The sequence below is a fragment of the Rousettus aegyptiacus genome, unplaced genomic scaffold (assembly GCF_014176215.1).
Source record: "Rousettus aegyptiacus isolate mRouAeg1 unplaced genomic scaffold, mRouAeg1.p scaffold_m13_p_7, whole genome shotgun sequence".
Classification (NCBI taxonomy): Eukaryota; Metazoa; Chordata; class Mammalia; order Chiroptera; family Pteropodidae; genus Rousettus; species Rousettus aegyptiacus.
In genome coordinates this window covers 76,223,057-76,799,772 of record NW_023416310.1, presented here as the reverse complement: position 1 = coordinate 76,799,772, position 576,716 = coordinate 76,223,057, and the positions used below count along the sequence as shown (strand labels likewise).

General features: G+C 43.5%; 5 protein-coding genes and 1 long non-coding RNA gene across 11 annotated transcripts in view; 3 read left to right on the top strand and 3 right to left on the bottom strand.

Moving 5' to 3' along the window:
• SLIT3 (slit guidance ligand 3) overlaps window positions 1–30,591 on the bottom strand; it is a 583,670-nt gene extending 553,079 nt beyond the window's left edge. Inside the window, exon 1 of the mRNA XM_036224942.1 lies at window positions 30,374–30,591. The gene's annotated coding sequence lies outside the window, so the exon portion shown is untranslated. The remainder of the gene's footprint in view (window positions 1–30,373) is intronic.
• A 118,429-nt stretch (window positions 30,592–149,020) lies between these two features.
• Window positions 149,021–168,066, top strand: SPDL1 (spindle apparatus coiled-coil protein 1). 3 transcript variants are annotated; one of them, XR_004952140.1, is made up of 13 exons: window positions 149,021–149,140; window positions 149,746–149,823; window positions 153,344–153,526; window positions 155,394–155,570; window positions 157,855–158,049; window positions 158,597–158,746; window positions 158,846–158,944; window positions 159,019–159,129; window positions 161,150–161,290; window positions 163,200–163,303; window positions 163,844–164,031; window positions 165,974–166,598; window positions 166,655–167,522. XR_004952140.1 is itself a non-coding variant. In XM_016160163.2 (13 exons), exons 3-13 carry the CDS (start codon window positions 153,368–153,370, stop codon window positions 167,679–167,681), a joined length of 1,800 nt encoding a protein of 599 aa, XP_016015649.2. In that variant the 5' UTR covers window positions 149,021–149,140; window positions 149,746–149,823; window positions 153,344–153,367; the 3' UTR covers window positions 167,682–168,066. The 3 variants fall into 3 exon arrangements, 2 of the variants coding, with proteins under 2 accessions (XP_016015649.2, XP_036080836.1); XM_016160163.2 differs by lacking the exon at window positions 166,655–167,522 and adding an exon at window positions 167,534–168,066 and having other exon boundaries at window positions 165,974–166,301; XM_036224943.1 differs by having other exon boundaries at window positions 165,974–167,523.
• A 17,018-nt stretch (window positions 168,067–185,084) lies between these two features.
• On the top strand, window positions 185,085–546,384 carry DOCK2 (dedicator of cytokinesis 2). Its single transcript, XM_016160161.2, has 52 exons — window positions 185,085–185,212; window positions 204,931–205,014; window positions 213,875–213,915; window positions 215,108–215,163; window positions 215,671–215,767; window positions 218,456–218,604; window positions 223,578–223,713; window positions 225,745–225,899; window positions 230,322–230,403; window positions 235,640–235,775; window positions 238,094–238,169; window positions 239,113–239,189; window positions 239,783–239,908; window positions 241,066–241,190; window positions 246,188–246,286; window positions 247,851–247,923; window positions 248,035–248,138; window positions 249,915–250,098; window positions 250,220–250,317; window positions 251,930–252,019; window positions 253,066–253,166; window positions 253,991–254,125; window positions 270,897–271,005; window positions 279,159–279,229; window positions 281,204–281,310; window positions 316,624–316,772; window positions 344,672–344,767; window positions 470,886–470,984; window positions 473,500–473,594; window positions 484,265–484,343; window positions 491,027–491,127; window positions 491,228–491,286; window positions 500,139–500,287; window positions 505,098–505,183; window positions 509,788–509,944; window positions 511,880–511,920; window positions 516,024–516,114; window positions 516,775–516,894; window positions 520,614–520,703; window positions 522,529–522,633; window positions 524,574–524,715; window positions 529,949–530,030; window positions 531,160–531,244; window positions 532,030–532,116; window positions 534,432–534,608; window positions 535,850–535,933; window positions 539,001–539,138; window positions 540,695–540,822; window positions 541,617–541,788; window positions 542,713–542,833; window positions 544,231–544,373; window positions 545,806–546,384. Exons 1-52 carry the CDS (start codon window positions 185,170–185,172, stop codon window positions 545,866–545,868), a joined length of 5,493 nt encoding a protein of 1,830 aa, XP_016015647.1. The 5' UTR covers window positions 185,085–185,169; the 3' UTR covers window positions 545,869–546,384.
• INSYN2B (inhibitory synaptic factor family member 2B) lies at window positions 360,210–468,660 on the bottom strand. 3 transcript variants are annotated; one of them, XM_036224353.1, is made up of 4 exons: window positions 468,477–468,660; window positions 378,034–380,263; window positions 376,766–376,840; window positions 360,210–362,877 (listed from the first exon to the last, which is right to left on the bottom strand). In XM_036224353.1, exons 2-4 carry the CDS (start codon window positions 379,365–379,367, stop codon window positions 362,691–362,693), a joined length of 1,596 nt encoding a protein of 531 aa, XP_036080246.1. In that variant the 5' UTR covers window positions 379,368–380,263; window positions 468,477–468,660; the 3' UTR covers window positions 360,210–362,690. The 3 variants fall into 3 exon arrangements, with proteins under 3 accessions (XP_036080246.1, XP_016015650.2, XP_036080247.1); XM_016160164.2 differs by lacking the exon at window positions 468,477–468,660 and having other exon boundaries at window positions 378,034–380,271; XM_036224354.1 differs by lacking the exons at window positions 360,210–362,877; window positions 376,766–376,840; window positions 468,477–468,660 and adding an exon at window positions 377,818–377,970 and having other exon boundaries at window positions 378,021–380,271.
• LOC107518470 lies at window positions 531,880–536,171 on the bottom strand. 2 transcript variants are annotated; one of them, XR_001598861.2, is made up of 4 exons: window positions 535,999–536,171; window positions 534,999–535,130; window positions 533,337–533,454; window positions 531,880–532,666 (listed from the first exon to the last, which is right to left on the bottom strand). It is a non-coding gene; the product is annotated as an uncharacterized LOC107518470 (long non-coding RNA). The 2 variants fall into 2 exon arrangements; XR_004951941.1 differs by lacking the exon at window positions 531,880–532,666 and having other exon boundaries at window positions 533,232–533,454.
• Window positions 546,385–554,201: 7,817 nt separating the features above from the next.
• Window positions 554,202–557,863, top strand: FOXI1 (forkhead box I1). The gene is made up of 2 exons (XM_016160165.2): window positions 554,202–554,825; window positions 556,294–557,863. The coding sequence occupies exons 1-2, from the start codon at window positions 554,246–554,248 to the stop codon at window positions 556,854–556,856; spliced, it is 1,143 nt and encodes a 380-aa protein (XP_016015651.2). The 5' UTR covers window positions 554,202–554,245; the 3' UTR covers window positions 556,857–557,863.
• The last annotated feature ends 18,853 nt before the right edge of the window (window positions 557,864–576,716 follow it).

Below are 576,716 nucleotides of genomic sequence, written 5' to 3'. Positions count from 1 at the left end.
GGAGTGAGAGGGTAAAGTGGGGGATATCTGAGGGGAGGGAGTTTGAACCAGGAACTTCGGGTTTTCTCAGAGAGCTGGAGAAACAACAGCATCCACTGCATGTCATTGCTTGTTTGAGCTCCAGCTGGTTGTCAAGAGCTAAAAAATGACACTAAAAAATGTTTTGTTTGGCACACCTAGTTTTGTTTACAATATTTGATGCAATATTTAAAAATAAAGAGCTTTCATGTTGAAGTCTAGATTTCTGGATTCTCTCAAAGATTCAAAAGACCTGGCAATAACCCACTTCAAGTCAAGACCAGGAGCCCCTCATATAGGCTGTGTGCTCCTTGGGTTTCCATGGTTCGCACCCCAACTTTTACATTCTGGTGGCTACATATCTTTTTTGGACCCTGTGGGCATTTGCAACCCCTATTCTAAAGCCATCACTGAGAAGACAAACTCTGATGACATTTTCAGTAACAAAAGAAAGAAACCTTAAAATATTACCTCTTTGGAAAATTTCACCTGATCAATGCTAAAAAATTTATTATAAATAATATAATAAATGGGCAAAAAAGAACCAATCTGTACCCCCTATTTCTCTCCTGGAAGAATACTTGGTACTTACATTTGAGGCTAAGGTTATATTTTCTTTATTGTCTTATGTTTCTCCTCATAATTGCATCATGGTTTATATTTAACTGATGCCCACTAAATGAGTAAGATAGGGAATGGTCTAGGTCTTGTGCATCTGGTATCCTCACCCAGGAGACCTGACGCCAGGATACAACATGTTTTGCTCTTTTCTCCATCTATTCATATTTTGATGCTTTCTTTCCTTCCATTTCCTTCCTATTCATCTGCATGCTCTTCCAAGAGGTGTTCCATGACTTCCCTAAGCTGGAAATATTAGCTTTCTCTTCTCTAATTAAAATTAGTACTTATTTGTTTTTGTTATATAACTTTCTGAGTTTTTATTTCCTACATGGGAAAAATAATGGGTACTTCATAAGATTATTATGTACATTATGTCTGGACATGGTGAAAATAATCATTGCCAACAGTTACATATCACTTCCAGAAAACCAGTGCGTTGTATATGTTGACTTATTTAATCTTCAAACATTGCTATAAGGTAGGTACTGACGTTATAATACTCATTTTCCAGATGAAGAAGCTGAGGCACAAAGAGATTAAGTAACTTGCTCAAGGCTGCCCAGCTAATAAGTGCTGATGATATGCTTCAAATTTCAGAAGCTGGACCCAATCTGTATAGCCCTAATCACTAAATAATACTGCCTCTCTTCTGAAGAGAGGTCTACAATATATGTAAGTATCCTTTGTGTTCGAGATTACAAATTGCCCTCCATTATCCATTCTTACCAGTAGCATTTGTATTTTTTAGTCACATGAAAACAGATTAGAACCTAGCTGCTTTTAAAGCATGAGTTGACTGACTAAAAAGAAAGGTTGGAAGAGAAGTCTTAAATAACATAAATAACACTTTAGAGGTGGATCCTCTGTCCTGTCTTCTCTTCCCTTATTTAGGCAAGAGGGTCTTCAGGTAGAGAATGCTTTTGAAAAATAGATTTATCAGCAGATTCCTTCTGAGAGGTCTTTGCCTTTCAGAAGTACCAGACAACCAGCATAGATGCTAAAGATCCCTGAGGCCAAGCAAAGACTTATAACTATCAGAATGCAAATGGTATTGGTTTTCCATTTCATCATTTTCAGGTACAGATCTATTCTCAATTCTAACACTAACTTACCTGTACAATTTGGTACAGGCTCTTATATTTGTCCTTAATTTCTCCATTTATACAATGAAAGATTAGAAAAGACCAGAAATGGCAAACAGATTTGATTTTGTAGGCCCAATACAATTAATTAGTTGCATTCACTTGGAGAACTGCAGGCCATAAGCAGTATTTGACCACCATTGTCTGCCACTGGAGAGAAGTGTGTGTCAGCATATTTTTCAAGAATTTGCCTCCTTGGATTTGATGATTCTCCAGGCTCCTACACAATTTTATGTTCGTGTAAAAATAGCTACACGGGGAAAAGAGAGTAACAAAGCAATAGATATGAATAAGATTTTTAAAAAGAATTAGGAAAAAACAAAGTATGACTGTAGAATTATCATTTATACTGGAAGCAGTGAAGAGCAGGATTGATATTGCTGAAAATTAAATCAGTAATGTGGTAGACAAACGTAAAATTAATGCAGAGAAAAAGAACAGTGTAGGGAGTGGGGCAAGAAGGAGCAGGATTTGATTATAAAAAGGTAACATGAGAAATCTTTGTGGAGACGGAACCGCTCTGTGTCTTGACTATGGTGGTGGAAAGTGAACCAACACATGTAATAAAATCACATATAACTAAGTATACACACAAATGAATATAAGTAAAACTGGCGAAATCTGAACAGGATTGGTGGATTGTATAAATGTCAATATTCTGTTTGTAATCCTATACTATATTTTTGCAAAATAATACTGTAAGAGAAAACGGAACAAAGGGTACACAGGATCTCTCTGTATTACTTCTTACAACTGCATGCGATCTCAAAATGAAGAGTTAATTCACACACACATACACACGCAGAGATATGAAGACATTAAGGGAGAATTAGAGGCAAGAGAATAGACACTCAATATACAGACAAATTGTGTTATAAAATGGAACAAAAGCAATGATCAAAGGTAAAAATAGATTAAAATGTTTCTATGCTGAGAAAATGTCATGCCAATATTCATGACTTAAAAGACTCACCAAAATCTAGGTGAGAAGAATGAAAGAAAAGAAATTGATTCTTAAAACACGTTGTGCCAAACTTTCTATATTACAAGGTTTACAATAAAAAATGACAGCCACGTGAATCAAGAGCTTATGAGCCGCTCTGAGGGCCACAGTGGAAACTCATAGGCATGTGGCATTCAGGAACCCCTCCCCCGACAATTTGTTTTAGGGAGTCTATTCCCCACGGACTGGCAACAAACCTGAAAATTCTGTTGAATCATAGATGCTGCATGAGGAACATTTGCACTGAGAGGGAGAGTGGATAAAGTCTCCTATCATACTGAATGATTCCCTACAACGCATAAACAATTTCGTGAAAAACATGGAGGCAACTTTTACAGTTATTGTTTACATGTGAATCTGGCAGAAAAGCAAATTCAATTATCTCTATACTTGCCCTCTGAAACATTTCTTTAACCTTAATGCTATGCATTTAGTTAATGGACATTTAGGGACATGTGGCAGAAAGAAGACACTAGGAATGCGCAAAAATATTGAGTCAAGCCATGACCCCTAACTCAAACAGCTGATTAAAGATGAGCTTATACCACTAACAATAAAAGCTATGACTTACTGTTATCTGCATTCCAGATACTACACAAGTGCTTCCTATATTGTTTAATTTAATTATCTCAATAATTCCATGGAAGGCAGAATTGGAGTTTTACTTTGTTTGTGTGATCCAATGACTGTACTGTTCTCTCTGCTAACTGCCTACCATTTTTCAAGATGAAGGTCAAATCACATAGCCATTGTGAAATCATCTCTAAACACCTATAAATTCATCAATGACTCATGCATTCATTCATTATCAAATATTTATTGACATCATCTATGTACCAGGCTCTATGCTAGTTCTAGGATACAATGATGAGAAAAACCAGCAGGAATCCATCCTCAAGGAGCTTCAAGTCTAACGGGGGAATTAGTATTACTCAAAACACCAAATGAATGTAAAACTATATGTGTCTATGGCAAGGGCTATAAAGAAAGATTTCTTACACATGTTTTGAGAGCATATAAGAAACCTATTTGACCTAACCAGGGAATTAGTGAAGGTTTCCCCAAAGAAGTGATCCTTGTAAAGGAATCAGACAAGGGACTAAGAGTTACCTGGTTGAAAAATGGAAGAAAGCACTCCTGGAAAAAGAAAGAGCACGGGGAAATATCTGTGGTGGGAAGGAGCATGGCAATATGATGAACTAACAGAAGACCGCTATGAAGAGAGTGAAAAAGTGTGATACAAAATGAGGATAGAGGCTTAGAAAGGGCCGGGATATACCAAGGCTGTGGCCCATGTAAGGAGTTTTAACTTCATCCTAAAAGCAAGAGGAAGCCATTGGAAGGATTTTTAAAAGGAGCAGCAGGAACATGATGAGTTTTCAATTTTTAATCAATTCTTTTTTTTTTTTTTTGCCTTCTATAGCCAAAGCTGTTAGTGAGAACTTCTTGATTATATTCTGTCTTATACTGCTTATTGTAACATCAAATGACAAAATATCATCTTGCTCAGCAGAGAGGAGACACCTTGAAAATTGAAGCCATTTCTTAAACCGTATTTTATTGGATTTAAGACACTCAAATAAAATGCATGTTTATTGTTGCATTTTACTACAAAGAAAAATGTTGACAATTAGATATGCCATTGATTATAAACAGCATCTCTATTCCAAAGATTTAAAAATGTGAAATAATGTGCATCTTTATCTTGATTAAATATTACACTTTGACTCTCTTATAGTGTCCAGTACAATACTGAGCTGGTCATAAATGGAGAGTGGTAATGCTAGACTTCAAATAAGGAAACAGAGTTTGCAACTGGTTCTGCCATGCGCCTGAACAGCATGAAGTTCTGAGTCTCAGTTCACACCTCTGTAAATGACAATATGATCCTTGAGGTTCCTCCAAGATCTACATCTTCTCTGTGCAATAGCTGCCTGTCAACAGCTCTAGGAAGATGACTTTAGGGCTTTCTCTCCTAGAGACAATGCCTGGCAGGGAGCTGTAGGACCCCCTACACTTCAGTTAGAAGGCAGTAGTGAATGTGCCTGGAAGCTACACGACCCTGAGTTAGAGACAAAAAAACTAAAGATTCAAGAAATCTAGTAACAAAGGAAAGTCACACAAATTCATGTACTGGATTGGCCACTTGCATTAACCAGAAGATGTGAGCAAAGCACGGGCTATGTTATGGGTTGAATTGTGTTACCCCAGAAATCAAGAAAAAAATCCCTATATTTCTGATTTAAAAAATTAAATCTCATGAGTATAGAATTGGAGAAACATGGCTCAAAAGCAGCAAATGTGAAAACAATTTTCATGACTTGTTGACTGCCAGCTCAATATGAATCAACAATGTGGCAGTCTACCACTTAATCTTTGATGCATTCAAAGAATCTTAGCATCACATACAACGAAGACGATGGTCTCAGAGTGTTCTGGCCTGGGCTATTTGCACCTGGAGTAGCACATTTAAATCTGAAAAACATATTTTGAAAAGAACGTTGGCAAACTGAAGGCCTTCTGGGGAACATTCCCAGGATGGTGAAAGTTGTTCAGAATGTTATGTGAGAAATGCCTTGGAGATACTGGAGAAGTCTACAATATAGGAAAAAACAACCTGTGCAAGACATTATAATGAAGGTCTCGCCTGGAAGAAAGTTTTGACTTAGACTGTGTAGGTCCAAACAGTGGACCAAAGACCTTTCAAGGGTGACATCTCAGGGCAAATGAATGGAAGGGAATAATGAAGTTTAACATTTACCAAATACAGAGCTAATATGTATCTTACATACCTTATTTCTCACAAAAGCCTTTTAAGTAGTAAGCACTACTTTTTTATAGATAAAAGAAAATCCAGATTAGAAAAATTAACTTGCTCAAGATCCTAAAACTAGCAAGTTCCTGAGTTAGGGTACATATTTACAACTCCATGTTGTAGGTATTACGTTAGTTACACAAGAACTGGGTTACCAAATTTGTTAATGGCCGAAGGTGACTACATGGTAAAACTGCCTTAAAAAGCACTTAATTTGTGCTAGGACCTGGGCAATACATTTTATAAGCATAGTTTATTTTAATTACAACAATGGATTATGATGGGTATTGTTATTCCCTACTCTCAGATAAGAAAATTGAGGCACAGATAGATAAAACAACTTGTTCAAGATCATAAGTAACTAAGATAGGATTAAAACCTAGGTCTATTTGGCTTAACCACTATGCTGTGCTCTTTCTCCTAGAGAAGAAGAAAAAATTTTCTATTAACTAAAGCTCTTGAAAAATGCTTGAAGAGGTTCTTCATCCCTCAAGTAGTTCCTGTGTGAGGGTAGAAGTGTATACTGAGGTGTCTGGAAACTCCAAAACTTTATGATTCTGTCAAATTTGCTTTTCAAATTCATTCTTCACAGAGTGTGCTAAGTACCGAATAGATGTTCAGTAAGTAGATGTTGACTTGAATGGAACAGAAGTCTGCTCCCCAGAAGCGGATTCCTCAGTGCATTGCTGTGGGAGTTGTGGCTTTGCAAGTGAACTTTCTAGCTATTTGTGTCAAGGCTGAATTAGAGGGAGGTGAGCTTCCCAGCACAGCTAACAATTAGAGTCCAACCCACAATTCATGTTACTGGATTGGCTGCATGTGTGGGAAGGAGAGGGTAGGAGGCCCCTTCGAGGGGCAGTGGAATAAAGTAGGGGCAGCCATGGGTAGCAACCCTGGGAGCTGTGGCCAGAAAAAAAGCATGGACAGGTGGACTCAGTCTCAATTTGGATTAAGATGTCCATTCTGCTCTGCCTCCTAGGCCTCTCTCTTCCTGCCCCAAGGACTGAAGAGGTGAGTAATTGAATATAGACTCTCAGACCCAGCCAAGAAATGTTCTCGGACTAAGGTTCACATTGGGAATGAAAGATCCTCCTAGAAGTTGTATATGGAAATCCCTCCCCTTGCTCACTTCTATAGTTTTAAGGTCATGATGATCCATGAAAAAAATCTGAATTAAATGCAAGCCATACTAAGCTTTTGCCTGAAGACCGATTTAACTGGCACCATGCAATGGTAATGTAGGGGGAGCATGTAACCCAAGTCTTGAATGGGGTTTCCCTGGGAGCAAATGTTCTCAGAGGAACATGCATAGATTGCCCATCTGGTTTTTTGGAGGGAGGATAAAAAGTCCATCTTGCTCAATGCTCATTCCACTGGTTTATTAGAAGCACCCAAAAATCATCACTTCCTTGGGTTAAAGCAGTGGTTCTCAAACAATTTGGTCTCAAGTCCTATTTATCCTCTTAAAAATAACGGAGGGTTCCAAAGAGCTTCTCTTTATGTGAATTATGTGTCTCAATATTTACTATATTTGAAATTAAAATTTAAAAATGATTTATTAATTCATTTTAAAATAACAACATAACATTATATGTTAACATTTTTTTTCCTAAAAAAAAATATTTGGTGAGAAGACTGTCATTGTTTTACATTTTTGAAAATCTGTTTAATGTCTAACTTAATAAATGGCAGCTGGATTCTAATATCTGCTTCTGCTTTCAATCTGTTGTGATATGTTGTTACGGTTGAAGGTTATGAAGAAAACCCACCTCACACAGTATGTAATTGGGAAAAGGAGGAGTACATCAGTAGCCCATTTAGATAACTGTGGTGATTCATTTTTTACTCTACCAAAACGAGTTAGCTGCAGAGTGGAACTTAACCCCATATCAATGAACTTTTCATATTCTGTTACATTAAAATCCATTGATCTATCCTACACTTTGAATTGATCGTTTACCCATGCATGGTTTTGTAATATCATACATTAATTTGGAAAATACCGATTCACCGAGTTATGTAGATCTTCCAAATGTTTATACATTTCATTAAACAATATAAAAAATCTCACATGTGTTAATATTACCACTGATCTTACCAGAAAAATCTCTAAGTATTGGGAACCTGTCAAGCTCACAGTGGCAGATACAAATTTTTCAAAATTCTAATTTTCACTTGAAAGCTCAGATTTTATCACTGACAACAGATACTGTCAGTTGTTTTCCTTGAAGTGACAGACTCACTTTGTTCATTTTTGAAAAAAATGTCTGCCAAATACTCAAGTCTGAATAACCAGATTGTCAGTTATTTAAAAAAAAAAATAATGTTCCATAGCAAAAGTGGCTAGTTTAGTTCACAGCTCAAAAAGGCCCACAAGTGCTTTTCCTTGAGAATTTGGTATGCAGCACAAAATATTACAAAAACTATTAAAAATATGTCTATTCAAGGGTTGAGAATTTAATAAAATTAACAATGCCACTTTTTCATAAATATTCGTAAGAAAACTGCCTTTTAGTTTTTCCCATGAGTGTGGGGTGCTGAAGAATGCAATGACAGTTGGGCATCACTGCCCTGATCTGTTTTAAGTGCCAGCAGTTATGATCACAATTGCTTTTGTACCATCAGTGCAAATGTTAACTCAGTGAGAATAGCTGATAACATCAGTATTATTATGAAAAGAGTTTTGACTTTGCAGACCTCCTGAAAGGTTCTTAGGGACCCCAGAGGCCCATGGACTGCACTTTGAGAACTGTCGGGCTAAACTGTTAAAAGACCTTATTAAAATGCAAATGTCATCTCGGAGGGATGGGTAAAAAAATAAACTCTTGGGAGTCACTGTCAACTTTGTGTGGAGGTGGAAAAGTTCAGCAAATATGACCCTCAACTTTAGGAGTCAGATAAATCTAGGGTAGAATACCAGATTCCATACTTTCTAGCTTTTTAAGCCATATAATTTTTAAGGTCTAGGGTTTTTTCATCTGTAAATGAAAATAATCCTAAACCTTTAAATTTACTATTAGGATTTAATATGATAAGTAAGAAACATAAACCGGTTTTATAATTTATGTTCTTATAATCAAGAAAGAATGAGAAAAAAGATGGCTAACTTTGTATAAGTTTCAGGAATAAGAAGCTTCCTGAGGGCCACAGCATAGGAAATTTCTGAGTATCAATGAAGATTAGCCATCTAGGGAGTGCAGAGAAAAGAGATGAAGAAGGAATTAAAGCTAGCCTTCACTTATTCATTCATCCATTCAATAAGTACATGATGATCATCTAGTACATGCCATACTCAAATTCTGTACTAAGAAAAGCCACAGGTAGGGACAATTGGAATAGTATGCAGGATGTGGGAATCAGGTCAGGAAACCTGGCTTTTGATCTTAGTTTTGTACTAGCTGTGTCAGCTAGGGCATGCCCTCTAAATCTTCTGAAATTTGGTTTCTCTATTTTCAAAATGAGGAAGATAATAAATGTTTCACTTAATGTTTCATAGAATAAATGTAAAAACGTGGTTAAAGCAGTCTTTAATTATTTTGATGCCTGTGGTTCTTGAAGTGATTCACCTTTTAATTTCTTGAAAAGCAGCATCATATGGAGGAAGAAATACCTCTATTGTTGATTTCTTTGACCCTAAACTGGAATAAAAATACCTGCCTACTTTTGAGGGGTCTTAGTATATACAGCATCAATATAATTAATGTGTGTCACATGGTAGGTGCTCAGTAAATAGCTATGACCTCGTGGTGAGACAGAAATACTTCCTATGGATACTGGCACATGATTAGCCAAGAAAATAAATGACAGAGAAGGACTTTTAGCATAATATCAGATAATAAAATACACTAGCAAGGATTTAATATTGCTAAAATAAAAGGTCTGGTTATCATTTAGAGACTCATTCTATGGAAAAACTATGTTGATGGCATCTTATTGCCTTTCTACCTCCATTCTTAAGATCTAACTTCCTACATTTAAATAATGTTGGAAGTAAGAAGCTGTCTAAATGAAAAATTGTGCTGGTCTGAGTAAATGATTAACTCTGGTGGGGAATAAGGAGTGGAATGTGGGGAAAACAAAGGAACTTAAAGGATTAAGAAAGTGTGGAAGCACAAGGACAAAGTAGCACCTAAGAAGGGATGTCAGGTGTCTCTGCTGACACTGGCTGATGCTACATGGAGCTCTTTGGGAGCCTACAGCTAACATCTCAGGCCCATTTGATAAGCTGAAAGATGGAGGAAAGAACATAGAGAAGTCTTCTCTCTACTTCAAAGTAGAACATGTTCAAGATGGGAAATACCATCAAACTGAAAGAATGAACATTAGCCTGCATTTCTCATGGAAATTAGACAAGATGATATCCCACCCACTTAGTCGTGTGCTGTATTTTATGATATTTTAAAACAAATATTCATACAGTTCTTACAAAGTGCCAGAAACTATTGTAAGTGCTTCATACATATTAATTCTTTAAATTATAATAAATTAGAGTGAGATAAATTAAGGTTCCTATTTTATAGACATAGAAACTGTGGTAAAGTAACTAGCCTAAAGTATTCTGTTAGTAAGGGGCAGATCTCAAAAGGCAGAAAATCAAGCCCCAGAGTTCAGGCTCCTAATCACACAGTTCTACCATGATTAAGAGAGTAAATGGAACTACAATTATTTTGATACTCAACAATGATGTGATGATGATAAAAGGGAGGAAGGTGTCTGTTGTCAAGGTAATCTTTACACTACAGGGTAAAACTTGTAGACTATAAACAATATGCCTACTAGGCCTATTCTTTAAAATGAAAAAAAAAAAATGTGTGCTTTAACTCTCAGTTTAACCTGCTGAAGAATCGTCTGAAGTCCGCACAAGGAGCAGCTCAGTGGAACAGGAAAGTGAGAGAAAAACCAGAACTTATTAATATTTCCTTCTTCTTTCCAACTCTTACCCTTACCTCCTCATCCTTCCCAAACACCCTGCAGAACTTAACCGGACTTGCAAAGTTGCTGCCACTGAAGCCCCCAGAGATGGATGGAGCCTCAAACTTCAGAAACCATTCATCCCCTACTTGAAAAGAAATTGCCAGATGGAGGATCGCAGGAAGAGAGGTACAGATTACATTCCTCAGGGGCTGCTCAGATCGGAAACTATTGTTCACATGATCTTGTGAAACTAAATAGCCTCTAGAAACACCCTATCATGTTTGCCTCTTGAAGGACTCTCTTGCTCAAGAACACCATCCAGGCTCTAGGCGCTGAAGCTGCCTGCTTGCCTGGACTGCCCAACGGGCTGATGAAAGGAGAAATGGTCCGAGAGGATCATCACAACTTGAACCTGGTAGCCTCCTTCCAACCAAATGTTTCAAGTACAGCTTCTCAATTTTGGTTGCAAGTTAGAATCACTAAAGCACATTTAAAACTATGCCTGGAGCCCAGATTCCACTACAGAACCAATTCAATCAGACTCCCAAGAGGTGGAGGGGAGGGCCTGTCATCATTCTTTTATGAGAGCTCCCCATGTGATGCTTTTATGATGCCAGGGTTGACTGTCACTATTGACTGTCACTGATATAGAAGCTTAAATTTTCTTTTGCATAGCCAGGGCTATTCTTGTGGCTTCCTGGTCTTAAAATAAGGCTTCGTAATAGAAGAGGAAGTAGTATCTCAGTAGAATGAAAAGAATCTGGGCTTTGGAGTTCTGGGTTCAAATTATCATTCAAATAGTTACTGACACTGTAAAATCTAAGGTAGTATGTTTGTTGAGTGCTAAACAGCACAACAGAGATAAATCAGACACGAGTTCCACCTAGAAGTGAAAGAAGCCTGGGATTGAGTTCAGGTTCTTCCAGTCACTAGCTGTGTGACTTTGCATCTAGATCTCTTCATCTGTAGAATGGGTATATTAATGCCTGTCTTGCAGAGGAGTGTGGTTTGGGATTATAAATTCTATAAGTAAATCATTTAGTACAGGGCTGAGCACATGGTAGCTATTATTAGAATGACTTCAGAATCTCTTGCATTTTCTCCCCTGCTGCAACCTTATATCAAGCCAAACCAAGCCTGTGAGTGCTGATACTTGTAAGAAAAGGCTGGGGGTAGGCAGAAACTATATCTGGGAAGCCTTATAGAACATTGTAATTATTGTGACCATTATGCTAATTTATGCAGAATAGGGGCAGTCCCATTTATATACCAAGAAGAGCGCTCTTGCTTCTGTGTGAAGAATAGGTTGGAGAGGGGTAAGAATGGAAGCAAGGAGGCTGATTAGGAGGCTATTGTGGTAGTCCTGTTGACAGATGATAAACGTTCAGAGTAAGGAAGTGACAGGAGGGATGAAGAGATACGCTAATGAGATCAATTTGGAAAGTAGTAGGGAGAGGGCTTGTAGAAGCATTGGTAAGAGTAAAAAGAGGGTTTCACATGTCTCTCAGGTTTCTGATTTGGACTCCTAGGTGAATGATAGGTCCATTCACCAAGATAGAAGAAAGCTGGAGAAGGATTCTGGAGGACAATTGAAAGTTGAGTTTTGGTGATGTGTGAACTTTGAGATTCATGTGAGTCATTTAAGATGAGAACCATACAGACAGGTGTATGGGTATGAAGTGCCAAAGACAAAACTGGACAGGTAATATATGAGAATCATCTTCATTGAAATGGTGTGAATTTATGAGAATGGCTAAGCTCACGTAGGTGAGAATATAAAGTGAAAATAGAAGGACTCAGGATGGATCTCCGCAGAACACTAAAAGAAGCCTACTATGTTTCATACTAGACTGTAAATTCCCTGAAGCCAAAAAGATGCTTTAATTCACTCTTGAGTTCCTAGACACTGACACATAGTAGGTGCTTACTAAATGCTGAACGAATGAAGCAATCGATCAATCAGCAAATCAGCAATGGATGTGATGTCTCAAGAAGTGTTTCTAATTCTAACATTCTAGATCATGAGTATCCATGTGTATGTGTGCGTGCACGTGCTTTCTGTGAAATAAGAGTAGAAAGTTTTGGAGGGCAAGCTCAGACCCTGAGGAAATATGAGGATTCTAAATCATCTAGAGAATTCTCACTACTGTAACTCCATGGCTCCCACTGTCTTTTGCCTGAGGAAGCTATTTGATGTTTAGCCCTACACACAAAGTATGTAAGGCATTAAGAACAAAAATGGTTTAGTTTAATTACATGCTTTCAACCCATTGGTTCTGTTTGATGAGGTTCATCTCCTGAGACACTTTAATCAAGATGCAAAACAATCTTCTATGAAAGGGATTGACATTTCTGTAGGGATGGAGATGGGGCCAGTTCATCTCTGATAGCTGTCACCCCCTGCACTTCCCTGGTAACCACTTCATGCCCCTCTGAGCCATTGCCTCTCTTCTCTTTAAAATTCAGTGAACTCTCCCATACTTCTCATGCAGCTCTGGCTCCCACGAGGCAAAGACAAAGAAGTAATTTCTCTGCCAGGGTCCCTTTTAAAAAAAATCGAGCGGCCACATGGTTTAGATTTGCCAATAATGGTATGTTACAGACCCCAAAGAAGGCTGTTGAGGTACTCTGAAAAAAATTAAAAAGAGGACTATTCCAGCTTTTCTCCTGCCTTTCTGGGTGGGAGGGGTGGAAAAATAGTGCAGTGATTGTAAGCACTGGCTTTCAAGCCAGCGTGAGTTGGCAGCTGGTTCCCCGCCTCCTTATCTCTGTCTCTTTGAGCACATTGCTTCATTTCTTTATACTTCAGTTTCCTCATCTATAAAATGGGAGAATAAAGTTACCTATAGTCTAGAGTTTTAGGGAGGAGCAGATTAAATAGTAGGTATAATGCATTTAGCACAGTACCTGCCCCAAGTAAGTACTTAGAAAATATACACTATTATAACTGAACGAATCCCAGGTTCCTCTGTTCTTTAAGCCATCAATTAATACAACCTCAATGAACATTCCAGGGAACTCCAAAACTGTCTACAGGAATAATAACTGGTGAGCCAAAACTGGGGTTTTCCCAAGTTGTTGTTATCACTCTGAATCTCTCCAATTGCTTTCTTATGCTTTAAAATGTCCAAGTTGCATCTTGACATTCATAAGCAATCCAATGTATATTAAAAAGTATGCATGTGACATTAATAGAATTTTCCCCAGGTACATGGAGATGAAGAAAACATGTTCATCACTTGGAATGAAAGTCATGTGCCCAGGGTGTCTACATCCCATCCCTGGTGCAGTATATCTACTAGAGAAACAACTAAAGATTCTACTGGTACATACATATGTAAATTAAATCTCTAGCTGGCAGAAACACTTTGAGGAGGAAGAAATAACAGACATCATGTTATTCATGTCTGGCTTTTACATTACATTCAGGCCCTATCTAGGCACCATTCTGGAACTCTATCAGGTAGAGTTTTTACATTACTAAAGCTATTTTCTCAGGCTTCACCATGTTCCTTCTGGGAGCTTTATTCCAGGAAAGATATTAACAAGTAAAGCTTGTTTAATGAAGACATCTAGGAGAAAGAAGAATGGGTGAAAGATCGTAGCAGGGGAGATAATTTTTTAGGAAGCTAATTATGTTGTTTAGGAAAATATTTTTATAAATAGATTTGGTGTGGAGATAAGACCCTGTGGACATAGCTTGGGAGGAGAGAGCTCTAAGTAAATAATGAGCAGGAATTTGAATATTGTTATAAAAAAAAGAGTAGTAAGTAGGAAGAATAGTAAAAGAGGGAGTTAGAGCAATATGCTAGAAGACACGGTCCAAGGAAAAAGGAGGGAGACAAGAAATTCCTGATGGCAGAATGAATATGAAATTTGAAGAACTATAAAACCAAATATTTATTTTCAAATTGTGTATGCTTGGAAGTGGAAACTGTCTCTATTACCACTATCGGTAAAATCTGCCATGCTTCCACATGTGCATTGTTTAAGGGTTCAAGAGGATGAGTTTGATGTCAATATCATGGTTGAGTAAAGCGCTGAGAAGATCCAATGCAAAGAAATATCAGTGAGACAGAATTCTGTGGAATTAGACTCTCAAAGCCAGAGGTCACTTTAAGAACATAAATCCCCAGGAATTCAAAGAAACCTTGGGTTGGGCCTTGGATTTCCCACAGGATGTGAGATTGAAGGCTCTAGCCAATTTTATTTAAATCTCAAAGGACGAACTGTCCTGAATTGACATCTGGTTTTTATGAGAAATAATGAAAGTTCCTGGGCATATCTGGCCTGGAATGGAAGGTACCGAGTGGATCTATGAGCAGTGTAGTGGGATATCTGACAGAAGACTCAGGCAAAATAAAACAAAAACAAAAAAGCCTTATTCCATGCACTTTCAGAGGGCAGAATTACAGCTAATTCCCTAAATGTGCAGATCATGTGCCTTAATATAAAGGAAGAACTTTTTAAGAACAAGATATTTTTTTCAATAATAGAGCCCACTGACTATTAAATGGTGAATTAGTTGCCTTTCCCTTTAGAGGTTCTCTAAAAAAGGATTCCTTTAATGAGTCAGATTGGATTAGGTAATTTTTAAAGGTTTTTTTTTTTTAACTCTAAGATTTATGTGCTTACATTTTAATAAATATTTATTAGGCACCAATACTGTACCTGATACTGTGTTAGGCACTAAAATACCATAATGATCATAATAATCCACCCAAGGAAATAACAGCCTGGTGGAATTCTATGAAATGTACAATTCTATGAAATGTCTGCTTATGTAAGCAACTAACATTACTGAATGCCCATCACATGCCAGACATATTATATAATTACCTTATCCAATCATCCCATCAAGGCTAATTACTATTTATCATTTTGCAGGTGGAAAATATAAAGTTAGAAAGGTTAGTAAGAACTTAATTCAATATGTGACTTTGGGTGATTAATTAAACTTTATTTTGCATCCATTTCTTAACAGACTAGAGTTTTTGTGATCATAGTGAGTTAAAACATGTAAAGTGCTTAGTAATTCATGTTAGTAGTTATAATAATAATTTTATTACTACCAGTAGCGCAGAGCTTCCAGCGGTGGGTGTGAAAGTGGAACACTGGTCTGCTACTTTCAGAATGTCTTGACCTCTCATAGAACAGCACAAGGTGAGCAGTGAGGGGATCTTGGGTTCCTTTATTTCTCTTGAACAGGAAAACTAAAGCCATTAGAATCTCTGAAAATGGGAGGACAAGCATCTAAATCTCCAACCTGATATCATTTTATTTCAAGTGTCACTAAACTTGGCAGTCACTCCTGCCAATAGGGAACTCTCAGCAGAAATATATATAAGAGGAAGAAATTAAATTACTCCATAGGCTTCACAACCATTTGTTCATTCCATATTTTCAGAAATCAATGCACTGTGTTGTTTCTCCTACAGACCATGTAATATTAGAGTATGTTAAGTAGACAAAGGCTAGAAAGGCCAATGAAATTTATTTTCCAGCAATATATGAAATATAAAACACGAACAAGATTAAAAAAACACTAATCAATATACTCTCCATAATCAATGGATAATTGGTTAAAATGTTTAAGAAGCAGAAATGGATTCTAACCATTCTTTAATAGTATCTGCTCACTCCCTTATGATTATTTAGCCACAGAAGTAAACCTGGACTGGAAAATTTTTTTCTTTCCACTTTCATACTTTAAAGTTCTCAACAACATGCTAATTTTATAATTATTTTCCCTCCTGGCAGAGAGATTTAATAGTTGCACCACAGGTATAACTATTCGTAAAACAGAACTTGTCTGTAACATGCTGATAACAGATATTTTTAATTATGATGTCATTATATGTCATACATTTTGCTAAATATTTTATTTACATACTATTTGAGTCTCACAACAACACTTGAGTCTCACAACAATACAACTAGAATCAATATTTACAGACTATTTTACAGATGAAGAAATCAAACATTGGGGAATGACAGATTAGGTAGTGCAAGCTGACCATCCTGCTGAAGACAATTTAAAAAATTCTAAAATATATAAAACACCTTCCTCTAAAAGCATCATAGAGCAATCAAGTTAGAGTGGGATTACTAGAAAAGGATTCGGGAGAAGACAAACATGCAGAAAAGTGGGCCTACATTTGGCTTATCTTTGGCCTGCAGGACATTTACTGATGCAGTAGAAGTAGATACGAGGCTGAATAATACTTTATATAGCATCATGAACGTTTAAGAGGACAAAAATTGAAACTCAGGGCTTATCAAAGCTAGAGGTCCTGAGACAACATGCTACACTACACTAAGGATTGGAACTTGGAAGAACTAGATCTTGGAAATAATGATGAAATCACATTCATATGGGACAGTTTTAATTCATATCAGTGGTTCCAAAAAATTTCAAGTCCTAAAAATGGATTCAGACAATTCTATGTTGCTAGTACCTCCTAGGTACCTAGAAAAAGAAAATGACAATCCTCTCTAAACAAATATAATAACATGAAAGTCACCAAATTATTTTTGCAAATTAATTTTCATATGCAATAGCAACCACACAGTCACCAACAAACAGGCAAAGAGGAAACATGACAACATAAAAGAAAATCAGTAAAAACAACTTAAACAGACCTCAAGTTCCCCCAAACAGGGGAAATTCTAAACATAGATTGTGAAAACAATTAGCTCATTATCATAGATGTAAAAGTGGAACTTAACATCTTCAGCAAAGTACTAGAAATTATTAAAGCTAGTTTTGCTGATCCATAAGATAACTAGAGAGCCACAAACTAAAAAGGAACTCATTGGTTAGATTTAACAGCTTTTTAAATAGAGCTGAAGAGAGAGTAAGTAAACTGGAAGAGAGAGCAAAATAAACGACTCAGAATATATCATGAGGAGAAAAATATACTTAAAACAGAGTAGAGTAAGTAGGATACCAGAGGATACATGAAGAGGTTTAATGTATGTGTAACTGAAGAACTAAAGAAATCAGGAGGAAAGAGACAAAATAGGGAAGAGGGATGGTGGCTGAAAATGATCTAAAATTGAAAATATTGATCTACAGATTTAAGATAAGCTAATAAATCCTAAGCATAACATAAAAATAAACCCACACCTAAACACATTATACTGAACTTTTTAAAAAGAAAATGTTCTTCCAAAATAGTCAAAGGAAATGCAGATAACCTTTAAAAGAATAACAATAAGAGTAGCAGATGACTCCCAACATTAGTTGTGGAAGCCAGCAGATAGTGGAATGACAGCTTCTACTTTGTTTAAGAAAACAACTGTCATCATAGAAATCTATATCCAACAAACATATTATTCAAGAATAAAGGTATAAGAGGAACTGTGGGAAGATACCTATAGTGGTGGCAATGGGTGTCTTTCAGTCTCTCTGAATCACCCCATAAAAAAAAAAACACAGCAACTAAGAGACCAATAACAATATCCACAGCAAATATAGAAATTAAAGTATCCCATCTACTCAGACATAAGTGATTTAGACAAACAGTTACTTGACACATACAGTGTGAGCATGTATATGTATGAAAGAGCACAGGGAAGCAACAGAGCATTTGATTATACTAAAATGACAACCACAACATCCTTAACAATTATTCCCTGAAAAATGTAAGAGTCCAATCTGAGATTGAGGAGCTTAAACTTGGAGGGATTTTTCATAGTACAATTCACAATTGAGCGCAAGGGATCTGTGCTAATGTTTGAATGGCTAGGGCTGCCAGGGCCTTTCCATTTCTCAAAACTAACCAGCTCAAGTTTCCTTCCAGAATGAAAACTTTCACTGGAGAGAAACAGCTGGAAAAAAATAATTAAAATTTAGTAGGACAGGGTTAATAGAAAAGAAAAAAAAAAGAGCCAGATAAAAGTGAAGAAGAGAGGGAAAGCCAGATCTCATGAAATATGAAGTTTATTTTTTTTAACAGTTTACAAAAACAACAGAGGAGCTCGTGAGTACCAAAGCTAGAAAAACTATTCACCTTCCTTCCTAAAAGTTCAATAATACATTCTATGTGTAAAGAAAAGAACCAAAGGGCCTCGATTATTACCCATTCGAAGGTATCATGAGAAAAAAGAAAATAAAGAGGAGAATAACATCCCTAAAGACACTAAAACTACACCAGAAGACATGTTCACAAAGATTGTAACTTAATCTTTATCAAAACAAGCTGAAAGAGATTAAGAAAATCAACAAAGATAAAAAAGTATACCATACAGTTGTCCCCCACCCCTGAACTGTGGTTTCACTTTACATAGCTTCAGTTACCTGCGGTTAACAGTGGTTTGAAAATATTAAATAAAAAATTCCAGAAATAAACAATTCATAAGTTTTAAGTTGGCCACAGTTTTGAGTAGCATGATGAAATCTTGTGCTGATCTGCTTTGTCCAGCCCAGGACATGAATCATCCATTTGTCCAGCTTATCCATGCTGTATACATTTCCTACCCATTAGTCATTTAGTAGCCATCTTGGTTATGAGAGAGAGAAAGAGAGAGAGGGAGAGAGTGGGAGAGAGAGAGAGACCACATTCACATAACCTTTACTACAGAATATTGTTATATTTGCTCCATTTTATTATCAGTTATTGCTGTTACGACTGTACTGTGCCTAATTTATATTTAACTTTATCATAGTATGTACATATAGGAAAAAACAGTATATAGCATTCATTAATACCTGTGGTTTTAGGCATCTATTGGGGGTTTTGGAATGTATCTCCTGTGAATAAGGGGATATTACTGTACATCAAAAATTTTAAAACTCAGAAATGAAGTGATGGAATTCAAGAAAGAATGAGAAAGAGAAGGGAAGTAACTGTATTTTAGAAATAAAAATTAAACTAGAAGAAACACAGTAATAAAATAAACAATGCCTTAAGAGAAATATAAAATGAAAAGAAAAAATATCAAACTGAAATGAAGAGACTAAAATTATTTGAGAAAAAAATAAAAGATAGAGAAGGTAGGCAAAGATCCATGAATGTACAGTTGGAGTACTTAAAAAAAAAGACATAACAGTAAATACTGAAAGGACACACTTAGCTGGGAAAATCAAACCAGAACAAACAATATCAAATATACTCTAGAAAAACAATCAAACTTTATAGAAATATAAAAATTCCTTTGGCTATTCAGACAAAATTACCAAGTAACTTATGAAGAAAAAAATCATTGTCATGTGACTTTTTAATAGCTATACTTTATGCCAGAAGACAATGATGCAGCATATTTAAAATACCAATGGAAGAGAATTTGAGCTGATTATTTAGTCATTCAAATTATCTTTTAAGGATAAAGACTCAAATAAACCATGAACATGTAAGAATATTATTTGCATTAGCACTTTTGGAAGAAAGTACTAGATGAGAGGTTTCAGACAACCAAAATAAGTTGTCTGACATAAGATGAGAGATATTGGCATAATTTGGTAACACTTGATCAAGAACTGCTGTCATCAGAAAGAAAAATATACCTCCTGATGAAAGGACTCAATACCTGGTCTGAAAAATATTGACAAATAATTGAATTTGCATGCAATGAATCCATTAACTAACAATTTGTGAGAAATATAGGGATAGAGGAACATGTTAAGTAATAGTCCAGAGATGCTATCAGCAAAACTAAGTTTATGGGGAAACTCTACAGAAGAATTGGTAGTAGATTCACAAAATAAATTCTAAGAAAAAAGAAGAGAGAGAAACCTGTAGCTTTAAATAATTAAAAATCTTATTAATTAGCATGTATTGACTTTATTAAGATCCTTAATCAAACAAACAAACTGGAAAAAAGTAAAAATAGCCATTTTCAGACCAAGAAAGCTGACAGAATTTGCTGCCAGTTGATCTGCACTAAAGGAAATACTAAAAAATGCTCTTCAGATAGAGGGAAAATTAAATGTAGACAAGGACAAGGAACAATTAAAATAATAAATATGGGAAATAATCTAAATGAAATGACTAAGCAAAGTCAAATTAACAAGGTCGCTATATAAAAATTAATTGCATTTCCAATTCAAGTAGTAGTTTAAAAATAAATTTTATAAAAGATATCATTCAAAATAGATTTTAAAAAAATCAAATTCCTAGGAATGACTCTAACAAAATTTGTGTAATATCTCTTCACAGGATATTATAAACTCTAATGAGAGAAATTTTTAAATTCCTAAATTGATAGAGATATACCTTGATTGTGAATTATAAGACATTATTGCAAAAATGTTCAATTCTCTCCAGACTGATTTTCCCTTTTAAAAAATCCCAAAATTTTTTCTGTGGAATTTTTCAAAATGATTTTGAAATATAAATAGAAATGCCAAGGGAAAGAATACCAAAGACAACTTAATGAAGGCAAATGAAATGGATGGACTTGCTCTATTAGATATCAAGTTTTACTATAAAGTTAGAGTAATTAAGGTAATGTTTTATTAGTACCAGGTTAGACAAACAGACCAATGCCTTATAATAGAAGCATATCTACACGATAAATGGACATTTGATTTATGCTAAAAGTGTGACTGCAAAGAAGTAGGGAAAAGATGGCCTTTGCAAAAAATGCTGTGATAGTTAGATATGCATATGGAAAAAAATGACTTTGACTTCTACCTTAACAACATAAACAAAATATCAATCATAGATAGTTTATAGACCTAAATATGAAAAAGAAAACAATAGCATTTTAGATTATAATAGAGGAGATTATCTCTATGATTTTAATTTGAGATAAAAATTCTTAAATGTGACATAAAAAGCACTAGGTTGATAAATTTGACCGCATTAAAATTAAGAATTTTTTTTTTCAAAATGTCCCTTTAAGCAAATAAAAAAGCATACCATAGAATGTGAATAGATGATAGCAAAACATAGTAACACAGAAGGCTCATATTCAGGACATATAAAAAAGTTCTTACAAAACAATAAAAATAAGGCAGACAATCCAGCAGAAAAACAGGCAATAAAGAAAAGAAAAAAGATTATTGTTAGGTTGTATACCAACCTGCACACTTGGCCCATAAGGGAAGGTACACAACCTAACAATAATCAAAAATGTCAGATTAAAAGCAAATGAAATATCTAGCAGAATGGCTAAAACTTGAGAAGATGGACAATATCAAGTACTGACAAGGATCAAAAATGTTGGGAATTCATATCGTCTGCTTATAGAATTATAAGCTGGCACACTTTGGAAACACTTTTGTATTATCTATTAAATCTGAAGGTAATGCACGCCTGTGACCCAGCAATCTCAAAATGAATGCACGTGTGCCCCTGGAGGCATGGACAAGAAGGTTCACAGCAGCATTACTTGTCATGTCTACAAACTGGAAATAATTCAAATATCTATCACAAGTAGAATGGCTATATAAACAAACTTGGTTATAGTCATACAATGCAGTTCTATACAATAATGAAAATGAGTGAATCACAGCTACATACAAGGTGACTGAATCACACAAACATAATGTTGAGGAAAAGAAGCTGTGCACAAAAGAATAGATACTATAGACTTCTATTTTAACAGCATTCAAACAAGGAAAAAGAAACAATATTTCAGCATACTTAGGTAGTAAAACTTAAAAAATGCAAAGCAAATATCACCATGTAGTTCAGAATTTTAGTCACATTTAGGTGAAACGGAAAAAGGGCACAGAGAGGGCTTTTAAGGTCCCCATAAAGTTCTAAATTGTGCCCTGAATGGTGTGACCTGGTGCATTCATTTATAAGAATTCATTAAGCTATATATTTATGGTTTAAACATTTCATCTATGTGTCTATATCACATTATACAGTTTTAAAAGAGGTTTTAAATGGAGATAGGGAAACAAAGCTCAGTGATTTTAATTGAGTTTTCTGAGGTGGCATGCCCATCAACTCAAAACAGCCCTGGTCTCCCTGACCCCAAAGCCTGTGCTCTCAAGTACTATATACAAGTTATCATCTAGTAGAGAACATTGGTTATATCTATCATACAAGAAAGAAATAAACAGTGATAAAAGAGAACCAAACCAAGAAAGAGATCATGTCCAGCCCGACTATTAGAGCAAGTGTCATGGAAATGATGTAACCTGTAATAGATCCAAAAGACCCATAGCATGTGAGACTCTAAAAGCTTCCAGGCCTATATGGATGTGGTCATCTTGACCTAGAAAGACAGATATGGTGACAATGCTGCATCTGATAACCTTCAGCAGCCCTCCGTGGAATAGAAATAAGTCTCGGTTTTGGAACAAGGTCTTGAAGAACCACCATCTCAGACCTGAGAGAACAGGTTCCTCACAAACAGAAAATCATAGCTGCTAGGACTAAACTTTTGAAGGATTTTCAGTGACAAAATTGTTCTCATTAAACAACAGCTTAATGAGTTAAATGAATGAGCCCATATGGATTGAATTTTTCCAGCAAGTGTGCAGATGGGCTCAAAGAGCAAGAAGGAAAACATGAGAACAACCATCTCAGAGAATGGATCAAACCTGTGGGACTAGAACTTAATTCCATCTAAATGGAGGAAACTGAGGGCTTAATTCTATCTGAAGACAAATTTACATGTCCCTAGCCCAGCTCACTTTCCCCTCCCCACTGTCAGCCTGATCCCCCACCCTAAACCTTGCATTACTTCACAGAAGCTAGAAGCTTCTGCATCTTCCATATGGCATGCAGAGAAGTGACTCATTGCAATAAATACCAAGAAGAAAGGAGCCCTTCATGAATAAAAGGGAAGGAGTGGGACTGGCATGAAGTACTCAACTCTCCTTCCTATAAAGTAAATTCAGCAATGCCAACAGCTTATAAATGATATGCTTCCTTTCCACACCCCAGTGTACTCACTGCATTTGACAGCATGACAATGCAGAGTCACTCACTAGTTCCTGTCTTTCTGGGTAGGCAGAGACATGGTATAACTTTGAGAAACTTTCTTTCTAGGCCCCCAAACCTGCACACTTGGCCCAGCTCTAATGAAAAGAAAAATTGTCTAGAAGTTGTACAGCATAGCTAGGCTGGAGGGTTCCATTTCGATTTTTTTTTTCTAGACACCAGAACTCTGGGCACTTTGGGGCCTGCTTATCTCTTTGGCAGCCTCTGCAGTTCTTTTCTAATTATAGATCATTTAAGAAGGGTCAACTCTGCCAGGTTCTCTAACAGGTGATACCGGCATGAACTAGACCCAGTGCCCACTCTCAGGAAGCAGTCTAGCAGGAGAGATGGCCACATTAATATATAAATGGCATTTGTAGGGATCAGTATTACAACAGAGAAAATTAAAAGGTACTAGGGGAATGGATAAATTCTACCTGAGGGAGCGGGAGAGGTATCCTAGAAGAGATGGCATTTGAACTGAATTTTGAAGGATGATTTGGCATCTACAAAGAGGGGAGGGGTGAATCCAAACAGAGAATATTGCAAAGACATGGAGTACTAGTATTAATATTCACCCTAATGCCAATTGGTATTGCTAATCCAAATACTAATATTCCATTTATTAAGAATTACTATGAGTTCAGTGCTGTTCCAAGCTCTTTAATTGCTTCATTTAAATCCTATAAAATCTCACAAAGTGGAAATTATTATTATCTTTTCCATTTACAGATAAGCAACTATGGATGGAAAATTCACATTGCTGGTACTTGAGGGAACCTGAATAGTGAAACACAAATTTGGTCACTAGGTTACACTGTTCTGTGGGATGTAGGCATCCTAACTAAGAATAGAGTTAAGATTCATGAGAAAATAATCCAACTTGTAGAGTCTTTTACTTCTGATAGGACACCAAAGATGTTAGAAGAGGTATGTGTGAATGGCTCTTAAAATAGGCATCTTCACTCGTGAAGAAATTCTTTCTTGTAGGAAAGAACCAAAGATAGGTGTATAAAATCATGTTGGGCATGGAAAGAGTGAATAAAGATAGGTTTATGAAATCCTAGAAAACTAGACCTCAAGGGAATAGATCAATGACAGCCGAAATGCTACTTTACAAAGCAGAATCTTTTTAAGCTTTTTAAAATAACTAGAAAAATACTCCAAAAATGATTTAGGTAAACTCCTGGATAAAAAGCAATGCATTTGAGATATAGAGCTGACATCAAGAATACCTATTTCTACCTGGGTTCTGGGTAGCCTGGTCCTTGCTTACTTGTCCTATTGCCATGAAGAAATGAGAGACTGGGGAAGGCAAACTTCCGAGAATTTCATAGGACAATGCTGTGTCTTCAATTTAGAATATTTACACACACTCACTTATTAAAGATTAATAACCATAGCAACAGCAATATTAGCCATCACTTACTGGGAGCTGACAACATATGGGGCACAGCCTGCCTTAACTCGTTGACCCTCCCACCAATCTTATGGGGTTGTTCAACAACCCAAGGTTAATTACTATAAGTGGAGAAAAGAGGGCTCAAGCCCTGGGCTCCTGCACTCCAAATCCTATTTTCTTTACCTGGGTGTTAAGGGAAAATGTGAGAACAGAGAGTGTGTCCTGGAGATAATCACCAGCCTTGGCCCACAGGGATTCCGGGAAGCTGAGCCAGGAGCCAACAGAGACCTTACACAGATGCTAATCACATCTGTCACTTTGTAGGTGTCAGCACAGAGAGCATTTTCTCTATAGTCCATGAGGGAAATTTGAATGGAACTCCTCATAGGATTCCCAGCTCATCTCCAAAGCCATCTCGGAACAATGGGAGCCTCTCCAGAATGCTTTGCATGTTTGAGATCTTATAAGGGTATGATCTGATCTAATCAGACAAAGCCCACACCTACTGCAGCAGCGAGATGCTCAGAACTTCGTCATTAGAAAGGAAACAGCCGGAATCACTCATGAAACTCTTCTTTGTAACAAAGGCTGGTAAATCCATTTCTGGATTCCTAACAGAAATCCAGAAGAGAAAGAGGACCTTGGTTCCTCTGGCCCAGTCTCTGGGCCCATCTCTAGAAGAAAAAGTTGCGAAAACAAGGCTAAGTGGGTCTCAGAGGAGATTCTAATTTCCCTCACCTTGCAATAGAATAAATGGAAGGCTCTGTTATCCAAGGTAATCTCCTGATGCTCCCAAAGACCTCAGAAACAGGTATAAATCCTGAATACACCTGAAAGAATCCTTCAAACCTTCATGGTCTTGATTGGGACGCTTTTTCTGTATACTCAGAGTTACCCTTGCTTCCCTCTACTATGTTATGTTTTTCTCAATTAGCAGCTCAGGCCACTAGTCAAATTGCTAGAGTTCAAATCCCAGCTCTGTCATTTAGTGTGTTACTTTGGACAAGTTATATAATTACTCTGTGCCTCAGGTTCCTCATCTGTAAAATGGGGATAATAAAAGTATACACTATACGACTGTTATGAAGATTAAATCATATAATAATACATGTAAAGTGCTTACATCAATATCTGGTGCATTCAATACTCAGTAAATATAGACTACCATTACTTCTTATCACTTGTTATGGTCACCTTATACTTCTATACCTCTCTTTCCATTTCCATTTTCAGGATATAGTTCCTGTCTTTTATTTCTGTATTACCACCTAGAATAGAATTTAGCATGCAATTGACACTCGATAAAGTTTGTTAAAGAGCACGTCTTTCATTCACTCATTCTTAGTGAAAGATAATAATACTAAATTTATTCAAGAAGTGTCCAAGGAATGGAAACATGATAGCAATCCAGGGCAGGATATAGTTCCCTTCTCTCCTGCACCATATGGGGACTTGACTGGGGAGGAAGCTTCCACCTGAAAACATCAGAAAAGTCGTACTGTTGCAGTTTTGATTCTAGAAGACTTTTTTTTAAGCAGAAGAAACCTTTTTTGGAAATCTTTCCTTGTTCCATAAAATAAAAACTTGTTCCCTTTCAAAATATCTGAAAGACAAGCACTTCTCTTCTTTTATGTCCCTCTCTGTCTCTTACCAAGGAGGAAGGAATGCTTTGTTTCAGCGGTCCCCAACCTTTTTTGGCACCAGGGACTGTTGCTTCTATGAGAATCTAACGCCCGATGATGTGAGGTGGAGCTAAGGTGTTGATGCTGGTGCTGCAGAGTGGCTGCAGATACAGATGAAGCTCACCTCGCTAGCCTACTACTTATCTCCTGCTGTTGTAACCCGGTTCCTAACATGCCACAGACGGGTACCAGTCCTTGGCCCAGGCACTGAGAACCCCTGCTTTTGTGAGATGAAATGAGAAGAATTTGCAGGGCTCAGTCCCTTCTGAGTTGACTCTCTGTGTCTGTCCACAGAGCATGAGTGTTCTCCGCTCTCCCTGCAGTCCCACGGAAGTTAAAGTCTCCTGAGCAGGATTCCTCTGCCCTGTATATGGATTGGTACATAAGTCTGCTTTTAGGTGGAAATCAAGAAGCCCATTCTCAATTGGCAATAAAGTTGAAGTCTTGATTCCTCTAAGCCCTCTTGTATCTATTTTCCAAGTGTTTCCAAAATCAAGGGAGGAAATTTAATATCAGCTTCTCTAAAACAACAACATTCCCACTTAAGGAGTTAACAAGTTCACCGTTCAGTAATCCAAAACTGATAGCTGGGAGAGAAGTGAAGAATTTTGGAGCTTCAAATGTAAGAAAAGTCAAATTTCAAGATCAGTCTCTTTTGAAAAGTAATTTTCAAAAGTAACATAATGTACAAAATTAGTCTTCTTCTTACACTGACTTTTATACAAGGGTTATTGTATCAGTTAGGTCCCCAAGGGCACACTCATTAAAGAGGGTTTATTTACAAAGGAACTAACTGCAAAGCTGTGGGTGGAGTGTAGGGTAGAACTCCCAAGCCATCTACTTCTTATTGTCCATTCCCATTCTCTCCCACATCCCACAGTTGGGAGAAAATGTGCTAAATAATGCTAGAAAATGTGGCATAATCTACTTCCTTCTTTAATAGATATGGTCTATTTATTAACCCCACAATCTGAGTGGCCAGGGATGACCAGTTTGCCCCAAAAGAGCAAGGCCCTCTGAGAACAGCATAAGGAGACAGAACAAGAAGGAAGACAATACCTGAGGCTTGATACAGGTAGCTCTACTAGTAGGTGACCCAGTAAATGTTTTTTTGTTTTGTTTTGTTTTGTTTTTTTTTCCAACCAGTTAAGTTAGTAGCACTTGCTTGGGAAGGATAGAGTATGTATATGGAGATGGGAGAAGGACAGAATTTCTCCCACTCTGGACTTAGGCAGAATTGTGGAGGGAGAGGAGTGAAAGTTCCTTTCTCTATCAAAGGCCTTTCCTCAGTTTAGGATGCCCCGAACAGGCCTACTCATTGGAAAATGACCTAATCTGGAAAGGATCATTCACCAGAGTTAAAACTGACCCTAGGTTGTGTGTAAGCAAGGGAGGATGTAGCTACACATGAGGATGTATCTGTACCTGCTCTGTCGGTGAACATGCTTGAAAGAGAGTCCTGGTGGAGAAAGACAAGTCCTCATTCCCTGTACTCACAGGGACACGCAATGCAGACCATGAAAGAAGGCAGAAAGAGGAACTTCAAGCCCTGCTATTACAGTGGGATAAAATTCAAAGATGCTCCTCTGATCCCTCAGGAGAACACCTGTCTACCCATCTCAAACATGTGTCACTTCATCTGAACATAAAAGGTCTCTGGGGAAATGCCATCATGATTTCATTGAAAAATCCCCAAGGTCTTCACCGGAAGTTCTTCCAGTTGTCCCCCCGGCAATAATGGAAATACATTTTCTTTCTATAGGTCCTAGGATAGACTTTTTTAAGTCACTCCTCAGTTTTGATTTCTGTCACTAGGCAACCACAATCCAGTGGGATTTCCTCATATCCTGCCTGTCAATAATTAATCAACATCTTGAGAGCTCTAAAGAGCTTTGATAAGGTTAAGTAACGATACCCAGAGTCAATCTTGTCTAATCACCAGGTCTAATGCTTGCTTGGCCTCTTTCGAATTATGAGAAGCTATTCGTGCTGAAATATGTATGGCTGAACTAGTTTTTCACATTTAAAAAAATCTAGACATCCATGTTTTAGACTAACTGTTCACTTTGCTATCCTACCTGTGACCTGCTAATTTGTTGGGCCATCAAAACTATCACCAAGCTGGGCCTTCCAATCTTGTGACCAATAGGAAGAGATGTTCAGATCACTTAGAAGGAGTCTCATGGTATTTGTTTTTTTGCAGACAAATACTGAATCGCTGCCATGCATTCGGACATCACCATCATAATATGAAAATGATACAGTACATTTGATGTAGGAGATGGGCCTCTGCAATCAAGGAATGCGTGAAATGTTTGTAAAACAGAATTAACTTTCTATGTATGTTATCACTCACATTTTAAAGATCCTCAATTTTCTGATTCATCGTGGTCAGCCTTGGGTTCATCTCCAAATTTCCACTCCATCCCATCCCTAGATGAATAGCTACTTTTATGGCAACTACAACAATAAGAGTCCAAACTTTATGAAACCAGTGATGACCTCTATTTAAGAGATTAATTTCATAAAAGAAACTCTTGAGGTATAAGGGGTATAAATAGGAATCTACTATGACAGTGATTATTTTACATTTAGATTTTATTGGGGAGTAAAATTGCTCAAAATATTTTATGAATTGACAGGATTAATAACATTTTAGTTTGCTAAGTAAGGGCATTATAAAAATGTTTAAATAAAATACCACTTAGAATCATCATTACTTCATAATAGGAAGGACATTTGAAAACTAAAATGCAAGAAAGCTATAATTTCACAATAAATTAAGAAACAACAGTTGGCAGTAGTGCACTGATTTTTAAATATATATTTAAATACCTTTAAGTGTTGAAGAATTTCAGGATACATTTTAATTAGTGGTGTTATTTTGCATGTAATTTATTTTAGTACATTTGGTCAAGTTAGGAATATACATTCACCAGCAGTATACAAATTAGAGCTCAATTTTACCATGGACCTTGTTTAAAATCCAGGTTGATATAAGCATGAGTTCAAATGGAAACAATATACTTAATTTCCATAAAGACCATTGCAGATTGAATTGTGTCCCCCAAAGATATATGCTGAAATCCAAATTCCTAGTACCTGTGAATGTGATCTTATTTGAAAATAGACTTTGCAGATGTAATCAAGTTAAGAGGAAGTTATACTGGAATAAGATGAACCCTAGTCCAGTGATTGCTATCTTTACAAGAGAAAGGAGAGGGACACAGAGACACAGAGACAAATACAAAAAGAAAATAACCGTGTGAAGATGGAGGCAAGCTAAGAAATGTCAAGGATCGCCAGGAGCCACCAGAAGCTAGGAAGAGGCAAAGGAGGACTTTTCCCTAGAGGCTTCAGAGGGATCATGGCCCTGTCACCTTAATTTTGGGCTTTGGCCTTCAGAACCATGAGACAATAAATTTCTGTTATTTTAAGCCACCTAGTTTATGGTACTTTGTTACAGCAACCTCAGGAAACTAATACAGAGACTATTCTGGGTGAATTGGAAACAAAACAAAACAAAACAAAACAAAACAAGGAAAAATAGTTCTTCTAGTTGCTGGCTCTACCTTCTTACTACATGGGCAAGGAAAGAGCTGGGGAAGTATATAGGGATCTGAACATCAGAGGCTATAGGAAAATGGGCCTAAGTCAGCAGTTCCTCATGTGGGGGAAGCAATTCTCAAGGCCCTGGTCACTCATAAGAAACAGTCACAATTTTATATAAAAGGATTGCTACACATTTTATCCCAAATTAGCACTGGTTATCAGAGTTTTCTCAATTAATTAAAAACAATTAAGAAACAACCATGACAAAGAAGCAAGAACACTGTGTGTTTGTACATTCTCATTTTCAAGTAATAGGTTTCCTTAAAGAAAATTTACTCACCAACCATTAACCAGAAAGGCTCTTCTGGAAGCTGAAGCTCAAGAGGCCAATCCTGAAGACTCCAGAACCTTTGGCCTTCTGAATAAAGAATTATCTTCCTCTGCCTTTCAGGCTCTTTAGATATGTCTATTAACCCAGAGTTTCCAATAGGGCCCAGCTGTCCCCAATAGCAGTAGGGCAATGGTCTAGAGGGCAACAACTGTCCAGGCCACTCAAAGCACTTAAACAAACCTAGGAGAGCAGCTTTTAAACCAAACACAAATGTCCCCATCTGTGTTTGCAAGCCTAGAGAGGGCAATGTCTTCCCAATGGCTCCTGGGTAATGGAATGTATTTAAATGCCTCATCTACCCCTCTCAAATTTGACAATTGTTTAAGCATTATTGCTTGAATGGATGCAGATGTTCAGCTCATCTCTCGCTGGGAGGAGTGTTTCTCTAAAAGGGGGAAAACTGGCCTTTTTCTTCTTCCTTTTTTTTTTTTTAAGACATATTTTATCTTTATGTTTGTATCAAAGACTGCCAAGAGATGCATCTGGTCCCCAAATCAAGAATCTCACACTCCTCCTCCCAACTCACAGCTTTCCAAGTGCCTTTCTTTGTGATCTCTGCCCAAACAAGCTTTAGGCAGAGCTCACTGGACAGATGACCCACACCTCAAGAAAAAAAAAAAAAAATCATTTTCTCTTCATTGCCAGGAAGAATCACACCAATGGCATTTTTTCATGTCACTCCCACCTTGCACGTTTTTGTGTGTACCTCATTTTCTGATTAATATTTTCAGCAGCTAGAACAAATGCCAGTTTAATTAAATTTCCACACCATTCTCCCCCTTTATCCAATTAGTGGGTTCACTGGCTCCTCAACAACCTTCAGCGTCTGCGTTTTCAGTGAATGCTCAGTTGCTTCTGGGCTCGCCAAAAAAATCTGTTACATATTAAGTTATAATAAGATATAGGCAATTATAGTAGCAGCAGGACAAATAGATTTGTATGGTTCATTACAAGGGATTTCTGGAACATACATAGTGTAAATAGCCAGTTTCTGGGGCAGAGTATATTTCGAAGGAAAAATATGTAAAAAAATAGGAGTGGGAGGAGGGGAAGAGGCCATTATCAGTTACTATAAGAAAATTCTGAATAGAAGGAAATCCAACAGCTTAGCAGCTCTTTTTATTTAGATGAGAAACATTCCAACATGTAAACCAAATACAGAAGTGAAAGATAAAATGACTTTTAAAGGAAAATGGGTGATGCCCTGTTTTTCATTTTTAGCAGGAAAGAGTAATACTATTGCTATAGTATTGAAATAGACAAAATAAGCAAGAGGAATGAACTAACAGTAGAGGAGCAGCTGACATGTGACGAGCTATGTGCTATACACTTTGCACATGTTATCTCATTTAAAACTCATAACTGAGAGATATTAGGTTCAGATACTAAAATGACAGTTACACAAAGTTGACCCTAATAGTATTATTTTATAAAAAAAGAAAGCTGAGGCCCAAAAAACAATAACTGCTCAAGGTCACCTGGGGTCTCCCTGGCTTCAAAGACCATGCTATTTCCATGATACTATGCCAGAGAAAGAAGTCCAAGGTCAATGTATACAGAAAGTAGGAAAAGAGTCTTCCTGCCTGTCATAATTTTATAAATACCAGAGAAGTCTCTCTTTTAGGCTAATTAATATATTAGACAATGAACATGGCTCATTACACATTAGGTAATACTTGACATTTAGCAGGTTTTGATAACAGAGTAAAGGAATAGTACTCTGCCTGAAGGGAGAGAAAAGAGTTTCCATGATGGAAGGGAAAATGTGCTGAAAGGAATGATGGAGTAGGGAAAGCACATTGGCTGAATTCACTGTTTTGTCTAAGTACACCCTGAAGCTGATTGACCTTAATGCCACAGCTCTGCCTCAAGGGCTTAAAACAACAGCAATAAAATAAAACAAAACAAAAATCCCAAATTGAGAAATGTAGTATCGACCTCTTCTTAACTATATTTAAGAAAAATGCTATTTTTGCAAAGCTGCCCCTGGAAAGAACCTTGAGAAATCTTGTTCCTCCTGTCACCCAATTTATCCCTAAACTATAAGCGTTGTTGTTTTCATCTTAAATAATTTCGTTGAAGGTGGTTCTCCAGCACTTTTCTAATTGCCATATGGAGAACTATTTTTTAACCAATACCATTCTGCAGAACCCATTTTATGATTCCCAGGATAAATTCAAGGCATTTTGCCTAATTCTTCAGCCCAGATTGAAAAGTGGGGTTGAAAAATCCCATATAAGTAAATACTCCATGAGTTTATATGAGCTGAAGTCACTAAGCCCAGAATATACCAAGCTCCCCAGAGAGCCTACAGCAGCATGTGAAAATGGCTTTAAAGAGATGTGCCAAGATGCTGACCTCTTTCCCTTTGAGAGGCAAAAGTGAGAATAGAAGATCCTGAGCCAATTCTGGGTACTTAGATAGGTAGAAAGTTGGGCTGAGCAAAACCTGCATACCTACTTAGAGTTTGAGTCAGCTAAACATATAGAGAGATACCAGCAGCCAATCAAGGAGCAGAATCTTGTTTGCTAAGTTGTAAGAACATGCGCAGTGATTTCTCTCTAAATGGGGCTAGTGATGTCAACATGAGCTCACCTACTATCTTTTGTGTTCCGGATGTCTACATTTGTTAGCTTCTGAGTTGCTTGTTCCTCCCCAGGAAGTATCATGGAAGCATCTCTAGATTTGGAGTCTTGGGAAGTGAGACTGATTTGTCTCTGTCTGTATTTATTTATTTTTATTCATATACTTCTAAATTCTCCACTTTGTTATCTCTATAATAAGGGGTCGAGAATTCATGACCACATACTCTTTTCAAGCACGAAGACACAAATGTATTCTCTGAGTCAGAGACAACAAATGCCAAGGTTAAATGCCAGAATTCATAGAGGCTGTCCTAATTCATAGAGGCTGTCAGAATTCATAGAGGCTGGGGCATGGGAGAGGGTACATAGCTTTTACTAGATTTAATAAAAGAAGCCTCTAATATGAGACAGGTAGAAAAATTTATTATTGCTCAGAGCCCTTAGCCTTGCTCTAATCTCAGCTGCTTACCCTATATTTGAGTAAAAATAAGTAAATAGATAAAATCTGTTCAACAAGATGCCCCCTCTTCCCTAACCTCTCCAGTGCCTTGAAGTATACTATAACGCACAGAGAGTTCGAGGACTGTTGCTAGGAGTCATATTACTCTTCTACAGAGTGAAAAGCAAAGCCCTTCCACAGGCTCCACCTCACCCAAGGTTACAGAGAAGCAGTGGGTAAGCAGGGACTAGGCTGCATTCCATACCAGGCTATCCCTTAGGTAGGTGATGATCAAAGCTTGAGCAGAGAGCCAGGTGATCCTTATTTGCATCATGAAAGTCACCTGTCCAGTTCTGCTTCAGAGTCAAAGAGATCAAAGCTGGGGGGTGGCTAGGGCAAGGAGGAAATAAAATATTGATTTAATGAGATGCATAAGAATTCTCTTCTTTCCACCATTTCAGTAATAAAAGTGAAGTTGGGACATGACAGTTATCCGTGCTCATAGCATGCGTTCACATCATAGCTTCCATTTGCTTTACCAGATGGGTCTCACAGCTTTGCCCAGAAAAGAAAAAATAGGAGGGAAAAGAAGACTGACAAATGTTGCACAATTAGACAGTTTCCCAAGCACTGCTCCCACCTCTGGGGAGATGATCTGTAAGGAGGCAGGTTTTGAATTCTTTCAGTCCCAGTTCAAAAATAATAATAAGCAGAAGCTCAAATCTAAAATAGATAAAAGAGCATCTGCTGTTCTCAAAAAGAGGTGGGGGCAGGGGTTTACTCTGGAGTCCCCAACACCTCTTCCCTGTTACTAAAGAAGCCACAAAGGGAAAATGACTGTTCCAACTTTGGGCATTTCTATTGCTGAAACACTCCGAAGTTCACCATATTTGAGCTGGGCTTTGATGAAATGGGGTTGGAGGGTCAATCAAAGTAAGAAGAGATGTCGAGCTTGGTGGCAAGCTGAAATATTAGAATAGCATATAAAATTCAGGGAATGGACATATTTTCTGGCTGGGAAGGTGAAGGGGCAAGAGATATATTGATTGTGAGATCCTTGGGGAATTCTCCATCTGAAACTCCTGCCAAAGATGACGTCACTAACCCTCATCAGAGGCCAGGCCCCAGGGAGCTGTGGCTCACCACAGAAGCAGCTCCAGTTTCCGAGAAAGAGGAGCCAAGGCCTCTTTGGCCCTGGCTGCAGAGTGTGGGCGGGTGAGGGAAGATTTAAGGATTAAGTGGTAAAAATGTTAAGGGAACATGGGCTCCTTATTCACTGTCTAGATCTTAAAATCTTTCAGCTTCTTTATTGCAATACTCAAGAAGAACAGCTTCTGTATTTGTTCTTCACATTTCTAAAAATATAATGTTTCCTTAAAAAAAAGCTGGTCCTTCTCCCCATGACAGGTACCCCTGGTACCATATGCAATCTGATCTCCAGCTGAATCTCCCCACTTGCCTCAATGTCCCCCATCCTTTCACACCTTTGTCTTGTGCACATACGGGACCCTTCCCAAATGACTTTTGCACCTCTTTCTAGAGGAAATACTGTTGCCAAGAACAAGGAATTTTGGAGTTCTAGGTTCGAATTCTGATTCTCCTACTTAATGTTTATGTGACTTTGGGCAAGTCACTAAAACTCTCAGCTTTGGCTTCCTTATTTGGGGTAAGGATGAAAAAAGATAACATATCTGCAGCTAGCTCTGTGCCAGTCACAGAGCATGTATTTGTGGAGAGTTGCTATTCCCCTGGCAAGTGCAAATTCCATTCTTCAATATGCAGCTCTGGGGAAACAAGCCCTGAGTACCACCATTGACTGGGGGGCTCGCTTCTTTGCAAGCAAGTCTCTGTGCTGTTGACAGAAAATTGCCATTATAGTACCACAAAACTTACTTCCACCATCAGATACTCAGGAATGAGCACCCTTACTTCCACTCAAGGAAAATTTTTTTTATGTGGGTCACACTGTATAGGTGAGATAGAGAATCCACTGCCCCAACATGCCTGGCTCCTCTCTGATGGAGTCACAGCAGAGCCAGGAGGATGAAATTCCCCCCTTCTTGGCACCACGTGGATCCAAGTAGAGGAGGAGAGAGTCTCCAAACATATCCTTGTCCTTGTCTCTGGATCCTACAAATCCCACCTTTCCTACTGCAGCAGCCTGGTGCTTCTGAAATTCAGTTATTCCTAACACCTCTCATCTGGGTCTCAATTTTTTTTCAAGAACCCTCCTGAAGCATCCTAATCTCTGAATGTAAAGCAGGTATCATGGATGGTAGAATCTCACTAAGGATGATGAGTAGAAAGAGCTCTAGAGAAACACTGAAAATTGTCTGTGATCCAAATACTTTATGGCTTATACTTGCAGGCACTCAGGGTGATGGGGTAAAATATTGCAATGGGCATGAAATGGAAGGTAAGAGAAGTGGAGTTGGCAACATTCAGCCCATCTGTCCACACTCATAAATTCAGTAAAGGGGAAAGCTGGAATCTCCATGGTATGAAGCCAGACAACATTCATTGTGAGACGTCTCTGAATGTATTTCTCAAACAGAGAAATTTTCTTGAACTAGTGCTGTTACTGAGAGCCCCCTACTGGATTACAAATCCATCTCACATTTTCAGCAAGCCATCAGCCTCAAAACACCTAGGCCACACAAAGACATCATTCATTCACAAATATTCACAAATATTTGCAAGTCTAGAGCCCTGTAGGCACTGTGCTAAATCCTGGGAATAAGAAAATAGTCAACAATCCCTATCCTCGAGGAGCTTACATTCTAGTGAGGCATTCCTTATTACAACTATCAGGGTCCTGAGAGGAAATCCATGCGCATTCAAAGATTTTAACTGAAGGAGTTTAATTGTTCTACTTACAGAGGCATAGACAAGGTTTGGGGGGAATGAATAAGGGCCAATGAAGCACCCAGACTAGAAACACTGGAAAGCCATTACCACCTCTGGCCTGCAGGAGCAATAAATAGAATTACCATATTCCACTGAAAGCCCAGAGCTGTGGAAGAAGGGAGCTTGGAAGCAGCTGCAATCCCAAAGGAATGCCAACCCTGCCAGAACTTCACTGAGGCATGGAGGGAGCAGGGGAGACGAACACCCTACCTCACAGTCTCTCCTTCTAATTTCCTGGCCAGTCCAATCTGGAAGCCATAAGGCAAGAGCACCTGTGTGGTGCAATCTTCAGAAGTCAGTCTGCCAGGGTACAGGCAAGGGTAGAAAAGAGCACAGCGTGGGTTAATGGATCTGAAAGAAGATACAGTTGCCCTTTACTTCTCCTTTCCACTGAGTATGCACTAGCCCTCTGCATCCTAGGGGTAAATATTCTAGTGGAGCCATCTCCACTCTACATCAAAAATGCTCATGGCTTAGAACTTGTGTCCAGCAAACGAAAAGTGTTCACAGAATGATGTTCTGGGAAATGGCTACAACACTTGCACTGGGTTCCCATGGAAGATCTGGGCTGAGTGCAAGGTTCAGCAGCTGAGAGGACAGAGCTAAAATCATTGTTGTTTTAATCTATTAGTGATCAAGCTTCCTCTTCTTTACAAGTCACTAGGATATGAAGTTTGCAAGGGAAATAGCAGACTCAAAGTGAGAAGACAAGGCTGGGGAGAGGTGGAAAGCAGGTTGACCTGCTCTTATTGCCACCTTGGACTGGGAATGGAGAATTGAGTAGAAAAGGAGGTGATCAGGAAAAGCCAATCCTCAAGCAATGTTTTTTTAAAATATCAGTTAGCACATGGTAAGCTGCAAGTAATTGAAAACTTGTGTAATCAAATGCATCCAGAGGTAAGGCGGCAATCAGGCCGGGCTTGGGCAGTCTGTGGATGTGCTGGCTGGTTCTGGGAAGGCTGCAGCAGTCTCAGGACTCATATCCAGATGTAACAGGATTTAGAAGAAAGAAGAGTTAGCTTCTGGTAGCTCAATTAGAAAAGAATGCTCTTTTCCAGACGCACCTAGCAAGTTTCTCATCACATTTCATAAGCCCAAACTGAGTCATTCATCCATTCTTGAATCAATTCCTATGTCCAAGGAAATACCACAGGATGACTGGCTTGGAGCTGGGTTACCAGAAACAACTTCTATAGCAACGAGGATAGGTGGGATTACCCTGTTCAAGTGACAATTTTCTCATTTCTTCCTTGGATGGTAAATAACTAGCACCATATAGATATATAGAAGAAAAGGTAATTCATTACATACAATGGATGCCCGAGGGCATTAAGCTTAGTTCTCCCAATGAACTCCACCAAAAACAACTCTTAAATTTTAGTGCCTTTAAGAAAAAAGAACCAAGGTTTATTTCTCATTTAAGTGAAGTATCCAACAAAGGTCCACTGGGAGCTCTGCTCCATGTTTCCTCCCTCAGAGACCAGGAAGGTAATGTCTCCACCATCCCAACCGTTACTGGTTGCCATGGCAGTGTGTGTGGGGGGGTGGGGGGTGGGAGGTGTGATTTTCACACTTGCAGAAGCTTTCACCTGGAAGTGATGCAGGTCAATTCCACTTGCATTTTAGTGACCAAAGCAAGTCACAAAGTCCCTTCTAACTTTAAGGCAACAAGGAAGTGTGATTTGACATTATGCCTGGAAAGAGAAGAAAAATATTTGTCAGAAACCCTAGCAACTACTACACAACATTGGTAATTGTTAAGTGAGATGGACACTCACAGACATCCTGGTGGCAGTGCAAATTGGCACAGATTCTCTAGAGGACAAGCTGGAAATGGGTGTTAAGGGTCTAAAGAGAAGTTCATTCTCTTCTCCATGTAAACTTCTCTTAGGAAGCAGAAACTCAGACAAAGATTATGAACAAAAGTATATGCCAAAGCACTGCATATACAAACCAAACAAAAAGTAACCAGAATACCCAACAGTAGGGTATGCTTAGAGAAATCAAAGTATAGCCATATGATGGATGAATTTCTAGTGCTTTAAAATGTCGCTTTTGAAGAATGTTTAATGACATGGAAAAATGCTCACAATAAGCAAAAGTTATGTGAAGGATAATAAATTATACTGTACCAATTTATGTAAAAATAAAGTACCAAGAAGAAAGACAAAGGAAACACACTAAAATATTAATGATGGCTATCTCTAGGTCAATGTTACTGTGTTATCATCTTCTTTGTGCATTTAGTTCTCTATACATATGAGTATTTTTCAATAAATAGGGAGAAAGATTATTAAAAACATATATGAAGATATTCTCTACAGCAATTTTATAAGAGCAGAAATTGAAAACATCTAATCTATCAATATGGAGTTTGTTAAGTGAATTATAGTTCAGTCAAATAATAGATTATAAAGAAGCACTTAAAAATTTAACATCTACTTGATCTGCTATGGAATATTTGTTAAGACATATTAAGAAAAAAAGCCAGATGCAGAAAATCAGGTATAATATACTTCCATTTGTATAAATACATGCACACACACACTTATGGACAAAAAATCTGTTAAGACTGGCTGCCTTTGGGTGTGGAAAGCTAGGAGACTGGAAAATTGATTTATAGCCATAAAAGAGATATTTTCAACTCTAAATCCGTTACATTATTTGATTTATTTTAAACTATGTATGTGCACTATTAACGTGAGTTGTATTTTACAAACAAGTAAAAAAAACAAATAAATATATCAGATCCTGGCTCTCGCAGACACATCATAACTATTGGTTACGTTCTCTCCCCTTTTTCTGTCTTTAGATCATTTCACTTAAAGCCTCTTTGCTAGGCTGGGCCTTAGCTACAGCTTAACATGACTTAGGAATTGAGAATGAATTTCATTGATCTGTCTGCCATTCTAAGCATGAAAAACAGAAGGTTCCCCAAGGCCGACTCATGCACAGGTCCCAGGGACCTGTATACTAAACACACAAAGGCCTCCACTTGGCTGATATTGAACATTTCCTGAAAATAGTTGACATCTTGAGCCCAGGTGTTTGTATCTGCCCAGGGCCATTTAATTCTTGAGAGTTACTTATACACATGGGTACTGAGCTGAACAATCTCAGGGTCAAACTTTCTGAAGAAAGGGAGGCTCCAATGCTGAAAATTTAGATCTCAGCTCCCTACAGTAATGTTTTAGAGAATGTCTTCTTCATATTCTATATCCTAGGACAAGTGTGGTGAGAGAATAGTCAAATGTAGAAAAGATTTTGCTCCTTAGATTTATTATAAAATTGGGCTTTATTGTTCTCTTGGCTTCTGCCTTTTAGGCCTTCTGCTTGTATCTCCAGCAGCACATTTTCATCTTGAGGGGAATGGTCTCTGACAAATGTTATTTATTCATGCAGCAAATCCCCAGTCTAGGCACCAGGGATATAGTAGTAAACAAAGCCAAAGAAGTATGTCTGCTCTCACAGAGTTCACATTCACACAGATATACACAAATAATAAACAAAATTCAAAAAGTAAAAGATATAGTATGACACAAATGCTATGGAATTCAATAATAAAGCCAGGATGTGGACAGGAAGTGCCAGAGAAAGGCCTCACTCCAAAGGTGAAGACTGTAGATCTGAAGGCAACAAGAGAGGGTGCCCTGTGGGTTTTGGGGAAAATGTTTTGAGGAAAGCAGCTGAGTTTGGTCTTCTAGTTCAGAAGAGAGCAGAATTAGACAGCCAGCTGAAATGCAGAAATAAGGTTTCAAAACTGCTATAATAAACTGCTTTAAAATTTATTTCCAATATCTGAACAGCTATAAGAAATAATCTAAATGTTATGTTATGTTATGGTGCATATGGTTATGTTATAGTACAGCCATGATATATGATCTAGTCACTAACAACCATAAATTTGAAAGAATATTTAATAAAGTGAGAAAACACACTCAAAATGTCCATTGGGAAAAGTAGAGTACAAAATTATATTCTAGTTTGTCATGTTCACTGTGACAAACTAGTTTAGCACCCAAAACAGTACTTGGGTACATGGGAGATCTGTTAACATATGGTAATAAATATCTGTCAATTAAATTAATTGCTTAATTTAAGTATAGTGGGGGAAAAAAGCTAGAAGATACATAAAATCTTTAATGATGGTTGGAACTCAGTGACAGAATTCTTGATAATTTTCTGTGTTTTCCAAATTTTCTACATTTAAAAAAAAAGTTACTTATTTTTTTTTAAAGAATTTAAACATGTAGGATCACTTTTGAACCCCTCTGCAATGGATACCTTTGGCTGCCTTTGCCTAATACAATATTAGTGGCTACAAAAAACAAATATTTCTTCACCTAGCATGAAGTTTCTACGATTAGGAACCTTCTTAGAGGGGAATTATTTAAGAATGTCCATTTGTTAAATGCATATTGGGGGGCCAGAGAATGTGCTATTCCTTTTATATTAAATGTTCTCAGCTTTGGCTGCACATTAGAATCACATGAAAGCTGCACTGCTGACCAATTAAATTATATTTTTGAAGGGGGAACCAAGGCATCAGTATTTTTTAAAGCTCTCCACATTATTCCAGTATGCAGTCACAGTGAAAAATGACTATTTTATGTATGTCTTATTTTATTCTCTAAGGTAGGTATTTCAATCCCAATGGATAGATGAGGAACTAAGGTTCAAAGAGGTGAAGGTCAGCTTGCCCAAGGCAATATGCTAGGAAATAGGAGAGCAGGTAATTTCACTGCAGATCTGATGGGAATCACTTGGTCTGATATTTTTACTTGAAGTAGATGATATGCAGAGAGGAAACAGTAAGAGATAAAGAGAACAGACTGGTGGTTATCAGAAGGGAAGGGGGTTGGGGTGGGCAAAATGGATGAAGGGGATCAAGTGTGTGATGATAGGGGGTAACTAGACTTATTGTAGTGATCACTTTGTACTGTATATAAGTATCGAAATACTATGTTATACACCTGAAACTATGTTATATGCCAATTTTACTCAATAAATAATTTTTAAAAGAATTCTAGGTTTGGTTCTATTTAGTTCCACATTGGTGAGATGCACGTGCTCCATTCTCATGCCAGCACATGGCCTCTAAAAGCTCTGGGTCCACCCTTCACTCAAAGATGTCTGAGAATTATGGGCCATTAAAAGGGTGTCTATGCCAGGTGGTTGGATATGGGTCAAGTAAGTACTTAAGCCCACAAAATCATTAATTGATTATGGGGCCCATCTGTCTGATGGTTGGTTGTCCTCACTGGTTCACAGTGACAAAAATAAGCAGGTACTACCTTAGCTGCTCCTTGAATCTGTTGATTTCTGCTGTTTTCATCAATCTCACACTGTTAGGACTCCCTTCTTTTTCCTCCTTTTTTTTCTAGTCATGGAAAAACCGATCTGCAGGCATTCACTAGAACCACCCTTCTATCTCACCTTTTGAATATTTTTAGTATTGGTTTGTGGCCTTTGTCTCTTGGTTCTGCAGTGAGTCATACCTTCTGTCAGGAACAGGATAGGGCTCTTCTAGCCCTATTGACTCGAGGGCAGGGTAAACACGGAGGGGAAACCAGAATGGCTTATGAAGCAACACTTCCCTGGGACAAAGACAACAGGCCAAGCGTCTCAACAAAAGCTTTAAAAAGCTTTTTTTTTGTTCACACATGAATATATGTGAAAGTGAACTGAGTGTTACTAATATTACTAAAGCTATTATCTCAGCTTTACTCTACCTATATTAAACCTTAAAAAAAAAAATCTCTTGGATAGAAGCCTGGCCCTCTAACAATTGATTTCCTTTTTGGGCAGACCGAAGAATTCCCTCGGTGGGCTGCATAAACCACCAAGCATTCTGGGCTGGATGGACCACACTGACACAAATGCAAATGGTCACCTTGGACTCAGTCAAACTGGTGAATGCCAATGAGCTGGAGTTCCCTGAAACCTCAGCTTGTGCATGTCAGGCAGCTAACTTCACCATCCCATCGAGCCTAGGCCTCTGTCTCTACAGCCCAAGTTGACCCAAGTAGAATTTGCTTCACTGAGGGACCTCTTAAGAATTGTTCACATGGGAACCTGTCTGTCCAGGGTTCTCAGCCTACTAAAAGCTCTGGCCAAGCTCTGGCAAGCTAACTTTTTTCCTTCATATAACCATTTATATATTGGGTTCTCCTCTCCCTGACATGAAAAAAAATAATACCAGGAGGCCATGAAATTGCAGAATCATGGAACACAGTTCTCTGTGCCTTTTCTGCAGGAACACCCTATTAGCTCCACGCAGGAGCCCAATTCCTCATTGTTCCCAGGGATTTTTGCCCAGAAGTCAACTTCAAAGAGATAGGAAAATAAAGATCCATATGTCAACGGGTCTATACAATACCCAGAAAAATCTCACTGGAATGGGAGGCCCAATACACCTTAAACATTAACCTCTTCACCCGAACCCAAACATTAACATTAACCTCTTTACCCAATCCCACTGTACTGGCCTAAGTCAGCTGAGAACTTAGTCTGCTAAAACACACACATACCTAGGAAAGGTTTTGCTCTGAGTTAGGTATCAGTATCTCTTTGGGAATCTGCAGTGTATATAGGAACTGTCTACACTCAAATCCAGGTTCCAGCACTTAATAATTAAGGCCTCTTTTTGAATTTCCCTGGGCCTTAGTGTCTCCATCAGTAAAATGGAAGTTATAATAATATCTACATCATAGGGAGTTGTGTAGATTAATTGAATTAATCCTTGTAAAGTGCTTAGTACAGTGTCTATCACATAATTAGTGTTCAACAAAAGTACTTACTTTACTCCCTAAAAGTAGGCTTTGATCGCAAAGTACTCAGGCAGAATGGGTCTCTTCTAGGGCAAAAGGACAGAAAAGGTGGACAAGGACATAGAAAGAGAAAAGCTGGTAGACTTGAAATCAAAATGCCATCTTGAATTGTTCTCTCAGTATCTCTTGCAGACAGGTGCACAGACCCAGGTAGAGATGGAGACACAGAGACGGGGGCCCCAGCACACAGGGAATAGCACTGACAAGGTGCTAAGGAATGTATGAATGTCGAAAACAACAATTTTCAGTTTTGAGGGGTTAAACTCACATTAAAATTATAAACATAATAAATGCTTCTATAGAAAATTTGAAAGAATACAAACAAAAAAATTTAATTCAATATATCTCCTATCCACTGACAATTTTGATAGATTTCATTCCAATCTTTTTTCCATGCACAGCATATACATACACACACACACAGATACACACACACATGCACGTGTGTGTGTGTATGTTGTTGTTGTTGTACTCCATATCCAATTTTAACAATATTAGGATCATATTTTCAACTACTTTTTCCCCACTTGATATAGCTTGTGGACTTTCCCCTCATTAAATATGGTTTTTAATGGCTACATTATATTCTATCATATGGATTCATTTACCCAATTCACTATAAATATTAAGACTGTTTCCAATTTTTTATATTATGAATCATGCAGCAATGAGCATCCATGCACATAAATCTTTATGTGCATGTCTGGTAACTTCCTTAGGATAAATTCCTAGAAGTAGAATTACTAGATTAAGGATTGTACTCATTTTAAAGGACCTTAATACATATTGCTCTCTTTCTTGCCATAAATGTAAACAATAGGAATGGCATAGTCAACATGCAAGCATCCCTCCTTCCTTCCTCTACTTCCTTGCCTTGGCTAAATATTTCTCATCTTTGCATACTCAGCTCAAGCATCACCTCTCCCAGAAAGCCTTCCCCAACCCTTCCAGACTGGTTTGGATGCCCCTTTTTTATATTTTTATAGCCCTTCATGCTAATACAGCATTTAGCATACTGAATTGTACTCCCTGGTTTACCTGTATGTTTACCTGGCTGCTCTAAAAACACCTTAAGGGTAGAATAATCTCTAAGGTACTGGTACCTGGCACATAATAGATGCTCAATAGCTTGATGAAGTCAATGCAAAGCAAGTACCTGAGGGGGCTGGTGCTCTGTAGGGGCACATATGATATACTTGTCTTCTCGCATAGGTAGGGCTCCTCCATCATAACCTCTCTAAGAAATGTGCTCCAGGAAATGTGCTCTACTGCCCTCCAGGCTAATGAAAATGCTAACCTGAGGACTATTATTACACCTTTCATGGAAGGCTAATCAACACGTTGACTTGAGGGAAAATATAAACATACAAAGGTTGTTTAACAGAAGCCAAAACTCTTGATGATCATAACCTCTGGTCAGAAGTATCAGGACAAAGGGGCCCTGAATAGCAGCTCAATAACAAGATCACAGATTCTCAAAGCTAAAAGGAAACTAAGAGACTATCTTGGATTATAGACCAATGTACCAAGGCTTAGAGAAGTATGAATAATCCTATACCATAGGATTGTTCTAAAGATTAAAAGAACAACAAATGTTAAGTCCTACTAAATATTTGGTTTATCATAATTATGTAACAAATAGTATTCATTAATTAATTCAACCACTCATTCAGCTAATATTTACTAAATGCCTATTGTGTGCTGTTATGAACTAAATTGTGTCCTTACAAAATTTATATGCTGAAGCCCTAACATCCAATGTGACTATATTTGGAAATTGGGTCATTAAAGAAGTAATAGATTAAATAAGGTCATAAGAATGAAGCCCTAACCTGATAAGAATGGTATCCTTATAAGAAGAAGAAGAGACACTAGAGTGTTCCCTCTCTATGCACACGCAGAGGAAAGGCCACATGAGAACAGAGCAAGAAGACAGCCACCTACAAGCTAGGAAGAGTGGCCTCACCAGAAACCGACCCTGACAACATCTTTATCTTGGACATCTAGCCTCCAGAACTGTATGAAAATTAATTTTGTTGTGTAAGTCACCCAGACTGTGGTATCTAGTATCTAGCAGCCCGAGCAGACTAATAAATGAGCCATGGTCCAATAGCTAATGTGCTGTAGTGCTCATGCCCAGTGTTACTTGTGCTGGGAAGTTATTAAAAGATACCTGGGATAAAATGCAACAATGTCCTTTTGATCAATAAAGGCTCTGTTTTCTCATTATTCAAGGATGCATCCCTGTTCCCAGTTGGAAAGTCATTTCACCTGAGTCTTAATTTCCTTATCTGTAGAACGGGACTACTTTGTGGTAAGCAGAATAAAAGCTAACCAAATATACTCACACCCTAGTCCCTGGAATATGTGAATATGTTATCCTACTTGGCAATAGGGACTTTGTGGATGTCATTTAGAATAAGGACCTTGAGAAGAGGAGATTACCCTGCATTATCTAGGTGGGTCAATCTAATCATATGAATCCTTAAAAGAGGAGCATCTTTTCTGACTGTTATCCAAGGCACAGTGTGTCAATGAAAGCATGTCAGAGAGATAGCAACATGAGAAAAATCTGACCCACTGGCGCTTGCTTTGAAGATGAAGGAAGGGGCCGCAAGCCAAGAAATGTAGGCTGTCTCTAGAAAATGGAAAAAATAAGGAAAGAGATTCTCCTCTAGGACCTCCACAAAGAAATGCATCCCTGCCAGAACCTTGATTTTAGCTCATTGAAACTGATGATGGACTTCTGAACTACAGAACTTAAAAATAAATTTCTGTTGTCTTAAGCCACTAAGTTTGTGGCACTTGGTTACAGCAGCTATAGGAAACTCATAAATTTTATACAATTGGTATAAGTTTCAAAAGAGAGTGTGTGCTTTTCAGGTAAGAGGCCTGCCACACTGGCTCATTCATTCATGATCCTTTGAAGGAAGACAGGAGACAATTATTGACGATATTGTTTACATTTAAATGTCTCACAATAAAGGAAGCAAAGGAATCGATAAACTATAGTCCCTTAACTGCAGGTGATGAATGTGTGCTTGCCTCAGCTCACCATCATTTTCTTACCATTCCACTGAATTAGCAACAGCTACCTGGCATGAGCTCCTCTCCCTACAGCTTGGCTAACAATCCCCAAATAGTCTCCTTCTTCCAGTCCAGTAACACAAGTCTTCTCCCCACCTCCACTGAAGGCAGGCTCCCTAGCAGATTTCTTAAGCCTCAGCATTCACATGTGCCAATCAAACTGTGGGTTCAAATTTTGTTGCTGCCATTTCCTGGTTGGGTGACCATGGGCAACCAAAACACCTCTTAGAGTCCTAGATTTCTCTTTTGCCAATTAAGGGTAACTCCTACTTTGTATGGTAGGTCAGAGCAGGAAAAGAGATACATTTGCAAATTGCTTAATACAGTGTTTGTCATATAGACATTGACAATAGACTAGTTTATCTAAAAATATAAAAGGAGAACTAAAAAATATGTATGTACATATACATAAGAAATATGTATTATATTATATAGAAATATAATTTATATAGCATTATACATATGTACATATATGTATATAAACATATATACGAATATATGTATGTAAACATGTATATGTATATGTACACACACACACACACACACACACACACACACACACACACACACACACACAAATAAGACCTAGGGCTTATTTTCAAATTTGTGCTAGTCCAGTGGAGACAACAGGTAAAACAGCCAATTATAAGATATGAGAACTAAGAGGAGGGCAAAATTGGTGATGAAGGGCAGAAATACTCCAGCTTTTGTGTTTTCTTGAGAAGCTCTAGTAAACAAATAAACTAGTTTCAATTTTTCTAACTATTAGTTATTTGAATTTGATTCCATGCCAAGAGAGGACTTTGCTGGGGCCCAGTTTTATACAGACTTCACATATATGTACATATCTAAATGTTTTCCAGCCAGACTATTTTATTTATTGTTCCTTCAAAATACCTATCTCTAACCCTTTACTTATGCTGCTTGTCCTGCCTGGAATGCTTTCCCTACTTATCTAAATCCCTCCCATTCTTCAAGGCCTAGCTAACTCCATGAAAGCTGTCCCAGCAGAGAGGAATGCTCCTTTGATGAATTTAACGCATTTGTAGCCTTTTGTGCTTATCTTCTGAAAAATCTTCACAAAAACATCAAAGAAAAATATAGAAGAAAATGCATCACCCCTTAAGACCACCACTCTAAATGAATAATTATTTATACACAATATCTTCTAATCTTTAATTATGAGTATAGATAATCAATAATATTGCAACCACGGTAGAAATTTTTATTTCATCTCTTAACCTTCTGCCTTACAATATTAGTGACCATTTCTATGTCTAGAGTATATGTCCCTTTCACCTTTCTGGCTTCTAGTCTGGGGTCCTATAAGGTTGTAACTATAATCCACAGCAGAAAGCAGTGTCTCAGATAAATTGCTCAATAAATGTCAACTACTAACTTGAGCAGCTTAAAGTTCCCTAGAGAAGGGATATATCATTTTTTAAAAAATATCCCCCCAAACTTCACAAGGACACAAATTCACACACCTCTAGGAGCCAAGCAGATTTTATAAATGAATAAATCGGGCTGGTGTAGGACACTATGGACAAGTTCAATAATGAGCTGAGGTGGTCGTTGCCAGGTTGCAAGAGCCAATTGCTATACTGTGAGGACCTTCGTGAAGAAATTGAAACAAAGCTTTTATTAACTTACCGCTACAAATAAAAAATTAAAGACAAAGGTTATAAATTGTCCAAAGTCATCATTTCCTAATTATTTTTCTAAATGTAGCTCTTATCGACGCTTCTCAGGTTGTTTGTATTTGTATCTGTCTCTCTATGTTACATACTGAATAGCACAAAAAATTGAGAAAAGAGTTTTCTAGTATTCAAAACCTAGCATGGGATTCAGCAAAGAAGTCATTCGTGTCATTAAAGAACAAGTTAAGTTCTTCAATGCTAGATAAAATATAAGATGCCCAGTTAAATATGAATTTCAAATTAGCAAGAATATTTTTACCATTAGTATATCTCGAATATTGTTTGAACATACTTATACTAATTGTATTTATTGTTTATCTGAAATTCAAATTTAACCGAGCCATCTGTATTTTTATTTGTTAAATCTGGCAATCCTAGACATATATCTTTACTGTTTTACTTCCACCTTAATTGTTAACATAAACAAAAAATATCAATAAACATTCATGTTAGTGAATGTTTGTCACTTGCAACCACAGGTGGGCTATGGATAAAAGAGTTTGATAAGAATCAATGAAATGATCCTGTGAGAATCAATTGGCTGTATGAAATTTATAACAAAGAATACTGTTATTTATAAAATCTATGCTACATATCCTTTATATCAGTAAAATTCATAATAAACTTAAGAGTGTTTACAAACATACATACACACACTATATAATTTTTGGAGAGAAAGCCATTAGATATTCATCAGCAAATCACTGTAGATATTGAAATGATGATAAGCCATCCCTTTAGAATGCATAAAATTCTTTTTTTAAAAAAAAACACTGTCTTTACAAATAAAATTTCTTCACCTAACCCTCCTCCAACTGCCATTCTGCTATGTCAGACCTAGGGCCGGTCAAGGTCAGGGCTCAGTATGACGATAACAGCAGAGTTCACACTATTGAGAAATCAGTCATCTCTGAATCATCTAAACATACGCAACTGAAATGTTATCTCCCCACTTAAAGGCTAAGTTTTAAAAGAATAAAGGAAGATCATTCCTTCATAACCCTCCACTCTCCTTGTGAGCCCCATTTAACTATCTGTACTATATTGTATACCATGCCCATCTCCACTCAACTACCCACTCAAGCTAAAGAGGCATTTCTGGGTGCCATCAGATTCTGACAAATGGGACTCATAACCACAAGTGGATAGCATCCCCATTTTTGCCAGAGTGGCGATCCTCTTGGGAAGACTGATGCAGTTGGTGAGCCTGCCTAGTTATGCTTCTGCTGCTATTCTCTCTGACTGGCAGCCACCTGATCTTTGCTTAGGGTAGTCTTGAGGCTCTAAAAGCCCCTCAAATGAAGATTCCCTCTGAAATAACGTGATTAAACACATGAGATCAGGAAGCAAGTCAACAAACTGACATCTTTAGACTGTCACATCCCCAGAAGGGGAGATTGGTAAGGGCAGAAAGGAAGACAAGCTGGGCCTCCAGTCCAGATGCCTAGAAAGAGCCAGAGTCTCCAGACAGACTGGACTCCACATTCCAGGGCTTAGCTCAGCCCTTGCTTGGTTCTCTTGCCATATATTTGCTTTGTGTTAGTAACAAAAGAATCAACAAATTTTAGGGCAATAGTTTTGCTTATTGTATGGGCAGCCAGTCTTCCTCCCTCTCTCTCTCTCTCTCTCTCTCTCTCTCTCTCTCTCTCTCTCTCTCTCTCTCTCTCTCTCTCTCTCTCTCTCTCTCTCTCCCCTCCTCTCTCTCTCCAATAAGCAAAGACACAATAGGAAAATAAAATAAAGAATAGATTCTCTTTCATATTAAACACTTGACATATTTCCAACTCTAAATCTATGCCTAAGCCAGCATTTTCCAAAGTATGTTCAGACAGATGTTTATGTATATTTTATAGAAAAATGGAAGAATTTCATGGTCAAATAATTTTGGGTAATGCAGGTTTAAAGTTTTAATTATATTTCTTTGCAGAAGGACTTCTCAAAGCCTTTAATATGCAGATGTGCTTTACCAGAATAAAATTCACCACATTTTCCAAATTTATTTGAGCCAGGAACACCTTTTCCATGGAGTATCTTACAGAACCAGAGTTCCATAGAGAATACTTTACAAAACTTTCAGGCTCCAACTATCTTCAGTAGCTTCTCACTGGTCAACAATAGACTGATATTCACATTTCCGTGACTTTGTTTACCTACTCTCCTCCCTCCTCTTCAAATATAAAAGGATTCATCTTCAAGTCCCTTTGGATGTTCTCAAAGCCCCTATCATAATCCCCTTTCTCCTTTGGTTGCTCCAACAGCACTTTCTCAGTATCAATGTCATCATCATTACCACAAGCTCCTAAGAGTCAGTGGGGCTTGATGGAGACGGCCTAGATAGAAGGCACATGGCCTGGAGTCAAGGTCCAGCCCCTAGTTACCTTACTGAGACTACCTGGCCTTTTAGAGAATCAACTTCTTTTTATTAAAGTAGAAATAATATTTTTGTCACAGACTCATGGTGAGGATCTCATGAAAGGGTTTCATGAACGCGCTGTTAACATAAAGTAAAACTAAAAAATTATCATTAGCCACATTTTTCTTAAAGTCTTCTGATCATAAGAATCACCTAGGGCACTTATCAAAAAATAAAATAGAGAGAGAGAGATTCATGGGTGGGAACTAGAATCTGTGATTTTAACAGGCATCCCAGATGACTTTTACCATCAGTAGAATTTAGAAGATATTGAATTATCTAAAAGAAATGAGAAATGAGGAATTTAATAGCAAAAGCTACAGACAAGAGGAAGATATCTAATTTGTGGTGAGACAGGTGAAGTAAAACACTATAGTATTCCTTCTGTTTTTTACACAAAGTAAGCATGTGTATATCCCCTCACTGTGCAAAGCGAGGCTGAGCATTTGGCCTTTTATGGTAATCCTTGGAGAACATACTCCCGAAAATATATTGTTAAAAATCCCACTGGTCAGGATTTATCGAAACTAGCCCTTGTGCTTCATTATTTGAATTTTGGATCTTTTCTTTAAAAAATCAATTATAACCCTGTGGATTGTCATGAATAGAGATCTTCGATCAATCTTACTGTGTTTCTGATCAAGGATTTGCTGGCACAAGAGAATATATATACGTGTGTTTGTGTGCGTGTGCGCACACATCTCTGCAGTGTCTGGTTCCACATCTGGCATTTATAACTCTTTATATAATTGTCAAAGTGTTCATGAATGACAAAAAAAAAAAGACCTCATCTCTGAAATAATCTGTTTTTGTGTATGCTTTATGCCGCCTGCATCCAGGAGCTGGGATTACTTAAAGATTTTATTTCTTCAGTGGAGAAGCAAGGGAATAAAAACAATATTTGCTTTATTAAAAATAAAATAAACACTCCAAACAAAAACTCATTATTTCTAGAAAATCCCTTCTCGTGTCCAACTACCAAGGGAGCCTCTACTGCAACTGATTTCTTAAAAAAGTCCAAATCGAAGCTGGGAAATTCTTGTAGCCATTAGACTGTAAGCACTATGAATCACCAATTTGTTTTTCATGACTTTTCCCGCATTCCTTCTATATTCTGTAGTTTATTTTGTTCAATGTTTTCAGCAAGAGCTTTGCCAAGCTCCAGAATGCAGAAGCCATCCAAGCAAGGAGCATGTGCTCCCCAATCCCCAAGCTGCTTGCCTAAGGAACAAGGCATGCATCTGACTTCTCTCCCATTCCCCTCTGTTCTTGTGGGTTATGGGGACAGACAGAAAAGAGCCAGATCTAAACTCTCATGGAAGACGGCCTTCTTCCAGTCAAGGCATTCAGTCAAGGATTCCATGAGCAAATCCTGAGCAATAGGACCCCTCCTTTCTTATCATTTGGAGTGTATCTTGCACAGACTGAGGCCTTTAAGAAAAAAAAAAAAGCAACTGCATTTGAGACCAGTTGGCAGCTGCCACATTGTGGCTTAGTTAGTGCAATAAATAGTTTACTTTAACTTAGCTCCAGCTTATTGAGTCTCTCCCTTCTCCACTCCTATACACAAACAATACACTTCTCGTTTACAAATATTACACATCTGCATGTGTAACCACACTCTTTCTTGTTAAATAGATATTTATTTCTCTTTCTGCCCAACATGGGGAACTGGTTTTAAAGTAAGCTAGCCAGATCAGTCTCTTTCACTGTACTATGTAGACTGGTATTTCTGGATCCACCTTGGTGGTGACAGCAGGGTGGGTATCTAATTTATTCATTCATCCATCTATTCATTAATCTATTCATCCATTTATTGAGTAAATATTATTAAGTGTACGTTCTGCGGTGCATTGGACTAGGCATGGGGGTGGAGGTACAGTGGTGAATTAAATACATAGAGTCTTGCCTTGGTGGAAGTGCACTGTCTATTGGGAGAGACAGACATTAAACAAATGATCATACACACCTAAAAATTTTAATTCTACTGAGGGTTGCAAGGAGAGTAAAGGAAGCTATGGAGGTTAATAAAAAGGGAAATAAGGACCACATATTATATGATTCCATTTATAAGGAATGTCTAGAATAAGCAAATCTGGAAATAGAGAAAAAGCACATTAGTGGCACCTAGGGCTGGTGGTAGTACCTGGAGGGGTTGGGAATGATAACTAAGGAGAGCAGTGTTTATTTTTAAGTAATAAAATTTTCTAAAATTGATTGTGGTGATGGATGCAAAACTTTGCATGTATACTCAAAGCCTGAGTCCCTCTCTCTCCATTCGATGCTTTCTTTGGCTCAAGATTCATTCTCAGGGAGTATATCCACCTACAGCTATTGTTTATTCTAGCACCCTAGCAACCCAAGGACAGTGGAGGCCTTTACCTTCTAGCTCCAGCCAAAGTAGAGTTTAACGAATCTACCTTAGCAACATGTACTTATTTCTGCATCATTCATTGCTCAGGGAAATATGGTACCAGAATGAGTACATGCCTACTCCAGGAGGTGGAGTCAGAACCTAATGCTCTGAGGATGGAGAAAGAGATGGTTCTATTACCAGATGCAGAGAGGCTGAACAGGCAAAAGCAGCAGCTGCCAACCTTGAAGTGATCCGCTGACACATCCTTGGGATAAGAGTTTCCTATTTAGGGTCCACAGCCATTTAGGATACAGACTCATTACATGCAACTGTTACACAAGGCTTCTAATTGCTGAACCTTTTAAAATGTTGCAAAGAGAGTCTTCAAAATCTGAAACTCTTAATGAATTCTACTTAGTTACATTTTTAAAAATATAGTAATTAGCTATGGAGTAAGATTTTCAAAACAATTAATAAATTTGAAAGTTGACATATAGACATTTAATTCATATTAATAATTAGAATTTACATTGTAGCTTTGGGGGTATTTTGGAAGATGGGGTGAGGTTGGGATTTTCATTTGATTTGGTGTGGTTCCTAGGTGCATGTATCAACTTCTGTAAATCCTGAAGTTCCAAGTGGTATGTAATAAAAAGTAGTCAAGTAACTACATCTTGGGGTATTTCCACTGACAAATGTAGAGTAATTATAGGCAATACATTTATCTGTTAATTATGGTCATATGAAATTTGCTTTCCTTGCAGGAAAATGTAATCACATAATGTGGCAAATACATGGCTGGAAAGGTCTTACTCTCTCACATGAAAACATCATGAATTGATCACAGTGCTCTTTCCCACTGTTATCCAATGTGACCTCGGAATCCTCTTTAACACAATGCTTCATGGAACTACCAATAAAATGTAGGTGGAAACCATCAGGATGAGATGTATGAACTTGGAAGAGTCTTTTAATCTTGCTAAGCCTTAGTTAACTTCTTATACTTATACAATGTATTTGCGCTTGACAAGAGGTAGTGATGATGATGATGATGACGACGACGACGATTGCCTTCAGATTAAATCTAAGCAGAATTGCCTCCAAAGTTTCCCTCCATAGATTTGTGGTGAGGAGGGCAGCATAAGCGATTCCTTTTCTTTTTTCTTTTTTCTTTTCTTTTTTGGTTTATTTCAGATTCTCTCAGTGCATTGGAAAAGGGGTTCCTAGTTACTAGCATGTTTGCTTTCATAAATGGTCAAGATGAGAATATCCATAAGAGAAACTGCACATTCTGTAAGAAGACATGGAGGGAGACACTGTCCATTCTGTCCTGCAGTGTCCTTTATGACTCATGTGATGAATGACTAAGCCCAGTTCCAGGAAAAAGCTTGTCTCTACAGAATAATGTGTATGATTTCCATTGTCATAAAACCAAAACTAAGTAACCCAACGTGTTTCTACTTTGCCTTCACCGCCAGGAAGCTTCTGCCAAAAATGTAATACCCAGAAGTTATAATCAGTCCAAATTAGGTGTCCAAAGACATCAACTCTTTTTGATTCCTTCAGATATTCTCAGTTTTCTTTTATCCTTAGTTTATATTATACTGATTGAATGTGCAAGTACCTTTAAACCCATTTAAAGAGTTGGGTCACCTGACCTTTTAAGATCTCTTTTGACTATATAATTTCATGAAATCTTCAATAAAATTTAATCATTAGAGCAAAAATGCTTAGTTTCAAAAGGACCAATAGCCTCTGGTACCCAAATAAACAAAAGAGAGATGAAGGAATTTAAAATATATTAAGAACCTACTGTAGGTTAGGCAGTCTACATCTATAACTACTGTTCTTGAGCTCATTGGCCTGTGGATACAAATGTGCCCATGCTGCCAATTATAGCCATCTCTGTAACTCAGTGCCCTTACCATCCCCTACATAGCAGCAGGGCTTCAGAGTTCCCCTAAATGATTCCCAAGAATCATTACAAGTGTCTTATGACTATTCCATGACCTCAGATTGCTGCTGTCATAAATATAGTATGTTGGCTTTGATAGACAGCTAAATATGTCCCCGTTGTGTCCACTCCAACTGCTTCTCTGATAGGCTCTGACCTACCTAGGGTAATGTCTTCTGAAAAAATCCCAATCCTGAAAACCGCTTGGGGTGCCAATATGTTGTTTGCTACATATTCTCTTCCTCTTGGTTCTGTCCCATGAGGTAATGGAAAAACCATTCTCACATCCCTTCTAGTGGAGTATAAATGTGTGTAGTATGTGTGAAATCATGCTGGAAAAGAATATCAAGGAAGAAGACAATTGTTTTTAGATCCAAGCCTTAAGGAGCTTCAACTCAAGCTATCCTAGAGGAAGAAAAATGAGACTGAGAAGGAGCCAGAAAGGTAGGAACAAAATGTAAGAGGAAGTAGTGCTTCAAATCCTAGCATGTTTAGCAAAGGAAGACCACCCCCTGCTACACGTGATATCAAACCTTCACAGCTCCTTGAGACAGATATCATCACTCCTATTTTGTAGAAGGAGAATCTAAGCTCAGACAGGTCAATTTTGTTTGCCAAAGATTACAAAGCTAGTTAGTGTCAAAGCTAAAACTCAAAGCCAAGTCTGCTATGCACTTTCCATGACACACCTGTGTGAAATGGATTGCAGAACATGCCTTTCCTGTTCCTCTAATTTTGTCATATCTATTTTCCAAAACTACAATAGACCATTTTTATTATAATGCTTCTAAAATCAATTTCTCATTCTGACAAGTGCCAAGGACAGCAACCAATGGCTTAAAAATCAGACTTTCAACCTCTTATCTGGGCCACAATGCAATGAGGTCAGGACTCACAGGGCAGATTTGAAAATGACATGGAGTTTGTATGTTTTGCTTTTTTAGTGTTGTTATTTTCTATGAATACTCTAATAGATGCAAAAAATGCTTCATAAAAATTATAAACCACATATATGTGGGATTATTGGCTTTATTGGAGCTTAAGAAGAGAACGACTCTTAGGGATTTCATATTTACTTATTCTAGCTACAAGCCAACATCAATACATAAAGTAATATTGGGAAATGCTATAATAATACCTTTTCTTCACTGAGAAAGTCTCTCTCCATCTATATGATCTGTGTGACTGAACTTTTTAGAGGTGGAGTGGTGTGGGGTGGATTAAATAGGTAAAAAATATTCTGAGAATTATAAGAAAAAATATTTTTTGAGGGGAATAGCATATTTTCTGAATATTTTGCAAAGTTCTGGCCTTCTGGCACTGTAACCCCCTTGACTCCTCAGAAAGGAGTCAACAGTATCTCCAAGCTCTTAGGAACAAGCCTGGAGGAGCCCTTATGGGCTGGGTGCTCCAACATGTACTCTTCCCAGATCCAATACTAGAAGACATGTACTGAGGCATCTTATGTTGCCAGGAAACTTTGTTTCCCTAGAATTATAGAATTTTAGAGGCTGAAAACACCCTGAAGACCTAGCCAGTGTTTTCAACATTTATTTTTAAGATGTGGGACCCTTTGTGTACATACATAACAAGTTGAAAAAATATTGTGTTGACATTGACATCTTAATCTCTCTTAAGAGGAAGCTATCATTGTTTGGAAAATACCTTCATAAACATACTTGGGACATTATATCAGCAGAAACCAAGACCTCAGAGGAGAAAGGAGACAAACCAGAAGGGTGAGAATAGAGGAGGGTTATTAACAAATTTTGTTTTTGTTTCTGAATGAGAGAAGTGAGGAAAGAAAAGAATGGAGAGGGGAGAGTGAGCAGAATCAAAATAAAATAGTAATAGCAGCTTCAATATATGTGTGTATGTATATGTGTGTGTGTGTGTATACGTATATACACATGCACTGTTCTAATTGTTTTACTTATATTAACTCATTTCACCCTCATACCAATTCCTTGAGTAAATATTATTATAGTCCCCATTTTAAATATGAGAAACTGAGCCACAGAAAGTCTACATAATTTACCCGTATCCTAGAATTAGCAATTCTGGAGCAGGCTGGGATCTGGTGAAATGACATTTTAAAAACAGTAATATCTAAACAAACAAGCAAACAAACAGTAATATCTGTTGCTCCATATAAAGTTTATTTGTTTCCTGCAAAATAAAACTTTTGTGCTTTTCCAAACCTGCCCTTGCCCCTACCCAAAGTGTCTTCTTAAAGTCTACAAATATTTTGGGTGATTGGGTATCTATGGAATTCAAAGAAAGGGCCAAACCCCATGTCTGGACACAGTGCAGCTTTAAGGTGTGATGCAGCAGCTTAAGGATAGAGGAAGCCATGAAAATACATGCTCCACTTCCAGGAATTCTCAGAATATTGGGCAGGGCTCCGAACTTTGGATTTGGTGGATTTTAGACAATTTAACCTGGATCTCGAGGGTAAGGAAGACCCAAATACATCTGGGAGCACCAGGAGGAATACCACTCCTCTTGTTGAAATTGGTTGAAATTTTGCCCTAACAGTAGCCTTTAAATCATCACACAGACCATCAAACTCCACAGATTTAGGATTTTTTTCTAACTGATGAGCAAACTGAGAAGAAGGACATTATAGCCTAAGAGGCTGCAAACTGCATCTTATTTAATTTTGCCCTCACCAGTGTTTTTAATAACTAAGTTATCGATATTACAAATAAGGAGATTTTGCATTTTGATGGTCAAGATTTCTTGCTTTTCTTGAAAATCTAGAAACCTGTGCTATCTTCTAGCAGAACTATACTTCACCAGAGGTATGTCTCACTACCTGCTGCACATGGGGTATGAAATTTCCAGAGTGACGTGGTCCCCACTTTATTCATTTACCACCTAATTAAGAGCTAAATTTGAAGCTACTGATAAAGCACACAGACAACAGAGTTAGTGTCAACACAGACCTGAACCTAAACTTCTGGATTCCCTTTTCAGAACTCACTGCATCATATAATCAGACTCCAGTACTAAAGTTTTCTTATCAGTGTATTCTGCTACATAATACAGTATTTGACACATCAGAAGGATTCAATACATATTTCTTAACTTGTGGATAGATGGATGGATGGATGAAAGCTCATAGTGTCCAATGAGAAGAAGGAGATATACTCCCATTTCTGCTCCTACCACTTCCAACGTCACCAAAAACCTTCACAAACAGGGCAAGGGTCCCTGTTGACTTTTTTTGAGAGACCCTGCCAGGTGCAACTACTTTATCAAGGCCTGAAGCTATTCACCCAAGAAAGAAATGTACCATGTTTCTGTAAGTATCAACTGTTCCAGCCAGTTCTCAGGGTCATGCTTCTCAGATTGGGGACCTGAAGAGGACAACACAGTACAAACCAGGGGTGTGAACAATCAGAGGGTCTTTAAAAGATGAGTGGGGCCTAAGGAATCAGACATTGAGTCATCCTGATAAAACCCAGATCCCAAGGCACAGCCCTGTGAAGTTTTGCTGTTGGCTGGATGGTATTTTAAGCCTTAATTATTATTCACTTGTACTTGCAGTCTCAGAGCCTTGCTATTAAAGTGCTTTCAAATGTTTGGGAAGTCAGTTGTGTTCAAGTTTATCCTCTTACTGTTTGGTTGACAGGAACTATTTGTAAACGGAGCACACTGCCAGTTACCAGCATTTATTTGCAGTTATATCACAAATGTTTTTGAAACTTGTGTTTATCTATAATTTGACACATCAAGAGGACTTTTGCTCTTGGCCCAAGCTCCTGCCAAAGCAAATGGTTATGTGTTAAAGTTTCTTTCATCAGACCTTCACAGACCTAATGGCTGACTCTTGCATCTCCCTTGCATGAGGGTTACCCAAACTGATGTTAAGAAAACAATTGAACGCATATGTGACAAGCTGGAGAGCCCAAGTAAGAGAAAAGGGGGTTGGGCCAGGGGTGGGCAAGCTGTTTGGAGTAATGTTTTAAATAAAGGGCTGTTTTCAGAGAAGCTGACTCTGACATCCAGAAAGGCAATTTGGCAAAAGATCTAGTTACTCTCTCATCTACCTCTGTACTGGTTATGATGATTGCTCTTTGCTCTGTTGCTAAACTCAGAGGGAGATGTGTCAGCACTCGAAGGAATACTTTTCACTTGCCTTGCTTACCTACCATTTCAGTTAAGCCCTGGGAAATTTTATCTTGGCTGATTTGTAGAGAAAAGGTCTCCAATGGGAAGATGAATTGCATTTGTGATGGAATTTGGAAGTCATAGTACTTCATAGCTGAAGGGAGACCCTCAGAGATGATCTAGTACAACCTTCAGCTTATCTAAGTCATGTATTCACTCAGCTAATATTTACCAAGTTCCTACCACATGTCAGGCACCAGTTGACATGATGGGAAAATACTAGGAGCAAAACAGATACTTTTATAGAACAAATAAACAGCATGATTTCAAGGATTGTTAATTTCCATAAGACAAAACATAATGACGTGATAAACGGTGATTGGAGAAGTGATAGTTTTGAAAGGGAGGCCCTAAGAGAAGGCAACATTAGAGTCGAGGTTAAGTGATAAGAAACTAGCCAAGCAAAGATGTTTGGAAAGGCAGACGGAGGAAAGAACAAGTGCAAAGGCTCTGAGATAGAACAAGTCTCGCATGCAGGCCATGAAACTGCGGCGTACAAAGTAAAGATGAAGAGCAGGGACCAGGTCATGTAAGGCCCTGGGGATGATGATGAGGCAAAAACAGTAAAGGGACTGACTGAATGCCTGTCATATAGCACATGCAAGCACGGCTCTTTCCAACTCTATTCAGAATTTTTTTTCCTCAGCACATGTTATCCCTAAAATAAAAACCACCATCCTTTCTCTCATCATATTTTCCCACCAGATTTGTGCTCTAGGAGACACAGGATATGACAAAATACGTCTTGGCACAACTCGGAGAGATTGATCCAGGAATATGTTGCTTTCATAATGAACATCACTCTGGATTAAAACGATTTCTCAGGCTGAGTTGTTTTATGTACTTGTTTCTTCATATGCTTTTCAATAATTTTCATCCCCTGTGATCCAGGTTAGTAGAATAAAATCCTTTATCTAGCATTTCTCCAAATTCACCCATTTGAGAATCACCTTCAGAGCTTGTGGCATTTCTATGTCCCCCTCTACTATTTTTTACTTAATATTTTTGTTTAAGCTGACTTACTATTTTATACTCCTATCTGCCCAAATAATATCCATAAAATTATGAGTGTGATGTGCCAGCTAGTTTGTATTTTATTACACATAAAATAAATACAATTTTAAAGTTTAAAAGTTCTAATTTTGTACCATCTAAAATCATAACCAATGGGTAAAATTTTTTAGGGGAAAAAACCCACATTCTATGTCCAATAGGGGCATGTTGTCCCAAAAGTTAGTGATATTTCGTTTATGTTTAGTATTTCTTTTATGTTTCTTTTATTTTTGTTCCTGACATAAACATTTACGTCTAGTTGAAATTGCGGCTCTCATCTCAATGACAGCATATACAGACTATCCAGAATCTTTTATTTCAGAAAATATTAGGATCCCTAAATGAGAATAAGTAATACAAGCATCAGCTCTTTTCAGCTCCCTTGGAAAGTGCCACTGATATGTGCTGCTGTAGAGTAAACAGGGAAGAAGAGAAGAGATTCCCTCCAGAAAGCCACCATTAGTGGCAGAGGCACATGCATGCTGAGGACCCAGGATAACAAAACATATTCACAGGCAACATTTGTCAAACCAAGTACATTTTAAAAATCTTTATTTAATATTTATTTTTAAAAATATTCATGTAAGTAAAGAGCATAGCATAATGAACACTCACGCACCCATCACCCACTTTCAAGAATTATCAACCTGCCAATGTTGTCTCCTCTATACTCACACCCATTTTCCCTCCCCAGTGGATTATTGTGAGACAAGTCACAGGTTTCATTTCATCTTATAAATATTTCAGTGTGTCCTTTAAAAAGTCCGATTTTGACTACAGTCACAATACCATTATCACACTTAACAAAATAAACAATTCTTTAATATCATAAAATAGCTAGTGTTCATAACTATACTTACAAACACATAACTGTACTTCATTCCTTTTTATGGCTGAATAATATTCCATTGTATGGATATACCATTTTTATTTATCCATTCATCTTTTGGTGGACATTTAGGCTGTTTCTACTTTTTGGCTATTAGCAAACATGCTGCTATAAACATTTGTATAAAAGTTTTGTGTGGACATGCTTTCATTTCTCTTGGGCATGTCAGTAGAAATAAAATAATTGAGTCATAAACTATGTTTAATTTTTTGAGGAACTGCCAAATCATTTTCCAAAGTGGCTATAATTTTACAATCCTACCAGCAATATATGACGATTCAATTTCTCCACATCCTCACCAATATTTGCTATTATTTGTCTTTTGTATTTTAGCCATCTTAGTGGGTGTGGGGTGTTATCTTGTGATTTTGATTTGCATTTCTATAACTAATGATATTGAGCATCTTTCTACATGTTTGTTGGCCATTTTTACATCTTCTGTGAAATAAAAATGTCAACTCAAATACTCTGCCAACTTTTGGTTGGGTTTGGGTTGTCTTTCTATTTTCTAGGTACAAGTCCTTTATCAGATATATGATTTACATATAATAATATTTTCTTCCATTCTGGAGGTTGTCTTTTTACTTTCTAGATGGTGTCCTTTGAAGCACAAAAGATTTTAATTTTAGTAAAGTCCAATTTACCTATATTTACTTTTGTTCCTTGTACTTTTTGTGTTATACCTAAGAAGACTTAGCCTAACCAAAGGCCACAAAGATTTACTCCTACATTTTCTTGTAAGAGTTTATAGTTTTAGCTCTTACACTTAGGTCTATGATCTACTTGAATTAATTTTTGTATTTGTTATGAGCAAGAAGTCCTACTTCATCTTTTATATATAGATATCTAGTTGTTCCAGTATAATTTGTTGAAAAGATTATTATTTTCCTATTGAATGGTCTGAGTACCCTCGTCAAAAATCAGCTGACCATAAATACAAGAGTTTATTTTATAGATTCACAATTCTGTTCCATTATCTATATGTCTATCCTATGATAGCTACTACACTATGTAGATTTATGGTAAGTTTTATAGTTGAGAATGTGAGTCTCCTAATTTTGTTCTTTTTCAAGATTGTTTTGGTTGTTCTGGTTCTCTAGTACTTCCATAAAAATTTTAGATTTAACTTGTCAATTTCTGGGGGGGGGGGGAAGCCAATTTTAACTTTGAGCGTGACAAGAGTTAAATCTTTAGATCAATTTGGGGAGCGTAGTCATCTTATATCTTTCGAACTATGAAAATAGAATGATTTTCCATTTGTTTTTGTCTTCTTTAACTTCTTTCAACAATATCTATACTTTTCAGTGTACATATTCTGCATTTCTTAAGATTATTCGTAGGTATTTTATTCTTTTTGATGCTATTTCAAATTAAATGAAAATTTTCAATTTCATTTTGGATTTCATTTGTGTGTATAAAAGTACAACTAATTTTCATATGTTGACCTCATATCTGCAACCTTGTTAAACTCATTTATTAGTTCTAATAGTATATGCGTGTGTGCCCTTTTTTGCCTAATTCTTCTAACTAGAATTTCTAAAAGTGTTGAATAGAAGTGAAAAAAGTGGATATTTTTTCTCATGTCTGACCTTAGGAGTAAAGTTTTAAGTCTTTCCCAATCAAGTATAATGTAAGAAGTATGCATTTTATAGATGCTCTTTATCAGGTTGAGAAAGTTGCCTTTGATTCCTACTTTGTTGGATATTTTTATCATAAAAGGGCATAGTATTTTGTCAATGTCTTTTCTGAATCAATGATATTATCATATGTTTTTTGTTATTTATTCTATTAATATGATGTGTTACACTGATTGATTTTCATATGTTAAGCCAACTTTGCATTCTTGGGATAAATCCCACTTGGTCATGGTGTATAATACTTTAAATATGTTGCCAGATTCAGTTTGCTAGTGATATTTTGATGAGGATTTTTGTATTTATATTCATAGGGATATTGGTCTGTGGTTTTCTTGTGATGTCTCTGTCTGGTATCAGATTTAGGCTGGCTTCATAGAATATATTAGTAAGTGCTCCCTCCTCTTCTATTTTTTGAAAATGTTTGCAAATGATTGGTGTTCTTTTTTTTGATATCGGTAGAATTCAACTGTGAAGGCACTTGGGCCTGGGCTTTTCTTTGCGGAAATATTTTTTTATTAACAATTAATTCTGTTTACTTTTATATGTCTATTCAGGTTGTCTATTTCTTCCTGAGTCAGTTTTGGTAGTTTGTTTGTTCTAGAAATTTGTCCATTTCATCTGTGTCATCTAATTTGTTGGTATACAACCATTTGTACTATTATCTTGTGTTACGTTTTATTTAAGTTCAACAGTGATGTTCATTCTTTCTTTCCTGAGTCTAGTAATTTGAGTGTCTTTTTTTCTTAATAAGTCTGGCTAAAAGTTTGTCAATTTTATTGATCTTTACAAAGAATCAACTTTTGTTTTTATGAATTTTCTCTATTGTTTTTCTAATTATTTTTTTCATTAACTTCCACTCTCATCTGAATTATTTTGTTCCTTCTGTGAGCTTTGGGTTTAGTTTGCTCTCCTTTTCCTAGTTCTTAAAAGTGGCAGTTTATTCAGGCTTTTGATTTAAGATCTGTTTAGTGCTTTTCCAGTAATAATTCTATAAAGTCTGTATTGTGTCTTGTATAGAGCTGCTGAAATCTCTGCTTGAGTAGCTTAATGTTTAATGATTAGACAGAGATCTCCTTAAAAGCCTTGAACCAATGTCTCTTAGCCTTCATTAAGAGGTTTTCTGTGTTTGCTGCTGGGGCATGATTTCAACACTCCAACAGGTAGCTGACAACTCTGCATTAGCCTTCACTTTCTGATTCTGCAGATCCTCAAGGTCAGCCAGAAGTGTGATTAGGGTTTTCTTATGTATTTCCTGAGCATGTACACCATTTTGCATATATGCATGGACTTCTGGATTCTCAGGAATATGCCATAGCTTTTCAGATTCTCCTACGGCCACTTTGTTCCCCAATTTTCCCTTTAAAGATTTTTGGCTATACCATTCTCATAAGTCTCAACTGATACTGCTACTGTAAGTAACTATAATATTAAACAATAGCCATTGATTGTTTTGACAAATTCCCTAGGGATAGGGCTATTTGCAGAGATCAGAGCTCTGCCTCAGCCAAACAAAGACAAGCCCTAAGATTGAAGCTTTTTACATTTTTTGACATTTTTTTTGAAAAGTCAGGTTTATTGTGGCTTATTCATATAAAATGAAATTCACTCTTTTAAGTATACAGATTGATAAGTTTTGACAATGCCTACACTCATATAACCAATGTCACAATCAAGACACAGAACATTTCCATCACCCCCTCCCAAACTCCCCTTCTTTTCTTTTGCAATTAATCCTCTCCCCTTGATGCAGGCCCTGGAAAACATGGTTTCTTTTTCTTTCCTTCTAGTTTTGCTTTTTCTATAATGTCATTTGTATGGAATCCTGCAGTAGGTCATTTTTTGTGGGATGTATATTTTTAAAAGTACATTCCTGGTGCCTTGTGGAGAATAAAGAAAGGAAGCAATATGGTAGGAACTGAGTTAACTGGTAACAGTAGAGACAGAGAAAGGACTCATCATAATAGGGGATGACAGACATAAGAATCCCACAGATGACTTTTAATTACCTGTGTGGTTGTGGCCTTTACTGAGATGGGGATACCGGTAGAGGGAAATATTGAGAGTTCTATAATTTAATCACACTGGAAACTTTTCGGGATAAGAAAAAAAAGATCATGCTTCCTATAGCAAACTATCAAACCTTCCACACTTTACAATGTAAATCCGTTCATCTTTTCTCATGGTGCTGAGTTCCCCACAGAAATACCCATTTCTACACGCACTCAAGAAAATGCCACTATCAGGCAACTCTACAATGGACTGTATGTCTGTGGGCAGAGTCCTAAGTAAAGCTTTCATCTTCTCCGCTTGTACTGACAAGCTGAACAGGACACTTTGCTTTGCCAGCCTTCCACTTAAGAGAGAACCTAATTAGATCATCTTCTGGCTTTGATCAGAGAGGGTCTTTGGAAAGTTTAATGGGTCAAAATGAACTCGATTGCCAGGCAGAGACCAGTGTGCCAAAAATAAAGCCTTAACAAAAGCCAAGAAAGCAGTGTTGGCTAAGGCATGGCTTGGTATGGGACTCTAGGTATTTCAAACAGCCGGGTTTGATGGAAGCAATTAGGAACAGCAGTAATTGCCTGTCAGGCAACATTGCCATTTGCTGAGGACAGCACTGATACATTTAGACACAAAGAAGGCTGGGCCTCCAATGTAGCCTTTTGCTTTTTGAGATTGTCTTCTGGTTTCCATTACAATGAAGTTCAAGCTGCCCACCCCATTAAAATGTCAAAGTAGGAGGGAAAGGAGGTCTTGAAATAAGTCTTTCAAGGCAATTGCCATGTTGGCTTTATTTATGGAGTAGGGCTCCTGAACACACTTATTTTACCTTTTCCTCCCCTTAAGTGATGAAAGAACCGAGTCCCTTAGCCCTATCATCAGGGAGCTGAGGAGCCAACTTTTGTTCTTTCAATGGCAGGGCTACAGTCAGATCATACTCTACCCTCTTCTGTTCTTCCCCATACCTAGAACAGTGAGCTCTGGTGCTCCAGGGGGACTTTTCTGCACAGGTCCCTTAAGCAGTGATTCTCAATCCTTCATAGGATTTTAAATACCTAGTTCCACAATTAGAAATGTTATGGAAATCTGGAATTGCCCTTTCTCTCCCTTTGTTCAGAAATGCCCCCATCACAAGCAGCTCTTTTTGCATCAGATCATTTTATCTCAAATTAGAGGTCAAGAAACAAAAGAAGAGTGCCTGTCCTCAGGGAGAGAGGATAATTCACATAATGTGTCCGTAGAGAAATATAAGTTTGCTAGTAAGAGGATAGGCTCCTGGGCTCCCTAGGGAATAGCAAAAACTCTGAGTTCATTCACAGACAGTATATGCAATGCCAGTAGGACAGTCACTCCTTACTTTGTAAAATATAACTAAAATAAATCAAAACAGAAATGCTGATCTGGGTCTCATCATATTATTTGCCTTCAACAAGCTGTGTACTGTAGAGCATGATTTTAACACTGTTCTGTTTAGAGCTGTATACATAGGACCTAGAAGATGACCTGGCACAAAGTAATCTCTTGGCAAATATTTGCCCATTTAACTTTTTTGACCCTCAGCATGCTGGTCAGAAATATGGGGAACCTATTTAGTTTTCTAAGGCTTTTATAACAATGTACCACAAACTAGATGGCTAAAAAAACAACAACAATAAAAACAAAAACAAAACAAAATTTATTCACTCACATTTCTGAAAAATAGAAGTCCAGTATCAGGGTGTCAGCAAGACCATGTTCCCTCTGAAATCTTTAGGGAAGAATCCTTTTTCATCTATTCCTGGTTGCTAGTGGTGGCTGTCAATCCTCGGCATTTCTTGGTTTGCAGCTGTATCATTGCCTATGTTAGCACATTATGTTCTCTCCTGTGCTCCTTTCTCCTTTTCTTATAAGGACACCACTCAGATTGTATTAAGGGTGTATCTACTCCAGTATGACCGCATCTTAACTAATTATATCTGCAACAACCCTATTTCCAAATAAATTCATATTCTGAGGGACTGGGGATTAAGACTTCAACATTCCTTTTTGGAGGATACAATTCAACTCATCTCAGTTGTCTAACCTCTCTCATCATTTGTCATAAGGACTCAGTAGGATACTGTCTTTAGACATAATGGCTTTGTGGAAAAAGTCTTCAGAAATTATAGATTACTATTCACATGGCCTGGAAAAATCTCTTCCCCTTACCATTTATTGTGAAAAGGTAGTAATTTTCATGAAACTTAAATCACCAACCTTAATACTTACTAGGACTTCACAGTTTATTAATTTCATTAATATACATTTTCCTGTGAGGTAGGTAGGGCAAGAACTAATATCCCCATTCTAGAGGTGAAAACTGAGACTTAGTTAATAAATTAAATGTACACAATCAAAAGCACACAGCCTAACAATGAAAGAACTGGTACTAGATCTCAGAATGCCAGGATACTGGCTCTGATGCTTTCTAGCTCACTGTGATATTGAGATTACAATTTCTCCTTGGAGCTTTCATTTTCTCGTCATTTGATGGTCTGGTGCAGAAAACCAGAGTTCATCTCCTGGTCCACTGAGACTTGCTAGTGCTGTGAAACTCCTGTTCAATAGGATCTAACTCCCTATATTGTGGGGTTGGAAATGCAAGGTGGATAAGAAACAAGGGGGCAATAAAATCTGAGGGTAAAAAGTAATTACAATGAGTAGGTGAACTTACAATTCAGCCAACAAAGCATGAATTAAATGTGGTGTATAGGATAATTAGCAGTCATTTAGTGCAGGAAAATTGCTACCAGCTGTTCAAAACCCAAAACTGAAGGACTGATCTGTAAGTGGTTATCTGAACAAGCAAGCACACCACTCCAAAATGACACTGTGCCCCAGAACCGAAATGCTATGTCTTATTGTCCAGAGATGGTCTTGCCCTGAGATGACTCTATTATGCTCATTAATTACTGATACACAAATTTATTGACCTGGCCAAACATTCCTAGAGAACACTAGATCATGGGTCTGTGGGCAGTCAGACCAAAAAGGGGTAAATAGGAATGTCAGAGTCCTGAAACCCGGAGAGTGTTTTCAGTATGCATCTCTTCTTTGTAGCCCAGTCAACAAATACATTTTTATCCATTGTCAATGCCCATTTCCTCACTGAATCCCCTTGCCTACTTCTCAATAGATTAGCATAAGAACTGTTTCAAAGAGTCTGATATCATCAATTTAGCACTCAAATTCAGCTGAATTACCTGGGAACCTTTGGAACAACAACAAAAACAGCAAGAAAATATGGGAGATGACCTTGGAACATCTTATCACACCTGAAAGCAAGGATGTTGTCAAAAACTATGAGAATCAAGTAGGAAGGTCAAGAATCAGCTCAAAGAGGCCTCCACTATCAAAGCGGGGGCAATCAGAGCACTGACATGAATAATATCATATGAGAGAATTAAAACACGTCAAGTATATTAGAATCCGGGAGTTCATAAGATACTAAAAACAATACTTGATGTCATATTTGGAGCTTTCTGGGGGGAACCAACACATTACTCTGGAAATTAGTAAATATAGGAAAGAATAAATTAGTTAATTTGATTTATGTAGGTCCTATACCTTGAATAGTAAAAGTTAATGAAGGAAAGCTTTTCTTTATAGAAAGGTTCCTAGTAATAAATGAAGAAATGATATTACCTTTTCACAAACCTCTAACAAAATAATGGGTATAGGCAAAAATAAACGATGGCCAATAACAAAAAAAAATAGAGATGTGATATTATGTTCCTCTTGATAAGAGTAGACATCACCACCTATAAAGGATCCTCGTACAAAGTCAGAGTCAGACAAATCTCTAGATCTAACTTCCAATTTACAGAAGATGCAAAGAACAAAGAAATATGTCAATGATACTATGAGCATACAATCAGAAAAATCTAGAATGTAGGAAATTTTACAGGACATATTATTTGGTTTCTTCAACAAATAAATTATAGGGAGGGAAAAACAGAGGGGAGGGAAGGAGAACTGTGACTGACTGAATCGTTAGCCTCCATTATTCACTCCTTTCTACATCCACACCCATACCACAGCCTCACTGTGGGAGGAACATACTCCTCTGCCCTTGACTCTGGGTTCGGCAATGAGAATTGCTTGAAAAATAGAATAGAGCATAAGAGACAATGCAAAATTCTGAACTAAGACCTTAGGAGATCTCTTGGGTTTCCACTCACCCTCTGTACCCTGCCTTGTCTTGGGAAGAGCTTTCCTTGAATAGCTGTTGATCCTTCAGTCTGGACAGTAAGCATATCAATGGCAATAACAATATACTGAAGACAGGAAGCCACAACCCAATATTTTAGACAAGATATACCAAGAAAGGGAGAAAACCCTCCTCATCCCAGCAGACCCCCAAGGTCTGCCACTACCACCACCACCACAATGACTACATTAAAATTTTCTGATTTCTCTGCAGATGGAGTGAACCAGAGTATGCTGATTTAATAACAAGAAATAAAGAGTTAAGTATCTCATTCAAATTCACTATAAATTAATTTTAGTTCCTAATCTTTAGTAGTTTAAATACTAAAGACAATCACTGGCCCCCAGGACAGAATCCTTTACTCTTGTAGCAGAGAAGAACAAAATGTGTTATCATGATCACCATGTTAAAATATTTATATGGAGTTACTGAACAGAAACCCAAGTATGTAAATGAGCAGAGATAAAGGTTCCTTACAAGCAGTTCTCCTATTAAAAGAATGACAGCATTTTTAACTTGAGATAACAGTTCAGGTCCCTATCTAGGCTCCTTCCCTGTGAGAAGTCCTGAGGAAGCATAATGGTCCATGTCATAAACATGGTAGAACCTTAGGATGCAAATGCCAAATTTGGGTAAATCAAATACACTTTCATCAAAAAGGCAGATATGTTCAGTTGAATCTTTTAACTTATAAGAACAAAATTTATCGTGAAAGGTTTGCAGTTTGGAGCAAGGCAAGGAACATGTGAAAAGATTCTCTGCCATAGTTCTTGCATTTCTTGTAAGGGAAAAACAATTGGGGGAAACCCTAAAAAAGACAGGGCCACACTCAGCCCTCAGAGTAGCTCCTAAACTCAACCCATCAACCCAAGGGGCCCCAGAACCACACTTGTTAGAAGTCAATCCAGAAGTTGCAAGTATGTGAGGATCTCTCCCATCCTGGGAACTTCAGAGCTTATAAATCGTGGAAGGTCATAATTTCCAAAAGTGGTTATGGCAATATTTTCATTCTCACATCCTCTTCCAGAGACTTGTCACTCCCCATCAAGGGATGGGCTCTACTTTTTCTCCCCTTGAAACTGTGCAAGACTTTGTAACTAATTTGAACACATGCAGTAGAAGTGACACTGTGACTTCCAAGGCTAATTATAAAAGGCTTTCTCTCTCAAGATTCTTATGTGGGGAACCCAGACACCATCATGCTGTGAGGAAGTCCAATCAAGCCCATGCAGAGAAACCATTTGATGAGGCCCATGTGAAAAGGAATCGAGGCTGCAAGCCACCGACAAGTATCAACCACTGGACATGTGAGTGAGTAAACATTCAGATGATTATAGCCTCCCCGCTATGCACTTCCCAGCTGAGGCCCCAGGCATCCTGAAGCAGAGCAAACTGTCCTTTTCATGCCCTGTCCAAATTCCCAACCTGCTGAATCTACAAGAAACAGAATCAGTATAGAAACTCAGCCTCTGAATCTCTAGGGCCAAGAGCTCCAGTGCTCTACTATCCCTCTGTTAGTTTCTGTCATAGTCATAATATTGGCATCAGCAATGTGTGAATAAAATGACCAGAGGAGTCGGTCATGGTTGATTTTTTCCAAAAATTCTGAGGCCATGTTATGTTTGGTGAGAAGTTGCCTCTTTAGAAGAAAGAATTAAGTGGACATAAACTGGGATATTCCAGACTGCAATGGTAGCAGGGAATCAGGGTCACACAGCATCGGAAAAGCTTCCTAAGAAAAAGGACACACAATAGTGGAATACAAAAAGAGAGAAGGAAAAAGCAAACCAGGCACTCATCTGAGAGGGGTCCATAGTAATCTAATATAGAGTTTAAAATTCTAGCCACTATAGGTTTAAATACCCAAGGAGAATAGAATGACTCAAAAATAAGTTGTTTTTCTCCAGGACTACCATGTTCCCAAAACTTTCACTTACATTAACTCAATTTAACTTTACAACAACCCTGAGATATTTACCATTTTATCTTTTTTTCCCCTTTTTATTCTTATTACCATAAATACTTATAGTTTCATTGTGATTATTTTAAATTTAAAGGTATTTGAGTAAAAATTAAGGTTCCCCTTTATTCTCTACCTAACTCAATTTTTCTCCTCATCAAAAGTACCCACTGGTGTTCTATATCTTTCAAAAGCATTTTCTCTTGTGTGTGTATGTGTGTGTGTACAAATATATGTAACATATATAGATCTACATATGTTTTATATACATATATATAATATATATAGTTGACCCTTGAACACAGGTTTGAACCATATGGGTCCAATTACATGTGAATTTTTTTTCAACAAATATACAGTTGCTCCTCCATATCCCTCTGTTTTGTATCTCAAGTACCAAAGACAATAAAATACAACAACTAGCCCCTAGAAGAGAATCCTCTACTCTTATAGCAGAGAAAAATAAATAAAAAATATAGTACGATTTCTAGGTCAAGGACATGTGAATTTGAAATTTTGTATTATCATAATTTTTATCTGAAGATTCAATTAACCTCAAATCAAAAACAGTATTTTAGATCTGTGACTGAGAATCTGTGGATGTGGAGGGTTAACTGTATAGATAATTCTATACCATTTTATATCAAGGACTTGAATATCTACAGATTTTGGTATCTACATGGGTCCTGGAACCAATCCCCTAAGATACCAAGGGACAACTATAGTTAAGATTTTGGGGAAAAGTTATATGTAGATTTTCAACTGTACGGGGGGTCGGCACCCCTAATCCTCACATTGTTCAAGAGTCAACTGTTTGTATGTCTACACACTTAAAGAACATAAATGGGATCATTTTGTACCACTATTTTGTATCCTGCATTTGATTTGTATTTAATAATATATTATGGACAGCTCCTCCACATCAGCATATGATGCTAGCTCGTTGCTTTTAAAATGTTTAAAGTTTTAGGCATTCTACAATATGGTTGCACTAAGTTATTTAGCTTTCCCTCATTGAGGGACCTAAGTCTAGACTATTATACACAATAGTGAAAAAAGTATCTTCGTAATACACCGCTGGATACATGTGGGAGTACTTCTGTAGTACTGATTCTGGGTCAAAGGCACGTGAATTCCAAATTTTATATTATCCTAAATTTTAAGGAAATAAAATATATTAAGAGAGGTAATGAAATTTGTCCAAGGTCACAAAATCGGAGACTAGGAGAGCCAAGATTCAAACCCAAGTTATCTCTTCCAAGTCCCATGTGTTTTATACAGTGTCACACTGTCTAGGAAGAGTTGGAGCCGGGCTGAATCATAGCCAACGCCCATTAAATGGAGCCCTGTATTTTCTTAAACCCTTGCCCACTCCTCAGAAAACAAGAAGGAAAACAGTTACAATCACTTCCTACATAGTTTTAAGCAAAATGACTCACTTTGTATTAGTCAGGGTACACTAACCACGATAACAACTCCCCACCAAATTTCAGTGGAAAACACAAGAAAGATATTTCTTATTTGTGTCACAGTTCAAAACAGAGCGGTGGTGGAGAGGTACTCTGCCCCTTGCAGTCATTCACACACCCAGCCCCTTACCCACTGTTGCCTTGGTTCCAGAACACTCTGAGGACATGGCCAAATCACCCCTCTCTTAAGCACCTTGGCCTCGAGGTGTCACATCACTTCTGCTTATAATTCATTGGTGAAACTTAGTTGTATACCTAGACAAAATTATGAGGAAAGCTGGGTATTAAAGTCTAGCTATATGCTCAAGAGAAAAAGAAAATATGGCTTTTGATGAACATACAGCATTGTTTCTGCCACAGGTAAGGAGCTAGAACATAAAATATAATTAACATTGTGATGGTTAATTTTATGTGACTATGAACTACATGACGAATTCAACATAACGGGTCTGTGTCATGGGGTACCCAGATACTTTATGTTGGGGTATGTCTGTGAGGTTGTTTCTGGATGAGATCCACATTTGCATCAGTGGATTTAGTGAAATGGCTTGCCTTCTCCATTGTCAGTGGGCATCAAGCAATCCCTTGAGGGCCTGAATGGAACAAAAGGTGGAAGGAGGAGGAATCTGGCCCCTTTTTCTTCCTGCTCGTTTGAGCTAGGATATCAATCTTCCACCCTTGGACTGGGATTTACACAGTCGGATTTTCCAGGTCTCCTCCGTCTTGCAGTCGGCAGATCATGGGACTTCTTAGACTCCATAATTGTGTGAACTAATTCATCATAATCAATCTCCTTCTCCCTCTCTCTCTGTCTCTTCCTGTCTGTCTCTCTGTCTCTGCCGCTCTCTATCTCTTTCTACATATATATATGTGTGTGTGTATATATATATGTATATATAGAGATGAATATATATACATATATAATATACATATCTCAATAAAAAATACAATAAAGGTTTATTTCTTATTTGCATCACAAAAAGTATATACATAGACATATAAATTATTTATCTAGTTTACATAGCTAGTAAGTGATAGGGCAGGGATTCAGACAGACTGGCCAGGTGCCACACTCCCTGGAATTTCCTTAGGTGGCCTTTTAGATCTCAAATCAGATATCTCATCTGGGGGATCAGGAGGGCAACAACAAACAGCACCTCTTGTATTGCAAAAACAGTTCAAAATTCAACTTTTTTCATATAAATGTATTTGAAAAATTTCCATGAATATTCTTTATTATAGCCTGGATTTGACATTAGACCTAATTAATTACCCCTCTGGGTCCCCCATTATTCTTTGTGGCAGCTACAAATTCCTTCTTAGAAAGAAAACCTTCAAGTCTTGCCCTAAGAGGAAGGCTGGAAAAGAAAAGGAGGGGTCTATTTCCTGTTTGAATCAACTGTTTACTTAACCCTGTGACTAAATTATAAACAGTTTTTTTTTTTAAGGCTAAAGAGAGAATTAAATTGATTCAATATAGTGATTTAGAAGAGACAGGGCCCAAATCTGACCAGGACTCCAAATGTGCAGGAATACATCCATTTGTTTTGTTCACGTGTTTGGGTTTTTCTTTCATATAGTGTTAAAAGTAGCAAGAAAGAAGATGAGGAAGAAGAGTAGCAGCAGAGATGGAGATGAAGCGTGAGGGTAGAGGCGGTAAAGAAGGAGGAAGAGGAGGAGGAGGCAGGTCCAGGCACATTGCCCAATTCCTCAGAGAACATAAAGATAAGGTTCATGTCTGTCAGTCATGCCTAGGGAAAAAGCAAGACTGATAATCAACTGATAGTATGAGCTAAGGTAGTACTGAAATAGTTACACACAGAAAATACTAAAAGACTTGCAAACCAGTTGCTAAACATCTTTGCATCCAGCCTCCCAAGTGCTCCATCACCCAGGAGGCGGTCCTTGGTCCGCCTCTTATGATCAAGACCGATCACCCCTAAGCAGAAATCCCTACTCTGTAGCCTAGAAATAAAGCTGCCATTATCCCAAGCCTTCTTACTTTGTTCAACTCTGACTATCCCTGGCTGAGCATCGATGGTCTGAGAATACTAGTCACCAGGTCAGTTTGAATGTTACCAGTCAATTTGCCTTTGGCCACCTACTCAAGACAAACAAAGCTAGAGGGACTGTGTGCCATCTCTGAGCTGGTGATGAAAGGAATGGGGGGAATAGGAAATGGGGCAGAGTTTTTAAAGTTCTCACTGTGAGAAGAACAATCAGAGGCATTCTTATTCACATAACAGAAATTCATAGGATGATTCTCTGTTTTGGGTGTTGTACAGTTGCCATGATGTCACACAGTTTGTAAAACTTTCTCACATACATTATCTCACTTGATCTTCATAACAAATATTTTGGTAGGCAGGGTAGGGGTGATGACTATGGTTTCACAGAGAAGGAAATGTAAGTCCAGAGAATAAATGTGACTTGCCAAGGTCCTAGAGCTAAAATGGGAACTTAGGCATATGGATGCCAAGTTCAGTCCTCCACAGTGCCTTGTTGGTAACAGGTGGGGACTGTCAGAAGTTCCCAAGAAGAGTGATCAAGTTGGATTTGATATCAATCAACTCCCCTGTTTTCATAGCATGTTATTCACTCTGATTTTATTTTGCCCTCATTCTTTCATGTGTCCTTCTCTATAACCATGTGAGGACATCGGAGGACGCATCTTAAAATGAGGAAATGAGATCACAATGATGTTTAAAGGCAATTGACAAGCCACATACATATTGGATGAAGCAGAGCTGGGCTGAGGAGTCAGTTTTCTGAGTCTCTGTCCAATGCTCGTCACTGCCCTGTGCCATCTATTGCTCACACATCTGATTTCCTTCCAAGGAAGGAAAGAGACAGTTTGGTTAAGGAAATGATAATTCATCAGCTGCTGATTCTCCATCATCATGAGGAGTGTGAGAATGCAGATGATCTACAGCATGAAATAAACCAAAAATTTATCATTTGAGAATATACTCTTAGGTAGGAAATCTACCTCTTCCCTCATGTTTTATTCTGCTTCTAATAGAAAGTAAAAGAGGTAGCTGACAAAAAATAAATATTTACTACTATATTTACTACTTCTACTACATATCTCATTTAATCATCATAACAACTATTAGGTAAGAATACTATTATCCACTTCATATAAATGAGGAAACAGGCTCTGGGGCATTACATAATTTACTCAGTCTTACAGGCAAGAACTTGTCCTCCCCAGTGCTTATGAATTTGGTAAGGAGGTCCCCCTTTAACATGGCGCAGCTTTGCCATTTGAAGGAAAGAGTACAAATTCTGACTTCTTTCCTCAATCCTGTGTGATCCAGAACCAGTTATTATTGTGTTCCCGGATACTCAATTTCCTAATTTCTAAAATTCAGATAATATATTCCCTTCACAAGGTTATGAGGATTAATATCAATAGCTAACATTTGTTGAGTGTTTATTGTATTCAAGGAGTTGTTCTACTCCCTTTCCATTTATAATCTCACTAATGGCTCCAAACATCTCTTCGGGACTTGGTACCCCTTTTTAACCTCATTTCTCAGGTGAAAAATATGAAGCCCACAGCATTTAAGAGGCACATCCAAGTTAGTAGCTAGAAAGGCCAGTATTTGAAGTCAATGTGTCTGACTCCAGAGACCACACATATACAAGGAGCTCAATAAATAGTTCCTGTTTTATTATCATTAGGCTGGCAGCTAAACGGAATCCAGGATGGGCAACTGACTGGGACCAACCTGCAAACAGCTTAAATTACCCACCTAAAGTACGTAAATGGGGGAGCGGCAATGAGTTCTCCATATATACAGAGGTAATATAAGCATCGACAGGCTTTAAATAGCCTGATGGAGGCCTCAGAGAGAGAGCAAGAGAGAGAGAGAGAGGCCACCCATTCCACATCTTAGTCCAACAGGGTCCCACACCATCTGTGGAGGTTTGGGGCTCCCATACCATTAGTCTCTTCCCTAGGCTTAGACAGGAAAAATGATCTCAAGGAAAACAGCATGGGTTCCAGAAACATTCAGAAAACCTAAGCATCTGTTATTAAAGAACAAAGTATTTTTAATAAATAAATGAAATGTTATATGGACACAGTCAGTCTCTCTCTCTCTCTCTCTCTCTCTCTCTCTCTCTCTCTCTCTCTCTCATGCACGTACACACACACACACACACACACACACACACATTCACAATTTTTCTTCTATCTTTCACATACTTTGCAAACATTCTCTTCAGCAGCTGGCAAGCTATTCCTCATCCTCCCACTCAGCTGAATGCCAGTTGTCCCACGATCCCAACCCAGCCTCCCAATACGGTTTCAGTTTCCAAGAGACAGCTTGATTCAAAATGCCATCCAGTCTTATGCCAGAGAAGGACTAGGACTCGTCCAGCAGGGAGGGACAGAAGAGATGACAGCCAGAACCATTGTCCCAGGAAAACTCTAGAAACATGAATGCCTGTCTACAAGGCATTTCGGAGGGGGATCTACAACCTCTGAATATTACCAGCTGATCAGGAAGTATGTCATGGGACAAGAGGGGTCTTCAATATTAGCCTCTGGCCAAAACTGACCTTAAAAGTTAAACGGTATGAGACAAATCATGCATTTCGTGTTATTTGTCTGCATCTTGATTTCCCTCACTAAGTGGTGGTTAAGTATCTCACTTTGTCCTAAATTTTATTCATAATTTAGCAAGAAAATGAAGAGACCCAAGAGGCACAGAGTCTGAAAATCTGAGGGTTCTCTGATTTACCTTTCTTTAATTCATTCTCCTATTGCCCATCAAGTTTGCCTGTAATGCACTGATGATAATCCTCTGTGGAAATGTCTGTGCTATAACTCTTTCATCTAGGAACATACCTGGACCCAACCATAGCCATGGAGGTAGAGAGGTGACCAGTCTGAACCATTCATAGCTTCTCATCACATGGGCACAAATGTTAGTCCGAGGGGTGAGCACATGACCCATGACAACCAATCAGAAAGAATCCTTTCCTTGGATTTTCTATACTACAGCTGGGACTGAGAAGCGCGCCTTCTTATTTTGTTACAATACTTCGAGGGCATGAGCTGGACACCGCCTGCAGCCTTAGTTTTTGTTTGTTTGTTTGTTTGTTTTGTTTTGTTTTGTTTTTGTATAAGCCAGGTCATGTCATTGGTTTCTGTCTTTTGACTAAAATAATGTCCAGGGTTTGAAATGTGGTGAGGTGAGGAAAGGATTAAGTCATCTAGTATCCTAAACCTTGTAATGGTATAATAGCCAAAAATGAACAGACTTTTAATGTGCATATTTCAGTATGATAATTCATTGCTAAGTTAGCCACAAGAAAAATTTGGTTCAAAATGGCTAAAAATAAAGAAAATTTACTGACCCATGAAACTGAAAAGTCCAGGTTCTCACATACAGACAGCAAAGCTCAAACCAAGAGCTCAAACACTGTCCTTAACAAGTGAGACTCCCTGCAACTCTCTTTTCTATGTCTTCAATGGTGTCTGCTTCATCCTTGGGCTCCATTCAGACAGCCAAGAAAATCCTTGTAAGGCAGACTGACTCTCACTTCACTGTGTAACCTGCAGCCATATTTAGTTGTAAAAACAATCTAAAATTTTCAAGTATGATACAAATGGGAATTGTGCTTCCATTTTTAATTTAAAATAATTTTAATTTAAAATAATTTCAAAATCATCTACATGTATGTAGCACTATGTAAGCACAAAAATGGATGAAAGGGTACATATCAGGTCATTAAAATTGTTTATATGGGGTGGGGAAGTAGAGATAAGAAAAGGATGGTGAAAGACTTAGAGGGAAAAGTATGCTTCATAATAACAGCATTTACAGTATGCATTAGTTTCATGTGCTTTTCTAGCTTCTAGAGGCCACCTACATTCCTTAGCTGATGGCTCCTTTATCTTCGAAGCCAGCAATGACTAGTCGAGTCTTTTTCACATCAAATCACTCTGACATTGACTCTTCTGCCCCCCACTTTCATGCTGAAGAACTCTTATGACTACATTCGGCTCACCTGAATAATCCATTTTAAGGTCAGCTGGTTAGCACTCATAACTCCCTTTGCTACTTTCATTCCTCTTTGCCATGTAATGTAACATATTCACAGGTTCTGGGGATTAGGATTTGGACATCCTTGAAGGCTCTGCCTGCCATAAATTATAATCCCATTTATGAAAATGTGAATGCATATACATGTAAAATGACAAATAGAAAATGGTCATCAAAATGATTCAGTGGTTATCACAGGCAGTAAGTCAGTTCTTTTTACTTTTCTACTTAATTTTTAATGTAGTGTCTTATCTTTTTAAGTATTTGCAAAACCATGTACAGAAAACGACAACAAAGCGAATTTTGTTGGTAAAAATGATCAGTTTTTGTGGGGTATGTGACCTGGACTCCCACGAATACTAGAGTGCTAGGCCCTGGACAGGAAGGTTCAACCTCAGAGGAACTTTGTGCCTACTGAACCTCCCTCATCACCAAACCACCTTCTTCTATACACAATGGAAGATACTGAGCCAAGGCGATAGAAAGACTCCCATCTGCTCATAATCTAATTAGAGAGACTCAAAGCCAAGTAGAGTGTGTAGACTGATGGATATGCAGAAACCAACTTTGCAGTGGCTCTGCATGGAAGTCAGGAGGGTACAGCGGGGATGAAAGCAACTCTGAAGGTCTCTGAATACGCATCCCAAAGGGAGCCATTTGCCCCTCTTTCCCCCATAGCCCACTCCAAAATGTCTACTATTTTTCATCACCTTCCAGCTGTCCCTTTTCATATCCTTGGTCACTCTCTTGCACATCCCTTTTAACTTCTCATTTCCTGGTTCCAGAGGGTCAGCACACCCTGCAAGATTATCCTTGCTCCACTTATTCTTGGTCTCCAGGAGACAATATGTCATATCAGCATTACCCAAATCTTCAAATATTTATTAGGTGTTCAGTAGGACATATGACTCTGTGGTCAAAACTTGAGAAGATAAAACAAACACAAAATTAAATTCATTTTTTCTCTGCAGGATTCCCCAGAGCTCTTGACATGCTAATTGTGCACTGCAGTACACCAGACAGAAGATGACTATAGTAAGCAATAAATCCACCAAAATGTGGAATCATGCTATCAAAGGATAAGTAGTGAAATTAGACCTCCACATGTTGGAAACAAGGTTAAAATACCTCTGTATGATGGCAGGGCATGCTAAAAGCTTAATCCTGGAGCCTGAAGGACCCTTAGAAATGATCTAGTCCAACTTTATTTTAAAGCTGAATAAAGTAACAAGTGATTTCCCTGCAGTTACACAGTTTGTTAATGGCTAAAATGAGAATCTCTTTAGAGTAACCGCTCCCCTTGCTCAGCATTTTATACCATCTTAAGTTACCTCTGTCACACACAGAAAGGAGGCATACTCCATGTGGCAGACCTGTGGGAGACCACCAATTATCCCTGGACACTTTAAGCCTTATCTAAACTGGTACACAAGCTTTGTTACATCTTGAAGACATTTTAGACATTTTAGAAGTAATGGTAAAGATGACTTGTTTTTTTGTTTTTTTTTTTTTTTTGACTTATCATGAAAGTGAGACAGCAGCATATGTAGAACTGCAATGCTGCTTAAAGATTTCTTCATTCAACATTTCACTTGGGACATGAATTTCATTCATGGCAATACAGAAAAATGATTATGGAATTCTTAAAAACTGCTCTAATAAGAAGATTTCATTGATGTACAGAAAATTACACATAATTAATAAACTAAACAGTTACAACTGAATAAGTTTTAATGTATGAGTTTCACCCATGAAACTCTCACCCTAATCAAAAGAGTAAGGCTATGAATCATCTTCAAGTATTTCTACATACCCCATTATAATCCCGCCAGCAAATCTTCCTGACCTACCATCTCCAACAACCACTGATCTGTTTTCAATCATTAGAGATTATCTAGATTTTCAAGAGTTTCATATAAATGGAAACTTATAAGCTACTTCATTTTTGGCTTATTATATTAAGCATAATTATTCTGAAATTTATCCATATTCTTGTGGTATCAGTTTATTCCCATGTATTGCTAAGTAATATTCTAATGTATGTATGTATGTATATGTTTATGTTTATGCGTGTGTGTGTGTGTGTGTGCGAGCGTGCGCATGCATGTGTATCACGATTTGTTTATCCATTCACATGTTGATGAACTTTGGGGCTATTTCCAGTTTTGAGCTCTTACAAATGAAGTTGCTACAAAATTCATGTACAAGACTTCATATGAACATATGCTTTTCCCTTGGGAAACCTAGGAATGGAATAGTTGAATATGCTAGGTTAGTGTTTAACTTTTTAAAGAATATGCTCAACATTTTTCTGAAATGATTGTAACATTTTGCATTCTCAACAGGAGTGTGTAAGAATTCTAGTTCTTCCACATCCTCACCAACACTTGCAAAGTATTAGTCTTATTAATTTCAATCATTCTCACAGGTATTTAGTATATACTTATGGGCTTAATTTTCATTTCTTCAAGGACTAATAATATTGAAGGTTTTTTTTCCCAGGTGCTTACTTACCAATGAATATCTTCTTTTCTGAAATATCATTTCAAGTCTTTATCCATTTTCTAACTGGGTTGATTGTTTTCTTATTATTGAATTATGAGAGTTCTCTATATATTCAGAATACAAGGAGTTTATCAAATATATGCTTTGCAAATATTTTTTACTAGTCTGTACCTTGTCTTTTCATTCTCTTGTCTTTCAAAAAGCAGATGTTTTTATTATCGAAGTCAAATTTATCGAGTTGTAGTTTTCTTACAATGTCAGTTTCTTACTTTGAGATCATGGTAATACTGGCACCAAAGAATGCAAAGGAAAGTTTGTCCTCCTCTTAGTTTTTCTAGAAAAGTTTATGTAGAATTGACATTTCTTCCTAAAATGTTAGGTAGAACTCACCAGGGAAACAATATTGGCCTGAATGGCTTCTTTGTGGAAAGATTTTTAGTTATAAATTCAACTTTTTAAATAGGCTGATCAGCTTATCTTTTCTTGAATGAGCTTTAGTACTTTGTGTCTTTCAAAAAATTTGTCCAATTTATCTAAGTTACTCAATTTATAGGCATAATGTTGTTCAAAATATCCCCCCTGGTTATTTTTAATATCTATAGAATCTGTACTGATATTATCTCAATGATTACTGATATTGGTATATGTGTGTTTTCTCTTCCTCAGCAGTTTGGCTACAATAGATCAATTTTAATGATCTCAAAGAAGCAGCTTTTATGTCATTGATTTTCTCTACTGTTTATTTTTTGTTTAATAAGTCATTAATTTCTGCTTTAATCTTTATTATTTCCTTTCTACCCTTAGTTTGGTTTTAATCTGCCAGTCTATTTCAAGTTTCTTATGGAATAAGCTAAATGCATCGATTTGAGACCTCTTTTTATTTTCTAATAGTCATCTGTTGTTATAATATTTCTCCTAAATACTCATTTAGCTGCATCCCACAAATGCTAATATGCTGTATTTTCATTTTCAGTCAATTCAAAATGCTTTCTAATTTCTCATTTTATTTCTTGTCTCATAGATTACTTAGAAGAGTGTTAGTTTCCAAACACTTTGGGATTTTTCTACGTATCTTTCTGTAATTATTTTCGAATTTAATTTCGCTATGGCCAGAAAAAATACTTCGCATGATGAATCCTTTTAAATTTATTGAAACCTGTTTTACGGCCTATAATATGGTCTATCTTAATAAATGTTATGTGTACACTTGAAAAGAACGTGTATTTTGCCATTGTTGGATGGAGTGTTCTATAAATGTCAGTTAGGACAAGTTGGTTAATAGGATTATTCAAGCCTACTACATTCTTGCTCTCTTTTTGTATGCTTGTTCTAAATTATTGAGGAGTTAGTTCTCTCAATACAATTGGGTATTTTTCTATTTCTCTTTGTAGTTCTATTAGTTTCATTTTATATATTTTAAAGCTCTGTTATTAGGGGCATATGTATTTAGGATTATTATATCCTCTCAATTAATTGGATCCTTTATCAATATAAAATGACCTTTTTATCTTTGATAAATTTGCTCTGAATGCTACTTTGAGATTAATAGTCATTCAAGCATCCTTTTGACTATCATAAGTAGAGTAGATCTTTCTAATCCTTTTACCTTTACCTATTTTTGTCTTTACATTTAAAGTATGTTTCTTAAAGACAGCAGCTATTTGTTTTATACTGAAACTGAAATCCCTGACTTTTAAATGGGGTGCATTTAATATGTTATTGAAATGGTTAGACTTAAGTTGATCATATTACTACTTATTTTATATCTGTCTCCTTTGCTCTCTTTTCTTTTTCTGAGTTGTTTTGCATTAATTATTTTTAACATTTCATATTAGCTATAGCTCTTTTCTTATTTTATTGATTGCTTTAGGGTTATAACTTATGAAAATCTAGCTTCAAGTGACATTATAATACTGCATGTATAAGAGCTTACAGTACCATACTTCATACCTGTCCTTCCAGGCTTTTTGCTGAATTTGTCATACATTTTACCTATACTTACATAATAAAGCCTAAAATATATTGATAATATCGCTGTTTAAACAATGAAAATTTTAAGTAGTTTTCTTTGAGAAACTTAATAAGAAAACTTGTGTACATGTATCAATACAATTACCATATTTGCTTCTCTTCATGCCTTTGTGTAGAAATTGTCATCTGGTGTCATTTTCATTCTGTCTAAAGAATTTCCTTTAACATTTCTTGTAGTGCAGGCATTTCAAAGGTGAGTTCCTTGAATTTTTGTATGTCTGCAAATATCTTTATTTAATCTTCAGTTTGAAAGACATTTTCACTGAGTATGTAAGTCTGGCTTGTAGGGTTTTTTTTTTTTTTTCCTTTCAGTACTTAGAGATGTTGTTCAACTGCCTGCATGCCTAAATTGTTTCTAATGATAAATCTGCTGTCATTCTTAGTTTTCTCTGTATTTAGTGTACTTTTCTTTCTCTAGTTGCTTTTAGTATTTTCTTATTAGTTTTGAGAAATTCGCTGTAGTGTGCCATGATGTAGTTTTCTACATGTTTTTGTGTGTTTGTGTGTGTGTCTGTGCATGTACTTGGGATTCACCAAAGTTCATGATCTATGAGTTTATAGGTTTCATCATAATTTTTTTTCCGCCATTAATTCATTTCTTAAATGTACTCCCTCTTCTTTTAGAGACTTAAGTACATACATATTATTAGGTTGCTTGTACTTTTCTTATAGTTCACTGACATCCCTTTTATTTTTTAATTTTTTTTCTGGTATGTTTCATTTTAGATAATTTCTATTGCTATATATTCAATTTTACCAGTATTTTCTTCTGCAATGAGTAATCTAATATTAATCTCATCTGGTGTATTTTCATCTCAGACACTGTATGTATATCTTTAAAAGTTTGAATCAGCTCTTTTTTGCATCTGCTATGATAATTAATATATTTAATTTTTCCTCTTAATTTGTAAATACATGGGATACAGTTATAACAATGATTTAATATCCTTGTCTACTATTGTTATCATCTGTTTTATTTCTGAAGCAGTTTTAATTGCTTAGCTGGTTATTTTGGTTGAACATAAGATATGTGAATTTTACATTGTTGGCTGTTGGATACTTTGGAATTCCTATAAATATTCTCAAGCTTTGTTCTGTGACACTGTAAAGTTACTTGGAGAGAGCTAAATTGTTTTGGTCTTGGTTTTAAGTTTTGTTAGGTGAATTTATTCTACAGTTAATTTAACATACTACTAAAATAAAACCTTTTTGAGTACTGATATCTTATTAGGATAAACCCTGATATTCAATTAAGATATTAAGACTTTCCACTCTAGGTGGTAAGAACAAGCACTAATCCTAGCCCTCTCTAAATGAGTCCCAAGGAGTGCCCCTTTATTATAATATGTCCTCAAATAACATCATTTTGTTTAATGTCATTTCATTATAGTGTTGATGAGATACCATCGATACTTAACTCCCGTTTATATCAATTAGCCTACAGTAAAATTAGTTTTGTTATATTTCATTTTGCTTAAAGCTGCAGAACCTATTGATGACATGAAGTGAGGACTTACTATACTTTCAGGTGATTCTTACCTAGGTTTTGGGTAGTTTCCTCACATGCATGCACTAATCAGTACTTATATGAATACTTGAGGGACACCATCTTCAGATCTCCAAAGTTCTCTTTGTAGTTCTCTCCCTCTGGTATTCTGTCCTATGGACCCTAGCTGTCTTGGCCTCCCCAGATTCTCTGTTTCATTTCTACTGCATCAACCAGGCATTGGCAAGGTTTCCTCTGTGCTGTAGCTTAAAAATTCTCTCAAGGCTGTAAACTGGGGTAATTTTAGGGATTACCTTATTTTTTCTTATCTCACATGGATCACTGTCATTTGTTACTTGATGGCAAGTACTTTGAAAACTGTTGCTTTGTAATATTTTTCTGTTTTATTGTTGTTGTTTCAGGTGGGAAGGTGAATCCAGTCACTTTTGCTCTACATTAAGTAAACGTGGACGTCCTCAAATATATTTTGATATGGGTGCTTCCTCAATTCTCCACTGATTTAACTTCTGATTTCTTTTTAAAACCCAGTATGTTTCCATTCAATTGCTCTTCACCCTCATCCCTCTCTCCCTGGGGGATCTCATCCCAACATTTCAAGTAAACCCACGTGTCGATGAATCCTAAATTTCCATCATCATCTCGGTTCATTCTCTTAAACTTCTAGATCTGCTAGCCAGTGACTTACTGGTCATCTTTTGCTAGATGTCCCATGAGCTGCTTGAACTCAATATGTAAAAAACAAATAGCCCTCTCCTACATGTTCCTACTAATTCTCATTTGAATCTTCCTATAGCATTCATTACACTACTTACAGTTTGTTGTTTGTGTTTCTCTATCCTTCAGCTGTTAGCAGAGATTACGTTTGTGTCATTGCTGTTTTTCTAACACCTAGCACAGCTCCTGAAACTTAAGAGTTTCTCAATAAATATGTTGAATTAAACTGAATTCCACATATAAAGAGATCTGTCAGAGGCGGAGAGAAAAATAATCTAGGCTAAAAGGTCTCATATTGAATAAGAGGACCTTCTCTCTGAAAGGATGGACTGGGGAGCAGAGCCAGTCTGGGGCACTGGCTGACTTTCCAACTCTGGCCAATTTGAAGGAGATACCTGGGGATAAGCAAGGATGGAAAATTAACTGGAAAGAATGGAAGAGAGCCAAATCTCTGAGTCCTAAATGTTAAGCATTGGCTCTTGGAACTATTTCCAAATTAACCATTCTTATTGCTCCCTTCTGTGCTGAATGTGCTTATACCAAATTCATTATGCATTGCTTTTTCATGTGTGCTTGAGTCGTTTTATGTGAAAATATCTCATCTCATCAATCATATTAGAAACTCCAACATCTATTTTATCAGCAGCTTTGGGAGACTTTAGGAGCAAAGGCCATGTCTCTTTATCAGACTAAGTGTATCTCAAGAATAGGGTCCATGACTCTTTATTATTCCAAGGGAAAGGTAATGCATAAAAATACTATCTATACATGAGTAGAGATGCAAGGCTGGCTTGAGGTCTGCAGCCCACATCTGGAATAAGCCTCATTTTCAACATACTTTCCCTACCCATACAACAACTATCCTCCAACATACTAAGGAGCAGGGCTATTTCACATTAGCAAGCCAACTTTAGCTTTGCCTAAAGATCGTTTGCCAGAAAAATCTTGGCCCAGGTTCTCTGGATGCAGATTGCCTGGCAGAGCATGTTGGTCTCTCTTGGGGAAAGTTCTCAGCATGTTCTGCCTCTGTTCAAACTGGCTAGGTGGAGCTAGAATCAAGAGGGGATTTGGAGAGCAAGCCAGGCAGGTGTGAAGGCCTCTTCCAGTAATATAAATATTAGAAAGCCTTTTCAATCATCTTGTCTGGTGCCCAGGTCTGGTTCCTCTCAGAGAGGGGGTTGGGACGGCTCAGCCCTCTAAATTACAAGACCTGATGTTATAGAGTGTGAAGTAATTAGAGCTGCCTTAGAAGACTATTGTTATAAAGAATAGTCCAACTTCTCAGCAACCACGCTGTATTCAAATTCTGTTCTAATAAAGTTTAATAAAAATTTCTAAACTGGAGATGCAAGGCCAAAAAGGCTTAAAAGAAGGATTTTAAAATGATGTTTAATAAATTAAAACAACCACGTGATATCATTATTTGCCCAAATTGACTATTTTTTTTTTTAAACCGATGATATTCAAAACTAGAAAAAGGTGTAAAGAAACAGTAATTCCCATACAATCTTGATGGGAGTATAAATTTAGGAATCTATCTTCCCAGTTTCCTCCTATCACCCATTTCTCATTAGTCAAGTTTCGCCTAACAGTGAACTGCTTTCTAAGCATCATCCAGCCTACTGCTACTCTCAGAAAATGAGATTCCATGCCCTGAGGTGTGGCATTTTATCCAAATCTATATAACAAAAGAGGTAACTCAGAGTAGCTAGAGCTCAGCAAGTGGGTCATTAGATTCTTGTTTCATGGGGTTTTACCTTGAGCTCCAGCCAGTTCAAGGGGTGGATATTGAAGAAGTGGTAGTTGATCCTGGTGGATGTTCAGCAAGGGTCTAGCAAAGACAGAAGGAAGAGAGAGGCAACAGAAGCCTTCAGACAGACGGAAGAGATCAAGGGAAGCTAACAAGGTGCACAAAGCTTGTGTCCTCTGTAATTCTGACCCTAAGTTACTCCTGACTAATTAAATCAGAATGCCTGTGCACTTGAACTATTTTAAAGGCTCCCTGGATTATTTGAATGTTCAGCCAGCCTTGACAACCTCCACTCTAAAGCAATCATCAAAACAAACAGCTTGGAGCAAATTTCATTCACATCGTAGTACCCTATCTTTTTCCTTTCAACTAAAACATTGCAAAGCTACCTAGAAGGACATTTCAGAAAGCCATTGTGCTTCAGAAACTTAACTTATTTCAGAGTAGGTTCTGGAAGATGCAAACACTTCATGATCATGACTTCTCGTTAGACAAAAGGTCACAGAAATTCTTTATGGAAAACAAGAAAATTTTCCATTAGGTTACATTTAAAAAGCAATTTTGCAAAGAGTTGGGAGAAACAGCAGGTTCCTCAAACTAAACAGGTTTTGTTTGAAAAGAAATAATCAGTTCATTGCCTTGGGTTTGAAGGGCGCATCCTTCCTTAGAACAAATAATGTCACGTTTTATTTACTCCACATAAATTGTGCTCTAACCATGTGTATCCAGATGAAACCAAAACATGAATAAAGTAATTTCTTGGGCTTTTCCTAGAGATATACTTTCTGATACAAACTTCCAGTTCTTACATTTGTACTCAATCTATTGCATGCTGGTTTATCTATGAATAAAGAGCAGTAACTCCTCTGAAAATAAGTATTGTAGTCAAATGCAACTTTCTTAGATGGACCTTTCTCAGTTCAGCAATTATTGAGTAAACATTGTCACAACTCGGAGCCTACCAAGAATAAGATATTTAAGCAGTATCCTAAGAGATAGATCACTGAGGTATATTCTTCTCCTATCTGGTCAGTTTCCACATTTATAAATGAGGGGGCCGGCCTTGATAATGTCTTCAGTTCTTCCAACTCTGAGATTTTACATTTCTAAATTCTTGGACAGTTTCCCATATATGTCTGTCAATATATATACTCAGTTGTGAATTCTGACCACAAAGTTTCCAAAGACTTAGTGGTCAAGAAAAATTATCTCAAAATAAAATAACTAAAATGCCTATTTAAAACAGGTTTTCATACTGGGTGCATTATATGTTGCAAAACAATGTAAAAAGATGTAGAACCCTCCTCTGGGAACTTAACAATTCATTCTCTGTTATCAACAGAAATAGAGGGGAAAGTGATAACGACAACAGAACCCAGATGTTGAGAAAATGTATGCCAAGTAAAATTTTTTTGAGTTTATATTATGGTTTGGGGATTTTGAAGATTTTATTTGTTGATGATAATCATGAACTAAATATAGATGAATTTTTAAAAAATGACAATAATGAGGACCCAATTATTTATATGTAAAGCATCTCCTTCAGTCTCTGTCTATACATATCAGCTAAAAAGCTTGTTGATATCTGCAACTCAGATTCACAGAGTGCTAGAAAGACTTTTTACAGAATATGTATATAAAGACTGTACTTCCTATTTCATAGTCTTATAGGAACACTGCTTCTCTTTTTTAGTAAGTAAAAATATTATTGAAAAATTATTTCATATCTATCATATCCAGTGAGTTTTGAGAATCACAGAAATGGAAGCAGAGGGTCTTATTTACCTCAGATTTCTCTGCAAATAGCTCAGTGCCTAGTACAGAATGAGCATCCATAAATCAATGAATAGCTAACATCTACTTCCAGATGATCTGAGGTAACTAACCATAAAGTATATGCTGACCATCTAAAGAAGGACACTGGATCAAGAACTATGTAATGGTGGAGAAGGGAAATATAATTCAACCAGAACCCTTGCTGAAAGCTACTTACCACTATTAAACACAAAATTTTAACTCTGGGATTTCTGGCAATTAAGGCATAAAAAATAAACATCATTATGAGCATACAAGAGAAGCATACTGTTTGTTCTCTGCCTAAAGAGAAGAACATGAAATCAGGCATTGAGGACTAATGACCAACATAATAGAAACATCTTCACTCACTTCACCGGAAAACTCAGAACACATTAGTTACTTGAGTATCCGACAATGAGCCTGCCTTGACATGTTTCCAAGGTGAGTTGTGTTTGGTAAACATTCCTTTGGCCTGTTTAGGGCTCTGTTCAATGCAAATCATTCTTATCCACAGCTTTTGGGTTGGGAATATTCTCAAGGACGTTGAAATCAAATAAGTGTTTTTCTGATATAATAAAACAGAGACCATTTTAAGGCTTTTGTGTCAAGTTGGGGGAAAATTTCATCGTTTCTCTCAGTACATTATGGAAAACTAAATGTCCTCCTTCACATATTTTACAAATAGCAATAACTATGAAGAGGTTCACCTATAACTGGTACTACTCCAATGCTTGAGAGTGCTAATGCCAGGTTTGACGCAGGATGGTTTAAACATCTATGAATAAAATGGAACTCTGCTTTGATAAATTGTTTAATACAGTTTTAAGTAGATTTATGAATGGGAAAAAAACATATCTGTGTTTTAGTACAGTGACTGGTGGCACACAGGAAAACCTCAATATTATTACTGCATGTGTTATTTTCTTTAATCTTCTCAGTAACCATGGAACATCCCACAGATAAAGAAACTCAGATGCATACAGATTAAGCAAATTGCCCAGGGTTATAGAACTAGTGAATGGCACATTAGATACGTAAGCCCAACTATTTGAGACTACAAATTTCAGGACTTTTTCATTACAATATTACTGTCTCGAAAAAAAAAAATACAGGGTCTATTGCTGTTGAAATCTCAGAGTACCTGGCATGAATAACTTGGAAGATGAAAAATACTGCCCTTGACTATGAAACACAGTTAACTCTTTAACAAATGACTAATTTCTTGAGCACATTTAGTAGCACTAGAAACAACAGAAGCTTCTGGTGATGTGTGCCATGCTTCCTCATAGAAGAGTCTACTGATATGTATCAGTAAGGATGATTTTTGAAGCAAGTAACATAAGTCCCAACTAAAAGTAACCTCAATAATGAGGGTATGTATCATCTCACAAAATAAGACGCCTTATAGTAGGTAACTGCAGAGTTAGAGTTAATTCAGCATCTCAGCCATATCGTCACAGTAGGGGCCCTGCCATCTTCAGCATGGCTGACACTATGCTCCTCATCTTCATAAAATAATACTTGTCAAATACCTATTATGTTCTAGACAGTTCTAAACATTTTACAAGCATTTCAACTTAGTTGGTTCTCACAACACACCTATGAGATAGATATTATATGGGGAAAGATAGAGACACTTCATGGACATAAAATAGCTGTGACAATACCAAATATTGAAGCAGACAAAGGACGACCTGTAACAAAGAGAAGGGGTATTGTCTTCCATGTACCTCTTCGTCCTAGAAACCACTGAGCAGGCTTCCTTCCTCTCAGGTTCCATGCTCAAAATAGTTGCCAGCCAGAGGAATGAAAATGATCACAATTATCTTAAGCAAGTCATGATTCACACCAGCTTCTCCAGAGTGGAGGCTCCCCATATCTTCAAGAACATGGCCACAAAGGGAAGTAACACCTGAACATAATCAAGGTTGACAGATTCTCAGAAAGGCAAGATGGGCTAGCTGGAACTATTTAAAGGACTTGCTAATTTTCTTGATAGAGACTAGAAGCGTCCTGTTTGAGCAATCGTGGAATTATTAAAGAAAGCCAGAAACCGAGTTGACACAAATAAAAAAGCATAAGGTGCTGCAAAGCAGAAAATATTCCTGGTGGGCTACATCATGCTACATTAGGTAGAATTCACTGTATAACCCCTGCCACCATGCCTCCGGCAATGGCAGAACTCCTTCAAGATTCACTAAAATGTACATGTGTTCTGAATAGCAGGTAAAACTGTGTCTTCAGATATAAAGGAGTGTGTGTGTGTGTGTGTGCATGAGTGTTGAAATTTCTCCAACCGTAGATGCCTTACTGTTATAGGCTGAATTTTATCCCCTTAAAATTCATATGTTTTAAGTCCTAACCCCCAGTACCTCTGAATGTGACTCCCCCCTCCCCACACCTAATACGCACACACACACACACACACACACACACATATATTTCGTGTGTGTGTGTGTGTGTGTGTATCTGGAGGTAGGCTTTTAAAGAGGTAGTTAAATTAGGTCATAGAAGTAGCCCTGGTCCAATATTCCTTATGAGAAGAGGAGATTGGGACACAGAAACATAAACTGAGGAAAGACCATGTGAAGAAAAGAGAGGAGATGTCCATCTTCAAGCCAAGAAGAGACACCACAGAATGAAATCAACCCTGATCAACCATGATCTAAGACCAGCCTCAAGAACTAAGAGAAAATTAATTTCCATTGTTTAAGCCATTCAGTCTATGGTATTTGTTACGTCAGCTCTAGCAAACTAACACACTTAACAATTTGGATAAGATAAAAGCATATATGAAATGCTTCATTTACGGAAAGTTGGCTTTTTACAATGGCTGGCTCTTCCTTAATTCTTCCCTCCTGAATGTATCGCAGAGTGATAGATAATGTTGTTGAGCAACAGCCTATTGACCAGTTTAGCTATCTTAACTGATTCAGATAAACCCTGCAGCCAATTGGGTACATTGTGCAAAAATTAAACATTTAGATAGCCCTAAAATGTGACCTAGACAATTGCTCTCCTCTTAAGCTCTGGCTCTTAAATCATGAAAGCATTTTTGTCACCAACATAGATATATGACTTACCTCCTTTTCTCCAAAATAAATTAGATTTCATGGGTGAGATGAGGAGTGAGGTGGGAAGTAGTTTATGATAATTAGCCTTCAAAGAACATCTTAAAACTTGCTTTTAACCTTTTTCATTCTCCCTCAAAATTTTTCCTTAGAATAGGCAACTTTGGGAGTCATCTCTCTTCTCCTTTCCTAACAGCATTTACCCTAAAGGCTCACCCTCTCTAGATGTCACCAAGAAAGCCAAATCCCAAATGCCCTTTCCTCTATTCAGCAGCAAAATCTTCTTTATTCCTCTCACAACTTGGATGTCACATGATATTATCAAGGCCCCAGGACCCTAAAGTGAACGTATCGGTGCATTTCCTCAACAAACGCCAATGATTCCTTGTAAGAAGTTTTGATAACAGTTATTGAGAGAATAATATTATTTTCCTATCTTTATAGGAAAAAGAAAATAAAAAGAAATCCAACAAAATAAAGAAAAAGTGGATGAATACAAGAATTTTAGATCCTCTAATTTTCATTTGTCAGAGAAGAGAGGTCAGTGTTTTGTGCCGTAAATAACTGTACAAGTTTACCAGCCTAGAAAAACTAGAACATGAAAAGTCACATAGCTCTGCCTGTAAAGGTTACCTAATGCTATTCCCAGAGACAGAATAAACATTGCTGTTTTCCTTTTGAATTAACATTAACTTGTATTAAATATACATGTACACACACAAATTATATTTAGAAATGTTTTAGCCCTGACTTCTCAGCAGGGGTAAGTGCCTCAATTTCCTGCAAATCATTGTCAAGTGTCTAGACAGGAGAAGTGGAAGCAAAGATAAGAGATCCTGAATTTCAACAGAGGGGCCATCAAGCTAAAACCAACATCAGCTGTGCTTTTTCATTTGGCAACAAGCGATAACCTTCTGATAGCCACATGTCTTACATGTTGCCTTTGACTTCTGATAAGAAAGAGGAAAATAGGAAATGATGATGAGCGCTGATGATAAACACCCCTAGCTGTGCATTTTCCTTGGTCTTTTTAAGTTAACTAATCTCTAGAGGAATCCCAAACCCTACAGGCCTATCTAATATCTGGAGAAGTTTATGAGCATTTGAAGCTACAGTTTAAGATGAACAATACTTTAAAGGGCTTGTGACTTGTTTAGCGGCTTAATTTTAAATATACCTCTAAGTCAATCAGACGTGCTTTGTAGAAATTCCTAGTCTCAATACTTTGTAGAAGAAGGTTTTACAGTCTCCAAATCTTTAAGAACTGGACAGGACCTCAGAGGTCAGCAGCATTCTATACACACACAGTAAATCCACTATGGTAAAACCTGAGATCAGCAGCAAAGTTTCTTTTCTTGGAAACATTCAGAGAACACCTTCCCTGAGGATCTAATCTCTAACTGTGCAATAAAACGTGAACATATCACTTGCCCGATTCATTCTCATTCACTCATACATCCATCAACCCCTTCTTTGAGAGCTTTATAGAATAGGGTAGGGATTAAGAGGATGGGTAGTAGAGTCAGGTTGCCTAGTTTAGAACTCTGACTACTGCTCAATAACTGTGCAAATCTGAGGAAGCTATTTAACTACTTGTGTCTCAACTTCCCTCTCTAAAATGAGGATATTGACAAGAGTTCTTCTTACGATTGCTATGAAGATTAGAGAGTTACAGATCCAAAACACTTAGAACAATGTTTAAGATATAGCAAATGTTTAATAAATTGTACTTAAGTACTAAAAACTAATGTTTAGTCAGAAGAAAATATAGATGAAGTATAATGGTGACGAAGGGAAATCTACCAACTACTTCAGAATTAAAAAATTAGACAATACAGTGGTACACAGTTCCTAGCACTTGTCTAGATACAACTATAATGAGCTTCAACATTGACTGTAATTAAACAGTTTGGCTTGAAGGACTGTAGGGGTTCACAGAAGAGAGGATCACTGTAGACGGAAAGGGCCAGACAAGATTTCATGGAGGAGGCATGACTTGTCCTGGACCCTGTCAGACATGAAAGATGTACATGAGCAGATGGAGGAGGAGGTTATCGAAAGAACATCAAAAACAGAGGGGCGGGAACTATACTGTGACATAGGTCACGCCAAACATTTGGACTAATTTTCAGTGTTTAGTACAGGTAGTGGGCTTCTCTTCATCCTTATTCTCTGCCTTACAGCTTAAGGATCAACTTCTGCACAAGCCTTAGGCTGCTTCTGGGTTCGCCCTTCCCAGCAGATTTTAAACAGTCTCCACCAGCTTAACTTTCTTTCAACACTACTGCCTTCTTGTTTCTATTCTGCCCCTGAGCCTTCACTGTCCACCTTGGCTTCAACCCCATTCCCACTGCCTTCAGGGCAAAACCAAGCTCCTTAGCCTGAAATTCAGTGCCCTAAGTTGTATCTCCCACTATTCTTTCCTCCTTCCTTTTTCCCACAATTCCTCCAGCTGTATCTTTCTTTCATGCTTCTATCAATCCAAATTCCAACATGAAATTACTTCCATTCTCTCCTTAACCATCTAATCCGTCACTATATCTGTGCACAAATTGATTGTGAACTTTCTGGTTCTTTGCCAAATTTCTAATTCTTTAAAATTTTTACTTTGCTAACTTCCCTAACTCACCACATTTTCTCTCTTTTGTACTCACAGAACACATCTAGATGTTCCACACATCAGATGAGTAAATATGTAGTATTCCTTCAGCTAGAATTTTATATTGTTATTTCAATTGGAGGGAAGTTAGCTAATTTTTTAATTGTGATCTTACTTTTTACCTGTACCCTCAAGACCAAGATTTGTATCTGAGTCTTCTTCTTGCAAGCTTGGTAGTTGATTAATCACTAGGGATGACAGGAACCAGAAAGGTCAATTTATAAGACTAACTGAAATGACTCAAATGGAGACAAGTAAAGCATAATACAAAGTTGCATGTCAAGGTCGATAGGTTATAGATCAGGGTCCCTCGAAAATAAAACATGAAATGAAGAGGTCTTTGTAGTTGTTTTGTTTTGATTTGCTTTTGGTTTGAGAGTCTGAGATTTGCATTCAGGAAGTTACTGTTCTTGGGATCAATAACTATGAGGCATGAGAGACAAAAAGTGAGAAATGAGGACTGGGCAGAGGGAAAAGTAAGATGTTGAACTATGATGTAGTTGTAACAGTGTCTTCAGTCAATCTCACAGAGATCTCTGGAGCATAAATGGCCCTTAAGTTATCCCAATTAATCCAAAGGGATCGGGTCGGGTTTCTATATGTCCATTTAGACCACTCTTTGGATATGGACTGGACCTGAGGAAGGAGAATAACTCTGGGCAAGGCAACTGCTTTTGGCTATTCCTGGGGAGAGATGCAGCTGTGAGCTGTCAGAAGCCAATATTCCTTGGCTAGCTCCTAAAGGCAGAGTCTGGTGGTATACCACAGAATTCACTACAGTTGGGTAACATGACAGCGTGAGCTATTGGCCTTCTCGTCTTAACCTCTGTGCTCGACATTCTGCTCCACTTGGGATCCTTCTGTTCTCTGGCTCTTATGTCCTACATGTCTGACCTGACTTGAAACTTATTCATTTGTGGATCAAAAATCTAGTCCTTCATAAATCCTCCCTTTCTTGAAGTTTCTTCTTTCATTTATCAGAAAGAAAAATTTTAAAAACCTACGTATTAACTGAACCAGTGTCTAAATCATCATTTGCTCTGGAATCAGATATATAAATTCCATCAGATTATTTCTGGACTCTCAGATGAAGGGCCTCCTAGGAGTTCAGCCTTCATGGGATTCATTCTAGGCAAGACTGGCAGGATAGACTTGGGGTTTCAATACTTCCCCAAAACACCAGCTGACCAAACATTTAGAAATGTCAAGAAGCCAACAACAGGGAAGAGCCTCTCTTAGCATAAGTAAAAGAAAACTGACTTAGCAAAAGGTAACAAAGAGATGTCTCAACCAATCTGCTGATTCATGAACTCAGCTGCAGTTTCCACTTGGGTGGCCATCTCCCCAATCCATCACCTTTGCCACTTCTCATCTTTCAATCTTTTATGAATGATGGTGATGACTTGAGAAATTTAATAAATTCAGAAAAGAACCCAAACTAATGAAACAAACATTTAGGTATCTCCTTTCCAGAATTCATTATTATTAACTTTTACCATATTTGCTTCTGTGTTTTTAATAAAAAGTAATTATAGGTATAATTCAAATTACCTCTGTTCTTCCTACTTTCCATAGTCAAAATCATGACTTTCATGTGCATTTTTCTAGTTCATTTTAAATAATTTTAAATACATATGCTAGTAGACATGAGAATATAAAATACTGTCATGCATGATTTTTAAGTTAACATAAATGGTATACTATACCACCCTCTACTATACTTTTTTTCATTAACTTTCTTTGAGAATTTTTCATATTTCTATTCATAGATTTAGTTCATTTTTAACTGCTTATGACAGTCCATCAAAGAACCCTACTACATTTTATTTATTCATCTTCCTATTGATGAACCTTGAAGTGACTTTCAAGGTTATCCTTTTTGTGCATTTTTTTCCTGATTTCCTTGACAGCTCAAAATGAATGAAATGCCTTTTCTTTTTTTAATTTCTTACTGAGATTGACCAGGTCTCCAGAGAAGAATTCCCGCTGTTATCTTTGTTCTTTGCCCTTCTGCCTCAGCCCTGACAAATACCAGGTGCCGGTTTCTAGAATTTCCATTGTTTTCTGAGTTGGTCCTGCCAACAGATTTCAATCCTAGCCAGACCTAAGAAACATATTATGAAAGTGATGCATACAGGCAAAATGAATACAGTTCATTTGGCCTCAAAATAAAATTGGAGCTACTTCTGGCAATTTATTCCAAGAAAATAATTTAAAGAAGGAAAAAAAAAACTACATTCATAAAGATTTTTATTACAAAACTATTTTTAATGGAGAAGAATAAGAAATAATCAAAATAGTCAACAATGGGGAGTCATTATATAAATCATGGTACCTCAACTCAGTAGAATACTAGTCATTCTTTTATAATGATGATTCTGAAAACTCTGTTTTAGACAGAACTGCATGAAACTGCTCAACTAGCTCAATAGTTGAATACCAGCACTTTCATGTAATCCAACTTAGGAGTAACCGAGGAAAACAGATGATGGTACAATGTTAGATGAAAAATGCAAAAAGCAAAATCACATTTATAGTATGTTAAGGCATACTTGCATTTGGAAGTACAACGAAATTAAAAATGGTTATACTGAATAAGGAAAGCAGGAAAGAATTAAAGCTTAGACTTACACATCCGGCAACTTATAAACATTATTATTTAAACACACACATACACACACACACACACACGCACACACACACATACACACATACACACAGCTTTTAGTATTCCTACTTATAGATGAGGAAAATTGTGGCTAACAGTGATTAAATAAGTTGTTCGGTGTCATAAGTCAATAGAATGTCAGAGCTAAAATTTGCATTCAAGCCTCTTTCATTCCAAAGCCTGTGCTCCACCCATGTCCTTCTCTGTGGGATGTAAGAAAATCTTCTCCTTATAGTTCTCATATTATTATTTGTATAATAAATAGAAATTCAAATTAAAAATTCCCAAAGAGGGTGAGGATAAGCAAGATGTGCTATGAAACATTTCTCCCTGTTTCTGTCTGGTCCAAAGTGACAGGGCATCTACTAGAATGGCTTTTTGATTTTCCAAACTTGCCCTTAGGGTTCATGGTGTAGAACAGAAGGCTGCTGAGAAGAGGGTGGCAGTCAACAGACAGAGTCGATCTAATGGGGAATAAGATAAGCCATATACTGCCTAAGGCCACTTGATCAAAGCTTTTGAATGACAAGATCTCAGCTATTATGTGACACTATCAAGAGTGAGCTGAAAACCATCTGTGGGTGTGTGGATGTTCTCAGAGAAAAATCTCTTAGTTCCAGCCTGAATCAATGAACAGAGGAGCACTAGGCTGGGAGTCAAGACTTCTGAGTTCCTTGATACATTTTCTAAGCAGATGTGTCCTTAGGTGAGTCACCAAGGTTCTCAGTTTTCTCATCTGCAACATGAAAAAGTTTGCCTCTTCCAGCACTAAGTGGTTCTCTGGCTCTTTTTTCTACCCAGAAAGAAAAGTTCTATAGTCTGCTACCTGGGCAAATTATGTGTCAGACTTCTCAGTGTCCAAAAAAGTGCTTACTCCTCTTAAACTTCACAGTTTCAGAAAAGGGGGGGACTCCCACCAACAATTCTGCTCTTCCCACTACCCACAAATGTGATCATTACCTCCCTGTCCAGTGAATTCTCAAAGAGACCACGTCCTGGATCTAGTGTGTTAGAGATACTCTATCATAAAGGTGGAAAACAGGTTCTGTCCATTCTTACTTCAGCTACCTACTAGCAAGTGGGCCGATCTGCACTTGGTATGTCCACTCCTAGGCAGAAAGTATGCCAAGTCGGGCTGTGGATTTGCCCCACAAGAACACCTGGGGTCTCAACTGCCTCCTCTGCAATCTATCCCAGCAGTTACCAGCTATAGCTCTCCAGGTAACTGGCTGGCTAAATGTCAGCTGTGTAGACCCCAGAGAGGACACCAAAAGTTTAAACTCGGGATAAAGGTAAGAAGTAGTAGAAAACCTCATTATGACTTAAAGGTCAAGTTGTATATTCCATCATAAAATAAAATGCCCATAGCCCCAAATTTGGGGGTTCATGAAGCTGGTCTTGATATTTGATCTTCCCCAACCTCCCTGTAGCTGTCTGTTCTGGTAAAGAACCCAGAAGAGAAAAGGAATGGACAACTGGAATCCCTAAACCTCAAATACAGAACAGAGATATGGAAAAAACATCAGCCCAGGATCAGGTAAAATCTCCTCATCAGAAGAATGAAAAAATGAAGGGGTAAAAGAGAGACAGAAAAAAAAAAGTGGATGGCAGAACTGAAACAGCATTTCTGAAATTGAACTTTGTAAGGGGAAAGAGATGAATTAAAACAAGAGAGTCAAATACTGAACTCCAGGATCTAAGGGGAGAGTGAGATGTGGAAAAATAAACCTAAGCCCAGCCAGGGATATGTCCCAGGTTCTAGGATACCAACACATGTAAACAAGGAAGAGGATCACATTGGGAAGTATGGAAGCAGTATGGGTAGGTGGACTCTCTTCTATCCCAGAGTGCCTGAAATCAAATGTCATCACTATCTCTAAAATACATGACCACAGTCAAGCTAAACCACTGCACCCTCACTTTTCCTAACTGCAGAAGAGGGATCATAATAGTTCCACAACAGTGTTGTTGGGAGTATTTAATGAAATAATCCGTATAAAATAATAGCATATCTAGTGTTCCAAAAACATTGGATTCCCCTCTTGGCACACTAGATGGTAAGTTCTGAGAGGGCAGGGGCCATTGCTGCATTTGCTAATTGGTGGGTCCTCAATGTCTAACATAGGTCTAAAAAAATATTGTTGTTGACATTGTGTTATTGGAGAAGGAACTCAAAGAAACAACTATTGGAACCTTATTTGTCCTCCCTAGGCCACCTTCCCGCTCATTTGAAGCCAACTAAAAACATTGTTAAGGGTAAGCCTATGTCTTTCCCATCTAAAGACTCAGTTTTTCCCTGCTACTTCAGAAAACATTGCTATATGGGAAATGCAAACTAATCTTAACCACCCTAGCTGGAGCCTCAGCCTGATTCTTACTCCCCAAGATGGGCTACCAAGGCAGCACACTATACATTTGCCCTAATTTGAGTGACATAATTTAATTTGATTAATTTTATATCATTTGATTGATCTGAAAATTCCATTCTTATTCTCAGTCCAAGTTCCCCCAAAATTCGAGGGAAAGAGAACAACCAGGTACTAGGAGATAGTCTCCACTGTCAGAATAAGCATCCTTAAAGTAGTTGGTAATAGCTGGAGAGGAAGGGGCTCCTGGTGAAGTAAAGACTGAAGGAAAATATACTTTTTCCAATTTAGAGAACTTACCTTTTAAGAATAAAATTTATCCATTTACAGCCAGACTAAACAGTTAGTTATGAGGGGTTTAGATCTTGGAATCCTGCCAATTAGGAGGAAAACTGAATTTCATTCATGGTAGACCCGTGCTAGTAGCCTAATCGAATTCCTAGTATCATTTAGGATCTTGATTCTAGGAAGACTGTAGGTAGATCCTTTCTCTTTCACTATCTTGTAGACCTTGAGATGCCACAATCACAGAACATCTTTGGTGGCCAGGCCCCAAGTGACCACCTGCAGGTTGGCATAGCCTCAGGAGCATCTTAGATGATTAACAGATGTTCAGTCAAGTTTAAATATTGAGGTTGTCTGTCTAGACAGCTAGTCAAACCTCTTCACATCTCCCATGAGCCCTACCCTGACTCTGTCTCCCTCCAGCTGTGGGAATGACTGACATTTTAGAAACCTTAGAGACATATACTTTCTAAACATGGAATCTCGAAGCAAGAGAATAAAAGAACTAAATGGGGACCGTAGGACCCCACTAGGGAGGGTTCACAAGTGAAGGAATGTGTTCAAATCTCCACAGTATATAGCAGAATAAGAACTTGAACTTAGGTCTTTACACTTCAAGGCTAATATTATTTCTACTAGATTACCTGTATATTGAGAAATATCTTGCCCTTTTTTCTTATTTAATAGAATATTGACTGTCTATGAAAATAGGATTTATTACGCCATCTTCTGCACCTGCCAGTAGGCATTACAGACACTTAAACATTCCTGCCCTTGAGAAGCCCACATTTCTGAGATGTCAACAATCATCCCAGAAGCAGCTGGTCTCAAGCATATGAAAATAAACCATACTAGTTTTCTAGGGCTGTGATAACAAAGTACTATAAGATGGGTGGCTTAAACAATAGAGATTTATTGTCTCATAGTTCTGATGACTAGAAGCTCAAAATCAAGGTTTTAGCAGGGTAGGGATGGTTCTTTCTGAAGACTGTGAGAAAAAGATCTGTCCCAGGCCTCTCTTTGTGTATGGCTGTCTTCTCTCTATGTCTCTTCTCTTTATGCATGTCTGTCTGTGTCCAAATTTCTCCATTATATAAGAGTACCAGTGATACTAGAGCAGGGCCCACACTTAGTAAAGGAACCTATCTTCAAATAAGGACACAGTCTGAGGTACTGGAGGTTAAGAGTGATTTTAGGGTGAACAGAATTGAACCCATAACGAACTCTATGTCAGTATTTCCCAAACTTCAGCCACTTGTATATGTGTCATCATCATCATACCTTTGCTATATTCATATGCCATCCATATGATTACCCCGTTAATATTTAAATATTAACTTGTTTTACCATAATAGATTTAATGAAAAAGGTAACTTTAGTTCTTACATAAATAATAAACCAAAGCTTTTCTAATACATATTAACATTATTAAAGTTAAAAAGTCCTCATATCACCTAACATTACTTTATGTACCACCATTGGTATGCATGTCGCCCTCTGGAAAACAAAAATTTAAATGGCTGGTGAGTGTGTGGGTGTGCATGTGTTCCACTTTAGATGGGGTTTTCTGGGTATTGATTGAATGAGGCAAATTGTATTTAAAAGGTAGTTTCTGCAACTCAAGTTCTCCAAAGCAATTATTTGTATTTCTCCAACCTCACAGAAATAGTCCACTAACTTTCTGTGTGGTAGGGTCACAAGAAGATTCTAAAATGGGGAAGCAGGACAGGGAGGGGTCCACTCCTCACCTTTCTTCTCTCTAGAAATTTGTTCAACTGCTGCAATTGACACCTAAGGAACTATAATTTTGAAGCAATAAATTAAAGTGGGTCGGACACCTTCAACTCTGCAGCTCATTGGCTAAATGGCTTCTGAATGAGTTACTGAACCCTGTCATAGAAGGCTTAGAGTGAAATAATTTGACCTTAAGGGTAACAATACATCATCCCCATAGTCTTCTCAGATCATTTTCTAGACATCAGACCACTGGACAAATCTTCTAGATCAAGATAAATAAATATGCTCCAGGAGCCCTTCCCACACCCACAGCAGACAGGACCAGTTTTCCACGGACTTCTTTACTACTGGGACCATAAACACCTCAAAAGCATTTTCAACACAACATTCCAGGAAGTCACTACCAATTTATCACCACTGCATACAGAGAGGAAACCAACAGGCCAGGTTTTGTTCATCATTTATCGCTTGCATACATTAGGCATTCAATAAATATTTGTTAAAAGGAACACAGAAAGAAAGGGAGAAAGGAAAAATAGAAAACAAAGGAAGGGAAAAGAACAGAAAAAAGGGAAGGGGAGGGGACAGGAGGAGAGGGCTTTCTCATTTAATCCTCACAGAAACCCAATAAGGTAGTTATTACTATTAAGCTTATTTCTCAGATGAGAACACTGAGGCACAGAGAGAAAAACTGCAACAGTCCCTGCCTTTGAATAGTTCATCATCTGGAGGGGAATCAGAATAAAAAAATACGATGAAGATGATATTCATAATATTAATAAGAGTAGTAATTTAAATACATGTTTAAGTGAAAAATTTGAAGACTATACATAAGGCAGAAGATGTGTAACCATACGAGAGGTGTGTGTCTGTGTGTGTGTGCGCACGCACACGTGTGTGTGCATGTGTGTGTGTGTGTGTGCGTGTAATACAGCATTTCAATCAGACGAATGAGTGCTTCTTTTCTTCATAAACGTAAGGGGTATGATCCAGGAGTGTTGATGAATGTTTAACAACCAGATTTCCAGGTGTAGTTCCTGATGAATGCTGGTTGTTATTTCATTTACATTACTGAGGAACATGTAACTCAAATAAATTATTAGTACATATGTCAAAATTTTATTCATTTGTGACGGATGGATATGAGTAACTTTTTTTGTTGAATAAGGTAATAGTTTTTAAACACTAGAAGAATATTTCCTCAATTTTTTCTGCTATTCACAATGCGAATACTATATATACAATACACTCTTAAGTTATTTCTACACCAACATTTTCTCTATCAGAAAATGTTGTGTAGACCAGGGGTTAGCAAACTACAACCGATGGGTTCCCATTTATATAAAGCTCAGTAATTAACTTTTTTCCCCCATTTTGAAAGAATCATAAAAAAGAAAGAGAAAGAAAAGGAAGGGGAAGAGGTGGAGGAGAAGCAGTAGTAATAGAGACTGTATGATCTCAGTAAAGCCTAAAATATTTACTCTCTGGATCTTTATAGAAAAAGTTTGTCAACTCTTGGTCTACATAATCAACAAAACAATAAATCAAACCTTGATTTTGCAGCACTGCTGATTTCTACAGAGTAACTACTCCTACCATAGCTGATTTCAAGCTAATAATATAGAGTTGAGAGAAGATGTATAATCATGCACCATCATAGAGTATTCCCACCACACAAAAATAACAGGCATAATAATCTCAGAAACATAGATAATCATAGGTGTAAGTAAAATAATTAGGAAGTGGTGAGTTTTAATTATTATCTTTAACATATAACTGTGTTCCATTACAAATGTATAGAATTATATTTTTAAGAATGGCTATTTTAAACAATTGCCCCACAAAATTCATGAAATTTTTACAACTGCCTCATGCAAAACAAAATGAACTGACTCTAGCACATGGCAGTGTGATCACAGAAGCAGCTGTTTGCCCTTGATGTTAATGTTGATGCTACAACAACCCATGTATTCCTGTAAAGTAGGTAGGTCTAGCTGGTAGAACATGCTAAAACATCTTTTAAGAGGATATACATTACAGCCTTGTTCATAATTGTGAATATTTTTAAAAATCTAAATATCCCCTGGTAGAAGAATAGATAAATAAAGCATTGTTTATTTGTATTATGGAATATTTGTAGTATAGAATTCATGTTTTGCCACAATGGTAATGCAATATCTAGTTCAATATGCATCAACAGTGATAGATATCAAAAACACAATTGTGAAAAGGAAGTTTCAGAAAATTATACACAGATGATGTAATTTACGTTGAGTTAAAAAAACAAAAAATACAAATCTGCAAAAACAGGCAGGAGGAGGATGCCTCCCAAACTGTGGTATCAGTTGTTTCTTGGGGGTTAGAAAGAGGAAGAGAAAAGAGGGATGGAATGGTGAGCAAAGAGAAGGTCAACCTGATACATTTATAGTGTTTTGTTTCTTTCTTAAAAATTAAGCAAGTAGAACAGCTGCTGACAATTATTAATATCATATGATAAGAAAAAGAGTGATTGCATTATCTGATTTTATTTTATCACAATTGTTTAAAAAGCCCAGTCACAGACCAAAGTACAGCAAACACTCAGCCCTCCCATGGCCAAGGTTGGCTGGGAACCATCTTTCCTCACACAGTGTCCTCTACCCTCTTCGAGCATCCAGAAAGTACAAACCCGGTGGTATTGCTCATCATGTTGCAAGATTCATGTCTGGTTGCCCTCGCCTGTGAACTCAAAGTGAGGCTGGAGTCTCCCAGCCACTGCCAAAGAAATAACTTTGCCACGGATGTCTCACTTAGAGCTGGAAGACTACCCATTGGAGTCCTGGTCATTGTGGAAATATGTTCCCAAACAGGTCACAAGCTTGGTATGTCTCCATGCCCTACCTGTTGCTACTATTTACACCAAAGCCAGAGTCCAGGTCAACATTCAAGGAAATCACAGCAGTGTGAAGAAACGTGGCTATGGCTGATTCTCCTGGTCACTTTGCTGATGTGGCAGCTGTTGCAAATCATTGATGCAAGCTGACATGGTGGTCTAATTCTGACCTGTTTAGATTCATGCCCATCATCCGTGTTCTAGGACTATAACCTGACACATACATTGGGATAAGTTTTAATGCGTCTGTTACCTCACAGACCATTTGGCCACCAACCCACTGGCCATATCTCATTCTACCATCAAAATGATTTTATCTCAGGATATAATGACAGACCCCTACTCCAGGGACTTGTCAAAGACCAACTTCAATCCATCGGATAGATTTCAATTCTGGGTGTCTGGGAAGAAAAGTTTCAAAAGCTTCTCTTCCAAAGGTACTTAAGATCCAAATGCAAATCTCCCCATTCTTTTCTCTAAATCTCTAAGCTCTAACAAGAATTCTTATTAAACAAATACTAAAATATGTAAAGATACCAGCTCTGGAATAAGGGCTTTATTTGCATTTTCTCATTTAGTTCTCACAGCAACCTTAAGAAATTCATATTGCTCATTAGTCCCATTTTATAGAGAGAATGGAAACCTGAGTAGTTAAATTACTTTCCTAAAGCCACACATTTAATAAGTAGTAGAATCAAGACTTAAATTCAGAAGTATTGATGTCCAATAGGAGCTTCTTCATGCCTCCTTTCAGTGCCATTTCTCTGCTCCTTCATTCCCTTCCTCTGCACCTTTTCTTAGCTGCACCGTTAAACATATGGGCCATTTCCAGTGTCCCAACTTCAACTGGTGGGGTGGGAGAGATATTTTTCATTTAAAAAAATCTTTCTCATTTTTAAATTATTATGAAATAGTTACTACATATAAAGGAATATATAACATAAACATATATGCAAGTTATGAAACTTAACAGCAAAGCTAAAACATTATCTATACCCATGTGCTCCTTTGCCCAATAATATCCCTCTTTCCCTCCACTCCCAAAAGTAATCATTACTGAGTTTTAGACTTACCATTTAAAAAAAGTTTTATGTATTTATTCTTAAATAATATATTGTTTCACTTTGCCTTTTTTATGACGTTTATTAAAATAGTGTGCCCTATGTCACCTTTTGTGACTTTTCACTGTTTTATTGGTTCAATACGTATAGATGGATTTCTGACAAGACGGATTGGTCTAATAATAATACCAAGTATCAATGAGAATTTGGAGCAACCTGAACTGCTTCTAGTAGTATAAATTAGTATAAGCACTTTGGAAAACAATTAATTATTTTGTAAGACTGAACAAATGCATTTACTATTTCCCAGCAATTCCTCTCCTAAGTCAATACACCAAACTCTTGCATACATGCACACAAGACACATGCAAGAATGTTCATAGCAGCATTGGTCTAAATGCAAATACTGGAGGTGATGTATTTTGATATTGGGATTATTCCTATATTGTCTCTATGAATAAAGTAGTTTTGAACTAGGCAACATATTACTTGTGGTCGGAAAAGACATAAAAACAGTGGTTTATCTATTTCATTAATAGTAAAGTAATTTGGATTAGTGCTAAGCTAAACTATAGCTTTTATGATTGCATCATCTATTTAAGCTTAAGATTTTAAAAATACTAATTTCTAACTCTAGGAAATCAAAAGACTTAATGTCATAATTTAGTAGCAATTTCTCTAAATTCATTAGTTACAGTGGAAGAGGTTAGAGAGGTAATGGCAGAGGCTGATCGAGGCAAAATGAAAAGCTTATAGATTTCAAACCCCCAGTCGCCCTCTCCACACCCATCCCCACCCCCACCTATTGCGCATCAAAGTTTATTACCTATGCAGAGAACCAATTTTGTTGAGTCCGAGAATCTATTAGACTAAATTTGGGCATTTGTACACCTGTGTAGAAGTATTGAAATTTGGACCTCATGTTTAACTTTGAAGGTCCTCACCTTTGGAAGGAAAACTGAGAGAAATCTGAGGTTTGAGCTTTCCCACCAAATAATTTTTTATTAAAACAAAAAAATTCTTTTCAGATTCTTTAAAAATGAGTCACATAAGCCCAGAATTCCAAAGTCTGCTGCTTCTTTGGAGTGATTATTCTAGGTTAAAATGCCCCATAGGGATATATACATATAAATACATCAAGTGTTAACCTATAAAAGATCTTGCAGTGTGCAACACAAAACACTAAACTCAGTTGGAAGTGAACACCTCACTCTCACCCTCTCCCAAACCCAGCTGTTGCCCCACAACAAGCTGTCCCTACACTTAGTGCTATAATTCAACAAAAAAGAACAGTTAAACCTTGTTAACCGTCAGAGGTTAAATGATCTACCCATGATGTCTGAGTGAGTACTAGTGTCGGGACTAGGACCCAGTTCTGAGGCAAATTTTTGTTGCTAGTCAAGCTATTTCCTGTTTCTCCAGCAGTTTTCACATACAGTTCCCTGAAAAGGAAATGTTTTGTTTTTATTTGTTGTTTCTTCTCGACTATTCCTCAAAATGCTTTGAGAACCTTCCTGATTTGACTTCTCAGATGACATTGTTTGCATTTTCATCAAATGAAAGGCAGGCTTGATGGCTCACCGATAACCCCACCATGCCGTATACAAGAATACCAATTACCACCCATATGGCCAGTTTGATCTTAACTTGTCAATAGCTTCCTTCCTGATAATAGTTCCTACAGCTTCTATAGGCAGCTGGCTAAGCTCAAATTCCACAGAATAGACAAATCTACTTCCTGAAGACTGAAGGGAAAGCTTTTCACAAGCTTAGGGTGCTCCATGTCCTGCTCACTTTGTTCCCTTCCAAGTATAGCCAGAGACTTAGCAGCAATTGTTTAATCACTAACTGCAGGGAGGCACTGAGGCGCTCCACGAAAAATGATAAGAGGATGCTTCCAGCCACCCTGAGGACTTCAGCTCTTTTGCTGCAGAGGATTTGCAAGGGAATGAGAATATCTCAGTGTCCTACAGAAGATGGAGACATGTACCGCCTACCCTCTAATTCATCAGACACGGTCACGCACACATATATACACACACAGACTGCATCTAAACAGTTGTTCAAAATGTTAAGTGGCAGAACCCAATACCTTTACTGTGGCTTGAGAACCACTACAGTGCAACAGTGTCTCTGGTTAAAAGGAAAGACAGTGTCTGCCAAAAGGTAAGGCTACACAACCATGGGAAAGGTAGGGAGAGGAAACTCTTGCAAGATTCAAGATTTGGAGGGATGCTTTGAAGTTCAGGCAGTTGGTAATTTACCTCTCACTAAAGAATCTGAATAATATTTGCATACTGATATACTATAAAGAAGTTTGTGCATGTAATAGCCATATCAGGATGGGTATATATTATCTATCATACATAGGACAAAATAAAGGAAAAATAAGGCTGGGTATCTCTAATTCTTCAGAGGAGTAATTCTCCCAACACACCTCAAGGATATAGCACAAAGATGCCCAAATTGCCTGGAAACAAGCTGAGACGACTTCTTTCCTGGGGGCTGCTCTGGGCCATAACACAGCACACATCCTGTTACTCAGAATGCATTGCCCCTGATCCAACAGCCTCATTTTCTCTTTGATGCTTCCAATATGCTAGTGATTTAAGCAGAAGCAGAACAGATTCATAGTAGATCCTCTGTATGGATGAACAAGGCTGGGAAGTAGATTTCAAAATCAAAATGCAGAGATAGAAATATGATGTTCTTGGGTTGTAGATGAATGTATTTGCAACTGTGCATAGAAACATTTTTCCCAGGAAACCCTCAAGAAAAATTCACTGGTTGAGACTTGAGCAGGAAACCCTGTTACCACAGAATGAGCGTCTACGTTACTCCTGACAAAATCTTTATGTACACATGGATTCATTCTCAAAGGAGGAATGGTTCCCACAGCTATGGACTAGAAAGTCATATTGATAAACTCATTGGAGACAGGGATCCTAAATCTTTCCTTCCCGATGCTTCAATTCTGACATTTGAAAGAAAGTGATAATGGCTTCCCCACAGTTTTTGTGACTTAATAATATACCATAGATGACAGTGGTCTAAAAAAAATAAAAGGCCATAAAAGACCTCAGTCAACCAAGAGCAGGTTCCTGGTTGTGCAGGCCAGGCAGTCCTCTTAGACAAGCAGCCAGGTACCAGGAGGGCAAGTCCACTTTTACAGAATGTGTACTAAATGCCACATATTATGCTGGGCATCTTTGACTACTTCCCCCACCCTACCTCCCACTTCATTTAGTTCTTATAAAACCCAGCAAGAACACTTATTGCAATCCCTACTTAATAGACAAGGAAACCAAGGCTCAGACTGGAGAAGGCTTGTTAGGAGAAGGAAGCCAGTAGTGACTGCCATCCTTATAACAACTTACAGATGCCAGGTGCTCACTTTCAGTGCATAAATGATATTATGTGTGAGATATAAAAAGACTTTAAACGTTTTCTGTCTGGCTTATTTTGCTTAGTATGATTATTTCAGGGTCCATCCATGTTGTCACAAATGGCGATATTTCATCTCTTCTTATGGCTGAGTAATATTCAATTGTATGTATATACCACTGCTTCTTAGCCAATCATCTATCATAGGACATTTCAGTTGCTTCCATGTCCTGGCCACTGTGAATAATGCTGCTAGAACATCGGTGTGCATATATCGTTTTGAATATGAGGTTTCAAGTCTTTGGGGTAAATACCCAGTAGAGAGATTGCTGGATCATATGGTAGATCAACTCTTAGTTTTTTGAGGAAACTCCATAATGTTTTCCATAGTGGCTATACCAATTTGCAGTCCCACCAGCAGTGTATGAGGGTTCCTATTTCACCACAACAGGTGTGAGATGGCATCTCATTGTGGTTTTGATTTGCATTTCCCTAATACTTAGTGTTGATGAGCATCGTTGAATACATTTGTTGGCCATTTGTGTGTCTTCTAGGGAGAAGTGTCTGTTCAGGTCCTCTGCCCATTTTTTGATTGGATCTTTTGTTTTTGTTGTTGAATTCTCTGTCATTTAAGTCACATATTTCTATGTCTAGAGGTTTATTATCTGGAGATTTTTCTCTTTCTTTCTGAGATGCCTTGTCACCTTGGTTGTTCATGGTGTTTAATGGACTATTTCTTCGTCTGGGAAGTGTGTTCTGCTTTTTTTTTCCTAGAAAGAAGATTTATTATGTAATGGTCCCTAGCCTGTTGCAAAGGTGTTGTTCTTATAGTTTCTAGTAGGTGGCATCTAAACCTCTTAGATCTGCTTTATATAAAGTATTTTTTTTTTTTTACTTATAACTGTTTAATCATGCTTGCTATCCTCAGTCTCAGTTCCTGTTAGTGTTAATGACAGTTTCGGCAGCATTTGCTCAGATTCCCCTGGGGCTCCGTGATGATCGGTCTCAGAAGGTATGGGGGGAGGGGCCCTCTGGATTGGGGATTAGAGGCTGTGGCTCAGCATTGGTTTTGCCACTGTGGCTGGTAAAAATCAACTGTTTCTCTGCTGTCTCCACTTTTCTCCCGTCCCTGTTTCTCTGCATTCTGCCCTGATGATTGGGCACTGCTGTAGGCCACATGGAACTCACAGCACTCTTATGCAGGGCTGTTCAGGGAAGTCACTACACCTTCTTCCCTCCCCCTCTTCCTACAGGGAGCTTTGGCTGCAAGAGGCAGCTTCTTTGTTTCTCCCAGTCCACCATCTGACACCCTGGGTTCTGACCTGTGTTAGCTCTTATGCACAGATCCCATGCTCAGACATGCTAGTATGTAGTTTGGGTTTTTTTGTTCAGTTTTAGATGTTCGACTTATTGTTGTTTCAAGGGAAGAGATCTGGGGACAACTCTCACTCCAATGCATTTAATTCAATCTCTTCCCTTTGGTTGTAGCTGCATTACTCCAATTTCTGCTTCTGTTTTACTCTAATTTAAGCAAACGAAGAGGAAAGGAACATTTTACAAAGCCAAGGACTACAGGCTGCATCAGTCAGAATCCAGTCAAGAAAGAGAAATCATATTGGTTATTTTAAGGGTTAAATATAAAGACTTATGAACTAGGTACTAAGAACTGAAAAAGAAAAGAGAGAACAGTAAAATATGGCATAGATATTTACAGCAGCTGCCACCCCTATGGATGGAGGAGAAAATGAAGGAGGTTGGATTACAATTTAAAAGCTTCAAGAATGGTCTCTGAGGACCTGGGACCCCTATGATTATTGGGGAGAAATCAAAAGGCCAGTACTAGCATCTTGGGTAGGGGGGTAAATAAGGACAGGAGAGGAGGAAGAAAAACTGGTGCTATTGGAACCAAGTGCCCATGCTAGAGTAAAGAAGCATTACTGTGTTGACACATAGAAACAGGAGCAAACAGGAAGAAGCATGTCTCCTTGCTCTTCCCCACTCTGAAGCTTCTTTCTAGAGCCTGTATTTGCAGAACCTAACAGGGAGCTGCTGGCAAAGCAGAAACATGGTTTCAAAGTCCCAACCCCAGCATCACAGAGCAAAACTTAGGAGGGAGTACTTGAACTTCAAGAAAATAACTAGCACAGAGGGTTTATTAGTTTCCTGAGATTGCTATAACAAAATATCACAGACTGGATAGCTTCAAACAACAGAAATTTGCTCTCTTATTTTGTGGAGGCTAGAAGTCTGAAATCAAGGCATTGGCTGGTTCATACTCTTTTCAAGGAATCTAGAGAAAAATCCTTCCTTGCCTCTTCTAGTTTTTGGTAGTTGCTGGCAATTCTTGGCATTCTTTAGTTGTAGCTGCATTACTCCAATTTCTGCCTCTCTTTTTACATGGCCATCTTCCCTCAGTGTGTCTGTGTCTTCACATGGCCTTCTTATAAGGATAACAGTCAATGGCTTTAGAGACCCCTCTAATCTGGTACAAACTCATGTTAACTAATTACATCCACAAAGACCTTATTTCCAAAGAAGGTCACATTTCGAGAATCTGGGTACACTTCTGAATTTGGGGAGCAGGATGTCTTATTCAATCTGGAACAAATTTTAGTCTTTTGTGGGAGGGTTGGAAGCTGGGGAGACTCTAGATCTAGTGTAAGAATTCAGTTGCTGGATTATCTGTCTGATTAAATGGTCAATGATATGATGGATTTCTATTTCTATTAGAATACAAAACTCTGCTCGAAGTTCAAGATGTTGGTTCTTTTGAATGGAATACAATGATCTCCCCATTTTCCAACATTAGAGCTAAAAAATTTTTTAAAGAAATAAATAAGATAGCCAAGTATACATTAGCTGAAAAAAAAGTAGGGTAAATGTGGAAGAAATGAACCCATATTGAAAGTCCACTAGGTATAAGATTCTTTGCATAATATCTCTGTGGTCTATCTAGGTCAAGAGCAATGCAAGTCTGCTGTATGTAACAAGTGAGAAGATGGGTAAAAAAGCAGTGGAGAGTATAAGACATGTGCCTGACAGTAACTCTGAAGTATGGTTCAAGCAAAGGATATAGCAGGCATTGATGAAGTAGCTTTAATAGCAAGGGCTAATGGACAGGAGAGAGTGCATTTAATATATTTAGGTCCCTTACAAAGGAAACTTCTCAAAACTGTCTGGATTCAAATCCTGGCTCTCGCTCTTACCACCTGTGTACAAATGCCTTAGCCACTCTGTGCCTTAGTTTCCTAATCTGGGAATTCCTGAAATGGGAATAACAATAGCATGTGCCTCATGAGGTTATAAGTATTAAATCAGGTATTATTTGTAAAATACTTAGAATAGTGTCTGGTACATATTTTGTTAGATAAAATAATGTTTGTGAAATAAAACAGACATGGTACATGGCATTAAGGAATTGTTTATGGTATTATAATGATATCCTCAAAAACTGTAATTTGTTGGTTGTGCTATATTTTTTTATTTTATTTTTATCATATGAGATTTCCTTTCAGAACATTTTAGCCAGACTTATAACATTTTGTGTCCATGTGCATCTGTGTGTGTGGTGTGTGTGTGTGTGTGTGTGTGTGTGTGTGTGTGTGTCTATGTTGGGGAGGGGCAGAATAGGTTACAGCAGCAGTCCCCAACCTTTTTGGCACCAGGGACTGGTGATCCTATGAGAATCTAATGCCTAATGCTCTAGCGCTGGGGAGCGGCTGCAAATATAGATGACACTTCATTTGCTCGCTCACCACTCACCTTCTGCTGTGTAGCCCAGTTCCTACCAGAGCATGGAGTGGGGTGGGGACCCCTGGGTTATAGGAAAGAGGAAGGTAACACTAGCAGAGATGGGTTAGTCCAGCAAATTTTTGCATTTTCCTTCTCTGATATCTTTGGGAAACCCATACATATACACAATCCATGTGGCTCTATTTAGATTAACAATCATGGTGTCTGTATACTTTGAAGTTTGATAGATATGCCAAGAGAAAGAAGGTCTCTCTCTTCCTTTGGATCCTGAGATATTAAGATAAAAATAGGAAATTGCTAACTGCCATTTTTCTTACTATGTGTAGAAAGCTTGGCTGAAGACATCTAGTAGGAACCACAGCTGAGATGAGAAAAAGAGCTCCTTGACATCTTTTGACACCCTGGATCAGACTATACCTGAAACCCTTCTTTGGGTATCCTAGTAACATCATCCATTACTTTTTATTAATGAGCTCTGTTTCTGTCTTGTGCTACCAAAATAATATCATCTAATTCACTTGACTCATCCAGTGGAGATATCTTTAATTTCTAAATGGTGGCTTGGGTCAGTAAAAAATATAGCATCCCTAAGAGATAATCAGAGCCTAATCCAAGAATCTCAGGTTTCCTCAATCTGGATACAAACTGGGATATTGGCTTCTTCACATGAGACTTCTCAGACACTGTTTTTCTCAAAGTTTGCACTCACTCCAGGCCACTGTGAGCGACCTCCCTGTCCCCCAGTTCCCTATGCCAAATTCACCCCACTTGGAAGTCTGGGCGGGGGCAATGGAGCAGTCAGGGCCCCAGTTGGCAGACTTGAAGGAAACCTTCCTAGCCCCTGTACCTCATCAAACTTCACAGTGTACTGAGTTGATTTACGAGAAAAGGTTATTAAAGTGTGTAAGAGCTCCTGCTGGAGAGAAAATTATCTATATAAACAAAGTGTTATTATGGGAATCAGGGAGGCCACATAAGGAAAGGTCATTAAAACAAGAAAAAACTGGCATATCAATCTCTTCTCAATTACTGAATTCACATGAGAGAAGTTAAGTATCTTTGTATCTCACAGATTTCTTTTTGATCATTAGTCCTTCCAGCTCAGAAGGGGACATTCTCAGATGCTAAACTGTTGAGTACCTTAAATTAGAGGGAACTTCTAAGATATAAGTTGTGAAGTTAGATTTTTGAAAGGGGGCTCAATTAGAGATTGCCTAGTAATACAGAGTAGGCATTTGAGTCCCTGGGGTGTTATTTTCTCTCCTACAAATGAAAGGCTATTTTTTTTCCTTTGCTTCATTTGACAAGATTTGATATTTTCCACTCTTTTTCCTAACAAGGGGAATGCACAACAGTCACACTGTATATAGTGGTGTACTTCATACAAATGAATGATTTTCAGGCTTTGGGTTAAGAAAACAATTCTCCTTAGTAGATTAGTTTGTATTAAAAAAAAAAAATTGCACTAAGGGCCAGATTCCTCTCATGGAAATCATATTAGTAAACAGTTAATTCCAATAAGATGTTTTATTCAACTTTGGTTCTCTGAACTAGTTCCCTTTGTTCTTAACAAGAGGTTTTGACAGCCCAGCTCAGACTACTGACCTATATTTTTCAAGTGTATGAGCGATATAATGTGCTTTAAATTTTCCTCTTATTCATTCTTTAGACCTTTAATTCTGGAGTTTAAAGACAATAATATTACATCTAAAAGTTCTCAAAAATTAGGGAGAAGTTGTAATTTATAATTAGGTGCAATTACATGTTGGTATAAAGATATTATGATGGGTCCTAGGCTCTACCTGAATTTTTGCCTTAGGTACACACTACTACTTCTTTTATAATGTTTCCAAGGGAGGTATTAAACAAAGGAGGCAAAGTGATGGGGCTTTAACCTCAAAAGTCAAAGCAGAATTTAAGCAAACTGGGCTCAAATCCATAGAAAGCTCCTATAGCCAAGTGATGAAGGTTTGAATGAACTAGAAGCAAGTAGGAAGGCTATTCTATCTCAAGGAAGCCCAACCAGTTTGAACGCTTATCTTTGCAAAGTTTTCAGTGCCTAAAGCTGATCTGGTCATTCTTAGGATCTGGTGGAAAACAAGCATCCAAAGACAGATGACTGAATCTTTTTCCAGTACAGCAGAACCAGGCCAATGTACCACCCCAAAAGAGAGCAGACACATTCTTTAACCATGTACAGTGACTCTGCTTAAAGTGGCCAGCTCTAGGCATAATTCTCCCTTTTGAGGGTAAAGAAGAGTCTGTAATGAAAAGTAGAAGTTTGAAAAGCTCTTCTTCATTCTTAGAAACCGAAATGTGAAAATCTTTCACACCCCAGCACTGTGTACGTTAACATATGTCTACTTGGCTCATTTAGGAAGCCCACTCTCTCAATTGCATTGGTGTTGTCTTTTATACATTGCTAGACATAATTAGTCATCTGACATAATGGGTTTGGACACACAACAGAACAGATTTGTAATATGTACTAGAGTCCCCATAGTTACACTCGAAGTTCTCCAAATCTATTTTAGAGCATTCATGCCATACACATCTATTATTTTGCTGTCTAGAATTTTTTTATCTTCTGATAACTATAGCCTAATTTCCCCCACTTTCAACCCCTAAGCTTCGAGTAGAATTGACTCTACCCTTAACTCAAGAACAGAGTGAATGACCCAGACCTGGCAAAAGTCTTGCATTAATAATCAAATAAAAGATGAGCATGTGGACTGACTCAGTCCAATCAGAGTGGACCCCGGAATGATTTATGGAAATGGTAGCATAAAGATACTTATTTTTCACTTTCAGCATAGAAGCATGCAACTCCAAAAACTGATGACAGTTATCTTTCAAGCATGAGAAGGGAGCCACTAAGAATGGAGACAATATTAAGGAAATATAGCTGAGAAATTTATAGAGAAAAACTAAATTCTGGATACATCATTTGGGCTCTGGATCAAGCCCTCTATAAAGTTGGTATGTTCATGAATTGCTTGATTTACAAAAGCCAATAAATTCCATGTTTAAGTCAGTTTAGGTTGAGTTTTTTTTTTTTTTTAGAAAAGAATGCCATAAATGATAAATATATGTACATTTCATTAAAATTACACAAGATAAAATAACACTTAAGGATAAAGATAATTCTATAAACTCTCACTCTAATAATAAAAATTGGATCTAAGACTTTTGAGTCTTTACTGTGGGCCAGACACTATTGTAACTTCATTATAAGTTTTAACTCATTTAATCCTAACAACAAATCCATCAACTGGTGTTTATATTTTCCCCCTTGCATATGAAGAAAGTATGTCATAAAGAGGTCAAGAAACCTGTCCAGGAAAAATCAACATAGTTAAAATGACCTTATTACCTAAAGCATTATACAGATTTAGTGCAATCCCCATCAAAATCCCATTGGAATTTTTTAAAGAAATAGAACAAAACCATCCTAAGAAAAAAGAACGAGTCTGGAGGCATCACTCTGCCCAACTTCAAATTATACTACAAAGCGACAGAAATCAGAACAGCATGGTATTGGCAGAAAAACAGACACACACACGGACCAGCGAAACAGAATCGACAGTCCAGAAGTAAACCCATATTTATATGGGCAAATAATTTTCATCAGAAAAGCCAAAAACATACAGTGCAGAAAGGAAAGCCTCTTCAATAAATGGTGCTGGGAAAACTGAAGTCAGAACCAGAGCTGTGAACCTTGAGTACTGGGGCTTTCTTTATGAGGCCAGGTAAATGAATAAAGAGTACAGGGTTGAACAACATCAACTGAAATGTATTTCCTGACATCCACTGTTGGGAAAATCTAGCCTATGGAGGAAGACACAATTAGTCAATTGTTGTGTAAAACCATCAAAAAGTATTCTAAGTGATGTGTTGAATTTCCATAAAAATGAAAAAAATTTAATTTTCATATTTAGGCAATAATAATACTGCTGCGAGTTTTTAGTTCTAAAAATTGCAACTAACTGACACCTTTAAAAACAGAATAAATATAATCCGGAGGTTGAAAACAGTATCTGTGGGCTGGGTCTGGTTGTATTTCACCTACATAGCATTTTAAAAATTGAGCTAGTTGTTACAATGTGGAGATTTCATTCCCCTGGCCTTCCAACTTACCATTTCATATGTATGTGATGGTAGCATCAAAGGGGACTTCCACTCTAGAAGCTCTCTTCTCTCTCTGTCTGGTGAAGAGGAGGCTAGGTCTGACATTCATTGGTCCTGGTTTCTTAACTGAGTAGAGTTATTTTATTAACGATCTGAGAATACTATGATCCCTCCCTGCCTTACAAGACAGTTCTGCATACTCAAGTTTTCTTCTGAGAGTGGTAATTAGAAAATATATTTGGCTGCAGATTTAGCCTTATTTTTCAATGAGCTCTATCAGTAATAATTTTGACATCTTGATCTCCATCTGTCTTACTCCTGTGTCATTTCTCAATTGGTAATGAACTCAAGGAAAAGAGAGGGGGTGTTGTTATTAATTGGTTCCCACAAACTCCAAGACGTTGCCAACATTTAAACTTTGGGAAATTTCATATAAAAATCTCGGTTTCTGACTTTTACAAAACAGAAGGTCTGGCAAGACTGGTACCATATTTACACATACTATTAATTGGCTAAAGCTAAGAAATGAATGCCACCTTTAGATAGGGCATAATGCCCCACTTTGCCATAGTCTCCACCACTCCATATTATGCTACACTTAGACATTTAATTTTGCCATCTTGTCCTGACATTTAAGTTTGTATTTCCAACTATAATAATATAAATGTCCTTTTTTAGAATGGTGATTTATTTCCTAAATTAGAATCTTCATTATTAGATAGAATGATTAATAAAATTTTGAAAACTGTTAGTGTGGAAGTCCCTGTTATCTATAAGGTTTGGCTGCAAAGCTAAGTGTCATGGCATTCTGGTTCCTGACCTAAAACTACAGATCTCTGTTATTTCACTCCACACACTTCTGGTCAACACAGGCCTAAATCAATCATCTCTTCCCTAATTTTAGGTAAGGGTGCACCTGCCAGCTCAGAAAAATCCTATTTCAGCCCTACAACAAAGAAATTCTGCATCTTTATCTTACATTTTGTATCCAGACATCATAGGGTTGTATCTTTATGGTAAAAGCAAAATAGAGGATTGGAAAAATTATTGAGCTAGTTCAAGCAGAACACATGTCAAATGACCCAGGTAATTTCCAGAAGAGCCAATGTTTTCTCTGAATTAGGGTACTTGGAGAATTGCCCCAACCACCTGTATGGCTTAGGTCATGGAGACTGAGACTGTGTTTTCACAACTAAAATAACCATATTTGAATCAGCCACGGAGGCCTGTCTCAAAAACAGAATTTTGCTGCATCACTTGTGGATCAAATTACCTTTAACACAATCAGTTGTGGGGATAGTAAAACATATTAATTTGACTGTCCTGAAGCCATTTAATCATATTACACAGATATGACTAACATAAAACTTATTCTCAGTTTCATTTTATAAGATAGCAAAATGACTAGTCAATCAACCAATTGTCTAACTCAAATGATACTAACAGCTGGTTTGACATTTTTATTTAGTTGACTGAAGTCTGACTTTCCTTCACATACTCTTATGGTGTAGGTGCTACAGGCTAAGACTAAGCTCTGTTAATTATTTTTTCCTTTTTTGGAAATCAGCATTATTATTCTTCACATATATAGGTTGGATGACTTCTAAATAAAGTTAAATTCCTCTCCTTGATTTCTCTCCATTGGCTCTTGCTTATGTCTTTTCTGTTTGGAAAGAGGTCTCTTTTGGCTTACCTTCTGAAAATCTTTGAAACTGATTTTTTTGCAGGGTTGAAGTATCTCCTAACCATCTGTTAGTGTTCCATACCTGGATTCCTGGCCACCAAGATATCATTCACTTTAGAAAATAAATGCAAAGTAAATATGACTCTAGATTTAAATCCAGGAACTTAAACAAGCACTATAGACAAGAGCGTTTGGCTGCATTTCTTGCTGTGAGTCAGAGCCAGGAGGTTCCCATTAAGGTGTATATGAATTGTATTACTCTATGCTGAAGTTTTTTCTATAACGTAATATTGTAAGGCAGCCAAGTTCTTCTAACAATCTCATGGACCAATATTCAAAACATATCAGTATCTCATTAGAGCCTTCATTTGTAAAAAGCTTTACATTCTACTCAGCAAGCCATAGTTACACGGATATTTTGTTTTAGGGTAAAGTAAAACTGGTTTTAAATAACTTTATTACTTCCATTGTATTAGTAACTCTCAGGTTGTCACATTCATCTGGAATGAGTTGCCATGAAAAGGAGAGATAAATGCACAGAATTATGCATGCAGCATGCTTTGATATAGTTCAAAGTAAAAAGAGGGGTATTTTCAGGGAAAATTTGTTCTACCTCCCCATCATGGTTCAAAACCAGGAAATAAATCCCTCAAACTAAGTCATTTGGCAGGACAAAAACTGTTCAAATAAGTGCAAATCATCAGGGGGAAAAAAGCAACAAATACTCTCCCCAGCTTCAAACCCCTCTCTTTTCCTCGTACTCCTCTCATTTAAATGAACTCCTGAAGAACTTTAGGCAAATACATTTTGAAAAAGTGATAAATCCCCACAGATTTAGTAGTTGAAGAAAAGAGTTCACTGATAATCTCCCTCGCATATCTCCTCCTTAGTCTTCAAAAACCACTTCTTCAAATGATAACTTGTGAAGACGTCCCTCATCATTAGGTCATCTCTCGCCCTAGTATGTCACCACTTTCAAAGATAAATGACCTGGCAAAGAGGATGAAACATACTGAGGTTCAAAAGCTCCCATGGAATGACAGTCCCAGCACTATAGCTGAATGATTTCTTGTCTTGTCTCTCGAAACCTGTTCTGTGTTGAAAGGACGATTGTTTCCTCGGTGCCAGAAGTGAGACCTGGAGGACCAGGGCTGATAGGGCTAGAGCCAAGGCTACAATCACACGTTTTCTATGTGAAATCAGACAGACTCATAAAAACCTCAATAAACCCTGATAGCACAAAATGAATAATGAATGTTGGTCTATTACATTTTTAAAGAGTGTATTATTGAGGGGCTTTGAGGAAAGAATCAGATGTTCTCTAATGTCACTGAGAAAAAATTAAATGGCACTGAAATATATTAGAAGATAAGATTATATACTAAGAAAACTCCACGACTGGGCAAGCATATTCTTTCAAATACATCTTTAAAACTGAAATGGTAATAATTTTATGTTCTAAGAAGGGTGCAAATGAAATTTCTTGCAGAATTTATGGATCATGTTCCCTGCTCTCCTTCTGCTCTTCCAACCTGTTTCATGAAGTCTGACTGCTAACAGGAGACAAATGGGTGTGTCCTTGTCTGTCCCTCCTCCCAACCATGGCTACATATTATCTGCTTATACATACATGCCTGGTTCTTCTAATAAACTGAAAGTTCCAACTCAATTTTGTCCTACTCGATTTTGCAAGATTATATTGTAGAGACATGTGTTATGAGAAGTTCAGTGTCTAAAGTCAACATGAAAGGCAAAATTTGTATATGTCAAATCATCCATGGAAATTCTTTGAAAGGGACGACTTGGAGACCATTTTTCATTAAGTCCAAATGGCCAGGTTTCCTCTGATGTTGGAACAGGTCAGTGTACCATTACATATTTTATTTGTATGAAGCTTCACATTCTACTATTTTTTGGTTAACTACCAGTTAGCTTGTAATTAGGATCCATGTTATTTGAAAAATATAAACTCTAGAACCTCGTTCAGGGTTAAGAGATATCTCAGCCATGAGAAGTACACAAAATCTGATACTCAATGAGGAAAAGAGAACATTCATGTCTGTTCTCTCATGTTCATGCAGTCAAGATCTCATCAGGAAAACAGAAACCATGTTAGGTATTTCAGACAGTGGTGATTTAATACAGGGGATAAATTACACAGTGATTGGAAGACTGAAAGAGCAAAAAAGGTTGCTAAGGTAACCCTGGTATTAGTAGTTTGGGAATAGTTTACATTCTGAGCTGGGAGGGATAAAAAAGAAAAAATGGTGTTTTCAGAGCCTGGGAGCTTGGAGAAGTGTCTCCACAGAGCAGATGCTCAGACCAACCCCCCCATACCACTGCTCCGCTGGTTCTGGGACCTCTGAGAGGATCATCAGGATTGGCCCTCGGACTCTGACAGGGAGCTCTAAGAGGAAGTGTGGCACAGTTGCTATCGGCACCTCTGAAGCAGCCACATTAGAACTGGTACTAGAAAGGCTGAGATAAGCTGGAGACTGGAGTCCTGCTTGAGTGCTACTGCTGGAGGGAAACAACTAGAATTGAAAACAGGAAGAATATTCCTTCTGTTCTCCTATCACCTTCAATCTCCTGCTAGTGTCTCTATTTGGGAGAATCTAACCAGAAGCCAGCCAGCAAAGCAGCCTGGGGAATGTAGTTCGCACAGTCTCAGCTCCAGCACCACAGAGCAGGATGAAAAAGCCTGGGCTCGAGGATGAGAGACAATAGGTAAAATATTCTCAGATGTATGTTCACTGAGTAAAATAACAGGCAGAATTTTCTTCTTCTTTTTTTTTTTTTACCCTAGTTAAATGTATAGTAAGTTAAATGTATATATGACACAAATTCTCTTTTTCTTGTACCCATAGTTCATTAGCCCAATATTCTGTTTATAGCATGTGATTAAGGTACATATTGAATGGACAAATTAATGTCTTTTTTGGCACTGCAGGGATTTTTTGTTAGTTCTCTTTAACAGCCACTGCAAAATGATACTAAAGAAGATACACAGGAAACAACTTCTGCTATAGTCCACTGACATTGCAAATGTACCTGCCAAAAAGGTTCAATTAGTTTCTGCCCCTGGCTATATCTCCAACTCTCCACTTAAAATTTGCTATTAAAAAAATCTCTACTGCAGCCACGCTTACATAGCTTAAGAGTGACATCCAGTGGCTTATAACTTAATCACCTATTTTAATGCATCTGGAAATCTAATCAGCTCTCAATTATCAATATAAATAGAAAGGAGCATAATATATAAAACCCTAAGAAGAAACCATAAGATTTACTTTGGGAGATTACTGAGGAAGATTGTTTGAGATCTCATACGCACATTTGTTTGTATTTTTCCTTTCCTGAGCATATGCCTGCCATAATTCTAGTAGGATCTGCTATAGGCATATGCTGATGGGCAGAGAAGGAAACTGGGGGCAGGCAGAACCAGGACTGGGAGTATTAATGAGTGAACAGTTCTAGACCTAACTCTCAAGGCCAGAAGTTCAAAATTTGGGACCCAGAACAGTATGAAAAATCTCAGCCTAGATCCAGGTTTGAACTAATATCTAAGGTGTTCAGTCTGGCAGCACAGCCTGTCTGCACAGGGTTCCAGGCAGATGCAACATTTAGAACGGGACAGACTCCTCAGCTGTGGTCCCGGGGGATCAGCTACTCAAGGAGGAGTCCAGGCCAGCAGGAGCTGGAGGCATCAGCAAAATGTCAGGGCAGCAACTAAACCTCATCAAGATCAGGATGGTGCTCCATTCCCAACGACACACTGCAGGAAGCTGAAGGTGATTTTTATTTGTGGCTAGGGAAGTCAAACTCATTCTAATACAGACAATATTAAAAAAAAAAATGGAACTCCATACATGTTTTAAATTATCTTTCTTTCAATGACAAAGAAACCAATAACTCCATCATAATATTGTACACTTAAATAGAAATAGAAATCTCATTGTTTAAATAAACTTAGCCTGAAATATACTACCAATTCAGAATTCACAGTGATTTGAATATGTTCTCTTACTTAAAAGAATTCAGCCCAGAAATCTCCTTCCCCATTTAATAATATTTTCCAGAGGAAACCCAGAAAAAAAAAAAGTATTTATTTGTAAATATGCAGCAGTGAGTTCAAAGAAAATATCAGTGGTAGCTGTAGTTAGAAATATTCAGACACCTCTTTGATTCTACTTGATTTGTAAGTAGGATACTAACAGTGAGTCTGATTAGCATAGCTCACGATGTCAATAGAGAAAAAGGTTTGTTGTGGCTTTCTTCCATGTAATCACATCCCACAGGGGAGTTGGATATATTTTTCTAACTATAGGGTCTGAAGAAAACTAGTTCCCACAAAGTTTGCTTGCTTATTACATCAAAAGGATGAGCAGAGTTAGCCTCTCCTATAGAAACGTCCATACATTTTATAAAAATATCTGAAAACTGCAAGGCAGAGCTATGAAAATCTTGTGACACTTATGACCTCAAAATGGTCTTCAGTGAGAATGTACTGTCATGATGTCAATGCCAATGATAATGACGATCTTACCTTTTTCCAGGACACTTGCTTGTTCCTAGGGAAAACAGGAGTTTTCAGCAATCAAACGGAGATAATTTCAAAGTCCAGTCTCTTAATGATAAGGTTTTAATTATCAGAGAAAAGGGCAATGCCTAAACTTAAATAGCAAGTAGGTGATGTACATCTTTTGTTTTTTTCAATTAATCTGGCCTTGCAATGTCTAGTTAGCCAAGAGAGTGTAAGGTAGATATTTCGATAAAGATAGAAATTTCTTTCTTAGTATTTTGTCTAGTGGTTTCTTTTTCTACAAAAAATGCTTTTTTCTAGAACATTAGCTTTTAATAGAAAACAGAGAGTGTATCTCAAATGTAATCAATAAATTCAAGAATGTTCATTTACTCCCTCTAGCCTACTGTCCATAGCAAAGCTGTCTTTGTTTACTTAACCTTGGGCATTCTCCTATCCAAAAGGAGACCATAAGAAATGAAATAAATCTGGGAAATGCTCCAGAACTCAAAATTCTTTTGTGGCTTATTCTGTGTGATGGTAGAACTAGTGATAACAGAAGGCGCTATTTTCAGGAGACCCCTCAATTCCAGTAGCTCTGTCTCTACTGATGGCTCAGGCCTGACTGCTGCTCACTGTGCTGCACAGCTCACCAGCAGACTCTCCCTTCAGCGGGCAGACATGTCTTCATTGACCACCAGCTTACACAGCTGGAGGATAATTTCAAGGGAGAGGCTCATAAGAATCTGGGGAAAGGTCAAAGTTATCTTTCAGGAATTGACTTTAACTCAATGATAAAACTTATATTAGTTTTGTCTTTGTGGAGAGTGAAAAAGGTCATTATTTAGACAAGCAATGGAGAATTAATTTTTTTAAAAAAATGTGTCTGACTAAGGGAATTGTTTGGTGTACATAAAAATGAAGGGAGGTTTGTAACTGAATTCCTCTTAAACACCTGATTTAGACTATCTACCATTGTTTTACATAAGGGAAAAGGAATAAAATACAATACCAAATATGTATTAAGGGCCCAATGGAGCATAGCTTGTTTTGAGGGATAAGCATAAAGAAAATTGGTCAGGAAAGTAGAATATAATTCTGCCAACAAGCACAGCCTATGACCTCAAATTCTGTCTTATCTGGAAATTATAACAGAGACAGGCCCTTCTTTGCTTAACCAGGTGGGGCCCTCTCACGTAGTTCCTAAGAGAGAGAAGGATTCATATTAAATATGATTTCTTAGTCTCCGTATCATATCCGCTGCTCGCTCCATGCCCAAGGCACTCAGATGTAAACACTTGCTTACATTTCCAGTAAATCAATGCAAAGATAATTGACCACTCAGAAACTCCAACTCTCTGGACCCAGTCAAGGCACCCATATAATGAGACACTTAAATGTGTGACCTTGGATGAATGATATCTATGTTGAGTGTTCAATAATGTTTAGAAAGTGAATATGGCATAGTGGAGAGAAAGGTAGCAAGACTAGTAAGTAAAAGTAAAGAATTAACTTAGCAAATTTGGGGGGAAAAAAAAGTATAGGTTGATGAGACCTTTAAATAAACAACCTCCGCCCCAAAAAGGCAGAGAACATGTTTATATTCTTGCGACCACAAGAATAAGCATAACCAAGAGCATTTACAGTCCAACCAACCAAAAAGATTTGAGGAGGTCCCAATGAGATGGAACTCAGGTCCCCACTAACAATCCCCAAGGCAATGGGACCTCTCCCACATGCTAATTGCATCATTATGAGACAATTCAAATGCAAATGAAACAAACAGCGATTTGGGGCAGAATAACTTGTGGACTAGGCAACTCGTCCTTGGAGACAGATCAGGGGAGGAGTTTCAGAGGGTCTGTGAAGCAAAGGATGTGATCACATATGAAAGGAAAGACTAGGTTGGAGAGTGCAGATATTTCTAAAGTCCTTCAGATGTACTATCATAGCTTGCTCTAAATTTAGTCATGGCCAGGATCAAGAATAAATCAAATCCAACAAGTCTCCTCTTGTCTGAACTATCACATTTTAAAAATGTACATGCCTTTTGTCCCAGGGAGTACATTTTTAGAACACTATGTCACAAATATTTGCATATGCACACAAAGGTAAATGGGGATTTTTCAATGAAACATTATTTATAATAATCTAAAATTGGAAGAACCTAAATGCCCATGAATAGGGAATGCTAAATATTATACTTTTAAAAAAGAATAAGATACTAGAAGCAAAATGTAGTATAGTGGTTGGAACAAAGTCACCAGAATCAGGCTGCTTAGACCATATCTCAGCTCTGTTGCTTACCAGCTAGGTGACCCTGGCCAAATAGCTTTGCTTCTCAGTGACTTATTTCCCTCAGTAGTGAAAAGAAGATGAAAACATTTCCTTCTTTGTAGGGCTATTGTAATAATTAAATGAGATAAGACTCTCAAGAGTCAAAACATTATCTGGTACATGGAAGGTACTCAATCCATGTTAGCATGATTCTCATTTTGAATATATGATTATACTGTATTTAAAAAGAATATGATTCAGCTGTAACTCCTGCCATAGAAAACTGCAAAATACACTGCAAGGTTAAAAAGAAAATGTTGTAGAACAATATGTAAAAGATGGTTTTATTAATTTTTTTAAGTGCATATAAATGCATAGAGTGGAAGGATCAGCCAATAGTAACACTTATCTCTAGAGAAGGAACTGAATTGGATGGAAGGAGGAATTATAAGATCTTTCTGTCTGTCTGTATTTCTGCACTTGGGTAATTGTTTTACAATCACAGATTTATATATCACTTATGTACTTTTGAAAATATAATAAGTTGACAAGTTAATATGAAATAAGAACAGTGAAAACAATTCTGAACAAGTAAATGTAGTGTTTTCTCAATCTGAGTTTCCAAGGAAAAAGGAAGTAGGCCTTCTATGGTCACAGGTCTAACACAAGGACAGGACTAGGATATAGCAAGTGAGGTGGTCAGTGGGAAAAAAACTGAAGGCGACGCTCACTTTTAGGGCCATGACTTGCACAATCTGCAGGCCTGGCCCTGGTCTAACACTGCACTGAAAACATCCTCCAAGTCAGAGGGTCTGCTTCTTAGCAGCCAGTATTGCAGAAAGCCAATGTCCTGGAATATATAGTATAGACTTCTTTCTCTCGCCACTCTCATTTTAAAGAAGAAAAGAATAGCTTAATTGATTTTTAAACCATTTATTTTTAACATTTGGAGTTTAAGTCTAATGTATCCCAGGTGCAGACGAAACAAGTCCCATCCTCTTCCTAGCTACTCCTCCCTTTGGGAATGTCATCCTGACAAAATGGAGATTATGTGGATGGGTGGCCGGGGGAGGGGAGAGGGAGGGAAGTTTTCATGAGTCTTTCTAAATGCTTTGATATTAAGCTTTGGATTCTCAAATGATGTGACAGGGAATTTGCCCTCTTCTTTGGTTAGTGGACAACAGCAGAATCGTTTGTAAGAAAGCTGGGGTTAGGAATGCAGTATGACACTGGCCCATTAAAACGAAATATCCAAAACAAGGTAGTATTTGTCTAATTGCCTGAAATGCCCCAGTATGGCCCTCCCATTTTTTTATGAAAAGTATTCATTCTGATTGATCAGTCCCCATGTCTTCTTATTTGTAAATAATTTTGAATATCGACCCTTGAAAATTAAGACTGTGGCCCACTGAACAGTTTCATGTGCAGTCTAACCAGTTGAGCTAATATCTATAGATACTGAAATGATAATTTGGTCCTCTTAACTGTATGGCAATACCACTAGATAGCAATAGTTCTGAATGCCATACACCAAACTGGATTAATCCTTAAACAGGCACTTTTCAAGAGTAGGCCTTCATTATCCAAGGGAAATTGATCCCAGATAAAGTCCATATAAAATAAATCAACTTTAAATGGAGACCAAAATTTCATCTTTAATGGTGGGGAGGGGGTAGAAAAGTGGGGATTTAACTTACAAAATGAAAAAAAAAATTAAATAAGATTACTTTCATTTTTATTTTTATAATTTGTAACATTTAAGTTATAATCATAACTATTTTCTAATTATTAGGATAAATAATGAATCACTTTTTGACTGTGCTTAGAAAGATAAAATTTCTCTAACAAATGTTTTGGGAGACTAATATAAAACCCTTTGTTTCAAGACTTATTATTGACGACAACAATAGTAATAAGCAGCAGCAGCAACAGCAGCAAAAAAAAAAAACAAAAACAAAATTACACGCACTCTCACACATTTACAAATTCTTAATGCAAACTAGAAAAAAAGAAAAAACAAAAGTAATAAACCTGAGCAATCTACAAATTTGTTATTTTTTGAACAATGACCCAGGGTTAGAAAATAATGTGAAAGATTTAAGCTCAGAGCTCTTAGGATGGGGGGCATTTTAAAAAAGTACTTTTATTATTACATTTACTTTCTCTACTATCTCATTAGTCATACATTTTCCTATTATCTTAGAGTAGTTTTCCTGGAAATCATCATATTCATTAAGGTATTCAATCTAATATAAATGAGTATTTTCACAACTTTTCAAAAAATTCAAGAATGTTACAACACTTTAACTCCATTTACCTCCCTCCTGCCTTCAATCAGATACATATTACCCCTTTAGAGATATATGCCCGTTTTCATATTGGGTTGCTTTTTCTCCTTGTTGATCTATGGAAACATTTTTTATTCTTAATATTCTGGATATTAATCTTTCTTCAGTTTTACATATTGCAAATATTTTATCCTATACTAAGCTTTATTTTTTTATAAGACAGTTTTCTTGAAGTATAATCAACATACAATAAACTGTACATATTTAACATGTACAATTTGATGAGTTTTAACATACCTATATACCTGTAAAACCATCACCACAATCAAGGTACTGAATATATGAATCATCTCCAAAAGTTTCTTCAAGCCCCTGTGTTATCTGTCCCCTGTTAGACCCCTCCTTCTTACTCCCATCTTCAGTCACCCAATGGTATGCTTTCTGCCTCCACAGACTACTTTGCATTTTCTAAAATTTTACATGAAAGGAATCATAGAATATGTACTCTTTTCCCTGGCTTTTTTACTTAATTTAATTATTTTTGAGATTTATCCATGTTGTTGCCTCATTCCTTTTCACTGTTTTTTCTGTGTAGTATCCCATTGTATGGACATACAAATATATTCATGTGTTGATAGACATTTGGGTTGCTAATACTTGGTATTAGCAGCCTTTTTAAATTTTATCCATTCCAATGGATGTGAAGTGATATCTCATTCTATTTTACATTTCCCTGATGACTAAAGTTATTGAACACCTTTTTGTCTCCTTATTAACAAGTATTTGTTTGCATCTTTTGCCTATTTTTAGTTGGATTGTTTGCCTTCTTATCATAGAACTGTAAGAGTTCTTTGTATATTCTTATACAACTCCTTTATCATACAAATAAATAGTGAATACCTTTTGCCCAGTCTGTGACTTATCTTTCAAAGAAAAGTGTTGCGGTGTTTTTCCTGCATATCTAGAAGCAACAAAGCATGTTCTAAGGTTTGAGTAAATTCCAGAATCTGAGCTCAAGTGTTTATGCTATTATTTGAACAAGAATAATTACCCTCTGTGTTTCCATCAGTGAAGTATTTACACAACATCTCCCTGATGTCAACTATATATTGCCTAAGACAGCACAAAAGGCCCTTACTTCACTGTCATAAAGTTGTTGGCTTTATAATACAAGCCTCTCAAAAGTAGAGAGGTTGTCATGGTGAAAATATGAAATTGATTTAAAGTTCACAAGTTATCAGTTCTAATTAATAATGTGAGCTCATCCTTCCAGAGACAGTTTCAGAGACAATGAGAAAGCAATGACATTCAACTTGCTACACTTAACTGCTACTTATGCTTTTAGTTACATGAGGCCTGTGTGAAAGCAATTTATTTTGTTACCAGGATTCTGCAAATTTTCATCTGTAACATCACTGATTTCATATCTGATCCTTCACATGAATATCCTTCTAAATCTAGTCAGTGTCCAAAAATGTACCTCCAAGAAGCCTACTAAAAGTATTTGCTCTCTAGCATCAACTGCAAGACAACAGAAGGATGGGAATCAGGAGAGAGAGCAAGGTGAGAGCAACATTGCCCCCTAGAGACTGAATTCTACAAGAAAGAGCAAGAAAACACCGAGGAAGACTCAAAAACACCCCAAGGAGAAAAATCCGCTTTAATGGAAGAACAAATCCATTTTTCTGTAGTAACATCAGAGCAGGGTAATATTTTGAATTGTAATAGTAACTGGCATGGTTTTACCTCCCTGCCGCCTTCCTGTGCTGGCAGTCACTGCCCACAGGATAGGTATCTAAAAGCAAAATTGAAAATATTAACAAGAGAATTGATCTTTTGGCTTTTGAGCTTTAAAAACCAAGGGCTAGACCTAAAAACAAAGTGAGTTTTTCCCTCTCCATTTCCACACTCTTCTACCTCCTCTCCCTTCACAAACTCTGCCAAGATAACAATTCTGAGCTGATATTCTCAATTAAAGGAGATAAAGATCTATGATGACTCAATGCAGTTAGTGATTCCAAATTGGATCTTAGATTATAAAGAGAAAGAAATCTATAAAGGACATTGCTGAGGTGATTGGAAATGTTTAGATACAGATGTATATTAGTAATACTAGTAAAAGCATTGTGTCAATATTAAATTCCCAATGTAATAAGATAGAATGTGTTGTTCTTGGGAGATACATAGTAAAATATCTTAAAGTTAAAGGGCATGATGTAGGCAACTAATTCTCCATTGGTTTAGGAAAAAGTGTGTGTGTGAGAGAGAGAGAGAATATGTACTCATATAGACAGAGATAAAGCAATCTAAATAAAGTATCTAAATAATAGGTACATTGATGTTCATTAGATTTCTCTTATAACTTTCTGAAGGTTGAGTCTTTCAAAATTAACACTTTTTTTTAAGATAGAAGAAAAGAGAATCAGAAAGGAAAGTAAAATAGTGAGATGCTGATGAGGGGCTCTTAGCAAAGGGGCTAATGTTTGCTGCAGAAGAGGAAATGATACAATGCTCAGATGTGACAGGAGAGGGGACTTTTACCCCACTTCCACCTGGATTCCTGGGAGACACTGGCTTTGCCTGGAGGAATAAGATTAAGAGGACTGCAAGGAGTGTTGAGGGACAAGAGGGCTCAAGACCGCCAACCACATTACTCAAGACAGTGCAGAGCAACTGAGCTCTGAATCATTCAGAGTGCTTCAGAGATCTGTACATTGTCTGCAGTGGGCTTGTCTCCCTGATGCCATGATTCCATCTGCCACTCTAGGAAGAAGGATGGAGAAAAAGAAACTCTCACCTTACTGAGTTTAAACCTGGAAAGACTGAGTTTACACACAAGTGACTAATTTCATATTTTATGCCACTCAACAGAATGGGGTTTAACACTGAGATGAAGGTTAGTACTTTAAAAAAAAAAAAAAAAAGGGGGAGTGTTACATTTCTTGTACACCTGTGTTTCTGTGGCCTGAGGGTCTATACCCATAACAACACTTTCTAATAAACAGATATTGCTTGGAGGTTGGTAAAGTATTCAGATCCTTGGACATTGGTAATTTAATCTGTGTTCTGTTCCCAAGGAACCTCTGCGATCAGTATTAATGAACTGGGGCAAAAAGAGAGGAGAAGGTGATTTCACATTTATGAATATCAAATATGAGGACTCAGCTTTTTGCCTTCCAACAACCAAATTCCTCTTCTGGGAAGTGCTTTTTTGTTAAAACGACAAACATTTTTAAAGTAATAAATACTTCCAAAAACTAGTGTGTGGGAAGGCTTTCTAAAACCAAAATCCAATTTTAGTGATTACACAGTTGTTTCTTTAGCTCAGGCAAGGCACCTTGTATACTCATAGAATTTTGGAAGAATTTACAGCTACAATTATCAGCTTAAATTATTTTAAATGTCAGCCCTCAGGAAAAAAAAAAAAAAAGAAATATTCCTTCTAGTCTGTGTCATTAAGCTAGATTTTTACTTGGCAGTGCTCAAGGTGGGGATTGTTGCAACATTAAAATAACAATCTCTTCTCTGCAGGTTTTTAATACCTTGAGAATTCAAAGATCAAGTTGCCTGGAGACCCCATGGAATTTGCAGAAAAAGCAAATTCTAATCTTGACATCTGTAATTAATGTTTTATCTTACTCTGAAAATTCAGTTTGCTGGCAGCTTAGCTCCTCTTTGGAGCTGAATAGTGTTCTTGCTACCCCACATCCCACACAACTCTCCATCCCAAGGGTGTTAGGGTACTTTGGCGCTCTCTGCCAGCTCGTTTCTGATGGGCATAGTGTTAAGCTCTTGCTTTTGTTATGTAGTGATTGCAGATGCCTAGGTTTCTTTTCAATCAAGCACTCTGCAGGTTCGCCAAGCAAGGCTAATGGCCTGGTTTCAGTACTTTTTATATTGGGTCTCAGACCAATGTGTATGTATGCCTAGAGCACAGGATCAGTTGTAACTTGTGAAAATATCTGTATAACATATTATGAAGTGAAATGTGAAAATATTTGTATGATTCTGGCACAAATTTAAAAACATATTCTTTCCTCATAACCCAGACCATTGGCCACTCAGGCAAAAGCTAGTTATATAACCCCAACTTACATGTTCACACACACACACACACACACACACACACACACACACGTGTGGATTTTAATGAAACTCAGGCATGTGATAGTTTTAATTACTCCAATATTTCCCCACATTTTATACTGTAACTCTTTGGAATGAAGTGCACTAGTACTTGGCTTACACGCAGATTAATACAATCACCAAAATTGAAAAGAGAATCCATCTTCCATCTCACCCTTAAAAGAAATTTCTTGAATAAGCAGCCAGAGTAGTTAGAGACAGCATCATAGTCATCCTTTCATTCATTCAAAAATATGTATTGAACTCCTATTCTAGGGCCTGCCATCCTCACTGAGGATGCCACAGTAAACAAGACAAAGTGGGTCCCACTGCCTCTGATATAACATGCTAGTGAGAAGAGAGATACATTGAACAAGAAACAAAATCAATAAAATATTGGTCAGATTATAGTTTCTTCTAGGTCCTAGAAACTAAAATGGAGTGATATCAGGCTGTACAGCTGCCTCAGGTTGAGGGATCAGGGAACATTCCACTGGAGGTGACTTTGGAGCTAAGAGCTTACTCACAGGTGTTTAGGATATAGCTCTGTCTTCTGATTTTGGGGGTCATTTTATGGCTTGGCCATGAGAAAAAGATCTTGTTGGTTCACATTCAAATGCAGTTATTAGAATAAACATCTGTGGTTCTATATTATATCCTTAGTGTTCACCTTCTCCTTTGTTAAGCTTCATTTAAAAATAATATTATACTACTGGAATCCACTTTGGAAATATAAGTGGTAAATGCAGACCCATTAGCTGTGGGTGATAGAGAAACTCCAAAAAGATGTTCCAGCAGAGGCTGAGCTGGCCTTTTAGACAAAAATAATGAGTTCATTGCTGTGCTGGCTGCCATAGCCTTGTACATCTAAGTCTCTATCAGTTACCAAAATCATTCAACAAAATGACTTTTAAGTGCTTATGATGAAGAACAGCTACCAACACACTCAGGCAAGCATTCTTCCATGCGTATCTTCTGCAAATTCATCGGACAGCAGTCCCCATCCTCAGGGTAAGGAGCAAACATATTTCTTGTCAGGCATTGTATCTATTGAGATATAGTAGGACGTTCATGTCTATCATCTTGTACATCATGACTTATGACTTACAACTTGTAGTCAACAGTAAAGCCACCTGAAAGCACTGCCATGCCAAGTTCTAAAGATTTTATAAAAGAAAATAACCACTATTTGGATAACCTTGTAATAATCACTCTCCCTAAATATTATTTTTTGTATGTAAAAAAAAAAAAATTTAACCAGATGAACTCTAATTTTAATCCACTTCTAATTTCAGTAGTCTTTAGGGATTCCATGAAAATGATCCAAACAATTATTACTATGTAAGATAAGATATAAAACACTTTTATATCCAAGAAAGAATAATCCCTGAGCATTTTGTGCATTGTGTACATTGGAAATATGCTTGGCTGCAACTAATAGAAGTTAACAGTGGCTTAAACAAATAAGGTATTTTTTTTTCCCCAATGAAACAAGAAGTCTGAAGGTAAGTGTCAACTGGCTTTGGTTCAGCAGCACCACATGTTAGATCGGATTATTTTTTATCCTTCCCTCGCTTGTAGTTTCAAGTTCACAAAATGGCTGCTACAACTGCAAAAATCATACCTTCGCAATTGGCAGAACAGACTGGAGGAGTGGGGAGCAGTGCCAGTTAGGTCTGATCTTTCTACCAGGAAAACAAAGAATTGGATCCCTTCAATGGCTCTAGGGTCAGCCAAGCAGCCATGCCTATCACAATCATTTCAGTATTATATCTTCATATCCCTACATATCTCCTTAATTATAACTCCCAAGACAGTTATAGAGTTTTTACTAATATGTAGATGTGGAACCGACATTAAATTATTAAATAATTGAAATTTAGCAAGGTACTGACTTGTAGAAAATGCTAGCAGGGAAAACCAATACCAATTGAGTCAAACAGGAATTCCTCAACATTTGTTGAAACAAATTAAGACTAAGAGTTGTCTGGTTTTTTTGTTTTTTTGTTTTTTTGTTTTTTTTTTTTTTAAAAAAAACCTTTTCTAATTGTAAAAGAAACACAAGATTATTGAATAAGAATCTTAGATGATTTGGAATTATAAAGAATAAAAGTGAAAGCCATCTAAAAGTAACCCCTGATATAACATCCTTTGAATATGCCCTTTTAAATGTTTTTCTAAGCATTCTACATATATTCTTCCTCCTCCCACTCCATTCTTACTATAACTCTTCTGATATCTACTTTGCTTTACTGAATATATCCTTGTCTCCTTTCCATATAATTGCTGTGTTATATTTCATATGTAGGAGTTAAAGAGTACAGACTCAAGCCAGACTGCCCAGATGTTACCCTCAACTTTACCACTTAGGAGCTGCATAAACTTGGGCAAGCTACTTGACCTCTTTGTGCAAATCATGTGGAAGCATCCAGAATGGTCGGGTGCAGCTGCTGAGTTTCCATTGGGGAGCTGTCAACTTCCTGTGCATTCTACAGCCCAGAGATTAGACTAAAGGAAGATCTGGGGTGGGAGCGGGAAGAATGAACTAGAAGCTTTGAAAGCCCTTGAAACACAATGAATTAAACCAATCACTGGTCAAGAAGCTTTCAGACTCTAAACCTAAAATCTAACCAGAAACACGTACCACAGTGCCTCCTCATTCACCAGTAGCTGCAACAGCAATAGCAGTGGAAACAAACACCTGGCCAACAGTCATAACAGCTACTTTGGCAATTAGAGTTGACCACACAGCCCTGGAGATTCAAGGAAGGGTCTGTTTACCCAGAGTCAGAGTTTCTTAATTGTATCCATGCACAGCTGGTCCATGAGATCCCATAATATAAGCACACTTGTGTGTGTGTGTGTGTGTGTGTTTGTGTGAGCGTGTGTTTGTGTGTAGGGTGATTTATGTACATATGCATTTTATTTCTAGGAAGAATTCCTAGAGATTTTTCAGACTCTCAAAAGAGACTGTGACCCAATAAAGCTTACATCAAGAATCAGCATCCCTTGGACCTTAAGCTGGAATATCTAATTCAGTCACAGAAGGCTCATAGTTAGAATGAATGTCATGGAATAGTGTTTCCACACTGACACTCTCTCAGAGTTATGGCTTGTAAGTTGTCTCCTGGTGAGGATGGTAAAAGCTTCATGTTTATGTATGAAGACCTGTATTAGGCACTTTAAAAAACATATCATTGTGTTAGGTATCTACTGCTTCATAATAAACCACCCAAAACTAAGTAGTGTTATTTATTCACAGTTTGGTAAGGTCAGCAACTTGGATGGGGCTCAGATGAACAGTTCTTTTATCTAGGAATTACAAGGCCTTGGTTTGGAATCCCGCGACATTACTTTTGCCAAATTCATGAGTCAAGGTATTTCACAAGACCAGAAACAGACTCCACCTCCTAATAGGAGGAGCTGCAAGTCATATTGCAAAGGGGCTGCACACAGAAGAATCAGTGTGGCCATCTTGCAAAAAATCTACTACTTCTGCATGCTGAAGAGTTGTGGTTAAAATATGATGTCTGTTTGAAAGGTCTTAGAAAAAAATTGATGGGGAAATATTTGAAACAAAAGTGGTAAAAAGTAGTCATTGTTAAAACTTGATGATGGGCACATTGGGTTATTTACATTAGTCTGTAGCATTTCTTTTGGGTCTTTTCTTTGGATTTCCATATTTCTGCTTAAGTTGCCCATCTGTTCTTACATGCTATCTACTTCATCCATGAGAGCCTGTAGCATATTAATCATAGTTTTCAATTCCCAGTCTGAAAAGTCCAACATCTCTGACATGTCTGGTTTTGACGCTTGCTCTGTGTCTTCAAGTTGTGGTGCTTTTTGTTTTGTTTTGCTTTGTTTTACTGTTGGTATGTCTCGTAATTTTTTTCTTGACAGCCAGACACAATGTACCAGTTTAAAAGTACTGCTGTAAATAGACTTTTAGTAATGTGGTAGTGAGGTGTGGGGAAGGGGAGGAGCTCCATAACTCTATGATCAGGTTTGTTTTTAGTGGGTTTATGTCTCTGGACTGTAAACTTCACAAGTGTCTCTCCGTTTTTGTCTCCCGCTTAGGTGGGACAAAATGGCTAGAGCCAGCTGAAGTTGAGTATTCCCCATCCCCAGGTCAATTAAGCTCTGATAATATCCCAATAGGTTAGGCGCTGTTAACTAGCTTCTCTTAAGTCAGGCCTTGTTAAGAACAGAGTACTCTTGTCTCATTTCTAAATGGTTCTTTTCTCTTCCCTCTGATGGAAGAGAAAAGGGATTTTTCTCCAATATTTACTGTGGAAACTTGAAGGTAAATCATACAATATTGTGGGCTTTTCCTTATGCCTGGGTCCCCCTGGAGTTTTTAACTCAGACTTGTTCATACTGAACCTCCAGCAACTCATTAATTACAGCTCAGGTTATCCTACCAGCTCCTGAGTCTGCTTCAGGAAGCTGTGCCTCCCTGTATTCACCTGTCTGAATCCTCAGTCTTGGGGTCAACAGTTTGCCCTGTCTCCTGCCCTTGCCAACAGATACCAGAAGAGGTTAATTTTTCAGTTCAGCTTTTTACTTGCTCGAACATCGTGTGGCTTCTAAGCTCCTTATATGCAGAAATGGAAACTGAAGTCACATTAGTTTCTACTTTTATATGTGTAATTTTTTACATAAAAAAATTAAAATTAAATTAACAAAACACTTGCTTTCAATCCTTTCAATAATTCTCTTCTACCCTTTTATATATGAGGATAATGAGCTAGGGGCAGTCCTGTGACTGGTCTTTGCTAGATTACACATTTAGTAATAATGGCTAATATTTTCTAAGACATAAAATGTTCCAGCATCTTTCCAATCACATTGCATATCATAGCTCTCTTAATCTTCACAGCACAATGCACCAGGTGGTCTTACTATCTCCATTCTGAGATGAGAAAAAAGAAACACTAGGAGGTTGCCCAGGAGGTTACACAGAATAAGTGAATAAAACAGGACATGGATCCGAGAAATGTGGCTACGAAGTCTCCACTCTTAGACCACTCCCTGTAAAGAAGTACAGCTGAGATGACAGTCAAGGTTTGTCTGTTTCCAGTGGCCAGACTTATGATAATACAGTGGCAGGTTGGAACTTTCAAAGCTGGGTGCTTTACCTAGTCATGTTGTTTTAGTCCATTGGCTGTCTGAGTTTCTCCCTGCCAAATTTTCACTTTGTGCTACAATTAACACCCCATACTCAGGCAGGAATCCAGCTAAACTGCACAGTCCATTTCCCACTAGAGGCACTCCCTGATTTTCTTCTACAAAATAATGTGATGTGCCTACAAGTGCTTAATAAAGGATAAGGTAGTATGAAAAGTTCACTCATCCTCCAAGTTAAGTAGCATTTTAAACCAACAACTATTTGAAAGTTATTTTTAAAGACTTTCAGTAGAAGCCAAAACTTGTATTAAGTTCCCCTTCGGAATTTTCCTCACCAGCATCTGCAACTGTAAACATGTTTTGTTTTATACACTTGTCGCTGCACGGCGAGAAGCAAGAAGACTTGCAAGTGAGAAGGAATTTTGACAATGAAGGTTTGTTTCCAAGAATGACCTAAGAAGTGCATGGAACAGCCTGGGATTTTTCAATTACTCTTCTTTCTAAGCTGAGATGCTCTTGTCACTTCTAAGTACTCCCCTGTCTAGATGTCAGAGTCTGTCCATCCCAGCCTGAAGCCATAGCTCATCACTCCTGACTATGAGGAAGTGTTAATTTACCAAAATATTTAGTAGGGAAACAAAAAGGAAGGGGTTTCATGACTATGTCGTGTGAAGTGTCACTAGGCCTTGCCTGAAGGGATCTTCTGTTCGACTCCATCAGCAGCAGCAGTGCCACGTCTCAACTGTAACAGGAAGGTCTACAGATGTAGATTAGGGGAGAAGTGTGTGGTATATATGTGTGTTTTAAAGTTGATTTAAAAGAGGTCATAACTTATCTAAACGTACCAAAACTTTTAAAAGGGAACAGTCCTACTAAGAGTTAACTACTGATATAAAAAATTTTATTGAGATTCAAAATTAAAATTGTTTCTCTGGGATCCTAAAATATCCTTTTGTAAATCGGGTCGTGCCCCTTCCATGATGAAGGGAAAGAAAGTAAAATAGTGCCTTCCTCACAAATACAAAACATTAAATCTACTTGTCAATAGTATTTCTCAACCAGCTCAGCTTTGCAGAGGGGACATTAGAGGACTAAGGACATTAACTGATTCATCAACACTGGGTTATGCAATGTTCTCTGATGAGTCACCTTCTTAGGAAATAAAAATTAAGAAGCACGAGAAAGTAGATTGAGCCATATTTAAAAACAATATTTGCAAAATACAGAGAGAGAAAAGAAAGAAGAAAGAAGACACACAGAGACAGAGAGAAGAGAGACAGAGAAGCAGGCTTCTTACAGACAGGCTCCTTAATCACCCAGGTCTCAAACTCAGTCAATTACAATAACACATAAAACAGTCAAATATTCAATAAAAACCCAGTCAGAACTTGACCTCCAATACTCATAGGTGCATTGTATGTATCATGTTTCCTGGAAACAGGAGTAGTAAAAACAGATTATTTATAAAGAAGTATTTTCTCTCTCCATCCAAGTAAACTCTTCCCCTGGTAACCACACAGCTGTTACAGTAGTCTTTGGGAGAGAGGTCGTGTGCTAACTTTCCATTCTTTTACATTCCCTAACACTAGACAAAGGTTAATAAAAATTCAAATTCTCCTTTGCTTTCAGAATTTCTGAGAAGATACAAGTCCATACTAGACAACTAGGCTAAGTCAGTTAGCCAGATACTCTGAAAAGGTCATAATTGAGAGGGCTGGAACTGCTGGATTCCTAATTTTAAAGTCAGTGTTACTTAGCTTGGAATGCGCTCTAGGTCACAGCCCTCAACACATGCCCCTTACAATCATGGCCACCATTTTTCTTTCGCTGTGGGAAAGTGTCAAATCCTTTCTCTTTGTGTGTGCATATTTGAGTCACAGGAAATGGTCTTTACATTCCACTCACAGGAATGAATGAGGTGTGAGAACATTTTAATTTCACATAAATGCTTCATGTCTTTATCAGACTGGATTTGCTTTTGTTTCCTTTACGTAACTGTTTTTAAAAACTCTAACAATTATGAAAGTGATATAGATTCATTGTGGAAAATTTGGAACACAGATTATGAAAGAAAAGAAGTGGAGAAAACCATTTAAAGTCATTCAAAGAAAACTACTGTTAACATTTCCTATTTTCTGAAAGCCTTTTCAAATAAAATTTGGATTATAAATTCTTCATTAAGTGTCATCCTAATAAATTCAATTAAAGTACCTATGAAATAATTTATAATTTCATCATATATAATTCTGAAAATTATAAATATACTGTTATGACGATGTTATCACTTTTATTATAAATAATGTTGATTGCAACAAACAATAAACAATAATAAAAAAAAACTGAAACTATACCTACATAATTAGAGGTGATTAAAGATAATAGAAATAACACTGGCTTTGGTTAAAATCAAAGAGATGGGTTTGGGTCCCAGCTCTGACACTAACTTATAGTGTGTTTAAGAATTACCTCTCTTACGTTCAGTTTTACCTATATAATGGAGTCAAATTTTATCCCTAAGGTCCCTTCTTGTGTTAAAGTTGTCTGATACCAGGTGGAGTAGAGTCAACAGTTGAGCATTTCTTTGCTAGATTTTAACCATATAGGCAACCGTATCTGAACATTCACATTACTAATTTCTGTTTTCCATTTATAGTTAAGCTTATCCAGATGATCACCTTAATTCTCCATCAATAAAAACATAGCTCAAGAAGTCAAAGTAAGAGTTATGCTGCTAATCATAAATTCATTTATGCTCTAAGCAGACCAAATTGAAATAGGACAAAAATGACATTTAGAGCTACAATATAGTCAAGTTCCTTCGTCAAGCAAAGTATCAGATAATCTATAACAAAATTAAGATCTCTATTTGTATAAAAGAGATGAATCATAAAATCGGCTTGGAAGACACTGGAGCAATAACGTAACCTAATTGTGCTTCATGTTTTGTATGGCAAATTAAAATTACCATGCATACAGGTAATGAGTCTCCTTATATCTGACCCATTTCAAACCCAATGACATAACAGGGGTTGTGGTGAACTGGAAAACGTGTGCCCAGTATAAAATACAAAGATCTACCAAGTTACTGGCATGAGAAGTATGAGCACAGCAGAGCCAAACTTGATTTTTCAGGAGAAACCACCAATCCATATGTGTGTGTGTGTGTGTGTGTGTGTGTGTGTGTAAAAATTCCCAAGTTTCTAATTTCGGCTCAAAGTTTTTTCTTCACTCTGTGGCCAAACAGCATAATGGTGGACCAACAATTTGCAAATCTCCAACTTATATGGAAAACTTGACTTCGTCCATTTTCTGGAATGCATGTCATATTGGCATGCTACTGAGCATTCAGGCTTTAAAAAGTGAAAGACCAGAACAACCATCTGGGGAAGGGAGGAGGGCCTGATCTAGATTGCTATAAAAGAAGCTCAACATTTAGACCTATTGAGATCAATTTTGGTATTTTCTCCAAATAGCCATATGTTTTCTCACCTATAAATAAAATAACTGGTTATGATCAGATTTTTTTGTCTATGGGTGAATAAACATTCAACTCTTTAGTATGAAGAGTTGGCATCCTAAAATATGTTAATTTTTTAAACGAACTTAGAAAAAAGCCTATTAACAATATAAGCAATTTCTTTGAATTTCTGATCCTCTCCGCCTCCACCTCCAGCCATAAGAACGAAGGGGGCATCAGGAAGAGATATTCCAGTGCTTTGCTTATGTGCTGAATATTAGAACACTTGCCTCTCCCTCTCGTTCCTATAAAAACATCTGTGCAAAGTGGGCCCAGCTGGCTTGCAAATATGTTCCATGATGCAGGCCAGCTTTCAGCCCTTTCCTATCACCCTTTGTCTTGTCTCCTTTCTGCCAGTATGCATTTCCCTTTTAAACATCTAATGCTCAGTGAAAAAATCAGTGTTAACAGATTAAAAGTTAATGCACCTCACCTGTTTCACCTCCTTCCATTAGTAAACTTGAACTAGCAAGAGTATTTCACATATTACCTGTTTGTCTATCTCCTCTATGGACGAAATTATGAGTGGTGCTCAAGAGTTGTTCATCAAAATGAGAGGCTCTTACTTAGTAAAATCACTACAACATCTGTTTTCTGGGAATTATCATGAACTCACTACTTTTCCCTTTGTATAGGGCCTGCTATTAGCCAAAAAAATATACCCACCCACAAGTTTCATATATAGTTCAAGGCCTATTTGGGATGGTGAGGAGGAAGAAAATTTCAGGAATCAGCTGGTGGTAAACAGTCCTTAGAAGATGAGGCTGAAAGTCATCTAGACTGCTTGAGAAGGAAGCCTCTTGAGATTAGGGGATTCTTACAAGACTGTCAGGGACTTTCGAAGTTTCCACTAGTTCAGACTCAGTAAGCTACAAGAACTGTTTCACCTGGAAACTATATCTCAACTCCAGCCAAAGCAGGAACCGTCAAACGTTCAGATAAATTTAAAAAATAACAATGATGTGCAAAAAGAAAAGGAAATCTAAAGTACTTAAAAGTCATAGGAAATGGCTTTGAGAGCATAGAACTGGGTGGGGTTCCTGGAACCAAAGCTTATATTCAAGATTCAGGTCAACTATTTCCATATTCTATTTTCTTGCACAATGACACTCTTCCTCTTCTATACTCCTCCTGGGCTGGCCACACAACGATACCCTAAGCAAAAGGAAAATGTGGATCATCTTGGCTCACTGAGGGATTTTAAATAGATTTTAATTCCAAAATTACCCATGCCTTTTTATCTACAACCTCTGCAGCTAGAAGGAGTAAGAGCTAAAAGACAGGTCATAAACCCTAAAGATTAAAAGGTTGGAATTCTCCCCAAATTCAGCAGCTGATTTTCCCCCAAATGAGCCATACTCTCCTACCACTTAGCATTGCCAGATGTAGCAAATAAAAATACAAGACACCGGTTTTAAATTTGAATTTCACATAAACAATAAATCTTTTATAACTCATCCCAAATATTTCAAAAACATACTAAAGAATTATTCATTGTTTAGTTGAAATCAAATTTAACTAGCTGTCCTGTATTTTATTGGGTAATCTTACCATCAATGAACTCAGGAAAATGGCTGGACTTCAGAGCCCAGTAAATTAAAGAAGAAAATTCATTCGACAATACTAGTGAACAGTAATTTTAAAATGTAGAAAGCACTTAATGGCCAGAGAAAGACTGAAGGAGCCACTTTATCCTACCCCGTCACATGATTAGCTGGCCCAAGGATTCTCCACCATGACTGCACATTAGAGGCACTTTGGAGGTTGGGGAGCTAAACATTGCAGATGCTTACACCCTGCCCTAGATCAAATGCATTAGAATGAGATTTTTAAAGATGCCCTATGATTTTAATGAGCATTCAGGTTGAAAACCACTGTACTAAAGAATCAATTAAAAAAAGCTGAAGTGTAATAAAGACTACATGACTATTTTAACCCAGGTTTTCAAACTTTGCTGCATATTCTCCTGGGATCTTTAAAAATTACTGTTGCCTGACACCCACCCCCAGGCATTCCAATTTAATTAGTGTTGGGTACAGACTGGGCATCAGGAGTTATAAAAGCTACTCAGGTGTTTTAATGTAGAACAAAGTTTGGAAACCACTCTTTGAAGTTTATATACCTCTATTTCTTAGGATAAGAGGAGCACTAATTACTTTGTGGGTATAGAAATAAAATGAGAACCTTCAACCATATTTAAGGATTAAATGTTACTTTTTAAACTTATTTTTTCTATGTTGGCTGGAAGATTTAAATCCTTAGAATGGGATGCTGTTTTCAAGAAGTTAACTCTGCCACTTTTACAGGACACCTATTAATCCCTTTGCCAGGAGTTTTATAGGTGGGAGGATAATGTTCACCCAAGACCCTTTTATAACTCCCTGCTTTCGATCATATAAAATAATAATAATGGTTATGTGCTGGTATAGGTTATGTGCTGGTATAATTCAGAAGTCATACTTCTGTGCATAGAGATTTGCTCTGTACACAAATGGATGGATTGACCTAGGGGTAAGAGTTTGATACTAACCTCTCCACTAATTCAAAAGAATGAAAAAAATAATCTGGGCCTTGCTACATTCAAATGTTGTCATACAGAACACTGTATTCCTCTGATATTTCTTACAAATTGCTAAATGCACTGTGATCCCTGGGACTTAGTCCTCTAATATTTAAAAGGTTAATGACCCCCAAGAAATTACTCAGCCCTGATCTAACAGAAAGTGTAAGATAATGACTTTTTGGTGCCAAAAATCAATAGATCTGAGTTTCCAAAGAAGCAAGCTTTGTGGGAGGATATAGGCTTTACCCCAACTGGTTGGGTAATTCGAGAGCCAAAGGAAGACATGACTGCCAGAGAGGACACATGATGAGTTCCAGAACTTTAGCTCAGCGAAGTATTTCACAAGACTGACCAATTTATCAAAAGTAGCCAAATATTGCCAGCATGTAGTATGTCATGGGGGAGTTGATGGAGTTCATTTGTGGTGAAGCCAGATGTGAGCATCCTGCCTGATAATGGAGGGGCAAATAAAATAGCAAAATAATGATTAATACAAAGAAAGGATCAAGTCTAGTATCAAGGCTGCCTAAATTTTTATTATCATGATAGGAAAAAGGGAGCTTTAACTGTCTGTGTAAGGCATATAAAGACCATAAAACATTTTGTTTCTCATATTTTAGAAAACTATGGAAACATAAAATTATCTATCAAAGATAAATAACTAACATTTCTCATTACTGTGTTTTTGAGCCTTACTCGTGAAGGTGATCATTTCATAATTAAAGGACTTTAAGATTACTGAAATTGTATACCCTTTTTAATATTTTCTACTTTGGGAAAAATAATAGGCCAACTTGTGTGAGGTTTGTTTTGCAGGAAAAATATGTCTAAGACATAATAAAATATTAGGAAAAAGTGAAAATTTACTTTAGCCAAAGATTCTCTGCTTTACAGAGCTCTCCAATTAGGTTATTTTATATACCAAGTTCCCCAGTACAATTTAAAATGCTTGAATTCCAGAAATTACATCAATACATAAATTCTCAATAAAGAAATATTGGTTCAAGTGAGGGAAATATATTGTTATAGGTGACTAAAACAATTAAAATTTCAGAGGATATCAAATATCCTAAACTACTTATTTGGTATACTGTCTCTGAGACATTTAATTGTTTCTTATCAACTGATTAATAAATTTTCAGCTTTTTAAACTTAGGATTAAGAATAGTAATTCTTTTATAAGTTACTTGGCTTTGATCTCTCAAAGAGTTTATAGATTCCCTACATAAATCAGTGAATTGCATTTTTCCCATATTCATCGAACTTGATGTTAGTGTTTTGCATGTCCCAAGCACTACGACACTTGCCATAGTGAGCAAAACATATATAGGCCTTTTCTACACTTAAAGAGCTTATAGTTCATTGAGGAATATGGACATAAATTACACAAATTGCTATAAATTATTGTAAGTGTTCCAAAGGCTAAGAACAGGGTGCTATGAACCATATATAGAGAATGTGCCCTAGCCTTAGGATTTAAAAAAGTGACATCTGAGCTGAGGCAATGCTCTTAATAATAGCTACCATTTACTGACATGATACTAAGAGTTGAAAAAGTATGAGCTCATTTAAACTCCACAATGACCTACTGATATAGGTACTTTGTATCCCATTTTGTACTTGGGAAAACTGAGGCTTAGACAGGCTAAGCAATTTGTTAAATGCAACCACTACTAGAAAACAGAGCCTGCAACTGAACCCAGATGCTGACTCCAGAACACATATTTGTATTCTTTACCATTAGTCATAGGCACCTCCAGGGAAAAGTATGAGGTAGAGTATAGAAGTCTGCTTAGGCTGCAATAACAAAATACTCAAACAACAGAAAATTTATTTCTCACAGTTCTGGAGGATGGGAAGTCCAAGATCACGGCACTGGCCATTCGGTTTCTGGTGAAGGCTCTCTTCCTGGCTTGCAGATGTGCTTTCTCACTGTATGCTCACATGGCCTTTCCTCTGTGCTGCACAGAAAGAGAAAGAGATCTCTCATTCTATCAATCCTATTGAATTAGGGCTCCGCTCTTATGACCTTATTTAATTGTAATTACTTCCTAAAGCTCTTATTTTCAGATATAGTCATACTAGGGGTTAGGGCTTCACAATATGAATTCTGATAGACACATTTTGTCTATCGAGTAAACTAAGTAGGAGAAGAGTATTCCAGATAAAAAATAATTTTAATCTCAAACGACTAAGAGTGTAGGTTATAACAAATATGTGCATTTAGCTAATCTAGCTGAAACTAGCAAGGTAACCGTTATCTACCAATACAATCTAATTTTTGTAAGAGAAAGACCCTTCCTTCACATAAAATATTTGCAAACACTGTCACCTAGTGGTAACAGAGAGAAGGTAGGTGAGCATTACTTAACAGGTGTATTCAGCTGCTTCCTTGAGGGTGCTGACATCAATTTCCCCTTTAACTATGTGCACTCTCAAGTTGTTTTTCCTAGGAATAAAATACATTAAACTAAGCATTACAACATCAGGCAGTCACTTCTTTCCACCGAATTCACACATACACACAGTGTGATAGTTTCAACCTCTTATAGAATGAACAGGACCCTAAGTTTAATTCCATCTCACTTTATTAAACCAAAGAAATTTGGGACATCAAAATAGTGAGTAATACAAATAATTAGTAAATATGTTTGTATTCAGTAGTGCAGATCTGGGACACTGTAGTGGATAAAGAGCCTCAACTAGTTGAGGTAATGTCGGGAAATAAAGGGAATATGTAATGAATACCAAAAGACAGGAACTTATAGGTAGCAACTGCAGTCTTGTGGATAGTTGAAAAGTTAAGATGCTAGTATTTTTTAATGTACATTATATCAAACTAACTGGAGTAGGTACTATTCTTGGCAAGTGAAATCCACAACTGATATAAATATTCAGTCTTAATTCTAACTGGCTTAGATGCTAAAATCACCTCAAGAAGTTAGCTTAACAGGGGTGTAATGGTAATGTGAAGTGGTGCCAAGAAAGGGATTACGTGCAAGCTGTTAGGATCTTCATTTTCCTCCACTATATATAATGCTCCTTCATTTAAAATAAAATTTCCTTCTGGTTCCACCAAAGGATTTTTCTCAGAGGAGCCATCACTAGATGCTCTCTTTGGAAATTAGCAACTTTCCGTTTTAGCCTCATAAAATCCTAAATGTAGAATAAGAACTTGACAGGTTGATTAGTCCACTAATGCTCAGTAATAAGTATTATTGAGAGTGTATTGGTTAAAACTCTATATTGCAAATAACAAGGAATTTCAAATTGAATCCACTTGAGAAAAATTAAACGGTTCAGGGACATCTCAAGCTTCAAGGAGAGCCTCATGTAAAGCCCAAACGGCATGACCAGAACTGTCTTCTCCCTTGCTATTTATCAGCTCTGCTTCTGATTGTCTTTCAAGCAGACTTAAGCTTCATGGACCCAAGACGGCAGCTGGCAACTCTAGGCTGCAAAGTTTAAGTACAGAAGTGATTAACAAAATCCATTTTTCCAGCAGTGAATTTCTCATTTTATTTCATTGACTTGGATTCAGTCACATGCACACCTCCGAACCAATTATTATAACGCGAATGATGGAATACCCTAAAGTTGAAGGGTAGTATCAATTTTAAACAATCCACATGGCTGAAAACGAAGGCAAAGACGAATTACCTAAATAATAATCAAAATGCTTTGGCAGGAAAAGGAGGAGGGTATTAATGCTGGAAAGTTAACCAATAAAGACTCACAGTATTGGAATGGCACACCTTTGCTCTGAGTGAGGGTTGCACCTCTTCAGGGCATAAAGGAGTATAGCAATAGGGCTCACGAAGAGCTGAACCTGGTGCTATGCATAGCAGGGCCAGGAGAGACTGCAGACTGAGCTGTCATTTTCATTATTATTATTAATCACACCCACCCTTTGGTAAAATTATTCATTTTGATATCATCACTAAGGGGGCTTCGACGATTCAATTTCTTGATCTCAAATGGCTCTTCTGTTTCTTTTGTCAGATCTCTATTCTTCTCCTGTTCCATGAATTAAAACAATCACCAAAGTCCTGCACATAGCCTGCACTCCTCTCCCCTCTTCTCCCCTCTTGTTCCCCCGCCCCCGTCCCTGCCTCTTTTCTTGATGTCATTCTCCAGGTTTCAATGACCACAACCTTAAGTGACCTTGACTGTAACTTCCAACACTTCAACTCCTGGCTCATCCTATAAATTTATCATTTATTTGCAAACTTTATGTCTCAGAGACCTGGGTTTATTCTTAACCCCAAAAAGATTAGCTTGGAGCTTTACTTAGTAATATGAAGGACCACGAAAGTCTAAGCCATACTCTAAGTAAGGGTTTATTGTTTAGTAAATGCCCCTTCCACTAAATTCTAAGTTCTTGAGGACAGAGACAATGCACCTATAGTCCCCAAAACAAACTTAATCAGTAAACTCATGTCAAAATATACACAGCTTTCAGTATAATGCAACGCTCCCTCCTACATCATTTCTGATAACCAATATATCATTTCACTAGAACAGGCACAGTGAAAAAATGATGGCCAGTTTACTACAGATGTCTATCCCAGTTTTGAACAGCTGGATTAGGAATTGTATTGGTGGTGGGAGTGGGTGGGGGTATGTGTAGGGGGGTGTTTTTCCCAGCATCAAAATTCTCTTCTTATGCTTGGTGAATTCACCATTCTGTGTGAGGAGGCAAAATCTCATCTCTCATTATGTAAACTCAAAATGACAGCTATATGCTTTTTTTTTCTGAGCCTTGGCATTTAGTGCCAAAGTATGTGGACCTGCACCTGGAACTATGAATCTTTTTTTTTTTTTTTACCATTTTATTTTATTATTAGTTTCGAGTATACAGTACATTGGTTAGACATTTATATAGTTTATGAAATGATCCAAATTACTCTTATCACCCCTCTGGCTCTACACATAGCCATTACATTACTGCTGACTACATTCTCTTTGCTGAGCTCCCCATGGAACTGTGAATCATAAGCCATTTATCTAAACAAGCTGGGACCATCTAGAATTCATTTCACTTGTGACATCTAGTGTCCAGTGGTGGTAGTAGCAGCATCCTATACAGACACTTCCTAAAGAATGCCCTTAATTGTGATATGGGTAACTTCTATAATTTTGCTAATTATGCTTGAATGCATGCAATAAACCCAGATCAATCCTTTATGGCCTGACGTAGCTCAATAAAAAACAGAAATCTGCAAAAGAAACTAAGAAGAGGAAAGCAAGAAGGGTGTGGCATCCTAAGACCTAAAATAAGACTCAATAAGAGCAATCAACTCTGTCAAATGTCAAGAGAAGTGAGGACTAAATAATGAATTTTGTAAACTAGAACTCAATGGAGACATTGAGAAAAACCACTTCATTGGACGGGTAGGGACTCAAATCTTAAGTGGCAAAAAGTTATAATAAAAGGTAAGAAAGTGAAGATAGCAAGTCTAAACTTTTTTCCCCAGGACTTCTGTTATCAAGAGAAGCAAATAAATTGTGTGGTAGCTGATTGAGGTCAAGGGAGGTTAGTATTATTGAGAAGAAAGCTTCTTGAAAATTAAAAATCACATATAGCTCACATTATATTTTTTGAGATGAAAACATGTCGATAGGAAAGAGCCAACAGGAAACAGAAAAAAACTAATAAGAGAGGAGATATGGCCAAACCCTTAAGTAGGTAAGAAAAGAGGCTTAAAAATAAATGATCCACCGAACAGTAGCTAGGGCTCAGAAGTACTCACTAAATGTTGCTTATTATTATTTCTGATTGCTTAAACTTTTGAATAATGAACAGGTATCAAGTTTACAAAACATAACTTCATGATTTAAACACACAGGCAAGAGCTTGGCCTTAGCAGTAGACTGTATTAGTTCAAACTCTAATTCTACCACTTGGCCAACACTTTTCTTATTGTGGGCTCTGTTTTCCTCTGTAACTACCTCGCAAGGCTGTTGGCAGGCTTAAATGAGAACAACCTGTGTCAAGTTTAACACTGTACTGGTACACGGGGAAGGCTCAAATGTTAACGCCATTGTAATAGCCATCGGTCTGTCAGCTAAAGGTACCTGTGATTCTGCCCTAGGATGCTTTTGGCACTGTCACACTGATTCAGATTCCTGGACCCATATGACAAGTATCTGTGAGCAGACCACTAACAGCACACACTGACCAATGCACTGGTATCGAGTATGAGGCCGCCACCTCTCAGAATTCCCCACTGCCTCACCTTCCGGGGGCACGGTCTCTCCAGAAGGTACTATCGTTTTAACAAAATAAAAAACACGGTGACTAAAAGCGAAAGCTTGTTACACACCGAAGAAACCAACTGTGAGAAAAGCTGACAAGACTAAGTCACGTCTGCGCTACCGCACGCCCCCTCAGCTCTCCGCTTGCGAAACGGAAGTCGCAGAAGGTGGGCGGGGCACTCTGATGGACGTTCTCGCTTTTTCCTTTACGTGCGGCTTGGGCGGAACATCTCGTGAGAAGTGCGTATTCTCGCGGGAATTGCATTCAAAATTCCCTGGCGCTTTATGGAGAGCGAGCTGAGTGAATCGGCTGACGTTTCTGGGGTGAGTTTAGCTACCTTCACGGACCTGGGCGCGGTGAACTCCCACCACCAGTCGCCACCTGTAGCAGCAGGGGACAGGAATGAGGGAGGTAGGGGCAAAGAGCCTGAAGGGAAGTGCGTCTGGCGAGGAGCAGTGGGGAACAGCGTAGAAGGGCTTCTGGGGAGGAGAGAGCAGAGCCGAAGGATACATGGGGCCTGGGTCTTCGCCCAGGCGTTTAGCCAGAACAGTTTCTTCAGCGGAACACGGGAGTTCGTGTAAACCAAGTTCCGAGCCGGTCTCAATTTTCCGTTGGGCCGCCTTGCTGCCCCCCGGGGATTCTGCATAAATATGGAAGGCGGGGTTGGCCTCCGGCCTCCGGAAGAAACAGTAGTTCTATGTTATCCGGTACCATAGCCACTAGCCACATGTCCAAATGAGAAATGTTATAAATGTAAAATACACCCCGGATTTCGATTTTTATAATGATTGCATATGGAAATAATATTTTGGATTCCTGGATCAAGCAAAATATTCAAATGAATTTCACCTGTACTTATATTTTTTAATGTGACTTCTTGAAAATTAAAAATCACATATGTAGCTCACATTATATTTCTATTGCACAGGCTTCCCCAGACAGCTGCGGGTCGGATTTTGCTCTAATTGCTCTTCACCCATTGGCTGATTTAATCTCAAAAATCCTGGTAGGTAGATATTATTGTCCTTATTTTATGGATGACAAAACAAGACATTATTAAATAAGTTCCAAGTTTATGCAGCCAGTGAGTAGTGAATCTGGGGTAAGAGCTCAGGCAACCTGTTTCCCAGAGCTTTATGTCTCCTAAATGTTTTGTGTATGCTCTTTCCAAGAGGCAGAACAGAAAAGACGTTAGGAACACCAGGCTTTGGATCCGGATCCTGGTTCCCACTTCCTTTAGACACTTAATAGCTGATAAACCTTGGGCAAGTTACTTAACCTTTCTGTGCTTCAGTTTGCACATGTGTAAATTAGGGGAAATACTTTATATCCCATGGGGTTGTTGAGAGGATTAAATATAATGAAGTATACAAAGCACCAAGCATAATGTATGACATATATTAGATATAGTTATTATTCAACCCTCTCTTTGCAGATTGATTAACATTTAATCAACCATTAGGCCTCTTCTGAAAAGTCACTTCCTTAGGGAATCTCTCCTGTCCATCTTTCCCCCTACTCTAGCCCCACTAACCAGATTAGGACAGCCTTTGTGTTACGGTCTCAGAAAGCACCGTACATCTCCCCCTCTTGCACGTACCACACTTGTAACTTGACTGTACAGTTATTTGATTTAATGCCTTTCCACTCATAGACTGTAAGATTCAAGAAGGCAGGGATATTGTCTAGTTTGGAGGGCATCATCATGTTCTCAGCAATAGCACAGTACTTGACACATAATAGGAATTCCAGCAAATGTTTTGAATGGTTTTTTAATTCTTTTGAGCTAATATTTTGGCTTCTTTGGACATTGCTGGTGGGGATGTCTTGAGGCTAGCTCTATTTTTTCTTCAGTAAATGTTTGATGATAATACTCAATTCAGTGAAATAATGTGTTTAAAGCACTTTGCCTGTCAAATGGCAAATCCTCAACAAATATAAATTAACAGTGTAACAGTTAGTGGCTGGCCCCATTATGTACAAGCTTGGGAAAGGTCTTGCATTTTAGAGCAGTTAATGCCAGCTTTGGATAACGTGGGATACTTATTTTTTCTTTTCTAAAACCCCTACATCTTCATTCTTAAAGACCTTGCTTTCTAATTCACAGATAAATTGAAGCTGTTAGAAGGGCACTATGCATACTCCCACCACTATATCTACCTACTTATCAATGTCTGTACCCATAATACTTTGCTTTTTCTTTTATAGATGAAATATTCATGCATATGTCTAAAATTAGTTCTTGTACGTTAGACCTCATCCTCTTTATTTATCACTCCAGCAATTCTCCATGTCTTTTATATCAGTTTTTCTTCTCTCTTGGATCTATCCCATGGCATACAAGCATACGGTTATTTTTTTTTCTTAAACGTTTTAGAATTGTAATAATTTTTCTTAATTTATTTGTTATCTTAAAAATGAAGCAAAACAAAATAAAACACTTGATCCTATTTCCCCTCCAGGTACTGCCCCATTTATCTACTCTCCTTTGCAGCAAAACTACTTGCTGTCCCCTATTCTCATATTATTCTTTCTCCAAATTATTCCAGCCAGGTTTTTGCCCCCATCTCTCCACCAAAACTCCTCTTAGGGTCACCAGTGACCTCTGAATTAAAATCCAATGGCCAATTCTCTGTTCTCACCTTACTTGACTTAGCCTTTGGCACAATTAATCACATGTACCTCCTTAATATACTTTTGTTAATTGACTTCCAGGACAGTACATCCTCTCGGTTTAATTAATACTTTGCTGTTTTTCTTTCCTGTCTCGTATTGGGGCTCACTCCTTGGCCCTCTTTTCTTTAATTATGCTCATCCTCTGGTGATATCAAGGCTCAAGGATTTATGCTAATAACCCAAATTTCTATCTTCAGCCTAGATCCCTCTCTTTTTCATTGTAGTCAACTGCTTACTTGACATATTTCATGCCCAACACTTAAGCCTCTGATTTTCTGTCCAAAATAGTCTTTACTCACAGTTTTTGATGCCTCAGCTAATAGCAGATCTATTCTACTAGTTACTTAGGCTACAAGCCTTGGAGGCATTTTTGACTTCTCTCTTTTTCACAATCTGACATTCCATTTGTCAGAAAATGTTGGCTTTACCTTCCAAATATATGTAAAATCTGACCATTTCTCACATCATGCAACAACCTTGTTGTGTGAGCAATCATCTCACCTGGTCTTTCTGCTTTCAACTGGCTAACCTCCAAAATATTTAAAATAGCAGCCAAAATGATCTTTTTAAAGTATCAGCCCTCTTTTCCCAGACTTTGCAATAATTTCCCATTTTACTTAGAGATAAGAAGCTTACAATGGTGTGATCTGCCTGTTCTCCCCTATTATCTCCTGTGAACTGAACTCTGTCTTACACATTCTTTGGGCTTCCTTCTGTTATAGTACTATGCCTATACCTGGAACATTCTTTCCCTAAATAGGTACATGGGTTCATTCTCTTATACTCTCCAAGGCTTTGCTCAGAAGTCATCTGACGGCCTCCCTCCACTCCAATACTTGTTTTAAATTTCACCCTAAACAATATCAGTTCAAACAGATACACATGTTTGAATTGGTATTAAGGGGAACTTGTTCTAAGTTCCCTTGTTCAGGTTTTTCCCCCCACTTCTACTTGCTAGTGCATTTAATTTTTATATGGTTAGTGCTTGTCTCTCCTATAGGCAGGTAAGTTTCATGAAAAAAAAGAGTTTTTTGGTCCATTTGACGTGTGATGTATCTGAAATATTCAAAGTGGACTCAGCATACAAGGCATTCAAGAACATACTTGACTAGATTGATTGGAGACATGAGGGAACACCTTAATAATGGCCTGTTACCCTTTGAAGGCAAGGCTGAGTTTGAGCCTGGCTTAAGAGGCTGAGTTAAAGTGGAATGTCTCTCTATAATTTAATCCTTGCTTAAAAATATAAAATGACAGCAGTGTTCTTTAATTACTCTGAACATGGTTTCTGTTTTGCATGCCCTCTTATGAATAACTAGGAAAACACTAGTGAGTCTGTTTTCAATAAAGCATGTTTAATGTGGCAAATTTAATATGTTCAGGAAGTCATCACTATTGTGAAAAATTATGGACGTGATGGTTCTTATGAACCTTATTCAAAGCTGCCTTTTTATATGTTAAGTAGCAGTCATGCTACTATAAAGTTTCTTGATTTCTTTCATTCTTGTCTTAACTTGATTACCTGTATAATGGTATAATTATGAGACTCACCCTAACAGCATTTAAGGAAGCTTAGCACACAACAACTGAACAGTTTCCAGATACTGCATTTCTTAGGAGCAAAATTAAGTATATTTATCTTTTTTTTTTGCTCTGTTTGATCACAAATCAGGTAATAAAATCAGACATTCTTAGAACAAGAATGTAAATATAACCACTTAAAAATCAGGAAGAAACTCTTTCATACTATGTTTTTGTATCACAGTGGTATTGAAAAAATATATATTTTAATTGATACCATTATATGAAGTTTTTTTTAAGCTAAATACTTTTATTTTCTCTATTTACAGCCGACCAAAAAATAGAGAAAAATTATGGAGGAAGATATAGTTGCAGATCTTCGTTGCAAGCTCAAAGTGGTTGAAGAAGAGAGACTGAAAGCTGCACAGTATGGTTTACAACTGGTAGAGAGTCAAAATGAATTGCAGACACAATTAGATAAATGTCGTAATGAAATAATGATCATAACTGAGGTAGGACTCTAGACTTCTCTGTTTACTAGGGTGTTCTTAGCTATTGAAGATTTGTGTTGTCTAGTAATTAATATTCTTTTTATTTTCCGAAGATTTTAGATCTAGTTCTCACCCAGTAAAGGGGAATGAACTAAATGAATTCCTAATGTACTTTTTGACCCAGTGTGTTCCGAGTTTGAAAAATCAATTTATGATTGCCCTCTTCATGTATTGGATTTTATATTTGGTTTTGTCTGCACTCTTCTTATGAAACAAGTAACCTCACTTGTTTCATAGCTTTAGATAACATCTAAATGCCCCATGACACTAACCAAGTCCTTACTTGTCCCCTAAGGTCTAGACTTGTGTATTCACTTGCCCGCTAATGGACATCTCTAACTTGATATAAACAGAAGAGTTGATTCCCTTGCCCACTAACCACACATTCTTTTGCAGTTTTCTTTAGCTTATTTAGTAAATGTAATAGCATCCATCCAGTTGCTTGAACCAGAAATATAGTAGTTTTACTCGATATTTTTTTGTCTTTTATTTATCATATTTAATCCATTAGTAAGCTCTAAGAACTTGACTTATAAAACATTCATTTACGCTACTGCCATTCTAGTCCAGACCACCATCATCTCTCCTCTAGGTTACTACTGTAGCCTTCTAACCAGGTTGCCTGCTTCCCTCATTACTGTTCATATCATTCACTCTTTATACAACAGCCAAGTAGTCATCAAAGAATATACAAGAAATGTCACAGCCCTGCTAAAAACATACCATAGCTTCCGATTATATTTATAAAAAATCCAAGCTTCTTACCTGGGTTTGCAAATCCCTATGTGATCTCACCCCTGCCAACCTTTGACTTCACCTCAAACTACTTTCTCTTGTTCTTAGCTATACTAGTCCTGCTTTATGAGCTTCCTACGAGCTGTTGCCTCCATCTGAATTATTCATACCTCACTTGAGATGGATTGAGTTCTCAACTTTGAGGTTTCTGTTAGATGTCACCTCAGCAGAGAGGCTGACCCTGACTATGTATTGTATATTTTCCATTATTCACTCAATTCTCTGCAGTGCTAATTACTTCCTCATTAAAAACACCATGAGAGAAGGGATTTTGTTGTGTTTTGACTGCTGTATCCCTAATGTCAGACACATGCTTATTGAAAAAGCTGAATAAATCAGATTATTTAGTAAACAGTAACATGTGAATTCCATCACAAAATTTAAATAAAGCAGGTAAAAATAACTAATGGCAGCTTTTACTTTTTCATTTTATCTTTTATTTAATCTTATTTTTTAAAACTTATTGAAGGATTTTGAACTGATTGATGCCCCTTTTATCTTTACACTTTCTTGTCAGTGAGCAAAAGTCCTATCATCTCAAAGGAATATTCATTCAAATAGTCATTTGTGAACACTTCTCAGGTGACTATATTCTAAAAGTAAGGGCTGATTAGTTTTTCACTTTACACCCAGTCCACTGTTTCTTCCTTTTATTAAGAGCTATTAATAGAGGATATTATTATTAAACCAAGTAATTCTCATGGGAGAACTTAAGTGTTATTACTTTTTTTTTCTCCCTAGCAGAGATTACTTGACACATTGACATGCCATGAAACCCTTTTTTACTTCTTTGGCAGTGCATAGAAGGAATTACCATATCCCTACCATAGACTTGAACGCAGTCTCAAAATACCCATAGGGGTTTTTTAAGACTGATTGGCTACAAAATTATTCCAGATTTTACATGTAACTGTTACTTAAAAAGTAGCAAATGTATAAAACAAGAATGAAACAATTGAAGGTAAGAACTGCTTATATATGATGGCTTTAAGTTATTTTCATGCAACTGAATTAAAATTGAATCTGCTTTCAGAATTATGAACAAGAAAAATATACTCTTCAGAGAGAAGTTGAGCTCAAGAGTCGAATGTTAGAAAGTTTAAGCTCTGAATGTGAAGCTATTAAACAAGATCAAAAAATGCACCTAGAGAAATTAGAAGAACAACTGAGAAGAAGCCATGGACAGGAAGTGAATGAACTAAAAAATAAGGTTTGGATGTCCATGTACTTCACAACAGAAAATGTTCCATTCTTATTCAGCAGTCTGTAAACATTAGGTGATAAAGATTTTCTTAATACTATCTTTGCAATCTAGCTGAAGTCAAGGGTTCTATCATCTTAATGTTAGGAGTGGAAGGAAATACTGAGAAACAAGAGTTTATCTAAGGAACTTGTATAAGTAACATTCTGCCGATTAAATGCAATTATTTAATTTTAGTAACTGAATGTTCGTTGTGGAGTTTTAATTTAGTGACTGACATGATCTCTTTCTTTATAGTGCATGGTCTGGTAGTCCTCTTTCAGAAGGATTAATCCCCTAGCTTTCACTATAGTTAGTGGTATATCTGTAGTTCCACAGAAGAAACAGAAAGTTTCTGGTAAATTAGTGTACATTAGAATTGTTATTTTATAGTTTGTTTATTGAAGATAAACTAATATAAATGATTTAATTTCTTATAACAACTCCCTAAGGGAGATACCATTATTATCTTCATATAGCAAATGAGAAAACCAGTATTTAAACTGATTATCTTGGATGGAATTATCAATCAATGTGAACCGAGGCTGATTCTCAAGCCTGTGTTACCACACTTAGTCTAATGACACATTATATTGGCTCTATTTCAAGCATAAATACAGAATAAATGGGGATTCAGTGATTGTCATTCCCCTTTGGCACCCCTGTCTACACAGTGCCTTCAAGTTACTTTGAAGGAATCCGTAACTTTCATTGTGGCTCCTCTTTGTATAGAGTCCATACTTTTCAGAACCCTCTCTAGCCTTACTTTTATCCTGCTTTCTCAGAAGTCTGTTTTCCAATTTCAGTGTTTCATGTGTACCACCTATACTATTACATAATTTCTCATTAAAAGGACTTTTTAAATCTTCTCATTTTAAGTAATGATATCAATGAACTTGCATGTTTGAGCTGATCATATATTTTTTTTCCTAATATGCAGTACAAATATAACTATAAAAGTATACTTTTGTGTAATACTTAGAATCATCTCTCATACTTTTCTGGCAAATAGTAATCCAGCTTGTCTGAAAGTAATTTTAGTTGAGACACCACTACTGACTGGTAATGAGGCACCCCCATCCACGCACTCCGGTGTTATTTTCATTTTAGCAGTAATTTTCATTACCTAAACAAAAAAGCACAATGCAGGAAATATTCAGAGACTGAGGCAAGGCCAATTATAGAGATGGCTTTTTGGTGGAGCAAATACTAAATCTGTCAAAAGATATTTTTAGTCTCACAAGTGATATTTTCAAATATCACTTGTGAGACTAAAATTGTGCCAAAAATTTGGAGCTGTATTTGCTATCTTTCTTTCACTTATTTCTCACATTTAATCCATCAACAAGTTCTAAGAATTTGACCTATAAAACATTCATCTGCACTACTACCACTCTAGTGAAGATCACTGCCATCTCTCTTCTAGACTACTACGGTAGCCCTCTATCCAGGTAGTTTGCTTCTATCGTTGCTGTTTGTTCCAATCATTCTTCACACAGCAGCCAAAGGGGACAGGAATTCAGGCCTACTTTGGTTATGTATGTGGATTATTTGTATGTTTGTAAAATAAGGCATGCCACTGTCTATTAAAACATATCTAGGCTTGGCCAAATAGGAAACCTCAGTAGTCTTATCATGCAGTAAGTTTGGATTAGTCAGTGATATTTTTCAGAGATGGCCATTCACATAGGTCATTTAGCTGACGTTTTTTATTTTATATCGTGAAAATAGAAAAAAGAGAACAAGTCAAGCCAAGAGTCTCTAATTTTTTAAATAAATAAATGTCAGGATATAGTTCAAGAATGTTGAAATTCTATTGAAGATAATTCAGTTTAAATGATAATCATTACCCTGGATATCAAGCAAAAGTTTTTTATTGATAACAGAAACCATTTAGTGAGTGCTAGGCATGGTCCTGAATGTTTTACCTACCCAGTCTCAGTTGAGAGCCTCAGTTGAGAGTTGTGTTGATGGCTAGTCATTTACCATGTTTATATGTGAGGGATGAAACTGAGACAGGTTTAACCTAGGACTCACCCTGAGGCTTCACCCTTCTATGATAAGTTTGTTTCCTTTAAAGCTATGCTCTGAGTTTGCCAAGATTTGGAACTATGTGACATTTTAGAAAGAGTTATTAAATAGTTTTGTCCTGCTTGACAGTGCAGGTACCAAAACAATTTGTACTGCAACTTATGTTCTGATAACATTCGGTAACCTTTTGATTAATAAGATTGTGATTTTTTTTTTTATTTAGTTAGAAAAACTGAAAGCAGAATTAGATGAAGCTAGGCTTAGTGAAAAGCAGCTGAAGCACAAAGTACATCATCAGAAGGAACTCCTCTCTTGTAAATCAGAGGAAATGCGGGTAATGTCTGAACGTGTACATGAAAGCATGTCTTCAGAGATGCTGGCTCTTCAAATTGAGCTGACTGAAATGGAAAGTGTGAAGGTAATTTTTATGGCATGCATGTTCTCAGGTTTTCTTGTATATTTTTTATATGTTTTTGTAATAATCCAAATGAGCTAGTTTTAAGGCTGAAATGTTTTTTAGCCTAATTTTGATATAATTAAAAAATGTTTTATATAGTTTTTAAATGTATAATAAAGTCTTAGATTATATGATTACATAAAGCAGACCTTAGATTAATGAAACCTCTAGAAGAATTTAGAGAAATTTACTCTGATCCTAGTTTGTGTCATAAATGCCTAACATAAAATGTTGGTCCCTTGGAAGTTGATATGCATATGAACATAGTTTTTTCATTGCAGGCTAAGGTTAAAAATTAAAGCCTAAATTCATAGGAAAGAAAATCTCTAGAGCCTTTTGTTTGGTTCTCTACTGAAAATTTTAGTAATTTTTATTATTTTATTATGCATCTTAAAACCTTCGACTAGTTCTTTAGTTTTAAGTGAATCGTTGCTGATATGTAACCGAGCAGCTACTAAATAAAGGATTATTCAAGAGAGTTTCCTCTTTTTCAATTCTTGTTGAATAGACCACCCTCACAGAAGAAGTGAATGAACTACAGTACAGACAAGAACAACTAGAACTTCTTAATTCTAATTTAATGCGCCAGGTAGACCGGCTTAAAGAGGAAAAAGAGGAGAGAGAGAAAGAAGCAGTTTCTTACTATAATGCCTTAGAGGTATTATGATGGCGGTAACATCAACTTTTCCAATTTGTAATAAGTTGTTTTCTTGCTAATCTAATGTCTATTAGCTAAATTGTTTTCTTTTGACTTTAGAAAGCTCGTGTAGCAAATCAAGATCTTCAAGTGCAATTGGACCAGGCACTCCAGCAAGCCCTGGACCCCAGTAGTAAAGGCAACTCTTTGTTTGCAGAGGTACTTAACATTTCATTGATTAAATTAGCATTTCATTTAATGCAAGCGTAATTAAACATGTTGATATTTTCTAGGTAGAAGATCGAAGGGCAGCAATGGAACGTCAGTTTATCACTATGAAAGTCAAGTATCAGTCACTAAAAAAGCAAAATGCATTTAACAGAGAACAGATGCAAAGAATGAAGGTATAGAATTACTACCATCAAAGGTTTACCAAATCTGTTTTGTCGTGGTATTTCGTGTACAGATATATCAAAGAAAGCATCTTTTCCTTCAAAGAGTGTACTTATAAAGTTGTTTCTAGAACTTCATGATTTTAGAAAAAAATCAACATTTTTAAATTGAGCAAAAGATTTATTTATATATTTTTTAAATCCTATAGTAAAGGTTTAGTAGTAGTGTATTTAGTATCCACTGATTGATTTTTTTAAATAGTTACTCCACTAGCCTTGTCAGAAACATATAAATCTATCTTAGTGGGGTGGAATAAAAAGACAATTAAATGTTTTTATTTCCTACTATTGGCCTGGTGTTTTTTGTTTTGTTTTGTTTTTAGCATAGCCCTAAGGTTTCTGCTTCAGCTAAAACTAGCTTTCTCACCATTCTTTAGTTCTTTCCCAAAGGGTTATTTATAGGGTGAAAGTTGTATTTACCTTCCTCATAGTTCCTTAAGTCAAGCTTATAGGCCCTTTTAGTGCTAAGGGTTTGTTGGTCGTCATTTTAGTCAAACAAGTAGTAATACAAAAACATGTGGACATTGGAAAGATTTCAGTATTATACCAGCCCTTAGAATCCTGATTCCTGTTGTACCTAACTCTCCTAAGGAGATAACTTGAAGTCTGGAAGAGTTCTTGCCTTTTATTTTGGATGATGAGATATACCAAAGTAGGAAAGGTCAGTGATTAAACCTTGACATTATGTGAATTTGGGATTGAATCTTTATTCTGTCACTTGTTTGCCTCATTACCTTGGACAAGTATTTTTACTTTTCAGAGCATCAGTCACCTCTTCTATAAAGTAGAGATGATAGAACCTGCCTCTTAGAATTGTCCTGGAGTTAAATAAAAGCATAATCAAAAGTACTTAGATGATGCTTGACAAATAAGAAGTACTGACTTAATAAAAAATAGCTGTGGCTTTTATTTCTTAGAATTTTGACTGGGCCGCCTGATGTACTGAGACTCTCTCGTATCTGAGAATGATTTTTCTTGTAAATTTTTTTCATATTTGCTCCGTTTTCTTTCAGTATTTGTTGGGCTACTACTGTTAATCTCCCAACGGTCCCATGATATCTCAAACTGTAATAATTTCCCCCATTTAATACTATCGAAGTTACTTCAGACATAAGTAGCATTCTGGATCTTAGGCTAAATGTGTCTAGCCACCAGTCTGAAGCAGAAACAAAAAGTGGGTTGTTGAAAATGTTAAACACTGTCTTTCTCTGTTGTAGCAATACCTGCACTCTTACGTCATTGTTTGCTTTACTTAAGACTATAAACTATTTGACACTTTTTAGAACTCCTGAGATTTCTGAAGCAGAAAGAAATGCTAGGTGTAAATTTTAGTTAATTTCTTTTCAATTGCTATGCGACTCTAGGTTTAGGTGGAATCATAATTAGGTAAGTTGATTGCTGCTCTTAATATATTGAAAAAATATATATTGAATATTTCTTCAATATTCTTAGATAGCCTTTTTACCCTTGCTTTCCATCCTTGCGCTTTGTGAATCTCACATTTATGAATGTGAGTAGCTTAATTTCTCCCACGTAATACTATTGAAGTTATTTAAAATTTTTTATAAATCTCATTAGACCCTTAATGAGAGTGTCTATGGTAAGTAAAGTACAGCATTTGGCCAGGCTTATTTACCATTGAAGTGATGTGCTTCCAGACCAAATCCATGTAGTTCAATTATGTTTCATAGAAGTACACATAATTGTTATGGACTTCATATATCATTCATAAATAGGCATCTACACTTTATAAATAGGTATCTACACTTTCATAAATAGGTATCTACACTTTTTGATATAAATGTCTTCAAGTTATTAGATTATTAGACTAGAAATAGCTAATTAGTTTAATTTTCAAAATGAGTTCAAAGTAATGTACAAAATATGAGTTATATCAAAACTATAGTTATCAGAATCTTCCTCTCCCCCACTCAACCTTATGAGGGGGGTGGTTAATTTTGGTTTTTTCCAGCTACAAATCGCCACATTACTACAAATGAAAGGGTCTCAAACTGAATTTGAGCAGCAGGAACGATTGTTTGCCATGCTAGAGCAGAAGAATGGTGAAATTAAACATCTCTTAGGTGAAATTAGAAATCTGGAGAAATTTAAGGTATGTATAACACTTTTTAGAAACAGCCACATTTTGGGTTGAATATCAATATTTTAACTTGAATATGTTTACTAATTTTTTTCTTCTAGTTTCTTTTTGGTTTTCACTGTTTGGGTCACTTCTTTTTAGTAGAGCCAGAGTAAACTAACTTTCCTCATACTTGTTATTGTGTGTAAATTATAACTCAAATTGCCCATATCTTTAGAATTTAACTCAGTGAGTTTTTAACATGTCTCTCTTCAATGAGCATTACATGCACAAATATTCTTGAGCTTCATATAAATGGAATCATTCATCATATACTCTTTTGTTTCTATCTTCAATATTATGTCAGCAAGGTTTGTTCCTCATGTTGCATGTTATCAGTAATTGATTATTTTTCATGCTGTCTACCTCATTTTTTAATGGATGCACAGTAGGAGCTTTGTCACGTCCAGCATTATGTTGTAGAAATCTTTAATAAACTACTTAAAAAATTTTTGAAATTCAAATTTTCAGAAAACTTATGAAATTATTCTTATATACCCTTCACCTAGGTTCCCCAATGTCAATTTTACCACATTTGCTTTATTATTTTCTCTGTCTGTCTCCGTGTATATTTTTTTCTTAAACATTTGAGAGTAGGTTGCAAACCAGGTATTCCTTTTCTTGTAAGTTGTACCTCAATGTTATTGAAGTTCATCCTCTTATATAACCATGTACAATGATCAAAATCAGGAAATTGACAGCGCTACCTAGTCTTAGCTGTCTTTGACATTTTAACAATTATCTCAATGTCCTTTATATCAAAACAAAAATACCCTAAATTCTTTTCTTTCTGGAGTCCAATCCATTATTACACGTATTTGATTATCAAGTCTTTTTAGTCTCCCTTAATCTGGAATAAGTCTTCCATCTTTATCAGTCATGACCCTGACATTTTTTTTAAGAGAAAGCAAGTTATTTGTAGATTATCCTTCATTCTGAATTTGTGTGAAGTGATTAGAATCATGCTATGTATTTTTGACAGGAATGCTGTAGGAGTAGCTTTTCTTTCTCAGTGTTTCGTAGCTACTCTTATATACTTGTTTTTCTCTATGAACATCTTGTGTAGCTCCAAAAAAGCCTTGTTGGTATTTTTATTAGAATTAATTGAATTTATAAATTAGGGAGCAGAGATATCTTCTCACTAACTAAAGAACTAATTAAATTTTATAAATGACACATTTTTAAAATGTTAACCTCTTAGGTATTCTAAATTGTAGCCATTAGTATATTATAAAATTTTAAGTTTATATAACTTTCTCTTACAAGGATTGTCGAATGGACTATCATTTTGGTTAAACTTGTAGTACATCAATTGACAGGTGTATGTGGCCCACTAGTGGGCTCAGTACTATACTTTGAAAATAATGACTTTAATTAAGAGGTTTTAACCTGCACTCTTTAAAATTATTGACAAGTTTTTAAGCAGATGAAAAACTTTTTCCCTCTAGAGAAATTATATAGATTCCATCAGAATCTCAGAAGCCTAGGCACCAAAAATGACTAAGTATCTCTACCCTTTTTTATATTTTTCTAATTTGAGGCTTTGTCAGAAAGGCCAGAATTAAACCCATAGTGTGTTTCTTCCGTTTTAAAAGAAGAGGGAATCCAGAAGTTACAGGTATAGTTAGGAGGCTTGGGAAACAGATCTTGGTTCAAATTATCTTCTCAGTTTACTTGCCTGTGGCATCTTAAACCAGTTCCCTTATCTGTGTGAGGGGAATGCCCATTCTTGTACTTTCAGAAGGTAAGGGAGTTAGGTGGATAGTGCTCAGTGCAGTTCCTGCTATGTGATAAGCATTCAGTAAGTGGCAGATGATATCATTAATAAACATATGCTAAACTAATGTTACTTATTTTAAGTAATAAGAATTGTTTTGTTTAGAGTTTATATGAAAGTATGGAATCTAAGCCTTCAGACAACTCTGCTGCTCTGAAAGATAACACCTATTATACAGATTTACTTCAGATAAAGCTCGACAACTTAAAGTAAGTGTTGGTTGGATGGAAAGATGGAGATTGTTCTGACTTGTTTATAATAAGTAGTGTCAGTAACTACAGATTTCGTTTTATATTACCAAAGAAATTCCAAAAAAGAAGGCAACAAAAATATCTCTGGGCAGCAAATGAGATTTATTCAAGCTATAGTCAGTGCTAATTATTGAAGAAACAAGACTTTTAATGAATAATTAAATATTTTTATTTCTTTTAGCTTCTTAGATTGGTAAGTGAAAAGAACTTTTACATAGAAAATATTCTTATCTAAATTTTTCAAGAATATATAATTTTAAACTTAAAGGGTTATATTTATACATGCATAAATGTGGAAAGAATATCTCTCCCCTTTGTCCATTTCCTTTGAAGAATGCATGAGATTTTTTTCAATTTAAAAGCGTTGTTGTCTTTGTTATTAAAAATCCCATGGAAATGTATATTTTTTATTAACAGTTTAAATATATAATAAGAGATTTGCACTAACAGCTACATTTATGTTTATTTAATATTTCTTGGTTTCCCCTATTAATATAGCAAAGAAAATGAAAGCACTAAGGGTGAATTGTCCATACAGAGAATGAAAGCATTATTTGAGAGCCAGCGGGCTCTGGATATTGAGCGAAAACTTTTTGCCAATGAAAGATGCCTCCAATGTTTCCAAAGTGAAAATATGAAACTGAGAGCTAAAATAGATGAGTTAAAATTGAAGTATGAACCTGAAGGTATGTACGCTTCATATATTTTGTCTTTTAAATCATGAGAAGCGCTGAGAGGTCATTCCAAATATTTTTCATACTGTAGCTTTATGGAAATCTCATTACAAACTAATTTGTGGCTATGTAACTAGTAAAAGATGTATTGCTTCAAAATGTGTAGGAAAATTCTAAGAGAACTGGGGACTAGGTCTGCATAAATATAATAGGTATTTTTTTGAATATCTGTATAGTAGAATTTGACATCTGAGACTTCCATTTAAGATTGCAGCATCTTATATAGTACCAAATAATTCACTCTTGTTGAGGCAGCTGATGTCCAGGATCTATATTAGTTAATACTGTTTATAGAAACCCTAAAATAATGGGGAGTTAAACAGATGAGGTAGTTATTCCTACCCCTGATAAAAGTCTGGAGGAGGTATTCCTGGACTGCTTTGTGTCAGGAGCCAGGCTTCATATGTATTGTTTGTCAATGTACTTCTGGAGTAGAATTTAGTCATGGCCTCACCTGCCTAAAAGAAAAGCTGAGAAATGCAGTCTTGATTTTCAGGTTCATGTTCCCAACTACATCTTGAGGATTCCATTATTAAGGAAAGATAGTAGGGCAGATATTAGAGGACAACTAGCAAGTTTAATCACCGAGAGAGAATAGCCTAACCATATAGGCTGTGCATCTTATACATAAAAAAAGTGATTTTACTATATATAAATTTAAAAATGAAAGTCCAAAAGTAAAAAAAAAAAAAGTCTAAGAATGTGATGGTTCTTAGACCAAAAAAAGTGTTATATATTTTAGGTTATAGATTTTCAGCCAGTGTTTGTCCCTATACTGTTCACATGACTAAGACTCTTCATTGTCTCAGTGACGAGTTAGTCTCAACAATATGGGGAGGTTGTCAGCAATAGTAAAGTTTTTTATAGTTTAAAGAGACTTATTTTTCTCTCATCTTCCCTAATTCTAATAGGCTTTCTTGATTAAGAATTAACATTTCGACTTTCAAAGGTCTACTGAACTGAACACAGCAAAGAGACTTGGAAATATAGTGAATCTAAATGATGTGGGTTTCAAAGGAGCAGTGCAAGAGAAAGGGAAAAGAACGATTTTAAAACAGTGTAGAGCAGGAACACCAAACCCATGTTTGACCATCGTCCTCCAACTTCACTGAAATTTCGATTTTGAAAATGAAAGGCACCTTGGGATAGGGATAGGGAAGACATAGCGATTACTTCAGTGACTTCAGAGGGGATAGACCGATGTTATGTTAGGCAGTTGGGGTAGAAGGCTGTTGTAGTGTGCCGTGGGACATGATGATGGAGTTTGAACCGGGGAGATATCCAAGGTAAAAGTACTCAGGTTTTGAATATATTTTGTAGGTGAGGCTAATAGGCACAAATGACCACATTCAGAGAATTCGACCTGTTTTGTTTCTTTAATCCGTACAACACAATATTGAATGAAGTGGGTATTTTTAATTCCCATTTTAAAGGTAAAGAAATTAAAGCTCGGAGAAGTTAAGTACTTCCCCAAGATCTTATACTAGTACTTATACAAGTGCTTATACTAAGACTTGTACCTGGCTGGATTCCTTGACTCTTAGCCACTACATCCTTCCTAATCTCCACACTGCAGTCTTGTGAAGTCCCATGCATCTTATTTCACAACTCTAGAAAAGAACTTTTACATGTTCCTTCCTAGAGCCAAATATATTGGGTTCCCTAAGGAAAATTTATAGCCAGATAACCTTTAAAAGATAAAATTAATGGAGTCCATGAAAAAGAAAGATATAAAAGACAGAAGCAATTTAAATCAATAAAGAGATGAATGAGTTTTAAAAGAATGGGAAAAAAGAAAGGAAAAAATATATATCAATAACTAGTTCTACTTCTTTATATTGATCGTGTCTTTGATTTATTAACTGGATGTATTTTTAATGATTTTTATTCTCAGAGAAAATTGAAGTCCCTGTGCTCAAAAAGAGACGTGAGGTTCTGCCTGTGGATATAACCACGTCTAACAGTATATGTGCCAGCAGTGCTGCTGAAGAAGTTTGTAGATTATCACCTCAGAAAGAGGAGGCACAGTCCTTTGCTAACAATTTAGAAGGTAACACCTTGCAGTTAGAAAAGACAGTTTCTGTAATCACACCAGGAGCCATTCTCTCTCCTCACGAAAATCTGCCCGTGAATATTCAGCCAGCAAAGGAAAAGAAATGTGTGAAACTTATGGAAGTTCCAGCCATAAGTGAAAGAAGTGGAAACACCCCTGATTCTCCCAGGTCAGTGTCCTCTTTTATTCAAGGCAACCAGCAGACCTCTCCATCTCTTCTCTATCGCTGCATGAACTGTGCTGTCTGTTTCTTAATCTGTTTTCTTAGTATTACATGCATTATAATTCCCCAGTTTCATATGTCTACCTTCAACTTGTTAAAAACTTTTCTAAAAAAAAACTTTTTAAGAAAGACTGAAATTATTGCAAGGGGAAAGGACTTATGACTAAGGAAATTAAATGTTATACTTTTTTGTTTCATGAAACAGAAATATCACAGTCTAGTATCTTTCTGAATGCTTTGTTGGTTTGAATAAATATATGGTTATTCTTTTTCTTAGTATCTTTCTGAATGCTTTGTTGGTTTGAATAAATATATGGTTATTCTTTTTCTAGTTCAAGTGTGGCCATGAAAGAAAATTAGCTTGTCTTCTAGAAGGCTTTCTAGTAGTCTAAGAAATTTCAGCTTGTGGAAACTGTTAGGTAAAAATTTTTATGGCTTTTTGAAATTGTTTATCCTAAGCCTTCAAGAATGAGTTTTGATACCCATTTTGACATTTTAAAATATCAAAGGTAAATTCAATTTCGTTTTGTATCAAAACTTAAGGGTTTCTAGTTTCTACATATTTTGCATTTGTGACTAAAATAGAGTGTCTCTATAGAATTCACATTTTAAGGGTCTTATCTTTTTCAAAAATTAAAATAATAGAGGTCAAAAGGCAAGAGAAAGTAAGTAGAAAGGAAATATCTCTTCACTGTTTATTCTTTCTTATATTATTATTCTGCTAGTTGAAACTCAATTTGAGGTTTTTTTAATGAGAGACTATTCTGCAGCCCAGAATTCCATTTTATTTTTATTTTGCATTTTGTCTTTTATATGTCATGCTGACATTAAAATAGTGCTTTAGCATTTAATTTTTTTGTTAACGCGTACTTATCAGGATAGGCGCCCTTGTGATATGTTAATTCTTTAATTTAGGCTTTGCTGTGACTTTTTATGACCTTAAAGGTCTTTCGTTAGGCATTTAAAACACTAAGTCTATTGATATTAAAAGGTTCTTTTAGAAATGCAGTGACTTAGTTTTCTTAATTTTATAATTGCATCCAATTATAATTTTTTTTCCTTATGTACACCAAAAAATCACTATGTCTCATTAGAGGCCCATTATACTAGAGGATTATCTCTTCTTTAATTTTTCTTAACCACACTTGAATTCAGAGTGGATGCTTTAATGCCTGTAGGTTAGCTGCTGAATCAAAGCTTCAAACAGAAGTTAAAGAAGGGAAAGAAACTTCAAGCAAACTGGAAAAGAAAACTTGTAAGAAATCGCACTCTATTCTATATGTGTCCTCTAAATCAACTCCAGAGGCCCAGTGCCCTCAGCAGTAAAGATTTCTCTTTAATAAGAACAAGGTACCACTTGCCCAAAACATTGCTTTGGAGCTTAAAGATCATTTCTTTCTACTCATTTTGCCGGGACCTGGCATATTCCCACTTCGACCAAATCTAAATTTGGTTGTGACTGTAATCAGGGAGTTCCTCAAGTGATGACACTTCATGGAGCTTCTATGAATTACAGCGACTAAACTATTAACTGAAAAAAAGTGTTATTTTAAATCTGTTGCATTGTGTATGGATTTTCAAAGTGATATTAACACTTACCATCAGAGCCACATATTATATTGTAATTGGGTTTTGTCAGTGTTTAAAACACCTATGTTCATCTTTGTATTTTTAATTCTAAACTTAATAAAAATCTTTTTCTTTAAATGATTATAGTCTTGTCTGTAACTTAATTTCATATATACTATAGATGTGTGTATTAGTCTGTACTAGATAAATAGATACTTATTTTAAGAAATTGGCTTAATGTACACACGAAGGCTGGCAAGTTCAAAATCTTCATTCCAAAAGCTGTCAGGCTGGAGACTCAAGAGCCAATGTCACAATTTAAGTTTGAAGGTCATCTGCTACAGAATTCTCCCTTGCTTAGTGGAGGTCAGTCTTTTGTTCTATCTAGGGCTTCAACTAATTGCATGCATAGGCTCATATATTCTGAAGGGAAATCTGCTTTACTCAAAGTCTACAGATATAAATGTTAATCTCATCCAAAAACACCGACAGAAACATCTAGAATAATGTTTGACCACATATATAGGCTCTATGGCCCAGCCCAGGTGACACACAAAATTAACTATCCCAGTGGGTTAATTAGATAAGTCTTTTGAAAAATTATTGGGTAAGAGGAAATTGCCTCTCATTTCTAAATAAATCAAACTTTAATTTGCTGCAAAAAGTGAACTCTCATGGAATTAGAAATTCCATATTAATATCTCTTGCAAAAAAGAAGTAGCCAAAGGCACCAGGAAGTACTTTTATCCTGAGAATAATAACAAATCAATAACCATATTCGTTGCATATGATAGAATGTAGATCAATTTCTTCTAACATTGAATTTTTACTATAAGCTATGTGCTAGGGGAGCAAAAGTAATCCTTCAGATCTCACAGTTTAGTAGACCTATAGATGAGTACTGGTAGTGGCAATATTACTAGTAATAATAGTTATATCTAACATTTCAACAAATCTAACATGCCAAGTACTTTTTAAAACCCTTTCATGTATTACCACATTTAACTCTCCAAACATATCTATGTGAGCTAGGTGTTATACTTACTTATCCTCATTTTATAGATAGGGAAACCAAAACCTGGGAGAGGTTAAGTTACTTATCCAAGGAAACAGATGTTATTAAATGATGAAAAAAAGAGTGATAAAGATTGTAATAGAATATACAGAGCACTAAAGGAACAGAGAAAGAAACAAACTGGGAGCTTTTTAAATTTTTTTTTTCATCTCTAATATGAGATAGCTTTGGAGGTTTTTTAAGGCATAGAGAGAATAGTAGTACAGGTAGTAGAAATAAGTCGTCAAAGAATAAAAGCATGAAACAACATCTCTAGTTCAGTAAACTGCGGACTTCAAAATGACTGGATTTATAGGGTTTGTGAATAGTGAATTGAATCTGAAGAGATAGCAAGGAGCAAAATTATGAAGAGCTTGAGTTAGGAAAATCTTTTTTATAGATAACTTTTTTATAGATAACCACAGCAACTGTGGTTAAAGTTGAATGGGAATGACAAGGGTACCTTATCCAGCTAGCTTCTGCCTTACCCTTCCTTGGGCCCTGAGGTAATTCTGTTGAGTCTTTTAGAAATATATTTTTAAAAATCACTGTTGGAGATGATGGGAAACCATTAAATAATTGATATAAGCAAAGCAATTATTGAATACATTTAAAAGATTGAATAAATTATTCAATTTACTTTTAGTAAAAACTCTACAGGCATAATGGAAAATGGATTTAGAAAAAGATAAGAATGGAAATAGAAAAGACTAGTTTGACCATTTGGTAGTCCAGGTAGGACATTCGGGTGCAAACCGAGGCAGTGGCAGCGGGAATGTGGAGTGGTGGTTGGATTTAAGGTACTCTGTAGAGAAGCAAAGTGGTCATGAGTTGTTGGCAAAATATGACGTGGGACTCTGGGTAATGGGGCAGATCTGCTGTATTTAGATAAGTGGTAGTGGTAACAAACTAGGAGTGGAAGATATTTCTGTTCAGATGAGCACTTTTATTCAGGTACCTGCGGGGTGCCCATTTAGGGGCAGAGGATGTGTTTGTCTTTCTTTAAGCAAAAATAATAAGTCTACCAAACCTTTATATTTGTAAGGAAAATGTACGACTAACAAATTCTATTCTAGCAGGCACTTTTTTCCCTCAGCATTATTTAAAAAGTGGCCTTGGGGTCAAACGTTTATAAGATAGCTTTGATTTATTCGATTTTCATTGATTAGACATAAGCCTTGTGTATGGGCCTAGAACAAAGATGGCAAAATAATTATATTTGTCTCCTTGGGTACGGTATTGGTGGAAGTGAGCTAGTGTATATTGATTTGCTAGGTGCTTTGTGATATATTTCTTAATACTATGTAATTTTTCATAATAGTTAACTCCTGTAGCATCTGTAGTTAGACTATCAGGACTTAAATCTCCGCATAAATGTTAGATCTAGGCAAGTTTAGACTCTGGGAATAATTTGTTCAGGTAATGTTTTTTAATATTTTAATTTTTTATAATTATGTAAAATATATGGATCTAAAGTAAAATCTACAAAGCAAGGTATATTTAAGAAATCTAGCTTCTATTCCTGTTTTCTCCTCCTGCTAGGAGCCATTTAAATTTTGTGTGTGTGTTTTTTTTTTACATCACAAATGTAGATAGGTAGATAGGTGTAATCTTCATTCTCTTTCTTAGACAAAAGTACCATACTGAGTGATATCAGAAAGATTGTGGACAGGAAACAACAAAAGCCCATTCCTCCACAAAATCGGCCAATAACTGGCAAGGACTGTGAGAATCAACTTTATTGGATGCTGGAAACTAACCAAGGGTTTAATAGCAACCAGGCAACCAGCTGAGTCTGGACATTTCAAGAAATCTCTGATAAATCACTAGCTAACCACTAAGCTAATGGAGTGAAATGGCCACACATGACAAAAGAATACAGACTTTACAAAATTAGGACAGAAAAGTCATTTTAAAATTACAACAGCAATTGCAACCAGCAACAATAAACTGAAGTGGCAGGAATCTGATTGCTAGAATTGGCACATTATAATACTCAAAATGCCCAATTTTCTACAAAAAATTACAATACACGGGGGGAAAAAAGTATGATTCATGCATAGGAAAAAAATTAATAAACTATCCACAAGAAAGCCCAGACAGTGGACTTATTAGGCAAAAACTTCAAATCAATTTTAAATATGCCGAAAGAGCTAATGAAAACCATGGAGAGAGACCTAAGGAAACCATGGGAACAATACCAAAGAGAGACTATCAGTAAAGAGACAGAAATGATTTAAAGGAACCAGATAGAAACTGTGGAGCTGAAGCGTACAGTAACAGATGAGAAACTCACTGGAGAGGTTCAAGAGCAGATTGAGTATGCAGAAGAACCAGTGAGCTTAGAAGATTGGCCAAATGAGATTATTCAGGCTGAAGGGCAGAAAGAGAATGAAGAATAATAAACAACCTGAGAGTCCTATGGGACTCTATCAAGCATAGCAATATATACATGTATACATACCTAAAACTGCTTTAAAAATAATTTCAAAAGTAGAAATCAATACGTAATTTACATCACACAAAGGGAGAGTCTCCCTTTTTACATTTGAAAAGTAAAGGGAAAAGGAGCAAAAGAGAAATTGATGAGGCTTATAAGACAAAATAACCACAATACCAAAAGGACACAGAACTTCCAACTCTGCCTTCACTGACAGCAAATCTATTTATTAAAGACTGTATTTCACTATGATGACAGAAGGGGGCAACCTTCGACTAGGAACCTTGTAAAAATACTCCAAAATTTCCATGACAAATAGAAAAAAAACAGACTCAAGCTGAAGGAAACAGAAAACAAGACTACCTCATTTAATTGACCCTATCAGTGCCCAGAGCTCTCCCTTCCCAAAAGCCACATGAAGGAGGAGTAAAGTGTAACACAATACTCTAAACTGGGAAAATGGATCTAAAACACACAAAATTACTATTTTTTTTTTAAATAAAAATTCTCAGAACTCAAGCAAAAAAAAAAAAAAAAGAAAGAATTTACAGAGGTGTGAGAATTCGTCCGACATAACACTTCCCCGGAACAGTATTTAGAAGAAGGTATTAATGATGCAGACTTTTAAAACTTTAAGGAAACTGAATCAAGAATTCTATTCACCTTGAAGTTGTTCTGTGGCATCAAGGATATAGGAAAACTTTTTAAAATGCCAAAATTTCCTAAGAGTAATCATTCCAACAAAAGATGATAGGGGAAACTTTTGCAGAAGTCCTGAAGGATTGAACAAAGAACTAAGTATGTTGTGGATAATTGGAACCAGATTTCTCACTGTTGGAGAAGGAAATAAAACTAAATGAGGGGGAAAGCTGATGAATGAAGAGGAAGGCTAAAAATGAACACTGTGGTGTTGGATTAGAGTTGAAGGTATCAATATGAACTCATGATGTTTTGGAGATAAGATAGATTTTTAAAAATTTGACACATATATACACACATATACAGACACAGATTCACATGCACACATATGTATTTCTTAGCTCTATCTACTAATGCCTAGAAACAATAGTATCTCAGTAGCAGTGAGTACATCTAGCACATTTAGCACCCAGAGATCTTGGTTACTTAATAATATTCTTCACTAAATAAAACTTTTTTTGAGAGAGAGATGGCTACTTTTCAAGACCAGGCTGAGAAAGAACGAGATGACTCCTGAGCATCTTGTCCCCAAAAGTAAGAAAGTACTCAAATGATGGGGGTATATCAAAATGACATGGGAGCGAGCTTGAAGTGTCTCCCACTGGACAAATCTAGGACAATTTGAATATCTAAGTAAATGATAGTAATGGATTATATTGAGTAAAAGAAGACCATGAACCATATTGTTTTGAGTAAATACATGAATAAATTAATAAAGAATGGGAAAGCTTTCTCACAGTAAAATCTCATTTAGTAAGCGTAGAAAGAATGACGGAATTCAAAAATCTATATGGTAATTATATTGATAAACGATACAAGAAAAAAATCAATAGATGCTAAACCTAATGGGCTAAAAGTATGCGTTATAGAATACATAGTCTCACAGTACTCAGAAATATATATTAATTACAATGGAAAAACCAGTAAACTTCACATGGCGAAACTTGGAAGACATCATCCTAATCCATAAAGTTAACATCCCAATAACAGGACAAATTGAGAGTATGCACGTCCTGATACAAAGTAGTGAGGAAAACATATCACTTATGTAATATTCCTGCCGCAAAATGCATAACTTTTCTTCTAATCATGACGAAACATCCTGAAACCTTAACTGCGGAGTATTCTATTCAATAACTGGCCTATAATCTTCAAAATGCTGAGATTATGAATGACAAGTAAAGGCGGAAGAACTGTTCTCCAGTCAAGGAGACTAAAGGGACATAGCAAGTGATAGAAAACAATGGGACAACTGGAAAAATTTAAATGAGGACCTTGATTAGCTGGTAATATAGTGTCAATGTTAATTTCATGAATTTGATCCTTGTGCTGCCCTTGTTTTTAAGAAATGCATTGCAAAGTATTTAGGGCAAAAGGGCATTATGTCTGTACCTTATTTTCAGATGGTTCAGAAAAACATATTGATGAGCATGATTAAGCAAATGTGGTAAAATGTTAATATTTGGAGAATTTGGGTGAAGAGTCTACAGATTTTGTGTAACTATTAAAACTTTCTGTAAGTCTGAAAATTAAAAGTTTTAAAATACTATTTGCATATGATGACAGTAAAAGTAGAAAATCTAAAACATTTTCATTTTGTGGATAAACTATTAAAATTAAACTAAATTTACTAATGGTACCTATTGAATATAGGGTCATTATTTTAAAAATCAATTATACCAGGTAAAAACAAATAGAAATGAAAAAAAATTACTTATAATAGTATAAATTATATAATATGCCTAGGGATAAAGTCAACAAAAAACTTCTGTGTATAAAACTTCTACACCGAAAACTATAAAATGTCATGCAGATAAGTTAAAAAAGATCTAAGTAAATGGTGTGATATACCATAAAAAAGGCTTCACTTCTCTCCAAATCGATCTAAAGATTCAACACCATTCCAATAAAATTCTTTGCAAGCTTTTTTCTTCTGGAACATGACAAGTTGATTCTAAAATTTATACGCAAATACAAAAGGCTGAGAATATCCAAGGAAATCTTGAAGAAGAACAAAGGTAGAGGACTTACATGAACAGACATAGAGGCCTGTTAAAAGGTGATAATTAATTCAGTGTAATGTAAATGCAAGGATTGAGAAATATATCAAAGGAAGAAAATAGAGACTCTATAAACAGAGCTAAACACATGCTCATCTGACTTGTGACCAAAAAATGACTACAAATGCAAGGAGGGTGGGGGGTGGAGAAGAGGATAGTCTTTTTGAAAAACTGCTGAGTCAATTTGTATAACATATGGGGGGAAAATATCATCAATTCTAAATGTATTGCAGACGTAAATGTAAGACAAGGTAGTTTTCCATTAGAGCCTTATCTTAAATCTAGAAAATCTGATGCCATATCTAGTGTTCTTTTTAATAGCTTCATTTTGGTGCTGTGGATTAAAAAGAAAAGTGTTGCCCTGACCTGTGTTTACTATGCAGACTGTCCACCAAGTTGGAAAACATAGGATAAACTTACCTTTGAACAGTGTATTACTTACATGCCTACCAACCCGAGTCACTGACTGTGAGCCGCCCATGGTGTGACTGAAGGGGAACGATTTTCAGAACATAGCACCTGGAACCTTAGCCAATTGTGTTCTTTACAGTAGGAGATTTGAAAGGCACATTTCTATGGTCACCACACCTCTTTTAACTTCTTTTTTATTCTGTGGTTTCCTCCAGCTACCACCGAATTTGTCTGCTCTCCTTTCCAGGAAAACTCTTTAAAAGAGTTGCTTTTACTCACCGCTTCTATTTTCTTATCTTGTATTCTCTCCTTAACTCAAACCAGGCTTTGTCTTGCCCCATCCACTGTCTCAATAACTGTTGTCCTATTCTTCCACAGTAGTAGACCATTTAGATGGACATGTGGCCATGTAGAATAAAGGCTATATTTACCAAATTTCCTTCCAGCTAGGAATGGCCATAGGACCAGGTCCTAGATAAAGGAATGTTACCAATAATGATGAGTGCTACTACTTCTCAGCCATCTTTTTCTTCCTCTGTCTCTCACTTTCTGCTAGCTGGCATGGGAATGTGGTGGTGAGCCACCTTGAATCCTATACTTAATATTGGAAGAGCAAGAAAGGAGTCTGCATCCCTGACAATTCCATAGAGCTGCAATGCCAATTAGGTCTTTATGTGAAAAAGAAATAGGCCTCTATCTTATTTAAGCTTATTAGGGGGTGAGGGTGGTCTCCGGCTTTGGCTGTGTACCTAACTCTATCTTTGTATCCATACACATCCCAGGCAAGTCCTGCCGATACCGCCTCTGAAATATATCTTGAATTTGACTGCTTTCTTTACCACTTTGATCCAATCTACCACCATCTTTCCTTGGATGATAAAACAGCCTCGAACTGGCCTTATTGTTTTTATTCTTGACCTATTGAGTTTATTTTCCAATGAAAATATTTTTTAAAAAATTAGTATTTCACCTCCTATTTAAAATCCTCTAGTGACATTTTTCGATGTACTCCATCAAAAGACCAACAACAACACACCTAAAATAGAACATGTTGGGTTTATTGCTTGTGACTGTATACCATGGGGAGCCATAGGGTGGCTCCGTAAGATAGGTTTAGAAAGAATATTATTATAGACTTTAGGCTTGTGTTGGTGAATTTGGGTAGTGTTCAAGGAAGCACAGTTAATTCTTTGATTAGTTATATTAATAAATCTCATATAGAAGGATGGAAGATTAGAATGAGACCACAGCTGAAACTGATTAAAAGAATACCAGTCACTCATATTAGCCATGATAGGGAGCTGTTTGGTCATTTTTGTAGTTAATACGATGTTTTGGTTTTTTTTTCTTTCGTGTTCATTCATGATTGTAGAGTGGTCTAGTTTTTATCTTTATCCATCGTGGCCATAAATTAGCCTTGTCTGGTGTTAATTTTCTGAAAAATTGTTGATATTCAGTAGGAGAACACCACAGTCTAGCTGAAGTGCCAGGCCAGCTCCTGACTGTCAGGGGCTGCTTGTCTCTTCATCACTTCCCAGTGCACTTGATAAAATTCAAACTCTACCATAGCCTTCAAGGTCCTGCATAATCTTGTCCCTCCCTAAATTCTCAGGTCATCTCCTACCACACTGTCACTACATTTTCATAACACTGGTCCTTTTTTGGTTTCTTGAATGGTCCAAGTTTGTTCTCCCCTCAGGACATTTATAGCTGTAGTTAGTTCTTTCAGGTGTCACTTCTTAAATATTACTTCCTCAAGGAGTGTTTCTCTGACTCTCTCCTTTTTAACTCCCCCAAGCCATTCTTTATATCATTTCTCTATTTCATTTTCTTTATTAAACCTTATTGTGTACTCGTTGATTTCTTGCCTTCCCTGCTAGCCTACAAGATCCAGAGAGAAGGAGTCTCATCTGTGTTGTTTGCCAAGATACATTCTCAATGTCTTATCACAGTGCTTTTCACATGATGGGCTCTCAATAATTGTGGAGTAAAGGAGCTCTCAGCTTCTAGGGATGGGTGGAAGGCAAGTAAGTAAAAAATTACAGCATGCTGTGCAGATGTGCATTGGACTTCCTAGGGAAGAGACACACCCAAATTATTGGATGCTTAGTCCCATAATGCAAGAGCTTATGAAGAATCAGTTGTCTCCTGTCAGCCATATACTTACCCTTGATCTCTCTAGATTGAGATTGTTCAAGTGACATCCTTGAATAGCAATTTACTTTCTCTGGTAACACCCACTGTTTGTACTTTTGAAATGAGAGGACCCAACTGCGTTGGTTTCCTATCACCCAATGCAAAGCCTACCTATTGGCCAGAAAAGTGTTGGCCTACTTCATTTCTAACACTCAAATGTCTACAGGGACTCAGCAGGCACCTTAAATGAGTGAAGTAACTGGGTGTACTTTATTATGGCAGCTTAAGAACTCTTGACACAGACGAGTCTTCATATCTATAAATATATGCGGCCTCCCCAAGTTTCCTGAAACATAGCCTCTCCGTCTCTCTTGTTTTCTCACTTTTGATGTACCACGAGCTCAAGTAGTTTTTTATTTTCGTCTTTAAGAAAAAACAATAGTGTAAACCTAATGATAAATGGCACTCAGGACTCGGCCCCAGAACTAGGGGGAGAAGAGGGAGTGCCCGAGACTATGGCAAACTAGAGTGCATGCTCTGGCTAAAGAACGGCCACTAAAGTCATCTCCAGCTGATTTCTGCCTTGTGGAAATGCAGACTCTGTATTGCCAGTCCTCCATATTTATTTTGAGAAAAATTAGAAATCTAGGTGAAATCCCTTGATTATTAATTGTTGACATTTTTTAAATTAAACACTGTGAGAATCAAATGTGCTTGTTAAACATATAGGTCATTCTTCAGATTTTGCCTTTGGACTGCTGGTGCTGGACCTCTATTGAATGTATAGTTAATTATCTCTAGGTGAGGAGTCCGTGCCAATCAGACATGGACAAGACACGGGGTTGATGTCATTGTACATACATTATGAGCATTGGTAGCTTCGCCTAGAGATTCTGGAGAGGCACTTAAAGAGTAAGAATAGTTTATGAAAGTGGGCTGCCGTGGGTGCCAAGGAGGGTTGTCTAACTGGAGGAGGAGTTGAGAGGTGGGGGTAGGGTGTTAGCAAGGAAGTCTTCCCATAACAGTTTAGCCTAGAGGCAAAAGAGGCGTATTTGTTGGAGGAAATATGAGAGCACACAGAGATGTGAGAACTTCTGGCTCTTTGAGCAGACTTCAAACAGTACCACGTGGCAAGACACCACCTCTGTAATACGGTGCTGTGTGGTGTAGAGTGATTGTGTGTATTTGGTGCAGGGGAGCTGGGTTGTAAAAAGTGGCAGTGTGGAGGAGACAGGAAATGAAGCTGCAGAGAACAACTAGAATGTCATGAGGAGCCTGCATGATGCTCTGAGGAGTTTAGTATCCTGAAGGGTATGGAGGATACACTAAGGGGTGTTAACCAGAGCTTTGACATCTTAGCTTTGTAGTTCAGACAGATATTCCTGGCGGCCATGCGATAGTCAATTAGCAGTAAGGTTTGAGGCTATTAATATTTCATGTAGTAAAGTGAACCCTATTACATAGGAAAGCTTTTGATCCTTCCTCCTCTCAGACCCCCAAATATACTTCTAGAGATTTGACTTACCTTACGGCAGACTTATTTAAATGCCTCATTATCTACATATAGTTTTTGTTGTTGCTGTTGCTTCCTTTAGTGTAGCTAATTATTCCTGAGCACTCAAGTTCTTCTTATCTAGAGTCTTTTTGGTCCTTTTAGGGACCTAGAGTTAGGCAAGTACAAGTTGTCGCTCCAGACTATTTGAACTGCTCAGAACATGCTCATGGAACCTATTTGCCATGACTCTCACAAGTAACACAAGAAGAGATGATGATGATGAAAATACCAAATAATAGTGCAATTTTCAAAGGCAGCCACATGTCAGACACCAGTGGAGGAAGGGCAGAAGACCCTTGACATTTACCTTCTGATATGCCAGGACTGCTCCCAGGTAGATATCTCCCTACTTAGGGTCCTAATGCATTCTGACCGAGAGTTAAAGAGACACACAGGGAAGGGGGGCCACTCCTGTAAACTATAGGGGACAAGCTAGCAAGCATCTTAGTAACCCCAGTGGTGCCCAGTGAGGGCTTCCCAAGACGGAAATAGGAGGAAGATACTTCAGGGGCTTGAGACAGTGACTTCTTAGCAACTCATGGAAATATTTCAGTAGCTAGTAATCATTACGGCCATACTGATGAATTATAGTAAAATCTCAGACCTGAATCTATAATTCTGATAAAGACAGACCTTAAAGACTTCCCCTTCTGCAAAGCCTTAGGGAAAGAAATTTCTGTGATTTACCTAAACTTAGGTCCAGATGGATTTCTTTGACCCACACTTGAGGCTTGGCATGGTGCTTTTCTGTGGAATGTCTTCATTTTACAAAGGTAGTAAAATCTCCCAAGTTACAACAAACCTGCTCTGTTTATCTTTTCTAGCTTATTTCAGGAGTTTGAGGAGACCACAACTGCTTAGGCAAAGAGTCTGGGAAGGAACATGATGAAGAGATTGGAAGGAGGCAAGACCAGATGCAGGGAGTTCAAGTCCAAGTTCCAGATGAAGAGGAGCTTGACAAGGTAGGGACATGGGGAAGAGGGCAGATCCAAGAGCTGTTTTGGTCTTGATCACTTGGAGTGAAAGGGAGATTAAGATGAGGCAAGCTTCTGACCTGAATGAAATGGATGAAATGGAGGGTGACAATACCACTCACAGGCGGTCATAATGCTTGATGGCCAAAAAAAAGGGGTGTCAGCCCTCTAGCCTCCATTTACTTATTGTTAAAATGAAGATAATGTACCTACCTAATAGGACTAATTTGAGATTAAGCGTCATAATGCATAAAAGTGTTGAATCAAGGACTGGCATATAGTAAGTGCCTAATAAGTGTTAGTAATATTTTTTCTTCAGGAAATTGAGGTTTAGAAAGGTTAAGTCATTTGTTCTAAATGACACAGCTAGGTAAGTGATGGAGTATCGATTCTGGCACATCAGTTGGAGCACAGAGTCTGGTCACTGCACCTGTTAAATAGGATAGAAACAATCACAAGAGGAGTTGGCCTGGGGTATGGCTATAATGATGAGCCTGGTTTTAGAAATGGAGAAATTAATGTTTGAGAGGAGGAGAGGTTCAAGGGCAGTTGGACACATGGATCTGGACCTAAGAAGAGGTCTTGGTCAGAGAAGTTCTTGTTCCCACAGTCATCTTTTAAAGTTTGTGAAATTAAAGTCATCAACAGTGTACTACCTAAGAGCCAAGTTGTCTGATCGATGGTATTTAATAAAATTGTGTGTCCAAGATAATTGTAAATGTTTTAAGTGGTTTTAGTCACATTTTTTATATTTGATCATCAATCTCTCATGCCAAAATTTTTCATAATGCTATAGAATCATTAAGTGTAATAAAAAGCTTATATTTCAGAAATATAAAAACCATATTCTAATCAGTATAAAGTTTAAAGATTTCTGTATTAGAAACCACTCTATTAAGAAGTTAATTAACTTCCAGTGAAAATAACTTAAATAACTTTCTAAACTTCATCTCCCTTGACTATAAGCAAATTTTCAACTCTTAATATATTGAATAATTTCTTTAACATTATTTAAAAACAGATTCCTATTTTAGATTGTGTAACAAGCTGAATTAGATAAAAATCTTCAGTGCTTTTCAGGTTCAACCTTATGTATCTTCTGGCATTACCCACATCCTTTGTCCCTTACCAAGTACTTTACCATACTGTTGATGTGAACTTGTCAGTGTATATATTAGAAACCTAAGAAGAAAGAACTAGCATCTCTTAGGTCACCTGGCCCTGGGTTTATAAAGACAATAGAATCTGTATAGCAAGAAATGACAAGCTATGGTTATCAGCCAATTCTCACTCACTGTTTGTTTTTGTATGGATCATGAACTAAGAATAGTTTTTATATTTTTAAATAATTGAAAAGGAATAAAAAGAAGATAAAGAAGAAAGATTTTATGACACATGAAAATATTATGGAATACAGATTTCATTGTTTGTAGATAAAGTTTTATCGGAACACAGCCACGCTCATTTATTTAGATACCTATAGTTGCTTTCGTGCTGCAATGACAGAGACAGTTACTTGCAATAGAGACTTTATATGGTGCTCTTACTGTGTTGCATTGCTGTCCAGCAACCTATAAATCTCAGGGATGTGATTATAACTCCATAGTGTTTCAAGTGCCATGCATATCACACAAAATGTACAGCAATATTTTGTTTTAATTACCAGTGCAATAGCCATTATGTCAAAAAAAAAAAAAAAGGGAGAAGAAAATATAGTGGGATCCAGATGTCACACGTTTAAGGCACAGTGAAATATGGGTTATTTTGTTATCAAATTAGGAAAACATTGTGTTTATAATGCCATGACACCACAACTGTGCTAAAAGAATACGGTACAACAGAGTAAGCACATGTCACAACATTTCCAACTACAAGAAAACTGTTCAGAAAAATTAGTACGTTTAAACTACAACATCTCATCACAGCATAATTTCTTTATAAAAATAAAAAGTGAAAATAAGACTGCAACAAAGGAAGTCTCCAAGTGGCTCATTTATTAACCACACAAAGAAAGAGATTTATTGATGGTGAATTAATTAAATTATGTGTGATTGTAGCAGCAGATGAAATGTGTCAGAGAAAATAAAGTAGCTTAAGATTAACGTTTTGGTGACAGTGATTTCTTGAAGAGTTGACATTGAGACCAAACATCAATAATCAATTTAAAAACAAGGCAAATGATTTCTAATGGTTTTCCTTGACTCTTGATAAGTTGACAGATGTTACTACTACAGCTCAGGTGTTTATTTGATGAGTCAATGCTGAATTTGAAGTCAATGAAGAATTCTAATCTTCTGTGAATGGTTCATGTGAAAAAACCATGGGCAAAAATATTTTCAAAGAAAATGAGGAAATGCTAATGCAGTACAACCTGAAGTGGAATCTGCTAAGATGTGTTATAGCTGTGGTGGTAAAAATATGTGTGGAACAGAAAAAGGTTTTTGGACAAGTTTACAAAGGTTATAAAAATGTGAAATGTTTAAAGCCTATGCTAATTTATTATAATATTCATCAGAAGGTATTTTGTGGAAAATATTTGAATCTGTTATGTGTTATTGAACCAATTGCATCAAAGGCGAATTTCAGTTTTAGTATATGTGCTGCCAAAGTGAGCACGGAGGTGAATTTCATCAGCTCTTCTGGACTTAACCATTGTCTGTTTTGTGAACTTTTCTCAAAAATAGAAGCTGAATATCCTGACTCACCCTACCAATCACCTAGCAGTTGATTTAACAGTAATAAGTCATCTGTGACTTTTTGAGCTCAGCATCGAGATTGAAATTTTTCTTCATGAGAACAGCCCTCAACCACTATTATCGAACACTGGATAACTGGAAATTAGCTTTTGCTGATGACTTCATAATGTTTCTTAATGAATTAAATCAAAATTCAAAACAAAACAATGTCTAAATGCAGAACACCATGTTAAAATCATTTTGATGACAACAGATGTTTAAACAAGTAATGCTGTGTTGCTTTAAAAACTTCCTGTGTTGTCGAAAATTAAAATAAAAAGTGAAATGGCCATTCCCATGCAAATTTTCAATGAACACGTTTTCCAGGTTTACACTACAGTTCCAGCAATATTTTTCAGACCTTAATAAAAGCACAAAAGAAATTTTTAAATTTCAAAATCCATTTAACTGTGCAATTGAGGAGTTTCTATCTAACCTTCAACTGAAAGTGATTAATCTGCAATATAACGATGTGCTAAAAGGCAAACAGCAAGAGGAGATTTAATAGGATTCTATAAATGCCTTTTGAGCAATGAAAATACTTAATAAAATCTTATACTCATGGATTGATATCACTATTTGACAGTACCTTTGAGAGTTTTAGCCAACTGTGAAAGCCAACTACATAGTCAGCAGACAACTATCCTCACTTCTGACTCCAATTGCAAGTTTAGGGGAATCCCAAAACCACCTACAGGGTCAATATTTATTAGAAGGACTCACAGAATTCAGTGAAAATTGTTATGCTCAGTTACCATTATTACTGGGAAAGGACACAGATTTAATTCAGTGTAGGGAAGGAGTACGTAGAGCAGAGTCCAGGGAAGTACCAAACATTTCCATTGTCTTCTCCACATGGAGCCAGAATGTGTTACTTTCCCAGCATCAATGCATGACAATATGTATGGAGTACTGCCAGCCAGGAAAGCTCACCTAAACCTTGATGTCCAGAGGTTTTACTGGAGCTCTTATCACATAGGCACAATTAATTGATTGATTGAATGAATGAATGATGGCCCACATGATTGATCTCAACCTCCAGGTCAACTGATATCCTATGGCCCACTGCCCCCGTGTATGTCACACTGTTGGTCTTTCTGGTACAGTCAGCCTCCACCCTAAATCATATTTTTAGATTGTCCAGTGTGATTCAAGTTCCCCAAGCAAACCATGACATTCCAGAAGCCTAGATATCACCTCCCAGTGGCTGAGGATAAACACGAGACTTCTTCTGAGGGCAAGGTTAATTCTTTATTACACATCACTGTGAGAAAAGACACTGTTAAAGATAAAACATGTAAAGTTCCATTACAGAGCAGCATTAACAGATGAACATTTGCAGTCAATTTTTATGAAAAGAAACATTTTCAACCACAATGATGTGAAATGTGATCTATCCCTCAAATTTATTTTTCTTAATACTAGACCTATATCACAAATGAATATGCTCAATTATTAATATCAAAATTTGATTTTTATCAATAAAAATTATGGAAAATTGGATTCTCTCTTGTTGTACTTACATAATATCCTTGATTTTACTGTTGTATAAATACTTACATAATATCCTTGATTTTACCTCTTGCACTGCAAAGACTGAAATATTTAGTCACTGATTTTTTATAGAAAAAGTTGCCAACCTTAGATGCATAGTCCAGTTTTTAGTATTGCTTTGATGTCAATGTGGCACGACTGTAGACACTAATTATTCAATCAAACACCAATCTAGGTGTTACTTTAGAAGGATATTTTAGATATAATTAACACCTACAATCATCTATAATTAGTTGAATTTAAATAAAGGAGATTATCCTCAATAATCTGAGTAGAACTGATTCAATCAGTTGAAAGGCCTTAACTGAGCTTCCCTTAAAAAAGAAGAAATTTCATCTGCAAAAAGCAGCTTCATCTTCTGCCTGAGAGTTTCTAGTCTGTGCTTCCTGCTGGCCTGTGTATGGATTTTGAATTTGCCTAACTAGCTAGCCCCACATTTGCATAAACCAATTCCTTCCATTAAACCTCTCTCTCTTGTATGTATGTGTGTGTGTGTGTGTGTGTGTATGTATATGTATATATATGTATAGTATATATACTTATGTATATGTGTATATGTATTACTGGTTCCATATCTCTGATAGAATCCTGATTCAACTGCTCACTATAAAATGTAATACCCAATTTGTGCTGCTAAAAATCTGTAAAGAAAATAACTTTAGAAAAATGAAATTAATATTTTTCCATAGCTGCCTGTCAGACGTATTATTGCCTAATCTATCTTATTGACTCTAGTGTAAGGCAGAAAAGGAATAATAAGAGTTATGAATAAAGAAAGAAAATGCAGCAAGACTTTAATTCAGTCTTATCACTGTGGATCAAAGAGGCATTTCTGTTTCTTGACAGAAACTGTTCCTAGAGCAAAAATGAGACTTTTCCAAGAAATATCTCCATTAGCCTAGCTCTAGGACTCTTTTCCTGGGGTCACTGTTGCTGGCTGTTAGAGTGCCCTTGACTTCCTGGCATTGTTACTAAATCCTGTGCTTGTGTATTTTCAGAGAAGACCTTCTTGAGCTTTTATCAGATTTTCAAGTGGGTCTCAGGCACCAAAAGGATAAAAACCAAAAATGGATATTTAACTCTTGTGTGTCTCCCACGGCCTGCATTGTCTTCTTTAATCTTCACAATAATCTCATGACTATGCACTAGTATTCTATTTTACAGATGAGAACACTGAAGCTTAGGAAAATGAAGTCATTCGTTCTAGCTGCATGACTGATAAGCAACCGAATCTGGATCCGAACCCGCATCTGACACCAATTCTTATGCTCTGAGGTAAGAGGCAGCTCTGTTCAGCCACTGGGCCCCATCATTCGGATACTTCCTGCAGTCGAGGTGGTAGCCTGGGTGGCCCCAACGTACCTGCTTAGCCCCTGCCCACGTGCCTGGGGGGGCAGACAAATTAGAAGTGGCCCCAAGCTTTTGGGGGGCCTTCTGGCCTTCTAGCCACTAGCCTTCTAATGCACTCCTGCTCATCAGGAGGGAGGAAGAGGAGCAGGGTGCCCGAAGAGGGGAGGGCGGGCCCTGAGAGAGAGTTTGAAAAGAGGAAGGAAGTGGGGTTCGGCAGAACGCCTAGCCACCCCCTAGCTGCTTCCCTGCAGGACGACGTGAGGCCCCTGGCCCAGCCATGGCTCCCTGGCGCAAAACTGACAAGGAGCGGCAAGGCGTGGGTAGGTGTGGGTATGGGGTCAGAATCAGGGAGGAGGGCAGGTGGCGGGAGAACCACATACAGGAAGATGCTGCGGGAGCTGGCAGGGCATGTCGACTCAAGGTCTGAGGGCTCAGTGGCTCCCTCAGCCTCTTGCGGGGTCAGCCGGGCGGGGGAGAGGAGGCAAGGGGGAGAGGAAGGTGGGCACCCCACCCAGCAGGCTAGCCCCAGCCCGCACCATCTTCCCCACCTCCACAGGCTGCCCTCTCTCCATAAGGCTTATGCATTTCCCAGACAGGGTCCAGCCCAGTGCTTGGCAACTCGGTGCTCTATGCCAGATTCAGAGACCCTGTGGCCGTGTCTGGAGACTTGGCCTTCCGAGAGTAGCACTGCTCTCTTTCTGGACCTGCCCTTGCCTGACCCAGCATGCTTCCCTCTACCTCTTTCCAAAGTGACACCCATCTGCTTGCCTCCCCTGCTTGTTCCTCCTGGGTCAGGTGACCTCTGATTTGGTGGAATATAGTTCCAGAGGGCTGTTCAGGATTGGGGTGTAGAGCTAGGCCCTGGAGAGCCTCTTGGGGAGAAAAGCTTCACCAGGTTATTGGGGGATATCCAAGAAACCAGCTTCATCAGCTTCAGCCATCTAAGCTCCCAGAGGCCTCTGCCTCAAGCTCGGGGGCGGAAGTGGTGGCTGGGGGAAGGGTGACTTCAGGTACTGGGACTCTTTCTAAGTGACATCCGTGGTGCAATCCTCATTGACTCACTGTGGTTTTCAAACTTAAGTGTGAATTTTAAAACTGCTCTATGGCTTGCTACAGAGGCAGATACCAGACACTACCCCTGGAGATGAGGGTTGACAGGTTAGATGCTGGAGGACCCAGTGCCAGGAGTGATTAAATGCAGGGGACTCCTAGGCCACTGTGGGAGAAACACTGCTCTGGACAGCTCAACATTTATTTGTTAACTTACTGGACACTAGGCACTGTTTTAAGCTAAATGGTCCTCATCCAGAGAACAAATAATCCAGACCCTCAAAAGGGCTCAATTTCTCCATGTATAAAATGAGAAGTTTGAATTCGATTCAGTAAGGATCATTTTTAACTTCAAAGCTTCTCTAACTCTGGCCCTTCCCGCTGGGAGCATCAGGCTGACATTCTTCTCAGGGAAAGATGGGAACTGTTAAATGGGGTGAGCCGTTGTTGGTGGAGGAACCAGAGTGGCCTAGGATATGAAAGCTGGACACGAGGGCATATCCAGTTAAGAAGAGCAGTCCCTCCTGAGGGAGAGACCATTGAAGGGAAGGATTATGCTCAAATGAGTTGGAGCCACATTTTGGAAGGCGATGAATGCCAGGCTAAAAAGCTGGGACTTTTTCCGCTTAGGCAGTGGGGAGCCATAGAGGGCTTCTGAGCAATGGAGGGCATGAACAGATTTGTGCTGAAGCTATTATGGAGGGAGCCTGGGTGGACAGAACTAGGGTGCCTGGTTGGTAGACAAGGGTCAGCATTGGTGGTCCAGGGTAACCTTGGAAGTTAGTCGGGAGACTGAGTGCGGTGGAAGAGCCCACCCTTTGTGCCAAGGGCCGCAGTACATTCCCGTTGTGTAGACGCTGTGCTGTGGGATAAAGATCATGAGCTCTCGTGCCAGACTGCATGATCTAGGATTCCAGCCTCCAACACTTCCCAGCCCTGTGACCTAGACACATTACTTACTCTCTCCAGGCCTCAGTTTCCTTGTCTGTATAATGGGGATAATAGCAACACCTGTTTCCCAGAGCTGTGAGAGTACTAAATGAGGTAATCCACATAAAATGCCAAGAGTGATAGTTGCACAAGTAATCCTCACTAAATGTTATGAATTCTTATTTTTGGATTTTGCGACATGGGAGCTCGGTTGAGGACATAACATCACAGGATGGAATGGGGCTATAGGATGGAGTAGGGTTTTCACCCTCCCTAGCAGAGGAAATCCCACCTACGCGCTCAGGGTCTGGGAACTCTTAGGCCCTAGGCCTGGAGGCTTCTTGATCTGATGGCATAGATATTTTTTATGCCTACTTTTGGAATTCCTATTTTATGGGGATCAGAAGGTCTATGACCCTCTAGGGAGCTAGAGAGCACTTGGTAGGGGCCTGCTTATCAAAGGAGATATCTTTTCTCTGTAGTAAATGTCAGAACTAAGGAAAGTAACCTCCAACCCTCATCTGCAGGCTCTGGGTAGATAGAAAGAAAAGACGAGGCTTAGGTTATGATGAGATGAGTGACTGGAGTCACCCACCAGAAAGAACAGTGGCCTGAGAGTGAGGAGTTCAGATTTGAGCTCTGACATCATCCCTGTTTGCGGACAGACCTGTGCTCTGATTTTCTCATTGTAAATCTAGCTATTAATACTTTTCTATTTCAAGTGTTCTTTTATGAAGAGCATTTGAGATAATAAATATGGGAACTTGGAGGAAGACAAAGAGCTAGAGCCATGGAAAGGATTATAGGGTTCTTGAAATATCTCTGGAGTCCCAGCCAGGCCTAACACAAGGAGAACCTGAGGTTTACTTTCCCATTGGGTATCCTCTTCAGTGTCGGTGGCATTTGGCCATTCTTCCTCTGGCCTAATTATTGAGGGCTGCTGGTTTCTGTCCAGAAGGCCAGCTCTACAGGAGGCTGCTTCATCACCAGAACCTTTTAGCTTCTGCTTACTATTGGAGAGGCAGAGTGACCTTCATGTAGATCCCTGGCCAGGTTATTTTTCCTTTCTTGATGGACCTTTAACATGTGATCCATTAGAGTTTCAAAGAAGACCCTTTGCTAGCAGTGGGTAGGAGTTCCCATGGACAAGAGAGTAGAAAAGGCATAGTCTCTGCCCTTGAAGTGGTATGTGTAAGATTTAGAGGCTTGGGCTGTGAAGTCAGAATTGAGTTCAAATTTGGGCTTGTTTCTTGATCTGTAAAGTGGAGATAATAATGATAATATGGATCTCATAAGATTGTTGGGAAGACTGAATGCATGAAAAGTACTTAGTAATTTGGCTTTCTCAATGCAAGTTAGTGACTGAGGTCAAGGGGGTTACCAGATAGCTGTGGAGCCACGAGAGTTGCAGGATAATGCACCCTAAAGCCAGGTTCAAGAAACTCATGCCTTACAAGAGTGTATGTAGTGTTTTATGGTTTACAATGCCCATTCTCATGCAATGTCTTTGTCTAGCTTCAGAACATCTATTTGAAGCAATGTATTATTCTCATTTTTCAGGTGAAGAAACCAAGCCACAGAGTTCACCTAATTTGGAATTACTTGATCTGGGCCTGAAATTCACTTCAGACCCCAGGGCCTCTCCACCATTCTAGGAGGGATATCATAGAAAAAGGCAAGAGGTTGACATGTGTATAGTATTTGGGTTAAACAATATATAACCCACTCCAGTTTTAGTGGATGTTTGTAGTGAAAAAGAGCATTGGAGAGGTAGTTACAGCCAGATCGTGAAGGGCTTTGAGTGCCAAACTTATACATTTGGACTTCATTCTGTGAGCAATGGAGTTTAAGCAGGCTGTCATCTGTGAAAAGTTAATATAATTAATTGGGATAGGGGCAAGAATAGAGTAGAACAGAGGTGGGTGACAGTTTACCTGTCTGCTGCCTTCCTGCTTAGTTAATCCCATGAGAGTCCACGTGTACTGAACAGTTCCTTTAGGCATTTACTATCTTAATCCCCTCTTCCAAGACTCTTGTCATGATGAGAACTTTGTCTTCGGAGGAGAGAAGGGAAGTCAGGAAAGAAGCAGGTAGGAGGAAAAGTAACAGTATCAGTTAGGATTTAATGTGATCGTAAGTGACAGAACCTCCAAAGTAGTGGCTTTAACAAAGCCAGAAGTTTATTTCTTACACAAAACCCAGAAATGTCCTGTGAAGAAGTGGTAGGGAGGCCCATTCTGTCTCCTGTGCCACTCCCTTGGCATGAAGCTTCTGCTTCCTGAACCAAGTTGACTGCTTAAGCTTCAGCCATCAGGTCCACCTTCCAGCCTAGCAGGAAGGATGGAGAAAACAAGAAGATTATGACCTTTTCTTTAAGGATGCTTACCCAAAGGCCCACTTGCCACTTCTTATAGCCTATTGACTAAAACCTAATCACATGACTGAACCTAGCTGTAAGGGAAGCTAAAAAATGTATGTGTATTGTAGGCAGCCATGCACTCAACTAAAAATTAAGTGTGCCGTTCCTAAGGAAGGAGGGAAGAAGGATGTTAGGGATGATAATTAGTTTTCTCAGGCCGCCATAACAAAATACCACAGACTGGATGGCTTAAACAACAGAAATTTATTTTCTCCCAATTCTGGAGGCTGAAACTCCAAGATCAAGTTGCCAGTAGATTTGTTTCTTCTGAGGCCTCCTTGGCTTGCAGAGAGCCACCTTCTCACTACTTTGTCCTCACATGATCATCCCTCTGTGCATGCTCACCCTTGGTGTATTTACCTTGACAGCTTCATTTTAATGTAATCATATCCTTAAAGACTCGATCTCCAAATATGGTTACATTCTGATGTCCTGGGGCTTGGGATTTCATCACATGAATTTGTGGCAGAAGGGAGGACAACAGTTGTGTTCATAACAGATGACTTGTAGTTTGTGACATAATATTTAGTGACTGAAAAAGAAAGCTTCAAGGCAGGGATTCTCAGCAAGTGAAGGTAGAAAAAAGACTTGCTTGCCCCAAAGTTGGGCCTGATAGGTAGATTTATATGGGACGGTTGGCCAAGAAGCCTATTCTCTATGCAGTTGTCTCTAGTTACGATTGCATAACTGTGTGTGGTGTTACGGAGTATTGGTTGGTTTCTTCTGAGGTCTGTGAGGGAAAAATCTCTTCCTTGCCTCTTCCCTAGCTTGCGGTGGTTTGTGGAAATCCTTGGTGTCCCTTGGCTTGTAGAGGTATCACTCCAATCTCTGCCTTCATCTTCACATGTCATTTTCCCTGTGTGTTTGTCCCTCTCCAAATTTTCTCATTCAGTAAAGATACCAGTCATGTTGGGTTAGAGGCCACCCTAATGATCTCATTTTAATTTGAAGACCTCTATAAAGAGTCTGTCTCCAAGTAAGGCCACATTCTAAGGTACTGGGATTTAGGACTCTAATGCAACTTTTGTTTGCGAGAAGGGGCAAAATTCAAACAGCTATAGACTCTGCGAAAATAGGGAAGGGTTTTTTTTTTTTTTTTTTTTTTTTTTCCCCACATCTTGATTGGAGAATACAGATGAATCTGAGGCCATCCCCTGGTCCAGGGATGTGGATGATACTGTTGCAGCCCAGGACCCTGGACAGAGCTAGTCCATGCCAAGATGGACAGATATGGAGTAGGCAATGGGTGTTCGAATTCCTTGTAGAATGGGCTTTTATTACAAGAAAAAAAAATCTACTCGAACTAATTCAATCAAAAGGTGTGTGGTATATATGTGTATGTAGAAGTGGTGTATTTCAAGGGTCATGGGAAATCAAACAGAAGTCCAAGAAACATGAATGGCAGGCCTCTGGAAGGGCCTGAACTGAAGTTGCCCTGGAAACCTCTGCTTCTCTTTCCATAGCTTTCCAACCTTTCTGAACATGTCAGCTTTCTTCTGCTTTCTCTCACCAACTCCTTCTAATTCCTTCCTAACTTCAATATTCTGATAACACCATGATAACACCAGCATGCCACTTGTGCCAATTCCACAGGACTTTACATTTCAAGCATCCACTGAATCTTCTCTCTGTTGATTTATCAAAGTCTTGAAAGAGAAGATCCAACTGACTTGCCCTTTCAAGAAAGACCACTCAAGTCAGAGGTCATGGCCAGCCTAAGAATAGGCTGCCACTGCCTGGTCCAATGCACTGTGGCTATGTGGTAGGGTGAGGTCACAGGACTTGCTACTCATCTAGCAGGAGCCATGAGTAGGGACAGATTTGAGTAGGAGGCTTGAATGGAACATGTATCCCAAACACACCAGGGCAGAACTCCACTACAGATGGACCAGTTTCTACTACTCTTAAGGAGGAGAGATAAAAAAGCATCATTCACTCACTGACTTGTTCACTCATTTTTTCTTCATTTATTTTTTAAATATTTGCTGGGAATTTCCTATGTGTTAGGCACTACATTAGACACTAAGATAACTATAATTAGGCCAATATGTGTTCCTAACGTTTTGGAGCTCAGAGTCTAGTGGGGAAGACAAAAAAGAGCTTCATGGACAATTCAATAAGCATACAATTACAAATTATGATATGTTCTTGTAATAAAGGACTGTTGTTCCATGAATGAGAATATTGGAGGGATGATCTGAGATGGCCTCTGAGGAGCAATGGGAGGAAAGAATTCCAAAGGAAAGGCTTGAATAATTTTAATTCATGTATCTTTGCTATGGAGGCCAACTTCATCTTTGGACTATTCCCCAGAAATTAGTCTGGTGCAACAAAAACACATGGATTGGAAATCTAATTCCTTCCTATCACCAATTCTTAGATGCCTGGGCCTCCTACTTTCCAATGCTTCAGCAACTTGGGACTGTTTAGGAGTGCCCGCTGGGCCAGCTGGTTGAGTTCACTTAAGGAGATTGTCCTAATCTCTAGGCTCATGGGAGACTCATTAGTCAGTGGGCATCTTGTCCCTAGCCACAGTGTTTGTGTTTGAATGGTCCTTGACAGACCGTGCTTGCTAAACTGTCTCCTCCTCAGATCAGCATCCTTATGTTGCTGCTGTATTTTGAGGCTGGTAGCGTAACCACCATAGTATTCTGCTAACTTCTAGATGTTTGGCCTTTAATTTAATAGTTAATTACACATGGGTGCCACAGTCTGTGTTCTGCAGCAAATGTTCTGCAAATGGGGAATGATAATGCTTATCGCCATCCAACTCCAGAGGGATCTGGGTAGACACCACAAATGTTCCTTTTAATAGGCACATTATCTCCTTTCTTCCCAATTCTTTTAATTGGTGTGAGTTTAAAAGCAGTCAGGCTGAGTTTGTGAGCTTCTTAAGTCTTACTCGGTTTTTGGTTTTCCTGGTCATTCTTGGCCCCTCCCACCCCGCTAGGACACTGTCAGCTTCTGCTTTGGTTTAAAGCCTCAGTCACAGAAGCTGGGGCTGGAGAGGGCTGTGATTGGTACTTTTCTAGACCCCTCTCCAGACACTGCTTCAGGGCACTCAAAGTTTCCCTCACAATGCGTGATCCCTTGGGTCAAAACCTAAGCTAGGATGGTGGAAGGAGACCTAGGTGGAAATTGTGACTTGTATAGATGCCTCAGGATCCAACACAGGGTCTGAACAGAGAGGAGGCTGAGCAGGCATTCTTCAGATTAGATTAAGTGGTGGCCTGAGCTACCATGACTGGAATGTTGGGTTGTGTCCAAGGGTTATACCTGGTGTTAGCTGAACACTGAGTGTTTGCCTGGGAAGTAGGACCTTGCTGCTAGCCTCACTGGTGGTGACAGTAGGGGAGTTGTCTCAGGAAAGAGTATTCCAGGTAGAATAAAAAGCTAGTGCAAAGGTCCTGAGGAGGAAGCCTCGCTGACGTGTGGCGGGAGGCCAGTGTGGCCGACAGAGTAAACAAAGGAATGAATCTTCTGAGGGAAAGTTGGACTGAATGGTACCTGGTACACACTGGGATGATTTCGGCTTTTACTCTGAATGGAAGAGGTGGGGCATTTAGGGTTTTGATCAGAATTGTAGAACTTCCTGTCTTGTTTCAAAAGGATTCTTTTAGCAGTTTTATGGTGAATAGATAGAGGGGAATTAAATGTGGAAACAGGGGGCCAGTAAAGCAGCTACTGCAACCCAGGGAAGAGATGATGGAGGCCCGTACCAGGGGGGCAGCGGGGGAGGTCACATGTGCTGAGATTCTGGATGTGTGTGTTACAGGTGGAGCAGACGGGAATTTCCTCATGGAATGACTCCAAGGTTTTTGGTCTTAGCAGCTAGGAGAATGGAACTGCATATAGGACTTCTTTTGTTAAACCTTGGTCTAAGTTGTCATCCATACATCATAAATAACATCGCCTCACCTTGTCTCAGTGTGGTACATCTACAAAGCACTCGTGGTAACACATTTAAACACACATAAGCATCCTGAGAGGTGGACACTTTTATCTTCATTTCACAGAAGAGGAAACTGAGCAACAGACCTTCAAGGCCTCACTGAAAAGCAACCTCTTTCAGGAAATTTTCTAATACCTCATCCCTGGAAGAAACTTCTTCTTTTTTTACGGAATGCTCATTTTTCACGTTATCTTAGTTATGTAATTGTATGTCATCTCTCCCACTGGATGGCATGTTGTGTGAGGGTGAGCTCTGTTGGGGTCAACTTTGAGTTTATCTAGCTCCAAGTCACTATCAGGAGTGAGGTAGGTCAAGGAGACTAATCATTATTGTAACATGGGTACCCTTGGGACTTCAGTGGAAACTATAAACCCTTTTCCTACAAAAACGTGCATATTTGCAGTTTTGCATTACAGTTTTATAAAAGCTCATTCGTGGAAGCCAGTTAAGAACTGGGGTAAAGTGTGCTCAGTAACTATTTAACAGACCAATACAATAGACACAACCAAGGCATTCTTCCCAAGGTGTAAATTGTTGGAACTGGGAGCTGCCAGTTTATATGAATAAACTGTATCCATTAAGTTCAATAAGCCTGTGCTAAGTGATGGTTTTGAGCTGGGTCTTAGGGCCCAGAGCTGAACAAAGCACAGCCTCTGCCCTCAGAAAGCTTACAACCCAGTAGTAATTTCTCTTCTCTTTGTTTGAGACAGCAAAGAACACCACCATTATTATTTCTAAGGTCCCCGTTTCATGATTGTGAATGGGTGCACCTCTTGCTTCCTGTTACTATGGCTCCTACCATCATCCCCATTATATTTCATTTCAGCTTGTGTAGAATTGTCTGACTCTTTCATAGAATGTGAACTTCATGACGGCGATATCGTATTTTCTTGGTCTTCACCAGCACAGAGCAGGTGCTCGATTAGTTTTTGATTGGATGATGGATGAATGGGTGAATAGATAAGTGGGTGGATGGATGAGTGAGTAGGGGGTAGGGGACGGAAAGGGGACTGGGATTGGAGGATTTTCATTTTCTGGTGCCTCACAAGGCTCAGATGAAAAGAATCACCCCATCTTGCCTTTATCTCCTCCCCCCACCTTCGTTCCTGTCAGGAGGCTAGGTCCCATGAGAGCAGCACAGCAATAAATGGGGTGTTCTTGAACTCTTCTCCAAACACCTGGCCCCATATAGCTGGCTGCTACCTCAAGCCCTACAGTTCTCACCCTGGGGCTCCATTCAGACGGCCCTGCTGTTCCTCACAGGGACTGTGTATATCAAGCTAACTTCCCCTCCCCCTTCCTGCCCTTACTGCCTTCCCTCCCCATCCACCTCCTCAGGGGCTCTCACTGCACTTGTTCCCCTTGCCTTCCTTCTGCCCGCCCCCTCCCTCCAGTCTCACTTCCTTCATGAGGCCTCTCTTCATCTTTCCTCTGAGAGCCCATAGCTTTAACCTTTTGTTTTTAAGAAGGCTTCTTGTTTCTTATGTGTTTATTTTGTCTTTTCAATTAGATTTCATAAAAGCTCCAGGAGAGCAGGAGCCATTCCCTCTCTCCTTACTTTTCTAACCTTCTGCTCCATCCAGCAGAATGCTTGACACTCCCTGCATTGAAGATTGGGGGTTGAGAAATCAGCCCTTGATTTCATCATAAAGCCTCTCTTCTAGCTTTAGTGTGTAAGCGTGTGAACATAGGAGTGTGTGTGTGTATGAGAGAGAGAGAGAGTGTGTGCCTACAGGAGTATGGAAAGGAGGTAGTGAATCCCAGCATGATGTTTTAGAGCAGGACTTATCAACCTTAATACTGGACATTTAGGGCCAGGCAATTCTTTGTAATGGGGCTGTCCTGTGCATTGTCAGATGTTTAGCAGCCTCCACCAGCTGGATGCCAGAAGCTCCTCCACTCCCCTACTTTGTGACAACCAAAATGCCAGTAGGCATTGACAGATGTTCCCTTGGGGGCAAAATTGTTCCCAGTTGAGAATCACTGTTTTAGAGAATTCATGGGAATCTCAACTTTTCTCTTATTGGCTGGGAATATCTCTTTGACCCACTAAAAACTGAGCACAGTGATGTGTAACTTTTAAGGCTATTATGTGGATCCCACAGAGTTTTCTAAATTATCTAGCAGAGAGCAGGTGCTAAATATATACTCGTTAGTGAGTGGCCGTATGGTGTGATGGCTGAACTAGCCTGCCTGGGGTGAAGTCCTGGCCCCGTTCCTTCCTAGCTGTGTCACCCTGGGCTGCTCAGTTGATCTTATACTACCTCAGTTTCCTCACCTGTGAAATAGAGATGATAACAATTGCACTCACCACAAGAATTATGGTGAACATTCAATATGTAACTGTGGGTAAAGCCCTTGGAATAGTGTTCAATAGAGGTTATAATTCCTCGGTCCTCCCTTGGTGGAGGAACACCACCTCCTCCTGTTTCCTTCTGGCTGTGATTCTCCTTCCATATTCAGTGCTAACCTGCACCATGTTTGAGCCCTGGCCTTGCCGCTGGAAGCTTCTTCTGGGTCATCACATTCGCCCTTCCTGATACAAGGCCAGTATGTTGCCTCGGTGCTGATGCTGTTAACACCTTGCCCAGAGACTCAGGCAGACTGCTTGTACATTTCAATGAGTGTATTTCACTTGGATCCAAAGTGAACTTGCTGGCTAGTTCTATATTCCTCTAGAGAAGAGACCTTCCAAAGCCCAGCTTAGGGACTAGAGAAGTGAGCTTCAGGCAATTACATTCTTTTTCTATTATTATTGTTTTCTTCTTATATGGCTACTTGTCCAAACTCTATTAACACTTGGTGTTTGCTGAAGCTTTTATTTTCAAACATGTCAGCAAATGGCATGGCCCCAGATGATGTACGAATCCATCCTGAAGGGTGATGGGACACTTGATGGCTGTAATCACAATTGGCAGTCAAGCTGGGTCAGCATCTCTTGAAGTAAACTCAAGAAATGCAAGAAAGAACTTAGCCAGAAGAAGGACCATACCTGCCCTTCATGTTTGTATCCCTTCGGTTCAACAAGTATTTTTTAAAGCTCAGTAAATATTGATTGAACTGTGGGCCAGGTGCTTTTCTCAGCACTAGAAATTCAGTGGTCAACAAGGCCAGCTCAGTCCAGGAAGTGAACAAGTCCAGTCCTATCTATTGATCGATCTATCTGCCTGCCTACCTGCCTGCCTACCTACCTACCTATCTACAAACACACACACAGAAAACAATGAATTATGATGTCAGCAAGGGGATGGTCAGGGAAGCAAGGACTTTGGACACCAATCTGAGTTCAAATACACTTTCTACCACTTAATCACTCTTTGAATTTTTCATAGTACATGGAGGGTAATACCTTGGAGGGTTACTGTGAAGATTAAATGAGCTGATACAAGTAAAATGCTAGGGATTTTGTCTGTTTTATCTATCACTGTAACCCCAGTAACCAGAACAGTACCTAGCACACAGTAGATGCTCAAATGAATCTGTGTTGAAAAATCATATGTGTTTGGTACATAGTATGTGCCCAATAAATTTGCTTACCATTTTATGGGGAAGCAGTGTGTGTAGTGATTAGAATCCAGGCTTCTCAATCACTCTGTCTGTCTCTCTCTTTATCAATCATCTATTATCTGTCTGTCTGTCTGCTTGCCTACCTACCTACCTGCTTACCTATCTGGTGGATAAGTTGTTTATGCTCCCTGTGCCTCAGTTGCCTCATCTATAAATCCAAGAGAAACATTGTACTTATCTTCTAACATTGCACAAAGCATAGAGGTCACACCCTAGTTGTTTCTATGAGCTCTGTGATGTAATAGTGGTATTTGCTTTTTTTATTTCTCTCAATTTGGGCATCTGATGAGCAGGATACTTCAATACATTAAATAGAATTCATGACTAATCAGTAGATTCAATTTCCAGGGTTATTAGAAATCTCACATGTCTCAAAGTAGCTGCTCCCCATGGCTTGTCGACCTGGGATTTCCAGCATGAGAGTGTTCATTGGGGTCGATTACCCCAGCTAGCCCTGGCATTTGAAATACCATTTTGCTCCCCTGCCATAAGTATTTTGGTCTAGGTGGGTTTGTCAGTAATTGGCTGTGGCCTTGGTTCCTGGGGATAGTATTTTGATACAGGGAGAGGTCAAATCCTCCCTGAGGAAGCATCAATATTCTCTAGGGCATGATGACCTCACATGAAAGGGGAAGCTGGAATGGCTGGCTGTCTGTGGGAATCCTCCCCCTACTTGTCCGTCTTCCGTGAGCAGGTATGGCTGGGGCAGACAGGTTGTGATTTCAACTTTTGCTTATTCTATGTCTTATATCTTCCTCGTGTTTTTCTGTCCTTTCTGTACGTCACTCAAAAGTTGGGAGTGGTTAGGCCTGCAGGGAATGGGCAAGAAGATGGCCTGTTCTTACACTGGTCAGAAATAACTCAAGAAAGGATCATAGATAAGCAATCACACTTCAGCAAAGAGTGGCATTCTGGTTCAGTTTCCTGTTAGTCATTTAGAAAACGTAACAGAATTGGGTATTGGTATGCAAAGCCACTTCCTTTGTCAGTAATGTCTACCTTTCCCGAAATGGAGTCTTTGAGAACAGAGGCTCTTATGCAAGCAGAAATACATTTGTAAATTAAACTGCAACGTCAGTTACTTTTATTTTCATTAGATGTGAGTCCTTGGAATGAATACAGACCTTCATGTTGAATGTCAAGTTTTAAGACATCTTCTTAAGCTGATTGACTGGAACCTTCTCACCTCACAGAGCTAGGCAGAGAGCAAGGAAAAGATTCCTAAGGAAAGCCGGGAAGAAGACAGGGAACAAAACACAGTCTTCCCCACCATCCAAATATTGGATGGACAGCCCTAACTTGCTGGTGCTCCAGAGGCAAACACATATGCATGGTTTTCTTCTGTCGGAAACCTCTGTTGCCTCTGTGGCCTGCCCAGCTCTGTGGCAGACACGTACATTTTCAGTCCTCAGCCAGACCTCTGGGGCTTAAGGGATCAGGGAGTGGAAAGTCTAGAGTTAGAGCACCAGCAACCTGGAGCATGTTCAGTTGCCAGCAGCCCAAACTGGGACAGGATTTGGAATTAGGCCAAGTGAAGAAACAGGCTATTCTTATCTAGAAGAGAATTTTGAGTCCCCTGAGGGCCCTGTCAAGATTCTCTTAGACAAAGGATTAATTTCATGCAGTGTTGACCCACAATACCATTGGTTGCAAATTTCAGGGAAGCACATTTAAAGGTGACATAAAGAAGAAACTCTGAAAAGAGTTCTGAATGGATTGCTTTAGGAGGTATTATATTGCTAATAAAAAGAAAAGCATCTGCCATTTATTGAGAACTTACTATTGCCAAAAACAGAGTCAGGCCTTTTTTTGTGTGTTAATCTCAGCTGAGTTTCCTAGGAATCCTCTAAAGTAGGGGCTATCATCTCCATTCTAGTTAGAGAAACTGAGGCTCAGGGGTGAGGGGGGGAAGTTGCTGCTCAAGCAGGCTGCCACTAGCCCCTACAGTGCCTTTGTGTGGATTACAAAAAGACACCCCTTCCCTGGTGCACAAAGTACCTGGGTTGGGCACAGGCCTTGGCCAACAGATCAGTAGTTAGATGCCAGCCTCTGCTTCTCTCTTGGCTGGGTGGCCTCGTGCAGGGCAAAGCCCGAGCAATCACACGTTGTGGCTCTGGGCATGAGACCAGAGCTGGTAAATAGCAGAATTGGTCTCAAGAACCATACCTGTCTGATTCCAGAGACACTGGCTCTTAACGCTCAAGCTTTATGGTCTCTTAGGATTGAGACTTTTGATTCCGGTGAATGCCCACAAGCCTAGTTGGTCCCTTGGTGAAAGGGCTGATTTATATAGGTCCTTACACTAAACAGCCTACAAGTTTCCTCCTTTTCCCTCAGAGAATGCAGGTCAGAGAATAAGGCAAGACTGAAGCATGAAGGTAGGGTCTGGTGAACACCTGAACACTTGCCATTCAGGTGCTGAGGGAAGGCAGTGCGTACAGAGAATGAACAAGGCACAGGGCTGAGTTTGAGTCCTGTCTCTGATTTACCACCAGGCAGGTGAGGAGGGATCCGGGGTAAGCCACTCAAACCCTCTGAACCTGTTGTCTCATTTGTAAAATGGGGATAGTGCCTTCCTTATGCAGTAGTTGTAATGACAACATGAAAGGGCCATTGAAAATATGATTCCCTGTGACACAGTGAAGCAACATTATAAACGTCTCTTGTTTATGTTTGAGGAGGGCTCTGATCTCATTTCTTCTCCAAGACCTCGTCACTGATTCGATCAGTGCTTTCACTGAGTTCATGAGTTTTGGTAGGTTGTGTTTTCATTGTCATTGTCTCAAAATTTTTTCTAAATTTTTTGTTGGTTCTTCTTTGACCCATTTGTTATTTAAGAGTGTGTTGTGTAATTTCCAAATATTTGTGAACCTTCCAGTTTTCTTTCTGTAATTAATTTCTAGCTTCCTTCCTTTGAGGTTGGATAAGATGCTTAGTATGATTTCAATATTTTTTAAATTTCTTAAGAATTGTTTTGTGGCCTAACATGTGGTCTATTCTGAATAATGCTCCATGTGTACTTGAGAAGAGTGTGTACTCTGCTATTGCAAAATGAAGTGTTCTTTATATGTTTGTTAGGTCTGGTATTTACAGTGTTGCTCAAGTCCTCTATTTTCTTAGTGACTTGATGCCTACTTGTTGTAGCCATTATTGGTAGTAGAGTATTGATTTCTATAATTATTATTGTAGACTGTTTCTCCCTTTAATTATGTCAATGTTTGCTTCATATATTTTGGTGTTCTCTTATTAAGTATATGCATTTTATAATTGCTATGTTTTCTTCATATATTGATTCTTTTGTCAATATGTAATGTCCTTCTTTATTGTAATAATTTTTGACTTAAAGTCTATTTTGTCTGATATCAGTACACTCATCACAGCTCTCTTTTCATTGCTACGTAGGTGGGACAATTTTTTCCATTGTTCATTTCGAACCTATTTTTGTCTTTAGATCTAAAGTGAATCTCTTGTACACAACATATAGTTGATTTATGTTTTGTTTTTTGTTTTTTAATTCTTTCTGTCAATCTCTTACTTTTGACGGAAGGGTTTAATCCATTTATGTTTAAAATAAATACTAGTAATCAAAGACTTACTTTTTCTATGTCGCTATTTGATTTCCATATGTCTCACACATTTTTTTTTTTGTTTCTCAATTCTTTATTGCTCCTTCTTTTATGTCTGATTATTTACTTACTTACTTACTTACTTACTTACTTACTTACTTACTTATTGCTACTTTGGTGCCCTTCTCATTTACTTTTCTCTGTATGTTTTATTTTCTTAGTGGTTAACCTGCTGTTTACAATTAACATCTTACACTTATAACAATATAGTTTGAGTCAAAACCAACTTATATTTAATAATATACAAAATCTCTACTTCGATAGAAATTTAGCTCTCCCCTTCTATGTTGTTATTTTCACACATTATATCTTTATACATCGTGTGCCCATTATCATAGATTTATAATTAATGTTTTATTCATTTGTTTTTCCAATTGTCTATTAGTGATGGACTCCCTGTTTTTGTTTGTCCCTTAAGTTCTCCGTCATCTTTGAAGGATAATTTTGTGAGATGTAGAATTCTTGGTTGACAGTTGTGTGTTTTTTTTTCCTTTCAACATTTAAAATATGCTATTCCACTGCCTTCTAGCATCTGGTTTCTGAAGTGAAATCATTTGTTAATATTTTTGAGAATTCTTTGTTCAAGATGAGTTGCTTCTCTCTTACTGTTTTTAAAACTGGCTTTGTCTTTTATTTTTGACAATTTGGCTGTTATGTTTTACAATGGATCTCTTTGAATTTATCCCACTTGGATTTCATTGAGCTTCTCGATGTGTATAGGTTCATATCTTCCATCAAATGGAAGTTTCTGGCCATTATTTTTTCAAATACTCTCTTTGTCCCTTTATAGCTCTTTCCTCTTGTTATAAAACTTCCTTATATGAATATTGGTATTCTTGATAGTGTCCCATAGGTCGCTTAGGCTCTGTTAATTTTTTTAATTTTATTTTTCCGCTCCTCAGTCTGTCTAATCTCAGCTCATTTATTTTCAAGGTCATTGATTCTTCTACCTGCTCGAATTTTTTATTGAGCCTCTGTAATGAATTTTTCACAATTTTTACTATAATTTTGTCTCTAAAATATCTATTAGATTTCTTTTTATAATTTCTATCTCTTTAATGATATTCTCTATTGTCTGAGACACTATTCTGATTTTCTTTATTTCATTGTCCTAATTTTCTTTAGCTATTTGAGCATATTTAAAACAATTGATTTAAAGTCTTAGTCTTGTAAATTTAATGTCTATCCTTAAGGGATAATTTCTATTAGTGTTTTTTTTTTTTTCCTGTGAATGGATCATACTTTCTTGTTTCTTTATATGCCTCATAATTTGTTTTGAAAACTGGATCTCTTGAATTATAATATGCTAACTTGGGCATCAGATTCTCCCTTTTTGCTAGGGCTTGTCACTGTTTGACATAAGTCGTGGTAGTTTATTTTCTGACTTTTCTAAAGTATTTTTTGTGAAGACTGTATTATTTATTGCATGTGTCACTCTAGTTTCTAAATGCCTATGGAGTTGAAAGAAAATAAATCTGAGTTTAGCAGCTGGACTTTGTAAATGTGTGTTGGGGCGTGCCTTCAAGGCTCATCCAGGTCATTTACAACTCTGCCTTAGCTTACATTTCCTGCCTACATGGAGCTTGAAGGTCAAACAGAGTTGAGAGCTTAGCTCTTTCTTATATTCTTTCTCTTCATGTATCCAGGCCTGTGCTGGCCTTCTAGATTTTCTGGTATATGTGAGTATTCATCAAAACTCTAATTTGCCAAAGCATTGTACTCCTAAATCTTTTCTCCCAAGTTTATCAGTGGGATTATTGTTTGCCCCAATTTATGTTCTTTGCCACATGTGAAAGCAGGTAGTTATTTTGCCTTTAAATGTTTTTGACCAATGCCCTTTGCATAGGTGCTTTTCTACCCTAAGAAAGTCCCACGTTAGGGAAATAAAGGCAAGTTCATGGCTTTCGTCCTTCAGGGAGCCCGTGGACAGATCAAAAAAGACATATACAATTTCTTGGGACCAAGTCCTCTCTGCTCCCTCTGGTCTCAGAAGCACATACCAGGGATGCCAGCTTCAAGACTGCCACCAAGATGGGGAGTATAGGATGGACAAGCATAAGTTAAAATACCATGAAACTTTAACAGATTTCAGTTGTCCTTTTCTTGATTAAACATTTGCTTGGTTACTGTAAACTTTTGTCTATTTTTTAGAGTTCTGATAAAATTGATTCTGGTAGTTTTTTCTAGCTTTTTCATTGCTTTCTTGGAGGGAGAGTCACTTGGAGTTCCTTATTCCATTTTTGCCAATGTCACCCTAAGAAGTAGTTTTTGAATTACTTTGTTTTATTAGAAGAAATGGAGGTCTAAAGGCAGGGGAACTGAGTTGAGTCGGTGATAGGACTATCAGGAACACTCGGGATTTCTCTCAGTTCAATCTGCTGTCCGCCCTGTTGGTCCCATGGTTCATCAGCAGTCTCTACTTGGTTTAGAGACCACTGGGATTAGAAAGACAAAGCAATAGCCTTTTCATGGGCCTTCCTACATGTACACTGCCTCTCTCCATCTGCTGTTCACACAGCTGGCAGAGCACTAGTCAGCATAATGGGCTTACATCCCTCTCATGCTTAACACCCTTCAGCCTCCCATTTACTGGTGTATGTATAAACAAAGATTGTCTATCCAGCAATGAAATATTATTATGCCACAAAAAGGAAGTATTGACAGTTTTTACAACATGGATGAATCTTGAAAATATTGTGCTTAGTGAAAGAAGCCAGTCACAAAAGACCACATATTGTATGATTCTATTTATAGAATATATCCAGGACAGGCAAATCTATAGAGCCAGAAAGTAGATTAGTGGCCACATCTGGCTGGGGAGACTTTTTGACTTAAGGAGAATGTTCTAAAATCAATCATGGTGATGATTGCACAAGTCTGTGAACAAATAATTAAATTATACACTTTACATGGGCGAATTCTATCTCAATAATGTTATTACCAACTTACTAAGTAAAATCCCTCCGGCTTCCCATTCTCTTGGAATAAAGCCCAAACTCTTCATGAGGCCTTGTGTGCCCTGGTCCCTGCTTCTCCAGCCTCATCTGCGTCATACCCTCCCTCCTATACTCCATCCACAGCAATTTCCTTTGTGTTCTCTGACTACTTCCTTCCTCAGGGCCTTTGCACATGCTGTTCCCTCTTCCTGAAATGCCTTTCCTCTTGCCATCCCCATAGCTGACTTGTTCAAATCTTCCATAAGTCCGATCAGGGAAGACTTTCCTAACTACCCCAATGAAAGTCAGCTCCTTCTGTTATCCTCTACCTGGCTCTACTTGTTTCCCTCCCTGCCATGTGCCATATTTTGTAACCTTGTATTTATTTGTGTGTTCACCAAAAAAGCAAGATCAGTGCCTACCATGTGCCTGGCACATCATGATCGTTTACTAAATATCTGCCGCATAAATGAATGTCAACCTCGTAGGATCATACCGTCCATTCTCCTGACAGTAGTGATGGGGTCTTTCCTTAAATCAGGTCACACACATTATATCCTCTTTTGTTCTCGAAGACGTCCCAAGCTGGTGGTTCTATTTTAGCCCTTGAAAAACAGGTTACCTCCCTAATCTAGGTTAACAATGTGGCATGGTCCTCACTTAGCAAGTTCCTGAGCACTGCAGTGGTATGTTGTCGTTTCATGTTCCAAGGGGTTAGCCAAGTTTCAGACAGAACAGAGGGCACTCTGTTCATAGTCAGCTACTGCTCCCCAGGAACTGACAGTTAACATAGGAGGGCAGAGCATACCCTTGAATGCTAGGTACTCGTATGAATCCCACCAACCATTAGGAAAGGGGGTAGGGGGCTCAGGATTGCCTGGACAAGCCAAGGAGGGCCTCATTGAGGAAGCAGGACTCTGTCCTGAATGATTTTTTTGGTAAAGGCCAAGAACAGGCATCTTTAGCTAGAAGAACAAAGATTGAGTAGAAAAAAAAGAGGGCTTCTTTGGATGATGAAGATTGTGACCTTGGAGTGGTGGATAGACTGACATTCGAGGCTGTTGTCACCAGTTTGGAGTAATTTGAGAGCAGCAAGTGGTGGAGAATATGGAAGTTAGATACTGATCTTCCTGTCACTTCCTAGCCTGAGGACTTTGGCCAAATTGTTTAACTTCTCAGCGCCTATGTTTTCCTCTGTAAAATGGGATCACAGTTTATACCTCATGAGGTTGCCATGAGCATGGAATGAGATGTGCCGAGCACATTCCTGGTACGATAAGAGGTCAACTCATTGTAGATGATATAAACACCCTCTTTGTCACTCAGACTGGAGTGCAGGACCTGTCCTAGGGAGATGTCAGCTTCGGTTAATAAGCGGAGGCCTTTAGGAGCCAGGCTGGGCCTGAGTCGACTCTTGTGGTGGGCAGTAGGTTGGTTTTGTTTAGCTCATGTGGGCTGCATTCGTGTCAGATAAACTCACGTCAGGGATAGCTTGTTGGAGCGGAGATTCTCAGTGTCCAGAAGTCTCACCAGGCCGCCTCTCTCTTTCATTCCACAGCCATATACAATTTCCAAGGGAATGGAGCGCCCCAGCTCTCCCTGCAGATTGGCGACCTGGTACGAATACAGGAGACCTGCGGAGGTGAGTCACTCGGGGGCCAGGACGCTTGCCTGATGGTGTTCGGAAGCCCCCAGCATACACCCAGCACCTTCAGCCCTCTCTTTAAATCTGAAATTGTGTGTGATCTGTTTAAATATATTTTGCTAATATTAGTAATTGCAATTACCAAAAACAATACTTTGTTATTTTAGGAATTTATGCTTGGTAGCAAAGGCCCGACTGGGTGGTTTGATAGTGTTGTTTGGGCCTGTGATACCTTCTAGATATACTTTGTTAGTATCAATACCATCATAGTGGAAAATCAGCATTATTAGGGTTTTGAAGAGCCCAGTAAATTATACCCTTGATTCCAGGTGGACTACTGTGCAGAATCATGTAGTTCAGTCCAGAGAGCAGTGCTTTGCTCCCTTCATCAAGCTGGGAGCCTTGGCCAAAGTGGCATCCCCTTCTTCCCACAGAGGCGCCATCCTCTTACAAAGCCAAGTGTCTATTGGGCTGTGTTCACTCATGGCGGCAGCAGTGGTAGTAAGGGTAAAGGGTGTTTTTTCGAATTTGCGCAAAGGCTAATGGTCTTGGACTCATGAGTCATGCTATTAGAAATCAATATATCACTTGTGTCACTGATTAAATTGATATTGGGAAGATGGCTTGGGTGTGAGAGCCAAATGAGCTTGCTAATGTGTTGGCCACAGGCAGGCAGCCTCTCCCAGCTGACCCGCCACGGTTCTGTCACTTCCTGGGCTGCCTGTATCCTGCTGCATGGACGGCGTAGAATGCGTCCTCCCTGTGGCAGGCAGAGCAAGGAGAAAGAAAAGTGGAGTGGGCTGAGCCCCCAAGCCCGGTTTCTGCCCCACAGCCAGTCTCCCAAGAGACACCCTCCTCCTGCCCTCAGATGGCGGTGCAGGCCTGGCAGGAGGCAGGGGCACCGCTGTTAAGGAGGCCCCTCAAGAGGAAACAGAGTCAGAGGAAAGAAGGTTGCCTGTAGAGCTAGCTATCCTTGGGTTCTTACGACATGGGGTAGAGGGGGCACTGTGCTCAATTCTTTATGACATGCTAGTGTAGTTACTCCTCACAGCAAATCAAGGGGCAGGTGATATCTCCAAGCTGGATTAACTATATGCAGCTTCCCAGGCAGCTCTGCAAATTGTTGCAGGGTCCACGTGCACCCACGCGCACAGGCGCATGTACACCCAGACACATGAAAAGCAAATAAACAGAAACCCGTTTTTGTTGTTGTTGTTTTATGGGAGAAAAGAATTTAACTTTTGATATTTCAAAGCACCTTTAAAGGAGTCATCATGGGGGAAAGGAGAACTTTGTTCACCTTCCTTACATTCATTTTATGCTTTAATATTTTTGTTATTTTGGGTGATATACGAGGGGGTACCATGTATTTTTCAGTGTTCAGGCCTCTAAAGATCTCAGTCTGGCCTGTTAGAACCTTTTATACACAGAGTGAAACCGAGAGAGGGAGTGAGGAGGGGGAAAGCTTTCCTGAAGGCTCAGAACTGTGATTCCAAATGCCCTGCCCCCTTCCCACAGTGCAACTTTATCTTTTACAGATCTAGTTCTGCCCAGTAGCAGATAAGCAAACTCTGGGTGTCTACCAAGGGCAAAGAATGAAAATAAAAACAGTAAGACAACTCTCAGTGTCTCTTAATGTGTTACTAGATGCTGCTCCTGAGAAACAGGCAGGGGACCTCACGTTTGCACGTGGGTAACCAAGGCTCAGGGGAGAGAAATGACTCGCCAAAGGTCACACAGTGAGCCGGTGGCCATTCTCTTCACCCATGCTGCCATCCCACACTCTTTCCTCTACCCCATGCCCGCCGAGACAGTGAAAAAGCCTCAGCCATTAGGTTCTGCGTCTTACGGTTTGAAATTCAGACAAGTATTTTCCTCTCCTTTTCATGCAGCTCCCCTGGAAAATGAGCTTAGGGCAGTAAACCAACTGCACAGGGGGCATGTGGTCAGAGCCTTCCATTGCTTCAGCCTGGCCTAGGGCCCCACCTTCACAGAGGCTGCAGTGGCTGACACCAGCCACCTTTATTTGCCTTTGGAATGAATGTCCTTGCTCCCAACCTCTTTGGTACTGGTTTTTCATTTTTAATTCTGTTTTATTAGTTTTATTTTAATAATAAGCAGCCATAATACCTTTCTAGAAAGAGCTAGACATATTTATTTAGTCAATTATTGCCAGTACATGAATAGTTTGAAAATACAGTTTTTGGAATTCCGTTAGAATAATGTCTGAGGAATTGATATGCAGATGATTAGGACTCATACCCATATACATACCCATACAGTTTTCAAACTGGAATTTATAGAATCCTAAGGTTTCCCTGAGGGCCTTGGACAGCTAAGGAGTCTGAGATCAGGCCTGTTGTCTGCTTTGCATTCTGCCTGTGATTCTGATTAAAAATGGTTCCTCTGCTAGGGATGGGGGTTTGGGGAGCTGGGAGAATGGTGTGAAGGGTTGAAGAAGTACAAATTAGTAGCTGATGGATGGTCACAGGGATGGGGAGCACAGCAAAGGGAATGCGGTTAACATTAAGATGCTGGCTAGGTGGAAAACCGGAGGAGAGAAGGAACAATTAGGGGATAATTTTATAAACTATAACTGTCTAACCAATGTAATGTATATTTAAAACTAATTAAAATAAATAAATAAATAAATAATTTAAAAAATGGTTCCTCTTCAAATTAAAAAAAAAGTGAAAACCACAGTTAGTCAAAAATTAGTCAGAATAGTATAGTAGAATGAACTTGGGTGTGCCCATGAAACCTTCTTGTAGAAATCTGCTGTCCCTGTAAGAAACATCCAGATCTGTAGAGAATTTTTATAAGAGTTTATTTGAGCCAAATGGACAATATATGCTGGGGAGTAAGATCTCAAATGTTCTTGGAATAACAGTTTTACAGCTTTTTTTATACATTTGAAATTAAGAGGGAGCTAAGGTAGATTATACAAGGTGGGGGTTGGATTACAGGATAGTTAACAAGATTTTGTGCTTTCTTGAGGTGGTTACAGCTTATTTCAAAAATGTGTGTTTCCTAGATGGTAGAAATAATAGGCAGGGCTTGCTTAAGGCAAAGATAAACCTTTTACTAAAAAGTTATATGCCTGGGGGTGACCAGCTATTTATGATCAGATCACCCTGTGAGGCTACTTTCCATAGAACCCCCCTTTTTTTTTTGTCCATACTACTTGAAAAATGAAACCTAGCCAACTGAGAGATGAATCAAACATTTTAAATGTGGAAATTGAAAAGCAGTGATAAAAGGATGTAGTGGTGAGCATTGGGTCCAAATGAATCAATTTATAAAAGTTAGTATTAAAAATCATAACATGTATGGCTACTAAAAAGAATGTTATTGTTAGAAAACATGTAATATTAAAAACTTAATGCTTTTCATAACTATTTTTATTTTAGAGGAGTTTTTAGGAAATCTTTTTTGTGAAGAAGAAACATTTAATTGAAGTTTCAACCTTTCCTTCAATTTCTCTTGGTTTTCTGTTAAATACAAGTAAGATTAAGTTTGGGATTTGTATTTACATAGTGTCTTTACTGTATGCTGATTTTCATGAGAGCATTTAAAATTGTATTTTATCTATTTATCTTGTCATTTCACGTGTATAAGTATAAATGAAAGTTGACCAGAATGTTGTTAACCGTGTTTTTCTTTTTCTAGATAATGAGATTCACGATGATTCTTTTAGCTTTTATATTTGTACTTGTCTGCTTTGTTTAAATTCTTTATAACAGCACATGTCAATTTTAGACAAAAAGAATATAGTCTTAATTATTCGAAGCACATATTTCCATATATTAGCAATGATTAATTCTAGTTGGTAAGAATGTGAGTAATTGTTATTTTAATTGTATTCTTTGTATTCAATAGTTTTTAAATCTCCCCTCCCTCCAGAAAAAAAGGGGAGAGAGCATGGGTTTTTGACTCGGGAAGTTATTCTTTGTTTTATTACTCACTCTCTGGGTGATCTTGGGTAGATAGGCTTCAGTATTCTCACCTGTGAAATGGGTTATCACCTTGCTCCTGGGCTTCTTATGAGGATAAAGTGAGAGAAAGTAGAGAAGCTCTCTATACCATGCCTGGCTCCTAGGTGTTCCTTGTTGGTTAATTCCTTACCTCCCCAACGTTGTACAGAGCTACATTAAAACTGGCAGGTAGGTATCTTTACAGTATGGCCCAGGGAACCCTGAGGTGGCCCTCCCCTTACTTGGAGTGGGTAAGACTAGCCCTGCTTTGCACATGTACTAAATTAACTCAGTAGGTGAATGCAGAAAACAAAAACCCAACCTGGAACCTTAAACGAGAATGAATTTACTTTCACTAGAGCTCAAACATTTTGATAGCTTTATATTATGAATATACTTACTATTTTATTGTGATAAGAAATCAAACAGTTCAGGAGGATACCAGTTGCTAAGCCTTAGATACCCTAGAACTCAGGTTTGTGTGAAAGAGACTCCATTTTCTTAAGTAAAGCTGTTCTATTTTGGAGAGTTTGTAATGTTGTAGCCTCCGGTCCCCGAGAGACACACGGACCACCAGAACTCAGTGAGTTATAGGAAACACACTCTTTATTCAGCCAGCTGTGTCTGCCAAGGGTACACAGACCCCAAATTAAGCAGCCCTAAAATGCAGAGGTACAGGATTTTTAAACCCTAAATACCATTCTTCATTCTTTCTGAACACAAAAGTCTATTTTTCTTCTATTCACTACCTGTCAACCCACAGGTCGGGTGTGCAAGCAAGGATACAGAAGCAGAAAGCTTATTGTTAGAATGTTATGTCCCTATGGGCGATAGCCTATGTTCCCATGCGATAGCCATGTTCCCATGGGCATAGCCAAGCAGTAATTTTCCTGCAAGTAACACATTTCTAGCAGTCATTTTTCAGCCATTACAGTAAGTGAAGTTTTCTTCTGGATGAGAGTGAGGCTAAAACATCAGTACACTTCCATTATGTTGAATTTGAAGCACGTCTCATTTACTTTGCTGTTATAAATACATGTTGAAATGGCTTCGCTAATAAATAAATAAATAAATAAAATGCAAAATCTGTAGGTTCTTGAATAAAATAGAAAATATTGCCAACTTTCTTTGGTTGATGATGATTGTGATGATGATGACATATAGATTTTAAAAGAGAGGATAACATTTACTAACTTTTGAACACTTATTGTATGCCAGGCACTGGGCAAACTCTGAATTCCTTATCCAATTTAAACTTCATGAAACAGACACTATTAGTATTCTCATTTTATCGATAAGGAAAGAGAGGCTCAGAGAAATATAGTAACTTGTCTAAGATCTCACAGTCAAGAAGGTGCAGATTTTTATTCAAATTCAGGCTTTGATTCCAGAACTCATACTCTTAACAACTGATAGGTATTAGCTTCTTTTTTATACTAACATTATTAGATATTTTAATCATATAGGACAGCAAAATACACTCAGGCACTCACCTCTCAGATAAACAAATCTTAACATTTTCCCATATTTATGCCAGACATTTTTTTAAGAAACAAAAATTAGATGCAGTTGAAACTCCCTGTTTTACCCTCCCTTAATCTATTCTCATCTTTTTGTCTATGCTGTAGGTAACACATCCTGAAATTGGGATGTTTTCGTACCCTCTAGGGTTTTGTACCTTTACCAGATATGTTTACCTTCATAATCCTGTTTGAAAAATAGTTTTTGCAACAACCCTGTGGGGTAGGTGTTTTTTTCCTCATTTTACAGATGAAAATACTGAGGCTTAAGTGACAAAGATCATGCTGCTGGTAGGTGGCAGAGAGAGGATTCTAGGTTGTGCATTCTTTTTGCAGTTCTGAGATATTTTTAATCTCTACTCTCTCTCCCCACCACAGGCAACGCCCAGGTGTTGAGAGAATTTAAGTACATTTCATTTTGGTATTTGAGATGTGGGAAGGGAGGACAATTTGAGTATTTTGGCACTTCATAATTGTCCAGAAGAATGGTAAAAAAATTTTCCCTTTTTTCATCTTCTCCCAGGATGAACTTTGTGAGTTTTCTCTTTTTTTTTTTTTTTTTAAGTGCTTATTGTCATGAATAGGATTAGCACAAAAAGCCCTTGCTATTATTGAACTTGAAAGGGCGTTGAGCCCCAGAGCAAGTCCTGGGTTGGGGTAAGTGCTGTATTACACTGAACCTGCTTTTGAGCATGACGTCTGTTGTCATGGATTTTGCTGTATGTGCTGACTATTGTTATCTGCCTGGTCAGGTCTTAGAGTACAGCTGGATAGTCAACAGCTGACTAGATTGGGCAACTGACCTCAGGAGGTCACAGAGTTCAGTGACCCAGCAGGGATGGGGATGTCCACAAAAGTCCTGAGGACAGCCCCAAAGCAGTCGATGCATTATCATCATCTAGCAAGGGGGAATGGTTGGAAACCTTTCACTGTAAGGATCACTGGGATTTATTTCTGAAAACACCTAGCCCAGTGCCATGTACATAGTAGGTGCACAATCAGTATTGGTTGAACTCAAATCTGGGAGCCAGGCTGGGCGTAAGAGTCAGCAGATTCCTTGCTCGTGAGTGAGATGAAGTTCTGAGAATCAAGAAACCTACAAGCTATGCACAAGTAACTGAGTCTCAAATGTCAGAGCAGACAAAGTCGCTGGACTAAACAGGATGTCAAGGGACCCTGATGGACCTCCTACAACAAAGATGCAGATGTGGGCATGAGCTTGGGTAGGGACTGTTGGTTCTTTGTTTTCCTACTTTATGGTGGATTTTGGTGGGCTTGGCCATTAAACGGATTAAGGTCATTGCAACCAAGAGACCCTGTATTTGTGCCCTAAAAGAATATTATCTGTATTTGCGTTTATCTCATAGGAGACAGTGTGGTGGAACAGCTTTGAGTGCTGACTTTGAAGCCACACAGATGTGCCCTTGAACCCTGGCTACGTGATTTGGTCCAGTATATCAATTGACTTGAATCTCAATTTCTAACCTATAGAGTGGGAATGATAATACCTCACAATACTGATATGAGGACTAAATGAGAAAAACACATGTAAAACACTTAGCATACAGCTTTGTATGCATTAAGTGATTAATAAATGGTAGCTAATATTACAAAGATGTTCATATATCTGGTTGATGGGATGGCGAAGAAGTGCAATTAAGGAAGTTGTTATAATGCAGTGCCATTGAATGTCATCTCTGGAGTCAGATGCTTGAGTTTAATCTTAGTTGCATTACCTACTACTAGCTGTGTGACCATGAGAAAGTCACTTAATCTCTCTGTGACTCTATATTTTCATTTGCAGAATTGAGGCAGTAATAGTACCTACTTGATAGGATTGTTGTGAAGATTAATTTATAATTTGAAAAAATAAAACAAAAACTTTACCAGAGCTTCTGGCACACAGCAAACGTTCAGAACAGATAAGCACTATTTTTAATGGTTAATTATTACTGATAGTTATGTACAAGTTATTAGAGGAGTGTGAAAATAGACTGTCGTGCTTTATGAAGTATTAAGTTTTATATCACTGGAAGTATTCATTTGAAAGTAGCTTAGTGGGAATGTAGTTTTGGGCATTCAGATGTTGGGAAGATGAAAATATTAGATAACCGTCATGCTCCTTCCTCCATGAAACAGGAAGCACAGTACGATGGCTGCTTACATTCAAATCCTGACACTGTCACTAGCTATGTGAACCCAGTTAAGTTACTTAACCTCTCTGTGCCTCAGGTAGGCCACTCTTCTGTAAAATGTGATTGCTGCGAAGATTAAAATTCTTCATATACGAAGACTGCCTGAGAATCTTCTCTCCAACCTCTATTCCTTTCTTTTCTCTTTTCCTTCTTTCTTTTCTCCTTCTCTCTTTCTGTTCAAAATAAGAGCCACTCTGGGCCCCTGTTGCTTTAGAACTTTCTCTCAGACCTGACCCTCAAACCATCTCATGACTGTGAGGGATGACTTTGCATTTTAAGTTGTTTGTTTTGGGGCTTCCACGTATGTCTGTTGAGAACATATTTTGTCTACAATCTGTCAGCTCCGTAATGAGGGTTTGCTAATGAGGCTCCCAACAGACACTTTTTATTTACAGAGATGACAAATGCTACTACTAGGCTGTGCTTGAATTATTTCAAAGGCCAGTGGGCTCATTATAGTCATCAATACTTGCTACACTGAGGCTCATTTTGTCCAAGGACTGCACGTAATTTAGATTTCTGTTAATTGAATCATTTTTAATATTTCTGCAAGAAAAGGAATCTTTTAAAATTCCTGTCCTTTTACCTATCCTTGAACTTGTCTGTTTTGTAATGACTATCTTTTGCAAATCACATTTTAGACATCATTTGTTGCTGTTAGAACTGGGAAATTTTTTTAGGATGTTTGCCAAACTCCACTAAGCCCTTGTGTGTCCTTAAGGCAGAGGTTGAAAACAGGCGCATGAAGACAGGACCCAGGCAGGTGCAGGAAACAGGGGAAGAGCTGGGTAGAGGCTGGTGAGCTGGAGGCACCTGCTCTGTCTGCTGGGACCAGCTGCTCCTCGCCACCAGCCAACTGTGGCCACGTGGGAGCACTGACCACCACCACTGGACCTCTTATCAAAAGGAGATTTCCATTTTTATGTGAAATTCCTGTATCTCTAGATGCTTTTTGGAGCTATTGACAACCAATTCGACAGATTGTTGAAGCCACGGGCTTCCAGACTTTGATCTACACCTAAGGTCTAAAGCAGTTTGCAGGAGTCTCTTTGCTAGTTGAAAACAAACAAACAAATGAAACAACAACAACAACAACAACAAAACAAACAAACAGCAACAGACTGGTAAGAATAGATGAGAGACCTGTTCTTTTGTTTTGTCTTTGCAGACTGGTACAGGGGATACCTGATAAAGCACAAAATGTTACAGGTAAGGCTTATTTTATTATTATTTTTTTAAATCTGAAGCAATACTAGGTATCTTTTCAGGCCCTGCCACCTCTCTGGGCAGTTATCTTCCACTGTCGCTCCTCAGCAAACCGGTCCCACTTCTTCCTGTGTCCCATGCCACCCTGCCTCTACACCTTCACACTCTCTGGGCCTCAACTCCCTTCTCCTCCCACTTATTCCTTCCACTGAGCTCTCTTCTCCCCGAAAGTTTTCCCGACTGCCAGTCATATCCTATTTCTCCCTCCCTCGAGTCCCCACGGAATTGCGCATTTTCAATTCGAAATTTATCTTCTCTTGCTTTCCTTTAGAGTCGTTTGGGACATTCATCATTTCCTTACTTACTATCCAGCATGACAGAGAAAGGACAGGGCCAGTCTCTGCCCTCGGAGAGGTCACTTATTCCAACCCCAAATGACACTGTGGTCTTCGTGAGAGCAGGCACCTACTTTGCTCGCCACCTCATCTCTCCCGGTGTCTAGCTCAGTGGCTGGATGTCCCCAGTGTGCAGATAGGTTGAATTTATGAAGGAATTTCCAAGTAATCTATAAACTTTTCTTGTTAACTGAGCCAAGGTTATGGAGAAAGGAAATAATAGATGCTTCTTCCTTCCTGGCAGGATGTGTTGGAAGGCATGATTCTACTTAGCTCTCTACAGAATGATAAAATAAATCTAGGGAGAAAAAAAGTCTCAAATCAAACTAGCCCACATGCAGCTTCAGGACTGGACCTTCCCAGCTGTTCATGACTGTGAAGGGTGACTGCTTTCCCGGAACTGGGCAGGAGAAGGGAAGGCAGAGGGCATTTTCTCACTTAGAGTGAGCCTCTTGAGTACTCCTGTCTTGCTCATCTGATGAGTGTTCACAGTGGGGTTGGAACATCCTTTGGAATCTAGGGCTTTGTGGAATCTAGAACAACTGATGGAGAACTGGAGGTGAAAATAATAGATCTAAAAGAGTGGATTCACACCTGCTCCCGCCCCTGCCCCCCGCCCCCGCCGTGCCCCGCTCTACTATCTCTGGGATTATTTCTTTAACGTTTAAGAGTTTTACCAGTCAGTGGCTTTTGGAAGACCTCCGGTGAGTTCTCTCCGTAGGGACATGCCATTCTATTGTATTTTATGTAATGTTACATATGTTATGCTATGTTATCTTATATTATCTTATTTCCTTCAGGGTATTTTTCCTAAATCCTTCATCCACATCAAGGAAGTGACAATTGAGAAAAGAAGGTATTTGCCACTCTTAACCAGACTTGATCCTCCTCCAATGACTTAGAGATGTTTCTCTCCTGTCTACTCTGAAAACATGACTTGGCAGATATGGAGGATGCTTAGCTGATCCATCTTCGTGCCCATGTTTATTTGTGTGTCTCCTTTCCTTCACTGGGTGGGAGACCTAATCCACATTGATTTGTGTTTAGTTCTGATTCTGTGGAAAGTAGAGAGATATGAGTAAATTAGGAGAATCAAACTTTTCACTGGCAACTGCCTTTGAACTGTACTAATTAGATTAATCCTGAATAATGAGCTTGAAGTATCCACCCCAGTGAAGGAAGACATTAAAAAGGAAGTTCCTCGCATTTGCATAATGTAATTGGTGTGGCTATTGGAGGCAGTTTAGTCTCAGGACAGCAAGGCCCCTCTCAACAGCTGCAACTTAATGCAAATTTGCCAGCATTTTGTCCTGCTAGCACCTGGGTCTTAATTTCACACCATTTTCTCTTTCCCCGTAAATAGAAATATTGAGAACATCATTCCTGCAGAAATTCCTCTGGCACAAGAAGTGACAACGACACTTTGGGAATGGGGCAGCATCTGGAAACAGCTCTATGTGGTGAGACTCTAAACCCTGCTCTCTGGGATGGAAGCTTCTCATAGTCTTTTGCTTGGTTTAAATTTGGAATTTAGCCTTGAGCCAGGCAGGCCAAGGTGTCTTCAGTGACGTAGTACAGCAAACTGTATTGAGGACATCAAGGCCCAGAGAGGTTAGGTGACTTTCTCAAAGCCACACAAGCTAGTAAGTAATAAGTGAGTAATCCTTCTGGAGCTGGTGTGAGCCTTCTGTTTTTAAACTAGTTGCAGAAGTTGTCAAACTCAGTACTTTTAAGAGTCACCTTGAGAGCTGTTAAAAAATAAAGCTTCCTTCAATGAGGCTCTGCGTTTTAATAAACCCAGGGGATTTTGATTTCCTGGTCTGCTTATAACACCTTGAGAAATACTGTTCTCATATGTTAATTAACTAATGGCTATTGTTCTCAGATCTATGAGGAAGCTTTGACCCTGGAAAAACAAAGAATGAATTTTGCATGTGTTTTCTCTGTATTGAAACAAACCCAATTTTAAATCCTCCTTTGATGCTTCTCAAGTTCCTAATGAAAGCAATTTGCTAAGAAAACCATTAAGCTGAGCGTGAAAATGTCAACCAGAGCTTACTGCATATTTGTTACAGCACCGTCCACACCTGCTGGTGTACACATGCTATTTGTAGACTTACTTTTTACAGTTATAAATGTCAAATCCCAAGTGGGTATTTCATAATATATGGTAATTGACACACCCAATTCCATCAAAAGTTTTTAGGAAAGTTTAGAGAGCAAACAGACTTGATGCTAAATGGTTAATTATTCATCTCTACTACTCCCTTTTAAAACAAGGCATTCACATGCCCCGTGGAACCTTGGCGTTTTCCCTTAAGCAGTCTTTGAACAGCAAGTCCATCATGGCCTTTACCACAATTCCCTAGAACAAGTCACAGAGCTCTACAAAGAGCTGTGTTTATGATTACTCTTTTGTTATGAAGGATGCACGGCAGGAACAGCCAAAGGGAAGAGATATACCAGGGCAAGGTACTGGGGTGGGGCTGGGCACAGTGATTCTATTTCTTCTCCAGGTGTGCCACCCAGCACACTGGTATGTTCACCTTCTGGGAAGCTCCTTGAATCTCGTTGTCCAGAGTTTTCCTCATAGTTTCATTACACAGTCATGATTGATTAAATCATTGGCCGTTGGTCATTGAGCTCAATCTCTAGCCCTCCTCTCTTTCTTGGAGGTTGGGGGTGGAGGAGGCGAGGGGATTGGGGCTGATAATTCCCACTCTCCAACCCCGTGGTTGGTTTCTCTGGCGTCAGCCTCAGTCCTGAGGTTATCCAGGGGAACTACCAAGAGTCATGTCATTAGCGTAAACTCAGGTATGGTCAAAGGGCTCTTTAGGAATAAGAAAAGCCACTCCTATCACTCAGGAAATCCCAAGGGTCTTAGGAACTCTGTGCCAAGAACCAGGGACCAAGACCATAAATGTGTTTTATAATACCATACATGCTTTCCTAAATGAAAAGCCAAAAGTACTTGACACAAATAGAAAATTAGATCATTATTCACATAAAGACATTGAAAATAAGACGGTGTTATTAAATGCTTACTTTAGTACCTGTCACAAGCCCTTATATTTGTTAAAAAAAGAAATTAATAAATGTAAGAGAGGGGTTAAAGTCATATTACCATGAAACTATTATTTTCTCCTTTCCTTAGGAGAATTAAAGGAGAGTGGAAAAAAAGTCACCGTAAAGGCTCATGCTATTTGATGTTGTGCCTTTGTACCACCAAAAGCCATTTTGTGCCCCACAGTTTGTATATATGTCACATTTGGGAAACACTGTCCTAGAAATGGGCCTTTATCACCAGAGAAATGGTCCTGATTCCCTGCATTAAAGGACTTGAGCTCTACACCTACATTATAGCTGTAGGGGTAGAAAAAAAATTCACCTCTTCCCTTCTAGGTTCCTTGGCTGGTCTCATAATTAAGTTGATGTAAGACAGTTTAATAGGAGAAAACAAATTCAATTTCACACCTATGGGAGCCCCAAAGACATGAGACTTAAAAGGCAGCCAGGTAATTGAAGCTTATATAACACCGGGAGCAGAGGAAAGGAGTAGGGGTCTAGGAATATAAAAGGGAGGAAGGCCATTTTCTTGGTGGCAGAGGAGATGTTTGGAAAACAAAGGTTGCCTATTATGCAGATAAGCTTCTTACCTAAAAAGGTATCTCTGATAATAGCTCTCTTCCTGGTACAGGCTTTTTTTCAATGTAAATTTAGGCAGTTGAGGGGGAGGTAAATAGTTTTTCCTGAATCTGTTGGCTTTTGATTGCCTTTAGCTCAAAATAATCCTCATGCCAAAGAGACATATTTTGGGGTGGCAAAAATCTGCTCCCCTTCGCAGCAGATGTTCATGGTATTCCTGCTTCTGTGTCTTTTTGGATAAGAGTCAGAAATCACCCTTTCTTTAACAAGGAAGTGATTGGGGTCGTAATTTTTGCTTCTGAGAAAATCCTGTGGCCCAGAGTGGGTGGTGGGAAACATGCCAATGACGAGGACCAGCACCCATCTTTTCGTAGCAGGATAGGGGCCAGGAAGGATGGTCCGCCATGGCTCTGAACATGATTGCCCGATCAGGGCACAGTTTGCCAAATAGATGCCCAAGCACTTTGGGCACAGGTGATTGTAGATTGTTTCCTGTTTCCTAGGCCAGCAAAAAGGAGCGCTTCCTCCAGGTGCAGTCCATGATGTACGACTTGATGGAGTGGCGGTCCCAGCTCCTCTCAGGAACTCTGCCCAAGGACGAGCTGAAGGAACTGAAGCAGAAAGTCACATCCAAAATTGACTATGGCAACAAGTAACCTCTCTTTCCTCTGAAAAGATGTTTTCTTCCCCTACCCACCCACTTCTTCTGTTTCTCCCTTCCAAGAAGCCTGGTTTCATTTTTAGATGTGAGTTTGCCACTTTGTATTTGGAAGAAGGCTGTTACCGAGGCTGCGCTTGTGTGCTTTGTTATCACCCCCCTGAGACCCAAGGGACATGCAAGCAGAGGCATAGCTTGCTTATGCAGTAGTTATTACCGGGCCGAGAGATTTAGGACACTCATTTAACCTACTTCCGAGGGGCTGGGGAGCACAGTCATGCTGGTTCACTTTCAGCTGAGTTGTCATTTTATTCCTGCATTTACAAAACTCTCCCTTAAATCTCAGTATGAGATTTAATGTCTCTCCCCCATCCTAACTTATCCAAGCCCCATGCCATCAGCTAACTCATGCACAGTTACAGAAGCGCTTCCTCAAAAGAGAATATCAGAAATTGGTTGGAGTTTGAATGCCATGAAGGTGAACATGAAACAATTTTTTGAGGTGGGACAACCCACTGATAATAATAGCAGTGGTAATAATATCATAACTAACATTTAATCCGGGCTTATTGTGCACCGGGCTTGATGCTAAGTATTTTATATGCATTGTCTCATATAATTCATATAACAACTCCAAGGGGCATGCAGTTTTATTGTCCTCATTTTTTTTTTTTTTTTTCAGATGAAGAACCTGAGCCTCTTAAAGAGGTTAAGTAACTTGTTCAGGGTCACACAGCTACTAAATGGCAGGGTCAGAATTTGGTTCCAGGGTGTCCGGTTCCAGAGTCTGTGGGCCTCACCTCTGTGCTGCTTGGATAGCATTTGAGAACTGTAAAGCCCCCTCGCCCCAAACATTCTACACATTTATTTATTTATCCCAACAACAAACATGCATTGAGCACTTACGATTGGCCTGATTCCTTGCTAAGTGTCCAGGCTATAGAAATAAAAGTTCTTGTCCACTAAGGGACCACAGTCCAATTAGGGTTGAGCTACAAGTAAACTATTGACATATATTGTTGTAAGTTTGATGGCTTAGGAAGCAAGAGTGTTCTTAATTGGACTTGGAGAAGGAAGTCAAGGAAGGCTTTCTGGAGGCAGTGACTCCAAGCTCAATTTTGAAAGATGAAGAAGTAGTAAGTAGGCTAATAAAAAGAGAGGGCAGGAGTATGTGAGAAAACATGGCGTGTTCAGAAGACTGCAAAGTGGGTCAGAAGGCTGGAACTTTCTTGAGAGGGAACTGCTCAATGAGAATAAGAAGAAACTTTCCCAGCAGCCGGGCTTCCTTGCCTTTGTCATATGCAGTAGGGAAAACATCCAAAGAGGAAAGTCAGTGGCTCTGACTTACAGCTGCTTCCCATCCCAGGAGCATAGTAGTCCTTCTGCTGGTTCTTCTGCTGGCAGCTGTCAAGCGTGTCCAAATCTGCTTATTGAGTACATCATCCCAAAGTGACGGGAAAAGTTAGCCATGCAGCTGCTGCTGCCGTTGGAGCAGCGGCACTGAGCACAGCTGTAGCTGGGAGTGTGGGAATTGAGAGGATTTCGCCGCTTTGTGATAATGGCATCTGTGACCTTCAGATGTCATTTCCTCATGAAGGTTCCTAAGAAAAAGGAACAAGGACGGAAGAAATGATCACCACTCATAGGAAGCCTTCCCTGATTTTGTGCCTCCCACCCTGACCTGGGTTAGGGGCCCTTGCAGGCCCTGAGCACTCTGACCAGTAATTACCTCCTTGCTGGCATGTCTCCCCTGCTGTGCTGGGAGCTCCTCTAAGAGAGCGACTGTCAACTCATCTCTCTGTGTGCCAGGAACGGGATCTGCATGTCGTAGGTGCTCAGGGCATGGTGGTGACGAGACAAAGAGGAGAAAGGGAGTGTTCTGCAAATCGGCCTTGCCTCAGCAACACCGCCCAGACCAGCCCTGGGTTTCAGCTTCAGTCAGTTCCCTTTGGGGAAGTGAGAGACGCCCTTGGAGATAGAGGCCCTGAGCGAAGGGACCCCTTTCTTCTTCCCTCCCTCCCTTGATGACTTCAGCTGGAAGTGAGAGAGATTTGCGTACTTTAAATTTAAACTCTGGCCTGCCGCCTTGGGGGCTCAGAGCTCTGAGGCAAGTGGGATAGGTGGTTTCCTGAAAGTCAGAAGGCCAGGCCTCTTGGCAGAGTGTCAGGAGCCTGGGCCTTCGGCTGTGAGAGTTAGGGAGGCGTGACAGGGACTGAGTCTTGAAGGCTTGATCAGAATCAGCCTGTCACTCCCCCTCACTCACTGCGTTCCTTCATTCATACATCAGACTTTTGCTGAGCATGTGGTAGGCCCCCAGGACATTTACAAAGTACAGCCTCTGTATTTAATAACGAAAAGCCAGTAAGAACTAATAATGACTTACTGAGTACCTACTATCTGCCAGGTACTATTTTAAGCACTTTCCAAGTATTAATTCAGTTATGTCTCATGACAGTTTCCTGTTTCTCAGATGAGGAAAACTGAGGCTCACAGAGTGATCAGATCATTTTGCTCAGTGTGCACTGGAAATTGAGCCAGGGAGCTTGACTCAGGGACTCGGAGTTGGGGCGCTTCACCGCCATATTCTGTTGCCTCGCCAGGACTATGTGGGTTAGTGAGAGAAAGACGGAAGCAAACAGACACTTGAGTAGGAAAGTCATGCATTTCATGAGAGGAGGAAACATGGACAAGAGGGTGTGGGGAGGCTGGGGGTGGGAGGCAGGGCAGAGGGTGACATCTACTCTGAATCTCACAAGACTAGCAGGAATTATTAGGTGAAGAAATGCAGGGAGGGAGGGAGAGAGGAAGAGAGAGCTGATGGGAGGAGCTGCAAGGCAAACAAACATGAGCATGGAGAGGAAGGTAGACAGAGCCTGGAACTTTGCGGGCCTGAGTGCCAGATGGAGAAGTTTGGATTTGTCCTGAGTGTCTGAGGGTGATGGTGACCCACAGAAGGAACCATTTCTGGTTTTGTTTTTTTTTTAAATAATTTTTTTATTTTGAAAAATCCAATCAGTGGGGCTTCTTCCCTCACCCTTGTCTTGGGTTCACTGTATCACTTTCTTGAACAGAAGGGAGCAGTGGGGCTATCTCCTGAGGAGAAAATGGGAAAATTCTCAGTTCTCCAAAATGAATGGTCTGCTTTCCTACTGGGGGACAGCCTCTCCTGATGCTGGGTCACGGGAATCCCAGCAATCCTGCCTTTTGCCTACTAACACTCCCACGTTTCAAGGGGGACTGATAATGGACAAGCTCTTTGGTACTCAAGGAGTGGGGGAGGAATCCTCAAATGACCCCTCCGAATCCCATGAGAGCTGCACCTGGGAGTATGTTTTATTCATACATTTTGGAACCAAACCCACGCTGATAAATTTTGAAGAGAAAGAGCCAGAGAGATCTTGGCATTAAATTATGTATCGGCTTTGCTCCATCTTTTCTGAGGTCACGTGAGCTTCTGCTCAGCATTAGTTGAATGCATTTGTTCCCCCTGAGCATCGCCCGTTCGGCAGCATGGCTGTGCAACATTATGAGTCACATCTAGTTGGAAGTTAATTTCCTAATGAATGTGGACAAACGGATGAACCTTGGCTCCCTTCCGTTTGCATTTGGATGAGATGAGAGATGTGCCTCTCGATTTGATTCTCAAATAAGAGACAAAAACTTAGTCTCCTTTATTTGTCCTTGCTGGCCTTCCTCCAGCTGGTACTCGGTAGTGGTGCCCAAGCAGGACCGCTGTTGGCCTTCTCACAGTCTCTGTCAGCCCCCTTCCCCCTACCTCCTTTGTGTGGACACCTGAGGGCCTCCATCTAAACATGAAGTACAAACGCAACTTCAGGTTAAGGCCTCTGCAAACCTACCTCTTGTCCCCAACCCAGAAATACTGTAGAGGTTAAGAGTGAAGGCTAGGATGTCATGGTACCTTTTACTAGCTGTGTGATCTTGAGCAAATTAATTAGCTTCCAAATCCTCAGTTTTTCTTCACCTGTAAAATAGGGGTATTAATAATAGCTCCCTCATAGGACTGTTATAAAGGTTAAATGCCTTAATATACATACAACATTTAACATGTAAGCTGTGTGCAAATGCTGTGTGAGTCTTTGCTGTTCTAGTATCATAGACGCCAGTCAGAGTGGCAAGTGCAGTTGAAACAAATCAGACCAAATGGGGAAGCTTGTGGTATAGAAGTCAAGGCTGAAGAGTGAAATGAGATTTTCCCTCCAACCAAGTTCAAATTATTATTGAATAAATATACACGAATACTTTCTCTGCATCTATATTACATTACATTAAACAGAATGAAATAAGGCACATTTCTCCTTTGAGGCCTCCATCCCTGCTAGTCCCAGGGCCCTGCCTCTCTCACGGGTATCCTTGGTAGTATCGGTAATTTGGTGCCTTTTGTCCAGACTTTTCTCTCTGTTCATGTCCATTCCGTGCACCCAGATAGGATATCTGGCTTGGTTTTCGTCTTTGTTTTCTTATATATAAAACATACTGTATGCATGTGTCCATACTTTTTTCTTTCTGAGACATACCATTAAACATACCAAACAATGTCATATTTTCAAAACCCTGCTTTATGGGATTTCATGACAGATAACAATTTAAGTTAACCTTTCCTCTTTTGATAGACATTTCGTTTTTTTCTTTTCAACACAATGATGATGCAAATAATGCTTCAATACATATTCTTGTTCAAGTGTGGGATGTTTCTCTAGGTTCTACATCACAAGAAGTACATTTAAAATATTTAAATACACATTGACATAGTCCACCGTCCCAAAGAGGCTGTGCTGTACTGCACCAATATGACTCCCAGCTGTGTTCACAGCCTTTGATGTGGAGCTATTTCATGGGAATCAGTAACCCCCAGAAACCAGGTGAACTTTCTGGTAGAAACTCCTCGCCAATGTCCTGAAGGCTTCAGTCTCTCCTGATTTATCTTCACCTCCTATTTTGCTTTTCAGAATCCTTGAGCTTGATCTGATTGTCAGAGACGAAGATGGGAATATCTTGGACCCTGATAATACCAGTGTCATCAGTTTGTTCCATGCGCACGAGGAAGCAACTGAAAAAATCACAGAGCGCATCAAGGAAGAAATGGTGAGCTTTATGAAACAGGCTTTGGTCAAGCGAGGCAGACGTTTAGCACACCATAAACTTAAAAAAATAGGCTAATTAACCAGATTATATATTTTTCAAGGGGACATCTGTCCTATTGTCTGAGATGATTAGTAACCACACACGTTTTGTTCCGTTTTGGGGATCTATAATTCATTCTGTGTCCATCCCACAGGTAGTTTAATGCCAGGTAAGTTTCCTGCTCTTGTAGAACTTTTATAATTCAGAGGGAAGAAAAGAGGAGAGGCAGTAAAAAAGCAAATAAATGGACAAATTAATTCCAGGTGGTGATAAGTTTCTAAAAGGCAATAAACCAGGGTTATGTCAATCAGAGTGAATAAGGAGCTATTTCGAAAGGTACCATCAAGAAAGGCCTCTCTCAGGAGTGACATCTGAGATGACACTTGTTTGATGTGAAGGAACAAACCTGGGAAGATCTAGGAACAAGTAATCTATGTGGAGGGAACAGAAAGTACAAAGGCTCTGAGGTGGAACTTAGTTCTGAATGTTCAAAGAGTAGAAAGGCCTGCGTGGGTGGGGTATGATGAGCAACGAGAGAGTGTAGGCAATGATTTGGCAAAGTAAGTAGCAGGAGTTGGCTTTCACAGGACGTGAGGACTCATGGAAAAGAGTTAAGATGTGATAGGAAATCAATGAAAGGTTTCAAAGAAACATAATATTTACAAGGTTATTATGATCTGATTTATAATTTAAAAATTTTTAATCACTATATTATTTGAAAGCAACCTTAATTTTAGCTTTATTGAGATATACTTTTCACACAATAAAATCAACTTATTTTAAACTACAGTCTAACAAATCATATTAATATATAGTGTTGGGTAAACTCTACCACAATCAAGATATAGCATGGTTCCATCACTGTTAAAGTTTCCCTGAATTCTTTTACAGCCAACCCCCTTTACAGCAATTCCCAATTTGCTTTTTGTGACTATACTTTTGCCTTTTCTACAGTTTCTTGTAAGTTTAATCATATGGTTTTTGTGTTTGATTTCTCTTACTCAGCAGGATGGTTTTGATGTTTATGTTGTTGTGTTTATTAATGTTTTGTTTTGTTTTTTCCATCGCTAGTTGTTATAACATTGACCAGTTGTCAATGGTACATACCATTGACCAATTGGACATTTGAGTTGTTTCCAGTTTGGGGTTATTAGAACTGATACTGCTGTGAACATTTACAGATAAATCTTTGTGTGGACAACTTTTTATTTTGGGAGGGGGCAATACTTAGCAGTAGGATTGCTGGATCTTTTAAGTGAACATTCAACTTTTTAGGTTACTGCTATTCTATTTCCCAAAAGGACTATATAATTTTGCATTTCCATGAGCAACATACGAGAGTTCCAGCTGCTCTACATTCTTGCTATCAGTTGGTATTGTCAGCCTTTTAACTTTAGCCATTCTAATAGTTGTGTGGTGTTATCTCATTGTGATTTAATTTACAGTTCCCTGGATGGCTAGTAATGTTGAACATCTCTTCGTGTGCTTCCTGGCCATCCAATTTGTTTCTTTTTTTTTTTTTAATGAAGTGTCTGTTCAAATATTTTGCTTAATTTAACCGGGCTGATTTTATTATTATTATTATTATTATCGAGTTGTAAGAATTCTTTATTCTGGATACAAATTCTTTGTCAGATATATGTTTTGCAAATATATTTTCTCCCAGTCTTTTTTTCTTTCAGAAAGCAAAAGTTCTTAGTTTTTATGAAATTCATATAAGCAGTTTTTTTCTTTTATAGTTTGTGCTTTTTATGATATTAAGAGGGAGGCTGGGTCAGCGATGATTTTCACAAGGTGAGAAAATCAAGGCCAAGAGAGTCCAAGTGACTTATCTCAGATTGCAGAAACTTGGTGGTAGAGCTGGGAATAACACCAAAAGCTTCACACTTGAATCGTACGTGATTCTCAATATCCTAGGACATCTTTCTGTTGTCCTCAGTGGTGCTGAGCTAATTTTCTCCATCTTCTTCCCTTCTTTCTTTTGTCTCTCAGTCAAAAGACCAGGCAGATTACGGAACATATGCCCGGATCTCCTCATCCCCTACCCACAGCCTCTATGTCTTTGTGAGAAACTTTGTATGCAGAATTGGGGAAGATGCTGAGCTCTTCATGTCTCTCTATGACCCCAACAAGCAAACAGTCATAAGGTAGGTGCACTCAGTATCGGCTGACTTCTCTGTATGTGGGACTTTGGAGCTGCAGACCACGGAGCACCTTTTCTTTCCATCTGCATGTGTGGAGAAATTCTCACCCAGAAGAGAAACCAAGCCTACCTGAGGATGTGAAATAACTTCTTCTAGGGTGTGGAAGTCAGGGGGAAGTATTACTTACCACCAAATTTTCCCCAAAGTGGGGTTATGATTACAGGGTTTTGTAAACAGGTTTAGATTGCTGGAAAATAATCCGAAATAACAAGATTCAGAGAGGTAGCATTGATAGAATAAAAATAACTATTTTTAAAATGAACTCCAGCTGAGAGGGAAGAAAATGCCAGTAGGAGGTAGATAATGTACTAAAGATAGAGAGAGGTACATGAAAGTGAGTTTGGAAAAAATAAAAATAAAAAAATAATAAAATCCTATGAGCTACTATTCAACTTTTGAAATCACATTTCCTAATATGTGCAACGATATGAGAGAGGTGTTCACAATATGATGATCAACTTTAAAAGCTGGTTACCAATACTTTGCAGAGTATCTATTCATTTTCGTAAATGATATACAGTCTAAACATACAGAGCTTAGTATACTTGTATATTTAATATATTAGATGTGTGTGAGAGAGAGATGCGAGTATAGATAAAGGCCAAGAAGAGGATGTACAAAAAACTCTAGCATGAGTTTATTTTGTGTGATAGGATTAAAGGTGATTTTCCTCCTTTTTATACTTCTCTATATTTCCACTTTTGTACATATATACAGTAATAAGAGTAATTAATAAAAACAAGAAAACTTTGCTACTATAAATAAAATAAAATAAAAGATAAAAAAGTAAAATAAAATAGGAGTTGAGAAATGAATGGTGAAACTTCTGTATTCTTCATGGCAACAACGGTCTCAGAGTGTGGCCCTGGCATCTGCCTAGGCGCGCATCCTGGCCCCACCATTTATTCTTTCTTCACCTTGCGCAGGTTGTTCATTTTTCTTAAGCCCGAGTTTCCCATTTGTCAATGCGGATGCCAGATTCACAGGATCATTTCTTTCAGGCTTTACTGAGAGAAATCACATGAAGCACAGAGCCTGGCAAATGCTACCTGTGTTCCAAGTGGTAGAGGCTATGATTATTACTACTTTAATTAATTATTCTTGAGAATAGAGGAACTGAGGGAGCTTCTGGGGACCTCAGCTCAAGGAGGGGAAAACACCTTTAGAAATGTACAAGAAGAGACTTTGGTACACACCTGGCCCCCACTGTCATTCCCCTCTCCTTGTGGTTCAGACTCATCCTTTCTCCTAGGTGACCATTGCTTGTCCCCTCTAGTGGGGTTTTAGGGCAACACATGGTCCTATATTTGAGTTCCCTGTTGACACATTAGAATAGAGCTGGAGCATGATCATCTGCTTTTATGGAGAAAACGATGCCTGACTTGCATGGCGAATAATGATTAAATGAGATAATGCACAGTGCCTAGTGAATATAGTGCTTTGGAAAATAATGGCTCTCCTGGAGACATTTGTGAAACTTGGAGGGACTGATTATCTACGAAGACTGAACTTAGGTGTGTTCATGATCTCACTTAATCCCCATTACTCCATACCATTCGGGTGAGAATGTGAGGCTCAACGAGGTCAAGTGACTTCCTCAGAGTCACACAAGTTTACAAATGGCAGAGCTGAATTCCCACCCAGGTCTGTCGGGCTCCAAAGACAAGGTAGTTCCCACTTCAGTCTGTCACCAGGAGCTCTTCCCTCAGGGTAGTAGCAGATATCCTGAATGGTCTCTCCAGGGTCTCAGCACTGTCATGGGGGAATGTTATATTTATAGCAAACCTAAAGCCCTAGCACGAGAGAGCCAGACTAATTTACCTGGCTGGGCCTCGGGGGCACCGCAAACCAGTGTCCCTGTCCCCTTAGGACCCACCCTGGAATGGTCTGCGAGTCTTACTCTTCTTGTTGTTCCTGTCAGCTGCTCCCGAGGCACCTGTGACAAGGCACCCTAAAAGCACTAAAAGGACCCTCCCTGCCTCTTAGAAAACATGAGGATTCCTCATGGTCGAATTGGCAAGGGTGCCTGGCCTGCTGGCCCATTTAAGTGATGGATGGCCTGAGCCACCGCTGGAGAGGGAGACAATGGATCGGCAAGACGGCGGCTCTGTTCCCTGATGTGTTGTCACAGCAGATGAGGTGCTCGATGGGGCGTGCCTGAGTGATGCCTCTGAGAATGCCAGAGATGCAGGGAAGCCCTCGAGAGACTGAGGGACGAGGAGGAGGACAAAAGGGGCAGAGGCCAAAAAAGTAGAAAAGAAAGAGGAGCAGAGGCATAATTCAGGAAAGGGGCCGGGGCACTCGGAAGCCCTCCCTGTGTCAGTCTGATGCTGTTCTTTCCCTAAGAAACCAATCTTCTCCACTCCTGCCCGCCCTAATCAGGGTCGACATGCAGTGAGCCACAGGCAAGTTCAGGCATCCTCAGTGTGACCCAGACATGGATGGGGGAGAATTTCAATGTTGGGATGAGTCACGGTCAGGTTCCAGGGGGTGCCTGAAGAGATCCAGTTTGGGAGTTTTAAAGTAACTTTTTATAGGACAGACAAAGAAGCAGTTCAGGCATCAGGCCAGTGGCAAGGCTCATTTCTAAAAAGAGCTCAAGGAGGAGTTGGAGCGGTCCTCACCTTCCACTGCGGAGGGTGTTGTGTGGAGGAGGTCTCACCTGTCGTTATGCCAGGTGGGCCTTCTGGATTTACCATACAGGTCTTCCTGGGCAAGGATGGATGGAGCCAGCTCAGCTCTCTAAATTGCTTTTCTTATTTACGATTCTATTTCCCCTAGAAGAAAATTGCGAGGGCCCGCTGCTTCAACCTAGCAGAGTGGTTCTCTGTGGGGCTTGCTACAGTGTAATGAAAGGTCCTGAGAAATACCCATGTATTTCACTGTGACAATTCAGAAATAACCAATGGGAAATAATCTAAAAATTTTTTTCGGATGGAGCCTTCTTGGATAGTTTGCTGCAAATTTTACTAAAAAATTTAAATCTTACTGAAAAAAGAAATGGTACATTTAACTTGATTGAATTTTAACCACTGGTTGATCCTGGGCTGTGTTCATTTGTTATTAGTTCCATTCCCTCCTTGAACTTTGTTCAAATTACTCTTGTTAATCTTCTGGAGGTGAGTGGCAAGACAGGAACAAGGCCTCAGACAGAATAAATCTTTAAAAAGAAGGCAGTTCCCTTAACTTTTGTCGCATTCTTGGGGTGATTTGGTTTCTGAACTTTATTTTCCTTCTTCCTAATTCAAGATAACGAGCATTTATTTAGCGCCAACTATATGCTCCTTGATGGCATGGAAAACCTAATAACTTGGCTAACAGTACTAAGCTTCTCCTTAAAGGAGTGCTAGACAATTTTATCTTCCTGGTGCAGCTGGCCTGACAAGTATGAACCATACATGGTGGTATATGGTTGCTTGAAGATATGAAATGATAAATGATCATGTGTCAGAACCATGTGACTGCCTGTCATAAAAACCTGAAATGGATTTCAATTAGCCATAGGATCAAGATGAAATCCTTGAATGGCTTAAAAGGCCTACATGGTCTAGCCTCAATCTCTAATTTTTCTGTTGCTAGTTTCCCCTTAGATTTGTGTTTTAGATGCATACGCACCATCCTGCCTCAGGGCCTTTGCATGCATGTTTATTTTGCCTGAAAAATTTTTTTTCCCCACTCTTTTCTTGACCAACATTATTTACATGTCATACCCTCAGCAAAGACTTCCCTGACCACCCAGACTAGGCCAGGCTCTTCTGATATGCATTCTCATAATATCCTGAACTTTTCTTTTATAGCGTAGTTGCATATAAATAGTTGTTACAACTGCATTTAAATAGTCCAATGTATCTCAGATAATGGCTAAGGCCCTGTATGGTCCATCACAGTGTGATGTTTCATTCAAAGAAACAACAGTCCTATATCCAACAGATAATTTAAAATAATTCAAATGTTTACTCAGTCTCAAAAGGGGAGTGGAATAGGAAGGGCAAATACATTCTTAATGTCCAGAAAAATTCTACTAAAATCCTTCACCTTTCATCTTTGCCCCTTGATAACCTTGCAGAAAATACTGCTGCTCTTCAAAAATATTTGGCAGCTGGGCCGGGATTTGCTTAGCAGATGGGGGAGGGAAAGAGACTGTAAATACACCTATGTTAGTAATTCTTTGCCCCTGCTGTCAAAACTCTGTCTTCCTGACAGAAACATGATCTCTTGGAGGGAGGGACCGTGTCTGTCTCAAACACTACTGTGTCCCCAGTGGCCAGCATAGTGTGGGACACACTGTAGAGGTTTTGGTGAGTGTTTTTGCTAAATGGATGTTGAGCCCCCAACAGTAATGGGCTGCCACTTCTCTTCTCACAGTGAGAACTACCTGGTGCGATGGGGCAGCAAGGGCTTCCCGAAGGAGGTCGAGATGCTCAACAACCTGAAGGTGGTCTTCACGGTGGGTGTGCGCTGTCTTCTCATTACCACGCTTCACACTCCCAGGGGCATGATCTTGGACGTGAGGCTGGTTGGTCGGTCAGGAGGGAGCGTGGCCTCGGTGCAGAGCCCTGTTCTGTGCTTTCTGCAGAGATTCAGAGCTGCGGCAGAGGGCGTCGTGTGCCCTGAGCAAGCTGTTGGGAAGATGGATCTTCTCTCTCTTCCTTCCTCCTTCCCTATGTCTTTCTCACTCACTCACACACACAGAACACATGCAGAGCACTATGTAAACAAGTACAAACCCCCTCTAGAATCATATCTAGGTGAACTGGGGACAGCAGCTATGCTGATTTTCTGGGTAATTCATGGTTAACCTGAGTTCTTTCTTTGGTTCAGACCTAAAAAGCTTCCTCAACGATATCAGAAAAAAAGGCCTTCCTGGAACATCGGCTACCTTTGTAAATTGGATATTCTGAACATAATTAAGTCACAGATGACTAACGATGTTTTGGGTCCCTGGGATCACCCTTCTAAATACCTGTACTCACTGGGCAAGACGTATGTAGAAATGTTGAAATGAGTTGTTATTTGGATAATTTATTTCTGAGAGTGAGTCAACAGTTTAGCTCTGGGAAGGAGAAAGAGTGGAAAGGAGATAAGGGTTATCATTTCCAGCAGACGCCCCTCTCTAGTCCTGTTCCCACAAGGCTGTGTCAAGAGTGTGATCTTAAGACACCTAAGGATATTGATGTTGTCTGCAAACTCCTTTCAGGAGAAGAGCATCTATGAGATTTTTCACTGTGTTGCTTGTGTGAGCAAGAGAGATTACAGAGAAGGAGCCAGGGAGGGATTTGGGCATTGACCAAAATGATGCGTTTGATCCAGGAGTGACCAACATGCTATATTAACCTACCTCGCTCTACAGTGATTCTCCAGTTACAGCCCATTAAATGCAGTGTCGTATGTCATGTCACGATTAGACTGAAGTGCAGCTGATTTATTTTGTTTGTTATTTTCTGAAAAATGAGCCAGAGGAATAAGCCCACAGGTCCTAATTGTTTAGACAAAGTTTTCTTGGCTTATACAAATGTGTCCAATCCTGTTTATCTATTATTAGTTAGAAGGAGGAGCCTATTTATTTTCCTGATAAATAGGAGAGTCCCACAGGGCTTTGTGATTAAACCGGGAGACAGATGTTTCATGAGAGGGAGAAGGACGGGGAATCAATCAGTGGTTCATTTTGCAGAGAACCAGTTCATGATATAAACATGCGGGAAAGGGCATCGGTAAATTTGTGTCACTCGGTATTAATGAGAATGGGATCTTGCCTTCATGGAATTCTCCCTGTGCCACCTCCTTTTCTTCCCACAGCAAACGATCTTGAGAACCTTGGGTGACTAGTTCAACAGGCTGACACGTCCCTCTCTTGAAATGATGGGAGTCTTCATTTCAGGGCAAGGAAGGTCATGCTGTTCTAGCTTCTTTTATTGATTCAAGGGCTATCTAGTGAGTACTGTGCGTAAGCTCTGTGCTAGTTGCTGGGGATACGGCAGCGAATAAGCTGATAGGCTCCTGCTCTCATGGCGTGATGGGGAGAATTCAGAAAATAAGTAAATGAATAAATAAAAAGGAGAAATGCCAAAAGGCAATCTAGGCAATGTGGATAATTAAAACAGGGTGATATGATGGCGTTTGACTGGGAGTTGCTTTCAGTTGGCCACTGAGGTGATGTTTAAGTTAGCGATGAGATAAGACTTGGCAGGCATGTGCATTTCTGGCCTCATTTATCTTGTCTCTGGGTGTTCACTCTTTCTAGTTTCCTCTTTGGGGGCAGAGCCTGAGGAGCTGGCATGTGGGTCGGACCAATGGTGGATTTCCCCTCTGTCTGCTTGACAAGCGTTCACCCTCTGTGGCTCTGTTAGAGGAGAGAGCATATATCATGAGGTCCCCTAAGATTTTGTCCAGTTTGGGGGTTGCTGCCAACACATGGGAAGCAAGACTGAACAATAAGAGGAGTACTAATGAATAATTAAATCAGGTGACACGAACTTTAAGTTTCATTGTCCTGCCTCAGCTCCCCCAACACATCTGAGTTTTATAAGGCCAAAGTAAAATGATTGGGAGACACCACAGATTAGAGACAGTTCTGAGTGAGGGTTACCCATTTACATACTCTCCAGAGAATAACCTGTGCTCAGGCATTTTGGTGTGTTTATGTAACATATTAAGGTTCTTTAGTGCCAAGGGTCTCTGATGAGGCAGCTCTTAGAGATCGGTGTCTTCCTTTGAGCGAGTGAAATCTTATCAGAGAAGAGGGGTGGGATGGGGCTTACCTGGGAACCTTATGGGTTTATCTAAGTTGTCTAAGTGTATTATTTGCTAGGGCCGCCATTACAAAGTACCACAGATAAGATGGCTTAAACAACAAAACTTGTTTCCTCACAGTTCTAGAGGTTGAAAGTCCAAGATCAAGGAGTTTGCAGGATTGGTTTCTTCTGAGATCTCTCTCTTTGGCTTACGGATGGAGACACCTACTGCCTCTGTCTTCATATGACCTTCCTTCTGTGTGTCTGTGGCCTAATCTCATCTTCTTATAAGGATATATGGGCTTACGCTCACCCTCAAGGCCTCATTTTAGCTTAATCACCTCTTTAAAGGCCCTGTCTCCAAATATAGTCATGTTCTGAGCACTGGGAGGTGAGGACTCCAACAAATGAATTTGGGGGGAACATAATTTAGCCTATAATATCTAGGAAGAAACCTTTCAGGTGCCAGGGCCTCTGTGGCTCTGAATTGCCCTGGAAACATATCAATCTATATACTTCAAAAATATGAAAAGTACTAATGGGAAGAGGGAAGTAATTAGGGATGGAGGTCATTGAAAGGAAGCAAGACTTGAGCTTTTAAGGCTTTGGATATACAGAGGAATAAGCGGTACGCATTTGAGGCGGAGGTGCAGATAGGGGGCTTAGGAAGAAAGACCCAGCGTTGAAAGTGAACATTGTGTGTTTGTGGAGCAATAAAGAAATCTTTGTGACAAAAATAGAGTACTTACATGCAGAGAATAGTGAGGAATCAGTTGGACAGGACAGCTGGAAATATATTATGTCTAGGGCTTTTCACGTCAGCTGGGGAAGATTAGCACTAATAGGGTAGGAAATAGGGAGCTGTTGACATTGTTGGGGGTGGAGAAATGAAATAGTGAACGTGGCTTCTAAAGACGAGTTTGTAGGGGGTCAGGGTAGGTGGGAGGAAGGAGCCAGGCAGGCCAGAGAGGAGGCTGTCCAACCATCCTGTGAGATAGTTGGGATCTCAAACTCAGTTGCCTACAGGGCAAGGCGGGGAAAGCAAATGAATGGAGGGTCTTCCTCAGTCTGAAAGTCCCTCCTCCCCTACCATCCCTCTCTTCCTGCCCAGCTAAGCTGCTTTGGAGAGTGGGGAAGCAGACGTCCATTCTTCCAGCCATTGAGAGGACAGTCCTCTGTCAGTGAGGTTTCTCCAAAGAAACAGAACTGATAGGATACATGGGCAGATAGATAGGTTTATTTTGAGGATTTGGCTCACATGATTGTGGGGGCTGGCGAGTATGAAATCTGTGGAGCTGGTCAGCTGGCTGGAAACTCACAGGCTTTTTATACTACAGTCTTGAGACAGAATTCCTACTTCTCTGGGAAGCCTCACCTTTTGTTCTTAAAGACTTTTAACTGATAGGATGAGGCCTATGTACATTATGGAAGATAATCTCCTTTATTTAAAGTCAACTGATTTTAGATGCAAATCAGACCCCCAAAATATCTTCATAGCAATGTCTAGACTAGTGTTTGACCAAACAACTAGAAACCATAGCCTAACAAAGTTGACATAAAATTTAACTATCACACCTCCCCAAGCAGGAAGGTGTGGACTACATTTGGGCCGTGTCTTTCTTCCAGAAACTCTACAACTTCGTTCACTTTCTCCCACATCAGCCACAGTAAGAGGCTGGGGATGGCTGCTTTGTCTGAGCCCCGGCTCTGATGTGAGCCGACAGGCTGTTCCTAGGCATATGCCTATGTGAGGATTAATTCAGAGAAGCAACTGTTCCCAGCAAGGCCACACCCAGGATTCTCTGCTCTGATGCCAACATGCCTTGATGTTCCTTCTCTAACTGATCCCAGCTGGATGGTGGTCCCGGGAACATTGAAACTTTTAGATTTGAGCAGGGAGTCAGATGCTGAGGTGGTCCGCATGGTTTTCCCTCCCGCGTGCCTTTCTGATGATGAGAGAGATGTACTGTGGACTTTGGTGCTGGAGTGACTGCACAGTGTCTCCAAGGACTGAGGGTATGACTGTGGGAAAAGCCCTCTGTTTCTCTCTTTGTCCTTGTTTCTCACTATCCTCATCTGTAAAACGGAGCTGCAATAACAGTATCTACTTCTGAATATTGTCAAGGATCAAATAAGACTGTGACCTGAGACTAGCATGGGAACGAGACATTAGTTTAATTCACCGGTTTTAGCGTTCCTCCTCCCGAGCACACAATGCGTGCATTTCCCTGTCCCCTTTGAAGTTAGTGTGGTCACATGCCTTGCTTTGGCCAATGAAATGTAAGTGGAAGAGGTGTGTGTCTCTTCTGGGTGGAAGCTTTAATTGCCGTGTTTCCTTGCCCTGCTGAGCGGACACTGGAAGCACATTTGTGATGAGATCATCCGTCAGCCAGGGGCCCAGAGTAAAGAAGGGAATCGAGCCCCCATCTATCTGTAGCCCGAGCTAGAAGGAAACATCTGTTGTGTTATAAGCTCTGAGATGCTGGGGTTGTTTGCGCCATGACCCAACCCCGAATGCTATAGATACTCTAGGCACTTGGTAAATGGTTATTTAGGACTTTTCCCTCTTCCTTTGGTCTTCTTCCTCAGAGGTGCTGAACAATGATGAAACAGATGGAATCATTTGTAGCAAATGCTATCTTTCGGATCCTTCAGCTGGCATGTAGGGAATCCTGCTTAACGGATATTGTACCTCTGTCCTTCTCTCGCCAGACTGATGAGGAAGAATTGGGATTGACTCTTGCCACTCAGTTTCCTTTCCAAAACTCACCTTTCTTTTGTGTGCAATGGGTGTGATAGCTCGGTTTTCTACCTTTCCCAGGACTAATTATACAATTGGTCCATGTATGCTAAGTGCTAAGCACATTTCCAAGAACTTACTATTACTAGGTTTCCTTTTCTCCTTTTTCCATTAGACACTTGATGTGTAACTGTTCATTTCCTGCCCTCCAGGATCTCGGAAACAAAGACCTCAACAGGGATAAAATTTACTTGATTTGTCAAATAGTTCGAATTGGGAAGATGGATCTCAAGGATACTAATACAAAGAAGTGCACGCTGGGACTGCGGCGGCCCTTTGGTGTGGCAGGTAACGACACACGGCACGCCATTGGCTTTTATTGGCGTGCACATTTTATATGGCTGCAGTAAAAAGATTGCTTCTTTCCCTCTCCGCCTCGCTCTCCCCGCCTCCCCCACCAAATTGATGCCAGACAGACCCTAATACTTACATTTATGGTGACTAAGTTGAAATAATTGGTGACTAAGTCCAGATTTATGATGAAGACAGTGACTAATGGAATCCTCGTGTCTGGAGCAGAGCGATGGGAATGCTGCACAGTCTGAGCAGTTGGCGCCCCTGCTCCCCAGCGTGGGAAAGAAGGAGGAACGACATAGGCAGGATCTAATTATGAGGAGCAAATCATTTTAAAAAAGACTCAGAACTGGAAATGCAGTTACCCAGCGTGAGTCACGCGCCGCACGTCTGAATCCCGCGTGGCAGGGGCCGTGTGGAGAGCCGGCGCGAAGGGATGGGGTGCCCCAGATCGGCGTCGCCTCCACGTTCCCCTGCACGCCGCAGCTCGCGCAGGGTTTCCAAGGCTGCGCCGTTCTCGTCCCGCTTTTACGGGTTTTGTTATATTTGACCATCACCTGCACTGTTACTCATCTAATATGTTTTCTCATAGTTAACTCCCTTTATTTCAATTAAAGCACTTTTTTTTTTTCTTAAAAGGCAGTTTAAATACCTGTAGAAATGGCAATTGGATATACAAGTTTTCTTTATTAAATATAAACTTCTGGTCATGTGCCCTTTCTAATCCCTGTATACCACGTCTAACTAAACCCAGTGTTTTGGGTCCTCACTTCAGGGGACCCTGACCTGTCATCACAAGCCAGCTGCTGTTCAGCAGCTCCCCTGGTACGGCTTGCAAAGTGGTGGAGAGGGAGAAGACAGCTCTACTGGTTTTTCAACCTGCATTGTTGCTAGCTAGCCAGCTGGGCAATCTTGGGCAAGCATTTCCCCTGGGCCTTAGTTTCATTACCTGTAAAATGAGACACTCGAATCTGGTTGGTCCGTGACCGCTCTAAAATGCTCTGACTCTATATGAGGGGCTCTCCTGACGTCACAATGTCCCTGTTCAGTGAGGGTCCTTCAATCTTACCTCGAAGTGTGCTTTTGTCCCCAGCTATAGTCTGCCCTCTCTTTTGGTTTCAGGTGACAGCTACTGGTGTAACTAAAAGGTTCACAGATAGGTTGCTTCAAGCATAGTGGATCTAGGAACTCAAATGAATTTACATCTATCTCTCTGCTCCTGTGTTATCTTGCTGGCTTATTCTGAAGATGGCTGTCCAATTAGTTGGCAAAATATTGTCAGGCTGTTTGTTCCAAGCTTGCATCCTACCAGTTTAGCAATCCAGGGGCAAGAGAGTACCTCTTCCCTGTTAGTTTCAGCAGAAGCCCCAGGAGCTTAAATATAGGTCATGTGCTCATCCCCAAAGCACTTGCTCCGGGCAGGAAAATGTGGTCTTCTGATCGCCCAGGTCATATGAACAACTCCGGAGTCAGAGGGAGACTGCCGCACCCAAACCGTGGCCACTGAGAATAGGCGAGGGTGGTCTGTTAATCAGAGAGAATCAATGCTGGTCAGGTTCAAATAAGTTTCCGCTCCTTTTCTCGGCTCCCTAATTCCCCTCTGGAGCTAGATTCAGTCACTGTTTGATTATTATCCAAGCAATTTTAGCGGCTCCCTGCCAGGACCTGGAGTGTTTGAGGAATTTCATATTGTTACCTTTTTTGTTTTCTATTTGACGAGCTTTTCTCAGTGCCTCCCACCCTCATCCCCGCCATTTCTATAATCCCTGCTCTAATGCAGAAGTTCTTCACCTTGGTTTTATGGATCTTTAGTGGCTGATTTGACGAGAGGTTTCAGAGGATCCAGGATCCCTCTGAAATTGCAGGGTTCAGGGCTCCTACAGTTTTGAGCACATTTATGAAAACAAGGTGACTAGATTTCATTAGATTCTCAGATCCCACAGGGAGTCACTGCTCTCATATTTTTGTAGGCACAGTAGACATGCAATACATGTATGTCAAATCCATACTTAATTGCTTAATTCCATAGCCACTGCTCTGACTCTTTCCTCTTGACTCTTGCTAAACCATGGAGTCTTGGATGGTTCTGTGGCCTGCTGCCTGCCGCCCCCGGTCCCCGCCCGCTTTGCCCAGAGTTTGCCAGGTGCCGCATGTTATAAACACTCACGGTCTGTGTATCACCCGACACCGGCTTGCTTGCCTTCTTAGACTTTCCCCATCCAAACCCCATGCCTTACATTCTCACCCTATTGTCATCCTACCCTGGGTGCAGGAGGGCTTAAACTAGTCATTCATTTCTCTTCTTTTTCTAGTTATGGATATAACAGACATCATCAAGGGGAAAGCAGAGAGTGATGAAGAAAAGCAGCACTTCATTCCTTTTCACCCGTGAGTGATTTCCCATTTCTTTCCATGTCCCTTAAACCTCACCCTTTCTCACTGAGGACCGCTCAGAAGTGGGGTGAACTCGTTTCCTTAGCTGGTGATATCCAGGTGGGGCCTCCCAAGAGGAAGGCAGCATGAGAATGATGGTCTCAGTGACAGGGCAGTTTTTCACCCATTCATTCATCAAGCGTTATTTATTCAACAGACGTGGATTGAAGGCTGGCAGAGGGCTGGGCACTGGGCTGGGCACTGAACAAAGTGGACATAGCCTTTTCTTCATGGTGCTTCTACTTATATGGGGCATGAAACAGATAATCCATAAAAGATTAATGCATTGATTACAGGTAGGATGGAAAACAGCAGCAGCATATCAGGAACTTATAAGGGCATTCTAACCAGTTCTCATGGGTAGAAACGTCCATGACTGGAGAAGAGGGTCCTGAGGAAGGTGAATGTCCTTTCTCTTCTCTAAAAAGTTGTCTTCGAGAAAGCAGGACCCTCGGTTTGAGGACATTGTCCTTACTTTGATGCCCCAAGGCAGGGCCAAGGAGAATGGTGTTTCGTAACAGATAGTGAGGTCAGTGACTGGTTAAAGTGTGTAACTGGAACTTAGCAGGACCAGTGAAGCCTTTGCCACCTTGCCGAGTTGATATTCCTTTTGAAGGCTTGGGATTCCTTCCTTTTTAAGAGTCTTCCTAGGAATAAAAAAATGGCCCCTACTGATAGCATTCATTGGTATTCCTAAGTTTCAGAGCCACGTTGCTTTGCGAAAGGGAGAGAGATGCTTCTTGATGCCATATGTGCTCTCTGAGCTGTCATAGGCTGGCTGCTTTTCACCAATAGCGTGTGGAGGAAGGAGCTGGGCAGCTTTGTGGAACGTGTGAAACCGCAAATCAGGGACCCCTGAGGGCATCACATGAGCATTTCATGCTCTTTTCCTTTCCAGGGTGACAGCTGAGAATGACTTCCTACACAGCCTGCTTGGCAAAGTCACAGCCTTCAAGGGAGACAGCGGAGGACAAGGTACAGTGCCAAAGCATAAAGCAGGCTGGGCCTGACTCTGGCTTGGGAAGCCCTTGATTCTTCAGCAACCATATCACAATCCTGAACCCTGAGAAACATAGCCTTCCTTCCAGACAGGCCATTGCAAAAGAATAAAAGCATGTGATCTATAGAGATAGAAACCATGTATCTTGAAACTGGGAGGCACATCCTAGCGCCCAAAGGAAGAGAGGAACTGATAGACTCTAACTGTTTCCTGTGTTAGGCACTTTAGTATGTTTTCTAATTTGATTTCATCCTTTCCACAGTCCTATGAGATAGATGCTATCCACCCTACTTTACAAAGGCTGGGCTTAGAGAGCTGCTATCATTCGACAGAAGCACGCACTGCTAGAAGTAAATGGTGGGATTCAACCCAGGGAGTCTGGTTCCAGAGCCCCTCTGCTTTCCACCCGCCCTCCTCCCTGGGACGGGTCACTGCATCTACAGTTGTTTGTCTCTGCTTCCAGCGGTCTCCTTCAGAAAGAGACTAGGGGAGAGACGGTAGGTAGGAGGGTGAGACTGAAAGATCACCTTGCAGAGGTTAGCTCTTCACGGTGAGCCTTCCCTTCCAGGCCTCTGGGTGACCATGAAGATGCTCGTGGGTGACATCGTTCAGATCCGCAAGGACTATCCACACCTGGTTGACAGGACCACAGTGGTGGCCAGGAAGCTGGGCTTCCCGGAGATCATCATGCCAGGTCCGGCCTTGCCCCGGGGTGGGAGGTGGTCCAGCTTGTCGGATCCATTTTCTTTTTAAAGAATCAACTCCTTTTTCTACTGCCTTTCTCTAACTCTCCCTGAGGGTAATCACTGTAAACAAATTTGCATCTACAGAAATCTCCTTTGCATTCACATAACAAACACAAATATATAAATATACACATGTACTTTTTCTCCCACAAATGGAATCACACTTTATAAGCTTTATATGCTTTATATACTATTACTTTATAGCTTCATCACTTAATAATTTATCATGGACATCCTTTCTGCTGCATATAGAATAATTCCATTCTTTGGGGGAGAAAATCGTCATTAATTTTTTAAACTATTTTTTAATTACTAAAAGATTCCATGCTCATTATAAAATGTTAAAATCGCTTGAAAAGGTACAAAGTGAAACATTAAAAGTTCCCTCAAAACTTTGTCTGCAGAAGTAACCAGTACTATTAACATTTTCTATATGTGTATAATACTCTTTTGAAACTTCCCTTTTTGTCTTAAACCTGTGTCTTGGACTTCTGTCCACAACTGCTCTCACTGATTTCTCCCTTCTTTCTACAGTTGTGTGGTGGCCCACTGGAGGCCCGTATTGTAATTTCTTTATTCCTGCTTTCCCTGAGACATCAATTCTTTGTGCATTTCCCATGGGATTTTCAATTCTTCTTGACCCCATTCTTGAAGACACTTTTGCACCTCTTCCCTCACCCCAAGTTCCTTGGACACATGAAAGTCACTCTGCCTGCTTCCACACAGTAGAAGACCTGTTTGTGTTCATGGTTGTTATCCATTGGCCAAGATCGGTTCGATCGGAGCTTTCCTGTGCCTTCCCAGAAGGTGTCACTAGAGGATGAAGATTAAATGATTTTAATGGAGAGACATACGTGGCCAATTTCGGCCATCCTGCCTCCCTCTTCTGCAACTGATATCTTAGCGTTTCTCCATCCCCTTGTTACCTCCTTCTCCAGCCTCCCTGATGAGGTGAAGTGCTCTTCTAAGCAGTTCTGACTATAATTTTATTAACAGACATCAAGGTGGGCCACTTTCACTCCCTCCCGCACTCTCCTTGCCCTCTAGTCAGCGTCTCTCTTCCTGCATCGACTCCAACTCCTGTCTCTCTCTCCCTCTGCCTCAGGGGACGTGAGGAATGACATCTACATCACTCTGCTACAAGGCGACTTCGACAAGTACAACAAGACCACGCAGAGGAACGTGGAAGTGATCATGTGTGTGTGCACGGAGGATGGCAAAACGTTGTCTGTAAGGAGCCCTGCCGTTGCTCTAGGTGATGAGGCCCCCTCGGGCGCCTCTGCTCGTGAGGGCTTGCTCTCCCTACTCGCCATTTTGCTTTCTAAACGCCACTGCCTTCCGGATGGTGTCGAGCAACGTGCTCTGCACCTTTAGAGCTTGGTTAGCACAAGAGCCCATCATAAGACCTCTTGTTGTTATTTCTTTATACCAAAGCAGTTTTTCAACATCTGTTCCTTTCTTCTTCTTCTTCTTCTTTTTTTTTGGTTTGGCTCACCTTATAGGTTAGCTTTTTATAGTTAAAAGGTGGTTCTCATTGAAGCCTGAGCTGTTTTTTTTTTCAGGCAAAATTCATGGTAAGAAAAAGGATCAATACAGAGCCTTGGGCTGGTGGAGACTCAGGATGTCCTCAAAACAGACATTCCCAATACTAACTCTGACTCCCCAGCGCTCAGCCTGAAATTCTGGTGGAAAGCCTTATTCATAAATTGGTCTCCAGAGGCCTGGCAGAGTGTATTTAAGAATGCAAAGCACATTGCTATAAATATTTATACAGCATATGTCCTGTACAATATTTGTCATGTGTGTTTACATTTATTTACTTATATTTCCTTTAAGGTTGTCAGCAGTTGTGGCCAGTGTGTGGGAGTGTTTTGCCTCTCAATTTCTCTTTTCAGAATACTTAGCTGAAAATAAAATCACTCTCAGCAGAAGCTTTAGTGTGGGCAGATATTCTTCTTAGGCCACAGTAGGTAATCAGATAGCTCAGTAGGGTGGGGGCGTGAGTATCAACAAGTCATCTGCTCTAGCCTTGGGGCCTGGAGCTCACGCAGGCTTTGCTCTGCCTAAGAATGACTAGTGTTAATAGAGGAATTACAATGTGCCAGGCACCAGGATAAGTATGATGAGTTACTGTTATCCCTGTCTTTACTGAGGGGGAAACTAAACCTCTGTCAAGTGAAACAACTTTCCCAAGGTTAGTATATGGCAGAGGGTGGGGTTGAGTTTAGGTTTCTGGCCCTCTTATACACTTTACTGTTATGCCTATACATTTAAAAAATTATGCAGTTTATTTCTTATTTTAAAAATGAGGCTAATAACCAATTCTGTTAAATTCTGGGAAGATACATAATCTTTTTTTAATCTAAAGAAATCCCTGCAATTACCTTTTTGTTCGTAAAGACTGGCCCCATTAATTCACATCTAGTTGAGCAAATCCAAGGATTTCACTCCTCCTCTTTTTATTAGATTCTGAAACTTCTGAAAAATAAATGAGAGATACTTCGCTCAAAGGTGCATAGAGAAAGAATAGATGTTTTTTATCTGAAAGGGAAATTGTATTTCATGAACATATAGACTGTTGCTTTAAAGTTATTTTTATCCAACTACCTATTGGAAAACTTTTAAACCTCAGCATCAGTTTTTGAAACTCTGATATGCTTCCCTTCAGTGTTCCAGAGGACAAACTAGAAGGGACAGTTCTTGTTTCTGAATCCTTTTTACTTCCACTTCGGCTACCTTTTTGAGTCACACCCAACCAGGCTAGACAGATGCATTTATCACAGATGAATATATAAGCAGGTATGCTGAGGGCTGAAATGAAGAGGTAAAATAATTTGCAGTTTCATCTGTTAGGGAAGTCATGGGGGAGTTCAGTTGACTGACTATCGAAAATTGCTAAGGAAGCCTGTGGGAGGCTTTTCTTTCTCTTTGTAGAAATAAATATTGCTTCCTAATTAAATGTCAGACAGCACACTCCAACACTTCTGTTTGATGCTGTGGGCTCCTGTGGGAACAGTCCCCTTTAGGGACACTGATTCCTCCACCTGCTGAGATGCACACTGCCCACGTGGACCAGAGGACGGCATAGGTTACACTTTTCCTGCACTCACTTGGGGTTCTGAACGACCTTGCTCAGGAGGGGCCATAGCAGAGATATTTCCCTCTGGGATCAAACAGGGTTCAGATCCCAGCCTCTTCTCCTATTAGCTGTGTGATCTTGGGCAAGTTTGTCTATAGAAGAGGAACAATAATCTCTTCCTCCTCTTCCTCATGAGGTTGCAGGTTAAACAAAACGCTAGGTCTTAGGTACCTGGTACACAGTAAATACTTGGTAACTAGAAGGAGGGGAACAGTCAGAGAAGGCAGACCAACTGCAGGGTGGAGCCCTGGGCAGGAGTCAAAGGGGTCAGACGAGCAATGTGGATGTCTGACACAAGTTTAAAGAGAAGCGAAAAGGCTAAGATGCCCGGCTGAGCAATCTCTGCTCTTCTGAGACCAGCTAGCCTAAGGGGATGGAGGCAGGACATGGGAAACAGTGTGGTATAGTGGTTAAGACCATGACTTCTGGGGCCAGGCAGCTACGTTCAAAGTCCAGCTTAGTCTGGATTAGCAGAATGACCTTGAGCAAGTAACATAATCTTTCTATGCCTAAGGTTCTGTGTCTGAAAATAAGACCAGCAGTGGCACCTTAATCTTGTGAATATCAAATGAATTCATTTGCATAATAGGTGCTCATTACAGTTAGGTTAACTATCTTTACTAGAGAGGTATAGTTGTCTGCAGGCCTGATTCCAGGTGGGAGCCTTGTGGTTGCTGATCGGCAGTCCCCATCATGCGGCCCTGTAGGCGTAGAACACTCTCTGGCTCTCAAAGTGCATCCACACCCATGGCGTTGTTTGTTCCTCAGATAATTCCTTCGAGGTAAACAGGGCCTGTGTTAGGAGCCTAACTTTCTTCTTGATGGAGTGTGTTTGCCAAGGCCAAGTCAGCAAAGCCTCCAGGCTTCCAGATTCCTGCTCCCAGGTGACCAGAAGCCATCCAGGAGCTCCTACTGTAAATTGGGGTCCAAGGAGGTGGGCAATGGGGAAAATGATTGAATAGGCATACTGGGGTCAGATACAGATCTATATTTTCCCTAAAACTTGGCTCGGTTTCTGGTCCCGATGCTCTCAACATACTTGGCAGCGTTCAGTTTATCTCTGAAGTGTTGAGGGTCTTAGACCTTTCTCAGAATAATACTGAGATTTTTTTCTCCAGCCTTAGGCAATCAAAAATTTTTATCATCAGGACAGTTTTGTGAGATTCAGTTGTCTGCCATACAGCAATTTTACTTTCAGAGACAGATGTGTATTTTCAGATTTTATACACTAGATGGGATTCTCTGGAGCTACAGAAACTCTAAGCCCATAAATGTCACTAGATATAAATCTTGGGAGGCTGGAAGACATCTAGGTTGTTCTAGAAGGAACACTGGACAAAGCATAGAGAGTCTGAGATGTAGTTACAGATCTGCTACTTTTGGGGCGAGTGACTAAACTTTTCAGAGCCTCAGTTTACTCAGCTGTGAAGTGGTGATAATGACGGTAATCATTAGAGGTGGTTATGAGGATTGAATTAAGTCAGGTAGGTAGTGTGTATAAAGGGTTAACATAATGCTAGACACGAGGCATACCAAGAATGATTAGAAAAAACTTGGAAGCGTTTTTAGTTCACTGCCTCAAGAATTTCTGAAAGTCTTCATCCCAGTAAAAACCAGGAGAGTTGCATGTTTTTCCTCATTTCCAGTTTACTTTTTTTAAAAAAGATAAGTTCTAAAAGGATATTTTAACCTTAATATCAAATGGGTTCAATTTAGCTGCAAGTACCATCAGCGAATGTTAAACTGAGCTCATTCTTTCCGTAAAGCTCAGAAGTGAAGAGGGAGTTTTTCAGTAAGAGAGGAAGGAGTTCTCCTTCCCATGGGTTAGCTTGGTTCGCCAGGGGTCCCAGAGTGCTTTCATGTGTCCCGCTTTGGTCATTCAACCAGATGGGAGTGGACCAAGAATCCACTGGAGAATAATGGAGTCTGGTGAGAGGCATGGACTCTCTCATCATAAAAATGCCCAGAAGCATACATTTTTGCAATACGGGATCTTGGAGCTCCAAAACCAATCCTTATATCCCCATACTAATATACTATCACCATACTAATACCCCCCCCCCCCACAATAGATTTGAGGTAAAAATCTGCTGGTCTTGTATAAAAACCACACTTGGGCCCCTTCTGGGTAATCCTAGCTAAGATCTTTTTTGGAGGCCAAACAGCTGGAATGAACAGAGAGAATTAGGGGCTAGCATCCTCTATTAGAAGGTATTTCCATGTTACTTGGAAGGTGATTTTTATGGCAGAGAATAAATATCCTATACAGGTATGCTTGCTCTGTGCTTGCTCTGCTCAGAAGGTTCTTCTCACATACCTATTGGGAATCTTCTTTAAGACCCTCAGCTGTCATTGCCTCCAAGAATCTTCCCTGAGTCCTCAACCTAAATTTAAGTGTCCCCTCTCTGTGCCCATAGTAGAAAATGCATATATCTGTCATCACATTGCATTGCCTAGTGATTTGTCTGCTTATCTAATGAACTCTCCACTAAGCTGTGAACCCTCACGTCAGGTTTAATATCTGACTCATGCCCATGTCTCAGAGCTGAGCACAGTCCTGACACCTAGAAAATACTTGGGAACTGTGGACTTCCTCTGGCTCCTCTGCCAGTGTGTCTGAAGCCCGAGCTCCTTCCTCCCCTTTCCCAGCATCCGCTGGCACTTTGGTGTGTTAGCATCAGAAATCCATCAGAACAAGCTGCTTGACTGATCTGAGCCTGTTTGTAAACTTTGTGCACATTCAGATTTAGGAAATAAATAGGATTAATAAGACTGGCAGCGTGCAATAACTCCAGGACTCGTTACCATTTATAATAAGGAAGCCACATCAGCGCCTGGCGCACTCCAGTGGTTTCCAGAATGCAAGTAATAGAATTTCTGTGGTTAAGCAGCTGTCACTCTCAGGGCAGGAGACATTCATGCCTGAATCTGCGATGTAAAGGGCAATGATGGGTTCCTGGCAGAGGGGTTGGGGAAGGCTGGGTTTCCCCTGGGCCCTCAGGTCAGCCTTGGTTCTAGGACTAAACTTGCCTGAGCACAGAAATTGGCAATTCTGCAGTGTTTTCTCTCTTTGTTTTTCTTGAGTCAGAACGCAATTTGTGTGGGAGCAGGGGACAAGCCCATGAATGAATATCGGTCTGTTGTGTACTATCAAGTCAAACAGCCACGATGGATGGAAACAGTCAAGGTAATAATAATAACAATAATAATAGCAACAAACATGTATCTGGGGTCTCTGAGGCACCTCCCTTAGATCTGAAACAATACCCCAGCGTGTGTCCAGTCGGACATCGGCAGCTCCCTGGTTCTCTTGATCACCCTTCACTGCTCTAGGACCTAGCCACCATGGAATTGACAGATGGTCCTCTTGTGGATGGTACCCAGCCCATTAAGTTTGTCATTCTTCTCAGCAGTGAGGAGTGACAGCTCGTGAGCAAATGCGAGGCTATAAAAAGTTACGTAATACCTCAAAGATACCCTATTGGGAGGGTGCCTCAAATGAAGTGGCATTAATCACAGATATTTGCATTACCAGATCATCCCACTGAGCAGAAGGGAATATTATGCATTGGAAGAAGAGTTTGGAATTAATTCAGTGAACAGCGAAGCTTGATCACAGCTTCAAATGCCTCTCCCTTGTAATTAGTAGCAGGCTTTACTTACCCTTTACGCTGAACCCAAACTCAAGATGTTCACTTAACTTCTTTTTCAGAGATAGTTATTCAGACCTCGTCTCTGTGCTCTCTCTCACCCCAGTTATACTCTTTGCTAGGCCTGTCCCCCAGTAGGTGTGATCATGTGTTGCCCCATGTGGACCACGAGCTCTTTGAATTTTGGGGACTCCCATCAGCATGGCCAGTGCCTCACATGATTATAGCTTGCAGTGACCATTTAGTGCACGGGGAGAGAATGAATCGTTCTGTGTGAAACACACAAATGTGGACCTCTTCAGGCTCAAATTTCCTTTTCTGGAGCAGGAAGGACCCCACAGTATGCATCTGTTGGGATTTTAATAGTCGCCAGTACAGTGTAAACTTGTCTGTTTTAAAAATCAAAGTGGTTTCCTCACAGGCGGCTAACCTTCTCTGCTTTGGCCTGAATTGCTCACTACAGAGAGAACCGTAGACCATGGGAGGGGGCGGTCCAGAGCGCCAAAGCAACTCACTCAAGGGTGCAGCAGGCTACCACTGGACAGTGAAATTGGGGTGCTGAGGAGTGATTATCCTGACTCTGTCCTTGGATGTCTGTCTAAACAAGGATGGTAATGAGCCCTAGGATTTACTCAAATATTATTGGACCCAAGCATTTTTATTAATTTTCATAAATGAGAATCCTTAAGCATACCCCCTAATGACCATTGTTAATTGCTAAGTCCCACTGCAATTGCCAAAACTTCTGGAGGGTGTAAGGAAAATGTGAATTGTGCAGTTCGCAGCGCATCAAATCCTGTGCTAAAGTTATGTGACTTTTATATCAATTTGGGGAGATTCATTTTTCCTCACTGCAATTTATAGATCTCTCTTCGTTGGCTGGGGTTGCAGTTTGCCAAATGGATTACATTTGGTACTTCGTTTTCTCTTCATAGCTAGTTCTTATGTAACTTATTTACAGTTCATCAGGCTTGATGGGTGGGTAATAAATCAGCATGCAGCACTCTCAGTTAAATGGCCAGGCTGCCTTTTGGGGAGTGGAGGATGTGGGGAGGGCCCTGTAACTCATGGTCTCCTGAGCTCTGGTTTCTACCTGTGGAGGTGGCTGTCCCTATTGAAGACATGCAGAGGATCCATCTGCGATTCATGTTTCGACATCGGTCATCCCTGGAATGTGAGTACCCAACCAAATGGCATCTCTGCAGTTCCTCTAAGGTGCGAGGAAAGGGGTAGCTGGGTGGCCCATGTGTCATTTTCTCTCCTGACCCCACAATGTTATTTCCAGCTAAAGATAAAGGAGAAAAGAACTTCGCCATGTCCTATGTGAAGTTGATGAAGGAAGATGGGACCACTCTGCACGATGGATGCCATGACTTGGTTGTCCTAAAGGTACTATGAGTCGGAACTAACCGCGATGTGGGAGTTGCAGGCGGTCACGGGGAGATGGCAGGACGGCTTAGTGGTTAACAGCAGGTACCCCAGAATCACACACACCAGGGCTTACTAGCCGTGCGGCCTTGTACAAAACCTTAACTCCTCTGGGCCTTTGTTTCCTCATCTGTGAGCCCTTGGTAGACAATTGTAAGGATTACATGATACGTACACACAACAATGGTGGGTACATGGAGCACTCGGTAAGTGGAAGAGACGATTATTACAAACAGAAAGAGCTGCTGGCTCCGAAAGGACCTCTGTGGGATGTGTGGACCAGCACGAAATAGTTGAGAGATGCTTCACTGCAACTGATGGAAAAAATAATGGGATTTAGGGTCCTAATTTTGCTGCTGACTAAATCTGGACTCTCTTGCATGTCTTTCTGAGTCTCAGTTTCTTTTTTCTCAAGTGTTGATGATAATATTTATGACAAGCCAATGAGATGACCGATGTGAAAGGGCCATGTATAGAGGGTAGAGATGTCAGCCATCATTATTTTTGCATCATGAGACTTGGACTGTTTTCAAGAAGTAGGAAGTGTTTGCCTTGATCTTACTGCATGCTTTCCCACACCCCTCTCATGAGAGCAGAATGCCTCTGCTAGCACCTGGCTGGAGGGGAAGCATGTGGCTGCAAAACAGTGCAAAGCTGTGTGGTCAGCACAAGGATCAAACACTTGCCCTTGGCTTTATCAACCTTGGAGGCTGAAACTGCTCTTTCTTCTGTGATCTGCATGGCAAACAGCCTCATCAGGACCTCCTCACATGGTACTCTTCTCTGAGTCTCTCTGTTCCAGAAACTCCCTTCCCTTTATTATATACAGCTTCTGTTTTGTCATTTATTACATGTGAAGGCAGTCATTACACGTGAAGGCAGTTTTTGGCTTAAAAGCCATTCTTCCCCAATAGACTGCGAACTCATTGGGGGTAAAGGCCCCTCTGCAATCAGTTTTCAATGCACTCACCTTCATTTAGACTCAGGTTTCTCATCTGTAAATTCAGGATAACAGTATCCGCAACAGTAACAATTGTTTTGAGGATTAAGTGAAATGAATTAAAGCATTTAAAGCACACAGTATAACACCTGGTCCAGAGTAAGGGCTAAATAAATATGAAGTCCTCTAATGCCTATCTCTGGCCATTCATTAAACCAAGGGACTTATGTGTGTATCACTGTGCATTATGTGTTCTCTGTGCAGTATGCCATTTAGTCTGTTCAAACATTCTAGGAAGTAGGAAATATGATTAACCCTTAGTTTAATCATGAGAAAAATGAGACACAGAGAGACCAAGGAAGGTATCAAAGATGGCATAGGCTTGTGAATGAAAAGGGTCTCAGTCCCAGGGCTTTCAGACTCCAGTGCCTTTGCTGTTAACTTCTTTAAGCTGATCTCTTATCTTGCTGGTGCGCATGTGTATTAAGATCTCAAATACTTTAGGATGAATTAAAATATTCCAGTTAGGAATCCTCGATTTCCTTTTCCCACTAATGTAGACCACAGAACCTTCAACTGGTCAATCAACCCCTTCCCATTAATGTAACCTCAGGTTCTTGAGTATTTTGTGAGAAAACAGCCCTGCCTTACCAGCTGGCGTCTGTTGCTTCTCTGATGACATTCTTCCCTATTCCGACCCTCCCTGCCTCACAATGTGTAGTCTGGCCATGGCAAGCTCTGCGTAGCTCTGGGTGCACACCCTTGGCTCAGGGAAGTAACCGACATGTTGTTTCCAGGGGGACAGCAAGAAGATGGAGGATGCCAGTGCTTACTTGACTCTCCCTTCCTACCGACACCATGTGGAAAACAAGGGGTCTACCCTGAGTCGGAGCTCCAGCAGTGTCGGGGGGCTCTCTGTCAGCTCCCGGGATGTGTTCTCCATTTCTACCCTGGTGTGCTCCACAAAGCTCACCCAAAACGGTAATGGAACCATCGAAGGTCGTGTGTTTGGGGTGTGCATGCATGCACGAACCCTAGGAGGTCCCGGTGGGGGCAGTTTGAGCCAGGTGTAGTCATTCTGCTCGTCTGTGCTGTGTTTCAGTGGGCTTGCTGGGTTTGCTGAAGTGGCGTATGAAGCCTCAACTGCTGCAGGAGAACTTAGAGAAATTGAAGATCGTGGATGGAGAGGAAGTGGTGAAGGTCAGTGAGGCTTCATCTAGTTTGTGTTCATCCACTAGTAAGAGAACTTCGAAGTATGAGTGGTGACAGGGTGGAGGTGAAGTGTCGAAGGAGACGGGACGACTCTTTCTCTGACCGCGAGGCACAGTATCCAAGTTGCCATGAGAAATCGTTACTGGGAAATCTTGGGAGTGACTTGGTTCAATGATGATGAATATTGATTGGCAGAAAAGTATGGTTATGCCCAGTGTTTGGAAAGAGATTAATATGTGTGTAAATTCCAGCTCATCCACTGGCCAACTTAAAGTGATAATATTATGAGTATAACATTTTCACAGGGTTGTAAACATTCAAGGTGATAATACTTAAAAATGACTCAGCACAGTTTGTTATACATAGTGTACAATAACTGGAGTAAAACATACAAAATATACAAAGTTCATTAAAGGTAACTGTTATTTTTATTGTTATGAACTGCTATAGTAGTATATCTCTTAGTACTATCTACATGTTGCTATTAGAAATAAAGTATTCTTGGTTTCTGCTTCTTAGAGACTATTATGATTAAACATGAGAAAGGAAAAGACATCAAGGCTCACAATTTAAGTGAACAAACAGAAAACAATGCAAATGTCAAATGTAATGTCCACGTGGTGGTGGAGAATATAGTGTCTGAAGTTCAGATCTAATTAATGCGACCCTCCTGGTGATCCTATTTCCATCAGAAAGTTGAGACAGCTAGAAATTCGGAGATTAAACATCTTTATATGGTAGCTCTGTATTTCGAGGGACTATAGGAAATATTGACCGATGCCTTAGGAGAAAGAGGTATCACATTTTAGTTAATTGCCCATACATGGAGAAACCATAGTTAAATTCCCAGATCAGTGCTTTAAATGTGCACTATTGAACCACTTACCTGGTTCAGCAATGGCAGGGCAGTTTTCCAGACATTCTTTAATAAGGTCTGTCACCTTTGGTCAATTTAGAGAAATCGCCTGGAAGTGAATTCCATTGTCTCTTTTTTGCACTCTTCTTCTTTTTTTAAGTTTGTTATTAATATATAATACACATAGTACACATAGAGTAAAATATGTACCAAGCATTTATCTTAAAAATTCAGCTCAATATATTTTTACACATGTACACACCCACGTACCCACTACTTAGATCAAGATACAGAACATTTTTAGCATACAGTAGGTTCCCTCATACCCTTCTTAGTCGATAACCCATTAGAAGAAACCAGTAAACCCACTACCATTATCATTGATCGGGTTCACCTATTCTTGAATCTTGTAAAAATAGAATAATAAAGAATGCACATTTTTGTGTCTTACTTGCTGTACACAGGGCTCATGAGAGCCGTCCCTGTCATTCCATGTAGAATAGTTTGCTCTTGTTTTTGCTGTGGATTTTTCTGCAGTGTGAAAACATCACCATATATTCATCCACTGTGCTACTGATTGACAGTTGGGTGCTCCAAGTTCTGGTTCTTGTGGATAAAACTCCCTGAACCCCTCGATCATGCATGTGGTGGGCGTGCACTCTCATTCTCTTGGACATACACTGAGGAGTGGATTTCTGGGTCACCTGTACTCTTTCTTAATGTGATGTTTATTATTTTTCCCAGTTTCTACAGGATACTCTGGACGCCCTCTTCAACATCATGATGGAACATTCTCAAAGTAATGAGTACGACATCCTCGTCTTTGATGCTTTGGTAAGAGAGAGGGAACAGGTGTTTAGTGACATTAGACATTAATGTGTGTCTCACTGAGAGAACACTGAGAACTCATGGCCCTTTTCATGAATCGTTTGGAGGAATTGTAACACTAGGCAACCAGACCAGGGAATGAGCTGCTGTTTCCTTTTATTTGTTTTGAGTTCATTTGAATGCACGGGCAGGGTGGGAATTTTAAGTGTTGATGTCAGATTGGCACTGGTCAAAAGTACATGAAACTGGATACTATGAATGATTGCTTCAGCTTTCTGTGAAAGCCGGGAGCTTGGCCAGTTTGTGAAGGACCCCAAATGTACCCACACTCTCCTTTACCTTCTTCTTGCTCATATTCTCCAACTCATCAGAGGCATTAACACTCCTCTTTCCTACCCAAAACCTTTGATGGTGGTACAATCCAGATCTTTCCTCTTTCCTCTTTCCATGTTCCCAGCAGTCACTTCCTCCTCTCTATGTCCAAACTCACATTTTCTCAGTGTCATGTCAAAACAAACAAAAGAAATGTCTGCATTAGGATTCAGTGATCAATAAAGTGTTAATATGTTAACCCCTCAAGTCAGTGACATTTACATTTTTAAGGTGGTTACTTGAAGGCAATTGTGACTTAGCCAAGTACTTCTTAAGAAGATCTGGAAATCTAGTCCTAAGGAAGGATGCTTCCTGAAGAAAGGGCCTTTGATTAAATAATGTTGGGAAGTGCTGAACATTGCATGGTGTCTCTGAGAGTCATGGTGCACATAGGTATGTGAAAGGCTCTGATAAGTCCTGCAGTAAAGAAGGCAGTCTAACAATGGTAACCTGAGATTTCTCGAACTCATCTGACTGAAACCTTTTTATCTTATAATGTCCAGTAGTGAACTTCATAAAACACTTTTTAGGAGATACTCTACCTTAATGAAAATGACTAAAGATATATTAGTGAGCTAATTCCTGGGTGAAAAAATTTGATAGGGGTTCAGTTATGCCCTATGAATATGGTCCTGCCCCGGGCTTGCCCTGAAAACACTGATTCCTTGCCTTTTCCTCAGATCTACATAATAGGACTCATTGCTGACCGAAAATTCCAGCATTTCAACACTGTTCTGGAGGCTTACATTCAACAGCATTTCAGTGCTACCTTAGCTTACAAGTAAGTAACTGTGCATCCCCTACTTGCCCTGGCTAGATGCCTAGAGCACGAGGAACTTGAGTATTTTCCTTTTGTCACTACCCTGTGTGAGTTCTCCCTTTGCTGATGAAACTCAATCTGTGCCTGGGTTATTCGAATTAAATAAAAATATGCAAACCCATAGTTGGGGATGCTTTGTGGTGGCAGAAGTACCTGAAATTGTTCATTCATTCATTTATTCAGTCAGTCAGTCAGCTATCATTTGTTGAGCAGCTACTTGTGATAAACACTGGATTCAAAGGCTAGAGAGAAGAACGTGCATATGCCAAGTAGCTCTGTATAGCTTGGGCTTAGGAAACTGAGAGTTAGAGATAAGAGATGATGCTGGAAATTTGGATAGAGGCCAGTTTGTGAACGGACCTTGAAAGGTAAGTCAAATAGTGTGAAGCCTGCCTTGCTGGTAACAAAGAAACATGACAGTTTCTGAGCAAGGGAGTCCTATGATATTACAAGAACATTTTATGTAGGAAGAAAAAGCTGAAAAAGACATCGCTGCAATTATTCCCACTCGTATTCTGATTGCTACCAGTTTTTCTGGTCAAAAGATTTTTTTTACTTGCTAGGTTTTTTTTTTTGTTGACTTTTTACAGGCAGGAAATACTTATTCCCTGTGTTAAATATAATTTTTAAGCAGAGTTATTTTTATGGTTGTAAATGAGTGAGTGAGCTTGGCTATACTACCACCTTTAACCTTTGATTGAATGCCTTATAATTTACTGAGCAAACTAATTGCCATGCTGAGAGTTGGGAAGAGATGTATTTTGAAAATATAATCTCTTATTCAGGAAATTGATGACGGTGCTGAAGACTTACTTGGATACCTCCAGCAGAGGGGAGCAGTGTGAGCCGATCCTAAGAACTCTAAAGGCTTTGGAATATGTGTTCAAGTTCATTGTGCGGTCGAGGACATTATTTTCACAGTGAGTACTTGTTATGTAAGAGTGATTGATTAGCTCTGAAATTACTCTGGGATACAACAGTATTTATACCATTGAGAAACTCTTATGCAAAATTATCACCAGCTGTCAATAAAAAACAACTTAAAAATCTAACTTAGAGAGTTATGACTAAGTAATAATTGTTCCCTGTAAGTTCATTTGAGAGTTGGGGGAGGAAAGATATCTTAACATGTTATAGAATTGTGTTTCATGATTTGTGATTTGAGGCTCTTCTGTGTTTCATTCATTTGCTTTGAAATATGGTGAAAACTCTCCAGGAATCTATAATCCATGGGGGTGGAGAGAGCAGAACTCAGAGAGTTTAATGTTTATTTGACTCTTGGAGGTGGTACATGACAGATGAGCTGGTATTTGCAGTTGACCTGCCTGTCCTTGAGATCTTAGTGACCAAAAAGGTAAGCAGACATGCTAGAGTACCTAAGGGACTTGATGTTTGATGGTCAGTATCACAGAGCTTAGCTGCCATTTTAAAGGGCTGGAGGCATCAAAAAAAAAAAAAAAAAAAAAAAAAACCCACACAAGAACAGTTTATATTCCTGACTGTAAAGGCAAAATTAGGCTGGGGACTGGTTATGTGTATCAGGTTGGTTGTATGTGATGGGAAATAAGAAAAAGCATATGGGGAATGTATTGTCCAGATTCTTATAAGAATGAAGAACACTCGACTCAAACGGAATTAGGGAGAAATAGGACTTTTTTATACTTCATATCATTATAAAATCCAGGCAATATATTGGGCTCAGGCATGGCTGGATCCAGATGCTTAATGTCATTTGGATATTGTCTATCTCTCTAGATTTTGCCTCTGTTTTTCTTTTGTTGGTTGCCTTCTGAGTCAAGTTTTCCAAAGTGGAAGGTTTATATAAACTCAGGTTTATATTCTACTAGCTTAAGAACTCTAGGTTTCTTGTCGTTCCAGCAAAATCCTATGCCAAGAACTATCTTGGGTCATGTGCTCAGGTCTTAAACAATATGACCAGAGGCATGAATATGCAGATCATATAGCTGTGGTCACATTTGCACCTCTGGAGCCTGGGCTGGGTCAGCCACTTATGGTATACACTTGTTTAGTTGGAGAGTGGTTTCCCCAAAGAAAGTAGAAGTTTATAATCAGCATTTTGATCTTGACCATGGATGGGCTACAATGGCTTCTGAAATGCGTAATCATTTGGGATTCTCCAAAAACCTTTGGTGAGATTTCAGACGATGAATAGAAAGAGATGAGTGTCATAAACTGTTTCACACAACTTATGTCATTTAAGTTATTCTAAAAATGAAATATTTGTTTTAATTTCTCTGGTTTGTCAGTCAAGGCAGAGACTGTGTCTTAAAGTCATAGGAATATTCTTCCAAATTTGATAGATACTTGTCAATTATTTGAAAACCAAATAGACAACTGTGGGTCTTTCTAAAGGTTAAGTTTGGAGGAATTCAAGGATTCAAACATTGTAATTTCAGATTCAAAGGGAAAGATATCTTATTTCCTCTTGCAAGTGAGATCTTCAGGTCTACAAGAACATATCTTTCCATTTATCTTATATTCTGCATAGTTTTTCCTTTTGGGTTACTTATTTTATTGACCTTTCTCCCTCCCTCCCTCCTTATCTTCTCTCTCTTCATCTCTTAACTCTACTGGAACAAAGGGTATTTGTACATTTACTTTCTTCTCCTCTGCCTCGAGTTATGTCACTTTGCAGAGCCCCTGGTTCTTCATTCAGTGTAAATTAAGTGCTGCTGGAACTCTGAGTGACTTTGGCTTCTCAGGAAGTGGGGAGATTTGTTATTGTTTACTGTATTTCCAGTATGCTATACAAAACATCATTGACACTCAAAAAATGCCTATTGGAAAAGGGCATTTGGGGCAGGGCTAAGAGAAGGCATTTGGTGAGAAGAGATGTCTCTGAGGTTACGCAGGCCTGATCTTGAATCCTCCTTTCTCATGAACTTAAATGTAGACCGACCTGCAAGGAGGGCCTAGGACCTCATGCTAAGGCAAGGTAGGTTTCCTACGTCTTGTTTATTTTTGAATCTTCAGCAATGGTTTGCTCTCCAGTGGATCCTGAGGGCTGTGGGAAGTGATGGAGCTATTTTCCTACATCCATAGAGCACTTTACTTGGGAAACTAGAAAATAGAAGGTTCAGTGCTTTGAGATTTCTAAGCCAGCTGGTAGAAATTGTAATATAATTATTGCTTTTGGGGCTTATTGTATCTGGTATTGTGTTTGTTTCCTGTTATTCCTTTGTCCTCTTTCCTCATGTGCATAATGCAGCTGATCTAGCTCTCATTAGTTGTTCCCTTGCCTTTTTTTTTTTTTTTTCACACGAACATTTTTAAAGGCTGGGGATTTTCCTGTATCGATATGCAGAATGCATTCAGGTAAGGGAGGAAGAGAAGTTGTTGACAAGAATTGGAATTATTTAGGATTCTATATTTCTATTACAAAACCAAAGAAAGTGATTTTCCTGTGCCCTCTTCTTGTGCCACTAGCTCCTGGGTCAAAGTCTGGGGCAGGTGCCTCTGGGCACATGCCTAAGGCCATATCTGCAACAAAAGCTGGTAGAGCATCTTCAAGCTTCTGCTGCAGGGAGGCAGGCTCACAAATTCTGGAAATTCTTAAATTGTAGGAAGTATGTCCAAAAGATGCTGGGTGGACATAAATATGACCAATATCTACTAGGCTTGTCTAGGATGACTGAGCCCCTGGGAGATACAGAGCATAGCGAAGAACGTTTAGAAAGAGCTGAAATGATTATCTTCTAGGCATTGAGCTTCTTTACAAAACTCCTTGCAGTACCTTTTATCCTAAAGCTCAGATGACCAGCCGAGCTGATCCCCAAGGTTTCTGAGCTGTGGAATTATTCCGAGTCTGAAGCAGCCTGTACTTCCCTGATCCACATGATGGACACTTACTAGCTTCCCTTCCTAGTGGCCAGGCACATAGAAATGAGCCTGCAGCACTTCTGTAAGGATGACTCTCTAAAAGAGAAGGTCCGGAGCACAGGGCTGCAGTACGATGTGCTGCCGTTCGTCTGTGCTCCTTACAAATCCTCATGTTGCAGCAGGCTAGGATATAGGAGGCAGTAGGGGGTAACGGTTATAGTCATGGTCACTGTTGGCTCAGTGCTGGTCATCGTTCACATGGACAGACCTTCGAGGGGGCCACCTATCTGCCCCTGTAAGTACTCAAATTAGCGAGTGACCCAGCCTCTCTGAGCCTCAGTTTCCTTATCCATAAATGGGGATAAACCAGCTCTTAGTGTTTTGATAATGAAATGAGATCATGAATGAAGTTCTCAGTGTGATATCTGGTACTTAGTCCAGATAGCTGTTACCACGTTTTCACTTAGGAGAGATAGCAAGGGTACTCTTTTTCAAAAATTCTGATTTAAATTAGTAAAGGAAGTTCCGGTATCTCGATTCACCTCCAATGTCTGGCTTACTGATCATGCTCTCCTAAACATTTCTTCCTGTTTATTTTTTAAGAGTGGGTATCTTTACCAGGCGTCTGTGCTTCTTGAGGAGCATAATACAGGGACTTTAGTGTTCCTGTGAATTCACATTGGTCTGTTGCTTGCCCACGGGGCGGCCCTGCTGATGTCGGCTGCTTTCACTTCCCTTGTGTGTGTGGTCAGGCCCCTTCGGCCCAAGCAGCCTTGACCCAGCTCTCCGTTCCCGTCTTGCTCTGCCCATCTTTTCTTTTGCATCACGTCTTCTGCTCCGTTACAGATCTGCTTATTTAGTTCTTGCTTCCTCCTCCTTCGCCGTGTGATCCCAGTCTCCTGGGGCTGTTCTGCCATCCACAAATTCCTCCGTCACCGCGCTCGTGCCGATTCCCTTTGCTTCTGAGAGACAGTCAGCTCTAGGCTACTGGAGTTCGAATTCTACGTTTGAATCCTACCACTACCATATACCAATATTTATGACCATGAGAAAATTATTTAGTCTGCCTAAAGCTCAGTTTTCTTATATGTAAAACAGGCATGTATGTAAAAATCCTTGCAGAGTTCTCGTGCAGACAAAATGAGCTGATTGGTGTCAGGCACTTACCCCAGTGCCTGTCACATGGCAAGTGCCCCTGTTATTGTCATCAGTTAAGGCATTTCATTTGCTATCTCCATCAGTCTTCCCAAAAACCCTGCGCAGGACTTCACGTCTTGACTTCATCTTCTCCTGCTCCTCACTCGCTCTGTGCCGGCCACGCAGGCCCCCTTGCTGTGGCTCGGACGCCTGACTCAGGGCCTTTGCACCCTTCCCAGATATGTGCTTGCTCATGCCCTCACCTCTGTAACATCTTTGCTCAAATGTCTCTCTTACTACCCTACTTACAGTCACAACCCCTGTCCCCAGCACTTCTGATTCCCCCTTTCACTCTGCTTTTTGTCTGTTTTTCCTCCCCGTAGATCTAATCACGTGAACGTACTATTTAATAATTAGTTATGCTTTTGTTTACTGCCCTCTCCTTGCTAGAATGTCAGCTCCAGGAGGACAGGAGTCTTTGTTTCGTGCTGTATCCCAAGCACAGAGAATAGCACCTGGTGCGTCGTTGGCACTCATTCCATGTGCAATGGGACCCCGCTTCTGTCCCCCACCACAGATAAGCCGAGGCTTAGATTCAAGCTCGAAGGTCACACAGCTGAGAATCTACAGAGTGAGGTCTCACATTCTACCTCAACCGACTAAGTGAATTTAAGAATAGAACATTTTTCAGGCCCTGCAGGTCTGAAGTACGGTGGGCCGAGAGGAGGGGCCGTCCCGAGAGAGAGCAGCTCAGACCAGAAGGGTCGACTTGCTGGGTGCTGTCGGGGCTGCTGAGAGGCACAAAGCCGCATGACTTTAGGTGCTGTCATCCTTGAGCACAGTAGGATTTCACTAAAGAAAATGATGACTTGGAGCAGGACTTGTCAGGAAAGGCGTCCTCGCTTTTTTGGCAAAGCTGTCCAGGCAACCATCACTTTATCTTGGTATCCTCCCAAGGAATGAATAAGAAAAACTAATGTAGGGCTAGCCCAGGTGAGCTCACGCTCCTTGGAGAAGAGTCACTGGTCAGGGAAAGAGAAACGCACTCAGCATCCCGATGGAAGCAGCAGCACCTCCAGGCGCCCTCCTGCTCGGGAGCCCTCACTTGGAAGCCAAAGGCAGGCCCTGGCCTGTGTGGTGCCGTTTACCTGCACTGGAGCTGCAGCTCCATTAACACAGGTATCGAAGGAGCACGGTTCATACCTCCAGTGGAAACCCCCAGTCTGCCTCACTTCACCAGGCCAGGCATCATTGCCCTTCCTCTAATTGCCTGCAGCACCGGGTGACCTGATGCTCGCTTTTGCCTTTTTTATTTTGTATCTAGCTTTATTCTTCCCTGCTCCCCTCCTCCCAGCCCCCACTTCACCCTGCCACCGGTTCAATTTCTTCTTATGTAAATATTACGCACTAGTCTATCCTCTAGGTCATGAATATGTTAGGCAGCAAGATTGTCTGAATAAAGCTCAAACAGTAGCCTGCAGTTGGAGGGCCTACATAAGCCTCTTCCTTTTTAAACAAATGTGAATATAACTTGAAGGTACTTGCCACTGTGATTTGTTTTCATTGTTCATATATGAATAAATATTAAAATGTAACCATCTGTTTATGCTGAGCCTGGTCTGCAATGCTGGTCACATTGCTATTCCTGTTTCTCCTGCATGTAATTTGTTTACATGTTAATGCCATTTATTCCTGTGTAAGCTTTTGTTTTCAGTTTCGAATATCATTTCACTTTTTGATAACAGTAATGACTCAGTAAACTTCACAATCACAGTTAATAGTATTATTTTATGATAACATTAACTTGGCATCAGATCAGGATGGAAGAGTAAACTGTCGTCAAAGGGATATTGTCAAACAGTTACTTCCCTTTAATTTATTGTCTATTTCATCAGTCGCTACAGTGCAGAGGGGAAGCTAGCAGGCTGTTTCTTACAAATACATGTGAAGGCACTTTTTAAACTGTTAAGTAATTTGCCATTATTATCACATGAAATTGCGCATATGCACTTTTACATCATCTTCTTTTCCCTTTGCATATGGAAATATTGATAAACTTTATTGGGCACCCGTTATGTGCTTTGGGACTCTGTTAAGTATTAAGAACTCTGTGGTTAATATAAGACTTCCTCAAGTAGCAGCAATCTAGTGGGCAAGACAGACATGCAGACCGGAATCAACTCCCAGTTTCCTGAAATAAGCAATGATCGGTGGTATGATACAATGGAGACTAGCCCATGGTTTCTGGGGGCAGACAGGTTCGAATGGCAAACTCTGCCTCGGGAGGGTTGGCAGGACTTCTCAGAGGAGGTGGTATTGTAAAGTAGACATTGAAAGGCATTTAAGAAGCCTGCCCATGGGATGTATGTTTGGAGTGTTAAATGCATTTTCGACTTAGAATATGTTCCACTTATGATGGTTTAATAAAGATGTAACCCCATAGTAAGTTGAGAAGCATCTGTAGAGGGAACAACACATGAAATAGAACTAATTACAGTTGCTACTCTTAGGTACCACTTAATAAGCCTCTCCTTTGTACTCAGCCCTGCATTGCTTCCCTCCTACCTCACTTACTACAGCGACTCTGTAAAGTGTAGGTATTATTATATTCATTTTACAGAAGGAGAAATTGAGGCCCAGAGAGGTGCAGAAAGTAACTCTAGGCCACACATGTAGACATCGGCAGGGGGCGGGGAGTCCGACATCCAAGCCTCGGTTCTCTGTGCTAGACTGTGCCCACTGTGAAGGGCGTGCTTGCGGAGAGAAGACTGGGCAGGAGGCGAAGCCGTGGTCTTGGAGGAGAGGGGACGGTGTGTCTGAAGAGATGGGATGAAGCTAGACTGTGCAATGCCTTGCGTGCCAGGCCGAGGAGTATGACCTCCCTGCTGGAGACACCGGCACAGACGCTGCCCTCCGTCCTCAGAGCACAGAATGAACACCCCATGGATGTACAAGCTGATTCATTGGGATCAAATAGAAATATTAAAATGTCCTTATTTCCTCCCAAAATGAAAAAAATTAGACTTTATAAATATTTGACTTAGAATAGCACACAGATATAATTTATAAATAAATAAGCATCTATTGAGAATTATGCTTAAAATATTTTTTTCTCAAAGGAACAGTTTGTAAACCCCTGCTTTGAGCAGTGGGGAGCCATTGAAGTTCTAAAGCAGGAAAATGACATGGTCACATTCATGTTTTAGAAAGATTACTGCAGAAGTGAGGTTAGTATGTAGAATATGGTATAGAGTAGGAAAGGCAGAATGTCAATAATGAGCTATTGCAATAATCCAGGCAAGAGGCCTGGAGCTCAGGTGGTCACAGTGGGGCTGGAGAAGGAAAGGATGAAGGTAGGAGTTTACAGGTGGTGGGGTTGCCAGACCTGATTGAATGTGGGGATGGAGTTAAAGGGCAGGGCTGATCTAAGGCTGAGCTTTGGGACCCATTTGATAAGGCATTGCTCATCAGCGTGACAAGTGCATGGAGGAGCAGGTTTGAGGGAGGATAGGAAGGTGTTTGATGTGGGGCATGTTAAGTTTGAGGTGTTTGTTGGCATAGCCAGATGGAAATGTCCACAAGCAGTTAGATGCAGATCTGTACTTCAGGGGAGTGAGAATGCTGATATAGTTTTGGTAGAAATAGATCCAAAGAGACATTTGAAGCTGTAGCACAAGGTGAGCAATACTGTAAAACTCAGGATGAAACCCAGGAGATTAGGATGTTGAAGAGACGGACAATCGGAGAGCCCCAAGGAAGGAGGCTCAGAGTCATAGGAAAAGGAGCAGAAAGGATTGGCATTCTAGGAGCCAGGAAAGGGCTTATATCAAGGAGGGAGTATATCAGCATTATCAACTGTTACAGTCAAGTCATGAGGACTGAAAACTGATCAGAGGCAAGGTGTTTTACAATTAGGAAATCTTCGGTGAATTAGCATCAGGGAGCAGGGCGATCAGGTGCAGTTTATTTCCGATCATTTACATGTTAAATTCGTGCATTGTAGGTTGTCCTTTGCCAAGTGTAATCCTAGACCTGCTTTCCCTTATGGATCCTTAGGAGGCTGGGTAAACTGTTTTCTATTTGGTGCCAATCTCATACTCCGCTCACAGCAAAGTGTAAGATATCATTCTTGTCCGCTTCCATTGTCCCTCTAAATGGCTTAATTTTGCAGAACAAGACTATCCATGATGTAGATAGTAAAGGGAAAAGGCATGGAGGACACAAGATATTCATTCTTTCAGGTTGAAACCGTAGACAATTTTCTTTTCTTGTTAACTCCTTGTTAGAAGTCTGGAATCTAGCTTGACATTGGAATCCTAGTCTTTATGCAAAAATGGCTATTTCTGTCAAATGTTGAGGCTAACAGTTCCTCAGAAAATGACTTGTGTGGGAGATCAATTTACTGAATAAATATGTAGGTTTATGAAACGTGCTAGCAAATCCCCTGTAACTAAATATGAACATGCAGGATAATAAAGGGTCTGGTTTGCCAGGAGGCGAAATTCACCACACTAAAGTAATTGTCAGGGGTGCAAGACTGAATCAGAATGGCTGGGTCTACTGGATGACCCGCTTCAAATGCACTTTGGGCAGGCATCCCCCGAAGTAGAATTCGTTTTCTTAACAGGAACGAGTAAATTGCTCAGCTGTTTGGCTTGCTGCTATTGTGTCCTTGGAGTGGGCGAAAATTAAAAAGGACTTAGTTGCGGGGCATGTATGTGATAATTTAGTGCCTCCTCCATGGGAACAAATGCTGCAGTGCAGCCTCTCCCAACCCCAAGAAGCCGATGCAGAGCATGGCAAGGGCCCTGCTCTGACTCACACTGGAGCCTTTGTCTGCTGCTCACGTTGCGTGTCCTGCTTTTCTGAACCTGGCATCTTGCCATTTTTCTCTTATTTTGATGGCAAGAGGGGTGTGAGCCTCGTAACTAATTCACAAGTGGTCCCAGGGCTGGGAAACCTAAAGATGGTAAACAGCTTTTCTGTACATGGGTATCTATCTCTCAGCTTTTTAAAATTGCCCTTAGAGCCTACAACTTCGAAAGGGCCTTTAACTCAGTGTTTATTGTCCCTAACATTCGGCACTAACATATTACATGCCCCATGCACACTGGGCCCTAATACCCTATTCTTTTTTTTACCCCTTGAATTGATAATGGAATTCCGTTTCCATCTAGTTGATTTATCTAATGATAGAGGTTTGATTTGCATTAATGACCAAGTGTTTAGCTAACAAATATTTATTGAGTAGCCTCTAGGCCACTCTGCTGGACACCGGAAATATGACAATGAATTGGACAAACTCAGGCCTAATCCTCATGAGATCTTTAATTTAGCTGGCAAGGGAGTCATTAAGCAGATGGTCATGTGGACGGACACCTGCGAAGTCAATGGGATGGATGCGTGAGCTGCCCCGTGAGCATGGAGTAAAGTGATCCAGTCTCATCATGGGGCCAGGGAGGCGTCCTGGAGGAAGTGCCATCTCACCTGTCACCTGAATGCTGAGTAGGAGTTGGCAGGTTAAGAGGAGAGTGTGATTGATGAGAATAAAGCTGGAAGGAGGTCCCTGACATCTTGGGAGCTTGACTCGGTTGAGCTGTGAGGAGGCCAAGGTGGCCAAAATTCAGCGACAGAGGGATAGAGTAGCAGGCCCAGAGGGATGGGAAGAGGCAGATCTCAGAGATCTTTGAAGGCCTGGCTCTGGCTCTGGACATTATTCCTGAGGGGAGCTATTAAAAGATTTTGAAAGGAGAATGATACCACTTTTGTGCTTTGAAACAGTCCTCTGACTATTGTAGAGAATGAATTGAAAGGAAATAAGAGTGAATGAAGGGATGTGGACTCAGAAACCCCTACAGGTGAGAGGCGATGGGGACGTGGATTAAAGGTGGTACTGACGAAGATGGAGGAGGGAAAATGGCTTTGGCGACTATAGTTAACAATACTGTATTATATGTGTAAGGGTTGCTAGGAGAGTAAATCTTAAATGTTGTCACCACCACCACCCCCACACACACAAATTGTAATTACGTGAAGGTGATGGATGTGTTAGCTGACTTTACTGTGGTAATCACCTTGGAATATATACGTACATCAAATCATCATAATATACACCTTATGCCAATCATATCTCAACAAAGCTGGAAAAATGACTTTGGGAAATGAAATTAATGGTAATGATGACTAAATGACATTCAGGCTCTTCAAGATTTACCTTTACCTATTCCAGGCTCTTGGGTGCCTGTGGGGCCCTATGGGGATCCAGACCACGGCTCCCTCTGCCATACCGCCCTCTGCTGGCAGCCGGTTTGGCCCTTAGCCATCCTGCTCTAATGAGGTCTCCAGAAATGCAAACCTTAGCCTGTTTGAACTCAACACTTCCTCTGGTATTCCCAGATTTCAAAACAGAGAGTTTTACTGCACATGTATTTTTAAAATCAGCACCATTAGCAAGGAAAATGTTAAAAATTCTATTTAACTCCACACACCGCATATCAAAGCTCCCAGTGGAACAGAGCAGGAAGCCTGGGGTTACTTATCCTTCTCAGGAAGGCACAGACTGAAAGGACAAAGTTCAGATGCTCTTGGCATGACCACCATTTAGAGTAATAATAATAACTTGACATTTCTTAGGCAATTTCTCTAGCCAGAGCCCAGCCCAGGAATCAGTAGGAAGGTGAAGAATTAGCATCTCGATACTGCCTCCCGTTGTATGCTCGAGCTAGATCCCCTGCCTCCAGGCCCAGTTCTCACACCGAGAATGAGAGGCTTTGGGAAAGACTCTGGGGAAAAGGATTATTACAGAAAGGAGCTGGAAGGCAAGAAACATTCACCCCCAAAGAAAGAGTAGATATCTTGTTTTAAATTAAATGTAATATTTACTTGTTTAAAGATCAGAATATAGTGTAAAAGTGTGTAAGGGGATTGTTGACATACACAATCCTTTTCCTAAGAGATAATGTGTAGATCTCCAGATTTTACTAGGGGTGTGTGTATGTAATCATTATGCAACTTAATTTTTTTCTGTTATTGCTAAAAATATCATGGGTATTTTCTAGGTGATTAAAAACTAAAGGAAGAAATGGTAAGAGGAGCAGTCAAAACCGAATTTCTTCTTGACACTCAAACTTTTAGAACTAGGCCTAAAGAGGAAGAGCTGGAAGGACTCTGCTGCATATTAGCTTGTCTTTCCAGTAGATGATACAATCTCTATTATTCTCTATATGTCTTAGAACCGTCAATGTGTGTATGTGTGTTTCTATCCTTAGCTGCATTGTTTTAGTAACACTCAATTTCTAATGATATTGAGGGGAAATATCATTTTTCATGTTAATAGGGAAATTTACGTAAGTACAGAATTATGCAACTTAGTTCTTGCCAAATTACATAAAAGCTGCAGCTTCTCTCAGTAGAATGATGGCATGGGGCACACATCACTCCCTTCGTAACTGAGAGTTCTTTTTCAGGCATTTGCCTACACCTTATTACCTACTTATACCATTAATTTATTGCACAGGCTTGCCATATTTTAAAAGTAAAGTGAATGTTTTAGATGGATTGCTTTTCTTTCATTTCTTCCATATTGTTTACTTCTTTTTAAATTATTATTTAGACTATTTACACTTCCGCCTGAGGCAGTTTTGCTTAACGATTGCATTAATTTTGTGTCTTCATTCTAAACCTTTTTCAAAACAGGATCCTCACATTTGAGTTTGTCTTTTTCCCTCTCATCTATAAATCATTCTTCCTTGGGGTGATTTACAGAAAGAAGACTGTTTAGTGAAACTTATTTGCAGTTTGCTCTAAGGGGTGATCCCTCCTCAGTGAAGGGACTGGCACTCGGAGCTGGTCTGAGCCCTGCCTGTTGGGGTGGAGCGGGGGGCGGGGAGGGGGGCTGGTGGCATTCAGCTAAATGAAATCTGGGTGGAGTTCTGTCCGCCAAGACCACTCGACAGTCCACGGTGGCAGCTCTGCAGTTGTCCTCACCCTTCCTCACATAGTCTCTTTCTGATACATTTTACATTTGCTCCTCTAACAGAGTAACGCTTTACATTTTAACTTTGTTACTCTGCAAAAGACAATTTCCTTGGCCACTGTTGAGCTGGACAGCTCACTCCAGGCTCATTGCACTGAAATTTTATATCTTAATCAGCGATTTCTGATTCACTTCAGGTACATAGACCTTGGTGTTAGGGGAAGGGGTGGGGATGGTGACAGTACCATGCAGGGAAGATGTGAATCAGAGAGCAGATTGTCTCATTCATGAGTCTTTTCCAGCCCTAGTGCTTTGACTTAAATGCGCCTGCCGAGTGCACTGAAGGGTTTCTTTCTGTAAGTAGGATCAATAAATGCAAAGATGATTTTCAGACAGCCCTGACCACTGGTTTGGGTATAATTATTCTTCAGCCCAGGTCGTGTTCATTTATCTAGAGAAATTTGCTAAGTAAGTGGTCTTCCTTCCATAGTATTCCTCCAGTGTCTAGCATCACATCTGGGGACACAAAAGTATCTTGACTTACATAGCGAAGTAACCGAATGGTGTGGCGTGACATCATTGTTTGAGTAATTTTGCTGAGCTCCATATGAGATCATGGAGACACTTAAAACAGATTTCATTTTTAAAACCTTCCAATTAATCTGGCGTTGCTCCTAGGCGTTTGTGAAATGAGTCAGGTGTGTGTCTCCCCAAGAGCATATTTAGGCAAAGTTATGGAGTGGGAGACAGGAAAGCTGGGCCTAGGCCTAATCTGGGGGCATCTGTGGGACTGCTGGGGAGGAAGGGAGGGGATGGGAGGACAGGCTGCGGGGGCCTGGCAGGGGGTTGCTGAGGGCAGAGAGGTGCCGCCAGATGGGAGGTCGGTGTCAGCCAGAGCCCTTGATCCCTCTCCTCTGTGCTTCCGCTCCCCCCGTTCATTCCCTTTTAAACATTTTTTTTTCTTTTTCTCATATGTAAAATGTAAATCATTGCCTCTACCAAATGAACTAATCCATGTGAACAACTTAGCAGAGTGCCTAACCCTTAGGAAGTGCTCAATAATATCAAAATTTTAACATTCAGTTTTTCTCACCGTAGAGCAAGGGGTAGGGGCGTAGACAGTGCGTGCAGGGAAGAGGTGAGTGCGGCGGGAGAACCCTCTCATTCGCCTGTGGCTTTCACGTGCTGCACCTGTTGGTTTACCTGTGATTCCTCAGGGGGGGAGGGACTGAGTCTTACGTTTATATCTCCACAGCACTGCCTGGCATACAGTAGGTGCTCAATGAATGGTATAGTAATTCTCTTGATGAAGACGCTGATTTCTTTCTCCTTAATGTTTAGAACGCAAAAATGGGTGGATTTGAAGGAAAAATACGATACCATATATCAATAGCTAGCATTCATGGAGCGTTTACTATGTGTTAGGCACCGAGCTAATCGCTTTTTACTTATTATTTGATTGTAGGACCATATGGGGCTAGTGCCATTTTACTAATGAGAAAAATGGGCCTTCGAGAGATAAGAAACTTGGCCAGGGTCACCCAACTAATAAGCGGCAGAGCAGGGTTTGGAAACTGCACGGTGTGACCTGCATTTCTATATAGAGGAGGGGGAGCTATGTGAATGAGGCTTGGAGGGGCCGGAAGTGGCTGAGGTACAGAAAATGAGCTAGGACGGGGTGCCAGGAAACCGTCCACCAGTGGATTCTAAAGTGAACCTTCCTGCTGGCTTTATACGCCTGAGGATGCCTTGGTTAGATCCTGCTCTCTTGGGCCGCTGGCCTGAGGTCGCCATCCCCATTTTAAGCTGAAATTTTATGTACCTGCTTGGAAGAAGTGTTGCAAAGCACTGCACACACCGTATGGGGCCCCATTTGCATTTGGTGAGTGCTCAGCTGTGCACAGTGTCTCCTTAATGAATCACATGCAATCTGAGCATCGCTATATTTATCCAAGCCCTGGGAGCTGGAGCGCCTGCTGCGGCCGGGCTGACTCTCACGCCCCAGAATGGCGCCTCGCAGGCCGTCCCAGTTTTCCTCGTGGCCAGGGCCTTCAGGGCCATCAGTAACTCATTCCCTGGCAGCATCAGCCCATTTCTGAAGTGTCTTTCTAGGCATTCTGAAGCCAGAACACGTGTTTCCCTCCCCCAGATGCTGTAACAGAGACCAAGTGCTAAAAAGAGACCTTGAAACTACATATCCTGTGCCCTTGACTTCAAGGCTACACTTCAAGCCTTGCAGATAAATAAGGCATTATTTTTCTTTTCTTCTCAAGCTTCTCAGGGGAGGCCCCACAGTGCTGAATGGCCCCCATCATCAATTTATTTCCTCCATATAATCTAAAATTTTTATATATTTTTTTCATTAGTCACTTCTTCCTCAAAATATTCCTTTTATTTGTGTACACTCCGATCAGAGAGTTTGTCAATATGATCACTTCTGCGCTCAGGAATCAGTAACAACAGTAAGAATAGCTGATATTTACTTAACACTTACTAACTGCCAGCTACAACAGTACACATTTGAAAGGAATTATCTCATTTTTCTTCCACCTTAAAATAACCCTTCGAGCATTACATCTCCATGTTGTCAATAAGGAAGGTAAGATTCAGAGACATGATTTCTCTGAGGCCACACAGCCAGTACATGGAGGCATCCGGCAGATAGCAAAGCCTTTTTCACTAAATAGATTTGTTTCCTTTCTTCTTTCCAACTACAGGTGTTTCCTCCAACTCTTCTTATTTTTGCCACTAAAACCTCATGCCTAAGTAGCCAGTGTAAACTGCAAGCCACTGTCCCACAGAATTGTTTGTTTGTTTTTTTTTTTTTCCAATCCTTTGTGGAACTTAGCAGGTGTCCATGTAATTTCCTTCCCTGGCCTTGAGCGTGATGTTAAGGCGCTTTACTCGTGACATGAATAACAAGGAGCAGCTTGGGTTCCCACTGGGGCGGATGCCCCAGTCTTGTCCTCAGGAGGTTTGTGTCATCTGCCCTCCCCTGTTAGGGCACAGGAGGAGGAGAATGCTGAGTTCTGGTTCCAGCGACAGTACTGGAACAGTCTGTGACTTAGTCCTAGAGCAATCTCGGCGTGTCTCGCTGGAGAAATTAAATTCAGTTTCCTGCCAAGTGTAAAGCTGAGTGGAAGGCCTTGATTTGGGCTTACAGGTTAAGAGTCACTTTTCCTTGCCACCTCTATCAAATACCGCTTAAAAGGTGGCCGTGAAGCCAAGTCACTTTCCCACCCTGAGCCTCAGTGTCCTCAACTGTACAGTGAGAAACTCAGACTAGGCGCTCACTGGCCTTTCCCACAGATCTTGATTTGGAACCCGAGGGAGCTGCAGGGGAGAGGAGGAGAGAAGCTGCTTCAGGCACTCCTGGGTCCTCTCTCAGCCTCGTCTCCGTGGCCTTGGGCTAGACACCCGGAGAGTCAGCAGCAACTGCCGGCTCATGGGCTGTTCAGCACTGGCTTCCCCTTAAGCTTCTCAGGAGGGGTTTAGGAAGGGGTTAGTTAGGAAAAAGAAGAGAAAGAGGGATTGCGACTAGAGACACAGAGAGAGAAGCAGAGATAAACACACAGCTGCATGGAGAGACAGAGAGCGAATGATGCTCAGAAGACAGAGACACACAGAGGAAGGACGTAGAAGAGAAGCAGAAGAAAAAAGGGGGCCAGGGATTGGATGGGGATTTAGTGGAGACAGTGCTGAGGTGGCCTTGATGGACTGCCGTCCTGTTGTTGACAGAGCAAACCAACCTGTGAAGTGTGTCAGCGCTTTATCTGAGGAAGGCACTTTTGCCACAGCCAGCAGCCCGGTGGTGTTGACTGTGAACGGGGCTGTGACAGGAGACACTCTTTATCTGAACTGGGGACAGGAGCCATCCTCTCTATATTTCTCACAGGATGCCACAGATAAGGCTGCGGATATTTCACAGTCGGCAGTAGAGGCTTGTTTGGAGAGGCCTTGGGCTGAACAGCACTCCAAGACTGGGCCAAGAGGGCGATAAGACTCAGGGGCTTTTTATACAAGGGGATGGTTTCTATAAAAAGTCACATGTGTGCCTTAGCACAGGGCTTGAAAATCTCTGTTAGGATACCTGTCAAGATGTTAACAATCACTAATCCCGGGGCGGGATTACTGAGGTGTCTCACTTTGTAAGTAATGCTTTTCTGCTATGTGTACATTTTTTACAGTAACAACACAGGACCTTTATAATTAGGAGAATGAAAGGTTTAGTTTGGTAATAAGCGTGCTCCTGAAATGACAGGGCAGCGAAAGCAAGGCCCCTGACACGCGACGAGCACGCCCCTCCCGTTGGCCTGACAAGCCTTCGACGGCTGACTGGACAGCTGTGCATTTGAAGATATTTCTCCTTGATGTTTGCATATTTTGAAAATCTGATGACCACAGTCTCCCTTCTGATTCTTGAAGAAGGCTGAAATTATTAATGTCCTCTTGGCTCAGATTTTATTCCTCTGAGGTCCTCCAGGGTTTAATAAAAGCGACGGTGGGGGCGGGTTTGTTATGCGAGTCAGTGGGAGCGTTTCTGTTCCATGTGAGTGGACGTGGATTTTCCCTCGAGTGAGTTATGCCCGTGGCACCTGCCGCAGCAACTGCTTCCTGGCCAGAGTCCCCGTCTCCCACCCCTTTTTCTTTTCAATTTTAAATGAAGTTTGTGGCTGGTGCTCGCTTTCAAAGGTATTGCCTGTTGGCATGAGAAATGACCCAGATGTGTCTTCTTTCAGGCTCTACGAAGGCAAAGAACAGATGGAGTTTGAAGAATCTATGAGACGGCTCTTTGAATCCATCAACAACCTGATGAAAAGTCAATATAAAACCACCATCCTTTTACAGGTTGGTTTACTCTGCAAAAGTAATCTGTCTTTTCCCTTGGTCATTCGATAAACAATAGCATGGTGAGATAATGTCTAGTTTTACTTGAACATGAAGCCCTGTGTTGGCTGAAGGCGTGGGCAGGCTACATGGTGTAATGGCCCCGAAGACCAAGGGCTCCATAGGGCAGGAGAAAGCATAATTGTTGTTTCCCATGAAGGTAGCAGTGCCTCTTTTAAAATAGCGCTGAAACTTTTGCTACCTGGAATTAAGTAGGTCAAACCAGATCCACTTTCAATGGTGAGAATGGTTAAGGTGGCAGTTCCTTAAAATCGTCCACCCTTTATTCTCAACACTGTAAACTCAGCTCCGCCTTTGAAGGAAGAGGCCATTTCGGGAAGGCATCATAACTACATGTTTCTTGGGTTAAGGGATGAAGGGACAAAGGGCATAAGCAGGCAGGGGAAGGAAGGAGAAGGAAGGGAGGCGAGAAAGCGGACGAGCCAGTGAACATTCCCAGTACGGCACCGAGGTGACCGGGGTCGACAAGAATCTTCCTCGTCAGCTGCACGACGTCTCAGCGTCTTATTTTCCTCATCTATAAAACTGCACTGTTTGGGTGAGGATCAAATAAACACTGTCTGAAAAAGAGGAAATTATAAAACGTTATGCAGATGTGGAGAGCTAATATGATTATCATGGTTTTGGCATAAGTCTTTTTACCCGGGTTCTTATTGTCTGGATAGCTGTGTTAGAAACGCCTCATTTTCTCTGGGATTTGGCCCAAATTATGCTGGTTTCTCCTCATGGATTTTTACCCCAGAGCCATGGAAAGGGGCTTCATCTCTTTTTAAATTTGCTCTAAAGGCCAAATTTAGCTTTAGAGATTTACATAAAATCAAAGATGCTTTCTACCTATTAGTATGGTTGTTGAAAAAATATCAAAGAAGAATTTAAGGTCATATTCAAATATGGGAGCAATACCTAAAGAGAATTTAATGTTGTTTTTGGGTGTGAGGAATGGTCCAATGAGAGGAGAGGGGTCAAAGCCGTGTGCTGTTGGCAGACCCCACACCAGGAATCTTCTCCGATGCTGGTGTTCGCTGCAGGAGAAAGAGCTCTGGATTTTGAGCCAGATTGCCCGGAATGGGAGTTGGGCGTCCAAACTTGGGCACACAAAGCTCGGCAAATCATTTTCATTTTCTGGGCCTCCATTTTTCCTCCTGTAAAATGGGAAGCCTAATGCCTAATAAAGGATTATTGAGCGGATTAAATAAAGTAATATATGTATAGGGCCTGTTACATAGTGCAGTTTAAATAATGTTTAGTCCTTTATATCACTCCCTCCTTTACCTCCTCATAAAACAGAAGCTTTGGGAGCATTTTCCTAGCCCAGGATCTGGAAGGGGATATTTGTGTTCCTAATCCTGTCACAGGAAGCCAAATAGTGTTAGGACATTCAGGTATTCAGTTAGATCAAAAAGCAGATATAAATTTCAAGGAGAATAACTCACAAAAACCGACTTTATTAAAAGAGAAAAAGGAAGGCAAAGTTTTACCAAGTGAAATAGCACCAGACGACTGGAGTCTCAATTCTGAGCCCGCGTGGGGTACAGCGGGAAAGAGTGCTGTGATCTATTAGTAATGTCTGCCATATGTTTGGGTGAGAGCACAGAGTGCCGGTGATTGACATTCCTGGTTCCATCTTTACACTTCCAGTTGGTTCGCAGCTTGTGGTGGAAACCCTAATTCACGCCTGCCTTGGTTTGAAGTAGAGCTGATCTGCTTCAATCTCAGCATTGGCCATTGTGAGTTCTGGGACCTAAAACATGTTATTTCTGCTTTCTAAGGCTCATCTAACTTTTGTGAACGGCTTTCTGTAGTTATCATTGTTGAGCATTGTCATGGGAGCAGCTCACCCCAAACTGTGTATAATGTAAAGCCAGCCATTCAAAGAGGGCAGAAAGAGCATTAAAAACATCTTTCATTTATTAAGTACCTACCATGTGTCCAGCACGAAGCTGGGCTTTCGCATACAGTGTTTTTAATCCTGTCTTCAGTTTCCACAAGAGACTCATAAAGTTAAATAATTCATCCTAAATCATACCTATCCATAGTGGTAGAGCTAGGATTTCTATCTACCCAGGTCTCCTAACTCCAAACTTAATATTCTTCTCTAAGCCACAATAAATGGGTTAGACTAGGGGGTTCCATGTGTTTTCAATAATGAGCCATATGCTAGAAGTCTGTGTGTGTGCCAGCCCTTTAAGCATCGTTGATAAAACTGATGGCAGGTTGAGACAGTCAACACCAGACACTCGTGAATTGGATGTAGCTCAAATGTGAGTAAAGGGCATTTGGGGACAGTGTGCAGACCCATTTGACTCATCCTCCTTTAGGTCTGTGATTCATCATAATGTTCCAATTTGGTGGTACCAGTAGAGATAAAAGAACAGTTCATATTGCATGACATGCTCCCTTAGCCACTATGATTGCCACTCCTGCTAGTAAAGCCACTAGAATGTACAGGAAGTCAGGGATACTATATGTATCTCTAATATCTGAACCAGAGGCTGCCACATAGTAGGTACTCAAATATCTTTTGGCAGAATAAATGAAAGAATGAATACTAGCTTCTGCTTTTTTATGTTTTGGCATTTATTATGTGTCATGCATCAAGCTAAAAGCTTTACATATATTATTAGCTCATTTGCTTTTTATAACAACAACCTTATTAGGCAAATACTCTGCTTATCGCTACTTTACAGACGAGGAAATGGAGGCTTAGAGGGGTTGAGCAACTTAGCCACAGCTGAGAAGTGGCAGGTCTGGGATTTGAATCCAGGCTGTGTAAGCCCAGAGTTTGAGTTCCTAATCACCACCGAATGAACATAGGATAGTTTCATCAAAGACCCAAGTCTTCTGGCAAAATGCCAGATGGATAAGCAATAAGCAACAGTAAAGATGTGCAGACGGTTTGCTCCATAAGCACGGAGGTGAACTAATTAAGGACGCCTCTTTCTTTCCTCTCTTTTCATTGTTAATTGGTGTAAAATATTCAAATGTTTGAACTAAGGGAAGAAAGTGGCCCATTCTTGAGAAGTGGCCTACAGGCTGTGCGCTGAACCCTCAGACGTAGGAGAAATGAGACGTAATATTTAACAGCAGGTGCTAGAGCGCCACTTCATAAGTAAATGATTCTTTAATCGTGCCCCCTTCTCAACCATACACCCCATACTTAGGATTAACGTAACGATAGGTTTATGGTGGGTGGGATGAAATTTTGTTCCAATGAGGCTACTGCAGTCATACCGATAGCTCATGTTTTTCAATTAATCTTCACTCAGCCCTATAAAGTAGGTAACTTTATTTCTTTCATTCACCTGGTAAGGAAACTGGAGCACATAGCCTTAACTTCCCCCCAAGGACATGTAGATAAAAATGGTCCAACCGGACTGGAACACAGACGGTCTGCCTCTTCGGCCATTTTGTACACCGAACATTTCTGCCTCCTGCAAGGCCTCAGGGGCCAGCATAATGGTGGGTTACAGAAAGCATGGAGACATACATATTCTAGAATCTCTTGGTCCCTCTTCCCTTCTCTTTCGCTGAAAGATTAGTTATGAGGCTGAAAATCCTGAGAGTTGCATGCATTTTCCTCAGGGACAGCTCAGCATCTCTAAGGGAGCTGCCTTCTGGTCACGTAGTAGTAAACGCCTGTGACATCGTTTGTCCAGTTTCTATGCACCTTGACTGTCCATCACTTGGCTGAAAAAAAGGGATTGAAAATTGGTGGGATGGGATTACTGTCCGAGCCCTGGAACGAGGAAGATGTCCGGTGTTCTTGTGTAACCTCGCACCATTGCACACCATTCTCTTTTTGGCTAGAGGTCTGTGTCAGCTGGCACCAATACCGCGCGTGCCCACTCTGGAAACACTCAAAAGACAGTTAGTTCCTCTTTGAGTTTGAGAGAATACAACTGATTTGCTTTGTTTATTATTATTATTAAATATTTGCTATTTGTAGCTGCCCGGGTTTATTAATTCTGGTCAAGTCCATCTGTATAGCAATTATTTTAAGTGTCTTCCTGCGACTTCTCTCTGGGCCAGTAAAAACACTATTGCTTGGTTTGGGTCTGGCCCTCTTCTTGAGGGCTATACCTGGCCTCTGGCAGAGGGGTCCAGAGTTGATGATTAATCTAAGAAATTCACTTGGTGTCACACGGTAAACCAGTTATTGACTTGATAAATGTGACTATGGTTGCAACTCCTATGTATGTGGTAAGGAGGATCTTTAACTTAAGGAATGTTGGAAAAACTGTACCTTCTTTCAGAAACTATCATCATAAAGAGGGGAAGGTTCTTTACCTCCTCCACCAAATCAGGCTTTCCCCCCTCTTGAGACTTCCCCACTTGCCAACATGGAAGCCACCCCTAAAGCAGGATGGGAAGTAGCAGAGCACACTAGTAAGGAGCAAGAATGAGGTATACAACCTTCCTAGGCTACTTATCAGCTCTGTGGCTTCTGGCAAATTATTTAACCTCTACGCTATAGTTTCCTTATTGTAAAAAGAGATAACAGTATCTACTCATAGAGCAGATGTAAGAATGAAACAAGATCATGCAAGTAAAGTGTTTGACACATATAACATTTCCAATAATAGTTGCGATTTTAAATCTCTATGATTAATAAGCCTATTATATGTGTATTTATTTCCCTATTATATATATGTATATTCCCTATTTTATATATATATATATATATATATATAACCATATCTGTGTGTATTTCTCTTAAATATTATATGTAATATAGGAATGCATACTATGGCGTGAAATTGATAACATGACACAGTATTATTTTATGTAGAGTAGGGTATTAATGAGAGTAGAAATAATAGTAACAGTAAAGCAACACAGCTCTCTAGGCCAACGGGTCTAGAGAGCCTAGCTGCTTCTGATTCCCAGGCCCTAGAAACATGGAGCAAGGGCTTATGGCTGAGCTGCTCTGTCTTCCAGGGATGGTCGTAGGTTGCACCTGCTGAGCCTACGGCTATCACTTTACTCACGTGGGCCAGAGCTGTGTGAAGCGGGGAATGTCAACGTGAGCCCCATGGCCAGTGCTGTGCTGTACAGTGGGGCCGAGACAAAAGACTTGGCAAACTTCCTGCGTCACAGATGGGCCGTCCCCACTGGAAAAGAAAACCACGGGCCTGCCACTTCTCTGTGTGGCTGCCAGTTGAGTTGATAACACCCTCTGCGGCTCAGGGTGACAACTATTCAGGCGGCTTCACTGACTGCCAGCCCAGAACTGGGAAGCTGGGGAGATCGGCTCCTCCTTTAGCAGTGCTGTTCCCAGCCCTGCCCGGCTGCTCCTCCCTGCGCGCTGGCGTGTGTACCTGTGAGCCCCACACAGACTCCTGGTGGCTGCTGTTGTGCAGCTCACTCCAAAGCCCTGCAATGATGTGCAGCCTTTGAAAGCCAGCAACTTGCTGCAGACACTGAAGTCGCGGCTTTCCCCAGCTCGCTGAGGCTTTGTTTGTGTTTTTGTTCTCTTACTTTGGTCTTGATTATGATGGGTGCATCTTATACTTTGTCTAGGTGTGGGGGGATGAGGGCATGTGCTTAAGAGGTGACATAAGGAAAGATCTAGCACACACACTGTTATGGGCGTGCTGGCCCTTAGAATAGGCACTTGGTATGCTTCGTTTCATATCATTCCCCTTGGTCCCACATGAAGATGCTGAGGCTCCGGGTGAGGAAATGGGACGAGGCACACGCTGCTGCTAGCTGGAACACTGGGATTCCTGCCCTTGTCCCTGTGGGCCCAGACCTCTGTGGTCTCCGCCTTAAGAATGAACAAAAGATAGAAGTGCTTGGACCAGCCCTTGTCAGGGTATCTGCCTCAGCCTATGGTACGTTTGAGCAGCCTGCAGATATGTTTGATTTGGGTAGCACAGTGTTGAAACAAGTCAACAAGAACGACCCATTCTTTAGACCGAGTTTGGATTCCACACACCTCATCACTCCGCATGACGCTGTGCCCATCTCTTTTCACTGCTTTCCATTGCTTTCCCAGCCCTGCAGGCTTCTGCTTTAGCTACATATGCTTGATATTTTTAGATAAAGATGGCCTGAGCAGCTAGATTGGAGTGCACTGTGTAGCCACCTCAAGGAATGACATCTTAGCATATTAAAATTCTGAAAACTTCTGCAATGAAAAATAAAACTCAATGGTTTATCTTTGCTTAAACCAGACTTTCAAATTATTTGAATGCAAATTCTTACCCCCCTCCCCCCACAGAATACCTAATACCATCCTACGGGACAAAGGTGTCCCAATAGAACATAGTTTTAGGAACATAGCTTTTGAATCTTGTTATCGCTTGTCATCTTGATTTGAAAGAATAAAGAATAAATCTCTAGACACAAAATCTAATAACTATAAAGAAAAAGTCTGACAAATCTGACAACATACAAATTAAAATCCTTCTGTGCAACGAAAGATATGATAAACAAAGCTAAAAGACAAGCAACAGTCAAACTACAGGACGAGCAAGAGAAATTTTTTGCAAAATGTCTTACTGCAAAAAGGGTTAATATTAATGATACATAAAGAATTCCATGAACCAATAAGAAGTCACCCAAAAGAAAAATGGGTGAAGAATATGAACAAGCAAATTAATAAATATAGATGTTCAATAAATATAGAAAAAGTGCCTACCTGCCCTGGAAAGCAAAGAGTTGCACATTATATATCAGACTGACAGAACTAAAAAGGTTTGTATATTGGGGCTAGCAAGGTTATAGGGCCAGGAATAAAAGGAAGTGGGTTACCACTTCTTCCTAAGGTAATATGACAATATCTTCTAAAACGTATATGCATGTACATTTGTATATATGTATATACATTTTGAAATGCTAATTCCTCTTCAAGCAGTCCATCCATCCTACAGGCAATCTTACAGATACACTAATGTGTATGTTAAATATTTTTCTTACCAAATATTTTATAATAAAGAAAAACTAAAGATAGCGTGGAGTCCCTCAGTAGAGGAGGGTTATTTTGCCTGGTCCAAACATTCCAGAGGTTCAAGGAGTAAAACATGCCAGGCAGTTCCTCTAAAAAGGCTCTTCTGGCTCTACTTTGAAATGGTTATGTCATTTTCCACAAAGGTTTAACAAGATAATCTAACAACAGTGCTTAGCGTTGTGTCTGCCCCACTGCAAGTTCTCAGAGAACAGGTGTGATCATTATTTATGTTAACTAAGAAGCTCAGTCAGATTTTCTTTAAGAAAGGAATTTTCACTATTTTAATGTTGGTCTAATTGTAAGGAATGATACCTGTTGACCACAGAACACTTAGAATGTACGGGAAAATAAAAAGAAATAAAAATACCTACTTCCACTAGATTCTTAAACATTTTTTTTCCAGCCATGTGAGTTATAACTGCTGCAGAAATGGCAGTCTCCTCTGCTGCTTAGCAAATGGTGCTGTTATGTGAGGGGGTGGGTGTGTCTCCCGCCTCTAGATGCATCAATTAACTTGCACAGAGGAAAGAACAATCCGCCACAATGTGCAGTTTTTCTGAGGCAGCTAAACTATGCCTCCGGTGGTTCACAAATTGGTCAGGGAGAGAAAATATACATAACTCAGTCCAAGCCATGCTTGCCACCAGCAAAACAGCCCAAGCACACTGTCTTCCAATAGTGATAAATGCTACCATTTACTGAGCATCTAAAATATGCCTGGCTCTCTGCTGGATGCCTCGCATATCATTTTTAATCTTTATAATCCTGCAAAATAGATATTATTTCTCAATTTAACAGATGAAGAAATTGAGACTTCCGAGAGGTTAAATGTTTTGTCTAAAGCCACGTGGCTAATAAGGAGTAGAGCCCAGATTTGACTGTAGACATGTATAACTCCAAAGTCTGTGATCTTTGTATTATACATTACTACCTCCTTGAATACACAGGAAGTTGTGACTTACTTTTGCATTTCAAGTACATGCTAATGTTCTAATCTACATACAGAGTCTCAATCACTACAGCAGTGCCCAGGATGCAGGGTCATTCTCCCTTGCTCTGTGTCAAGTTGCGAAGTATCCTTCTCACCATACAGAGTTGTTAGATGTGGGGATCACTCATGTTTATTTCACTTTCCACCTAGGTGGCGGCTTTGAAATACATCCCATCTGTCCTCCATGATGTGGAAACAGTCTTTGATGCGAAGTTACTCAGGTGAGAGCTTATAATGTACTTTTTCCTGGGCTCTGTTATCAAGCCAGAGATTGAGGCGGAGGGAAGGGTTCTTGTAGGGAATTCCAGACAGGCAGGCACTCAGCGAGGGGACAGAGAGGACCCGTGATAGGAGCTTCCTATGGGGCCTTCAGTGCGGGATTATTACATTTTTGTTGTGTTTTGTCAGACTTTGGGAAAAACCGACTATGAGATAAGCATCCTTCTTTGATGATACAAATGCTACAGGAAGCGAACTTGTAGATTAAAAAACTGATGTTTGGTGTAAATGTCTCTATTTCACTTGGACTTGAAGATTATTTGATGTTTCCAATCTCTGCCCTGAAAGCCCTTTTGCTTTCTCCTTCTTCCCTTTATTCTTCTCATGAGGTGAATGCATAATTTTAAATATGATTATGCTGTTAGAATGGGGCCATCTGAGCCGGATATGCCCTTTTCTTCTTTTCCTATGTTCACTTACGTTCCAAAATAGCATGGAGAGGAATTTAAAAACTTTTTATATCGAAGACTTTAGGATGTAGAGAAGAGTTGTAAAGGTGGTGTAGCGTTCCCATACACCCTGCACTTGGCTCCCCTTCGTATTCACATTTCCCCTAACTATGGTGTATCTCAGCGGTCCTCAACCTTTGTGGTACCAGGGACCAGTGCTCCTATGAGAATCTAATGCCCGATGATCTGAGGTGGAGCCAAGGCGATGATGCTGGTGCTGGTGAGCGGCTGCGGGTACAGATGGAGCTTCACTTCCTGACCCGCCGCTCACCTCCTGCTGTGTAGCCCAGTTCCTAACAGGCTACAAAGCAGTACCAGTCTGCAGCCCAGGGTTTGGGGATCCTTGGTGTATCTTTTAAATCTGAGAAATTAACCTGGGTACACTTCTATTCACTGCATGCCATACTTAATTCAGAGCTCACCAGTTTTTTTTTTTTCTTTACTATTGTCTTTTTCCTGTTTATATGACAATTTCTGCTGACTTTGTCTCATATTTCTGGTCTTAAACTAAATGCAACTTTCTTAGAGAAGCTACCTCTGTAAATAAATTAAATTCCTTCCCAGGTCCCTGCACCATTTCTCTCTGACACAACTCCCTATTTATTTTCTTCACTGTGTATACCGCCTTGTATTGATTTGTTTACTTCTGTGTTGTTTGTGGACCTCCATTAGGATATCAGTTCCATATTAACTGGGACCAAGTATGTTCCCCTTGTGTCTCCACTGCTCTTCGCATTGTCACATATTAAGCAGATGCTTAATAAGTATTTGAAAGAATGGATGAACACAATGAGCTTATTTTTGAAAGCCGACAGGGGCTATAATTTTGTTTCATCGGTATTTTTATTTTCACTCTATTTGGGAAGAACTATCTTCATGTCCCAAACTTGTTCTAACCCACAACTTTTCATAGTTTCTCAAAATTAAGGATTTTTTTTTCTATCTCAAGACTTGTCATAAAGCATTGCTAAGCATCAAATATTAGTAAAGAAAATGATATGGTAATGAAGTGAAGACTTGGCTTTAAACTCTTGTTTCTTTGACCGCCCTGTAACCTTTTCAAACTCATAATCTTGGGAAAGTTAGTTAACCTTACTAAACCTTAGTTTTCCCACTTGTAAAATGAAGCGTCGGCTCTACCTCGCAGAGTTGTGAGGTTTAAATGGCATAATTGTTGTAAAGAGCAAAGCCTGTGGCTGATACGATGTAAGTGCTCGGGATTATTGGTGTTTCTTTCAGATTCTCACATCTCTGTGGATACTATTAGTATTCAACACCGACACCAACTACACGTATTTACTGAAGTCTTACTCTGCACCTGATGCTCTGCCAGGAATTGTGGGGTGCGGCCGGGGGGGTGGGCGCGGGGACAAGGGACCTGAGAGTCTGAGGAAGAACTCTAAATGCCATGAGGAGGGAGACGTTGCTCTAACTGGCTCTCCGTGCTCCCATTTTTCCTGTCCTCAGCCAACTCCTTTATGAATTCTACACCTGCATCCCCCCTGTGAAACTCCAGAAGCAGAAAGTCCAGTCCATGAACGAAATAGTCCAGAGCAACCTGTTCAAAAAGCAAGGTGAGTGCAAAGCATTCTGGGCCGGTGGGTGGGGCCATAAACCCCACGTGCCCCGAGTTCCTCACGGGTTTGGCTGGGCAGAACAATCTGCCAGTTACTAAAATGATTCTTCTCCAGCAACTCCTTTAGTCTGAATAAATGTGAAAGTAGCAGACAACTTAGACATCAGAATCTAAACTGATTTTAGGAAACATTAGTTTGCATTGTCTGTCTCTTCTGAGAAGGTTTAATTAGATGGTTGATTTGCAGTGAGTTACTTTAGGTCGTTCTGCTGTGAGGTTTTTCCCTGTATGGTTTATAGTTACTGGTTTCAACTTGAGAAGAAGTAGGTGAAGTTCTTTTCAGCAAAAAGACCCTATAATGCAGTTTTCAAAATCTCAAGTGCAAGAATCTAGAGAGCTTGTTAAAACCTGTCTTGAGACCCATCTCAGAGATTCTGAGTGAATAAGAATTAGTTTTCTCTTAGTTTTTAAAAGCGTAAATTATTTTCGAATAGGTGATGCATTTACATGGATTAAAATGCCAGAGTATGAAAGGGTGCCACATGCACAGGGTCCCTCCGGACCTGTTCATAGCCCCTCGGATCCCTTCTCTAGAGGCAACCAGCAGTTCCAGTTGCTTGCGTTTGCTTCCGGGACACTGTACATAAGCAGTCAAATGCAAATACTGTAGGCCCTTGAACACGTGGGCAGAGAGGTTCCAACTGCCTGCACCTGCGCCTTCCCAAATCCGCAGGTAACTTAAGTTGAGCCTTGGGATATGCAGATTTCCAACCTTGGAGTTGCCCTTTAACAACACAGGTTTGAACTGTGAGGGTCAACTGAACTGCACAGGTCAATTGAAAAAAACCTATATTTAAGTGGACCTGTGTAGCTCAAAACCATGTTGTTCAGATGCCACCTGTATGTTGCATCTCCCCTGGTTGTCTAGTACTATTATTGCTCAAAGAGGAGCATATTACACAACCGCTCTGTGCTCACCGTTCCTCACTTGGTGGTATTTCCTGGAGAACAGGGCATGGCAGTGGGTTTGGGAAGGAGTTGTGGTCGAGGTTCTAATCATGTAAACTGATCTCTGATAACCATCGGCCTTCTGACCAGTAGTCCACTGTCAGGAGCCCTCTGATTTTGAGCTCAGTGAGCTAGATGGCCACATCTTCTCACGATACGAGCAAAGAGTGTGGCTGGAGACGTCCGTCTCATCTCCAGCCACACTCAGCACTCCTGACGTCACGCCTGTCTGTGAGGGTGAGCGCAATGACTCGAGGATCAGCAACGTTTTCCTTGGCCTAAGATCAACCTTTCCAATTTTAAATTTCTCTCTGTCCATACTGGTGTCAGTGATAAAATGAAAAGGAAAATGTGCAAGGAGCAAGAGGTCTTAGAAAGCAGAGGATCAATCATCACTCAACTAAAATTTATTCAGAGCGAAGCTTGACTATTTATGTAATTGCCCGGTAATTACAGAAATATTCAGGAACCACTTCACTGCAAAGATTTCTTTCCCAGTACGCAGTTAACATGGCGCATGCACAATTGCTGTCAGAATCCCTGGAGTTAAGGGTAATAGAAGGACTTGTGAAGAACGGTGTTCTTGTGATTTTTAGATTCACATCTGTAGTTTCTTGACTGTTTAGACAGGTATGCGACAACAGATTAATGCAATACATATACGGTTTGTTTGCGTAAGGTAACTCGTGCAGAGTGATTAGAAACTAATCCTGCTAAGTCATGTTGTATTTCTTGCAGTATTAGATTTTTTTTTAAGTGAGCTTTCTGTGGTTTTCAAGTTCTGACTTCCACATCAGAATGAACTACCCTCACTCTAAAAGCTTTGAAATATGCCTTCCCCTTCCTGCCCTGGCAGTTCCTTCTCGGATTTCAGGTGGTGTCACTGCAGAGATGAATTGAGTCCCGTCTTAGGGACGTGACAGGGATGACTCTAACTGCATGTGGTGCTGCACAGGCATCAGAGAGCAGGGCTGCTTGGCTCGCCTCCATTGTTCAGAGCTGCCATCATTGTCGGGGGCCCCGCTTAGCATCAAGGCCAGGTGGAGTGCTACACCGTCCTGGATGGGGCACGTGGTGTCAGTTCCAGCCTGGTGGAAGTCAGCGTCATTCTTTTATTGGAGTCACATCCCCTGGGCCCGGTGGTGTCCCCTGAGGGTTAGCATAATCGCAGGTCAAGCTGGACAGCTGCTTCACACCACTCCTGCTGTGTCTCTGAGTTTCAGATTCAGTGAAAACCCTGTGATTAATATTAACAGACAGAAGGCCAGCCCCAGTGTTATACACAGTTACAAAAGAAATGCAGAATTCTTACCTTTAATACATACAGACACTATAAGTAGGTGAACAGAGGGCGCTTTGGGGACCTGTTTTAAAGCAGAGGTGATGTATGAACAGCCTCGGCTCACAGGTGAAAGCAGTATGCTCTTCTGCACAGCTTAAAGTAACTCTTTGTACTTTTTATTTGCTAAGTCAACTCTCTTCCCAAAATAATCTCGAGGGGAAACTTCAGCTCATCCCCTTTCTCAAGTGCTCCAGTTCCAAATGAATGCAATCCAAGTTCATACATGCTTCCAGGGGGTCTGTGGCTCTTGGGTGAACATCTCTCTTTATACCCTTCAATGAGGTGCGTTTGATCACTTGGCCAAGTCTAAGCTGTAATGAAATCCCTCCTGTTCTTCTGTCTGTGATGTGTCCTCTGCCTCAGGGATGTGATTTGCTTTGAGCCTGTGCTCATTTAGCTGCCAGATGTGCGTGTTGCCTAGGGTGTTGTCGGTGACACAGCGTGTACACCCAGCCTTGAACATTTGTGTTGGCATCAAGCAGAGGCAGAAGGCTTTTAGGCACTTTCTGAAATGTTGGCAGACTATTCTGCTGGCCACTCTTCAGGACAAGTCTGTGGAGAAGGGGAGATTTACTGGTCAAGGGCACTGGTTCTCACCAGGCTTCGGTTGGATTCTTGGTTCAGTCCTTTATCAGCTGTGCGATGATGGCAATTTACTTAACCTTTCTGATGCTCAGTAAGTTCATCTGTAAAAAGGGGGTGGAGGGCGTCTGTCTTAGACGGTTGTTGAGTGGGCTAATAAGACAGATAGTGCATTTAAAGTGCTTATCTCAGCTTAATGTCCCACACCGAGTGGTTGCTGTTGTTATTGGTATTGTGGCTATTATTCCTGCTGCTCTGTTCCTTTTTTTCAACTTCAATCTGATCTTCAGGTTTCTTGAAATAAGGGAGTCCCTTCATGTTTGATAGTGGCATGTAACTCTAAGCTGACCTTCCTTGTTTCCCTGGGAGCTATATGTTTTTCCTCAGGGTCTGAGAAGCACAGGACTTAATGAATAAAAGGGCTTTGGTCTGTATGTGTTTCCCATTCTGGCTCTGAATGGTTTCTCCAGTTTTTATTTCACTTTTCTAGAGATTTTTTTTTTTTTTACAGAGGGCTCATGCTTTGGTTCCCTGGAAGAAGAAGTGTAGATCAGAGAGATCAGAGAGAGCTGCTTACGGTTTCTCACGTCGTTATTTGCTTTGGTGCTGCCTCGATGTCGTTATAGAGTTAGCGGTACCTGACAGCCATCTTGTATGACGGTTTGCTTCTTGGGCTCTTTTAAAACACCCGTGCACGCGCACGCACACACACACACACACACACACACACACTCACTCATTCACTTACCTCCTTTTCTCTCATGGAGGCAAGTAGCCTCAACTTTTGCTTGATTTGCGATGTTGGGTAAATGACCCAATCCTTATAAATCTCAATTTCCTCATCTGTAAAGAAGGAATACCCACAGCACGCATCTCACTGTGTTGTGGCTCAGACTCGGTGGCATAATGTGGCTTGTTAGTCTGGGGTATGAGGGAGTCAGGAGCCACCAGCAGCCAAGGTCTCACGGGGACCTGCGTGAATGACTGCAGGGTTCAGTGAGAGAACAGGGAAATCTGTGGAGACTAATTTGCTGTCTTCTCCAACCCAAGTCCAGACTTGCCTGGTGGTGACGATGGGTGAACGGATGAATAGATAGGCCCGAAAGCTCCGAGAGGAGTCAGCGAGGAAACCAAGCCTTCTGCGCCTTTGGAACAGATTTGTTCCTATGAGAACCGAATCTCTAAGTAATGTGTCTTTTCAGTCTGATGCTAATCAGATGCACCATCTGGTTCAGTGTAAACTGCTTTAGGATCCACATTGCTCATTTTTCTCAACTTCCAAAACAAACAGAGAGGGAGGTTTGGGGGGAAAGAGAAAGAGTGAGAGCGAGAGCACGAAGACAGAGAGACAGAGAGAGGGAACAGAGACAACGAGATAGAAAAACAGACAGAGACAGAGGCAGAGAGAAGGAGAGAGGCAGGGACCAGACAGTGAGCTGGAAGTTATTTCAATGTTTATTTTCAGCGAGTGAGTTTTTCTTTGGAAATTTTATTGAGAAGTTGTTCTCTGAAAGCAAAGCGTCCAGTTTTCCCTTTATCAAGACTTAGCTTCCTCCTTTTACCCCTCTTTACCTGTTGCCCACAGTATCTGGAGCTGCTGAGACCTTAGTTCACAATGGGTTGAACTACTGTGAGAAAGGGGTCTAGTGCCGTAGGGCCAGGGTCTTCAACCTCTGGGTTGTGGCTGGTACTGGTCCATGGCCTGTTGAGAACAGGGCTGCACAGCAGCAGGTGAGCGGCGAATGGGTAGGCTTCATCTGCATTCGTGACCTCTCCTCAGCGCTAACGTCACCGCCTCGGCTCCATCTCAGACCATCGGGCCTTGGATTCTCATAGGAGCACCGGTCCCTGGCGCCAGAAAGGTTGGGGACTGCTGCCATAGGGGGTTACTCATTTCTAAAGAGTAGAGAAAAGTCCTCTCCCTGCAGAGTTGTTGCTTCCTTGGTGAGTTTGTATAACATCCCTGAGCCTCCAGCGTTCCACATCTGGAAGATATGAGTAGGAATGTTGCTGTTAGAATATGGACTTTTGATTTAGGCAATCCTTGTTTATGCTCGCGCCTTGGTTACTTACTAGCTATGTTCCTTTAAACAAGTAACTTCCTAGAACCTTGGTTTCTTTAACTACAAAAATGAGGTGGTGCCTGACTCAGTTGCTGCTAGTTTAAAGGTATCTATTATATCACAATAATAACCATAATAATAATAATAATAATATCAACGGTATTTTAAACGGAGAGACATATTAATTAAATAACTACATTAAGTGCTACATAGGACATATACACATATTCTTACAACATCTCAATTACATAGGTATTATTACCCCCATCTTGTAAATAGGGAAACCAGGGCCTAGAGGGCCAAGTCACCCTCATCCCAATGAGACCAAAGGTTACGCAATGTATTTGGGTACTAGTGTACTGGGCTCTGTGATGCTGGGGTAGCAAATCGATCCCCAAATCTTAATGGTTTAACAACGCAAAGGTTTATTCCTTTCTTGAGTAAAATCTGATGAAAGTCATGTGTCTTGTGTCCCTCCTGAAGCTACATCATCTGGTACCCATGGCCTCCCTGCAGCAGGGAAGTGTGGGAGACGAGGAAGCACAGTTGCTCTGATCTTTTAGCCTGAAAGCGACACCTACTGATGCCATCCACAGAACACTGGCCAAAACCCATCACATGTTCCCAACCTAGCTGCAAGGGAATCTGGGAAGTGAAGCAACACGCATGCGATATTTGTCGAACACCCCTTCTGTCACTCACAGGCAGTGCTAGAGCTGGATTCAGGACACAAGTCATTTGAAGAACAAAACCCATCTTCTTTCCACCATGCCATGCTTTATTCTCATAATAGATAAAAAGGAGAAGATAATGTCTATTTTTTGTTGTTGTTGGAAATGGTTCCTTCTCTGTATAAGAAAATATGCCTCGCATTCCTCCTGAGGACTTTTTTTCTTCCATCCCTCACTCCCTGCCACTGTTCTAAGTGCCAGGCCACTCTGACAACTGTGCACAGGGACTTTGCCTGGCCAGGAGAGGGGACTTGATGCCAGTGGTTACTGTGTCACTACAGCTTTTCAGAGCACAGCTCTCCTCCTGCAGCGAGCAGCCTCGTGAGCAGGCCGGGCTGTCTACACCAGCCAAGGAGCTAAAGCTGTCCTGAAGGAAAAAGCAGTAATGGAACAAGTTGTCTTTTTCCCAGGGTGCACGCCAGCCTTGTAGCTGGCTTCTCATCTTTCCTGGCACATACATACCCTTCTGCAATTCTCTTCTTTGCATATACTACCTGGAACACCTTCTACTGCCTCCCCATTCCCTTCCCCCACCCAGACACAATAGTAATTTCTATGCATCTCTAAGACCCAACCCAGGCATCAGGTCTGCAGTGAGTCCTCCCTGAGGTCTTAGGCATTCCAGCTCAGTCCCCACTGCAGGCCAGGCTCTGGGGAGGGAATGGGGACGCAACTACCTGAGCTGGCAGAGTTTCGCACCATGCTCCATGTGCAAAGATGATGGAGCTTCTTGTTTTCATTTGATTATAATCTAATCTAATCTTGCTAAGTCTCCAACTCACTTCGTACTGTGACAGCTTAAATTTTTTCAATCAAGAATATCTTGTGGCTTCAGATTTAACTAGTCTTTCTGATTCAAAACAGTCCCCTCCCCTCTCCAAAATGGCTTCTGGGACTGGGTTCCAGGGACCCAATTAGGAAAGGGAAGAAAGATTCTGCCTATGGCTTTTCCTACAACCTATCAAAAATGGCTTTCTCCGGGACTTTAGCTTAAGAGGGAGTGTTAGGACACACACGTCTTATCTCTTCAGGTCTCAACATTAGGCAAAGGGACCTCTATCCCTTCCTCTCCCTCTTCTTTTCTGAGAAAACCTTCCTCATCTCTCTTTCCTGGGGCTATAAAACTGGACAAGTGGACCGGCTGCCAGAGTGCCTGACTGATAGGAAGCTTAGTAGGTTCAGAATATTACCCTGGATTCACAAAGGGGGTAAAAGATGGTCCAGAACCTCTGAGAGGGAGCTCTCTCAAACTTTAGGTGCGCTGGGGGAGATTGTTAAAACTGCAGAACCCTGGACCCTATCCCAAGATTCTGAAGCTGAAGGTCTGGGAGGGGGCCAGGGGCGCGCCTGATGTTAACCCTCCAAGGAGATTCTCCTGTAGGTGGCCCCTTGACTTACCCCGCTCTAGTTGGAAGCATAGCTCACGAAGCCTGAGTAGGGGGAAGGAAAGCAGTGTGGGCAGAGAGAAGTGGCTCCCACAGTGCATAGCACCAGCTCTCACTCGTCTGGTTACGTGATTGTCTCTGCTGATGAAGTGAACTCCTTATGGATAAGGGATATGCTATATTTCTTTATGTGCCCAGTCTGCTTAGGGTCTGACTGATAACAGTTCTCAGAAACTAATCCATGGAACTTGGCAGTAAAATACATCATTATTATTGGCCAGTGTTTCTTAAAAAAAAAAAAAAAAAAAAAAAAAAACAAACTACGGAAAGAAAGGACCTCAGTTGTACAGAACTGGAATCGTCCTTGTACTTGATTCATGACATACCTCATCATTGGCCCACACAAGAGCCTGCATTTATTTACTTACGTATTCGGTTAGTCATTTTAATAAATTAAACATCCATGCACTCACCACCTGAAAAGAAACTAGAAACTTACTTAACATGTAACCCTGTGGCTCTGTCTTTCTTTACCTAAGGTAACCAACCACATTCTTAAATCTTTTGTTAATCAATCATTCCACTGCTTTCCTTTTTATATGCTTTTATTGTTTCTATATATATTCCTAGCATTTTGGTCATTTTAATTTTATATTAAGGGTATTGAACTATGAGTAATTTGGTGGGCATACTTTTTTCAATTAATATACTAGGATTCATCTCTATAACAGGTTTCTAGCGTTCACTGTTTTGACGACTGTAGAAAATTCTATTGTGTGAATAAACTAAAGTTTATTCAGTCATGTTTTCAATTTTAGGCATTTGGAGTGTTTCAGTTTTTTAGGTTTTTTTTTTTCTATTGTAAGTACTGCTGCTAAGAAGATTCTTGTACATGTCTGTAGTAAATGTTCAAGAGAATCTTTTGAGCACGTAACTACTAGACAATTTGCTTGGCTAGAGGGGATGTGAATATTTAGCTTCAGGAGGTAGTGCAAACCTGTTTTTCAAAGGTGGCAGCATTAATTTACATCACCACCAGTCAGGTGTGAGAGGTCCCGTGGATCCACATGCTCTCCAATTCTGGCTATTGTCCCACTTGTTCATCGTGGCCAACAAAGAATGTGAAATACGTTGTCACTGTCTTGATTTGCATTTCCTCGATCACCAGTGATGCTGATAATCTTGTTTTATGCTTCTTTGCCACTCGTATTTCATGTCTGGGATATGTCTGTCTGTTCTTTTGTTCATTTTTCTACTGGGTTGGTTGTATTTTTCTTATTGGTTTGCAGAATATTTTATATATTCTTCATGCTCATATTTTGCCGATTTTATGTATTATGATATCTTCTCCACATGTTTACATTTGTAACTTCTCTCTTCATTTACTTAGGTGTATTTTTTCTAATAGAAGTTCATGCTTTTAATGCAAATTTAGTTGAGTCTTTTTGTTTCTTGTTTGAGAAATCTTTCTCAATTCCAAAGTCTAATAGCTTTTCATTTAAATTTTTCTAAGAATTTTATAATTTTATTTTTGATGCACAGGTTTTTAATCAATTTATAGAGCTTATGTCTATATAAAATACATGGTGTGAGGTAGGAATCTGAATTTGTTTGTTTTCCATTTGGCCATACATCGTTTCCAATTTCAAGTGTGGGACAATCTCTTTTTTCTCCACATCAGTGTCATTTTGCATTTCTAGGACATTGTTCTTCCCTGGAGACTTGATGGCAGGGTTGCTGGAGCCAGGATTCAGTCCCTTGTCCCCAGGGTGTAGTTCATCTGTGCTAATGCTAGTTAATAGCTGAAGGGCCTGAAAGGTCAGGGAAAAGGAACAGCCCCTCCTTCCCAAGGCATGCCCCAAATTAGGCTCCTGTATTATGTTGGTGTCCAGGGAATTATGTGCCAAGATATAGCACTTCTCTAGCCTTGGACCTTCTCAATTATGAAAAAAATGAGATGGTTTCCTTGAATGATAATTTTTGATAAAGCAAGAAGTTACTTGGGCTCTTAGGGCAAACTTCTTGTAGTTTATGTATCCGAAAAGAAGATTACTGAGCTGAGAGTAAGGAGACCTGAAAAACAGCAACAACAATAGTATCAGCAGTGGAAACAGCAGCATCTGATGTTCATTGAGTAGCTGTTATATATCTGCGCCAAGCACTAATGTACATGGTCTCAGTCACTGCACAACTGTGTGTCCTTGGGCAAGCCACTTAACCTCTGTAGAATAACTATAGAATTGTATGATTGAACAAGATTTCCTGGCATTCTACCAGTAGTGAAAATCTATGAGTTTAAAAATCGTTCTTTGATGCATGATGATAATATTGGGGAAGCTTTCTAACACCATTTGGTGCCTAAAAACCCCTCCTCTCATGTATTGCCCCAAATACTTCTAAATGTTCTCCCTGGCTGGGAGCATGGAATGAGGCCATTTCATAGAAGGTTAAACAGATGAAGGGAAATTGTATGTGACCTCTAGGTCACACAGCCAGTTCAGAACCCTGGAAAAGGTTATGTGCTAGAGCCAATTTATTTATTTATTTTTTAATAAAGAACTGTTGAGTTTTGAGGACCTAAGTTTTTTCTCATCAGAGCGTTTAGAGGCATCAAAGATCTTCAGGTAGGGGTTTGGTCCTCCCAACTACAGTGTTACAAAGCCACATCCAGTTCCAAAACGCCCCTTCTACACTCCCGAGATCTGAGAAGGGGCTGTCCTTCACATCTTTTCCCTTTTCAATGCGACTGATCACAGAATTCAATCTCAAAAAGAAGCCTTCAGATCCAGAATCAGAGAAGACAGTGATTTAATAAGCTGCAGAACAAATCCAAGAGAGATTTATGAAAGTGTCCTTTTTTGGCTGAAGTTAAAAAAAAATTGGCATACAATCAAAGAAAAGAATCCCTTTTGAACCTCCAAAAATACTTAGAATAGCAGCTTTTAATGACATTATGAAGTACAATTTAATTGGGCAGGGGGCGGAGGGTCCCAGATCACTTCTTTAATGGCAATCCAAACCAACTATTCTGCAATTTTACAAAAATATTTTACCTCATTAAAGCTAGAGAATAGCAAAATCAGGCTCTTCTGGTACCTTTCAATTCATGTTCCACGCAGTTCTTTTCCAATTTTGGAAAAGATTCTTTATATACATGGAAACACATTTAATGAGAGAGCTTATGTAAATCTTTAAAAGGTTATATGTTTAATCCAAATTGTTTTTTATTTTCATTGTGAAATTATAGTCATATGTGGTTTGAATTATAGTGAGTCAGGTTTTAGAACATTCTGAGGCTTTTGTTGATCTGTTTAAGTTTGATTTTGCTGATTTCCCCCCACCATCTTCCTAGCATAGAAGGAAGTTTTTTCCTTAAGACCACAATCCAGTTGAACTGAAAACCAGCTGCAGATTCATTTCAATTCCAGTATTATTTATTGAAAATTTAAAAACGTAGCAGCATCGTGCCAGAAGGAATATGAAAGAAATACAGTAATCAATAATTTTATGGCCACCATTTATTTAACCATTATTTTGTGCCTGGTACTATGCTAAGCTTTCCACACATGATCTGTTTCATTATCATGACATCTATGTAAAGGGTAGGTCTGCATTTCCCGAGGTTATAGATGAGAAAACTGAAGGTTAGAGAGGTTGAGAAACTTGCCGATAGTCACATACCAAGTCACCTGTCACGGCCAGGATTCCAGTTGGGGCCTGTCTGATTTTATTTTATTTTATTTTCTATCTATTTATTATTTGTTTGTTTATTTGTTTATTCATTTATTTATTAATTAGGTGAGGCAACCCTTGGTTGACCTCACAGATTGCAAGGACCTTATCAGTTTACAATCCCTTAATTTTTTATTTTTAATTTTTTATGCCTATGGCACTTGGTCTTCCTAGATGGTCTCTCATCCAAGCACTTACCAGACCTGACCCTGCTTAGCTTCCGAGATCAGGCGGGATTGGGCTTGTTAAGGGTGGCATGGCCGTAGACTCCAACCTGTCTGATTTTAAAGTGCACTGTCTGAGCTGCAGTACAGTATAGTATCTGGCACAGAAGCGTTTCTACCCACTCAGTTGCAGTTAGGAAAGAAAAGAATTACCCCAAAAGTCTTCAAACTTAAGCTCATACAGGCCATGAAGGTAATAGAAATGAGGAGCAAGGTCATGGTTATTATGCCATTTAATAAGATTAACTTATCAAATATATATTTCTAATGTTAGATTTTTACAACAGATATTTTATGTGTCTATTCAACATGTGAGGACTTTACATGTAAGAACTTTTTCTTAACAAAGAAGTCCGATTCCTTTCATTTTTTCCTAACACACAGTGCTATTTGGTCAGTCATTCATTTCCCCACCTTCAACAGAGACAAGTATATGAGTATTTCTCTACTACAAAGGAAATAAGAGTAGAAATGATCAATGAACGCCCAGTTCAGGGTGGGGAGACTTCAGGGAGTGGTGAGGACTGGGGCAGAGACTGTGTTATGGACGTATATGACAGCTGCCAATCAGTGCCAATTGCTTACTCCCATATCAGGTTTTTAAAGAGAAGTCCCCTAAATGCTTTTTTTTAAATGTGAAATCTGACATTAGAAAAACAATACGCAGGTCAAATAAAACCCGCGTATGGACACAGGACAACAGTATCTGGTATAAATTTATAACAAAAGATTTAATAAATTTATAGGATTATTTATAAATAACCTTTTAAGAATAACTATGACCAGAATGTCAGAATCCAGGGTACAGAAGAGATGAGTTGTCAGTGAACGTTAGAGAATAGCGAGTGTGATATAGGCCTTCTCTGGAGAACAGTCTGTGGGGAGACCTTGGCATGTCGGAGCTGGAGCATGTGTCACTGCAGACCAATGCTGTTCAAGCCTCTGGAGAACTTGGGGTTCATCCTTGCCTGACACTCTCCCTTGCTAATGGGGGCCTCAGCCCACACCATAAATTCTACTGGGTTTACTCCTGGGAATACTGGTCCAATGTTAGAAAAAAATGGCATACATCGTTTATAGAAATTAGAATTATCAAAATATGAATTTTTATAGAACATTTAGAAATATAGTAAAGCACCTATGAGCTGATTTAGAGGTAAGCCAATGTTTATTCTTCCTCTATTTATACCATATATATTTTATATGCTTGTCATAATGATTTACCAAGTTCGTAATCTGCTTTTATCATAGAATTTTTGAGAAAATTTTTCCAAGCTATTTTTTAAGGATTTCATGGGACTCTATTGTATAGATGGGCTATAACCAATTTTGCTATTTTCCCATTTAGAGAAATTCGAATTCACTTAATTTTATGGTAGAAAAACTTACTGGAATTCATAGTCTTAAAAATAAATCGTTGTCTTCTTTGCTCATTATTTCTTTGCTGTTGGGCATGAATTTCACCCAGCTTTCTCAGTGCTTGCCCAGGATTTCGACTCTCCCTTCTCTGTTCCCTTTACACACACACACACACACACACACACACACACACACACACACACACAGGATTTTGCTTCCTCCTTATGTGATAGACAGCATAAAGCAAACCACATGGTCCTTTCATATGGGGCTGGAGTGGCATGATCCAATTTGGAAAGGATGTGTTTTCAAAACTGAACTGTCATCCTTGATGGTAGGAGGTGTGTCTGTGTGCGGACATTCTCTGCAAGACCAGGCACTTAAATGCAACCACACTGAGAGCCCTCATTAGCCCTGGGCAGCCAAAGCGGATTTGCTGAGTGTGACAACCTCCAGGCTGGAGCGACTGCCCAAGTGGAACCAGACACCAAAGCAAAGAGAAGAGGAAAGCCAATTATCCAAAGGCAAATGAGGCTCTAATTATGGCTTCAGCTAAAGAGGGTAAAATTATTTGAGGTGAGACATCCCATTTCTGAAGTGGGCATGATGCAGGGTAGTTGTTCAGAACAAAGGCTCGGACTAAGTCCTGATTTTGCTGCCTTAAAGGGGACACTTTGCTCCTAGGAGCATCTGATTCCTCATCTGTCAAACGGAAGAATATAGGATGCTTACCCCATTGGTTTATTGTGAGGAGTAAATGTGATAATGCCTGTGAGGGGCATAGTGGAGTCTAGTACTCAAAAAGGGCTCATCAGTGGAGTATCATCGTCATCAATAACTATTATGAGTGTTATTATTTGCTATCATCTGAATGTGGAACCGGAGAATCAGGAGACCTAGATTCTCAGCTCTGCAGTTTTCTATTTGTCCCAAATGAGAAGTAAGTGGTCTCTGAGTCTCACTTTCCTTGTCTCTCAATGAAAGGCTCGGATTAGAAGTTATGTCAGGTTTGTGGGCATAGGCATGCTGAGAACTGCGCACCACTTTCCACGGAGCCTCGCATCCTCCCTGTCTTACAGAGGCTGGCATTAGCTCCTTTTTTGAAGGTGCTGAAGTTGAGGCTTAGACAGGAAGCTGAGATTTAACTCCAGGCTTGACATCCATACTAAATTATCTGAGTGTCCCAGCAGTCAGTGTTATGACGGCGATGTGCTTATACATGTGTATGGGCTGCGCTCAAAGTTTTTGCACGGCTGTGATGATGATGAAGTTCAGGGTTGTGTTCACATTACACCCTTCTCTTTTACTCAATCCCTCCAAAATCGTAGGCAAAAAAAGTCCAGAAGGAACCTCCCGTTAGACTTTGGGGGCCGCTCCTGATACCTCTGCTCTGTTTGACATAAACAAGACTGATGAACACTTGTTCTACTTGGGCGGTGCCTTATTGTGAGAGTTACCAGAAGGATTGTATGTGCTTGTGTGCATTAAAGAATTTAGCACAGTAAGTAGATCAAGTGTCTGAGCTAGAAGGGATGTTAACAGCCAGCTGCCCGGAGATGGTCAAATGCAGCAATTTAGAGAACCTCCGAAGAGACTTCACCCTGGCGTGGGCCTTAAGCCGGCCCACTTCCCTGCTTCTGCCCTCTCTCCCTCTCCCCCTCCCCTTCTCCCCTTCTCTCTCTACCTCTCTACACATCCAATTTAGTTTAAACAAAATATTCTAGGTCTAAAGAAATCTCTGAAAAACCGATGTGGCTCTGATGAGGGGTGTTGATAGTGGGGAGGCTGTGCGTGGCGGGGTGTCAGGGGTACGTGGGAACTGTCTGTACTTTCTATTCAATTTTGCTGTGAACTTAAAAATGCTCTCAAAAGAGTCTGTTATAAAAATGGTAAAAGGCAGTGAACACACACAAACACAGATTGATCTGATCTGCCCTTCCCGCCACCCATCTTGCAGAGGAGGAAGAAAAGGCCCGGAAGGATGAAGTGGCTCCTCTGAGGTCGGTTGATGCTCACACTCCAGGTGTTCTCACTGGGAGTGTGACTCAGTCGTGGTGGGGTCCTCTTTCTTTCTGGTTCCAGGGCGCAAGTCAATGCAATTAGAGAGGTGGCAAAGGAATTCAGCCATTGTCCACGCCGTGATGGGACCAGTGGCTGGGGGGACATCTGCCATTGCTGGCCCTCAGGTATTACTGTTCCTGCAATAACCCACGTGAACGACTGTGGTGAGATTTCCTAGGGCTATTGGTGGAGAACATTCAAGCCCGCCCTGTGCTCACCGCCCTACTAGCTTCCAGCCATTCAGGGGAACCATCTCTGCCTTTGTCTCTGACTCCCTGTCTCTGTCTCTGTCACTGCTGAGTCTCTTACCCCACTCCCACATCTTCCACATCCCGCCCCTTCTTTAAATCGGCCACCTTGGCTTCCACCTTGGAGAAACTCCACTTTGCCCCTTGTCCTATCTTCAGCCTGCTGCAGGCATCAAGGGATTCTAGGCAGGGCTCTCCTCTGCCCATCTCCTCCAGTTCCAGGATGTGGGATGGAGGTGGCAAATGACTATACACCCCATAGAGAGTATAGGCCGTAGGGATTCATCCCCTGTCATTCTCCCTCCCAGAGAGAGCGGCAACCAGTTTACTTTCTGGGTCATCTGAGAAGTTGGCACACCTTGCCAAGGTGAGCATTATTTTTTTCTCAGACACAGTACAGTCTAATCTCATTTGGGAGAAGTGTATTTCCCTACTACTGTGGCTTTGGCCTTGATCCCTCTTGGATTAGCAGACCCTGCCATTATTGTACTAAGGAGCATTTGGCTCTTTCCCACCCAGCTTTAGCCCAGGTTTCCCCTGAGAGTCGCCACTCTGCTCTCCCTGCAACTGGTTCTGTTACCCAGGAGGGACAGTCAGCTCTGAATAGATTTTTAAATTTTAAGCATCACCCCCGCCTACAAATCATAAATGTGCGTGTGTGTTTAATGTGCGTTAAGTCATTCTAGCACACCATCCCCTAGTGAAATCTTTGCAGGATCCCCAAAACAGATGGGAAAGTTGTCAACTCCTCCTCTCATGATGATAAGTTAAAATAAGTTGGCACCCAGTATAGTACCTCCGGGCCTCTTATGCTGGCAGCTTATGGCCACATAGTGGGTTCCTCAGTTCACATTTGGTACATCATAAGTCAGACAAATACAGTGAGAATCCACACAGTCTGGATCTGGAGAGACTCTCCTTCTGGTGCTTCTTCTCAAGTTTTTTCCTTGTATTTTCACAACACCACCTTCTTGAGTTCAGATAAAGAGTATTTTCTCTGTATTCTAAATACTTGGCACTGAGTAGGTGTCAATAAGTGTTTAAAGGACAAAGGAATACTTAATTACCTTATTTGAAGGAAGATAACATAGTCTATTGGAGAAAACACCCTACTAAGAGTTGGAAGATTGAAACTCTAGTCCAGGAAAGCCACTAACAAGCTGTGTGACCTTGGACAAAGCACTTAACCTTTCTGGGCTCCATTCCTCACGTACATCATCAGAGAGTTGGAGTTCTAAGACCCTGACCATCTCTGATAGTCTCTGAGTCTATACTGTCAGAACAGCATTGAAAGAGGCAGCCACTTCAAGGACAATTAAAACTGCTTGAAAAGCATTTTGTCGTCCTGGGGTTTTGAGGGCACTAGTATCACCCTGACATGAAAGATACCATGAAGGACTCATGTTCAGATATATCCCAGGTGGTGTGTTGTCCACATGGGCCATAGCTGACTCCATGGTGTATGACTGGGGCTGTGTTTCCTAAGATTCCACCAGCAGTCTAAGATTCCACCAGTCTAAGATTCCACCAGTCTTTTGAGTCCTTGGAGAGGGGACAGTAGTCAGGACGACAGAGCTCCACTTGCAGGTGGGTTTTTCTCTTCACGCAAATATACCTGTGGGTCTCACAAAATTGCTTTTCATCAGGCTTGCCCCTGCCAGTGTTCTAGATTTGCCAAAACCTATGTGTACAGCGAGATGCTTGGTTTGGTTTGGTTTATGGAGATTCTGGGCTCCCTGGTGGCAGCCGCAGGTTTTAAAATCGAATACAGTCCAGGGAGCAAGGGGTTCACTACGGCGCTCTGCTGTCTGTTCCAGGCCTGTGCTGACAAATCAAGCAGGCCCCAGTTACCTCTCGGGAAAAGCTGTGGTCTTTCAGGGGCCTGCTGTGGGTTGCAAATTGTGATAGATGGCGGAGCCAGTCTGGGAGTAGCAGCATAGTATACTGTGGTTCAAAGAGAAAAGAGAAAATAATTCTATGATTATAAGATATGTTGCTCCCGCTTCCTAATTCATTGTGAGATCTCAGCCATGTACATCAAGCAATAGATCCCGGGATTTGTGGGCTGCAGCGGAGACATGGCTTTCTTGCTCTTGTTCCAAGGAGGGGGAGCAGCTCTGACATCTAGGCTCCCCGCTTGTGGCCAGCTTTCTTACAGGTTTTTGCTCCCCAGACCTAGATCTGACCAGCTACCCCTTTCTCCCCTCTCTTGCTAAGCTGGGGGAGAGCAATGGGAAGCCCTCCTCAGTTTCTATTTCCTGGTGGGTGCTGGGAAATGGGGACATCCTCAGAATGCGCCGCCGTGTGGCCGTAGCTCTCCAGGTGCTACTTTCTATGCCCAAGGGTCATAAAGGAGGGGCACAGAGACAGGAGGGGTACTGCCTTGGAGCAAATTCAGCTCGTTCAAAACCACTTCAGGCTCCAGTTCTCAGCTATATTCTAGTTTTGCTCTGTCTGCTCTTGCCTAGGGGGGCAGTCCATCCGCTCGTGGCCCAATGCCATCTTGATGTTCACAAACTCCAAACTTAATCTACAGTCTAAGTCTTTGCTGTCACTTCCAGACCTGTGTCTTTGACTGCCTCTCTGCTGTCTCAAATTCTGTAAAGGATCAATGGGGCCACCTCTGTAACGAAGAGTGACAACATTTAGAGCAATTCCATAAATGTCGATTAATGCTCTGCTACAAACGAAGCATTGAATAGCCGTTTAGAAAATAAAAAAATGACAAAAATATGATGACGTCCTCAAGGAACTTGCCTTAATTTGCAAAATGAGGTACTCTTTTTTAAAATACAAGATGAATGTTCTATAGTAGAAATATAAGCAAGGTACCATGGAATTTCAAAGGAGAAAGCTAGATGATTTTCAAGTTTTTCTTATTATTTACAACATCTAAAAAATTATTTTAAAACACACACACACACAAACACAAACACCAGAGAGCTTCACAACTGTGAATATTCAACTTTTTCAATTTATTAAACTAAATTTTTGGTAACCTTTGATATTCCCATTATTATCACTTTGGCTCCAAATGTATGAAGAGGGTGTCTTAGATAATCTTTTTACCAAAATGTGTTGAGTTCTAAAGAAGCCCTACGGAGTTTAATCATTTTGTTTTACAATCTCTGAGTTATATTCAGCACTGACCTTGGAAAATCATGTCACTTCTTTGGTTCTCAGTTTTTTTATCTGTAAAATGGGAATAATAATAGACTTGATGAGAATATTAAATGAAATAATGCTTAGCTTGGTCTCTGGATGGTAAAAAAAAAAAAGTCCCATAAATTAATATAAGTATAAAAATGCTTCAAATTAATATAAGTATAGTTATTTTCATAAGTTATTTTTTTGATAATTATATTCTTTTTCATTATTATCAGTTCAGAGGTGGAACCAAAATACATTATTAAAAATAAAATGTTGCCTAAATTGACTCTTCAGAATATTGATAAAGGAAAAAAAAACTGAGAAAGAGGATACACATATATACTACCATAATTATAATAATAGTTACTTTTTTTTTATAATTTCTCATAGAAACCTTGTGGTTTGTTGTCACTTTTATCAGTAAAGAAATTTGCTTAACTACACCAGATCTTGCAAATGAGCAGCTTACAGTTACTTAGCTTGTTTTTAACTACTGATCTGCCACCCCACCCCAACCCTGCCACGCCAACCCTGCCCCTCCCCAGTCAATTTTTCTCATAGGAAGAGGGAGATAAGAATTGATCGTTTGAATCAGCACCTTCTGTTCTGCACCTGGCATAAACTACTGCTTGATCTAGGCAAGTAATCAGGTGGTTTGTAAGGGTAATTTAAAGGCAGTGCTTTGCCCACTGGCTTCCATAGCCAAAGGATGCACGGGCATAGATCCTGGACAGTCAGCTTCCGTTGTGCCTGGCTTGCAGTCAATTTTATTGATTTTTTTTCAACACAACAACTTCAAAAGGCTCTTTTGCCCCAAACTAGCTGATCTTTTCAAATCTATACTATTTCCTCCCAGTAAGACTTTCAGATAACAGGGCAAATGCAATTAACAACCACCTACTTTAGAGGATGAGAAGATATTCTAGAACATATTTAAAGGCTCACAAAACACAGACACATAGACATGCATGACTCCTTGGAAAGATTGCCTAAGCCAGCCTCATCATTTTATAGCCAAGGGAACTGGTCCAAAGAATGGATGTGACCTGCCCAAGGTCACCCCATGAGTAAGTCTCAGAAATGGGAAACAGATGTCTCAATTTCTATTTCTTTTTAACTTATGTTTCTCGAAGCGTGACTATATGCCACCACATGCAAAATTATTTTCTTTGGCATGAAAGATATTTTTAGGTATGCACAGATAAAGTACTATATCACAGAAGCAGAAGATCATTCATTGTCTTTCAACTCCCTTTCAATCTTACTGATTATGTCAAAGATTGTATACCTTTGCTACTTTGTCTTTAAGCTTTCTCTTCTAATATCCTTTGATAACAAAGAGGAAACAGACCTCAGGCTTATATTCCTCTTAGGATTTAATGTGTATATGTGTGTGTGGTTTTTTCCATAGTATTGATACACTCGCCTTCTGTCTATGACAAGTAGTACAGGTTTTCTATTTGAAGTAGCATATTTTTCTTTTAAAATAAATTATGCAGATTAGAATGAGTCTACTTTATGAAAAAATATTAAGTAAATAATAGTGCAGGGTCTAAATTATGAGGAGTATATGGTGGGTTTCATATTGGCAAAAATAATGGTTAAATAAAGCTTGGAAAATATTTTATTCTGCCCTTTCAGTGCTCTAAGTCCTTTGAGGATACATGTGGCAGCCAGCAAAACAATTATTAGATCTAAAAAGAGAACATAAAAACTATTCATATTACCAGAGATGAACTCAGAAATATTGATAACCTCATTATCAGGAGCTTTTCTACAAGCTAAAAAGATAGCCAATTTAGTTTCCTATGTAGATATTTTTGTGTACATTTTAAATTATAAACTGTACGCTGTTGCACTAATTGAGAAGAGAAACTGGTTTTATTTCTCAAGGACTAATGCTCTATTTTAATATTCTATTTTAGACTTCACTCTTACTTTCTGTTCCCCTTCTAAGAAGTACGTTAATTTCTGATTATCTTTCTATTCAGTGATCAGGTGTTCATGGAAGAAAAAGGTGGCAAAATGCAATTTATCGAACATTTCCCATTATTATCACATTTTAAAGATTAGAATGTATGAAATGAATGGAATAAGAATATTAAAGTTATTCATCAAATGGCAGTATAGGTAACTTTCTTCTTCCTATAATTTACGTATATCAGAAGAATGCATAGAAAGAAAGATGTACTACGTTACACTATTTGGGTGATTTTCCCATGATCTTTAACAGCTAATCTTCCAATACTATTTCATTTGTTTTCCTACTCCCTGAAGCAAAAGTTCCTGCTTACCTGTAACTTAATTACTCAAAGATCCTGGAGCTCTGAAGACCAGTTACCACTAGTCTGGCAGAGGTTACATTTCATCAATATGACACAGAACCAATTCCTGTCTCCTCACGCTGTTGGCTTCCTTCCACTGGCCGTTATGGTTTTTTTTTTTTTTTTTTTTTTTTTTGGAACACTCCTTCAGAGGAAAATTTATTCCCATTTAAAGGAATCTGTGTTGGGGAGAGGAAGGTGGAGTCAGCTTCTGGTGACTTATGCACGGTTAGAGTCAAACGTTTGAAAAATGGGCTTCTGAATCAGTAGAGATTTTACAGTGACTGGTGGAACTGCATACAGATAGGTAGAGTACTGAGATGCCGAGAAATAATGCTGTTTCTATTAGGGCTAATAAAAAGACTGCATTGCTAAAGTCAGGGCTAGGAAGGTTAATGATGACACATTCTTTTTTCGTATCAAAGATTAACAGGATAACTTGCACATCAAAGTTAATTCAGACACACTGCTAATGGAGGAGGCATACAAAATTAATTTCTACAGCACCTTTAAATTATGATCACTCACTTTTCTCTGTTCGATGCTCTTTGCCTTTTCAAGAGTGAGTACACTTTAGTTCCTAACGGGACACCTTTGACGCCTAAGGAATTTGGAAAGCTTGGGGTGTGGATCCTTCAGTCCCGAATCACTGCCAGTCTTCTGCTGGGTGTTTTCCTGCTGGGATGTGTGCACTTCATCTTCAGCCCAGTTGTCGCTTGGCAGGGACTGGGGTTTTAATAGTTAATGAATCAATAGAACCAAGCCGAGATAAGAAGAAGGTGGAAGGTGGTAGCAAAAATGGAAGAGGAGAGAAGGGCTGCTCTCTCTTCATGAAAAGAGTCTCCAAGTGGAGTCGGGGACAGCATCCTTGGGTTACTGCTGTCTTGAGTCCTGTGGAGGACCAAGTTTCAGCTCACACAGGAACCCAGCCCAGTGTTTAAGGGCACAGGCTCTGGAGTCTGAATGCCTGAGTGTGACACCTGCTGCGATTTGATTTCCTCAAGCCTTACTGTGTACACCTGTTGAACAGGTAAAATAATAATACCTACCCGATAGCAATATATATTTTTAATTTTTTGGTATAACTTACATATGGTAAAATGAACAAATCTTAAGTATATGGTTCAGTGAATTTTCACATGCAACCACCACCCATGTCAAGATATAGCATATTTCCATTGCCCAGAAAGTTACATATGTATATATTAAAAATTAAATGATAATAGTTTACACTTTTATAATTCTTATCATGGGGCCAGATAAGTGCTTTATGTATATTTCATTCTCACAACCTTGTGAAGGGAGACATTCTTGTTATCTCTGCTTTACAGATAAAGAAACAAGGATATAGAGAGATTAAGTGACTTGCCCAAGGTTACAAGGACAGCGACTGAGATTCCTGCTTTTAACATCCACTCTCTACTCCACAGTTGAAGCTATAACACTTATCTTGTGTCCTGGTCCTTGTCAAGTGCATCAGAGGAATGGAATAGAGCCTCCTTAAGCTGACATTTCTTCCCAGCTCTTCCTCTTCACAGGCCAGTATACGGCTTTGCCGTGGCTTGGGGTAGCAGGCTGTGCATGATGCTCTAGCAAGAGAGTCCTTGAAGGAAAATGCCAGACTTTACTTACTATTTGATCTCGGGTTCAATAGTCAGGTGCATTGTACGGTTGTTTCTGGAAAACCCTTCCTTCCGGCTTCCACACAACCGGCGCTACTTGGTAAAGTGCCAATGTGGACAAACTTACTAGTTAGATCACCTGGGCAGTTCCAGCTGTTTAATCACCTTGGGACTCTGTCTAACCCTGGTCCTTGCAAAAATCTGAAAATTCCAAGTAAAAATTCCTCACGTTTCCAAGCCCACTGGCTTCCTTGTTCCGGATTCCCGGATTCAGCCCCCTTTACACCCAGCCACTGCCGCATTTCCTTTCCCATCTGCGCTTTCTCCTCTTTGTCTTCTCTTCTTTCTCTTCTTTGTCTTCCTAACATGCACCTGACTACTGAACCTGATAGTGAATCGTAGGTAAAGTCTGGCATTCCCCTTTCTTTTCCTTCTTCTTTTCACTTCATCATGGTCTTCGTGATCATCACCAAATAAACGTTAATAAGCCACTTTCTCTGCTAAATGCCCTGTAATTGCCCATTACAAATTCTTTGTGGAAGGCATCCATGTTTAAGGTGTCTTTCGTATAGTTGAATTTGTGCTTACCCTTTTGTACTAGATCATTTTCATACACATTTAGCCAGCTGTCCCTTTAACATCTGTTTCAATGTCAAACTCCACATTTCCAAAATTTTATTCATTGCATTCATGAAAACCTTCTTTTCCTCTTTCATTATTTTTCTGCCAGTCATTTGGAGCTAGCCCTCAAATCTTCTCATGCCTCATTTTTCACTTTTAAGCAAACGCTAAAGCCTTTGACTTTTTCTTATATATGCCTCAAATCTGGTCCCATCTCTGTATCTTTACCACCTACATTCTGGTTCCAGACACCCCTGTGCCATATATGATGCTTGACATTTGCTAAGCACCCAATAAATATTTATTCGCATGATAAGTAAATTTCGGTGTTGTGTAAGGACAAGTGTGCAGTCATGAGCCCTCCTGCATTTATTGTTTTCCTGTTTTATATGATCACATAGCATAGTCAAGTGAGTCAAAATCATTTACTTTTTTCACATCCTTTTCAGAGCTAAAATTCCACAATTTGATGTCAAAAGCAGCTAATCACTACTAATCTTAATGTGAAACATTAACATTAAAACTCAATCTGAAAAATTATTAAAGAATTTTGTGCTTGTGAAAGCTATGTTTCTCTAAAGGAATTGGTTCCCTGCTACTGTAACGATTAGCAAACTAGAGAACCTGATGATTTCCTCTATTGCCCTGAAAGTCTGTTGGGCAAGCAAGGAGCCATATTTTATGGGCAACTAGAACTCTTATGTTAACTTTTACAATGGCATGTCATTTTCTTCCTTTTTTTTTTTTTTTTTGATTAGGATAGTGTGTGAAGAAATGTATATAACCAATAGTAAACATATCAACATGTTATGCCCCAAATAAAATGTTAACATCTGTTTCATAAAAGTACAATTTAAGATTAATCATCCAGGACCAGACATAATTGCAAATGCAGTATGTTTCATTGTGTTTTTTATACTGTTCCCATCAGTTGACTGGTTCTTTTCTTTATTACACTTGGTTACCCAAGGGCAAGGATCATCTATTGTCCTCTCTTTGTAAGAAAGCTCATTACATGCCATTGACTGATATTTATTCTCTTTATTTCCTCCTCACACTTTCCCATTTCCTCTTTATTAGCTTTGGAGTCCAAACAGAATCTCTTAGATCTGTTCATTTAAATATTGAGTCTCTGTGTTTGATTCATTTCTTAAATCATCCTTTTGCTGTGAGCCTTCCGGGGCAGGGCTCTGTTGGCCCTGCTGCGTGGATGGAGAAATGAAGCAGCCCAAAGTCTTCGCTCCAGCAGGGCTATCTTCATTCTCCACCTCTGTGGCCGAGTCCTTTTAGAAAAGAAAACCAGAAGGACTAAGTCTCCCCATTTATTTAAAGGGGAAAAATGGCAATGATTTTTTCTCTGCCTCTTCGAAGTTTGTTTCCAGTTCTTTAACTTGTTTGAAATATATTATACTTCTCTATTTTCCTTTTGTGCTAAACAACACTGGGTTTTAAATGTGTGGGGCTATAATTGAGAAGAACTCAGCCTTCTCTCCTTTGGAGCTGCTACAGAGAAGGTGAGGGAAAGAAAGAGTCCGATGGCGGTTGGAGACAATTACACAACCATTCCATTTTGCTAAGACTTGAATCCAGGAGAATTTTCTCATTTAATTCACTGAAATGAAGGGCCCCACTGTTATTTTTAAAATGTAAACAAGAGGCTTTTAATGTGCCATTTACCCAGGAATGGAATACTGACTGCTCATATTGATCCAGAACATCACTGTTGGTTTATTGTTTTGTTTCGTTTTGTTTTTTTTTTTTTTTTAGTATTTGTAAGTTTTGTCATGGCAGCCATACAAGATTGTTCATGTGCGGCTTGAGGGTTGCTGTTAAGTGGCATTATTATTCTAAGTTGCGAACAGAAATGTAAAAGGATGCTCAGAGAATACTTGTCTGAGTTCTCCTCTAGTCTATTGATATACAAAAGGGAACATGAAAATCTGAGGCACATATCACAATTATTTTAATTTATACCCACCTCTTGAAACTCAGTTCTCTGAGTTCGGTTCAGACAAAGTGCACTTTGTTTGAATGATGCAGATAATAGCTTCAAGTCCATCTCATCCCAGCATGCCTGGACCAGCTGTTTTGTCAAGTGTATATGTCAACTATAGCTGAAGGAAACCGAAGTTTCAAAATGTTTTGCACTCAGAAACTTCTTAGAGATAGCACAGATCCCCCTCCTCTTTACATGTAATACTACAGTTGAATTTATGTGTTTTATTTGGATGCTCTTATGAAACTGGTATTTTAATCCCCATTTTTGGAGAAAGGGAGGTAAAATGACCTATCCAAGGTTACACAACCTGGCCGTAGGAAGGCTAGAATTCAAACCTCGGTCTCCAGTCCCTCAATCCAGAGTTCTCTCCACAACTTTATACCTGTCTCTGGGGAGTGTAAGGCCAAGAATCGGAAGGTATTGTGAGAATGGCTGTGCGAGAGGATTAGTGAGGTGAAGAAACACATGTACGGTTCTTAAATACCTACCGTCCAGCCCCCCGCAACTGGCACGTGGTTTTCTTCAAGGACAGCACAGAATAATGAATTTTAAAATAACACTGAATAGGGTTCTAATTCTGAGAGTTGCCATCAGTGTAGGCAGATAGGGCTCCCTCTCTGAAATCAGCAAACATTAATTCATCTAACACTTATTACGACTCTACTGTGAGACAGGAGTTGCGCCTGGAACCGTAGGAGACATGACTTGATTGAAATTAGATCTCTCACCCCAGGCTCTCACTGTCTTCTGAGGAAAAGGTAGCGAAAAGTTGGAAGATCATGATTGCTATTTGCTAGTCAACTGCAATGAGATGAGTAAGGTCACCCAGTTGTTGCTGAATAAAGGGTTGGTTGAATTAAAAAAAAAAAAAAGAAGTGATTAACTGGATTGAAGACTAAATCACTGAACTGTTGAATGCTCATTATTGTTCAGTTCAAGGATTCCAGGATCAAGATTTTTTTGTGTGTATGTGTTTGTTTTTTATTCCTCTGGGCCTGTAACCTTTACTAAAAGAAAACAAAACAACCAACCACTTAACCAACCAACCAACCAGAATCTTGAATTTTCTGTTTAAGGCCAGCTTAAGGGAGCTGACGAATTCAAAGGGTAGCTGCCTCAAACTCGCAGTGTCTGGAAGTTAGGAATAATTGTCTGTATTCATGAGCCTGTGAGCGAAGTTGGAATAGTGTGGGCACCGGAGTCAGACAGGTCTGTGTGGGACCCTTGCCTCTGTCATGGTCACTCGATAACTAGGTCACACTCTGACCCCGCACAAGCTCTTGGAGCTCCTGTTTTCTCATCTCTAAAACGAGGACAATACAACATTCAGAATGGATGTTGATAAGGACTACATAAGTTTCCAGCATGGTGCCTGGAACCCAACAGGAATCCCACATAGGCTGCATATTTCTCATACTCAGTATTTCACTTTCCCACTTCCTCTCATTCCCAGTAGCTAGACAAACGGTTTCAGTCCTTTATTAGAACATACCTGTTATGGTGACTCCAATTGACCCAGAAAACTCACGTATGTATGTGACCATAGACTGACTCAGAAAAACTTAGAGGTGGAACGTTCCTGCTTAAGTCAAGATTGAAATTCAGGGAGCCTGGTGACCGTGTGAATCTCCAGAGGGGACAGGGGCTAGGGTGAAGGGATTAGGGTTTCTGTGTGGCATGATGCAGAAGAGAGGCACGGGGCAGCGATGATAAGCCCTGGAGGGGTGAAGGTGTCCTAAGCACTTGTAAGTTGATTTGCATTCCAGATCTCACTGAATTGGAACCAAACAGGGGCAAGGGATGCAAGACACAGCTCTTTGCAGTGGAAAAGCTACCTCAACTCATTTCTACTCTTGCTTGAATTTAAAAGGGAGCGCATTTCTTCGCTGGGAATCCTCGTTTAAAGAGTGCCCAGACGATCCAGTGTAGAGGCTACGCGATTCAGCCCCAAGGTTTCTCGTTTGCTTTTCTTTCCATTTGCAAGGATGCGGAGGTGGGGAAGACAGTCTTCCGGCAGGCCGACCTACACTAATCGCGTGTGGCATCACAAATGTGAACATCCTAAGCATTAGGACAAATCAGATTTTAAGTCGTGACTCAGTTAGCCATATCTGCACGTTTATTTTCCTAAAAGCACTTTTTACAGAGCTGGATTGTGGTTGAATGAGTGAGCTGGCAGGGAGCAGGCTGGTCATCAATGGCAAGTATAAGTGATCTCGGGCTGTGCGAAGGGGTACATATACCTGTCAGACACACCAATTCTGCCCTAATGGCTTTCAGAAGGCATCTTGGTAGGCCACCTTGGAAGCCACTTCATACCATCGGAGAAATGTTGATGGAAGTCTTTCATTACTTGCTAGCTGAGACAAGGAAATGGTTTTCCTGATTAGATCCTAATTTGATAAACCCTAAAATGAATCTTTTACTCTCTCACTCAGATGTGCAAAATGAATGTGCTTACACATCTGTACAGCACATCTAACTCATCAGCAAGACGTGCCCACCCTGCCTCCAAACCATAGCCCAAGTCTGTCCGCTCCTGTCTCTCTCTTGCTTCAAACCGATGAAGCTCCCATCTCCTCTCGCCTTAGCAGATGTGAACACGGGCTCCAGAACACATTTCCTGAGTCGAAATTCCAGCTCCGCCCCATCACGCTAGCTGTGGGATCATAGGGAAGTGACCGAATCCCTCTGAGCTTCCGTTTCCTCGTCCAGAAAACAGGTGTCATGACGTACTTCTCATAGAGAGAATGCCATAGTGAAGGTTTAATAACTATGAGACCTCTTTTCCCCTCTACAGAAAGTCTCCTTAGTGTTCTCCTGCCTCCCTTTCTAGCTTCCCCATCCCCCCCCACCCCCCACACACTCCTCATTAAAAATACAGAAAAAAATTTATTTCCACCCAGTAATCAAACTCCTCGCCATGGGGCCTGATGAGACCTGGCCCCAGCCAAGCTCTCCCAGTTTGTCATCTCATATTGCGCTCTGTGTTTCCTGTAACCCAGCCACGCTCGTCTCCGCATGATCCCTTCAACATGTTGAACAAACCTCCGCGCCAGGGCCTTTGCACGCCGCTTCCTCTGCTGGGAGTGCTGGTCCCTGGGATCCTTATAGGTTGCTTCCTTCTCACCCTCAGGTCTCGGCTCAGATGTCTTCACCCCACGTGGAGCAGTCTTCCCTGCCCACTCCAGACTGTTTCCCGTGTTGCCCCATTCATTGTCTTGCTGGCGGCCCTCAGGATTCCTCGTAGCAGCATCTGCTCTCAGGGCTCTCCCCATGTCTCCCGGGATCCGTGATCACTTTCGTACATAGCTTCAGGACACTTTCTGTCCCAGCAGTCAGCTCCGGCCTCCTGGGGCTACTACCCTCAGGCTGCCAGGGCCTGCTTCGGCTGTGCACTGAGGGAACCCACAGTTCCTGAGGCTGTCCGTCCCCAGCAGCTAAACACTCAGCTGCTTGCCCCTGTGGCCCACACTGTCTCCAGAGATTCCCCCTATGGTTTTGTGCCCTGCCTGGCCTCCTTCCCTCCATTCCCCTTCCAGTGTTTTCTGGAATACCTCCATAATAATAAGTAAGTCACTTTTACCCAAACCTTGTCTTAGAGCTTGCTTCTGGAGAACCCAACCTGAAGCAATTTTATCTTCTTAAATTGTTTCTGATACCCCACTGGCGTATACTACCATGCGAATGATGCCTGTTACAGTAAGTAGTCACTGATATAAATATATTCCAAATAGACTATCGGAGCTTACAATTTATATTAATAATCAATGTGACTTTTTTTGGACACAAACATATTCACATTCCCTAAAATATTCCAGCATTTACATATCAGTTTATCCTTTCTGCTGTCACCATGCTTCTGAATGGCAAACACCAACTTATTATAGGGCATTCACTTATAGTTTTCATGCAATAGTATGTTTTATGTTAATATAAAAGATATCAGATAAAACCAGTAGCTTGGTTTGGACTTTAAGTGGATATCTAGAGTAAAGTTCTGGAAGTATGTTTATTCCATAAGGTTTTACTTCCTAACTCTATTTTCACTCCTCTATAAACCCGAAGAGAATTTTTCCAGTTGCTGACTTCTGAAATCTCTAAGTAGGCCGTGCTTGTTTAGCAGCCGAGATATAGCTTGGCCGTCAGGGTCATAACGTGAAGATGTGCGTCATGGCGGAGGCGGGCTGCAGCGGGGCGAGTGAGGACTCTGGATGCTGTGATGAGGCTCGTCTTCCGGGTGGAGCAGGGGGCGCCGGGAGGAGCTGCCGAGGAAGGCGTGGGGGAAACACTAGCAGAGCGTAAAGGCTTGTGACCTGATCCAGAATGTGAAGTCTGTGGTTGGTCGCTGGTTTCCTTTTCCTTGTGACACCCTGGCTGGAGGGAGGAGGCGGCGAGAACAAATTGCTACCTGTCAGACTGGAGTGGTGTCTGTGCAGGTCCTCCTTTGTGTCTAGCCGATCGAACCCAGTGGCCTCTGACATCTGCAAATGCTCCCTAAACCGCATGGAAGAAAAGCGGCTGAGCAGAGCTGGACTTACACTGCTCGCTCTGGGGTTTCAATTAGGGGTTTCCCCTGCTCGCTAAGAGGCCCAGGAGAAAGGTGGGGCGATTTTGACAACCACGAGTTCTTCATTGTTCCCCAAGACTGATGGACTGAGCTGGATTCACCTTTCAGTCAATAGGAACTTGGCCAAAGCAGAATGAGTTTCATCTTAAAGCCTATGAGAAATCAAACAGGATTGAAGAGTCGATTAACCCAAGCTGGTAACAGAATAAGGGGCTGGCTTTGAGTGGAGCGAATTTCCAAGGGAAGGCTGACGCAGACAGGCTTAGAAATGGGTAACCACCCTGAAGATGTGGCTGAGCCCCTGACACAGACACGTTTCTTGTGTTTTACCTGCCTCCCCATAGTAAGAGTGGGGCTACAGAATGTTCTTAAATCTCTTTATTCTGTTGGTGGAACCAGGATGTACCCGGGACTGTAGATTGGCAAAGATTTTCCTAGCAAGGATATAAGGTGCCAGTCTCATCTGTGTATATTTTATGAGTGATTCTTCGGCTGTCCCTGCTACCACCTCAGCTTCGGAGAGGAGGGGGTGATGGCTTCTCTGTACGGACATCGCATTATGTGCAGAAGCTTCCGCCAGCCCTTCCTTAGTTCTAGGATGGGGTGCGTGCAGACTTGTGTAGGGCTGGTTCTAAACCAGCACCTTTCAAAATACCATGAGGGATGATGGTGCGCCCCAGCTTCTGGAAACAATCTGATTTGGGAATGTGGGGTGATTATCCCCTTTGTTTTCAGCTTCGGACCTCAGCTTCATTTCTGGGTCGATGGCAAGAATCTTACTGGTTGCCCTGTTGCATAGACAACGACCATAGAATGGGACAAAATGGTATGACAGAAGTTAGTTTGGGCGCTGCAGGCCCCCAGAACAGGTCACCCAAGTCAGAGCTGGGGTGTCGGGAATATTGTCCTGGGGGATTTGGCATCTAAGTTAAGCCCTAGATGGAAGAAGGAATTAGTCAGGTGGAGATGGGTGGGATAAGAACATTATGGGCAAAGCAAATAATGTGCAAAAGCTCAGGAGGAGAGTCCATGGCTGGGATGGTGTGGGAGGTGGAGGGTGGAGAGGCAGAAGGACTTGGTCACAGAGGGCCTTTGGCTAGGTCGAAGAGCGTACCAAACTCACACTCAGGGCAATGGCGACGTCCTGAAGAACTTCAAGGAAGAAAGTCCCATGTTCAGGTTTCGGTTTTGAGAAAGTCCTACTTCTGAGACTGGAAATAGGGGCTGGGGGTTCAGCTTGGGAGACCTGGTGCAGAAGATGGAGGAGGTAGGCTTAGGGGTAGGGTGGATATGACTTCATGGTATGGTGGGCATTGGAGGGGAGAGAGAGAAGGAGTCAAGTTTGCTGGTTTCCTGTGTGATAGGGGATATCTTCACCCTGCGAGCGAGTGAGCAGAAGAGCTGACCTTGGGGAAGATGAGAAGTTCAGATGTGGTTCTCAGGAGTGTTTCCCTTCCAGATGTATTTCTAGCCTGATACACCTCAAGGTGGCTTTCCAAAGTAGACAAAGGATCTCCATTTCATTCTTTCTGTGGAGCTGATATTAAGGAGGAGGGAGAGAGGAAAGGGACCATCTTATTTCTTAAAATGATTGCAAAAGCATATCACACTTCAACAGAGATATGCATTCAGGTAGTATCTCCTTTTGCCACAGGACAAGACTTTCTGGAAGGAGGAAGAATCCAGAGACCAGAAACACTGCATTTTCCTCTCTGCAGTCACTTTGACAAAGAAAACCCTTTTCTATGAAAATACAGTGTTGAGTAGCTCTGCGGGTTCCTAAGTGCTTGGTCTGAATTACAATTTGGACTTGTCACTGGATGGCAGATCTCCCAGCCCTTGTCAGGCATCAGGTCCCCAGGCTGGATGTGCAGGTCTCTAATACTCACTGCCTCTAGCCTATGAAGATTGATCTAAGGCTCTGCAGTATTAATCTTTTAAATCATTTGTGTTTGCTTAACAATCAAGCCACAATTTAGAGATGCTGCTTCCTGAAGCTTTACAGACTAATATAATTTTACAGTTCCAATTACAAACAAGAAAAATTATTTCATCTCAAAACAGAGGAGCCAGACGTTTCTGAGAAATTATGGTTAACAAGAAGACAAAAGTACTTTCTTAAAATCAGGCCACATTATTGATGGCTCCTTCAGCTTGAATCTTGCTGACTCTCAGCACCAAGAGGCTTTGTCTTGTGGGAATGCTGGTTTTGATAATCTGCAAAGCAGATGACTTTCTGATTGATAAACCACTGCTTCCGTTGGGCCTGGTCCATGGCCCCACAACCACAGTGGTTTGTAAACAGTGTAAACATGCCCACTGTCTTTCCTCCTAGCAAATGTATCCTTCTTCCTGCCACTTCCTCTGAACCTTTATTTTATAGACTTACAGAATTTTTAATAGGACTTAGCAATCATTCTGTTCAATCTTTCACCCAATACTTTGAATACCTCCTTTTCACCCCTATTTATAGTCAGCCTACCTATTGCTTAAATACTTCTAGGGATGGAGAGCTCACTATTAGACCTTTCCATAAGAATTTACTAATTTAGCTCAATTTTAAGTAGAATTTAAAGGCTACTGATTTCCCAAGGAGATCTTTATTCATATCTAAAATCTCCGAACTGGCCTTTTCACTTGGATTCATATCTTTGTAAAGGAATCTAACTGAGGCACCTCAACGAGAATACTAACAGAATGAACTTTTAAGGAAATATCTGGCCTTAATTATTCCACATATCTGTTTTATGGCCAGTCCTAACACGTTGCCCAAGAGGTAAAGGCACTAGATTTTTTCCTCATCTACTTAGTCTGATACGTATCTCTGTTGGCTCTGCTTCTGTGATGGGTAGGTACCCCTTGGCCATTCTCTCCTGTCCCAGAATAGTGACTGGCACTTAGGTAGCCTTCAGTAAATGTAGTAGACGAACTAAGTGAATGAATGAGTTAACTACCTGAATGGATTAGCCCTTTATCTACCTTTAGGTATCTCCTTCCTATAGGTCCTACTAATCTATTTTTTAAAGATCGAGTTTTAAACGAGTTTTAATTTTGAGTCACAAAAGGCTGTTTTAGACTTTAAAATGTCTTATACTTTAAACTCAAAACAATTGACTGCTCTTGATCTGTTTCTTACTACCTTCCTTAAAGGTCTTAGCAAATCTTTAGCTTCAGCAGGAGACGGGACTGTATCAGAAGCTGGGAATCTAGAGGGCAGAACCCAGCGCTTTATTCTCACTCTCAGCCCTGGACCACTGCAGGGGCCCATTCGCTGGTCTCTGCCTTTGGACCTTTTTTCTCCTTCAGCTAAACTAGTCACTGCAATGACATAAATCTCCTTAAAACATATCTCTGAATGACTCCTTTTTGCCCAGAGAACTGTAGAAGAATAGGATTTTTAAAAATTTCCTTTGTTAGGATCACTTTATTTTACTTGCAAACTTAACTTTTTGAGAGGAAGACTTTATAATCCTTATCTAACTTAGATAAGAGAGAGCACAATTCTTATTTTCCAGTCGGGTTTAATTATGACAGCATCAGAGAAGACAGCATTGGAAAGTTAAGTTTCATGAAATTGGTGAGGTCATTCATCTCCCAGTGACAAAGAGGTTACAAATTTAAATGAATTCACTTAGTTTTTCTACAACAAGCATTCTAACACATATAATTTCCTCTAACAAACAAAACATTTTAGTGTTACAAGTTAATATCCTTTAGAGAATAACTTTTAAAACAAATTCCAGAATGAATATTATAGGAAATTTTTAATAGATAGATCTGGACAAAAATTCAACTTTATGGTCACAAGATATTGACTGATATTTGTCAATTTTATGGTGACAAGGTATGAATAATATTTTCCTACCAATTACCATAACATTTAAGTCAAACAATGGGTATGGCTAACTCAGTAACTTGTACTCTCAAAAGTCCTTAGGCCAACAATTTCTTGAGTATGAATTAGGTACCTAGATTTCATTACAAAGATATGAATCCGAGGGAAAATGCCAGTACCTATGTCCTATAATTTAATCTATAATTTAAGCAAAGCCGAATCAAAAAAAATGTTGCCTATAGTTTTCTGTGTCCATATAACCTCACATCTCCCACTGCATTTAAGAACTTTCCTTTTAAGTGCTATTTCCCATTATTCTATCTTCCAAGAGACTATTCTATCTACCTAGATCTATGTAACCTAAGTCACTCTCTGTTCTCTAAATCCTTACTCTTCTTGTGGCATTATTATCTACTCATCAGTGACCATCTCCAATGACACCTCTTCCATTTATTCAACCAAGATGACTGAATTGCTGCTGTGATTCAGGTATTGTGTTTGGTTTGAAGTTTAGTACAGCTTTCATGGAGCTTACACTTTGGTTGGATGAATGGACACTAATTTATTATCCTAATTAAAATCGAATTACAAACTAAGATTGGTGCTCTGAAAGAAGGGACAGGGTTCTATCAGAGCCTGTAAAGTCTTCCATGATCCTTTCAACCAGAGATCATTTCTCCCTCCTGAAGCCCTCAAGGTGTTTTATGATTCTACCAGTTGGAATTCTTTGGTTGTGAGCAACAGAAACCTACACTGGCACATTTAAGGAAAAACATTTTTGTTTTTTTGTTTTGTTTTGTTTTTTGGAAGGTAGGGAGCAGGTCATAGAATCAGAGGAAAATCTGGGGAATGAGACAGAGAGGAGAGACCCAGAAGAGCCCCAGAAGAGGAAGCAGCAGGCCGCCCAGGGCAGCTTCCTCAGGACACTTCTGCGTAGACAGCCAAACTCCGAGAAGGACTACACTTTCTCTAGTGGTTAAGGGCATGGGCTCTGCAGTCAGACTGGATCCACCACTACTAGCTGTGTACACTTGGCCAAGTCCCTCTGTTTCCTCATCAATGAAATGGAGAGATAACAGTGTCAGCTTTCTGGGAAGATACTGACGTAATTCATGCAAGACACTTCAAACAGTGCCTAACACATCGTAAACGCTCAATATGTTAGCCATGTTAGCAATTACTGTTATTAAAGTTTCATCAAAATTCAGATTTCAAGAGTTTTCCTCATTAGGATCAGGTGTCCAGCCTTTGTCCAAAGCAGGACAGCGAGCCTTATGGAGTATCCTCAGGATTATATCCCATAGCAGAGTGGCTCCCCAGAGTGAAACCAGGGTGCTAGTTTAGGAGAAGGTGTCGATGCTGGGCTGACAGGAGAGAAGAGCTCCTCTCCTTCTTGCCACCTTATCTTATTCCGTCTTCTGCCACTGCCCTTTGTTTTTGTTACTAATCCCCTCTGTCAGATTTTAAGCACCTAACGGGTGAGAAGCATGTCTTATCTCTGTTCTTTCAGAAATACAGCGTCTCCCACCTCAAAGATGTTCCGTACCTATTTGTTGTATTGAATTAAAATGAAACCCTGGAAGATATGATTCTCATCTCAGCTCAAAAAGCATCTGGGTGGGGATGGGTCGAAAAAAAATTTTGAATTTGTTTTTGTTACCTCAGAGTATGCCATTTTCAAGAAAAATATATAACCAAAGCTGTGTAGAATTTCAGAACTTTTCAAAAGTATACTGATATAGCAATGTCAAGATTTTATTTAAAATGAAAGCAAAATTTATTTAAAATGAAAGCCATTGTGCACAAAGATGCAAGTGGAAGGTTGTTCAGTTTTGTACTCTTCATGCCAGTGAAATATGTCCATCAGTAGAGGTATGACTAAACAAACAAATACCACCGTAATAGAAAATACTGTAAACTAGTAAATTCAATGAAGTCGACCCTTACATGTAACAGCATAGATAGTGCTCTAAGAAGTGTTGGTAAGTGAAAAAAATGAAGGTACAGAACAATACATACAATATAGTTCTTTTATGAAAAAAGAAACAAAAACAAAATGTTTTATACTGATGCATATATATGTAAAATATGTAAAAAGATTTTAAAGTTTTGTCATCACTGTATAATATGCCTTGCTTAAATGAAAGGCCAAATCAGAATGATACTACATATTTTATACTGGTACATTTTTATGTTTATAGACCTATCTATAGTTTTATATGTGTATTTATATGTATTGAATAGAATAACAAGTTGCTTCTGTGTAGTAGGGGTTGGGGGAAGAACCACAATTGTGAATGATGTTCTATGGAACTCTTAACCTAATCTTTAATATTTAAATTTTTACATGGAGAATATATTCATTAATTATTTATTTAGTGAAAAGGCATCTAAAAATAATAAAGAAACTAAAAAATGAGGAAGCTCAAATGCCTTTGAACTCCCTTCGTTCCAGAATGCCGGGACATTCTGCTTCCTGTCATCACCAAGGAACTGAAGGAGCTGCTGGAGCAGAAGGATGAGATGCAACACCAGGTCCAGGAGAAGAAATATTGCGTCGAATTGCTCAACAGCATTTTGGAGGTGCTCAGCTGTCAGGATCCGGTGAGTCCTCATGATGATGTAGTTGTCCTGGACACAGACTAGGGCTGAGCTGATTAAGCTCTGAAATATTGATGCTGATGAATAGTAGTCAAAGTCCAAAGATAAAAGTCAATGGCTTCCTCTGGGGGCCTGTCTCTCCAGTGACTAACCCCCATGGCTGTGACAGATGAATTGGGGACTGGAGTTAAGCATGTAGCATTTTGTCAGCTTATTTCTTGCTGGACAGTCCTTCTCATGGTGTGGGTGAGCCATATTGCAGACTTCTTAGATGACTCGTTCATTACTAGAGCCTGGCTTGCAGGGGCAGGAGGTAGAGTTTCCTATGCCTACATGGCCAAGAAAAACCCCTCTTATTTGCTTTCTTAGCTGATTTACTTTGGTTTTGTTTCTCCAGTTATCTCCTGAGATGGTGAAAATGGTTAAGACTAATTCTGGGTGAGCAGTTTGCTCAGGCCTAGACTCTAGAGATGGGTAGGGAGTGGAATGGCGGCAGGCAGCAGCTGTGGCAGTGAAGCACATGTTTATTTGGTAAACACCATTCAGATATTATGCAGAAGTGGGGCAGTAGGTGGGGGGCTTCCAATGGGCGGGATCCGTAGCAGACAGGGAGGCGGAGAGGTGATAACAGTAAAGACTGAGAGGTGACGGTTATACGTGGACCTAACATTCTTAAGACTTGGGAGAGGACAGTGGGTGTTCTTGATTTGACTCACGTTCCTTTGGCGATCCCACCTCGTCCTTGAGTAACGTTCACGAGCTCTCTGCCCCTAGGTGGGCTGGCATCACAGAACTGTGTCAAACCAAACAACCAGTAAGTCTTTTCTAAGTGTTGGTGTGAGCATTTCTCCTTTCCCACCCTGGAAATCCGCAGAGAAAGGCTTTTTGGATTAACTGTATCTTTGATTGACTATATTAGAAAATTCTGCAGCACAATATTCCTTGACTGCTCATATCCCATAGTGAACCATTTTTATCAGTTTTTGTGTGTGTCTTTCTTCTGTTTCATTCTTTCCATTCTTATTGTCCTAATTAAGCTGCTTCTTATCTCATTACTAGGTATATGCCGTAGCTTGCTTCATTCATTCATTCATTCATTCATTCATATATACATAGGATGCCCCAAGTGTGTGCCAGACATTGGGAATACAAAAGCATGGTCTCTTAAGAAAATCTTTGCAGACATATAAATAAGCAATTGCAATGTAATGTAATGACTAACATCTAGATGCGTACTAGGTGAACTGGAACTACAAAGACCCTGTGTGTGTGTGTGTGTGTGTGTCAGCATTTTTGTCAAGGAAGCCTTCATAAAAGAAGTGAAGCTTCAGCTAGATGTTTAAGGGTGAGTAATTAATGATCACAGCTGCTACTTTATTTGCTGTTTACTAGGCACTGTGCTAAATACAATCCATGCCTTCTTTCTGCTCACCCTAATTGGTGCGAAGGATAATTATTCCCATTTTACAGAAGAAAAACCTGAAATTCACAAGCTTAACATTCAAGGCCAAATGTCAAATAAATTGCATGGTTAAAATTCAAACCCAGGTTGGTCAGACTCCAAAGTCTGCATAATCATAGGCATCAGGATACAAAAGCTTGATCTTTTTCTTCTCTATTTTTTTTTCTAGTCTTACTGTTTTTCTTGGGGAGAAGAAGTATAATGCCCAAAAGCTTGGATACTGAAGATCTACTTTGTGATGATGTTATGATAATAGTGGTGTTTTCATAAGCACATTCACGAGTCAGTTAGTGAACTGGTTCTAGTTCTAAATTTGAGGGAGAGTTTGGTCTTTTTCTCACTGACAGTCTAGGGATATCATTTCTCCAGAAACGTCCTAAAGAATGTTGCCTCTTTCTGTTGAAAGGAATTTACAATGTTCCTTACATATTAGTAATACTTAGATCCTTTTCAATGGGGCAAAATCCTGGATCCTTGGAATTATGCCAGTGGACCCTAGTTTGAGGAATACGTTTGTAATGGGCTAATTGCCAATTTCCCAATTTGAGTGGAAGGATGGCCCCAGTTCACAGTTCATTTGTGAAGCAACAATACCCCCATCCCATGGGAGCGGCCCCCTAGAATTCTGTCCCGACAGGTTGCCATCATTTGCACATTGGTAACAGCAACCACTGGTGAGAGGGGCTTCTGCCTCCCACTCTCTGGGTACTTGTGTATTTTAGGCTTTGAAGCTGAGGAGTGAGTGAGAGGCCCTGAGTTCCCTTTGGGGGATTGTGGCATCCGGACTTGAGGTCCGTGGGGTGGTATGGTGTCACTCTTTACTGCCTCTGAGTGCTCCACTTTCATAATGACTTTTGGCTGTGGGGACTAGCCTACCCTTTTCCCAGGGCGAGCAACTGATTTTGCTGAATGAGTTATTAAATACTATTATTCCCATTGGGTTTGACACAAGATTCTGATGCTTTTGGAGCTTCACATCTGACCTCTTCAGCTCGTGAAGATAGAAATCTCTCCTCTTCTCGAAAGCTTTTTCTTTGACGAAGGCAATTCATTCAGTAGCTACTATTACTTTGTGCTAAAAATCAGAAGTTCTAATCTAAATCTCTCTTGCTCTAATATATACTAGCTCTCAACTCTGGTTACACATCTGTGTCATCCAAGGAGCTCTTTAAAAGCAGCCAGACCTAGGCTCTGGTCCTAGGTATCCTGATTTTATTGGTCTGGGACTGGTGGGGGCATCACGATGACAAGTTTACCAGGTGATGACAACAGGCAACTGGCCTGGAGGAATACAGCTCTAGGGGCAGAAGGTCTTAAACGTGAGCGCGAATCCGAGTGACTGGAAGGAGCACTTCAAACAGGCTTCTGATCATTAAGTTTGAAGGATGGGGCCTGATCATGTGTTTTTCTAAGAAGTTCCAGGTAGAGTGGATGCTGCTGGTCCAGGAACCCCCCGTAAAGAACCACTGCTCTCACGTGACCTAATTTTTTTCATCTTCAGGATTCCCTAGAAGTAGAAATAGAAGACGGTCAGGCTCACCTTCAGTCCTTTACCTTCTTAATTGAAGAGCCCTTTCCAGTCTATGAAACCTAGCATCTTCCCACAAACCCTAAATGGCAAAATCCTCAAACCCATCCACTTGTACACAGAAAGCTATTTTCATATGGTTGTGGGGGACACGGTCTGTGCAAAGATCTGACTTTGAAGATCCAGACCATTGGACGTTTGGTTTCTAGGCACCAACTTCACAAAATTGGAAATTTGGAAGAAAAATTAAAAAGGCTCCCAGACTGCATGTCCTGGCTTTTCCTTCTAGTTGTTAGGATACTCTCTGCCGCTAAAGGCATAGCCATCCATTTTTTTACTGGCCCTTTGTTGGCACCATGGAACAACCTGTCTTTCCACCCCAAGCGTAGATTATGTCTACCTGCCAGAACAACCACCTAGGGCCAGAACCACGCCTGGAAATTTAGCAATTATAGTGCAGGATGCCAAGCTTCCTCTTGTGGGGCATTGTGTGTTCTGGAGATGGGAAAAATGCTTGTCTTCAATAGATTGTCATTGTTTGGGTAATTACAGTCCAGCATAGCGGGCCTGGCATGAGGAACCTGTTTTCCTGTTATTACCTTATTCATTGTAACCCTGGGTGGCATATGACTCAGGGTGAGATGTCCACCTTTGCCTAGGTGTTGATTTTTTTTTAATGATAGTGTTAAACTTCCTCACCCAGCTTGCTTGAGTTGCACTTAGCATATGAAAGGGACAGGCTCAGGTAAAGGATAAAAGGACCGACTTCTGCCTCTGTTGGCTCCTTTCCTCCCCCTCACCGACCAAGTTTAGTTGTCAACTTAGGTTACCTTGAAGGGTGGTTTCATACTGGCTTAGTTCTGTGCCTTGCTGGCCGCTGAGTAACTCATAAAATTTAATTTTGCGCCAGACCCAGAGGGAGTTGGTTTTTCCCCTCTTAAAGCAGGCTTTTCGTTTTTATGTTTCATTCTTTAATGGAAAGGAGAGTCATCATTTTGTACCCTGCTTAGCAATCACAAAGTGGGCAAAGATGACGCCGATTCTGAAGAGGAGATGGCGTTGGTTGTATCTGCATTACGGAGGCAGAGAGAGCATGAACAGAATCAGCTTTTTAAAAATAAAGTGTTTGAGTCCGTTGACTAAACCTGAGGGTTTTACCAGGGCACTGTATTAGTCACCAAGGGTTGGGGGTTCTGATGTGTGGACTCGTCCACTTAGACACTGGTAGGGAGGGCTTTACTCCTGCATTTTCTTTTGCTTGGCGTGTCCTTCCCAGTTCCCATTCTTTCTATGCAAATAAGGTCCTGAACTCCTTTTCGGTTCAGCTCAGATAATTTCTCTTGCTGGAATCCTGTCCATTCCAGTCCTCTCCCCCTCACTCTTGCCCCTGCCCTGCAGGCAGGTGTCAGGACATCCTTCTCTGTGTTGTCATTGCTATGTGTTCAGAGCGATATTAGAGCGCTCATTGCTTTGTTACACTTCCCGGTGTGTGTCCCCTGCCAGGCTTTGAGCACAGAAGCTTGGAGAGGAAGCCTTCCTCGCCCAGTGTCTCAGAGCAGACACTTTCATTCTGGCCTCTTGCTACTTCCGCCTTTATCCCTCATCCTCCTTCTCCATCGCAATTCTTCCAATCCCTCATATGCGCCACACCCTCTCACTCCTGGGTTGCTGTGCTCTATTGGCACCGCCAGAAAGCAGCACCTTCACTGTTCGCCTAGCTAAATCCTACAGAAATGTCACCCACCCTCCCAAGGAAGCCTTCTCCAAGCGTCTCCGTACCCCTCTCTCGTGGTTGTGGGGGCAGCTCATGCCTGCTCCAGCACCTGTGCTGTCGTCCTCTGTGGACTCCCCTGGAGTGCCCTGACGAGAGTCACCCACACCTGCCCTGCTCTTTGCCCTCCTCTTGCTCCCCTGCCCCCACCCCAGCCCGTAATGCCCGGCATGCAAAGATGTCTGTTGAAGGTTTGAATAAATGAATGAATATGATTTGCCCAAATCAATGGCAGGGACCGATTTCTCCCCTGGGTCTTCTGCTCTAAGTGCTAGCAGGGTGTTCTCCTTCCTCTTTTTGCCTTCCTTAGATGTCAGGCGTGGAGGCTGAATTAATTACACTTAGTTTATGACATATTATCCTCATCGGTCTATGCAAGGCCCTCTCTTGTTGCACGCGTGTGTGTGTGTGTGTGTGTTTCTTCCCTTTCATCCACTCCCATACTCCTACCACTTGCTATGGGCAGTTCGTCAATATGTTGAATGTGCATGTGTGATGTTGGATGCATGTATTTTTTAACACACACACACGCTCACACTCACAGGCATGCTTCTCCTTTAAAGAGGATCAGGCATTAAAAGCAAAAGCTCATTAGCATCTTCAACTCTGGCAGGGTCCTGACGGGCGGGGAAGGGACAGCTACACATAGGGCGTGGTGTCTCTGGAGGGTGTTCGGTCCAGCACCACCTCCGACCTGCCGCATGTGAAAGAGGTAGCCCTCACAGGTCTGTGCGTGGGTGTCTTCTGAAGTGCACCCACCATGGTCGCCCTGAGTTCTGGGTTCTCCAATGATCCCCAGCAGCCTGCTTGATGCAAGGTCGAAGGGAGGCTGATGCCGCCTCTCCACGTTACCGTTTAATTCCAGGGAATCGATACCACCGTGCAAAAGCAGCAGGTTTTCCTCCGACCTATCTGCTCCCTCGTACTTCAGATAAAAGGCAGGGAGATAAGGCTTGCTGAAGTTCTTTGTGGTGCATGCCAAACAGAGAACAGCTAATTAATCCCCACACTTGATGTTGAAATAGATTAGAACCCTCTACTTCTGCTATGCCCAAGGCCATTTTCTTTATACCCCTTGCTCTCCTCTGCTTCTGTGGCATTAAATGTGCCCTTCGTAGGCCAATGGAATGATATTACAAGGTCACAGACAGTGACGTATGGTACACTCCCCCCTACCCCCAGCACCTTTTAACCTGCTAAGTCTTTCCTCGTACATCACAAATGTTTGTTTCTGGCAGGGCAGGTTTTATTATCCCCATTTTATGAGTGAGGACACCAAGCCTCAGAGACAGGCCAGATGACACTCCTGATTAACTAAAGTCAGAGAGTCAGTAGAAGGCGGAGCGCACGTCACAGCGAAGCCAGAGACCCCACATACACACAGCGCCCTCTGCCACTCCACGTGCGCACTCTGCCGTTTAAGAGCACGTCCCCAGCGTCATTTCTCTGGCAGAGGGTTGGACACAGGCTTCGGAGTCAGGCCACATTCTTGCACCTGTCCCACAAACACAGAGAGCACCTGTCATGGGCACTACACTGTGTTTGGCGCTGTGGTGGTGAGCAGAGCTGGAATACACCCTAGCTCTGCTTCTCACTAGCTGGGGGACCTTGGGAAGTCATGAATCCCTCTGTAAAATGAGACACTGTTTCCTAGGTGTGTCAGGATTACAAGAACATCTGTGAAAACATGCAGCATTGTACCCGGCATTTAATCCGTCCTTAGTACATGTGGCTTTCTTTCTTGCCTCTCGGTTCCCCCTCCCCGCTATGTGCCCTCCCCTGTTCTAGGCTGCCTCTGAAACAGCCTTGTAATTCTTTTAAGAACAAGAAAGGGCCAAGTGGTCCCTGGGGCAGATGGCAAACATGTACTGAGCCAGGGAAGGACTCTGGCAGATCTCATGCCAGCCCTGGTGGCACCAGATGCTTTGGAGCCCTTGCAGGCTCCATGGGAGGCTTGCCAAGGAGCAGCAGATGCCGCTGCTGGAGCAGAGCCGTCCCCTGCAGGGCATCTGGACCTCGTAAGTGTTCCTGGAGGGGCTGGAGAAAAGTGTCATCTTGCCTTTTCAGGGACTCCTTTGGGGTGTTCCAGAACTTCGGGGCTCATGATAACCACTGTAGGGGGTGGTGTGCTGGAGCCGGCTCACGCCAGCGCATGAGAACCAAGTGTTAAATTTTAGGAATTTTATGAGTTATTTGTTAAATAACTGCCATTATTAAAAATTTATATAGATATCTATAATTAAATAAACTATATTAAAATCAGAGGTAACAAATAGATACTCAAGATGTATCCCTTCCCGATTATCTTACTACATTTATTCTTGTTCGTGTGCTTGAGATTACTTACGTCTGTGGTGTGTGTTTGGTGGCAGTACAGTTTAACGCTCCACCCTGGCCGGTCGCCTCCCGGCTCTGTGGTCAGTGACGTCGAATCGGTAGCTTGAAATCAAACATGAAGGGAGCACTCACACCGCAGAACTGGCAAACGCTGTACGTCCAAACCTGTATCTTTTCCTTCCTGGAGAGCCAGTTGGGAAACGTCTACCAACATTTCACTGCCCGGGACTCAAAGGAATTGCCCCAAACAGGAGAAACCCAGAGACCCAGGGGAGCTGCCTGTGTACTTCTCCTCTCCCCAGCAGTTTCAGATCTGCCACTGGCTAAAGGTCCTCAGGGGACTGGGCAGAGAGAGGACGCTCCAGGAATATAACAATTTTAAGACAAACTAAACACTCAACCTAGAGCAGAGATATAGAAATATGTTTCGTTTCCCATGACAATTCTTATTGACTGGCAACAGCTTCTTTCCTAGCAGCGTTGAGAAGTTTGAGGACTGACAGTGGCCAGTGAGAAAGAGCCCTGATTCCTGCTTAGGTGAGGGGTGGGGGCGATGGCTCGGGGGCCAGGGACTCGCTCTGCTGAAACTCTGAGTCTAATCCACATGGCTGTAGGAAAGGCACGTTTCATGAGGAGATTATTATCTTTCACCTCAGTAGGTTTTGACTTTTTGGCCTTACATAGGGTTTAAAGATGATTCAAAATTAATTTTTGATTCAGCAAACACCACGGTAATCATTGTTACAAGGAAGAACCATTGATAGATACTAAACTTGCTGAGCAAAACTCTGATGAGAAACAGGGTATTTGCATAGTCTCAAATACAGTCCCAAAGCATCTACTTATCAGTGACACAAGGAAAGATAGTAGCAGAGGAGAAACCTAACAGGCGCCGCCTGAACCACGCGACGGCAGGGAGCCTCGCCAGGTAGGACACCCACCAGCATCACGCGCCTCTCGATAAGATGTACCGAGAAGGACGCAGCGCCACTTGTGGGAAATCTTGCCAAAAATGCACGACCTGAATCTTACAATGAGAAAGCATTCGACAAACCCCACTTGAGGGATATTTTACAAAATAACGACTGTTACTCTTTAAAAGTTGAGGTCATGTGAATGACGAAGAAAGACTGAGAGACTGGCACATGTTGAAGGGATTTAGGAACTGTGACAACTCAGTTCGGTGTAGGATCCCGAACTGGTTCATGGAGTAGAAAATGGACGTTAGAAGGAAAACTGGCAAAATTAGAGTCAGGTCTGTTGTTCGGTTCATGGAATTGTACCAATGTGAATTTCCTGGTTTGATAACGTGCTCTGGCTGTGTTAACATTTAAACGTTACCATTAAGGGAAGCTGGATAAAGGGCACATAGGAACTTTCTGTACTATTTTTGCAATTTTTCTATAAGTCTAAAATATTTCAAAATTAAATTTAAAGCTTTCTTTTCAAAGTATATAAGAGATGATTACTCGCATCAAGGAATGCATTTTGAGGATGAGCGGTTCCCCAAAGTACACCTGTTATGGTAGATGGAGGGGTTTCTCTTTGTCAGTTAAAACTACAAAATCTACAGACAGATGACTAGCCTTACTAGATGATTCCACCCTATTAACCACCCCAATCTATCAGATGAACGTAACCCTCGACCAAAGGAGCAATCGGGTCTTTGCCTAACTGAGCCATTAGTGTGCACTAACCCAAGACTAGGCTCTGGGGCTTGGGAACATGGAGGCGCAGAGGAGCCTGGCCGTGAGGACCTCAGGGCTACAGCACTTCACTTGGGCTATTTGACAGCCCTGTCTACGTGGTTAGTCCTGGGCCACCATTTGGGACTTGACTGTCACCTCATCTTTTGCTTGGCAGGCTTGGAAAGTGGATGATTTGACATAACTTACCAGATAGTCTTTGGGTCATTTATTCTCAGGAGATCCACCTAGAAAATTAAAAGACAGCTTTTATTGATGGTTGACTAGAATTCCCCCCAATAAAATTAATAATTCAACATGTTTTGTTCCATCAACACCAACTGGAAATACTTCTTGAGGTGTTCTTCAGTATTTCTTTATCTTGACCAAAGTATAAAGGAGTGTACCTGCAGCCAGATATATAATGGCCACTCCACACGCCCTTCCATCCTCGATTCCACGCCCACCTTGACTGCCAGGATGAGGATGAGGCAAGAAAGGCTCTTGCCTGGGGGTGGGGGAAAAGTAGGGCGGCACCAAAAATTTGGTATTCAAGAAAAAGGCTAGTTCAATGCAATAATTTTTAATTAACATTTTTATTTTTTCATGATTTTTTGCATTAATTTTTTTTTAAATACAGCATTAAATATGATTTGTCTTGATTACTTGAGTTTTTTGATGCCCTTTAAGTTTTGCCCCTGGGGCAAATGCCTGTATTGCCTTCCTCTCTCACCCCCGTCATGGCTCTGTGTAGTGACTTTCGTGGACACCAGCCACATGCAGTAACATTCTGACCCATAAATAAGCGAGAGTGGCAGCTTGCAGGGGTGGAGAAGGTACCTTTCCATTCACCCCGCAAGACTGTGGAGGATGCTGTGGAAGATTTCTGTCTGCAGGGAATCCTTGCATAAAAGCACAAGTTGAAAGGAACAGCCATTTATACTGAACCTTCACGAGGCCAGCCACTTACTTTCCAAAAAGCATTTCCTACATAATGCCTGAATTAAATCTCCTCTTCACAGTTGGGAGGCATGAGTTAAAAGCCCGCTCAGCAGCAGAAAAATATAGCTATGTTTGGTCCAGGTTACAGTTACTGAGGGAACTATAACTTTGATTTGCTCAACTGGCATAAATGTAAATCCTTAAGTGAAATGTGTTAAGTGAGAAAGGAAGTGCTTTGTTTTAAAAGATGCTTTTGGTCCACAGCTCTGTCTACAGTGCCCCAGCTGTCACATACTATTTGGGGGGCAGCGCCAGGGACTACACCAGAGAAGTTTCCAGAAAACAATCCAAGACTTCTAGAATGCACATTTTCAGTGAGATTTTAGATGGCTCGAGTCTTAGAGGTAAACACAATTGACTTAGCAGCCCAGATTAGAAAATGAAATGTTTAATTTCAGCAGTTTCTCTAAGCAGCATAACATACTAAAGGGATCATTAAACTCTGTTTAATGCCTTTTCTTCTACATGGAAGTCAGACTCCACTTAGATTTCCTCTCCAACCACGACTCTTGTTGTTTTCAGTCAGTACTTTGCATTCCAGGGAGACCCGCCTCTCACTTTCCCACCAAGCCTCGCCCCCCCTTGCCTCCTTCTTTGACATTCGCTTGCTTCCTCCATCTGGAAGGGGTTCTTTTTTGGCCTTCTGCCTCTCCGGGGACCTCCAATTGGTGGTTCACAACAGGAATCTAACCCACAGATTAATTCTGTTTCACTTACTTAATTACTTAATAAAATTGACCAAATTACTTAATAAAAGTCACAGTCCCATTACTCTCTATTAATTTCTAGATGACTGGAGCCGCGCGTTTGTGTAATCTGCCTCACCCCCTAGGGATCTGAATTGGGACTCCGGAAAGCCAAATTTTGCCTTTCGAGATAGACCCAGCGCAGCTTCCCTTTCCATTAAGAGATGGTCCCAGGTCCTTCCCCCCTATCTCAGTCATCCCTGCTGTGTTCTGACAGCTTTCGGCTTTATTATACAATTGAGCACTTAATTACGTGCAGTTGTACATTTGTTCTTGTCATGTCAGGCCTGTCTGGCCTTTATTGAATCAGAACTAGCACTTTTTTGTTGCTGTTGTTATTTCTCTTTTCACGTCAGACAAAACATTCACTGAGCACTTACTTCGTCAGGCACCACTCCAGGCATTGCGGATGCAAAGGTGATTAAGACAGAATGAGCTCCCATTCAAAACTACCTTCGAGACCTTGTTTCCCAGCGCCGTTCCTTGGCCTCGGTGCTCTGTTCAGGTTTCGGCGCAGCTCCCGCGCTACGCCTTCCTCCACGGCCAGTGCTCCTCCCGTCGCCACCGTGACCTCTCTTTGAATAGCCAAATCACAGTTGTCCTTCGAAGCCTGGGTCAAGTCCTCTTATCTCTGACCCGCCCAGCCCATTCCACGGACATGCGTCCGTCCTGGCCTCGTGGAGTTTTGACATAGCCTGTCACTTACTGGAAGTGACAGGTGTCCCACATTTAGTTTGCAGACTCTCCAAGGATAGGGCTGATCTAGTCTTATATTTTTCCTACACTTCTATGCTGCCTGGGCATAGTGCCGAATTCTGAGCAGATACTCAATAATTAATCTTTGCGGTTTGATTGATCCTCTCATCTTCAATTATTCTACTTTCTAAAATACATGCTGACACTAATTTTATTTTTTATGCACAGCAGAACCTAATGAGAAAGATAAATCTGCTGCTGTTGCATTGAAACAGCATATAAAAAGCAGGTACTGACTTTGAGTATTGTGCTACCAAAGTTGTTTATACATCATTTTAGAATTCAGCATGCATTTTCCCACAGAAATAATGCAGAGGAATAATGGTGGTCAAATTTCCAGGCCAGTCTGTGTGAGCATGTTTAACCTATGGCGCAGCTGAACATGGGGGCAGAGAGTAGAGGCTCACATGCACTTGTCGTCATTGCAAAACTAGTTTCTGAACATCGTAGGTACTTCACCTTACCTGGCACTCATGACACTTTGTTTACCTTCGATCTGTCTGTTTTCTCATCTAGACAGTAAGTCCTGTGAATGCAAGGACTGCCTCTGTCTTGTTCAGTGCCATATCCTAACTCAGCACCTCGTACAAATTGGGCAGTCAAAAAATATCTGTCGATTTTCATTAAGTTAAATTCTAGTTGAAAGATTATGAACTTTGGAGATACGCAGACATGGATTCAAATTCCACCTTCACCACTAATTAGCTGTGTGATCTGAGGGAAGTATAAGGCCTCTCTGAGCCTTACCTCTCCGTAATATTTTGTTAGTCATGACTGTCATATTGACACTGGATATATGTTTCTTCTTCCCTTCCCTCTTACTCCAATGTAGTCTCCTAAAAAGTATTTGATTGATGAACGATGTTTCCTTTTTGTGCTGTACTGGCTGAGGTGGCGATGACAGGGAAGGTGACATTTGGTAAGAGAGCCTTTCAGCAGCTTTAGACGACATGCGAGTTCCAGTTTCAGCTCTAGTTTTGACCGTCCGTGTGATCTGAAGCAGGTCCCTCAAACATATCTGTGAAAGAGTGATGATGGATTTAAGTTACTTTTCAAGCTTTTCCACCTAAGTATTGCTAGCTTGAGGTGAATGACTATAAACTCCATATTCTAGGGGTGGAGCCCATCAGTCTGTCTTCATCTTAATTATCCATGCATACTGTATATTCTAATTCATGATAGGTCTATGCTTAGAATATTACTGTTATTCGTGAGTCACACATTAATACATACCTACTGTATGTCAAGCATCGTGTAAAGCACCTTTTATACACAGAAGTTAATTTTTACCATAATCCTGGGAGTAAATTGTTATCATGCCTATGTTACTGATAAGCCAACTGAGGCTTACAGGAGTTAAAAAAAAATAGGTATAGGCTGCATAGCAAGTTAGCAGAGCCAGAATTCAATCTGTTGACATCTAAACCTTCCCCTTACACACCCTCAAAGAATAAGGCTTTCCTAAAAAGAGACTTTCTGTTAGCCATCAAGTAGGTTAATAAAAATATTTGTACCACGTTAACTGGAAAAAGCAGAACACACATTGTCTGCATGCTCTGTAGGGATTTCGCATTCATAAGGACTTGAAGGCATCATAGAGGAATGAGAAGTTAGATATATTATAGGGTTGGAGTTATGGGTATATTATGTCATTTTTGTTTCTGGTAGTGTCTGTGCAATAACTCATGTTTAAAGAATGCTCTGCATAATTTAGTGGTGTGATCCGAGTGGATAAAGAGATAGTTGATTTTGTTAGACATTAAAATTTATCCTATACATTTTTATGATGGATCATAAATGTAAAAATACAGGCAAAACTAGTATTTTTTAACACCCCCCTCAGGCTTGACGAGATCACCATGGCTATGGTAGGTAACAAAGAACAGATATGCCTCAACCTCATGGAGAGGCGCTAGAAATCCAGTGAGCAGAGTTTGAAAGCAAACTGTGGGAAGTGGAGAAATTTTTGTCTGTGACTAGAGCCAGTCATTAGGGCACAAAAGGGAGGCTTTCATATCTGGAGCAAGGAATGACGTGATTTGGGGAAGGTTGGAAAGGAATAGTTGAAATCTTCCAAAATATCCCGAGAAGACTAATTGCTTATCTGCTTGAAACCTGTTCAGGAAGACAAGTTATAATACTACGTCCTCTTGATTATAAGGTGCAAGCTAAAGGAGAAGGGGAGGAGATAGCACAGATAAGAAAAAGAAGGGAAAATACCACCGGCATCTTTGCTTTTTGAGAATAGATAACTTCGCATATTTATTTTTTGCATCAAACTCTTGATTGATAATATGGAAAGTAAATGTAGGCAATGTCATTCACCCATCCATTCACCCTTTTATTCATCTTTTCAACCTTCCCCATCCATTCATGGACACGTTCATTCCACATATTCATTCACGGGCTTGGCGCTTACTCTGTGTCGAGGAAATGCTACACTTTGGACATTCAAAATGGAAAGATGTGGGCCCATACTTCCAAGAAGTTACGAATAAAATTTTGTGGGAACTCAAAAAGAAGAGCAAACAACTCCTCCCCTTAAGGTGAGATGGGGGTTCAGAGTGACTGAGTCAGAAAAGGCTTTCCTAAAAAACAGAAAGAAAGAAAAGAAAAGACTTCCCCAAGGAGATGAGTGATCTGGGTGTTTTGACTGCTGAGTAGGAGATGGGCAAGTGACTAGAGGGAGAAGAGCCTCTCAGACACAGGTAAAAACTGCTCTCAAAGGCATGCTGGTTGCCCTCTGAGGGAAGGATGAGCTGACCAGGACTATCTGGGTTCGGGCCTGGGAGAAAGAAACATGCCCCCCACCCCCGACTCAAAGGACTGAACTCCCCCAAGGAGCAGTCCACAGCCCAGTACTAAGGGGTGGTGAGCTCTGCTTCATGAAGACATCGTGATTGTGGGGTCAGAATTCCAGGAAGTAGGTAGGAATCCAAGTCTCAGTGTGAGCAGGATGAAAATGGCACAGGCCAAGGGAAAGGGGCTGGTAGGAAGAACGTATGAGGGTGAATTAGGTGTTATTAGAGAAAAGTGCGATTTATTATAGCAGAAGGCCTAGCAGATGCACATTTCTCTGGGCTAGTTCTGATAGCACATCTTCCTAAATTTCCCCCCAGCTGGGCTTTTTGTCTCTTTTCTGAGCTTCCTCAGCACTCTGTGATAACTGCATGGCCCTTTCCTCACCGGGTGGTTCTTCCCTAGTCACCACTGCCGGCAGATTACCACTTCTTAAAAGCAGGGACCGGGTTTTCTCTGCCCCTGGATCCTCGGCACTGAGGACAGAGCATAGCACATAGTGAGTTCTCTACCCTGGCTGCATGTCAGAATTATAGGAGAGCATTTTTAAAATAACAATGCCTGGGCCTTAGGGCCTTAGCCCCAGAATCTGGGGTGGAACCTAGGCATGGATATATTTAGATATTTAGAAAGTCCCTAAGTTATTCTAAAAATGCAGCCATGATTATGAACCACTGAAGTCGATGCTCAGAGAATGTTTCTGGAGACATTGCATTATAATGAATACTTACATGGTCACCTCATTTTTGATAAGGCAGACAGGGATTTGGGGAAGAACAGCAACCTGAGGTTTAGGTAGCTTCGTATGGCTCTAAATTCACCCCAGACCGAGGAACACTGGGAACAGATGACTACTTCTAGATGCTTTGCATTTACCAGAAAGAAGCTTGTACTGTATGTCTGAGCATAAACTCACAGATTCGATTCAAGATGAATTGGTTACTAACAGGGTGGGTTCTCACTGGCTGAGACTATAAAGGGGCTGAAACTTCAGAGGGAAACCTTTCCTACTTGCAGCTGGTCAGGGAAAGATCAGAAGCATGGATTCAAAGAAGGAGCACTGGGTATATTATGGACACTGGGAAATCTTCTTTTCATCAAGAAAAGCCACCAGAAACCATAGATCAAAATGGAAAATTTGGAATAAATCAGAAAAATAAATGAGTTCTCCCTCTTCAAAATTTATTCCAGATATATAGATTCTAGATATATAGCTGGGGAGGGGCGAGCACGCAACCTAAACTTTCCAAAAAGGGTGGGGTGGGGATGATAGTAAATATTAGACATGCGGCAGGACTTTCAAAATATTTGAAACCATCATTACAATTAGGGAGCAGTGAAGAAAGTCGCATAGGCTTTATCAGCATGAAAGCAGAGACACACACTGTGGAGGCTGTCGGGGGCGGGCAGGGGAGCGGGGAGAGGGAGGGCGCCCCACGCTTCTCAAAGTGAGGAGACCTGTTCTTATTCTGGGAGGCGCGATTCTGTCAGCACCTGAGAGGGGCACAGATTCTCTATTGCTCGTTCTTTATAGAGATGAATTTCTGGGGAGGGTTTTAATTATATCCAGTCTGAATTGGGAAAAAAAACCAACATTGACGTCGGCATAACTGCTCACACAGATCAAAGGATGCATGGCCAGTCCTCAGATGTACTGCTCTTTCCTGGCCAATTCTCTTGCATTTAAGATCGGCCTACTTTTTCTGTCCCTTTCCAGCAAAGGAAAAGAGGTTTAAGGGCAAGATTTTAAAGCCTCCCGTTGTGGTAATTTTTTTCTGAAGTTTCTGGTCTAATCTATGCCTAAGCAGAATGGTCAGTGAGAGCGGGCTCTGAATTCTGGCTGAGAAACAGGATCCTGGCATGTTTCATGAGACCTGTCTCTGAACTTTGTTTTGTGCCTGCCTGACTTGGAAGGGATTTGTGGGGGAAAAGTCCGTTAAAAAAAAAGGAGAGTGGAATTTTGTCATGGGGCAGCCCTGCAGAGGAAGCTGGATCATTTGGGACCCAGCGAGCTGTTGGATGTCTGTGTTCTGTCTCTGGATGATGGCTGGCTGATTAGGGCTATTTTCACTGTGGGAAGGAAGGTAGAAGGCTGTGTATTTTTTTTTTTATTCCTTTCCTCCCCTGTCTGCGACCCTCTCAGCCATCTGTGTGGGGTCAAGCTGTGTTGCCAGTGCCGTTGAGGAAGTCTATGCCCAGAGGTTTCTAGATTCCAATTCCCTCCTCTCATCTAAGCATCTCTCCTGACTCTCTCCAACAGCTGCCTCACACCTACTCTTAGCTTTTCTACTTAATTAATTAAATAAAACCTACATCCCTTATTTAAAAATGTGACGATTACTTATTATGTGTCAGATGTTGGTGCTAGATGTTGAACCTAAAATAATGACAGATCTATTTCCTACCCTCGGGGAACTCACAGATGATTCACAATCTATTCATTTCAGCAGTGAAAGGGGGTCAGGCAGGAGTGGATATGCTATGTATGACACATACCCCAGGCGAGCTCGTCGTCTAATGTTTTAAGGCTCTTATTTTAGGGCTGCATTTTCACAGGAGAGAATTAGCCTTAAGTCAAAGAATGGCATTCTATCCAGGGAACTTCAAATGTCCGTAAATGGTTGGACATATATTTGGGAAATCATTTGGAATGAGGGAGAATCTTACTGCTTCTTGAAGGCACCTGCTCTCCTGAAGCCATCCCAGCATTGGAGATGAAGGCTGGTGATACACAGAGGCTTGAAGCAAAAGGAAACCAAGGAGACAGGAGAAACTCTGGGCCACCATGAGTGGGAGAGAGAGGAGGGTGGTGATGGAGCGGCAGAGGAAGTTCATTGGGAAGTCGGGACATGGGAGGACGGAACCCGGATTTTGCAGGGCTTTCTGCATAAATAGTAGCAAAGATTTTCCCAACTAGGGAGTTTTCACCATCAGTTCTGTCCTATTACCATGGATGTGTGTTTTAAAATATATTGTCTCCCACACAAGCACCCGTGTAAACATTAAGTAATTTGCTTACACATTAAAAAAATAATAATAATATATGAGCACCATTCACAATTTTCTGACTAGCAGAGTTAAACAGGATGCCTACTTGGGATTTAGCTTGTTCTCATTCAAACAAGGAATCTTGACGTAATTGCACTATGTGGTAATACTAAAGAGGAGTGGGTACACTTTCTGTTAGTTTTTTAAAATATTATAAATAGATCACAGATCTCTATTACTACAGTGCAAACCTTAAAGGAACCCATTGTTGCAGGGCTATTTAGATATTTATCTCACTTGCTATTTTGGATATTATAAACAATATAAAATTGCTATAAATAGCTGTGTACACAAAGCATGAGCCCTGCAATGGAGATAACGGATTCAAATTCAGCTCCATCACCTACAGTTTTGTGATTCTGAACAAGTTGCGTAAACCTCAGAATGTCCTCATTATATTATGGGGAGAACCAGTGTAATAGATCGATAAGAATATTCCATACATTAAATGATATAGTACATGTAAAACATTTATTAAAGCATCTGACATTTCTTAGCTGCTCAATAAATATTAAATGGTAATGATAATTAGAATGGATCTTATTTTACATCTTAAAATGGGGTAATACTTATCCCCAGAGTTTTCCCAAGATGCACTGAGATAATAAATACAAAGCACACAGCCCATTGCCAGGCAGATGGTAAGAATTCAACAAATGCTAGCCGTGTGGTTTATCCATTTGTCCTTATACAATCCCATAAACTCCTCCTATTTTGAAGAACAAAGCACAAAAGTAGACACCTCTGAGATACATCTCATAAGTGGCTCACACCAGTCTCCATTCATCAGCATTAAGACTTGCAGAAACCATGGATGGCTTAATTTTTTTCTGCCCTAGGCTGCAAGTTGGAGGTTCCAGTATATTTTAATAAAAACCCCCACAAAACAACTTACAGGATCTGAATAAAACCAACATTTCTCTCAAAGCAAAATCGGATATTTTTTGTTGGAGGCAATAGTTTTGTTATGTTTTTTCCTGATTGCTTTAAGTAGTTTTTTTTTTTTCATCTGCAAATGGAACTTAAAAGCATTTGGTAAATGGAATAAAACATTTCATAATCGTGCCTTTTTTTAAAAAAAGCGTTAACTCATGTTACCATGTAGTGCTCCTCTGTCAGTTGACAACAGCACTTCATCTTGTGAGCACCAAGTTTCCATGGCCACCCCAGCATGGGGCAGGAGGTCCCGGGAGGGGAAACGCCCTCACACCTACACGCAGGGCTGCCTGCCACGCAGCAAAGTCCCTGGGCTGTGTCCATTCAGTCACCTGTGAGTACGATTCCTTAGTTATGTCAACTGACTTTCATTTTTTTTTTTTCAATTGGGAAATTGTTCTGTTTTCTTTATATCATGCGTGATTATTGTGAAAATTTCCAACAAACCATAGTAAGTAGAATTACCTCTTCAACCTCATCTCTCTCTCTCTCTCTTTTCCCTGCTCAGAGATACCGTTGTTAATGGTTTGCCGTACATTTTTCCAGATTTTTAGACACAGAAAAATATTTTGCAAAAACATAAATAGGATTTTATTACACATGGTGTTCTGTAGTCTCTTTTTACTGAATGTATTGAAAATATCTTTCCAAATCAAGACATAATCTGCCTTCTCCTACGCCATTGTGTGTATAAGCTCTCATTTATATAACAGGATCCCTGATTTGGGGACATTTATCTTGCTTGCTACATTTAGATATTTTAAACATACAATATGCTCTAAACAGCTGTTCACACAAATGTCTGCCTTATTGTTTACTTTGGACAATTTGCAGAAAGATTTATCATCTACAAAGTACTGTCGCATCCATTCATTTCTATGATCCTAAAAGACAAGGAGGTGGCAGTTATAAGCCTGGACCCTGGAGTCAGACAGGCCTGGCCTGGAACTTGGTTCAGTATTTAACCATGGTGTGTCAGTTTTCTCAACCGTAAAGCTGAGATAGTAGAAGTAGTTTCCTCATTTCATAGGTGCTTACAGGATTCTGTAAGTTAGCATATGCAAAATGCTTAGAAGAGTACTTAACATCTAGTAAAAGCTCAAAAAAATCTCAGTGTCAGAACTAGCTACAGATTCTCAAAGCAATTCCGATATTGTGGGCTCCATTATGCCCAGTATATAATTGAAGAAACTGAGGCTCAGAGGGGTAAGATTGGTCAACCTAAGGAAGGAACATAGTGGTAGCTCTGTAATCTCTGTTCAGAGAGAGATTCTGTATTTTCATAATACTGAAGAATGCTGCCACAGAGGTTGCGGAGGGCCTAAAGTACCTCCCACTTCCTGGCCCCACCCCCGTTCTTCGTATCACGGAAAGAGCATGGGATTACACAGAAGCGAGCTTGGCTTCAGGCTTAGCCGCCTATTAACCGGGCAAGTTATCATCCCCTCTCTCATTCTCATATTTCACATCCGGGTCTTCAATGGGATTTAAAAAAACATTAAACAATATTATAGATGTTAAGTCTATACCCATAGTTCTTAACACATAGTATGGCCTCAAGATTTTTAGGTAACAGCAGTGTCAGAATGAAAACTCCCATCTTTTCTCCTTTTGATTGTATCCTTCCATCACTGGTGCAAACTCTCCCCTTCTAAAGGAGGCGAAGCCCTTCATGACCACATAAAGGCATTGCCCAAGCCCTGCCTGGGAAGTGGGGGGCTGCCCAGTGGATGGGAGAGGTGGAGATGATGGGGTATGGCGAAGCCCCCGCCCAACTTCAATGTTTCCCCGACTCCCGCTTCTTTAAGTCCCTGGCTGCCTCTGTTACTTGCTTCACACAATGAGCTGTTGTGCTGTAAAGTCTAATCTTTCAGATCAGAAGCCACTTCACACAGGAGGAAAAAAAAAACAGTGTTAAGCATAGATCTCAGAAAATCACATTACCTCGAGGGGCCCAAGAAAGAAAGAGGGTGGCTCTGCTTTAGATGATAAGTGCTACTATCTATCTTTTGAAAGTTAGGATGTTTTCTTTCTAGGTATGTGTTTGTGGTGCCTTTGAAATAGAAAATAAATAAATAAATAAATAAATAAATAAATAAGTTGAAAAGACCTCTTCTATAGGAACAAAGAGCCGAGAAAAATAGTAGCGGCCACAGATTACAATTGTTTTTGTGGTCAGAATATGCATTATTTCCCTTTTGTTAAGAGAAAGAAAAGTCTTTGGATTTAACTCTGTAGCTGGGACCTTGTGATCTTCATCTTTGTGCTGAAAAGGCCTGAAGACAGAGCAGGCAAAGGGCTGGGACCGTCCTTGGCACGGACACAAGCACCAGGCTGCTTGTGTGCTGGAGTGCAGGGGACCGTCGGCCAGGCATTGCTCAACAGAACTGGTTTTTCATTCTAGCTCTAATGACATTACTTGTCACTGGTCACATGACCTTGTGCACAGTACCTTCTCAAAGCCAAAGTTTTGCTGTCTGTAAAATTAGGATTACACTAGAACTCTTTTCAAAATGCGACATTTGCATATTGCAGTCACATTTTTGTCCATTAACATCACGTGTACTTCGAACATTTCTAATTAAAGGAGCTCACTTACAAACATCTAAACATTAAATTTTAGGGTACAAATCCCTGTAAAGTTCACAGATTAAACATAGTCACATATTTTGCTCCTTTTTGAAGACTTACTGAAGAAAAGGGAACTGTGTAAAAGGAAAGTAGATATCATATGGAAAAGTTCTAAATGATTTAGCATACCCGAGAAGAGTGATTCATAAGCCAGCGGTGGGGAAAGCTGAAATCTCATCTAATCTAAAGCAAAGAGTCCCCCAGAGTCAGAGGAAATGGGAGTAGCAGGTGCCTCTGGGGGTGGGAGTGAAGGAGCAGGATCAGCTTCGAGTTTGTGTAAGAAGCAGCCTGACTCTGCAGCTAGATCACTGGAGCTTTATTCTATAAAGAAGATAAAAGAGAGGGTGTCTGGACTCAGAGACATCAGGCACCGATGAGAGCAGAAATGCCATACTCAAAACAAGGTTTTAATCTAAGTATGCATCCTAGACGCCCAAGCCTCTGGCGTTTTCCTCCCTCTCAACTCTGGAATGCGGGCAGCCAGGCTGTAATCCTTCAGGCAGGGAGATTAGAGAATTCTTGTCTGTGGAATTCAACCACTCAAGAAGAGAGACTTGTATGTATGGACATTTGAGCCTCTTCCAACTAAGTGTCCCAACCCAATCATCCTACAGTAAAGCTCACAGACCCCAAGCTCTACTCACATCCTCAGAGTTGGTGACCAGCCTGCAAGTCACACACACTGAAATGGAAATATACCACCACGAGTTACAGAGAACGAAGTACAAAACTCTAACATGAAAGAGTGAGTACTAAAGAAGCAAACAGAAGAGAAGCATCTTAGAGCAGACAGAGACTCTGTGAGGAAAAGTAAACTTCTGAAATAGGCAGTGAGAACTTTGAAAAATAAGAGGAGACAATCATGAATCAGGAAAAAGATAGTATGAAAAATAGAGAACTAAAAGGAATCTCTGATTTGTTTCTAAATTGCTTTTATCCTCTTGGAGAATGAAAAGTTATATAATAAATGGGAATTGCTCATAGTTTACAACTTGGACAGGAAGGATATTTACATATCCAAACATTTTATTTGTTTTTTGTTTGTTTGTTTTTATGGTGACATTGGTTAACAAAATCCAGTAAGTTTCAGCTATACAATTCAACAATGAGGCATATATGTATGTGTGTGTGTGTGTGTGTGTGTGTGTGTGTGTGTGTGTATCGCATTGTGTATTCACTAGCCATAGTTAGATTTCTTTCTGTCACCACATATTTAATCCCCTTTACCCCATCAACTTCCCCCCTCTTCCCACCCTCTTGTAAACATTAGTCTATTGTTCATGTCCATGAGTCTCTGTTTGTACTGTTTGTTTGCTGCTTTTAGGTTTATATCCCACATATAAATGACATCATGCAGTTTTCACCTTTTACTGTTTGACTTATTTCGCTTAGCATTATTATCTTAAGGTCCATCCACGTTGTCACAAATGGCAGTATTTCATCTCTTATTATGGCTGAGTAATATTCCATTGTACATACATACCCCAGCTTCTTTACCCAATCATCCATTGTAGGTCACTTCTGTTGTCCATGTCCTGGCCTCCATGAATAAAGCTGCTATGAACATCGGTGTGCAAATACCTTTTTGGATATGTGTTTTCAAGTCTGTGTATCTGTTTTTCTGCCAGTAGAGGGATTGCTGGATCATATGGTAGATCAATTCTTAGTTTTTTGAGGAACCTCTATACCGTTTTTTATAGTGGCCGTACCAACTTGCAGTCTCACCAGCAGTGGATGAGGGTTCCTTTTTCTCCACATCCTCTCCAACACTTGTCATTACTTGTCCTGTTGATAATAGCTATTCTAACAGGTGTGAGATGGTATCTCATTGTGGTTTTGATTTGTATTTCCCTAATAGCGAGCGATGTTGAGCATCTTTTCATATGTTTCTTGGCCATTTGTATGTCTTCTTGGGAGAAGTGTCTGTTCAGGTCCTCTGCCCATTTTTTAATTAGATCATTTTTTGTTGTTTTTGAGTTGTATGAGTTCTTTGTATATTTTGGCTATTAGGGCCTTATCGGAGGTGTTGCTTGCAAGTATATTTTCTCATTCAGATGGTTGTCTCTTTACCTTGTTGATGGCTTCTTGTGCTGTGCAGAAGCTTTATAGTTTGATGTAGTCCTGTTCATTTATATTTGATTTTACTTTCTTTGCCTTTGAGGTCAAATTCATAAAATCCTCTTTAAGTCCAAGGTCCATGAGTTTTGTTCCTATGTTTTCCTCTATGCAATTCATTGCTTCCGGTCTCATATTCAGGTCCTTAATCCATTTTGAGTTAATTTTGGTGTGTGGTGATGGACAACAGTCTAGTTTCATTCTTTTGCAAGTGGCTTTCCAGTTTTCACAGAACCATTAATTGAAGAGGCTTTCCTTTCTCCACTGTATGTTTTTTTGCTATTTTGTTGAAAGTTATTTGCCCATATAAACATGGGTTTATTTCTGGACTCTCAATTCTGTTCTACTGGTCTGTGTATCTGTTTTTCTGCCAATACCATGCCATTTCCATTATTGTCACTTTGTAATATTATTTGAAGTCGGTCAGAGTGATACCTCTGGCCTCGTTCTTTTTTCTCAGGATGGTTTCGGTGATTCTGGGTCTTTTGGGCTTCCGTACAAATCTGATGATTTTTTTATTCTATTTCTTTACAAAATGCTTATGGGATTTGATGGAGATTGCATTAAATCTGTATACTGCCTTAGGTAATAAGGCCATTTTAACTATGTTGATTCTTCCAATCCAAGAACATGGGAATATCTTTCCATTTCTTTGTATCTTCAATTTTTTAAATAGTGTCTTACAGTTTTCATTATATAGGTCTTTCACATGTTTTGTTAGATTTATTTCTAGATAGTGTATTCTTTTTGTTGCATTTGCAAAAGGAATTATTTTTTCCACCTCTTTTTCTGACAATTCATTATTTGAGTATAGGAACGCTGCGGATTTTTGAACTATATATTAAAACATTTTAAACATTAAATATTGATCACACCAAAATTGTACTATTATATTTGGTATCATACAAAATCATACTATTATATTTGGTATGGAAAGAAGGTAAAATGGGAAGAATACAGGTATCCCATGAGACAGGGGGAAGAACGAGTGAAATCTTTGTTTTTCATGGTGGAGAGTTAACAAATAATGCCAAAAAGTGAACCAATTTGTTTAAGGAAGAGGTAATACAAACTAATTTTGTCTGCATGGTCATAAATACCAAATAACAACTGCATAAGCTAAAAGAAGCAAAGACGTTCCCCTGGTGATGGGAACACGAGGGCCGCTGTTGCTGTTGCTGTTGCTGCTGCTGTTTAAATGAAACTTGGAGAACGTTTCTAAACTATATGCAATTTTAACTTTGATAAGCATAAATGAAATTTAATAATGCTATCAGTAAGTAGTCATTATCACTTGTGTAAAAGTAGAACTCTAAAATAGTTAAGATAGCACATTTCAAAGTTTTATTTCTTGAACTAGGGGAAAAGCTGACCAAAGAAAGAGCTGGTTCAAAAGTATTTAGGATTCTTGAGTTGGGAAAGAGAAGATGCTTATATTAAACTGTCCTTAGATGTAAGACAAGTAAAATTTCTGCAGAGCAATAACCTTTAGAAAGCCAGGAAATATCATACTTTATCATTTTTCTATAAGTTAACCTCTGACTTTACAGGGCTATAATATTTCTGCTCTCTAGTCAGCCGTGGATACTTAATCAAACAAAATTACACTTCCCAAAAGAGTGAAAGGACTCCCTCTCCCCCAGGAGGGCTTATCAGAAATGCTCTATTAAAAAGCCATACATTTTGCTTTATTTCCAAATTTTGGATCTTTTTCTTGAACACTTGCTGTATATAGTCTGGAAATACTGTGGAAAATCGGTAGTTTTGAATTGCGTTCTGCAAGTCCTGGGGCTGGCATAGGGCCTGGGGTGAGCGGGGACAGCAGGGGTTGTCCCATTACCACCCACCACACTTCGAGCTCTCCTACTATGTTAGACATTGGGCCTGTGCATAAGATTTCATTTAAAGGAAAGACTCCAAGTTCCTTCCTGATATCATAGCCTATAATTATTAAAAGAAAAAAATCACTACAATTTGCAGCATGTTTAGGTTGGATGGATTAATTTCTTTGTCAGAGCCATAATGAGAAGACTGACTTTGTCATTTCAATTACAAGCCGCTGTTTAGTTTGAGCCCCGAAGACACTTTTCTCGAGATTCTCTCCACTTGCCTGGCACTGGAGCAATTAACAGTGGGTGATTTGTGGCTGCATTTTTACGGCTTAGCACAGGTTTATCATCTCGAAAGTTTTCCATTTGCGTACACACTATACATTCTTTGGATGACATCTCGATAGCATTCAGAGCTTCGATTATGCATTGCCTTTTACTGCACTTTCTGCTGCATGCTGGGAATCTGCAAGCTTGGCCAGGAAGCCGCTGCGGACCAAGGGGAATATGAGTTGCAGCCACCACTTCCTGAGGGCTCACTATGTGCCCACTCTCAGCGTGGGCCTTGGCTGCATTCCCTTATGTATTCCTCAAACCAGGACTTCGAGGTTTCTATTGTTTGCCACCTTCTATAAATATAGAAACAAATTCAGAGAAGAAAAGTAATTTGTCCAGGGCCACCCAGCTCAAATTAGCAGAATTGCAATTCAAACTCAGGTCTGATCCCAAAACATTCTGCTACACCACCTCTTATATTGGGAGCTTTCAGAGTGAAATGAATTGCATTTGACGGTTTTCCACCTTTGAAAATCAAAATTCCTGAGCAGCCTAATTGCTGCTTTGGATGAACAAGAAATGACTATTTAAAAGAAAAAAGGTGCAGGCAAGAGGTCAAGAAAAGGGGGTTTTATTATCTCTACTGGTAAAGGAAGAGGTGTAATCCTGGGGTGGGGAGTGGGGCGGAAATGACGTCAAATGGAAACCATAACACAAATTGGCAGTGGGCTTAGGATGACGGAATTGCTAAGGAGTGCAAAAAAGATATGGGAATAATGAATACATAGCACTGAAGATTTTCTGAAAGGGAAAGAAAAGATCAGAAGCCACTAAAGGCAGGAGTTGGCCTAGTTGAGGGTGGGGGTCTCTATCCAGCTTGACAAATGGAAAAAGGATGATGAAGCCCCGAAATAGCAACCAGAGGTCTCTGTTTGTGTTCCAGTGTGTCTGGGTGAGTTTGGGCAAGGAGCAGGCTGCCAGGTTTGAATCCTTTCTCTTTGACTTTCTACCTAGGTGGCCCTGGACAAGTTACTTAACTTCTCTGGGCTTCAGTTTTCTCATCTGAACAATGAAGATTATAATATATCCCACCTCGTAAAATGAGGTAGTGTTTAGTAAGCTGCCAGACGTTTAGTAAGCACTCAGAAAATGTCAGCTGTTTTTGTTATACCGTGAGCTTCATCTTCACATACTGCAAAAACTAGGAGATTGTAAGTCAGTAAAAGGCTTGAAATAATAAAGGAGAACAGGAAGTCAGGAGAGGCTCGCCTGCAGCCAAGAAGTAAAGGGAACGTTCTCTCCCCGACCTCTGAGCATCAGGAGGAAAATGCCAGATGTGGGGGAAGGACTGGGTGGTAGGGGAGCTCACATCTAGCAAGAGACTGAAGTCTCGCTGGGCTTGATGAAGCATGAAAACGTATTTCTGTGAAGTATACACTTTGCTGAAGCCCTGGTGGCAGAGGTTCTGCTGATGAGCTCCGTGGGGCTCGGGAAGTGGGCATTAGCCCAAGTCCAGAAGTGAGTCTGGGACAGAGAAAGAAACTCTGGGCTGTTTATCTTTGGACGCCAATAGTCATTGAAAGCACATTGGGAAAGCACGTTTTTAATAAGCACATCTCTTTTTTTCTTAATGTGAATCTATTTTCCTTTCATGAGTTTCATTAAGAGACAGACCACAGTTAAGATGAGAGCAGCAAAGTTTAATAAGGTGCTTATGATGAAGTGTGAGTGGTCATCCATGCTTTCAGCCACCATTTACTTAACACTTTTTTTATGCCAGGCTCTAGCTAGGTCCTGGAGACACAGTCTGGTCCCAAACTCGAGTCTCTATCTCCAGAGCTTCATAGAGTTGTATCATGTTTCCCAGCTATCAGAATAAGCCCCATAAAAATCAGAAATTACTGATGTCCGGGCTGTATTTCAGACCCATAGAATCTTCTGCAGTGGAATTAAGTGTGTGCATTTTTCCAGAATTGCATGTGTCACTTTTTTGTTTATATGAACCTCAAGATACTGATGAGAAAAGCTTCCCTGTTTTATAGATGAGAAAGTTGAGGCTCAGAGAGGTTAAGTGATAAGCGAGGTCACATAGTGCAAGTACAAAGTTGGCGCTCAGACCCAGAACTGCTGCATTTACACTCTTGGGGTTTTTCCACTTGGCCACAACCACCCTCACAGATACGCATGGATGGAACTCTGTGCAAGCCTATGCTGGTAAAAGGATCTGAAGCTGTAGGTAAAAATGCACGAAACCCCGGCTTACCGCAGCTGATGCTCCAAAAGCTTCAGCGAGTCCCACCCAAGTTGTGGTTACTTGTATTTAAAGAGGGTTGAACCCCATAAATGTTAATCCTGACCACCATGGATTCCTCCCAAGGCAGATCATGCAGCTTCTGCTGCACGAGCACCCTATGATTAGTTTCTATCACAGAACCCCAGTCCTTGGCTCCAGAAACACTGGCTCCTCTATTTGTCCCTCCAGCCTGGGAGGGACAGTGGCTTCCTGCTTTTGCTGATCTCTAGGTTACCTTGTTTATGTTTCAGCTTCTTTATCACCTGTATAACCAATGCCCCGCATTACATTCCCTCCTTAGTCCAGGTTAGACCCTGACTGTTACAAAGATAAAAAAACCAAGGTGCAGAGAAATTAAGTCACCAAGCCAGTGCAGCACAATAATTCTTGACAGAGTTACTATTTTCTAAATCAAAAGTTTCTGATTCCAGAGCTGAAGCTTTTCATCACTAACTTATAGTTTAGGTGGTTAGTGGAATTCCTGGTGCCCAATGCCAGGTGGTGATGGTGATAGCGATATGGTGATGACTGTGATGATGATGATGATGATATGGTCCCAATGTTGCTGCTCCTGCTGCTGCTGCTGCTGGTCTTTGTGTTTACCATGTCTGACCACTGTCGCATGTCCTTTGGAAGAGGTATGCAGATACAAGGTCCTGATTGTCACACAGATGTCTCTGCATTGCAGGCCTTCACCTACCACCACATCCAAGAAATTATGGCCCAGCTGCTTCGCACTGTGAACCGGACCGTCATCACGATGGGGCGCGAGCACGTTCTCATTGTGAGTAGACCTCCTCCTCCGGTCGGACCGCTCGGGCTGTTCAGGGTCGGGGAGTGGGTTTCTGGAGCATCCGGTCATGTGGAACACCAAGCGCCGATCACTGCTTTGTTTTGGGGGGGCAAGGGCCACGTTTTTTTCCTATCCGAGATGGGAGAACACAGTTAACTCAAGTGCTGAAATTAAACAGAACTCAGGATTTGCCTCTCAGGTCGAGTGTATCGGTGACGGTGGAGTCCCACTGATGCAGGTGGACAGGCGAGAGAAGCGCTTCGTAGATGGGCAGGCAGAATGCTCCACATTGCTGCCCACCATATTTGAATTATTTTTTTGTTGATTGATTGATATTTGAATTATTTCTGATTATTTCGTCTGGCCTGGAGTCCAACAGTGCCCAGTGTCAGGGTCCCTTGCACTTGGTTTTCTAAGTGGCTTCGTTGCGTGTTAACTTGTACCATAGATGTCTCTTAATTCAAGGTCACTGCTATGTTTTGGGTTATTCCGCACAAATACTATATTCTGAATACCAGGAGACTCCTGCCCCATAGTCTGATTCCTACTGTCCCCCTCCAGTCACAGAACCCATAACCCATCTCTAACCCTTTAACCTTTGTCCATCTTGCTTTAAGCCAAGGGCCCCAAATGCTAATGCTCAGAGAAGCTGGTCACCAACATAAAGGACTATGTCCCATCATGTCACCCTTCTGCTCAAACTCACCAGTGGCTCCCTATCTCACTCAGAAAAACGTCTCGACTGTCACTAGGGCCTGAAACGCCCATGCCCCTTGCTTATTCCTTTGCCTGTTCCTCCCACGTATAAACCATGATTTTATTTGCCATGTCCTTAGCTTGGCCTGTCTCTCCCTCAGATGAGGGCTTGTTCCCTCATGTTAATCAGATTTGGGCTCAGTGTCATCTAATCAGACGGGCTTCCCCAGCCCTACTACACTGTCTACAATACCTGGAACCTCTCCATTCTCTTTCAGTCTCCATACCTGGCTTCTTCATGCCTCTTAGTACTTATCACCACCTGAAATACTTAGTTATTTAGTTATTTCCTGGCTCTCCTTGTGAGAATATGAGCTCCAGAATATGAGGAATTTTGTCATCATTCCTTTGTATCTCCAGCCCGTACAACAGTGCCTGGTATGTAATAGGCGCTTGATCAGTACTTGTTGAATGAATGAGCAAATGAATAAAGTATAACAGGCAGGGATCCTAGTGTTTAAAGAGGACAAGTGCCACTCAGCTCTGACGACACCATGTGTGATGGGACCATTTAGTTGCCGAACTCCCAGCTTCTCAAGGGAAACTGAAAACCCACATATTTTATGTGAAATTTCCTGGTACTTAAGTCCTGGCAGCTAATTAAAAGGTGGATGCTGACTGCTCATGCACCATAGTCCTGTTTCATGAGCAGGGAAGTCAGGTGCTGAGTGTTACTCTAACAGGGGCTGGGCACAGACTTGATCCCTGGCAGCAACAGAGTAACAATCTTCTTTATACCCCTTTGGTTTTGCCTATGCCTGTCAACACAGCATGTGCACTTAATCTGTATCAGTGCGTATTTAAAGGAGTGATGACCTCGGAGAGAGAACCAGCAATGCCCGTCTTCCTGGGGCAGAGGGCCACGTACGTTGGTCTCTGGCATTTGTCTCACCATCCTCCCACCTTATTTCTTATTCAGTCACAAGCTTCCATATCTGCGGTTCCCATAACACACCTTAGGTAATCATTTTATGACTTCTCTAATCTTTATTCCTTCTCTATGGAGCCAGACCTAAAGGTGATCATCAATCCGTTTGGTTCATTTCGTGTAGAGCAGGCTCTTAACTCACTGCCTCCCCTTTAGAAGCGACTCATTAAAACAGTGTCTGGATCATAGAAAGCACCAAATAACTGGTATCTCTTATTATCTTCCTTTCTATCCAGCACAATACATTTCTCTGTCCCTTTGCATTATCGACAAAGGCAGTTGGCGACAGTTTGGCCCTCATTCACTACAGCCAGTTCTCTGAGCCTTGTATTTGAGGCTCTGCCCTGGTTGCTCGCCCTTCCAACACACTCCTCACTGCTACCCCGCTAATCTTTGCCAGGACACTCCCCTACTCTAGAGTGTGCAGCGACTCCCCGCCGTCCATCACATTAAGTCATAAATGCATTAGCCTGCTCTTTCTCCACGTCTGTGATCTGATCACAACCGATTTTTCTCCTTTTCACTTACTTTTCTCCATCCAAATATTTAGCCAAAATGGATGTCTGGATATTGCCCAAACACGCTCGGCACATTCTCATTTCCATGCTGCTTGCTTTGTCTGAAATTCCTTTGTGTGCCGTCTCAGTCTGTTGAAATCCTACCTAGTCTTCAAGGTTCAGCACAAATGTGTCCCCTTAGACGCTGCGCCGAATCTCACCCCAACACCTCCTAAATCTCACCCAACACCTCCTAAATCACACACCTCCCTCTTCTTCATTTTATTTTTTTTTTATTCGCTGTGGCTGTACCATTTGCATTCCCACCAGCAACGTGTGAGATTCTAGTTCATCTACATCCTCACAAACACTTCGTGTTGTCAGTCCTTTGGATTATAACGATTCTAATGGTATCTCATCATGGTTTTAATTGCCTTTCCCTGATGGCTAATGATGTTGAGCATCTTTCCATGTGCTCTGCCTCTTTTTTTCAAGTCATTTTTATTTGTGAACTTGCCAAACATAGCTCTTCTCTTACACCTAGGACTTTTGAGGCTTGGGTCTGTCTGTAAAATGGGGTGTTACTAGACTTCCTTACAGAGCTGCTATGAGAATTAAATGAAATGATATGGGAGAAACATTTACACACGTAGTTCTTATACATAATATTCATTTACTTACACATTCAGTGTTTCATGGGAACTACTTATATACTCAGCACAAAGACTCAGAAATGAGTTAGATAAGGTCTGTGCCATCAAGAAAACCATCACCTCCTCCAATGGGACATGTTTCAAGTACCTCAAATTTACTGTATCTCAAACCCAACACATCACCAGACCCTGGAGCCCACTCCACACTCTCCCTATGTTCATGATCTCATACTATGAAACTGACCTCTTGATCCTTCCCCCTCACTCACCTGCCACTTCTAGTCACCCACTAACCCCTCTGTTTTCAGCACCTCTGGCCATAGTCCCTCTCCACCTTGCTCCCTGCCCCCTCCCCGCCCCCTCCCCCCCCCGGGCTTTCACAGCCCCTGCCTACTCGGCCATCCGGCTTGTTGTAGTTGGCCCACTGTAAGGGGATTTTCTGTTTTAGTACTCCGTGCCCTCTGCATTCTGTGGATTCCCTTGAGAGCCAGGAGCAAGTTTTACTCATTCTTTTATCCTCAGCACTCAGCAGCAAGCCTCTCACACTGTGGTACTCCAGAGACATTTGTTGTTGAGATAATGAATGAGTGAAATACTCCCCGAAAATGCTGTGCTGTATGAGACCTTCATATTTTTTGTATGTGCCTTTTCCTCAGGTTAGATTGCTTTTTCCTCCTCAATAAATGTTTTTTTCTAAATGCTGGGTGCTCACATCTCAGGAAGTGCGGCAGCAGCTAAAGAATTGCCCATTCGGATTCCCCTGCCCCCAGGCTGATGCCAGAAACTTTGCGGGGGGCCTGGGGTGAGGCTGCGCCGTTGGCCTCACCAGCTCTCGAGCTTGATCTTGCCAGTGTCGCTGCGGCGGCCGCAGCACCGGGCGAGGGGCGCCGGAAGCGGGCAGCAGCGCACGCACTGGGGGCAGGGGCGTGTCGAGACCGGAAGGGAGAAATGAACAAGCTTTTCTTAAGACACAGCTCCATTTTCACAAAATGAGCCTGTCCAGCAATTTTTAGCATAGAACTGTCTCCTCCAAATTAAACAAAATGATGTTGGAAAGTAATCAGTCAGAGGTCAGGAGTCCCAGTCTCAGCACTGAAGACCCCAATTTAATTTCAAATTGAAATTTGACAGGGAGGAGAGATCCCTATTCCAATTGTCACTTTTAATTTTCCAGATATGATTTTTATTGGTTACTTTTCATTCTCAGGAATATTAAACAACCAATATTTATGGCAAACGCCAGACACGTCTAGTACTTCTGAAATCCCAAGAAGCCTCGATTGGGTGTAGGGGTGGCTGGTTCCTCTCATGTCATTATGTGGGATTAATAGTGCCTTTTTTTTTTCTTATTTCTACGAGTGGGAACATTGCGATAAAAGGTGTTAGGTATTAAACTTATAGGAACCACAGGGCTAGCTAAGATGGATTGCTCCTTGCACACAAAGCATTGTAATTATCATTTGCTGGAAATAACCATTCCTGCTTTTTTCTGTAGATGCCTGCCTGAACAGTAAAGTGTTCATGGTGACAAACGAGCAAAAGGAAATTTTACGAAAACAAAAACCAAAAAATTTTTACATGGCTACTGACCGCTCTTCCTCTCTTTGCCAGAGTCTAATCTGTCTGTTTGTTTACTTAAGTTCCCAAGGCATTTGACTTTGGTGCTGATAAAGGCGGTATGGGTGGGTAGAAAGGACGTTCAGATCAGGGAGAGCGGGAAAAAGGCTCCGCGCTCACGCTGCAGAGTCGGCTCTGAGGCTTTATACTTCCACCTCTGTCATGCTTTCCTCTGTGCGACAGGATCTGTCATTTTCGAGATCTTTTTCATACATTTAAGTTTTCCGATTTGGCCAGTGGCCATTCTCTTTCCCCATTTCCCAAGCTCCTGAGTCAGGGACAGAAAATAGATTTCACTCCATGCGCCAGCTCTGGTGGATTGGTATTAGCTGCCTATAATACTATGTTCAGAAAGACGGAGAGACTGCGTTCTGACTGGTGGGGAAGAAGTGCCGAATCGATCAGCGATGTCTCTTATAAGCATAAGATTAGAGAACAGTGATGTGGACAAGATACTTTGCAAATACTACATTTGACTGGAGGCACTGGTGTCTCTGTGGCCCAGTTCAAAAGCTCTGGTATCACCAATGTTCTCTTCCACACACGTGGCGTAAGAGCAGGAGTGTAATGGACGATCCCAGTCACGTGAGAGTTTGCATTTCACCAGGGAATGGTTTCTACATGTTGCATGTCGTATGCACCATAATTTTAGGTGACTAAAGACAGAGAACATGCTATCAATTAAACTATGGCACAGTAGTTAATATTATATAGGTTATAATCTTCGGAGATGTTAAAATATAAAAAAGAAGGTTTGACTGAACATTCCTATCACGTGATGGAGCAGATCTCTGAGTTCTCACAGGTAATTGTCATCATCTTTCATTGTTCAAGAGAACAGACTGAGCGTCACGGCCGCAGTTACGCAGTTAGTAGCAGAGAGGGACGCGGACCCAGGGATTCTGGCTTCAGAACGTGTGTAAATTGTGGTGTCCCACAGGTCCTGGAACAATGAGAGGAACATTTTCAGGCTTGTTTGTTCCAGTGAGACGGTGGCTCAGGGAGCCCTCCCTGGCCTATGCATCCTGCTGCTGACCGCCCTAGCTGGGGCTGTCCCCTGGCTCTGGACTCGTAGTGCTGGGGACAGACAGCCTCACCGGGAGAATCCACCAGGGAACATACACATTGCCAGAAGTTCTTGGAAGGGAAACAATCTGGTAATTTTGTTGAAATTGGGAGCTAGCGTTTACTTCGGGTAGTTAAAAGAAGCCTCTTAATGATATATTTTGGGCTTAATTATCCTAGGTTTCACAGAGCAGTCTATTGAGTGACTAAATAAAGGTAAATATAGTTGGCATCATGCCCGCTCCAGAAATTCAGAGCATTTTGTTCAAAAAGGAAAAAAATGGTGGAAATTGCCCCATCTGCCGCTGTTTCACCTCACTATAGCACTGGAATTTCCAGAAAACACCTGAGGCATCAGACACAGAGTTTCAAAGCTCTGACTTTACCTTCCAAATGGCGCATGGCCCACCTGTGTAACCACTCCGCTACGCTGAGGGACCACAGACCCTAGCAAGACAGTGTGAGTGCCACCTCCACCCAGCCCTGCCCCGTAGGAAGCAGGTGTGAGGAAGGACCGTCAGGAACACGGGCAGGTGGGCTTCCCCGCCAGAAGTGGTTGGATGACTCTTGACCTTCACTCAGCAAACCAACACTTTATTTAAAACAAAACAAAAACAAAAACAAATAGATAGATAGATAGATAGATAGATAGATATCAAAGCTCTTATTTATGGAGCAAATATCCTGTGTTCCAGGCAGAAAGCAAAACCCCTCAACTACATTCCTTAACCTGCATCAGGAACTCATATTTACATATGAGATAACTGAGGCACAGAGAGGTCATGTAACTTGCCTGTAATCACACAATTTGTTAATACAAGAACTAGGATTTGAACACAGGCAGTACTGTTTCTAGAGTCTCTGCTTTTAAATAACAAACTGTATTATGCGCTTCTACACTAATAAGACCTTCTTTAAGCATCACATATTTTAAAGGTAACAATGAAATACCTTAAAGCCACTGCTGCCCTGCCTGGATCGTGAAATCTAATGGGATGGACTATGTGACAACTTTCAGAAACCTAGAAAACGACACAGAATTTTTGGCGGTTTTATGATGACAGTGATATTTTTAGGATCAATCTCCTCAATTCTGGTTACTCAACCATAACAACCTATAAAATCAGAGCAAGAAAATTTTATTTACTTGAGTGTTGGTACTTATGTCATAAGTTTTAACGACAAGTTTAACAGAAGACAACAAAGCTAGAATGGAGACATGGGGGTTCTAAAGGGTTTTGGAGGGAGGGAGAGCTTTCTCCTTCACATCCAGCTCATCTCTAGGTTCCAAGTGGAAAGGCCTCTCCAATTCAAATGTTTCTCTTCACCACCAACATCAGTAACCAGGGTCCGGGCATGACCATCTCTCACTATTGCTGTTGCTGTATCTTCTAATATGACACACTGCCTGCCCTCTTGTCTATTTTGAGTTCTTCACACTGTATGTAGCCAATATTGTCTTTCAGAGTAGAACGTTCTTGGTGAGAAAGCATTCATTGGCCCCACAGTGGCTGAGAATCTGTATTGTTGACAAAAATTATGATCCCCTCTCACAGATGAAACAGCAGTCGGAGGGCGTCAGCCTCCTTGCCCGGCATCACATGCCTGGGAAGAAGGAAGCTAGAGTCCAAACCCAGGTCTTAGAGCCAGCATCTTAAGCACTTTACTGTGCATGTCTGGGAAATTGTGTTCCTGAGGTAAAATTGATTTGAGAAAATTTCGGAGAGATAGTAAATGTGTGGGGTATGTGTGTGTGTGGTGTGTGTGTGTGTGCGCGCGCGCGTTAAAGGGAGATCAAGTTAAGAAAGAAAATAGACATTATACAGGAGACCTGAAATTCAGTGGTAACCAAAATATGGCGTCATTAGCTTAGGGTAGCATGGCAGTTGCTACTTAATCTGGAAATGTGGATGATGCTTATGCCCTGTGGGGGAGGGGGGAAGCTTTGCTTTAATAAGGATTTTAGTAATTACATATCAAGGAGCATATAAAATATATGCATAAAAGATGGATTGGTATCTCAGCTTCCAAGGAACCCACAGCATGTGTGGGCAGGAGTCCGTTATGAAGGTAGACTTCATAGAACTGGGTCTAGTCCTTGAATGACATGAAAAATTCGAATATATGGAGAGGATTGTAAGAGGGAGCAGAGTTTCTTGCCTTATCTCCTATTCTGTGAAACCTCCTTTCATTCCTTAAGATCATCTTTCTTCAGTGACCTCATTGTTCTCTGGTTTTTTTTCAATTACAGCATGACCATGTCATAATGGAATTATCTCTTAACCTATCAATGTTCTACAGAAGACTAAAATCCTTGAGGAAAGGGGCTGTGTCCTGTTATCTTTGAGGTTCCCGTCCGTAGGCCCAGGGCTTGGCAAGGAGCAGGCATTCATTCAGGCTATGGGAGTGAATGAATGGAAAGACAAACTAATCGAGAGTACAAATTAATGTCTAACTCTAAATGAATTCTGATTTAAAAAATAAGATAAGAAAAGGTTGATTTCATGTCACACTTTCCTGTAGGATATTTTTAATGTAAAATTCCCAAATGCTCTACTAGCCCTATGTGGTAGAATTCTTTTGGACAAATTAAAGCTCCAGGGCTGGTGCATAAAGGAGCTAGTTTTGTTCTCCAAACCTTCCGTCTATTTCATGGTGAACCACAGAAAAGGGAATTAGGAGACATAGGTTCCTACATTTGTGAAAACAGCTACGACATCTCCTTGGTCTGCCTGAGCAGCCTTTGCTGTGAGGAGATGACAAATGCTCGTGCTCCTAGATGACAAATACACTGCTGCCGCCGCCACCGCCGCCACCGCCGCCACCTCCACGACAGTTTTACACGCGCCTCAGCAGCACACACCTTGAGGTTCTGCGGGGGAGGTGAGCTCAGGCCCCGGAGAAGCGGGTGCCCGTGCAGGAGCCTCCACTAGCCACGCAGGGGCTGCAGTTGTCAGCACCCAGAGAGGGAGGGGCACAGACGCGGGCTGGGGCTTGAACGTGAATTCTAGGAAGTGTGCGACCAGTACGCCCCATCTAATGACATCGCCTCCAAATATCTCAGTGCCTTTCCGTCTCTGTTCGTGGAGCTAGACAGATCCAACGTCAAACAAGTCATTTTAAGTGCATTCTTAAAGGTCAGAGTCCACTGTACCTACTGTCCTGTTTCCCGGTGCCTGTCCCCTCAGCTAGCCTCTCTTCTTGTCCTTGGAGAACTTTGGAAACTAGAATGTCTGCCACTGGGCGCTGGCTGAGCACTGTCATGCCCAGCATTGCTTTCTGAAGGCTCAGGAGCTGGGGTTCAAGGACGGGAGTTTGAAAGGATTTTGCTGGCTGGGGACTGGTCCTCTTTTCTCTGAAGGAGTGGGGAGGCCTCATTTCACAAGTAGGAAATCTCTTCACTTCACAGTTCTTTTCCTCAGTCCTCTTATCTGCCAAATGGAGCTAATAATGATTATTACCTGTCAATCCCATGGCAAAGATTAAATAAAAACATATGTGTAAAGCTCACGGCACTGGGCTTCACACGTAGCAGGAGCCATTATTATTCTCCTCCTGTGCTGTAGTCTCCTTCCTTCTTTGACACAGTGTTCTGAATCAGATTACTTACTATTTTATGGCCCTGACTTGGGATCTTTCCTGGATCTGTGAAGTGTTAAGCTGTTGCTGCAGCTGGGCTGTGAGTAAAGCCCCCTGGCGATGAAATCGGCTACCATATGTCTGCTCTGAAGGCTTGAGTCCCAGACTGGAAGGAGGAACCCCATCATGGAGTGTCCTTCCCACTGAAGCTGCCATGGAGAACAACTGCGAATGAACAGGCTTCCCCCATAAATCTCTGGTCCAGGCCATCCTTCCTGGGGCACTGGCCTTCTTAAGTGACTCAGAGGAATCAGTTTTGTCAAATGACCCTTCAAAATCAGAACACATTTTTCTAGATTTATGCTACATTCATATAGTGATGTATTTGGGCAGCCATTGAATATTTATAACTATTTTTAATAACATGAGGAAATTTTATTATTTAAATAGAGAGAAAGGATTACAGGAATGTAACAATAACAAGAAAGTTGTTAGGGACCCTGAAGGTTGGGTGGCAGGGGAACGTGGTCCCTTACCAGAGGCCTGGACCTCCCAGAGGTCACACCCAGGAACCATGTTCTCAAGCTAGAGTTATGTTAGTATCTTCTGCTTAAAGGATACATGATTTGTACATTTCTGTAGTTTCACTTTTTCTAAAATGAAATGATTTTGCTTTCCTTTTATAATTGGGGAAAAAAGCCTCAAACACTATTTTTTTAAAAACAGGAATTAAAGAGATAGTCAAACATTTTTTATGTGCATAATTTCACTTTTCTTCTAAGCAGCCTGTGAGGCCAGAAAACCAGATGGTTTCATTTTAAAGACAAGAGATGGGGAATGGAGGTGAAGGTATTCATTCAAAATTATACGAAAAATTGGGGTCAGAAGTGACTACTCCTGGCCTTGTTCCTATCTGCCTCTCTACCTGGAACCGTTTTTCCTCATAACGTTTTATCTCCATATTTTCTTTCGACTAATTCAACAAACATATATGAAGCATGTACAGCATCTCAGGCAATGTAATAAACACTTGGAGGGTTCCAGAGATGCAGGTGACACTTCCTGTCCCCAAGACTTTTCTCCCTGGTGGGGACGACAGTAAGAGTTTGATAAAAGAAGTGTCAAGGTAATAGAAGCAGCAGCCTGTACAAAGTGCCATGAGTCCTTGGAGGACAGAGTAACTAATCCTATGGCAGGGATGGGGGATGATCAGAAAAAGGTACAAAGAGGAGGGAGCATTTAAACTGCAGCTTGCCATCCGGCATGGGAGTTAAGTGCACACGCTCCCGAGTTTGGCAGACCTTCGAAGAACTTGCCTTCACCGCCTCATACTTGTGGACTTTGACATATTACTTACCTCCCTCCAAGCCCCGATTATTCTTCTGGAAAATGGGGGTAATCTTAAGCTACCTTGTAATGATTTTTTGAGGAATAAATAAGATAATGGAAGCAAATCATTTAATAATAGCCCATCGTGACTTTAAGAAATGAGAGCCTTTATTAATGATCACGATTAGTAGTGATATGGCTGCTATTCATTTATTCCAAAATTATTTTTCGTGGCAGATGGATCATGAAACATTGTCCCAGGTAGAGAGGGCATCAGGCACTAAGTCGCTGATAGGTAACAGCCTCTGACCTTTTGGAAAATGGCAAGGAGACGAGTGCAGGGGAAAGTGGAGTCATCGGAAGTCGGGCTGTACCTGCTGGGTTGGCGTCAGGTGATAAGGACTCCTGTTTGCTGTGAGGAATCTTACGCTCTAGGGTGGAGGCGGGGTGCGATGAGAGGCTTAAAAGCCAGGGGATGGCACGGCCAACTGTGTATCTTAGGTTTCCAGGCAACAGGGAGGAGAAGGGAAAGGGAAATCGACTTGGAAGGCCAGTGTGGTGGTCCACGTGGAACAGACAAGGGCTCGTGCTGAAAGCATTTCGTTTCAATTACAAAGACCTTCTAGACCTTAGACCTCACTAGGTAAGGAAAGCAGATCCTACTCTCAGGACACGACGTATTATGGGAAAAGGAGGAGAATTTAAGACAAACAATCATCACACGAGAATTAACGAGGGCAGCACTGAGAGGGTCAAAAGGAGGGCGATGGGACGTTCAGGTGGGTGGATGAGAAAAGGAACTGTGCTTAGTGTCAGAACCCCCGCCCCACCCCTGAGCATAAGAGCCGTATCTGCGGTTTTCTTGCCTGGAACGCAGAAGGGACTCAATAACTGTTTATTGGAAAATAAGTGATTATGGACTGAGGCTCACCTGAGAAGTTTCCTTGGAACTGGTGGATACGTGGAGCAGAGAAGAGGGAGGGACCCATTTCACGAAACCCAAACTCAGTGGGCTGAGTTTGTTCATGTCGATGCTTCGCGTGGCTTTGGCTTTGCTCGTTTTGATCCCTGACTCCAGATGGCTTATTGGTTGTTTTGTTGTTGTTTATCTTGAAATCAACAAGCAAACAAAAAACGGCCACATCATCACCCGTATGGGATTTCTGCCCGTGGGACGGGGTGCCATTGGGCTTCGCGTGCTCTGTGGAAGGCCCGTGTGAACCACTCACAATTTCGGCAATTGAAATGACTCAGCCCGTTTGGCTTAGGATAAAAAAGCCTTCTCTGTCAGCATAACCTGGATATCACAACACTGTGCGTGCTACCTGGGAGACCAAGCCCAAGCACTGACGGGAGGTCACTGTGTTTAGCTAATGATTTAAAAAAATGCACATTGAGCTTTTGCCAGGAGAAAAAGCACGGGTTTCATTTGAGTGAAATTTAATGTAAGATAGCTATGGATTCTGAGAGTTCATGAAAGCCATTCATGATAATAAAGCTTCTATTTGCTTTGGAGTAAATAATCCTTTGGTGTGATATTTATTGTCTTTTCATTTTAGTTGTGTTTTAACCAAGGCAAAATGCTCCATCCCAAATGCTTCTTCAGTTAGATGGACCCTGTCTCCTTTAAATTGCATTTTGTCTGAAATGGACTAGGTCATGTGTGATAAATTCTGGCATTTTAATGGAAACATTACAGCAAAAATAGTTAACAATCTACGTAATTTCAAAACAAATTTTCTCTTTCATGCAGTAAGGCAATATCTTGGTAAAATGTGCAAAATGCATTGAGATTTAATTCCGATGGCAGTTCGTTCTGAAACAAGGTTAACTGGGTCATCAGTATTTCGGATAAAGGTGTTGGGGGTGGCTTGGTGTTCTTGGGTCCTCAGTGCCACACCGAGCTCTGTGGAGTTAGAAGCCTTGGGGACATTAGGTGCAGACAGTCTGAATCAGTGGAGGGCTGGATGCCCCTGAGAGCACAGACAGAAGCTGTGCACACCAGTAGGACCATCCCCGTGTGAGGACTGATAGACAAGGAAAATCTCGGAATCATTTCTTTGGTCTATCCTCTGGATTCAATGCATTCATTAGTTTATTACTGCAACAGATATTGTGCTAAGCACTGGAGAGAACAACAGTGAGCAAAATTAAGCAGGATTCCTATCTTAGAAAGATCGTAGGCTAATGAGAGAAATACATTCATCAAAGAATGATACAAATATATGTACAAGGATGACCATGTGAACCACTTTGATGGAGGGGTCCTTGGTGCCAGGCGAGTGCATAAGAGGGGTATTCGGTGTAGTCTGGGCTATGGCGATGGTGGTTATGAAAGCCTTGCCTACAAAGTTGCAACAGAGCAGGAGACTGAGCAGGGAGGGTGGCATGGTGGGGATTATCTCAACCAGAGGGAAAAGTGTATGTAGACTCTGTAGAGAGTGTTGCATGCTGGGTCCAAGGAACTCAAGATGACTCAGTGTGCCTCGAGAGCAGATGGCACAAGGGCCTGTGATGGGAACTTCTATGGGAGAGGTCCAGTAGGTGTTCTGAGCTTATCAGGAAGCCATCGAAATGTTTTCAGCCAGAGCGTCACATGGTACAGATCGAAATTTTGCAATGATTGCTTTTGCTGCTGTGGAGAGAATGTGCTGGAAGGGAAAGGGAATGCCTGTGGGGAGACCAGTTGGGATGGGTCTGTAAAGGCCAGCTGAGAGAAGAATGGGGTTTGGAACGGGAGGCCAGCAGTGGAGAGGCATGCTTACTTGGAACCGGACTTAGTGTGGCAGTGATTAAACTGAGCTCTAGGTTTGGTCTTCATGGGCTGAGGGTTCTGTAGGAGGCAGGAAGAAATCATATTTTGGGGAAACCTCAGGAGTAGGGGTGATAGATATGATCAGTACGCATTCAGGCTTTAAAATGGTTGAAAGAAGATGGCGGGGCGGAGTGGGGTGGGATGAAAATATGCAGAAGGGGTTATGAGCATGAAGTCAGTTAAACATGGCGTAAACCAAGTGCGGACAGCGTTGGGCATGGATTTGTCACTCAGCTCTTTTTATTACAAGCCGTGCTCAATGGGCATAATGATCATAAACCATCTATGTCTCTTCAGTTTAAAAAAAACAATACATTTTTAGCATACGGCAAGTTGCCTAGAGCAACTTCAAATGAGAGCCTTTTCAAGTGAAGGCTGTACTGAGGCCTCTGCTCGGCTAATGAGGAAACTGTACCTGGGGGTCAGAACGGGTCGCAGGTCTGGCGCCAGTGGTTCCTGGAACCTCCCTGGGTGCCGGTGTCTGGTAGACTCCCACACATTCCATCCGCCAGTCACGTCGCTCCCAGCACAGACTTCCCCCCACGGCTGCTGTGAGCCCTGGGCTGACTCCTCTAGCCTTGCTGAATCACCTCATGCTTAAGACGGCAAGGACCCAGCTCTCGCAGGGATCCAGCTCTCGTCTTTCACCTCTGGTATATTTGATTCCATGCAACAAGGATCCTTCACTCCCCAGAGAGCCGTGCTGTGCTTGGTGTGCCTGAGTATCTCGGATCACTGAAGGCTATGTTAATTAACACTCATTGTCATGGTTTCTGGTCTCAATCTGGCCAGGAAGAGTTCATGTCTTATTAATACCACTTTTTGCCCTGAGACCATCTTAAGCCTATTTCTGAAAACTCAGTTCAAACCCATGAAGGCATCTTCTGTCCTCTCTCCCAATCTACTTTAATCAAAAAATCAGTGAATATGCATCTATTGAGCTCCTGCTGTGTACCCTACATTGTGCTCAGGGCTTTCACCCACTTAATTGTTAGACACCCGTGTAAAGCCCTTGTAAAGCAAGGATTATGTTCAGCATTATAAGAAAAGGAGTCAGAGGCTCACTGAGGTCAGCTTTCCCAAGGCCACGTGGCGAAAAGAAGGGAGCAGAGTAATATCAAGCCCAAGACTTTGATTCTGTGTCTAGATTTTTCCCCCTCTAAATTGGTAAATAAGCTGGTTTTAGATGGCTTATGGATAACTCAGGGGAAAAATTGAATCACATGATGGCAAAGTTTTTTTCTTTTCAATTCTCTCTCAAACATCTGAATTAATCAAGTAGTAAATGAGCTGGTGTTAACGTGGCTGCAGCACGTGTCGAGCAGTTGCTAGTTTCTTTACAGAGAGAGCTGGTCTTAGGCTTAGCACCTTCAATACTCAACAATCTCTAGCAAGAATTTAATAAAATTAAATTGATTTCATCTTCTATATTTGAAACATCGTATTGGTTTTTCTTGTGGTAGTGATAGAAAGTTACCTCTTAAGGAAGAAAATTAAAGAAAAATGTTGAATAAATTATAGGTTAGGTGTATGGGCACAATAATGATAAAAACAGGAATGTGTATTCATCTGAATGAACTGGCAACTGTCCCATTCATTCACATGGCCTCCCTTCCTCTCAGGACACGTGGTACTTCGTGTGATCATTCTGGCTCTAAGTTCCAAATCTGTTCTTTGTTTATTTGTTTTCCTGGGAAACATATAGAAGAGATTATAACAAACACTTCCTCTGTCATTAAGACCACAGAGGCATACTTCTAAAGTTTAAGTTTTATAACTCAAATGAACCCAAGCTAGTAATGGACTCTTAAAACCTAGGAAAAATATGTAAGTTTATTGCAAAAGATAATATCCCATTTAAAACAGTTTAGAAATTTACAAAACCTTACATTATACATAGTCTTTAAGAAGATGCTCTATAGATGAGCTAGTATTAAGTTCCAAGTATAGTGAATACACATTTTGTTTTTTTAACTACAGAGAAAGCAGCTGCATAAACTCCTGCAACTTAAGTCGATATATCGGTCTTTTTCTCTAAATTTTTATAAAAGTAATTTTTATTAAATTAATATCTCCCCACAAAACCATATAACCTCAAGTACAGCATTTTTGTAGACTGTCATGGTAGATGTTACATAATATTTTACAAAGAAGCGATTTTCACATGAGTAGGTGAGTGTAGAGTTTTGGTATATGTATATGTATGTTTTTTTTTTTTTTTTTTTAACATAGAGATGATCATTTTTGTTGGCAGGAGGGTGTTTACTGAATCCTTTTCCCTCATAACGATTTCAGTACTCAGTTTCCAGAAGAGACTCCCATCCCAGCCACAGGTTGGTGGCCCCAGCAATTCTGTGTTGTGCTTTGGTATAGAATCATGATAGTCTCGTTTGGTTGAATTTCAAGAAATGTCAACATTTTCCAACCCCAATTTCATTTAATTTAGTTGAGGGTTTATCTGAGGTCCCTAACTAAATATAAGAGTCTGACAACATGCACTTCTTAATTATCCAAGGTTCGGATTGTGTGAATGACCTCAGACATTTCTTCATCATTCAAGGCCAACTTTGGCAAAATGACTCAGCTCAGCTCTGGGCTGTTTTGTTCATTTGATGCTGGACCATGCACAGAGCTTGTAAAGTAGGAAGAGTAGGTGTTTATATCTTCATTCAAAAGTGGACAAATTGGCCCTGAAAATTTAAGCAATTTACCAAAGGACAGTGGACTAGACTGTTCTGTTGCCTGGATCTCTTAATTTCCGGAACAGGATTGTTTTCATTTTAGCGTGCTGCCTGAGAATATAAAGTAATTTGAAAATTAGTGTAAGCAAAGCAAATTAAGATGGAAGCTCTACTACAAGATGAAATTACATAAGAGATCCCACATGGTTTTCTTGATTGGATTATCCTCTCTGCTGCTCTTCTCCATTGTTGGGGCCAACTGAAAGTTGATTGTGTGGACACAGAAAGATCTGTGGCGTTCAGCCAGTGGCAGCATATCTTATTGAAATGTGGCTTCTTAAGTATGAAAGTGCATTTATCTTAATTCCAACTTAACATTATGGATGCCGGTCTCATTTTGTGGGTTTAAACATTACACTAGAAACAGAACAAGAACATCTTGAATGACATTCCAAGACTTAAATAGTGCAAGCCCAGATTCCTTGCCAAATTTCCCTCTCGCTCTCACTGAAATAGCTTTGTGCACTGCAGCACCGTGGCAGGGGAAGGTGCAACTGTCAGAGTGGTTTGCGCAGTTTGTCTCAGTTTGCAGTGGGGTATGTACATGCCATGCTCACACAGAATGCTGTGCTCTGCAGAGCCTGACTCAGACACCTGATCTTCAGCAAAGGGGGTTATGAAATGCCTTCCTCTTTGAATGTCATGTTGGCCTTTAGGATCCCTTTTTAAAGCATCATCAATCTAACCACAAGCTGGTAGAGGATTTAACGAGAAGGAATATGAACCTTGCAACCCACCCTTCATCCCCAAGAGTATGTAGCGATTATTTAATTATATTACATTAGTAGTTCGTTCAGCCATGCTAGTTTGACTGGACCCACGTGTATGGGGGTCTGTCAAAAGAATGAGCCAGACTTTAAAAGAATTCAGACTTTTAGAAGGAAACGTCTTTAATACTAAAATGGAAAAATTTATATATATGTATCCTCATCTCCAGTCCTGTTGCTTCTGCAGTCAGGTGACCATGGCCTGGTCTCCAGGAAAGGAGATTATGTAGATTAATATACTTTTGAACCTATCTACAAAGCTGTTGCAGGAATGAATGAATGAATGAATGAATGAGAACCAGTGTTGTATCTTATCTTAGTCTTATACATGTTACTGGTAGGAGAAATTGGATGAACAGGCTGCTGGATCTCATGGTCTTAAATGTCGCGGGGAAATTAACTGTGGAATCTTAAAGTTCAAACCCAACCAGATCCCACCCATTTGCCAGGTGGTCTCAGGCTGAGAAGCGTGATTGTCTAACGTGGGCCCTGGAGTGATTGCAACTACAGGATAGCCACACCAGCCTGTTCATTACATGCCGCAGTGACCTTACTCTGCCACAGACTGCAAGGCCCACACAGCACGAGATGACAAATTCATGATTTGGGATCAAGGGGCTAATTAAAAATGAAAATGACCCAATCCACCAGGCGATCTTACATTTTTATGTCCTGCCTATTTCTGTCATACTTATGTGTGCCAATATCATAGAAAATTACCAGTTTATGTATCTAATTTTTTCTGGTGTGTCTGCTTCGAACCCTCTTCTGTCTTCCTGCTCTGCACAACATTTCTTTTTTTCTTGCTTCTGGGATGGCAGAATCAGGTTGGGAAGGAAGCGCTTAGCATCACAGAGGTGTTGGAAAGTGCGAAGGGGGCCTTGCTCATGGAATCGTCTCGCAAACCAGGATGTGGCCTGGTTGTGCATGACAGGCAACTAGGCAGGTGGTCACTCCATGGTCCACGAAGTCCTCAGCAGGCGGCGGCAAGCACTCAGGTGAAGCTGGTGGTCAGGCGTCCAGCAGCGGCTAAACCAGCCGAGTCTGCCCCATTCTGCAGGTGGAGCGGCTCACGGGCTGGGGCCTCTGCAGAGAAGGCCCGCGTGCGGTGGCCCCCCCGCCTCGGGGAGGTGTGCAGGGAGGGCAGAGTGAACGGGCCCAGCAAGCTCAGATCCACCAGAAGCATTTCTTCTTCACCTTCTTGGTTTTCCTCCTCAAGTCCTGCTTCTCGGGAACGGGTGCTTCCGCTGGGGACTTCGGTGGGGGAGGCGGCTCCTCAGCTGCTTCCACTTCTTCCAGACTCTGCAGAACTTCATGGAACCTGCCTTCCTGCTGTCGAAAATCATATTCTACACTGAAAAACACAGAGAGTACGGAAGGAAAGTAAATTCGACTTAGCACATACTGATACAGCGCCCCCGGTGTCCAGCCGACATGGAAGAACGTGGGCTTTGAAACCCAGTCCCAGAGCTTAAGTGCCTGCGGGCCCCGTGGGACCATGGGAAAATGCTGCTGCCTCTGCGAACCTCCGGTTTCTCATTGACTGAGCTGCCACCTATAATGCCTTCCTCGCGGGGATGTTCCTAAATTTAAAGGAGGCATGTAATATAGCAGCCTTGTAGTAGGTGTTCAGTAGACATTGCTCCAGGGGGTCTCACATTTGTTTAATGCTCCTAATTCTTAATTCTTTTGATATGCATGCATGAAAACCGCCTCATTATGAGATTTAAATAATACAGAATATGCACTAAAACTGACAACTCAGTTTTCTCATCTATAAAATGGACATAATATAAGCGCCTATCTCAAAGGCTTTCTTTGGAATTAATTATGTATATCAATTAAGCGATAAAATATAAACGAGGTACTTAGAGCAGTGCCTGGCATATAGTAAGCCTTCCATCTGCGTTAGTTAGCTCCTGTTGTTACTGTTACTGTTATCACCATTAACATTATTTTTTTTTCTATTTTATTTGTATGTTTTGGAGTCATTAACATACAGACTCCATCGTGTGGTCTGTACACTGGTCTGTGAGGTAAACAAGTCATCACCCACCGGGGTTCCTGGAGGCTGAAACAGTCGGGGCCCCGGGGTGCCGAAGCTCCGGCCTGCGCAGTGGGTACCCACGCTCCCCTGACCTCAGGGGCTTGGGAATCGGGCTGGCAGGCGCCAGGGACTGTCAGCTGCCTCATTCCTCTGGCTCAGCCTCCCCAGAGACTGGGGAGCGGCCCAGAGAGAACGGATCCCGCAGGCTGTGCGTGGGCTCCCTCTGCCCTCAGTTGTCCACTTTCCTCCCTAGGAGGTTTGATTGTGGAGGTGTTCCCAGTGCTGCGGCACTTGTCAGGAGACTGTTAAGCTTTCACTGTGTTTGTTACCTGGTGTCATACTAGAGCTCTCAGAAGGCCAGAGATGAGGAGCTAGCGTGGGCGTGTGGGAGGCGCAAGAAATGCAGAGTCACGGCAACAGCGCATCCTCCTCGCTTAGCAAGGAGGAGACGAAGCGTTTCATATGGAAGACGAAAGACCCCACATTGGTTCATGATGGGGCGTGACTGGCTAAAGCCTTTCTAACCAGCAAGGGCAGAAAGGAGCTGTCATTAAAGGGACACTTGTCCTTGTCTACTGTCCCCATGTCACCCTCCAAAGACCCAGGATCAGACGAAGTGCTGCCAAAAAGGCAAATCATCATTGTCACGCATGACTAACGAAAGCCCCCAAATGGTTTTTCGTGACTGGGCACTGAGATGAAAGAAGCTGCAGTGACCGATGGGGTGCCAGTGCCTAGGGACATCAGGGAGGGGTGTCCGATTGTTCTCTCTCTGTTTTTTTGATAAGCTCCACACCGATTTTCTTCTCAGCTTACATCTTTTTATTTTGTTTCTCCTTGGTCCCCTCTATAGAGACCCTTGGCTGGGCAACCTATGCCATCTATGAAAGATAGACTGTGATTTTCAAAGCAAAGCTCCATATCTGATTTGTTGTGCCATCTTCGGGAAGTCATTTCTCATTTTTAAGCCACAGTGTCCTCTTCTGTAAAAGGAGCATGTTACCTACTCACAGGATCTCAGTGAAGTTTAAATGACATAACGCACATGCAACACTCAGAGCCAGGCACCGAGTAGTCAGCCAGTCATCCAACAGTCATTCGTTGAGCATCTTCCATGTGCCAGGGAGGAGCGGTAGACAGACACACAGACGTTCTCCCTGGCTCCCTGGTGCAGTCCAGTGGCTCTAGGTCCTCAGTAAATGCTAGCCAACATCAAGAGCTATTGGAGACCTTCTAGCCAAAGCTCAGGATTTGCCAGACTAGTAAGCAGAGGCATCCACAGACTCACATGCACTGAGGCTCCCACTTACAGGACACACTACCCAGTAGTGCACCCCTATTCATCTCTTGGTCTAGGGTGGACTTCTGTCTTCCCTACCTACACCTCAGTCTTCCCAGTGGAAACTTTAGGAGATGGATTCGGAGTCTGGGGAAGGGCTGTCTCCTGCAACCTCTGCATTGCTTCGAGGAAGAAATTTAACACAGTTAAGTTGCAAACTGATTATCACCCCCCGCCCCCAGCACTAGTTCAGATAGGGAACATCCACTTTTACAGTTCTCGCTCCTGAAAGGGCCTTGTCCTCTCTCGAGGCAGAAAAATAACCTTCATCCTAGAGCACCAGATGGAGCCAAAGAAAGTAAGAACCCTCTGCTCATTCTAAGAAGTTTCTTCGCTGTCTGGTGTAAGACATTCCATCCTTCCATGCCTTCCTCCCTCCCTCCACCCACCCACTCACCCATTCATTCATCCATCCTACTCTGGCCCTAACTCTGTGCAGGGATGGAAAAGTAAAGCAGACAGACATAGATACCGCTCTAGTGGGTCTTATGTCCTAATGTGTGCAGCAGATGATTTAACAGTTGCTTTAAAAATATGCTTTCTATTTATCTCAAATACCCCTGCTTTTCAGCTTTTTATTCATATACCTCTGCATATAATATGAACATATAAACCGGCTTCCTTCTTCTCCTTATATGTAACATTTCTCTGACTTCATAATTCAAACAAACAACAGCAGACCACCTAAGGAAGTGTATCAAGACTTACAGTAGTGTCCTAATACTAATAAAAAATAATAACAATGCTCTGGGTGAATCCAGAATGTGTACAGAGCTGGCAGGCTTGTAGAAAGGAAAACCAGGAGACAGGATGTAAACTCTGTGTCATTGTCACAGTTTAAAGTGCAGCACCATATAGAGGGTATTGCAAGGGCTCTCAAGCGGAATACTCCTGGGTTTGAACTGAGGCCGCCCCACTTACTGGCCTTGGGCAAGTCGCTTCCTTTCTGAGACTCAGATGAAAGTGGCAGTTATAAAGCTATCTCACCGGGTAGTCGCACAGATGATATAACAATAACAGGTGAAATGCCCCGGCGTAGGCTATGGTCTCTACCCACTCCGCTCTTCACTAAGTCTTGTCTTCCCATCGTAGTGACCGAAGGCTCCCCTCCTCACTCATACCTTAAGCTCTTCAGTAATTGCATACCTTGCCAGCAACATCACTCTTCACCCCTCCCCTCCATGTGCATTCGGGAAAGAATACATTCTATGTTTCTATGGAAACACCACAGGGTTCCATTATAATCACTGGGACATAGAGAGCTACCCCCACCCCTCTTGCAACTCCCCGTCCTGGTCTTGGCAATTTAAAGGGGATTGAAAGTGACTTTCTTTTCAAGGCCAGGCAAACAGCATAGTATAGAGAAGTGTGTGCACTTTGGAGAGAAATTGATTAATGTTTTTTAGGCCAAAGCAATTTATTAACATAAAGGAAAATCGTCGCTTTCCTTCTTATTCTTCCATCTGACAAACTACTGTTTGGTTTGAAGGAGAGGAGAGGGAGTGTATTTTGTTTTGGTAGCAGCCGCCTCATGAGCAGGGGCCAGTGCGCGCTCTCATCTCTTTTTCACCTTGAGGCTGGGTAGAGAAAAAGAGACAACCCTCAACTCCCTTCTTAGCCAACCCACGCACCATCGTCGGCACCCTCTGGAATAAACTGCCTACTTGGTGAGAATTCACGGAGTAGGTTGTTTGCAGATTCCGAGGAACGGCCGTCTGCCTCGCGCTTGGTACCGAGGTGGAATACCAGTTACTTTTCTAACCTCCCCTCCCCTGCTCTCCTTCATCAGAGCCTCCTGGTCCCCTCTCCTGCTCTGTTACCTCCAGCCATCCGTGTTCCGTGTGGATGAAGAGGAGCGCTGAGTGCTTACTCTGTAGAGCTTCGGCTCACGGTGGGGGCTAATCGTAGCCAAGAGATTGTTACAACATAGAATTCGGGCCTAGAACCATTGAGATAGTGTAGGACGTTCAGTCTGTGAGGCTGTTCCTCTGAGGGTATGTGGAATACCTCAAACCTGGTTTAGGGGTGCCCGGTTAATTGTCTAGGGAGCCCAAGAGCCCCCCAGCCAAGGTGTCTGTGCGTGGTACCGCACTGCATTTAGAAAGGGAAAGTAAACCAGGGATGGAAGAAAGGTTTCAGATTTCTTTCTTGAGGGCACCTCACTAATCCAGCTGGTAGATCAATGCTCTAGCCATCATGTGAGGTGAAAGGCAGAAGGATTTTTCTAGGTAATTGGAAGAGGTGGGAAGCTTAAGTCATGGCTTGTCTGGGAGAAGAAAGAGTGAGAAGCAAAAAGTAGGTAAATACATTAGTACATAAGCAAACAACAGAGCCAGGTTCTGGATGCAGTATCTTGGCTGGGCAAACCGAAGTTGGGTACACCAAAAAGAGATAAAAGTTTATATTGAGACAAATAAACAATAGAAACCTCTTACTTTTATATAGTACTTTCAAATTGCAAACACTTCAGATCTATGTTTTCATTTTATCCTCATGATAGCCCTGGAAGATGGGAAGGTTGTTATTATCCCCCATTTAACTGACAAGTGAGTTGGCAAAGAGAAGTCACACTATGAGTTATGATCAGAATCTAAGCCCGGTTCCCAGACTCCTAGTCCTTTCTTTTTCCTAAAGAGGGATCAAATATTTTGGCCCAGGGCCTGGCTGTCACCAGGGTCTTATTCTAAGAGAGAAATAACAAGACAGAACCTAGACCATGTTAAGTGAGAATACATGGTAATTTAAATTAATAATAATAGCAATTAGAAAGAGGAGGGGGAGAGAGGAGGAGGAGGAGGAGAAAGAGGACCGTGGTTCACAGAGTGACGTCTGTATTATAGACACGACACTACGAATTTAGCAATTCTTACATATCTCATGTAATTCTCACAGCTCCATTAGAAAGATATGGTCTCCATTTCATAAAGGAGGAAACTGAGGCAAGGGCAGGTTAAACATGCTTCCAAGGGCACACACCAGTAAGCGACGCGGTCAGGATTTGAACCCAGAGTGCCTGCCTGCAAAGTCCGTGCTCTGCGCTGAACACAGTAGTCTTTACCTGTGTGAGATCCAGGCTGCCAGATATGTGTACGGTGGGGGTGCTGATATGGTGGTGACCAAGGCCTGGGGCACCTAAATGACCTCAAAGCCCCCTGTGAGATCAGACCTGACCTGAGGCTGGGCTGCATGGAGGACCCTTTTGGACCCTGCTGACCAGCCCACCCTGAAAGAGTGTTTCAGACTGTAGGGCCATTCAGACAAGCAGGCCACACACCTGGAGAAGACGGGCACCCTTCGGCAGGCAGCTCGGTCAAGGTGATAGCAGGCTCAGCAATCTTGGAGACTAGGCAGGCTGCTGAGGTCGGCAGCGGGCCCTTTGCACTCCTTCTCAGCACGTGGGTCTTGGTCTTTTATAAAGAGAAACAGTGACAAGCCACTGCCATAAAACACATGCTCCAAGCAGGCTGGCTGAGAAACAAATGATCCATGGCATCTCCCTGAAGAGGAGACATCTTCCGGATCCCGGACCCCCCTATACCTCTTCATCTCCGTTGAGTGTTCCGGTGACCCCTCTCGCCACAGGGCCCAGGTGCGCCACAGATTTAGTGACCTCCTGCAACTTTCTTATTTAAAGGATTAGCTGTGAGAATAAATGGAATCAGCAAGGGCAGTTCGGTTCCTTCCTACTAGGATAAATCACGTCACTTTGGAAAGTATCATTGCGAAAGAATTACAGTCCAGGAAAGTAGGAGCTTTAGTTAGTTCGTTTTTCCCCCAGCCTGGAAGGGATATTGTTCCTAAAACTTTCTCCTAATGACCAGTTTGCTCCTTATTTATAGGGTGTAATTTTAAGCTTCACAACTTGCACTCGTTTCAAGTTGGCAAGTGCACCCCTTCTCCCAGGGCGTCTGTTGGCTGACGAGACCTAAGAGAATTGCACATTCTCCTCTTGGCACATAAATAAGCAGGACCGAGCTACAGAAATCTTCACTGCTGATCGTTCTCTGTGAAAGAAATCTGAGCTCTGGCCTCCTGCTCTGTGTCGAGAAGGGCTTCACGTTAAGTCCTCAAAAAGGGTAGGTCAGCTCAAAGAACTTTAGCAGATATATTCGCCGATTATGCAATGTCAAAGATAAGAAGGGAAGGGACAGGAAAATCTCCTGAAACCAGGACCTGTGTAAGCCCTGGCCCTGCTGGATCTTGAACAAGTCACATAATCTTAGCGAGCCTCAGTTTTCTCACCTGTAAAATGGGGATAATAACCACACTCATATTTTAGCGTTGTTGGAGGTCTGAAATGAGATACTACATGCACAGTGTTTAGCAAAATGCCTGGCACAATGCCTGGTATGACAAATGGTAATGAATGTTATGTTAACTTGACAGAGAGATAAAGATTGGGTCATTCTGTGGTCGACTGTGGCCTCAGTGCCGGGAGCCGTTCGTTGTTATTCCTGTAAAACCCTCGGCTTGTTTGATTTTATATTTATGGCATGTTTCAGCCTCTTTAGTTATTAATGCATTAAAATAGGTTTCATTTTTATTGCAGATAAATTGCTGATGCTGTAAAGCCTACTTCCTTCCCCTTACACTCCAGGGAGAAGAAGAAAGGGATAAAGCTACCGAGAAAAACAGAGACTAGAGGCAAATGTCTTGGGGATCAGGATATAGGGGCTCAGAGAAACTTCCACGTGTACCCCAGACTGTATGCCTGTTTCCTAAAGAGACAGCTTGAGCTATGTTTGGTGACAGTTGTTTTGGGGAGGCTGGTTGGTATTACCATAACATTCACTTTCTAGCATTTAAAATGAATGCTGCTCAGTCCATACTGTACTGTGATGAGAGGTGCAAATGCATCTGTGATTACTAGAGAGTAACTTTTAGTTATTTTAGTAGCTTTACAGTTTTTTTTCACCACAGATTCCATCACGGGACAGAAAAAGGACCATGACTGGAAGATCAGGCTCTCACAGTTTATCTGGCTTCATGCTGGGGAAGCATCATGGGCAGACCAAAGAAAAGTACTAAATAATTTAAGTTGGTTCTAAACCCACAGGCCTGGTGCATATTGCATTTCTAGTGAAATGCCCTTTTCCTGGTTAGGTAATAGCTTTAAGTGGCAGGCAAGGCCAAGACCCAGTGTTCAAAAAGCCTAACCATAGAAGGAAACCCAAGAGAGGCTTCCAGCACCACCAACTGTGCGACCCTGGGTGACTCATGCAGCTCTTCAGGAGGCAAAGGCCTGTCTTTTCTCCTGCAGGGCACACAGCTCTAAACCTTTGGCCTGTGCTCCACAGAGACCCCTATGATACATTCTGATGATCAAATCTGAGGGATCAGCGCCAGGAACAGGGATGCTGGTTGCTGGGTACAAAGGGAGGCGCCTGCAGTAAATCTCCTTTAGAATATCCATAACTTCTCTGTCTGGTTCAAATGGGATTGTAACAATGGAGGACTCAGTAAAGATGAAAAAGAAGCCTGTGGTCTGTGGAGTTTGAGGAAATGAGAGGACAGTGCTGGAGGACTTGGCAGCGTTCAGGAGTATAGGGTGACCACACCCCTTCCCTAAGAAGGCGTGGTGCCGGGCAGCACTTTGCACACCCGCCCTGTCAGGTATCTGTAATTGATCCTCCAGGGGGCAGCACCTAGCCTTTGGGCTCTCGGCCTCACAGCAGCATTGGGCTTTTAACCTTATTGGAGGAGGAATGTCAGCAGGGATCGCCATTCCGATTCTCATCTCCGATGAGGCCCGAGGAGATGGAGGATGTGGGAAGGGGAGGCTGCTGATGAATTCTCCAAGTACGGTCATCCCTCGGTTGGTTCCAGGACACCCGCGGATTCCAAAAGCCGTAGATGCTCAAGTCCTTTGTATAAAATAGTGTAGTATTTGCATTTAACCTACGCACATCTTCCCATATACTTTAAATTCATCTCCAGATTACTTATAATATGTAATACAATCTGAATGCTGTGTAAATAGTTGTTATGCCCTATTGTTCAGAGACTTATGACAAGAAAAAGGCTATATATGTTCAGTGCATATGCAACCTTCATAGGCCTAACACATAATACACGTCAGCGACGATGTAAATGTCTTTTTTCAGTCTTTCAATCTATAGCTGTTTGAATCCATGGATGCGGAACCCATGGGTTTGGAGGGGGGTCTGTGATGCCTAATGCAAGCTTGGGCTTGCATCCAAAATGGACTGACAGAGGCTCATTTTCTCTTCTCCTTGGAAACAGGAGGCATCAAAAGGTTTGCTTGCTCTCTGAGCAAGCCCTCCCTCTTTCCTTTTCCTTTTCCTCCACTCTCACCTGCACCCCCTAGATAGGTCTGTATCTGACTGTCCAACTCTACCATTGAAACCAACCAGAAAGGTAAGGCATCTTTTCAATGATTCATTTAAAACAAAAGCTAGTTTCTGGGCTATTTCATTAGCAAGAATTTGGACATGTAGGCTGGTTATAAAAGTTCATAGTAAATCGCCTTTTCCTTTCAAGACCCTGATTTTACATAGCTGAATGTTTCTCAAGCTTCATTGGGATCGGAACTTGCTGTAACTGCAAATTTCCATCTTCCATCTCACCCTTCTGATTAAGCAGATTTTGGGGGGTGATGCCCAGCAACCACTATTCACAGATATCCAGGAGACTGTGATGCAGATGACCCAGGATCACATTTTGAGAACACTATTTTGGTCCTGCATCTTAAATGCAAACTCTCAGGATGCCCTAGGCTGAGTAGAACTCAGCCATATCATATTTCGCTGAACCCTAACACCCCTCAAGTGGATCCGGCTTCTGAGTGCAGTCTGCTGTGGAATCTGGCTAGCAGGCAGGTAGAACTGAATTCTGATCTTGTCATTGCTACTTAATTAGTTTCAGAATAATTGCTGAAGAGACTCAGTCTTTCAGGCTCAGTTGTCTGATCTGAATATTGTACAAATGCCTACCATGCAGGGTTTGGATGTTTTACCAAGAGAACCTGCAGACCTCATGCATTAAGCCCCTCTCCCAAAGAGGTCACTGGTGTAGTTCCAATACCACAGAAGGGAGATGCTTTAGCAGAGATGGAGTTTGTGGTTTTGTACAAATCAAACTTTGCTTTTCCTACCATAGTGGGCGCAGCAGTACTGGGTAATAATGGATGAGCATGATCAACGAGGATCTCAGTGTCCTGTGAAATTGCAACAAGCTTTCTGAGTCATTGAAGGAAGATTTGATTAGGTTTATCTCATTGAGAGTATGTAACATTTTGTTTGATTCAGTTCAAAAGGATGTACTGCGGACCTGGTACACAGAGAAGCCCTCCTTCCCCAATAAGAACATTTGATTAACTAAGCCCCTCCATTTCCCCACCCAAAGGTAGGGGCGCACACATGCGGTAACAATGGCGTTCCTTTTTGGCCAATCTAAATAACTGTCTCTAGCCCACCACTGCTTGTTATTCCTCCACCAGTCAGTGTCGCCATTCCCTTCTTTGTCAACAATTTGTTGAGCACCAACTGTGTCTTAGACACTGGCCCATGACTCTGAGATACTAGCCATTTGCTGATGGAAAGAAACCCATAAATACTACGTTACGACGCGGTAGGGTAAATGGCACAGCAGAGGGAAGCACGCGCCCTGGTAGTCCTTCTCGGGAAGCAGGATAAAGCTATCCAGAGATTTTACCTGCATTTTAAACCGAGAGACTAGGAAAATTTCAGACAAAGCAAAGGCATTTCAGGAAGCGAGAGAACTCAGGCAAAGGCACCAAGGTGTGATGGAACACACGGTGTTTGAAGCCAGTCGAGTAGCTGGAGAGAAATAGAGGAGATGCAGCAGGTAAGAAATTTAGCAGCAGTTTTAAAGAGACTTGAAAACTTAGCAAAAGGAAATAATAGCGACCAGGACAAGATCATTGAGCAGGAGAGTGACATGGTCCGATTCTACTTTTCAGATAATTTAGCAATCCATGTGGAAGATTGCTTGAGATGGTGCAAAGGGACCCATGGTGAAAAAGACTGGTTAGAGTTCAGGTGACAAATGATGAGGGTCTTTACTGACCAGAGCCAGAGGGGATGGAGCGAAGGGGCTGGATTTGGCAGGTGGAATTGGTAACCAATTTGCTGTGTGTTGTGGAGAAGAGTGAGGTTATGGGAACTCTAGTTTTTTTTTTTTTTTTATGGAGTCATGGTTAATTGTACTGAACAAAATAAGAAATAGAGGAAGAGAATTAATTTTGTGGGGGGGAAATAGTGTGTTTGGCATATGGTAAATCTGATGTGCCTTTGATCTATTAAGTTGGAAATATCTGTGGTTAGTTTATATATCCCTATAGTTGGGAGAGAGAGAAAGATGGAGGAGTGGAGAGGGAGGGAAGAGAGAGAGAGAGGATGAGGGAAAGGGGGGGAGAGAGAGAGAGAGAGAGAGAGACAAAACATGCTGATTAAGGAGGTGGCAGGGGAAGAAGGTGTTGTCATAAGAAAGGTTTCCTGTTCTCTTCCCTTAAAACACTTGAGGCATTTTACGACTTAAAGCCAGCAGATTTTTCCTGGGAGCTAGGTCCCGAAAACAAATGCATGATCAGGATAGTCAAAGTCTTCCAAAGAGGCTCAGCGATGATTTTTAGAGTGAACCTGAAGTGCTGGGAGATCTGGCTGGAGGAACAGAGAGTGGAGTGAGGAAGGGAGGAAGGATGTGGCTCAGAGAGGCCTAGTGCCTTTGAGAGGAAAGGGAACTGACTGCTTAGGGCGTCTTTTCTCAAACTTCAATAATCCATCCACCCGCCACCTTTTTGTTTGTTTGTCTTTTTTTGTTTTTACTTAATTGGTTTATTTATTTAATTTTTTTGCTCTCTAAATTAATTTCCTTTTTAAACTTAAAAACATTTATGCAAAATAGGCAATATCGCTTTTGAAAATGGAGACCTGCATGATTTACAATGAATATTTAGGGGGACTAATTTGACAGTTAAAAGCTTCAATAAACATCTTTAAATGATTACATTCTGGCTAGATGCTGTTGCTTGCCTATGGCTGTGAACATGAGTCCTGCTCTCTCTTGGCAAAGAAGGGTGATAAGTAAGCATTAGAAAGGTTTTGAAGACATTCTAGCACAAATCCTGATTTCCCCCTCTAGGCAATCACAAGGATTGAAATAAATTTGGAAAGAGAACAACTTTCTCACTAAGTAATTCATGTTATTTAATTTTGGGTACCACAGGTGGCAGTCACCCAACCCTTTGAGAAAAATGTCCTAGAATTAATGCTAAGGAGAGGTGAGGAGTCTGCTGGAATCATCTTGAGGCAAAGAGCCAATTCCCGCCCCCTTCCTTTGGAGCCTACAGCGGTCAGAACTTACAGGAGTCCCTTCTCCCTGGTGTAAGGAATCCTCCGGAAGAGGAGAGCCATGCGAGGATGGCATCCTCAGGCATCTGTGTTGGTGCTGTGCTTCCTGGTGAGATGGGATCTATGGAGGGCTCCATGGTAAGGAGAAAGCCAAGGAGGCTTACGGAGTGGTGGACAGAAGTCTCCTCTTGGTGCAGAGAGAACGAGTTGGACAGAAGAGATGACCCCGCATGTGTTGATAGATGCAAGAAGTACTAGCCATAGCCTTTGGCTGACTGAGCCACTTAGAAAACCTTATGTGTTGCTAACTTTGCAGCCATATCTCCAGAGAAGAAGACCCGGCAGGCAGTTCAACATGCGCCCGTGCGCTTTATGGACAGTGACATGTGCTGGGCCCATCCATCACCAGGGAGAGAGACCTCAGCTTAACAAGGCCCGAGGATGAACATTTCACATCACTTATTCATTAGTTTGTAAGATCTGACTTTTCAGGACACAACATAGAGTTTGAAGTCATTTGAAATGTTAAAAAAATGACAAATCTCATCTTCCCACTGTTACTATGATGCGATGTTTTTCTGATCTTTTTGCTTTCATCAAATTAATTGCCTGTTCCTTTGCAATGGCTTAGATACAAGGATATAGATACTGTCTGGAGGAACCGTTTGGCTTTGAATGGTAATGAGTAATGAGCATACAATGGCCGTTCTTGGAAAACTGGAAAGAGATATATGCACGAGGTTTACTAACCCATCCAGGGGTGTAACTTAATTTAGAATGTTTGCTTGGGATGTTTGAAGTAGGTACTAGAAAAATGCAAACAGTCTCAGACCTGTTGGAAGGTCATAGCTTAGCCAAATATTGCCACTTTTAATTCAACACAGAACATCAGAATGTCAGAACTGAAAGGGACCATAGGGACCATGTAATTAAAGGACCTCACTTTTTAGAGGAGGAAACTCAGAGGCCAGAAGTGATTCGCCCAGGGCCAGACCCTGAAACTCACAGTAGACTGAGAAATAATCGCTGGTCCTTTTCATTTACATAAGCTAAATAAAAAGTCATCTTAAGGTAATAGGAAATACATCGTCCGTCAGATGAAGAAAAGAGACTATCCAAAATTTCAATGGGGGTTAGTTAAAAATAATTCTTGTTTGTGATGAATGGTTTTTGTATTCCCTAGCTGTCTAGACATTTAATAATTTTTGTCCTCCTAGTGCTTAGAAAATTTGCTTAAGAGAGGAGATATTTTAAAAAGGAGAAAAAAGGTAGCAATTGATGAGGCTAAGACTGCCTGCTTACACTTTCCGATGTCACGAGCCTGTTCTAGGGAATTTTTTTTTTTTTTTTTTCGAGGAGCTATTTTACACTGAGATAAAGGGCATTTTCTGTGCTTGGTCCTGGGCTTCTGCCATTTGGTGAAAACATTGGTTCTGTGGCTCCTAGGGGCAAGGAACCAACAGTCCAATGAGATAATGGCCGAGACTCTGCCTGAGGGTCGGGGCCTTCTACCTTCAGGCCTCCACCCACTTAGGGTGAGACCTCAGGGTTCTGCAGCAGAGAAGGAGAAACTTTTAAAAGAAGACACAGGCCACCCAACTTGGCTGCTTTTCTCACCCGAGAGAGAAACCTAACAGAGAGAGCAAAACCATACACTCTGTCAAAATCAGATGCCATCAACTGAAATGACTGCTTTTGACTGCTTTTCCACCAGGCCACTGGAATGGGCGTCCCGCTAAGGGCATTGATCTTTCTAGTAATAACAGTAATAAGCCCTTGGATTTGTCCAAAGGTTTACAGCGACAAAAGGCGCTCACATATATTTCTCATTTACTCCTCATGGCAACTCCATATAGGGATAATCATCCCCACTCTACGCAGGAGAAAACCGAGCCCCAGGCAAGTTAGCAGACATCCGAATGGGATTCTGACTCCTAGTTCAGTGCTCTCGCCACTTTATGATGTTTTCCTTCTATTATAAAAAGCCACCTTATTGCAGCAGCCTTACCCCCTGCTGGAGGAATGATGCACTTAGAAATGAACACAAAGTGCTTAGCCTGTTTCTTGATACGTAGTAAATACTTGCCATCTGATAGGTGGGATAACCGAGATCACAGGGTTTGGAATCTGAAAGATCTGGATTTGAGTCGTGAGCCTGGCCCCTTCTGCACTCTGAAAATACTTTCTGCAAGCTGGGCCAAATGGCTCGACTTCCTTGAGGACATTAACGCCTGCCTCATAAGACAGAATTTTGAAATGCGACGCATATGTGCATGCAGAGCTTTGTACGGTGTCTATACTTCGTGTTCAGTAAGTGTAGGGAATACTATAGACCTTATTGCAAGGAAGAAAGCAATGCCTGCCTTAGAACCATTTCACAGTTAAGCGCCTTGATTTTTAAGTCTCTGGTATTCAAAGGCTTCCTGTCTTTGCCTCCTCCTTGACTTTCTGCACCTAAGAGAATTTATGAGAGCGTTCTGTGGACCCCACAGCTTCCATGCCGGTCTTTGTTGTGGTCAGGTACCTGTATATGATGCATGCCGTGTTCTGGCAGGTACTGCAATTGTTGAGATCTTGGCCAGTTCGATAAAAGTTGCGCCTGCAAGATAGAGCATTTGCTGGGTAAATCTATGGTCAGAAGTCCAATGGGATGCATGCAATTCTACAGACCCTTTCCTGCAGCCCAACATTGTCCCCCTCATGCAAAGTAAGGCTCTGAATTTGCATGACCATTACAAATAAGGAAACAAGAAACCCATCATAATAGGACCTCATCTCTAGAGGGCTTTATAAGTGTCTAAGCACTTTCAAATCTGAGATTTCTTCTTGCTGACAACAATCCTGTGAAATAAACCAGTTATTCTTAATCCCTTGTGTAGAGGGGAAACAGAGACTTTGCAAATGAGTTAAAGGGAGGTTATTAAAGCTCCCAACCTCTTATTAAGAAATGTACTTAATTCAGTAAATTTCTCTCTGTACCCATCACAGAGCTCTCTCTTATAAGGCAATGATGATTCTGATTTATATCAGCAAGTGTCACTTGATTACCTCTTCTGACTCCTGCTTTTCTGTTGATTAGCTTTCGTCATTCCTTCTTCCCAGTCTTTAGGGAGCACATTTTTCTAGAGATGAACATTACACACCTACATAAATAACTGCCTTTTTGTCCCCAGACTGGTGCTGAGTCACCCAGGAAAGCATTTTATCTTTGCAGAATTGTGATTTCATTTCAGCTTCTACTTAGTTGGTCAGCGACAGACTGGCCCATGCCATGAAAGTGGTCAGTGGAGGGGAAGGTCACCACTAAGCTTGGTGGCCACCTTGAGTCCTTTGTGAAAAATGCACAGATAACCAAAATTCTGTGCAAATGCTGTGACTTGCTTCACGGATGGGGTGTGGGAAGTACTTGCTATCATTTCCCCCCATCATTTCTTAGCTGGACCCCCATCTTAATAAAAAGCATTTTTCACCCCGCTACTTCATACGTCCCTTTTCTCCAATCTGTCAATATCTGGAAACAAAGACAAATAGCCATGGAAAGCCACCAAAGCCTAGGACTGAATGGAACCTAATCGGAACAGAGGGAGGCCATTGCCTATGATCTGGGGAAATGACCAAACCTCAAACACTTTGGAGACATTTTACTAATGAAAACCAATGCTCTCTCTCTCTCTCTGCCCCATCCTGGCAAATGACTTAATCCAGTAGTTTACATATATATATATATATATATATATATATATATATATATATATATATATATATATATATATATATATAAATTCACCTTACCCTTCTGTGAGAGCCCGAGCTTTCTCCAAGTCTTGAATGACATTCAAAAGGACTTTAATTTTCTCTTGGTTCGAGTGCAGAGATTCCTCCACTGATTGCAGTCGGCCTTGGAGGTCACAGAGTTCGCCCCTTGCCAGGTGAATTTGATTGATCCCGCTGATCTCCCTGTGGCTCTGAAGTCTAGTCTCCCTCGTTGGAAGAAAAGATGGCAGGTGATCGTTTCCTGGGCAACTTCGAAACTCCGGGGTGCCCGATCGGGTGGGGTTCTTTGCCGTCTGCTCCTTACACGTTGATGAGTTGTCAGGTTTGGGTGCCAGCAGATCCTGGTGACTGTCACTTGAGGACGAACAGTCCGAAGCCCCTCCTGGATGGGCAGGCTGGCTGCCAGAGCCGGGTGAGGGGGAGTTGCGAGTCCGTGGAGGTGAGGGGACACAGATTTCCTTTGACCGAGGTGACAGTGGGCCAACATCTTTGTCGTCAGAGTTTTCTTTGGGCAAAAGCTGTTCGGTGTTAAGCTTCCCCGTGCCTGGCATGTGGTTGGCACCTCTGGCGGCATTTAAACGAGAGGCAGATCTTTCTGCATCCGATGGCGGCACTCTCCTCCCGTCTCCTGGACACGCGTCAACCAGAGGGTGGATGGAGTTGCTTGTCTCTGCAGACCTGTCTGGGCTGAAGGTGGGCTCTGCAGCCGCCCAGGTGGGACTGTGGTAAATGTCCTCCGGGACCTGAATGGCAGCTACTGCTTTCTCTGAGGCTCTCCAGGCCCCTGCTTCCAGGCAAATGCTAACAGGCCCGTTGCTCTGCACCTTGGACATTCTAGGGAGGAACGGGTGGGGCACCTGGACCCTTCGAGGCCCATCTTCGAGATGCTGAGCCAGCCTTAAGTAGGCAAGGTCAGAAGACACAATGTCCTGTTCAGAGAGGTTGCCATTGACCTGGATGGCACTTTGGGATGTGGTTGGCATTTCCACCAGTGACTTGCTGGCCGTGAGTCTCTTCCTCTTGAAAACCGGGAAATGCTTCCTGAGACTGGGGGAGGTTTGGATGCCGATGTTGTGATAGCCCCCTGCCTTCTGGGACCTGGGGAAGGAGAGCGAGTAGGTGGGGAGGTGATGGTGCCTGGATGCTTGAGTCTTGCCCATCACAGTCGGGCCTTCGGAAGCGTGGACGTCCGCCTCCGTGAGGCCCGCCGGAGGCCTACCGGCCCCATCTTCCTTGAACCGCACCTGCTGAGATTTGCTCCTGCGGTGCTGCGGCTGCTTCACCAACTCCACAGACTCTAGACTGTTGCGCTTCAGAAGCACAGGACGCACTTTCATATTTTGCTGGGCCATTGAGCCTCAGTTGAAAGGTTTGGGACCCTGCGCTTCTCCTGGGCACATATCCTTAGGTCTTGGGAGCAGCATCTGATGATGGCGTCTCAGACATGGAGGTCCGCCAGCCCAGATGGAGTGGCCCTTTCCTCTGAGTCTGGGAAGCTGTGTTGGCCATTCCCAGCCTGCAGGTTCTAGTTGCGAGCTATCTGGAAGGCTTCCCTTGCACTTAAAATATTATTTCATTGTGGTGATAATTGCCACTTAGATAAACAATGAGTTAGGCTAATTATTAAACCTCCTATCTACCAAGAGAGCTGGTGGGCTGTTTATCAAGGGAGGCTGGCAGGCAGTTCTGATCCTGGAAAACGCTTGCTGTCTTGAACAAAAAGACAACAAAAGTACCATTTAGAGGATAGCGCCAGACTCCCGAAGTGTAAATTCCAAAAGAAACCTGCTACTTCTGGAACAGACGGCTTCCTTTCCCGGAGCATCGATTTCCAGTGTGAAACTACAGGAAACTTAAACGCGTCTTCTTTCCATAGCATGTAAACCGGCAGAGAAATCAGTGACCTGCGGGTTGGCTTCTTTGATGACACATGATGCCCTGAAGGGGATGTCCCCATTTCCGTCAATGGCGGGTCCCTCCCTCGGTGCCATTGTTTTCTGTCATGCTGCGCCCCTCTTCTTCAGCGAGGGAAACTTATCTTCCTAGATAGCCTCACAAAACCCAGTGAGGCGTGGCCGGGACTCTGAGGCATCTGCGGGACTGCGGAGGGCTGAGTCCCCGTGGCGGTTCACATGGGCACAGTGATCCAGGAGTGCAGCCTCTGGGACTCTAAGCCGAGAGCGGCTGGCACTTGGCCCCGGGACTCAGGGTCTGAGGCCTGGCCAGCTTTGCGGGAGGCGAGAATGGTCTGAAAGGGAAGAGACAACAGTGGCAGCTGAGAATGCAGTTCTCGAGGACCTGCGTTTCTCTCCAAATCCCAGCCTCCCAGCCGAGTGCTTCTGAGCGGGCGGTCTAGGAGGAAGTGCACCACTCTGCCCTCCTTTCTGTCCCCCTAGTAAGCCGGTCATCTCACGGCCTCAGGGCCTCGGAACTAAAGGCCTGTCTGACTGGACCCTCTCCTCCTCCTGCCCTAGGCATCACCTAGCCCGCTCCTATTCACCTGCGAACTGCCAGCTGGAATGTCACTTCCTCGGGGAAGCTTTCCAATGACTCCTCGCTCACTAAACTCCAGTGCCAGACCGAGTCAGGACCCCATTCTGCCTTCTCATCACATCCTTCCTAACACCGATTGCAGCTATCCTTAAATAAGCACGTGTGTGTGTGTGTGTGTGTGTGTGTGTGTGTGTGTGTATTTATTTAGCGTGCATTTCTCCCACTGCCCTGTAAGCTCTAGGGTGGCAGGGGCCAGAGCCATCTCATTCTCCTCTTGGCTGTTCCCAGCCCCCCTTTGAGCTCACTGTGGGTGCTTAATGAGCATTTGTTGAAAGAGTAGAGGGCTGAATGAAAGGCTTTTGGAAGCGAAGGAGAGCCTGGTCATGGGGGTTCCTGGGGGCAACAGGATGGGGAATTCCCTCTGCTACGACTTTACTCGAGAACGAGACTTTCCCTGACATCTTCATTTTTAATTGCTTTCCAGGAGATAAATGTGCATACAATTCTTTGTAGAAAGTATACCTTGTAATAATAACAGTTACCATTTATCGAACGTTTATTTTTACTGTGCTGAGGGCTGTACATGCATTAATCATAACAACTCTCATTTACGGAATACTCACTAATAATGTGCCAGGCGCCGTTCTAAGCACTTTCCAAGCTGGAACTCATCCATTCCCTGCTCTATAGTGGTGGGTACCATTGTTATCTCTATTGTCAGTTGAAGAAGCCGAGGCCCAGAAAGGTTAAGTAACTTGGCCAAGGACACGCAGCTAGTGACAGAGTCAGGTTCTGAACTTAAACGTTCTGGCTCCACAGCCTGTGCTCTTAACCTCTACACTCCACTGCCTTTCCAATATCACATGATCTCATTTAATCCTTACAACGGACCTATGGGATATCGGGATTCCTATTGACCGATGAGGAAACTGAGGCTCAGAGAGGGTACGTACTCAGTGGAGGAGCTGAGATGTGAACCCAGGTGCCTATGATTCCAAAGTCTGGGTCCTTAGCTATGAGCTGATGACTTAGTCCCCTTAGGGTATGCCCTGTGTGCAGACAGGTGGCATGAGGGATTTGAGAATAGTTTGAAGAACCCTGCAGGTCTAGAGAGATGCAGCGGACTATAACCCCTGGCCTTGACATAGCAAAGCGAACCTGTTTGCCACAGGTCCAAGGATCACGCTCATACTGGGATGAGCAAGTTCGAAGCCTGTCTAGGTTGACCAAAGTATTCTAGAAGAAATCAAAAGTAATAAAATAGTCTACATTCTGTCTGTGGCACCCAGCTGATCATGAAGGTTGAAACCTCTCAGTTCTGTAAGCATGGTTCCTTTGCTTCCAAACATTCTCCATGCTGCTCTGTTGGCGTGCCCATTTTGTGGGTGAAACTTAAGCCTTTTTTCCTCAATCTTATTCTTCCTCCAGGAATTCCTAGATAATGTCCATGGCAGTTTGAGCTTTCTTTGCTCCTAGTTACCTTGGGAGGGACCAACTAACCCAGTGGGATGGGACAGTGAGTGACAGGTCCTGAAAGAGAGCAGGATTTGTCTGTAATGTGAATGAGCTGTCGACTTGTCATGAGGCCCTGAAACTACACTCACATTCTGAGTGTACCTTAAACCGGGGTCAAACCCTTGTCCCTTAACTGGACAATACTTATCCTCTCTGAGCCTCAATTTTTTCGTCTGTGAAATGTGGTGACACTCATAACAGAGACACTGGGTCTGATGGGAGAAGTCAGTGAGACAATGTGTGCAAAGCTCTCGGCCCAGCGCTCAGCACATAGCAGGTGATCATATGGGTTTGCCACTCCCGGTAATGCCGTCGCCATCGCCTGCAACGTGGTTTCCTTGTCGTGAAGCTCAGCGTGCGGAGAGCACTACCTGCAGTTTTTCTAGAGCTGGTCGAGCCACTCTCGGGTCAGAGAATGGGCAGAGTTTGGGGCAGCCACCTCACACGTGCCTCATCTACGTGAAAAGCAAGGCTGGCCACTGGGAGCCGCATCATCCCATAATTCTCTGGGGAGATGTTCCTGCTGGCGACGGGTTCCCTGGTCCCTCTGCACGATAATCCCAAACAGTCTCGCTGTTGAAATCAGTTTCTTGTTTCAGTGACTGCACACAATTTTTAGGTCAGGAAGAGTATAGTAGTCCGTCCGGTCATCCATACCATGACTAAGTCCTCTCTGCCTCCTCCTCTTCAAGTAACAAGTGAGCCTGCCTGGATACCTACAGTGACAGGAAGCTCACTACCTATTTTTAGTCAATAATAATTAATTTTTAATAGTAGCAAATATCGAGTAGCAAGTATTGAAAAATTACCAAGTACCGCGTTAGCCCTGGGCATTAATCCTTAGGATGGCGTTTAGTGTGCGAGCCCCATTGCAGAGGGAGCAATTAAGGCTTGTGAGGTAGAGTCACATGCCCGAAGCTGCACAGTACATGCTCTTCACTCGTGCTGCGGAGCCTGGATAGTCATATATCTGCTTTTGCAGGTTTCTTTGCCTAATTGTCTTCTGCCTTCTCCCTCTCTTTAACTGTTCATTAGTGCTTCATTCTGGGAAATTAGGTTGTTTCTAAATATCTGGTATTACTAATAATCCTGTAAGTAACATTTTTTGGTGAACCTTGGAGCACTTGTCATATTTCCTTGCAATAAATTCCTAGAAGAAGAAGAATTAGTGGGTTAAAGTACCCACACACTATATATATATATATATATATATATATATATATATATATATATATATATATCACTTTTCCTTCCAGAAAGTTCTACTACTGTGCAATCCACTATTACTGCATGAGAAGGCCTTTTCACCAGAGCCTCTATCACTGTGTTTGGTCAGTTTCTCATGTTTTTCATCATTGCCAGTAAAATGGGAGAGCAATGGTCTCTGATATTTCTTATTATGGAATTTTTTTAATATTGGGCATTTTTCCACATGTTTATTGGTTTTATACTATATTTTGTATACATAAAGAATGAAAAGTTGCAAGTGACAATTTAAACAAGTAAGCTAATATGGAAACTTGTGTCTTAGACATAACCTGGGAAGCTTACTTAGTAAATATAAAAACTTTCACTTTTAAAAACTTACATACACATATTCCAGTTTTTCTGCACCCAGTGCCCACCATGAAGTTTGCACAGGCGTGTTCTGGGTAGTACTCCTGGCTAAAGGGGTGACCTGCAGGCCCTGGGGCTCGCAGGCTCCCAGCTTGCCATTAATCGATAGGGAGTTCCCTGGGCCTTGGTGTAGGGCTTAATTAACATCCTGGCCGGCATCCAGAATCGCTCCCTGGAGGTGGCTGCAGCAGCCCAGGGCACACCCAGCAGCTGGGAGTTATCGCTGATCTGTGCAATAACTTTATTCTCTCTTTCCTTGATTATTGATGTATTGAACACTAACCGACTGTTTACGTTCCGACCGTGCCCGGCCCACACTGGGTGGTCCTCCTGAAATCAGCGTCTATTTACAGGTACAGAAACATTTAGTACTGTCTCTGTGGGTGACACACTTTGAACTTCCTCTAGAATAGACTCCCACTTCTCTCTGGTTTTCAGGCTCTAGCTAGCGGGATTAAGGCATCGGCTTTAGCTAACAATTGCCTTGGACTAGAATCTTTCACTTTCAGACTCCTGACTTGGAACAAGTGACATGGCCTTCGTGAAACCACAGAGTCGTTGCAAGGGTTAGATGAGTTACTCCGTGTAAAATGGTCAGCGTGCTCAATGTGAGCTCACTGGATGGAGCCCACTGGACACCGTGAGATGCCCGCGAGTGGCCCCTGGCCCGTCCACTTTCCCTTTGGAGAGTAAACTGTGGGTGGACTTTCCAGAGGCGGTGTCCAAAGACGGCGTTCCGGGAACCCTGCCTCCCTCCCTGCCCCTTTCAGACTTCGGGTCCCACTTTGGCATTGCGCTCGTCTCTCGTTACAGTGCCTTTCAGCCTCTTCAACTGGACGGCAGGCTCCCTGAGAGCAGAAAGTGGTCCCGGTCCACCCCGAGCCCCTGCTCCTGACCTCCAGCTTCATTCAGAGCTGGCGTTAAGTGAATTCTTGTCAAAAGAATGAATATCATCCCAGATTCCCTTATTTGCCTTAGCGTGGAATAGTTGTATAGTTGGCATGGGATAAATGTTTGTATAACTAATTAATTAAGAGCAAGCTAATAAATTCACTTCCAACTTGCTTTCCCTTTCATAGATATATCATTACTAGGTCTCTGGGATGAATGAACTATGTCTGCCCTTTAGTGTATTCTGCTTGCTAATTCATCTATGTCGCAGATTTAACTTGGTTAAACCTGACTGAGAACTCGTTATGATTTGGGCCCTGTGACAAACACGGTGGAGATTACAAAAAGGAATAAGACCTGATCCCTATTGTATCGCTAAAAAGGAACTTCGAAATGCCACCCCGTATGGAATCAGCCCGTGAGAAGTGGTGCAAAAGGCTGTGCAGAGTTGGGGATGACTTGGAGCAAGCTATGCGATTCACTTCATGTATTCAAATCCTGCTTCAAGCACCAGGGGGCTTTACATTTTAAGTGAGATTTAAACTTTACCCTTTCCTCAAGGTGTGAGCATTTTTTTTTTCTTTAAAGGGCCAGATAGTAAATATTTTCAGCTTTGTCAGCCATATGGTCTCTGTTGCAACTGTTCAAGTCTGCCATGTGGCAATAAAGCAGTCATAAACAATTTGTCAACAAAAGGCTGTGACTGTATTCCAGTAAAATTTAATCTATAAAATGAGTTGTACTGGATTTGGCCTGGGGGCAGGGGGCAAGGCGCAGTTTGCCAACCTGTGCTTTAGTCAGCAAGGAGTCACTCGCGGTTTTTGAGCAGGGGACACTTGATTAGGTCTTTGTTTTTCAGAGGAGGCTCTATTTGCTGACATCACCATCTCCCTTCCCCTTCTGTACTTAGAGTCAGATAATAACCCTTACTGTTTATGCCACACCTTACAATTTACGAAGCATTTCAAATCCCATGTAATCCTGACCAAGAATGTTGGGAAGCACTGTTTTTCTTTTAAAGAGGAATCACACCCAGCAGAGTTAGATGGCTTGTCCTAAGTCACAGGGGCAGAACTGGAACCCAGCGCCCCTGACGCCAGCCTCAGAGCTCTAGCGGAGGTCCCAAGTGCCCCCACTCCATTTAGCCCACCAGCTGTCTCCCCTCCATTTAGCCAACCTGATGTATAATCACAGTTTGCATTGGTCATGTTTTCCGAGCTAGAGGGGCATTCTTAGAGGGTGGGGATATGCGATATACTCCTTTGATATCCTTCAAAGTACGAGGCACAGTGCCAAGTTTGTGGGAGTCACTTCAAAAATAACTACTGATCACTCGCCTCGTGGTCTTGTGGTTCTTCCCATCAAAGCTTTCCTTCCTTTCCATTTGTATTCAGTTAACTGCTTGGTCAGATCTGTTGACAGGCATTACTGCATACCCATCTGAAATCGAAGAGTTAATGTTTGTGGTCCAAGCCTATGTTTGTCTTTTTAATTTGAAAATTGCCTCAGCAGCTTTCTCAATAACAACAGAGCGCTGATAAATTTGGGGGTTCTGTCAGAACCTACACTGTCCCTAGAATGGTCAAGAACCCAAAGGGAACAGGCTTTCTTTTGCTATCTGGAATTACTAAGCACAGGCATACTTGGGGGCAGAATTAGGCATCTGAAGGTGACATTAAGATCAAAACTTATATATTTGGAGTCTAGAAAGATGCAGTGATCATGAAATCTTTTTCTCATTTTTGAACGTGTCATGCTTAACATTCTCTCACAGTTTCCGTTCTTTGTACCCAGGTCTCCATCTTCTCTCATTTGTACCACCAAAAGAGAGGTCTCCATTCTTGCCCCCGTTACCATCCGTCTTCCACATAGCAGCCAGTGATCTTGGTAGAATTTAATCAGATCATAGCAGACGCCTCTTTAAAACCCTCCAAAGGGATTCTGCCAAATCAAAATTAAAATCCAAACTCTTTACAAAATCTGCAAAAACCTACATTATCTGGCCTTGCCTGCCTCCCTGGCCCATCTCATCTCATACCAATTTTCCCCTCGCTTCCTATGACCCTGTTCCCCTGACCCTGGACATGTTAGGTTCATTCTCATCATCTAGCCTCCTAGCTGGCTGTTTCTTTTGTATGGACCACTCTTTCCCCAGCTCTCTCCAAGGCTGGTCTCTCTACTCAAGGAGCCTCAGCTCCAAGACGTCCTCTCCAGGAGGCCTTCTTCAACCTCCTCTCCATCCTGTGTCCCTCTCTGCAGCAGCCTTGACCTATTAGTTTGTTTATTTATCTGTTGATCGGCTATCTCTGACCCCATTTATTGAGGAACGTCAATAAACGCTTATTAATAGAATGAGCGAATGAATTCTTAGAGTCTTTGAGGAATCTTATAACCTTAGAAATAGAACAGAGAACTTTAAAACTTTACTCCTTGGGGAGCATCTCATTCAATGGTTTTCACATCTCCTTTAGCAATGCAATTGTATTTCCAAATTCAAGCTTAAGACCAATCCCAATATCTAAGACAGAACAAAACTGAGCTGTTCTAGAAGAAGTGGGGGATGCAGCGCTGCCCCAGGCCCTGTGAGCCACACTCCGGCGTCCTAGTGCTTCAAGCAAGCCCCATTTGAGGTTGGCTGGCATCTCAGCCCCCAGCACGGACCCCGCACAGCAACGCAGGGAGCACTTGCTGCACCGTTCAGGTGACCCACTGAGTTGAAGGCAGAGCGGACGGAAATGGATGCCACGGCTAGGGCCTCTGCTCTCTGGTGCGGCAGTAAGATGGCCCAAGGACCGTGGCTTCCGCCTGGTTCCGATTCGCAAGCTTCCTTTAGACCCAGCCCCAGTGGGGAAGACTAGCTCCCAGGGGCCTCTCACACGGCTAGACAGGCCACCAGCACTATTTCTGTTCTACCTCTTAGGCTCTCTCATTGTACTTATCCAAGAAACCAGGCAAGATACGATTACCATCTTTCTCCACCCCCTCCTTCTTCATACTCTCTTCTCTTTCCTCTTCCTTGATTAAAAAATTATAAAATGTTTCAGGCATGAAAACCAGCATAGAGGAGAGTATATTGAACATATAAACACTATGAACCCACAGCCTAGATTCAGGGGAAAAAAGTCGCAAATCCAGCTAAGCCTTCCTCCTTCGTGCCCTTTCCTCAGCTTTCATGTCCCTCCTCTCCCTCCTCGCCCTCCTCTCCTCCTCTGGTCGCTCCTGGCCTTCTCCCCCTGCCGTCGCTTCCGTCTCCGCCCTGCGGCTCCCTCGCCCGCACCGCCGCGCTCCTCCCGCCCGTCCTCATGCCCCTCCTCCTTTCTTTTCTTCCCCTCCCTCTCTTGCCTTCTTCCTCTCCCCTGTGTTTTTAATAAGCGCTTCTGGGTCAGCGATTCGTTCCTTCGGCTGTACAATGTCAAGGGTAGGAACTCAGTATCTCTCGGAATTGCCTCTCTTACAAACCTTCAGGGACTGTTCTCTGGGCCCACATGTTCCCCAGCTAGAGGCACTGGGTGCTCCTGCCGATGCTTCTGAAAGGTCACCTCCAGCCTGCTCTCTCCGGGGTGAAGGTTTGCCGCTGTCAGACACAACCGCTAGCCCGTCCGTCCAGCTTCTCACAGAGGAAACCGCAACAGCCTGCTAGAGCTCTATATTCTACTCAGCACTTTGAATTCTTTCCAGGCGGTTTTTCTGTTATCTCACACTGCATTTCTATTTCACCGGGGACATTTTCTTACCAGTTTTTAGGTTTTGCTCTTTTGACTTTAAAGAATTTGATTTACTCTTCGTGGGGCCAGACACTTGGGCAGCTGCCTGCCCAGACGTATAGAAGAGTCTTTTGGATTCGTCATGAGAGGAATGAGTAACTGTGTGTCAGATGCGAGTCGGGGGCACAGCATTGAGTAATGGTCCCACTCCCCGTCTGCATCAGCTCAAGTCCAGAAAAGCCAACAAGAAGCTGAACAGCCAATGATTTGCATTGCTATGAACAGATTCATTTACAGGATGTGGAGTTGGCTCAGGCCACTTCTAGGTTCTTTTTTAATATCAAGATGTTGACGCTTCCTGTTTCAATGTGGGGGAGGGATTCAGTTGCAGTGGAAGGAGGCAGGGACCTCTTCCCCCATCTTGGCATGACCTTCTTTGGTTTTGTGGCACCTGGGAGCTCTGGTTCTCTCTTAATTAGTCCGAGTTTACACTTGGTGGTCTCATCCTGCAGATTGTCTACAGCTGTTATGAATAAAATTAGAACAGTCTTCCCACTCCGAAGGGATCTATGCTCCTATGTAAACCAATAAGACATATTTGGTTGATTAAAATACTAATACTTATATTAAAAGTAAGAATGAGTCCAGGGATCCTTTGCTCTTTAATACCAGTGCTCACGTTTTCAAAGTGTGCTCAGACTTACTAGCCAATTTTGTCCTCCCAACACGTTCTGCCAAGACTAGGCATGATCACTCCCCTTTTACAGATAAGGAAACTGTGGAAGGGAGGGGAGGATTTGCCCAAGATGAGTGTGGTCTGGCAGGGCCAAAAGAACCTCAAATTTTTGTTAGGAGCTTTCAGGAAGGTTGGGGGCTGGATTTCCTCCAGGCCCATCAGAGGTGGAGGTGGGTGAGGGCCAGCAGAAGCATCCCAGAACAAGGGCTCTCTGAGGACCCCCACCCCTGACGCATACACACATCGCACACCCACCAGGGACAGTTGTCAAGCCCGGGACTCTGCAGTGCTCCATCCGCCCTGGTGCTGCAGAGCATTGGCAAGCACCTGCAATGAAGGCTTTCCCGCTTCTGGATCCCTGCCTACACTGCAGAATTTTCACAAGGAGAAGGAAGGCGGGGGGTTGGAGGGGAGTTGATGGTCTGATAGAATCAGAGATGAACTGAGAACTCACTGGCTGCCAGCAGTTTGCGGAAGCACGGGACTCCGGCGCTGTTAATGAGCCCACCCTTCATTTCTGAGATAAGCAAATGGTACGACACACAATAGGTGCTCAGTAAACAATGGCTGCCACTGTTCTTATTTTTACCGTGACTACCACTATGCATTGGGCCCCAGGTCACCCAGAGATAGGCTGTGGCAAATCTGCAGCAGCAGCCCGGCCTGCACCTAGCTCCAGCCCCCTTCTCACCCTACAACGTAGGAGAAGGAGAAAGCTCAGGAGCTGGTCGGACCCTATTCCTGTGGGTCTGGAGGGCCCTTGTTCTTAGCTGATCCTTCTTCCCTGTCCCTAGCCTGGAGAGAGGCAGTGGCATTCATTTATCCTCTCCTGTTGCGAGCCGGCTTGCATTCCCAGAGCTCTCGCAGTGCCCCATGCATTCCCCAGACTCCAGCCACTGGGGGTCCTGCCTCCCTCCATATCCCAGCCTCTGGGAGTAGAGGAGGCATTCTGTCCTCTGCAGTGAAATACTTATAATTATTTGGTGGGGGCTTTTTTCTACAAAAAGTTGTTCTTATGTTCATACCGATAGTTGCTGAGTGACCTAGAACAAGTCACCTAATCTCTGTGAATTCAGCTTCCTCATTTTAGAATGAGAATATTGGGCTTACATAACGATCTGGCATGTAATAGGTATAGTAAAGATCAGCCAGCTGACCTCTTGGCTTCCTTTCTTCTTTCCTGTTTTCTGGCATGGACATTGTCCTCTGATTTCCCCACCCCCCTGCTCTTGTCTTGCCTGAACATGGACCTTTATACAAATGACATGGTCGCAAGCCAAGCCCTGGCCGCCCTCCATGATCCCTGCTGGGCTGATGACAGTACTCCAGTCCCATGTTTGAGCCTGGCTCGCTGGACAGGGCACAGGATTGGGAGGAGCCCCCAGGACATGCAAGCAAATGATGCGGGATCCAGAAACTACTGCTGCCGGGGGTGGGGGGCAGGGAGGGAGTGCTCAGTAGCTCCCCAAAACCCACGTCAGTATTTCCTAAGATGAGCTCCAGAACCTTACGGGTCCAGAGTTGCGAATGGCTCTCTTCGTCTGCGATACCAGGGCCCCTTAAATCTCATGCAGAGTGGCTTAAAGTGGTCTGCTCATTTCAGTAGTATAGCACAGCAGTCAAGGGCACATATTTTGAAGATGGGCTACCTAGGTTTCTAGCTGGCTCTGCCATTTCTGAATCTACGAAGTAGATTTAATTATTTAACACTTTTGTGCTTTGGTTTCCCCATCTGTACTATTTAGCTAATAATATTATTACTTTATAAGTTGCCTGTAAGAGATAAATGAAGTGACACTTTATAATACTCAGAAAAGTGCCTGTCAGGACAGAGGCACTTAGTAAATCTTGGCTCCTATTATCATTGCTAATATTGTTACTATTGGCATCATCATCGTCATTATTATCGAAGTGTGAGAACCAACAGAGACTTCCATTGCTCACCAGTCATGCCATTCTAACTCTCATCTGTCAAACATGAGTATTTATCATTCATCTCCTAGCTACTGCACAGGGTGGGTGTGAGAACTGATGGATAAAATAAAAGTAGACATATGAGATAGTTTACAATAAAAAGAAGATAGCATAGTATGAAAGGCAACAGTAACAGATGGAAAATCGGAGGCAAAAAATAAAGTTAGGAAAGAGGAGGAAACCCAAACATAAACTATGGCACGAGCTTCCTAGTAAACCCTGGCAAAAAGGGAGGCCCAGTGGGACATGTCGTTACCATTACTTAGTGCTGGGAAGTGTATCATTTCATCACTAGAGCCTTTAGCTCTGAGGAAACTTATTGTAAGAGTATTCATTTTGAATGTGTTAGCAAATCTAAAATTTCAGGTCTGAAGTCCAAGAGAAACAAGAATACTGGTAACATTTGGAAAGTATCACAATAAAAATGGTCGAAGGAATGTGAGCTGTTTAACCCAGGAAAAGGAAATGGTCGGGGAGAGAGTGGTGTGCCCAAAGACTTTACCACCGCCTCAAGGGGGCGTGGCGCTGTTCTGTGATGAAGGCCTCAGGAGGCAAACTGAGTTTCAGCTAAAGACATAAATTCCCCCAAACAAGTGATCCAGCAATGTGGTGAACAGGCCCGTGAAGTCGTGAGCTCCTTGTCCATGCAAATGTTTGTCTAGATGGCCACCTTTCAGGGCCACGTGGGAAGGCTCATTGCACTGTCAAGGAGCACCGAGATGACCCCTGCATCCCAGGCCATTTTCACGGTCTCCAAGTCTATGTAACGTAGGAGCAGACTGTCACTAGAAGAGACCGGCTTTTCTCCCTGGAATGTGGATGAACAACTCTAACAAAAACAGCTCCCTAAAAAGCTGCCGATGTGGAAATCAAGGGGCAGTCTGGTTAGAGCAACCAAAGCACTTTAATTATTATTTAAGATGAAAACTATTAGGAAATCATTTAGCCGAGCAACTGTCTACAGATTTGGGCGAAACAGTCCCCTTGTCAGAAGTGGCTGACTGTGTCACCAGCCTTCAACGTTCTCTGTGCGTCCCAGTTGCCATCAGCACAAGGAAGCGTGCAGCCCCAGGATCCCACAGCCCCACCAGCTTTCCTCCGCCCGGGCACTCATCTGCTTGGCTGCCATCATCCTTTTCCTCACCAGGGCTCCTTTGGGCAGGGCCATATTTTGCTCAGCCTCATGTGACCGGTGTCTGTGGAGAGCCTGCCCCATGGCAGACCGCTGTAGCAGATGGTTAGGAGCGCGGGCGCTAGAGCCCGACTGCCTGCGTTTGCATTCTGGCTCTATCGTTTACTAGCTCCGAGCTCTTTGAGACGTCGTTTCCTTATTTGTAAAATGGGATTGACAAGAGTACCCTCTAACACACACACAATTATAGCATAAGTTAAATTAAATAATAAAAGCTGAACTTTTAGCACAGTGGTTGCCTTATCTACTGTATCAAGAGTTGGCAAACGATTTCCCTTGAGGGTCAGAGGGTAAATATTTACAGCTGTGGAGGCCATGTGGTCCGTTACAACTGTTTAACTCCACCATTGTCACATGGAAACACCCATAGGTAATACATAAATGAATGCGCATGGTGCCATTCCGATAAACCTTATTTATACAGACAGCTTGTGGGCAAAATAGAAGCCATAGTTCGCCGATCTCTGTAATTATAGGCAGCGGCAAGTGAGATGAGCAGATGGAAAGCTTCAGCAACCTCAGAGGCTAAAGGAGAGAAACAAAAGGAGGTAGAATGGTGGTTCCAGTGGTTAATAATTCAGGCTGTAAATTCAGATCGATCTGGGTTTAAATCTGAGCTGGGTGAATGGTGTGTCCTCTCTGAGCCTTGGTTTCCTACTATATCAAATGCAAAATAGCAAGTAAAAGGGATTATCTCGAATGGTTGATGATGTGTGGATTAAAAGAGGTAATGAGACATAGTGCCAGGCATTTAATAAGAGCTCAATAAATGTTGGCAATGAGGACGATGACAGAGTGACTACTAAACTGAACTAAACCAAATTGAACTGCTACCTCCCCTTGCCTCGGGGATGCTCAGACAGTATGGCTCATTAGGCAGAGCCAGGGCTCTCGATCCCGAGAGTGCCTGGCACCCTGCCTTGAGCCTTGTCTTTCACCGTCTGTGAACGGGCCAGTATTCATGGCTTTCTCCCTATGGAGGCAGCTGTAATGAGACACGGAGGGAGAGCTTGCCTACCCCCTAGAAATATGATTTCACATCAGCACCAAAATCAATGAGCACAGCCCCTGCGTGTATCAGAAATGAGGCTTGGCATTTCAGTCTTGCCTCCTCAAGTGTATCCGCGAAGAGCAAGGCTGAAAGATCAGTAATGGAGAGTATGAGTTTCTGTCCCGAGCTGCGTACAGCCACTTGGAGACTCGAGTTTGCAGCAGGTGTGGAGGACTCTGGGCTTTGGATCGCTTTCGTTTGATGTTAGTGTCCTGGAAATGGACGTCTCCGCATACCACGTTTTGTTTGGGGAGGATATTGCTGTCGAAGATGAGGCCCGTGGTGTTCCTTCCCACGCAGGAAGACCGCCTAACGGGTGGCTCGCCCTGGGTTTATGTTGTGCTTCCAGCGTTTTTGTTCCTTACTTTCTTTGTCTCAGGTTTCCCAGAAAAAAATATTTGGACTCTTACAGCCCTAATTAATGCAATAAGTCATCTCTGCCCTAATCATATACTAATTGGTATTGATAGTCAATTATATCATTCTTCTTCACTAAGTTCATGGGATTCTCATAAAATGTCCTTTTTTCCTAACACTAGAAACCCCAAACTCTCTTTTCTCTTCTTTTCCCCCTCCGTCCCTTCCTCCTCTCCTTTCTCCCTTTCAGTAGACTTCTATTAATCATCCATCAGGTACTGAACACTGTGCTGGGCATCAGGAGTACCTTCAAGTTCTCAAGTCTAAAGGATGAGATGGGCTGGTCCCAGGCAGGATGGTAAGGGGCAACTTCGAAGCAAGGAGAGGGTACCGTGGAAGTCCACCTTGGAGGAGCCTAACGTGTCGCTGTGATCAGGAGATGCTTCCTGGTGGAGGGGACACCTAAGCCATGCTTTTCAGGATGCGTGGGAGTTCAAGCAGGTGATGAAGAAGGAAGCAGCAGACTCAGCCATGTGTTCAGTCCGACAAGGAAATGAACGTGGTTGTTGTGGAGGGGCAGGGACAAGTGGCAGGTGTCTGGAGAAGAGTGGCTGGCAAGAGGCAGGACACGAAGGACTTTTTAGGTCAAATAGATCTTCTGGAGCAACTTTCAACATCTGGAAGCCTAGGTAAACTACATTTATGAAGCAAACTTAAGTGTTAAGTTTCTCTGTTTGGCTGTAATTATGTTGGGAATGTGTCTCTTTGGTCCACTGCTACTAATTAGAGGCTTTGATTAGCAGTTATACATGCCTTTGATGAATAAGGTGGTAAAATAAGTTAATTATGACTTAGTATGTGGAGTTTGTTACCCACTGTATTTCAGTACTCGAAGTGGGAACAGAAAGAACCACAAAAGTGCTCTTGGTGGTGAAAAAATTGAAAAATTATTTTTTGCTATTACCAAGGTACAAATGAAACCTGTTGTGCAATCGAATGAAAGTAAACTGATAAACAAAAACAAGGAAATAATTGATTAGGAATTCACCATGTGCCTATCACTGTGAGTCGCCCTGGGGCACAACTGGTATACCAGTCATGATCCTGCTCAACTTGGAAGCTAACTATGAGTAGGAAAGGTCAATATGGAACAAATAAATGCATGAATAAATATGTAATTATAAAACGTGCTAAGTGCTGTAAAAAAAAAATGGGATCTATGAGGAAGTCTAACTTGAGTTCTGTGCATCCTGGCCCAGAGGCAAGGAGCTGCCTGACTTATATAATAGCTAAGTAAGGGCCACTGTGGCTGGAGCCCAGGGCGCGGGCCGAGGCTGGCTCGGAGGAGATGGGCTAGCGCCATGACGTTGGTCCTGAGGGCCATGGTACATCTCCCGGCTGATTCTGAAAACAACAGGACGACTTTGAGGGTGTTAAGTGGTGTGTGTGTCTGTGTGTCTGTGTGTCTGTGTGTCTCTGTGTGTATGTCACACACATACACACATACGCATTTGTGTTTTTAAATGATTTTTCTGGTTATCCTGAAAGAAATGGGTTGGACAGAGACAAACAATGAAGAGAAGTGACCAGCAAGGTGGCTTTTACAGTTCATTCAGGCATGAAATAATGGCACTTGGACTAGGTGGTAATAGTGAAGATGGTGTGAATTGGATAAATTCAAAAAATATTTTTGGCAAACTTCTTAATAGATTGAGTACTAGTCAGAGTGGCAGTGAGGAGGAATATGTGTAGAGTGAGGAAACTGATTTAAGTTTATCTGACCTGGAAAGCAACGCTTTGAGCCACTAGACTAATGACTTCAACTAGGCTTGGCCAGGGATTCTTTCAGCTGTGGGCTGTGATGTGACCACCACATTTGCTTACACCTTTTGCTAAGGAAGGCGCCCCCTTCTGCGTGGTGGCTGACTTGCAAGAGCATGTGGCTCTGGGAGAGTGATGTCCTCTCCTTTCACATTTGGAACGTGTGTGCCATCCCACATCCCATCTAAGGCGCCACTCTTCAGAAGAGAGACCGCCCAGATGTCTAATCAGTCAAACCATTCGGTTCTCCAGCTCTCTACACAGAATTCCTGCGGGGGCCATGATACAATTTCAACTGCATCTGGCCCTGCAGGGATTATGCCAGGGTCCAGGGCAGACACATTAAAAGATGAGGGACAGTGCAGGAGCATTATGATGGTTCGGCCCGGGCGTGCGTCAGCGGAGCCGATGAGCTGCCAGCGAGACCGCTCACCGGAGGAGAGAGGCGTGATGACAACTGACGTCGCTGAGCACCTGCTGTGGACCGGGCCCCTCTTGTAAAGGCCGTGACTGTCATTCCTCACGACTGCCCAGGGAGCCCCATTTCAGCACGCTGAGGAACAGAGAAGTTGAGCGACTTCGCTAAGCTCCCACGGCAGCGAGTAGGACAACGGGGTCTGAGCCTAGGGACTTGTACTCCAGAGCTCATGCTCTTAGCTCGTTCGTGGTTAAGTCAGGTAGAGTGGCTCCCTGGAGAGGAAGGCCTTGACCTGAGTTGAGAAAAGTAGGAAATGCTGAGTCTCAGCTACTCTAGAGGCGGCATGCTACGGAGGTTCTGTGGGGCCGTTTGGGAACTGAGGTTCCCAGTGGGATGCTGAGTGTTTTATAGAATGGAGAGCCCTCCTCCTGTTCATGTATCCTTTTCTCGGATTCTTTCCGAGCACCCTTCATTTGCAGGAACTGGGATGGGTCCTGGGGATACAGCAGTGAGTTGAGTTGCTCTCCCAGAGCTCCCAGGGTAGTGAGGAAGTCATAAAGGAAAAGGGTTCACTGAAATGCAGCGTGATAAGCACCCACTGTGAGGAAAGCACGTGCGGTTGGAACCCGTGGGAGGGAGTGGCACGCACCCCTGACACGTGTCTGTGGTGATCTGAGTGTGAGGGGCCGTGAGTAAGGGAGGCTCTTTGGAGCAGCAGAGCATCTAGCGTGAGCATGGACCCTAAGTAGGACTTAGCCAGGGGAGGGTATGGGGGCTGGGAACAAATGGAACAGTCGAGGAGGGGAAATTACTTTAGGAATGACCAGCACAAAGGCCTCCAAATATGGAAATAAGAGAGAGCAGGTTCTTTGGAGGCCCTGGCAGGTAGAAGGCACTTGGGAGGAGGCTGAGAACAGAGATGAGTCTGGAAAGAGGGCGGAGGGGAACTGGATGACACAGTCGGGGAGTTTGGACTTCACCTGAGGGCAATGAAGAGCCGTCATGGGTTTGAGGGAGGAGAAAGTAACGTCACTGGAGCAGTCTGGATCCTTTGCACGTTTCTGGGGCCGAAGTAATGTGCTGATGGAGTCTGGCAAGACGCCCGATGCTCTTCCCCCGGGGAAGTGGTTTCCCTTGGCTCTGAGGAGGGTTTCCCTCGGAGCCTGAACGGAAGTCGTCCCCCCTCCTTTCTGCGGTGGGCTTGGCAGGCAGCTCAGGTGTGCTTTACTGTTTGAAAGAGCTACTTGTTCCCTCTGTATCATCTACCTGTCTGGGATTTCTCCCAGTGCCTTCAAACACACCTCTGAGGTCTCATTTCTGAGCAACTGCTCCGTAAGAGGAGGAGGGGGTGGGCTGCAGGTGGCTGGAGGAGAGCCCGTGGGGGCAAGGAGGGGAGGGCTGGCCGGAACCAGGGGCCTGTCGGGTGCCGGCGACCTCAGGAAGCCCCCTTGGCTCATCCTCAGTGACATGCAGAACTCCCGATCGATTCCTCCTCCTGAGAGGGCTCCTCGGTCGGCTGAGAAGGCTCCCCATCATTTGGACAGGCAGTGACAGCCTGATATAAACACCGTGGTGGCTGCAGCTCAGCAAGCAGTAACTGTATTAGCCGCATCAGAATTTCCATCAGTAAGACCTTATGGAGCTCATTTGTGGGCTTATTAGCCCCCAAATCACTGCCAACAAGGACCCATCTCCCTGTGGGAGTGCCTGCACAGAGGGCCGGGCCACCATTGTAATTGCTTCCCAGCCAAAGCCATTCAGCGTTAGGGAAGGAACTGGCCTCTGGGACCAGGAATATCCCAGTTTGAATCTCTGCTCTTCCACTTTCTGGCTGTGTGGCCCTGAGCAACCGATTGACTCTCTCTGAGCCTCGGTAACTTATTTACAAAACAGAGATACTAGTCATATTCCTCTCACTGGATTGCGGTCAGAATTCTTTGAGGCCACGCAGAGAGTTCAGTAAAAGGAGGAATCATTATTATTATTTTATAGCGGGCTTAGTAAGGACTACAAACCCAGATGCCTCCGGGGTTACGTAAGTGAGTGAAGCAGGCTGGGAAAGATTGACAGAGAGAAAACATCATCAAGGGGACATGGTCGCACAGCTACAGCCCTCATTGTAAAATGACATCCAGGCCCAGTGTTGTCAGGGCCAACGACGTTTTGGAAAAAGCCAGAATTTACTGTTAAATATCCCAACTTTTAATTGCTGGTTATGAGTTTAAATGTTTAAAAATAATTTGGGGGGGGGTAGTCAAACCAAACACATCTGAAAGCTGCCCTTTTGCAACCTCTAGGTTCTCCTTTCTGCAAGAATTGATTTAAAACTGGGTCCTAAATATAAATAGCTCCAGGCTGCCAGGCACAAAGCATGTTGGGAGCGGGCTCTGTGGCAGGGTGGAATTAATGAAATGCCCCCCTCCTTCCGGAATAATGTAACTCATCATCAGGTCCTGTGTACGGGCTGTGTGATGTGCCTCATCAAACCGAAATGGAGAGGTAGGACAGGGATCGGACGCATGCACTGTGACACGTGCTATGGTAGAGGGTCCCCAGGAGGCAGCTAGTAAAACGGTGGCATCTCCATCCAGGCGTCCAGCTCACTCACGTGTGCCGTGCTCACACCGCCGTGATCTGGCTCCTCTGTCCTATTCAGACTTGAACGAAGTGAGAACGCTCCGGGGTAACTATAGCAGCCAAGGGGTTTTTACTTTCTGACGAGACGATATTTGAACGTGCATTTGCAGAGTCAGACTGATTTCCTGACATCAACTCTCTGGAACCTGGCTATACCTGAAATATTTATTGCCTTCAGAAAGACTGTTCCATTTTACCCACAAACGTCTTCTCTTATACTAGGCTTATTATCTCAGCAGGTGTTGAATCATTGGAAGTAGATAGGATACTAATTGCTAATGAATATGAGGACGTTCTTCACACACTAAGGATTACTAAGCAGTCCTAAGTTTGACCTTCTTTTGTCCATTCAGTAAACACTGAGCATCTACCACACGCACCAAGCATCATGCAACCTTCCGTCCATCACCACAACCTTTGGGGTCGCCACTGTCATGTCCACTTCTAACAGAGGAAGAAATCAAGTTTTAAAACGATGAATTAACTTGTCCAAGGTCACACGCCTAGCAGATATTAGAGCTGGAACCAGCCAGTCAGTCACCAAAGCCTGTTGTCTTTCTACCAAATCACCCTGCCAGGGGAAAACTGATCCCAGCCTCCTTTACTATCAAAAAGAATTAGGAGCAGTCTTAAGTTTAACCTCTGTAGAGAGTATAGGGGCTTTGGGGACAACGCATAAAGATTGCCACCAGTTCTCTTCCCACTGGAAATGTGTGGAAGGGCACCGTTGGGGTGCTGAGAACGCAAATGTTGTTTTGGGGGAAATACTATCATTTGATAAATACTCATTGAATCCTTCTCTGAGCCAGGCGCTGTCCTGCACACTGGGAACACAGCAGTGGCCAGGGCAGAGCTGCTTCCCTCACAGAGCGTACAGTAGGTCACAGTCGTGCAGGCGGAAGGATGTGCAAATTTAAGTGTGAGGTTTTAGAAACCCCAAAGTGAAGTCAAAGATGTGGCTGGAAATGCATTTGGGATCCACGTCTGATGGCCACTGAGGCATTTCGCTCACTAGTGAAATGGCTCTGTGCTCATAGACCAGCGACTTATTTTGCACATGGTACGCATCCATTCCTAGGGCCGCCAAAGAGAAATTGTCTGGACCATTGACAAGCCCGACCTCAGAGGAAGAGCCTGCTTTCGTCTGGAGGTGCTAACAGTGCATCTCTAGGAGGGAAGGTTCTTTTGGCCATTTCTCCTTCTCTGCTTACTCCCTGTTTAGACCAAGCGGCTGGTAATTGGGCTTCTGCAGAGAAGGCGCGGAGTCTGCGGCTTGTTTGCTTGGGATGTTTTAGAAACCAAAGTACTCAGTGATGATGGTAGTAGCTACCACGTCGTGAAGACTGTTTGCCAGACATTGTAAATGCTTCACACACATTCTCTAATTTAATCCTCACAATCAACCCAGCACAATTGCAAGTACGGTTATCCTTATTTTATACATGAGGAAATTAAGGCTCCGAGAGGTCAAACCCTTGCTCAAGGTTCCACAGCTGGGAAATGGCAGAGAGGGACTGAACCAGGTCTGACTTTCTCTAGAGCTGTGTGCTCATCCAGGCGCGATTTTGACCCTCAGGGGACATTTTGGAAAGTCCTGATACATCTTTGGTCGTCACAACTGGGAGGAGATTGCTACTGGCATCTAATGGGGAGAGGCCAGGGACATTCCAAACACCCTGCAACACACAGGACGGCTTCTACAACGACGTTACCTGGCCCCTACTGTCAAGAGAGCTGCAGCTGAGAAAGCCTCCCCTGTAGAGCCCAGAGCTTACCATCGCCCTGTCCCCGTCACCGAATGTCTCTCGTGCAGGCACTTCTTGCTGGAATATTTTATAAAATATTCTCTATCTCTAATGAAGTATTTACAACCTCACTTGCTCTGTCTTTATCTAAGAACCTGTAATGGAACAGTTTAGATCGGGCCATTCCCAAGAAAAGCTTTCAAGGAATAGCAAGCAAGGGAAACCCCCGTGGGTTTTGTAGACCCGTTTCAGCCAAGGTTCGCATTCACGAATGCCGGAAAGGAACTCGTTAGAGTCTTACAGGCTTCAGGATAATTATTAATAGCTTCACCTTTAATTTAAGCCGGGCTTTATTTTATAGCTGGTCTTCTGGTAGGAACTCTCGATTTGTTGAGGCATTTTTAACAGCTGAGGAAAATCATTAAAGTACGTAAGCACATGCGATTCTTGAGCTATTCACAAATATAATTATGTCTCCTCATGTACATATAGGCATAATCATACATACTCTAAGAATATGTTTGTTTCCGCTCTATGTTTTAGAATTGACTCTCAAATCAGGGCATTTGGTCTTCTAAATGTGGTCCCCAAGTTACGAGATGGGCTGATATTGGAAGGAATAGAGAAAGAAACACAAATGAATTTCCACCTACTGGGGAAAAAATTTTTCAAAGTATATGAGTCTTGGGTAGTGCTTTTTCTTACCCATAAAAACAAGTAACTTACTACAGATGGAATTATGATTGGACTTAACCTACAAATTAGACAAGATGACGCTAACAGACATATACGGAAACCTTCCATTCAACAGCCGCAGAATACATATTCTTTTTACGTGCACATGGAACACTCTCTAGGACAGATCATACATTAGGCCATGAAACATGACTAAATAAATTTTAGAAGATTAAAGTCATATCAAGCATTATTTCCAACCATAATAGTATGAAACTGGAAATCGATCTTAGAAGAAAACTAAAAATTTCACTAATACGTGGAGGTTAAACAACAAGTTTCTGAACAACCAGTGGGTCAAAGAAATCAAAAGTAGCTTAAGACAAATGAAAATGGAAACACAATATGACAAAACTTATGGGATTTGTTTTTTGTTTTGTTTTTGACTTTTTCCAACTCCTAATTTATTTTATTGAGTCAATATAGAATACTGGCTAAAAGCACAGATTTAGGAGTCGGACATCTCTGAGTTTATATCTTGACTCCACTGATTATTAGCTGTGTGACCACGAACAAGTTACTAAACCTTTCCGAGACTTAGTCTTCTCATCTGAAAAATAAGAAAAGTAATGATCTGCCTCAAAGTACTAAAAGGAATGATAAGTCATCTGAGTAGGAAGTACTTAATGTCTCATCCAGTGCTTTCTGGGATACAGCAAAAGCAATTCTAAGAGGGAAGTTTATAGCAATAAATGCTTACATTAAGGAAAAAAAAAAGATGTCAAGTAAACAACTTAACTTTTCACCTCAAGGAACAAGAAAAAGAAAAACAACCTAAGTTAGAAGAAGGAAGGAAATAACAAAGATCAAGGCTGAAATAAGTGAAATTATGAAACAGACCTGTTTTTTTTAAAAGACGAACAAAATAGACAAATCATTAGCTAGACTTACCAAGAAAAAAGAGAGAAGACTCAAATAAATGTAATTATAAATGAAAGGAGTTGATGTTACAATTGAAACCACAGAAATACAAAGGATCATAAAAGACTACTATAAACAATTATATACTAGCAAATTGTACAATGTAAAAGAAATGAATAAATTCCTAGAAACATCAGTCTACTAAGACTGAAACACAAAGAAATGGAAAATATGAACAGACCAATTACTAGTAAGGAGATTGAATCAGTAATCAAAAACCTCCCAACAACAGCAACAACAAATTCCAGAACCAGATGGCTTGACAGGTAAATTGTACCAACATTTAAAGAAAAACTAATACCAATCCTTCTCAAAGTCTTCCCAAAAAATGGAAGAGGAGAAAACTCTTCTAAACTCATTTTATAAGGTCAATGTTAACTTGATACCAAAACCAGATGAGGACACTAAAAACCTCCCCACAAAACTACAGGTCAATATCCCTTATGAATGTAGATGTAAAAATCCTCCACAATATTTTAGCTAACCAAATTTAACAATAAATTAAAAGGATAATACACCATGATCAAATGAAATTTATTCCAGGAATGCAAGAATGATTCAACATATACAAATTAATCATTGTGATAAACAACATTAACAAAGGATTTAAGTTAAATTATCACCTCAATAAATGTAGAAAAAGCATTTGACAAAATTCAACATCACTTTATCATTAAAAACTCTCAACAAACTGGATATAGATGGAATATTCTTTATAATTGAGACCGTATATAACAAGTCTATCGTTAATATCATATTTAATGGTGAAACACTGAAAGCTTTTTTACTAAGACCAGGACTAAGATAAGGATACCCACTCTCATTACTTTTATTCAACATAGTATTGGAAGTCCTAGTCAGAGCACTTAAACCAGAAAAAGAATTAAAAAGCATTCAAATTAGGAAAGAAGAAGTAAAATTGTCTCTGTTTTCAGATAGCAAGATGTATATAGAAAACCCTAATAACCCCAACAAAAAAAATAATTGTTAGAACTGATAAATAATTTCAGTAAAGATGCAGGATACAAAATCAATATATAAAAGTCAGTTGTATTTCTATACACCAATAACAAACTATCAGAAAGAGAAATTAAGAAAACTATCTTATTTACAATAGTATCAAAAAAAGAAACAGGCATAAATTTATCTAAGATAAAAGATCCATGCACTGACAACTATAAGACTATGATGAAAGAAACTGAAGATGACACACAAAAATAGAAAAATAGTCTGTATTCACAGATTGGGAGAATAAATATTGTTAAAATGTCCATACTACCCTAAACAATCTACACATCCAATGCAATGCTATCAAAATCCCAATGACATTTTTCACAGAAATAGAAAAACAATCCTAAAATTTGTATGGAACCACAAAAGCCTCCGAATTGCCAAAGCAATCTTGAGAAAGAAGAAAAAAGCTGGAGGCACCACATATCCTGATTTAAAATTATATTACAAAGCTATAGTAACCAAAGCAGCATGATATTGGCATAAAAACAGAACAGACATAGATCAAGAAACCCTTGTGTACTGTTGGTGTGAATGTAAACTGGTACCGCCAATACGAAAAAGCAGTATGGAGTTTCTTTAAGAAATTAAAAATAGAACTACCATATGACCCAAAAATCCCACTTCTGGGTATATACCTAACAGAAATGAAATCATTTCAAAGAGATATCTGCACCTCCGCGTTTATAGCAGCAGTATTCACAACGGCCAAGGTATAGAAACAACTGAAGTGTGTGCCGACAGATGAATAGATAAAGAAAACGTGCCTTCTCTATACAATGGAATATTATTTGACCTTACGAAAGCAGTAAGTCCTGTCATTTATGCCAACATGGATAAATATGCAGAGCATTGCACTAAGTGAAATACATCACATAGAGAAAGACTGAATGATATAATTTATATGTGGAATCTAAAAAACAAATCAAATTCATATAAACAGACTAGAAAAGTGGTTGCCAGGAGGTAGGTGGTGGGGGAAATCGGGAGAGATTGATAAAAAGAGCCCAAGAATCCATTGTATAACATGATAACTATAGTTGCTAACACTGTATCTGTTTTATAACTATAATTTGCTAAGAGAGCAGAACTTTAATGTTCTCACACACACACAAAAGAGGCAAATACGTGAGATGATGTACGTGCTGATTAACTCGGCAGGCGGGGATCTTTTCATAATGTATACGTTTATCAAATCATCACACTGTACACTTAAATATCTTACAATTTTATTTGAAAAATATACCTCAAAAAAGATTGACTCATGACCAGTGTTATAAAACCAAGGATACGGTGAGCTATGTTTGCAACTGTCCCTCATTTTACAGGTTCCAATACATTTTGACACCTATGATTACATTTCACTTTGAAAACAACCTCGAGGCATTATCCCCATTTCATAGATGAGAAAGCAGCTAGAGAAAAAATTGGAAACTTGTTCCAAGGTCACAGAACTTGGCTCCGGCAAAGAGAGACGCTGTCTGGTGCTATTTCTGGCCTAATCGCCAGTCCCCAGAGTGAATGTGAGCGAGGCCGAGTGTCAGCTTGCTTTCAGGAGCTGTGCCGATGTGAAGAGTCTGTGCCTAATTCCCTCACCTTCGCTATGTCTGCATTTCCAGACCCTTCCTTCTTTATCTCTCAGGCCTCAGACTTGATGTGCCGCCTAGCACTACAGGAGCCACTTACCACATGAAGCTATTTAAATTTAAATTAGCTAGAATGAAATCAAATTAGAAACTCAAGTCCTTGGTCACACTAGCCACAATTCCAGTGCTAATAGCCACATGTCGCCGACAGCTACCACATGGGACAGCGTGGAACATTTCCTGCTATTGGCTGACACTGGATTGGAGTGATTAAATTGAGGAAATAAAACACATGGGATGTGTAGCATTTCAGAAAGGCGTTATTCAGTTTGCAATTAATTTTTAAAAGTGTTTCGCTTTTTAAAGAAGGTTTAAATGTTTGTTACGAACCTACTCTCCACCAGGTATCAGTCAGGGGACACTTTCCTCATGCTCATCTCTATGATAGCCCTGCACGATGGGCATTATCATTCCCATTTCGTGGATGAAGAAACCGAGGTTTAGTTACTTGACCAACATATGCAACTTTTAAGGAGCAGAGCAAGGATTTGAATTCGATTCTGCTCTCCAAACCCACATGTCTACTCTGTTTTACATCGTGAGTCCTCAGTAAGAATCAGACCTTTCATTCTACCCCAAAGTCAATGCCATTTTTAGTGTGATACACTCCAAGATCATCATTTATAAGGGTTATCATCAAGATTCGGAGCTTTTGGAAGGATCTGAGGGGATAAGCAATAGCAGAATCTCACAAGACATACTTTGTGCTAAATGACACAGAGTCCGTTCCCAGGACCTAACCCTCAGCTCTTTCCCGTCAAGCAGTCGCCTCTTGTACAGCTCGAGTTACAAAATGCCACTCCACTTCTGCACCATCACTGTTTCTTTAGGCCTCTGCAAGTCACCAGGGTGCCTTTCTCCCAGCCCTTGGAGCAGGTTCGTCATGGAAGAGCAATGATGGCACTTAACGTTTACTCGTAATGGCACCGGAGCCAGGCTCGTTTCCATGCCTATGGCCTGGTGTTAGCCAAACCGTATGTTCTTGCCACACATCTTCCTGGCCCAGATGGCCTCTCCGCTTTAGGGGATTAGACTCAGAAATCCAGGTTACAAGAAAGAGGAACCATCAGACAGGCATCTAATCGTTAGAGGTGGGCCACCTGCAGGAAGCAGGATTCTTCCAACCGAGCCACCGCATGGGACATATAAGGGAGATTTCTTTTGAGCCCAGAAATTACATAGGCAAGGTCACGACAAAGTCATTTGAAATCGCATCTCCAGACAGATCAATGGCAAAGGACCTACCTACCACTCACTGCTGATTTATTGCTCACTCTTTTAACTTTTTAAAAAGATCTGCAGATTGATTGTGCTGCCTACAGTTGGAGACGTGCTTACTTTTTCTCGGGCCTGATTCATAGAAATTCACTGACCTGTTTTCAGCATCCTTCCCCTCTGTGCCAGGGAGCTTTCCTGTGGTTTGTAGCACTAAATGTTTAGCTCTGAATAAAAACAACATGTCACATCTTCAGCAGATGACCCGGAAGGGAGAATGGCAATGAAGTCCCCCAAGTGAACCGTTATCCCTCCAGCTACAAGACTAAAGGAAGCCAAGTGGCAATTTCAAGTGAGATTCTAGAGGCATTTGGACTGATGACCATGCAGTTTTAGGTCTCAGCTTTCCCGAGAACATGGCAGGTGTCCCTTTTCCTCTGGTGAGGCCACTGGTTCTGGTCTCTCTGGACCACAGTCCCTGTCCGGTGCACATACTTGGTTTATCATCCAGAGTAGGCTCATCATCTGCCCCTGGGCAACAGCATGGGCAAAGCACAGTCTCTGGGCCCTTCACGCATTTGGGGTGTGAGTCAGCTGGAGGTGAGAGTGACTTGCAAACCCCTCAGAGCCCCGCAAGGTCCCTTGGAAAAGTCTTCCTACTTTTGTTGATGCTCTTTGGCAAAGTTGCTGGCAGTTGTGGTTCTGATTGCTAGGATCTCAGTGACTTCATTTCTTTTCTGGGTTTATTCGTTCATGAATATTTTTACCTTATTTTATTTTACGCCGACAATATAGCCCCTATTCAGTTAATTTATTTAACAGGTAAGAGATGGGCTACTCTTAGAAGCAGAGAATTTAAGAAGAAAGATTATTATTAATTTAAAAGTTTTATGCCTTAATTCTTATTAAGGCTCTATTGCATCCACACATTCAGACCTCATCCAGACCGCCGTTTATCAGAACCCTCTCTTCAGTTTTCCTTTCACGTTGTGATGTGCACAAGCCACCAGGGCCAGCGAAGCTTTTAGAGGCAAGAGTTGTTCCCACCACACTTAGTTGTACATAAAATTGCCCTCCACGTTCAGACGGGGGGATGTTTAATGTGGTCAGTGACATTTTCCCAACTCTGTTTATTACCTGCTAGTAAGAGTCCCTCTGAGACTATTTGAGATAAAACTTTAGGAGTAATTATGCTTTATGAGGACATAATGTCTTTCAGGCTTAATTTCACATGATATTAAATCAACGCTCATATTTAATACTTTTCTGTCTGTGTTCAAGTTAAAGGGCACAATATTAAAGTTTCCCGTAATTAGCCAAAATGTTGGTATCACACAAACGGTAAAAACCGACTTCACGCCCTTTGCTTAATTGTGCAAAACCAACACAAGATGAGAGTTGTTTTGAGTCACCAAATCATATTTACAAGTGCCACAGGAAGCCTCGACACCAAAGAAAAGAAATCAAAAGGGATGCATTTTCTAATCAACTGTTAGGGAAAATAATTCCCCATTGTCTTTACGTCCGGAGTGCCACAGAGCTGTGACATGTCTTTTTGTTTTCATTTGCATGCTATTTGCTGGGTCAAAATCGGTGTCTTCTCCAGCATGATGTTATCATTCAAGATCTCTGAGACCAGAGGTCATGGGCTCACTGGGCGCCCATGAGCATCAGGCTGGAGGACAGCCGAGGCACCTTGCTCCTTTAGAAAACAGCATCTCCCGAAAGACTTGATGATGTGAGGGGCCGTGGATATGAGAAGTGGAAAGTGATTATGTTTTCTTCTTCGATGTCTTTTGTTTTCTTTCACCTATAGGCCAAATCATTCTTTATTTGGGGGTGGCTCTTATTTATTTATTTATTTATTTACTTACTTACTCACTTACTTTTTCTGGTGACATTGGTTAACGAAATCTGATAAGTTTTAGCTGTACATTTTAACAGTAAGGCAGATGTATATTCACATTGTGTGTTCAGGGGTGGCTCTTATTTACATGCCCTTTCTGGTTATCTGTCGGTTTTCAGGATTGTTGCTCTGCTTGCAAAGGATCCTAAATAGTCTCAGCTGCACACAAATTCATATTTTCTTGTGCGATGAGTATGTGTGCATGTGTACATGTGCACACGTGTATTTTCTTAGGATCTTTTTTAGCCATGGCATTCTCCCGTACCTTTGAAGCTTCTGCAACACATTGCTATCTCTGTCTACTTAAATTCTTTACATCGGAAACAGAATTCTTCTTGTCACTGTGTGGCGGAGTGTGGGCACGTTGTGTATGTGTGGTGGAATATATGTATGCGTGTGAGTCTGTGTCGGAGCATTTACTGCATTGTATTCATAACGTATGAAGGTAATGGGAACAGAGTGGTCCAGTCAATTGCCCAAAGCTACTAGTTTTTCAATAAAGAAAAATCAAAAGTAGCAGCAGCAGCCATGTTGAGATTTTTAACCAAAATGTTGAGAATCTTTTTCACAGGACGTGATTCCTTTTTTTTTCTTCTTTCTGTCAACTCATTTGAATAGATTACTTAATTAGCATTTGTTGTATGTAAAACTCCTTGTTCAGAAGTAACATTTTAGGGCCTGCAGTTTTAAAGAAGGACAATTTAGTGGGTGATAATCTTGTATAGAATTTTCAAATTGATTTTTTTGGTAGTAAATTATTCCTCAATTGCAGTGCCTTCTCAACTCCCATTAGACACTGAGTCTGCTTTCTAAATGCGTTCATAACCATTAAAACGATGTTTCCAGTTTCCTGTCATTTGAAACAGGTTGTAATTTCAGGCGCAAACATTTAAAGGACAGCTATACTTTTACTATTTCATTAGTGTGCCAGGAGAGTCAGAATGCGATACTGAAGTTTATAGAGCTTTATGGATCCTGATGGAAACTATTTGGCTGAACTCATCCTAAGAGTTGAGATCATCTTTCTCTTTGTATACAAAGTTGATTCATTTAAATTCCACTCTGCCTGAGTCTTATTTATCAGCTTGATATATGGCTAGGGCAATATAGAGCCTCACTAGAATCTCCCCCTCCTCTTTCCCCCAAGAATGCCCTGGGAATAGAGCAAGCTCGTTGCCAAGGAAAGTTGCTGACAGCAGAGTACAGTTTGGTCCTATTTTCAACTAGCTTTTTCGACTCTTTATAAGAGCGTACTTAAATGTATTACCCAAAAGGAGTTCAAGAAAATTTGAAATAAAACAAAAACACACAAACATACTAAAATTTCCTATGATTTTTGTGATAGTTTTTACGCTTTTAACTTTATGGAAGTGAGTAGTCTGTGAACAGAGGTATTTCAAACTTCATTATATTGAATTTGGTGGTGATAGTGCCATCTTATCATGGCCTTTGCCTAGAAATTTTCTAGCCGAAATTTGTCTAAAAAATGATCTCACTGGTTTAAGCCATTATTTTATCAAAGAGACATTAGATGCTTATGTGTTACAGTAATAACTACAACGTTGGTCGCATTTAAGAACTTTCTGTGTATTGAGCAAGAGGAAGTGAATACTATCTTGCTTAATCCTCCTCAGTTCTGGCTCCCAAACTGATAAAGTGGGTAGGATCGTGTCCATTTCTACAAATGAGGAAATAAGTTTGTAAAACTCACGTGTGTTGACCCATATCACACAACATGTTGGTGGTGGACTTGGATCGACACCCTCAGTTTACCAAGGATGCCCTTTCAAATGAAGCTTTTGAATGAAGAAGCAAATGTATGCCTTCATTCCTCAGAAGCTCTGTGGTATGGCCATCTTCTGGATTTTACATCCTGGAGAGAGCCCTTTGCATCAAGCCTTGACTGCAACCACGTTCCTTCATTCTGTTTTATTTGCTTTCCTCCATCCCCCATGATTTGTTGATTTTCAATTGGATGCTTCTCTCATACAATATCCTAAGGCTCAAGTAGCCATGCCCCAACCTTTCTGACTCTTTTATAACTCATATCAATAAGTTTCTCTTCCTTAGCATTCTTAGATTAATCTCATTGATTCCTTCATTCAGAAAAGAAAGTAATATTGAATGCCTCCTCTGAGTCATCAGCTGCACTGTGGTGTATCAGCGACCTATACTGACAGGGTCTGTTTAAGGAGCTTACACTTTTTGGTGGAAGGATCATTGGAAAGCACTAAATTTAGATTCAAAAGACCAAGGATAAAACAGAATGTCAAAGCTAGCAGATGTGGTGAATGGTTATTTTTAATTTGCCCTATACAGGGTCTTAAAAATTGAGTTAATTGGTAACATTTTAAAACCAAGAGATTCCACATAGAAAACCATGTGGATTTCTGAAATCTCAGTGGTGGCTTGAACCCACATCCCCACAAGGCACCAATCCACAATCCCTGTGATATGAACAGTTTTGTACCCTTTGAGTGGAGTGGGGTCTCATTCACACCTTCTTAAGCCCAGTTAGATTCATTTACACCATTTGCTGGTCCCTGTGGACACTCTAGGTTTTATAATTCCCAGAGTAAGTGGTCTACAAAGCCCTTTCACATCCTAACACAGCCATTGTTCTCTGGCTTCTCATGGCACCACAGTGGCCTCTTCAACAGATGGCTCCTGGACCAGAGCCAACAGTGAGCCAAAGAGAGTCTGTACGGCTTGGGAGGAGACTGGATCATCACAGGGCAAACTCAGAGCACATTCAGATCCCAGACAGCGACCAGTGGTCCTCACCCCAGTGCCGTTTATTATCTGTTCCGGGGCCTTGATGTTGAGATCCCTGCTTAAACTTTTCTAGAGATTTAGTGCAAGTTAATAAAGTCAACAAAATCGGAAAATTAGAAATTATCTCTGGTAAGAGCCAAATGAATTAGAAATAAATAAGGAGAAAACTGTTGAGCGAAAGCAAATAAAAACTGCATAATATTTAGTGGAACTAACACTGATTATTATTTTCTTGAAATTGGTTTTTGGTGCTTTGAATATCTTTACTCAAATCAACAGCAGAAGCAAGAACAACAATAGCTAATATTAATTGCAGACCTAGCTCCCTAAATCCAACCCACTGTTCTCACTTTACAGGTGGGAGAATGAGACCCAAGATGATTAACTCACTTGTCCAAGGTCATCTAGCTAATATATAATCACTCAAATGCTTTAATAATTTTGGCTCATTTCTCAGTTTGTCTGACCATATGGAGAAATGAATTGAGAAATTGGCAGAGGTCACATACACATAACAATTAGAGTAAAACTCCTGCAAGAAAAGATCTGGAACTTTCATTGTTGAATAGATTCTTTCCTCCACTGACATTCATTATCTAGATCTATTTTCAACATTTAAAGGAAATTTTCATTATGAACAGTTCAGCCTTGTTAAACCATCAAGGGACAATGATCAAGGTGTTTTACTAAAGAGTCCACACGGAAAACTAAGAGGATACATTAAAAATGAGTTGGTAAATACAAGGAATGCAGGAAATGCAGATGTGAGATCGGTGATTTGAGATTTAATCCTCGTAGTAAATATGATTAAAGAATATAATTTCGTTTAGAGAAATAATCTATCAGGGAAAATCTTAACTCTCACAAAATTTAATGCTGAATTCTATAAGATTATAAGAAATATGTCACATTAGGCCAGGAATATTTAAAAGCTCCTTGGTTTTCTCTTTCTCATTTTCTCATTTTCTCATGTTTATACTCAAATATAACATGGGGAACTTTTAAGGCAGAACAGTGGGTCGGCCCAGGTACCTAATGAGAAGGCAAGCTGGATTTGAGGTCTTCCTGACTTCCATGTTTTACTCTGTCAGGCTGAATCATTAGCTGCTGAAATTCTGAGAATAGAGTCCTCTAAGAATGTATGATTCAGAGAACCTCTCTCTAAACAAGCTGTCTGCTGCCTAGATGTGGGACAAAATAATTCTAGATGTGTTTGTCAAAACGGGAGCCTGTTATTTATGATCTGTGTCTGCATATATGTGGGTCTAGGGAACCAGCCACTTGGCAAGGGTCCTTTTTCAATGTCTCTTTGGTCATACCATGGTCATCATCCTCCCATGTATCCCTACTCTGGAACTGTAGGAATACAAGATTCAAGTGGTGAGAGCTGTGTGGCAGATGGCCCTGCCACTAGCCAGCCATGGGCAACCTTTCCATGTCAGAGTTCTCTCATCCGCAATGTGAAGAGAATGATACTACCTTTCTTAGAATAGTTGCAGAGCCAAACAAATTAATACATTTTAAAGTACTTAGAATAGTACCTGGCACATAATGAGTTAAATTAGGTTATTAGTGGTTAAATAACATTTCAAAGTGTAAGATATTGCTTTTAATAACAACAGGATTTGAGCCCTTTTATGTGCCAGGCACCAGTCCAAGAATGTAGCATATATTAAGTCATTTAATCTTCAGAATATAAAAGTTATATATACAGAAAATACAAGATAATACTATTTTATCTCTATTTTCAGTTGACAAAATTGAGGCTTAGAAATGTTAGTAATATGCCCAGCTCACACAGCCAGCAAGTAATGGAGCCCAAACTTGAAAGCAGGAGTCAGTCTTCAGAACCTATGCTATTAAGCACTATGCTGTGAAGAGACGAAACAACCTTTGTTCTTCATCTTGCAAGTTCAAGATTAAATTTATTCATTGTAAATATGCTGGCTCTCTGGGAGACTGGGACAGAAGATGGTCACGTGTATCGCTCTCTTATTACCCAACATTTAAAGCCAGTGGGGTTGGTACAGTCAAGCCAGCAAATCACAGTATTTCCTTGAATAAAAGACAGCCTTTTTAGTGAAGCAAAATTCACAGCAACCAATCTGACTAGGAATTTCCAGTACTTCTTGCTGCCTTGTTTCAGTTGCTCTCGCCAGTGTTGACTCCCCATTTAGATTGTAAACTGTTGGTAAACTAGGCCATGTTTATATAACTGCCTATCACCCCAGATGACACCCAGGGTGTTGCACACTCTTAAGTGAATAAATTGATTCTATTTATTTTACACCTGATATATACAGTCCTCATTGCTTACAGATTTTTCCACTAGTCAAGGTAGGAATTCTAGAGTTTCCTTTGCTGCAGAGTTAGAGGCTCTCTAATCCTTGTGACTATCAGTGGAGCAAATTACTTGTTGATAATTACACTATCATATTTCTCTTATGTCTGCAAAGAAAGCTCTTTGCTGAAGCGAGAGGCTCTGCTGATAACCTTTGATTTCCAATCAAGAGACTTGCAGGATAAAATTAAAATTGAATATTGTTTGTGCTTGATTATTTAATGGATTATTTGCATTTCCCAGTGGTTGCGAAACATGAGAAAGACCCGAAGGAACCAGATATGCATTAATAAGAGAAGGAGAAAAGAGGACTTGCTCATAGGGCAGGCCCACGTGCAGAGTGATTGAAAATGATAGAAGCCATAGTGCCACACTCATAAAGGGCCTTTTCCTGGCCACACAGTGTAGAAAGCAATGACCTTGCAGCGCGGAGAGAGGACTGGTAACTAAGGAGGAGTCGTGCTAAAGCCCGTCTTTCCCTTCCGCTGGCGCACCCATTCCGAACACTGCAGTGGGGCCTTAAATGAAGAACGGTGCCGTGTCCCCAGGGAGAGGGACTTACTGGCTGTCAGAACTGGGACTGGAAGAAACCGAGCTGACATGTGCCTTCTATTAATGACTTGTGCGTTTCAGCAAGGAAAAGTATTTAGTTGGCATCCGAGGATTAACAAACTTTTGATATTTTATCTTTCATTTTGCAGGGGGCGGGGGGGAGGAGTCAAACTTTAGATAGTAGAATTCAAAAGCTCAAAATTATCCCATTCAGTTTGCTATAGATAGCATTTGTCACCATGTTTTTAAAAATGCTCCTTGTCTGGGGAGGCCGTACGGCCTGGTTTGCCCAGGATGGTTTCAGTCTGTGCCTGTCGTGCTGGTATAATTATTGATACCATTTTAAATGTCCTTGTCTGGCTGCTGAGTACCTCTCTATCTACATTGCAGTGATTCCACTGCTGGGTATCTCACCTGGGAAAGTACTCACGCGTGTGCACCAAGAGAGTATTGAGCTGTGTTTGTGATATCACAACATAGAAACCCACACGGATCCCCACTAGAAGAATGGCCAGATGGGCCGCAGAGCATTCGTCCTAAGGAACACCATCTTGTGATTAAAAGAATGTGATAGCTCTGTAATGTACTGAAATGAATCTCCTAGATCTATCTCAAGTGGGAAAAACAATTTTCAGAATATTGTTGGATATGGTAATGTTTAGACTACTTTTAAAAATCCACAGTAATTTAAAACATAGGGGTCACAATATATTGTAAAAGGGTTAAGTAACGGGGCTAAGCCGGATAAAAGTGATGGGTTCGGATCTGACGTGGTGATCAAGGATGACATTGACCGTCACATTTCAGCAATAATCTCATATTGCCCGTAGAACTGATCATTCATTATAATTTTAAATTTAAAACAATGTTTAAGAGGTGATGTCGCTCAACTCTTGTTTGAAATTGAGGTAATTGGGACCCAGAGGAGCCGCATAAATTTTCTACGGTCACATCATGAATATAGTAGGGCAGTGCCGAGGCCCAAATGAGTCTCCTGACACCCTGCTTCTTCTCCTCTGCCTGGACAATGCTCTCCTCGAAGGTTTATGAAGGTTTATCAAGTGGACCTAACTCCACGGAAATCAATGGCTGGCCACAAACTTAACTATGCTCATGAAATTTTACTTCCACTACACCCCAGACTAAAAAGTGACAGCCAGGGCTGCCGAGCCCATCACTGTCCCCGACCAGCAGCCACCCGACTTATTCTCTGGAGTCTGCTGTTCGGTTTTGTTAGACCCTAATGCTCCAACCTGTGTTAATTTGACATGGACATTAAGATGGTCATTAATCGTTTTTTAAAAAATAATGGCAAATGTATGGCGAGTGGGATTGTTCTGACATTTGTACTGCAATGATCAGGGGTAACCTGCCTTGGTCTGTGTCACAGTCCTTCCCCGAGTAAGCATTGCGCTCATGGCCTTTTCCTCCCTGGCAATTCTTTGAGACCCAGTGAAACCTGCTAATGCGTAGGCGACTGAAAGCAGCCGTAACGTGATTTTTCCCTGGAGTGTTTGCACGTTAACAGATCAGGACCTGAAGCTAAATTTGATGGAGCTTTAAAGATAGAAGCTTAGACGTCAACCAGCAGGTTAGTATTAGTGGAAAGGATTAGTGGAAAAGATTTTATTGAACTTAACTTTTACATGCCTAATTTTCCTGAAATTACACCAAGCTATTACACTGTTAATCATTAATACACATCCTAATAATCATCATCAATGTTGTCGAATTTAGAACCCAGCGCTTTATATGACTTATGACATTTAATGCACAAAACAACTTTATGAGAGACTGCTTAATCTCCAGTGAATAGGTAAACACTGAGAAAAAGATTGGCTTCTCAAAATTTAGCAACTCAGAGGAGGTCACACAGGAGGAGACAGAGCTGGGGTTGAACCCAGGCAGACTGATTTTAGAGCCTCCGCTCTTCACGATGTCATGTTGCTATGCCTAATAGTGATTATGTAATTATTATGATTGTACAAAATATAATACAATACAATAAAATATTATATAAGATATAATTATAGGCAATTAGGGGATGGGAACTCATTCGCATGCTTTGGTTCTAGAAATACCACGGAGGGAAAACACTTTCTCCGAGAGTTGTTAGTAAAATTCCAGAAACAGGTGGGTTTGGACAAAGTTTAAAAGCCTCTTCCCCACCCCATACTCTCCTCACCTGCCTTTTCCCTTGGTCAGACACTTTGGTGGCTGGCACTCAGACTTGGGAGACAAATGCAGTGTCAGATCTCGCCATCCACACCAAGCGCGCACAGCAGTTACTGAGTAACCGATGGGTTTGGTGGGACGGCATGGCTGCACCTCAGCTGAAAGGTGCCACAGAATTCACAAAAGGCGAGGGCCCAGCCCCAGCGGCAGTGACGGACAGACGGCGTAACCCGGGAGAGCACGTAGCTCCGCACTCGGTCCCATTTCCGCTGACTTCACCCATGCCTGGGGCTTGGCCCCCCTCTGGACTTACAGGAAAGCCTCGGAGCTGAGGGGCAAGCTCACCGCGGCCTGTGTAGAAGGCTATTCTCAGCCTTTTTGCCCCCAGCCCAGGGACACCAGAGCTCCTCCAAGCCAGGTAGGGAGAAGTCATTTTCCTAGCGATTGGCGGCTCTTCTTGTCAAAATATGTAGTTGAACAGTTTGCTAAGTGAACTAAGGTTCATTTTGTTAGGTCTTTACTCAGTCCATAGAAACACTTTCTCCATTACCTTTGCAAGTATACTATTTCTCTCTCTTAGTTCTTTTCCAATTCCTTTTACAAATGTTTAAAGAAAGAGTCACCATGCTAGTATCTCACTGCCATGAAGGAAAGGCATGTCAGGTAATGCTCAAGGGGAGTGAAGACAGTGGAAGCCTAGAAGGATCTCTGGAATGGGGAAAGCGCTCAGGAAATAGTGTTTGCAATTCGAACTAAATTCATGTGACACCTGATGTGAGATTTAGGATTATGACACTTAAAACCATCATTTTCTAACAAGAAACACTATATAATGTAGGTGTCATTAGGACTCCACTCTAAGCTACTGAGCTAACCAGCTTCCCTAACACCACATCGTCTTAATTTTTCTTTATTCATATGTTTTTGCTTTCTTAGCATCAAATTCCAGGAAAAAAAAAATGAGCCTGGATTTTTAAGAAATTGAGGACTGTTAGGATATTTTCTTTTAAGATGAAAATTATATTCAAATCAAATATCCAGGCCCACAAATCAACAGTTCTGTGGCCAAATTCATGTGGGGAAACTCTGCTTCTTTTATCCCTCTCGTAGGAATTTGCCCTACACATTAAAAGCTCTGAGATTTTCTGCATCCAGTCAAGTCTGTTTAACTTTGTATAACCCAGCATTTTCCAGACTCATTTCCCCAGAGCCCTTACATATCCCCTGTGGGCAGGACGAGCTCAGGAGGAGCTGTGTTCAGGATGGAGTCACATCCCTGTGCCCTGGGAGTACACCGAGATGATCACTTTCCCTGGCAGTTAAGAGTCTGCTCTTCAAAGCAGGTCGTAATCAATAACTAATGACAAATAATCTTTTTCAAAGATCTTAACTAAACTTTTAAGTCCCTCAACTGAATGTTACACAACCACAACATTTTGCCCCTTTGTTGCAGAGGATAAAATAATACTGCGATGGCCCCTTGAGAATGGAAGGATGATCTTTAAGAAAATGCCCTAGAGGGGTTGGAGGGTAGAGTTTTTCTGTGCCCCTTAGAATGCTATGCACATCCTTGAACTGTGCAAATATTATTTAAGAGCCTGCCATGACTCAAATGACCTTTTTATTCAGTTCACTCATTTCTTTTTGTTTAATGCTATTTCACTTTTGAGAGAGAATCTTAACACAAACTGTAGTAGTGTCACTCTTCAGTGTTTCTTTCCAGAAAGAATTCCAATAGAGTGTCTGCACTGCCTGAAGTAATTTTTTTGCTTCCAAAGAGTGACTCCTTCCATGTTATATATGAAAGATGGAGCCTCAGAGCAGATGAGCCCTAACTTATGCAGGTGGAACCCTGGTAATATTCACCTGGAATACCAAGAAATAATGTTAATAAATAAAAATAATGTCAGTAGTGTCAACAAACTGAAGCTATTAGCTGGACAATCTAGAACTTGTTCACCTGGTCAGGTTACAGCTTTCTTAACCTCTTCAGTTTTATATTTGGAACCAGGTCAGATAGTTTAATTATCTCAGTAAGGTAGATATTGGCCATTACCTTTCTAATAGCAGGAATAGCAAAAACAACCCTTAATGATTGAGGAGTGTGCAGTTTAAAGGCTATCACCTACATTATCTTCCTAGGCTGGCAGTTACCTCAGCTTCCAGATTTACAGGACTCAGAGAGGTTAAGCGATTTGTGTATGGTCACAAAGCTAGTATGTAGCCGAGTCGGAGTCAGAACCTAACCCTCTGTATCTGCTTTAAATGGCATTGTGTCACTCCACAGAGCTCTTCAAGCAGAGCGTTTTGATTGGATGTAACGCATCTCTGCAGGGTTTTCCTGTGGGAATCATTTAGAATGGAGTTGGAATTTGCATGTCGAGTTTGGGTAACCCCTTTATTTTACAAATACCTAGAAGACAGTGCTTGTTGCCATAGCAGATTTCTAAGCACTTTATAAATACCATGTTGTAGATTTCTCTTATCAGTCCTACAAAGCTGTTATAATTTTATTCCATTTTTCGGACATGGAAACTGAGACCAGAGACGCTAAATCACCTGCTTGAGAAACAGCAGGACTAGGATTTACACACAGGTCTCTGGCTTCAGAGTCTCTGCTTTTTGCACCATTCTACCTCCTCAGTTTATGCACGCGTGGGGTTGGGTAACAAGGTCAGGGTGATTCAGAGCACGAGATTGTTTTTGTTCTAATCATGGTGTGTCTAGGTGGAAAATTTATATGGGTGGTTTTCACTTTGTTATTCATCCTTTCATGTATTTTCTAAATTTCCTACAGTATTCGTGTGTTACTTTCATAATAACAAGGGGGCACGTGCAGGAAACATTGTTCTAGCCGAGGAGTGCCGCCTTCATCTTAGGTGCTGAAAGACACATTGGCAAACATAAATGAGCACACGCACGCAATCGCGCACAGGAAAACGTGTCTTAGGCATCTATTCATTTCTTTTCGCACGTTCTTTTTGCGACCTTGGGCCCATCTCTGTACTTCGCCGAGCTCCTGTATTCTCATCTGTTAAATGAGGACTAATACTACCTCATAGAAGATTAGGAGGACTAAGTGAGACACAGAATGTACACATACTTCATAAGTTTAAAAGTGCTGCAAAAATGTAAATGACTCTGTTTAGGTAAAGATATGTATGACATGTTTTTGGAAGTTTTCATCCTTCGTTATTTGCATAGACGTTACGCAACCTGTGTTTTGGAAAGTTTGCCAGGAAGAATTCTATCCTGCAGCCCTTAGCTGGTCAGGATGTGAGCTAGAGTGCAGGTTTTGTGGGGTAAGCAATCTCCTGCTCCCGTGGAGAATTCTCTAAATTTGCAAGTAGGAACATCGCAGTTGGCAAAAGGAAGCTGGAGTAATAACATTTATCATGCAGGTGAAGCTGTTGTGTTTGCAAGGGCTTGGTAATTAGTAATTGGTTGACCCCCCCCTTACCTCCTCCTGCCATCCACCTTTCCTCCTGCCCTGCTGTGCCCCATGAATTCAGAGGCAGAGGCACCTGCATCCTCTCACTGCGTTGCTCCCTACATGGTGTCTGGGAAGGCCCAGCAGGCCACAGCCATCTGATGAGTCAGTACCTGGGTAAGAGTTCCACCAGCTACAGCATGCGCTCTGGTCCTGCGGGCCTGAGCTAGTAGGAAATGAGGTCAGGCCTAGAGGACGTCAGGCTTCGGGCAGGGAATAGTTTCACTATAGATAGGAATTCTACGTCCCCGCCTTCTTTCCCTCACACCTTTTCTCCACCAGAGCCCAACGTCTGCCTTGTCAGGTTCTTGATGTCCAGTGACCCGTTTTTGCTTCCTCCACCCATCCCACTGGCAAGTCAGATTTCCCCATGTGCTCTCTCAAGTAGGTGTAGACCTTTCTCATTCATTTGTTCTCAAGAAGAATTAGGACCCCCGAATCTTGATGATCATCTGGCCCCTTCTTGGATAGCAGTTTTGCCTTTCCGTGAACACCTACTTCATCTCTTCAGTTCCATTTAGTCACAGCAAAGTCCATTTGAAGGGACTGAGACCTCTGATTAGCAACTTCGTCCTGCTTAAAGAATGGAGAGCCCCCTCTCCACCATTACAGCAGATCCGAGCTACTTCCTCTGGAAGGAGGGCTAACACCTGAATAATTAACAAATCCATCTTTTCTGACCTTACCCCCTGACCCACCTTTCATCATCAGTTTGGAGGAATCTGATATTCCTTTTGGCCTGGCACATGGGCAGGTAGACATATTATCTAAGGCCAAACTACAGTTCCTTGGTTTGGGTCTTCTCTAGCATCTCCTTCCTCTAGAAGTAAAAAAGGGACAGTCTGCCCCCAAGCGCGTCTGCTCCTTCCCCGTCTCCCTGAGAAGCTGGCAGTTCTGCCTCAGACTGTCTTCCCCGAGTAATGCAACCACCTGTAACATTACACTCCCCCTACTTTTACTCTTTATTTTTTTAGATATTTTTCTCTGTGGTGCATTTTCTTTACTACCCTCCTCCGCTTCCCATCCATCTGTTCTTTTTATGGAAGGTCAGAAGTTTAACATACAGTAAAGAAGGGGGATGGCCTTTGTAGTGGGGAGTTGAGGACCCAGTACAGCCGAGCAGCCCTAGCTGAGCCTGTTTCCTTACCTATAACGCGGCACAAGTCACGGCTGCCCCGTGGGAGGGGTGATGGGGACGCGGTGCTGATGGCTCCGGTTGTGAGCACTGCCCCGTGTGGAATCCCAGCCCTGCCCCGAACTGGCTGTGCGACCCTTGGGGCCCTCTGCGCCTCAGCTCCTGCATCTATACGGCAGGGTAGCGATAACACCTGCTTTATAGGGTTGTGTTGGAGTAAAGTGCTTCACAGGGTTTCAGACCAGTCGAGTCAGCCTCCGTAAATATTATCTATGGCCGTTACTGTCATTATTCCTGGAATTTAGCAAGTTCTGGTTCCCCGAGGAAGAGATGTCCCCTGCCAGCAGGTGCCAGTTTATATCTTATATTTCTCCAGAGACAAACTGTGACATTCCTCAAGTTTTTTTTTTATAAGAACACAGGTACAGAGCATGACCCACGTGCCTTGGCAGGGTGTCTTCTAGTCTCTGAGCCCCTGCCCTAGAGCTGACCTTGGCAGAGGGACTCCCTCCCTCAGAGTGAAGTGAGAAGCTCTGGGAAAGCATGGGTCTGGAAAGCCCATGAGGCCAAAGGGATCTGGGACCAAGAGTCCCCGCAGCTGTGGACCCAGGCCCCAGCTTGAGAACCACGGGGAGGCCACTCCTCTCATGGTCTCTCCCCCGCCACACAAACCCTATCCCGGCACTCTGCTTTTTCCTTACTATGACAAGGACATTGTCACTTTACAGAGAAGGGCACTTTTCATATTTATGATGAGTGTCTGCAAAATGGGCCTCGAATCGTCTACCTTAGTTTGGACTGCCACATAAACCTTGGCATTACTGTTAACAAATAGGCCTTTTTTCCTAATCTCATGAGCCTCGGGATGGAAATGGCCTGCATCGATCTTCTGAGTTCTGATGGCCAAGTCCAAAGAGGGCATGGTGAAAATGAAGACGGAGGAAGATGGATCTGGCAGCCGCATGAGGCTGAGAGCCGGGATCAGTGACCCGACTCGAAGGCTGGCCAAGGCGGGATGGACCGGAATTTAATCAGAGCAAGGAACGCTTGGCGCATCGTGTTATATCATATGTCACCCATCATACCATGGCGTAGGGCTAGAGGGGATAACAAAGATCATTTGAAGATAAATAAACCAAGGCCTCTAAGGCTTTATAGCTCTGTAAATAGAGGTGACGGCAGCCTGGGTACATTCATTCAATGGCTAGTTATTTATTGAGTTTTCATTATATCTCAGACACTATGCTAGAAACACAAGGGTGAACAAAGCAGATAATGTCCCTACCTCTGAGTCTTAAAAAAAAATAAAAATAAAAGACCAATAAACAGAAAACAATTGTAAATTGTGATACAAAACAAACCGAGGAGCAGAGATAGGGAAAGACTAAAGGTTAGGCCGGAGACAAGGCAGGCACTTCAGGTAGGGTGGCCAAGCATAACCTCTGACACGTATGCTAAGGAACAAGAGAGTAAAAGGAACTAAAGAACTGGCCATGTGAAAGGTGCGAAGACGAACAAAGAATGTAACATTCCAGGTAGAGAAATGGCATTCGCAAAGACTCTAGGTAGGAAGATCTTCCTGGGCCTTTCCAGGACTTGAAAGAAGGCCGCTGTGGCTGGAGAGTCATGAGAGTCATGAGGGCTCAGAGTGGCTTCCCATGAGTTGAGAAAGGTAGGGAGGGGCCAGATCATTTAGAGCAGTGCTCCCCAACTTTTGTGGCACCAGGGACCAGTGCTCCTATGAGCCTCTAATACCCGATGATCTGAGGTGGAGCTGAGGCAGTGATGCTGGTGCTGGGGAGTGGCTGCAGATCAGATGGAGCTTTGCTTACCGACCTGCCTCTCCCCTCCTTCTGTGCAGCCCAGTCCCTAACAGACCATGGACCAGTACCAGGTTGGGGACGCCTGACCTAGAGCCCTGGATTGTGGTACAAGGCAGTAGTCCTCCAACTGCAGCATGAAACTGAATCGCTTGGAGGGCTTTTTAAACATAGGTTGCTGGCCTCATGCCTAGAGTTTCTGATTCTGACAGTGGGATATAGGAATTTGCATTTCTAATATACTCCTAGGTGGTGCTGATGCTGCTGGTCCAGAGACCACTTTGAGAACCACTGCTCTGAGACATGAGAAGCTGATCAGAAAGATGATTAATAGAATCGGCAAGACTTGTAACCAACTGAGTCTGGGTTTCAAGAGGGAAAGGAGTCAAAGATAATTTCAAAGATATAATCCCATGCGATCAGGAGGTGAAATAGGCAGGATAAAAATTCTTTCGTTAGGGCTGGATGATGAGATGGTGTGGGCAGCAGGAATCTTCCACAGGTTTCAGTGGGCGTGGGAATTCACAGATCCACAAGCCTCTCGCAGAGGGGTGGGACAGGGAGTATACATGCAGGGGAAGAAGCACACAGAAGCAAGAATATGGTACTGTCAATCTGGGGTTTGTCCAGGCCCCCCCCAGACGACCCTTTCCCCCTGCCAACTCAGGGCCAGCCACCTCACTGGCTCACGCCGCCCCAGGCTAAACCAGTATTGGCAACAGCCACAGATAACCAGCAGGGAAGCTGGCTCGCTCTTGCCATCCCCTTCCTCTTCCACCTTGTAGGAGAATGGACTCTACTTGCTGAATCCTATGGTGAAGAAAAACTAATTCCCCCAACCAGCGGCACTGACTAGAGACACCCACTCTCCCCCTGAATGAGCCAGGTCTGCGTTTCCTCTGCCCCGACCCAGAATGCCCCACTGTTTTCATGGGCTCAGCCCAGTCTCCCAGCCTCACTTCCACCAGAGCACAGCTTCCTCTCCTTCCCATCAGTGTGCGCTGCTCAGGGCAAATCTAAGTGCTAGGCTGGAGGACCAAACCAGAGTGACCTGGAGCATGGTCCACTCACAGGGGAGGCCAAGAAACTGTGGAAAGGACAACGTCATGGAGGCCAGAGGAGAGAAAAGTTTTGAAAGAGCCAGAGAGGCCCAGATACAATAAAAACTGTCGACTGTGTAAGAAATTAGAAAAAGAGAAGCATGATTTGTCGACAAATCATGACTTCATAGAGAACAGCTATATAGAGGTAGCAGACGGAAGGAAACAGTAATCGAAGTCCAGCAATGGGTGTCTGATGTTATTAGGTTAAACACTACAAAGGAACTGAGTGATGAAAATTATTAATTGTGCACACAATGCTCACTCTATGCCCTGGGTCCTTCTCATCCTGCTTGAATAGTGGAATAATTAGTAGATAACTGCACGACTAATCGTTCCAAGGCTTGCTTAGAGATGGGCTAAAGGCTACACGTGTAGGATGAGGGGTTATCTAGGCATTCCTTTTATCTTCGTACCCCAAGAAGAGCAGATGAATTGCTCGCGGTCATCTTGAGCCCACAGCTGGCCCAGTCGTCTGATGTTCTGCCATGCTCTACATCGTAAAGGAAACCAGGGTGCCTATGCAGTAAGCCTACGCAGACTCAGCGGCCATCTGCAGCACGTGTGCCAATGGCACTTAGGCTCAGTGGGTGTGAAAGGTATCCTCAAGTTCCATGCGGAAGACATTGGTAAGCCAGGGACTAGTATTTGACAGTTCTGTCCAAGGATGAGTATTCTCCTCTCTTTGGTTCATCCATCCTGGGCCATATCACATGGTAAACATTCCCCATTTCTTACCCAATTGACACCAGCGAGATCATCCTGCGTGGGGAAAACAGAGACAAAGCCCATAATTTTCACATCTGGACTCTCTACAAAGTGGATTGTGGCAAATTGTATGCAGAACAGCTAGCTACCTTATCTCGACAGGAAGAAGCCACCCTGTTGGAGTCTGAAAGCTTTGAACCCGCCCTGTCCAACAGTGCCTCCTGCAGTGCTGGAGATCGTGTTTTGTGCTACCAGGATGGTGGCCACTCGGGATGTTTCTGTCGAGCACTTGGAATGGGGCTGATGGGAATATATATAGAACCTATAGTTTTATTTCATTTTAATTAATTTCAGTTTCAGTAGCCACGCATGAGTGGTGATTAAAGCACAAACCGCTTCGGCTTCTAAAATTTTTTTCAGCTTTACTTTTCTCCCTAAGCACTCACCTCTGGGGCGCCTTTCTAGGCTCAAGGGGCCTCAGAGCCTCTTAGGGTGATGTGCGTCCTCCCAGATGACATTTCATCTTGGACGATTTTCCTCCTTCTATCAAGCAAGAGCTTCATTGGCTCCAAATGAGTAAAAATCTGCCTGAAATTACTTAAGGGGGTGAAGGATGGACATATTAACAGGCTATAGATAACAAGAAAGTCCTTTAAAAATGAATATGGTGGCTGTTTAATGCTGCCAAATCAATTTGTGCAAAATCACGGAAGACAAAGATGAGCTGTGGCTGACAGGGAGCAATTAAGTTTTGAGATTTTGCCTTGAATTATGAATTTCAAGAGGATTGTTTCTCTCTCTTAAATCTCTGTCTTCTTCGCCCTCAGAGTGTCTGGTGCAAAGTGCTGTTTTGGATGAGCCTCTCTTTCTAGACTGTTGAGCAGCCTTCTCTCTTGGTCTCTTTTCTCCTGCTCTCAGTTCTTCATCAAAGTTCGCATGTCTTTTTCTTCCTATATTTTCCATTTTAGATATATATATATATGATTAAAAAAATAAAAGAGAAAGCATCCCCATCAAATTTCCTGGGTGGGTCTCTTTCAGACGCCCCTACACAGCCATGGCTTGCACTCACGCGGGTCCCAGACAGATGGGAGGAGGCACATAGCTGGGAAACGTGAACTAGTAGGAGCTTATGTTCCTCTTGGGGAAGAGAGTAATGGCTTTGGCTGGTCAGCTCATGTGGTGAAGTCACTGTGCTACTGATCTCAGCATCAAGCCTTCTATGGGATGCTTTCAATCATGTCTCCTTTATACAGAGCCCAGTCCTGGGAAGCTGTCTGCCAAACACACGTGCATCTCCAAGAGAACCTGGAGAGAGTGAGGATGGCTTGGCTCACTGCCGCCCTATTGCTAAGTAAAGCCATCAACACATCTTGCTACCCACAGTGGGTCAGTGGAAAGGACACATACCCTAGAGCCACGCGAGGGGCTTGGCTTGATACTGCCATCTCTCAGCAATTGACAAATTCTCGCCTTGGTTGCTTGAACCCTCAGGCTTCTTTGAAGAAAGCCTTCCCATCTATCTCAGTGCTCTAGAAATGAGATTTGGTTATTTTATGAGATGGTATAGTTCCCTGGAAAGTGCTTTGGGTCAGACAGACTGGCGTTTGAATCCCATTTCTGTCACTTACTGGCTGTTTGACTAGTGAAGTGAAAAAATGTTTCTGAGCCTGTTTCCTCATCTGTGAAACCGGCTAATGCTATATGGTAGGGTGGTGGTGGTGAGGGCTATCGATGAGGAATATGAAGTTTCTAGTACAATGGCTTACGTGAGGTGAGGTGGCTAGCACCACGGTTCTAGTAGACGCAGCCAAAAAATCCAGAAGACAGTCCTCAGCTCGCCCCAGAAACAGTGTGAAACCTTCCTCCAGGGAACCCGTCCTTCAGTTCTTCCCCTCCTGCCTTCCCTTTCCTTTGTTTCTTCTTTCTGCACTGTGAGTCAGGGAAATATCATTCATTCATTCATTCATTCATTCGCATATTCAACAAATACCTCTGAGAGCCTGCGCGTGCGAGGAACTGCTCTAGGTGCTAGAGAGAAAGCAGTGAACAAGAGTCCTGACCTCGTGGTGCTTATATTTTAGCAGGAGGTAGACCAGATGCAATAAATAAATGAAAAAAACATGATGTCAAGAGGTGATTAGTGCTCCTTTAGAGAAAGATAAAATAGGGTGAAAGATAGGGTGGAGGGGAGGGAAGCCTATTTATATTAATGGCTAGTGTGTGATCTTTAAGATCACCTGCACGCACGCGCACGCACGTGTGCACACACACACACACAGGGCGACGAGAGTGGAGCCCTTCTGTCACGAAGTGAGGACAGAGGGCGTGCAGAGACGAGACTGCCTGGCGGTGGTGGCGGGAGGTGCGAGAGGTGGGTAGGAGTGAGCCAGGCTGAAGAGGAGTTGAGGAGGGAAAGAGAATTTGCAGGTAGGGGCGTGGAGTAGGGAGGGCAGTGAGGGGGAGGGAAGGAGGTGGCCGCATGGGGAAGGGGTATGAGCAAAGAAGGAGGGAAGGCTCGGGGGGTTCCCACTGGAGGTGACATACACCTGGGGCTCCTCGTAAAGCCCTCATGAGCCAAAATGTGCGTGAGTCGACGCTCTGCTCTTGCAGTTGGTTTTGGGGATTTTTAGATCTGGCCTATGTAGAACTAACTGATCACTGGGTATAGGCCAGGCTGGCCCAAGAAGCCAATATTTATGTGCTCCTCATTTTAAGTAATACAAACATTGTAAACAAGGGTAAAGTAAAAAGCCCAACCAAGCCCTTTTCACTGTTCCCTAAATCCCAGTCTCCAGAAGTGGCTGATGTTAAGAGTGAGATGTATATCCTTCCTGTTATTTTCCTATAACTATACAAACGTACATGCATAGTGTTTAAAAATGAACAGTGGTTTCCTTCTTTTTTTTTTTTTTAAGAAGAGATCTGGTATCAGAGTTTCCCAGAGACCAAATCCCAAGGAAGAATAGCAGAATATTCTAATATTAATGCCGCAACCTCAAACCAGAGCAATTTTCACAGAGAGCTTGCCTCTGGCTCACCCATCACATCCTAACCGCTCCTCTGCACACACATCTGCCTGTCGTTCTCTACAGAGAAATGGTTTTTCCGGCAGGTATTGACAGGCGAGATGATATCATGGCCCCCAGCTCATCCTCCAGTCATTAAATAAGAGAGATTCCCTGCCACTTGAGGCCCTATCACCTGAAACGGGATGGTGATAGGGACAAGGAAACTAAATAATTCACCTCTCAGTGTGCTCCGAAAGGCAGAGGAGCAGAGCTGCACGTTGCCATGGAAACCAGGTTCTGTTTACTAGCAGCTTCCTCTATTGGAATGTGGCAGGGTAGCATGCAGGATGCTGGTTCTCGGCCTTGGCTGCACACTGGAAATCACCTGGGGGTTGTATAGATACTGACACCTGCCCTTCCCCCCAGCGATTGTGTCTCATTATTTTGTGCCGCAGCCTTGGCATCCCCAGGTAATTCTGATGTGCCAGCAAAGGTTGAGAGCCGCTGCTGTGGGTCAGCTTTCCCTGTTCTGGTAAATTAGTCATTATCCTGAGTATCAAGAGCCAGCGTAAATGAATTCAGTATTTCGTTTCATTTTAATATTGATATCACATTCAGCCGGGGAAGCGGTCTGCTCATTTGTCCACCTTTCAGAAACAATGTATCTCTAGTCCAACTCAATCCCTTCTCTTTGATTCATTCTCATTCCTGATGGGAAGGAGCAGCGTGTGTGGAAGTTCAGGGACCTTGTCGGCCTCTGTTCTGGAAATACGGCCATGCGAGGGGAGCACCTGTGTGCATCAGCCTTCGAGCGGTTTTGGGGTTGCCACCCGCTTCTCCGACTTTCAGGTAGTTGCCAGCCTTTGCATTCCCTTCTCAGATTTCCTTCGTCACACAGATTTACGGGGTGGGGAATTGATGGAGGTGGCTGGAGTCCAGACTCGGCGCAGCCACCGAGAAGAATGAACGAAGCATGCTCCAGGGAGCGCCCTCACTGCCTGAACATGCTTCTGGGGTCCTCTTTAATGGTGCTGACTTAGGGACCTCGCCTGCTCTTCTGTCTTGCTCCTGCCTCGGCATGATCAGAGTCTGCGGCTACTGTCAGGTTTAAGCAGCCAGGGCAGAGGGCACCAGACTTCCCTTTGCTCTTGCTGTGCATCTGTGTCTGCTCACCTCACATCTGTGCCCCTGAGGTTGGGAACTGCCGAGGCAGGGGACCGGGGAGATGCCAGCTGCGCGGCGGCGAGAACCAGGAACTGGGACAGAGCCTAAGTTGCTCGCCTTTTTTCCTTTGTAGAAGTAGAATAGAATCGTGAATTCCGTGGAACAAGTCCCCTCTGCCACTTTCCTTGGAAGGGCTTCCTTGGTCTGGGCTGGTTTATATTCCTCTCCTAAGTGTGCTGGTAGTGGTCCCGGAAGTGGATCATAGCTGATACCACTCTGGGTCGTCACCCCTGATTTGCCTATCCTCATGTCCACTACGCGCAGACTCCGGGGGACAGGGTTCCCCCAGCGCCCGGCCCAGCCCTCGTCACATAGTGAGGGGACATGCGCGCGTGTTCGGGATGGAATGCCACCAGCGTCCACGTGTCTCCCAGCTTAGCTGCGGACACTGGGTTCGCAAAGCCAACACCTACATCCTGCTTCCCTTCGGGCCTCCTGGTCTCGGGCAAGGCACTTCCCCTTGCTAAGCTTGTCTCTCTCACCTGCAGAGTGGCGCTAGCGCTAGCATTCTACTCGGGCACTAACGAGTATTAAATGTGAGGTATACGCAAAGCGTAGCATAGCACTGCTCACAGGGTCAGGATTCGATGCACACTAGTTATATCATCATTATTATTCTCAGTTTCATTATCATATATGTGATAAGTTAATTTTAACATCATCCACAAAGAAAGTATGATATGTTACCAAAACAACTTTTATCATCTAGCCTCGATATTAATTTTGATTAAAAAGAAAAAAAAAACTGAGAAGGCAGTGTGTACAGTGAAAGTGTTTTGCAGACAGAAGCTGACGCACCATTAGCCAGATGTGAACCTCAGCTGCCGACATACTAGTCGTGGCCACCAGAGGGGGAGTTTAATCTTGGGAAGGTCTGACAATTAACAGAAAGAGCACTGAGAGGGAGTCCGCCACGCGGGCCGAGGAGTGGCCGTCGAGGCGCCCAGGCAGAGTTCCTGCAGAAGGACCAGCCTGCACTGCGGCATGCCCTCTTACCCGGAGGGAGCAGCAGGGAACAAGGGTTGCGTGCAGCTCACCACGCCGTCGCCGTCTCTGAGTGAACTTGCACGCTGCTTGCAAGAGCCAAGGTCTGTGAGCGCAAGCCCTCGTACAGCACAGCGTCCGTCCCTCCTGTACATTATTGGACCAAAATTTAAAATCAGCCACGGAGAGGGTCGCAACTCACATGCCAGGACAGGACACGGAATGCCAAGTGTGTCCTTCTGCTCCTGCCGAGCCATCGCTGAAGACTGGACCGCGCCAGCCCTCTTCGCCTTCTCTTGTGCTAAGGCGCCTAGGTCTGACATGCTAAAAGGGCAACTGAACGGAGACGTGTAGGTCGAGAACCCATTTCTAGAACCACTAGCACCTTTGGGCGGCAGCCATCCAAATATCAGGCCGAGGCGTGGGAGACTGTATGAAGAAGCAGATGCTAATGTCTGCTGGCTGAGAAGTCAGCACTTCGTCATGTCCTACCTACTTGGCGGGGAAATGAAGGTCTCCATCGCGAGGCAGTGATGAATGCCACAGGTGTGGGGAAGTCATCCGTCATCACCATGTTATTTTACTTAGAGCTCCGATCGCTACATTATGTCTTAGAACTTGTCAAATTGTGCACAGTACACTGACTTCATAGGAGAAAAACGGGTTCAGTAAAAATATAAAAAAAAAAAATCAGACATTTCTGATAGAACAAGACAATATAACTCAAAAGTCCTGCGGATAAATAATAATCAACAATGACATTTACTCAGCAGAGCATACAGAAAACAGCATTCTCTATCAGCTGCATCCTTAAATGGTTACAGTTGCGTGCCTCTGAACACAACTAATAAAAGGCCAAATAGGTATCCTTTAGAGGTTAGGAGGAATTTTTTCTTCGGATGGGGAGGAGGAAACCAACTTTAAAGAACGATTTTCCTATCCCCTAAGTACTTTTGCAAAAAAAGAACAAAATAGTTTCCAGTTGTCTGAAAATGTTACAAAACCACTTGTCTGCCCTTCAGGAGATAGAGAACAAAATCCACAAAATATGCGTCTTGACTGTGCACACAGAATTAATCCACAGAAGCACAGAATTTTTTCAAAAGAGACCGAAGAATTGACCATGCTGTCAGCCATTGTGCTAAGGGAGTGTCTGTGTCTGTGTGGCAGAGCTGGGACTTCGACGTGTCAAAGCAGGTGCCCGGAGGGCACCGCTTTTAAAAAGGCGATGTTCAGGAGGCTCACGCGAGCTCAAGGCCCCTCGCCTGCCACACCCCAGTCCTGGCCCTGCTCCAAATCACTGACCCGGCCCAGCAGTTTTATGGAAGGAGACCGAGGTGCCAGGAATTAACGGACTTATCAAATCAAAGGTCTCACCGCTGGTCAACAGCAGACCTAGTGCTGAGGGAGGGAAACCTAGCCGACCATAAGATAATCACTGTCAATAATGACCTCTGTCCTAGCCCGCGTGTGTTCTGCTGGGTGGTGGGGAGAATCAACACATCTTTATTGTGTGATTTATTGGACTTATTTTTTTTTTTATATAAATTAGCAAATATTTGGAGATTGTTGGAGAAACCAGTCTGGCCACCCAGCCGCTGCAGGGTGGCACATTCCCCAAGGACTCACATCTCTGTGGGGGGTGCGCTGAAGCCTGTATAGATTTGGTGCACTGACATCCCATCGTTCCCATAAACGATCTGTGATCGGAGAATAATAATTAAGACATGGCAATGCCCACTTAGTCAATTAGCTAAATTGGCAAAACTCAATTTAAATTGCAATTTTGTCTCTGGCGATAGAATTATAACAGCACCCTTCGCCTAATGAGCCAGACACTTAATAATTCAAACATACTAGAAAAATATCAAAGCTCCTCCATCACAGGTTAGGTCTCCCATCACCTCGGCTGCTGCCGCTTTGCAAACACAGTGACTTGGAAACTGGGAGGAGGAGTGTGGAATTTGGCAAATAAGTAGGGGCCGCCCAGCTTAGTGACCAAGATCAGAATGTCGCCTTTTCTGATCTTGGTCACTAATAACACCGAAGTCAAATGTTCCTTCTCTCACACAGGTGTCGGGTCCCTTTCTCCCTTCCACCAGCCTAGTCTCAGTTCTCCATCTTTCAGACCGACTTTTACTGTCCTTTACGGTGTAAGAGGAGGCACAGGGCGTCATCTCTAGGTGTGGGGAGGCAAACAGGGAAAATTCAGGCTAAGATTCTGAGAAACTGGGAGTCACTAAGTTCCGAAACAGCTAGATAGTCATTTATTCAGCTAACCTGTATTGTGTGCCTATAATTCGCCAGCCGTGGAGGTCTTATCTGCAGGGCAAACCTGCCTCCTAAGCTTACAGTCTATTCAAGGAATATTTACAGAGACTATTACACAGAATAGCTGCCACCTTAAACAAATATTTTGTTTTCTTCCTTCTTCTTCTCTTTTTCTACATAAAAATACATGGTTCTACCTGGGATCTCCATATCCAAATATTTGTTTTCATGTAAAATTAATAAGATACGTAAGGTTCTTCTAAGCTGCTCTGCTCTCATTTAAGCTCCTCGAAGAATATAAAAAAGGAGGGCCAAGTCGACCTGTAGTTAGCTCCTCGTATGTGCCAGGCACTGACTTATTTATTCCTTACCACAAACCTGCAAGTTAAAGACCGTCGTGTCCCAATTTACAGATGGAAAAAATGGAGACTCTGAGCATTTAAGTGACTTGCTCGAGGTTATCTGGCAGAGCTGCCTTTTATTTTTTTACCCCCAAACTTACACCCTCACATTCCCCCAGTAATTTTCTGTGTTCTCTGAGCCCTGAGGACAATTGTGGGCAGGGCACTGCTTTCTGTAGTAGCGTTCTACTGATTTTTAAAAAGGATCTGCTGCTTAAAAAGGAAAAGCGGAAGGGGCTTTGGAAAATGGGCGGGCCTTTTACTGAGTGACAACTATGTGCCAGACTCCCAGTCGTTCTCAGCTGGGGGCGACTTTGCTACCCAAGTAAACAATGTCTGGAGACATTTTGGTCTTCACCACTTAGGGGTTTCTACTGGTGTCTCGTGGGGAGAGGTCAGGGATGCCAGGGATGCTGATCCTGCAATGCACAAGATAGCCCCCCACTCCCGACAAAGGATTATCTGGCCCCAAATGTCAATAGTGACCTGCTCGTTCTAAGTCTCAGGTCTTCAGAGGTGAGCAAAAGCAGACAGAGAGCTGGCCCTCATGGAGCCTGGTTCCGAGGGGTAAGAGGCATTAATTGGCTAGCCCACAACTGAGCTTTTCATTACAAATTGAAGAAGTGCTCTGAAGGGAAAGCATGTAGCATGAGGAGCAGAGGTGACAAGGACCCCTGGAAGGTCCTGGAGCTAAGGTCTGAAGCCTGCAGGGAATGGTAGAGAGAGCATGTTCTAGGCACAGGTTGCCGAGGGCGAGAAGGTTGTATGGGGCGCCTGTGAGTGGCTATTTGAATGGAGAATGCCAGGGGCGTGGTACATGACAAGGGAAGGAAGAACCAGGCTGGGCAGAACCCTCAGCCCTCTTAAGGATGCTGGACTGTGTCCTAAGAGCTGGGGTACCACTGAAGGCCGTGCGCGATTCCCTCTGCGTTGCAAAAGATCACTCTGAGTGTTGTGTAGAAAACAGACTGGAGGGGGCGAGAGTGGCCACAGGAAACCCGCCGTCCTTTGATACCATGCACTTCCTCCAAGTGGAGGGACGGGAGTGGGGCGGACCGCCCAGAACAGAGCCCCACCTCGGGGCGGCCTACTTCCGCTTGTCCTGAAAAGCAAGGTTGCTGTGCAACAGGAGCTCTGTCGCCCATAAACGTCAAGCCCCATTCCTTTCCCCAATTTAAAAATATGCACCGTTTGAAAATAAAACTCTACCGTATCATTTGGCCTTCACATCTGTTCTACAGTTGCAAAATAATTCCACTGCTGCTGTTAGCATGAATGGGGCAAGTTCGACATCGGAAGGATGTGGGGCCTCTGTCTAATGTCTTTTTTCTTTATTGACCTTTTCCCAGGTGTCAGAGAGCAAATTCTCTCATTAAGGTGCAGACACCTTGGAAAGTCTGTAGCACATCTTATTTATGGCAGAGTGTGTATGGGTGGTGGAGAAGGCAGTTAAAAGAATCATCTGTCAAGGCAAGAAAAATATTATTTTCCTTGGAATGTTTTCTCTCCCCAGCGACTTCTGGCCACTCTGAATCATGGAAGAGTGTCTGTTGCCTCTCCCATGGTCTAATTAGAGGGAGACTGGGTAAGAGGGGGGAAAAGTCGAAAAATGCAGGAAACGTGGGTCTGTGGAGCTGGCACAATTCACTTCTGATTAGCGACAGTTCATGCACTCGTCCATGAACCACACAGATGTTCAAGTGGGATGTCTTGAGGTATTGGGAAATTATCATAAATTTAAAGTCGTTCGCAAGCATCTATTTCCATATTTTACAGAAAACTGTAATTTTCCCTCCCAAGTTCCCTCTCTGGTGACGGGGAGGAATTTATTTTTGCCAAGATGGCGCCCGTGCCGCTGGCTGCAGCATTTACGCACTGAGGATACAAGGTGGGCAGCGGCTGACCTTCGCCCTGTAAGGGGCACAGGGAAGCAGAGGCCGTGGCCCCTGCCCTCTGCGCGAGGCAGACCACGTGAGCTCAGGAACCAGTTAAACCACCAGCCAGCCCACGGGGAGGTTAGCTGTCTCCAGTGCCCCCAAACCCCGCTCTGAGCCCTTCTGCCGTCGCCAGCCATGGCCCGCGCGCTCTCTCGTGCAGGTTTGCTTCCTCAGATGAGGTACAGGGATAATCATACCCCGTCTTCGCAATGTCGTAGGATTAGAGGAGACGCTACGTGTTGGCTATCTGGCAAAGTGTATTTATACAGAAAACATTGTTGTTGATATTGCAGCCAAAAAAGAGGACTGAGTATAGGAACATTCCAGGGTGGGCTGGGGGAGCTTTGATAGGGGGCCACAGTGAGGTTCCCCCACACCCGGGCCCGATGTCCCTGCTTAGTGATACACCCATGTGAAGTCGACTTTCAGCTTTGGAGAATGCATCAGGCTTGTGAATTGGATGAATAGATTTTAAAATAGTCGTTGGTACATTCTCTTTGGGAGGAAATCCGTGATTTCTGGATGAGATTTCTCCTGCAGAAAAAGAAGCAGCTGTTTGTAGGGTTGGTCCCACCTTCAGATTTCAGGCGTGTGGACAGCCTGACTTGTGGCCTGTGGCCCAAATTCAACATGTGGATATGACTTATTGATCTAAATACTTCGGATCAATAAATGTTGCTAACATTTACGTTCTAGGAGTTGTCATATAAAAAGACAGGTTTATGGCTTCTTTTGAGAAAGCAGAAGGTCTAGACTCACAGGGCCCACTTTTCTGCACAGTGTCATCCAGCGTTGAGCAGTAGTAGCTGCTCCCAGAGGACCCGGCGTGATCTTCAGTGACCCTCAGCTCCTAGTTCACCTGTTACATTAACCTGCCTGGCGCCATGAGCCATTATCCTTTTGAGACTATGGCAGTGGTTTCCAAGTTGGGTCCCGGGATCCAGACAATCAGCATCACCTGAGCTTGAGAGAAATGATGCTGTCAGATCTACCTTGGACCCACTGACCCACACTCCCTGGGGCGGGGCCCAGTGCTGTGAGCTTCAGCCTCCGTTCCAGGTGGCTCCGGTGCTGGTTGTATTTGAGAATATACTTGGGGATAAAGGGAACGGGTTCTACTGTCATCTCTGCCACTTGCTGTGAAAACTTAGAAAAGCTACATTGCTTTTTGGGGCCTTATTTACCTTCTCTGTAAACCAAGAGGGTAGAAGGCTAACTGATTCCTAAGGGCCTTCTGGCCTTAGCACAGTGTGATTCTATACTCTGTGGACTAATGATTAGTCTGTGGACTAATCATCAGCATTTACGAAGCATTCGCCATGTGCCAGGACTGGTCTGAGCACTTAATCTGGGCGATGTCCTTTAACGCTGACTGTTGCAGTGGTCCCCTTTGAGGACCTATTTTACAGAGGAAAAAAATGAGGCACAAAGAGGTGAGATGACATGCCAAAGTGCCTGCCATGGGGGGCTCTGACTTTATGTAAGCTGGAGAGCCGGTGAGCCCCTGACTCTGATCGCTGTCTCCTGTGGTCTGCCGGCATGGACAGGTGTCCGAAGGTAATGACAGCAGTGTGCCCGGCACTGAGAACAAAGCTGGCTGGCCCTCCAGGGCAGGTAGAGGCATGTTCTACCAAACAAGGAGGATTGTCAAAAATAGGAAAAAAATAGAACGAGGCAGGAGTGGCCTTCTCCTGCCCCAGTTACAAGGAGCGGGCTGTGACACTAAGAATGTTGGAGTGAGCAAGGACATTTGGAGGGAGAGAGAACAAATTAACCTGCCCAGTGAATCCCAGCCAGGCTTTGGAGCTCCCCCAGTCCTCGGTGGGATTCCAGCCCCATCCCTTACAAAGTGTGACCTTGGGAGAGCATTTTGCCACCCAGAGCCTCAGTTTCCTTGTCTGTGAAATGGGGACAATGAGACCACCTCACAATGGTTGGGAGGATTAAGTGAGCAAGCAGGGGTATAAAAAGCTCCGGGGGCTTATCATCAATACCGGCATCTTTGCCCTTTCTGAGCACATCTAGAAGGAAGCACCTTGCGGTGTTGGCTGTGATGATAGAGAAGCTGTGCGATCTCCGACTGTAGGAGGAAGCCTCCCTCCTTAATTAGCCCAGCGGGCTTCGTTCGCTAGAAACGCGTCGTTTCCCAGATGCCTCGTCTCATCGTCCGTCTCCATCTGCCAAATGTTCTTTCTTTCTTCTTCTTCCTCTTTTTTTTTTTTTTTTTCCTTCCAGACCTCCTCTCGGGGCCTGTCATCCTTGACAATGGCTGGCAAACAACTAGGAGGATTTGGATTCTTTTTACAACTTCAGGGTTATCTTCTTGCCATGACCAGGACAAAAGAGCCATCACACCCATGGAGACCTTCCATTCCCAGATTAGGGAATACGGTGTAGTTCCCTCCTCCTCCTCCTCCCAACCCAGGGAGAACCCTTTGGCACGGTTCAAAGAGTGTGAACCAAACAGCCCTGGCTCTGCCATTTACTGGCTATGTGGCCTTAGGAAAGTCACTTCACCTCTCTGGAACAGTGTTATCATCCCTACAGTGGGTCAGTAATACCCGACTTATGCCATACCAAGTGCTTAATGAGTGGGCGTTCCCTTCCCTCCTCCAATTAGAGGAGACATGTATGTCATTTTGTGCAGAAGGACCAGAAGGACAGAGTAGTACACATTTGAACTCTGTGGATCTTTGAGTGAAAAGTCAGTAAGAATAAACAACTAAAATGGTAATAATCAGTACCATTAAATGAGCTGTTACTCTGTGCCCGGCACAGAGTCTCAAAGGTGAGAAAATCAGGGCCCAGGGAAGTGAAGTAGGTTGCCCAAAGTCCTCAGTAAGTAACTGGCTGAGCCGTGTCAGCAGGTTTGCAACAGCCTCTGTACACATACACCTAGAAGTACGCGTAGAGGTGTGCATCCCTTGAAAATCATTCATTCTTCCAGCTTGCAGAATACTTCCCTCTGGAAGTATTGGCCCCCCAGCCTTTTCTCCAGTAGCCAGTACCTCTGGGTTTGCTTATTATTTGGATTTGCCCATGGCCTTAAGTCCTTCGTGCAGTGGATTTTTCCCTGGCTTCAGGCTCCAAGACTTGTCCTTATTTGCATAAGAGTCTCCTACAATATTGATGTGGTTCTTTTCCAGAAAAGTGAACATCTGCCACATTGCTGGCTCCAGGAAGCCACTCTGGCCGGGCCAGGCAGGCTCCAGCCCTGGTGCGACACCCCGATGCTTTCCCTTCCTCCCTGCTGCCCACTGTGCACTCACAAACAATGTTTACTCAAGAGGACCCAGATCATTCCACAGGCAATCTCAGCAGCAGTATGTGTGGGGAAGGTGTACTTTAACCGTCTTTCTGCCCTTGGGGGAGAAAGGGACGCAAGCTCTGGTCACCTGAGAGAAGAGTGGGCTTTCAGCCTCATAGCACCATTCTGGAAGGCAGCGGTGTGGGGGACAGTGTCCGAGCCCCCACGTCCAGCCCCTCCTGGTGCGTCAGGAAGTAGGAACCTGAGGGGTGAGAGGTGTGAGCTCCTCTAACTGGGTGATTGAGGTGATTAGTCACAGGAAGTCCCAGAGGGCTCTCCCAGGGGCAGTCTTTGGGCTTTATCAAGTGGATCTTTAGCTGGTTTTCAGATTTGAAAGAAAGGGCAGGAGGGATGGAAACGGTCCTTTGCCACAGCTGCCATGTTAGGCACTGGGGGGGAGGGGTGCACACTCAGCAAAAGACACAAGGATCAGGTGCTTCCGCTTGTTTTCCCCCTGGAGACAGAGCCTCTCATTCATTCATCCATCCATCCTTCATGCACTTCTTCATTCTACAAATCTTCTGAGATCTCACTGTGCATCAGATACTGTTTCCAGAAATGAGACGGGCTGGTTTCTGCTCTCACGGAGCCACGTTCCAGGGAGGCGGGGAGAGATGATAAATGCGCAAACCAAATAGGGAGAAAAATTTTACGTGGGGCCTTGGAAAACAATTTTAGTAAGTGCTCTGAAACTCATACAAAAGGAGTGTCACAGTGCTCGCGTCGGCAGCGCACACACTGAGCAGGAGTGTCTTAGAGGACGTCAGGATTGAGGGAAGGTAGCGGAGACTGAGCAGGCAGCACAGCCCCCACTCTGGAGAGGGCCTCTAGGCTGCGACCTGGATCCTGCGACGGAGCCAGCTGTGGGAATGTCCGGGGGTACGGTGTTCCCGGCAGAGGGAACAGCATGGGCAAAGGCCCTGCGTCGGGAAGTTCTGCCCTGTCGGAGGGGCAGAATGAAGGCAAGAGCGGCTGCAGGGCGGTATTGAGTGCGCCCGTGTTGGAGAGCATCGGTGACGTGCCCGGCTCAGTTCCGAACGTCTTATTTGCAACACTCACTAAATCCTCACTCAGCTCAGCACGTCCTGTGTGTTGTTCCCATGTAGAGCTGCGGGAACTGAAGCTCAGAGGGGTTGCCCAGCCTTCCAAGGTCATACGCCAACTGAGCGATAGAGCCACGATTCAAACCCAGGCGGTCCGGTATGGAAGCCACACTTTGAAGTGGCACATTACACGGTCGCTGTGAACACACTTGAATTAACACACTGAGCTTAGAATGGGAAAAAGCGATGAATCTCGAAATAGGATGGAGCATCTTATAAGGGGCATGAGGCGGGAACTGGCTTTCAGTGACTGCGTGCCCAGCGCTGGGCTACCCGGTGTCCCACCCATTATCCTCGCCACATCTCTCCGAGGCAGACGTCATCACCCCCATTCTACAGATAGGAAAGCAGAACTGAGTGGAGATGGATCTGGCCCAGGGCCACCAACCAATACAAGATTGTCCTGAGTAGGATTTGGGTCTGCCTGTCCTGGAAACGGGGCTTTTCTGACCCTCCCCATTAAACTGCCTCCTTTTTGTTTCATTATTTCTTATACTGCTCCTCTAAAAAATGGAGATGAAATTCCTAACTGTGATAAAAAACAAAAACAAAAACAAAAAAAAACCTGAACAACAAGCGCATTCGTCTTGGGGGGCGGGAACGGCCTGCCGTCAGCGCGCACACATCGTTCTTCAAATGGCCCGTCATCTGGAGGAGAGGGCCAGGACCGGGTCCTCCGGCCTGACCCCTGCTGCTGTGTCGGCATGAGCGCACAGCAGACTCTAAGTAAAAGAAGGAACGTCACACCGTGCCGCACTCTGGAAGGCTATGCCCGGAGCGAGGTGGCGTCCTGGCGACTTCTAGAAGCCGCGTCAGCGGTCGCCGTTTTTGTCCCCCTCAGGCCTTGCCTCCTAGGGCTGACCCCACTCTCCAGGAGACCCAGAGAGTTCCTCTGACTAGGCACCAGGAGGAGAGCCAGGCCACCATTCGACGTACGTCCTGTTTACTTCCTAGTTTAAAGCTCAGGGATGAGAGTCCCCTCTGACAGCATCTTTGCTTCATCCCCTTAAAGTAGTCATTTGTCTCTAAGGTCCCTGGTCTCACAGAGCTTACATTTTCGTAGGGGGATTCAGACTGTTTTTTAATAAAGGGCGGACAAATAAGCATGTAAATAAATTAATTTCAGATTGTGTTTAAGAGCTATAAAAAAAAATAAGGCGAGGTTATAGAGAGAGACTTAGGGGAGGAGGGAGGAGAATGATTACTGCACCCTTCTCTTTATTTTCATACCCATTCATCATCTACATCATCTGTTATCCATCTACCCGTCCGCCTATCTATCTATCTCCCATCATCTGCCTACACACACATACATTTGTATATTCTCTCCAGGTCTCTTTCTCTCCCTCCCTCCTTCCCTTCTCCACAACCTTATTCCTTCCTTCCCCAGATAATTTTGGCCACCCCCTCAGGGCCAGCCCCTGGAGTGGTTTATCTGTATCCTTTGTTGACTGGGAGCTCCCCAAGGACCAGTAGCTAGTTATTCCGCACTGAACACACCATTTAGCATAAGGCAGGCATTACAAGTATTTGTTGCATTACCGAATGAAAAGGATATCCTCCTGCTATTTTTACATACCTCCAGCTCTGAGGTATAATAGAATCCACCGAATGCCCTTCCTGCCTTCGAATCACTGTGTTTCCTAACAGAGAGGATTGTCACTCAGTGAAAATCAGAGCTTGCAGATAAAGACATACAGCCCTGCAGCAGAGTTTCCTTGGTGTCATTTCGAATGTACGCACAAGAGTCTAAGACCGTTCCATTCACGCATCAGTTCTCCAGCTGATTAATTCGACTTTAGGCACATTTGCTGAATACCTACTACGTGCAAATTGGGATAGGGACTCATGGAAGATACAGTCCTTGCCTTCCTGTCATTTATATGTCCTAGGAGGGAGATCGTGGCAATGCAGGTTCCGACATGAGCAGAGGTAGAAGGGCGGGCGCCCGGGGCAGCTCATGGAGAGAGCCCGGTCCACGGGCCGCGCCGCAGAGCTGCATGACGGGAGAGTTGCGGAAACATTCCTGGAAGGAGATAACCCCCAGTCACCCGGTTTGGCTGAAGGGGAGGAGAATTAATCAACGAAAAGTAGAAAATGACTTAGAAAGGTGGCTGGAGCCTGGAACTCCGGACCGAATTTAGATTTAATTCAGAGGCAGTGGTAACTGGTGGCGGGGTGGGGGGCGCGGCAGCCGCTTAATGACGGGGGTGACATGGGATGGAACGCTGTGATCAGGTTAGAATTTGATTTCTTTGGGCCATGGCTCACAGAGCAAACAACATGTTCAATGTGATCTTTAAAATAAATTACAGAGATCAAAGGGGAACAGAGTAGAGGAGTTTCCGAGTGTACACAGAGGTGTAGCGTTTCAGAGTTCGTTTAATTAAAGGAGCCGGTGGAGCAGACTATCACCCTGTCATTTAAGGCTTCTAGTTGCAAGAGCTGGAGGTCTCGTTTTTGAAGTGGGGAATGCAAATAGACTCTTGAAAAATACAACCGTCCTCTCATCAGTTAGCAAGTAAGCTCCCTTCTGGATTTTCTTTTAGAGTGAATACTGGTTTAGATTATCCTCTGATAGGATCACATTCACAAGGAGAAATCAAAGTCACGGGAGGGGAGGGGCTGTCCCTTCGGGGATCGCGGACACTGTTCACTAAGGGATCTGCTGCCCTCTGTTCTGGAGAAGTTGGCACCAAACTGAATCCTGTGGCACCTTGCACAATGTTCTCAATAGAGGTGATACCCTCTCATCCTCTCTCTGCTCTGATATCATAAGATCAGGCAGGAACCATGAGATTAGGCAGGCCATCATGGGCAGCGGCCAAAAAAGCTGGGACCCTGGAGCTAGCTGTCTGGGTTCAAACCCCAGAGCTGCCATTTTCCGGCTCTGAGCTCTTGGGGATGTTATTAACCTTTCTGGGTCTCAGTTTCCTCATAGGGGAACTAGTAAGCCTTCCTCCTAGGGCTTTTTGAGGATTAAGTGCACTGATGTATGCAAAGAGCTTGGACGGCGTCTGGCGTGTACTAAGAGCTCAATAAATATTAGTATAATCTCAGCACAACAGCTTTTTCAGACCTTCAAACAACAAGCTTTTAGAAGATAAATATGGGTAAACAGGAGTGGAGATTGCTTTGTGACCAGGATCGAGAGGCTTGAGTTTGGGGACACGTGACCTGGCACTATTTCGTAGCAGAGGAATCGCTCACCAAGAGTTGTGTAAGCTTCTATTTTGGTTATGGTTTATGCACCTGGATTCCGCTGTGGACTTTCTGTTAAATCCAGGAAGCCTTAGGTGTGCTGTTTTCTCCTATGAAATATTTTATCTAGTGTTGTGGAGTTTTTTTCTGGGCATTTTGTCATTATTTCTTGTAAAAGCCGTGTTCTCTTGCAGCATTATTTGATCTCTTAAGATTGGCTGGAGTATCACGACCGGATCCCATCACTGACTCTGTAAGACTAGTCACCAGCTTAGCCGGGCTCCTTATGTGATCTGGGCTTCAGGGTCGTACTGCATAGGCTGAGCCTGGAATGGAGGCCCGTCCATGGGCTGGCAGCCCAGGGGTTAATCTGTCCCACAGTGTTTTGATTGTCCCTCATGGCGCTGGCCCACTCAAAGTTATAAAATTAATTTTGAGTTAGATGGGAACATATAAAATCTGGCAGCTTCCATGTGAGCATCCAGATTTCCAGCTGCTCAGAGGCCACACTAGGCGGCTCGGCGGGGCCCGCCCTCCTGCCTGGCAGTGATGGGCGGAAGCGAAGGGAGCTGTCTGCCCAGAGGGTGCAGTCCCCACCGTTCCCTCTCACCGCCCCCACCGCCCTCATTCATTGCCACTCTTGACCAAATAGAGTAGAAATAAGAGGGAAGCGGAGTGTTTCTGATACCCATTTCTTTACCCAAAATGGGAAGACTTAGGCTCTTACTGCCCCTAACAAGGACACTGTTAGAAACCCTTCTGGCTTACATTCTTCGAATCTCTCGTTTATTCCATGGACAGTCCTTCTGATGCCGCAAAGCGGGCCCCGGACAGAAAAGGAGTTCTTAATGCTTCCATGTACGACGGCAAATGGCAGACCTAGGACTCAATCCAGATCTCCTGCTTAAAACCTCGACTCTTTCTGCACCTTCCCCACTTACTGTGAATTATGAATGTTTGGCTAAATCACCTAGAACGGCTGCCATGTGTCACCTGCTCAACTCTGGGGATTCAGAGATGGATTAGGTGGAACACCTGCCTCATCTCACCCCAGTCGATATAATGCATTCATTCATTCGTTCATTCATTTGACAAACAGTCGTCAATAGGTTCTTAGGTACTGAGAACAGCATTATGATGAGGGTCCAGAGTTTATTATTAACAATAATAGTATAATTTTGAGCTTTTATCACATACACACAAACACACACACAGAGACACACTCACCCATATACACACCCAGCACCGTGCGCAATATTTTGCCTATATCATTGTGCCTAATCCTCTTCCATACACTGGAGGGGGCAGGTGCTATTATTATCGCCATTGTACGGATGATGAAACTGAGAAACAGAAAACGTTCAGGAACTTGCCCAGATCACACAGCCGAGAACCAGGCAGCAGAACCAGAGCCCTGAGCTCGCGGACTGCCTGGCCTCCACGCACAGGCGCAGGGTTATCGTAACCGCCTCGGCCAGGAAGTCACTCCTTTTACACAGATGACATTGTCAGTGCTGTTGTCGAATATTCCTATCCTTGCAGCATGTCAAAGAAAGAGCCTTGTAGTTTAAGTTACCCAAACCCCATGGGTTTCCTCTACTTTTTCAGAGAGATGGAGGATTTTCTTCGCCCCTGAACTGTCACTATGAAAATAAAAGGAAAAAGAAATCCACCAGAGGGCTAAAAACCTCTCATCTTTGCAAGTAGAAAAGTCACTGTAACAGAACTTTTCTGCATGAAACAACGGGAGGAGAGCCCTGTTCTCTGCTCTACCAACTTCTTCATTTGACAATTTATTGAGTACCTACTGTGTACCAGACGCTCTGCTGGCATTGGGTATGCAAGAATCAAAGCAGCAAGGTCCTGTCCCCAAGTGATTCGGGCTATTTCCCAGCTCTCTCTTCTAGATAATTTTAATTGCGATTTGCCTTACACAGGACAGATTTTTGCGACTAGTCTTACGCAGATGCTCTGTTCTTCCCAAAGCGTCCCATGCGAGATCCGAGCCAGCTGAGCCCGGGGATCTCCCAGGCTGGGAACGTAGCGTGTCATTCCAGCACACAAGACCGTGCAGGAGTAGATAAAAGTGATGTGTTAATTAGCCAGAGACACCTTGCAAGCGGAGAGGGAGATGGAAGGGACGAGAAGCACCCCACCTGCTTTCCCCATCCCCGTGCACATACGTCAGGACTCTCGTGGGCCTTGCCCTTGGAACTTCGACATCCCGGGTAAGGGGTCGTCATTGCATTTTCCATCTGGGAACTGCCACGTGTAGCCACTGAAGCCACCAGAAGTAGTAAGTGAGGAAGGAAGGGAGAGATGGATAGATACCTAGAGAGACGTGTAAATACTTAGGGAATGTCTCGAAAGATGCCCACCAAACTATTCACAGTGGACACACGGGGAGGGGGAATCAGACGAGGGGAGATGAGTAGGCTGATTGATTGTAGGAAAAAAAGGGGCTTCACTTTTTTATTCGACATACTTCTTAGTAATCAAATTGCTTAAACAATACATATATAGTCTTAATATAAAAGACAGTTTAGGCTTTAGAATAAGACCAGAGTGAAAGTCCAGCTTCCATAACTTCTGAGAGCTGTGTGACCAGGGGCAACTTATTTCAAGTCTCTAAACCCCAAATCCCTTGTTTGCAAGATGGAATTTGTCCCGAGGATGGAATGAGATTAAGTACTGTGTAAAATGCTGACGGAGCTGTCAATGGCTATCCGCTCTTCCTTTAAGGTATGTTTTTGCATTATTAATGGCACGGAGGCGGAGCCGACAGTCAGCAGGAGAGGAGACCACAAGGCATCTCCGGGGGTGGTGGTAGCAGCAGCGGGGTCAAGCAAGGGCCGGGCCCGTGTGAGGCGAGGCGGCATAAAGGGCACCCCTGGTTTGTGGAAATGGCGCCCCTTCCTTCTCACCCCACCCGCACTGGCTTTCTTCTCCGGAAATGTCCAGACACCTGGCACAGGTATGGTAGAGTGGCTAAGAGCACGAGCCTGGCAACCGCGGGTTGCCCAGCCCAGCCGCGCCGACAACTGCCCCGTGTCCCTGGGAAGGTTACCCCCCTCTGTGTCAGTTTCCCCACCTGTGAAATGGGAACGGTTTTTACCTCAAAACTGGCCTCAAGGATTAAATGAGCTAATGATGCATGCCTGACACAGAGCAAGTGTATAATAAATATTACTTTGGAGTATTATACCGTCTGGTTCTAGGACAATTTTAAAGTTTTCCAAGGCCCTGGGCATTCTTACTTTTAAAGATGTCACTTCATATCTTATCAAACGTATTAAAAATTTTTCACATTTCACATTAATATTTTTTGCCGTAAAATATTTAAAAGGTCCTTTTTTAGGATTTGGCTGTTAAAAGTATTTGTCTATGAGTAACTTGTGGCTATAAGCCCTCAGCAATCACCAGGCATAGTTGAATTTTTTTTTTCAAAGTAAGAAATTCCAAAGAACAAATTGTGTTTAAATGTAATGAAATTTTTATGAATAGCAAATTTAATAATTAATGGCATTTATATAATGTTAATTATGTAGACATTTAATTGAATATTTGCGCATTTCGATTTTGCAGTTTTCTCTTTTTGTATTTTGAAGCAGATAAAAAATCTTTTCTCCAGGCCTTAGACAAGGTAGTTATGACATGCTATCCGCTAAGTGGCTAGACAGACACCTTCTACTCCCCCGGTTCCCCACCACAGCTATCAGCAGTCAGGTGGGCGCTGGACCCGGAAGGGACACATGAGCACATCTATTCCTATTCTCCCATTTTATAAATGGGGAGACTGAGGTCCAGGAAGAAGAGCGACTTGCCCAAAAGATAGTTTGACTCACCAAATGCAGAGTCCTGGGCCTTCTCATACTTGTGTGTGTGTGTGTGTGTGTGTGTTTTTTTAACACATCTTCAAAGGGTGGCTTCCAAAGTCAAGGGGAATGACTTCACGAGTGGTCAAGGTCACCAATACCCGGGAAGGCTCGGACAGGTCCACCTGGGCTGCACACGTGTGCAGCCCACTGACTAAATCCCTAGCAACTTGAACTGCCAGCCGGGGGAGCATCCAGGAAATATGAGCAGCTATTTTTGCCAGTCGTTAAAACTTAGCAGGGGCGTCAAGAATCGATCGCAGTCAGTGCCTCCTGTGACTCGGCAGACCTCCAGGAGGGTAGCCGGAGGGAGTGGAAGAACAGTTGCAGGACCCCACCTGCCAGGAGCAGACCCGGCAGAGCTCAGCACTTCCGTGTCCTCCCGAGCCAGGCAGCCTATAACCTTGCAGGGATTCGGGGATGATGGAAAGCTGAGGAGCTGCCTGGCGGTTCCAGAAGGGATGAGAACGCCAGGCTCCTGCCTTCGAATTAGGGCTCAGAGGAGGAGAGGGGGAGGGGAGGGTGCCTCTCTGCTCAGGACCACTGGGGGACCACTGGACAGAGCCAGGGCATGCTCAGAGAGCCATGGGCCTTTCTTGCAATAGGAAGCTTCCGGGTTCAAACGCTTACTGCGCACATTCTATCAGTGCGTGAAGAAGGAAAGGAGGGAGTCTGCATTTGTACTGTTTTTCACTGGAGAGATTCAGCCAGGGGACTTCCCTTTTAAAACCTGGTTAAACAAAGTATTTACAAACGGGCCCAGAGGCTCCATAGATTGGGTTCCTCTTCACCTCTCACAGCCAAGGTGGTTTCACCTGAATTCACTCAAGTCAGAGTGAACCACGTGTGCTTTGGGCAACTAATGTGCCTAAAGTTAATCCGCGTGTGTGTGTGTGTGTGTGTGTGTGTGTGTGTGTGTGTGTGTGTGTCAGGGTGTCCTAAAGTAGACACGTCCCTGGACTGTAGGGAAGCAATCAGATGAGGGGGAGGAGAATCAGATTTGTAAAGGAAAGAACACCAGGTTTGGGGGCTGGAGCCTGGACGGTCTTCCAACTTTGCCATCGATTTTGCTGTGTATGTTTGGTCAAGTCACTTTGGTTCCCAGAGCCTCAGGTTCCTCCTCTGTCCTGCAAGGGCAGGACTTGATGATCTCAAAGCTCCATTCTATCTGAGCCAATGCTGAGCCGTATGGCACTAAGTACAGATGCTGCTTTAAGTGTCTCCGAGAAAAGGGCTTCAGAGACGGGCTGAGTGTCTGGGAACGGATAGAACAAGCTAGGAAAATGATGCCAGGATTCAGCCAGAGTGATGTTATTAGCCCTCAAAGCTGTCCCAGATCTCACGGAGTCCTCAACACGCGGCTGTGATCTACCCAGATTCACTCTCCTCCTTCAGGTTCCTTTCTCTTGGGTCCCTGAAGTGGCCTTAAGCATCTCACATAGGATTCAGGTTAGATTTAAGGAGGGGCTTCCAAAAATGCTTTTAGAGGTGTGAGCAGGTAATCAAACAGAGAAAGGCATCATTTACCTTTATAAAAGCCTTAAGATGCTGGGCACAGGTATATTTTGCATCCCTGAAAAGCTGTGTGCTAAGAAAATGCATTGAATCAATCCTATTTAAGATGCACTGGGAGTTCTCGCTGATTAAAGGCATTGGAATGCTCTTAAATTCACCTGTTTGTAAATACAGGCTCTGTTTAACCAGAGTTTTAAAGTGAGTTTCCCTGGCTGAATCTCTCTGTCAAAGAAGAATACAAATGCAGTCTTTCTCAGAGGCAGTACAATGGATTCAATTCATTCTCAAGGTTCCTTTCAGACCTGGAAGTCAGGGAATGCGTCAGACATGAGGACAACGCAGGAGACCTTCCTGCCTTGGCCAGTGTCCCTGGGGGAATCTGCAGAACCAGCCCTGTCTCCCTGAGTGTGCGTCAGTCTCCGGCACCAGGCAGGAGTTGTTCTGGACAGTTCGGTCTGGGGCTCCCCGGGGGTTCAGTAGAATTTGGAATTGTGTCCCGTTTGCATTCACTCTGGACTTAGTGCTTTCCAGTAAGGAGGCTGTAAGGCTGTGAGGTTGCCTGTGGCTTTGCTTCGTAGTGGCCAGTGTGGAGCAAGCACTCAGATAGTGGAGAGTGAATGAGTGAGTGAAAATGGGCACCCTCGGACCTAGTTGGCCTTGTCCTTTAGCCAGTTACTTAACTGCCCCGAGCTCCAGTTTCTGCATCCATATTGTGGGGACGGCAAGAGTTTCTACCCAGCATTGTTGTGAGCATTAAACGAGACAAAATGTAGAAAGCACTTAACACATTGCCTGACATATAATAAGTACTCAACCAATGTTAGCTATTGTTGTTGTTGTTATTATTATTGTTATTATTATTTCAATGTCATGCTTCTACTTTGTCCTTTCCACAGCCCTGTGAGGGTAAATAGACATAACCACCCCCACTGAGCAGATGAGAAAACTGAGGTGTCAGGTGCCTGCCCAAGGTCACAGTAGAACTGAGACTCTTTCACACTGCTGCAGTCAGTGAACGCAGTCTGCAGAAGGGCCTCATTCCTGCTGATGGAGCAGCAGCAGCAATGCGCTAGGAAGGGTCAGGAGCACATAGAAATCCTGTGTTTTCTCGGCTCTGTTTGAAGCCCTGTTAGAACCAAGGTTGGTTGGGCTCCAGTTAGTGCTGCTGTCCTTGTCCCTTAATCCCCCGCACCTCCCTCCCCCCACCCCAACCGTTTGCTGGCATTAATTACTTCGTTAGACAAGCCTACTCATAGAGATGTCCCGAGCTAGGTTGGCAGTGGAAAGGGGAGGGAGGTTTTCGTTGCAGAGTCCACCATGGCGCCAGGAGAAGGTCTGCCAGCTCATCTCGACCCAGACCGATGAGCTGTGCTCTTAAAAATGAAAGCCGGGAAGGCACATTTAAAACTCACTGGCTGGATATTCTCCCTGAACAGGTGTGTACGTGGGAAACAAAATGTCCACGGGCACGCAGCCGGACAGAGCACGGCCTTTAGTCAGCTTGGAGGGCAAGGAGTCCTGACTCGATGGACGCACAGCTAACTCGGAAACGTTGCTTTGCAGGAAAAGGAACCTCCCCGATCCCACCTTGCTGTGCTGTGGTTAAAGAGAAGCTGAGACTCTTAGAGACCATCCTTCCCCAGGCTAAGCTTAGATTTTAGGGGGGCAGTGAAAAGCCCCAACGGTGGGCAAACAAGAGCAGGGCAAACAGAAAGTCTGAAAAACCCATCATCTGAATAACAGGGCTGACCCTTTAAAATGCTATTATTGAAATTCTGGTGCACACTTTGAAATTACAGCTTTCAGTGCACACAAGGTGGCCGTTCTCTTCCCCCAGCCGCCCCCCTTTTCTTCTTATTATTAAAATAGAGGACAAAGGGCATATTTCCCCCCCTTTTTTTGGTGTGAATTTCTAGCACGTGGTTTAAATATTCATTTTATAAGAACAATATCACATTTTAAGATTCAGCGTTAGGCACATGGCTCTCTTAAAGACTGACTGTTCAGTGAGTGCTACAGCTAGGAAGAAGGCTGGCGGGCCAGCAGCACCCAGCGACAGAGGGGCCATTCACGCAGGAGCCGCCGCCATCCATCAGCCACCCAGTCGCCCTCATAATTGACTCAGGGTGAAGGGCTCGCACCTTCTCATGCTTCTCTGTTTTGCTAAAAATACTAAAGACAGTGGGAAAAAATATATATAGTGTCCCTCAAACGATTGTTTTATCAGCATGGCCGGCTTATGGTAGGTTTGCTAAGGAATGACACAGGTTCCTACAATCCAGATCAAATAGAATCACGGATTCCACTAGCGAATTATTGACTTCCAAAGTATGTAAGGCTAGGACTGGGTAAAAACAACATAATAAAATTTAGGTAGCACCACAGAATATTCCAGTGAGCAGGAGCAGGCGCGTATAAAAACCATATTTTAGGAGAATCAGAAGATCATTCTCTGGAAGCAGAGCTGGTTCAATGTCTCAATGTTAAAAGGCAGAAGTATACAGCCCAGCATAAGAACAAGCTTTCTAATGACTCTAGCTGTCCACAGGGGGAGGGAATTCCTGACTAGGTGGATAGTTCTCTTTCTGGAGTTATTCAAGGAGAGGTCATTGGGTCTTCACTGGGGTTGGCATAGAGAGTCGTGTACAAGGGTGAGCTTTGGACTAAACAACCGTAGAGAGTCCTTCCAGTTCTGAGGTCCTCTGACTTTATGTGTCTCATTCTCGGCCAGATATTTTCTTAGCAAATGCTATCCTAGTCGTGCTTCCCCCATCTTAGGAGTCATCACAGATCTAGGAAGATCAAGAAAGAGCAGTGCAGAGACCAGGTAGAATACTACGAGGGGAAAATGGGAACGAAAATGACAGGATAGAAAAGCAAATTTGACTTAGAAAAGTGGAATCAGAGCATCTCAGGGAGCCGACTTTGCTGATACTTGGAGGGCGGGCAAACAGTTGTTCGATTCCTATGGAGGTCCCGAGAAGAGTAAGTGGGTTAAATTAGACCAGCGTAAAGCTAGGTCATCAGAAGGCAAACTGGTGGCTCTATGCTATAAACCTCTCAAAGAATTGCCTTTACTGAGGGTAGATATGAGACCAGTCAGCTTGAGCTGCGTTCGTTGCTTTTTGTGAAATTGATCAAGGTAAAATCTACTCTGCTTTGTCTTAAGTTTTTTTTTTTATAAGGACTCATGATAAATTCTTGCCACTGTGTAATTAAAAAAGAGAAAATAATGTGGTCTTTGTAGAAATTCGTACTTATATTTCATGTCAGAAAATTAAAACTATAAATTGATATATTTCCTTTTTTCTCTGCCTTAGCTGGCAGAGAACTCCGAGCCAGATCCTCAGGTATTGACATCCGCTCAGCAGCGGTACCTGAAAGTCACTATTTTTGCTTCTTGTAATAGACAAACTCACTTCAGGACATTGATAACATGTCTTGTGCTTTGACCTGTTGTTCATCTCACATCTTTTAGGAACTAGGTAGGTTAGAATCTCATATACTCAAGATGAAATAGAAGAAAAGGGAGAAATTATCAATTGGGAAGGGACATGAGGTCTTAAGATAGGTTTCCAAAATAGACTGGAGAATTTCAGTCACAGGAGATGACCAGTGATGGAGGGCGAGTCATAAGATTCAACATCTTTAGTCATCATCTCATTATTCACTTCTACGGGTCTTGTGCAATATTTAAACCCCTATAACTGTCATTGGAAACTCCAATACAGTAACTTAGTAAATGATCCAATTCAGGTCAACCAGTTGTCTGTTTGCAATTTCCTGAGTTCAGGTAAGTTCAGTTATATGTCCTACAATCGTCATGGCGATAAGATGAAGACCAATAAATGGGAAGCTCCTTGAGGGCAGGGAATGGAGAGTTTTTATCACTGTATTGTTCATACCTAGCATAAAGGCGGTCAGATTTCTTGTGTCTGTAAAGCTTTGTTTAATTAAATTAAAATGAATTGAATATAATTGAAGCGATTCGAACTGCACTGCACAGAATGAAAGTTGAATTTCCGAGTCTTGCCTTACATCAGAGGAATGTCTCACCTTTGTTAACTAATCAACTCTAACAACAGAGCCAGAGTAAGCATAGTGTGCTGAGCATAATGTTTAGAATTTAAACATGTGTTCGCTCAAAACATATTCGTTGCGCACCTCTTATATTCAGGCATTGCACTGGGTTCTTGGAAGCCAGTGGTGAACTAGGCAGACACTGTCCCTGTCCTCCAGGAGCTCCACGGAGGAAAGGAAATAGGCAGCCAACAAGCCAATGCCTAAGGAAATACCTAATTAAGAGTTGTGACAAGATACTGAGAAGGAAAAATAAAAAGTTTTATTAGAAGAATAAAATGTAAAAATTCAAAATAAAACAAGCTAATTTGTCCAACTTAGAGAAAGCCTCTGCGTCCAAGCAGACTAGTAGGAGATAAAGCCAAAGGAAGGATTCCAGATTTCATTGTGGCTCAGTAAAGACGTGAGTAGTAAGAGTTGGATTTTTAAAAATCCACTCTGGTTGCTCCCTGGAGGGGAGGAAGCAAGACTGGAAACAGATACTGGTTAAGATGTGGTGGTCGAACTGGGGTAGACAAACGGACATAGTCTAGCCATAAGTAGAGTCAGAAAGAACTTGGTCAACACTCGGACATGGCCAGGAAGAGGTGTTAAAGATACCCGACGCGTTTCACACGGGCAAATGAGAAGATGGAGGTGCCCTTTCCTAAGATAAGGAAGAGGATCAGATTTGTGGTGAGCAAAGAGGTGAAGATCAGGAATTCCCACTGAGCATCTTGAGTCCAAGATGCCCGTAAAATATCCACCTGGAGTTTTCAGATAGGGAGGTGTGTACAGAATACAGAGCCATTCCATGAATATACACTGAGAACCTAACCTGCGTCAGGCGCTGCAGTGAGTGCAACACAGATGTACGTAGGCAATGATCACAGACCTCTGGGAACTTAATGCCTACCTGTTGCTTAAGATGACATATTAGAAAATATCGTAATGAAAGGTAGGAGATGATTTTAAAAATCACGAGAGAGAGAGAGAGAAAAAAAAAAGAAATAGGGCTGTGTGAGCCTAAAAGGGAAGGAAAGCACTTTCCTGCTGAGATGACGGACAGTGGACGCCAAGGTGGGGGTCAGAGCAAGGAGGCGGGCAGTAAGTAAGGCCAGACTCAAGATGCGGCAGGACTCTCGGTGCCCAGAGCAGAGGGAGCATTAGCACCTACACCTGCCTGGGCGGGGCTCTGCAACCAGCACCCAGCCAGACGTGGCTGGGAGGAGGATCTGGAGGAAACCCACCCACCATGAAAAGGCCCGGTAATGGGAGGGACACTGGCGAGTTTGCTCTTGAGACTTACATCCTCTTCCCTAGAAGCGAGGAGAGCAGAAGCGGAGCTGGGGGCCGTCTCCATGGTCCCAGCCTCTGCCCCTGTGTCCTGGGAACCAAAACATCCCACCCCTCTGTTCTCTGCTCATCAGGCACTGTGGTCTGCCTAAAGAGAGTTTGGGAGGGACTGAGAATGTTCTTCGAAGAAGTGCTTCTTTAAAGTAGTTGCAGGTGTCATGAGTATAAATTTATGTCCATGAACTACTGTAAGATAGAAGATGACAGATCCCTGACTTTCTCAGAATCAAACCTAACCCAGAGCAGCCCTGACATGACTAGACTGGAATTGACAAGGACTCGGTCTCAGCCTCCTCCCTCCCCACCCAGAGAGTCATAGAAAAGTCCCTGGAGTCTTGTCCCTAGCTGAGCATTCGTAGAGAACCTTCTGGTCTTAGGTTCACCCTGGTCGCTGCTGATCTAGCCATTGCGCGGTCAGGCACGTCCCAAACAGTGGAGGCTTTGCTCATTCAGTGCCTCTGGGCCAGGGCCCGCCTGTCCCAAGGACACAGGCCCCTCTGGGGCATGCCGAGGGCAGAAGTTACCGGTCTTTGCTACTCAGAACCTCAGTCCACCGCCAGTCCGGGGAGTAACTTTTCATCCTTTTGTAATCTCGGTTCCTGCTTCCTCCTCCCTCTCGCCTTCATGTCCCTCTTCTCTCCTCCTGGCGCCAGCTGCTCATGGCAGCTGCTTTGCCTCGGGGCTAAGGCCGTGGTTCTTCCACATTAGCCCGCGGTAGAGCCCCCTGAAAGGCCTGTGAAACACGGATCTCTGGGCCTGCTTCCGGGTTCTGATGCAGCACATCGGGGTGGGGCCTGAGAATGTGCATTTCAAACGAGATCCCAGGTGACACCTGCGCTGCTGGTCCGTGCTGTGAGAACACTGCCCCCAGGGGAGGGAACAAAATTCTTGGCTGCCCCTCTGGGGACAGGAAGATTGAAGCAGAAATAACTATTTCAATTAATTGCTACGCCATCTACCATCTCATGTTGAATGATAAAATTATATTGACCAAAACATGATTCGGCTGCATATTTTTGGGAACTCTTGTATTTGATGAGGACGAACCTGGGGGAATTACATTATGTGTTTTATCCCTGGTGACCACAGACCTGTCTTTGTTTGCAACTCCTCCCTAGTCTGGAGCTCGGGACCCCTGGTTCGGGACTCCTGGCCTCCATTCCTCGTCAGGTGATTTTCGGAAAATCGTTCCCGCTCCTAGTCCCAAGTTCAGACAATGATTTTTCTTTCTGTTGCCTGCACTTGACATTGAGAAGCCTGGCACCATCTGAAGAATGTATTTGCAAGTAAAATGTGCAAGCGGCAGGACAGAGGCCAAGGAGAGGGGCAGCTAGCTGTGGCCAACCGTGTCAGACAAGCAGCCTGCAGGCGCTCTCAGCCCTCTGGCCAGCTCTTCTGCCGCAAATAGAAACCTGGAGACATCCCTGCCTGCAGGGCCTCCTGCTGCCTCTCCCCACAGCCCCTGGGGGTGGGGCTGCCCCTGAAGGTCAAAGTTAAGCAGAAATGCCCCTAGTGCTTCATCTTCCAGTCCAGTGCTGCAGAGCGGCCAGGCTAGGGCCGCCCTGCCTTCGAATCCTGGTGCCATGTACTAGCCGAGTGTCGTTTTAGATGAGCTGTGTTTTCTCTCCGTGCCAAAGCTTCCTCATTTCTAAAAGACAGATTAATAATAGCATCTACCGCCAATGTCGTTGTGAGAACTCAGAGAGAGTGTGTGTCAGTTGCTTAGCATGTACCTGCCGCACAGCACGTGCCCGGGAGGAGAGCCCTCATCGCTCGTGACTCTCACTCTGTTCTAGATATTGGAGGTCACGGCTTAACTCTCTTCCTGGACTGTGAGCTCCTTGAGAGCAGGAGCCAGGTCTGATCCATTCATGCGATTGCCAAACATCTCTTTAAAGCCCTACTGCGTGCCATGCACTGTGCTAGGGGGCCGGCATCTGGCCCTGCCCACGGTGTGCGAGCATTGATGAATGGTCGATGAACGAAAAGGGAGGATCGATGAGATTACAAAGGGTACGTTTTATTGAACAGCACTGAGAACCAAAGCAGTACTTCTCAAACGTCTGTGGCCTTCTGCCCACCTGGGAATCTTCTTAGAATCAGACTCTGATACATCGAGCCTGGACTGGGGCCTGAGATTCTTCATGTCTAACGAATTCCCAGGTGACCCTGGTGCTGCTGGTCTATGGATTACACTTTGAGTAGCGAGGCATTAAGCGCCCATGCATTATCTCTCTTATGGCTCTTAAGTTTAGAAATGAGGGAAGTGGGTTCATAGGGATTGAGTGGCTTGTTTAAGTCAGCTGGCCAGTCGGGAGTCAGGACAGCCTGCCTTTTTTCTGTTGAGCCACACTGACTCCCTAAGAGCAGTGGTACCCAAAGTTTGCAGCACATTAGAATCAGCCAGGGAGCATTAAGAATCCCGATGTCTAGGGAATTGGATGGCAGATACCTGGGATATGAAACAAAGTTTGGGAACCACATCTTCCAAGCCCAAACTCATCCAAGGAACAAGAAAGCAGAAGGCCTAATTTTGCAATCTAATTTCATGTACCAATCATAGCCTTTCAGCATTTGGAGCTAGAGGCCCCTTTACTAGTTTATAGATAAGGACATGAAGGCCAGTAGAAGTTAGAGAGTCATCCAAGATCACCCAGCTTATAGATGGGAAAGTTAAGATTAGAAACTCAAGCCTCTTGGCTTCTACTTTCCACATGCCCCTTGTTCTAACCAGGTGGGAACGTGACAACACACATGGTTCTTGTGCCAAAGGGGGATCCCAAGAACTCAGGGTACTCCCCGGAAAGGCATCGCGTGCTCCTGCACCAGCTAGAAACTTGGAGACATAAAGGAGACCTAGGGGGCCTCACGGGAGCTTCATCTGACATCATAAGGGCGGGAAAGGGTTTTTTTTGTTTTTTTGTTTTTTTGTTTTTTTTTTTTTTTTACAATATCCCACCAATCTTGAAGTGGTAGCCTGAGAAAGATCACGCTTTGAACTTGTAAGGGCTTTAAAATTCCAGAATGAACTATATAATCCCATTATGGTAGGAGCATAATTGGCGGCTTGATTCAGTGCAGTAAGTTTTCATTGTCTTAATCGTGACATAATGTCAGTTGTGTTGAATGCTTCGTTTTTAAAATAATGGTGACTGCAATACATACAATTATCCTTTCTCGAGGGGCTGACATGACTCAGAGGTGAAGAGCCCAAATCTGTTTCGGTATAGCTTTACCTTATAACCATTGATAACCTAGGCACATGACATGCCTATACTCTTAATTGTAACCATGTATAGAGCACTTACTCTTTGAGCAGTATTGCATTATCTGCTCAAGGCATGAGATCACCTTTAATCTACCTGACACCCCCACGAAGTCATTATTACTTACAAAAGCCTACACAGCTGGGAACTGGGGAGCCAGGGTGCAAATTCAGCATTTCCCAAGTCACCACGCTCAGCGTAGAAGGAGCTGGCGCTGTAGCCTTGTTCTATAGATGAAGACCAGAAAGGGAAAGCAACCTGCCCTGCGGCACACAGGAAGCTAGGGGCAGGACCGGAACTGAGCCGAGGCCGCCTAACTCTGTGCCCAGTGTTGTTTCCTACTGTGTCCATGGCACATAAGGCCAGAAAGAATGGCCGGAACTTCAAAAGCTGTTCGCCTTCCCACTCAGGGTCAAGCCATTGCACGGCGAGGAAGCAACTTCCCCACGGAAGACCAGATTCAAGCCCAGTTCCCTAAGGAAAACATTAGAAGAAAGCCCTTTACCAATCTGTGTGTCTCCTCAAAGGAGACCCAGATGAACACAGGCCATTTAGATGCCTCCCCAATCTGGGCCCTATTTACTCTTCCACCTGAGACCATCTATCCATTCACTGCACAAATATTTGTTGAGTCCCTTATGTGCGGCAGGCACTGTACTGCAGATGAAGAGATGAAAAGAGAGTAGAACCCTAGCCCAGTCTCTGCCTTCATAGTCTTATGGCAGAGATAGACAGATAAGGAGAGGGATCCCGAAAATTGTCACCAGTGGCCATCAGGGTGATGATTCTAGGGGCACGGGAGCTCAGAGAAGGGCCCCCAACCCAGCGGGGGGTGGAGAGATGCCCAGAAGCCTTTCTAGAAGAAATGATTTCAAACATGAGACCTGATGTTCCGTGGAGGTGAAGAGGCAAATTATTTTAAGGTGTGCATGTGTGTACACCTGTGCCGAGGCTGGGAACACCGTGCGGATGGGCTATCAGAGGTGATGAGAATATGATCTGGATAAACGAGTTGGAGAGAATTAGGACAAATTCTCTGTGGCCTGGGATTAGATGAACAGGAAGGAAGACTAGAAAAACTGAACATGAAAAGAGGCCAGATAGTGCAGGGAATTGCGCCCTGGGCGAAGAGGGTTGGAACTTTCTCTGCAAGTCAGTGAGGACCACTGAAGGTTTTAAGCAGGAGTGAGAATGAGTCTCATTCCATTTTAGTAAGACCACACTCTGACTGCAATGTGGAGTGGCAGGGGCAGATTTGGAGGCCAAGGATCACTGAGGAGGCTGCTGCAGTAATCCAGGCTGCGGCGATGGGCGTGGGGCAGAGAAATGAACACATTCGAGACCAATTTCTAAATCTCCAGGGCTCGGTGATTTATGAGATGTAAGAGGAAAGAGAGAGAGGGGTATGGGGAGAGAGCCCAGAATCAAGGACTAGGGCTAGAGTCCTGTCTAGAGCTAGTGGGTAATTCTGAGAAAAAGCTCATGGGGAGAAGGAAGAGGAGGCGGAGAGGGGAAGGGCGATGTTGGCATGTTTATTATGAGCTGGCTGTAAGGTGTCCCGGGGGAGACGGCCAGCAGGAAGTTGGACTCCTGGAATGCTTTTTGTTTATCAGGAAAGACCCTAAAGCTGTCAACACTTTGTAATCTTAGGATCTTCTGAGAAAGGACCAAAAGAATGACAGCTCGATCCCAGTCAGTAACCCACACTGGTTATTCCAGCTCGTGATGTGGCGCGGGTGGTCAGCTAAGCAAAAGAGGCCCCGCCGGCCCTGGGACAGCTAAGGACACCTTTCTTCTTTAAAACACAGCAGACGGCACAGCCCTCAGTCTCTTTGCTGGACGCTCGCTCGCTCACTCACTCGCTCACTCACTCTCTCTCTCACTCAGGAAGGCTTTTACTGGGCACTTTCCACGTGCCAGGCATTGTGGATACAGGACCTGGAAGAAGGTCCCCGCCATTGAGTGTCTCTGGGGCTAGTGGACAACACAGAAACGTGAACACGTGGTTAAGATGCCACGTTGCGGGCGGAAGGAGAGTTGCATGTCGATGTTCGGGACACCCAGATGTTCTCGGACTGCGGAATGCTAAAGAATGCCATGAAGCAGGCGTGGGTACCTGTGGGGTGGTTTTCAGTTTTCACTTTGATGAACTGTGCAAAACTCACAACCGCAGAGGGACTGGGCCTTCAAATTGTTTCGTTATTTTTATATTTTTCTGTTATCACTATTCTGACTCCCACCGAGCCCTTTGGAGGGCCACCTCAAGGTCCACTCACTCGATGCCGTGTTAATGGCGATGAGCGCAATGGGAGAAGAACACGTCGAGTGTTGTCGGAGCAGACGGAGGAAGTGCCTCGCTATGTCTGGGCAGAGGAGTATCAGGTGGAATCAGAGAAGGCTTCCTGGAGGAGGGAATGGCACTTGCAGGGGTCTTTAAAAATGATTTGGGCTTCACGGCGTGTAAAAGAAGGCACCCTTGGCTTGTGCAAATGCCAAGGGAGTGAAGAGAAATTTAGAGGACATGGCATGGGGCAGGGGGGAAACAGGATTCAGGTGGCGGGCAACCTTGACCATCATTCTGGGGAGGCACCTGGGCATGAGAGAAGCAGTGGCGAAGAGGCCATGCACGCAGGTGCGCAGGCACCAGGCAGGTACCTGAAAGAACGAGGCAGCATCGCCAACTGTCTCCGTTTGCCAGGGACTTAGGGTGTCCTGGGACACAGGACTTCAGTGAGAAAAGTGGGATGGTCCTGGGCAAACCAGGATGAATTGGTCTCCCCAGAACGAGGCCAGGCCTCGGCCACCTGGGACGCTCATGTCCACCGCCCTGCCCCTCTCGCGTGAGGAGGCAGCTCTCAGTGCTGCCATATGGGAATGCAGAATGATGTCTCTGGATTGTCCCGATGTCCAAGAAAAGCTGAAAATCCAGAATTTTATACAGTAGCTTCTGGTGTTTAAATGTTGACCAGAAGTCAAATGTTTTAAAAACTCCGTGCCAGCCAAACAAAGCATTTCTGTGGGCTCTGTGGGGGCTGCGGGCTGCCAGTATGAGGCTCTCTGGGCAGAGTGACATAAGCAAAGCTTCCAAATCCCCTCATTCCTGCCCTGAGGCCCCTTAAATGCGCATTCAGACGATTTTCATTACACAGTAACTTCAGCGATCAATTGTTTGGTTTTTAATTTGATGTTGTTAACCGGAGTTGGATACTGCGCACAGAATGTGATAGCTCAAAGCAGATATGAATAGTGGTAATTGATACACCCATTGAATTCTTCTGAAAGATGAAATTAGTGCTCAGGGGCTTGTTCTTCCCCAGATCTGGAAACCTGTATGTGAGGAACATAAAGGAGAATGTGCATCTTGAACATCAGCCTTAGTTATTACTTGTGGTCTGTTTATTCTGGGTATCGGGACAACCGCCTGGCTGAGACAGGCTCGGGAAAGAACAGGCATTTTGTTTGTGGACAACTTGGAGGCTCAGGGGCCAGCGTTCGTTCGTAGGCAGCAGAGAATAGCATGGTTTTAACCCTGTGGTCACCATGGTTGGCTTCTGGTCCCCGCTCTGTCGCTTTCAGAGCCTGTGTGACCCTGGTGAAACCACCCAACCTCTCTGGTCCCTGGCTTCCCCGTTCGTGCTGCAGAGAGGCTGGCTTGCAAGGACTCCTAAGAATCACTCTTCCTATCGACTCTCTAATTCTAAGCTTTAACTTTGATTAGACTTTTGCCGAGATTTCTCCAGGCCTGCCAGGGTGCAAGAATCAGCAGGGGTTCGAAAGAACAAATCAGTCCAGACAACAGTGACATCTTTTTTCTTTTCTAGATGGAATTAGTAGATATGGGTTGTAGTAAGTTGATCCGCTATCTGGGCGCCACCGGGCCAGCTCTCCGGATGGCATTTTTCATTGTGTCGGTTGATTTTGCTTTAATTGAGTGCAGATCAGAGCCTAGTGATGGGAGCCGGATGCGGGAAGAAAGCGTCAAAGGCCCGGGCTCTGGGACCAGGGAGCCTCCTGCTCCCGGAGAGGGGAGGGTGGAGCAGGTGGGGAAGGACCTGCATTCACGCCAAGCTGCAGTGTCACCTTTATTAATGATGACGGGGAGAGGGAGTCAGCAGGCCGCTAATGCGGACTGCAGCGCATGGTAATTGGAAGGTGTCGTTACTATTCCAAAGGACAGGGCGGTGAAAGTGGGACAAATGGGAATTTAAGAGGCGGCGGGAGGAGAGCAGAGGGAAAGAACGGGGGAGGGGGGAGGCATATGATGTCATTCGGAAAATTGCAAACCAATAAATCAATGAGGTCTCATTCCCAGGACAGAGAGGAAGCTGCCCAAGGAGGAGCCAGCCTGTCGGGGAGCTGGGGCTGACAGGAAGCTCAGGACCAGAGGGCAGAGCAGTGTCCCCGCAGGGTGGTCAGCTGGAACAGGAGCCCCGGGACCGGAGCCACTCCCTTCTGCCCCTTCCTCCTTGAGCCCCCTCCCCACCCCACCCCCACCCCCCACCCCAAGGAGAACATCAGAAGCGGTTCTCCATCCTAAAGGGCTTTCCAGGGCCTCGTTAGCGTGAACCCTTACAGTCAGCTTTTCAAACAGTTATTTCTGAGTTCAGCTTCACAGGATTTTTTTTGTCACTGGGATCAGCTTCAGAAAAGCCAGAGCATGATGCTTCTGCCAGTTTTACTGTTAACAGATGAAATAGTACTCCCTTTATAGAAATGAAGAGCAAGGACTTTGGGTAGCTGTCTTTAGTTCTCAGGACCTTGTCAGCAGAGCTGGCCTGAAGGCAACCACTTCGCAGGTGCCTGCCTGGCTTCCCATTACCTCCAGACTGAGGTTCAAAGCCCTCAGCCTGGCATTCAGGGCCCTTCCAGTCTGCCCCCCCCCCCCCGGACCTCTCGTGATCTCCCTCTGCAAACTGCTGCTGTGCGCTCATGTTCACCTCTGCCCCTTTCTTCATCCTATTCCACATAGCCGTTTCTCAGCATGTGGACCGACCCTCCCATGCCTTGCCTGTGGCAGACATCGCTAATCTACCGCCACACTCTTTCCTGCTGAACAAGGACTTGCCCTAAGAATCATTCCCCGCATAGCTTTTTAGGCAGTTACTGCTAATCGATCAAATTACATAATAAAACATATTTCAATTCTAGATCTAAGATGTTCTTTCCCATTCTTAGCTTAATCTTTTTCGATCTGGTACTTCTTTAAACCCTACATGCTCTGTGAAATTTTCCCTAAACGTTCTACCCACAAAGGTCATTCCTCCTTCTTAAAAGCCTAGAGAAAACCTGACTTTTAGCATTCATTTTGCACCTGTCATTCAGCATCATAATGTGTATTTCCCTCCAGATCAGGGTTTCTCAGTTTCAGCACTAGTGATGGTTTGGATCAGATCATTCTCTGTTGCTAGGGCTGACCTGTGGACTGTAGAGTGTCTCGTTTAGCAGCATCCCTGGTATTGACCCAATAGATGTGAGTAGCAACTGCTTCCTCTCCCCTAATTATGACAGACAGAAGTGTTTCTAAACATTGTTATATGTCCTCTGGGAGACAAAATTGGCCCCAGTTGAGAACTTCCATATCAGATAGATTATATAGATAGGTAGGTAGATCGATCGATCAATCAATCTGCCCAATTAGTCTGAGACCTTCAGAGTGTGGACCAGGATCATACTTGACATAGCTCCTTACACATAATAGATCCTGAGTAAATATTTGCTAATTCATTGAATAATTGGGAGTGAGGAATTATCTAGGAAAGGGGGAAATCTCTCCCTAATTTGGTTTGAGAATTACACCATGGGCATGTTATTGCTTCGGTTAAGCACTGCTGAGTTAACAAAGCAGGGAGCTTGCAAACTGGCCACCTCTCCACGTGCCCAATAAGCCATCATCAGGCCCCCGTACCTGGGCGTGCTGGGACTAAGCAGATCACTTGCAGCAGGAACAACTAGACCTATTTGGGGGAGGTAAGGAAGGTGTTAGGAGAGGCCTGGTTGAAAAGTTGGGCTCGAAGTTTACAACATGATGCGCGAGACCTTCTTCATACTTCTTTATTCTTCGTGAAGGAAACACGAGGGAAACACTAAAGAAATCTTGTTATCCACAAAGTAATCATCCCTCCTGAAAACTCTCTTGCCCGGCTGCCTGTTTGCCCATGAACGTGTGCGTCCGCCTGTCCCTCCACTCCCGTCGGCACGGACGCTTCGCCAAGGGAGACCAAGGGCGGGGAGAGCTCGCATAAAGCACCATCCACAGTGCAGCTCTTCGGGTCCGCAGGGAGGTTTAAATCATCCTCCACGAGGCAACCGGAAAGCTAACGGGACCCTTCCCTGCCCGATCCACAAACTGCTCCTGCCGAGCCGGGCAGGGCAGGGGCTGCGCTTCGCAAGGCAAGGCTTCTCGAATACCTCGGGTGTGCCAGGCTCCGCACGAGACCCACCTTCCCACTCCATCCTCACAACAGGCCTAAAGTCAAGCACCGTTATCCCCGTTTCAGAGACAAGAGAACCGAGGCTCAGAGAGGCAAAGCAACTTTCCCGGGGTTCCGGAGCACGTGGAAGAGAGCTGGGATTTGATCCCAGGACTTGGAATGCCCAGTCGAGGCCCTTCCAAGAAAGCTGCTTCTACGGGAAACCAGATATACTTCCCTGTATGAGCTGTCCGTGTCTCACACTGAACCCTTGTTGACCTTTGAGCCAAGCAATGTCAAAATGGAGAGGTTGACCCCGGCTGAGCCTAAAATCGTGGGAGACTCATAAGCCACAGCGCACGGTCATTAAGAAGGCTGGTCTTATCTATGTGGCTGTGTGTCTGCCCTTACTGATTAGTCTATCTGCCTGTATAATCCGCCAAGCTAGCTCCATGCATCCATTCATCTTTGCATCTCTAGATAGGCACAAGGAACGTCTAGAACGTTTCTTAATATTTAGAGGTTTATTGAACCAAATATTGAATATTCTTAATATTCAAGGTTGGACGGGGGCATAATAAGGTAAAATATCATACAATTTTCCTTCCTTCATGTGCTTTGAAGTATTGCTTACTTTTCATCATAATAAGATCATATCATGTTTAGAAAACAATAGTCTTCTTATTTTTTCTAAAGAAAACAAAAGCATTCTGGAGTCAAGCTCCTTGGTTTCCTCATCTGTAACGTACACGTGGTTTCACCAACACCGACTGAATGTTGGGAAGGATAATGAGATAAAGTACACATGCACTCGGGCCATTGTAAGTGCTCAGGAACCGGTAGCTGTTTTGACCATCAGTGTACTTTTTTAGTACAATGTCTGACGCATAAATATCCAGCTAATATTAGCTTCTCCTCCTTCCAGTTCTTTCTTTCCCTGTCACAACCCTATAAAAAGTTCTTACTGATGGATAAATAAAGGGCTTAGCGCGCTGCCCGACACACACTTAGCCCTTTAATAGTAGTTACTGTCGTTACCCTTTATCCCACAGTGCCTCCTCCTTGACACGTAACATCCTTTTGCAACACCTTTTCCTGTCAAAGGTTGACCTTGGAGCCATCCGTAACCTGGATGCAAACATTTGCAGGAGAAAGTGAGGGGCTTCTCAGGAGTCTTGTCCAGACCCCACATCCTAGTGATGCCTCTGGCTCTGCTTTTTCTCAGGGAGGTGTGAGCCCAGGACATCCTATAGTCCAGGACTCAAAACAGACTTTCCTACACCGCTCTTCCGGAGGCATTCAGCGTGAAGTGTGGAAGACCATCATCATTGATGTATGTGCCGAGAATAGATGCTTGTTTCTGAAACTATTCTTTTTGCAATCACATTTGTGAACTTCCCCACTCACACCTCCACAGATGTAATTAGAAACATTTAGAAAAATCATCTTCTGTTCAGTTAAAAACTGGGGTGTCCCAAATGATAGTTCCCCTCCTTACAGGCAGGCTTCTCAAGTCCCACAGGCTTGAACGGCTTTAACCAGAGACTGGATGCAGCCAGAGAAGGTCCCCCGCCCCCTTCATTCAGCTCTGAACGACAAGGAGACAAGCCCACCAAACTTGAAGACGAATGGGAGCCATGTGAAACTGGAGTCTGCTGTAAAATCATCATTTAGAGAGAAACGCTTTGCAGAGGAGCGGCGGCACATCCGTGAATGCAGAAGAGGCAACATTAAAAGCATGGCGCTTTTCATGGCCCCATGACCCTGGAAGCAAGCCCAGCACAGTGTCCTGGAGACGGCCTTGTGCGCTAAGACATGGAAACCGCCTCTTTAAAGAGTGGATTTTTGAAACACACGGCAGCCAGAGTGAGCGTCTTAAAACCCAAATCAAGGGCCTCCCTTTGCACTTGGAAGGAAAGCTGAACTCTAGCCCCTGATCCCCAGAGGCCCACAGGCTCTGGCCCCGTCTGTCTCTCTGACCTCATCCCACGCCGTGCTCCCCTCGTCTCAGCCCTGCCCGCCACGCCGGCTTCCCCTGGGCCCCTCGTGCTCCGAGCACAGCCCGGCCCAAGGCCTTCGCCTCTGCTGTTCGCTTGCCCCGGAAAGCTGTTCCTCCGGTTCTTGCATGACCAGCTCTCATCGTTCAGCCCTCCGCTCAAGTGTCAGTTCTCCAGGAGGCCACCTTTGTCTTCCCTATTGAAAATAGGTCCCGTCCCACTCCGTCTGCACGTCATTGCTTTGCGATATTCATTAGGAGGAGATATCACTGCCTAAAATGACCTTACTTATGTACTTACTTGTTTATAGCGCATTTCCCCACGCCGGCCCTTTGCCCAGTGGGGATGCGAGCCCCTTAAGAACAAATCTCTTGTTAATCTCAATCGTGGCTATATCCCCAGCACCTAGAACTGTGCTGGAACATAGTAGGTGCTCAAGAAATATTTGTTAAATTAAGGAATGAGGGAAAGAAGACCTCACTCTGTCTTGATCAAAAATAATTTAAGATAGAATGTGCTCAGATCAGAGCAGAACAAAAATTCTTTCATTTCTGGCTTCTCCTAAGGCAAAGGTGGTCTACACATGACCCTAACTTTTCTGCGTTTGTGAGGAGGGGGTGGTCCCTGAAACATTCTTTTAGAGATGGGGGATATCATAATAAATTCAATCTCTCATCCAGCGAACATTTATTGAGCCTATAATATGTGCAAGATCAAGTCTAGGTTCTGGCAATACGGCAATGACTAGATGGCCTAAAATGTCTGGGCAGGCGGAGCTGACAGTCCTGACACGGGCAACGTGATGGTTTGTGACAAGAACTCCAAGGCTCAGAGTCAGAAAGCCCCAGCTTTTAATTCCTGCCGCCCGCCCCCATCTGCTGAATGCCCATCTGGGCAAACTGCTTGGCTTCCCTGCATCTCGCTTTCCTCCCCTGTAAGATGGGCATAACGCTGACCTCACGAGGTTGTTAGGAGGATTCAGCGAGGCGATGACGGGCGAGTCCTGGGCACGCGGATGAATGAGCGAAATCCGCCTGCCTTCCACTTCCCCTGGGATCAGAGGTCCCGTTGTGTTCTTTGGAAGATTTAAAGTGACCCCACACTACAGAGCCATATTCACGGGCTCCAGCCGGGATCAGAAGGTGTTAGTTTCAAAGGAAGACGGTGTGACCGATTCCAGCTCGTCTCCCAGGCTCGATTCAAAGCAGCCTTGTCACCCCTCCGTCCCGTGCCTCGTCAGTGAGGGTAGCTCTGCGAGGAGACGGCACGCTCACGGCTCCGGCCCTGGTGGTGCTGGAGAGCCGGGCGCCATTAGTGCCCGCGGTGCCAGGTGGGGCCGCACCCGGCCGCCTCCGCCGGGGTTCCCACGCTGTGCACACGGAGCGCGTCAGGGCGCACGCAGAGTGCGCAGCGCCGAAGCGGCACCTTTCTGTTCTCCTGTGATGCTGTGCTTTTGACATGGAGCAGGTCACACAAAACCCCTGGATCTATGCCCATCGAGAAGCTTCCTCTGAGGGAAGATGACTTGGTTAACTCTATCATACAGTGGGATCCCTGGGTAACCAAAGAATGTGTCACTGTACACAGACAGGCACCTCCTAAACCTAACAGCTGAGGAACTAAGTTTTTGATGAAGACAGTGGTTCTTTGTGCTTTTGAATAATTTAGACACTGTTGTCACTCTCTCTACCTGCCAGCAACTATCCCCAAATAAAAGGAACCTCCCAGCATGCTCTGCTCCAAGAGACACACACTCGATTTCTTCAACAGCTGGACTTCGGGCATGTGGTTAACCAACATCAGAGTCAAAGGGTACTTAGCTGTTTGTCCCAAGCTGATCTGTCCACATACAGTCACGCGTAGGTAGAGTCATCATTTCCTCTGCTCAGGTCAGGAATTTTAGTGAGCCGATCTGCATAGTTTCTCTGGACCAGAGTCAGCAACGATGACAGTAATAGTAACAGTGGCCAAGTATTGAGGGCTTTCTATGTCCTAAGTGCTTCACATAAATTGATTTCATTGCCCAAACTGCATGACATAGGGAATATTCCAGTCCTCTTTTACAGAGGAAGACACTGAGGCGCAAGACTCTGCCCAAGGTCGCACAACTAATAAGAGGTAGAGCTGAGATCCGAACTGTTGGGCTGTCTGGCTCCTAAGCCTCCACTCCGATGCTCTGTACCCTAGCGTAACCAGATGTAAGCTCTTCGGAGCACAGTCTTATCTGTCCTGTTTACTGCTCGCCCCAGCTCTTAGTACAGACCCAGAACTTGATGGTCGCTAAGACAGAACACACACACACTAGTTTCCCCAAACATCACTGCAAACTACCACTCTGAGCTGCCTGACAAAGCTCTAAGACGAAGGACGGGATTGTAGAGTGCCTGCTTTTCCTGACACAGCCTCCCGCCTCCGGCCCCAGACCCATCACACAGACAGCGCCAATTCCATCCCAGAATAAAATCTGTTATATAACCACATGGCAGACATGGGGGTGAACGGGGAAGCAACCTTCAAGTGCCATTTGGCCACTCTTAGTCTCCCAAGGAAATAGTCCAGTAGATAGAACTTTCCCCGTGAGCCTCCCTTGGCATGCAAACTTTCCTTCATCTCTTTTCCTTGGTTCTTTCTATATCCTATTTTATTTTATTTTGGTCCTGCACATTATTTGAAGTTACTATAGCAACGTGTCACCAGCTGGTATCGCATAGTAATGTTGGCATTTAGGTAGCAAGCCCCCGAGGTGGCTGCTTTCCTCCCTCTGCGATCTCATCACTCAGCACTCATCTCAGGTGAGTGGGGGACGCCCTTGCAGCAGCCCTGCCCCTGTACCCCCGTCCTGCTTGTTTTTCGAGGCTGGGCAAACTGATAGCCTCTTCCTGGCTCGCTCGACACTGCAGGGGTCCTGCTCGGGTGTGGAGGTGTGTTTGCATTGCAAGTGGTTAAACAGATATGTTTGAGTGTTGGGCACCAAAACTATTGGCCTTATTGATATGATGATGATGATGAGGAGGAGGAGGAGGAGGAGGAGGATGACAATGAGGAGGATGATATTTTATGCAGTGGAGTAGAATGGTTTGAGGAAGGCTACTCTCCTGATCACAATCACCTAGTCTCCCTGCTAATTAATATTAATCACACAATTATTAGGTTTTTCTTTTTCTCTCTTGCCATCACACAGTGACAAGACCCTGTTTTCCTTCGGCGCTTCAGCTCTCTCCCAGGTGTGAGACCTCCCTACACACCGACGGGCTGAATTAATTAAGAGGATTGATTGTCGCTGATGGCTGAAGAGGCTTCTATAAGGCAAATAAGCCCTGCCGCTCAAGGCGCGTTAAGCACCCCCTCATCAGCCAAGTGCCTGTGATGACCGCACTTATTTTCACACGTTTGACCTAGTTTCAAACCCTCTCTCTTCCTGCTGGGATTCATTAGCTACATTTTAAACCACCCTGAACGGAGCAGAGGTGACTCTGCCTGGCTCGTGCCAGCGACTCCATGCAGTTTCTCTCCAGAATTTAATATGCAGGTCCCCCTGGAATTCTCTTTTAGGAAGCAATTTCCCATCCGGGCGCCTGGCACGCTACTCGGGTCTGGATGAGTGGCCACCTCACGCCTTGGTAGTAAATATATGTCCACTGCGAAATTTCCGCCGGGGCTGGCAAGGGGGATTCTCACCTGCCTAGACTGCCGGGGACCCCTCCCCGCCACCGTCCCCCATGCTTTTCCATGTTGCCGACAGGGCTGGGAGTTTGGTCTCCTCCACCACAAAGTTCGAGCTATGTCAACGTCAGGAGTGTCTGAGAGGCTGGGTAAATGCAGTCCGGTCAGCACCCCAGCCTCCGTTCCTCCGTCCCTCTGTCTCCTAAACATGCAAAACATGGAGGATGTAGAAGTAAGGTTTCAAACTTGTAAAAAGGGAAAGGGGCAGGAAGCAAAAAAGTGGATCGCCATGTCGAGGATACTACTGTAAAAGGGCTGCACGTCAGAGGCGCAGAATGTTATTCCATCATTCTATCGCTGCGTGACAAAGAGGTTTTTTTGTTTTTCGGGTTTTTTTTTTTTTTTCGAATGACAGGAAGAGCCTTTTCTAAATGCGAACCTGCTCCCCGTGTCTCATGCCATTTCACGAATCAATCAGCCACACTGTTGTGATTTCTGACAGATTTGATACTAAAGTGGGCCAGATCCCAAGAAAAAAGGGGGTGCTTCCAGTCAGAAGTAAAACACTGTCATTTTTTCATTAACAGCCAAATGCAGGTAACTTGTCCAAACTTCAGTCACATCGCACTGCAAATCGTACAGAAAAGACACTCGGCTGGGTTTTTCCATGTGGTAGTCAGAACAGAGCAATGAACAGGCTGGTGAAAGTAATTCTGACTGATTGGTGAACGGTAACACCCCGAGCGAGTCCTTCTAAAAAAATAACGGTTTCTTTCATAAAATGGTCACTCTGTCTAGTTGGGGGCTGGAACTCCCTCTCCCTTCTATATTCTTGTAAAACAAAGCATGGAAGTTTCTTTAAACAAGGCTTAAGACGCTGCAGCCTTTTCGAGATATTTCCAGGCAACTTGAGCTCTGAGGTTTGTTGTTTGCTTCCCCCCCCCCACACACCCCTTCAAATTCAAATCAAGCCACTGCAAATAACAAGCGTTCAGTATCCTGCATGTGGGGCAGCCTGCGGTTCCGACAATGGTGGATTTTCCACCACACACCACCACACACACACACACACACAGAGCTCACAATCTCAGGACTCCTTTAAGCCAAGGCTTTAAAAGTAAACTATTGTCCGAGACATGATAGTATTTCCTCTGACAGGATCAGCGATCACAAAAAATAAAACCTACCCAGATCCCTTACCTTGAAGCGGTGAGATTACCTGCAGCGGAGGTCCTCCCTCTCCGTGCAACATGAGCGAGGCTCTGGCCAGCAGCAGAATTACTCCAAGAGGAGGAATAATAAGTCCTTTATGTTGTAATTTTCACTGTTTATATGCGAGAAGTGTAGTGGGTCTGCTCACGTAGGAATAAATAAAAAGCCGAACAAACTGCACGGCAGCTACCATGTGAGAAGAAAAGACCTCTAGTGGCCACAGGCTGAATTCTTTGAGGAGGGCGAGAGGAGATGGAGGGAGTAAAGGAAACACACGTGTGTGCCCCCCCCCACACACACACACACGCACTCCTCAAACCATAAGACTTCTCCTTTCTTGCATCCAGCCCAGCCAGAAGGATCAACAAGAATAAAGCCTGTTTCTTGGTTTAAGTGGGACCTGGTTACGTTAGCTACATGGTGGTGCTCTGTCTGGTATGAAAGGGACCGGTCATTTCACAAACTCACCGCCGCCCTCGGGGGCCCGAGCAGCAGAGAGGGTCTGACTGGCAGGATGGCCAAGGCAGTTGGCCCCAGTGCGGAGGCTCTGGGTCCCCATCAGCCCGGCGTCGACGCTGCTGCTGCTGCTTCTGAGAGCCCCGGCTTAGCGCTCTCTGCCGGTCCGCGTGTGTTCTGCACATTTGTGCTGTGTGTGGTAGTCACTAGCAGGCAGGGCTGGCTTCCTACATGTGTGACCCGGCTTGGTGCTCAGATGGCCCGGTGGCTGTCTTGAAATTCTGGATGATTTTTAACAGGGACTCTGCATTTTCATTTCGTTCTGAGCCCTAATTATATAGCTGGCCCCGCTGCCTGGGAAAGCCCATTATCCCCAGCATCCCAGCTAGAAAGAACCAAGAAGCAAATGAGACTCCATCTTTGGGAGCCACTTTTGGGATGTGAACTTAGGGAACGTGCAATTCCTAAAAGACTTCCGGGGGAGGAATGTGGGAGGGGCTTCCTGGCGACATCAAGGCTGTCCCCCACCACTGTAAACCCATGATCTGGGAGAATATTTTTTTATTTCATATTTGTTATTATTTTTTTAACAAAGAAAGAAGTGGGTGGGTTTTTTTTGGGGGCGGGGGGTTCGTATAAGCGTGTATGTGGTTTATTGCTATCGTTGTTGTTTAACAAAGATAGCAGTTTGTGATACCCAACCCATTCTCTTGGTTCTAATATAACGTCTGCAGGCCTATGTTTCCAGTGTACATGATGTCCAACACCCTTTAGTAGTGGGGTTCCCTGGAGACACCCCTAATCACACCAAGCAGACCATCTTCCCCAAGCCTCTTCTTGACCTGGCCTAGTGGGACTTCCTTTGGCTAAGATGGCAGCCCCAGTGGAATCCAGCAGGGGACAGTCTTGAGTGGCTTCTCCCTGCTGGTAGATTTGTGGTCGGAACTTCCTGTACCAGATTTCCAGAGCAGATCTCCCTAACTGCTGCTAGCCCGCACAAGCCCAAACAGAATATGTACCCTGACACAGACTCATAAAATATGGAAGAGAAAAAGCAGAAAAGGGTGTGGTGATGGATTCCAGTATGTGAAAAGATGTGGCCCGTCCTCTTCTGATCCCACAGATCCTTCCAGACCCACCTGCTCACTGAGTCCTTACATTGATTTCCCTCTTGTCTGACTCCCTCTGGCACTTGGTCTGCTTCGCGGATCGAAGGTCTTATACTTTTTCTCTCACGGATGTTAATTTTACTTTCCAACTAGATCCTGAGCGTTTGAAGAGCAAGGACCACCTCTCCTTGTCTCTTTTGTCCTCCATGGCTCTTAACAAGTGCCGGTTTCTGGTAGCTACTGGTTTCTCACTGAACAATTCATGGCGGTCCAACCACTGATCCCCCTGTAGGGAACTTCAGTGCATTCAAGGCACTGTAGGGGACATTCGATTCTTCTGATACACCTCTGGGGTAGATATAGGTGGATTATTGTTCCGCTTTACAGATGAAACAGTTGGGGCTTAGACATATAAAATTATTTACGAGAAAACCAGACCGTCTCCAGGATGCTGATGTAGGCTGAGTTCCCTGCCATAAATGCAGTACTTTTCTTTCATTGTAGAGGCAACTGGAGAGGTAATGGATTGGGTCTTGTAGTCTATATCTGGAGCTCCAATGAGAGTACCAGGCACATAATAGATGTTCAATAAATGCTTTTTGGGTGAATGTGGTGATGATGGCTGAGCCATAATGAGAGATCTCCTCACAGGGAAGTTTCATATGCTAATCTGGTGGGGAGTTAGTATCCATACTTGGGGAGCGGGGCAGGGGGGGAATCTTATACTTACCTGGGTTGGGGTATTTTCCAGTCTGAAGTCAAGGAAATGGGGAAGATGAATGTTACGGTCTTCTCTCCACTATTTCATGGCATTCTTCTTTATTTCTTGCAGAGTCACTTTGTGGCATGTATGACAGCTATTTTAAACCAGATGGGCGACCAGCACTATTCCTTCTATATCGAAACCTTTCAGACCAGCTCTGAACTTGTGGTGAGTCTATAGGATGCTGGGGGACAGCATGGAGGAGACAGGTCACATTCTTGGTTCTCCAGAGTTTAGGGCAAGTCTCTGCCATGGGCCTCGAATACGTGTGCGTCTAAGTATATAAACACAACTGCGTGATTCCCTGTTTCTACTTCCATTTAGACTGTATGTGTCTTCTGGAACATGTCTTCAGTCCATGTCAGAGATGAGACCAAATGTCTAGTCTAAATATGGTTTAACAAATATTTATTGATGAATCATGGACCTTTTGGGGCTTAAGGGCATGGCTGCAGAAGCCACATAGTCTTGGGTTTGAATCCGGGATTTACCACCAGCTAGCTCTGTCACCATGCACAGCTTAACTTCCCTTAAGCCTCAGTTTCCCCATATGCAAAGTGGGGATAATTTTTTTTGGTCACAGGGATATAAAGGGGTTGAATGAGAGCATAGTAGCTCTCATGTATTAAGTTCCCTGTAAAAGATAGCTAATATTATATTATGATAACAAACGCATGGAGGAAGTTGACCTCTGAGTCCCTTTCTTCTAGCCTCTGAGGACTCATTTGCTACAGGACTGTGGCTTGTGGCCCGTGGGCCTGTACTTCAGCAGCAGACGACTTCAGCAGCAAGGAGCCTAGCCTGGGCTGTCCCAGGGGTAGAGTAGTCCCTTTGCCCTCAGTATGGTTTGTCATCGTCTCTTTACAACTACTATATTCAGGGTTCTGCTGCTGTGGCTCACTTTTGACTCTCTTTGGAGGGACCAACGGCACGAGAATCGGACTAACCTCAGAGAATGACCCATGAAAAAGGACCATTAGGAATCCAATGTGTTCCCCTTTCATTCATTCAGTGGAGACACTGTCTCTTCATTGGAGTAGGATGGATAAGAACTTCTTTCTGGACATACAAAGATTAAAAAGAAAGCTAAATAACCCTGGATTTCTGCCTTCCCCCAAGTTCCGTATGTTTTAGGACATGGATATAGATAGACAGAATTCATAATTTTTGATCCTCAACAGAAAGAAAGGTGGGAAGGAAGGTGGAAAAGGGAGTTTGTATTTATTGAACCAATGTACTTTCTTATATAACCCTCACAACAGTGTAACGTGGGTGTTATTACTCTCTTCTACAAGTCCATAATCTGCTTGCTCAAGGCCACACAGCTAGTACACGGCAGAGGCAGGATCTGAATCTCTGCCTTAACCCTAACCCCACGCTGCATCTTCTCATTCAGAAGCCAGGTTTTTCCATCTATGAGCCAGAGGCCTTCTCCGTTCCCATAGGAAGGGAACGTGCTTGCGATGATATCCACACACCCCCAGATGACATCATGGATGAATAATAATACTTGTCATCATCAACATGGAGCACTTCATGAGCACTTGGAATGGGCCAGGCTCTGTGCAAATCATCTTCTAGAAAGTGTGCACTTGATCCCCACAGTAACCCTTTGAGGTAGAAGCTGTCCCCCTTCTACTGGTGCAGAAACCGAGACTTAAGTCATTGAGATAATTTTCCCTAGAAGCAGAGATTGCTGGAAAGGAACCATTCTTATTTCCAGAACTTTGCAATTTGGCATGAAGCAGTGATTTTCAAATTATATTCTTCCCAGTCTTACTATCCTCGAACCCCCTGCCCCCAACACACACACGCACACACACCACACGCACTTTAACTATAGCTCTTCTACTCTTATCTATTTTATATATTAGGCTCTAGGTAAGATTTTCTTTGAACAAAGAACTCTGCTGTTAAAATAATCTGAAAACCACTGGCTTACGGGAAGTGCTGAACGGGTTTCCCCTGGAGCACACAGGTGCAGGCTGTGTGGCTTCCTCTCCCCCAGCTCAGGAGGATCCCCGTGCTGTGGTTCTTGTTTCTGCTGCTGAGACCTGTCTTGAATTTGCGTCCTCCAAAGATGAAGGGAGAACAAGTGTGGTCCACTGCGAAGTCCGGTGGGCTGTGTTGGGGTCCACTCTGCATCTCGTCAAAGGAGAGGAAGAGAATCCATCGTGTTTCTTCTAATCAGCCCAGGCGTGTATCTGTGACACGTGGATGAGCTGTGTTTATAGTACTGCTAATTAGACGTTCATTTTAATAAGAATTTGTTCAATGACCTGAGATGCTTTTATATAGTGTTTATTATTTCCTTCTCAAACACATATTTGGGAAGATGATTATAAAATTGCCATGTCAATGAATATATTTACTTATTTGCTCCCAAAGACAGAATTAATAGTGCTTTATTTTGAGAGTTATTATATTTCATATTCACATTTCCCTTATATTTATGAAACAGTCTCCTGGTAACCAACTTAAGCTCCCATTTAAAAATCCACTGCTATTGGTTTTATTGGATTTACTTAATGAAAGTCTGTGCCCTTTCTCTTTCTGCTCCTCCAAAAAATAATAAAGAAAAAATATAAACAGCCACCGAGATCTGGGCATTTGCAGTCTGTCCCTATAAAACAAGATGACAGGTGTGGTTTTTTAAAATTTTGTTTTGTTTTTACTCTTTCAGGACTTCTTGATGGAAACATTCATCATGTTCAAGGACCTCATTGGAAAAAACGTGTATCCTGTAGACTGGATGGCCATGAGCATGGTTCAGAACAGGTGAGCTGTCATCTCCTCCCTAACGGCCGTGAGACCCCAGCAGTCCCTTTAAAGGACACTGGTAGAGACAAGGTGGGAACAGTTTCTGCCTGGTGAAAATAAATTAAAGTGTAACTGCCCCTTCCTTTCCATTTTTGAAATCCAGGAAAATGTTTACCATTCTTGAACTTTTTTTTCTTAATTATTTTACTCCTTATCCCTTTTTTATATATTGACCTGGCTACCTCCTACCTTCTCCATTCTCCAAATACCAGTTTAAATATCATACTTTGTTTGTCAATCCTTCCCTGAACTCTGGAGACAAGAGAGCTTAAAGTCAGTCTTATTAGAATTGTATTAATTTATTTTTTTCAAAATAATAAAATATATTCTGTGACATGTGGCAAAATAAATTCTGCAAACATTGGATTAATCAGCTTTGAATAGATTTCTGTACTGCAGGACTTCTCAGAGCCTTTAATATGCTAATGTGATTCTCTGAATCGAGGATTTAGGGTACAGCATTTCACAGATTTGTCCGTGGAACCATTCGGCGCGCATATGTGTGTGGCTCTGTGTGTATACATAATATCTACTAATATCTCATAGAATACCAGCGTAGCTCAAGTGTAGGTCAGATCCCACGTGGCCCAGCACAAATTAGATAAAATTTTAAGCAACTTCAGTCTTTAATGCTCTCTTCAAATAATATTATTTCAACCAAATGAAATTAAAATCATAGTACTCAGCAATATTTTATTTTATAAGACTCCCTATCTCCTCTCCTGTCTCTCAGTATTTCTCAGATCCCATGGTTTTCACCAGTCTCTCTCAGAACCGTATTCTCAATTCCTATCCACACACTTCCTTAAAACTAGTCTTCTAGACGATCTTTCCTTCCTCTCTCGCTTTCCTTTGGCTTCTTACATCTGGTTTAGGCCCTTCGCATGAAAGCCCTTCACTCTACACAAGCTAGAAGTTTTTTCTCTCTCTGCAATGACCCTTGCTCTATATCTCAAAAGCCAAGAATTGGCTGGCAAAGACAGACGTATCCATAGAGAGTGGAGGAAAGGGGAAAACTGAAGAGGCAAAAACAGGATTCTCTCTAGTAGGAGGCAAAGAGGGAAGATTATAAACATTTTTATATATATTCATATAAATATTTATATAAATATTTATATTAATAGTTTTGTCATTGGATATAGTCAGAGAATTTCTATCTTCCATATGATGGCCTCTATTCGTTACTTTTCTGTCCTCCGAAATGCTGTTCTTTTACTTCCTGAATGCCTCAATACATAGCCTCGCGACTCGATAAACACATTCGCCCACAGTACTCTTGGGGCCAGCTTTAGGGGCCGGGGACAGAGAGGAGAGATTGTCATGGCAGAAAGAAGTATCTGTCTGTGTATCAGAGCTCATGGTCGGAGGAAGAAAATCAGACCAGCAACAAAACGTCAGCGTTCCCAGTCTGGGGCGGCCTTGCTCCGGTTCTCCCTCGTCCCGTCGCACAGGCGGGAGACTGGCTTTCGCAATGATTAAAGTGTTTGTGGGGCATTAGGCCCAGACCATGTCATGGACCAGAGGCAGACCCCTCCCTAGCCCTCATGTCGGGGCTGGCTTCCTGGGCATGTAGGCTGAACAGTTGCTTAGGGCCCTGCACGCTAAAGGGCCCCATGCTTGGTTTAATGCCCAGAAATCCTTAACAACTTTTCAACAAGGAGACTCGCATTTTCATGGTGCACTGAGCTCAGCAAAGTACGTGGCTGCTCATCGCTTATGTCAGTGCTCAGTCACCTTGCAATACAGTAGTAGCCAGCTTCGAAACTGGATGCGAATCCTTTCGCCGTCTGCCAGCTGGTCAGTAATGACTTGGGGTTCTGCCAAATTACAGGACTCGCCCTATGCTTTAGATCCTTCTGACCATCCACTGTTACCTACGATTTCACACATCTATAACTTGGCATAAACTGTGACTCTCCTCACTTCTAGACCAAACTCAACACTTGACTGTGTAATTTCTCCTTCGTAGATCCTTCTAGGAACACATGGTGGGAAAATGTGTTCCCTCCATGTTTCCATACGTGATGTACCATGGCACTTAATCCATTGTATCATAATTATTTCTTCATGTGACTGTTTCGACCTCCAGAGACTGGGCTTCTTGAGGGCAAGCACTATGTCCAATTTATCTCTGTGTTTCCAGCTCTTAGCACAGAGCCTGACATTCATAAATATGTATAACGAGTCCATGTATCCAGTGGGTACTTATTGATTAGGATTTTTAAAGAAATTCAATTCAAGTTTGCCTAAGCTAAAGGCGAATTTATCGGCTCAGACAACTGAAAGATCCCCGAGTTATGGCTTCAGGCGTGGGTATCTCTGCATGCTCAAACGGTGCTGTAGGAAATCTGTGTCTCTACCACTGCCTTCTTCTCTGTTGGCGTCATTCTCAGGCAGATGCTCTCTTTGTGATGGGGGAAGCGGGATCTAGAAGTTCCAGATACACATCTTGTTGAGTCTGCGACCGCAATAGAAAGAAAAAGCCTCTTCTTTAATAGGTGCCGCAAAAGTCCCAGGTTAATCTTCAGAGGGCTGCCTTGGGCTACATGCCTGTCATAAAACCAGGAGAATGAAATATGCTATCACATGACCTGCCTTTGGAACTGGAGCGATGGTTAGCTCTACCTAAATCACAAGGTCTGGGAGCAAAAGGGGAGGTAGGGGAATCATTCTTCAAGAAAAAGCTCGGAGTTACTTTCAGAAGGAGGAATGGATGATGGATAGGCCAATCAATGCGCAGACCTCCACCACTGATAGTGGGGCAGGGGGACAGGAGCCCAGAGAGGCTGGAGCCCTGAGCAGGCCAGCCTCCACTTTTGAGTTTTCTACAGTCATCCTGGAGGAAATGTGTGGAAGCGCTTTGGAGAAATGTCCCCTCTTGAAATCCCAACTAGCTATAGACTTTAGTCTTTCAGCAGAGGACAAGCCCCCAGAGGTAATAGAATAATCCTTGTTTCTTTATACCTAGCAAATTAGAATATAATTTTCTAAGGGACCTAAGAAAGCATTGTCTCCAAAACAGAACAATGTGTATCTCTTAAGAATCAGCTAAGTACATATATCCCGATATTAAAACAAACAAACAAACAAACAAACAAACAAAAAACTAATTTGGACTCGGAAACACAGCCTGAGTTTCAAACTTCTTAGTTCTGCCACCTTCTCTTCCTCGAGAAAGTCATTCGACCTCTTGGACGCTCCTTCGCACCGTGCTGGTATCTCATGTGACCATTTGGTCATTTGAACTCACCGAAAGGGAAGCATTGCCTCTCCAGGTGCAGACCAAACTTAGCCTTGGATTAGAGGAGCATGCGCGTCATGTCAACCAGAAAAGATGGTGTTTTTCTCCTTACAAGCACATAGATTAGTTGGTAGATTTCCTTCATCTTCAGGCCACAGTGATCCCTGATATTTATGGAGCCCTTGAAATTTTCTCACTGTTTTTGTAATTTGTATAATGTTATAATAATAGCTGCTGTGAATGCTTTGCATGTATTAGCTTATTTAATCTTCACGACAACTTTATGTTGTGGAACTACTATAATCCACATTTTATATATGAGGAAACCGAGGCACAGCGGAGATGAGTAACTCACTCAGTGTTGCACTCCTAACAAGAAACAGATAAGCTATGCAATCAGAGCCCATGTTTTTAATGTCTCCTGCTTTATCTTGTAAAACAAATGTGCCCACTGCATATTTATTGGGTCAGATAACTGAAAGGGGCCCAAAGAAGTCACTTGCCCAAGGTCATGCAACTGGTAAGTGAAAGATTTCAACGTAAATTGGACAGGTAGAACATGCGCCAGATCAGCATCCCCTAAATCACCATTTTCAAAAGCATGGCAGCCTAAGCGCCGTTCACTCATGTGGCCAAGGCAAACTCCATATGTTAGTTAGTCTGTATACCGAGACTTTTTCCCTCCCTTCCTTCTTTCCTTCCTTCTCTCTATGTACATGTTGTTGTAATTTATCTGCTTCTGTAATTTCTCTATTATCATTTATGAGTTATGTATGTGTGTATTGGTCATATATAATTTATCTGCTCGTTGGCGGAGGGAATGGCATTTTCCAGATTTGATTGTTTCCTCAGTTGTGTGTGGTCTGTTGTTGCAGATCAAGTGACATGTCTGCGGCAAGAAATACTGTCTGTTAGAGCGTTTTTCTTTTTTTGGTAAGATACAGCATTAGTAAGATCTGATTTACATGACATGGTTAATTTTGAAATGATCGAGCTTTATAATATTGTAAATTATCAAAATTATGCCTAAGAACCTCTCTTCTCTTTCATCTACACCTCGATTGGAAAATCCATTTGGAGATTTATACACATTCCTGAAAACCCCTCAAAATAGAGTCAACCAACACACGTTTGTAGAGCATCCTGGGCATCCGCAACTCCAGGAACGGAAAAGACCCATTTACGCTGTGGTCCCAGAGGCAGTCTAAGTAGGTGAGACAGCAAACATGCCCAGGTTGCCGTGACCAACTGCTGTGGTCACTGTAGTGAGTTCAGAACACACGGAGTGTCGAGAGAAGTTCGGATTTGCCACTGCCAGGGTTCAAAGTACACCGCTCCCGTTTACCAGCTATGTGACCTTGGACAGAGTTACTTAATCGCTCCGACACGGTTTTTCTCAGAGGTAAACGGGGCTGATAATTGTACCTATCACCAAGAATGTTTGTGAGAACCAAAATGAGATGACGTAATATATATGAAGCTGTTAGAACAGTGTTCGACCCACAGCAAGCCTTTCGTTTACGTGTTAGGTATTATGTATAGTTTCTCATCCCAATGGTCTGGGAATATCCCAAGTAGTTGACAAAAGGGGGAAATCTTGGCTGGATCTTGTTTACCTTTATCTTGAGTACGTAATAGGCTTAAAGTAGGGTCTTGAGTATGGTCTTGAGTCTGTAATAGGCTTCTAGCAGGGTCACAGTAGCCGACCTCAGGAAGTTCACCAGAGCCGTTCCCAGCGGTCCTCCAGTAGCTCCATCGGTGTGCTGAGGAATCGCTGACACGCTGCCCCTTCCTCCCACCTGCGCCGGTTTGTAGTACGGCTCCGTTTCGTAGACCCCCCTCCTCTAATCCCTGGGGGCTCTTCAGCCAGCACAGCACACCTAATCCCGACGCCCAGCTAGTCACAGGGCTCCAGACTCCAGGAGGCTGCCGCACCCCTCACTGGAATCACAGAGCACACAAGCAGCACTTGGGGTGAGCCGTGCCCGGACGCAAGCTGGAATCTGCTGATTCACTCTAACATCTTGGCGCCTGGAGCTTTCGTGTGTCATGAGGGAAGCAGCCCAAAGGTCTGGGAGAATGGCTTTCTCCTGCCCCGAGGGGAGGAGTAAGAACTCCCCTCTCCTGGCCAGCTCTTTTATTTCTATCTTCAAGTTTGGACGAGTAGAACCCCATGAACGTGCCGTGAGCCACGGCAGCGAGGCAGGTGGGATTCAGAGAAGCCCTCCCCTCCCTTGGGCATTCTCACCAGAAGAGGCACGCCCGCATCCTGTTCCCTCCTTCATTTGTGTCATACAGGCTGTGGGTGCGGGTGGGTTGTCACATTGGAGTGTTTTCAGCCTTGGATCCTCCGGCCTCAGAGCTGCAAGGTGGCCAGGCAGTTAAGGACAGGAAGCACTGACGTCATTGGGGACCTGTAGATGCTGAGGCTTGAGCCACCGGCTTCATACACTGCATCTCATTTAATCTTCGCCCCTGGCTCATCCTCCCCATGGGGGAGCTGAGATCAGTCAGCCAGCTCCAGCCCACAGCACAGAAGAGAGGCAGAGTGGGAGTGTGACCCGGGACAGGCTGGCTCCAGCACCTGCTGGAGTCTGCGGCACCTCCCACTCCAGCGTCCAGCCCAAGGACTAGTTAGTGCGCGTGATGCGTGGAGGCTTACCCCAGAGACAGAACACTCTTGGCCAACTCCAGTAACGAGGGTTTGTCTGCCGCACGGGAAGTAGGAACGTGGGGAGCCAGTTCTGCGGCTGCAGTGGGCAGCGATTTTCGGGATACCGGCCTCGGGGTTGGCTTCTCTTTCTGCCAGCTTCCTCCTACTCACAGCAGCTGGCTTCTCCTGCATGTGGCTTCTGCTTTCTCAGAATCATCTGCTTATGGCTTCTGCTCAGGGCCCAGGTTCACTGCATTCTCCCTGGTCGTCCTGCTTTTGGACCTCCTAAAGGGATTTGATCTACTCCACTCCAGGCCGGGCGACACCAAAAGATCACACAGAGGCTGCTGGACCCCCGTGGAAGACTTCACGGGCCAAGCGTCCACCCTGCGCCCATTCAGCTGTGGGCAGCAGCAGGCTGATGGGGACGGAGCGTGAAGGGCCTCCGTGCATGGTGGGCATGAGCACGAGCATGCGCAGTGCCCGAGACCGTGCAGGCTGGCCTCAGGGAGCCAGGATACCTTTCTGGTTAGTTGCAAAGGCTTTAGAAAAAGGCAGACCTGAGACTGGGTCTGGACCCTGCTGCTTTTTAGCTGTGTGAATGTGGAGACATTATTCGATCTTTCCAGTGCTCAGTTTCCTCTTCTGTGGATGTAGCAATAGCACCGGCCTCAGTCTGTAAAATTAAATGAAATAGTGTCTACAGAGCACTTAGCTAGCACAGGGTCTTACGAATGATAACTATGATACTTCCATTGTCGCTGTTAATAAAGTGAGCTCACAACTTGCATTGAAAAGAATTACAGAGATTTCCTTGTGGACAGACTAACATGGTGCTTAAATTCTGAGGATCTGAAGACAGCATGCCTTTGTTTAAGTCATGGCTCTGCAGGTACTGGCTGGGTTTTGGGGAAAGTTACCCAAACTCACATCTCTAAAATGGAAACAATATCTAACTCAGGAAGTTAGTGTGAGAATTAAAAAAGAAAAAAAGAAAGAATTCATGCAGAGTACTGAGTACAGAGCCTGGCTCGTCCTTGTCCTCAGTCATCGAGGCTGTGATCATTATCAACCCTCAAAGAGCCTGCTAACTTCCTAAATGAGATGCAGGAAGTGTCAGGTGAGATCTGATTGTGAACTTTGTTTTCAACAATTCAAGTTCGTTGTTGAAAGTAACAGAAAGAGTTGAAAGGATTTTGGTTCTAACCCACTTCACCATGTTAGTGCTTTGGCCTTAAGTACAATTATTATTATTTTTTTTTTAGAAAAAGGTGGAAAAAGAGAAGACAAAAGACCTACTTTTCCAAACCCAAACCCGAGAAACCAAAGTTAAGCAATGTTCTGATTCCCAGAGGGTGGCTGCGGAAGAATCCAGAGAGAGACAGGAAACTTGATTCACTGTCCCTCACCCCATCTGCCACCAGCCTCCACCATCGGCACAGGCGGCCAATTGGTTTCTGGTTAATGCGCTGGCCTTTGGGAGCTGGAGACAGGTTTCGGCCAAAAGTCAAAATAATGACTGTTACTGAAACTACTGATAGCTTTGTTGCTGCTGAAGACATGTAAACCCCTCATGCTGGCATCACATTAGAATCCAAAATGTTTATACATAACATGACAGCCACTCACTGCATTTCTGTCTGGGAAAAAGAAACTAACCTTTAAGGGAGATATGTAAACGTTTCTTCAAAAGCATATTAGCAAATGGCGGAAGAGCAAAATTAAAGAAATCTCACTTTTTGGCAGGCATAGGGTGCCGGATTTTGTGGGACTTTTATTTCCTATTTCCACACGGTCCGGCCTGCCTCAGGTTGCTCCCTGTCCTCTGACCGCTCATTCTGCTGTCAGCCCCGCCTGTGGAAGAAGAACGAAGCCACCCAGAGGGGTCCGTTACTGTCGTCACCACGTAGCAGGCACTGTGCTCAGCACTGACCCGGCATTCGTCACTAAACCTTGCAGCAACTCTGTGAAAGGGGTTGCATTGCTGCTATTTCACAAGCAGGGAAACTGAGGCATTAAAGGTGATATCAACATGCCCCAAACCCACGCAGAGGGGAAGTGGCAAGGCCACTGATTGAGTGTGTGTGTGTGTGTGTGTGTGTGTACAAATCTTGTGATCCCAATACCAGATGCATTGTCTTCTTTGTTCAACAAACATTTAAGTGCTAATGAACACCTAACCCTGAGTTCCTTACAAGCAATGTCTGATACAGCAGATGCTATAGGTGCCCTGCCCAAACTCTTGGCCCATCTGAAAAATGCTTGCAGTATTGGTGGGCATTACCCATGCATCCTGAGAGCTTTCTCCTTATTTCATTCTCCGGGCTTTCTCTGGCTGCAGGAGGGCACTCAACCCCCCTGTGGGGCAGGTCAAATGTTCTAGGGGCTTAATGTCCATGTAAGAGCAACTTTCAGCCAGTGATGGGCTGGCATTAATGGATAAAGAGCCCAGCTTCCTCGCCACCTGGGAGGGGGCACCTCTGATGTGCAGGTGTGTCCCGTACCAGGGATCCCCAACCCCTGGACCATGGACTGGTACTGGTCCATGGCCTGTTAGGAAGTGGGATGCACATCAGGAGGTGAGTGGCAGGTGAGTGAGCAAAGCCTCATCTGTATTTGCAGCCGCTCCTCTGGCTGGCATCACAGCCTCAGCTCCGCCTCAGATCCTCAGGCATTAGATTCTCAGAAGCATGGGTCCCTGGAGCCAAAAAGCTTGGCGACCTCTGTTCTATACAGTCTCTCAGAGATTCCTCAGCAGAATTGAGTCCCAATTATTACCCAAAGCAATAATCTTCAAATAAACACTTTCTTTACTAGCTTCCAATTGAGTCTCAAGTAGGCGAAATAAGTATTCTTCCTGGATCAGCCACTCAATAGAGAAATTATTGATTGTCCATCATTAATCAAAAATTATAGACAATAGTACAGGTAAGATCTGATCATGGCCCTCTAAGATTTTACAAACACGTATACACACACACACACACACACACACACACACTGGAGACTTGGCCACAGTTGGGCATGTAGCAGTCGGAAGGTGACTACAAGCATCCAGGAGAGAAATGATAGTGGCTTGGTTCAGATCAGTGACGGTAGCAAATTCTGGACGATTTGTTTTGAAAGTATTGTTAAGAGGTTTTGCTGATTGGCTGAGGGTAGGATGTGAGAAAAAGAGAAAAGTCAAGGATACTACCAAGGTTTTTCCCCACTTGAGCAACTGGAGGAATGGGGTTATCCTTAATTATATGGGAATACCATAGGAGGGCAGGTAATGGCAGGTGAGTTTTTGACAATTATGTGTGAGATGCCTATTAGTAATGAACGAGAGGATATAGAGCAGAGAGCTGGAAAGCAAGCTGGAGCTTAGGGAGAGACCAGGAAGGAAGATATATAAACTTGGGAGTCAAGGCCATGTGGATTGGAGAGTAGATGAGATCATGGAGGGAATCTTTGATTTCAAGGTAAATATAGTCTAGTGGAGGAGACACATTACTGATCCAGACAAATCATCCTAGACCGTGATGAATGCTGGGAAAGGAGTTGCAATGCGTATCATTTGGGGGACACAAAAATTCAGCAGACCTTGCCCTAAAGAGATTAGAAGGAGAGGGGTATTCTATACAAAGAAAGAACAAAGCTATATACTCAGAAAACAACCAGAAGCTCAGGATGAGAGTGAGAAATGAGTCTGGGAAAGAAGATTGGGGTCCAATCATGGAGGGCGTTGACTGTCAACAGGAAGAGTTTGGACTTATCCTGTGAACAGTGGGAAGCCACTGAACTGGGTGATTGACATGACTGAAGCTGTCCTGTGGGGTCAGGTGCTCTTGCGATCAAGGGGGCAAAACAGAAGAGGCTGCAAGACCAGTCTTAGGGCTCGGCAGGAAGAGCGAGAGGAAGAGATGGATGGGAAGACTTTTAAGAAACAACACAATTTGTTAACAAGTACCAAAATGTTAAATGTGCATAACATTTGATCAGTATTATCACCTTGCGGAGAAGACTGGGGAAGATACATTGTATATATGAGGTGCAAAGTGTACAGAGAAGAGGAATCATTGAAACATTGCTTGTAACAAAAAAAAAAACACAAACAAACTGTGAAACAACATAAAGGTTTACCAATAAAAGACTCATTAAATAAACTGTGATGCATCCATACATTGGAATTCTTTCCAGCGATTAAAAGGGATGATGTACATCTGAGTTCATTGGCATGAAAGGCACACACAGTGTATTGTTGAGTAAAAAAGACAGGCTGTGAAACAGCATTTATCATTCACTCCCTTTATCAAAATGGTACCTGTAAAATATTGTTTGTACATATACATCTAGGGAGAACTTTGAAATTATGTTCTTCAAAATGTCGATGATAGTGGTCCCTGGATGGCAGGATTTGGTGGTGTGGGTTTTGTTCATTTGCTTAGGGAGGGGGCAGCTTCTCTTCCTGTCTTTCTGGATGGCACGAGTTTCTGCCATAAGCATGTAATGGTTTAAACAAAAGACAAGACACATTTTCTAAAGGAAGTTAAACAGATGGTCCTCGTGTTCTTGCAAGGCAAACATGGTCCCAGGTCTACAGTGTGAGCAGGTGTTAAGGTGGGTCAGATGACCTCTCTCTTGGGTTTTTTGGACCCTCGCTGAGGGATCTTTGGTCTGGAGCATGGGGGAGGGGAGGGGTCCCTGAGGGAGCATGCTCAGATGGCATGGTGAACTTCTGTCCTCTTGCAGGGTCTTCCTGAGAGCTATCAACAAGTTTGCAGAAATCATGAATCAGAAGTTCCTGGAGCACACGAACTTTGAGTTCCAGGTGAGTATAAAGCACCCGAGGTGGCTTGGGGGCCCGGGCAGGGCTGCTGTGGCATCTTGGGCTGATCGTTCCTCAGAGCACACATAGGCCCGCCAGTGTCTCTAGAAACTTCCTCAGGGGGATGTGGGCAGGGAGGGAAGCACTCGGGGTTTGGAACCGGGCCCTTGATTGAATAGTCATTAATGAGCAGATGAGCAGCATATGCAAATGTGGCTGTATAATGGATCTCGTGCTAAAGAGGAGACTTGCATTCATTCATTCATTGTCAGAGTGGGTGCCACCTTTTAAAAATGGGTTACATTTTCTTACTGTTCTATTCACTGGAGCAGTCGCTCGTAGACACTGAAAAATAAAGCTCTCACGTATATCTCTGCAACTTCCTGATTCCTCCAGAAGTCACTTTCCATGCTCAGACAAGACGAGGGGCCCTGTGAGCTGGGGAGGGGAGCCTCGAAGCATTTTCCTGAGGCAAGCAGAGTGATGTATCTGCCTCAGACTCAGGCAAGAAGAACCCACTCTTCGACACCCTGTGGAAAAGTGCAGGTTGCTACCTCCGGCTGGAAATGTGAGAGAAGCCCCCCCCTACAGGGGGTACCCCTGTGAAGTCCCTGATCCCCAGGGTCTCTGTAGTGCAAGCACAGGGAGTAGCCAGTGAACTGCGATGACGGCATTTTCGGCCTGCCCATCTGGGATGTCCAGCCCCTCCCTACCTGGGCCTGGGCCTCCGCCAGCTGAGCAACGTTAGGAAAGGTCCGGACTGCATCTGTGCCTCAATTGGTTCAGCTGTAAAATGCTCACAACACCTCCTCTTTCTACGTCATCGGGTTTTTCCAGAACTGGGATGTGCCAAGCCGCTTGCCAGGGGAACTCACTCGTATAGTCCTGCCAATTTCCTTTCAAATTATTCTTCCTCAAAGAGGCCTCCCCGGCCTGACTCCTGTCTGAGGGCCCCGTGCTCGGCCCCACTTAGCCTGCTGCAGGCTCTTCAGGGCACTCAAGGTCATCTTATGTGTCTGCATGCACATTGCCTCTCTTCCCTCCAGCAGAACATGAGCTACATGAGTGCGAAAACTTTGTCTCACACAGTAGGTCTGACACACGGTAGGTCTCCTTGGGAAGGTGATCCCATAGGCTAAGACCTATGAGATCCACTGCTGGAGAGCACCAGCCTATAAATATTTAATAAACATTATCTTGGAATAGGATTCTCTCCCACTACCTTGCGTTCAAATCAGGCGATGGAACTATAACGATAATGATGATAAGAGAGAGGCTGCCTCTCCGATGGCCTGTACGTGCACAGCCCACGAAAAGCGTCTTGTGGGCATGCTCGTCCTCAGTCATTACAACTGCCCTACGTGTTACTTACTATTACTGTTATTTTTTTCTGCTGGACGGATGTGAGAATTAAGGCTCCAAGGCGATGAGTAGATAGCCTGAAGTCGCACAGTGCGTCAGCACAGAGTTGGGACTAAGGCACAACAGTGGCTGTCACAAAGGCCGCAGATCACCCCATCCGCATGCTAGACATAGAGTTCCACACCACATCGGGTTCACTGCCTGGCGGGGTCTGGGCGAGAGTTATAAATCTTTGACATGGGAACAAAACATGTCACTTTGGCCATTTGGATTGGGAGAAGTATTGGATCCCCATCCACTGTGGCCCAGATGCCCACGGTCTCCAGTTATGATATGTTCAGGGAAGTTAATAGGGCCGTTGCTTTTCTGGAGGGACCCCTTGGAACAGCTCACCTAGGAGACAGCGGCAAGGCGGTGTTTGGGCCGCTTTGTTCATCGCCTGCAGGCATCGGCACCTGCGGCTCCCTCCCCCGCCCCCCGCCTCCAGTGTCCTGACTCTGGCTCTGCCCCATGGTCCTGGGAGGGGACCTTCCAAGAGAACCTCAGCTGCAGTCCTTCAGGCCATTCTTTTAGGTTTTATTCTGTTTTGCTAAAAGAAAATCTGCATCTGAGAGATGCCCAGAAAATTGGGCATTTTATACATGGAAGATTTGAGCCTATGAGCTGTGGGACTTCAAGCAAATTACTTGACCTCCGTATGCCCGTTTCCTTGACATCAAATTATGGCCCTACTAATAGCTATCTTCTTGGTTTGGTGACAGGATTAAGCAAATTAATTCACAGAAATTCTTGGAACAGTGCCAGGAACATAGTAGCTGTTTAAGAAATATCATCTCATTATAATTATACTAATTGTTATCATTTTGATGATGACGATGGTCCTAAATGTGTCAGGTCTGGAAACTCATATGTCAGCTCTCGGTAGACAGGACAGTAGGGAGGCATCTTTCTGGTCACCACAACTACCTAGGGCCATCACATCCACAATATTTTGTAAAACAGGGAAGTGGCCAAGATTACAAAATGAAATGTCTCTTTTTCTAATGAGACTTTCATAGATATTTATTGAAAAGTGCTCAAGAACCAGGATCATTTTTCAACCTTATCTTTGTTCTCCTCACACCATGTTCTCCTCACCCCACGCGAGAACGGATTTGTTCTCTGTACCCTGCCTGGAACACGCCTTGTTTCCTTCTTACGGTTTCATTAATTATGCATTTAGTATCAGCAGGAACAGCATCCATCACGAAGCACAGCCGGCCTTGGCAGCTCCTGTCCAGAGGAGGGGCCAGCTCAATGAGATTATCTGTGATGCCTTTTCCGGAACCGTGGCTTTATGACTTAAAGGGCAAAAAGCGAGTCGCTCTGTGGTGCCACTCTGTAGGTGACAAGACCTACAAATTACAAAAATGATGTTTTCTGCTTGGGGCTAAAATAATTTGCATTTCCAGGCCCTATTCAGGATGCTGGGCCCTGGCATTCACATCCATGTGCGTGGTCAGGGAAGATCGAGAAAGGATTTAGCGTTCAGCCCAGCAAGGATTTTTGTTAAAGAGCAGTTTTCATGGGTCCAGGCTATGACCACCTGCTTTGAGGGTTTCAGAAACACAGCAGAACACAGCTCTGCCCTCAAGGAATATGGAATTTTGATAATGGGCTGTCAATCCATCTTCTAGCAGCTAAGCTTTTGGAGAAGGTGATTAGCCTTTATTAGCCATCTACTTAGGACTTTGTGATTCTCATAACCCTGTGAGTTTGGGATACACCCATTTTACTTACAAATAAACTGGCCTTCAGAAAAGCCGTTGACTTTTTTTTGTTAAAGGTCATCTAACTACTCTGCAGGGCTGCTGAGATTCAGACCCGTCTGCAAAGCCCAAGCACTTTCTCCACTCTTCTGTACTGTCTCTTAGAAAAGGGGTTCCTTTCAAGTCTCGGAGACAGCTCTATTCAGCTCTAGAATCACTGTCTGTCCTTGTTAGCCCTTGCTGGTCCTGGGATGGAGAGCTCTACGATGATTGGCCATAGGATTAGACTCTCCATGTTGGAGACTCCGATTGGCCCCAGAATCAATGGTTATACCTTGGATGTGCTCTTTGGCTCCAGGAAAATTGTTTCTGTTTTAGGCAGCTGTCTGATTGCTCCTAAGATCATTCTCTCTACTTGGAAAACTCTAACTGGCTCTGTGTTTGGTAATTCCATCTTTAGCATTGAGGCATTTCTGAATCAGCTTCTTGGGGCCAGACCACCTTGGGATTATTTTTGAACGTGTACTAGAGACCCTGTGAAATGAAAAGCTTCCGTAATATTTCCAGTCATTAGTGGAAGAATGAAGGCAGGCTTGGTCTTTATAATGGGAAAGGTATCAGTAATGGTTTTAAAAAGAAAAGGTACAAGAGGAAGTGTACACACAGAGGGAACATCCGTGGAACCTTTGATGAGGCCCATGGCACCACCCAGAGGGAGGCTCACAGTGGGACGGCTCCGCCAGGCAGAAAGACGGGCGTGTGCACGGGGAATGGCTTCTTGGCACTTTCTGCTTCAGCTTGAGGGCCCCAGACAACTTCTGGCCTGAGGTCCCCAACCTGATCCGTAACTGGAATTTCCTCTCCCAGAATCAGTAGCACCCCCAGAATGCTCACGGTGCCTGTGCCTTGATCGCTCAGAGGAGGGCGCACTGGCTGCATTTCAGCAACCTCAAAATTCTGGGCACTGTTTTTCTTTTCACTTGGAATCTGGAGTAAATAATAATTCAAGACCGTTGAGAAAAAAATCTTACAGGATCAATAAGCCTCGATCTCTCCGCTATAAAAACTGTAAAACATCAGGCGAACCAGCGAAAACCTTAACCAACAACTAAGGCTAAAAGAAACTGAAAAAAGGAGAAGAGTAATTTCAGCAGAAACGCAGAATGGATAAAGAATCCCGCAAGTACTGGAGTGAGATTAACTCGGATTTAAATGCCACTGTCACCGTTCTGTAGCTGTGTGACCCCGGGCACGGCATTTAACCCCTCCGGGCCTCAGTTTCCTGACCTCTAAAATGGGGAGAATGATAATACAAATCTCGGAGTTTCTCAGAAAGATTTAACAACAACGCCTGCAGGGTGTGGGGCTTATTGACGAACTCATTCAACAAACATTTCCTGAACACATGCCGTGTTAGACGCAAGGCTAGGTTCACTTTTGGATATACAAAAGTGAATAAAGGATGAGGTACTTCCCTGCATGATGCTTATATCCAGTAGAGGGTATAGAAAATAAGTTAGATCTGCTTAAAATGTGTCATAAATCCTGTGAACAGAGTGTAATGAGGGTGAATAACAGGTGAGTCTGCTTGAGTCCCAGGAAGTGATTTTTGAACTGAGATCACAAGATTGAGTAGGAGTTTACCAGGCAGAGATTTCCTCATTTGGTCCTTATAACTACCCCTTACGGATGCTATTACCTCATTTTCCAGGTGAGGAAACTGAGACTCTGAGAGATAGGGTGCCTTGCTCATAGTTAATGGAGTTGGTAATTAGACCGGAATCCTGGAAGGCGACCTGACAGTATCTATGAAAACAATCAGCAAAGAGAATAAAAAACAACAAAATCTGCATAGACCCTTTGTCTCGACAGTTGCAGCTCTAGGAATGTTTACTGCATTATAGTCTCTCATGGATAAAGATGTTATAAACAAGGATGTCGATTACCGCACTGATGCTAAAGACGAAGAAAGTTGGAGTCAGGCTAAATGTCGTGAATAGGGAACTGGTTAAAATGAACGTACGTCCTTACAGCAAAATGCCATGACACAGTGACAGAGGACGAAGCAGATCTATGTATGCTGATGTGGAAGCATCTGCAAGAGAGATTCGTGAGAGAGAAACAGCAAAGTACGGCAGACTATTAAAAATGTCTATACATAAAAAATTTTAGGAAAGATAACCAAGAAATTGTTAAGATTTTCTTCTGGGAAATTAGATGAGGATCCAAGGTAGGGTTGAAAATAACTTTTTTTTTTCCAAGCGTGTATTACCGTTATAATTTTTTAAGCGTTAATTAAAAATAACTAAATTCTGGTTACACCTACTAGCAATGTGACTGGCTGAATTTCACTGTTTACGTCTGTGAAATAAGAAAGTTGGATCAAATAACCCTTCAATTTATTCCAGCTCTAATTTTCTATTGTCCTATGACTTTAAAATATTAAATTCCCAATCAGAAATCACCTTACCTCTTCCCCAGGGAAAGGGAGCCGTGCATTTTGCAAAAGCCCTAGGGGCTTTTTTCTGAGCCAGCTGATCTGGGCACGTAGGAGAAATGCCACCATGTGGCTGGGGGCAGGGAGGAAAAAAAAATCTGAGACCTCTCGAAACAACTGGAGAATCACCATATTGTTAATATGGTGATCAATAAATATTTTTCTGGAGCCCAGCTCTTATGCAAGCCATTGTGCTGAGTATGGCGTCAAGGATCCAAATGAATGAAAGACAGTTGGAGAGACATGGCATATTCTTCAACCAGTACCACCGCTAGCACCACCATTCCATTTACTGAGCGCTGGGCACATGCTAAGCCTGTGGTGGATGCCTTCATGATCGTATTGTTTCGTTCAGCAATTATAGCAATCCTTTATGGCAGTTACCATTATTTTTCTCATAGGTAAAAAAGAAAAAAAAAAGAAGGAAAGAAAACGAAAGAAAGAAAGAAAGAAAGAAAGAAAGAAAGAGAGAGAGAGAGAGAGAGAGAGAGAGAGAGGGAGGGAGGGAGGGAGGGAGGAAGGAAGGGAGGAAGGGAGGAAGGTCAGGGACCTAGCCAAAGACAACCCAGCTAGTCAGAGCTAGTGCTGGTATCTGTACCCTGGTCTGTGGGAAGCCGATGCTGTGCCCTTAGCGGCGGGATGACACTGGGGGGTGTGAGGGAATTCGGGAGGACTCCCAGAGAGGTCGAGCGTCCCTGGAACACCTAGCCCTCACCCTCTACGCTGAGGCAGAGGAGCCAGCTCATGGGGCGCCCAGCCGGGGCAAGCTATTCGTCCTTCGAAAAAACAAATGAAGGAAAACAAAAAGAAAAGCAGCCCTACAATCCTCCTCCATGCCCAGATCCTGTCGTCAGAGGTGGGACATGGTCAGCGCCTCGAGAAATGGATCCATTATCCTCGCCGTGGCCAGGCTGTTAATTTCAGAGTCAGCGCCAGTTAGAAAATTGCAGTGCACAGAATTAAACTGGTTCCGCCTCTGTCTTCTGCCATCGTCATCAATTATTCACGTCACCCAGCATTTAATATGCCCTCCCACTTCGGGCCCTCTTCATGACTGTTCTCTACTCTTTCGTTTACAGCTGTGGAATAACTATTTTCATCTGGCGGTGGCTTTTATCACTCAGGATTCTCTGCAGCTGGAGCAGTTCTCGCACGCCAAATACAACAAAATCCTGAATAAGTAGGTTGCGTGTTTGGATCTCCTGAAGGGGGTGTTTCCTGAGAATCTCTGAGATGGTGCCTGAAGCAGACGTGTTTTTTGTTGTTGTTGTTCCTCCTAGGTATGGGGACATGAGACGGCTAATTGGCTTCTCCATCCGTGATATGTGGTACAAGCTTGGTGAGTAGGCACACGCGTCCAGACAGACACATCTGCACCCGCCGAGCTCCTTCTTGACGACCATCTGTTAGAGGGCTACAGGGATTTCAGCAGTGGGAGCTTGAAATAACAGTTTATCACTGCAGGCACCTCAGGTCCTTAATAAGTGTCTGATAAGAGAGCATGCCCATCCCACCCACCTCCCCCAAACAGCTGTGGATCGGCTTCTGCTTGATGCCCCTGGGGGTTAAAATGTCAAATTGGAATTTACAAGAAGGAAGAAGGGCGGGCGGGGCTGCTGTGGGACGTCACGATTTTGCACGCCGCACGTGCGCTTCTGGTGATCCGTGGGCTGTTCTGCATCCCGCGTCTTATGGGATGTTGCGATCCACAAAAGACCATCCAGCCTCATGCGGAGGAATTGGTTCTGTGGAAGACGGGGGTCTTTCGAGACTCGATTTGAGCCGGACGGTCACCCCCGCAGCTGGCTCTGCCTTGGTGAGCTACAGGAATCGTGTTAAGAGCTGAGTGGTACCCGTGGGAGGAAGAACGGGAGATGGAACCAGGCACACATGTACCGGGAGTCTGAGTCAGGCCTGTGCTAAGCAGATCTTTTTTAATCTTCACATTACCTCCTGCAAGATGGAAAATTTCCCCTTCCTTTTATTGATCAGAAAACTCAGTGTGGGAAGTAGCGTGCATGAGATCAAACAGCTGCAAATCCCAGAGGTTGGTTTTGCTTCCACAAAGATGGGGGCCCCATACCTTGCCTGAGGCCTGACTCAACACGCGCCGAAGGGGTGAGGGGACGGATGGGTTAGTGAGGAGCAATGAGGAATGAGGAGCTCACAGCTCTGATTTGTGGAGCCTCCTTGGCTCTCTGCTGCTGACTCGCTCTGCCGTGGGCTTTGACATTGAGCCGCTTCAGCCAAGACACTTGCAGGGACTGTGCTCATCTCTTGGGTTCAACCTAAACTATCTCCCTGACCTTGCTTGTCGCTTCCCCAGACCTCTTCGCGTCCTTCAGTCCTCATCTGTTTCTTGGATAGCAGCTTCTTGCCCTTTCCAGCAAGGCCCATTTTTGCAGGGGAAGCAAAGCATGGAGAGGAACAGTCCGGGTCTGTGCTTGCTGGCAGCATTGGACTCGGGCTGAGAGCATGCGCCGGGAACAGGAGGGCTGTGAACTGGCTCACCAGATCCAAGGGGAATCTGGGAACGAGGCCCAGAACAGACTGCCGCGTCTCTGCCTTGGGCCTTGCCCTGTCGTTCACAAGCTATGAGGTCCAAAGCAAGGGGACCGTGTGACACTGGGTAGGAGGGGAAATGGCGCTGTCTCTCGGGTGCTTATGAGGATCCTAAGAGCGAAAACCGAGAGAGACACTGAAGCCAGAGGCCATACCCACGTCACAATGTTTACCATTTTCGCCCTTGCCCCGCCAGGACAGAAAATGATTTTTCCCATTCCGGCCCCTTAATCATCAATGCCAGGCCTATATGACCAGGACCTGAAGGGTCGGGCCCAGGCAGAGGAGGTAAAGAGCTAAGGGGCTGGGATACCTTAAACCAGCAGAAATCCGTAAAGCGGAGTACTGTCAGCGTCTGGGGTTGGATAAATCTTTATTGTAGAGGCTGCCCTGTGCACTGTGGGATATGTAGTAGTATCCCTGACCTCCACTCACTAGTTCCCAGCAGCATCCTCCCTAGTTGTAACAACCAAAAAAGTCTCTAGACGTTGCCGAACGTCCTGGGGGGTGGGGGGATGGCAGTGGGGGGATGTGCAACGCTACCCCTCTTCGAAGACCACTGTCACAAAGAAATATCATCTCTACCCTCTTTTTCTAGGAAAGCATGCCTGTCTCTGTCTTTGTTTCTGCACTTTGGATAAAGACAGGGATATGAGAGATACTGTGTTTCAGTTACCACTACTCTGTAATAGGAAAAAACAAAAAAGTATAATGCAAGTGCAGGCCTACCAGGTCGCAGCGCCTGGCCTCAGGGGTAGGGGCGTGGGAAGGCGCAGCGGGGCCTGGAAGCAAGCGAGGCAGACGTGCCAGCAGCGAGGGGCGCTCCCCGTCTGGCTTCAGTCCACGGCCGTCCTATTAGAGCATGAGGCTGATGCTGTCACATCTAGTTTGTCCAAAGAAGCCAGGAAACGGAATTTTTAATTGCATTTTCCGATTTATGAATATTGATAAGTAATTTAAAGTTTTAAAAAAGATTGGATCTGCCCAGCGAAACTCGGGCCCAGCGTTCGTTTGCATACGAGTTGGCATCCTTTGCTCCATAACAGCAAAGACTAGGGGAAGCCCTCGTGGGCTTCCTTTCCCAGATGCCCCCCCGGGCGATGCCGGAATTACAGAACAGGAATCCGCGCCTTGTCTCTAGTTCTTTCACGTAGCCTGCTCCTTTTGGAACGTCCTTCACTGCCGTCGTTTTGCGCACAGAGATTTTATTTAGTTATAATGTTTTGGCAGCCTTTCCTGCACTCCCAATTATGCTGATGAATGAAAAGATGCTACCAAATATTCCACCTGCTGAGCATCACAGAATATCCGAGCTGGAAGGGCCCATTAGAGATCACACTGTCCAGCATTTTTCAAACATTTATGTTTACCTGAGGACCAATCCAAAAAACATCTCATGCTCAATACATATGTTGAGTGGAAGCTGAGCCGATCTGATTGAAGTGGACTAAGGGCCCAGAGCCTATTATAATAGTCCACTCCTGAGCTCATCACGTGGACCCTGAGGATTTTCTGAGGAGAAATCCTGAAGCATTTCAGACAATAAATAGTACAGTTCTGGTCCAACCCACCACTTTACCAGTGAGGAAACTGAGGCTCAGAGAGGTGAAGGGGTACGTACCAGGTCCTCTAGTGGATTAGAGGCAGATTCACCCTGGCCTGAGTGTTCACCCTGAAGTATCACAGACTCCTTGCTGTTTTCAAAATACCCGTAGGATGAATTAATGCAATTAAAAGATGATGCTTTTTAGGGTTTGAGGTTGCAAGAACAAGCCCCTGACTGTGGCTTCCTTAATCGGAGAAGGCACTTATGAGAAGGACGAGGAGAACCAGGCTGTGAAGGACCGGGCCGGAGCCTCTCTAGCATCCAGGGCAGGTGGTGCGGCTTTGCTCTCAGGGTGTTTCATTCCTGTATCGCTCTGCTGAAGAGCCAGTCTCCAGCGGACACAGTTCTATTGGCCTCCCTTGGATGACCTCGCCATTGCTGCTCCCACCAAGCCTTCATCCATCGAGGGAGGCAGAGTTTCCCAAAATAAAACATGTATGGAGTTATAGAGAGGTCAAACAAAGCCACAGATGTCCACTGCAGAGAACCAGAGTAAAGGATGCTTTTGCATTCCCTCCCAGCCAACTTCTTAGCCTGGACTCTGAGGAAGAGGAAGTTTATCATCAGTCTGAAAGGGTTTTCCTGTTACTCTTTAGTTACATGGCTGCTTCTCCTTGCCTGTCTCCCTCGGGGATTGGAGAACAGGAAGAGGAGGCCAGCCCAGCGAATGCATGACTCCCCATCCCCGCCCCTCCCTGCCTCCTACCAGGTGCTGGCGTTAGCAGGCTTCCTCCAAGCATGCCGATGAGGCGGCCCTCCCGATCCAAACCAGGACTAAGCACTTCGTACACTGGGGACCCGTGTAGTGAGGATGCCGGATTGGGTGCTGATAGGTTTTAAAGTGCAATTCACAGAGCATCCAAGACAGAGCGACACAGAAGCTGTCTGGCAGACATGGCTGAGCGCTCACGCAAAAGCCGTTCTTCCCCTCCTCCTGGATAACTGAACCCGATTTTTTTTTTTTTCATGATCACAATTTGCTCAATTCACAATGTCTTTGTAGCAGGTTAGGCCGTGTGACCCAGCTCTGTCTGGTGAGCATCAGCAGAAGCAAACTGGTGGGGTCTTCAGGAACACAGTTTTCCCCCAGTTAAATCAAGAGGGAGGGCAACAGATTCAATGAGCACACATGTTTTTTTTGCCCAGGGCCCTCCCCAGTCTTTTCTTCTGGAAAACAAGACTGCGGAACGTGCAGTAGCACCTTTCAGCCGTGACGACGGCCGCATGGTAGGGACAGAGGAGCCGCTCTGGACTGACCGACCGTCTTTAGGGCTCTCATTAAGGAAGAAAACCAAAGCAGAACTTACTCAGTTTAGCCACGATAATCAGATTTGTGTTTCAGCCCTAAGTGATGCACCATCTTCGTCAGCCCTCTGACTTTATAGGAGAGGTCACTGAGGCCCAGAGAGGCGCAAGGACATTCCCAAGGTCAACGACAAATCAGTGACTCAGCCAACGAGAAAGCCTGTCCCCTGACGCCATGCCCAATGTTCTGACTAATTTTTTTCAGAATATGCAAGTTGTTTTCAAAGGATGTGAAATAGCAAACTTACCATGTGTTTCAAAGACTATTGATAATGAGTAAATCATAATGCATGTTAAGTTTGTAAATTTTGTTTTAATGCCCAAAGCAATCAGGGCATCATCTCCACGATCATCAGTATCATCATCATGTTCTCATCAGGAAAGATTTGAGTAACCCCGTGATTATAAGATAGCTAATTGCGAAGATAATCTCAGGCTTGAAGATTATTTCACATTCTTCAGGGAAAGTCTAGACTGAGTGTGTGACTGTGTGTCTGTGTGCGTGTGCATGCATGCATGTGCATGCATGCGTGCATGCACGCACGTGCACTTTTGTGAGAGAGAGTAAGTGCAGGGAGGTTTTGATGGAGAGGACCACAGGTGGTTCTCAGGACCCTGCCACTAAAGGGTTAATGCCACTCGTGGTTTTGGATCCTGGGACGTTGCCAAATGTAATGTATTTTTTCTGAGAGTGCAGCATCATAATGTAGCAGAAACATTCATTTCTGCCTGGAGTGAATCAATGCACATTTTGTCAAAATGACTTTGCACTTAACCACTCCGCATTCACTTGGGTTAACATCGGGCTACTGTGTTAACGGTCTTTGTGGGAAAGAAAGACAAATTCCAGCGGCCGGCATCATGGCCTCGCTTGTAGCGGCGTAGCTCCTGGTAAAGCTGTGATAGCAACTGGGTCGTTATTTTTTAAGCATCTATGAGTATCCAGCTCGGCCCTAAGCTCCAGGGGAGGGTGAGACAGGTGGGGATGTGTGAGGCCCTGCTGGGAAGAGCCACCCTCTAGTTCCAAGAGTAGAACAAAATGAGAGTTAAAGGGCAAACCAAGTGTATGCTTTTTTTTTTTTTATTATTTTAACATGAACTACGTTATAGAATCTCAGGAGTTCAGGCAAATGGGAGATAAGCGAGGGCAGAAGGGATGGATGGCCCCACCGGGGTAAACGGCTCCTGAATTAGACCCATGTGGCCGTTGTCAGTACGAAAAGAAAGACGGGGAAAGGGCACGTGTCTCAGAACAGTGACCGGCCTGAGCAAGCATGCCTTCTTAGGGCTGGGGAGAAGCTGCTGGGAAGAAATGGGACATGGGATTAGAGAGGCATCTATCTACCCATTCATTTATTTATTCACTCGCCTAGCAACAAATACTGAGCGCCGGTATGCAGCATAATAACTCCCCAAAGACACCCATGTCCTAATCCCCGGAACCTGTGTATATCTTACCTTCCATGGTGAAGTGGACTTTTCAGGCATGATTAAGGGTCTTGAAATTGGTGCGAGTGTCCTGGATTATTTAGGCGCAACCAGTGGGGTTACTTACAGGGTCCTTACAAATGAAAAAAGGAGGCAGGGGAGTCAGGGAGAGATTTGAAGAAGCTGCACTGCTAGCTTTGAAGATGGAAGAAGGGGCCACGAGCCAAGGAACGTGGGCGGCCTCCAGAAGCCCGTCCTCTCCGCTCGAGGGCCCCTTCCATGTCACATGGCATAACAGGAGCTACTTGCCCAACTCCATTCTCAGCTGGGCTCACAATTATCCCCTTCCTCCTCCACCCCCCACCCCCTTCTAACCTCTTTCTTTCTATTTTGCCAAGTCACTGTCTCAGTGCACCCCAACCTTTCACATTCATTCTCACCGTCTCCTCCTGAGAGGGGTGACAGATGAGGCCATTGCACAGCTGAGACCCGAGGCCAGAGAGCTCACGGGCCTCTTTCCCCGCCACACGCCTAAACTCTTCTCCGAGCCTCATTACCACTACCCCGTCCCAAAGCCTGTGCAACTCGGCATTCAGATTTATCCTGCTGGCTTGCTGACACTTTAAAAACCTAACCGGTATCTGTTTCCAATGAGATTTAGCTTTCATTATATAAAAAAGAACCTCTCAACAATTCCCTTCCTTGCCTTTTTTCAAATACAGTAGCAGGTGTGTCTCTTGAATGAGGATCGTTTTTCCAAATGAGTTTGCATTCAATTAGCCACAGATACATTCTGTGTGTGCATGCACACACACATGTGCGTTTATGTATATAAAGACCCCACGCATACATATTCAGATTACCTGAACATCAAATCCCATGGGCTGAAATTCCATTTCTGATAGAAATGAGTGACATTTCTTTGTAAGGGCCATTGAGATCACACTGTGTTTAGAGATCAGCATCAATCCTCTTTCCTGATTCTTCCAAACATCTCTTCGACTGACTGCAAAGAATACAGGTCACAAGTATCTGAGAAATCCCTGGTCTGCGGCTTGTCTGCTCTTTATTTTAAACCATCTTAAATATATCCTTATCACACCCAATGCCCTCCAGTATTCTAAAGGCCTTTGTTGCATAAGCAATTTCTCTATTCCATGGTGGCTTATCTGACAGTTTCCCATTTACCTTCTATTTATTATTGCCCTCGACTCTGAATTTTAAAACTCCGCTGTGGGTTTAAAGGATCTTGAAGGACAAAATCAAAAACCTAGATTAGCAATTACTATCAACCTCCTAGAAAGTAAGATTTTTTTTTTCTATTTGGGCCAAAGTGAAGACTCAAGACTCAAATGTAATCCAAATGCATCGTATAATGAAGCCGATATCTAGGAAAAGTGTCTTTATCTTTCATTTAACTCTGCCTGACTTCACTGCTTCATTCTCACTAACGGAACATATTCCTAGGATGATGCCTTTTTTTATCTGAATTCTGGGGAACTACTCCGACATTAAGCTTCATTTAGGCTGGATGAAAATTCTTTTTTTTTTTTTTTTTTACTGCCTTCCCTCTTGTCTCCTCTTCTCAGTTTTAATCAAAAGCACTGGTGCCAGGCTCTATGCCGTATCACCTGAATGTCTGCGCCCCCAGAAACTCCCTGCCCCAGGCAAGGACCACCTGAGTTCATCCTGACAATGGAGAAAACCAGGATGGGCTTCCTGGCTCCGATCCTCAGGAGGAGAAAGAGGCAGCTGCTAATGCAACGCCCGGGGGTCAGCCTCAGTGACAGGGTTCCTGGGACGGGCTTGCCCTCGCTCCCCGGGAAGTCCTGCCTTCACTAGGCGCCCTCTCCTTTCCCCTTCTCTGCCACACCGATGTGTGCGTTCTAAGCGGTTTGCACCAGGCTCCCCTTTGTGGCTCATTTTGGCCAAACATCACAGCAGCAATCGCTAACGCTACTCTAACTATGCTATGTGCCAAGCACTGTCCTAGGCACTTGGTAAACAATAATTCATTTATTCTTCATAACGGCCCTATGAAATAAATACTATCATTCTCCCGTGTTACGGATGAGGACGCCAAGGTTCCAGGAGGTGAGATTAACTTGCCCACTATCATATAGCTAGTTGATAGTGGAGTCTCTTGATTCCAGCTCCAGAATCAGTGCTCTTCACCAGTAGGGCCCTTGGGCACTGATTCTTCTGGGCTCTGTGCTAAGTACACGCAGGAATATTTTCACAGGGTCTTCTCAACAGGTGGGCATTGCGATTGCATTTTTATAAGACATATATTCAAATCATGTAGCTAGTGAGCGTAAGAACTAGACAAAAATCATTTCCTCATTTCACAGACATTTGTTGAGTAGCTAATATGTCCTGTGCTCAGTGCCGCAGAAACAGTGGTGAGAATAGACGTGGTCTCTACTCTCACGCAGTTCTCGGCGGGGGAGGCAGATGTGCGTCAAATGATCCCTCAAAGACGTCATGGCAAAGTTGGGTGAGGAGTCAGTCACCAGCACGTGCAGCCTGTTCGACTTAGCTGCGGGTGGGGGCGTGGGCAGGCGGCGGGCTTTTCTCAGCACATCCATCCAGCGGGACCCATCCAGGGGAAGCCAGGTGGTCGTGGAGGTGGTGGGGGGGCAGCAGGGAAAAATGTCAAGAGCGGAGCAGTGTCCTGCCCGTGGAGGAAGCAAGTTGAGTCTGTGACACTTGAACCAGGCCAGCAACGAGGGGAGCGGGGCGCAGGAATGCTTCGAAAGGAAGTAGAAGAAATGGTTCAGCTGACCCTAAAGCGATGTTTTAACCCTCACGGTACCACTGACCATACTCTTAGAGCAGATTCTTAGCAGTAAATTTTGCTTTCCTGTTTCATAAAACAGTTGGTAACAGTGTGTTTTCCAACTCTCGGAAGCACAGTGTGTGTCGCAGACAGGCATAATTTCAAATATCGCTGTGATTTACCATCGCTAACATATTCCATCAGGGCCCCGTTTGCAAAGGAGATTGTGCAGGTGAAAGCCCTTGTAAATTGCAATGCGCTTTACACACAGCGGTGTTATTATCCTTAATAACGGAGCTCGTTTGGGATGATGCATGCATCTCCTGCAGGAGTTAATATATGTAAAATGTTCGAAATGGTGCCGGGCTCCTGGTAAACAACTGTTAGAAGTGTTAACTATTGTTTTTACTGTTCTGCCTCCCGTTTTTTCCGTTTCCCAAGCTCGGCCTGAGGAGGCCCTGTGCATCGTGAAAACCGTTCTGTGTGTGCGCGCCCCCCTCTTCTCTTCCAGGCCAGAACAAAATCTGCTTCATCCCGGGCATGGTGGGACCTATATTAGAGATGACACTTATCCCCGAGGCTGAGCTCCGGAAAGCCACCATCCCAATCTTCTTCGACATGATGCTGTGTGAATATCAAAAGAGTGGGGATTTCAAAAAGGTAAAAAATGAGGCTGGAAACTCACGCCGGCCTCCCTAATCCCCAGCCCGTTTCCTTATAACGATGCCGGATACCGCCGTTCCATCCGCCCGGACTCCAGTCAGAGGCCTGACGGGAGGACGGGGACATTTATTCATGTGCCCGGAATGGGCTGGCAGGTCGGATTTGGTCAGTGTTCTGTCACGTTTTCCTGCCCGGGGCCGAGATTAAAATGCACTTTCTCGTGGTGTGTCTGCTTAGTCCCTTTTCAACAGTGTAAGGTCCCCAAGGTCTGTCCAGAGGCCCGCGCCTCCCACCTGCCCTGACCTTGCACCCGCCTCTGTCTGGCACTTTCTCTTCTGCGACAGATCTGTGTTATCTCACGCGTCGTGCTCGGCCGTGCTTCCAAGGTGACAGCAAATGGAGTCAGAGGCCTGTCGCTAAGGAGTGGCCTGTGGCTCTGCCATGGGAACAGGTGGCTTTTCCCGGCGTGCAGGGAGTGGGCGACTTGTGTAACGCCGGGGGGAAACATCGGTCTGAGAGGAAAGGAGATGAGCGAGCTCGATGCCACCCCGAGGGGGTGCTCGCCCAGCCCAGGGGTTCGCGGGGCTCTCCCACCCCGGAAAGGCCCCCTCTGCAAGAAGCCTGTAAAAAGTCAGGTTGAGGAGCTCAGATGGAGAAAAAGGCCGCATTCAACTAGTTGATCCGGGGGGAGGGGAAGGCGACCCCTGGGGTCAGTGATCGAAGGCAGTTTGGAATTCCCCTTTCAAAGCGGGAGCAAAGGCCATGAAGCTCGGGGACGTGTGAAGGGCACACGACATGAGATGACATCATCGTGCTCACCCTCGGATCCGCACCGGCTGGCTTAGAAGATGTCCTGCGAACAAGTATGCGAAAGAAACCCTCCAGATACTTGATGGTCCTAAAGGGAAGCGAGCCTCGGCCATTTCCGGATTATGTCCTGACAGCTGTGTTTGATGGCCTCGTGTGATGTGGTTTCCCTGCCCCGAAGAGTTTCCTTATTGTGACATCCCCATGACACACACCACCTGCCTTCCACGAGTGGGGCCGGCCCTGGGCTTCTCGCTCCAGGCGTGTGGTCATCGTAAGCATGTCCCCCAGTTGCTTCCCTTCGTTTCTCCCTTATCAAAAGAGACAGGAAAGGCCGGCTCACCAGTGCGGCAGCTTCCCATGTGAAAACCAGCCGGCGTGCTCAGCGGTTACTCAGCTTTGGATAAGCAGCCCCAGGCATGGCTGTTCGATTCAGAGTAAGCATCCATGGGATGTATCGCAGGAAAGGGAGGAGGCGAGGTCCCCGTGAGCCCCAAGTAGCCCTGGCGGCTGGATCCAGAGTGAGCCCGAGAACTGGGTCTGAAACCCAGAAGGCTTCGTGTACAAACTGGCACGAGCACGTGATGCCACAAGAATCAGACGCGAGAAGAACCACACGGCCAGACGAAGGAACTCCAAAATTCGAGTTTCGTAAAGGAACGAGCAAAGGCCGGAGGAAACCTTCACAGGGGCTTGCCCCCAGCTTATACTCGCCCCCGGCCTGATTCCTGGGGTCTCGCGGCTCTCGCGGTCCTGCCTCTGCGTGGGCTCTCCCTTTGTTTTCATCACGCAAAGGGACCTTAGTCATCCCACAGCTGAGGCCTCGCACTTTGGGAAAACCTTTTCTGCTTCCTGGGGCTGTGGTTTATCTGGATGCAAGAGACATAGATTTGCTTAAGCAGGATGTGTGTGGCTGGCCCTGGAACAGGAAGGAGTTAGACCCCGACGGGCTCTGGTGAGGGAGGGGAGGAGAGGCCCCAAGGCCCCTTTCTGCCTGCGTGTCTTCTGCGACCTCACTGCCAGACTTTCCTGGTCGCCCTCTAGCCCAAGTTGGATAGCTGACGCGTTTGACTGATGACCTTTACCCCTCGTGAGTGCAGCACTTCGCCCCAGACCATCTCAGGGGTGTCCTTTGCCAGGGACTGGATGTCCCATCCCTGCCACACTCCATGATTCCCTCATGGGGGCTGCGGACAGGGCAGATTGAGCAAGAACGGCCTTGGGATGGCCACACCGTGGCTGGCATAGCCGTGCCCCAGTCACAGTGGGATGCGTCTTGTCCTCCTGTGTGGAGCTCAGGCATATCACCTGGGCTCACAGTGTGACGATCCGCCCATAGGCCTGCCTCCGTCATGAGACTGTGAGCTCTGAGGGCCAACGCTGGTCTCTCAGCCCTAAACTCCTAGCAGTTGTCGAATGCCTGACTCGAAGGTGGTGGGTACCACGTCAATGTTCTCGGGATGAATGGAGGCCTTGAGGCCCCCTCCCACCACATTTCAGAGGAAGAGCCTCAGCATGGAGAGAAACATTCCAGTGAGTTTTTATAACGTAGGGTAATGAGGGCGGATGACCACCACCTTAGCTGTCTTAAAGATTAAATCAGATTACGGTGCTAAGGATGAGGACAGCGTCAGAGGACAAATGCCATAATGATAACTGCTCACAGGAATTGAGCACTTACTATGCGCCACGGGCCACGCTGGCCTTTTTACACGTGTCTTCCCATTGGCTCCGCCAGCACCGCCGTACAGTAGGCGCTGTTTTAAATCTCCATTTAATAGGTAAGAAAACAGCCTCAGAAAGGCTTAGTAACCTGCCCAAGGTCACATGGATGGAAAATAATCAAGCAAGCCTCAGACCAGGCTCGTCTCATGCCAAAGGCTGTGGTCCCAGCTGCTCCCGACAGGGCACCTGCCCAGGGGCGGCCCGGGCCAGTCCGCCCCTGTCGGGGGAGCACTAATCCCTCCTCGCCTGACTGATATGCTTGACTGAGGCCTTCGCTCTCCAGCCCTCCCCAGAGGGCCGAGGCTTGGCGTGGCGTCCCCCCGCTCTGCACATGCCGGCGCCCTTTAATTTCCCTCCCCGCAGGCTCTTTTGTGACCCTGAGACAAGTGCTTATTTCCCCACATCCAGTTCTCTGCGCTAAAGACAAGCTCAAACAAGAGAAGAGGCTGGCTTTCTCCTCCGGAGCCGCCTCCCAGGAGCGTTCGGCAGCCATAGTGATGACAGTCGCAGCTGTCATAAGAGGACGAGCACCCCCGTGCTCACTAGAGCTCGTGCGCCACTGAAGACACCTCCGGTGCCCCTAACTCCCCCGTGCCGGGAGCTGGGTACCGCTGTCCAACGAACGGTGGCCCTGCAGGCTGAGTCTTGTTTTTGTAATCCAGCCGTGCAGGTTTGTTGATGTGTCATCTAAGCCTGCCATAGCAATGTGGTGTCGCCGTGGCAGACTTACCCGCAAAGCCGCAACCGGTCACCATGCTGGGAAGAGCCCGCCGGAAAGTCTCTGCCATTTATCCGAGGCTGTGGACAAGCCATTCAAACGCTCTGAGCCTCTACATCTTCACCCGTAATGATAACAGACTCTTACTGAGGGTGGCGCCCAGCGGGGGCTGGCTGCTTTCCGTGCATTGTCACATTCAAAAGCGATCCTTGACCTCGGTGACCGTTGCCAAGGGCCCCCTTCCCTTCTTCAGGTGCCAGTTTCTTGTTTGGTGGTAAAATGGGAAGTGAGTGGACTACATGATTTAGATGCACTCGTCAGGGTATGATATTAAAACAGTACGAACCATCTTTACAGTCACGTAAAAGAGACACCATACAGACCTTCAAAATATTGAATAAGCCATGAACTCAACTGGGTGAAATGCTTCTCGACATTGACAGCCGGGAGACAGAACACTCTGAATTCGGTGTTACAAGACCTGATAGAACTGTGGGTATAGACTTACTCTCGGGCCGCTTAGCTAGTCTGACCTCTGATCACTTCAGTCCTCAACAGTCTTGACTCTGAGGCATCAGCTCATGTGACTAGGACAGCTTCAGGTATGGCTGGACTCTGGAGCTCAAGAGCGACGTCAGATTCCGGTCCCTTTCCATCTCCTCCTCTCTGCTTCCCTCTGTGTCGGTGGAATTCTCGGTCAGGCTCTGTCACCGCGGTCATCTGCAGCAGCCTCAGACTTGCAACCTTCAAGCAGAGCGGAAAGACTTTGCTAAGAGCCCCAACAAAGCCTCGGGTTTGAGTCGCTGGCTTTGTCTGGGCCTTTATTAATCCTAGGATCTGGGCGATGCAAGATACTGATCAGGAGCTAAGCGTGTGCCGTGTACCCACACCTGGAGCCAGGGAGGTCCGGTCAGCCCACCTGAGTCCCACAGACTGAGATTAGGGCTGATGTGACTGCCAAAGTGTGGCGAGAGGACGACGGGATGGTAGAAATGATAGCTGTCCATCACGACATGCCCTCCCCCGAGGATGCAGGATGCAGCACTGTTCCGTGCCTCCGCGCCTTCGCACGTGCCGCGTCTTCTGCGCGGAACGCCCCGGCCCTTGTCATTGTCATTGTCCTGCAGCGTCTCTACATATACTTTGAGAACAAGCTCGAATGACGGGCTGTGAGCCTTCCCTGGTTCTCTCTTCTCTTCTCTCTCTCTCTCTCTCTCTCTCTCTCTCTCTCTCTCTCTCCTCTCTCTCTCTCTCTCTCTCTCCTCTCTCTCTCCCCCTCTCTCTCTCTCCCTCTCTCCCCCCCCCCCCGCCCCCTCCCCTTCTCTCCCTTATGCCCATCTTTCTGCTACAGCATTTATCATCCCCTCTTCGTCTCTGCTCTCTGGGAACTCCTAACAGGCAGACACAGCATCGTGTTCCATTCCGTATTCCCAGTTCCCAGCACTAACCTGGGAGATGACGGGTGCTCCCTCAATTTTTGGTCAGGGTCATGAACTGACTAATCCCGACGTTCAGCCATCTAATGCTATTGTCGATTTTCATCTCCGGCTTCTTCAGTTCGAAAACGAAATCATCCTCAAGCTGGACCACGAGGTGGAAGGCGGCCGAGGGGACGAGCAGTACATGCAGCTGCTGGAGTCCATGTGAGTTCAGTGCCCAGCACGAAGGGAGCGGGGAGGGTCGGCCTGGGGCTGCAGGACTCAGGACTCCAGGGGGGCTAGTGGCTCAGTCCTTCCCCGGAGATCGCTGGCGGTATTGGCCACGTGTGACGTGTGCGGGGCTCCGTCGGCGCGTGGGTGCTGTGCTCGGTTCTCTTTCCGTATTGTCTCCTTTGGTTGAGTTTACTCTCTGCGGTCCCCACTTCACAGAGGTGGCCTTTGGGGCTCAGGAAGTCTCTTGTCCTGGTTCTACCACTTAGCTGTAGACTTTGGGCCAGTCATGCAACATCTTTGGCTTATTACGCCCATCTGTAAAATGAGGATAATAAGCCTCCTGTGGTTATCTTGATGACTGAATAACTATAAAGCATCTGGCTCGCAGCAGGCAAACACTCACTAAACGGACTTTGATCCCTGCCTCCGTTTCCCTCTCTGACACAGCGGTAATTGCCACCTCCCCCGAACCTCCAGGACTTCCCCCCCAGGTTTAGGATTGTGGCTCTGACATCCCAGATTTCCTCCTAACTGTAGATTCTTTGATTTGTGTAATTCTCTGATATAACTCTGATTTTTTTTCCCCTGATATTTTTTTAATGTTTTAACTTTAACAACAAGACAGACTCAAGGCCTTGCTCTAACCCTCGCTGTGACCCTCGCCCAGCCCTGCCCAGCGGGCAGAGTGGGGTCCCAGGCAGCACCTTCCCAGCTGGTCCCTTTGCCCGATTTGTCACTGTGCACAGCCTTGAGTAAACACCTGGAAGGCAAATGCCACCCCTCCACTCGGGTGGGTACTGAGGCTGATTGTCCAGGGGAAAAAGTGACATTTTTGCCCGAGTCAATGTTTATCCTGAAGTTTTAAAGAGGAAAATCTAAATATTGACCAGAAGTGAAACCAAGTATACTGCTGGCAATTTCCATTTTTATAAGCTGGATGGGGTTCTGTGGCAGTCTTTGGATGATCAGCAGGATTTTCAAATCCTTCCTGAGTGATTATTTATCAAAGGAACACTTAGAGGTCGAGGAAATGAAAAACAGCTCATTATTTTTCTCCTGAGATAGAGGTGTGAATAATTTTTACAAAACTAATCAAGCCCAACCCAAGGAGTCAGAACCTCATCAGAACATCTGTTGGCCAAGTCTCCCTTCCTTTGAACTTGCTGAGCCTCAGTTTCTTTATCTGAAAATTGGGGATAAAAAATGCTATCTAGCTCTTACAGATTTTCTTGAGAATAACAAAAAAAAAAAGTCATGTAAAATGCTTAGCGCAGTTTCTGACACCTCACAGGCAGTCCAGAAATATTAGCTATTGTTCTTAATCTCCGGGTGGATAGTGATGTGATCACTGGAAGCCATGAGCTTACCCGTCTTTCCTCCTCTGGGCTGGTCATCTTTAGTCCGCTCAGCACTTCCATATCCGTCTTAAAGTGAGGGTCCCACTATGAATGGAGTAGTCAGATGCCTCTACCCTCCTGTATTCCATCTGCTTGAAAATATTTCTAGAAGCAGGGAGGGGCCTGGAAAGGCTAAAGGGGACAGAGAATGAGTGTTCTGGGGCCTGGATCCCACCCAACCAGTTTAGTACCTGAAAGAACACCTGCCTTAAGAGGCACTTCGTACATAGTTTTTAAAGGAATAAGTTAAAGTCCAGTTCTGTCAGCACTGATGGAGAATGTGGAACTGGGCTGTGCCTTCTCAAGGCCTCCATGCTAAATGCAAGGCAAGTCGGGGTGTGAGCCGCCTCCAGCCCCAAAGGCAGGAGCAGGGACTCTGCTTCCACCGCTGAGGAGTTCTTGGCATCACCTGAACGTTCCCACAGCCCTTTTTCCCTGTCACTTAGACTCAGCTGTAGGACTCGAAGGAGAGGAACAACTGTTTGACCTTGAGAGGACCAGGATTAGAGCCAGCCCTGTGGACTTCGGGCCTCATTTATAAACCGAAGGTTTTAATAATACTTAAGTCAAGGAGATTTTGTGAGTATTAAACAAGATAGTCCAGCACAGTCTCTGGAACGTAGGTAGTCCTCCATAAATAGTGGCCCCATTATATATTATGGTACGTTTTTATTTCTATATCTGCTTCCCTTGCTAGGCTGTGATCCCCTGGGGGTCAGTGAACCCCTAGTTTCTAGAACAGTACTTGTTTAGTAGATGGATAGATGGTGGATGGATGGATGATTTCAAACCAATCCGCCCATTCATCTCATAATCCTAGGCCATACGAGCAGCTTTCTTACCTCTTGCCTAAAGATAGAGAAACTAAGAAAGCCAAGACTTTGTTCTTCTAAACCCTTGCTTTTCAAAGGACCAACAGCAATAGCATCACCAGAATCTCAAGCCGTAACTAGACCTGCTGAATCAGAATCGGTTAACACAACGCCCAGGTATTCCCACATGCATTGACGTTTGCAAAGTAGCGGACTAAGCCAATGGTTCTTAATGTTGGCTGCACATCAGAGGCACCTGAAGAACTTAAAAAGTAAATACTGCTGCCTGGCTCCCACCCCCAAAGATACAAAGTCATGGACCTAGGGCGAGTGCTGATCTTTGTAAAAGCCCCCTGGTGATTCTAGTACATGGCCAGGGCAGAGGACCACTGGTCTGGCCCCACTCAGGTCCTGAGATGCCGTCCGCCCTGGGAGGCTATGAGAAACCACACCCCAAACACCGGGATTACATTGTCATTAGGATGGGAAGCAGGGCTAGACGTGACCGTCCCAGAAGGAGTCAGGCGCAGCTGTGACTGAACCAGACAGGCCTAAATCACAGGGCAATTTGCATCTCTCTTTGAGAGCCAGGAAACAGGTGCTTCCCCCACGGCGAAGATGGATTCGTCTGATCACAGCCACAGTTTGAGACAGTCGCCTCCTTGCAGCTCGGTTTGGCTTCTGGGAGGAAATGACCCTCTAAAATCCTTGCCTTTCTCACCTTTCTTCCCCTGAGCGCTTGTGGGACTTAAACTGCCAGGGGGAGAGTCACCAGAAACAAATAGCCTGCCCGATGCTTGTCGACTCGAGATGCCCGAGAACAGACTGCAGCATTTCTCTGTGGGGAACTATTGGATGTGATTGTCTTGATTTTCAAGGCCACCTCTTACTAATGGAGCGAGATTGGGAAGGTCATTTAATGTCTCCGAGCCTCGATTTCCTCCATTATAAAATGAGGGGAATGTTTTTTACTCATCAGAATTACTGTGATGATTTCTTAAGAAAAAGTGATTAGTATAGGATCCGGTGCAGAATTAGTGATTACTAAGTAGTCATTAATAAAAATTTTAATCCGTCTGTCTCGCCCCACCTAGGCTGCGGGGCTAGGCTTGAGGGTAGGCTTGATTCTTTTTGGTATTTCTTTTTTTGATTTTATATCGTTCTCCCCATCCACACCCCACACAACACCTGGCATAGTGCCCAGCAACCAAGAGGTGCTTATGGAATCTCACATTTTTTCTTTTTGTTTTTAAAATTTAGAATATCAGTATTACAACAAAGGAGTATTTTCACATAATAGATGCACATTTAAATCGAAATGTGAGCATTGCCTTCCTCCGTTGCCCAACCTAGACCCATTTTCAGAAGCGACCGCCCTTGAGAGTTCGGTGTGTATCGTTCCTGGGCGTATCACACACGTTCGCAAACACATGGATGCATGCATGCACTTCCACTCACCTGTAGCATTTGGTGGTGGAGATCACGGATGCCGGGGCCAGGCTGTCGATATTTGCCGACTGTGTGGCCTTGGACAAGTTAATGGACCTCTCTGTACCTTAGTTTCCCCATCTGCAAACACCTCATCTCATAAGACTGTGATGGGAGATCAACTGAGTTAAAATTTGTAAGATGTTTAGAGCAATGCCTGGGATGTGGTAGGCTCCATGTGAATTGGCTAAATAAAAAACAAATATTATTCTGAGACTTACTTTTCTCAATTATGTATTTTGTACAGCTTTTTATGTCAAAACATATCGATCTCTCATGCTTTTTTAATGGCTTCACAGAATTACATTTTGTGAATGTGCTTTATTTAACCATTTGCCTATCGATGGAAATTTAAGATGGTTCCAACTATTTCACGATTAGACATAATTTATTGGTATTATAAATATATCTTTGAATATTTCTGGGAAAATTTCTGTAGCATAGATTCCCTGAAGTAGAATTATTGGGTCAAAGGATATGTACACTTGCATTTCTGATCATATGAAAATTGCTGCCCCAAAAAGTACCAATTTACTCCCAAGGTGGGTGTGTAACGGTGACCCTTTCCCACCACTGCCCACAATGGAAATGTATTTCTATTTTCACTTTTGCCCATTTCAATGGTGGGGGGAAAATCACAGTTGATCCCCAAATAACATAGGTTGGAGTAGCACGGGTCAGTTGAACTGCAGTCCACTGAACTGCAGTATGGGCAGGTAAGTCTACAGGTGAATAAATGATTGTGTAAGTGAACAAAATGAGCCCGCGAACCAGGGGATCTCGGATTCACTGGCTTATCTGGCTTGTGCTCCACCCACCCCACTGCACCCCGCCCGCCCCCCGGCTTGCTCTTTCTCCCCCGGCCTGGGCCTCACTGCCCTCCGGCCTGTGCCCGCAGCCTGGTGGCGTGTGCTGCCGAGCACCCGGCCATCTCCCAGTCCGTGGAGAACTTCGTGAGCCTGGTCAGAGGCCTGCTGGAGAAGCTGCTGGACTACCGGGCGGTGATGACGGACGAGAGCAAAGACAACCGCATGAGCTGCACGGTGAACCTGCTGGTGCGTGGCCCGGCCGGCCCTCCCCACGGCCCGTTCTGACCGCGTCCCGGGGGCGGGCCTCGCTCTGGGGTCCACTGTTGCTCCGGGCGGGGAAGCGGCGCTACGGGCTCTGGGAACCAGACAGACGTGGGAGCGAAGCCCGGCGCTGCCACCTGCCAGCTCCGCGTCCTGAGGCCAGTCACTTCACCTGTCTGTGCCTCAGTTTCCTTACATAGGAAATGGGTATGAATATATTCCCTTTAGCACTTACCAGGTAGCACTAGAGAGTGATTCAGTGTATGAGCTTTGGAGTCACGCGGCCCATGGGCTCTCGTCCTGCCTCTGTGAAGTAATGGAATAGACAGGTCGGGGAAATCTTCCACAGGTTTAGTTGGCTTACCTGGAGGAACTCAGAGGACCTGTTTCACAGGCGGTGCAGCCGCAGCCCATGATTAAGTGCTCACTGTGGCTTAGTTTCCGTCTCTTGCAGAAGGAAGTAAAATTCATAATTCGAATTCATAGAAAATTACTATGGGACGAGCTAACCAGGGAAGCCAACCCCGAACCCCAGCTCTTAACCCGGTAGCACGGGACCTGCCGTGGGCGGTCTCCTTTCACGTGTCCTGCGGCACGGTCACGAGCCAAGTAGCAGCAGCCACAGCGCTTCCTGTCCACCATGCCAGCCCACTCTAAAGTGGCTTAAATAAATAAGGCTGGCCAAAGGCCATGTGGCGCCCATCACAATAAACCCCCCGCCGTCCCCAGTGTTACAGAAATAGTGTACGAATCTGGTCCCCATAGTTCTGCAGGGTGGCCTCTGTTTCCTTAACAGCCGAGATATTGCCATTGATTTTCCAAAATGCTAAGCAGAGTTTAAAAATCCTGATTACAGCAGAAAGGAATTCATTGCTAGTAACTCCTCCGGGCTCCATTTACATACAGAGCACGAAGACGGGTTTTCCAGGAGTTTAGCAGTTTCTCTCTATGAGGAGGCGGAAGCTGGTTGGAGAAATTGACCTTCAACAGTCAGACTGACCAGGGAGAAAGCTTAGGACAGGCAGTTCTAGGAGCAATTAGACCCTGCCAGGTTTTGGTGTCTATATGATGTCGGGGAAGAGGACAAGATGGTGGGCGTGGGGGTGGGGGTGGGGGGTCAGGAGAGCTGAGGTCCAGCATGGCTGTGCTACCCTCTGACCGCTCTGGGGCATGTGGGATATGTCACCTCTCCTCTCAGCCCCAAGTGCACGTGGGTGCGTGGGATTAAACCAGGGCTCTCTCCGAGTCTGACTCGTAGATCAGATCATGACCTCCTGACTCAGACTCTGTATGGACTTCTTTAAAAGTGTGTGGGCGCAGGATCTCTGATGGCGGAGCTCAGGACAACTACCAGTCTAAATGACCCCCGGGCTGGGATAGGAACTGGGCTTCCTCGGTGTAGCCAAGTTTAAACGTTTTTGGCTGCGGAATCTCATCGTAACTCCTGATAGTTCCAGGAGTTATGACCTGTTATTATCACTGGGATCTATTGCGATCACTATTACTCTTACTCTGATTATTGCTGTTACTCAGATTCCAACTCAGGGCTGACTCGGCACAGGCTCTGAGCTTCAAAGATGAAGCCGGGCTGCCTCTCGTAGTTGACTCTGTCCGGGTAGAGTGCCTCGGCCTTGGCAGCCCACCCCTCAGCGCAGCAAATAGCTCAGCTACACCTCCTGGTATGTGATGGCGAGGATGCTTCCTCTACCCCTTTCATAGTCTAAGGTTCAGGGGAGTGACTTGCGAGGCAGAATCTTCTAATGAGGCTGTCGGATGCTTTCGGGAAAGTAAATTTCTTGCTCCCATCTCCGGGCGCCCAGATAGTAAATAGCAGTCTTCCTCTCATCTCCATCGCTACGCCCTCCACCCCTGCTGCTCTGCAAAGAAAAACACTCATCACTGTTTTCCTCCCCTGCCTAGAATTTCTACAAAGATAACAATCGGGAAGAGATGTACATAAGGTAAGATGTTTGTTTTCTAAAACCCAGACCTGCTGTGTCACTCTCCTGCTCAAAATCCATCGATGGCTCCCCACTGTCTTCAGGATAGAATTTAAACTTACCTTCTTAGCATTCAGGGCCTCTGTGTTCTGGATCCCGTCCATCGCCCCAGACTTAACTCCTTCCATTTTCCTGTAATCAGACCCCAGAATCCACTCGGAGTTCTCTGACCTGCCATCCTGTTTTGCAGTAGCCACAGATCACGCTCTCCTTAACCCACCTGGTGAGATGAGATGGCGAATCGCACTTGCATTTGTCACAAAGCTGGCATCTGAAGCCTCAGTCCGGGGTTTACAAAGCATGTGGTCAGATCGTTGGCCAGCCCGGTTTCAAAGAGAAAGAAATACCAAATGCTCGATGCCACTTTCTTGTAGGCATTTAGAAGATGCTTATTTGAACATATCATGAAGGATTTCTGTGGGGGACATTAACCTGGAGCAGAGAACTCCCTGGCCAGTTTTTCTCAGAATCTCATATTTTTTTCTCCAAAGTTAAAAAAAAAAAATTATTGTTATTTTTACTTATTACAAAAATGATACATATTAATTACCAAAACAAAAACTCATAAAATACAAGTGAAACAAAAAATGAAATAAACTCCCATAATATATTCATATTTCTAACCTTTTTATATTTATATATAGATTGAATTCTGTGCAAGCATGTTTTTGCAAAAATGTGATTATAGTGGCTCGTAATTTATTCTTTGCTTGACAAGAATTCCATGTCAACAGGTGTATTTCAACATCATTTTTAATGAAACTATAACATTCTCATTCTGGAATATACCACAATTTATATAACCAATCCTATATTTCGAACATTTAGGTTGTTTCCAACATTTTTCTATTGCAAATAACACAACTACCAAATTCTTGGAGATATATCTTTCCTTGTAGCTTTATGGGGCAAGAACCCGCAGGTGGAGTTGACCATGAGGTTCGTGAACCTTCAAAGTTTCTGAGACATCCTGTCAAAGGCCAGAGACTCCAAGTCTGAACTCCGCTGTTACTGCAGATATGCTTACGTGCTTAGTTTAGTACTATTCCAAAAACAGGAAAAAAAGATCATTCCAAAGGTCATCCTGAGGTTGGAGAGTATTTGGGACAGCACCAGACACGACTCATTGCAGTAGGACGAAGCTCTGGGGTTGGAAGGGCCTGGGGTCTTCGCCCTGTTGTTCTGTGACCCCAGACAAATCACTCAGTCTCTCTGGGCCTAAGTTTCCCCATGTAGGGTGTTTTCATTCTACCCTCCGAGGATCACATGAGATGCTGCAGCTAAAGTGCCTAGCACGTGGTTCCCTCCCTCCAGCCTCTCTCCTCTCCTTCCCATTTTAGAAACACAGATGGTGAATCCCAGATCTCCGTAAGCTTCAGAGATCTGAGTCCTATAGTAATCTAGGAAAACCACATTTGCCTACACCAGACTTTATAAACAGGATGCAGTCTGAAAATCTGCTCTGTTTGGCAGGCATAGCATTTAAAAAATATTTTTAAATTGGTTGCCAAATTTTAAAAATTTAGACATTTTAACATAAAAATTGAAATTTCTCTCTCCTGAGAAACTCAGATAAGGCATCACTGGGCCCTCGTCCTGTCCTAACAGCTGTCACCTAGCAAGATGGGGTGGCGGCAGGCCCTTTACATGAGGCAGGAGCACTCTGGTCACAGCATCCTCTGCTCCCCATTGAACTTCAACGATGCATCTCCCTCAAGCTGCCCATCCGGCATCTGTAGGAATTTCAGTTCGAATCCCAAGTTGGGCCTGTTGGGGCGTCTTCCTTTGGGCTCTGTAGTTGATCACAAAATCTTAAGTTGACAAAGGAGAAGAGAGGGTGCCTTGGCCAATTAAGCTGATAATAGCAGGAAGGGTCCCTCCGACTTCTCCCTCCCAAGTGTTTGGACCCAGTCATGGGGGCTCTGAGAGACCAGGGACAGGCGGGTAAGATAAGGTAGGATTTAGCCATGTATGTAGGGGATTCTGAAGGCAGACCACAGGTTCAACACTCCCTACATGCAGGCCATATGCAATTTCACTGATAACTCTGCTAGACCAGCAAAATGTCAAGGTTGGGAAGAGAGTGGAAAGACCATGATCGTAGAGGCAGAAATAGCTGGTTTCAGAATCTGGTTTTACCTATGTCTAGCTATCTACTTTAACATAGGTCTCTTATCTGTAACATAGCTTTCTTGTCTCTGAAAGGATCATTGGGGAGATGACTTGCTGTAATATATAAAGCGCCCATTTATTGAATGAACAAATGAAGAACCTTTCTGTCTGAGATGCTCCCCACTCATCTCCTTAGTGTCAGATCCCAGCCCAGCTGTCACACTGTGGGAACTCTTCTGGAAGCCCCACCTGGACGCATCCTGCTGTCACGGACCTCCCCTTTACAGCCTCGATCACAGTTGCATTTTTGCAATTACTTATTTGGTTATTTGATCGACATCTGGCCCCTTTCCCTAGACTATAAATTCCAAATCCTGATAACTGTGTCTGCTTTTCTCACCACATACCTCCAGTGCCTGGTACAACCTGTGTTCTCGATACAATTTTGCTGATTGAAAAAAAAAAAAAAATGAGCAAAAGTCACCAGGGCGTCCTGGCTCTTTAGTTACCAAAAATCACTAGATGAACTTCTTTCCCCTTAAATCTTTGGCCGTCCCTGCTCTGAGCTCAGGCGGCCTACACTTGGCTCACTGGCCATGTTTTACATGGCCAGGGACATTAAACGTTAGCTCCTCCTTTGGCGACATTCTGTGCAGAAAACTTCCTTCCACTAGGAACCTAAGCCTGAGCATCAGACCTGCTTTGAGTGCAGACGCCTGAGAAGCCCTTTGTTGCCTGTAGTTATGCAGTCAGGACAGAATCTTGGCATGATTACGGACAGCGCCTTCCTCTCGGAGGAAGAGACCAAGGGCATTGCATCATAGCATCTTCTCTTCACCAAAGCACTGAGAGCTGGGTTTAAATAAATAAATGCTCCTGATGACACACGAGTCACCAAAGCAGGGCTGCTTTGGCTCTGAGTTCTGTTTCCAACAGCGGCAGGAGGCAATGTTTCATAAAAGAACCGAGTTCACAATGACAGAGGATAATAGCTGCCATTGCTCAGTGTCATTAGCCACGGGCTAATCACTTTCAGTGCAAATTCACATTTATTAGCGGTAATAAACATACATGGTCTGCTATGTTCCCAGCAAATTCATAGGTAGGTTTTATGGGGATGGCCGTTTTACAGATGCGCAAAGTAATTAACAAAGAAGTTAATTCACAGCCCTTTAATGCTTACCGTGTATCACGTATCTAAGAATTGACCAGAGCACCCTTCCTTTGTTTCTGCCTTCCCCTCAACACCCCTCAACCGTGAGTCACCCTAAGGATCAGAATTGGAATGTCACGTTGCAAAGGGACAGGAGGTGGGAATGTGATTATCGTTGAATAGTAGATGCTCCCTGCTGAGAGCTCCAGGCCTCGGCGCGATTCTCCAGCCTCTATGCCCTGGTCTACTTCTTTTTCTTACCAGAAAAAAAATGTACTTGCTTTGTCCCCGGGAAACACAGTGCCGTGGCTTGTTCATGCTCCTGGAATACTAAAATGATTAGCATGGGCTCCGAAGGCAATTAGCCTGGGATCATGCTCCGACTTTTCCATTTATTAGCACACGGCTTCTAGTTCTTCCGGATTTCCCTTGCACGTCATATTGCGGTGGCCAGAATCTTCAGTGTGAAGTCAAATAGCTCTGGCTAGAGGGGTACGTGACTTTTCCAGGCCAGAGTTTTCTCATCTGAAAATGGGAGTCCTCAGTGCACCCCTTTTACAAGGGCGTCATGAGGGTTAAATGATCTGAGGCATTTACAGTACTTAGAGTGGTACCCGCCACACACGAGGTGCCCCACAAACGCTAAACCTTGTCATCGTGACCTGTGCGGGGGGGCTGGTTAGCAGAGGTGGAGGACTCCTTTGTGACTCCCAGAGGTGTCCAGCTGGTTCTGTCTGGCCCCTGCCTGGCCCCGCCCCCTTATCACTGCACCTGATATTCATCATGTTTCCCCAAACAGGTACCTGTATAAACTCCGCGATCTTCACCTGGATTGTGACAATTACACGGAGGCCGCCTACACACTCCTTCTCCACACCTGGCTCCTCAAGGTACTGTTTTCCTAGTGGAGTGGCTTTGTGCCCTCAGGGCCTTCAAAGCAAGTAGAAGAGTTGAAAAAAAAAAAAAGAGAGAGAGAGAAAGGAAAGAAAATAAAAATAAAAAGAAAAGAAAAAGAAGTATTAGCTAAACAAATTTGTTTTGCTCTGTGTCCTAAAAATCTTGACCTGGTAGGAATCACTTTTCTGTACGGTTCGCTTGGTCACATAAAGTCTTGCGTGACCTTCACATCTAGCAGCAACAACAGCCCCTTGAGATATGTCTCGTAGTTTTATATAACATCCAAACTGTTTTACGTAACATCCAAACATTATCAACTATAAATTCTTAGCATGCCCGGTGAGCTGTTTTCCTGCTCTTGAAAGCGCTGTTGCAGGTGGACAAAATCATGTCTCCTAGGGGTTCGGAGACAATCCCTACAAACCACATATATGAACGAATAGAGTGTCAAGCGCAACTCAGAAAAAAATCAGGAGGTGCTTCCCAAGTGGAGACTGCCAACCAGTGTCTGCCTGACTGAGGGCTGACGCCCCGGGTAGCAGGGAGGCAGCAGGCGCGTCTACAGGGCTCTCTCCCACACCTCATCAGTGGGGAGACACCTGCCCTCGGTGGCTTCTCAGCCCCTGGTGACTCTGCGTGTCTTCTCTCCGCAGTGGTCAGATGAGCAGTGCGCATCGCAGGTCATGCAGACAGGCCAGCAGCACCCCCAGACGCACCGACAGCTGAAGGAGACGCTCTACGATATCATCATAGGCTACTTTGACAAAGGAAAGGTAATTGGTCCCCGCCTTTCCTCTCCGTGGGGACCCTGCGGGAAGGGCGGTTCTCTCCCGCACCTACACCAATCCCTCTGCAGATCTCCCTCCCAGTCCTGGGTCTGGTCACTTTTCTCCATCTTTTCTCCATCTCCCTTCCTATCACCTCCATCCGAGGCACCAGAATTGCACACCTGGACGCTCAGTGCTTTCTAAGCTGTCTCTCTGCTTCCTCTATGTCTCCCAACGGATCCTCCCCCGTGGAGAAAGCAGAGTGATCATAAACCATATGTTGGGTCACGCCATTCTCCTGCTTACAGTCACCTTAATGGTTCCCCCATTTCGCTTAGAACAAATTACACGACGCTCCCCGTGACCCCGCCGGCCCCCACGAGCTCCCTCCGACCGCCTCTCTCGTTTCGTCCCTGCCGGCCTCCCTCTGCCTCACGCACTCGACGCCCAGCCCTTTTCCCTTCCAGCCCTTTGCGTTGACCTTCCCAGCATGGGACGTTCCTCTTGCCTAGCATCCCCTGCTGGCTCCTCGTCACAGCTCAAGGCTTGGCTTGTATGTCACGTCTCCTAAAAGGCCTTCCCCGACCCGAGACAAAGCAACACCCCTGCCCCGAGTCTCCGCGTTGCCTCTTCAGTGCACTTGTCACCATCACACGGCACCTTTTCGTTTTTTTGCTTGTTCGTTGTCTCGCTCCTCACTTTAGAGTGCCGTGAGTGCAGAGCCCTGCCCACTGCTGAACGCTCAGTGGCCAGGACAGAGCGTGACACACGGGGCCCATCGAATGCATGCTGAATACATGATTGAATTGAATGTACGAATGACATTGTGGTCCCATCGTGGATCTCTGAACAGCAAGGATAGACTGCGTGGTTGGGTGTGGTCAGGAGACTAGTCAGACCAGCCGCTGCCCACCCTCCGAGCTCCAGCCCAAGTGCTGGCACTCATCCTGCAGGAGGCCGGGCGCGGTGGCTAAGTGCTCGGGGTCTGAAGCCAGGTGGCCTGGGTTTCGGATCCTGCTCCTCTACCGCCCACAGTTCCCCTGACTCCTCAACTTCTCAGAAACTCCAATTCCCTACCCATAACGGTAAGATGCTAATGGTGCCTGCATCTAATAGTGTGGAAAAGGAGGAGAGAAAATGCACGTAGAGCATCGAGCCCAGGACCCGCTTCGCAACAGCATCTTGTTAAACTTCAGCTCTCACCATTATTACCTGACTGCCCCCAGGGCCGCGGGCGATGGGCCGCGTCCTCCCTCCAGCCTTCCTCGAGTCCCCCAGCTTACCTGCAGCCTTTCCTGTGGCTCGCGAGGCCTCTCACAGTTCGTTTCGGTCTGTCCTGTCTCTGCCACTCAACGCATCTGTCTTAGTCTGATCTCCCCACCTTCCCTGGAAAGACGAAATGAGGTAATGTCTGGGAAGGACTTATAAATCCCCAGGAGCTGAGCAGTTGGAGAACACTTCTCATAATTTACAATTATAAGCCTCTTGAGGACAGAGACTCTGTCATCCCTGGAACCTCCTGCCCCGTGAGACAGCAAGCCAGAGCGTACTCAGTGCATGCTGAGCTTTGTCCTCTGCCTGGTGTCCAGTTCAGCCCACCTTATGCGGAGCACAGAGCAAAAAGGCATGAGCCCCAGACTCAGGGACCTCACCGCCCCGCTGGCAAAAAGTATACCAGTTACTGTCTTTGCACATTATTCTTTGGGGCTGTGCAGTAATGGGAGAGGGGCAGGGACAGGATGGAAACGAAGTACTTTGGGAGAAGAGAGGAGGGAGAAAATGGGTACAGCTCACTCTGAAAGCCACTGCTATGGAAGCTTCTAGAACGAAGCTCAAACTCCTTAGCACACCTTCAACTTCTTTTCCCCAGACCTCGCCTCATAGAAACTCATTGCTCCAGACACACACAGTGGCTCTCTTCTCCACAAATCCATCTGTCATCACCTGGTAGACTCCTCTACATCCCTCAAAACCCAACTATTACATCTATTTTTTATGTAGGCTTCACCCACCATGTCCCATGAAAGCAGACACTATGTCTTATCCATCTTTATATCTCTCCATCACTGTACACCATACCACGTCATAGTTCAGCAGGTGCTGCAACGTATTACATTCAGAGGGATCAGTGACTATCAGAGGTCCTGGTGACCACAGGGACACCTGGGAGGAAATCTCAGGTACCTGACTTCCTGCCTGGTCCCCATCCTGGCCCATTAGTGGTCTCTTAACACACGGGGAGAGCATTTCTGGCATATTACGGTGGGAAGTTGACAAAGACCTCCGCTTGAGCCAGGCATCCCCCCGGCCCAGCCCAGGGGTGTTCCCACCACGGACGTGGTTCCTGCCGGCACAGAAAGCGTTTTCCACCGATCACTGGGCTGTCTGCGGGTCGACAGCCGCGGCGCCTGCACTCGGCCCTGTTGTTTATTTCTACGTTGGGATGCAGGGGAGCACTCCCTCTCCAAGGTGCTCGCTGCATTTTCTCAGCCTCTGCTCTCTCCACCAGCTTCTTCATTCAGGTGCATCTTCCATTTTAAACCGAATGTGAAATGTAGCCGCGTATCCCTTGAGATGGCCAGCTCTCCAGCCCACCCCGCGCTCTCCACAGGGGTCCCCAACCCCTTTGGTCTGAGACGGAGGGGGATCTATTGGCTTCAGCCTCAGAGAGAGAGGAAAAAAGGATTCCCTATGTCCAGGGTTTGTTTTTGCAGAAATGTTTTTAAAAATGGAAAAGACCTATTTTAAAAAAAGGTTTAATCACTCTTATTAATACTCTAATACCAATCCCACCTCTACCTCTACACTGCTCCCCTGCCCGCTCACACACCCCAAATAACTCCATTCAGAAGGGGCGGGCATAGAGTTCCCTTTACGCAAGATAGCCGAGTTCTAGAGACCTGCTTTATGACACTGGGCCTATACTGACAGTATGCATTGTAAACTTAGGATTCTGTGAAGAGGGTAGATTTCTATTAAATGTTCTTTCTACAATTAAAAAAGAGAGAGAGAGAGAGAGCACAAGGCAGGGAGGGAAGGAGAGGGGGAGGAAGGGAGGGAAGAAAGAAGGGGGAAAGGGAGGGAGGGAAGAAAGGTGGCCAGAGGGGGGGGAAAGGTGTCGGGATTAGCAGAATGGGAAGGTCCCAGGCGTGAGCATCGGGGAACTGGATCCGGCCCTGTCTTGATCTCCAGCAGCTCTCTGACCTCTCCGGCCACCTGCTTGCTTCTCTGGGAACCATTTCTCTGTGGAAAGTGGGGCCAACACCTCCCTGCCCCACCCGCACATGAGAAGCTAAGGGAGGCAACGGCTCACTTGTTAAGCATTTCTAAGGCCACAGGTCACCCCAGGTGGGCAGGCGGGCCCTGCTTTTGGTCGGGCATCTGAGCTGGGGCAGTTGCTCTACCTGTGAACCTCCGTATCTCACCTGGGAAGTAAAGATACTGCTAGTCACCTCTCAGAGGGGTTGCGCAGATCCCGAGAGCCTGTAAGGAAGTGTCTAGCCCAGTCTGTGGCTGCTGCATTACGCGTGAAGAAACTAGGCCGAGAGGCAGAGGAGGGGGTCGTGCTGCTGGGAAGCATGGCCCCCGACGTGGGGGGCTGAGGCGGGGCCGGAGCCAGGCGGGCAGCTCAACCCCAGGAGGCACAGTCACCAGGTCCCTCCATGACAAGGGCTCTGCAAGCCTGGGGGCGCCCCCTGACCTTTGTCTCCACAATCTTTTTGCAGATGTGGGAGGAGGCCATCAGCCTGTGCAAGGAGCTGGCAGAACAGTATGAGATGGAGATCTTCGACTACGAGCTGCTCAGCCAGAACCTGGTAAGGTGTCCCCGGCGGGGCTGACTGTTCTGGAGGCCGGGTACTCAGGCCTTGACTCACCAGCGAGGCAGGCCAGGCAGGGCGGGTGTGTTGGACGTCGAGCCGGAGCCCAGCGAGGCTGTGCCGAGCGGCTCCCTCCCAGTTGGGAATATTTCCAAATGGGGAATTCTGGGAACCCTCGTCAGGACGGCTCCTGGGACAGAGTGTTAAGTACCCGCCTGGCACGGGGCGGCTGCTGCTGGTGCACGCCCAGCCCACCACGCTGTGCTCCGTTCACAGTCAAATCCCCACAAATCACCGAGCCAATTAAATAAAAACGCAAATTTGTGCTTTCCGATTCACAGATAAATCACATGGAAATGCTCCCCATCTGGCCGTTCCCCATTAGCTCCTGGATGCTTGTGATTTGGGGGAGGAAGTGGAAAGGGAGGGGAAGCCAGCTTGTCCAGCTTGTGCTGCAGAGGCCACGGCTTGGCGGGGAGGCGGCCTCTGCAGGGAAGATGCAGAACTTCTCCTTTGCTCCCCGCCTATTTCCCGGTGACCTGAGAGCCAGGACCCCAGAGCCTCATCTTAGCCCGTTTTGAGAGGCCAGTTCAGCTGTTCCCAGTGCACTCTGAAATGAGAGTCAGTGTGTTGGGAGAGGATTTACAGCTTTTCTGGTGGGGGTTGGTTATGGAGCATAGTGTTCTAAGACTCGATGCGAGCATACACGTACCTGCCCCAAGAACACTTATATCTGCCCCACGAGTGTATCCACACAGGTGTTTGTGGGTGTGGAGGCACATGTGCCTTATAAATGTGTGCATCCATGCACACACACACACACACACACACACACACAGTACACATTCATACACACTCTAATCGCATCTGCGCACCAAGCTCGCATCACATAGGCTCATTCCCGGGTCCATGCACATTTATCTTCCATATTGTATCAAATTTAAGATGCGTGTGTTTGTGAGGTGCCATGTCATGATTCCTGTCTGGCTAATAATACCAATTACAAATGCCATCAGGTGTAAAGTAAGGTGCAAATTGTTTCCAGGGAAGTTAAAATATGAAAACCACATACCTCTTAGCATCGATAAATGTTAAATGTGCAGATACAGAAAGACATCTATATCCAGAAGCACTGGTCCATCCATAGACCCTCACGAACACATGCCTAGCGTACACACAGTGCGGCAGCGCTGGGGGCTCTCGGCAGCCAGCAAGGCTCACCGCCTGACTTCTCTACAGAATGGAGATACGATACTCGTGGGGCTGTTATGAGGATGATGCAAGTAAATGAGCCAGTGCAGGTAGCGCGATTCACGTGGTACCTGGTGTGTGGTAATGTAACTGTTACAGTTGTCCCTCGGTATCAGCAGGGGATTGGTTCCGGGACCCCTTGCAGGTAATAAAATCTGCAGACGCTCAAGTTCTTTATGTAAATGCTATAGGATTTGCACATCATCTATTATTTGCATATAGGCTACAGCAGGGTAAGCCTGCATATCAGTTCACGTGCGTGGATTCAGCATGCGGCAAACTCAGGGGGTTTTAGTCAGGATTTTTGTTGTTGTCGTTGTTGTTGGGGGACTTCCTGGGAAATTTTTTCAAATATTTTGATCTGTGATTGATCGAATCAGTGGATGTATAACCCACAGATACAGAGGGCCGAACGGACTGTTCAAATTACAGACATATTCATGAATATGCAAATAGGTACACTTGGCACGTCGATCTGGTATAATGACCATGTCTGAAGTGTGGCCTTCGAGTCGAATGTGCCTTTGATACACATCTGTGTTATTACAAGCAGCGCATTTTCCTCTCTCAGATCCAGCAGGCAAAATTCTATGAAAACATCATGAAAATCCTCCGGCCCAAGCCAGACTACTTTGCCGTCGGGTATTACGGCCAGGGATTCCCCACCTTTCTGCGGGTAAGTTGGCGGGTGACTCAGTCACAGCCCGGGTCCCCGAGCCTTGGCACCCCAGCCGTCCCTCCATGCTTTGAGGGTCAGCCAGTGCAGAGGCACCGTGCTCTGCTCCGTGGGCGCTGCCCCCACGCCAGCTCGCCCTCGGTCCCTTCCATCATTGTCACCTCCGGCCACCCTCCGAGCTGCCTTGTGAGGCGATGAGCTCCCCATTCCCGGAATGAGGTGTTCACAGAGAGGCCGGAGGACCTCGACTGCCCAGCGTACGCTGCAGCTCGCTGCTTCTCAGACCTTTAGGCCTCTGGACCCCTTTCCTCGCTTTAAAATTGCGGAGGTCCCCAAAGACCTTCTGTATCGGTAGGTGCTATCTATATTTACCATATTCAAAATTCAAACTAAGAAAATTTAAAAGTATGTATCAACTTACTTTAAAATAACAATCATAAACCCATCATGTGTTAACATAAATTGCATCTTTAGGAAAAATAACTATAGTTTCCAATAAAAAATTAGTACAAACTGTGAGATTTTCGTATTTGTGCAAATCTCTTTAATATCTAGAAGACAGCTAGGTTGCTTAGACCCGCTTCTGCACTTAGTCAGTCACAATGTCACCCGTCACGCAGCCTCTATAAAACTCAGATCCACACTCATGAGAGGATGTGGGTGAGAAAGGCAAATGACAGCTTCCTGTTATTATGACAGAGCTTTGATCCAGCGAGGCCCTGGAGGACCATCGGGGACTCCTGGAGCACAGCTTCGGAACCGCTGCTTTGGCGGATTAGTCATGTGTCACGTAGAGAGTTACATTAGGTCAGCTATAGGCTTCCTTCCCCTCTGAGCCTGTGGTTCGCTTCTGAGCTCAGGGCGATACCAAAGAAACAGTGAGTCCGATCTCTGATCCCACTCGATATGTGATCCAATCACCGTTATCAGTCACCGCGGAGGCCAGAGTGGACGTGAGCTGCAGGAGGGGTAGAGAGCGAGCGCGTCCTCCATGGAAGAGAGGTGACATCCCAAACCCGATGGTATATCAGAACCCGCCACCCCCGGGAAATTGCTAAAAATGCATGTGCCTGGGCCCTACTCCCATAGCTTCCAGCAGGTCTAGAGTGAGGCCTGGGAATCTGAACTTCTAAAAGTCTCCCAGGCTCCTCTGATGGTCCACCAGGTTTAGAAGCACTGATATACAGAGGTGACAGATGTGGGTTTGGACAGAAGAGCTTAGGAGCCATCAGAGGCTGCACAGATCAGGTCTGGGACAGGGTTTCTGAACCTCAGCTCTGTCGGCATTGTGAACTAGGTCATTCATTGTGTCCCTGTCCTGTGCATTAAAGGATGTTAAGCAGCATCTCGGGCCTCTCCCCACTAGATTCCAGTAGTCCCCCTCCCCTGAGCTGTGACAACCAAAAATATTTCCGGACATTGGTAGTGTCCCTTAGGAGGCAAAATGACACCCTGTTTGAAAACTACTAGTCTAGAAGAGGCTAGCATGGCCAAGGCGGGTGAAGTGTGTTTCCTTGGAGAGCTCGAGCCGGAAGCCAAGTGAATAAGGACTTTAATGCTGGTCCCTTCCATCCTGCAGCCCCAGCCCACATGGCCCAGTAAAGGCAGGAGAGAAATCTTGTGACCGTGTGCACAGGAGAGTAGGTGTGACGTGGTGAAAGTTGAATGAGGAATAATTCTGGAAGCTACGCATAGGGTAGTCTGAAGAAGTTCTCAGCATCCACGATCTCCTCTCCCTTGAGAACCCATCTTGTTCAAGGAAAGGTGTGCCCAGCTGGAAGGTCAGTGATTGACCGTTCCTTGGTGGGAAACAGAGAGGAGAAGGATGTATAGGTGGTCACCATCGCCCTATACTCCTGTCACAAGCCTCCGGGCTTTGCGTGGGCCACGTCCTCCAAGCCCGGGCCCTGAGATCCCTGACAGGTGTCGTTTCTCTGCAGAACAAAGTGTTCATCTACCGAGGGAAGGAGTATGAGCGGAGAGAAGATTTCCAGATGCAGCTGATGACCCAGTTCCCCAACGCGGAGAAGATGAACACCACCTCGGCCCCCGGGGACGATGTGAAGAATGCCCCCGGCCAGTGTATCCTTGGAGAGCGTCCCAGCCAAGGGGCCCGACGTGGGCAGCCCACCGGGCCCCATCTTAGGGCTCAGAGCTGCTGCCGGGATCGTTGCCATGGTGCCAATTCTAGTGTCCGATGTGGGGTCCAAAGGACCCATCTCAGGAAATTCTAAATGTTGCATTGGTTGGTTAATTCAGTCGCTCACTCATTCATTCATTTATCCATTCTGGTAACGAATACTATCAAGCCCTGACTCCGCGCCAAGCATTATGCCGAGTGCTGGAGATAACATTCACAAGGTGGTCCTCAGGGAGCTTATAATCCAATCGGTAAAAGAGACATTGAACAACCAATTGCACCATTAAATATTTATTTATAAAAATGCGATCGGTGCCATGCGGAAGCCATGCGGGGTGCTGTGGTTAGGAGGGCAGAGAAGGCTCCCTTGAGGAAGGTGAGGTTTAAGGTGAGCAACGAGCCAAAGGCTAGTGAGAGGTGGGCAGAATGTCCTAGACAGACGGAAGGACCATCGTGTGCAAAGGCAGGAGCAGGAAGGCGCCTAGCAGGTTCCAAGAACTTAAACAGTGCCACATTGCTCTTCTGCTAAAATCAAAACTCCCATGTGAGGCCTGCAAGTTCGTCACCGTCTGACCCCTGCCCGCCTCTCCAGTGCCTCTCCTCCCAGCCCTGTTCTTCCTCACACCCCTCTGGCCACACTGGCCTCTTTTCTGTTCCTTAAACACGCCGGCTTGTTCCTACCTCGGGCCCGCGAGCATCCTGTCCCCTCTGCTTGGCATTCCTTTCCACCGGCTCCTTTCTCGCCATCGGATCCTAACTCGGGGTCACCTCCTGGGGGAGGCCTTCCTCAGTCACCTACAGTGGCCTTTCCTGAACTTTTATGACTGTGTTACCGCAAACTGTTTTCTTGAGAGAATTTCTGTCATTGCCTTTCGTGCTGTTGAAGGTACAGTGTCAGCTAGACCTAAACCCCGCGAGGGCGGAGGCTTGCGCTGCCTCATTCACTTCGGGAACTCCTCCTCTGCCCCGCAGTGCCCCGCACAAAGCCAGCTCTCGGGAAATACTCCTCAGTTAACACAAGAACAAAGGAACAAGAGAGAGAGAAAGGAGAGCTAGACAAATAGCGGAAGGAAGCAGAGAGGGAGCCAGCTCGCCGAAGGGCACGTGGGAGGCAATGCAGCGAGGTGGGGTGGGGTGCAGTGTTCTCGGGGCCAGGAGCCCACTCCAGGCAGCAGGCGGGACCCCGGGGGCAGGGCGTCTGTAAACCCACGGGCACGGCACACAGCTGGGCAGAGGCTCGTTAACCCGGCCCACTTCGTACCCTTTAACACAAATTAAGTTATAGCCTTTACAATGGGCTTGACAGGTTACATGGCTAGCCTGTTAAGTCTGCCAAACCATAATCCAAATCCCTTTCCCTTGGGTGATAAATATTCATCTGCGACCTTTCATTATGCTTGCCTGTCCTTCATGCCTGCTCTACCACGGTTATTTGCAGGAGGAAATGCAACCGTTGGTGGGCCTGGCTGGCTACAAATGTGAGTTTGGTTACAGGCGAGACGCGGGATTAATACTAAGGCCCTTCTACGTGGACATCTGGTGCCGAACAGCTCCATGGCCTTTTAACTCGGGGCGGGGGGAGAGGGCACATATTCCTGAGCCAGATAATCACACGTAGGCCAGATTCAGCATCCAGAACCAGGTAGGAAGGGAAGAGGAAGGTCTGGCCTTTGCCAAACGTCCTCTTCATGCTATGCATGGGACTGAGCGCTTTATTACCACAAGCCTTCAATCCCCGTAAAACCCTATGAAGTGGGTCTGAATTTTCCTTATTTCATAGAGAAGGAATATGAGAGGCAGAGAGGTAAGGTTACAAAGCTAGTTGGTGATGGAGTTGAGATTTAAACTCCAAGATCTGTCTGTCTCAAAGTTTGTATTCTTTCCATCATATCATCATTTTGTCTAAGATTAGTGAACAGAATGTTCTTTATTAACCATTCATGCACTAGGCATTCTTCATGCTTTCTTTTATTTTGTCCTCATAATCTACAACACGGGTGTTATTGCTCTCTGCACTTTACAAATGAAAAAACTGTAAGCAGCTTGCACACGGCCACAGGGAGGGATGGAGTGAGCGCCATAACCCAGGTCTGCTTCTTACCCAAATCCGAGCTGTTCAGTCTCTGTTCTCTTGCCTTCACGTGTCCAAAAGTTAACCAGCAGTTTGGAAAGGTGACAGATCTCATGTCTTCCCACTTAGGTATCCGAGTTGGGGAAGACATTGAAAAGCAAAGGCCTCTTAGTTGGTCATCTCCTGTCCCTTATTCTCCTCTTGCCCGGACCTTGGGGCCACAATTCTATGCATAGATCCTGCACATGGTGAGAGTCTAGCCATGCATCCTCCTGTGGTCACCGGTGTCATCGGGACTGGTTTGGATTATCCTCTGGGACCAAGGCCAGTAGCTAAGAACAGTAGGCTTGACCTAGAACGATCTTTAAAACAGGAGATGGCAAACGTCTCTATAAAGGACCCGACAGGAAATATTTTAATCTTTCTGGGCCATGTGATCTCAGTCACAACTACTCAGTTCGGCTGTTTCATGGGGGAGCAGCCACGGACTGTACACGAATGGGTGGGCATGGCCACTTGATTTATGAACGCTGAAATTTCATATCGCTTTACACATCGCAGAATACTCTCCATGCCCCCCCCTCTCAACCATTTAAAAATATAAAAAATTATTCTTAGCCGTGGACCTTCCGAGAACAGATGGTGAGCCGGGTTTGACCTGCAGGCCGTTTTTGCCGCCTCCTGCCCTAGACTTCATCCTGAGCTCCCTCCGTCCCAGGGAGGCCATCGGCTGGGTGGCTCTAGAAGGGAAATGGTGTCCCTGAGCATTACGGCGGTCCTTCCAGGAAGGCTCAGGCATGCATCGAGCATCGTTCTCTCTCTCCCCCTCTCGGGGGCTCTAACTGGATGTCATAATGCACTTCAGAGGTAAAACAGTTAAATCCCCAACATAGGTTCTGGGTGTTTTCACACTAAACATCTTGGCCGCAAGCATTTCACAGCAGACATTTTCGCTGCAGAACTAATTCGCCATCGGGCAGTTCTGCTGTAAAAGGACATAATGAAACAGGGAAAAGTACATAACAAAATTAAAAAGACTTTATTGCTATGCATTTGTTTTTAACGGTCGATTTGTATTCACATGCCGTCACATGTCCATTGATCGATGTTCCAAAGCTCTCTGGGAAATGCCATTGCATACAGCGCATGCAGGAGTACCCCGGGGTTTGGACTGGTTTGCCATCGTTCTCTAGCATAGCATGCAATCTGGCCCAGTAAGTTTTATTATCATATTCTCTATCAAGTCGGTTTGTATTGTCCTTATCATCCACTGTTTTCAGACCACCCCGTCTACTTTTCACTGTGTAGACAGAGCATTCTGAGGGCTCAGATTTATAAAATCTAAAAATGGGAGTACTGAGAACTCGTCAGTGGAGAAATGAAATGAAACCAAACTGTCGTGACAACTAGCTTAAATACATTGAGTATTTAATGTATCTAAATCGATTTATCAATGGAGAAACAACTAGCTTAAATGCATGGTTTAATGTATCCGAATCGATTTGTCAATGGAGAAATGAAACCAAACTGTCAACCAATTATTTTTATCTTTTATGACAAAAATTGCCTTAGGGCACATTAGTTCTGCAGTGGAAACATTTGCAGCAAAAAGTCTTACGGCCAAGGTGTTTACGTTGAAAATGCTCAAAAATACTGGACATGCCCAACATATTATCATGGAGCGAGTTTGTGGGGAGGAGGACCAGTCAAATTTAACTTGGACTTATGTTTTGGCCATTTCTCACGTGTGAAAGAATCATAGCCTCTGCCATCGGAAAGCCCACGATCTGGCGGGGGGGGGAGAGAAGACGGGACCTGAGAGGTCAGAGCCCCAACCACAGGCAAAATGCTGCAGAGAAGGAAGAAAACGGCACCTGGCTGAGGGTCACCTGCATGTTCGCGGAGGCCGTGGGAAGTGGAGGCAATGTTCCGAGCACAGGGAACAGTAGAATCTCCTGGATACGCAGACGTATGGTGGGAAATGGGTCGGGATCGTAGTTGAGTATTTCACATATTCACACATTGGCGCATTTGAATGTCAGCAAGAGGAGTTTGTGATTCCTCAGTTGGCAGAAGTGTCAGGCCTGGGAGAAGAGGTTCTGGGGTCGTGGTGGTCTTCTGGTAGAACTGAGCGACGAGAGAACTTAGATCCCTAAAGAAGACAGATGGGTAAAGACGCCCTGGAAGGTAGGGAAAGGGAGCAGAGCTCAGGGATGGGGCCAGTGACGGCTGACTTTGTTCATTGAGTTTGCCATATCATTGGCTTAAAAAGAATAAGCTCTAGAATAAGTGTGACAAAGGTCTGGCTCACACGGTGCCTCTGCTACATCCCGTGACGATAGCAGGCATCACTAACTGGTCATGGGACTCTTTCCCACTGAGACTGAACATGGCCTTACAATCCTCCCAGAGGAATTACTTCTCAGCCATTCAGAGGTGAAGTGCAAAAAGTCATGTATTTGCATGCCCTAAATCAGTGCTTTACAAACGTGAGCATGCATGTGAAGATCTTATAAAAATAAAGACTGATTCAGCAGGTCTGAGGTGGGGCCTGGGATCCACCATTTCTAACAAGCTCTCAGGTGACATTGGTGCTGGTCAGAGGGCCACACCGAGTAGCAGTCTAGAGTCAAAGCACCCCACTCTCTGTTCTCACAAGCCATGCGACCTTCAGCAAGTGTCTGGCTTCTCTGACCTCGATGCCCTCCTCTGCGAAACGGGGTCGATTACATTAGTAACAATGCTCGGTGGAATTGGAGACCTGAAAGGAGCCCATGTGAGATGCACTTTGCAATCGACTGAGAGCCGTAGATGAATTAGATGGCGTCACTGTTAATGATGATATGGCAACGATCATGATGATTAAGCACCGCTGAGCAGCCGTTAGCGGGGGCCGAGCCCTGGGACGGGGTTGCGAGTGACAGGCAGCTCTGACTTACAGGTCATTAGGACCTAGTCGGCAGCCGGCAACCTGAGGTTGGTTATTCAATAAAAACTTGACCCCAGCAGGGCCGATTTGGAAAGTCTCAGCCGGGACCTGCTATGCTTGGAATGGTCCCGTCGGCCAACAGACGTGTTGTGAACCCTTGACTCAGGGATCCCAGACATCCAGTGTTTCACCGTCCAGCCTGTCTTGGATGAGCACCCCAGGTTCAAGAACAAGCCGGTGCCTGACCAGATCATAAAGTAAGACCCGCAGCTCACCGGAAGAGAGGACGGGGAGGGAAATCCATGGCGCCGCCAAGCCCGGCTGGTGGCGGGGCAGGCCCCAGCGCCCCCTGGTTCCTTCTCTAGCTCAGCCGGCCCGTTTCCCTCTCCTTCTGGGGGAAGCATCACCCCCAGGGAGCCGTCAGGGAGGAGCGAGGCTGAGCGGATCCTCAGCGAGCAGCGATGGGGTCCCCTGGGCCGACTGTGGAGGCCGATCCCCGAGTGTGTGCAGGGGGCGGGGGGCTCAGCGCTCATGCCGAGCAGCTCTCCCAGGTGGACGTCTTTTCAGCGTCTGTCGAGGCTGTGTATTGACAGTGGATGTGTTCAGACCATGATAAAGGGACATTAGAGGAAGTCACATGAAAGCAGGTGTCGATCTGTGTAATACCAGCCGGCAAGGTCAGGGATGAGGCCGTGAGGCGTGGGGCCCGTGGCGTCTGGGGCACAAGGCTGCGCCCCTTCCATCTGTCCAGCTCCCCGCCGTAGGCCCAGGTACCCAGTACAGCGCCTCGGGCGCCTTAGTGAACGGCCTCCCCCCGGGAGTTCCAGGGGAAGCAGGGGCTCCTTCGTCAGGAGAACGAGGACCCCTTCCTTCAGGGAGGGCAGCCCCGCCCGGCAGCCTCACACCAGTCCACGCGGCTGAGCAGGTGGCTGAAGCGGGTCTCAGTCTCCTGTCACCTCTCATTCAGGTGCCTGTGGGCAGGGGACAACAGCTATACAGCTAGCACTGTACACTGCCGGTCCTCACGTCAGAACCTCACTCTCTAGTGAGATTGATTTGGGGGTGGCTGAGACACCTACAGAAATCTTTGGAAGATACCCCTGGGACAACAGGTTTGGTGCGTCTAAATCCTTCATCGAGGTCACAGGAAATGATGGCCCAGGCAACTCTGTGTGCATTAATGTGAGAATTCCAACGCCTTGGGTACCCTGAGGTGTGTTCTCATGGGTATAACAGCAGTCTACCTTCTGAATCACCTTGCGAGGACACGGACCCTGCCAGACCCAAAGCTCGCTGTAACAGGCCTCCCCGGGCAGAGACAGGTCAGGTTCTCTGTCGGCAGCCAAGCGCGCGACCAGGAGCCTCAGCCTCGTTTCTGTCTTGCAGCTTTTATAAATCCAACTACGTGCAAAGGTTCCACTACTCGCGGCCGGTGCGCAGGGGGACCGTCGACCCCGAGAACGAGTTTGCCGTGAGTACCTACCTCCCCCTCAGCAGCCTTGACCATTTTCCTGAACCACCCCGACCAACCAGAGCAGGCGTCTGCCAGCCTCCAAATGGGAGGGAATTTGATTCAGAGCCAGAGATAGTAAAGCCAGCACCTGCTGATACAACGATACCCGTTCCTGGCGTCTCCCATTGGGTTCGTTTTCTCCTTTTGGGGGCCTTTCCACTTTCAAGATATAACCCGGGCCTTGTGTGAGATGCGGCTTTCAGCCACAGGGCATTCAGGCATTTCCAGAAGGTAGTAGCTCTCAGGCTAAGCAGGGGCGTTAACGAAGCCAAACCCTCCAGGAAATACTAATAAACCAAGGCTCACTTCCCAATTACGACCTGCATTTTATGCCCAAGAGCTAAGGCTGGCATTGGAAGGTGGCTTCAAGTCTCTCAGCTCTTTGCCTTAGATTGTGATTCTTTATATTTGGGAGTCACTATCCCTTTGAGAATCTAATGAGCACTGTGGACCCTCCCCATGAAAATGCAGGCAGGTATATTCAATATTGCCTATGAATTCAAACTGTTCAGAGACCCAGGTTAAAACTTCCTGGACCTAAGTCCAGGGCGAACTCGACCTTCACTTTGGGAAAGAACTCTTAAGGGTGAGGCGAGAACGCTTCTGGGTCACGGAATATTTTATTCCAGTTCCGGGCGGATGGGAGGCCGGGGCCTGGCGGGGTTCCCGCCAAGCTTCTCCGAGACCCCGGTCTCATAAGTGTGTTGCTTTCCTTCCTTTGCCTCCGCCTGCCCGTGGGACAGTCGATGTGGATCGAGAGGACCTCCTTCGTGACTGCGTACAAGCTCCCGGGGATCCTGCGCTGGTTCGAGGTGGTTCACATGTCCCAGGTGAGTCTGTGAGCCTTCACGGCGCACCTGTCCCGGCCTCGGGAGGCCTCTCTGACTGTGAAAAGGGGCCGCGCCTTTGTTGGAAGCCACCACGGGAGTCCTGGAGCTCCTGTGCAGGAAGAGACCTGAGGCAGCATCCAAATGAGCTGCTTTCAGATTTAAAAAAAAAAAAAAAAATCAGGTAACTTCCGTTCCTTGCGAATGGAACCCGTGGCACTGAACGCTGCTGAGTGGCGAGCTCCTGCGGTCGGATGCAGCAGGGAGGCGGAGGACCAGGAGCTCTGTCCTCACAGCCCCCCAGTCCCAGCAGCACCTTGGGGCGCATTTGCCGAATCTCACTCTGAACTCGTAGTGGGACAAACCGAGGCTCAGAGAGAGGAAATCGCACAGAGGCAAAGCTGTGACTAGAATGCAAACGTTTGGACTCCCTCCTTCAACTGGCATGTGTCTTACTTCCCAATACCCTTCAGGGTCTTCGCAGCCTCAGGCAGCTAAGGATCCCCACGGCTCCCAGGATGCAGGGGAAGGGTCGTGGTGGTGAGGAAGAAACCTGAAAAGTAGAGACATATTCAGGTGTCTGATTTTTTCATTCAACAAATATTTCATGAGTACCTAACCCATGTCAAGCACTGTTCTAAGACCTGAAGATTTTACCACGAAGCTTACATTTTAGTGGGGAACAGACTAAAATGTCAAAGTAGATATGCAGGAGGTCAGCCGGTGATAACCATTACAGAGGAAAATGAAAGAGAAAGGTGAGCGACGAGGCGCCGTCTAAATAGCATGGCCAGGGAAAGCCCCGCGGATAAAACGGCTTTTGAGCAAAGGCCGGGAGGAAGTCGGGGGCCGGTCCTTGCAGCTATTGAAGGGAAGGATATGGCAGCGGGAGCAGCCAGTGCAAAGGCCCCGGGGCCGAGCATGCTTGTGTCTGGATCGGAACTGGTGCGGGCTGAGTAGTGGTCTGATCCCAGACCCCGCAGGACACCGCAGGCCACTGCGCAGACACTGGCTTTTCTGCCGAGTGACCTGGGCCCGTGAGCAGCTGGGGAACATGGTCTGCTCGGTGTTTTCAAGCTACTGTATCATCAGCCTTGAGACCATCGCGCGCCAGCCCTTAGTGCCCGCCTCCTCCCAGGGGACCCAGCCACCCGGCGGCCCTCCAATCTCCCTTCCGCATGTCAGGCACCCATTTTTGAGGTAAAGAATCAGAAACTTTCTACCAGTCTGTAGCGTGTTGGTCCCAGGAATTCTGCTGAGTCAGGGATCATATTATCTGAAATAATACTCAACAGGCTGCCGGTGGGTCTTCCGTCCTTAGAGCAGCTGCTCGTCTCTGTCCTGACAATCACACAAATGAGTAACAGTAACTACGAGCTATTCTCTCCGCAGGTTTTCTCCTTGTTTTATCAATGAGTCAACTGAGGATCAGAAAAGTTAGGAAACTTTCCCAAAGTCACACAGCTAGAAAAAAACCTGCAGAGCTGATATTTGCACTCAGTTTGGGTTACTTTAATTCGGGGCTCAGCGAACCGTGGCCCGTGGGCCAGGTCCCATCTGCCACCTATTTTTGTGAGTCGCTTTATTGGAACAAGCATGCTCATTCACTTCCGCGTTGCCAAGAGCCGCTTACTCCCTGCAAGAAGGGAGTTGAGTCTTTGCAACAGAGAATGTCCGGCCTGAAAAGTCAAAAATAGTCACTGTGGCTCTTTTACAGGAAATGTTTGCAGACCCTGTGTTCAGTTTTTTACCCTTGAGAACCACACAGTTCAGCCAGTTAGCATTTGATGGCACTCTTTTTAAACTGCTTGTTAAGCAGCGTTGGAAAGGTGTTTAGTTTTTACCTTCCCAACTAAACTGAATCCACCTTGGCACAGTGATGCCTTACACAGTCTTAGGACCTACTCTGGGCCGGGCTGGGCAATCACACTCCAGCTTTTCTGATCTCTCTGCGGCCGGCTCACACATAGGGGCACAAGCAGTGCCGGGTGGGTTGAATTGGAGCACGGTTCACCCAGGCGGTGAGAAGGAAGACCTCCCTGGAGCACGCCCAGCCTCTGCAACCCCAGCAAGCACCTGACACTTCCTGCCTCCGCCTCCCTAGGAAATACATCCCTTTCTCATGATGCAGAAAGTCAGCCTGTCTCTCCTCAGACAGCAGTCGCCTGGCTCACCAGTCACAGGAGCCTGCTACAGCCCCTTGGGGACCGTTGCCTCATTGGAATTCTAATCCTAAATGAAATCAATACCAATAATTATATCCGTTTTTAAAGTGACCTGCTATGACCTTTTCTTTTTGGTGATCTTATTTTCAACAGACCACAATTAGCCCTCTGGAGAACGCCATCGAAACCATGTCCACGGCCAACGAGAAGATCCTGATGATGATAAACCAATATCAGAGTGACGAAAGCCTCCCCATTAACCCCCTGTCCATGCTCCTGAACGGCATCGTGGACCCTGCCGTCATGGGGGGGTTCGCCAAGTACGAGAAGGTGAGGGCTCCTGCCGTCCGGGCCCTGGCGGGGGGTGGAGCGGTGGCCGGAGCACCTGGGGGCAGACGCAGCTGCATGCTGCTCATCTCACTGCGGCTGCTGCCCCCCAAGGGGACACTCGAGCTTGGCTCATTCACCTTCCAGGGGTCCTGCAGCCTCCCTCTCATCCTTCCCCCGCTTAGTGCCGCACACTGCTGCGGCAGGAAGGGACAGGGGTCATTGGGCACATCCGGGAACCTCTGCCAAGGAAAGGCTCTGGGTGACCATGAGCCAGGCCATTAAGGTAGAGGAACCATGAATCAAAGGACGTGATCCATTCCAGGAAAGAAATGAAACCCGGAATCTATGAAAATGCCAAAAGGATAGATGAGAACTCCAAAGGGGACTTACGGTCTCTACATCCAGGTCACAGGGTCCCTCCAGATATCTTCGCACATTTGAGCCACAGATTTCATTTTTGAGCCTCCTGGTATCCATGGCAAACAAGGGAAAAGCCACTGGATCTATGAGTTGCATTATCTCCTGGGAAAAAATACCCATTTCTCAGTGGTAGGACATAGCTTTTCCTGGCATCAAAGTAGAACAGAAAGTCCTTTTTGGTTTTTACCTAGACCATATATTATAGGAGACACTGAGGGGAAAATGGGTTCTTCATCCCAATAAATCCCGTGATGAAGTCCCTATTACCTTTTCTGCGCCAATATAATTCAGGGACATTAGTTTCAGTCACCCAACAGGTATGCCAGCTACCCTCAGATGCCCCATGGAGTCATTGCCAGGAAGCCTTTGTTCAGTCCTGAGGGCTGATAGGATATGCGTGTTTATGTGTGGGCATGAGCTCCAGAAAGAGCCAGGGGCTGCCCAGATTATACACAACGTGGTGAGGGGAGCTGGAATTCCTTACTGGGTTCTTTTCCTTGAGGACAGTGCTCTCAAACTTGAACATGCATCAGTAATGTGCATCTCTGACAAGTTCCCAGGTGATGCCGATGCTGATGGTCTGGGGACCCCACATGGAGAATTGCTTCCCTGGGGTTTGTGGCCCATTCCTAGTGTGCACTGATCTGAGCCTCCAGGAACAGAAAACAGTGTGGGTCCCGACAGGTCCCTGCTCCGTCAAGTACACAGGACCTCACTGCTGCCCGCCTCCAGCAGAATCGTCTCCCAGTGCCAGAGAAATGGGTTATGGGGTCCATACCAAATGAAAAAAGAAACCCCCAATACCTGTCTGTCCTCCCCAGGCCTTCTTCACTGAGGAGTACACCAGGGACCACCCCGAGGACCAGGACAAGCTGAGCCGCCTCAAGGACCTGATTGCGTGGCAGGTGAGGCGGAGCTGGGCTGGGGAGCCCGCCCTCCCCCCTCGCTCCCCCGCCATCCCTCTGCGCACCTGCCCTCAGCTGGCCTCCGGCTGCCACAGCCTAATTTCACACGTCCTCTTGTCCTTTGGCTTTCGGCCCCTCTTCTGACTCCTGAGCAGGCTCAGCCTGGAACTGGGCCTTGGGGCCCTTCACCCTTGGGGTCCCTGGCAGCGATGCTCTGCACACGGTGCTAAGACTGCTTTACTGGTTGTTGAACTCAGGAGGGGGCTTGTCCCAGTGGGTCTGAAATGCAAGTCAGGCCCCCATACCCCCCCTCCACGCCATACCCCACACCTGCCAGTCAGACAGGAGAAGACTTGGCCCTCGCCGGCACCTCTCCTCCTCTAAGGCTGTCCCGGTCTGTTGCAGACAATACTCAGATGGACATCAGGGTTGGGAAATGACCGAGGCCTTTGTTCTGCGGAAGCCGCTCAGGCCCCCAGAGCCGAGCGGAGCACTCGGCAGGCACGGGCCTCCCCTGCCCTGCTCTCCACGTCTGCTGTCTCTCCTCCACCCTTCTCTCCTGCCCCTTCCCTCCTCGCTCTCCTGTCCGACTCTTCCTCTCGGAGCATCTGTCTCTTTCCCCCTCTCTCCAAAGTTCTTTGCTTCCGTCCCGCCCTTCTGCCTCTCTCTGCCCCACACCCCCGCCCCCATCATCATAACCCTCCCTCTGCTTTCCGCTCTCCTCCTCCTCCTCTCTCTGGCTCTCTCCTGTGTTTTCCCTCCCTCCCTCTCTCTCCCCTTCTCTCCTACTCCCTAGAGAAGAAACAATCCACCGGACCCTCCCCCCAGAAGCTCTCAAAAGACCGGGCTCCTCCAGGCCTGCTGCAGCCCCCTCCTCAAACATCTCCCTGCTCCCCATGGACCACCCGACACCCAGAACACCGCTGGTGGGGAGGCGTGCCCCCGAGGGCACACGCGGGGGGGGGGGCAGCGAGCTCGGGAGCAGGGACAGCCTGCAGCTGCCCGTCCTCCCTCCCTACCAGCCAGCACGCACCACGGAAAAGCGAGCCATCGTGGTGGGGAGGTTTTGTTACTCTAGGGAAATCAGGAAGTGAGAAACACTGGGCGCAGCCTCTTTTCTTAAAATAAGGATTCCTGATTCAGGTCCTTCTCTGCCTCTGCCGATTTATGCAAAGTGAGGCTTTAAAAATGAAATGCCAAGTGCAACACAGAAGTACTCTCCTGAATGCATTTCGTATGTCTGGAATTTTCTCTCCTCTCCTACCTTGTGCCATCTGTGAAACCCAAATATCCCCACGGTCCCCAACCTTCCGAGGTCATCATGCCCTTTGATGCTCAAATAATGATTCCTCCGCCCCACCCCCAGCCAGGGAAGCAGGAAGGCTGGGCTTTGATTGGTTACTTTCCTCAGATATTTCTGGAACGCTCCGGGGTGGGCTAAAATGTCACACAAATTTCTTTGGCTTTGGGGTGTCATTCTCAATCCATATCCACCGCCCAAGGCCTCTCCACTGGGTCCCGCTTATCACCCGGTAATGGCTCCGTGCCTTGTCCACGGCGCCCAAAGCCTGGCCCTCAGCCTCACAGCACAGCTGACACCTGCCTGTGCCTGGTAAGGACGTTCCGCCACAGTCTTGGGGCTAGTGGAGACGCTGCAAAGAAAAAAAAGGAGACCTGGAAAGCGTGCATTACACCTTAGAGCGTCTGAGAGCCATTAGCCAGGCCTCTTCAGCCAGCACCCCCTAGTGGCCGGCCTCTCCACAGCCCGTCGCCACCTCGCCCTGCCACTGTGAAACAGACGCCCGCTCTGCAAGGAATAGGGGATTGCCCTGGGCCATGTCTCTGCCACCCAGAGTCCAGGCACCTACACTCAAGAGATGCTGCCCTGCCCGTGGTCCAGGCGGCCTCTTCGCGTGTCTCCCCACTGCTCGGCAGCTCCTCCTCATCCCTCATCCATTCCGTTCATTCCTGCCACTTCTGTTATCGAGTCCCCACGGAGTGCCAGGCAACGGAACCTAGCGCCGGACAAAATCGGGCCTGCTGCCTCCTGATGGCAGATTGTCAGATTTAACTGCTCCCATCACAGCATTTCAACACATCCCTCTGTCCAGCCTCTTGACTCCTCTTAGCTTTTCCGGGGTACCCGGTGCCTCTAATTCCTGAGCCCCTCCTGGCTTCCTGGAGGCAGGTTGGCCTCTTATCAGCAACTCCCTCCTCTGCCCTGGAAGGGCCGTTACCGCCGTCCACCCACCTTCCCCCTGACAGGTGTGGGACAGGTTCACAGATGTCTCCTAGTCTCACCGAAGGTGTCGGTTTCTCCTTTGCCGTGTGGTTTCAGGCCAATTGTGGAAACATCCTCCTTTTTCCTTCAAAATAATCTGTATTCTACCTCTGCGCACCCCTCATGTGCTTCCCCGAGGTCGCGATGCTAGCTCTCCCCGTGGCTGTCCTTGTAGCCACCGTCCAGGCAGTATCCACTGACCTCCCTCACATCCGTCATCCCCTCCTCCCTCACCTCCCCCAGGCTGTTCATCGTCTTTAAAAATTCGCTCCTGGCTGGTGAGCTCCGCACTGCGAACAGCGCAGCCACACGAGGGACGACTGGTCCCCGTGCTGTAGGGCGAGGCTGTGCCCGCTCCCCCTTCTCTTTCAGCCCTTCCCTTCTTCAGTCTCCCTGCTTCGGACACTCATACTTTCCCCCTGACATCACCGAGAATGTCTTGGGCAAGGCTTTAAGTCAAAGCAACAGACGTTCCTCTCCTCCAGGGCCTCGCTGCGCCCTCAGATCCCGTGAGAGGGAGGCTTTCCAAGCGTACAGCCTCTAACGGGGGTCCAGCACCCCCGAACTGCAAAGGCAGCGACACGTCTTTTTCCCCTGTCCAGAGCGCACCCCGAGCCTGCAGCTTTCCTGTCCCCCAGGGCCGCGGCCCTGTGCGAAGGTCTCAGAGGACCCACCTGCCCTGGGCGGGTCTCGGCAGGCAGAGGACCTCAGCTGCTCCGTGGGCCGGGTCCAGACGGAGGCCCGGCGGCCAGCCTCTGGCTCACTGTCCACCGCCTTTCTCTCCAGATCCCCTTCCTGGGAGCCGGGATTAAGATCCACGAGAAGAGGGTGTCGGAAAACCTGCGGCCCTTCCACGACCGCATGGAGGAATGTTTCAAGAGCCTGAAAGTGAAGGTGGAGAAGGAGTACGGTGTCAGAGAGATGGTACGGCAGTCCCCGTGGGTGGCAGGGCCGAGACGGGTGGGGAGGGCAGCGGGGCTCCATGGGGACCAGGGCCACGGGACCTGCCCTTGAGGAGAGGGCCCGAGGGCCAGTGTCGCTGGAGCCGACGACCCAGGGGACCCTTTGGAAACTTGGTTCCTCAAAAGTCACCCTCAGACTAACACCACTTACGAATTCGGCCCTGAACCTTCAGTCGGGCAACGGTGCTAATTATAAAGCTACGTAGAGGAAGCACCTGCTCCGCACCTTGTCCGGTCCAAGCCCTTGACACCCACTAGGGCATGTAGTCCTCACAACATGCCCGTGAGGTAGGAATGATGTTAACCCTTTGTATCTCTTCCGGGGGGTCGGAGGTGTTCAGTAACTTGCCAAAGGCTGCGTAACAAGTGAGCGAAAGGCAGAACTGGCACCTGGCTCTGCTGGCCCCCAAAGCCAGTGCTTTTGGCCACTAGTAAGCTCCATGGCCTAAAGAGGCCATTGGCCTGGGACGCGCAGGAATGTCTTCTTTATCCTCTTCCCCAGAAAAAAATGGACTCATAACATGTCAAGCCCGTGTGGCCCCTTAGAGGCTACCTGGCCCAACCCTCCCATTTTACTGATGGGAAAACTGAGGCCCAGCCAGGGGAAGAGAGTTACCGGAAGAGCGTAGAGGTGAACTCGGGTCTCCCGCCTTCCAGCACAAGAGTGGTTCCGACACCCCCTGCGTGACGCGCCAGCGCGCCCCTGATGCGGCCTGCCCGAGTTAGGTCAAACGCCAAGGGCAAAGTCCTTCACAAGACTCCTTCACTTCCGACACCAGCTTAGGGTTCCCAGGCCACCTGCACCTCTGACACACCGGTCGTAAGGTTTGGGGTTCCCACTACCCCTTCAGGCTTGGTAATTCCACAGAATTCAGGAGAGCACTATACTTATGATTATGATTTTACTATAAAGGATACGAACCAAGGCCAGCCAAATGAAGAGACTCAAGGGGCGAGGTCCGGGACGGCCCCAGACGCGCAGCTTCTGTGTCCTCGTGACATGTCCCCCTAGGTACCCTACTGGCACATCCACGTAGGATTACCAGCCAGGAAAGCTCACCTGAGCCGAAGTGTCCCGAGTTTTCATTGGGGTTTCATCATACAGGCATGATGGGATGAATCGCTGGTCATGTGATGGCCCCTACCCTCCCTGGAGGCTGAGCTGGTGTCACAGGGCTCAAAGCCCCAGCCATGTAATCACATGGTTGGTCTTTCTGGCCTGGCCAGCCCCCATCCTGATTCTTCTCATTAGCATAAAGGGCCGCCATGACCACTAAAGAAGACACTCTGTCACTGGGGGAATTACAAGAATTTAGAGCTCACCTCTCCCGAATGAGGAATAAAGGCCAGCCGGATCCCTCATTAAACGAGCCCCTTAGCCTCAGCCCGCCAGGACACCCTGACAGCCTGCTCTGCCCCACGCTCCTCCCCGCCCAGGCGGAGGACGAGGCGCGTGACTCCAGCTCCCGGCCGAGCGTGGGGCCCGGCCGCTAACCATTGCATTCTCCGCACTCGCAGCCCGACTTCGAGGACAGGCGCGTGGGCCGCCCCCGGTCGATGCTGCGTTCCTACAGGCAGATGTCTATCATCTCTATGGCGTCCATGAACTCCGACTGCAGCACCCCCAACAAGGCGACCTCTGAGAGGTCAGTCCCCCCGCCCAGGGCAGCCCCGCACCCCTGCCCTCGGCCCAGGCCTCCGCAAAGCCCCGGGCCACCATATCCCCAGCCTTTCTGTGCTTTGGTTTGAAAGCCTTTCCCCACCGGCACCTCACCGAAACCCTCACAACCACCTCATGAGGCTGCCATCCTCGCGCCGTCACGAAAGGGTCATTCGAGGCCTGAGACAAGGTGGCTTTTCCTCAGGACCCTGCAAGACCTGCCACAGCCCGCAGGCCCCCTATCCAGTGACCGCCGTCGACCAGACCACGCTCCCCACAGAGCCTGCTTCAGTCTAGAATCTTCTCACCTCTGCGGGGGCCTGTGCCTCCCACTCCCCATCGCAGAGCTTGTCCCCCTGCGCCCTCCCGAGCTCTGTCACGGTCCCCTTCCCATCATCCCGTGGAGAGCCCCCCGCTTCCACCGTCCTGGGGCCCTCTGCTCCCCGGGCCGAGAGTATGGGAGGGGGTCCTCACTCTGCAAGGTGCTGCCAACACCCTCACTTACTGAAAAGGAAGTAATGGCTCAGAGAGGTCGAGTGACTTGCCCAGTGTCATTCAGCTAGAAAGCGGCAGGGCCTGAATTCGAATCCAGATCCACATTCTTCACCACTTTTCTCATCTCAACACCAGTCTCAATTAAGCAGGTGGCTCCCAGGCGCTGCCAGGTCGGCCGATCTACGCCCCGCCCTGTGGCGGCGGCTCGGCCGGCCTGGGTCCCTGTGGGGCGGTCCCACCGAAGCTCTAACTGTGGCTTCTGCTGCTGTCCCTCTCGCCCTTCAGCTTCGACCTGGAAGTGGCGCCCCCCAGGACGCCGAAGGTGGAGCACGAGTTGCCGATCTGCCCGGGGAGCACGCTGCCGGAGGTCAAGCTGAGGCGGTCCAAGAAGAGGGCCAAGAGGAGCAGCGTGGTGTTCGCGGACGAGAAGGCGGCGGCCGAGTCCGACCTGAAGCGGGTGAGCAGCGGAGGCGGGCGCCGCGTAAGCCGCCCCCTCACGGCCAGGCGGCTGTGACCGCGGGTGTCTGAGGACGGGGCGACGTGCCCGCTGGCGCCCATGCAGCCTGGACACGACAGAGCTGGGATTTGCTCCAAGGCCGCTGGACTCCGGCCTGTGTGTGACTTTTCTGCCACCGCACAGGGCTTTGCGAGGCTGGGAGAAGCTGCCTGTTGCACCCACTGAAAAGGAGAGCAGTCCCCCCACTCACCCCACCCCGGGGTGCTGGGCCGGCGTTGCCGCCTCTCCCGCCCTCTGTCCCCCCAGTCCCCAGGGCCATCTGACCACTGACATCCGTGGAGCGGGAGCCCAGCCAGGGATGCAGAGATGAAAATCTCACCGCCCTGACTTTGAGTTTTCATCTGATAGACAAATAACTATTTAGTGTGAGATTTGGTGCCACTGGGTTTAAATCCTAGCTTCCTCCTGACAGAGAGGTTTGTCCAAGATGCCCTTGGACAGGGAGGGCGATTAACTGTCCTGGCAAGGAAGGGGCGCCAGGCGAAAGGGCAAGGGGCCAGATGAGTTACACCCCCTCCCGTGAAGAAAGGATCCTCTGCAGACTTCCCAGGCGGCCTCAGATGCTGCTCTTGCCAGGGAAGAAGGCAGGACATAAGAGCCTGTGTTTCCCCATTCTGGGGGGCATCACTCCTGTGACAGCCGGGATGAGCGCCGTCCCCCTCCACCCCATGGTTGTATAGTGTGCAACCTGTGCAAGCGCACACGGGAGGCTGGCGTGGGATGATAGAAAGCGGAGTAAACGAACTTGGAGCTGGCTCTGCAGAGGCCCGCCAAGCCTCGTCAGCAACTTTTCAGGTCCAGAGCTGCCTCATGCTAAGTCTGTGTGTGTGTGTGTGTGTGTGTGTGTGTGGTGTGTTCATGCAGCTTTCCAGGAAGCACGAGTTCATGAGTGACACCAACCTCTCGGAGCACGCGGCCGTCCCCCCCAGGGTGTCCGTCCTCTCTCAGATGAGTTTTGCCAGCCAGTCCATGCCCACCATCCCAGGTACGTGCCCTGCTCCCACCAGCATGGAGGTACAGGGCTCGTTCTGGCCACCGGCTCGGGGCTGGTGAATGGGTGTCTATACGAAGTGGGGACAAAAGGCTCTGCTCAGAGCCACCTTGTCTTCCGAGCTGTCCCCAAGTTCCACCGGAGTCGGGGTGAAGGCCTGCTGTCACCCCGGACCTCAGGATTCACTGGGAATCCATCCGTCACACCAGGCAGCCCTGTGTTCCCAATTAGCCGGGCCTCCAAGGGCCAGGAGTCTGCCTCTGATATGTCCCTGAGCCCATGTTTTCTTTTTGGACCTAGAAGACTATTTCTGGGACTTGCAAAACTTGCCACCACATCTTACAGTTGCAGGGAGTTTACGCCCAGTGCTGCCTAGTCCCCCCGCCAATCAGTCACTGTCTGGTGAGGTCACCAGCGCACACGTGACAATTTCTAATTCACAGAGGGGGAAGCTGAGGCCCTAGCTGGGGACGTGGTGCACCTGAGTGTGCTCCACCTGGCAGGTAGCATCTGCCACTCCGTGCCGGGCTCTGTGCCAAGGGCCAGGGCAGAGAGGAGCGAGGTGGACCGATGCCGCCCCCGGAACTCGGCGAGCGAGGCGCCGGCCACGTCCCGCGTGGTGGCCAGCGCCGGGCCCTGTGCGAACTGCTTCTCCTGCATTACTTCAGTTACCCTTCAGCGCCTACCCAGGAAGTAGATAATGTCATTAGCCCCATTGTACGGATGAGGAAACTGAGGCGCTAGTGAGTGGCAGAGGCGCAGTTCAGACCCGTCCCTCTGTCCCCGAGCCGGGCCCCCACCCGCAGCCCACGACACCAGGCAGGAGAACCCCCACAGGGGGGTGCTGTTTGCCCGTGGACCCAGCTGTTACACCCCCACCTCAGTAGGCCTCACAGCGCCCGGGAGGCCTGTATTCTACCCCCATTGGCCAATGTCAAAGCCGAGGGTCAAGAGGCAGCTGATTTTTCAGGGCCAGGTGACCCCCAGCTGGGGGCCACAACCGCCAGCTCTCCCCACTGGCCCCCGCCTTCAGGTCCCTGGCGTCGGAAGGTGAAGGGCAGTGTGCTCGTGTTGACGTTGGGGCCCCGGAGGCTGGGCTTCCGCTGCCTCAGCACCCCCTTTTCCCGCTCAGAAGCCCTCAGAGGAGCCTTAAGGGGGTCCGAAGGCAGGTGGCCGTCTGTGGGGTCGGCAAGCCTCCCCCCAGAGGCTTCAGCAGCCTCACGACATGGCCTCCCGCCCCCCACCGGAGACCTGGGCCTGCTCTCCCGGGATCTGCCCCTCCGCCTGTCACCCACCTGCCTCTCCCAAGTCACCCGTCCTGCCCCCCGACACCGCCTCTCTGGCTCTCCTTCCATGCCCCACACTCACACCAGCTCTCGCTCTCCTTCCAGCCCTCACGCTCTCCGTGGCAGGTGTGCTCGGGGCAGACGACACCAACTCTTCCCCCCGCCTCAGCCAGACCTTTCTCGCCTTCTCAGAAGGTGACAAGAAGACGCTCAAACGGAAGAAAGTAAATCAGTTCTTCAAGACGATGGTGAGAGCCGGGGCGAATGGGGACAGGGCGATGCAGAGAGAAGAGAAAACGGGGTGTGTTAGGAGTGTGTGCGGGCACGCACATACACGCACGCACATGCACACACACATGCACATGCATGTGCACACATACATGCACACATCCATGCATACACACACATGCACACATGCAATGCACGCACACATGTGCATGCACACACGCGCACACACCTGCACATGCATGTGCACACACATTCATACATGCGCATGTGCACACACATGCGCATGCATGCACACATGCAACGCATGCACGCACGTACATGCACACACACCTGCACACACCTGCACATGCATGTGCACATACACACCTTCATGCATACACATATGCAGACACATGCACACGCATGTGCATGCACGTGCGATGCACGCACACATGTGCCCACACCTGCACATGCATGTGCGCACACATTCATGCATGCACAGGTGCACGCGCGCATGCATGCGCACACACATGCACATTCGTGTGTGCACATGCACACACATGCATGCATGTGTGCAATGCATGCACACGTGCACATGCACACACGTGCACGTGCATGTGCACACATACACATGCACATTCATGTATACACATGCACACACATGCACATACACACATGCATATACCCGCACGCGCACACACAGCGTGGTCGCTGGGGAGGTGTGGGTAGGGGCCCCAGCATTGGGACACTAGCCAGCAGTGCCAGACTGCAGTTCTCCACTTGGGCCCTGGCCTCGCCTCTGAGCACGTTGACCCCAGCGGGGTGGGAGTGTGCCTCATGGCTGTGCGGGGCAGGGGGGGAAGAGTGGGGGGCCATGGGACTCGGGGCCTATAACTGTCTTTTGCCTGGATCGCCCCTTTTTGGCCCATCAGCCATGACAGGCAGCTGCTTTGGAAGCTGAAAGCACTTTGTAATTTTTTGGAAGCGTTTTCCTATTCAACTCATATCGCAAAATCCTACTAATTAAAAGTTAGTTTCCCAGTCCTGACTGTTCAGGTGCCATCTGCTATTGTCACTTGTCAGTCTTTGCTCAAAATAAAGAAGGAACCGTTGACACTTCGGATCCTCAAGGCGTTATTGACCAGAACTCTGCCGCTGTGATAAGAGTCGCAAGGGCAGCGAGTGGGCCCCGCGCTCAGCGCGTCCAAACGTTGTCCCGCCCCGCGCGCCCTGCACGGGCTTCGTAAGGCTCCCGCATGGCTCGTCCAAGCCCACGAGTGCGCGGAGCAGGCCGTGCTCTAACCATCGGGGGTCCTGCCGGTCTGGCCACACGCAAGGTCAGGGCGGCCACGTTCACGGGACTTTGGGCAGGGGCCCGTTTAGAGTCCTCGTGGTTGGAACTGCGGAGCCCGCCTGGGTGCATGCGAGAACCCCATCTCGAGGTTGTGCTGTTTTTTCTCTGTTTCCATAAAGCTGGCCAGCAAATCTGCCGAAGAGGGCAAGCAGACCCCGGACGCACTGTCCTCTGACCTGTGAGCCGCCGCTGACCAGGCCTGCGCGCGGGGAGCCGGGGACGGGCGTTTCCAGCAGAGGGACCGTGGGACATCGATGCCTCAAAGAACAGGGGGACCTCCCGTCGGCTGCCTTCACTCGGACAGAGGAGGCAGGCTGGTCCAGGCCCCAGAACTTGACTGGTAGCAGACCAGCGTCACTGCGGACAAGCGACCCCGGTGGTGGGTGAGGACGCCCCGCCCCGCCCCGGATGCGTGGCTGCGGAGGAGCCCGCGTGGTCGCTTCCGCCGTGTGCGCGCCTCGCGCCCGGGGCCCACCCGTTACAACCCGGCTTCTCAGGCAGAAGGAGCTGTGTTTTCGTGTCATTTCTAAGTCCTAGCCCTTCATAGAAAAGCCTTTTAAATAGTCTTTTATTTTATTTTTGGTTAACAGTGTGGTACTTCACATTTTTTAATACAACTAGTTTTTTCCCAGCTGATCATCTCCAAAGTGTTGCTGTTTCTTACTGACAATAAAAACGTGGTTCTGTGGTTCAAGTTAGCCTTGTTGTGTAATTCCGAAGTCACTGGGATGCCTGAGCCCCACGACTGGGCAGGTGGCCCCTAGAGACCGTCAGGGAGGCAGGAAGGCCCAGGGCCCACGGTGTTGGTGACGGTCTGGCTCTAGCCTGTCCCAACGCCAGACCTGCCCTCCTGGCTCACGCTGCCCCCCAGAATCTCCTCCAGGGCTCCAGCTCCTTAGGGGCTAAATACTGGGGTGTACAGATGCCGGGAAAGTCCTCTAGAATCTTCCTGGTGTGACCTGCGTGGTGGATTCATACACCTGTCTCCCCTCCAGAAAGAAATGGCAGAGCCTCCCAGCCAAATGCTTGAGTTAGGAAAAGAGAAGGCTGAGAGGGGGTGAATGATGGCCCAGTTGGAGTCATCACCAGGTCAGAGGTGGTGGCTCTTCTTGGAAGAATTCCCAGGCTTGGAATCTGGCTGAATCACTTGTCAAAGGAGCAAGGACAGTGCCCGTGGGCAGAGGAGCCTCCCCACGAGGCTGGGCAGCTGGGTGCCGCCCCGCCCCGCCCCACGCCCCGCCCCGCCCCACGCCCCGCCGTCACGTGCCCGGGCTGGGGGCGTGGCCCTCGGAGCGCGGGTCCCTTACCGTATCTGTCGTTCCCATTCTGCCCTTTTCCTCTCCAGGTTAGAGGTCGGAGCAGCTTTTTCTTTCAATCCAAACTAACAAAACCCCAATGTTTAATCGACCTTAAAATGTCTGTCCTTCCAGCTAGCGGTGGGAAAAATCTCAGCAAGGACCCGATATGGTTCCCCCTCTCCCCACAACGGCAGAAAGCAGATAGATCCTGTGCCTTGAAACCGCAGAGGCCATTTCTCTTGCAAAACACCCAGATTCGGAGACCATCGCTACGTCCTGGGAAAGTCTGCTTTAACCTCTAAGCCTTTCCTAAGTCTGATCTCACTCAAAAGCATGTGGTAATAATAGTTCCAAGTTCTGTTTTCTGAAAAATATCAGTACTGTCTGTTTTTTATTAGGTCCGTAGGGACCTGGGCTATTCCCCCTTTTCCCATAGAAACGGAGCAAAAAGTGAAACTTGTGGTTGACTCTTATTTTAATTAGGACTGTCATCACATTGGTGGCTCACTTGGCACTTTGTCAGGACAATTGCGGCGCTCCGGTCACACAGAACGACAATGCCAGTAGTCACAGCGATAACAAACAATAATAACATAGATGTCATTTTCCAGTCATTTTCCAGCCACGTAGATCACGCATCCTTTCCTCCAATCACCGAACCAGTCCAGGGGGATCCCACCGACACCGATGGGAAAACCCAGGCTTGGGGAGTTTGCCACGGGCCCTTGTCACCCGGCTAGTGAGGGGCACAGCCAGCTCTGTCCACTTCTAGCCTCGTTCACTTTCTGCCTTTGACCTCAGCTCCATGTCAGACTCTGCATATCCCATGCCCCTTTGGAAAGTTTCTCCCGCAATGCCAGTGATGGCACCCAGGGAAAAGGAGGGGGCCGGGCTAGATGTCCAGCACAGATCTGCTTGTGCCGCTGCTGATTCTCTTATTGTAAGCAAGGTCTATCCAAAACCAGCTGGCAAGGTCAGGGAAAAGTGCATATTTGCCTTCAGCACTCCCAGCGAGGGGGGCCGGGAGGCGGCGAGGTGGGGACGGAGGAAGGATCTGCCGGACGTATCTCTTCCTTTCCTGATGTAGAGTTTTCAGGAACCCTTGGAGATCATTTCATCCAATTCTCTCATTTTAAGAGTTAAGGGACCCTACTCTGGTTTTCTTTCAGGTAATCTCCCCTCGGTGGCACTGCCTCACCCTCTCTTCAAGCACCTGAAGACCTCACTTTGTGTTCTCCCTCCCTCTGCCTTTGAGACAGAGCTGATATCTGCCATTCACACTTTAGTGCGATCTAGGGCACCACACAGTTCCCTCTTTTTTTTTTTTTTTTTTTAGCTTTATCTCCAGTGTGGAGTTGAAGTTTCCTTTTTTCCATACGTTAAGGCTTAAGTAGGAGAGAAATTTAGAGTCACGGAGGGCCTTCCGAGCATCTGAAACCAGGCCACCTCTGCCCTCCAGGCATCCTTACACGGAACACATCTGTTTGCTGCTCCCTCTGAACCCTGGGCCCTCTGCCTTCCTGTCATAGCTCTAGTTCCCAAGGAAACAGATCCTCAGGCAAAGGCGAGAAGCCCCTGCTTTGGTGGTGGTGTGTGTGTGCGTTGGGGGGGGGGGGGGTGGCGTGTGAAGGGAGTGCCACTTGAGAACGTGTAAGGAAATCAGATGACATGCCCGGCACAGAGATGGCAAGATCGCGAGGCGTGGGCCTCCACGCTGTGCGACTGTGACCTCGTCCCGCATACCCCAGAACTGCTACTGCGAACACAGCCGATTCGAATGTGCTGAATAAATGGAGGAGGAACGAGACCGGCCAAGCCGCACTCCAGAGGCCCTTCTCGCCCCGTGCCCTTCGCTCCCTGCCACAGCCCTTGGAGGAGGCGCCTCTGCTTCCATCCTCGTCCCACCCTCGGATGAGCGAACAGAGACCCGCGGTTAAACAACATCGAGGCACTCGAGGCGCAGGTTTGAATCAGGCCGGCCCAGCCACCCGCCTCGTAAGCCTTCTAAGACATTGTGCCCCATTGCCAACCCAGTTCCCACGATTTCCATCACGGTGGCGCTAAGATATGTGTTTCTCTAAGGAGTTCATTTCCTCCTTGAAGCTGCAGTTCCTCTTGGGAATGCCTCTTATAGGGACCCGAAAACCTTTGGCCTGCCCTGAAACGTCATCCAGTCTTTGAGCCGGTCCCTGCTTTTAAAGAGATGGCCACGAGAGGGCGCCATTGGTCTACTTATCTCCAGCTCAACCAGCCGCAAAAAGCGGCACAGAGCCCTGCAGCCTGGCCCACAGCTCTGAGGACACCCTGGAAGCCGGCACGGGGGACCGAGAAGCCAGCACGACGGCAGGCCCCAGAGCACTGAGGCAGATCTTGTGAACACTGCTCAGGAGGACAGGAGGCCCGGATAACAGCTCACGGCCGTTCACAGAGAACTATTTCTGGCAGTAGTAGAAAAACTGTGACTTCTTATCCCCATTTTACAGATTGGGGACCTGGCATAGAAAGTTTAAGCTGGAGGCCATTTCATCCTAAATTCCTGATCCCCCAGCCCAGCCCCTCTCCATGTGACAGGCTCCCGGAACCCCTGGCACTTAGTAGGCATTTGTGTGTAGAAAGGAGAAGAACCCGAGAAGTCAGACCCCTACCACAGGGGAAGGGTGGGCAGGGGCCATGAGCCTGGGGGTGAGGCAGCCCCGGCTGGGGACCGCCGGCCTCTCCCCTCTCCTCGGGCTCCCGGGTCCCCCATGAGAGCTGACGTTCACCGAGCACATGCTCGGCCTGGCACTTAGTCCTCAAAGCACCCCTCAGAGGGCATTGCGCTTCCCCGTTTTACAGATGAGGAAACTGAGGCCCAGAACCATGGGCTGCTCTATGAGTCATTCTAGTGCTCCATTAAGGGGTAGAGTTTGAACTAAGACCCTCCGACTGTCTCAGAGCCTGAGCCCCCTGCTCCCTGCTCGGGCCCGTGATGCCGCAGCAGCCGATTCGGACACCGTCTGCCTCTCTCGTCTCTGGTTCTTCCTCTCCACTCTGCCTGCTCCACGCTGGATCCTCCAGCCCCGGCGGTGGCCCCGGCCGGCCGTGGTCTGGGTGCAGGCCTGGGCATGTTCACCCTTTTTTAGGCCTTGAGCCAGCATGGCCTTCCAGACCTGACAATGCGTCCAGCTCAGCACCCGGGGGCAGCGGCAGGCCTTTCCTCTCACCCCCAAAGAGCGAGACCTTCCCAAGGTGAGGGAAAATGGGAAACGTTGGCCGGAGGAGGATAGAAGCTGGCCCCCCGCCCAGAGAGCACCTCCCGGCCCCTGGGACCCCGCATTCACCATCGTCACCCTCGTCACCGGCCGCTTTTGCCAGATCCTGGGCTCTACACTTCACAGACATCGCATCACGTTTTCCTGCAAGATTCGCATAAAGTAGGTCCTACCTGCAGCCTCATTTAATAAACAAGGAAGCCGAGGCCTTGTGAGATGGCGAGACGTGGCCACGATCTCACGGCTCCCACACAGCGAAGGCAGGAATGGAAGCCCAGCTCCCCCAGACCTCGGAGCCCATATTTCCATGTCCAAAGCATCCCAATTTGAGCTTCAGAAGACGGGGTCTTTCTCACTCCCGGAGGCCCTTCGGGCGTGTGCGGTACAAACCGCAGCCCCCACGTTCTCCAGGCAGGCTCGGCCCCTTCTCCCAACTTTTGGTTTTGTTCGCTGTTGTCGATCGACAGGAAACCTTTTCAGGTTTGGATTTCTCCTTCTGGGATATTTCAAAAAGCCTAAAATAATTCCATCCACAAAAAGACCCTCATTTATAGAGACATTTGATTCCCCCCCCCCCCGCTCGGGGGCTCTGGGACTGGCCAGGGGGCTCCTGGGCTGTAACTGCCTAACCTGCCCTGGGGGTTGGGGCAGGCCGCTCCCCTCACCCACCCGAGAACTGCACCCGAGGTGCTCATGAAAATCGGGAATGGTGCGACCCTGTGGTGACATGCTGGGGGCCAGAGGCTCCACATGGGCAAGACCTCTCCTAAGACAGGGCACGTTTTTTCTGGTCCCTAGGAGAGAGAACCAGGGCCCAGGTGTGACAGGGAGACTCAGGTGAGCGTTCCTCAAACAGCATCTCTAAGGAAGGAGACCCCAGCAATTTGCAAAGGGCAGAAGTAGGGGCCGGAAGACCAGGTCCTGACCCTGCTCAGCCGTGAACTTGTCATGCGGCTCAGGGCCTCTCTGCCCGGCAGCTGCAGATGGCAGGGTCCCTCCGCACAGTGTCTGCACCGACTGTCCCCTCTCCCTTCCTACCCTGTGACCCGCCTGCCACACCGCCCCCGCGCACAGCCAGCTCAAAGGGAACAATTGCTTCATAAGGTGCGAACTCAGGGATGGAAGGCACGTACCTCGGGCGTATTGACTGTCCTATAACACCTAGTATTCTTTGAGTGCGCCTCTGCACCCCATGTGAAATGACTCACACGCGTGACATCGCTCCCTGGGTGAACGCTCACAGCGACCACATGAGTTTTGCCGTGGCATCCTTCCCATTTTCACCTGAGAAACCCGAGGTCAAAAAAAAAAAGGTAAACCACGTGTCGGGATTTGCACAGTCATCCGGCGGCAGAGCTGGGAATTGAACCGGGGTCCCCCTGACCTCGGAACCCGTGTCGGCTTTATCTCTGCACTGCTTCTTGCTGGCCTTTTACGTTGAACCCAAAAGCAAGTCACCTGTGTGTTTGCCGCTCTCTAATCGTTTACATCAGAAACTACAGAAAAACGACGACGAAAATGACATTCGATTCTCCATGCAGAAATCATAATTGACAGTTTGGTATTTATATTTACATATTTCATACACATGTATAAATATATATTTTTATTTCCCCCAGATTATAATATTTTGCAATCTGTTTTTCTGAGTAATATTATTAGAACATGAACATCTTTCCACATCACCAAATATTCTATGATCTATTTTTTCATAGCTGCATAACATCACATCACTTGGACAACCTGAGTTGCATTTAGCCAATCCCCTCTTGGTGGATGTTTGGGTTGGTGGCAGTTCGGTATGACTCTAAGTGATGCAGTGGTGGACAGCCCTGTGGCTCATTTTGCTCTGTTTAATTCTGTGGGATCCATGATCAGAATGGAGTTGCCAGGTGAACCGCAGGCTCTGGTCTGTGTTGGGCTCAGACGTTATGTGCTTTGAGCCTCAGAGGGATATTCTGAACAACAATGTGGCTTCTCTGCTTTACTCTTTGGAAAGAAAGTGCCATCGGGTCCTTTCGGCGTCACCCTTCATTGGCTGTTCCATGGGGGGACAGGTGGTTCCGCACCCAGTTACCCAAATCATCCTCTGGGCACCAAGATACTGCCAAGGACATTCGCTCCACACCACCGAGGCTTCCCCGGGTCCCCCGATGCAGCCATAGAGGAGAGCAGCGAGACCGTGGGGGGACGCCCTGGGACACTCCTCCTGCTGGGACAGTAAGCGACCTCCTTCTTCAGTTGCAAAGACAGGCCATGATGGAGGGAGTGAACATGAGGTGTCCGAGGGAAGTGAGAAGTCGTGAGGCGAGGATTTAATGGAGGGGAGAGCGCGGGAGGGGAGTGGTGACCAGAGGCGCTGCTGGAACTCCTCTCCAACCCGCTGGCCCCGGACTGAAGTCTCAGGCCGCTACAAGAGCCTGTCCAGAGGACAGCTGCCTGACCTCTGGCAGGGGACCGCCACGCATCTGCCAAGCTGAGGGCCTGTCCTGGGATGACAGGAGGCTGGGACAAGTCATGTCCAAGCTGCACACAGAGAATGGAGCCCAGAAAGGGGAGGGGCTGGTGGCAGAGTAAAGAGAAGCCTGAGGCAGAGGTGGGAGAGGGGCCTCGCGCAGTGGGGGGGGGGGCCCTCCTGGCCTGGCTCTCGGGCCTCTGCGAGCTGAAACATGAAAGGGCTTTGATCAGATAAGGAGCCGCAGCCTGCCTCGCCGGGAGAGGCTTGACCTGGCCCACGTTCCCTCATTTCTTGACCCTTGCAGCTCCTGTGGAATAGTCCCCAGGCCTTGTGCAGAGCCCATTCGCTGCCTGCCCGCAGTATGCATGTGTGCGTGCGTGCGTGTGCAAAATGTGTGCATGCGTGTGTGTGGGTGTGTGCGTGTGTGTGGGTGTGTGTAAGTGGTGCATGTGCGCACGCATGTGCAGGTGTGTGAGTGTGTGCACATGCATGTATGTAATACATGTGTGAGCATGTGCATGTGTGGATGTGTGTAAGTGTGTGCGTGCATGTGTGTGCATGTGTGATGCATGCATGTGAGTGTGTGCATGTGTGTGAGTGTGCATGTGTGCAGATGGTGTGTGTGTGCAGATGTGTGTGCATGTGTGCATACATTGTGTGTGTGCATGTGTGCGAGTATGTGCACATGCGTGTGTGTGTGTGTGGATGTGTGTGGATGTGTGCATGTGCGCGAGTGTGCAATGTGAGCGTGCACGTGGCGGGAGGTCATCTGTAACTGTCATCTTCCTTGTCTGCTGTCCTGATTCTCCAGGGCCATGTTCTTTCCTGGAAACTCCGGAAAGTGTGTCTTCACCTCAAAACACCAAAAAATGTGGCCCCTTGATAAAGAGTCCCAGCCAGTCTGGGTGAGAGGCAGAGAATGAGGGGCTGAGTGGGAAGGACGACAGGACAGAGGGACGGGAAAGAGATGCAGAGGGGGCGTGAGGCAGGGAGGGAGGCCCGGAGCGAGAGGGCGCGGAACCAGAGGCGAGGCACAGACTCCGAGAGCACCAGGGGGGAGACGCGGAGCCCCCCACGGAGAAAAGCAGGAGGAAAAGGGAGAGAGAAAGACATCGAGAGGTGAGAAGGGAAAGAGAATGTGGGAGAAGGAATGGAAGAAACCAAGCCGGGCAGAGGGCGGCTGCACAGAGAGGAGGAGGGAGAGGAGTGTGGGGGGACGTGAGGAGGAGGGAGGAGGAAAGGGGCAGACGGGGCGAGGGGCATACAGACGGAACAGAGAGGAGGACGCAGGCACGCAAGAGGAAATGGACGTTCGCATGGCGGCCCCAGCGTCATTAGCGGGACCTGATGCGGCCGGCAGGAACATTCCCCTGGGTTGGCCGGTGGCTGCCGGAGGACAGGGGGGCGGGTCCGCCGCGGTGGCCGCCCCTGGGTGGGGCCGCCAGCCAAGCCCTGAGGGGTATAAGTCAGAGGCTGGGGCAGGCCGAGCACCTGCAGGGACAGCTCCCCCGTGCAGGTGGCAGGCAGGTGGCTCCCTGAGCGCAGCCCCAGCATGAGCTCCTTCGACCTGCCGGCCCCCTCGCCGCCTCGCTGCAGCCCCCAGTTCCCCAGCATCGGCCAGGAGCCCCCCGAGATGAACCTTTACTACGAGAACTTCTTCCACCCCCAGGGCGTGCCCAGCCCTCAGCGGCCCCCCTCTTTCGAGGGGGGCGGCGAGTACGGGGCCACCCCCAACCCCTACCTCTGGCTAAACGGGCAGGCCATGACCCCGCCGCCCTACCTGCCCGGCCCCAACGCCAGCCCCTTCCTGCCCCAGGCCTACGGCGGCGTGCAGAGGCAGCTGCTGCCCAGCGTGCCCGGGCTGGGGGGCGGTGACCTGGGCTGGCTGCCCATCCCGTCGCAGGAGGAGCTGATGAAGCTGGTGCGGCCCCCCTACTCCTACTCGGCGCTCATCGCCATGGCCATCCATGGGGCGCCCGACAAGCGCCTCACCCTCAGCCAGATCTACCAGTACGTGGCCGACAACTTCCCCTTCTACAACAAGAGCAAGGCCGGCTGGCAGAACTCCATCCGCCACAACCTGTCGCTCAACGACTGCTTCAAGAAGGTGCCCCGCGACGAGGACGACCCGGGTAAGGTCCCGGCGCGGGGGCGGGGCGGGGCGGGGGGCCGCGCAAGCCCTCCGCGTGCTGGACGGGGGCCTCCCCCGGAGGGTCCCCTCATCCCGCGCCCCCCCACACCTCGCTCGGGAAAGAGCCCCCGAGACGCGGGCTGAGGGGAGCCAGCAGTGGACGGAACGTGGGCCCTGGAGGCGGATTTGGGTTTCCATCCTGCCTGGGCCGCTGACCACTCAGCGACCTGGGACTGGTCAGAGCTCCGAGCCTCAGTTTCCCCATCTGAAACTCGGGAATGGTGATAGTGTCCCCTCCGCAGTCATGTGGCTGGGGTCACGGGGTGAAGCATGCAAGGCGTTTGGTGATGACATGGGCCACCTGCTCTGCAGTGGGGAGAGTGGTCCATCTGAACCCCGCCCCCCCCCCACGCCCTGCTCAGAAGGTCATGGTGGGGGGCGGGGACTAAAGGCCCAGGTGCACCCCAGGGCTGCTGGGAGGGGATGGGGTGTTCGTCGAGCACCCACTGAGGGCCACCTCGCGCCGCCCGCCCTGGGTACCGTCCCTCCTTTAACCGCCCCTGCAGGGTAGATTTTAGGAGACCCATTCTACAGATAAGGAAAATAACAGGCCGGGGGGCGGGGCCGCGGAGGAAATGACAGCACCGGAACGTGGATCCCAGCGGAGGAATCTGGCGCCAAGGCTGTGAACTCCTCCTGAATTTCTGAAATACGGAGATGCGCAGAGGGCAATATGTTAAGTCCTCACTTCTCCACTTTGCAGAATTAAGGTCCATCCCTGTTCCACCACAGGAAGCCAGCACCCGGGGCAGAGAATCCCATCTCCGCCCGCCTAGGGGCGCACGAGGGCAGGATGATTCGTCCCTTCTCTGTCTCTTCTCATCCAGTAGCTGGTCTTACCCTCAGGCCGAGAGACTGAGGCAATGGCAGACGGCTTTCTGGCCTGACCTCAGGACAGACCGCGCAGTTACAATGCCCTTCCACGTGTCCAGCATCTGTCCTGCCCACAGTCGGCCTCGGCAAGAGGGGACGGGCACCCCGGGTCCACTTCTCAGGCTGGGAAACTGAGGCTCGCCCCAAATCCCTCGGCCAGAGAGGAGCAACGCCGAGACTCAAGTCCGCCTCTGGACTCCGTGCCCTGGACGTTTAAGGAGCCCCAAATTTTTTCCTGAGTTTTCTTTCACCCCAGCGGTGAACACATCACCCCCCCTCTGTTCCCCTGGAACTTCTTAAAGAGACCCGCACTGCGGATGCCTTCGTGGCTCATGCCTCTGCCTCGTGGTCCCCAAGGGCCTCGCCGCCACGAGGGGGCCAGGGGTTTGGGCAATTTCTCCATTTCTCAGTCTCTGACTTTTGCTCTCCATCTTTCCGGGTTTGTTACCTTTGTTCTTAGCTTTGGACAAGGAGGCGAAACGGAAGTAAAGCATCTTGTCTGTCCCTCGGACTTACCTTCTCTCCTTTCATGCCAGGCAAAGGGAATTACTGGACTCTGGACCCCAACTGTGAGAAGATGTTCGACAACGGGAATTTCCGCAGGAAGCGGAAGAGAAAGTCGGATGTTTCCTCCAGCGCGGGGGCCTCCTTGGCCTCAGAGAAGGCGGAGAGCGGCCTCCTGGCGGGCAGCCCCAAGGCCACGGACGCCCAGGACATCTTGGACAGCAGCTCCCCAGGCGCCACCAGCTCCCCGGAGCAGCGGCCGTCCCCTGCCCCGTGCCTCAACAGCTTCCTCTCCACCATGACCGCCTTCGTGAGCGGGCCAGGCCCCGCCAGCCGCCCCGTGCCCGTGGCCGCGCCGGGACTGAGCCCCGCCGAGCCCGCCGACAAGGCGGGGCAGAACCTGGTGCACTTCAGCTCCTACACGCCGCTCACCAGCCTCGGCGGCCCCGGGCCGGCCGGCGAATGGGCCAACCCCGTGCCCGCCAACACTCTCGGCTATGGAGGCTCCGTCCTCAACCAGTTCGGCCCTCACTTCTACAACAGCGTCAACACGAACAGCAGCGTCCTCTACCCCAGGGAGGGCACCGAGGTCTAGAACCGGACAGCTCCCCAGCCGGCTGGACACGGCCGAGGGGGAGTGGTGGAGGTGCGGCCCCACACCTCTGCACTGCCCGACAGACAGACGCGGGGGGTGCAGAGACATGCAGCCTTTTGTCAGAGCCCTGTGTGGACCTTCTGCTGCCACACACACACACCCAGCCACGCCGCAGTGGGAGTTCGGTGCCCGCATAACAGTAAACACGCGGCCATTTATTGAACACTTACTGTGTGCCGGGAGCTGTACTCGGCTTTTGAGGGCATGATCGCACCGACTGTTCCCAGTTACCTCGTGGGGTTCATATGAACTTCCTCATCTAACGGACAAGGGAACTGAGGCTCGAGGAAGTTACGTAACTTTCCCAGGGTCACACAAACTAGTAAGTGGCACAGCCAGGAGCCGAGTCTCGTGGGACCCCCAAAGTCTGGGCCAGTGGAGGCGGGGATGGAGTTGATTGAGTGGCTGACGAGGGCCAGTGTGAAAGCGGATTGGACGAGCACATCCCCGGCCTTCTGGCTGCCCATCAAAACTTAGCACCAGCCCCCGCATGCCTTGCCCTGACCCAGGTCCTTATCCTGTGGCTCCCAATTTACCTGCGGGTTCTCCTTCGGCTGCCACTGAAGCAGAGAAGCCCGGGCCATGTGTCCAGCCTCTCCCCACAGAGAACATCTCTTCCCCAGCCCCCGAAACCTTGGGCAGGGCAGGGAGAGGCGTGATGCACCCCCAAACCCCCACCCTGGCGCCACCCACCTGCGAAATCTCACAAAGTCCAGCTTCTTGTGTGCACGTCACGGACCAGTGAGCTGGAGGTGGCCGAGCCTTCCAAGAGAAACAAGGCTGGACCGCGTTTCCTTTTTAGCGGCCCAGGAGAAATAAACGCCTGAGAAACGAAGTCTCCGTGGAGAGGCCTCTCCCGCCACCCGGGGCTCCACACCTGCAGGTCCTAGGATTTTTCTTGCTTTTGTATATACTTGACATGCCTGTGAGCTCGCCTCACAGCACATCCTGGAAAGTGTTTTTTTGTTTGTTTGTTTGTTTTCTTATTTTCTTTTTAATTAAAACAACAACAACAACAAAAAACCTGTGTGTCTCCCTTCCTTGTGAGTTTTCCTGTCACGGCCTGGAGCTGAAGGCTCTTGGAACAGGAGGCAGAGACAGTATGGGTATCAAAGCTCTTTCCTCCACACTGGTGTGGAGACAGGGTGCAGGCCCCCAGGAAAAAGAGGGGAGCGAACAGGGGTGGGATCAGGGGTAGGAGAATGAGAGGAGCCCATTTGCACTGCAGGTGCACACAGGTGCACGCAGGTGACTCGCCAGGTGCCGGCGCAGTGCATGCTGGGCAGCTGGACAACATCTTCTGGTTGGAGTGCAGGCAGGGGGCTCAAGCTGGGGCCCCCAGCCATCCACACAGGCCACGCCAAGCTGCCCACTCAGGCCTGGAGGTCCCTCTGTCCCAGCAGCAGCAATAACAATAATAAGGATAAAGCTGTCACCGCAGGTTTACTATGTGCCGGGCACCCTGTCACGACACGACCTGCCCTATTGCGTTTAATCTTCAAAATACTCCAGTGCGATCAATAGTATTCCCTCCATTTTGCAGGTGAGAAACCTGAGACCTGGAGGGAGAGATTCTGTAACTTGGTCAAGGACACACAGCCAGGGTCTGGATAGGGATCCGTGAGTGTCACGTCTGAAACTCTCGTCTGCTGCGCCCAGTGCCAGGCAGCCCGGAGCACCCCGCGAGAGAGAAGAAAGTCAGGAAAACTTAGAAGAGAAAGCGGGGGCCTTCTGTACCCCCTCAGATCCTTTCCTGGGGAGCCCCTTGCTGCAGGGAGCCAGACTTCTCCAGGCCAGGGAGGTGGATGTGGTGGAGGCCGAGGGAGGTGAGGCGAAGGGCCGCAGTGTCAGACTACGAAAAGCCTCAGAGAACTCGGAGGAGGCTGATGCCTGCTGCACGGAAAGGAAGCCTGAGTCTGGGAGAGGAAGACGCCCCAGATGCCGCCAGGGGGCGGGGTCACAGGCGGAGCTGAAACGCAGGTCCCTTTGTGTCACACTAGATCCTGCTGCCACCAAATTTCCTCGAAGCGCCCCTGCATCTCCAGGCTCCTAAAGCCCACCCCTTCCCCCACGGCGCGGCTGCCATGGGTGTAGGCCGAGGGCTCCAAAGAGTGACAAGCCTCGCCCTGGAGGGCGACGGCCATTTAGAGCCAAGGTCCTCAACTGTCCAGTCTCCCTGCCTGCCCAGCCCAGAACCGTGTGGGCAGAGCAACAATAGGAATGTCCGTAGGGCTCCAACAACACAAAGACCCTGCCAGCTCTCGCCGGCGACGCACAGGCAGTTCCTGGTGTTGGGGCCAGGAACCCATGCACGGGGCGGGGCGAGCGGTGCCTGGCTCACCTGCAGGGGGGCGGGGCCCAGGCCGGCAAGGGGGTCTCCGCGGTCAGCTTCCACGGGTTGGCTTCTCTTCCTGTGGTTCTCTTCCTCTGAGAAGAAACGAGAGCTGGAGAGAGGGAGGGAAAGGGGAGCGAGAGGAAGGGATGGAGGAAAGAGGACTGTTCTGTGTGCGCCACTGTGGGTGGCATTGCATGCATTAGCCTCTAACAGTTTGGCATTGCGTTGAAGACATGGTCCCCAACAGCATAAAGGGTCTGAGAAGAGGGCCTCCTGTGTGTTGGAGAGAATCCGGGAAGGCTGCCTGGAGGAGGCAAGACTGGAGCCAAAGGATGGTAGACGTGAATTCACGCAAAGAGGTCTCCAAAACCACTGGTTGACACACTCACCCTCAAACCACCTCCCTCCACAAACCCAACCTGGACTTAGAGTGTCTAAATGTCCAAGTTAGGTGTGTGTGTGTTGGGGATGGGGGTTGGGGGGGGGGTGGAGTGTGCCTTAGAGCAGAATGTACATGGAAAATCTACGACATTCAAAGAGAAAAGGACAGTAGGCTTTGGTGACTGAAGCTACAAGAAACACGAGGGTGAGAGGGGAGCAGGAGACAAAAACAAGTCCCGGCCTAGGAGGCCAGGCGTCCTCTCCCACCCCGCCCCAGCGCTGCGTTTTTGTTAGCGCGGAAAGGATATTGTAAAGGCCAAATTATACAACCAAAGAGGAAGTCTGAAGGCAGACAGAGGGCATAATAGAAAGGGCTGTGGGGTTGACACTGTGATTCATTATTGTTCTCTAAGGTAAGAGAAGAAGAAAAAAATAACTGATCCTGGATGAAGAGATTGGTCTTGGCTGAGCCCGGGGCTGTGGGAGATGGGTCTGCTCCAGAACCCCCCGGGGCCCTGCGGTCGAGGGGTGAGGAAGACGGAAGGGGGGATGGGCTACCAGCACCTCAAGAGACATTTTGTCCGAGACTGGGGATGGGAAAATCTCGAGGACCGGGTTTTACCGCTCGGGAGGAAGCGAGACATCGGCAATGCTTGGCACCGTCTCTGCAGACGGGCCCCGCCGCCAGCTTGGCCGGTTCAAAACAAGCCTTCGGCCTGGAGGCGGCCCAGCCCGAGCCTCGTCTCCTTCAGGGCTGGAGAAGCAGACGAGAGATGGCGTACGGCAGGAAGGTCCACGGAGGGGAGTGGTGGGGCACAAGCAGAACCCGGGCCCGAAGCCACCCTCGTCCTGGGGGTTGCAATTAACGCAAAATAGGCCTCCCAGCGATCTAACTGCTAGGACGACGTTGGATAAATATTTATATAATTTTCCACTGGTTTGGTATCAGCTGACCCATCCAGGGACCAGGATTGACTCAATTCCTTCTGTGGGGAGTCAGAGGGGCAACCCCGAGCTGCAACTAGACCTGCCAGAGGAGAGAAGACAGGCCGGACAAGGGACGCATTTTGACAGTCTTTCAATTTTCATGCCCCGCTAAGCACGGTGAGAACACTTAAACCCACATGTGACTATGGTCTATAAAGCGTTTTTAGGCCCTGGATGGATATGGCAACCTAGGACATGGGGTAGAGAGGCCGATATAATGAAATCTCTAGCACAGTCTAATGGTCCAAGTCCAAAGTAGCAAACTTTTTCTGTAAAGGACCAGGATAGCGAACATTGTAGGCTTTACAGACCAAGAGGCAACATTCAGGAAATTAGCAGAGTACGAGGGAGCAAAAATAGTCTATAAAATCTTCGTTGGTGAAAAAATATAATCATTTTAATTAAGTCCAATTTTTTTGTAAGGCAGTTCGACTAATGAGAAGATGGGATTCTTTGGGGGGATAACATTTCATTTCATGCAGATCCAGAGTCAGTGACCCCATCATCAAAATCAGCTGCTAATGCCTCTCTGTGAATGCCGATCTGATGGATTTTATGCAGTTCACGTTTGAAAGCGTCTTCCCTGTGAATTGTAACTCACCAAGCAGCAGTGCCAGGCCGTGAAGCACCAGCAACTACTCAGCTCTGTGGGAAAAGCCACCCTAGACAGTGGGTAAAAAAAAAAAAAAAAAAAGAAAAAGAAATTTGACGTTCGAATAATTTTCACAGATCATAAAATAGTCTTCTTCTTTTGATTTTTTCCAATCATCTAAGAATATAAAAACCGTTAGTCCGTAGGCCATACAAAAACGGGTGGTGGGCCAGATGTAGCTCATGGGTCACAGCCTAGTGCGACAAGCTAGACTGTTCGTATCAGGATTGTCAAGGGACATCTCTGATGTCCCGCGGTTATCCCTAATTTCTGACTGGTGGGGAAGAACGAGCTGGGATTAGATGGGACTAAAAATAAGGAGCGACCAAAACCTCCAGCCTCGTTCTGGAATGAGGGGTCTCCAGGCTGCCCTGATTTGGCGGGTGGGGCAGGACTGGACCGGTGGCCTCCTGGGCCAAGCCTCCTTGGATTTTGGAAGCCTGACGGTGGATTCCCTTTTTGTCTGTGTGGCCATTCCAGGCCCCCAGAGTCTTAGCGCAAACACAGGGGTTTCTGAAGGACAGAGCAGCTGCCTGAGGTGACCTCCAGACTGCAGGGGGCAAGGCGGCCAGTGGGCCGGGTCACCGAGAGCCGCGCTTAGGGCTGGAGCTTGAAAACGGCCTTTATCTCTAGCTGCTCAGGTGGAGTGTGCCACCTGTTTATGAGTAAACTAATGGCCTGATCTCAGCTGGAGGCAGGGTAATGGGGCAAGGCAGGGCTGGAGAACACCCAGGCATGCAGCCCAAGGCTTAACCCTTTCTAGGCAGCAGCGGGTGAATGTATAAGCACCAGACTCATTCAAGCCCCATCTCTACACAACCACCCAGTTTTCAGCTGGTTCCTCCAGGAGAGGGGAGAGCCCTGCTCCAAAGCAAGACAATTCAGCCCCACCAGGGTCAGAGTATTGAGTGTGCAGCTCTTAACAGCTCTGAAACAACTGAGAAGAGCTCTGAGTCCTTTACTCATATGGCACATAGCCACTCCGCCTGCTGGATGCCGGGCTCTGCTGGGGATGTGGCGAGAACAGGACCAGCCTCTCCCAGCTGTGTTCAAGCCGCATTCATTGCTCTTCGATGATTCCTTAGCCCCGTCTCCACGCCAAGGCAGAGAGTTCGTTATTCTCCCCATTTTACAAAAGAAACAACCGACAGGCACAGGGTTCCCGGGAAACAAGGGGACGCTAACTCGGATCTCCTTGGTCTGACACAAAGTTCTCGCTTTGTTAAAACACAAAATAGTTTTTAAGAACCTTCCACTCTTCAGTTATTTATTCACTCACGGAGTCCCCTTCTCTGAGATCCTTAGCGACTGGCGCCCTGCACCAGACGGCACGGAGAGCTTGGGATGTAAAGACAAAGGAGCTTGTTCCCGGTCCTCAGAGTCCATGCTCTAAGGGGACCACGGGGGCCCTGGGCCCCACCCCCCACACCAAGCACTGGGAGCAGAGTCCTCACACGGAGGCTGGGCCGCATGAGGGCTAAGAGACAGACCTTCCACTTATTATGTCCCCTTGGGTAAGACACTTGCCTGTAGGAGCCTCAGTTTCCTCATCTGCTAAATGAGCATAGCAATAGTCTGCACTTGAGTGAGCTGTTGCGATGGGTGGAGTAAGGGGACATGTAAAGAGCCTGACGGGGCACCTGGCTCACGGTCAGCACTCGACACGTGGTGCTCACTACAGGTCCAGGGAAGGAACCCCATAAGGATGGTCTGGAATTCAGTAGGAAGATTCTGCATGTCTCTTTGTATTAATACTTTGTTTCTAGATGAAACATATTTGCACAGTTAGGCAGTATACGTACCTGTCACATTTACATCTGTGATCTAGTTGAAGTAGGTATTACTACTCTCTTCCCATTTTGCAGACAGGGAAACTGAGGGCCAGTGATATAAAGTTCTCCAGGATCACACAGCGGGACAGGATAAAAGCCAGCGTTTGAGACTGAGTTCCCAGATGCCTGTCCCCACACCAGTCTTCCCTCCCGTTACGCGGAGGAAGGAGCGCGGCTGTGATTTTGATGGATTAGACAGAAAAACCAAGGTTTAGATGGTGGTGAGAAGGGCTCAGAGATGATTCCTGGCAGGAAGGACCTTTAGGAGCGGGAATGGGTGGCCCCGACCAAAGCAAAATCCATCCAGGATGACACCCCTGCCCACGTCAGGCCTTATCTTTTCTGGATGATTCTCTACGGTCCCACCAAGAGGCGCAGGAAAGGGAAGGAAAACAAAGACCAGCTGCCGCCTCCGCGGTCCCCAAGCCCGCAGAAGGTTTTCCACCTTCGGGATCATTTCCTTCAGCCAATGATGATGAAGCTACCGACACGGCCCTTCCTTGCCGTCCCGCATCCCTCCCCTCGGCCAAGGAGACAAGTCCTGATTGATGTTTGTCCTGATCAGTGCAAGATCCCTGTGACAGAATGATGTGGTGCCCGCTTACCCGGAGGAAGCCCTCAGCTAGGGCGCCCAACAGAGCTCACTCAAAGTCGGCTGATAATTAGCATGTGCTGGCGTCTTCTGTCGCCTATACGGATACTTTCCAATAATTCTAGAACCGACCCAGGATAAGCTCATCTCAATACCTTTAACTTAATTAACATCTACAAGTGTAATTTTCCGAATTCCCCAACCCTTATTTTCCAACAAAATCCCATTCACGGGCTCCAGGGAACATGGCCTTACCTTTGTGGGAACGCCACTCAGGCCTCTGCAAGCAGAGAACCTCCCTCAGCACGGGGTTCAAATTAACTGACTCCCACAAGCAGATGTTGGTCCATGAAATAAAATCCTTCTATCATCTCTGGTCTAAACCTAGCCCGGTGGTTCGACCTGACTGTGAACGTGGATGGAGCATCGGTTTTGTCTGAACCCCGGTGCCCTCACCGTGCACGGGGCTGTGGCGGAGACCGAGAGATAACCTGTCAGGAAGGGCTCCGACCGCGGCTGGCTCACGGTGGGCCTTCGGTAAATGTTCATCGGCTCTTCCAGGCACCTGCCTGGGTCCCATAAAACGCAGTCCCTGCCCTGTAGGGGAAACCGGCAAAAACCTTGGTAAGCACGAAACCTCAGCGACCCCAGAGGGAGCAGGCCGCATGAAGCTGCCTGTGATTCGGGAACATTCCTCCCACTCGTAGTCACACGTTTAACCTCTGGCTTCCCCAACCCGTTCATTTATTCAACCAATATGCTTTAGCGGCTACTCTGGGTCGGTTCTGTGCCAGGTTCGGGGGGTAAAATGGCTGATGAGCCCTCATGCAATTGAAATGGAATCATCTACTCCCGTTTTACAGACGGGAACAGCAAGGCAGGACACCTAAGCCTGCCTTTGATGGGTGTGGATCTGCTGCCAGCCAGCTTGCCGATGTTGTTCCCCCTCTCCTTCTTCCCTCTGGCTCGAGCTCCCTGAAGGGGACATTTGCCAAGCCAGGGCGAGCAGCAGGAGGTGGGGAGGGGAGCCTCACTTTAGCCTGGCACGAGGTGCATTCTTTATGTCAAGAACCAGACGAGTTGGTGGCCTGGATGCCGAGAAGCTGGGGAAGAGAAATATTTCCCAGCAGGAGTGTCGATGAAGCGCTCTGTTGAGAAATCTCTCTGCCCTCCGCCGGGCCCCGGGCCGCCCCGGCCGTCCCAGACAGACCAGACCCTTGTCCTGGCTTGCCTCCTCCCTGCCAGCCCTCACGCTGCTCTCACTCGGATGACTTTTACACGCTGTGCAGGCTCAGCTCAGCTGTCCCCTCCCTCCGGCTGGGCCAGGCGTCCCTCCCCATGCTCCTTCGATACCCCACACTTCTCTCTCCTATCGTTATCCTCCAGATATATTGCTTTGTTATTTTCTGGGTGAACCCCCCCCCCGCCCAGATGGTGACCCCGATCAGGGATCGTAGCTCCGTCTCTGTCGTGTGAATCCAGCACCTGAGTCTCGCTTACATAGGTACCCGACGTCCCTGATGAAAGTTTAATGGCATGTGAAGAAGAAAAAGGAGTGAATGAATGAATTGATCAATCAATCAAAACTTATTTTTAAACAGGTCGTATGTATAGATCAAAGCCGCAGTTCAGCCCCAGGCCTGCTGCATTCCAAACCCACGGCCCGTGTGCGCCTCTGCTCTGCTGGGATTCGTGGGCTGCTGGGGTGCCCGGTAGGTCCCGGGCGGCGGAAGGAGGTTTGGGTGATGAAGGCTACGCGGGCTACAGGGTTGGGTTCCAGGTGGAAATTCACTATTTTTTTCTTATCTCTCAACCACCATCTATGCACCAGGCACTGTATTAATGCAGCAGACCTGGAAATAAGACACGACCTGTCCCTCGAGGAGAGAGTTCACAGTTCCCACTGGGCGGATAGGCTGGTGGGTGCTGCCGGGAGATGCAGGGGGAGATACGCCCCGACGGTGGTTGGCTTTGGGCAGAAAACATCCCACGGCTCAGGGACAGGACCTATTCTAAACACCCCAGAGGCCTCCGGGTGCCCATCAAAGCATATAGGTGATGTCTTCCTGGCCCAAGACTGCAGCATCAACTCCTGCCTGAGTTTCCAGCCCTCTTGCCTGCCCTGCAGAGCCCAGACTGGCCAGTCTCCGCAATCACATGAGCCAGTTCCTTCAGATCGCAATAGATGAGAGAGAGAGAGAGAGAGAGAGAGGATGGATGGATGGATGGATGGATGGATGGATGGATGGATGGATAGATGATAGATAGATAGATAGATAGATAGATAGATAGATAGATAGATAATCTGTCTCTAATTGGTTCTGTTTCTCTGGAGAACCCTGACTGAAACAGATTTTGGTATTCACCTCTGCATTGCCCCCAGAGATCTTTCTAGAACACTAGTTTGATGGTGTCCCACTGCTCCTAACCTACTTTTAATTCCCCATCCTCTTGGGAGTAATTCCAAACCCTTCCAGGTGACTTCTAAGGGTGAAATCCCAGTGGCTTCTCAGCCTCCTTTCCCCAGCAACCTGGGATTTCCTGTTGCCGTCCCTCCTGGGACCCTGGTTTTCAGCCAGCCTGAGGAATGAGGAGCTGCTGTGGGGACCAGAGCCCAAGAATCTCAGAAGCAGACTTCTTCCTCTATATCCTGGGAGTTCCTCTACCCACTACCTAGCAGGGCTTCTAGAACTTTCTGGGACACAACTTCAAGGAGGGCCTGGGCTGGACCCTCTGGATTCAGTCTGAGACCCCCAGGCATGAGTGTCCGGAGCTCAGGAGCAGGCAGAGGGAGTCCAGTTTAAGCCGAGCGCTCCCTGTGGGCAGAGCTAGAGCCGGCTTTGGCAGAGCTCCTAGGCTTGGCCTCCCTGGTTCGTGTGGGTGGAAGGCCCTGAGCGAGTGTGGTTCTTTCTGGGTATCTCAGCCAACCCGGAACCCCGGCTGTGGCCCGGCCCCGAACTTGCACCCACTGGTAGCGACGGTGAAAAAGTAAAACACAGCGCTGTCTCCCAGGGCTCAGAATGGGCCCCGTGCCGTGGTGTTGGCAAGCGTGGTGGCTGGTGACCTCCAGCCCACTGAAGCCCAGCCTCTCGCTGTCACTTAGGGGCGGCGCGCTTCCAGGGGGGTGTAGAGGGGCCCCTGACCTCATCCCCGGGCAGGGGTGTCTGGTTAGCACCCCGCCTGATAACATAAGGTTGGCCCTAAAAGCCCCTGCCACACGGGACAGGCACCTAAGAAAAGCCTTTCCCGCTAGAGTCTCCCAGCCGCAAGGACGCTTGGCCACGGGTATTCCCCTAAGAGTGACAGCACAGGGCAGTGGTTTGGGACCCAGGCTTGGGACGAATTTCGAACTCTAGCACGTTCTCTCACTTAGCGACGGGACCTCACATACGCCCTTTCATCTCCGCGGGCCCCGGTTTGCTGATCTGTAAAACAGGGACGACGACAGCTTGCAGCTGCTCCCCTGCCAAACCAGGTGTGGCCGTTGCGGGAACGTGACCTCGAAGCAGCCCCGCGTGGCGGGACTGCAGACAGCTGGGCTTCGGAAGGGCAGCTTCTCTGCGGCTTCCTCACCTTCAGGAGCGAAGACGCGCTCCTGCCAGGCTGGCTTACGGATGAATAGCACCTCTGGGAAACACCGGCCTGCGGTGCTGGACGCAGAGGGAGAAAGACCGCACGCGGTTCCGCGATCCGCTGCTACCGTTCTGGGTGCTGCAGGTGGCAGTGGGGTGCGGGGTGAGGGGGCGGGACGGGACCGGGCAGGGGGGCTGGCGGCCCTCCCAACCTCTGCCTTTCCTGAGACGCGCTCCCTGGGGCCGGGGAGTGTGCCTGAGATTCCCGAATCTTCTCTGCAGTCCTGGGAGTTGGGCGCTATTATTACTCCCCACTTAGGGAATGGGGAACAGAGCCTCAGAGAGGCTGGCTCCCTCGCCTAAGGTCACAGGGCAAGTAGGCAGCAGAGCCAGGGTTGGGCCTGTTTTGCCGGTCCCCCGGGGTGGGGGTAGGGGGGTGTGTGCATCCAGTGTGTTCCCTGGGTCCAGAGAGGGGACGGGGTGGTGATCAGAGGCGCGTGTGAGGTGGGAATCCTTTTCTTCAGTTTGTTATTCCTGAGCACCTGCCACATCTGGGTACTGGGACCTCAAACTACCCCACGGCGCGGCTCCTCCAACAGGACTTTGGGGACGGACAGGAGCCGGGGGCCTCCGCACGTGAATGTGCCTTTACACTTCCTTTCTGAAAGTCATCACTAAGCCAGTGGTACATCTTAAATGACGACCGAGAACGTCGAATGTAGGAAACAGTTTGTAGAAGTCACTCGCTACACACCGAACTGACTTGACTTGAAATGCAACGGGCCAAACTCTTAAGGGAGCTAGAAAAGGAGGTTTTGGGGGGGGGGCTCCCCACCTCACATGCATCGCCTTTTTAAGACAGGCAGGTTTCTGAAAGGGCTGCAGAGAATACGCAGGTGAGGCCTTCGGATTGGATCACCTGCAGCTGCATCCTGGTCCTACCTCTTGCCAGCTGTGTGGCCTTGAGCGACGCCTTAACCTCTCTGACCCTTCGTTTTCTCATCAAACAGGGAGCGTAATCCCTATGAGGATTAAATGTGACAACGTCTGGGACGCCTTTCGCTCCCCGGCACACGGCGAGTGACTGTCCTTAGCAGCACGGTGCCGCAGCCCCCCTGCCTCCCGCTGGCACCCACAGTTAGCCCGCTGTGAGAAGGCATGGGGTGTGTGCGTGCAGGGAGGGGCCGGGCCTGGGAGGGGCAGGAGGTACCCGCCCCCAGGGCCTCGAGCCCTGGAGCTCTCTTCCTCCCAGGCCCAGCCAGGCCGTTCCCTCCATGCACAGGTCTCTGCTGCTCTGAGAGCCCAGCTCTGGGCCCCGGGGCAGCTGGGAACAAAGGGACACGCTGAGCAACTATTTCAATTGTGTCACTATACCCCGTACCTCCAATCCCTGGACTTCAGAAGCCAGGAGAGGATTCCAGCCTCAACGCTGGAGCCAGCCCGCCCTGCCCCTCCGTCAGGAGCATGCCCTCCGCGGCCCTGTCTGGATGGCCTCGGCTACCTGGAGCCCGGAGTCCCCTCCCACAGTCCCCACCTCCGAGCCTTCGCAGGTGCCGTCCCCACCACCCGATGCTCCGGCGTATTGCCCCTGGGGCCCTTGGCCCTGACAAGGGATTTTATCCTTCCTGTACTTCCAGGTGAGCCTGCTGAGTCCCAGAGAGGTGTGGCTGGCTACCTGCCCCAGGGGACGCAGAGGTTTCTGGCTCCCGGTGGCCTTAGGTGGTCCCCCATATCGTCCACCAGATATCTCCGGAGACCCCAGTGTGCCAGGCTTCACGTCCACTTTCTCACTAAGGTCACGGGTCACGCTGTAAGAAGTTGGTTTTATTCTCGCCACGGCCTTAAACACGAGGCAGGTATTGTCGAGAGAGCAGAGGCGTCAGGTCACAGAGACCCGCAGCTCCAGGCCCAGGCCCCAAGCCGCCTCGCTGTGCTGATCCCTGGGAAAGTACCATTGACTGTCATCCTGAATTGGGGGGCATGCTCTTTTGGGGGAAAGCATCAAAGAATTAGGGCCTTGGGAGGAGCCCCGAGGAGGGTGGGCTTGCCTGGACAGCCCAGCCCAGCAGCCCTTCCTCTCTGTGACCCTCTTCGCTGTAGTTTACAGAGTGGAGAGAGATTCTCCTGAGCCAGGGTGACATGAAGGACCAGGAGCTCCCGCAATGTCCTGCCGAGCTGGCCGCTGCGGTCACTGGTGTTCACACAGAGCCACGGACTCTCGCTTCCCAGGTATCAGCCCTGGGGCCGGAGATATCTGGTGGTCGTGCCGCGAAGCTCAGTTCCTACAGCACCAGCTCCGAACTCAGCTACCCGAGTTCAAATCCCAGCGGGTCCCCTTGCCAGCCCGGAGCCCTGGAGCAAGCACCTTCGCCTCACCGTCTTCACCTGGAAAATGGAAACAGTCACAGTAGCAGTCGAAAGACATGAGGCTGAAGGTGGGGGTGCGTTTCGTGTCCCCTGATGTGAAGCCAAACATTCCTGAGGTTTCTTGCTTTCCTCCGAGGCCGCATCCCAGCTGGACTCAGAGATGTGGGAACAGGCTCAGGGCTGAGTGGGGACGACCAGTTTCAGCAAGTGCCCCTGCCCAGCAGCAGAGGGGCCTCTGGAGATGTGGAGGCCTCTGTGCCAGTCAGTGCGTGGGCCCCTCTGGGCCAGGTGCCTCTTTTCATTATCAAGGCCACATTCCTGAGATTCTTTGGGGACTAGGCACTTATTACAGGAGAATCAAAGCCCCAAAGGAAAATACTCATTTTGAGGCCGAGACCTGGATTTTTCATTTTCATAATTGGTCGTTGGGTCTGCCCATCCTGGGGGTGCTGGCGGAAGGAGGCTGCTGGACAAAGTGTCTCTATGGGAGTCCAGTCGCCCGTGGGCAAAGGCGGGCTGGCACGCGGCCAGGTCTGCAGGGCTGCCCACAAGGCCCTCCGGAGGTCATGTGGTCCATCCCCCTGCCACTCGCCTGCCTCGTCAGCAGCCAGGCCAGAGGGACAGGTGTGTCGTCTGAGTGCTGAGCAGTCTGTACAGAGAGGGCTAGGAGACTGGCGAGGCCCCCTCAGACCCTGACAAGCTGGCTGTCTGTCTCACCCTGAGGTTCTCAACCAAAGGGTGACTTTGTGCCCCAGGGGATATTTGGAAATGCCTGGAGACGTTGTTGGTCATTACAACTGGGGGTAGAAAGGAGGGAAAGGATGATATAGTCCAAGATGTTTTTAAACACCCTGCAAGGCAAGGGATGGGCTCCCCTAACGAAGAATGATCCAGACCAAAATGATGTGTGTCAAAGTCGAGAAACCCAGCTCTGGCCTAAATCCCTCTCCTGGCAGCTCTCGCCCATTTTTCCCAGTTAGAGTTCATGGACATATCACGGGAGGAGGGGCAGCCACCCCAGCTGTGCCCTTGAGGAAGAGGAGAGGTGGGAATAAAGGTCAAGTTACCCCCGTGGGTGCAAGGTGGGGTGATGGGGCACTGGGAACCCAGCAGACCTGGCTCCATGGGTGGGCTCCACTGCCCGGCTCCGGGGCCCTGGGCGAGCCACCTCATCGGTCTGTGCCGGCATGAGGACCCTCACCCCCACTGCGACGGGGGAGTGTCAGAATCCATGACGACGTCTGCAAAGTGCCCAGCACGTGCCTGGGGCATGGGGGGCTCCCCGCGTGTGCCAGCCTCCCCACCCTCTGCCGCCCGCGGCCCGCTGCCGCCCTCCCCCTCCGCCCCCTCCGACGCCCGCCGGCCTCCCCCACCCCCGACGCCCGCCACCCTCCTCCCCCTCCGACGCCCATCTTTCCACAGCCTTGTCCTTGGCCTCCTACATCTCAGCCTCCGCCCCAGCCGCGCCTCAGTGCCTCCCCTCCTCTTCTCTCTGCTTCTCCGAACCCTCCCAGCACCCAGGCCAGTCCCCCCGACAGCACCGCTGCAGCCCCCACCCCTGACCATCCCCCCACCCAGCAGAGATGCCTCCATGGCCACGCGCTGGCTTCTGTCTGGCTCCGGGGGGTGCAGGGGTGTATTCGCGAGAGGCGGCGTGTGCGGGGTGGCGGGCGTACACAGCCCGGCATGCGCGCTGGGCGTGCGTGTGTGCCTGGGGTGTGAGTGTGTGTTTCTGCGTCTGGCTTGAACTCAGTGTCTCGGAACCGCCTCCTTTTCCTAGTGTTTTCTTCTGCCCCCTGAGGGACACTTTGTAACGCGCAGGGCTCCTTGGCCATAGAAGTCCCTCGGGGAAAGCGGGAGAGATGTGTGTCTGCGGATCTCAGAGCAGCCTCTTCCTCCCCTCTCCCCTGAGAAGGATGCCGGAGCCCAGGTTACCACGGGCCTGCCCACCTGCCCTCACCCCCTCCCACCCTCCTCCCCTGAGCACTGAGGCGCAGACCAGTGGGTCAATCACAGACGCAGTCTGCCGACCCCCACACTGCTTCTGACCCACGTGGGCCTCTCAGGGCTGCTGGCCAGCCACAGTGCACCAGGGCAGCGGTTCCCACTTCTAAAAGGTTGGTGAGCAGCCACTGCCCTGTGTCCCTGAGTCCCCCGAATTCCCACCATCCAGCCCGGGAAGGGTTAACCCCGGCCTCCTGTCAGCTCTGACTGGCCGGTGCCCCCATTGTACCAGTGGTTAAACATTTTTAAACCTTCCTGGGAGACGGACGCACCCTCGTACTGCAAACCACTTGGTGCACAGAGGTCTGCAGGGCCTCCGGAATCACGGAGGACGGGGACAGAGCTCCTAACTCTGCCTGAAGGAATGCAAAGAAATCTTCAGGAAAAACAAAACAAAACAAAAAAAAAGAAACAGATTCTTCTGCAGGGTCTGGCTAGATAAATAGGAGCCTGCAGGGAGACGAGAGGAGGGAAGGGTGGCGGGCACAGGGAAGGGGAAGGGCAGAGGCAGAGGCTGTGTGGCGGAGCCCTGGCTGCGGGCTGCAGAGTCCTCGGGATAGAGAGCAGGGATGCCCGGGAAGGGGTCGTAAAATGGACTGGAAGGGGCCTTGAATGTGGCTACCCTCGGTCATCCCCAGGGCCTCATGCTGTCACCTGGGCCCAGGTCCAACTACATAGTTGATGGGGCTCAATGCACACTGAAAATAGGGGGGCCCCTTGTTCAAAATCATTACGAATTTCCTCACAGTAACAGGAGAGCGCTAGGGTAAGGGCAGAAGCAAAGGGCCAGTGCCGGGCAGCCGCCCAGGCTGGGTGAAGCAGGCCCCGCCCAGGCCCACGGGTCTGAACAGATGTCCTGTCTGGCACTTCGGAGATGATAGTCTGAGCCCAGCAGGCCCCGGGCCAGGAAGCAGGAAAGGCCGTTGCAAAGTGCCCGGCCTCCCTGGATTAGCCCTTCCCTCGGCCAGCCATCGGGTTCCCTCTGCACTGCACGCGCACTCCACTCAGCGGGGTTTGTGCAATGCTTTCTCTCTGTGCTCTGAGTCCTCACCTGGCCACTGTACAAACACCTAGGCAGGTGCCCGGAGGAGCCTGAACGCCTGCTTCTTACAAGCGTGGGCTCCAGGGCCTTCGGATGGTGCCTGGAGCCCACCCAGGCTCGGTCTCGCCCAGGCCCAGGCCCGGCTGGATTGCTCAGTGACCCTTCCCTCCCCTTGGCCTTCCTGCACGGCCACCTCCCTGGGAAGCCAGGAGCCCAGCGACTCTGGAAGAGTCCCCGGGTCACACTGCCAATTTTGCCTTCCCAGAGATGAGATAAGCCGCTGGATGGGAGAAGGAATGAACAGGGGTCCAACTGTCCGTTTAATGCAAATGGAGGCAGAAATCAAAAGCTCCTCTTCTTGAGGTTAATAGATTCATTTGGTTAAAAGTTTAGAAGCATTTCATTGCAACCTCTGTCCCTAGAAACCTGCCCTCGGTATTTGCATATGTTTTGAATGAAAATTGTCAGGGCCATGCAAATTAGACAGCTAAATGCATCTTATCAGATGGCTGTAGGGGGAATCTTGGGGGAACAGGTTAGAAACACAAGTCAGGGCTGAGGCCCTTGCGTGGGTCTGGGCCTCAGTGATAGTATCTGCCTGGCCCTGGCCGATAAGCAGCCTTCTCCATTTCACCGGCCCCTCCGGTGACTAACGAGCCACCTGCTTGCGGTGGGACCTGGGAGAAAGGTAAAGGACTCTCTATGTCCCTCCAGGTGCCACCGAGGTTAAGCGTGAGGAACAGGATGCGGGGGACCGCCACCCCTAAAGAGGGTTTCCGTCCATTGATTCATCACCTTATTAATTGCAAAGTACACCATACAGGCAGTTCATTCTTCCTTGTGTGAACCTGTCAGCTGTGGTTATAGGAAATACCTATGTTTAGGAGAAAATAAATCCAAAAGGAAATACATTCATTTTTTAATCGATCACATCATATATGTCACGGAAGTTCTTTGCAGGAAAATAATTAAAATACAGACGCACAAAGCAAATAAAAGGATACGTGACTTTGAAGCTGCTGTAATCCAGCTGCCCGGAGGGTTGCCACCAGCTCTCGGGGCTGTGTGTTATTCCAGGCTCATTCCACACTTTTGTGCTCATAGAGCTCTGTGTCCCTGGCCTTCACACCGCCCCTCACATCTCCAGCCGTTGCCCATGACTTACCAACGTCTCGCTCTGACCTCCAGAAGCTTCCCTGCCTTCAACGTTTCTGTACACACAGTGGGCAGGGGACGTTGGCGGTCCCACACTCATCGTTTTACCAAGCGGCTCCCTCCTGCAGGGCACTGCGCTCGGCCAAGGGCAGGCAGGCTAGACGAGGACAGGGTGGCCAGGAGCGTGCCGGGTTTGGCCCAGACGGCAGCCGCCTTCCAGTCCTCCAGTTTCTGGGGGCCAGGGGCAGGGGGAGGGTGCATTTTTCCTTCTAAAGACCACTGAACGCTATCCACTGCCCTTTGTAGCTTGCTTCTTCCTTGTAGCTTCCCAGTTTATGATAACAAGCTTAAATTGCTTTTGTTGTAGGGAAACACAATAAACTTATTTTTTACAAAATTTATTTAACAGGTATTACACGCCCAGGATTGTGAGCGTTATGATGGCACAGGTAATAGAAGGATAAGAAAAAAATCTTCAAATCTTAAAACGGGTTATAAAACCGGCAATCTATTTTAATTTCGAACTGTTTAATACAGTCAAAATTTAGAGCGTAAGGAAAAGAAAGTCTGGGTACGTTTTAGAGGACGAGTCTCAAGGGACAGACAGGATGGTGTAAGGGTTCTCATGTGATCAGGGAAGGCTTCCTGGGTGTCACTGATACGATTCAGAGACGACACCTCCCGCCCTGGCCTACGAAGTGTGCACACTCCCTGTAAGAAAAATGGTAACGATGATGTAAGGGGCACCGTTACGCATCCTGGCAAGAATGACGATGGTGAGCACGTTTCAGGGATGAGGCCGCGAGAGATGATGGGAGCCCGGCACGGAGCAGGTGCCCGGCTACCGAGAGCTGTTGTTTAGGTTTCTCTCTCTTCTTTCTCGTCACAGCCCTGTTGCTAGGTGCCGTACTCCCCACTTTATCTGGGAGCGCCCCGAAGCCCAGTGATCCCAGCAGCTAGCAAGCGGGGCGGGCTGAGAGGTCCCACGAGAGCCACGATGCGTCGATGTTACAAGCTTTGCCGGAGTTTCTTGGCTAAACTAGAGAAGAAGACGTTCGCCTAGCTTCTCCTCTTAATTCCCAAACTCCTTTGATAAGTCCATTTCTGTAGACCCTTCATGACTCAGCGTTTCCCAGAAATTGTCTTGCCTCTGATTGTGATTTCCCCCTCCCTTTGCTTTCGTTTGAGAGCCCACAGTATGATCCTCTCCTACCTAGCTCTGGTCCACTCCTAACCACCATCCGGCCTGCTAACTTTCCCTTGACTTTTTTTCCCCCAAGCTCTCCCTTTTCCATTCAGATCAAAGGCCAGTTCATAGTCTAAATTTGAAAGGTGTCACATTTGAAAGGTGTCACATGGGCATATTCAGGGTTGCTTAATTTGTTTCAACCAAAGCCTTTGAATGTGAGTTTGAGAGAAGGGAAGGCCAACACTTGCTTTGGTTCGAGGGGCTCTTCAATTATGGGGATCATTATAACCCTCAGGAGCTTTCATTTCTCTCTCCAGCATAATTCAAAACTCTCTCCCAGTTTGTAGAAGAAGGCACACTAAGGCGTGGTGGCGACTCCCACGCTGCACCTGACCCACGTGGTCCTTTAAGGGTATTAAATGAATCGCCCTCATTCAAAAATTAAGGGATTTCCTGCTTCCATTTGAAAAAGATCTGGAAGGATCTGGAAAGATCTGGAAGCACAAGGGGGCATCGTGAGCCCCTGAGTGACAGCTGCTCCCTGTACACAGACCCGGGCTCTCTACCAGCTCGGCTTACGTCATGCGCATTCCCCACCAGGCCCTGCTGTAGTGCTGGGTCAGGAGCTGCCACCTACCTGGGACAAGTCGTCTAAGCTCCCTGAGCCTTGGACCCCTCCCTCACTAGGCCTCAGAGCCACCCGAGTCAAACCTGTCTGGCCCTAAACTTCCCCGCCCTGAGACCAAGAAACCCCGCTGTGACATCGAGTGCCCCCGGGCTGGGACTGGATTCACACTTCCAGGCCTACTTCTTCCTTCTGGACCAGAGCTCTCATTTTCTTAGCTGAAAACCTATGAGGACCGAGCTCCGCCAGATGTAGCCCCAAGCTCAGCAGCGTTATTTGATCTGTCCCCTGCCTACAGGCAGGCTACCAGCACCGTTTCCCAGCAGGTCTCTCGGCTTTGCTCCTATAAAACGAGAGGAAAGGCAGAAAAGAAAGAAAGAAGAGAGGGAGGAAGGGAAGGACTGTTTTGATTAAAAACACAGCATATTTTGCAACGCTGACATCATTTAAATCTCAACAACAATAACAAGGCCTGCAATCCCATCACAACAAATAAGCCCTCTTTAATCTTTGTCCACATCCACGTAAGAATTTCGCCATAAAAATAGTTGACATTTGATGAAAGGATACAGAGTAGACACAGAATTTAAGGAACAGAACGGGGGGGCGGGGAGGGCGGGCGCGGCAGGGAGAGGGCTGTAAAACACCGGGGCGCCTCCACCTGCGGGCGCCTTCGTGTGCTCATCTGCTCAATGGTGACACAAGCCACACCTCCCTCAAGGGTGGCGGTGAGGATTCCGTTCAGCCAGGTGTGCAAAATACTCGACATAGCTCGTGGCTCAACCAACATGCAGACTCTTCACCGGCGTGAGCAAGCGTGTTGGGTGGGCAGCCAGGCTTCCGGTTAGGAACGTTGGACACGAACTTCCTAAGGAGAGGTTGTGATGCGTTAGAGTGCGGGGTTCCCTGCTTACTGTCCCCGCCGCCCCTCTTTTGTTGTAGCTTGCTAACTCCTTGGGCCGACTTCCAAGAAGACCTGATTTGCGAAAATGCATTTGACACCGAAGAGTTCACAGCCCATTCAGATACATAAACGAGGTCAATTTGTGTGGCTGCAGAATCACTTG

What these genes read in the sequence shown, in the direction of transcription:
- SPDL1 (XM_036224943.1), top strand. Translation starts at nt 153,368, where the DNA reads ATGGAGGAAGATATAGTTGCAGATCTTCGTTGCAAGCTCAAAGTGGTT. An exon ending in AACAGATGCAAAGAATGAAG is followed by an intron (nt 159,130 to 161,149) that starts GTATAGAATTAC and finishes GGTTTTTTCCAG; the next exon opens with CTACAAATCGCCACATTACT. An exon ending in ATAAAGCTCGACAACTTAAA is followed by an intron (nt 163,304 to 163,843) that starts GTAAGTGTTGGT and finishes CTATTAATATAG; the next exon opens with CAAAGAAAATGAAAGCACTA.
- DOCK2 (XM_016160161.2), top strand. Translation starts at nt 185,170, where the DNA reads ATGGCTCCCTGGCGCAAAACTGACAAGGAGCGGCAAGGCGTGG. An exon ending in GCGGCCCTTTGGTGTGGCAG is followed by an intron (nt 235,776 to 238,093) that starts GTAACGACACAC and finishes TTCTTTTTCTAG; the next exon opens with TTATGGATATAACAGACATC. An exon ending in ATCAGTTCTTCAAGACGATG is followed by an intron (nt 544,374 to 545,805) that starts GTGAGAGCCGGG and finishes GTTTCCATAAAG; the next exon opens with CTGGCCAGCAAATCTGCCGA.
- INSYN2B (XM_036224353.1), bottom strand. Translation starts at nt 379,367, where the DNA reads ATGGCCCAGCAAAATATGAAAGTGCGTCCTGTGCTTCTGAAGCGCAAC. An exon ending in GCTCGGGCTCTCACAGAAGG is followed by an intron (nt 376,841 to 378,033) that starts GTAAGGTGAATT and finishes TCTATCTTGCAG; the next exon opens with GCGCAACTTTTATCGAACTG. An exon ending in ACGGCATGCATCATATACAG is followed by an intron (nt 362,878 to 376,765) that starts GTACCTGACCAC and finishes TGTGTTTTTCAG; the next exon opens with TGTAGAATATGATTTTCGAC.
- FOXI1 (XM_016160165.2), top strand. Translation starts at nt 554,246, where the DNA reads ATGAGCTCCTTCGACCTGCCGGCCCCCTCGCCGCCTCGCTGCAGCCCC. An exon ending in CCGCGACGAGGACGACCCGG is followed by an intron (nt 554,826 to 556,293) that starts GTAAGGTCCCGG and finishes CTTTCATGCCAG; the next exon opens with GCAAAGGGAATTACTGGACT.